This window comes from Saimiri boliviensis, chromosome 20 (assembly GCF_048565385.1).
Source record: "Saimiri boliviensis isolate mSaiBol1 chromosome 20, mSaiBol1.pri, whole genome shotgun sequence".
NCBI lineage: Eukaryota > Metazoa > Chordata > Mammalia > Primates > Cebidae > Saimiri > Saimiri boliviensis.
The window spans coordinates 24,797,308-25,248,254 of NC_133468.1; the positions used below are offsets into that span (position 1 = coordinate 24,797,308).

A 450,947-nucleotide genomic window follows, 5' to 3' on the forward strand; every position below is an offset into this window, starting at 1 on the left:
ATTTTGACGGTTCTACTGTGGCCACCAGCCAAATGTAAATGGAGAACTCCAAGTCATCCATCATGCTTTAGCCACGCGCAAGGTTAATGCCCCGTCTTTTAAAAGCACACAAAGGGCCATTTGAGCAGGAAAGCCCCACCAAATCCTGCTGAAACACCCGGCCCACTTTCGGATCATCTTGCTGAACAGTGTCTTGGTTTGGAAGGCACAGCTGTTGCTGAGATCCCTGAATACAGCCTGCTGTTCTCTGTGGAAGCTACAGTAGATTAGTGTGGTTCAGCTGAGATGCAGTGAAGCCCTCCAAACTGGCCTTTCCTCCAAATAGCCAAGCTGCTGAGAGCCTGATCAGGTTTTTACCAAAGAATCCATGTTCGCTTGCTGTGGGCAAAGCTGGGTGTAGATTGAACTTGATGTGTGACTTTAGGAATGTCATCTCTCCTCTGTGGGCCTTGAGTCAAGACAGGAATGGGTCCCACTTCATGCTGGAAAGTCCACTAACAAATGTGCATTTAGCACTTCTGCTTTCCGGAAGGGTGATGATTAAAAGGGGCCTCCTCTGAATCAGCCCCAGAAGAGTGGCTTTCAGAGTTCCCCAAAACATGAGACATAAACCAAGGACAAAGCCAGGATCAGGTTTATGCCTGCAACAGCTGTGGCTTTCAGATTGTTTCAGGTTGAAGAGGCTGAAACAACAGCTGCAGATCTATTCCTTGTCCTTGCGACAGGACAAAATGGGTGCAAATACAATTGAGACACCACCGCCATGGCCATTTTCTGCTTTAGTAAGTTCTAAGTTAGGTCTTGGGTTCTGTGAAGTAAGAAAGAAAATTAGTGATTCAGTGCAACATAACAAAAATAAATACATGGAGTTAGGAACCCCGAACCCTTAGGACTTTTCAAATTCAGATTAATATTTTTGCTTAAAGATGTGCCAGACTCATAGAGTTGTATGAGACCTTTACATTATGGAGTATATAGGAAGTACATGGCCTTTTTAGGTCATTCTTCATTCTCATGTTCCTAGCCAACATTGTTAGTCACAGTGCTCTCACCATCTATCAGACATGCCTTCTCATTACAGAGGTGGTCTGGGCAGTCCCTACAGTGATACGGGGTTCGTACCCAAGATAAAAGTCGTTTGCTCTCCCTGACCTAATCCAACCCATGCATCTGCTTTCTACAGATGGAAAACAGGGCCAGAAATGGGAAGGGCCTGGCCAATATCACAGAGTCAGTGAATTTGTGGGAAGTAAAATAAGGACCTAGAATTCTTACAAATGTCAAGGAAAAACAACATTACTGCTTATTTTGCCTATTGTGCTGTATTTGTTCTTTCTGTTTTCTAGATTATTTGAATTGACTTTTCTAAACCTTCTGCTTTTTTCTTATCTAAAAGCAATACTCTATAGAAGTACACATAAATGAAATGAAAAAATGCACTCAAAAGCTTTACCCACACATAAAAAAACCATTGATAAGTAAGGTCTCTATACCTTTTACACACACACACACACACACACACACACACACACACATATATATGATCTGTGATATGGAAATAATTCAAACTTCCTTCTTAGAGTTTTATATTACAATAAATCCTTAATAAAAACACTTTTAGGCCAGACACAGTGGCTTATGCCTGTTATCCCCACACTTTGTGGGGCTGAGGTGGGTGGATCACTTGAGGTCAGTAGTTTGATACCAGCCTGGCCAACATGGTGAAACCTCATCTCTACTAAAAACAAAACAAAACAAAACAAAAATTAGGTGGACATGGTGGCACATCCCAGCTACTTGGGAGGCTGAAGAAGGAGAATTGCTTAAATTCAGAAGGTGGAGGTTACAGTGAGCTGAGATCGTGCCACTGTACTTCAGCCTGGGTGACAGAGCAAGATTCCATCTCAAACAAACACACAAACAAAACCCCCACTATTTCTGGGGAAGATGGGGGATGAACAGAGGTTGTCTAATGGGTTCAAACATTCAGTTAGATAAAAGGGAATAAATTCTAGTGTTCAATAGTACAGTAGGGTGACTACAGCTAACAATAATTTATTGTATATTTCAAAATAGCTAGAAAAGAAAATTTGGAATCTTCCCAACACAAAGAAATGATAAATGTTTGAGGTGATAGATATTCTAATCACCCAGATTTGATCATCACTATTATATGCCTGTATCAAATTATATGTACCCCATAAATATGCACAATTATTATGTATCGATTTTTTAAAATCCTACTTCAGGTCATACCCTCGAAATGGACCCATATTGCACATATTGTTTTGTGACCTGCTTTGCATAAATGTTCATCAATCATAATGTCTAAGTATACATTTAACTTCCGTTGTAAGACATTCAGGCAACCCAATTTTTGCTACTCTCAGTAATATCCAGGTGAAATCTCTGCTCACAAATTTAATTGTTTTCTTATGAAAATTTCTATAGGGAATCTGGGTCAAAGGGCAAACACATTTTAATGACTTCTGACACATATTGACACATTGCTTTTCAATAACATTCAAAGCACAGGGCCAGCAGTATATGAAAGATGAAAGATGCTTTTTAGCAGCTTCTGAACACAGGGTATCATCACTTCCGTTGTTCTCTTATTCTTCTGTCTGTACACTTTGTATAGCAAGGTAGAATGTAGGATTCTCAAAGGTGAAACGGCATTTTTGCAGTACTCATGGTGGATAGCATAACTGAATGCATGACAGTGATAATAACAACAAACTAATATTCTCGTAGAGTTTACTAAGTGGCAGGCACCAGGCATTGGGGTTGACAACTCATTTTGTAGGGGAAGCTCAGAAAGGATGAGCAACTTAGCTGACTCCACAGAGAGCAGAGCTCAGCTAAGTCTGGCAAGAGCCTGCACCCTAACGCCCTTTGCTATGTCGCCTCATATAGGCAGTGCAAATAAATATTTGTGTATAGGTTGAATCATTTGTTGTTTTCCCCTGGTAGAAAAACACAAACAACTCAGAAGGAGGCAGCCATTAAAATGGACTAAAAATGCCAGCTGAGTTCTCCCAGTCAATCCTGACTTGAATAGTCCCAAAGGATTTGAGCAATGCTAGGGTTGAGGCTATGACCGAAGGAAGTATTTTTATGAAGGGTTTCTTATGACTGAGAACTCTAAGAAGGAAGCTTGAAGTATTCCCGTATGAAAATACAGCCATCTAAGATTATCAGTGGCATTTCCTTTTTATAGTGTTTGGCACTAATAATAGCCCCAAATTCCTCAACCCAACTTTCCAGCTTTTTAAAAGAACAGTACTTAAGAGGATGTCTGAACCCTGGGACTGACGGGGCTTATTCCATCCAGCGCTTTCTGTGGCTTCCCCAAGGAGAAGGGGAAGGGGCTCGGCGGTGGTGGCTGCCTGCCTGACTGCTGTGAGCCTAGATTCCTAAGTAAGGTGGGGCTTACTTAGCAGGTGAGGCTGGAGGAAGAGAGAGGCCACGAGGTTTTTTATGGAGCACTCAGAACCAAGTCAGGTGATCTGTCCTGGGCTCCTGTCCCTCTCTCCGTGCACCGTGAAGCCCTGTTCCTGTTAGGCCCACGCTCAAATTTCTAACACGGGATCTGAGAAGCGATTGGCCAGCCTCTCCGAGTGCGCCTGAATGGTCTCGGCAAAACTGAGAGCGATTTTACAAACTAATGTATTCCTGGAGGTGCCCTGTCCTTTCTCACTTCCATGTTTCTCCCACAGCATGTCTGTCGGCAGGCCCTCTTCCTGCCACGTGCCCATGGAACAGCTCACCACGTTTCAAGGCTACTTTTGTCAAAATCATTTTTGAGGTATAATTGACATACTTAATATACATCCATTTTAGGTGCACATACAACTTGTTAAATTCCTTTTTTTTTTTTTTTTTTTTTTTTTTTTTCTGAGACAGAGACTCTGTCACCCAGGCTAAGTGCAGTGGCACGATCTTGGCTCACTACAACCTCTGCCTCCAGGGTTCAAGTGATTCTCCTGCCTCAGCCTCTCTAGTAGCTGGGACTGTAGGTGCCCACCACCACCCTGGCTAATTTTTGTATTTTTAGTAGAGACTAAAAATGTTAGCCATGTTGGCAAGGCTGGTCTCGAACTCCTGACCTGAAGTGATCTGTCCATCTCAGCCTCCAAAGTGCTGAGATTATAGGCATGAGCCACTGCCCCCTGCCACAACTTGATAAATCTTGACAAACAAGTGCGCCTGCCCCATTCAAAATTTAGAATAATTCCATTCCCTCAGAAGTCTTCTGCCGCCTCCAGCCAGTCCTCTCTCTCACCCCAGCCCCAGGCAACCACTGATCTTCCAGTCACTATACCTTAGTTTTGCCTTTTGTAGAAGTTTCATATACATTGAATCATGGAGTTATTTCTGGCTTCATTCACTCAGTATGAAGAAAGCAATCATCGACGTTATTGCATATGTTAATAGCTCTTTCATATTACTGAGTAATAAACTATTATGTGGATGTACCACAATCTGTCTGCAATTTGAATTATTGCCCGTTTTTGATCGCTATGAATACAGTTGCTATGCACATTCATGCACAAATCTTTTTGTGGGCATATAGCATATAGGAAGTGCGTGGCCTTTCCGGGTTATTCCTCATTCTCTTGTGCCTAGCAAACATTGTTGGTGGGTCATAGAGCTCTCACCATCTATCAGACATTCCTTCTCATCACAGAGGTGGTCTGGGCAGTCCCTGGCAGTGATAAGGAGTTTGTACTCAAGATAAAAGTCATTTGCCATCCCTAACCTAGACCAACCCATGCATCTGCTTTCCACAGAAGGAAAACAGGGCCAGGGACAGGAAGAACCTGGCCAATGTCACACAGTGAATCAGAAAATTTGTGAGAAGCTAAATAAACGGCCTAGGTGATTTCATTTCTCTTAGGCAAATAAATACCTACGAGTTGAATTGCTGGGTCATAGGGTGAGGGATAAATAAACTGCCAAATTGTTTTCTAAAGCTGAATATTCTTCTAAGTGGTATCTCATAGCAGCTTTACTGTGCATTTTCCTGATAACTAATCATGTTGAAAATCTTTTCATATACTTTCTGGTCATTCATATATCATCTTTTTTGAAGGGTTTTTTCAAATCTTCTGTCTTTTGGGGTGTGTGTGTGTGTGTGTGTGAGTTGCTTTTTTTCATTGAATTTTAATAGTTCTCTATGTATTTTGGGTACTAGTCCTTTATCTAATATTTGCATTGCAAATATTTTCTTCCAGACTGTAGCCTGCCTGTTCAGTTTCTTAATAGTACCTTTCAAAGTACATGCAATTTTTAAATTTTGATGAAGTCTAATTTATTTTTTCTCTTATGGTTTATACTTTCGTGTCCTGTCCAGGGATTCTTTACCCACCTCAAGGCTGTAGTTTGTGAACATTTTCTCCTGTGATATTTTTCTAGAAGTTTTGTAGTTTTAGCTTTTACTTTGTCAGCCTAAAATAAGAAAATTTAGAAAATATGATTAAATGTAGAGTTTATTTGAGCACAAAGCTTGAGGGCAGCCTCCCAGGAAGCACAATTTCCAAAAATGGAATTGTACTGATGTGTTCTGAAATGCAGAAGTTTAGGGTTATGTAGACAAAGTTTAGTGAAAAAACGGAATTTCAACTTTTTTTATTTAAGGCTTTTTTTTTTTTTTTCCTGAGACAGAGTTTCACTCTGCCATCTAGGCTGGAGTGCAGTGGCACCATCAGGGTATACCGCAGGTTCAACCACCTGGGTTCAGGTGATCCTCCCACCTTAGTCTCCTGAGTAGCTGGTACTACAGGCCTGTGCCATCATGCCCAGTCAAGTTTTTGTAGAGACAGGCTTTCGCCATGTTGCCCAGGCTGGTCTTGAATTCCTAGGCTCCAGTGATTCTCCCATGTTGGCTTCCCAAAGTGCTAGGATTCCAGCTGCAAGCCACCATGACTGGCCTTATGTAAGGCTTAATGCATAATTACAATGATCTGATTGGTCAAGGTGGTGTTTTTCTTTTGGAAAGATATACTTAACATTTCACACTGAAGAATAAACAGTCATGAGGTCTTTTGTGCCATCTGGTTTGAGTTAGGTATAGAATAATAAGGGAGACAATCTATAACAAAGGTCAGTGATTAGAAGGGGAGGATGTCTGGTCTCTGGTCTCTTCCAGTCATTTATAGCACAAGAACATTGAGAAAAGAGATTTGATCTATAATCTAAGAAGCAGAAGCTGCAACTACATGCGAAGTGACTCAGATCGCAGTCACTTCTCTCTCAAGGTTTAAAGCGTTTTTGGGAGCCAGGCGCACTGGCACATGCCTATAATCCTACCACTTTGAAAAGCCAAGGCCGGCTGATTGCTTGTACTCAGGAGTTCAAGACCAGCCTGGGCAACACGGCAAAACCATGTGTCTACAAAAAAACACAAAAATTAGCTGGGTGCGTTGGTATGCACCTAAAGTTCCAGCTACTCAGGAGACTGAGGTAGGAAGATCCCTTCAGCCCAGGAGGTCAAGGCTGCAGTGAATGAAGATTGCACCACTGTACTACAGTCTGGGTAACAGAGTGAGACTTTGCCTACAAAAAAAGCAAAAAACACAAAAACAACTGTTTTAGAGGTTCCAACAGCTTTTGAATGTATTTATTTTCACAACTTTTATCTCTATTATTTATGTCAAGTTAATATTTGTGTATGATGTGAGCTTAAAGGTCAAAGTTCATTTTTTTCATATGGATGTCCAGTTGTTTCAGTACTATTTATTGAAAAGATCATTCTGAGCAGTGATTGTGGTCGGCAAGAACAAACACCTTAAGAAAAACAGCAAAAAGGGACCCAAGAAGTGACTGATCAATTTTCTTTTTTCTTTCGTTTTTTTGAGACAGTCTTGCTCTATGCCCTAAGCTGGAATACAGTGGCATGATCTCAGCTCACTGCAACCTCCACCTCCTGGGTTCAAGTGATTCTCATGCCTCAGCCTCCCAAGTAGTTGGGGTTACAAGTGCCTTCCACCACACCTGGCTAATTTTTTTTTTTTTTTTTTTTTTTTTTTTTTTTTTTTTTTTGAGACAAGTCTTGCTCTGTTGCCCAGGCTGGAATGCAATGGCACGATCTCAGCTCACTGCAACCTCTGCCTCCCGAGTTCAAGCAATTCTCCTGCCTCAGCCTCCCAAGTAGCTGGGATTACAGCCTCCCAAGTAGCTGGGCGTGCCACCACGCCCAGCTATTTATATTTTTAGTAGAGATGGAGTTTTAGCATGTTGGCCAGCCTGGTCTCGAACTCCTGACCTCAGGTGATCCACCTGACTCGGCCTCCCAAAGTGCTGGGATTACAAGCATGAGCCACAACACCTGGCTGGTTGATCCATTTTCTAAGATTGATATAATGTGAAAGCATATGCTATCTTCAGCATAAAAAATATTGGAAAGACACTAATCTCCAGGACCCAACGAACCAAAATTACACCTGATAGTCTCAAGGGCCATGTGTTTGAAGTGAGTCTTGCTGATTTGCAGAATGATGAAGTTGCATTTAGAAAATTCAAGCTGTTACTGAAGACGTTCAGGGTAAAAACTGCCCTGTCTGGATCCATGGATCTTACCCGTGACATGGAGGAGAGAGTGGAATTTAGCTTAAGTCTGCCTAGTCCCAAGGTCCCTTAATCTGGAACATTAAGGCCTCTTTCGAATATTATCTTAATTCTCTGCTTGTTTGTTGAATGAAAAAGGTTCCATGTAGGCCAGGCACAGTGGCTCATGCCTGTAATCCCACCACTTTGGGAGGCCAAGGAGGGTGGATCACCTGAGGTAGAGACCAGCCTGGCCAACATGGTGGAACACTGTCTCTACTAAAGATACCAAAATTAGCTGAGCATGGTGGCGGACACCTGTAATCCCAACTACTTGTGAGGCTGAAACAACAGAATCGCTCGAACCCAGGAGGTGGAGGGTGTAGTGAGCCGAGATTGAGCCACTGCACTTCAGCCTGGGCAATAAGAGTGAAACTCTGTCTCAAAAAAAAAAAAGGTTCCATGTAATTGGTATTGGAAATTCTCCACAGTCATCTGTAACTATCAAACTATTAGTGCAATCCTGAACTAAAGATCTTTAATGATGACCTCATTCAACACAAAGGTTTCCAACTCTTTAAAAAAGACAGAAAATCGTTATTTCTTCCGAAAAGTGCTTCTTCAAATGGAATCCCAATTCTTAAACCTTGCAGGAATATTGACATTGGGAGGAAGCCACTGCTCAGCCCCAGTTAGTATTGCTAATCTTTAGGCAAACTGCTCCTTTTAAAGCTGTTTCCTTGGCTTGACTTTATACTCCGAGAACTTTGGTTACAGAGAACACATGGGAAAGGTTTTGCAGCTGTACTAATCAATAAGCTTCAAGAGGTGGGAAGGAAATGATGGGCTGAAGCGGTCCTTGGAGACCCTCCATGAGCCAAATGCACTTTCAAGATATCTACAACTGGCTTTTTTCCCCCCTCTCTGTGCCTGTGTCATTTACTATTCCTAGTTTTAAACCCATGTCTCTGTTCAGAGAAAAAGACTATGTTGTGCATTTGTTGCACTCTCTTTGAGATGAAATTTTTTGGGGCTTCAAAGAAAATCCTCTGTTACCAGTCTCTGAGTCATGGCTTTCATATACCATTGAAATCACTCAGTCTGTAAAAAAAGATGTGTGGTTACGGAGGAGAACCGTGGCCCAGGAAGTAGCATGAATCATTGAAATGTGGTGCATGGAGCACACCCACTATAGACAGTAAATTCCCTCTACCCCTCTTCCTCTGCCCTCAGCATCATCTCCCACTGCCTGCTCTGGCAAGTAGTCTAACATACAGGCTCATCAATATGGGTCTGAGTTGATTACTAATATCAATTGTTTGGATCTGTGTAATATTTGTAGTTTGTAAATATTTTGAATCATTTATCATATCTGCCCCTGTTCATTCAGTAAATATGCACTTAGTAGTCTCAGTAATATTATGGACCCACCATAGTACAGTTAGGCAGACATCAAAGCCGTGGTAATTACCAAGAGTTATGTCATGGTCACTGCCATGATGGAGTTGGTAGTGTAGGGTGGGGCTTTTTTTTTTAACATAATTCAGTGAAATTCAGTTGAATTGTAATGTAAAATGTATTTCCTACTGATGATCATGGTCAAAAACATTGAAAACACACTGGTTTAGTGGAGGCTATTGTCAAAAGCCCCCATATCCATCCTCCTGATGGCCATCAGAGAGCCATAGAATCTAGTACAGGAGGCAGCCATATTATTACTATCATTGCTTGTAATGGTGTTTGCCAGGCATTGTATTTTGCTGCAGAAGCAAAGGCAATCAAAGAAACACATCCTCATCTTTATTTTTGGGGGGCTCCCCATAACCCTCAGAATAAAGGCTCAACACCTTCACCTGACCCAGAAGCCACATCCAGATCTGGCCTCTACCTGTCTCTCTGGCTACCTTTCTCATTGCTCGTAACACTACCCTCTTCCTCTACAGATGCCCTGACACTAGCTGTCTGGAAACACCTCCCCATCTTTGAACACTCAGTGTGAGTATTACTTCCTTTGTCCCTTTGCCCCTTTGCTCCAGGCAATTGCTTGGCAACTGTGGGTGATTGCTTGGTCTCCCACAAGTATCTTTTCTCATCCCCCTTCTTCTACAGTCATGGCACACTTTCTTGGGGAAAGGTGAAAGATCTTGCCACCTTCTACCCATTGCCACATGGTGCTGACAATTGGCAGGGCTTGTAGCACAGACTCCTGATCCTGGCCTAGATGCCATATTATGTCTATCATAATTGGTCCAAGGATGACATATAACCCAAGCAAAGCCAATCAAAGTCCATGAGCCAATATATTCCTTTCTGTATTAAGATGGTTTTCACTGGGTCTCTAAAAGGTCCTGAATGTCTCTAATGTTACAGCACTCTTATTTATCTACATCCTGTCTCCTTCTGCCACACTATAAATTCCTTCAACACAGGGACTGTTTTTTGATTTAAAAAGTATGTGGGCCAGGTGTGGAGGCTCATACATGTAATCCTAGAACTTTGGGAGGCCAACACGGAAGGACTGATTGAGGCCAGGAATTTGAGGGCCTGCCTGGGCAGCATAGCAAGACCTCATCTCTATATTAAGAAAAAAAATTGTGTATGAATTTGTATGTGTATAAACTAATATGTTCTCTCTATAGGAAATTTGTTGTCAATTTCTCTGTAGAAAATTTTAAAAACACACAAAAAAGTTGTTGAACAGCTGTAATCCTCTCTCTCCCAAAGGCAGAGAGAGAGAGGCTTCCCTCACCTTCCTGACACATGGCCCTCTCCATGGAGTAGCTCAAAACAAGGCAGCCTGCTTTTTAAAAGCTAACAAAGCAGGGAGTCTCCTCCCAAGTCGGGTGTTACAATCATATAACACAATTATGTACTGTACATACAATTGCATACATTGGTCACCTTTGCTGTATTCTATGGCTTACACATAAGTCGGGGATCCCATCCACACTCAAGAGCAGGGACCACAGAAGAACACACACACGAGGGTGGGAACTGTGACTGCCCTGGAGTCTGTCTGCCTCAGTGAGGTTCCCATACTTTCTCCATATATGGTATCTTTAATGTCTCAGTAATTTTTTTTATGGCACCTCTCAGTCAAAAGAAATACCTAACAGGTCTTAATCCCAGCACTTTGGGAGGTCAAGGCAGGTGGATCACTTGACCTCAGGAGTTCAAGACCAGCCTGGACAACATGGTGAAACCCTATGCCTATAATCCCAGCTACTTGGGTGGCTGAGGCAGAAGGCCCACTTGAACCCAGGAGGCAGAAGTTGCAGTGGGCTGAGATCATGCTGCTGCATATCAGCCTTGGTGACAGAGTAAGACTATCTCAAAAAAAGAAAGAAAGAAAGAAAAAGGAAATACCTACCAATTCTATTTATTAGGTAGTTAGATTCAAACAACTTAATGAGTAATTATATCTTAACAACTTAGTAATTGTTTGGAAAAAATACCTGTAAATTAAAAGAAAAAATATTTTGTTTTTAAGCAACCACAATACTGACCAGTAGATTGTAGATTGTGCTCCTGTTGGGCACTGCACAGCTTCGCAGCTCTTAGCACGAGACAATACCATCATTTTTATTTCCTGATTTCATATGGTATTTACTTTCTATCATAGCAACCTCAAAAAACCCTGCTTTGCAAAAATATTATGTCATTTAAGGGAATGGAGTATGATTTAACATTGAAACTGTGAACTATTTCATTCTAACAGTTTATATGGTATCCAACAGTTGTCACTGTGCTTCCCTCAAAAAGGTGAAATGTCCCATGGTCCCTCTGTGAGTTGATTGCAGTGCCCAAGGCTGACTTGGTACACAGTCTGGGAAACACGGCCATATGGAATCCACCTCACATCATAAAGTTAAATTTCAGATAGGTCATAGATCTAAATGTAAAATGAATGTAGCAAAGTTTTTTGAGGAAAACATATAATATTTTTCTGCTCCTGGGGTGGCAAACAATTTCTTTTCTTTCTTTCTTTTTTTTTATTTTGAGACAAGGTCTGACTCTGTCACCTAGGCTGGAATGCAGTGGTGTGATCTTGGCTCACTACAACCTCCCCTTTTCGGGCTCAAGTGATCCTCCCAGGCCCCCATGACCAACTAACTTAATTTTTGTATTTTTTGTAGCAATGTGGTTTTGCCATGTTGCCCAGGCTGGTCTCGAGCTCCTAGGCTCAAGAGGTCTGCCTGCTTTGGCCTCTAAAGTGCTGGCATTACAAGCGTGAGCCACAGCACCTGGCCAACAATTTCTTAAATAGGATACAAAAAATAGTCATAAAAATTATGAATTCTAAGATATTAATGTTAAAAATTGCTTTGAATCAAAGGAGAGTAAAAAGGTCAAGTGGAAGAATATATATACCCTGTAAAGTGGAAGAATATATTTATGACTGACCAAAGGCTTGTGGCCAGGATATTTAAAGAACTCCTGCAAACCATCAGGAAAAAACAGCTTGCCCATTAGAAAAATGGAAAACAGACTTGAACAGGCTCCTCAGGAAAAGAGATATCCAATGGCCAGTAAACAGATGACAAGGTTTTCATTAATCATCTTATTTACCATCAGGGAAATGAAAGTTAAAACCAAAAGTCACTACCAACACATACCCAGCAGATGGCTACATTTTTTTTTTAATGGAAAATGTCAAGTATTATCAACCATGTGAGGAAACCAGAACTCTCTTACGAAGTTGATTGAGGTGTAAATGGATAAAACCATTTTCTTAGACTGTTTAACAGTATTTTCTAGAGCTGATCATATACTATGATTCAGGAATGTTATTCCTAGATATATACCTAAAAGAAATGCAGATATATGCTAACCAGAAGAATGCCCACAACAGCACTGTTTGTAATAGTCTCAGTCTAGAGACAAACCAAATGTCTATAAACAGTAGAACAGATGAATAAACAGTGGTACATTCTGATAATGGAATACTATGCAGAACAGACAATCTATAACTACATAAACAATATAGTGAAATCTCACAAACACAAAACTTAAGCAAAAGAATCCAAGACCCTCCCATATCCTTTTCCCCCAAGTTACATACTTGATGATTCTATTTACATAAAGTAAAAAGAGGCAAAATTAATCTATATTATTATAAATCAGGCTAGTAGTTACCCTTGATTGAAGGTGGATTTGTGACTATAGGTGGCAAAAGGGGACTTCTAAGTGTAGGGCATGTTCTCTTTTTTGATAATGTGGGGGTATTCAGGCTAGAAAAATAGTTGAACTGTTTACTGTGATATGTACATTCTTTTTTTTTTTTTTTTTTTTTTGAGATGGAGCCTTGTTCTGTCTCCCAGGCTAGAGTGCAGTGGCGCAGTCTTGGCACACTGCAAACTCTGCCTCCTGAGTTCAAGCGATTCTCCTGTTTCACCCTCCTGAGTAGCTGGGACTATAGGTGCCCACCACCACACCTGGCTAATTTTTGTATTTTTAGTAGAGATGGGATTTTGCCATGCTGGCCAGGCTGGTCTCTAACTCCTGACCTCAGGTGATCTGCCCACTTCAGCCTCCTAAAGTGCTGGAATTACAGGTGTGAGCATCTCACCTGGTCTGTGGGCACTCTTTCAGTATATACATTGTACTTCAGTTACAGTTGAAAAAAATAAATAACACTGCAATGAACATCCTGGTAGTGATGACTTTGCAGAAATTCCTGTTTTTTTCTTTTGACTAAATTTCTAGAAGTGGAATTGCTGAATAACAGGGTTCAAACATTTGCATAGCTTTCGATATCTCTTACCAACTTTCCAGGGGCTGCTTTCATCTCCTTGTACCTAGCACTTGACACTGTCTAACAGATGTTTGTTGAATGGATGAATGAATGAAGGCCTTCTTTCAGGTCCTGGAATGAATAGAGGCCTTTCAAGCCTGAGAACACTTGTTACCTTCTCCACCTGAAACTTTCTTCTCCCCTTTCTTCATCCCGCAAACTCTCAGCTCAAGAGACAACACAAGAGAGCCTTCTCCCACCATGCTGTCTGACGTAGTCTTCCTTTCTCATTCTCTCTTTTAGCATCAATTGTTTATAAGTCTCAATGTGTGACTATTATATTTTATGTATCTGTGTATTTGCTCACTTGGTTACTGTCATCTTTCCCACTGGACACCGAGTACCATGAAGACAGGAATGACATGTGTGTTTGTTCACTCTTGTAATCCCAGCAGCTAGCACAGTGCCTAGAATGGAGGAGGCCTTTGCATGAGTGAGATATTTTCACTCACAAGTGACAGACCCCTAACTCAGACTAGCTTGAGCAAAAAAAGAAAGTTACTGGCTTATGTAGTTGAAAAGTTGAGGGGGCTGACTTCACGCATAGTAATGATAATACTAGTGAAAATAATAACACTGGTAAAAATGACTTCATTTTCTAGACAGGTTCTTTTCTGACATGGCAGCAAGACAAAAACTCATCCCCAAATTTACATTGCTTACTGTCTCAGGGGAGAAGAAAGCAAATTTTTGATGGGGCTGTCAAGAGTCTTGGGGAAGATGCTCATTGGTCCAGCTTAGGACTATATACGCATCACTGAGCCAAACACAGTGGGTATAACGATGCAGTTTACACCCAGCCTTATGTCCTTGACTGTTCCTCCGCAGTGGCTGGGGAGGAGAGGAAGATTTCAGCCACTCAGACCGCAAGAGCAAATGTGAGCAAGGGCTGACTCATTTGCCTCTCACTTCAACTTACCATTCAACTAGCTGCAGGAACTCGACCTTCTAAGTGTGAGCACCATTAATCTAAAACTAGGCAGCTGAGACCTACAAGTCATTGAACTGTTTTCCAGCTAAGTGGAGCCAGCTAAAATTAAGTGCTTTCTTAAACGTGATTGCCATTTTAAACAATAATTTCAACTTTTATTTTAGATTCAGGGGTACACGTACAGGTTTGTTACATGGGTATATTGCATGATGCTGAGGTTTAGGATATGAATGATCTTGTTACCCAGGGACTAAGCATGTATCCAATAGCTTGTTCTTCAACTCTTGCCCCTCCCTGCCTTCCCCCCTAGAAATCCCCATTGTCCATTGTTTCCATATTTATGTCCATGTGCACTCAAAGTTTAGCTCCCACTTATTTATGAGAACATGCAGTATTTGGTTTTCTGTTCCTGTGTTAATTTGCTTAGCATAATGGCCTCCAGTTGCATCCATGTTGCTACAAAGAACATAATTTTATTCTTTTTTATAGCTGCATAGTATTCCATGGTGTATACGGACCACATTGTCTTTATCCAGTTCACCACTGATGGGCACCTAGGTTAGTTGACTCCATGTCTTTGCTATTGTGAATAGCGCTGCAATGAACAGGTGAGTATATGTGTCTTTTTGGTAGAATGATTTATTTTCTTTTGGATATATACCCAGTAATGCCATTGCTGGGTTGATAGTAGTTCTATTTTAAGTCCTGTGAGAAATCTCCAAACTGCTTTCCACAGTGGCTGAACTAATATACATTCCCACCAGCAGCGTATAATCATTTCTTTTTCTCCACAGCCTCACCAGCATATGTTGTTTTCTGACTTTTTAATAATAGCCATTCTGACTAGAGTACGGTATCTCATTGTAGTTCTGATTTGCATTTCTCTGATGATTAGGGATGTCGAGTTGATTGCCATTTTTAATTCGGTAGTATATTGCTGGGTTTCTCCTGAATGCTTTTGCCTCTGCAAGTTTTATCTAGGAGTTTAGGTGGCAGTCTGTCCATTGTAACAAACATAGGGGTGGAGTTTATATATGATGCTTTTTCCCTTCACAATCCTTATTCTAAACGAGTCTGTATATACAAGTTTCTTGATCTGTTTAAAGATCACACCCCACTCCTCTCGTTTTATCCACATCCTTCTCCTGCTTCAACCAGATCAATCCAAAGTTGACTGAGCTAAGTGAAAAACAGGAATTTTCACATTGGTATGCAGGAATATATCAGATACATAAACTTGCTGGCAACCTAAATTCACAGGCTTGCAGACTCACCACTTCAGACGTTTAATTTGGCTCCCTTTTCAAGGTTTGTCCATGACCTTGAGGAAGTCAGTTTCCTCTTTCTGGACCTTAGTAGCCCTCGCTTTAAAAAGAAATGGTGACCCTATCTGTAGGACAAGATGGCTTCTAAAGTGCCCCCTAGATTTCTGATTCTGGAATTACCTCTTTTTCTCCTTCACAATCTAGTGATGAGAGGGTCACCTTTAAGTGTGGATTCCAAACTTTGAGGCAGCTGCAAAACAGTTACGTGATATGGGGGTCCCAATGCAAAATGAAAATACGAAACCCCTTCTCCAAAAATTAGTAAGATTTGCAAAATGGCAATACCAGAGCATTAACTCAAGTGTGGGGCTCTGCTGAGAGTGATGCCCTGTGCAACTGCCTAGGTAGTATTTCCAGGAAGCCAGCCCTGGGTGCCTGAGCTGATCAGACGTGATACAGAGATAGGAAGTAACCAATTGCGCTCATGTTCCTCCTACAGATTCTGCATTTTGTTTCCACCGTGTTTTGCAGGGTATCAAAATCAAATGCCCACAAAATAAATGAATGATGTGGGCTAGAGGCAGTGGTGCAAAAAAAGCAGCAGCTAATACTGAGCTTCAAGCAATTGTCACCATGGGAGAATTTAGACTTACTATTGTCTGACATTCTAATTTTTAATGAAAAGCCAGAATCAGGATTTTTTTCTCTGATATTTGAACATTGGCAACTGTTCAGAAAAAAATATTCAAAATTTGGAAATGAGGCAAAAGAATGACTGCAGTTTCTTTCAATCCGTGGAATCTAAGAGGTGGTTCTCAGAGTGTGCTCCCTGATCAATAGCACCTGCATCATCGAGCCCGAATCATCAGTCTGCCCCAGGTCTACGGAATCAGTAGAGTCCTTCAGGGAATTTTGCTTTAAGCTTAGGTTTGAGAATCACTGCCCTCAACCACTCACTGTCTTTTCTCTTCAGGGCATTGTCTGAACACAGGATTGTTTCATCTGTTGTTTACTGTTATTGATTAATTAGGGGTCTGACATTTTAAAACTCTGTAAAGTTGGATGTTACATTGTAGAAAATGAATAAATTGTCAATGGTTTTTTGTTTTTTTTTTTTTTTTTGGTCCAATAAAGCTGTAAATGATTATCATCTGGTAGAGAGGATAACCTCAAAGAATATAGTTTTATTGCCCTGTAGGTCATTAACCAGTTTGAATCTCAATCTTATTTTAGGGTTCCTTTTGTCCAGTTTTCCCTATCCTTTTTTGAGCCACCTTGATCATCTTTCTGGTTCTCTGATGAGTTAATTAAAATCTGGAAAATGCTCACCAAGTATTTTTATGATCATTAAATTTTTAACATTTTGAAAATATTTCGGACACTACTACAATCCAAATTATTTTCAAAACACTGTGTTGGCCCACACGTCACTAGCTCGTGGCCTCTGACCTAGGGAATTCCACCTGCGTTATTATCTCTACAGAAAACATCCTTTACCATTTGCTCCTATTCTTCTTAATTTCACCTCCCACTCTCTCCCTCTGGTCACCTGAGGCTATTTGCCTTTCCCCAAAACACTACACATTTCCCATCTCCGTACCTTTGTTCATATGCCCTTTCCTGCTTCCAGGCTCTACTTCAAAACCCCTCCTTCATGAAGTCTTCGACAGTCCTTGTTTATACGCAATCTCTCCTTTTTCTGGGCTTTCCCAATCCTTAGCTTCCATTCCAGGAAAACGTTTGTTTTCTCTTACCATATGTAAAATCAAGTTTGGACTATCTCCTAGCAATGCTTTTCAGACTTTAAGTAACAGCCAAATCACCTTGGGTTCTTTTTGATCTTATTAAAATGCAGCTTCTGATTCAGGAGGTCTGGGTGGGGACTGAGAGTCTGCATTTCTAATAGGCTCCAGGTTCTGCTGATGCTGCTGATCTGTGGCGCACACTTGGGCCAGTGAGGCTATAGAAGGCAGGGGCTCTTACCCAGGGCACCTCTGTTTTCAGGCCAAGTGATAGCGCTTTGCATACAGCTGAATGAAAAATTCATAGACCCAAATGTCCCTCGGGTGTGGCTATAAATGCAAAATGTGCCTGCTCTTAGATTTGTATCCACATGTCATCCCCGTGGGAGAAACATCCACACTATGATTCTACCTTTTTTTCCTTCTTTTCCCTCTTGGACTTGTGTCCTGGCCATGTGACCTTGGGAAAGTTGTTTGCCCCTAAAATGCCAATTTTCTCTTCTGTGAAATGGGATCCTAACACCCAGTTCATATGGCTTTTTGAATGGATCACTAAGATAATAAAGTGAAATGCCTGGAAAGGTTGGTGTAATCTCTAAATCCCACCGAGGCTTTATCAGGAAAAGGGGAAAACCACCTGGGGAAGGGTGGCTGCTCGCTGAGGAAGGGAAACAGCTGCAGGAAGCTGGCTCCTGTGATATATTTTGCATCATTATCTATTAAAAATATTTGACTTCCGGTTTCTAGTCTTGCATGGAAGGAGCTTAGAAGTCACCCCTCTGTCCTAACAGCAAGTAAAAGCTTAACGAACTTTTACCAGCTCTTCTTAGATCCAGCAGGGAAGTGAGGTGACATGGCTGACTGCTGCCCACAAAATTGGACTAACAGACAGATACAGAGAATCACAACTTACCAGAGCAGAAACCCACCAGCAGGAACCTCCTGGGAGGTGCTGGGGGAAGAAAACTGGAACTGTAATTGACAAACTGCTAGAAACTCAGTATGGATAATTCTGAGAGCTACAACCCTAGGGGGACCCAGTCATAGAAGGTTCCCACACTTTTGTGGGTTTTACCTCCAGAAACGCTACTAGATTTTCACAGTGAATATCTGAGAAAAATCCCCTTGTACTCTGGGAGGAGAAGGTCAAAAAGAATCATTTTGAAACAGGCAGGAGCATTCTGTTCTTAAGGCTTGCCCTCAGGAGAAGTATTTTACCAGAGCCCTAACCTGCTGGGGTTTTAACCGCACCGAACCTACCTGGGGGACAGAAGAATACTCAGCTCTCACTCCCTCCAGCCATTTCATCCCACTTAAGTTGGGGTGGAGGACGAGAAGCACTTGTGAAGTTCACAGTCCATGAGCACAGGCTCACCAAAAGACTGAGACCTAATCACAGGACTACAGAACACTTCTCTTTCCCCCATACCTTACCACGACATTACTAAAGGACTGTTTACTATAGTTCTTTTTACTCAGTATAGTGTGTCTACCTTTAACACAAAATTAAAAGGCACACTGACATTTTAAAAAACACAGTTTGAGAGACTGAACAAGCACCAGAACTAGAGTCAGATATGGCCTGGAAGTTGGAATTATCAACTGAAAAATTTTATTTTATTTTTATTTATTTATTTGAGACAGAGTCTCAGTCTGTTGCCCAGGCTGGAGCACAGCTCACTGGAACCTCTGCCTCCCAGATTCAAGCTATTCTCCTGCCTCAGATTCCTGAGTAGCTAGGATTATAGGCACATGCCACCATTCCCAGCTAATTTTTGTTGTTTTTAGTAGAGATGGGGTTTCACCATGTTGGCCAGGCTGGTCTTGAATTCCTGACCTCAGGCCATCTGCCTGCCTTGGCCTCCCAAAGTGCTGGGATTACAGGCGTGAGCCACCATGCTCAGTCAACTGAAAAAAATTTTAAATATGATTAATATGCTGAGGGCTTTAATGGAAAAAGAGACAGCATGCAAGAATAGATAGATAATGTAAACAGAGAGGAAATAATTCTAAGAAAAAGAAATGTTAGAGATTAAATACACTGTTAAGAAATGAAGAATCTATGATGGGCTAATGAGTAGACTGAACATGGCTAAGAAAAAAAATCTCTGAGCTTGAGGATGTGAAAATAGAAACTTCCAAAACTGAATAGCAAAGACAAGAAAAGACTGAAAAAAATAAGACAGAATACCCAAGAATTATAAGGTAAGTACAAAAGGTATAGATGCACACAATGAAAACACCAGGAGGAGAAGAAAAAGGGAAAGGAACAGAAGCAATATGTGAATTTCCCTGTATTAATGCCAGACACCAAACCACAGATCCAGGAAGCTTAGAGAACACCACGCAGGACATATGCTAAACAAACAAACAAGAAACAGTGACATCTAGTCACACACAAGGAATATGTTAAAACGAACAAACAAATGAAAAACTATACCGAGGCATATCATAATCAAACTTCTGAAAATCAAACACAAAAGCAAAATCTTGAAAGAAGCTAGGGATAAAAAACCACCTTACTTAAGGAAGAGCAAAAAATTGGACCTCGCTTTTCAGAAACCATGCAAGCAAGAAGAGAATTGAGTGTAATATTTAAAGTGTTAAGAGAAAATCCCACCAACCCAGAATTCTCTGCACCATGGTACAGAATTCTTCAAAAGCGAAGGAGAGCCAGAGCGCCATGGCTCACACCTGCAACCCCAGCACTTTGGGGGGCCGAGGTAAGTGAATCATCTGAGGTCAGGAGTTCAAGAGCAGCCTTAGTAGAGACGATGAAACCCCATCTCTATTAAATACAAAAAAACAATTAGCAGGGATAATCCCAGCTACTTGGGAGGCTGAGGCAAGAGAATCGCTTGAACCCTGGGGGCATGAGCCAGATTGCACCACTGCATTCCAGCCTGGGCAACAGAGCAAAACTCCGTCTCAAAACAAAAAACAAAAACAAAACAACAACAACAACAACAACAAAAGCTAGGGAGACATAAAGACTTTCTCAAACAGAAATTGAAGGAATTTGTTGCCAATACATCTGCCTTGCAAGAAATATTTTTTAAAAGTTCTTCAGAGAGTAAGAAATTGATATAGGGTCAGAAACTCAGATTTACATAAAGAAAAATGAGTAACAGAGAATAAATAAAGTAAAATTGAAACTTTTATTTTTCCTATTCTTAATTCCTCTAAGAGATAACATTGTGTTCAAAATAGTAATAGCAATGATGCATTCAAGTATAAATGTTTATATATATGTGTGCATGATTATCTGTCAGAGAAATGAATCACAGCAATAACACAAGGAATGGGAGGAATTAGGACCCTTTTGTTATTTTAAGGTATTCACACTGCAAAGGAGGTGGTACAGTGTTATTTGAAAGTGGACTTGGATTAATTGCAAATGTATTTTACAAACCCTAGGACAACTACTAGAAAAAGGGGTACAATTGATATGCTAAAAAATGAGAGAAATAGAATCATTAAACTACTCAAAGCCACAAAAGCCAGAGAAAACATGAAAGACAAAAATAAGAGCACAGAATAAGGGCAAGAAATAGAAGACAGTAACAAATATGACAGGTAATAATTCATCTATATTAATAATCACCTTAGATGTCAGAGGTCTAACTATATTCACTAGAAGACAGTTCAGAGTAAATCAAAAAAGAAGACTCAACTATATGTTGTCAGTAAGAAACTCACTTTAAATGTAAAGACACATATAGATTAAAAGGAAAGGGATAGAGAAAAATGCACTCGCCAATACTAATCAAAAGTGAGAGTAGTGTAACAGCAGACTTCAGAGCAAGGAATGTTGCAGGAATCAAGGGGGACTTTATATAATGATGGCGGTGTCAATATTCCAAGAAGATGTAACAGTCCTTAAAGTGTGTGCTCCTAATAGAGAGCATCAAACTATGTGAGGCAAAAGCTGATAGAACAGCAAGGAGAAACAGGTGAAGGCACTGTTATAGTTGGGGCCCTCAATATTCCTCTATAAGTAACGGATGGATAAAACAGGCAGAATATCAGTAAAGACATAGTGAAACTCGATAGAACTTCATTTAACAACAGATATTATACATTCTCAAGATGGCATGGAATATTCGCCAAGATAAACCCTATTCTGAGCCATAAAATGCACCTTAACAAATTTAAAACAATAGAAAGTATATAATGGCTACAATCAGATTTCAACGGAACGAAATTAGAAATCAGTAACAGAAAAACAGCTGGAAAATCCCCAGACATTTGGAGATTTAAAAAAATAGTTTCAATGGGCATGGTGGCTCATGCCTGTATAATCCCAGCATTTGGGAGGCTGAGGCAGGCATATCGCTTGAGGCCAGGAGTTCAAGACCAGCCTGGCCAACATGGTGAAACTCTGTCTCTACTAAAATTACAAAAAATTAGCTGGGCATGGTGGTACATACCTGTAATCCCAGCTACCTTGGAGGTTGAAGCAGGTGAATCACTGGAACCCAGGAGGCCGAGGTTGTGGTGAGTCAAGATGGAGCCCTGCATTCCAGCCTGGGCAACAGAGTGAGAGTTGCCTTAAAAAAAAAAAAAAAAAGAAAAGAAAATTTCCAAGAATTGATCAAAACAAAGAAACAGACAAAATAACCCAAACCACTACTCTTGGAATTAATATGTAATTATAGCAAGGTTACAAGATACAAGTTAATATGCAAAAGTTAGTCACCTGTCTATACTCCAGCAATGAACAACTGGAATTTGAAATTAAAAACATATGACCATTTGTTTTGGTTTAAATGTTTGTCCCCTCAAAAACTCATGTTGAAATTTAATCCACAATGTGGCAGTAGCGAGAGGTGGAGCTTTTAAGAAGCTTTGCCCTCGTGAATGAATTAATCTATTCATGGATTAATGGGTTATCATGGAAGGGACTGGTGGCTCATAAGAGGAGGAGAGAACTGGGCTAGCATGCTCAGTCCTCTCACTGTGTGTACCCTGTGTCACCTTGGGACTCTGCAGTGAGTCCCCACCAGCAAGATGACCTGCACCAGATGCTGCTCATCAACTCTGGACTTCTCAGCCTCCACAATTCTAACAAATGCATTTCTTTATCAATTACCCGGTTTTCAGGTATTTTGTTGCAAGCAACAGAAAGCAGACTAAGACACCATTTATATTAGCACCTTCCCCAAAATGAAATGCTTAGGTATAAATCTAACAAAATATGTACAAGATCTAAATGAGAAAAACTACAAAATGCTAATGAAATATGTAAAAGAACTAAATAGAGAGCTGTTCCATGTTTCAAATATGAAGACATTATTATTATTGTCCAGATACCAATTCTTCCTAACTTGATCTGTAGATTTAACATAATTACACACACACACACACACACACACACACACACACACACACAAACAAAAACCAGCAGGGTGTCATGGCTCATGCCTGTAATCCCAGCACTTTGGGAGGCCAAGGTGGGCGGATCACTCGAGGCCAGGAGTTTGAGACCAACCTGGTCAACATAGCAAAACCCCATCTCTACTAAAAATACACACACACACAAAAAATTTAGTGGGTGTGGTGGTGAGTTCCTGCAATCCCAGCTACTTGGGAGGCTGAAGCACTAGAATGGCTTGAACCCTGGAGGCAGAGGTTGCACTGAGCCAAGATCACGCCACTGCATTCCAGCCTGGGTGACAGAAAATGAGACTTTTTTTTAAAGCAAGTTATTTTGTAGATATCAACAAACTGATTCTAAAGTTTGTATGGAGAGGTAAAGACCCAGCATAGCCAACTCCATATTGAAGAAGAACAAAGTTGGAGGACCTATCCAGCAAGCTTTACTATAAAGCTATAGAGGTCAAGACTGTGGTGTTGGAGGAAGAATAGACAAATAGATCAATGAGCAGTAACAGAACCCCAAAATAAACTCATAAAATACAAATCTGACAATGAAGCAAAGGCAAATACAATGGAGTAAAGATAGTCATTTCAACAAAGAAAATTAGACACCCACATGTAAAAAAAAATTCTTCTAGAGACAGACCTTACTCCCTTCAAAAAATTAACTTACAATGGATCATAGACCTAAATATAAAATGCAAGACTGTGAAACTCTTTGAAAATAATGTAGGAGAAAGCCTAAATGATCTTGGATATGGTGATGTTTTAGATACAACATCAAAGGCATGATTCTTGCAAGAAACAAATGATAAACTGGACTTCATTAAATTAAAAACTTTCAGCTGGGCGTGGTGGCTTCCATCTGTAAGACTATCACTTTGGGAGGCCAAGGTGGATGGATTGCTTGAGCTCCCAAGTTCAAGACCAACCTGGGCAACAAGGCAAAACTTGGTTTCTAGAAAAAAATTATATATATACACACAAAAATTAAGCAGTCATGGTGGCACGTGCCTTATAGTCCCAGCAACTCAGGAGGCTGAGGTGGGAGGATGGCCTGAGCCCAGAAAGCAGAGGTTGTAGTGAGCCAAGAGTGCATGACTGCACTCCAGCTGGGGTTAGAGAGCCAGATCTTGTCTAAAAAAATAACAGTAATAATCATAACAAATAAGTAAAAACTTCTGCTCTGTGATGACAATATCAAGAGAATGAGAACACAAGCCATGAATTGGGAGAAAATATTTGCAGAAAACATACCTGATGAAGAATGGTCATCCAAAATGTATCAAGAGCTGTTAAAACTCAACAATAAGAAAATTAGCAACCCAAATAAAAAATAGGCAAAAAACCCGGACAGACACCTTACCAAAGAAGATACAGAGATGGGAAATAAGCATATAAAAAGATGTTCATATCATATGCTATTAGGGAATTGCTAATTAAAACAGGAAGATACCACCACATAGCTATTACAGAGGCCCAAATACAAAACACTGACAAGATCAAATGTTGGTGAGCATGTGGAGAAATAGGAATTCTCATTCACTACTGGTGGAAATGCAAAATGGTACAGCCACTTTGAAAGACAGACTGGCAGTATATTTTATTTTTTATTTTTATTTTTTTGAGATGGACTCTTGCTCTGTTGCCAGGCTGGAGTGCAGTGGCGTGATAGCTCACTGCAACCTCAGCCACCCAGGTTCAAGCAATTCTCCTGCCTCAGCCTCCTCTAAGTAGCTGAAATTACAGGTATGTATCACCACCCCTGGCTAATTTTTGTGCTTTTAGTAAAGATGGAGTTTCACCATACTGGCCAGGCTGGTCTGAAACTCCCAACCTCAGGTGATCCACCCACCTAGGCCTCCCAAAGTGCTGGGATTACAGGCGTGAGCCACTGTGCCCCACCAAAGTCTGGTAGTTTATTATACAACTAAACATATCTTATTTTGCCATCCAGCAATCAGGCTCCTTTGTAGTTACCTAAATGAATTGAAAACTTACGTCCACACAAGAATCTGCACACTAATGTTTATTCATAATATAGCTTTACTCATAATTGCTAAAAACTTGGAAGCAACTTTAGTAGGGGAATTCATATATAAACTGCAGTATGTATAGAAAACGGAATAAAGAAGTAATCTATCAAGCCACAAAAGACGTAGAGGAGACTTAGATGCCAATGACTAAGTGAAAGAAGCCAGTCTGAAAAGGCTTCATGCTGTATGATTCCCGCTGTATGCATTCTGGAAAAGGCAAAACTGTGAAGACAGTAAAAAGGATTACTAGTGGCCAAGAATTAGTGGGGAGGAAGGAATGAATAGACAGAGCACAGAGGATTTTGCAGGCAGTGAAACTCTTCCACGTGTCACTGTAATGGTGGATACATGGCATACATTTATTAAAATTCAAAGGTAAACTATGAATTTGGGTTTATGATGTGTCTATATAAGTTCATTAATTGTAACAGATCTATGGTGCGAGAGGTAGATAGTTGGGGAGAGGTTTTGTTTATGTGTGCTAGGAGATATATGGGAACTCTCTGTACTATCTTCTCAATTTTGCTATGAACCTAAAGCTTCTCTAAAAATAAAGTTTATTAATGTTTTTTAAAAAGTTTCTATTAGGGTCATATAGGAGCAAACAGGTGTGATGCCTCTTTCCTGGCTGTTCTTTGAGCTGAGGGGGCGTCATTCAGATGTAAGTGTTTCCAAGGACAGGCCTTCTGAATTCAGGCCGATTTCCAGAGTGACGAGGAGACAAGGAGAAAAACTTATTTGGCCAGGTGTTTGAAGCTGGGATGACCCATGAACCTTGGGCATGACAATCCATGGCCCCCTCAGGCAATATCACCTCTTCGGGCCTCAGTTTGCTCATCTACGGTAATATCAGAGTAGCACTGTGGTTACAGACAGTGACTTTAATGTTACATTGCGGTTTCAGTCCAGGCTTTGGCTCCAACCTGGCTACCATATGAATATTTTCTAATTCCTGTTGTACCATTGCCTCCAGCCTCAGTTGCGTCGCCTGAAAAGTAGGAGTATCAGTAGTACCTACCAGAGAGGATAAAATGAGATAATGCACTAGGCACATTGTAAGCCTTGTCCAATCAATAGTAACTATCATTATTCAGTTGAACCATATGACATTACCTATATTTAACTGTTTCTGACCTACAAAATCAGTATCTATTCATGGTTTAACCTAAGATCTCTTCATGGGACTGTTACGGGCATGAAATGACATGATGTAGGCACTGTGCTTGGAAGCAATCAGGTGCTCCATACACGATAGTAGTTATTATGCACCACGTTGAGGACAGTACCCAATGTTGACAAATCAAAGGACACAAGTCACACATGAAGAAACTTGATCCCTCTCTGTAATGGGCCGCTTAATTTACTTGCCATTTCCTACCAGCTCCTTTCTTTTACTCCCCTCCCCTTACTGTAATTGTTATAGTGGAAACCTTATCTCAGACTCTGTAGATTCTAGCAAATGCCAGCACATAACAGGTACTCAATGAACACTTGCTGAATGAGTGATTTCAAGAACGTTGTGAGTTTTCCAGGGTTTCTCTTGTGAATTATTTAAAAACACACACACACGGAAATAAGACTGAAGTCTTTAATATATCCATAAAACTTAACTAAAAGACTCTACTGGCCGAGCGTGGTGGCTCAAGCTTGTAATCCCAGCACTTTGGGAGGCCGAGGCGGGTGGATCACGAGGTCAAGAGATCGAGACCATCCTGGTCAACATGTGAAACCGTGTCTCTACTAAAAATACAAAAAATTAGCTGGGCATGGTGGCGCGTGCCTGTAATCCCAGCTACTCAGGAGGCTGAGGCAGGAGACTTGCCTGAACCCAGGAGGCGGAGGTTGCGGTGAGCCGAGATCGCGCCATTGCACTCCAGCCTGGGTAACAAGAGCGAAACTCCGTCTCAAAAAAAAAAAAAAAGACTCTACTTAGGCTTTAATTCCTTTCATCAAAATGGATACAATCATCCTGCCTGGCTACCTCATGGAGTATTTGAAGAGCAAGGTAATTGCTAAGCAGCTACACATCCATTACCATGGCTAAAATCAAAAGAACTGGCAATACCAGGTGCTGGCAAGGAGTCAGAGCAACTGGAACTTTCATACCTTGCTTGTGGGAAGGCAAAATTGTACAGCCACTTTGGAAAATATTTTTTGCAGTTTCTTGTAAAGTTAAACATATGCTTAACCACAATACCCAGTGGAATTCCTTTCACCCTACAGAAATGAGACTGCATTCACATAAAACCTGCCTATATATATAGTGACTTTATTAATAATCATCAAAAACTGAAACACCCAAATATCCTTCACTGGTGACTGAACTGACAATGATACGTCTACACAATGGAGTACGACTGAACAATAAAAAGGAAGGAAATATTGATAATGTGATAACCTAGATGAATCTTAAATGCACTATGCTAAGTGAAAAAAATATATATCGAGAGTCTATATCCTGTGTGGGTCTATTTACAGGGCATTCTGGGAAAGGCCACTTGAGAAAGACATAAAATAGACCAGTGATTCCAGAAGTGAGGGGACTGGTTGAATGCAAAGAGATAGGAGGAAAGTTTTCGGGTGTGATCTTGACTGTGCAAGTGGTTATTCCACTGTGCGTGCTTGTCAGAATTCATAGAACCACAGATGTAACACATGGAGGATGTTAATATATGTAAAGTATACCTAAATAAACAGAACTTTAAAGAAAAGAGTGAGTTGCTGAGAAAATGCTTCACAAAAGCAGAGTTATCACAGGTCCCACATTATTCCCATAACAGGGACTCAGCAAAGATGATTCTTCAATGAGTGGCTTGGAAGTTTGTGCTGAGCCAGGATGAGATAATTATTATTACTTGCTTAACTTCTAATTTGTTTAATTAATCATTGATTGTGCCTCCCAAATGCTGGAGGGCTCAGTGAAGAACAAAGTCCAGCTCCTATTCACAATCTAGGGCGAGGGGACGATAACATGACCATTATCATTGATAATAATTAGAGAACAAGTATATAATTAGACCCTTCACATATTATACAACTAAAAGCATAAGCCAGGCATTATAAATAATACCTCACCTCTCAGGACTTATTAGCAGTAGAAGGAGAGGCATACTGGCTAGCATTTATTGACTGCCTACTATGTAATAGATGCTATTCTAAATACCCATTTAAGCCTCACAAAAGCTGTCATTATTGTTGTCCTTTATAGATGAGACAACAATGTCACAGAAAAATTTAGTGGCCCAAGGTCACACAGCTAAGAAAGGACAGAAAAGGGATTTAACCCCTGGCAGGATGGCCACTTCCTAAGTGTAATATTAATGGTATACTCTAGCTAGAGATAAACAGCCACCTGTGTCACCTCAAATCCCACATTCTGGAACTGGTTGCTGTAACTTTGGCTCAGTTTTTCCATCATCAGAGGAGAAAGCCAGCCGTACATACAGAGGTCAAGTTTGCAAGACTCTTCTGTTTTAGATACCAGGATCAATTCTTTCTCCTTTTGTGTTCCTTTCTGTATTTAACATTTACCCACCCTCCCATGACTAAGGTAACATAGTTATGAGCCATATAATGACATTTCAGTCAGTGAGGGACCAGATGCATGATCCCATAAGGCTGAAACATTCCTGTCCCCTAGTGGCATTATAGCCAGTCATAGCACACTATACTTTCTATGTTTAGATACATAAATACTTACATTTGTGTTACAGTTGCCTATAGTATTCAGTACAGTAGCATGCTGTACAGGTTTGTAGCCCAGGAGGAATAGGCTATACCATATGGCCCAGTTGTGTAGTAGGCTAAACCATCTAGGTTATGTAAGTGCATTCTGTGATGTTCCCATGGTGAAATCACCTAACGATGTGTCTCAGAATGTATCCGTGTCATTAAGCAACACATGACTGGTACTTCATTATTGTATAAAATGAAAGAGAGAAAGCACAAACAGGAAAACAAAAACAAACTAACAAAAAAAAAAAACCCCTGTCACTCATACTTGAACCATGCAGAGGTAACCACTGCTAACATTTTGGCACAGTTCCTTCTAGTCTTTTTAAAAATGTCTTTTATTTACATAGCTGAGATCCTACTTAAATGTAATTTTGGACCCTGCTTTTTTCACCTACCATCAAAGCAGAAACTCCCATCATTTTAAGTGGGTGCATAATAATCAATCATATGGATATTCTATAATTTATGAACTGTTCTTCCACAGTTGAATATTTAGGTTGTTTCCAATATTTTCACTATTAAATAACACGATTATGAATATTCTAGTCCATAAATCTGTGTGTGCATTGCAGATTATTTTTTTAGGATAGTTTCCCAGAAATGTAATTGCTAGGTTAAATGTTATGAATATTTCAAAGATTAGGTAGTGACTTAATATTCTTTATAAATAACAAATATGTTCTTTACAAATACATGGAGAGGCTTCTACAGGATCAAAGTTGTATACATACTCGTTGCTGTGGGTAAGTGGGGAGGGGGAGTGGGACGAGACTACACTGGGACCTTTGTGACTCCTTGGTCATGCATTAACCACTGAACTTTTTGTCTTGTGAGCTACCTTCCAATTTTCAGGGCTATATGCTGATTAAATATTGATCAGCTGAGTGCCAGCAAATGGAAGTGAACTTCGAGTATGGAGTTTGTATGTCTTTTGCAAGGAGACCTGTCTACAGAGTCAGGTAGGAAGGGCTCTTCAGCATTTTCTACTTGTCACAGAACTTTCACTGCCATCATGTCAGTTGCTCCTCACAGCTCCTGGGTGAGACACACTGGAGGCAGCCATTCCTGTTGCCAAGTTATTCAGCAGAATCTCAGTCCCAGGAAGGAGAAGTGACCCACCCAAGGTCACAAAGCTGGCTGGAGAGAAAACTGGGACTAGAACTTTAGTCTCATGGCTCTAGGACTACAGTATAGCCATAATTATGGACCACATTTGCCTATAATTATAATAATAAATTCTGGCCAGGGTTCAGGAAGACAGAAAGAGAGCTGAAGAGAAAACTTCTGTCATCTTAGAGAACGAATATATCATTAGGAACAGAATATTAGTAGAAATATGAATATTAAGAGCTATTCCAGTGAGGTCTGTGATGGAAATGAGGAACATGTTATTGGAAACTGGAGGAAAGGTGATTTTTGTGTAGGGGCTGAGGGAAAACTTCCCCTTTGCCTTCTGAAGTTTCACTGAAAAATCAACTCACAAAAGGCAAATTAACCAGAGACAATGCATACAAATTTGTTAGCACGCATGGGAGAGAATCACAGAGTGATTGCCCAATAGCCCACTGGGGTACGGATGTTTATATACTCCACTTCTTAGGGGAAAGGGAGATAGGGAAGTGCGGATGATTTGGGGGCAATAGTAAATGATTTCTAGGGGAATTCAGTGGGCTTGAGGAACATACAATGGCCTCAGACAGAGTCTTCTGGCCCACAGAGCGGAAGATGGTTTGCAACAAAAGTCTGTCGAGGTGTGTTGACAAACTTCAGTCTTCCCACAACATGAATGCAGTTAATGAAAACACAGAGAAGGCACCCAAGACAGTTGTCTTCTTTGGCAGGTCCGGACTTTAGGCAGATAAGGGAAATTCAGAGAACAATTTCATCCCATGCTTTGGGAGAGACAAAGGATTGACAGACAGGAGCATGCAAGGAAAGTTCAGAGAGAACATGAGACTTCTCCAGTTCAACGTGTCAAAAGTGCCGTATTTTGCGGTATTGGTTTCTGAACTCCAATACCAGTTATAACATGGCAAAGGACTCAGCTGAATTGCTGTGATATTACGATATCTATATATATCGGTTTTCTCCATGGTTCCTGGCTCATAATTCCCATAGCCCTTGCTATGGTCTTTTGTTACGATGTTAGGGCACTTTAGGCTTCAGAAACAGGTGTCAGGAAACAGAATCTGAACTCCTGCGCTCCTTTCACCTGCCTGCAGCAGGACTGTAATCTCACTGTGGGAAACAGACTCTCATTGCAGAGAGGGTCCTGCCCTATACTCTTTATTTTTTACTTTGAAAATATGGACTGCTTTATGAATTTTCATGTCATCCTTGCACAGGGGCCAGGCTAATCTATATCTTTCCCATGTAATAGACATAGTGCTGAAGCAAGCCACCCCATACTCTTGAGGAAGGAAGGTTGCACAGAGAGGCTGAGAAGAATCTGGAGAGACAGACCTCGCTGGGTTTATGTAAGCAAGTGCTTCCCTGAGTTCTGTGAGCTGCTCTAGTAAATTAATTGAACCCAGCGGCATCCTGGCAACCCCAACTGGAAGCCAGTCAGTCAGAAGTTCTGAGGGCCTAGACTTCTGTCTGGTATCTGAAGGCGGTCCAGTCTTGGAAACTGAGCCTTCAACCTGTGGGATTTGCTGCTATCTATAGGTGGACAGTGTCCGAATCGATTGCTGCTTGGTGTGTAGGGTAAGCCCCTGCATCTTTGATCACAGAAGTCTTCTCTGTTGATTGTTGTTTTGAGTGAGAGAAGAGGAAAAAGCACTTTGAGTCTGTGTTTTCTCCACCACCAACTGTGTTCCAGTGTTTTGTGGAAAGTAGAAAATGCAAGCGATGAACTCAGATATTCAGCTGCAGAGATTTTCAAAGTGTTGAAGATGTGGCCTGGCTTCTCGGTACTTATGTAAAATGTGAGGGAAGGAGATAAATGGAAGGATTTGCTAAGCAAAAAGGAAACAGAACTTGAAGATTTGGCAAATTATCAGCCTGTTCATATTGGAAAAAATAAAAAAAGGATTTCTGGAGAGGACACTAAGGGTATGGCTGGACAATAACCCATGGAGCTAATCAGCCATCTCATTAGAAGCCAGGAATAGAGATTTTTTTTTTTTTTTAAATCAGCAAAGACATTACCAGTTTAGACCAAAAAGAATATAGGACGAAACAAAGGAAGGCTTTCAGAATTCTGTTCTGTAGGACCAGACAATACAGCTTGCTTCATCCTTTAAGAAAAGTGATTCACAGATCATCAGGGTTGCCACTCCCACCATAGCGGGCTGTTGGGGAGGCAGGGAGTGAAAGGGTGGTCTCCTTAAGCAGGCCAGGCTGCCCCTGCCCAGTGCCTTGGGGTGGGGGACTGTGGCAAAGAGCTGTGGTGCTGGCCACTGCCTAGGGCTGGAGAGCAGCATTGCTGAGCCAGTGGGCCTGGAGGGTGGAAGACCCAACCAAGAGGATTATTATAGAGCTTTCAGATCTGGATAGAATTTGCCTTGCTGGGTTTTGCACTTTTGGGGATCTGCCACCTTGTTCTTCTTTTCAGTGTCTCCCTTTTGGAACTGGCAATTCTGTCCATTCCAAACACAATGTCCTACCACATTGTGTTTGAAAGCTGAGAAGAATTTTGCCTCAGGATGAACCCAAACTTCAAGTCTTAGCCATATCTAACAGAGATGAAATTTAGATGACACTTCAGAGTTAGAATTGATGCTAGAATGAGTGAAGATGTTTGGGCTACTGGGATGGGGTGAATGTATTCTGCATGTGAGAAATGTGAAAGGAAAATAAATCTTAGGACCCCCAAATCACTAAGCCAAGGGAAAAGTCAAGCTGGGAACAATGTCGGGCAAACCTGCCTCCCATTTTATTCTTTTCTTTTCTTTTTTGAAATGGAGTCTCACTCTGTTGCTCAGGCTGGAGTGCAGTGGTGTACTCTCGGCTCACTGCAATCTCCACTTCCCAGGTTCAAGCGAGTCTCCTGCCTCAGCCTCCGCAGCAGCTGGGATTACAGGTGTGCCACCACATCTGGCTAATTTTCTTTTGTATTTTTAGTAGAGACAGGGTTTCGCCACATTGGTCAGGCTGGTCTGGAACTCCTAACCTCAGGTGATCCGCCCGCCTCTGCCTCCCAAAGTCCTGGAATTACAGGCATAAGCCACCGTGCCTGGCCACCATTTTATTCTTAAATGCGATAGCTACAGAGATAAACAGCTACATACCTTCCTCATAATTTTCACACAAGGAAATTCCTTGTGGACAAAGGACAGACAGAACTTAAAGTCATCCCTCTAAGGCTCACTGGAGACAAATGCATATCCGATTGCTTCTTCTGCCCTATTATTTATGTAAAAATGCAGCTTTACTGAGTTAGACTAAATTGTGTATTCAGTGGAAGGTTGATCAAGGACTCAAAAGAATTCAACATTTTTTGTTTCTTATCTACTTATAACCTGGAAACACTGCCCCTCCTGCCACTTTGAGTTGTCCCACCTTACTGGATGGAACCAACGTACGTCCTACAGATATTGACTGATGTCTCATGTCTCCCCAAAACTTATAAAAACAAGCTGTACCCCAACTACCCTGGGCACATGTTGGGACCTCCTAAGGCTGTGTCATGAGCACATCCTTAACCTTGGCAAAATCAACCTTCTAAATGGACTGAGTCCTGTCTCAGATATTTTGGGTTCACAGAAGGGTACGAATTTTGTGGCAGCTGGAGAAGACTAATGGAATCCTGAACCACATTAATGGCTAGAACCACATCTTTTATTTCCTTCATGTGTGCCCATGAGTAGGGTTTGATAGACCTACCGACCCATCATCTCCAGGAGTGCCTCGCCCTCTCCAACACACAGCACCTTCTCTTTAGTCAACATGGGTTTGACTGAAGAGACTCAGAAAAAGAAACAGATGGATGAGGTTTGAGGCTGGGTTTCTAGAACTAGGCTTTGCTGAAACTTGCTAAGGGATCTTAGGCAAATCATTTATCTCTCATTATCAGTTTATCCACCTGGAAAATAAGGTGTGTTGCATCAGGCTCTGGCGTTACACAGACTTGGGTTTGAATCCAGGTGCCGACATTAGCTGTGTAACCTTGGGCAAGTGGTTTAGCCTCTTAAGGTTGATTTCCTCATCTCTAAAACAGGGATAGTACTAGTACCTACCCCATTGGGCTAATTAAAAGAGATAATGTATGCAGAGTCCCTGGTTAATAATAAGTTCTTTTCTTCGATTAATTAAATAAGTTACTATGTGTAAAGTGCTGAAGACAGTGTCTGACATTTAGCGCTTTATCAGTCTTAGCTGTTATGATTTTCTTATTCTAGCACATAGAAAGACCTCAATAAGTAACAGTAGTTATTATTTTTTGTCTCATCTCCCTGTGTTTCCCTCCAAAACCCTAACCATCCCCAGTTCTGGTTTTCTCCCCCCATACAGCCTAAGAGCTTTCAAGTCCCAGTGCGATTGTCTGGGCTGTTTCCTCCGCCTGATGTTCCATTTCTCCCCTCCCCATCTCAGATGTCTCTCCTCTGGGATTCCTCTGGTCTTCACCACTCCCTCCTCCCAGGCAGATGGAAGGGCTCTTCGATTTGTGTCCTATCCAAAAAAAAAAAAAAAAAAAAAAAAAAAAAAAAAGTCCATATAGCGCTTAGCTCTTTGTGCCTGATGGTTGGGTTAACTCTTTCTGAGCCTGCCAAAGTGAGTGGCGGCCTCTGGGGGACGGCGCTGGGTGAGTCGCCTCTGGGTATCACCCAAGGCGTCTGGCACAGTGTGGGACAGTAAACCGGCTTCTGTGCGGAGAGGGGTCCAGTTTAACTCCTAGAAGCCCGAGTCCTCGACCCTCCCCGGGCCCCGTCCACCACGAATCCCTCCTCCTTGGGCTCGAATTCTCCCTCCCCTGCGGTCTCCCTCACCTGAGCCAGCCCCGCTCCCCCGAGTCCCGCCAGCTCCTCCCCGGCCCCTCCCTCCAGCCCCCTCCGGGCGGGAGCCTCCCCTCCTCCATCCCCTAGCGGAGCCCCGCGGGGCTGGGGGCGGAGCGTCTGTGCGGAGGGCTGGGAGAGCCGGGTGGGGAGGCGCGGGGCAAGCCGGGGGTTCCAGAAGAGCCGCCGCCGCCGGGCCGGGGGCAGGCATGGCCGAGGGTGTGTGAGCACCGAGCGCGAGGGGCCGCCGCCACCATGCCAGGGGGCGCGGGCGCCGCCCGGCTCTGCTTGCTGGCGCTCGCCCTGCAGCTCCTCCGGCCGCGGGCGGCGCAGGAGCCTGGATGGACAAGTAAGTGGCCAGGCGCGGGGGGATGGAGGCTGTGTGGCCCGGAGATCTGGGTGGCCGGGAGACCTGGGAGTCGACCTGCAGGTCCCGAGCGCCGGGACTGTGACCCCTGCACCTCCTGAAACTCCGCGGGGCCTACGCCCCCGCCGCCCCCAGCCTGGGAGCCCGGGCTTTGTTCCCACGTTGTGCGCCCTGGGAGGTGGCGGAGGTCGGGGCAACCCGGCGCTGCCAGAACACAGCCGGTCCGCTCACTGGCTTGCCTTCCCCTCTCGCCTTCTGCTTCCTCTGTTTTTCTGCTTTTGGCTTCTCTTTCCGCTGTTCTCGGGGCTTATCCTCCTCCGTTTTCTCACGGTCCCTGGTGTCCGCTCCGCCTCTCTCTCTGTCTCTCTCTCTCTCTCCCGCCCGCTGCGCTCGCCTGCGCCCGAGTGCCGAGAGCATCCCGAGCGTCCTGCCCCTGTGGCCTGGGAGCGGCTTCCTGGGACCAGGCTCAGTGCCTGCCACATTGATGGGGTAGGACATAAAATCCCCGCGGGAGGCTGTGGTAGCCTTGGCTGGGGGTGGCTCGCCGAGTATTTCCAGCAGTACACTTCGGAGCCATGAGCTAGCAGGAGCCCTACCGAAGGCCAAGTCCAACACACCCATTTCACAGATAAGGAAACCGAGACCCACAAAAAGGAAAGGACTTGCCCATGGCCACGCCACGGGTTGAGGTCCGCGCTGGCACTGGAAATCAGGGCTCTCTTTCCATGCCGACCCGACGGCCACCTTCTTTGGTCCTCAGTTTCCCTTTCTGTGAAGCGAAGGGTCGGACTCGATGTGTCCAGCTTAGATGCCTGGTGATGTCCATGTTTCTCACAACTAGTTTCCCAGACACCAACCCCTCCCTGACCCCATCCCTCGGGGGCTCTTCGCAGATTTCTCGGAAGGAATGGTCCGGGGGGCGGGGGGCGGTGCCCGGGTTCTGTCATTGTGACCGGAGAAGGCTTAGCCTTGGCTCCACCGCTGCAGAGCGGCTGGGCTGACTCCAGACTGCTGCCTGCGGGACCAACAGTCAGCGTTTTCAAAGAAATCGAGCACTGGCGGGGTGGGGGAGGGCTGGCTGGACCCCTCGAGCCGCCTCAAGCCCGGAGGTTGAGCTCGTCCTACATTTCAGAACTTACAGGGGCCACGGTCCAGCGGTCGTCCGGTGCCAGCAAACAGGAATAGCCCTTTGAGCTATTGTACTGAAGGGGAAACTGAGGCACAGGAGGTTCTAGGGTAGAACGAGGCCTGGGTCAGTGCTTGGTGCAGGAGAAAAGCATGAAGAAAGACCAGGAAAGCAAGTTACTGCCCCTAGCACAGGCGCCTTCTCTGAGCTCTGAGTCCTTGGAGAACTCTCGCTGTAGAATATCTGGGAAAAACGAAAAGTGTAGAAGAAATAAAATGATCTTCAACTCCCAAATCCACAGTTGCTATTGATATTTTTTCCCTCCCCATTGTTTGTGTGTTCTTATGGATATAAATATATATTGATAAAATTGGAACCATACCGTAAGTACAGTTTTGTGTCTTGCATTTTTCACTTCACACCGTGAGCATTTTCCACATCATTAAATTCTACGAAAAACACGATTTTAATGACACTATATAAAGTTTTCAAAAGTTAAACACACAACTCATACCAATGTGGCCAAGATTTATTCAACTCGTTAATGAGGTAGCCAACAGGATAGTAAAGCTGATTCCAGGAGCATTAGAAAGGGGTGATACAGGCATTGGAGAAAGAATGTTGAAATCATGTGGCCCTGGACAGATGCATAAATGGTGGATGCCCATGAAGCAAAACCATAATTCTTGGTTATCATTTCTTTTCTTCTTTTTCCTTTCCTTTCCTTTTTTTTTTTTTTTTTTTTTTTTTTTTTGCTTTTTCTTCTCTTCTCTTTTCTCTTTTCTTTCTTTCTTTCTTTTTTTTTTTCTTTGAGATAGAGCCTCTGTCTGTTGCTCAGGGTGGAGTGCAGTGGTGTGATGTCGACTCACTGCAATCTCTACCTTCTGCGTTCAAGCGATTCTCCTGCCTCAGCCTCCAGAGAAGCTGGGATTACAAGCACGTGCCATCACACCCGACTAGTTTTTGTATTTTTAGTAGAGACAGGGTTTTACCCTGTTGGCCAAGCTGGTCTCAAACTCCTGATCTCAGGTAATCCACCCACCTCAGTCTCCCAAAGTGCTAGGATTACAGGTGTGAGCCACTGCACTCAGCTGGGTTATCTTTCCACTATGCTGAAATCACTCACCTCTCAGACAGAAATCTATCTATCTATCTAACATAACTTCACAGAGTATAGTCTTTAATCAATGATAAATAAAAAGGCAATGGTACATTCCCCTAGATAATGCGATAATCCGGGCCGGTCGCAGTGGCACACACCTGTAATCTCAGGTGTTCCAGATCAGCCTGGCCAACATTGTGAAACCCTGTCTCTACTAAAAATACAAAAATTAGCTGGGCATGGTGGCTTCTGCCTGTAATTCCAGCAGCTTGGGGGGCAGAGACAGGAGAGTGGCTTGAACCTGGGAGGTGGAGGTTGCAATAAGCTGAGATCATGCCACTGCACTCCAGCTTGGGCAACACAGCAAGACTCCATTTCAAAAAAAAAAAAAAAAAAAAAAGGAAAGAAAAGTTAATGCAATAATCCATGGGCAGATTTGTTAAACAATATTCCAACATGACATTGAGAAGACATCTTGCTTGCTCTTTGCCTTATTTCCAAGTTTTGGAGACTTTTTCTTAACATGTACTGTGTTCCTCTTTCGGTGAGACTTTAGATTGCTTTCATTATTATTTTTTACAACCATAAATATAACACTTAATTCCTTTAAATGTTCTATTAAATATTATAGAATTTCTTTTTGTTTAAAAGAATGTAGACTTATCAGAGCCACCAGGGCAAGGACTATGCTTGTCTTTTTTTTTTTTTTTTCCGAGATGGAGTCTTGCTCTGTCACTCAGGCTGGAGTGCAGTGGTGAAATCTCAGCTGCCCATATTCAAGCAATTCTTGTGCCTCAACCTCCTGAGTAGCTGGGATTACAGGCATGTACCACCACGCCGAGTGAATTTTCGTATTTTTAGTGGAGACGGGGCTTCACTATGTTGGCCAGCCTGTTCTTGAACTTCTGCCCTCAGGTGATCCACCCACCTCGGACCTCCCAAAGTGCTGAGATTACAGGCGTGAGCCACCGTTCCTGGCTGTATGCTTGTCTTGTTCTTCCATGAATATTAAGCACATATTCATAGCATATACTTGGCACATAGTTAAGTACTCAGAAAGTATTTGATAAATATATGAATGCATTGCTTCTAATTCTTACCTTTCTGATGAATTGGTGTTGGTCCAGTGGGATTATTTTTAAAATCCATGTTGATTACAAGTGCATTATATTGATAATCTGAAGGGAATGTTAATAATCACTCATAATCACCATCCTAACAGAACAACTGTGGCCATCTTTGTATTACTCATATTCTGTATGATTGCTGTGGTTAGTTTAGACAGAATAGATTTTGCAGTCCTCAGCCCCATCCCCAGGAGTACTACGGAGACCAGACTGTTTAGGTGCTGGGAAATTGCCGTTTTATTGAGACGGTCTGCAGCCAGTGTTTGAGTTCTCATTTCCCTGAACAAGTCTCTCCTGTAATTTAAATTGTTTTTCTTGCAAAACAGGACTCCTACTTCCTCCATGGTTGCCCTGAATATGAAGGAGAACTGGGTGGTAAGAATGGTTTGGGAAGTAGAAAGTGGAATACAAATGCAAACTTGCTATTAGGAAGCTCCGATTAATGCAACGATGCTCTGCAGCTTACAAGGCAATTTCATTTTGATTCTCCGCAATAAAGCTGTGAGATAGGCAGGTAGGATCGATGTCTCCATTTTACAGGCAAGAAAACTACAGCTCCACAAGAGCAATACTCATGGGCTTGACCTCCAGAATATGCCCAGAATCCCACTGCTTCATTCCTCTTCACTGATGTCATTCTAATCTGAGCCACCATCATCTCTCACCAGGGCTCCTGCATATCTCTAGCCTGGCCTTCTTGCTTCTGCTCTCACTCTCGCCACTCTCCCTCACCCCACCCCCATTCTCCACCATGCAGGCAGAGTGGTCTTTTTTAAACTTAACACAGATCATATTGCTCTGTATTTAAAACACCCAGTGCCTTCCAAGTCTATTTATAAGAAAATACAGACACTCTCCATACCCTCTGCATTATCAGACCCATGGCTGTCTTGCCGACCACATCTCTTACCAACTTCCTCTTTCATTTACTAGCTACCCCTACCTTCTGCTTGTTCCTTCAACAGGACAAGTTCACTTCTGCTCAGCCATTGCACTTTCTGTTTCCTCTACCTGGGGCACTCTTGCCTCGAGTTTTTGCATGGCTGCCTTCTTCTGACCCCTCAGAACTCATATGCGGTCTTTGCTGATCATCCTGTCTGAAATAGGCACCCCCTGCTAGGTGTCTCTTTATCCCATGACCCCAACTGATTTTCTTCAGGGTACTTAGCACCTTCTGAGAACATTTGTTTATCGTCTGTCTCCCACCTCCAGAAGGCAGACTTGTACAGAGATCTTATTTGCCCTGTTTACCACAATACCGCCAACACCTATAGTGCCTGGTTCCTGGTAAGTGCCAACAGCCTGGAATCCAGCAAGTCTTCTAATGACCCAGTGCAGGGACAGCTCACAGAGACTGCTTGTGTGGCTTAGCTGGGGTATAGAAGTCTGGGATTCCAATGGTTTTGCATCTTGTATCGGCAGGAGGAAGTGGGGAAGGCAGCCCCCAGCTGCAGCATGAACTAATAATACCTCAGTGGAAGACTTCAAAAAGCCCCGTGAGAGAAAAGGTAAGACGCAAAAGCTCTCGTTTACATTGGCAGGAGTTGGCCACTAGAGGTTTGGGCTATCTACTCAACTTTCTTGGAATACCAGTCATCACCATTAATTCTATTTCCAGCTCACTCTATCCTCTGGGTGCCCATTTTGGATATCACAGACGGGACTTTCCTTCATTGTATGACAAACTTCTAGAACACTTCCAAATGCTATTAGTTGAGGAAATGAAAATTTACATTAATGCTGACACAAGCTAAGTGCAAATGTGTTGGCGTCACAGGAATCACTTACCCTTGATTGGAATTAATTAAATATTGCCATTGTTATTTTTGCTCTGCATAATGCATGCTTCATTTACTTGACGGAATAATGTACTTGGAGAGAAAAAGGATAATAACATAAACTATTTTAATAAGAGGCAGGGCAGAGACCTAGTACTGGGGAATGTTTCTTAAATCCGGTAGGAGGTTCTCACCAGAACACCAGGAAAATGCGTAGGCTTTATCAAAAAGGTTGGGAAGAAAACAAAAATCACTGTCCTGTTCTTGCAGAGAGGACCAGTGCATCTAGCATATTTGTGGTTCTGGTTTTTGTTTGATTTTTTTTTTTTTTTTGGTCAGAGTCTCACTCTGTCACCCAGGCTGGAGTGCAGTTGCACTATCTCAGCTCACTGCAGCCTTCGCCTCCCAGGTTCAAGCGATTCTCATGCCTCAGCCTCCTAAGTAGCTGAGATTACATGTGTGCACTGTCAAGGCAGGCCAATTTTTGTATTTTTAATAGAGACGGGGTTTCATCATGTGGCCCAGGCTGGTCTTGAACTCTGACCTCGAGTGATCCGCCTGCTTCGGCCCCCTCAAGTGTTGGGATAACAGGCGTCAGCCACTGTGCCCCACTGTGGTTTTGGTTTTTACAGCTCAAGTGAGACCCAGAAGAGCAAGAAAGGAAGTTGTGGGTTGTTGTGTGCCAGTAACCAACAGTGATCTACCACTTGCTAAAGTGTAGATTTTACTTATTTATAAAATAGAGCTTAGAGAGAATAAAGAGAAAAGAAAGCTGGGGAGAGGGGTTGTTTTCTAAGACCTCTTTGGGTTAAAACGATTTGTGATTTATTGGGCAACATATAGGACAAGATGACAGCAGGAAAGAGATATGTCAGGAAAGACTTCTGACGTGGTGGCTGCTAAATTTGGAAAGGTAAATGGAAAGGGTAAATGTCCAGGATCCTTGACGCTCTGGCCAGAGTAATGCAGACATGTCCAAAACGGCTCCAGCTTGGATTTACCAAGGGAACCTAACAGTGTGAATTGTACAACGGGCCAGGTGTGGTGGCTCACGCCTGGAATCCCAGCACTTTGGGAGGCTGAGGCAGGAGGATCATTTGAGGCCAGGAGTGTAACACTAGCCTGGGGCAACATACTCAGATCCTATTTCTGCAAAAAGAAAGAGAGAAAGAGAGAGAGAGAAGAAAGAAAGAGAGAGAGAGAGAGAGAGAGAAAGAAAGAAGGAAATAAAGAAGGAAGGAAATAAAACAAAATTAACCAGGCCTAGTGGTGTGTTTGCAGTCCCAGCTACTCAGGAGGCCGAGGTGGGAGGATCGCCTGATCCCAGGAGTTTGAGGTTCTAGTAAGGTATAATTGCACCACTGTCCTCCAGCCTTAGTGACAGTGCAAGACCTTGTCTCAAAAAAAAAAAAAGGACAAATAAAAACAAGTAACATTTTGTCCTTAAGGCAGTAAATACATGGAATTCATTTCATCAAAAAATAGGAGAGGCTTAAAATAGCTTCAGGAAAATTCTCGGCAAATTAATGGATGGTCATCCTAGAGCAGATTACTTTGAACAATTACAACCTTGGATATTGCAACCTATTCATATTGCCTGAGGAATGGACCTGCTACTTTTTATAGAGGCTTCTTTGTTCTCTCCAGATGTGGATGCCGGGCATCCTCAGGAAGAACCTGAGAACAGAGCAGAGGACAGGGTCCTGTCTTTGTTCCCAACCATTGTCTGCCCAGCATATGGGTCATTGTATTCTGTAGGAATAGTCAGCACAGTGCCTGGCACCATAAATATTTGTCAAATGAACAAATGAATGAATGCCAAAGAGAGAGAGACTAGAGGCTGGATTTCACTTGGGCCTCTGATTCTCATTTATGTAATTAATTCACTCATTAAATGTTTTCTTCTCTTTTTCTCATCATTGACTTAAAGCTCACATTCATTAAACATTAACTGAACACTTACTGTATACTAAATATTGTACTAGATCTTAAAGGGGTTGCAAATATAGGACAGGTTTCCAATGCCCTATGAAGCTAAAAATCTATTTAGACTGAAGGAGAAGGGATTTTTAACCCATCCCCAGGAGAGGTATGAATGGTGGGTCAGCTCCCTGTACTTCTTAGGAGAGTTGACGGTGCCGCCTCTTAGTACAGAGTGGAGTTACATCAGAAAAGCTCATCAGTAGAGCTGGACAGAAAAGCTTTCTAGATTTTAAAATGCTGTTTCATTGTTTTGCTTGAAATGCCCCATGGAAACAGGGAACATCCTTTTTTAAATATCAGTGTCTGAGTACCTTCCAGAATAGAGATTTTGGGTCACCCACATAAAAATAAAGATTACTACTCCTGGCCGGGCATGGTGGCTCATTATAACCCCAGCACTTTGGGAGGCTGAGATGAGTGGATCACCTGAGGTCAGGAGTTCAAGACCAGCCTGGCCAACATGGAGAAACCCCATCTCTACTAGAAATACAAAAATTGGCAAGGCGTAAGGGTGCATACCTGTAATCTCAGCTACTCGGGAGGCTGGGTATGAGAATGGCTTGAACCCAAGAGGCAGAGTTTGCAGTGAGCTGAGATCAGATCACTGCACTCCAGCAAGACTCTCAAAAAAAAAAAAGAAGATGACTACTCCTGCTGCGGCTTGTGTCTCTTTGAGGGAGAGGTGATAATGCTTTGGTTTGGGGCGGTATTCATTTTCTGTGGGGGCTGTCACATGGTCACCTACCTCTTGGATGAGGGAATTGCTATAGTTCTATTGCTATGTAGTCTTTCTTAAATGTCCACTTGGGGCTGGTTCCCTGATACTCTGTGTGATTGGGCAGGGCACTGGCTCAAAAACTCCATGAAGTGGCAAAGGATCCACAACCAGTTTTGGCAGAGCTGAATCAGGGCATGACAGACAGAAGTGAATCTCTTAATGAAAGTTGTTGGTCAATCTCCCCAGCTTCCTACTCCGGTGGGTTTGAAATGCTCCTTCTTGAGATGAGGTAATAAGATTGATTAGGCAATCGTCAGGGATGCCCAAGAGTCCTCGATCAGAATGTTTAGGTCTCATCAGAGCCCTTGGTGACCTCAAGGTGTCAGAAATGCCAAAATCCTAATGCAGAGTGGGGTTTGCAGTGAGGAAGGGGGATGTGCTTAGACGAGGCAGGCCTCTAACCAGAGGTGGCAGAACAGGCGACCTACTTTCTCAGACATTCAAAAACTAAACTTCGAGGTCAACCTTAGAAGGGCTAGAAGCGCTACTCTAGCAATGACTTTTGTGGACTGAAAGGGACTTCAACAATTTATCTGCTGGGTGATGAGGTGGCTCACACCTGTAATACCAACACTTTGGTGGTAGGATCACATGAGCCCAGGAGTTCAAGGTCAGCCTTAGCAACATGGTGATACCCCAATATCTACAAAAAAATTTAAAATGTTAGCCCAGTGTGGTGACATGCACCTGTGGTCCCCCCTACTCAGGGAGCTTGGTGGGGAGGATCGCTTGAGCCTGGGAGGTTGAGGCTGCAGTGAGCCATGACTGTGCCACTGCACTCCAGCCTGCACAACAAAGCAAGACCTTGCCTCAAAAAAAAAAAAAAAGTTGTCAGTTCCTTAGTCCCAAAGTAGAGAGCTTATGTTTAAAACACCCCAAAGAATCTGTCCTATTTTAAATATGTAAATATCTTGTTTTAAATAAATAATTTATTTCTTTGAAAAAAAAAGGTTCAGTAGCCTTTTACGTTGAATTGTTGAAGTATGGAGGTTTATTATGACTTGGTTTTTAAATTTCTTTGAAATTTTCCACAATAATAAGGTAAAAAGAGATTAATAAACGTTCTTTTCTTAAACTATGAAAGCATTTATAAAAATATGGAGAGATGCTAAAAAAAAAAATTAACTCATGATTCCATTGCCTAGAGTAACTGTGGTAACCTTAAGGCTTACTTCTCTCTACATTTTTCCCTTTGCAAAGTGTATTTGAATAGAATGCTCAAGACTAATGATTATTGTATACATTTTCTCAATAATTCAACAGCTACTTAAAGTTGCTGCTTTTAATGATCATCCAGTGTTCTGTCATATGAATGGATCATCATTTATTTAAGTGTTCTCTAACAGGTTATATTTAGGACAGTTAGCTTACATTTCATTATTCATTCCTTTTTTTGTTTTTTTTTGAGACCGAGTCTTGCTCTGTTGCCCACACTGGAGTGCAGTGGTGCGATCTGGGCTCACTGCAACCTCCGCCTCTCGGTTCAAGCGATTCTCTTGCTTCAGCCTCCCAAGTAGCTAGTACTACAGGCATGCACCACCACTCTAAGCTAATTTTTGTATTTTTCTAGAGACGGGGTTTCATCCTGTTGGCCAGGCTGGTCTCGAACTCCTGACCTCAGGTGATCCACCTGCCTAGGCTTCCCAAAGTGCTGGGATTATAAGCATGAGCCACTGTGCCCTGTTGAGTCGAAACAGTTTTAAACTCTCGGTACATACTGTCATTATCTTTCAGAGAGTTGTTGTCAGTTTAAATTCTCAGCGGTAGGGATTGTGAGTGCCCACTTTACGGTGGGCATTGTGCATTGTGATTTAGTTTTAGATAACCTCTGGCACTTTGATTTTTTTCAAGGTAGCTTATTATTTTTAGTTTTATTTTTCTGGAGGTGAGGAGGTGATTTATTAGTAATGTTGTACATATTTTTTGTGCTTATTAGCCACTGGTGTATCTTAAGTGATTCACTCTGGATGTGTAGCACCTGTGGCCACTAGCAAACTGTTTATGTGTAAAATATTATCTACTTTTTGGCCTATGAAACCTTACTTTGAGGAACTCTTAGTTGCTTCCCCTGAGATGATTGGGGTTTTCCAAACTGAGGGCCAAAGTAAAATAAGAACTCACTATGAAGAGGATCCCCAAGTATTTTACAAGATAACAGGCAACATATATCGAGGCTTGCCGTGTGCCAGGCACTGTGATACATTATTTATGCTCAGTATCTCATTCAACCCTTCCAAGATTCCCATCAAATTGACTATTACTATCTCTGTATCATACATGAAGAAACAGATGTGGGGAGGCTCAGCAACGTGACCAGCTTCACACAACTGCAGGTGTCAGCTGGCGCTTGAATCCAGAGCTGACTCTGCAGGACAGTTACTGCTGGAGACTATGTTTTCCAGTGTTGCCCTTCACCACACCACATACGTACACTTACACCACATTGCAGCCTGGAGTTTCTTTCCTATGCCTTTCAGGAGAAAGCAGATGGGGGAAGGATTTGGATGATTCTGGGATTGAGGTTGTTTTACATGTGGGCTGGAAATGCAATTGACCTTTGCTCGTTCACTTCCTGTGGATCAATGTCGGAGCCCTGTGCTGGAGCCTGTGCCTAACCCTGGGCGCCTGGGTGCTGGCTTTTAGGAACTGACATTGTTTTGTTGTTGCTTTTAGCATCCACTCAAAGCTGAGCTCAGGGTAATGGCTGAGGGGCGAGAACTGATCCTGGACCTGGAGAAGAATGAGTAAGTGGACTCCTCCTTTGTCTAAAATGAAACAAATAACTTCCGTGTCAACGCCGGACACAGGTGTCACCGTTCTGGAAGGAAGCCGTTAATGGAATTGACCCCGAGCTCTCAGTCCTTGGTTCCTTTCAAGCAGCATCTTGCAGTCAGAGCCTTTCCACAGCCTCTTGACTTGATGTGAGGTTGCTGGACTGTTAAATGTATTGCTAGAATTCCCTTAGGCAGTGTCTTGGAGGCCCCTGGAGTTCACTGCGGGCACACAGAGGTCTGTGTGTGTGTGAGATTACAGGAGTGGATGGACCGGAGGTCTTTGGCGGCTGCCTTACTAGAGCCAGCCCAGTGCGTGGCAGGAAATGAAGGAGATTAAAGAGGAGCGAGCACAACAGGGTGTGCTGGGGTTTGGCGCCTCAGACTCAGATTGTTCCGTGTGTTCTGGGTCAGCCGCATTTGAGATTTCACCAGTAGGGCATCGTCAGCAGTCTCCTGACTTCATCGGCCCAGCTCTTCATCTTCCTAACCTCATTCATCTCGGGTGGTGGCCTGGCTCAGAGGCATTTCCACATTGATTTGCTATCAGACGCCATCATATCTGGATTCGTGTGATGGAGGAAGTGAATGGACACAATGCATGGCTGTGTCTGTGGCCCACTGTTCGGCCATTCCCCATCTACTTAGCTGTGAAGACTTCTCCTTACTTGGCCGAGGGACTCTGAAACCTTTGGTATTTCCCCACCGACTGTCCCATTTTTCGGTCTGCCCCTTAGACGTCGCAGATAAGGCTGCATGGCTTGGAGAGCTGCCTGTCTCCCCTTGGCAGCCTCCAGAACCCCATGGAAGCCGATGAGTAATCAAATGCATCACTGCCAAGAAAAAGATGAAGAAGGACCTTCCTGTATACAAAAAGATGGGAATGGCTTTTAGGCTTGAGTGGAAAGGGAGAATATAATTTATTCCAAATTTGGGCCTTTTGGGCACTTACAAAGGAGGATGAGTGGCCTGAGTGTGGCTAAAATACAGCTCGCAGCTGTGCAGTGGTGGGGCTTCGTCTGGCTTCTTCCTCTGCCTCCAGGACTTGGTGGTCTCAGGAAGCGAGAATTGTGGGGATCAATGTCATTTTTTGTTTCTCTCCTCTTGAGAGTAAAGCCAGCTTAGGCTGTGTTTCTTCTCTCCTGGGTCCCTAGAACAGACCAGGCCAGCTGCGTTCCCAGACACTGCAGCCCCTGCTGGCCCTGGATTTTTCCTTTCATTGTCTACCTTTGGTCTACAAGAAAAGGCCCTTAGAGGGTCTGTTTTGTTTTTGTCTGTTCTTTTTTTGAGACAATCTCTCTCCATCACACAGGCTGGAGAGCAGTGGTGCAATCTCGGCTCACTGCAACTGCTACCCGCCGGGTTCAAGTGATTCTCCTGCCTCAGCCTCCTAAGTAGCTGGGATTACAGGCGCATACCACCACGCCTGGCTAATTTTTGTATTTTTAGTAGATACGGGGTTTCGTGTTGACCAGGATGGTCTCGATCTCCTCACCTCATGATCCACCTGCCTCTGCCTCCTAAAGTGCTGGGATTACAGGCATAAGCCACCGTGCCTGGCCAAGAGGGTCTGTTCTTGACTGTGTCTCTCGGGGGCCTGCCTTTGTTTCTCATGGACCCAACCCATTAGCTCTAGTCTAACTGTTTCCTGTTGTTGCCTGCGTCTAATTGCTCCTGTTCTGCCCCCAGGAGAGCCTGTGGCCCTTCGACTTCCTTGGTCAGCCCTAGTGACAGTGTTGGTGTGGGAAAATCTTTAGAAGTTGGCTGGCCCAGCAGGAGTCCCAGGACTCAAGTCTCTATCCTTCACTCCTGTTTTGAAACGTTGGCTAGAAACCATAGGAAGTTAAAGTAGGAAGGTGCCTTACAAAACACTGAATGGAATGATCTTAGAAAACACCAAAATTACGGATGCAGAAATTTTGATTCAGAGAGGGATAGGCATTTGTCTGAGGCCACCCAGCAAACAAATGAAAGAGCTGAGACTAGGATCATATGTATTCTTGGTGTGAGTCTAGAGTGACAGAATGTGACCCAGAGCAAATGGCTAAACCTTCTGGAACTTCAGTGTCCTTGTCTGTAAAATGAAGGTAGTGAGGCCAGCCCCGTGGGATGGTTGTGAGAATAAATGAGGTGAGGTGCAGGAAGTGCTTGCAGAGTGGCCAGCCACTGTTGGGATTTTTATTGTTCCACACTGAGGCTCCCGAGGAGAGCTCGTGGCTGTGGCTGTAGCATCTGCTTTTCCAAGAGCAGTTCTCATTTCCCGTTGAGCAACATGGGGCTGGATGTGGTTCCTGGCCTCCTTGAGTTGGCAGAAGGCAGGAGAGTCGGTAAAAATGGAAGCAGCAGAGCCAAGCAATATGACCTCACCAGGTGTCCCTGGGGGACGGCTTCCTGCTATTTTCATCCAAACTGGGCTTTTTGTTTTGAACATGTGTCAGTGAGCGGAACTCCAACTGCACACGACTTCCTAGTGTGTTTATTTCCCAAAGCCTTCTCATTCATGGTGTGTGCGACTCCGGATTCAAAACAGCTTTGGAGTGGGCTGATTTTTCAGATCACCGCGTTGAAGTTTCTGTAATCTCATGATATTTGGGGGGAATGAGGCCGTGGGCCAAGCCATTTCTCAGCCTCTGGTTCTTAACCTCCTTGATCAACTTGTTGATTGTTTTTCATCTGTTGTGCCTCTGAGACATTTTAGGCCACAGTGCAGGTACTGGGGATAAGGCTGTGAATAAAGTAGTTCAGCCTTTATGGAACTTCAGTTCTAGTGAGAAACGGTAAGAAAACAAGTGAATGCACCGTCTGCCAGGTGACTGGTACTGTGCAGGAGACACAGGAACACAGGGAGTGGGGCCGGGGGAGCGTGGAGGTAGAACGGGAGCCGTTGTTTCTGAATGGCAGGCAGGGAAGGCCCTGCTGGTGAACCGATACTTGAGTCAAGACCTGAAGGAGGTGAGGGAGTGAACCATATGGACGGCTGAGAGATGACAGTTCTGAGGAGAGGGAACAGCCACGTTTAAAGCCCTAATAGACTCTGAAGGTTTCCACTCTCCCTCTGTACATTACCCCATACACTGGATTCTCAGGTCTCCCAGGGGCGATGAGCAAGGGCTCTGGGACTCTGAGGGAAGGGAGAGGACATTTTAAATTTCTTTTTCATCATCCTGCCGTGTCTGGCCTTCTCCCATCAAATCAAAGCCCACGTGTTAATGCATGGCCCAAAATAGCAGTGAGCAAGCCTTTAATGGAATCCACACATGGAGAGATCGCCAAGAATGGTGAGGATGGAAAGGCGTCGGGTATGGGCCAGGGGAGGAGGGGGGAGCACAGCAGAGGGAGCTTCGGCTCCGGCAGCAGACTCACTGAGTGTCTTACGGTAGCACGGCAGCCGGCAGCCTTTTCTCTGCTTTGAAGCAACGGGATGACATCCCGTGAGAGGCACGCATTCCTTTTTCTGTTGAGTGTAAGTGAAAAACAGTGACCTTTTCCAGATAATCTGAGAGTTGCTTTTGTATCGGTTATTCCTGTGTTCAGATCCTAGCTCTACCACTTACTACCTTGTAGCCTCTTTAAGCCTCAGTGCCCGAAAATCTGGGGTGTAATGTAGTCCCATGTCATAGAGCCACAGGGAGAACGAAATGAGATGGTACACGTAAAGGACCCGTCAGAGGGCCTGGTGTGTATTCCAAGCTCATGTTAGCCATGATTATTTCTTACTCATTGTTTTTAAATTGCAAAAGCAAAGTGTGCTCATTGTAAAACATGCAGCAATTCCAAATAAACAAAAGAATGGAAGTTTCCCTCCCATAAGGAAAATCCACTGCTGTTTGGTGAGCAAACCCTGGACCTTTTCTCTGCCTACAAGAACACGCACGTGGATCCTCACAGGCACAATCACATCCAGACACAGGCACACAGAAGCTGCTATTTTGTTGGGGAGGGAAGAGCAGTAATGAGATTGTGCCAGACATATTGTTCCAGAACTTCCTTTTTTGAACTCAACTGGATGTCATGAAGACAGTTCTGTGCTCGAATAAAGTGTTTATTACAATGTTTACTATTTATACACACATGTAATCACATAATTTGCAAAGACTGGTGCATAGCTGTTGTTTGAAGAAACTTGTGATTGAGGCAGTGTGGTACAGCAGACGTAACATTGACCTCAGAGGCAGATGATGTGGAATTGGTCAACAGGCCAGCCAGCTCCCCTGAGCCTCAGCTTTCTCATCTGTAAAATGCAGATTTTGGTCCCAGTTAGGCTCCGAAGGCTCTTCCTACGCTCCTTATTTAAAGGACACTGTGTGAGAAGAAAAATGGAAAATAAGTCTCTGACTTAGGAAATTTGCTCTGCCTGTGGAGCTATCCCGGGAAATAGTGGGCAGAGGGATAATGGGAAATAGTGCCCCAAATCATGAGACCTTGAAGTTGGGGATGGATGAACTTCTAGGTCAGGATCTGCTGGTTCGGGCAACAGAAAATACAAGAAGGGAAACTCCAGAGCAGAGATTATAGACTGCTATTTGCATAACCCGCAGATTGGAGGCATTAATTCATATTTTTTTCCATGTACTTTCCTCCATGTCCTGAGACTACCTCACCAACCCAGGAACCATATTTGATAAAAACTTGTTTGCTGAATCCAAATGGAATCCTCCTTAGCTGTAGGCCTCCAGGGAGATGAGCATCTCTGGGGCTGTGTGGGCCCTGCTGCTGTCTCTTCTCCTTTCTTGGCATTTTCACAAGAGGAAGGCACACTGAACTGCTCAGCCAGCTTCCTGTATGCTCACTGGACGGCATTACTAGTGAGCAGGGTCACTCCATTACAAGGCCACCTTAAAAAGCAAATGAGCAGTTCAACTAGTAGGCACTTTGCCCAGAGGCTCTTTGGCCATATACTTCTGTCTTCCAGTGTCTTAAACACATTCTAGGACTCTCATCTCTCCAGTATACTGTCCTTCCTCAAGTCCAAATGATGATGGCTTGAGAAAGGGAGAGAGGTCCTTTGGTCTCACCCCATCCATTTGTGCTCCAGCCCAGTTAGCTAAAGAGAGATCCGGTTTGCTCAAGTTTAGCTAATAAGAATGGGTGTTTGTTTTCTTTTGTGAATGTGTCTACCTCCCAACCACCTGGGGAACAGCAATTGTCAAGGCAGAATGGGGGCATTTAGAGGTTTACTGATTTGGATACCTATCATTACTTCCTATCTCTAACTTCTTATCAGTCCTTCAGTGTTATCCTAGGGGAGGAGAAGGCTTTTGTTGTCCTGGAAATCAAGCTACAATCTGGAAAATTAACAGTCATTCAGTGCTCCCTAACGTTCTCATTTATCCCTCAAGCCCATTATATAATTTGGATTTCATAACACTGTTGGAATGAAGAAGGGCAGAATTAGCAGGTAGGAAAGGAACTTTTCAGCAACACAGGGCAGATTGGTCGCCATGTCTTATTCCTGCACTTCTTTTTCAAGGAGGCCTGGTAGAAACATGTACCAGACCCAAAGCAAAACCCTGAATACCACTCAGTCAGTGGAGCTCTCCCCATCTCCACCCTCCCAGCTTCCTCCTGGGTCAAGAGTAGGCTCTAACATCTTATGTATGACAAAAGACAGCTCTCTTTGACCCTCTCTTGACAGGAGCTTCATTTGTTGTTGGCAAAATTCAATTTCCTGGATCAAAGAGCAGCTTAGAAAGGCTTAGACAGTATCCCAATGCTCTTAGTAAACCATGCTTCGCCAAGTTGCATTTAAATGAGTCACAGACATATGGATTACATTGCACCGAAAATGCACATGGCTTAAGAAATTAAAGGATATCATTCTTTAACCAAGTATTTGGCAGATCTAAAGTATTCAAAATGTTTTTCCAAACTCTACACACAGCTGGGCTCCCCATTCCCCACGGTTAAGATTGTATAACCCAGGGAGACCGGTGCTGAGGAAACAGTTGGATGAATGGGTGGGGACACAAGAATTTGATGAGAGCTGCCTGTGGTGCCTGAAATTTTCCTTAAACATTCTTTGAAAGTATCAAGAACTGATTTAACCCTGCTGTGTTGATGCTGAAGGCATTGAATGCATGAGTGGATTTAAATTCCAAGTGTCGTGTTAGGCACGTCTTCCCAGAGAGACTTGGTAGTCCTGTTTGAGATGTCATTTCTAATTGTAGCTTTGTAGACTGAGAATGATTTCATTTGCAATTCCCATGTTGTCCCAAATGCCTGGAGTTGCAGAACAAATGAATTGCCAGCCAATCTGATGTGATCTTTGTATAAGCCAAACTCTCAGCCCCACCCCTGCAGAAGCAGGGTCTCCCATTCAGCAAAGTACTGAATGTTTATGTCTCTCCTCAAATTCTTATGTTGAAATTCTAGTCCCCAAGGTGATAGTATTAGGAGGTGGGGCCTTTGGGAGATGATCAGGTTATGAGGACTCTGCTCTCGTGAATAGGATTAGTACCCTAATAGAAGAGACCCCAGAGAATTGAGCTCACCTTTCCCACCGAGTGAAGACACAGCTAGCAGCCACCATCTATGAACCAGAAAGAGGGCCCTCACCAGATACCAAATCTGCTGATTCCTTGATCTTGGACTTTCCAGACTCTAGAACTGTGAGAAGTAAATTTGTTGCTATTTGCTGTCCAGTTCATGCTATTCTGTTTTAGCACCCCGAATGGACTAAAACACCATTATTTCTAAATTGCTGGAAACATGATACCACTTTCTTAGGGTCCGTTGCTTAAGCGCAGCCTCAGCAATAAGGCTGGTGATCTGAAGGGATGTAGTTTCATGATATAGTTACCGGAAGCATCAGAGAGCATCCAAAGTTGAAGTAGCCTAGATGTGTTGTTTCTAGAAGCCATGTGCACACACAAACCTTAAACATCCTAATCTGTAAAGCAGAACAGATTTGGACTTTGGTGCCAGAGACCCTGATTCAATTCCAGATACTGACACTTCCTGGTTAGGTGGTCTTTGTTAAGTCACTTGCCTCCTAAGTTTTCCTTCTTCATCTATATTCATAATAATATACTACTTGGCCGGGCGCAGTGGCTCATGCCTGTAATCCTAGCACTTTGGGAGGCTGAGGTGGGTGGATCACTTGAGCCCAGGAGTTTGAGACCAGCCTGGGCAACGTGGCAAAACCCTGTCTCTACCAAAAACAAACAAACTCCACAAAAATTAGCCAGGCATGGTGGCACATGCCTGTAGTCCCATCTACTCAGGGAGCCAAGGTGGGAGGATCGCTTGAGCCCAGGAGGTGGAGGTTGCAGTGAGCTGAGATCATGCCACCACACTCTAGCCTGGTTGACAGAGTCAGACCCTGTCTCAAATAATAATAATAATAATACTGTTTTGTGAGCATTTGCTGAGAATGAATGCTTGGGAATAGGCACTTCACACAGTGTCATATTTAATCCTCATGGCAACCCTTTGAATGAGATATTGTTGTCTGCATTTTATAATGAAACTCAAACATGAGGAGCTTAAGTAATTTACCTAATATTGGGCATAGCGGGGAGTCAAACTCAGGCCTGCCTGCCTCTTACTCCATCATACCACTTACATAGAAAATAGAGACATTGTTACCTTCATTGCAGGGTGCGGAAGGCTCAAAAATTCACCCTCTCCCCTCCAAAGATAACCACATTCTAATCCCTGGAACGTGTGACCGTGTTGCCTTATATGGCAAAACAAGAATCTTAGCAGATGTGATTAAGTTAAAGATCCTGAGATGGGAAGATTATCTTGGATTACCTGGATGGGCCCTAAATACAATCCAAAGTATATTTGGCAGAAGGAGATGTGACTACAGACAGAACGTGAGGCAGTGATGTGACCACAGAGGCAGAGATTAGAGTGGTGCAGCCGCGAGCCAAGGAGAAGCTGGAAGAGGCAAGGAACAGATTCTCCCAGAGGGCACTCAGCCCTGCTGACCCCTTGATTTTGGCCCAATAATACTGATTTCATTCTTCTGACCTCCTCAGCTGTGAGCTGTGAGAAAACTTTCTGTTGTTTGAAGCCACCAAATTTGTGGCAATGTATTACACATTAGTCCCAGGAAACATACACATAGGGTTTGTGCGGTTAGGAGAAAATGTATTACAATGTGCTTATTACAACATCTGGCACATAGCTAGCAGGTTTTCAATACATACTAATTTGTATTAATGCAAAGTCCAGAACAAATGTTTTCAAGTGTTTTGGTGATGCAAGCCATGACATGTGGCCCTTGCAGCTTTCTTCACCCGTGAAAATGACAAGAGAAGAAAACATATTGAGCAATAATCTGTGTGGTTATTGCTTATCTACATTTCCTAAGTTCCGGGTCATGTTCTTTAATTCGCTCTCTGCCTGCCCTTAGGGAACTTCTGGCTGAGAACTAGGAATGGTGGTCACATATGAACAAATGGTGATAGCTAAAATGTAGGCAATGTCTGTGTAACAGGCATTCTACTGTGGTCTTCACATGGGCCATCTAATTCAGGTGTCACAACCAATTGTGAAGAGTAGATTCCTGCATTAGCCCTGTTTGGCAGATAGGGATCCTGAGGTGTGCAGCAGTGTGACTTGCTCAAAGTCACACGGGTGGGAAGGGCAGGGCCAGGATGTGAAGCTAGATCTATTTGACTCCCAAGTCCAGGCTTTTAACTGGGGCAGTATATTGCCTCTCAGATGCACAGTCCTGGCTCAGCATGCTCTGGGCTCTTCTTTGGTTAGCAGTGGCATTGCTTCTCCATTTTTTATTTTATTTTGTTTGTTTTTGAGACGGCATCTCCCTCTGTCGCCCAGGCTGGAGTGCAGTGGCATGATCTCGGCTCACTGCAGCCTCCTCCTCCCTGGTTCAAGCAATTCTCTGCCTCAGCCTCCCAGGTGGCTGGGATTACAGGTGCCTGCCACCATGCCCGGCTAATTTTTGCATTTTTAGTAGAGACAGGGTTTTACTATCTTGGCCAGGCTGGTCTTGAACCCCTGACCTCATGATCCACCTGCCTCAGCCTCCCAAAGTGCTGGTATTACACGCGTGAGCCACTGTGCCAGGTGCTTCTCCATTGTTCCTCTCTTCCTTCCCTTTCCTCCTACCTTTCCCAGGCCCTGGTTAGGATTTGCATGTCAGTGTAATGTAATGGTATAACCCAGGCAGGTGTGGATCCCGAGCCTGGCTCCTTGCACTTCCTGGAAGTGTAAGTTTTGGCAATTCTCTCAACCTTTGGGTGTCTCAGTTTTCTTACCTACATGATGGGGATAATGACCTCATAGGAAGTGTGTGGAATTCAGTAATGTAATGCTCTTAAAGGATTTACATGGTGCCTGGTGCACTATGAGAGCACAATAAATAGACACTGTTATTTGTGTTTTGCAGGGTCAGAAAAACATTTAAGAATGAAGTCAGAGGGAATTCCCCTGAGCTGGTTTCCAAATGTAATTAAGAAGAGTTGACCTTAAAACCCATTGCCCTTGGGAGGAAATTACTTCTGCTCTCCAGTGATGCCCAGTTTGACCTAATTGTATCTTGAAAACACAGCTTTGCTGTGTTCTCCAGTGGGCCAAACTGTTACCTCTTTTCTGTGCCTGCAGAATCAGATGAGGCCCTGAACTGTCGGATATGAGGTTGGGATTTGTTCACTGGTTCCGGCTCCCCTTCCAGGGACCTGCAGCCAGGGCTGCCTGTGCAGCCAGGAAGGATGTCCACGGTTTTCTTTTGTCTCAAGCTTATTTCTCCTGGCTGCTCTTCAGCAGGAGCACGGGGTAAAATGAATGGGAGGAAGCTGTCAACTGCCCTGTTGGCCTTAGATGGACTCTTATCGGAACTAAGGGAAGCTGTGGACTTAGAAGATGTCGGGAGTGCTTGGGTTTCAGGATCCCTGTATCATCGTGCTGTTTACCTTCAGGTAACAACAATAGCTGGGATTGAGGGAGTGAGCATTTACCATGAACTTAATATTTTATGTAGATTAAAAAAATCCCTATGTAAATTTATACAAATAAGGTCATACTATATTCTTGATTTTGTAACCTATTTTTTTTTCACTTGGAAATATAGCACGGGCATTATAAAAACATTTAAAACATTTCACACAAGAACTTTTTGGAGTGTTTGATATTTTTCATAATAAAACTTCAGAGAAAAATTAAACAAGTTATATAGTTTTTAAATGCATGGTATAGTACTTTATATACTATTTCATAATTTGCTTTTTAAATTTTTTGTCTTCAGTGTCTTTCCATGTGAGCACATTTATAGTCCTGTTTTTTTTTTTGTTTTGTTTTTTTAAATGGTGGCACAGGAGTCCACTGATTAGGTAAATCAAAATTCATTAATTTTCTTATTAACTGACGGGTTTCTGATTTCTTGTTATTACAAATAATCCTAGTAATAGGATTGTACATAATCTTTGAGCACATTTGCAAGTATTTCTGTAGGACTGATACCTAGATGTAGTTACAGGATCCTATGGAGGACACAATTAAAATGTTTTTAAATTTTAACAAGTTGGACCTCTCACTCCATAGATACCTCCCCAAAGGCTGAATTACCATTTTGCATTTATACAGCTGATTGAGTATATTAGAAATATGTCTCTGTGTACATTTATCATATTTAAAAAAATTAATTAGAAGTTTTATTTTTATTTTTTAGCTCATAAAACAAGCCTCAGTAATTTTATTCTTTTCTTTTTAGATTTTTGTGAGTACTTATATAGTACATGTATATATTTATGGGGTACATGAGATGTTTTGATACAGACATGCAATGTGAAATAAGTACATTATGAAGGAAATATCTATCCCCTCAGGGATTTATCCATTGAGTTGCAAACAGTCCAATTATACCCCTTATTTTAAAATGTACAGTTAAGTTATTGACTGTAGTCACCTTGTTGTGCTATCAAATAATAGGTCTTTTTTTTTTTTTTTTTATTGCATTTTAGGTTTTGGGGTACATGTGATGAACATGCAAGATTGTTGCATAGGTACACACATGGCAGTGTGCTTTGCTGCCTTCCGTCCCCTCACCTGTATCTGTCATTTCTCCCCATGCTATCTCTTCCCACCTCCCCACCCCCCATCCCTCCCCCATTTCCCCCCAACAGACCCCAGTGTGTAGTGCTCCCCTCCCTGTGTCCATGTGTTCTCATTGTTCAACACCCGCCTATGAGCGAGAATATACGGTGTTTGATTTTCTGCTCTTGTGTCAGTTTGCTGAGAATGATGGTTTCCAGGTTCATCCATGTCCCTATAAAGGACGTGAACTCATCGTTTTTGATGGCTGCATAATATTCCATGGTGTATATGTACCACATTTTCCCTATCCAGTCTATCATCGTTGGGCATTTGGGTTGGTTCCAGGTCTTTGCTATTGTAAACAGTGCTGCAATGAACATTCGTGTGCACGTGTCCTTGTAGTAGAATGATTTATAATCCTTTGGATATATACCCAGTAATGGGATTGCTGGGTCAAATGGGATTTCTATTTTTAGGTCCTTGAGGAATCGCCACACTGTCTTCCACAATGGTTGAATTAATTTACATTCCCACCAACAGTGTAAAAGTGTTCCTATTTCTCCACATCCTCTCCAGCATCTGTTGTTTCCCGATTTTTTAATGATCGCCATTCTAACTGGTGTGAGATGGTATCTCAATGTGGTTTTGATTTGCATTTCTCTGATGACCAGTGATGATGAGCATTTTTTCATATGTTTGTTGGCCTCCTGTATGTCTTCTTTTGTAAAGTATCTGTTCATATCCTTTGCCCATTTTTGAATGGGCTTGTTTGTTTTTTTCAAATAATAGGTCTTATTCATTCTTTCAGTTTTTTTTTTTTTTGGTATACCCATTAACTATCCATATCCCCCCACTACACCCCTCTACCCCTCCCAGCCTCTGGTAACCATCCTTCTGCTCTCAATGTCCATGAGTTCAATTATTTTAATTTTTAGATCCCACACTTAAGTGAGAACATGTGATATTTGTCTTTCTGTCTGTCCCTGGCTTATTTCACTTAACATAATGATCTCCAGTTTTCATCCATGTTGTTGCAAATGACTGGAGCTCATTCTTTTTTATGGCAGAATAGTACTTCATTGTGTGTATGTACTGCATTTTCTTTATCCATTCATCCCAGATAGAGACTTAGGTTGCTTCCAAATCTTGGCTATTGTGAACTCTGATGCAACAAACATAGGAGTGCAGATAAGTCTTCAGTATACTGATTTTCTTTCTTTCTTTCTTTCTTTCTTTTTTTCTTTCTTTTCTTTTTTTGAGACAGAGTTGCACTCTGTCACTTAGGCTGGAGTACAATGGTGCAATCTTGTCTCAACTGCAACCTCCACCTCCTGGTTCAACCAATTCTTCTATCTCAGCCTCCAGATTACAGGCATGAGCCACTGTACCCCACCAACTGATTCCTTTCTTTTGGGTCTATACCCAGCAGTGGGATTGCTGGATCATATGGTAGCATGACATAGTGGTTGTACTAATTTATATCCCCACCAACAGTGTGCACAAAGATTCCCTTTTCTCCAAATCCTCACTGGCATTGATTATTGCGTCTTTTAACTGAGTGAGATGATATCTCACTGTAGTGGTTTTGTTTTTTGTTTTGTTTTGTTTTTTTGGACAGATATCTTGATCTGTCACCCAGGCTGGAGGAGTGCAGTGGTACAATCTCAGCTCACTGCAACCTCCACCTTTCTGATTCAAGCAATTCTCGTGCCTCAGTCCACCACATCTGGTTAATCTTTTTGTACTTTGTATTTTTAGTAGACACTGGGTTTTGCCATGTGGACCAGGCTAGTCTCAAACTCCTGGCCTCAAATGATCCATCCCAAAGTGCTGGGATTACAGGCATGAGTCACTGCACCCAGCTCATTTTTAGTTTTGATTTGCATTTCTCTGATGATCAGTGATGTTGAGCACCTTTTCATATGCTCGTTTGCTATTTTTATGCCTTTTTGTTTTTTAGACTTGCCTATTCAAAGCTTTTGGCCATCTTTTGATTGAATTATTAGATTTTATGTTTCTTACAGAGTTGTATGAGCTCCTTATATAGTCTGGTTATTAAGCCCTTGTCAGATGGGTAGTTTGCAAATATTTCCTCCCATTCTTTGGGTTGTCTCTTCACTTGGTTGGTTGTATCCTTTGCTGTTCACAAGCTTTTTAACTTGTGATCCCATTTGTCCATTTTCTCTTTGGTTGCCTGTGCTTGTGGAGTATTGCTCAAGAAATTTTGTCTGGACCAGTGTCCTGGAGATTTCCCCCAGTGTTTTATTCCAGCAGTTTAATGCTTTGAGGTCTTAGATTTTTTGTTTTTGTTTTGTTTTGTTTTTGAGACGGAGTGTTGCTGTCACCCAGGCTGGAGTGCAGTGGCGTGATCTCAGCTCACTGCAACTTCCGCCTTCTGGGTTCAATGGATTCTCCTGTCTCAGCCTCCTGATTAGCTGCGATTACAGGTGTGCACCAGCATGCCCAGCTAATTTCTGTATTTTTAGTAGAGACAGGATTTCACCACGTTGGCCAGGCTGGTCTCAAACTCCTGACCTCAGGTGATTCACCTGCCTCAGCCTCCCAAAGTGCTGGGATTACAGGCATGAGCCACCGTGCCCAGCCTGAGGTCTTAGATTTAAGTCTCTAATCCATTTTGATTTGATTTTCATATACAATGAGCAATAGGGATCTAGTTTTATTTTTCTGCATATGGATATCCAGTTTTCCCACCACTTATTGAAGAGACTATCATATCATTTTCATGACTGGGTGATATTATATTATGTGTATGCATGATTAACTTATAATTTCTTATAATGAAAAATTATCAAATGTACAGAGTAGAGAGAATGATATTATGAGTCACTGCATACTCATCACTGAGTCAAAGAGAATTTACATGTACCGTGGATATATAAAGGCAAGTTGCCCTTGGCTCCTCTTTAAGTTTATATCTCACTACCCTTGTTGAGAGATCCTGTTTTCACAAACACATCATTGAGTTGATTATTGAGCTTGGGCAAACTCTTTAAACCCAAACTCTCTCGTCTTCTTTTTTCCAAACAGCTTTACTGAGATATAACTTATATGCCATACAGTTCACTCGTTTAAAGTATACAATTGGATCTGTTTTAATATATTTACAAAGTCATGCAGCCATCACCATTATCTAATTTTAGAACATTTTCATCACTCCAAAAGGAAAACATTGGCAGTGTTATGAGTTGACTAGTAGCTCCCCAAACTCATATGTTGAAGTCCTAAACTCCAGTACCTCAAAGTGACCTTATTTGGAGATTGAGTTGTGGATGTATTTCGTTAAGATGAGATCATACTGGAGTATGGCAGGTCTCTAATCCGACATGACTGGTGTCCTTTCAGAAGGGGGAGATTTGGAAATAGACACACATGCTGGGAGAATGCCATGTGAAGATTAGAGTTATGCCACCGTAGGCTAAGAAACTCAGAAGCCAGGAGAGAAGCCTGGGATAAGCCCTTTCCTTGTACCTGGAGAGAGAGAGTGACACCTTAATCTTGGACTTTAACCTCAAGAACTGTGACATAAACTTCCGATTTTTAAGCCACTTGGTTTGTGACACTTCGTTAGGGTAGTCCTAGCAAACAAATACAGTCATTCATCTCCCCGACCCCACGTCAGTCCTGTGAAGCTGGTAATCTGATGTCTTTAGATTGCTTATTCTGGATGTTTCGTCTAAATGGGATGATACAATAAGCGGTCTTTTAGGACTGGCTGTTTTCACTTAGGACAATGTTTTTGAGGTTTATTCATGTTGCAGTATGTATCAGTGTTTCTTTTGATTGCTATATAGTATTACATTGTATAGATATACCACATTTTGCTGTTCCATTCATTAGTTGATAGATCTGCCTTTTAGCTTGAGCTAATTTTTCTCCATTCTACAAGTTTGATTTCGGGATACTGATTGAGCCCTTCTACGCAAAGTCCTGTGCTAGGTGCTATAGAGATTAGGGATGAAAACAGGATATCCTTATATTCTGGCAGTTTAGACTGTGGGAGAGAAAACAACATGCAAACAGCATAATCTAAGACAGTTTACAAATTTACATGATGGAATTGAAAGTAAAGTACTGCAACGGCAAGGGGAAAGGGAATTTGTGACTGGGGAAGAGGGGAACCTTTCCTAATGAGGGTTACTTGGAATACTGTCTTGTAGAATGAGGGGAGGCTGTTGATGAGGGAGGGAGATGAGAAGAATGGACCATGAGAAAGGAATTCTGACTAAGAAGATAATATGTAAATATTTGGTCTGGATTAAAGGGAACCTAAAAGTGTAATGCTACTAATCTTTTAGGAATTTAGTATCCTTAACTACCCAAATCATTTGAATTCAGAAGAGTGATATGTTGAGGTTAGGGAAGGGGTTGCTTTTCCTTCCACTGGTGGGCTACCAGAGATTGGAGTGGCATGGAGTTCAATATTTAAATTCTCCCTTTTTTTTTTTTTTTTTTTTTTTTTGAGACAGAATTTTGCTCTTGTTACCCAGGCTGGAGTGCAATGGCACGATCTCGGCTCACTGCAACCTCCGCCTCCTGGGTTCAGGCAATTCTTCTGCCTCAACCTCCCAAGTAGCTGGGACTACAGGCACGTGCCACCATGCCCAGCTAATATTTTATATTTTTAGTAGAAATGGGGTTTCACCATGTTGACCAGGATGGTCTCGATCTCTTTACCTCGTGATCCACCCGCCTCAGCCTCCCCAAATGCTGGGATTATAGGCATGAGCCACCGCGCCCGGCCTAATTCTCCCATTTTTTACTTTGAGTTGGGTTCTCTTGCCTCATGTAGAACCATGTGGTCAGGGAAGTAGGTGAGCTACTTCTGGGAAACATACTTGAAGTGCATGCTAAAGCTAGGCTGTACTTCTGCACTTTGGATGAGAAGCAGCTCTCCTCTCACCCCTCCCCACTGAAGAGCAATTTGGGCCAAACCAAGTGGATGGAGGTGTACTGGGTGGAAGGAGCCCGTGGATTGGAAGGGGCTGAGCACAAGGCAGTGATGACTTCTTCACAACTTGTGTAGATGGGGAAGCCTACTGAGATGCAAGGCTGGTAAGCAGGAGGCAGGTGAATTTATGGCTATACATTTGGATTAGGGAGAGGACCTTTCAACCCTCTGTTTTCTCCCAGCACCAAGGATGTGATTAAACTCTTCATCTAGGCTCTACAGAAATTGGAGGGTGTTCCCAACTCTTCAGCCTTTGTGCTGGGGCAGTGGAGCATGACTGTCCTGGATACAAATGAGAGGAGGCTGACAGTGTGGCCCCTGGACAGATTCTGTCCTGAAAATAAAACTACATTTACATTTCGCCCAGGAGATATTTTTGATCTTGAGCAAGTAAGGTTTGCTTTTTCTCTGTTTAGAACTCAGTGACATACACAGAACTTTGGCTGACCCCTTGAATAAACTAAGTACTCTGGGGCAAGTTGCTAGGTCTTGCACAAACTCAACTGGGGGCAGGTATTGAGTCAGAGAATCCCTGGCTTTTCTGGCAAGACTCTTCCTAGTGTACTGGGCTTGAGCTCTGGACTGCTCATTGAGAATTTCTAATTTATGTCTTTCCTTTCTTCTCTTCCTTCATCGAACAAATATTGTGAGTGCCAACTATGTGTCAGGCACTGGATGGGTCCTGGGTGTTCCCAGGAGGATTAATGGTGATCAAAATAGTCTCCTGCTATCACAGGGCCTAGAACTTAGTAGAGGAGACAGATAATTAAACGTGGGGTCTGCTAGGAGGGAGGAAGTAGAGAGTACTGTAGGAACACGGGGAAAAGGGGAACTTCCGCGGTATTGCGGGGATGGGAAGTCTGCTAGGAAGAAGTAAAGAAAAGGGGGAGTTTGGTGGTGTGGAGAGTATGGCGGAGTCCGTTCGTACAATAGGGAGTGTGCGCCAAGCAGCACAAATCACAGGATCAAAGGCCCAAAGGCAAGAGTGATATTAAAAATGAAAAGCAGTTCTCTATAGTTAGAGAGCAGGAGGAAGGAAATGATGAGAGAAGCTGGTGAGGGAGGCAGGGGTGCGTCCTTAAAGGGCCTTGTAGGCGCCTTGAAGACTTTGAGCTTTTGTCTTGAGGGCAATGGGAAATGGATGAAGAATATTTTATAAGTCACATGGTGACAGCATCCAAAGTGCATTTGAGAAGAACTAATTTAGGGAGGAGGTAGCTGATATAAAGAGAAGATAGATTCCAGAAATACTTACAGAGTGGAATCATGAAGGCTGGGAAATGGGTTGCATGTGGGCTGAGGGAGAGGATGGTTTCAAGGATAAGACTAAAGTTTCTAACTTGAATAAGTAGCAGAATAGTTGACTTAATTCATTTTGCATTGGCAAAACAGAATCCTAGAGACTGGGCCAGTTATAAAGAAAAGAAATCTGTTACTCACAGTTCTGGAGGTTGGGAAGTCCAATATCAAGGTACCAGCATCTGGTGAGGGCCTTCTTGCTATGTTACCCCATGGTAAAAGGCAGAATGGCAAGAGAGCACATAAAAGAAAGAACAAGAGGGCAGACTTGCAGCCCCAAGACCTTTTATAATCAGCATTAATCCATTCATTAGGGTGGAGCCCTCATGGCCTAATCACCCCCCATCAGGCTCACCTCCCAACACTGTTGCAATTGGGGATTAAGTTTCCAACACAGGCTTTGGTGGGGGACACATTCAAACCACAGCAATGGTGGTGTCTGTCCCTGGAGTTTTCCTTAGCTTGTGGTGGGATTTTGGACAAGCCACCTCTTTCCTCAGATCTTTAGTTTCCTCATTAGATAGGTAATGAGACTCAATAGACTAATTAGACTAGGTCGTAATTCCTAGTCATCAACTTGGCAAGATCATCTTGGGGATGCAGTAATAAAACCTATGTGAAAAATAGTGTCCTGTATTTTTAGATCTTTAGTTTCCTCATTAGATAGTTTCCTCATTAGATAGGTAATGAGACTCAATAGACTAATTAGACTAGGTCGTAATTCCTAGTCATCAACTTGGCAAGATCATCTTGGGGATGCAGTAATAAAACCTATGTGAAAAACAGTGTCCTGTACTCTTCCCATAATGCTGACAGGCCCAGCAGAAGCAAAATCTGTGCCTCCCCTGGTTTTCTCTGTTTTTTCCTCCTTATCTAAAATTCTAAGCACTTGGTCTGTTAGGAACTGGTGAGACCTCTGCCCATTCCAGCAGCGGAGGCTTCACTGGGGACCTCTCTAGGGATTTTCAAACCAGCTTTTGTTGAAAACAATGATATCATTGAGTGGGTGGAGCTGGGCCGGACTTTCCTCAGCCAGTTGAAGGAGAAATGCGGTCTTTATGACTTCTGTACTTACGGCTCTTTTCCAGCCTCTTCCATGGCTCCCATGTGTCCCACTTCCCCCCTTTCCTCCTCCTTTCACTCAAGGTTGAGAGTTTGCAGAAAACTGACAGTTTCCACATTTTCTCCTCTTGCATCAGTCTCCCTGGGGAGAGGGCCCGAAGAGCCAAGGGGCTATAATGGCTGCATTATATCAAGCATGGCTTTTTTTTTCCAAGGCCCCCCTTCTGGGAAAAGGAAGGGCAAGTCATAGAAAGGGACTCCTTTGGAGGGAGACTGGAGTGTCGGGGAAAAGGGTGATCTAAGTGTTGGAAGGGATGTCAGGTTCTTTGTATTCTAGAAGCTCTTTATCTCTTGACTCACTGATGCTTGGGATTTGGGGCTTGGGTAAGAATGCAGAGGTCATCCCTGGCCTCTTAGGGATGTGGTGATAGGAATATGGATTTGGAAAAGGAGAGCAGCCATGCTGAGTGAGTATCCTTAGTTCCTGATCCATAGACTGGCCTTGCTCTCTGCCCTCAAAACACACATACACACATGCACACACACACGCATGCACACCCACATGCGTGTGCACAATCACCCCCCTCCTCCATAACTGTATAGACAGCTTGTTAGGAGAAACTGGAATTGGTTACCACACTGGTTTGCAGCTGTTACAGGAAGGAAGGAAGAAAGATGAGCTGTGAAACAGTGGCTTGCCTCCTGGGGACCATAAGGTGACATCTGCCCTCTGCATGGTGTGTCAGCATTTGCCAAGCACTCAGGAGCTGCAGGTGCCAAGCTAGGAGAAGGGCAGGAAACCCAGACCTGCCTCACTGGCTGCTGAAGCCCCATCCTTTAGCACAGGGCCTGCACATCACTGACTTCCATAAATATTTGTGAAATGAGCCATTGGGCTTGCAGATGCAGGGCCTGATGCTCAGGAAAGGTACTGCATCCTGACCAGGGACCCCACCAGCAAATAGTGATGAAATCAAGCTGTGAGAAATTCTGGCCTCCTGATGCCATGTGCCCTGCAGTTTGTACCACATGACACTGCTTAATATGCAGTTGTTCATGAAATTACATGAATAGCCTTTCTCTGCCTTCTGGGTATGTCTGGATGGCCCAGCTCTTGGCTTGTCTACCACTAACATTTAGCTTACTGTCGTTTCTTGAGATGACAGGTTTAGAAACAAAATATAACTGTGTGATGCTGGGCAAGTTGCTTTTGCTCTTTTTCGTTCTCCATCTGTAAAAGTGGAGGGAAGGGTTGGGCAGAGAGGGTGATATATAAATAATGTTTCATTGCAGTAGACTCTGTAGCTTATACACTAACCCTCGCTTCTCCTCAAAAATCTTTTTGGAAAGGATATAGGGCAACACGTAGAATGAGGGAAAAGTTGAAGAACTAAGGTTTGGAAAGCTTGAAATCCCAGAATGAGTAGACAATCCCTTCATATATTATCATCTTGAAATTCCGAGACGAGATCTGACTGTCCAGGTACATCAGGAACCAGTCATTTGGCCAGGCAAGGGCAGGGACCTTGACTCGCTCCAGGTGCCCTAGTCAGCAATGCAGTGAGAGGGGAGTATTTCTTTAAATGCAAACCGGGCCACTGTTGTCTCTAGAAGGTGGCATCGATGCTGGACAGGCTCCAACAGTAGGTATCCACTATGATCTAGGAGGGCTTTCCAAGCTCTGACATCCTTGGCTCATGCTTTGGGTGTGGTATGTGCATTAGTATGCTAAGAAACATTGGGCAAGTTTATGAAAGTTTTTAATCAGAGGCTAAAAAGGGCTAAGCACCTACATTTAGCAGGCTGGTCTGTGGTCCTCACCTACCTGTGTTATGTTTGTTTGTTTGTTTGTTTGTTTGTTTGTTTGTTTCAGGGAGTGGTCCACGTATTCTCTTCTTTCTAAGCATATTCTCACAGCTCCAATGATCTCAGAGGGTCCCTCTCTTCATTTCCGATGTGTCTTATCTACACCATTTTTCTTTAAGATATGGCTGCTTCCTCATACCCTCTTGCAATGGCCCTTCCCTGTAGGTTTTTCTGTGGTATTGGCTAATCTGATAAACACTGTGGTTGTTTACCAAAAACTGGTTGCTAGAGAAGTTGCTCCTACTCACCATGTTCTCTTTTAAATTTTTCTTAGAAATACTAAAGGTAGCACCTCATTTCCCTGAACTGCTCTTATCTAATTCCAATAAATACACATAATGGGCTATTCAGGACACTGGAAAACAAATCTGTGAGTTCTTGGATGAGCCATTTTGAGGGCCCCTCAGGTCCCTGCCAGGCAAGTTGCCTGATCCCAAGAAGTCAGCTCTATTTGTGCAGAGAGGTTATCCGTCTTCATAGACACAGCCAAGCAGGAGGCATGAAGAGGATTGAATAAAGACTCTGCTGCCAAAGGAGTCAGTGGTGCTCATCCAAACATCCTTTGGTATATAATGTAAAAAGCAAAACGCCGGACCAGAAACTGGTCGGAAGGGTGCCAGGTCTTGCGGGGACTGGGAGAAGATGTCATGGGAAGTGGTTGGTGACAGGGAGTGTTGACTTAACACATTGTTTGGAAACTTCCTTAATAGGAGGTTAAAGAAAACATACTGAGTAGTGTTGGCCTTTTGCCAGGCTTCTGCATGGCGCCATTTTGCCTTCAGAGTGTTGCTTCCAAAGCTGGTCCTCTGGCAGTGATGGTGCTTATTCATGGGAGTCCCTGGATAGCAGGAGGTCCCAATTTTTTGCACTAGGAATAACCTTCAAAGTTTCCCCTTCCTTGGCCTTTCTGTTCCCTCAAAGAGGAATGTGTCTGTCTGCAGGCCCCTGGACTCATCAGTCCCTTATTTGGCTTTGGGGCCATGCCTTTGGCCCATTGATTTGTTTCCATTCCTTTGGAGTCAGAGGTGGAGTGAGTGCTGATGCAGAAATCTTGATTCTGAAGCAGCTCTGGCTGTCTCTTCCCTGCTTTTCCTTCAGCATCTTAGAAAACAAAACAATACTCACTGAATTTTTTTTTTGTCCCAAATATAGACTAGCACAGGCCATGACAGCAGAATAGCACTCTACTTTTCAGAGACACTTTCCAGTGCCTGACTGTCCTGGGCATTGCCATTTCTGTTAGACAGAAAGGGAAACTGAGTCTGAGTAGTTTGTGATTTGCACCGTATCACCTATATAGTTAAAAAAATTGTCAGTTTACAAACATACCCGAAAGGAGAGAGACTAGTATTACAAACCTCAGATGTCCGTTACCTAGATTTAACAATGATCAAGATTTTGCCAAGTGTGTATATAGCTAGTGTTGGAGAAAATGATAGCAACACATATAAAGCACAGAGACTTTCTACTTTACAAGTAATTCTTTCACATTTGTTCATTTTATCCAACAAATAGTCATATCTTCTTCCTATATGCCAGGCACTATTCTAACATCTTACTGATGAGAAAACATAGGCACAGAGAAGTTACTGACCAGCCTGAACTCACACGACTTATAAGAGCTAGGATTTGAATGTATTTTCTCATTTGATCCTCAGCATTGCTATGATACTGATGGTGATTATTAGTTTGTTCATTTTGCAGTCTGGAAAATGGAGGGGGATTACGTGGCTCACGTGAAAACAATTTTTAAACAAACACATAGTGAGCATTCCTCCAAGTTTTATTTATCTAATTAATGGGGGAACCAGCAAGATGATAAAACTGGTTTAAAATTGGATAAAGGAAACTAAGACATATTTGTGTGGGGGTGTGTGTATTTAACAGTGAAAAAAGGAACGCCAAGATAAGATTGCTAAATTAGATACAAAACTAGTTAATGTCCTAGGGGCTGTGAAACCATAACCTTTGAGGTTATTTTTTCTGCTAGTTGGAAATATTTGCATTTCTCTTGTATCTTATTAAGTTTTTACAAGTTAACATCTGATTTTACAGAGTGGAACAAGGGCTGCCCTAATTAATTGTAAGCAGTACATCTTTCAAAGCCACATTCTTCCCATAAAGTCCAGAGAACTGTAGACAGGCTATTCTGGAGGCTGAGGCAGGGGAATTGCTTGATTCCTGGGAGGCGGAGGTTGCAGTGAGCCAAGATCACGCCACTGCACTCCAGCCTGATGACAGAGCAAGACTCCGTCTAAAAAAAAAAAAAAATTAAAATGCAGATTTGTTAATTCTTCCCTAGAGAAGGGAGGGGATTTTGTATTTTTTAACAGTCTTTCCGGGTATTGTGAAGTTGCTGTGCTAAGTCGCATGGTGAGGACATTGTTACTAACACAGGCAGGATGAAGACCCTCCTGGTGAAATAAGAGACACCAGCAGATCAGGACCTCTCAAGGCATCAGGGTATAAATGCCTGGAGACTCTTGGAAGAATTAGATAGAGAAAGATCCAGGGAAAGGAGGTGTCAGCAAAAATTGCTGCTTATATGAGCAGAGTGTTACTCACCTATGCTGAGCTTGTCTGCAGATGGGTATTTTTCAAGGTAATTTGGAAATTGTTATCACTCCATCTTCACTGGTTTGCTTATCTGAAGCAGGAGGAAGACAGTTTGAGCTCCCAGAAGATGCTTTGCAAATTCATTTTAGTGTCACTGCTCCTTCCTCTCTAGAGGGTGTTTTAGTATAGAGAGGCATTTGAAATTTGTCTGACGATAAATAGAGCTTAAAGGAATTGTCCTGAGTTTGAAGCTTCCAAGGCTTGGTGCGATGGGCCCGAGCTGTTTTCAGGCTGCAGTGTACTTTCGGGGCCTGGCTGCTTGTACAGGTTCCAGTTCTTTCTTAGAGAGTGACCTAATGTTTTATGTCTAGTATTTGGGGGTAGCTTATTTTCCTAGGTGGGAGTCTGAAGACACAGATTTTGCTTAGGGACTTTGGGATCTAAATGACCTGGATTTTGCTCAGTTCTAGTGCTGGCTACTGTTATGTTGGTGCCGAGACGTGGCAGAGTGTCCTACTGATTTCTGCCTGTCTGTGGGCTCCTAAGCATGCAGCAGACAGAGCAGGAGGCAGCGGGGTACAACAGAAATCACTTTTCTATTAAAGCTGGAAGAAAGGAGTGGGCGGAATGGGAAATCTTGCACAGTCCTTTCTCTTCCTGGATGCACATCACTCACAAGTCGTTTCCTGAAAATCCAAATGCAATCCAGTGGTGAGAGACAGCTTCCTGCCAGTCTGCTGAGCCAGCCCCTTGTCAGGGAGGAGATGAGAACAAGATGTGGTCAGAGAATGGGGCAGCTGGGTGGAGCCGGGCTGCTCAGTGGCCATGTGCCCTCCTCTCTGTGGGACAGCAGCATCCTTTCGTCCTGAGAGCAGCACCCGGACACATGGGCATATATAGACCTGACCCGGGGGAGTTGCAGATTTGTTCAGACAGATGGCTGGACCCCAGCCCTAGAGTTTCTATCTGATTCGTGGGTCTGGGTGGAGCCTGACAATTTGCATTTTTAACTAGTTTCTAGATGATGCCGATACTGCTGCTTCAGAAAGGGTGACTAGGTAGAAGAGGAAAGCGGATTGTTTTAAGTAGATTCAGAGACCAGAATGAAGGCCTGTGGGTGCCAGGGACAGTGGAATAGTTTTTCATCTAGTGTAAAAATTTTAACTACTATATGTAGTCAGAAATGGAGTGGATAGTCTCAGGAGCTCCCTGTCCCCGGAGGTGTCCAGTGGCAAATGGCTATCTGGCAGATTGCTGCGCTAGAGAGAAGGTTCATTCGTTTGTTTGCGAGTTTATTCACTCATCCACTCATTCACAGAATGCACATGTACTCCTGCCTGCCAGGTGCTGGGGGCTGGGGAGAAGCCTTCAAAGACACCAAGCTCCCTGTTTTAAAGAGCTTACAGTGTAGTTGGGGTTTGATTGTGTAATTTCTAGGGTTCTTTTCAGTGCCGAGGCTCGAAGAGTCCTATAATGATGGGGTAATGTCCCTGGATGAATGGTTTTTTTTTTTCTCCCTTGCTAACACTCAGAAGAGGCTGAGAATGTTTTTACCAGGAGTGCATTTTCTGTGGGAAAATTCACATCTCCCCACTGGCACCATTAAACTCTGAACTCCTGACCAGCTGTACATGGCGCCATCCGTGAAAGCAGACCCAGAAAATGGACTGTAGGAATGAGCAAACTGCATTTTACCACTTCTCCTAAGTGATGTACTGGAGAGATCATGGCTGGGGAAAGTTAGAGAGAAGAAACTGTTGAATTCCATCTGTTTTCCTGGATTCTTCTGTCATAATTCCTGTTGAAAGCAATAATTGCTGTCACTTTTACCCAGCTCCGCTTTGTGCCAAGCATAGCATTAAGCCTGCTACATTTATTGTGTCATTTGATCCTCATGACAGCCCTATCAAATGAGCATATTGTTCTCATTTTTGCATAGGAGGAAACAAAGGTTCAGAAACGTGCATTTAGTTGTTCATGGCTATAGAGACAGTACATGTCAGAGCTGGAATCAAAACTTCAGTTTTCCAGTGTCCAGACCATGCTCTAAGCTCTCAGTACACTGAACTACTCATCCATCTGTTCATTCAGTAATTAGTTAAGAGGGTTTTTCACTGAACAAATGTTAAGCACTGACATGAACCAGTGAGCAAAACTGCTTGGCCACTCCCTTCATGAGGCTTACAGCTTTTCTCACTCAGACAAATGGTTGACTCCTCTCTCGACTCTTGGGCTGGTCAGATGCTAAGGAGAAAGAGAAAGGACTGGGAGACAGATTCTTGCAAGTTAGCCACTGACCCTAAGTCTCCATGTGAATGAGATTTCTCATCACCAAGCTGGGGTCTGTGCTTTGCTTCATTTTTACATTTTCCTGTTGGGCTTCTTTTCTTCTTGTCCAAGGCAAGATGTGGAAGGCCTTAATGTAGTACAGGAGACATTCTTGTGGCATTCGCCTTCTGATCATACACTGGGGATGGAAGGAGATCGGAGAGGCCCCGGAACTCAGAGCTGGAAGTGACTCTAGAGGGATTTTAGAGACCCTCTACGATGACCCTCTCTTGCTGGGAAATGTCACCTCTTTCAAAACCTGACTTATCCCTGAAGATTTCTTTGGCTGTCTGTGCTGGCCTAAGCCTACATTTTCTGCTTTTTAAAAGCTGTTTTAAATTAGATTTTTAGTTTTCAAAACACCTCTCTGATAATTAATTTAAAAGTCAACCAACTTCAGAAATATGCAACTTATATTGTGAACAATTTCTGCAACCCCTAAGATAATCACCACCACCAACGGGCACTTATTTCTCCAGTTGTTTTTGTTTTTTGTTTTGAGACGGAGTCTTACTCTGGCCGCCCAGGCTAGAGTCCAATGACATGATCTCAGCTCACTGCAACCTCCATCCCCAGGTTCAAGCCATTCTGCCTCAGCCTCTCGAGGAGCTGGCTGGGATTACGGGCACCCGCCACAACACCCAGCTAATGTTTGTATTTTCAGTAGAGACATGGTTTCACCATGTTGACCAGGCTGGTCTTGAACTCCTGATCTCAGGCAATCTGCCTGCCTCAGCCTCTCAAAGTGCTGGGATTATAGGCGTGAGCCACTGCACCCAGCCGACCTTGACTTTCTATAGATCAATCCTGCCTTTAATGTGACTGAACTATTAATAGTTGAAACATCCATTTGGCTCTTATATTATTCTTTTAACTTTTAGAGAAAATTCTAAGAACATTTCTTGGAGTTGCCTTGCCTTTGGTGGGGGATTCTTAACCTCTATTTCAAAGGGTCTGTTGCAAGAAAGAAACCAATGTCCAAGTTTAGAAAAGAAAAAAAGGAATTTATTGAAGGGGTAACATATAGAATTACCAGGTCTCAGGGAATCTGAACTGCTAGGTGTCAGAAACGGCAGGCAACAGCAGCTTAGGGAACCCTTGTAGCAGGAACAGAGGAACAGATGCATCGCTTCCATCTGTTCAGACCTGGCAGCATCACTCCACTGGCTTCAATTGAAACACGGGTCACCTCCTGGCCAGGGCCAAGTAGGACACCTTGATTGACAATCTCACCAAAATATGCATCAGAGAAGAGATATTCCCTTAAAGAAAAATTGGTCTGAAGAGACTAAAAACTGGTAGATCCAGTGCTGGAAAAATCAACTAAGGTACACAATAGGGCTCATAGGCCCTGGGAAATTTTGCCTGCGTTTGCACGTGTGTTTTCCAGGACCCAGACAAACATTAAATCATTGCTTTAGTTCTGTCAATTCTATCTAGTTGGAGTGACGTTCCCACAGTGATGATAAATTATATTTAATTTACATTAAATATAAAATTAATAACAAACTTCTTCTGGTTTTCCTTTTTGCCCCTTAGCCCCCTGTGGCTGCCCATTTCTTTTGCTTGGAGATGCTTGGGATAGTCCTGCCGGTGCAGTTAAAATCACTAGTTGTTGTTGTTAGGAGGTGGAATTCATCCACTTATGATATAATGTCTCTTTTTATTTTTTGCAGGCAACTTTTTGCTCCTTCCTACACAGAAACCCACTATACTTCAAGTGGCAACCCTCAAACCACCACGCTGAAGTCGGAGGTGAGTCCAGGTTCACAAGTGTCTATCCAGCAGCTGTCCTCTCCCGGCACCACTCCTGGGGACAGAGGAGATGCCTGGTGGAGTTGGTCCCTCCTCTGAAGGAAGCGTTTCCCCCAAGCTTAGAACAAGGGTGCAAACACGAGAAGCAAAACACGTATTTGATGTTTCATAGGCGCTCCTCCTCCTCCTTTGCTGACTAAAATGGCTAAAGAAATATAGAATATTTTGGGGTAATTACATCTGATTACAACTGTTACGAATTATTGTAAAACATACATGTTCTTTGCTTTGTGTTAATTACCCACATATTAACAAAAGTTGTAGTGAAAGGAATGACTTACTCATAATCCTGTCTTCTCATCCAATTAGACATTTGATTATTCCTTTTTAAATGGATGCGTAACATTTACAGAGTCGTAATCACTGCATACATTTTGTAGTCTGCTATTTCAATGTGATTTTTAAGTTATGAAGATTTTCTTAATTTCCTTCTCTCTTCATATTGGACATTTTTTTCCCTTAAAGTTGTTTTTGAGTAGGGATGTTTACACAACGTCCAAGATCTTTCATTTAGAAAATGGTCTTTCAGATCATTACATGCCAGTTTGCTTTACCACACTCCACTGGTAGACATTTTAGGTAGTGAATCACACATTTCATGGTGGCTAGCTCTTCTTACAGGGATGCCTATTGGAATTTGTTGGCTCAGAACATTGATTTTCAACCAGGAGAACCAGTGGTGTTCCCCTGACCCCAGGGGACACTTGGCAATGTTTGGAGGCAGTTTTGATTGATTGCCGTGACTGGCAGGGAAGATCTACTGGCAACTGTATTCTACAGTGCATAAGACAGACCCACCACCCCCCAAACAACAGAATTATCCAGCCCCAAATCTCCATAGTTCCCAAGTTGAGAAGCCCGGGATTCGAATGACCATTCTCAAAATCTGGGCTGGTGAGATGGGGTGAAGACGGGAAGATGCACGCTGGCAGGAGCAGCGGTGGCCTTTGCCTTTGGGGCAGGACATAATGGACTACTGAGGCACACAGACTGGGAGGTGTGGTCTGGAGAACAGCAGAAGTCCCTCTGCCCCAGGACGCCTCCAGCAGCTTCCCATGGAACCTGAGTATTCTACCGGGCCCTTTATTTAAAATATCCCTGCTGGAGTACAAGTGTCCAGCAAGATAACACTAGCCACTCAGTCGTTAACAGCTCAGATTAGTTCGCCAGATTACCCCAGATGTGGAAAGAGATACAGGACGGGCAAGTCTCATTCTGTCACCTAGGCTGGAGTGCAGTGGCTCGATCTCGGCTCACTGCAACCTCCGCCTCCCAGGTTCAACCGATTCTTCTACCTCAGCTTCCCCAGTAGCTGGGATTACAGGCACCTGCCACCATACCTGGGTAATTTTTCTGTTTTTAGTATAAATGGGGTTTCACCACATTGGCCAAGCTGGTCTCGAACTCTTGACCTAAGGTGATCTGCCCACCTCTGCTTCCCAAAGTGCTGGGATTACAGGTGTGAGCCACTGTGCCCGACCACAGTTTTTGATAGATCTGAGAGATCTGAAGCATAGTAACCGGGTAGCTCAGGGGCTGTGTTATATGGCTGGATGTGAAGACCAGTGCTGCCTTCTTCACCAAGACTTTCCTAGATGGGGAAAGAGTTGGTAGTGTGGCCAGTGCCTGCAGCAAAGCTGGGCTGTGTCTTCTCATTCCCAGGGAGGCTGTCCGGCTGTGACTTCATGTTCTTCAGTGCCCCTTGGTCAAAGCTTTTCCTCTCTTCACAAGACCTCTGTTCTCTGCCTCCAGGAGCAGGGTGGGATGGGAGAACAGGCATGTCTAGAAGGCCTTTAGCCATGACAGCCTCCTTCAAACACCCTCCTCTGAGTTTGGATCCTGTCACTTCTGTACCCACAGCTCAAGAATGGGTCTCAGTCCACAAATTTGCCATGAGCTCATGCCTTCTGCTATGAAAGCCCCCTCGGGGTGGCCTCATCAGGCTGAGAAGCTGAGGAATGCAATGACTTCATGACTGGTCCTTCCTTGTTCTTTGTGCTCTCAGCTTGTGCATTAGGCAGAGATGTTGTAAGGGCCTTTCAGAAACAGAGAATTGGAAGAGAACTCCCTCATCCCCAGAATCCCCTGCTTCCAGAAGGTCTGGTTGACTGAAGCACATCCTAGCTGAACCATGGGAGGACAACTCATTGTTTTCTTACATCCCCTGCTACTAGACTCTTTCAAAGCTCCCACCCAGGCCCATGGGGTTCTCAGTCAGACTTCTCATTTGGGAGCTGAGATCTCAATGAAAAATGGGAATGGAATAAACCACTCAGCTGCCCTTGACCCGAATGTTGAGGACTGCACTCTACCACCAAACTTGGCCTAGGGTAGCTGGAGCTCTGGGAACCTTTTCAAGACTCATCGGCCAGGCCTTTGGGCTACAGACCCATCTAGGTCAGGTGGCTGGGGGAATGGGTCTGTGAATATGTTCTAACAGAAAGCGTTACTGGGTTTGCAATCTGAAGCCAGGGTTATCATCTTGACTTTAAGTAGTTATAGGACCTTAAACAACCCCCCTGCCCTTGACCACACTAGTGTTGTTCCCGTATTTGTAAATTGGATGTGCTGATATCTGACTCGCAGGGCTGTGGAAGGGTACGATGAATCCCTGATTTTTAGAGGAATTCATAAACATCTCTTCCAGCCCCACATTTTACAGATGAGGCAGTTGAGAGGAGAAGAGGAAAAGTAATTTGCCCAAGTTCAAATAACCAGTAAGTGGCAAGGCGTAGGCTAGAACTTGTCTCCTTTGTTGCTAGAGAAGCTGGGGATAAGAACTCTGACAAACCAAGTTCCTCCTTTGCTACTGCTTGGAGAGGCAGAGGATGAAGCTTAGGGACAAGCCGCTGGGGTCGCAGCCTCCACTTTGCTGTGTCACCTTGTGAATGGCTCAGAACCTCTCTTTCAATTTCCTCCCTTTAAGACATGGCAATAATAATATCTACCTCATAAGACTGGTCAGAATCAAAGGAAAAAATCTGCCTAAGTTGTTCACCAAGCAATAAGAGCTGGGTAGATGTTAACTCTTTTATTTTAGACGTAGGGCCTGGCTGTGTCCCCCAGGCTGGAGTGCAGTGACGTGATCGTAGTTCACGGCAGCCTCAAACTCCTGGCTTTAAGTGATCCTCTTGCCTTGGCCTCCCAAAGTATTGGGATTATAGGCATAAGCCACCATGCCTGGTTAGATGTTAGCTCTTATTGTTTGTCTTTTCTTTTTTTCTTTTTTTCTTTTCTTTTTTCTTTTTTCTTTTTTTTTTTTGAGCCAGTCTCACTCTGTCGCCCACACTGGAGTGCAGTGACATGATCTCAACTCATCGCAACTTTCACCTCCCAGATTCAAGCGATCCTCCTGCCTCAGCCTCCTGAGTAGCTAGGATTACAGGCACCCACCAGCACCACCCACCACCACGCCCACCTAATTTTTGTATTTTTAGCAGAGATGGGGGTTTCATCATGTTGGCCAGGCAGGTCTCAAACTCCTGGCCTCAAGTGATTTGCCCGCCTCAGCCTCCCAAAATGCTGGGGTTACAGGTGTGAACCACCACACCTGACCTCTTATGTTATTAATAGTACATTGTAGGTATCATTGTCGCATGAGATAGTGTATGTGAGAGCTCTGTAAATTGTAAAGCATGTTACAGAAGTCAGGTGCTCAATTTTTAAGAGCACTATGGCTATGAACACTCTTAGCATCCATTCAAAGATAGGAAGAGGTACAGGGATTCTTCACAGCCATTTCTGGGTTTCTGGGTTTCAGTTCTTTCTCTCTCGTTGTTTTTTGTTTGTTTGTTTGTTTGTTTTTTAGACGCAGTCTCACTCTGTCACAGTGGTGTGATCTCAGCTCACTGCAACCTCTGCCTCCTGGGTTCCAGCAATTCTTCTGCTTCAGCCTCCCAACTAGCTGGGACTACAGGCGTGCACCATCACGCCCAGCTAATTTTTTGTATTTTTAGTAGAGGCAGGGTTTCACCATGTTGGTCAGGATGGTCTCAATCTCTTGACCTCGTGATCCATCTGCCTCGGCTTCCCAAAGTCCTGGGATTATAGGTGTGAGCCACCGCACCTGGCCTCTGTTCTTTCTATTAACCAGCGTTTTAAAACTGTAGCTGATAAACATTTCTGAACTCCTTGATTCTCTGTCATTGCAACTTCTCTGAGCTCCATTTAACCCACACAGGCCCAGCCCCTTTTCTTCCCATGAATAATCCTGTGCTACGGGGTTTGTGGCTTCCCTGTTGAGTTCTAAGGACCAGGTTCAGGACTTGAGTGTTCATAAGGGCCCTCCAAAATCCCAGATCCCAGGGACAGGTAGAGAAGCCATATGAGAGGCTGGCATTTGAAGGCAGTTGGAATCCTGCCCAGAAGGAGGGTTTTGCCTGCCACACCTTCTTTCATAATCACAGCACAGCGACTTTCCCGTGTGCTCCTCTCAAGGGTGGCATCTGACTTGTTTAAAGTCTAGAAGAGTTTGATGCAAAGATAGGGGTTGGCTCTGTCCCTCCTCCTGACTGCTTGCGCTTGAATGGGCAGAGGAGCCACATTGCTGGTGGATGGATCCCCTGCAGATGAAAGGGGCACCTGTGGTCTGGAGAACGAGGCCGCATTGAATGTCAGCTTGGCCTGTATCCTTTGATCTGGCTGCATGGCTGGCTGGATAGGATGGAGCGATGGCACAGCTAGGGCTGTGGATTCAGCCTCTTGGAGGGCTTCCAGGTCTCTTGAGGCCGTATTCTTTGTTAAAGGAGAATTGCATGATTATACAGTTGCCGATGTTTATTGCCTGCCGCTCTGGGCCAGGTACTCTACTAGCTCCTTTATATACAATATTCTCACCACTACTCTGGGAGGTAGAGGCTAAAGACACTGAAGGTCAGAGAGAGGTTGTACAACTGCTTATGCTTGGATTTGAATCTGGCCTGGCTATGCCAAAATGCTAGAATTTAATTATTTGTCTATACTCAGGCTGAGAGCTGGGAGGGAGGTGGAGCCAGAGAATACAGACACACGGGGTAGCTGAGGATCAGGTCACATCTCTGTCTGGTGGGGACAAAGAAGCAACGGCAAGCAGTGTGGTCCTGAGATGAGGGAAAAGGGAAAGCTTCCGTGGCTGCAGCCGTGTGGTTTACATCTGTCCCTCCTGAAATCTTTTCAGAACCCGCTCTCCCCTGAGGGTTTTACCTTCTCTTTGTTCTGACCAGCGCATCTCTCTAGACCTATTTGGGAGGAAGCCTCTAGGAATGTGTCTTTTGTTGCTACTCCTCAATTTGTTGGAGACGGTCCTGATTTCATGCCCGTCTGTCTGGTTTAGCACTTTAGCGTGCTCAACAGTGGGTATTTGCTTCCTAAGTTCTATGGTTACCTGACTTATAAAACACTCTGCCACCACCTGAAATGTTTGTTTCAAGCCCCTTCTTTTGGTTTCTAATTATGTCTGTTTGGATTTCTCATTAATGACTGCCTCTCACAAGACCATAAGCCCCATGAAGGCTGAAGCCGGGACTCCGTTTGCTCATTACAGTGTCTCCTGGGGCTAGCCCGGGCCTGGCATGGTGTAGTGCTCACAGCTCTTTGCAGTGCTGGAGAAATTCTGACAGCTGTGTGACACTGTGACCAGAGAGCAGCAGCAGGCCTCAGGGGCACAGGTGCCAAATCAAGTGTGATCCAGATTCGGTTGGAAGAGCTGCAAGAGCTGTGGAAGAGAAGGGAGTGTTGGCTACTGTAATGAAGCACCATCAACTTAAGGGTTTAAAACAATGGAATTTTACTTTCTCACAGTCCTGGAGGCTAGAAGTCCAAGCTCACAGTGTTGGCAGGGCATACTCCCTCCAGGCCTCTGGGGAGAATCCTTCTGCGCTCCTCTAGCTTCTGGCAGCTTCTGGCTATGCTTAGTGTCCTTGGCTTGCGGCTTCCTCACCCCAGTCTCTGCCTCCGTCTGTAAATGGCCTTGTTCTCTTACTGTGTGTGTCTCTGGATCCTTCCCTTTTCTTAGAAGGACACCAATCACTGGATTTAGGACCTTCTCTAATTCAGCATGACGTCATTTTGTTTTTGTTTTGTTTTTTCCTTTTCCTTGAGACAGAATCTCACTCTGTCGCCCAGGCTGGAGTGCAGTGGCGCCGTCTCAGCTCCCCGCAACCTTCACTTCTCAGGCTCAAGCGGTTCTCCTGTCTCAGCCTCCTGAGTAGCTGGGATTACAGGTGTGCACCACCATGCCCGGCTAATTTTTGTATTTTTAGTAGAGATGGGGTTTCACTGTATTGGCCAGGCTGATCTTGATCTCCTGACCTCAAGTGGTCCATCTACCTCAGCCTCCCAAAAAGCTGGGATTACAGGCGTGAGCCACCGCGCCTGGCTCATCATGACATTATCTTAATTTAATTACATCTACAAGAACCTATTTCCAAATAAAATCACATTCTGAGGTGGATGTGAATTTTAGAGGATTCTATTCAACTCACTGCAGGGGGTTGCAAAGATAATGTCACTGGGGAGGCAGGTTATTTCAGGAATCAGTGTTTTCTGTGGCCAACATCACACCATGGAAAGAGCTCTGCGCTAGGAAAATTCTGGATTTCCCAAGCAGCAGAGAAACCTTGGGCAAATCTCTTTGTTCCTTTGGGCCTCAGCTTTTCATCTGCTTCATGGAGATAAGGACATCTGCCCTGCCCCGTCTCCCAGGACTGTCATGGGAATCAAATGAAATGGTGGCTTTGAGAGCTGGTTGCAGGTTGTAAGGTGCTGTAAAGTTGGGTAGGTATAGGTATATAGCAAGCCATGCATCACCAATCACTGTCCTGAGACATTAATGTTGCCATGCTTATCGGTGTTCCTTGGGCTGACCACCTCCTTTCTCCTTGGTAGGATCACTGTTTTTACCACGGCACGGTGAGGGAGACAGAACTGTCCAGCGTCACGCTCAGCACCTGCCGGGGAATTAGGTAAGAGACCCTCAGGCCGCAGGTGACATGTGGCACTCTCCCAGGGATGGAAGTTTCAAGACAAGCAGACAAGGCAAGGACCTTGGGAAGGAGTCCATTGAGAATGTGTGCAAGCCACCCCAGAGAGGGGCTGAGCCTGGGAGGAAGAGGGACGAGGGAAAGCCTAGGTAATCCACAAATCCATTGGGATTTAACTTTCCTGGTGAACTTGATATTTAAAATATAGGTTTTGTTATTTAGATATGGTAAGGCCAAAAAATCAGGGGATGACTGCCATTGAAAAGATGGTTATACTTACAGAAAGAGGAGGGGGCCAGCTATGCCATGGGGGGCAGCACAGGAAGCACTGGGGTTGGTCAGGAGGCAGAGGGAGCCTGGAGAAATGTCAGCAGGAGCCCTCATTGTGGTTTCTGCAGGAAGGAATGGGTGAGGCAGAGTAAGCAGGTTTAGGATTGGTTAGTTCGTATAATTTCAGCAGACTCTGGGGTTTATGGGCTCTCTGTTCTGAGTTGTCCTCTACCTAGTTCTGGGGTGATTAGGGAAGGGAGATAGTGGCCAAAAGGGTGAGAGCCCCATAAAATAGATGGCTAGGGTACGGGCTCTGGGTTGGTTGGCTTCCGTTTGAAAGGCAAGGTAGCTGGGAAATTATTGATTATCTCTAGGAATCAGCTAACCCTGGAAAAGGCAGCCCCTCTACGGTCAGCCAGACCAGATGTCAAAGCAACAGAAGATAAAACAGAAGACACATAGTTAATACACTCCGGATGGATGAGTTTGAGCATTTGGTTCCACATCTGTTCAGTTCTTCTTTTAAAGAAGTACTTGGAGGTGGTGAAATAGGAAATAGATGGTTAATGAACAGAGAGTAGAAAGAGGAAGGAGAGGCAGGGATAATTTTTGAGACAGAAAATCAACTGCAAAGTTCCAACCAGAATGTACTTTTGAGAGTGACCCTTCCTTCTCTGAGTGAGACTACTTGGCTTTGAGCCAGGAGCAGTTTACCAGCTGGGTGATCTTGGGTCTCAATGGTCTCATTGTAAAATGCGGATGAAAAGAATATATGCCTGCGGTTGTGAGGATTCAGCTTGTGAACAGCTATGTTACCTAAGAACTTGCAGTGACACACTGTCAGCGTGCAGTGACCTCCTAGGCCTTTGCTTCTCCAGGTGCGGTCTGTGGATGGGCAGCATCAACTTTACCTGGGAGCTGGTTCAAAATGCAGCATCTCAGGTTCCACACAGACCTACTGGATTTCAATCTGCATTTTACCAAGATTCCCAAGTGATTTGTGTGCACATTACAGTCTGTACCTGAGACTGTGTGTTCTTTGAGAATATGGAGTATATCTCAAATGTCTGTTTCTCTCCTCCAGCCTGCATGTGGTAGGATCTATAAATGAATGTGAATTAATACGTATTATTACATAGACCCCTCTCAATATCCCCTCTTTTTTTTTTTTTTGAAGGATGATGGTCTGAGAAACCTGGTATCTCATTGCTTATACTAATTGCCTGGGTTTTGATTGACTGTACTATGTGGTGCCTCTGTGTAGTGATAAACAGTGAGCTACAGACACACACACAGTGTTTCCCAGACTACACAGGCTCAGTGAGAGACACTTCAGCCTAGTGTAAACTGGCTCTATGGAAAAAAAGGGAAAAGCCCTGATTCGTAGCATCTGCCAATACACTGGCAAAGATACTCCCACCATAATCAATTTCAAGCTACCAATACGATGTTATTAAAGGTAGAATTGGGAAGATATGCTTTTGATTGGCTCTCATGAGCTGATAGGAGGTGGCTCCACTGTGTGTTCTTCCTCTCTTGATTGATTGATTCATTCAATTATTGCATTTTTCATTCCACAAATTGAAATTGGGTGTCTTCCTAATGCCAATGCCCTACACAGGTGGAGGGAACACTAGCACTGTAATTTTGGAGCCTCAGTTTCCTTATCAATAAAATGAACATCAGTATTAGACATGGTAGAGATTGCTGCTGTAACTATAGTACTTTTTAACATAAAGGATTTTCCTCATCTTACATCAGTGAAACCATGCTGAGACTTATGCAGGCTCCTATACAGGTCGAAGGTTTCTCACACTGCAGGTCCCAATTGTCTGTTTATAAATTGAGCCATGACTTCGTTTGGATGCTGCACGGTGAGTTGGCTGGAGGAAATTAGGCAGGAAACGGGCTTTGGATGGGAAGCAATAACAGAGTGGCCCCAAATCCCCCCTGCTTAAATGACCCGTTGAGCCAAGCCAACTGGCCTCACAGTGGTATTTATAGGCCCAGCCACCGCCACCTGCAGTCTGCGAGTAAACAAAGTTTGTCCCAAGAAGGAGGAAAAAGAACATGCAGGTGTGACCTGCTTCTCTCTGCCTCTTGCTCTATCCCCTCAGGCCGGAGCAGTGAGAACTTGGCTTGGCCTCTTGTTAATCATTCCAGCAGCAGTGCTGACAGGGATGGGGGTACTTGGTGAGCCGTCTGTGTGTTTCTGTTTTGCACACTTCTGTCTGGTGAGGTGCACCTGCCTTACTTTCCCAGCCTTCTCACTACACACACCTTAAGAAGCCAAGGCTGTGGGTGGACTGATTTAAGAGCTGGAGACTCATGCCAGATGGTTCCATTCAGATCCTGGAGAAGGAGCAGCTGCAACAGCAGCAGCGTTCAAACCCATGTTACCTCACAAAACTCACAAAGCACTGCTGCGATGGAAAACCTCCACAGTGATGATTGTTCTTCTCTCCTGGAAACATGCTCCTGTGATTGGAGAAAATAGGTAGAATTTATATCAAGTGAGGTCTTCAGGGCTAATGATACAACGAGGAATTCAGCTGAGCTTCTAGATCGGGCATCCCCAAACTACAGCCCACGGGCCACATGCGGCCCCCTGAGGCCATTTATCCGGCCCCCTGCCACACTTCAGGAAGGGGCACCTCTTTCATTGGTGGTCAGTGAGAGGAGCACAGTATGTGGTGGCCCTCCAACGGTCTGAGGGACAGTGAACTGGCCCCCTGTGTAAAAAGTTTGGGGACGCCTGTTCTAGATGGTTGCTGGGCCCCCTCTTCTTTCCAAAGCAGTTCTTTAGTTTATTTTAGTTGAAGAAGTAATACATGATCTTAGTAAAAATAAATTCAGAAAAGTACAAAAGAGTGTACAGTGAAAGACAGGTCTCTTTCTCACTCTAGATTTCCAGATTTCCTTCCTTCCCAGAGACAGTTGCTGTTACCAGTTTCTTGTATATCCTTTTAGGAATATTCCTTGCGAAAAAAGAACATAGATATGTCATTGATATGGTTCGGCTCTGTGTCCCCACCCAAATCTCATCTCGAATTGTAATCCCCACGTGTTGAGGGAGGGACCTGGTAGGAGGTGACTGGATCATGGGGCAGTTTTCCCCATGCTGTTCTTACGGTAGTGAGAGAACTCTCACAAGAGCTGATGGTTTAAAAGGGTCAGTTTCCCCTGCGCTCCCTCTCTCCTGCCATCTTGTGAAGAAGGTGCTTGCTTTCCCTTTGTCATCTGCCATGATTCTAAGTTTCCTGAGGCCTCCCCAGCCATGCGGAACTGTGAGTCAATTAAATCTCTTTTCTTTATAAATTACCCAGTCTCAAGTAGTTCTTTATAGCAGTGTGAAAATGGACTAATACAGGAATGTAATGTCTATAATCTTATTTGGGACCTGGACCCTTTGAGAATTGATTGGAAGCTATGGGTACTTGTAAATGATACCAATAGGCCAGGCATGGCAGCTCACGCCTATAATCCCAGCGCTTTGGGAGGACAAGATGGGTGGATCACCGGAGTTCAGGAGTTTGAGACCAGCCTGACCAACACGGTGAAACTCCGCCTCTACTAAAAATACAAAAATTAGCTGGGTGTGGTGGTGCATGTCTATAGTCCCAGCTACTTGGGAGGCAGAGGCAGGAGAATCGTTGAACTCAGGAGGCAGAGATTGCAGTGAGCTGAGACCATACCCCTGCACTCCAGCCTGGGTGACAGAGCGAGACCCCATCTCAAAAAAAAAAAAAAGACACCAATAAAAAGATGTGGCATCCCATCTCACTGGGGATGTCAAATGTCATTCTCCCAAGCCTGAGACATTCTCTTAGTGTTTACACTGGGTTAAGATGTCTCTGACTGAGCCTGTGTATTCTGGGAAACACTGCGTGTCTGTAGCTCACTGTCTATCAGCAGAAGGTGTACCTAATTGGTAAGTTGTTTACTTAAAAAAATTTTTTTTTGTTAAAAATTATCATTATATAGCTAATACAAGTTTAGTGTTAAATGTTCAAATCATGCAAGAATATGTAAGCGTTAAGAAGTGAAAGTTCTTTATCTTGTCCTACCCTTCCAACCAATCCCATTCTCCATCTGTAATTACTGTTGGAGGTATCCTTAATTGAAATACATAATTTTGTGTGTGTGTGTGTTTGTATATGTGTGTGTGTGTATATATATATGTATGTGTGTGTATATATATATATATATACACACATACATATATGTGTGTATATAACATGAGAACATATTTAATCCAAATGAGATTACCCTATGCATACAGTTTAGTGGTTTTGTACTAATGTCTTTTGTACTAATGTCTGACAGATTTCATTATATAGAAAGTCTTTCAGAGGTATACAGTAAATCATCCATAGTGGTCTATTTGATGGATCACCCTTATATTACAGCAACTCTGCCTTCAAAAATTTAGGGCTCACACTCACTGTAATTATACCTTAACCCTGGTGCCTGGACTCAGATTCTGTGAGAGAGGGAGAGAGGGACAATATGAGGTTGAGAATGAATGCAGGAGAATGTGTGGGGAAGTGTGCATGATGGCCTGGAACAAGCTCAACATCTAAAGCAAGGGATCCACGTTTAAGAGCTAGCTCCGTACTTCCTGGCTATGTGATCTCTGTGTTTTCCTCTCCCCATTAAATTTTTTCCTTGTCATTGCTGTGGCTAGGCTGGTCCCTCCCTGGGCCCTACTCTATCCAAAAGGTGGCTAAGTCCTGGGAGTGGGGTGAGTGGTCAGGGGCATACCCCAGACTACGAGAGTCTGGGCATTAGGAGAGCTGGGATTTGCCCCGGCTCTAACGTTAACTCACTAGATGAGCTTGAGCAAGTTCTTTTTTGGGTGGGCTTTCCTCTCTTCTGTAAAACGAGCGTAGACCAGACCATTAAAAGCTTCCTTCTGTGTTAGAGGCCCTGGGATGCAGAGAGGTTGGGCAGAGTCTCAGGGAGGTGGGAGCCAGGGGCAGAAGGAGGTGTCTCAGATACATGCAGCCAGCCCTGGAAGAGAAGTGGCAAGTCCCTTCTGCCTTCCTTCTGCAGAACGGATCTTAAATGCCACCTCCATGTCAGGCATTGAGCAGATTAAGCCCTCAAAGGGCAGTATCATTAAGTTGTGATGAATTTAGATTCTGGAGCCAGACAGTTCCTGGTTTAAACCCTGCCAAGCTATTAAGTTCTCCGGTCTCAGTTTTCTCATCTGTGAAATGGGAATAACAATATTGCCGTCACTGGTGGATTTACAGTAGGTGAGGAATGCAGGCTCCTTGACAGCAGGGACTTTGCTTTGATCATGCTGTTTCCCGTGCTGACAACAGTTCCTGTCACACAGTGGGTTTTAAGTACAGATGTGTGGAATTGCTATTGAATAAAACACTTTTCATCTTGCTTGATGTATAATCCATGATCAATGACTGTTAGCTATTCTTTTAAAATCCTGCCTTGGTTATTAGTAGGCATTGCCTATTGAGTCCATTATCACAGCAACTCTGTGAGATGGGTTGTGTTATTACATCACTTACCACACAGCTAGGAGACAGCACAGCTAGAGTTTGAATCCAGGTGCTATATGGGGGTATCCTGTCCCAGAGAAAGCACACGACCTACAAGCCTTCTCTTTTTTGCAGTCTTTGAAGTTCCCTGTAACTCCTTTGGCATGTATAAAAATTGTAGGGAAGGGCAGAGGAAAGACAGGTAGTAGGGTATTTACTTTTTTTTTTTTTTTTTTTTTGAGATGGAGTCTTGCTCTGTCACCCAGGCTGGCGTGCAGTGGCGTGATTTCGGCTCACTGCAATCTCCACCTCCCAAGTTCAAGCGATTCTCCTGCCTCAGCTTCCTGAGTAGCTGGGACTACAGGCGCATGCCACCTTGCCTGGCTGACTTTTTGTATTTTTAGTAGAGATGGGGTTTCACCATGTTAGCCAGCATGGTCTCGATCTCCTGACCTCATGATGTACTCACCTCAGCCTCCCAAAGTGCTGGGATTACAGGCGTGAGCCACCACGCCTGGCCCACTAATTACCTTTTAGGGCACCTCTGGGCATAGGGATGTAGAATGTGTCCCCTTGAGTTTAGCTCTGAATGGACAAGTCCCCAGGAAGCAATTCTTGGCCTGGTTCCTTGAATGCATTTGGTGAATCCTTCAGTTATTCAGGGGTTAGACATGAGTTGCCTGTTGCCTGCCTGCCTGCCTGCCCTGCCTGGGTTTTCCTGTATCATTTCATTTGTATCCATCTGTTAACGATGAGTAATAGGATGGAGAACAGAATGGAGAATGGCATGTGAGGTCCTGGCCACCCAGCCTCCTGGGCCCCGGCTCATGCTTCCTGGCGGAGTTCTGCCTCTGCCAGTGCTGATATTCAGCAAATTAGATCAACCAAGGCTCCTAGAAGGATAAACGACTGGTGGTGCTCGGAAGAGGACAGCTAAAGGAGTGGGGAGTGGGGATGGGGATGGGGAGGGCCCTGGAACCACATTCTCAGACGTTCCGCCAGCAACAAAGCTGCTGACCGCTGGCAGTGCTGGGGCTCGTGCCAGCCTCTCCTCCATCCCCAGGCCGTGCGAGACGATTGCAGCCGTGACATGGGCAAATTACCAGAACAGCAGTTGGAGGGAGGGACGTGGCCACAGAATCCTGTTTATTGCTGGAAGGACCTTCAGTGTCCTTCTGAGCCTGTGTTTCTCTCAAACTGTCATCTGCCCACTCCCTGAATCAGAAGTGCTACGGGCCCGGTGAAAAGCAGGTGCCTGCTGCAGAGCGTGGTCTGCAGGTGGAAGTTCCTGAGTGTGGCTGGGCAGGGAATTACTCACGGGCCTCGATACGGTGCAGACACTCAGGCCTGCGGAGCTGGGTTTTTTAGTTTGGGCCCTGTATTAGTCCATTTGTGTTGCTATAAAAGAATACCCAAGCCTGGGCAGTTTATAAAGAAAAGAGGTTTATTTGGCTCACACTTCTGTGAACTGTACAGGAAGCATGGTGCTGGCACCTGCTTCTGGTGAGGGCCCGAGGCTGCTTCCACTCGTGGCAGAAGGTGAAGGGAAGCCCGTGTGTGTGGAGGTTAAGTGGTAAGAGAAGAAGTAAGAGAGAGAGGGAAGATGTGCTAGGCTCTTTTTAAGAACCAGCTCTTGAGGGAACTCTCCTGGGAATTTGCTGGTTAAAAACTCTCATTCCCACCAGGATGCACCAAGCCATTCATGAGGAATTCACCCCATGATCCTAACACCTCCTACCAGGCCCACCTCTAACACGGGACCACATTCTGCCACGAGACTTGGCAGGGCTAAACAAACCATATCCACAGCAGACCTGGATACCCGTGTTTTTCATACACTGTAGAATATTCTAGTAGATAGCCCTGGGACCTGTGCTGCTAGAGATCTCGAACACACGCTTGGAACACACTGATGGAGGCAGACAGCATAGAGCTCAAGGGCATGAGGTTCACAGTGTGTGGGCCTTAAATCTTTGGCTCCAGGTTGTCTGGTCCCCGTGCCTGGAGCCCACACTCTGCCCTTAACCACGAGAGCTTGTTATTGAATGTCTCTGAGCCGCAGTTTCTTAATCTGTAAAATGGGACTTACGAGGGTGCCTTTCCATAATGATGATGTGGGAATAAAATAAGAATAATGTTTGTAAACACAGTGCCTGGCACCCGGATAGCTCAATCAATGGCATCTGAAGGTGAAAAGTAGGCTTCATGCCTCCTTTGTCTTTTCTCCTGGGAAACTGAGGTGAGGCCAGTCACCCCTCAGAGGAGAGCTGCTGGCACCAAACTCATGGTATTTTTCTGATTCACTCTACAGGGTTATTTTTTTTTTTCTTTTGGAGACAGTCTTGCTCTGTCACTCAGGCTGGAGTGCAGTGGTATGATCTCATCTCACTGCAACCTCTGCCTCCCGGGTTCAAGCAATTCTCCTGCCTCAGCCTCCTGAGTGTCTGGGATTACAGGCGCCTGCTACCATGCCTGGCTAATTATATTTTTAGTAGAGACAGGGTTTCCCCATATTGTGTAGGCTGGCCTTGAGCTGATAAGCTCAAGCAATCCACCCGCTTTGGCCTCCCAAAGTGCTAGGATTACAGGCGTGAGCCACCGTGCCCAGACTCTACTCTACCGGACTATCGTGCCTGAGGCCATGGAAGGTCAGGGTAAGGCTGTGGACTTGGAACTAGAATGCTCCCATTCAAATCCCAACTCCATTAATACCTAGGTAGTGGGCTGATCTGTGCAGCGAATCACCATGGCACGTGTTTGTTTACTTGTGTAACAAACCTGCCCGGCCTGCACATGTACCCTGGAACTTAAAAGTTGATGAGACAGAAACAAAACCAAATCCCTACTCTTACTATTTGTGTGACTTTGGATTAATTAACCTTGCTGAGCCTTTGTTTTTCCATTTGTACATTGGGGATAATATTTGTAAGGATCCTAGGAAGGTGGTGAGAATAATAAAATGCTTCCGGAGCACAGTGCCAAGTCCATAGCAAAGGCTCAATAATCTGGAGCCACTACGGTGATTCTTATTTATTGTGCACTGCACTTTGGCTTGGTCTCTGTCCTGTTTAGCTCACAGGCTTGTGCAAGCGATGTCAGATCAATTACTCCTTGCGACCCTCCACTGGAACTTCCCCTGATTCCTCTATGGAACTTTCCACTCACTGGGTGTAATCTCGGCAGCCACAGCCCGGTGCACACAGAACCATCAGTTGGTTTGTGGTCAAGCCTTCTGTTCCCAAAGTGTGTAGCCATTAGGGGAAACTGAGCCGATGGGAGATGCCTTGGTTGGCTGGGATGAAGAGATAACTTGGGAACAGGATGTGTGTCGCAGCTCTCTCCTCTGCCCTTTCCTGCCTGGATTAGGGAGTGGATTTGACCCTTGCTCTTTGCCCCACTCCCACCCCCAGATGTTTAGGGAGTACCTTAGATGTCTGTCAAAGAAGGTGATCGTGTATTGCTATGTCAGCCTGGGTGAGGCAGCCAGGAAGTCATCAGGCTTCCTGGATCTGGAATGAGGTCAGCCAGGGATGGGATCGGGAATGGCTACTGCCCATCACAGTCTGGCACTGGTTTTCCTGAGAGTGTCACAGGCTCTTCCCAAAGGGCAAAATCTGGGCGGGAATGGTGGGGGTTGTGGTAGAGGTGGAAGCTGAGATAAGCTAAGAGAGAGAGGTCCTGCCGGTTTACAGTGGCAAAAACTGGGTTGGAGATGCTACAGGTTCTGAGCTCTCTGGATGGATGAGAGCCTGCCTGAGGTTTTACAGCATACGAAATGCTGCTAGAGTCTGTGGGGCTTCCTCCTGGGCTTCCTCCTTTCCCCGACCCTTGATTACCTCTACTATCATATTTGTCTCACCGTATCAAGGATGACAAATGTCTGCTGCCTGGGCCTTCACCGATCATTTGCAGCAGTAATAGATCAGAAGTCATGGTCCTCCTCCTTGCTGAGGCTAGATAAGCCCTCAGAAGACTTGGTGACGTAACACTCGACGCAGCTGCCTCCAGGCCATCACTGTTAGGAGTGATGAAACTTTTTGCTCTCTCTGTTACATGTTAGAGTGACTTATTCCAATGTTTAGATTCAAAGCTTCATGAGGGAAGGCACTTAGTGTGTCTTGTTCACTATTCTATCTTCAGCAACTAGCATGATACCTAGTCTGTAGTGGGCCCCCAGTAAATGTGTGTGATTGTCCTCCAGAGGACTGTGAGTTTCTTGAGTACAACGATTATGTCTAGATTATGTCTAAGACACAGTTGAGGGCTCCATGAGTTTATTCTGAGTTCAATGCTAATATCTATAATCAAGGGGAGAAAAGAGTAGTCACTCATGCTTGGTGGTGGATGTCACTTCACCAAATAACTGCAGTTGATGATGGGGCACTTGGGGCAGTTGGGACAGGTAGGCATGTCATCACTGTTGCACCTCGCTTTGGTTTCCAAGTGCAAAGACCCTTGCCTTTCCACTTAATCATCCAGGGGTCTTGATAAGTTGTCATTGCGGTTTTAGGGATGAGGAAACTGACGCTTGGAGAGATTTAAGATGATTGTTGAAAAGCATGTGAAAATTGAATGTTGGAACTAAATCTAGAAACTGGGTCACCTCACCTGCAGGCCCTGGTCTTTCTCTGGCCACTTTACTGCTTCTTTTGAGTCTCTAAAGTTTTGACCCATAATTTGTCATATTCCGTGTTTTGGTTTGGAAGGCTTTTGGGGATCCTGGACCTATCCTTTAAAAGTTTTAAGTGTCACAGGTACAGCCTTCTTAGAACTTTTTATATTTCCCAGTCCAGAGATTCTTAACCTGGAGTCTCACAATGAGCTTGGTGGTGGGGGTGTGGGGGTCCAAGAGATCATGAACCACTTTTTATGTATATGTGCATTTCTCTGGAGAGGACGTGTGAGTTTGCATCAGAGTCTCACAAAGGGCTACATGGCCCCATAATTAGGTTAAGAACCAATGATCAAAACCAACTGTGTCATGTTGCATGTGGAGAAACTAAGACCTACCCAAGGAACTTTTACAGAACCATAATCTTTGACCAGAGATTCTATTTTTCCTATCAACAGAGGACTGATTACGGTGAGCAGTAACCTCAGCTATGTCATCGAGCCCCTCCCTGATAGTGAGGGCCAACACCTAATTTACAGATCTGAACATCTCAAGCTGCCCCTGGGAAACTGTGGGATCGAGCACTCCAAGCCCACCACCAGGGACTGGGCTCTTCAGTTTACACAACAGACCAAGAAACGACCTCGCAGGGTGAGTTTTGAGGCTCTCAGTGCAGAAACTAACTTGGGGACAGGCTTGTCCTCTCTGAGAATGCTAACTTTGAATCCAGTATTTCTAAATTAAAGGGTGTTGGCTAAGAAGAAAGAAAGAGTGTTTTTCTCCTATTCTAAGTCATTGTTGAGTGTGAAATACCCTCATAATAGAATAACTGCTTGTGAGGGAAAGCACTACTACCTTTAAAACAGTCAGATGCTGATGTCAGAAAGCTTACAAAGTGAAAGGAAGACTGGGTGCCATGGCTTATGTCTATAATCCTAGCATTTTGGGAAGCTAAAGCAGGCAGATTGCTTGAGGCCAGGAGTTCAAGTCCAGCCTGGGTAACACGGCAAAACCTCATCTCTACTAAAACTACAAAAGTTAGCCGGGCGTGGTGGCTGGGTGCCTGTAATCCCAGCTACTCAGGAGGCTGAGGCATGAGGATCACTTGAACCCGGGAGACAGAGGTTGCAGTGAATTGAGATGGTGCCACTGTACACCAGCCTGGGCAACAGAGTGAGACCCTGCCTCAAGAATAAATAAAAAAGTAAAAGGTTTCGAGGTTCTGTGGGAACGTGGTGGTTAGCACACTCCCTCTCATACGCTGCCCTCTGTCCTTCCTGTGCTCACCAGCTCATTTCAGTATTTTCTGAGAATAAAGGACCAGATCCGGTGTTCCAAAGCAGCCTCCAGCAGTAACCAAATGGCAGTGGAAGGTGTTATGTGAGTGACGGCCACCACAGCCAGGAACATCTCTAGTACCCAACGACAAAATCGTTACAGAGGGAGCTGCTGCTTATCCAGCAGCTCTATTTCTTAGCAGTTTTTATAAAAAATGAGGCCAAGTCCACTATTTGTACAGCACTGATCTGTTTCTCTTTCTTAGATGAAAAGGGAAGATTTAAACTCCATGAAGTATGTGGAGCTTTACCTCGTGGCTGATTATGCAGAGGTAAGGGGGAGGCCATGGGTTTTGCAGAAAAACTGCTGACTTGATTACTTCCATTCCAGGCTTCCTACTGCTTTGGGGAAATGCTGCCCATTCATCTCCAGTTCATCTATGATTTTGACCTTAAATCTGACCAAAGGCCGGGCACGGTGGCTCATGCCTGTAATCCCAGCACTTTGGGAAGCCAAGGCAGGTAGATTACGTGAGGTCAGGAGGTCGAGACTAGCCTGGCCAACATGGTGAAACCCTGTCTCTACTAAAAATACAAAGTTAGCTAGGCATGGTGGCAAGTGCCTGTAATTCCAGCTACATGGAAGGCTGGGGCAGGAGAATTGCTTGAACCTGGGAGGTGAAGGTTGCAGTGAGCTGAGATGCGCCACTGTACTCTAGCCTGGGCAACAAGAGCGAAACTTCATCTCAAAGAAAAAAAAAATCTGACAAAAGGCTCTTTTTGCCATTTTAAATTTTGTTGTGGGGAGCTCGCTCCACTCCCCCTACGACGTACAGCTAAGCCTCTCCTGGCTTGTTACATCAATCACATAGAAAATTGAGACAGTTATCTGATTAATATTTCTTGAACTGGGTCTGAAGACCTTTAGGTTCTGGTGTTTATTCTTAGGAGTCTATGAATTGTCTATGGAAATTCTAAAACTTTCTTTCTTTTTTTTTTTTTTTTTACAAAGATAATAAATATATTCCCAGTCATCTGATTGAAAACTATTTTCTTGCCCATGTGTGTGGGTCCATTTTTATAATCATATTGATGCTAAGTGGTGACCTAAAGCCATAGTCCCCAAAATGTGGTCCCCAGAATGCCAGCATCAGCAGCACCTGTGAACTTGTATAAAATGCAAATTATTAGGCCCTACCCCTACCCTGCTGAATCCCAGACTGTCAGGGTGGGGTCCTGCAATCCATGTTTTAACAGGACCTCTGGGTGATTGGGTTGCACAGGCCAGTTTGAGAATCACTGACCTAAAGGCATAGTAGTTCAGCCTTTAACTCCATATTCCTCGAATCAGATAGGTTCGAGGATTTGATGAACCCTCACCTAGCTCAGCATATATTTTCTTTATTCATCAATGATTTCTTGATTTTCTGTTATGTGCCAAGCACCTGGACATACCAATCTCGAGAAGACAGACCCTCCCCTGGCATTGCAGAATTTGCAGGAACAGCCCACAATCCTATAGGTCCAAAGTGTGATAACCACTAAGATGGACCATTGGGAGGATGAGAGAGCAGACAGTGGGGGATCCGACATGGTTTTGCGAATTAGGGAAAGCTTCTCTGACATTGAAGCAGATACCTAAAGAGTGACTTTAGGCCCCAGAGCCCGTATTTACCCGAATTAGCCAGATGTTACCTCCAATTCTCACTTTGTGTAGCAACTCCACCATATAACTGCTAAGCGCATCTTCTGTGCATTGGATGTCATTATGAGCTGAGTGCTTGCTGTGTTCAAGCAGGGCACACGCTGGCCTCGGTGTCCCCTGAGGATAGAGCCCATCGCAACTCCAGTCTGTCTGTATCCCGTCTACATAGTTTAGCTACCATCTCCCCAAAGACCTCATTCTAAGGCGGCTGGCTGAACCTAGTCACAATTCCAAAGTGTGTGTCCTAGAGGCAGGGCCTGGTAGTGGGAGGAGCACTAGGCTGCAGGCCAGAAGGTCCTCGAGTGTTAGTCACTGGATGTTAGTGGCAGAAGGAGGTGGCCCTTGGGCTATCTTGAAAGACAAGGAGGAGTTAACTGGGCAGAGGAGTGGAGGTGAAGGGCATTCCAGGCTGAGGGAACATTGTTCTCTGCTTTGAAAAGCGTTTAACTTTTTAATTGATGTTGATACTGGTTTTTCCAACAGCTGTTTGTGTGTGTGCATGCACGCGTGCGTGTGTTCTGTTTCCTGTTTCCTCTCCAAAGACTAGTGTGTGTATAGGGTGGGGGAATAGTGTGAGGAGCCAAATCCAAAGCTGGTTTAAAAGCCAGCTGGGGCTCCACAGTTGTGGCAGGAGGTAACTGACTGGCCTGCTCTGTGTGACTGCCCGTAGTGGAGGACCGCTGGAAGAAAACTGAGCTCCTCTGACTCTGGGACGTTTTTCCATTTAAGCTTTGCATCTATGATCATCTAATACAATGATCTTGAGCCATTTTTTTCTAGCTACAGAAGGCTTTGGTTAGATGGAAGTTCTGAGAATCCCAATAGTTAAGCATGTAGATCCCAGCTGCTCTAGTTTAAAGGTAGGGTGTTTCTCACCTTTGGCTTTACACTGTTCCCAGAGGAATCTCTGGGCAGAGTTTAAAACCCATTGGGTGTGAATCTCCAGCAGCTGGAGGAGTGGGCAGCATAGTGGGAGGCAGGGATTAAGCATCTTCTGTATCCTGACGTCTAGGGTCTCAGGTTACCGCCTGAGAAAAAGTGTCTGCTCAAGGTGCCTCCAGGACTCTGGTGTCACCCAGAGCCGTCTTTCTCTTACAAAGGAGAGTGTCTCAGCAACAGCCCTGGGTTCCCAACAGGGCTGTGATTCATGCAGCTGTGGCGGATAAGGGACTGTGATCATTTGTCAGAGTTCTGGGCACCCCTCCACTGAAAGCTTTGAATGATTCATGTGAGAGACTGGGGTGGGGGTGTAACAGACCAGGCCGGGTTCACAGGCTCACGAATCACCGGCTCTCCACCCCTCTCCACCTGTCTCCATCCTCTGCAGACAGAAACGTATTCTTGACAATTAATTAATTAATCTGGGAGTACAGGAAGGCAGGAAAGGGGAGGGCTGCTTTACTGGGATTTATAACCTGCTTCAGAAACAGGATAGCTTTCACCTCGGGGCTCTGAACGCAGAGGAGGGAGTGGAGACACAGATGGGGAGAGCGAGACTGCTGCTGCCTAGAGAAAGAGTTGTCAGCGGCAAAAATGAGCAGGCAGCTCCTCGCTCCCTGGGCCTAGGTGGGAGCTTCTAGGGTGGTTCTCAGCTTATTGGTTCCTCAGGTGGAACGGAGTCCAAGGGGGAATAAAGAGTAGGATGGGCTGTTGTAGGGTAGACAGGATAGCTGTAAGCACAGGACTGTAAAGGATCTCCATGATGCTGGCACAGTGCGAAGTGTCTGGGAAAGGTGCTGCATGTGGTACTTGCTGTGTCACCCTAGAAAATGTAAGCTTGAAGCAGTCCTTTCTTCAGATCAGGGCTCTGCAAACTATACCCCGTGGTCAAATCCAGCCTATTCTGTGTTTTTGCAAAGAATCTTTTACTGCAACACAGCCAGGCTGTGTTACAGTAAAAGATTGGTTTCTGTATTACCCAGGGCTGTTTCCAAGCCACCACTGCACAGTTGAGGAATTGGAGCACAGATTATACGGCCGCAAAGCCTAACTTGGCCTTTGCAGAAAAGGTTTGCCGACTCCTGCTTCAGCAGAATACGTTCCTTAAATTATGGTGGTGTCATTGGGCAGTTCTTTGAAGAAAAGGTTAATATTTTTTTGAAAGAGAATGAAATCTGACCCTGATGTTCTCATAAATATTATTAAATGAATGGAAATGCTGCAACACTATCTACGCCGAGAGACCAGTTTAGAAATGGGAGGCCTCTATAATGAGAAACTTCTGGATTAACACCTTGGAAAGGTCTAAGTTACAGTGTCACACTGAATCTAACTCCAGAAAGCGATGGTGACAGAGTCCCTTCTGATGAGTGGCAGTTTTAAGGAAGCCTAAGAATGTCCATAAGCAGTGGGGGAAAGGGAAATGATGGATTTCTTTCCCATATCAGGGCCGGGACACACCTCTAGCCAAACAAATATGGGTGTTTTACTTGCCCATTCTTGTTTCTTGCTTACTCTTGCGGGATGGGGTGGAGGAAAAAGACGTGAAGGTTTGGAATTGAAGTAACATGTATAGTGGACATCCCAGGTAAATGAGAGAGGACCCAGATTCTATGTAACAATGGCAGTGTATAGGACGTGCCCTTCATTTGCAAATTGAATTGGCAGTTGTAGCAGATTTTCTCTTCACACTGTGAAGATTTCCTTCATTATTGTAGCTGAGAGAGAATGGTCTTTTTGAGGCAGGAATGGTAAATAGGAGATATTGACACTGAAATGTCCTCTTTCTGGTACCCATGGCAGATATTTCTAATGGAACACAGCTTTTTTTCCTATGCTTGGTTAGAAATCTCTGATTGTGGTCAGGCGCGGTGGCTCACGCCTGTAATCCCAACACTTTAGGAGGCTGAGGCAGACGGATCACTTGAGGTCAGGAGTTTGAGACTAGCCTGACCAACATGGTGAAACCCAGTCTGTACTAAAAATACAAAAATTAGCTGACCGTGGTGGCTCACGCCTGTAATCTCAGCTACTTGGGAGGCTGAGACAGGAGAATTGCTTGAACCCAGGAGGTGGAGGTTGTGAGCCGCGATCATGCCACTGCACTCCAGCCTGGGCGACAGGATGAGATGCCATCTCAAAAAGAAAAAAAGAAAAGGAAGGAAGGAAGGAAGAAAGAAAGGAAGGTCTGATTGAATCTGATGTAGTCTCAGAATTCTTCTCACTGTAGAGGGCACTGCCAATGGGTCTGAGTGGCGTGCAAGATGAAGCATATTTGCCAGTTCATATGGCCTCATTGTTAGCACTCATGTCATGCACATGGCCTCCCACTGTGGTTATTTCTGCGAGTATTTTCCCAGCAGGTGTTCTTAGACCATTTCAGTTGTATGCTCCTTAAGTACAGATCTGTCACTCAGGATCTGCCACAGTTATTTCTGGCCCTCTCTGTTTTAACTGAAGCTCCTCTAGGCTTAGGACCAAGATCTCACACTTCTTTGTGTCCTACATAGGCTAAACACAATTCCTTGCCCATAGCAGGCATTCAGCAACAATTCGAGCATTGCTGATTGGCCACATGAAGGGAAGCCTCGTGAGATCTATGTGATGGTGGCTTCATGTTGGGGTGATGACCGAAGTGAGGATTGGATCAGTCCTCCTAAGCCCCAGTGGGAGTTTGCCAGAGGCCTTGTAGTTTGAAGGGCAGGAGAATAAGATGTGCTTCAAGGGTTAGAGGAAGGCAATTCAATAAGTATAATTATTGCGCTAGTAGCTGGGGACATGAAGATCGATGTGCCAGGTCCTGCCCTCCATAAGCTCTTACTGTGGCGGGGAAGACAATTGCATAAAAATGACTTCTCATAGGAGACAGAAGAAAATAAGAACAAATTCAAAGATAAGTAATGTGGCACAGGAAGCGTCATGCAAGAGGTTCTGGGATCTCACATGGTTCTGCTTGTTGCATTTAGTTTCAGAAGAATCGACGAGACCAGGACGCCACCAAACACAAGCTCATTGAGATCGCCAACTACGTTGATAAGGTGAGACCAGGTGTGTACTTTTGTGGGAAAGGTGCCAGGTGCCAGCACTTCCAAGGGCACTGGAGCTGCTTTCTGCTGGATTGGCCGCCCCAGCCAGCTTCTGTAAGGGAGTGAGCAATGCCATAGAGGTGCAGGGCAGTCATGACAGAGCCCTGAACTATGTATTCTTAGGCAAGCAAGTCATTTTTTTTGGGTTGCAATTTTTTTTTTCATCTTAGAAGGTCTGTCCCAAATCCATGCTTTTTTTTGGTTGGTGGGGGTTGTTATTTTTATTTTTCTGGTGGAATTTTAAAAAATGAAATCTTATACCAATGTCTAATATAAAAGTTAGATGAAAACAGACTGCTCTAAGCGGGAGCAGGGGTGAGGACCCAGAACACTGTCCTCCTGACCCCTTCCTCCTACCCCTGCAGGGGCTCCCGAGTGGCTTGGGGCATGGAAGAGCCCAGTTTAAGAATCTTTTAAGGTCCTTTAACGTTCCTTCCAGAAATAAGCCCAAGTATTGTCTGACTTAGGAGGGAATTGAAATGGCAGAGTGGGAAAGACACACAGCCTTAAAAGTTGAGAAGTGGGCTGCTTGGGGCTCAACTGTAAAGTCTCCATCTGTAAGACTATCCTAAATTATGTCTTGTCTCTTAGGAAGGATGTGCAAATGGTTAGCTTTCCTAGGTAAGGACCTTTTAGAAGATGTTTTTGGGAAATACCTACATTTTTGAATTTTACTGAAACAGGCTGGTCTGGGATTTGGAAATACGTTGTATATGTGAAAGAGGGTATTTGTTACAGTTACAAAATGCAGAATAGGTAACCTAGAATGACAGTAGCCTCTTGGTAGGCTAGTAGTATATAGTTTTTAAAAGTAGGCTTTAATGTGTTTGGGATCACAGATCTCTTGGAGAATCTGGTAGCATTTATTGAGCAATTTTAGAACACTTGTAAAATTAATGAAGCTTAACCTTGGGCCTGCTAAGGATTCATGAATTCCAGGCTTAAAGGGAAAATCTTTTTTTTTTTTTTTCTAAACACTAGAGCCTATAGAAGATCACTTAAAATATTTTTTAGGGATTAATAACCAAATATACTCGTGTTCTGAAGTCATCGGATGGCGGTTTCTATGCCCATGTGTTTTTTTTCTGCTCTAGATGGCTCTGGAAACACAGGTCAGTGGTCAGTGATAGGTAAAAGTCAAACCCTGGCATTTCCTGGAAGGACAGACTCTAGGGACACAGTCCAGTCCTCTAGCTCCTGACTCACTCAAGAATACCATTTAAATCATCATACAACCCAAACACTCAACATCTGGGAAAACAAGGGAAGCTTATTTCCCTGGGGAGAATATGGGAGGCTGACTCTGCTTTCACACATGTGACACATCTATTGTTTGGAGATCTGGCAGGTGGGGAGTTGGCTGAGTATCCCCTCTGTGGGCTAGGTGATGGGACCAAGGGCGCTGGCAACAACGAAGGGAGAAGAGCGGGGCACCAGCCAGCCCCAGTCGTTACTGGAAGCCCTGAGCCTGGGTGGCCTGCGCATCCTGTGCAGTCTCTCCTCGGGCTGGTGTTAGTCCCTCCTGGCGGGTGAGGGAAGCCACACCCACTTCTCTGGAACTTGCTGACCCAGCTACTTGAACTGAACTATTGCTGAACTAAAACTGGAATGAATTGCACTCATTTGCCGAATCATGAACCCAATCCAAAATGTTTTTCTGTAACTGAAAAAAAGCCAAGTTTACTTCCTTCAAAAGCTCCCTAGTGAAGCAAATTCAAATTGGAATCTGAACCTCTAATTTTCTGTAATGGTTGAAATAGCACAAAACAGAAAAATCAAAATTTCCATTGAAATAAACTGATATTTCACTGACTCTGGAGCCCATCTTGACCAGCGTTTTCTGCAGTGAGGGGATTATCTGGATGTGTAGACACCATAGCACTGAAGCAGTAAAGGGTCACATATTGTCTCTGGGTGGTGATTTGGGCCTTGATCCTAGCTCCGTCATCTTCTTGCTGAGACTTTGGGCAAGTTCCTTAACTTCTCTAAGCCTCAGTGCTTAGTACATAAAAAGTGGTGGGAAAATGTTGGCGCTATGATTATTCTTTTCAGCTGGGCGGTCTCTACCAGTTTTGGATTAAGGTGGTATCTCCTGTGACCTCTCCATACATGGAGCTTTTTATTAAGTCACTGGCTCAGTATTTGTAGGGTGAACCCATCAAAAAACCCGTTGCACTCACACCTTTCAGTGGTTCAGCTTTAAAGAAAACCTTCCTCCTGCTTACATTTGTATGAGATGAAAGATGTCAGGCCCTGAAGATTAGATGTAGCTCTAGCCTCGAGGAGGTTGAGTCAGATCTAGCTTACAGAATTTTAGGATGTCTGGGTTGGACAAAACTCTGAAGATTACTAAGGAGTCTATTGCTTGCAACCTGCTTATTGTATCGTTGACAAACCCTGAGACTATCCAGGGATTGGGGAAGGGAATTTGAAGAGTAAGCATTATCAATGCACTTTTACATCATTTATACTTACTTACTTTCAAAATGAGAGAGAGACATGTTGTAATAAAATATCCATGTATTAATATAATTTGGTATATCCATACAAAAGAATATTGTTCAGCAATAAAGAGAAATCAGAAACGGATTCAGTCTGCAACATGGATACATCTCAAAAACATTGTGGTAAGTGAGAGAAGCCAGATACGCAAAACCACATACTGTTCAGAAAAGGTAGAATAAAAGCAAAGTAGATGCATGGTTGCCTGGGGCTGAGGGTGAGAACCGGAAATGATCACTGATGTGATGAAAATATTCTAAAACTGGATTATGTTGATGGCTTTTTTTTTTTTTTAAGATGGAGTTTCGCTCTTGTTGCCCAGGCTGCAGTGCAGTGGTGTGCTCTTGGCTCACTGCAACCTCTGCCTCCCGGGTTCAACTGATTCTCCTGCCTCAGCCTCCCGAGTAGCTGGGATTACAGGCATGCGCCGCCACACCTGGCTAATTTTGTATTTTTAGTAGAGAGGGAGTTTTTCCATGTTGGTCAGCCTGGTCTGGAACTCCCGACCACAGGTGATCCACCCACCTTGGCCTCCAAAAGTGCTGGGATTACAGGTGTGAACCATGGCACCCGGCCAGTGATGGCTTTAAAACTTGGTAAATTTACCAAAAAGTATTGAGTCATAACACTTAAAATAGGTGGGCATTATGGTATGCAAATTATACCTCAATGAAGCAGTTTTCAAAAATTCATATATAAGAGAACTTTTTAGATACTCATGAGAAAGATAAGGCCCATGTAAGGAATTGGGAGAAAAAAATTGTACCAGACAGCCTGACCAAGGGCACTGATTACAGAAAACAGCAAAGCTCAGCTTTGAGCTTACTCATGACCAGCTTTGTTTGAAAGCTTTCTTCCTATTTTAAAATGAAATTTATAATCCTGTCTGTTTTACCTATTGACCTAAGCCCTACTTGAAAATCATGCAGAACAACGCTCGTCATTTTTCCACATAATAGACCTGTTCATATCTGAAAGCAATTTTATCTTCTGTCTCAGTCATCTCTAAGCAAAGTCACAGCAGTGCTGCCACCAGAATGTTGTGCTCTCTCTCAAGATCTCATTTTCTGTTTCTAAAAAATGTCGGTAACACCACTTCCCTCCTTCCCTTGGAGCCATGGGCAGAAGAGAAATCTAGTGTCTGTGCTCTGAGCTCTTAGGCTGAGAAGGGGCTTTTTTTTTTTCAATTTAGTTTTATTTTTTATTTTTAGCTTTTTTCTTTTTAATCTCAAGCTCCAACAGACTGAAAGGAAGGGGCTTTTAAATCCCAGGTGATATTGACAGATACCGTGGTTTTTCTGTGTCCTTTCAGTTTTACCGATCCTTGAACATCCGGATTGCTCTTGTGGGCTTGGAAGTGTGGACTCATGGGAACATGTGTGAAGTTTCAGAGAATCCATACTCTACCCTCTGGTCCTTTCTTAGTTGGAGGCGCAAGCTACTTTCCCAGAAGAACCACGACAACGCCCAGTTAATCACGTAAATAGCCTTTTTCCATGTGTTGTGTTGTCTTTGGCTGCAAAGCCTTTGCCCACCGTGCTCAGAGTTTGCCCCATGGTGAGTGTTGGTTGTACAAGGCCATTCTGACTCCCTGGTCCAGAGACAGGCATTTCCTAAACATGCGCTCTGTACCCAGCATACCCCAGAAAATGTTTAAAACCCTGAGTCACAATAGTCCTAAGAAGTGTTTACAGTCTAATGGGAAAATTAAACTTACCCATATTCCATTGAGCATCTGAGATCATTGAGTATGTATTTGGGAAGGACTGACTCTTGATCAGGTCTTAGACTTTCTGAGAGGCTCACCTCAATCTTCTTGGCACTTTGTTCTGGTACATGAGCTGATCTCTCAACACAGGCACAGGAAAGGGGGCTCCTGTGTGGTCCTTCACTTGGTTCCCAAGGGGCTCAGGGCTGAGTGTCTGAGGTAGTCGAAGCGGCAGACAGTGCAGGAACTGAGGGTTTGGTGGGAGGGAGACGTTGAGGAGGGATTGTGCTGGATTTTCATCAACCCCAGAGAGACAGTGATGGTGGTGGCAGTAGCATGTGACAGTGCCCCAAGGTGATTATTTGGTATTTATTGGTGTTGACTTCTGAAGGTATTTTCAGGCAGTTACAACAAAAGGCATATAGATAATAAAACCACTTTCTTCTTCTTTTTTGAGACAGAGTTTCCCTCTGTCGCCTGTGGCAGGATCTCGGCTCACTGTAAACTCCGCCTCCCAGGCTCAAGCAATTCTAGTGCCTCAGCCTCCCGAGTAGCTGGGATTACAGGCGTGCGTCATCACGCTCGGCTAATTATTATATTTTTAACAGAGACAGGGTTTATGCCATGTTGTCCAAGCTGGCCTTAAAGTCCTGGTCTCAAGCGATCCGCCTGCCTCACCCTCCCAAAGTCCTGGAATTATAGGCGTGAGCTATGGTACCTGGCCTTAAAACCATTTTTCTTCTGTTCCCTAAATATAGCTGAGTAAATAATCATTTAAATCTTGGCTTATCCTTTTAAAGACACTGGGAAAAATAACCATCCCAAAAATAACTGGGCTGTGAGTAGTTACTCCATGACAGTGCATTCACCCAGGAAGAGTCTTTGGTTATTAGAAGTTTTGGCCTGAACTTTGGAACATTTGGCAAATAACTAGTAGGACTTCATATCAATTTGCATAGATTTTGCGTATTTCTTCTCAGATTGTTTCTGTGAAGACAAGTCTGCCTGTAATTCAGCAAACATTTATTATAGACCCACTATGTGTTAGATTCTGTGCTAGGTGCTAGTGATCCTAAAATAGTTAAGATAGTCTTGCTGTCAGTTATATCATGGTCTAGATAAGAAGACAGACATGGAGATAAGTACCATGTGATGAATTTCCATATAGATTCTTTAAATGCATTACGTTTCTGGCAGGCACAGAAACACTGGTAGTGTTTTTGTTTGTTTGTTTTTGTTTTTGTTTCTGTTTTTTGCTTCTCCCCTACCTGGATGTGTATAACTGAAAGAGAGATGTATTCAACTGGAGAAAATACAGCTTGCTGCTCGAAGATTAGGATCCCATTGCAAAACAAAGGCAGAAACGGCTCATTCTTGCACCCAGCTGCACTTTGTGAGGCTCCTGATGGGACACAGCTGTTTCCTTGGCCCCTGATTATGTGGGAATGAAGCATCATCAGCCCCACAGCTGCTGCCCCAGTGCCCCCACCCCTACCACCTCTGGACTCACACCACAGAGCCAGGGATAAGGCATTGGATCCTGGCAGCTGGTGGAAGTGGGCATGATTCACTTCAGCATCAGAGTCTGTGCCTCCCTTCATCAGCCTTTCTCTCTGACCTTTTCCTGTGCAGCAGGAATGCGATACAGCTTTGCGAACCCTGCCCATTTCCTTCCAAGGAATCGGCTCTGGGTATATTGTGGGGGATAAGTGACCTTTCTCTTTTTGTGTTTCTCTGGAGCCACGAGGGAGTAGGTGACAGGAAGTGAGAGGTGTGGTGAGCTGGAAGTTGTCCAGCTGGCCTGGTTATAAGGGCCTCTCTCCTTGGGAATGACCTGGGAAAGTCAGAGGGGCCAAGGAACACCATGATGGCCACCTACGCCTGGGCATATTGGAATAGCCCTCTCAGCGCCCTCCCCAGTCCCCCTCTCTCCTTGCCTCCTGCAGGGGCATGTCCTTCCACGGCACCACCATCGGCCTGGCCCCCCTCATGGCCATGTGCTCCGTGTACCAGTCTGGAGGAGTCAACATGGTGAGTCTCAGACCATATGTGTGTGCTGCAGAGGGGGCTGAACAACCTTATAAGACCAGAGGTCAGGTTTGGAAAAATAAGTTGATATTTGTTATTGTAGCAGAAAAAGCTTTGACATCAGGAAGAGCAGTTGTTTAAAATGGAGTCATTAAGCTCTAAGAGATGGAGGTACCCAAGGGTGAATTTTCATTTATTATAGTTCATTCTGTATTTTCAAGCTCAGGAACCCTGAAGAGATTACACGAACACATCACTAGATCTCATATGTTCCAAACCAGGGGCTGGAAAATACTAAGAGAGTAGAGGTTAAAGTGTTTTTATTCCAGGTCTTGCACTGTTATGTATGTCATTAAGAAAGAAGAACATATGTCAAAGTCATGGTTAGAAAATTACTGCCTTCTTTTGAAATTCACTCTGACTTTGTGAGACTGTTTGTTTTGACTCTTCATTTCTGACCTGTGAAGTGCGTTTCAAGGAAGACTTCTCTCCATCTGTCTGTCCCTCTATCCATTCTGTATTTATTGACAAAGTAGCTTGATGGCCAAAACCACAGGCTCTAGGGTCTGTCTGAGCCTGTTGGGTTCAAAGAACAGCTGTGTGACTTTGGGCGAGTTATTGAGTGTCCTCAGCTGGAAAAAACAGATGGTTTTACAGTTGATCTTCTTAGGATAAGAATGTGAATTAAATGAAATAATGCAGGAAACACACATCCATGTTTAGTAAATCTCTTTCTGCTGCTTCTTTCCTGCTGGGGTTTTTCTCCTTGATTTCTTTAGGTTTTGCATCTGACAGTTACACATCAGACAGTATGTAAAGTGCTATGCCTGGAGTTCATCTGTCTTGTGTGGCTTTCAGGAAACACTAAGCCAAGTACACTGTGTGTTTGAATCAAGGTGGTGTTTTCTACGTCGATTCCCTTGTGTCTGGAGAGACAGAGATACGCTAAGAAGAATAATGGGGGAAAATCTTCCTCTTTCATTTATTCAGAAAGCATTTATTGGTTCATGAGTAGGTCATGAGTAGGTCAGCTGTGGCCTGCAACCTTTGAGAACTCAGAAACGTGGACTTTTAAGCATTTGATTTCCTCTTAGTGACAGTAGATTCAGCCTTGCAGTCAGAGGCCCACATGGATAGTCTGTACACTCAGTGACAGTGGAATTGGTGGAGACCTATAAGTCTTGGTTAAGGAAAAGGCAGGGATGAGGGGCGGATCTGTCCCCTTGACTTTGACCTCAACTCTGTCTTCTGAGCAGGATCACTCCGAGAATGCCATTGGTGTGGCTGCTACCATGGCCCACGAGATGGGCCACAACTTTGGCATGAGCCATGATTCTGCCGATTGCTGCTCGGCCAGTGCGGCTGACGGGGGGTGCATCATGGCGGCTGCCACTGGGTGAGTCAAACAGGAAGAGGGAGGATGGGGAGGAGGCGAGCACACCTGAGCACACCAGGGGTTCCTCACAGCTGGCCCCACTGAGGCTCCGTTATACTTCTGATGGGACCAAAAAATGTGGTTTTTACAACAAAGAAATTGAGAGAAGACCAAGGCAAATGTGTGCAAGAACTTACATTTTCAGCAGGAGGTTTGGTGCTGGTGTGACCCTAGTTTTACTTAATTTTTGTTTTAAGGTGTTGAGTTACAAAATTGGCTTGGCCATATATATCTTTTTTATTTCATAATTTTTTTTTTTTGAGACACAGTTTCACTCTTGTTGCCCAGGCTGGAGTGCAATGACATGATCTTGGCTCACTGCACCCTCTGCCTCCTGGGTTCAAGCAATTCTCCTGCCTCAGCCTCCTGAGCAGCTGGTATTATAGGCATGCACCATCACACCCAGCTAATTTTGTATTTCTAATAGAGGTTGAATTTCTCCATGTTGGTCAGGCTGGTCTCAAACTTCCGACCTCAGATGATCCACCCACCTTGGCCTCCCAAAGTGCTGGGATTACAGGTGTGAGCACCCAGCCTATTTCATGAATTTTTGAAGACGATTCATTTTGATCATAGCCACAACCCTTAATTCTTCGATCCCAAGAGTGTTGGATCAATGCTGTTTCAATTCCAGGCTTCACTGAAAGTTTGAGTGTAACAGAACAAGTTGAAGAAGGGAACCATCCCATCCACATACCCCACAGTGACTTCTGAGGGAGTTTGCAGGCTGCATTACCCGTGACGAACAGGGCAAGGCAGCTGCATCTCCCCATGGTCATGAGGGAATTTTAAAACCGGAGCCTTTTTGAAGAGAATTAGAGAGTTTCTTCAAAGGACTTATCTTCTAGCATCTGGACTCAGGTAGCACAAAGCGTTGGGTTCTTCCAGGTTCCTTGGAAGGCATCATGGTGGAACCTTGTGTTCCCTCACCCCAGACCATTAGGACCTGCTTATGATTCTTAGAGAATGGTGTTTCAGTGTCTCCAAGAAACAGTGCAGCTTTCTAAGAGCTCTGGTATCCATTTTTAAAACCTTCTCAGCTGTGGCATAGCAAGGGTGATGTTGGCTGGGTGCAGTGGCTCATGCCTATAATTCCAGCACTTTGTGAGACCGAGGTGGATGGATCACCTGATGTCAGGAGTTCAAGACCAGCCTGGCCAACATGGTGAAAACCTGTCTCTACTAAAAATACAAAAATTAGCCAGGTGTGGTGGTACATGCCTGTGGTCCTAGCTACTAGGGAGGCTGAGGCAGGAGAATCACTTGAACTTGGGAATCGGAGGTTGCAGTGAGCCAAGATTGTGCCACTGCACTCCAGTCTCCAGCCTGAGCAATAGAGCAAGACTCTGTCTCAAAAAAAAAAAAAAAATTATGCTACAGCTTCATAGTTATGTACAGATCCCTAGGAGCTCATGGTTAATTAAGCCTGTCCCTTTCTTTCTAAATCTCAAAAGCATATATGAAGACAAATGATTGAGAGTTATATTGATTACTATTCCAATTCTTTTTTTTTTTTTTTTTTTTTTTTTTGAGACGGAGTTTCGCCCTTGTTACCCACGCTGGAGTGCAATGGCGCGATCTCGGCTCACCGCAACCTCCGTCTCCTGGGCTCAGGCAATTCTCCTGCCTCAGCCTCCTGAGTAGCTGGGATTACAGGCACGCGCCACCATGCCCAGCTAATTTTTTGCACTTTTAGTAGAGACGGGGTTTCACCATGTTGACCAGGATGGTCTCGATCTCTCGACCTCGTGATCCACCCGCCTCGGCCTCCCAAAGTGCTGGGATTACAGCCAATTCATTTTTAAGTTGTTTATAAATGTGGATAGATGAACAATTATTAGTAACAGATGCCTTGTAGCATACCTTCCCACTGAAGGAAAACCTCTTTTTTTGAGGGTTTAACCTTCAATTGGTTTAGAGAATTGGGAGCAGGATAACTCTCCTTTTGTGGACCCAGATGGTCGCACTTTTTGTCCTTTTTACCAAAGTGGGACCCAGGCTCTTCCATACGCCGGCGATAAAGAGCGTGTGTTTGTGAGCTGGCTGACTGAGTTTGGAGTGCCCTCTGCATCCTTAGAACAGAGATGAGATCACTGGCCCAAAAAGAAATGAAACTTAGGATCTTGGTATTTTTTGGCCTGGTCCTCTGTTGTAAGAGAATATTCATCTGGTATCAGCTTCAGGAAAAGTTTGAGTCAGCTGGTGTTTTCTTCAGCTCTGAGGCTCGGAAGACCTGTTGTAACACACTCACAACCCTTTCCTTATTTTAGCCCCATCATGCAATGGGCAGAAATTGCTGCTCCTGATTCACAAATACTTCCTCCATGCAAAGTGAAAAAAATAAAATGCTCTGTGGTTAATATGTCATCACTAAGGATGACAGATTTCTGAATGAATATATCGGTAGATGTTCTAAAAGGCCAGAATGTGTGTGTGTGTGAGACTGTGGGAGTCTGAGCCCAGGTGGAGTCAGCCCCGTGGGTATCAGGAGTGACACCTGCCTGACTGCTGGATGCGCAGACTCCTCACTAATTCCCGCCTTGTCCTCTACCAGGCACCCCTTTCCCAGAGTGTTCAATGGATGCAACAGGAGGGAGCTGGACAGGTATCTGCAGTCAGGCGGTGGAATGTGTCTCTCCAACATGCCAGATACCAGGACGCTGTACGGAGGCCGGAGGTGTGGGAACGGGTACCTGGAAGATGGGGAGGAGTGTGACTGTGGAGAAGAAGAGGTGAGGGGCTACAGTGATGCTGGCGGGAGGGGAAGAATTTGCATGGATTTCAAAGCTCAAGGTCAAAAGAGAACGCAATTGAAAATTTCTTAGTCATAGGCATTTCCTACACGCAACTCTCCAATACCCCATGACAAATAAGATGTGGAGAGGAAGCCTTCCAGATGGGTGTTTCTGCTGCCTCTTCCAGTTTGTGGTCAGCATCGTTAGTGTCCACAATCAGTTCTCCTTGTGAGCATCTGGTCTAACCAGAAACCACGGTCACGTGACACGTTGACCGTCTTTTCCTCCGTGGAGCTCCACATGCCTCCTTGGCCCTCCAGCTGCACGGAATTTATTCTGGAGGCCACACAGCCGGATACAGGGACTTGCACAGGGGCCTTATGAGGATGCTTAAAATAACAAGCTCGCACTGTTTAGGCTGGAGGAGAGATGATGGAAAGGGGATGTAGGAAGTGCTGTCAAGTCTTGGAAGGGCTGCTAGGAGGAAGATGAGACAGAACTGTTTGTGGGTAAACTCTCTCCTTCCTTCTGATCATCACAGTGAGTGTGGAGGGCACACAGCAGACCCTGGTCATTTTTAACAAATGCAGGTGGTTCTGCAGAAAGCAGACCTGGATTGTTTCATCTCTGTTTTTTGAAGGCTGAAAATATGTATGTTAATACATGTGTAACAATTTGGAATAGATAACACGTAACAATAAATTAAAGGGGTAAGACTGAAGTTGTGTTTATATGGAAAAAAACAATTTGATTTTATGGCCTTTTCTGTTTTGTTTTGTTTGAAATGGAGTCTTGCTCTGTCACCCAAGCTGGAGTGCAGTGACATGATCTCTGCTTACTGCAACTTCCATCTCCAGGGTTCAAGTGATTCTCCTGCCTCAGTCTCCCAAGTAGCTGGGAATACAGGTGTGTGTCACCACACCTGGTTAATTTTTTTTTTTTTTTTTTTTTTTTTTGGTATATTTAGTAGAGACAGGATTTTGCTACATTGGCCAGGCTGTTCTCGAACTCCTGACCTCAGACGATCCACCCACCTCAGCCTCCCAAAGTGCTCGGATTGCAGGCGTGAGCCATTGCACCCAGCCTATGACCTTCTCTATGATGTGATTTTCTTTTTTTCAATGCCAGCATGTAACTTTCAGAATAAAACAAGAACTAGTCAAGGATGCCAACCCACCACTGTGAGCCCAGAGAGATCAACCCAGACCCATCAGAAAGGAGGGAGTGGTATGAGGATGCAGGGCCCGGTGGGGTTGAGGAATGGCCTGAGAGTGGACTCGGCCAGTTGGCTTATGTTCTGAGCAGCTGCTCATTCAACAGATACACTGAGTGTGGGCTACTGTGTCTGGTCCTAGGGTTAGGATGAATGACAAAAATGACATAGTTCCTGTCCTTCGGGAGCCGACAGTCTAGTGGGGGAAACACAGATTGAAATAATTGTAAAAGAATACATGTATGGTCCATGGCAAATGCTAGGAAGACGAATTACACAGCGCTTTGAACATACATAATGTGAGGGGAACCTCCTTGCTTGGGTGGGAGGTGACATGGAACCCCTATCTAAAGGCTGTGTTAGGAGTTAGCAAGGCAGGCAGGAGGGAAGGCAGGTGGAAGGGGAGCCTGTGCCTTGGTGGGAAGAAGTATGGTACATTAGGAAGGCAGGAACATGGAGCCCAGCATGGTGGGTGATTAATGGGAGGAAAGTGTTGTATTTCTTCTCTTGGGGGAGACAGGTGGACAGGTGTCTGTGGTCGAGATGGGATGTGGCTCTCCACAGGCTAGAGCTCCGGATGGTTATGGGTATGATGAGGCTGATAAGCCTGAGGTGGGCCCCAGGTAGACCTGGCTTGAATTCGGCAGGTGTAGCCCTTGGTCAGCCACTGGACTTGCCTGAGCTGCAGCGTCCCCGTCTGTGGAATGGGGACAAGGCTGTGGTGGAGAGATGTGTGGAACCCCACACCCTTATCACTGGCTGATGGATTGGCCTGTGACTACTGTAAGAGTGTGATGGGGACACTCAGGGTCACTGGAGCACCTCGTCATCTTTTGAAAATCTCAGGCTGGGGAGAAGGAAGCAAGAGAAGAGAGCAAGGAACTCTTAGAGACCCTCTGTTCCCAAAAGGTCCAGGCCAGGAAGGGCTTAGGAGGGGAAGCAAGATGGAGAAGGAAGTCTGAGGAAACAGGCCCAGGAGTTGACATAAACTATCCAGAGAGGGTGTCCCAGCAGGCCCTTGCACCGCCAGCCCCTTTTTTACGAGATAAGAAAGGCAAGGAAGGTTGGGGCAGGAGGGTGCCCATGAAAGACAAAGTGTCTGGATGTTCTACTGGGGATGAGAAAAACGAATCATGACATTTCCACATACTGTGCTAAAAAGTCAGTTTTAGAAGAATACATGGTTACAGGGAGAAATATGCATGTCATATTCAGTTAAAAACACAGATGCTGGAGAGGATGTGGAGACATAGGAACACTTTTACACTGTTGGTGGGAGTGTAAATTAGTGCAACCATTGTGGAAGACAGTGTGGTGATTCCTCAAGGACCTAGAAATAGGAATTCCGTTTGACCCAGCAATCCCATTACTGGGTATATACGCAAAGGATTATAAATCATTCTATTGTAAAGACACATGCACATGTATGTTCACTGCAGCACGGTTTACAATAGCAAAGACCTGGAACCTACCCAAATGCCCATCAATGATAGACTGGACAAAGAAAATGTGGCACACATAGGCCATGGAATACTATGCAGCCATAAAAAAGGATTAGTTCATGTCCTTTGTAGGGACATGGATGAATCTGGAAACCATCATTCTCAGCAAACTGACACAAGAACAGAAAACCAAACACCACATGTTCTCACTCATAGATGGGTGTTGAACAATGAGAACAAATGGGCACAGAGAGGGGAACATCACACACTGGTGTCTGCTGGGGTGTGGGGAGCTAGGGGAGGGACAGTGCGGGGTGAGAAGGTGGTGGAGGGATCACATTGGGAGAAATGCCTGATGTAGTGACGGGGGGATGGAGACAGCAAACCACCATGGCATGTGTGTACCTATGCAACAATCCTGCAAGATCTGCACATGTACCCCAGAACTTAAAGTGCAATTAAAAACAAAACAAAACACTGTGGATACTATGATTTTGTAAAATAAATGTAAATACATATGTATGTGTGTAGAAAATGCCTGGGAAAATATTCACACTCAAAATGTAGCTGTGTCTTAAGCGGGCATGGTGGCATGCGCCTGTGGTCCCAGCTGCTTGGGAGTCTGAGGCACGAGAATCACTTGAAATCAGGAGGAGAAGGTTGCAGACTGCCTCAAAAACAAACAAACAAACAAACAAACAATGTAGCTGTGTCCAAATCATGTTACTAATGATTGTGCATATATACGGTTCTTGTGATAAATGCACCCTAGCTTAGTGACAAAGCTGTCACATGATTTTTGAGACCAGGAGTTTCTAGGCCAGATGTGGTAGCTCGTGCCTGTAATCCCAGAACTTTGGGAGGCCGAGGCAGGCAGATCACTTGAGGTCAGGAGTTCAAAATCCAGTCTCTACCAAAAATAAAAAAATTAGCCAGGCATGGTGGCATGCACCTCTGGTTCCAGTTACTTGGGAGGCTGAGGCAGGAGAATTGCTTGAACCCAGGAGGCAGAGGTTGCAGTGAGCCGAGATACTGCACCACTGCACTTCAGCCTGGGTGACAGTGATACTCCATTTCAAAAAAAAAAAAAAGAGTTGCTAGAGAGCTGGGGTTCCCAGGGTGTAGGAGCCGGGGTTGGGGAAAGTGTTGGGGGTGGTAAAGGCCCTCCCCCACTCACACCTACCCAACTGTCTCCCCAGGAATGTAACAACCCCTGCTGCAATGCCTCTAATTGCACCCTGAGGCCAGGGGCGGAGTGTGCCCACGGTTCCTGCTGCCACCAGTGTAAGGTAAGTGGCCCCTCCTTCCTCTGCGCTGTGGTCCCTGATCTGACAGCAGGACTGCTCTGCTGGGGATTTGCCTGCATCCTGGGGGAGTTATGGCAAGTTTCAGAAACATGGAGCAGGAAAGGTGCCTTGAATAGAATTTACTATTCATATACTGGGCCGCACTGAATTCAGATCATCCCAGAGGAGTCTGGTGGCTCTTTGGGAATGGTACTTTTTATTATTATTATTATTTAAAGAAGTGTCCAGAGAGAATGGGCTTGATTTTATTGAGCTTGTAAACAATAATAATTATCATAATCTGTATTGGCATTAATGGACCTCTTAGTAGGTGCCAGGCACTGTGCTGAGAATTTTATATATGCTATCTCATTTGCTCCTCACAAAAACCTCATAAAATGTATGTTATCATCCTCATTTTAAGATGTGGAAACTAGCGCTTATCAAGGATAAGAGGTTTATTGGGAATCAGGCAGTCAGGAAGGGCCTGAATCCAGCTTTCCCTGACTCTGGAGCCCACTTCTGTAATATTGACGTGGGAGATAAATCGTCCATCACCGCTGGCGTTACTGTAGAACCACGATCTCTCATCCACAGTTCTGAAATTCAGAGAGTTCTAAAAGCCGAAAAAAATGTAAACGTATTTGGTGACAAAACTTGACCTGGATTGACATGAGATGAATTATAATCTTTTAAAAAAATCCCTCCTAAAGTGAATATTTATATTGCATTACAGAAATATTAATATGTTTGATCAGAAGGTGTTATCCCCGGCCTTGCTGAGGGGTTATATAATATACATATGTAGTTATATATGCATACATATGTAATCATCCATATATATACATGTGTAATTATATATGTACCCCCATATACATATGGACCTATGTATTACAGTGCCTGCTTTCTAAATCTGAAAAGCCTGAGCCCCATCTGGCCCCAACATTTTAGGCCCCAGGCATCTGGCCAGCACTTGCTGGGTGCTCGTCATGTGCCAGATTACCATTCACATACTTTGTTCTAACTCGTGTTTAATCACCCCACAAGTAGGTTACCATCCTGAGTTGTGGGTGAGTGAGCACACACAGGTCACACAGCAGATGTCCAAGGCCCCGCTGATGGTTAAGGAGCTGGGATTTGTGCCCAGGCAGGCCGGCTCTGAGGCGGGTCCTCTTTGCCTCCACCTGGCCCTGGGTGGCAGAAGTGTGTCCTCCGGCCTCCTCCTGCATATACCATCCCTGCCCACACTTGCAACTGGGCATCCACTCAGCAAGCTGCTCAGCTGGCTTCTCAGCCTGAGAGTGGTCAGTGGAGAAGCCTGTCTGCCTTCTTTCCCTCGAGGACCCTGTGAGTGGGGAGGAGTGGCCCAGGAGCAGGGGAGGGGGCTCTATTCTCAGTCACAGGTTTCCTAGCCTGGCTCTCAGAATTCGCACAGCATCTGGTCTGGCCGTGCTTCCCCCAGGGAGGCTGTGCTGGGCCAAGCTCTTCCACTCTTGGCCCAAGGCTTAAGCATAAGCGTGGAGTGGACCCCTTCATTGCACCCAAGAATTTCAGTTTGAGTCTCAGAAAGGATTCACTGATGTCCGAGACTCTGACTTTGACTATGTGATTTGGGGCAACCCATTAACTATCCAAGCGTAGGTTCTTTATTTGGAAAATGGGGCAAGTATTAGTAACACTGATTACTCAGGGAGGCTCTAAAAATCTTCACCCTTTGCCCCAGGTGTGCTGCTGAGCAAGTTATTGATCTGCAATGTGGGGCAAATAGCGGTATCTACCTCATGGAAGTTGTGAGGATCCCACAAGATACGTGTATGTCGCATACTCAGCCCAGTGCCCGGCTCCATAGTGGGGATGTATTATTGCGGAGATGCTTTGTAAACTCACAGATGTTCTGTGAATGCCAGGGGTGTGTGTGTGTGTGTGTGTGTGTGTGTGTGTGTGTGTGTGTTAGCGGGTCTGGCTCCTCTGCCACTTATAAGACTTTGTATACATAGTCTAACCTCTTTAAGCCTACATATGTTATCATCTGTAGGAGGAATAATTATGTTACATAGGACTGTCATGAAAACTAAACGAAGTCATATTTGTACTGGGCACTTCAGTGGGAGCTACATAAAAGCAGCTATTACTAAAGCATGTAGTGAACTATAAATTGTACAGGTATTATTTCTTGCCTCTTTCTTAAGACTGCTATGAAGAGAAAGTGAGATAGCATTTGTGAAAACACCTTGAAATTCTGTCAGTATTCCTATGGGAAGGCTGAAGATGGTTTGGGCTAATGAGGTCATGTCATGTCAGAAATGCTATGAAATCATGGTAATGGAAACTTCTGTTCTGTGAGAGTGATGCTTATTGCCCTTGAGCCACAGGGTTGAGGGCAGGGAGGAGACTGACTGTGTGTTTCCCCTCGTTCCTTGGCTCAGTTGCTGGCTCCTGGGACCTTGTGCCGTGAGCAGGCCCGGCAGTGTGACCTCCCGGAGTTCTGCACGGGCAAGTCTCCCCACTGCCCTACCAACTTCTACCAGATGGATGGTACCCCCTGTGAGGGTGGCCAGGCCTACTGCTACAATGGCATGTGCCTCACCTACCAGGAGCAGTGCCAGCAGCTGTGGGGACCCGGTAAGGCTCTCCTGGGGAGCATGGCTCTCCCCAGCCCACCATCTCCCAGCCAGCCTCCCCTGGCCCTCAGAGTAGTTTGGAATCTTGGCTTCAGGATGGCACCTCTAGATATACTACCTGTTTTATCCCCTTGACTCAGGTTAGATGTTCAGAGAGAACTAGAGGACAGTGTTTCTTCCCAGTCCCTTGATGCTTTTCATTCTCAGAGTGGACAGATGAATGAGTTATCCCAAAGAAAATGAGCAGAGGATGGAGACAGAGAAGCAAATGCAAACGGCCCTTAAGCTATGAAAAGACCTTTAACCTCAGTCGTAGTAACTGAAAGCAAATTATAATTATTATGAGGTGAGATTTTTCATATATCAGATTGTAAAGACTGAGAGTTAATATAATAATAATATAACAACAATAATAATGAGACAGTGTTGCGGAGGGTGTGAAGAAACAGGTAGGTATGACCCCTATGAAAAGCAATTTGGAGGTATACTTAGAAATGAAGCTAACACTTGGACATGTGTGAGGATATATTTACAAAGCGGTTTACTGCACCGTGTCACCTATACCAACAACAAACTATGTGTCCTTCAGTAGGGACCAGTTAGCTCTGGTACATCCATATAATGCAATGCTTTGTGACTAAACAAGGAGGCAGCCCTATATTTACTGAATAAAATCATCTTCCACGAAAAAATTAAGTGAAAAATGCAAGGTGTAGAACAGTGAATAAAACATGCTTCCAAGGCAGATGCAGTGGCTTGTACCTGTAATCCCAGCTACTCAGGAGGCTGAGTGGGGAGGATGGCTTGAGCCCAGGAGTTTGAGGCTGCAGTGAGCCACCGTACTGAAGGACTCCAGTCTGGGTGACACAGGCCGGGCACAGTGGCTCATGCCTATAATCCCAGTATGTACTTGCTAGGCCGAGGCCAGTGGATCGCCTGAGGTCAGAAGTTCAAGACCAGCCTGGCCAACATGGTATAACCCTGTAACTGCTAAAAATGCAAAAATTAGCCAGGTGTGGTAGTGGATACCTATAATCCCAGCTACTTGGGAGGCTAAGATGGGAGAATCCCTTCATATGCTTCCATTCTTTATTAGATAGATTATCTCTAGAGGATACACACAGAATTATACATAGGAGATATAGAAATTAGAGATGTAAGTGTCTTTAGAAAATACACTGTTAATAAGTACTATTTCTCCAGAATGTAGAGAAGTAGTAACTAGATGACTACAAGAAGAATTTTCCAAGACATACTTGTATCTTTAAAATATTGTGCATGTATGACCTATTTTTTAAAATCTTGAAATGAGACATGGCTTCTACATCAGAGAGCCGGCTTAGTATGCAACCTTCCCCACACACAGATACAAATCCTCAATAAGGTAGGAAGAGTTTATATAAAACATTCTTCTCTGAAAGAGTCTTGATGAGAATGTGGGGATGGAGTAACCTGACAGGGAACAGGAAGAAGAGGCTGAGTATTCCCTCCCAGAAAATACTCTTCACTTCACGATTTTACCAAACGTACCTTTGCCCTTGGGGGCTTCTGACAGGCGAGTGTACTGATAGATGCTGCTTGCCCACCCAGGAGCCCGGCCTGCCCCTGATCTCTGCTTCGAGAAGGTGAATGTGGCCGGAGACACCTTTGGAAACTGTGGAAAGGACATGAATGGTGAACACAGGAAGTGCAACATGAGGTGATGACCAAAGGGTGGGCCCCATGAAATAAGGGTGACAAAGCCACCTCTGCTCTGTACTCACTGCTGCCCAGCTCAGCAGCGTGGCTGGCCCCAGAGCTGCACCTCCGTGTAAATCAGTTGAAGTCGGTCCTCTTTTCTTGGCCCCCTGTTTGACAATGCACCGTTCAGCTCTAAGGAAATCAGAGGAGGGTGTGGGTGGCACTGCTTCCTAGGAAGTTGATCAGGCTTCTTTGAGGACCATTTTATAGTAGGGCACGGAATCAGCCCTTTTGGGTCATTTCTGCAAAATGCTAATCATGCCCTAATTTGAATAGGTCCTCATTCATTAATTCACTCATTCATTTAATTCATCATTCATTCCAACTAACCGTCCACCCATCTGCTACCCATCTATCCATCCATCCATCCATCCATTCATTCACCCACTCACCCACTGATGATCCATCCATCCACCACCCACCATCTACTCATTCACTCATCCATCCATCCATCCATCACCTGCTTACCCACTGATCCATCCATCCATCTGTCCATCACCCACTCACCCAATGATCCATCCATCCACCACCCACTCATCCACTGATCCATCCATCTACCTACCACCCACTCATCCACTGATCCATCCTCCCGTCCATCCACCACCCACTCACCCACTCATCCATCCACCCACTCACCCACTCATCTATCCATCCATTACCCACTCATCCATCCACCCAGTCACCCACTCATCCATCCATCCATCACCCACTCATCCATCCACCCAGTCACCCACTCATCCATCCATCCCTTCATCCACTCACCCACTCATCCATCCATCCATCACCCACTCACTCATCCATCCACCCACTCACCCACTCATCCATGCACCCAGTCACCCACTCATCCATCTATCCATCACCCACTCATCCATCCACTCAGTCACCCACTCACCCACTCATTCATCCATCCCTTCATCCACTCACCCACTCATCCATCCATCACCCATTCACTCATCCATCCACCCACTCACCCACTCATCCATCCAACCATCACCCACTCACCCACTCATCCATCAACCATCACCCACTCACCCACTCATCCATCCATCCATCACCCACCCAACCACTCATCCATCCATCCATCCACCACTCACCCACTGATCCACCCATCCATCCATCCATCCATCCTTCCAGCTCCCACTCACCCACTGATCCATCCATCTATCCATTCATCCATCCATCCATCCATCTATCCATCCATCTATCCATCTACTGTCTGTTGAAGATTTACCATGTGTAAGATACTGTGCTGAGTGCATGGTACTTTTAATTAACAATACAGTATAATAATGGGAATGTGAAGAGAGCCACCCAACCCCTCTTAGTATGTCAGAATGGCTTCTCAAAGGAAAGTATACCTACACTGAGATCTGGAACAGTTACCTAGGTGAACAGGGTTGAAAGTGGTACTGGTTCATGGGAGAGTGATCCAGGAAGAGAGATGAAAAGAGAAAAACTGGTAGTTGAAAGAACTGAGACCAGTTCGATACAGTTAAAGTATAATGTTGGGGTGCAAAGGAGAAGGTCTGTGGAGAAATTAGCCTGGATAGTTTAGCATGGACCAGATCATGAAAAGGCTCAAATGCATGGCTAGGGGAGTTTGGACTTTAGCTTGAGAGCAGCATGGAAATTCAACTCCTCTGGGGCAAGACTGAAGGCAGGCAAATCAGTCTTCTGCAGACCAGGTAAGAGGATGGGGCAGTATAAATTAAGGTAGATATATGGGAGGGAAGATTGATAGGGTTTGAAAATGGCTGGAGCCCAGGAGTGAGGGAGAATGGGAGTTGGAGATGACTCCATATTTCTGGCCGGAGCTCCTGGGTGGATGGCAGGGTAAGGAGCAAAAAGGGACAGATTGCTCAGCTTAGGGGGATGTTCTTGGAGTAGAGGACATTTCGAGGCCAGTTTTCTGGTCTACATTTGCTCAGGTCAGGGAGCCTGTTCTCCTCCCTTGGTGTCAGTTCACATGGAGTCTCTCCGTCTCCAAAGCATATAACTGCCCTCAACCTTTGCCCCGTGCCACACAAGCCTGCTGTCTTGGTCAAGAAAGACTGAAGCTCTGGTGCCCCAGCTCTTCCCCCGCCTCTGATTCCACCTCCTTCCCTCCCCGTCTCTTGTGCCCAGAGATGCAAAGTGTGGGAAGATCCAGTGTCAGAGCTCCGAGGCGCGGCCCCTGGAGTCCAACGCGGTGCCCATCGACACCACTATCATCATGAATGGGAGGCAGATCCAGTGCCGGGGCACCCATGTCTACCGAGGTCCTGAGGAGGAAAGTGACATGCTGGACCCAGGCCTGGTGATGACCGGAACCAAGTGCGGCTACAACCATGTGAGTCCCTTCCCCCAGCTCACCCAAGAGCAGGCTGCAGAGCAGGGATTGAGAAGTGAGCACTGCGGAAAGGATGCCTGGGCTCAGATGCCTCCTCCCCAACCTCAGAGCCTCAGTGGCTCCCTTCATGACGCTTTATAGTGACAGCAGGCACCCACCCCAGAGAACTGTCAGAAGGATGAAAGAAAGTCACCCTGGTAAAGCACTTAGGTGGCCTAGCTAGTGCCACCTTTATCCTCATCCTTAATTATCATGGGAATTAAAAATGAACTAGGAGTTAGGGAAGCCTGAGCAAAATAATAGTAACCGTCCCATAGAGTAGGTTCTGACCATGAAACTGTGAAAAACAGGAAGCATTTAGCATAGCACGTGGCGCAGAGTACTGTCACCGTCATTATTTTTAGATATAATATTAAAATTAGTACATATTAATGACAAGTAATTAACATCATCAACATAATAGGTGTATGCAATAATACATATTTTATTGTTAAACATGATAGTTTAACAAGATATTTGTTGTTTTCTCCCTAATCACAAAAGTAATAGCAAATTTAGTTGACTGCTGTCCTGTCCTTAGCGTTATGGATGGTTTTCCGTTTTTCACTTTGATAATAACCTGAAGTGGGCTGCCTTTTTGGGTCCTCATATGGTTTTTTTGTTTATTTTTTTGAGATGGAGTCTCATTCTGTCGCCCAGGCTGCAGTACAGTGGCGTAATCTTGGCTCACTGCAACCTCTGTCTCCTGGGCTCAAGCTATTCTCCTGCCTCCGCCTCCTGAGTAGCTGGGATTACAGGTACAGGCCATCGTGCCCAGCCAATTTTTGTAATTTTAGTAGAGACGGGGTTTCACCGTGTTGGCCAGGCTGGTCTAAAATTCCTGACCTCACGTGATCCACCCACCTTGGCCTCCCAAAGTGCTGGGATTAGAGGTGTGAGCCACTGCACCAGGCCTTGGGTCCTCATATGTTCTAAGGGCAAAACCATGCCTCGTAAGTCCCAACCAGTGTCCCTCTCACTGCACCGATCCATCCGTTTTCTCCCCCTGCAGATTTGTTTCGAGGGGCAGTGCAGGAACACCTCCTTCTTTGAAACCGAAGGCTGCGGGAAGAAGTGCAATGGCCATGGGGTGCGTGCTGGGTTCTGGCTTCTCTGTATCATGGGGGCGTCATGGGGGCAGACCCTGTGGGTGGCTGACGCTCTCAGGGGTGCTGATGCCTCTGCTCTTCCTTCGCTCCAGGTCTGTAACAACAACCAGAACTGCCACTGCCTGCCGGGCTGGGCCCCACCCTTCTGCAACACACCGGGTCACGGGGGCAGCATTGACAGTGGGCCCATGCCTCCTGAGAGTGAGTGCCAGCCTGCTGGGGCCACTGCTTGCTTTTGTGAGAAGAGCAGGCATCAGGGGCAGGTGGCAGGCCGCAGAGCGTCCACATTGAGTCAGCTTCATTGTCCCAATTTTGTAGAGAGGAAATCACAAGACAGAGACAAAGAGAGGAGCGACCACCCATAGTGCAGTGTGGGGACATGGCTCAGTCTCTCTTCGCCCTTCCTTTCTACTGAGGAGGGGGAGCCTGCTTAGTGGAGGGAGAGTAAGGAGAGACTGTAGGTCATTGAATGTTCCTGTCCTTTTTAGGGGCACAGTGACTATTTCTTTTTGGGCATTTAAAAATAATCATGAACCTGGGACACACAGTGGTTTAGATTTCCTCCAATGGACACAAGTTAAAATAGGGAAATAGACACCCAGCAAAGTTTTATAGTATTTTAGTGGCTGTCTCAAGAACCCTAGCACTGTGGTTTCTAGAGTTTTCTTTAAAAAAAAAATAGCTTTTAAAAAAAAATACCAAAATCTTTCAAGGAAGAAACCTCAATATGTAAAACTGATAAAAGGAGTGTTTCGATAGTACAAATATATTCTGTGTATTTACATTAACCACTTGAGAGAATATTGCGGTAGTTTTGACGAAACCAAATGTAAAGTTACAGATTATGGGTGAGAGTTCTAGTCTTAAATCAGTCTGAGTCTTCTAGTTTTTTTGTTTTTTCGTTTTGAGATGGAGTCTTGCTCTGTTGCCCAGGCTGGAGTGCAGTGGTGTGATCTCGACTCACTGCAACCTCCGCCTCCCGGGTTCAAGCAATTCTCCTGCCTCAACCTCCCAAGTAGCTGGGATTATATGTGCCTGCCACCACGTCTGGCTAATTTTTGTATTTTTAGTGGAGACGGGATTTCACTATGTTGGCCAGGCTGGTCTAACTCCTGACCTCAAGTGATCCACCCACGTTAGCCTCTCAAAGTACTGAGATTACAGGCATGAGCCACCACACCTGGCCAAGTCTTTTTGCGTTTTGTGTTGGTTCCTTTGTGTCCAGGAAAATCATGATTCAGGCTAAAAACGAGTGGTAAATTGTACAGAGCTTGAACTGCTTGCCTGAAAAGGGACTGTCTTCAATTAGGCACAAGTGGCTCTAGAAGCTTTTTATTGTAGAGTCTGTGCAAAGCAAGTTGACTTGGCTCTTTGAGCTACCATTAGTGGTTTCCCAGTGGTATAATGTGTGTGTGTGTGTGTGTGTGTGTGTGTGTGTGTGTGTGTGTGTGGTTTGTTGTATTTTAAGATGTAGTCTCGCTCTGTTGTCCAGGCTGGAGTGCAGTGGCACGATCTTGGCTCACTGCAACCTCTGCTTCCCAGGTTCAAGTGATTCTTCTGCCTCAGCCTCCCGAGTAGCTGGGATCTGGTACCACCATGCCCAGCTAATTTTTGTATTTTTAGTAGAGCTGGGGTTTCACGTCGTTGGCCAGGATGGTCTTGATCTCTTGACCTCGTGATCCACCCGCCTCGGCCTCCCAAAGTGCTGGGATTACAGGCGTGAGCCACCGCACTCAGACCATAATGTGTGTTTTTAATTATAGTTTGTAAGTTAAAATGAGTAATACAAATTAAATGCAAATCAAATGCCTGAAGAAGAAGCAGGGATACCTATTTTGAAATCTGCTATAACCCAGACAGCTCCTAAATCTCCCACTTGGGTTCTGTTTCTGGAAGGTGTGGGTCCTGTGGTGGCTGGAGTGCTGGCGGCCATCTTCGTGCTGGTGGCCCTCCTGCTGCTGTACTACTGCTGCAGACAGAACAAGAAACTGGGCCAACTCAAGCCCTCAGCTCTCCCTTCCAAGCTGAGGCAGCAGTTCAGGTACGACAGGGTGCCGTGGAGGACGCAAGGTCAGTTTATGGGTCACAAAGGTCTCCATAAGTGAAACTTAGCAAAAGTGTTGGTGATAGTGGGTCTAATTCAGGGAAGACAAATGCAAGTGCACACTGCCCTCTCCCCTGCTGTGACTGTGGTAGGCGTTACTAGTTCATCTTACTGTATGTAAGTACTCTCTGCTGATTCTGGTCATCACTCCTGAGTCCTCCTCAGCAGAATATCCCCAATCAATTCAAGCTAAAACGTAAAATAAAATTGACTTGCCACCCTTTATCTAATTGATTTGTTACCAATTTTATTTAATTATTTATTTATTTTGAGGAGAAGTTTTGCTCTTGTTGCCCAGGCTGGAGTGCAGTGGTGTGATCTCAGCTCACTGCAACCTCCACCTCATGGGTCCAAGTGATTCTCCTGACTTAGCCTCTCGAGTAGCTGGGACTACAGGTGTGTGCCACCACACTCAGCTAATTTTTTGTATTTTTAGTAGAGATGGAGTTTCACCATGTTGGCCAGACTGGTCTCAAACTCCTGACCTCAGGTGATCCACCCACCTCAGCATCCCAAAGTGCTGGGATTACAGACATGAGCCACCACACGCAGCCCCCTCTTTGTCTTTTTAACCACTGTTACTTTAAAGTTTGTTTCATCTGATACAAGAATAGCTACCCTTGTTCGCTTTTGGTGTCCATTTGAAACGTGATTTATTATTTTGAATATGGAAGATGTACAGTCTCTGTGCGTCTTTACATTTAACACGTTAAATAACACTTGCTCCCGGGGAGGGGGATTGTAAGTCCCAGGTCTTTCTGGCTCTGCGCCTGATGGGGATTGTTTGATGGCTCATGATACCCTTGTGTCTCCTCAGAGGGGAACGGTCTTAAAGAGTGAAGAGAAGGTGCTGAGAAAGCTCTGCTTTGTATAAGGCCAACTCAGTTTCCTCGAGAGTTCTCCATTGGCCACATGTTTTTCTACTTAGGAAGATGGGGTTTGTGAAGACCAATCCCACGCCCTCCAGAACAGGCTGGGGGAAGGTTTAGCTGCTTGCTGGCCGTGCTTGGGTAAAAGGGAGCTCAGGCACTGTCCCCCGCTGAATGCCTGCCCCTTTCTTCTCCTCCACCATTTCTTGTTTCTAGTTGTCCCTTTAGGGTTTCTCAGAACAGCGGGACTGGTCATGCCAACCCAACTTTCAAGCTGCAGACGCCCCAGGGCAAGCGAAAGGTAGGCGCTTGGCACCTCTGAACTTTGCTGCTTTTTCTTTATCCCCCGGGGCCATGCTGGATTTTTCTAAGAGCCTCTGTGGGCCCATGGGGGTGACAAAAAGCCCTTTTATTGGCTTGAGAGACATGTCATTTGGTTCTGACATCCCCTAATGACTTTAAAGGTTGCATCTGACATCTGGGATCCTGGGGTTTTAATAGATTGGTGTGTCTGTTCTCCCTTCGGGCTCTGGTTTATCTCAAAGAGACACACAGTGGCAGCCCTGAGTGATTTCTTGTCTCAGTGGGTCCTTGACTTGTACATACAGGTATTCAACACCCCTGAAATCCTGCGGAAGCCCTCCCAGCCTCCTCCGCGGCCCCCTCCAGATTATCTGCGTGGTGGGTCCCCACCTGCACTACTGCCAGCACACCTGAGCAGAGCTGCTAGGAACTCCCCAGGGCCTGCATCTCAAATAGAGAGGACGGAGCCATCCAGGAGGCCTCCCCCGAGCCGGCCAGTTCCCCCTGCACCCAGTTGCATTCTTTCCCAGGTAAGTGCATTGTCAGCAACCAGGGGCTGCGAACATTGCTTTTAAGGCCAGTTTCCTTTTTTTTTTTTTAAAGCTTAAGCATTTATTATAAATTCAGATTCATAATAAATACCAAATTTTAAGGTGTAATGTTTCAATACTGGCTGCATGGGGTTTTTCTATATGTATTACAGGTTTTGGGGGGGATTTGGGGGTTTTTGTTGAGACAAAGTCTCACTCTTTTGCCAGGCTGGAGTGCAGTGGTGCGATCTCGGCTCACTGCAGCCTCCACCTCCCAGGTTCAAGTCATTATCCTGCCTCAGCCTCCTGAGTAGCTGGGATTACAGGCACGCACCACTGTGCCCAGCTAATTTTTGTATTTTTAGTAGAGACAGGGTTTCCTTATGTTGGCCAGGATGGTTTCAGTCTCTTGACCTCGTGATCTGCCTGCCTTGACCTCCCAAAGTGCTAAGATTACAGGCATGAGCCACCGTGGCTGGCCCTTTTTTTTTTTTTTTTGATACTTTAAGTTCTGGGACACATGTGCAGAATGTGCAGGTTTGTTACATAGGTACACACGTGCCATGGTGGTTTGCTGCATCTGTCACCCGTCATCTACATTAGCTATTTCTCCTAATGCTTTCCCTCCCATCATCCCCCATGCCCCAAAAGGCCCCAATGTATGATGTTCCCCTCCTTGTGGCCATGTGTTCTCATTGTTCAACTCTCACTTATGAGTGAGAACATGCAGGGTTTGGTTTTCTGTTCTTGTGTTAGTTTGCTGAGAATAATGGTTTCCAGCTTCATCCGTGTTCCTGCAAAGGACATGAACTCATCCGTTTTTTACGGCTGCATAGTATTCTATGGTATATATGTGCTACATTTATCTAGTCTATCATTGATGGGCATTTGGGTTGGTTCCAGATCCTCGTTATTGTGAACAGTGCCACAATAAACATACGTGTGCATGTGTCTTGAGAGTAGAATGATTTATAATCTTAAGGCTGGTTTCAGTGGGTAATGGCAAAGGTGGAGAAGAAGATGAAATTGTGGGGTCATGAGCTGACTGCCTTTTCTGCAGTTCAGTCAATATGGAGGCACACAGTGGGTAAGAGCAATGAACGTGGAGAAATAGATGCTCTAGACAGCTCCTAAACCACATAGTATTTTCTTCCGGTTGGCCTATTTTATGACAAGCCACTACCCGCCTTCCACCCCAGATTAACATCAGTCAGTTCCTCACGCTCATCTGCCTGCTGGGTCTTTGCAAATGCTGCTTGTTCTGCCTGCGACACTCCTTCTGTCCTTTGCCTGGCCAGCTCCTGCATCCTCAGGTCTGCTCCTAGATGTCACTTCTCCCAGGAAGCCTGCCCGAACTCCTCAAGTCTGAGGCTGATGGGACTGTACTTCATCATAGTACTCTTCCCACCATATTGTCCCTATTGGCACCTTCTACTGGTCAGAAAGTCTTAATGAGGGATATACCCTGATGCCTTGCCCATCCCAAGGGGCAGGAGCCTCTGGGAGTTGAGAGTGGGATCTAGACTCTCCGCCCCCACCACTGGTGCTCATGGAAGCAGCCTGTTCCTACTGCGTGTGTGTGCTCTGATGGCGCCGACCACACCTGCAGGAGGGCCCCCAGTGCAGACACAGGTGTTTCCTGGGTGGTGTTTCCAGTGCAGACACAGGTGTTTTCCGGGCGGAGTGCCTTCCGGAACTGGCTTGTGTGTTTTGGGTGTGATCCCTCAACTGAGACTGCTTTCCATGGGTGTGGTCCAGAGGGCTCCCTGGGACCCGGGCTGTCTCTGACCCTGAAGACTCGGGTTGGCTGCAGGCTTTGGAGGGTCCTTAGGATGCAGGGCAATGGTACAGTTTTTGGCAGAGCTGAGGGCATCCTTCTGTTTCTCTGCTGTGAAACCACTGCTCTCCCCTTCCTTTCTTTTTTTTTTTTTTTTTTTTTTTTGAGACGGAGTTTCGCTCTTGTTACCCAGGCTGGAGTGCAATGGCGCGATCTCGGCTCACCACAACCTCCGCCTCCTGGGTTCAGGCAATTCTCCTGCCTCAGCCTCCTGAGTAGCTGGGATTACAGGCACGCACCACCATGCCCAGCTAATTTTTTTTTTGTATTTTTAGTGAGACAGGGTTTCACCATGTTGACCAGGATGGTCTCGATCTCTCGACCTTGTGATCCACCCGCCTCGGCCTCCCAAAGTGCTGGGATTACAAGCTTGAGCCACCGCGCCCGGCCTCCCCTTCCTTTCATGTGGGGCAGAGTTAGGATGGAAAAGTCCATGAAGGAAGAGAGAGGGAAGGAGGGAAGAAAGGAAATAAAGCAAGAGGGGGAGGAGCGGAGAGAGAGAGGAGGTGGAGAGTGTACTTGTGTGCTGGGGCTGCTGCAGCAGAGTACTGCACACTGCGTGGCTTCAGAGCAGACACTTGTTTTCTCATAGTTCTAGAGGCTAGGAGTCCAAGGTCAAGGTGCTGGTGGACTTGATTCTGAAGCCTCTCTCCATGGCTTGCAGTTGGCCACCGCCCTCTCGCTGTGTTCTCACATGGCCTTTCCTGTGCACTCCTGCGTCCCTGGTCTCTGCATGTCCAACTCTATGAGAACACCAGCTTGGATTAAGACCCATCCTAGTGGCCTCATTCTAGCCTAATCACCTTTTTAAAGACCTTATATCTAAATGCCGCCACATTCTGAGGTTCTTGGGGTTAGAGCTTCAACATATGATTTTTTTTTCCAAATGATGAGTGCATAGGTCACTCCATAACAGAGATGAAACAAAGGGAGAAAGGAGTGCAGAGACTTGGGGGAGTGCAGAGACCTGGGGAGTCTAGAGACTTGGGGGAGTGCAGAGACTTGGGGGAGTGTAGAGATTTGGGGTGCTGGCGGAGGGAGGAGGGAGTGGGTCGGTGAAGCAGTCCACTCAGACCATTGTTCCAAAAAGCCCACACTGGAGGCTTGTTCACAGAACATGGGGCCTGCCTCACCCTGTCACCCCAAGGCGCCGAGCCCTAGGTCAGGAAGCGTCAGGGACAGCGGGGACCCAGCTGTGTGGGGAGGTGGTGGAGGCTGCACATGCCCTGTGTCTGTGCCCCTGCAGCTGCTGGCAGAAGTCCCAGGTACAGGAAGCTACCCAGCCAGTGGCAGGTGCCCCAAAACACAGCTCCCAAGCACAGCTTCTTCTAGGTCCCAGGGTCCAGGTGGGGGTCTCTTTAGGAGCAAACAGTGGGAGGCAGCTGCTCTGAGTGGGAGCTCCTGTGATGAGATTGGGCTGCCACCTCCCTCCTCACAGCCATTCAAAGAAGGGAGTTGTGTGGCCTCGTTCTCTTGGAGGTTGCCAGCCGTCACAGGATTGAAGGGACTTGCCTGACATTGCACAGTTGTGAGTGGAGAAGTGAGGACTTGAACCCAGTTCTCACCCAGCTGGGTCAGACAGCCTCCTGCCCTGGGGCCACTCACAGTCTCCTGTCTGCCATCAAAGATCCCCTACCTCCTGCTGGGGGACATGGATCCCCTGGAGAAGTGATGGATGAAACCTCATCATTTCCTCAGTTCTTTTATTGTAAACCAGCGTGTGCACTTCCCTTCTGGGCCAGGCGATGATGAGGAAAGCAGATGGCAGCTTTGCCTCCTGGAGCTCACATTCTGCTGGGATAGGGACTCCGGGATAGGTGTCACTGCAACAGTGATAAGTGCTGTGAACGAGAGGCTCAGAGTGCTCAGAAGAGAGTAATGGGGATTCAACCTAGTCTGGGAAATCCAGGAAGGTTTCCCTGAGGAGGTGACATTTGAGCTGAGACATGAAGGAGGAACAGGACTTAACCAGGCTGTGAGGGCAAGTGACAAAAGAGCTTTCCTGGTCCTGGGACCCACTACTAGGGAAGCTCTGTAATGGGAGAGGGTCCTGTGGGTTGAAGGAACTTAAAGATTCCTGTGCTTGGAAGCCCAAGGAGCTATGCAATGAGGCTGAAGGGCCAGGGGGAGCCACAGTATGCTCAGGCCACATAGCCTTGGTCAGGACTTTGGTCTGCATGCCATAGGAAGGGGACAGTGGTGACATGATGCGATTCTCTGTTTACCAGGATTGATCGTTCTTCGGGATGCCTTTAGGCAGGAGGGAGGTGTAGCTCCCGCGAGGGGCCCATAGAAGCTTCTGACGCTGTTAATCTACTGTTTGACCTGCACAGGAATTACTTAGTGTATTTGCGTTGTGATAATTCATCTAGTTGTATATTTGTGATTTGTTCACCTTTTTCTGTGATTATATTTGTATTTTGAAAATAGTTTTTAAAAATGGGGGCTGGGCACAGTGGCCCACACCTGTAATCCCAGCACTTTGGGAGGCCGAGGCAGGTGGATCACCTGTGGTCGGGAGTTTAAGACCAGCCTGACCAACACGGAGAAACCCCATCTCTACTTAAAATACAAAACTAGCTGGGCATAGTGGCGCATGCCTATAATCCCCACTACTTGAGAGGCCATGGTAGCTGAGGCAGGAGAATCACTTGAATCTGGGAGGCGGAGGTTGCAGTGAGCCAAGATCGCGCTGTTGCACTGCAGCCTGGGCAACAAGAGTGAAACTCTGTGGAGAGAGAGTGAGAGACAGAGAGTAAGGAAGGGAAAGAAGAGAAAGAAAGTACTCTGGCAGCAAATGATTATACTAGTTACAAGATTTAAAGGCTGTCCTGAAGAAAGATGGTAAAAGCTTGGAGTAGGGAGAAGGCAGGGATGATGGAGTGAAGCTGATAAGAATTGTGAAAATAGACAGGACTTGAGGTTGGTAGGGGATGATGATGCCCCGTGTCTGGCTTGCGCAATCTGATCAAGTGAGATGCCCTCCCTTACGGAAGGGAGCGTGGGCCAGAGTGGTTGAGGGACTGTTTCTGCTTTAGGCAGAGGAAAACAGTGTGGGCGAGGCCCCTGCCAGGGCTGCGTTGGGTCATTGCAGATATGGCCTGTGGCTGGCTGCTGCACTGGGAGGCCCAGCGCTGACACGCTGATGAGGCTCCTGCCCAGACACCAGCCCTCCGGTGGCCCGTTTGCACAGCTCCTTGTGAGCACAGCCTTTCCCAGTTGCAACCTGACATTTGCACCCAGCTGTCACCTGCCCCAGAAGGTCTCTGTCCTGGCTTCCAGCAACCACCGCAACTTGGCAGCTATTCTGGGCTGGGGAAGGTGGGTGGGGTTGCATTGTCCTTCCAGGTCCATGGAGCCAAGGAACATGGCTTTTTGGTCCTAAGAATTTGCTTCAGTTTCTAATGCTGTGAAGCTCTTGGGGGAGGTCTCAGCTTTTTGAGTCATTCCTGCCCTCTCTACATGCTTGCCTTTTGTCCACTTTAATACGTGGTCGTGACCCTCTTGAGAAGGGAAGCAAGTCAGAGAGAGCAGGCACTGGAACTCCCATCTATGCCGTTAGCTTCCCCTTAAATCCCAACAGCTTGGGGGCCTGTGGGTGGCACAGTCATTCTTTGCCCCTTAAAATACAATGGATTGGCCAGGCTCGGTGCTCACGCCTATAATCCCAGCACTTGGGAGGCCGAGGCGGGTGGATCACCTGAGGTCTGGAGTTTGAAACCAGCCTGACCAACATGGAGAAACCTTGTCTCTACTATAAATATAAAATTAGCCAGGTGTGGTGGCAGATGCCTGTAATTCCAGCTACTCAGGAGGTTGAGGCAGGAGAATCCCTTGAACCGGGAGGCAGAGGTTTCGGTGAGCCGTGATCATGCCATTGCACTCCAGCCTGGGCAACAAGAGCAAAACTCCCTCTCAAAAAAACAACAAAAAAAAAAACAATGGATCAACTAATATATGTTGAGCACCTCCTGTATACTGGGCACTGTTCTGGAAGCCAAAGATGTATTAGTGAACCAGACAGCTGGGACCCCATCCTGCTTCCACTCTAGAGGAGGGTGGGGAGACAGAAAGTAAAAATCAACTTAATAAGTAAATAAATTATGTATGTTGGAAGGGGGTAAGTGACATGAAAAGTAAAGAAAAGGTATATTTGGATAAAAAGGTCAGGGAATGCCAGGGTGGGGGCTGCGTGATTTTAAATAAGGTAGTCCGGGCAAAGCCTTGTGGAAATGGTGGCAACATGAAGGTAATAGTAACCCAGCAAGGACAGAATCCATTAAACGTGCCGCACACATAGACAGCCAACATGCACAAAATGTAACTGCTTCTTTGTTTAACTTTTCCTGGCTGGGTGTGGTGTCTCATGCTTGTAATCCCAGCACCTTGGGAGGCTGAGGCAGGTGGATCACAAGGTCAAGAGATTGAGACCATCCTGGCCAACATGGTGAAACCCTGTCTCTAATAAAAATACAAAAATTAGCTGGGCATGGTGGCGTGTGCTTGTGATCTCAGCTTTTTTGGGAGGCGGAGGCCGGAGAATCGCTTGAACCAGGGAGTTGGAGGTTATAGTGAGCCAAGATTGTGCCACTGCACTCCAGCCTGGGCAACAACAGCAAAACTCCGTCTCAAAAAAAGAAAAAGAAAAAGAAATTTTCTTTTAATCTGAACAGGAAATACACATACATGCTCTTGTTAAAAAAACGGTGTTCACCTGCAGCACACCCCTCCCCTCTCGCACCCCGTCCCAGCGTAACCTCTTCTCAGTTCTATCTGTATCCTTTCATTTTTCTGTTCATAGACGTTCCTATTAGGTGGGGAGGGTGGTGACTTATTTTACATCAGCTGTCCTCTACAGCTTGTTTGTTCCATCTAACAACTCTTGAACATCTCTCCATACCAGCTCCTCTCAGCCTACTTCATTCTTTTTAAGTGCTGTATCGTCTGTCACTTGATAATTTTGGTTATTTTTCTGCTGATGAAATTCTGCTTATTTATAGTTTCTTTGCTGTTACAAACAGTGCTGCAAGGAACACCCTCGCTGTTGCATTTTTGTGCACCTGTGCAAATAGTTCTCCAGCACAGGTCAGAAGAAGCAGAATGACTAGATCAGAGAATGGTTATTTGTAATTTAATAGACACTGCCAGCTGCTCTCCTAACTTCCTCTTGAGAATATAGACACATCATACACAGTTTCTTTCTAAATGAGACCATACAGTTACAACTTTTTCCTATCTGCTTTTGACTGGTAAGAAAGCAGGGATATTTTTCTTTCAGACAGGCCACTGGCCTTCAAGTAAGGCTTATTGCTTTCTCTCCAGGACTTCTCCAGGCCTCGACCACCCCAGAAGGCGCTCCCAGCCAACCCCGTGCCAGGCCGCAAGGCCCTCCCCAGGCCAGGGGGTGCATCCACGCCGTGGCCCCCTGGTGCTAGCCCTCGGCAGTCCCAGCCTGTGGCAGCACCTGCCCCAAAGGTGAGTCCATGGGAAGCCCTCAAGGTGAAAGCTTGAAAGCTGGTACCAGAGGGCTCTCAGGGGGCAGGTGTGGAGTTAAGAAAACAAAGCGATTCATATTTCTTGTGGTCTGTACTGAATTTCCAGAACAAAAGCCAAGGGCAAAACATTCACATTTCTTGGTGCCTGCTTGACTGTGGCGTTTTGGCTTCATGTGAAAGGTGATGCTTAGGGTCCTGAGCTCTGGTGGCTTCAGCCCTGCCCCTGCCCCTGACCTGCAGAGGGACCCTGAGCAAGTCCCTCTTGAGTCTGTTTCCCCATCTGTACAGAGGCGATGATGATCAGTAGTACCAGCTGTGACGAGCAAGGCAGTGCATTGGTAGAAGCCACCTGGCCTGCGGGAGGCTGTGCACACATGGCCCCTCCTCGTACCTCTTCTCTGTGGCTGACATAGTCTCAGTTTGCCAGTCCTGGGAGTTGGGTCAGAAAGGGCTGAGGTGAAGAAGCTGGCTGACCACCCTGTATTCCCACGAGGCATTGGGAAATCTATGGACTGTGCTGCTGCCTTAGCAGGGAAGGGAGAAGGGAGGGGTGACGGGTCAGCTTGAGATGGGGGCACCCACCACACCCCACCCTGCAGGACTGACAGTCTGGGTGAGCAGACATATGGATAGACTTCCACAAGAAGCCTCGTTCCCAGTGGCTGCTCCATCCCTCCTAAGCTGTTAAAACCTGGAGGGCGGCTCCCGCTTCATCCCGCTGGTCTGCATCACGCTGACGGCTCTCTCCTTCCCTTCCTTTCCTTTCCAGTTTCCAGAATACAGATCACAGAGGGCTGGAGGGATGATGAACTCGAAAATCTAGACCTGTCCAAGGGGCTCCTCCCTTTTCTTGAGCTCCCTGGACACTGCAGAGGACCTGTGGCCATGGAATCCGGAAGAAGCATGTCTGGCTGCCTCTGAGCTCCCCCCACCCTCTTCCGGGAACCTCCACATCTCCAAAAACCTTGTTGACTCAGTGCCTCATCGGCTTCCCTGGAAGCCCAGAGGGACTATGATCCAATGGCTTCTACGTGTTGTTTTGTGCAATATACAGCCCCAGGTAGGGAGGGGAGACCAGGAGGAGGGTGAATGGCAGTTTCTCCTCCAGACTCCCAGCCCTGAGGTGCTGATGGAGACAGTCAAGGCTGGCAAGCCCACTGGGAAAAGTCCTGCCCAGCTCCTCAGGCCAACCCTCTGCCTGTAGAAGCATCCATCCACTCCAGGGGTGCAGGGCGTGCACCAGGGCTTCCCAGTGCTTTTGCCCTCCTCAGAGGTCCTGGGCTGGACAGAGGCTGGCATTCACTCCTTTTAGCTTTTAGGGGTTAAGGAAGGGTCAAGCCAGCCGCTGCTGTGGCTCTGCCCAGGGCTCAGTTGAGGGAATGGCTTCTGGCTATATGGCTGCATGTGACAAGCCAAGTCCCCTCCCACCTCTCCCCAAACCCCTGCGTCCCCGTATTCACACGGGTCACTCTGATTCAGACAGGTACTATTCATAGGCAGTGTAGACAGCCGGAGGCGCACCAGGCTTGGGCTTCCTCTGAGCTGTGATGCCAAAGGTTGCGACTCCCGACTCTGGAGAATTTTTGCCCTGTGTTTTCTCCGCCGCGCTTGCTGGTGCCCCATGCTTCTCTCCCGTCCCCTCTCATTCCTGCTCTAAGGCGTGCTGCTTTGGTGAGCGAACCCTCAGCAGTCCTGACCTTCTGGTGACCAGGTGCTGGTGACCTACAAGTCAGAGTCCTCTCTCACAGTCAGCCACTGGATTTCAGTATTGGCTCTCAGGAGTGTGACCAGAGTAAACTCGGGACCTGGCCACTGGGGTCATATCGTTATTATTCATTATGTTTTGTGACCTCAGCACAGTGAGGAACTTCCTCCTTACTCTCTGAGCTCAGTCTAGGCGAGGTCCCCCTTAGGAAGCCCGGCTATTTACAAAGTACATGAGGGAGCCAGTCTGCGTAGTGGCTGCTCACTGACCTCGAGCAGGACTGTTGCCCTCTGAGCAGAGGCAGACCCGTGTCTGACCAAGGGAGCTACCCGAGATCTCTGGAGAAGGCAGCCAGCAACAGCCAGCACGGTCAGAGCTGGGGAGTGTCTTCCCCGACCCAGCCTTTTGTCATTCGCTTCCTTTTGTTCTCTCTCTGCTCACTGCCCTTATCTGACCCTCTGAGGGGCTCGGGGTGGCTCCTGTCCTCCCTGCAGCAGGGAAGGAGGGCCGTGTGGTGCTTTGCTAGCTTCACAAAGCACCTGGAGATGTTTTCTGGGAGACTGACTCCCACCCCCACAAAGGTGCTGGGTGGCTCTCCGGATAGGAGCTGGCCTGACTGTCCTCCTCCGAGGCTTTCCTGGGGCCTCCTCCCCTCCCGCAATGAGCAGTTGTTTGCTCTTGAAAACCTCACTGCAAGGCTGTGGCTGAGCTTCTGGTTCACCACCCCAGGGCCTCCTTACAGTTCTCTACACACGATAGGTGCTTCATGGACGTGGACATTGTTGGGTTTGGAAGTAAGTGGAAAGTGTGGGATGTCCCCCTGGGGAAAAGCCTGTGGTGGGTTTAGAAAGATCTCAGGAACATGAGTTTCTCTTCCCTCAGGGTGGCTATGATATAGGTTCCCCGTCTCTCTGCTGTGGATCATCCTTGCTCCGGAGATCCATTCCCCATCTTTCCTGTGGCCCAATTAAGTCAGGAAACTACCTTTTATTTAAATGTGTCACCCTCTTCCTCAAGGCTTGGTTCCAGAAAAGTAAAGGTGAAAATATCCCCTCCAGCCCCCACTGCCAAACAAAACATCCCCAAAACCCAACCCCATGCCTCACATGTTCCTGTGGCTTCTCCAGCCTTTCTCCCTCCCATCAGGAGGCAGATGGCTCTGAAGCGACAGCACCACAGCCACAGTGACAGCACGAGCCGTCTGAACTGCAGTGCGTCCTCCCTGGAACCACAGCAGAAGGAGACCTGGGTTGCTGTTTTCTTGCTGTTTGTTTAGTTTTATGTCAGTATCACCTCCATCCCATCAAACTGTACTGTCAACTGGAAGATGGTGAAATGTTTTGGCATTTGATGGAGACTTTCGTCAACCAGTTCTGCTGATGCTTTGCTCCTGGCTCTGTTCAGGGAGGCTGCCCACGAGGAAGACTGGCCATTATGCATCCCCTTTTCTCTCCACTGCCCAGTGTGCTGTTTTGAGGTGTCAAATACAAATAAATCTGGGCTTAGGGAAGGCGAGACCTTATTCCAAAGCATGATTGCAGAAGAGGGAAGGGAATACTGTAAAAGGGAGAGGAAGGGGCCTATGGGAGTAGTGAGAAGGCTCAGACCTACCGACAGCAGATCTGCAGGCATCTCAAAGCCCAGGCAGAAAAGGCCTCTTCTTTTATTGGAAAAAGTAAACATGGCTAGAAAGAGCTGCGTTCAGGGAATCACTGTGTGCCCAGCCGTTTATTTTTTCAGGGGAGGGGCTGTTTGCTGGCTCAGGCTGAGGGCCTGGTGGGGAGGAGGGAAGCTTAACTCCAGTTCGGCTTAGTGAGTTAGCAAGCTCTTCGTGCAGATGGAGATGTAGGTAAATCTCTTTAAAAACAAAATTAACCTGCCAATCTTACAACCCAATCATTCCGTTAAGGGCCTTAGAGCCATCTCTAAAACAAACCTCAGGAGGTTTCGTGCCCTGCCTCCCTGTCCTTGTGGAAGCTTTAGCCTGGGTGCCTGGCCCTGTCTTGTCTGCCAGCCACAGGTTCCTTTCAGCCGTGCTGACTTCTCCCTATAAAAGTAAAGCCCTTTTCTGCCCCAACTCTTAAGATACTTGCAGATCTCAAGGTCTGAGACTTGCCAATTTTCTGGTTGAGTATTCTTTGTATTGCTATGTCCCTTCCCTCTGAAGCAGTAGCCCCTCACCACCTCCTGCAATAACCCTTTTGAATAACGTCTCCCCCGCCTACTTCCTCATTCGTTCTTGACAGAGGGTATGGACGACTTGCGTTTTGAAAATCGGGGACCAGTTCCAAAGTCAGTGTTTATGTTAATCATGTGTAGAACAGCCCTGCTGGACACCCAAGAAAGCCACGGGAATGCCAACTGGAAAGGTCCCCTTCCCATGGGAAGCCTGCTAAGGAGAGGTTCCGCAGAATCCAAACCCACATTTCCCAAGTCACACCCCAACACCCCGCGTGTCCTCTCACACCGTCCACTGTGCGTTTGTATGTGTCTGGGATCCAGGGCAATGTGAATTTTCTTTTTATTTGGGAGATTGTTCACAGGAAACAGATCTTCTGCCTTGTCCACCTATTAATTGTTTACAATATTTGTACATCTATGCAAAATACTTGAATGGGCCATGGTGCCTTTTTTCCTTGTTTGTATTTAATTAAAAGGAATTGTTTGTCATTTGCAATGTTATCTGGTTTGGCAAACTCTTTACTGTGTGTTTGTTGTAATGTCCTACTGCTCAGATTAGTTAGGATTCATGACATGGACTGCAGAAAGAGCTCCCACAAAGACAGTCAGTTCAGCCTATGAAGACATCATGGTGGACCCTGAGCCAAAGCAAAGCCTGTGTTTTCCTGTGGCCAGTAGAGGGGGCTGCTTGTCTTTGCACCTGGACGCAGGCTGCTCTAGTTTAATTAGGTCTCGGCTCATTAAAAGCCTGAATGATCCTGGGATTCTTCTGTATGTTTCTTCTCATCCTATACAACTACGTATAGCAGACAGCTGAAACCCTCTGCTCACTTCATCTTATTAAGGCAAGGGGTCATACTTTCAAGAGGGGAGACATTTGCCCGAGGTCTCTTGGGTGGGGTAGGCAGGCACAGCCAGGGATAGGGTTGGGTGTGCTTTCTGATACCAGAACTCTGCGTGATACCACAGCGCGTATTCATTAGTGCTTCCCAGTCCTCAAAAGGATCCCAATCTCATTCTCTCATTGATCCTTACCTCAATTTTGAGGTTCTCTCAGAGAGATGGAGGCTTAAGGACTATGATCTAAGGTGACAGTTACTGAATATAGTCAGCTCTCCATATCTGTGGGTTTCAAAGCCACGGATTCAACCAACAGCAGATTGAAATATTTGGAAAAAAAAGTACAACCTTAAGAAGTAATACAATTTTAAAATATATAACAATGATTTACACAGCATTTACCTTGTATTAGGTATTACAGAGATCATCCGGAGATGATTTAAAGTATATGGGAGGATGTACATAGGTTATATGTAAATACCCTACCATTTTATATAAGGAAGTTGGCCATCCTTGGATGTTGTTATCCATGGGGGTCCTGGAATCAATGCCCTGCAGAAGCCAGGAACAGCTGTATTTAACGTCAGTTAAATACATGAGTCACCGCATGCTATTTACAATAAGGATTATCTCATTTAATTTTCACAAAAACCCTGAGGGGGCTTCTTGCTCTCAGATTATACTTTAAAAAAAAAAAAAAAAGGAATTTCTCTCTGTCACCCAGGCTAGAGTGCAGTGGGGCCATCTGGGCTCACTGCAACTTCCACCTCCCGGGCTCAAGCAATTCTCATGCCTCAGCCTCCCAAGCAGCTGGGATTATAGGTGCCCTCCACCACGCCTGTCTAATTTTTGGATTTTTAGTAGAGAAGGGAATTGCCATGTTGGCCAAGTTGGTCTTGAACTCCTGACCTCAAGTGATCCATCTGCCTTGGCCTCCCAAAGTGCAGGGATTACAGGCATGAGCCACCGTGCCCAGCCCAATTATACTTTTCTAATCTTTCATGGTTATGAGGTTGCCTATGGACCCTAAAGACATCTAAACACAAATGCTTTCAGTACTAGCATGCCCACTCATGAAGTTGCTTCCCACTCACACATCCCTGCCTAAGAGGCCACTGTTTCTGGGATGGTGCTTGTGTGTTGGTCACTAGCATAATGGAGAAGGCATGGTTGGACCGACCCGGGTGAAGTCCCAACTCTGCTTGCTACTGGGTAGACAGGTGGGCCTGGATACGTTCCAGATTTCTGAGTCTCTTTTCACTATTCAAATGGGAATAGTATACCTACCTCAAAAGTGTCGTGATCATCAATGATGTTCTCTATGTGAAAACACCCAACAGTGCCTGTCACAAGCTATGTGCTCAGAAACTGCTGACTACATCAGTTTACAGTTGCTTTGCTTGACATGCAGGGTTCTGTTAGGATCTGCCTTGCATTGAGTGCTGGTCTCCAGGAGAGTTTGGGCAAGGAAGGACTGTGATGTTCCTTCATTCGATACGTATATTTTTTAGTACCTGCGATGTGCTAGGTACCGAGGATAAGCAGTGGATCAGAGCCAACTCTCATGAAGCTTATATCGAGATGGGGAGAGAGCACAGATCACAAGAAAGTAAGTGAATAAGGTAGTATCAGATTATGCACCAGGCACAGTGGCTCAGGCCTAAAATCCCAGCATTTTGGGAGGCCAAGGTGGGAAGATCACTTTAGGACAGGAGTTTGAGAGCAGCCTGGGTAACACAGCAAGGCCTCATCTTTACCAAACCCGAGCCTGGGAGTTTGAAGCTGTAGTGAGCTAGGATCACACCATTGCACTCCAGCATAGGTGACAGAACCAGACCCTGTCTCAAAACACACACACACACACACACACACACACACACACACACACACACAAAACAACACAGATTATATAACTGGGGGCAAGGTTAGTCTTGGAGAGACACACTATACCTGGTGGTTAAACCAGGTATCAACTTTGCTCTTCCCGGCTGTGTGGCCTTGGGCAATTACTTCACCTCTTCGAGTTCCTTTCCTCATCTCTAAATGGGAATAAAGACATATCCAACTTGCGGATTTGTGAGGAGTTAAAGAGAGAATTAACAGGAAGCACTTACTGGGCCTGGTGCCTGGTAAGGGCTCAGGTAAAGGCCCAGGGATGAGTTATCTTCAACTGATTATATTTCAAAAACTATCTTTCCCACTCTACCAAGGGTGTTAATTATCAAGGACACGGTAGGGGCTGTATTGGCAGCCACATTCATTCAGAGATTGGAGACTGTCTCTCCAGCACTAGAAAAACTAGTTTCATCACTCCATGCTCAAGGAAGGTCAAGGCACAAGTATCGAGTAAATATAATCTGAAGTCTTTATTCTTGACCCTGCAGACCACGCTCTCAGGGCCCTCAGTTTACTGCCATTCTCAAGATTCAGCTTGTTGCATTGCTTTTCATTGCAGACAGAAATCCACATTCATCAAAAACTGGGGATTTGAGGCTGAAGAGGCAGGGAGGCAGTCTGCCGGTCAGCCAAACCTTGGAGCTCCAAGGCCAGCAGGAACTTATCTGGGCTTGGCACGCTTAGGGCAAAGGATACAAACACAGTGCAGGTAGAGTCACACAGGGGAGGCCCTGCACCAACTTGAGGGCTGAGAATCAAGGCTTCCCTCTTTCCAGATATACCAGCCCACTAACTTCCCTTTCTAATGTCCTTCTCCAACCCCCACACTCCTGCAGCTAGAAAGGAGACGGGAAGGGAAGGAATAGTAATTCTCTCTCCTCCAGCTGCTCTGGTTTTGGGTACGCCTCTGGCCAAATGTGAGGGGACCAAAGGTACTCCCTGTAGCAGGTGGTGTTGGAAAAGTCAGGGCATACTGCTTCCCAGTGCGGGCAGCTCATCAGTGGAGTTGGGGACTCAGTGGCAATCTGGTCAACAGCTAGAATGCACCCCATGCCAAGTCTGCGCCTCCGCTTGGCCACTGAGATTCAGAGCTGATCCCACTATCCAAGCCTTTAAGGCTGCAGCCCAGAAATTACCCCTCAGCCCTTTTCTCCTAAGTTCCTGGATGAGAACCAGAGTCAACACAAAAGTTAGCCCCTAGGATCCAGAGAGCCTGGGCCTGCCTTCTGCCAATCCCGACTTCACTCATCTCCTCCCCACCTCCCCAGATCACAGGTTGGTTGACTCCTTAAGGAAAAGAAAAGTGCATTCTGCAAAATTCTAGCTTTGCAGCCAGGCCTCTGTGAAGCAGTGAGTCTGTTGTTCTTTTTTTTTTTTTTTTTTTTTTTTTTTTTTTTTTGAGTAAGACAAAATGAAATACTGGGTTTGGCCACCAGAGTTTGGCTGTGGCTCTATTACTGTGGTTTTGTTTCCCGTTCTGTGATGACTATCTTTATGTCTCAGCGACTGACTCCTTAGGATGGAAGTAGAGAGGGAAGGGGTGAGGGTGGGTTGGACTGGGTGGATACCAAGGTGCTGACCGCCAGGCTGGAGTGCTCGGGGAATGAGCTGGTTGAAAATTTTCCCTGAGACATCAAGTGGCTTTCACAGTAAGGAGGTCAGCTGAGGTCTTGCTTCTGTTTCCGAAAAGGAAGTGGCAAGATCAACAGGATATTTTACACTGGTTGTGTCCCTGTTGGCTCTGGATAGGGAGGTATGGCCAAACGCTCTCTGGGTCTTTGGGAACCAGCTCTATTTCATTCTTGAGTTAAAAAAAAAAAAAAAATGGAGATTCCATCTCAGGAGGAGACTTGGTGTGAAGGAACTGCTAATGACCGATAAATATCTCAGGGAAGTCCTCGGACTGCGCTGCATTCAATGGATCAGATTCCGTCTTCTTCCCAACGACATAGAGATGGCACCAAAAGAATGAATGAGAAGGGAGGTCCAGGGGACCTGCAGGCACTGATGTAAACTTGGGTATTTGGTCACTGAGTCTGTTTCCAGGAAGTTCTGCCACCACTGCTATTTGGGTAGAGATTTTTCTCCTGGAAACAGTGATGAGGTATAAATGAACTTCTCAAGAAAAGAGAGCCCACTGGTAAAGTGGCACTGAAAGTAACCAGGTGGTTTTGAAATTCGGAGGTCAGGCTGTACCATCAGGCTCATCCTCTCACGTATTCCAAGCTTCAAGAATGGATTGTAAATACTCTGGGTTTCTCTTCTGGCGATGGGGTGCTGGCAAGTTCTATATTGTCCACCAGGACATTCTTGTCTTCCAGTCTAATGACAGTGGGCTCCGGGGCGGGAGAAGGGGGTGGGTTTTTATGCATGTGGGGTAAGCTGGCACAGCTGATGTCCAGGTCTTTGAAAGCATGCAGCATGAACACACCCAGGATGATGGTGACAAAGCCCGAGAGGGTGCCCGCTATGTCCATGGCAGACATGCTGTACCACTCCTTGAAAAGGATGATGGACGAGGTAACGACCACCGTGGTGAAGAACACGTAGTAGATGGGGAACACCAGGGAGGTGTTGAAAATATCCAGTGCCCTGTTGAGGAAGTTGACCTGAGTGCTGAGAGACAGTGCCAGGATGAGGGACAGGATGTAGGGGAGCGGGTGCCGTACGACTGGCAGCCCCTGGAAGAAGTTCTTGATGGTGATGCCCAGCCCCTTGACAGCAGCCACGGAGAAGGCCCCGATCACAGAGCAGATGATGATATAGATGAGGATATTCCTTTGCCCGTAACGCGGGGCGACAACAAAGATGAGGATGAGGCAGGACACCAGCAGAAGGACAGCAAACACGACGAACCCTTTGGGAGGAGAAGGAGAACGGCACTGGGCTGTGGAGGGTGCAGGCAGTGTCTAGGGCCCAGACTCCTGGCAGCGGGAGGCAGCCTTGAGATCATGGACTCCAGAGTCAGACAAACATGGGTTCCAGTCCCAGCTCCATGTCTTTCTAATAGCTTGGTTAAGTTGTTAAACCCCCAAGAACTGTTTCCCCAGTTGTAAAAGAGGACCAACAATCATAAGGCTGTTTTGTGGGATTCAGTGAGATAATGTATTGAAAGCACTCAGAACAGTGTTTGTATCCATACATATCGGGCCAGGAAGCCTTTAACCTAGCCTCACTAACAATTACAGCCCATCCACATTTCTTCTTTAGCTTGCCTTCTCCTGTAGGTGGCAGCACCTGAGATGGTCAGAACCCAATCTGACCTTTTATGGGGCAGTGGGGGACATTCAACCTCCCGTATTTTCCTGCTCTTCAGGGGCTTGGAGTCTACCTGTGTCTTTCATCTTGGAAGCCATCTCCATGATGGTGGTGACCTTCTCTTCCTCAGGCGCGTGTATCACCATCACCGTGCTGCCGGCCACACAGATCACACAGCCCAGCTTCCCCAGCAGGTTGAGACTCTCTCCCAGGAAATATGAGGAGAGGATGGCACTGCACGTGGACATGGAAGAAGGAGATTAGAGCAGCCATGCCTGTCCCAGAGTCCCAGAGAAAAATGGGCCTGAGCAAACACTCACAGAGAGCAACAGATCAGACCTCACGACTCTCTCACGTGGAAGTTTTTCTTCCAAAAAAAAGCTGAGGTTACCATGGGCAAGTCATGGAACCATTCTAAGCCTCGTTGTCCCCGTCTGCAAAATGGGGATGCTGGTAATATCCGCAGGAGGCATTGTTCTCAGGAACTAAATGAGATAATGCACAGAAAATGCACAGCGCAGAGCTGGTACCAAATAATAACCGCAGCTATCACATATGGAGGGCTTAGTATGTGCTGAACGTTCTGCATCTACCCCATGTATTAACTCATTTAATCCTCACAGCATCCCTAGCTGAGGCCAACAGGGGTTAAGCTACTTGGCCATGGCCAGCGGGTTTTAGGAGGCCAGGCTGAAATGTTAACCCAGGCAGTCTAATTCCGGAGTCAGGGCACTTAATTGATACGCCATGTTGCCTCTCAAGTAAACACACTCAAAAAATGTCTGATAGTTTTAAAAATAGTTGATACAGCGCTCGCTTCGGCAGCACATATACTAAAATTGGAACAATACAGAGAAGATTAGCATGGCCCCATGCAAGGATGACACGCAAATTCGTGAAGCGTTCCGTATTAAAAAAGAAAAAATGAAAAATAAAAAAATAGTTGATGCAAAATATTTGTGTGTCTCACTGCCCCCAGTCCTCCTGAGCTGGGGTCAAAAAATGTTTCATATAGAAACTCATTTCTGGCCGTGTTACAATATTTGCTGGAGGAATAGAAATGCAGGTGAATTTCTTCTATTTTAGAGACTGAACGTATTCCCAAAGAGAAGAGTTGGAAGAGCACTTCAGAATGCTCTTGTCTAACTGCCTACCCAATGGACACATCCTCTCTCAGCACTGCCAACAGACGGCTCTCAGCTTTGGCTTATATATACCTCTGGGGGCAGGGACCCCCACCCCTTCACAAGCCAAATGAGCCAGTTGGAGATTGGCTCTAATCATTCACCAAAAATATGCCTCCTGGTAATTTTTAGGTTTTGCCTCATCTCTGCTCCTCGGGTCATCCATAGCAAATCTATTTCTTTCATTTGTATAAGCCAATATAAACCACTTGAGTGACAATCACAGGTACCATGTCTTAAGCATTTATTACCTACTGTGTATGGTGCCAGGAACTTCCCATTTATCTCACTAGCATCTCAAAACTCTTTGCAAAGTGAAGTATACTATCTCCAGTTGATAGATAAAAAGACTGAATCTCATGGAAAAACCGATTTGGCAAGGTCAAATGACTAGCAAGTGGTCGAACCAGGAGTTGAGCTCAAGTTCTTTCTAATTGTCAATGGGTTTTCTTCTATGCCTCATTGAAGAGGATCCTTGTGACTTCCCTGAGTCTTCAGTTTCTGGGTAAATTATCTCTAGTTCCTTACTGCACAATGGTGATATGATATCCATTACCCTCACATCCTCTACCCAAGCCAGCAGAGGCGAGAGAGGAAGGGAAAAAAGTCACGAGCAAGCCACATAGGATCACTGGGGCATGCTTCTGTCTCTTCACGAAGGTGGCATTAGTTTAGGGTAAAAACCTATTGGCCGGGCACAGTGGCTCACACCTGTAATCCCAGGAATTTTAGAGGCTGAGGCGAGTGGACCACCTGAGGTCAGGAGTTCGAGACCAGCCTGACCAACATGGTGCAACTCTGCCTCTACTCAAAAATACCAAAAAGTCAGCTGGGCATGGTGGCAGTCACCTGTAATCCCAGCTACTCAGGAGGCTGAGGCAGGAGAATTGCTTGAACCAGGAGGGGGAGTTTGCAGTGAGCTGAGATCACAGCATTGCACTGTAGCCTGGGTGACGAGCAAAACTCTTGTGTCAAAAACAAAAACAAAACAAAACCTATTGGCTGTCTCAGGGCCTAATTAGCCTCAAAAATCCTGGTTCAAGTTGTCAGGAGAGAGGCGATTGATATCTAAGCTCTCTTGTCTGTGTTCTATCTTTCCTCTGAAACTAACAAAAACATTTTGGCCACAATGTCCCATTCAAGAGATTATTCATGCAGGCAGGGACCACACACTGGAGGATTTCATGGCTCTCCCAGCTTCCCCGGGGTAGGAATTTGCAAACTCATCAGATATGCAATTATAGTATCACAGCTACATCAGCTGTGATCAGCCAGGTGTACAGCATGAGTCATGGTTTTATTTGAGTGTGTAAATGTTGCAAAATTTTTATCAAGATGGTAAAACAAACGATGGGTACTGGGTTTGGTCTGCTGCCATTTACCAGCGTTCTGAGGTTAGGCCAACAATCAGAGTCTCCTTCAAATGGGGCTCCAGGACCCCCACAGAGGAACTGGCTCTGTGTTTGTAGCTCAAGAGGACTAGGGGCAGTGGGAAGCACAGATATTTAGTATCAATTACTTTAAAAACTATCAGACATTTGTTGAGTGTTTACTTGAGAGTTAAGCCCCCTGACTCTGGAATTAGACTGTCTGGGTTAGAATTACGGCCTGGCCTCTTAGAACCTGGTGGCTTTGGCCAAGTTGCTTCACCTCTTTTGGCCTCAGCTAGAGATGCTGTGAGGATTAAATGAATTAATATGCGGGATGGATTCAGAAGGTTCAGCACGTGCGAAGCCCTCACTGTGTGATACCACAGTTATTGTTCGGTATCAGCTCTGTACTGCATTTTCTGTGCGTTATCTCGTTCAATCCTCAGAACAATGACTCCAGTGGATATTATTGGCATCCCCATTTTGCAGATGGGAAAAATGAGGCTTACAGTGACTAAGTGGCTTAAATGATTTGCCCATGGCAACACAAGTACTAAGTGGTAGAGCGAGGATTAGAACTCAAGCAGAGTTAATCCAGGGCACATGCTCTTAACTTGTATGCTGCATCTATCGCGACACCAAAATACTGACACGTGCCATTCGGCGTGGTGATGGTGGAAGCCCTTCCAGCTGGTTTGGGCTTGGCCTGCCTATTACCCAGTTAGTCAAGGGGATGCTGGGGCAAGAGGCAGCAAACATTCCCAGGGTCTCTAGCTCTGAACAGCATACTACTTCTTTCTGGAGGCTGAGACCAACCCAGGTCCCTGATTGCCAAGTGGCAGCCGACCCCACTTGGCAGTTCCCAGGCCTCAACAAACTGAAAATGGAACAGAATAAGAAAGGGCTGGAGAGGGGACAATAACCTTATGAGGACACTCAGTGCTCCCAGAGGCGTGACGACTGTTGCGGGTGCAAATGCGTAGGCTCCAAAGTTGGCAACTTCTCCAGCAGCCACTGGGAAATGAAGCAAGAAAAGAGGCTAGCACGGTGCAGGAGCACCATCTCCGTTCCAGACCAGTCATTCCGTGTGCAGCCGTCTGGAGAATCCCAGACAGCATTCCTTAAAATCCTGATCCATACGCTCTCTCCCTAGAGAGTCTGATGGAAGGTCAGTCCCAGCCTATCCGGATCAGATCCTTCCATTTTAAAGGTGGTGAAGCTAAGGCCCAGAGCCCAAGGTCACATGACATGGCCTCTTGGCTTCTAATCCAGGCACAGTTAAATTTGTCTCAGGGACTGTCAGGATTTTGGACTAGATCATTAATTTAAATTCTAGGAAGTGTTCGTTATCAAAGGAAGAAGTAGTAACAGTTATTGATTCTCCAGGTACCAACTGGTCCATGGACCCCTCTTGTCCAGTGGAATTGTGACCAGTCTGGACTGGCAGGCAGGTGGTTAGAAAAATCTGGCATTCCCAGTGGGCCTACGTTCTTTCTCTCCGTTGGAGTTTCCAGTTTGTAAATTTCTGAGTTAATGCACAGGATAACACTTAGAAAGTTCAGCACATAGTAAGCCCTCAATATGTCATAGCTATGGTTATCAGAAAAGTGTCTTTTCCATTTCTCTGCTGATAGAGAACGACCTGGATCTCCCCTTTAAAAGCAGAGGGACAGTGAGGTGGCTCTGACTGAGATGGGGATCAAAACTTGACATAGAGGAATTATACATAGAAACCTGGTTAGTTTTCCACCTTAAAGAGTCAGGGTTCGATAGCAGGAGATGGGGGGTGGAAAGTGGGGGAAATGTGTGAGTATGCAAATTTGGACAGACTTTAAGTGACGGACCAGCTATGTTCTAAGTGGGCAACACATTAACTGCCTGCAAACTGGGAGAAATTGGCCTAGGAGTCCCAGCTTCTACCATGTAGAAGTCAAGAGTCCACTGCCAACAGGCAGTGATATGATCAACCTATGTTTAAAGGGAAGTTGAGAAAATACACCTTCATTGTTGCCAGCTCTGTGCAAACCTCTCTGGGGGTAGGTAGCCACTTTGTGGATGAAGACTGACTTTGATGATAAGATGTTCTCCCTGCAAAGGGATTCAAGGTTTTCCCCTAGAAATCTGGGCTTCAGATTTCACACTTGCAATACTAGAGACAAAAATGCCCCATCCACCCCTCCCTTTGTCTCCAGCCACGGTTATTAGTAGCAAACAACCCACTTACTGGTGAGAAATCCGGCCCACCACATTGCATCCTTCAGGTAGCCGAAGCCTCCGTCCACTGTAGAGGGAATGCACACAAAGCTGGGTTGGAACTTGGCCACACTGTCTCAGGCACCTCTCCTAACTCTCTGCTCACTCCCCGGCCTCTAAGAGCTACTCCTAGAGGCTTGGTTCTGGGCCTTCTCCTGGTGAGTTCATTTGTTTCTAAAGCTTTAAATACCATCTATATGTGGTCCCTCTGTCTCTCTAGCCTGGACCTTTCTTCTGAGTCCAGGTGTATATCCAACTGCTTACTTCACATCTCCTCTCAGATTTCTCACAGGCATCTCAATCTCTGTCCTAAATGGAGCTCTTGGTTTTAAATGTTCCCCACTCACTTGCCAAATGAAACCTCGTAAATGACACTCTCATGTATCCAGTTGCTTCAGGAGAAGCCAGGGAATTGCCCTTTGACTCTTCTCTCTCTCCTCTGCATCCTGTCCATCCCGGTAACTGTCTCCAAAAAGCATCTCACATGTGTCCCCTCCACTGCCACCTGCTACACCAAGGCACCGTCATCCCTGCTTCAGACAGAGGCAATAGCCTCCTTCGTAGTTACTCTGGTTCCATTCTTGGCCCTTTAATAACCTTTTTTTTTTTTTCATGGCAGCCAGTGGTCCTTTAAGAATGCGAATCAGATTATGTCCCTCCTCAGCTTCTGGCTGGCCAATGGCTTCTGATTGCTCTTAGCGTACAGACCAGAATCCTTAACAAGACCATGCATAGTGTGGGCCCTGCTCACCCGTCCAAGCCCATCTCCTGCAACTCTTCTCTCTTAGCTCTCCAAAAATGATCAGCTCTTTTCTGCCTCAAGGCAAGAGATGCTTTCCCTTTGTCCAGAACACTCTTCCTACTAATATTTGCCTAAACTTATACTCACCCTACAGGTTACTGTGTGAATGTTGCTTCCCCTATGATGCCATTCGTGACCCTGATATCTATTATTTCCTATTGGAGTTCCCTCTCTCTCTCCCTCCCTCCCTCCCTCCCTCCTTCCTTCCTTCCTTCCTTCCTTTTTTCCTTCCTCTCTCTCTTCCTTTCCTCCCTTCCTTCTCCTTTCTTCCTTACATTTTTCCTTCCCTCCCTCCCCCAGTACAGGGTCTCACTCAGTCACCCAGGCGGGAGTGTGCAGTGGCATTATCATAGCTCAATGAAGCCTCAAACTCCCGGGCTCGAGGGATCCTCCCACCTCAGCCTCCTGAGTAGCTGGGACTACAGTCGTATGCCACCATGCCTGGACAGATGGGGTCTCACTATGTTGCCCAGGCTGGTCTTAACTCCTAGACTCAAGTGGTCCTGACACCTCAGTCTCCCAAAGTGCTGGGATTACAGGCATGAGTGCACCCAGCTGGAGTTCTCTTCCATAACACCCAGCTCTTCTCTTTCATGGCACTATTGTTTATAATTTTAGTTGATCTGCTTATTTTCTGGCATTTCCCCCAGTAGAAAGAAGCTCTACAGAGCCAGGAATTACGTCTGCTTTGTTCAGGACCTGGCACGTAGTTAATCAATAACATTAGCAGCAAAGATGATGATAACGATGGATGATGGTAGACGGGTTTGAGACAGTTTTGTAGAAATCCAAAAATCTCATGTTGCCTTTTGGAAATGCCCACTTTTCTAAGAAGAAGGTCTCTTGTTTTCATTGGGTTCCTAAAAACATCAGAATTTCCTGTAAATATCAAGAACTTGGAGAGCATTTTACTCTAAGGGTTGAAATTACAGGAGATACTGAAATAGCCTGTTGGAGGAAAAAACTGATTCCAGGGAAGTTGGCTTTCTGAATGGCCGATGATCCCTTCTCTGAGGACAAGCAGAAATTTCCCTGGCACTCTGGGAGGTCTCTGGCCTTTCGAATACTCGTCCATAAGTGAAAGGTGGAACGGCAATGCCCACTGCTCCCGACTCATCCCTGAACCTCACAGCTGCTCATTTTGCAGAACACATGAGCTCTAGACCTGTACCGCTAACTGCGGGAAACTCCCACTTAGATACCAGTAACACCGACACTAGTACTCTCTGTGCTAGGTAGAATTCTAACTATGTTACATCTTCTTATAGCCCTTCAGGCTGGTACGATTCTTATCTCCATGTTATAGATGAGGAAACTGAGGCCTAGAAAGGGATACTTTTCTTGCCCAGAATTGCATAACCAGGAATTGAGGAGCCAGAATTAGAACCCCATAGTCTGCTTCCAAAGTGCAACGTCCCACAGAAACATTAAACTGAACATGTCCAAACTTGAATGCACCATCTTCCCATAAACCTGTTCCTCCTTCTGTGTTCTTCATCTCAAAACATAGCGCCTCCATCTCCCCAGGTGCTCAGGTAAAGAGCCTGAGTCATCCTTGAGTTTTTTGTTTTGTTTTGTTTTTTAACCCCTTGCTTGAAGCCAGTCTGTATCAAAGCTGGTAAGTTCTACCTTCAAACACTAGCTCTGGCATCCACCACTTGTCTCCATTCCTGTTTCCGTCTTCCAGGCCCAAGTTCTGTCCTTGTGCTCATCTACGTGGCCTCCCAGGCTCCAGGCTTGTCCCCTGATCCGATCTTCGCCCAGCAACCTGGGATTTTTTTCAGACTGCAAATTAGACTGTGTTACTCTCCCCTGCTTAAAACCATTCAGTCACTTAACAATTGCACTCCAGCTCTGTGCTTCAGCTTACAAGACCCTTCGTGAGCTGGCCCCTCGCTACGCGCACCCCTCCTGCTCCGGCCACCCTGAGTGACTTTCAATTTCTAATATCACAAGTTCTCTCTTACCTCTGAGCCTTTGCACATGCTGTTTTTTTCTGCCAGGAGCACTGTCTCCCTCTTTCCTCTTTTACCTTGCTGTCTCCTCACCATCTCGGTCTCAGTTTAGAGATCATCTCTTCTAGAAAACCTCCCCTAATCCCCTGAGTCCGGGCTTTACACACCCCTCCAAAATACTCCCCCATAGCAGGCTGGATTTTCCCCATGATAAAACAACTGCCTGCTGACTCATCTGTCTCTTCCATTTGACTGACGGTTCCACTCCAGTGAACCATCCCCATACATCCCCACGTCCCTGGCATATAGCAGGCAGGCAATAAATGTTGATTAAATGAGTGAGTCCCTTTGCACAGGATTCCTTTTCTCAAGTATTGTTTCACAAATACACATCTTATTTTCCTCCCTTGTCAGCAGAAACCGAACCATTTTTTGGCAGCCCAGAAGGGAGCTCAGTTGGATGGTAAGTGAGCACACGCCAGCATCTGACATTGTTCTGAGCAGAGCTATCCCAGTTTTGCAGAGAAGCTGTGACTTGCCTATGTTGGCATTGGGAGGAAGTAGGACCAAGACCAGATCTGCAGTATCTGATTCTTGGTCTTGAGACTTGCTACTTCCCTTCTCTAATAAACACATCATGAAGTTCTCAGGAAACGCTGGATTCTAAAGGAAGGCCTCCTGTTGGCAGTCTTCCTTTATAACCCTAAACCCTAACCCCGCTGGCAGGTGGGATTCCCAACAGGGTTGACAATGAGCCTTTCGTGCCTCGAGGAGGCCGTCCTCTTAGATTGCAGCCCTGGTCCCTGTGAGGGCTCAGCTGCCCTGCACCCCATCCTCTCCTGCCCCGTGAACCTACCAGCTCGAGTGGCTCCCGTGGCCACAAGTCGTAGGAGGCCTTTCTTCTTGAGGATAACACTGCTGCCGATGAGGAAGCTGGACAGGAAGGCCAGACCCAGGCCGATGTAGAAGCCATAGTTCTGCCTGATCCTCTCCTGCCAGCTATGAAAGGTGACATTGCTGGGCACCTCAGGGCTGAGGTCACCGACGATCTGGCACCAGATTTCTTGGGAGGAGCAGTAGAGGTGGAGCAGGGAACCTGGATGGGAAGACCACAGTCAGAGAGTCACACTGGGGACGTTTGCACACTTCAAAAATATTGGACTTGGCCACTGTTTCAGACCTTGTACTTACACTACTGCAGGGCTCTGCCCGTATACCGTGTCTCCATCTAAAAATAATAATGTTCAGTGAGTGCTTACTCTAGCTAGAGACCTCCTTTGCATGGCCACAACAAATTTTTGCAACCACGTGTCAGGTGAACAATGTCTTTAATCCCCATTTCACAGATGTCGATGTGGAGGTAATGAGAGGTCATGTTCCTTGCTTAAGGATACACATGGCTGGGCATGATGGCTCACATCTGTAATCTCAGCACTTTGAGAGGCCAAGGCAGGCAGATCACGAGGTCAGGAGATCGAGACCAGCCCGGCCAACATGGTGAAACCCTGTCTCTACTAAAAGTACAAAAATTAGCTGCGCATGGTGATACACGCCTGTAGTACCAGCGACTCAGGAGGCTAAGTCAGGAGAATCGCTTGTACCCAGGAGGCAGAAGTTGCAGTGAGCTGAAATCGCACCACTGTACTCCAGCCTGGTGACAGAATGATACTGTATCTCAAAAAAAAAAAAAAAAAAAAGAGAAAGGATACACAGACTGACTCCAGAGCCCCACTGTGTAACCACTAATCTATGCTGATGGCTCACACCTCAGGCAGGGTCCCCCAAGCTCTCAGTAGTCATTGAGTCCAATCTCGGGCCCTCCTCAGGAATCCCTGCCCAGCCTCTGGGCATGTGGGCTTCCAATAGCTCATGATCCCTCCAAGGGAATCTCCCTCCCAGGGACATCTTCGCTTGTCTCCCTAAGCTGCAGCTGCAATGGAAGGCTGCTGGTCAGATACACGAAGGAGTGAGGCTAGAGAGTCCACAAGCCTCTTCCAGGCCTCAAGATGACTAAGTGGTGGGCCTCCTGCTAGATGAAACTGACCATTCTCGGGCCTTGCTTCTTAGACCTCTGGTGCTGTGGTCAGTGGCTGGGGTCTGCTTTAGGTTATGAAGAGATCAGCGTTCCTGCCACCCCATACAGACTCTGTCTTTAGTTTGCTATCCAACTCCTAGAGTCCTCAAGAATCTGAATCGGCCCTCAGGCCTTGGAGCCATGCCACCCTTGCATGCCCTGTGGGGACAAACACCAAGGACAGCAAGAACAAACCTGGGCACAAAGGCAGACCCTCAGCCAGAAGCAGCACACAAGTTCAAGGAAACTCCAAAGAATAGCCGATCATTCCCCAGTGCTGCTACTCACATGGTCCTCTGCTCTGGGGTTTTCCAGGAAGGTTTCTAATGACCACTTGGAAACAGGCACAACAATCATTTCTAGGCTTTTAGTTGAAGAAATTGAGGCCCTGATAAGTTCAGTAGCCTGCCCAAAGCCACAACCGGTACTAAGTGGCAAAGCCAGTGTTAGATTCTAAGCTTATCTGTTGCCAAAGCCTGTGCTCTTAACCACCACATCCACCTCAATAAAGCAGGTAGCATCTGGCCTCCTAAGAGGTTTTTTGTTTGTTTGTTTTCGTTTTTTGGGTAGAGATGGGGGTCTTGCTATGTTGCCCAGAGTGATCTCAAACTCCTAGCCTCAAGCTGTCCTCCTGCCTCAGCCTCCCAAAGCACTGGGATTACAGATGTGAGCCATTGTGCCTGGCCCTAAGAAGTATTTTAAAATAGAAATAGAAATTTGGAGATTTTCCATGAAAATTCAGATGTGGGGCTACACAGAGAAATCAGATCTGCTTACCATATTGGGCCCTCTTTTAAGGGAACAGCCGGCTGCAGCTGGGCAGTGTTGCCCCCTAAAACAGGACATACTCTCTACAGTTCCCCAAGAGTCTCATCTGGCTCCTTTCAGTCATTTCAGGCATGTGCTTGGCCTTTGTAGGCATTTGAGTTTGTAACCTCTGGAGGTAAAAGGCCTTTTTCAAGCTGTGTGTCTCCAAGGCCCCTGTGCCAAGGATGTAAGCCTCAGCCAAGTATTTCTCCCACCAAGCTGGAACTCCCAGCCAGTGCCTGGAAGGGCCCCAAAGTCCAAGGTCAAGCAGCTCTGGCTCTGGAACATCTGCAGAGCAGAGTGGCAATTTGGTGGAACAGATGAAGGGCAATGTTGACCTTTCTTCCATGACACAGACCCATGAATAACAGAGCTTGAAGAGCCCTTAGAAAGCAGTCTAAATTATTTTCAGCTGGGGATACTGAGGCCCTGAGAAGAGGAAGGGCTTGCTTAAGTCACACCAACATCTAGTGGAAGATCTGCACCCGGAACCCACTAGGGCACATCCAGGTGTCTTTTGCAGTGTGAGATATCGCTTTTCAAAACCCATGTCACAATTAAGGGAAGATGAGACAGGAGGCATTTCAGTCCCTAATCAGACTTGTTCTGCACTGCTCATTCCTGTTTCTCCAGCTCAGGCTTCCTTGCCCAAGAGCTGAATCTGGGGAGTTCCCTGAGCCCAGGAAATGAGCCAGAGCCTGGGAGGACGTGGGCTAGGGGAGGTGACTCCTGAGAGGAAGACCAAGCTCATCCCCATGCCCTTCCCCTGATCCCTGAAGGTGCACTTGGAGCAGGTGGAGCCAAAGAACCCTCTGTGGATGGACTTGGCTGTCACAGTAAAGCCTGCAGCGCCCAAGGGTTCAGCACCCTCCGTTGAGTTAAGTTCTCCCACTGCAGTGAAAAGCAAAAAAGAGAGAGGGCTGATGGCCAAAGTAAACCCAGTTCTGAGCATGGGCCAGATGATCCCTGTCATCTCTTCCAGAACATGCTAGGACCAGGGAACCACATTCTGCCCTAGGAGAAAAGGTGAGCCTGAAAGTGGCCTGCCTTGTTGAGGAAACCAAAGTCACACACCCAACAGGCTGGTTTTGAAAGCTTCACTGCAGAAGGGAAGAAGTTAGAGAAACAGGGACATCCCGCAGCCTGCGATTCCAAGACAAGGTAGGAAAGTGGAGCTCCACCAAGGAAGGAGTGGAGGGTTTAGTATCTGCCAGCCCTGGATCTGTATTCCATTTCCTCAGGGTATTACCTGGAGCAACTTATTAGCCATCCAGAGCATCAGGTTCTGTATCTTTAGAATGGGGATAACAAGATAGTAAAGTAATAATACTTATCATTTCTTTCTGGGGTTGTTTTAAGGATTCAGTGAGATAATGCAGGTTAGAGGGCCTAGTCCACTACCTGCTTTGTGGTCGGAATGCAATAGGAAGCCAAGGGTCTTTCTTGACCCCTTCCTGGAGTTCTTTCCCTTTCTTTCCCAAAGCAAGACCATCCTTCGGTGGTCCTCGCATCGACCCAGAGAGAAAGCCCAAACCGCGCAGGTACCAAAACCTGAAGCAACTATACATTAAAAACACAGAATCCCCCAACCCCGACCCCACCTCTCAGAGTGTCTGCTTTCGTCCAAATGCCTGCCCCCCACCCCAAACCCCCATCTCAGCCCAAGGGACATCCTTTCCTTCCCTGACTCCTGTCAGGGAAGATGCAAAGATGAAGGTGAAGTCTCAGCCAGAACCCTGATCTTCAAAGCTGGCAGGGAGAGCCACCTCGTGCTGGCCCTGCCCCTCCCCCGCCTCGGGCCCCCTGGGAGGATGAGAGGGAGAGGGGTGGTGGCAAGGAACGGAGGGCTCGAAGCACGGAGCCCGCCTGGTCCCCAGCCCTGCCGCGCACGCACCGTTCTCACAGCTGGCGTTGCTGACCCGCAGCTCCATGGGGCTCGGGGCACACGGACCGACGCGCGGGCGGACGGCGCCCGGAATCCCCGGCTCCGGAGCAGGTGGCCGCGACTTGTCCCCGGCGTGGCTCGCACGCGAGAAGCCTCAGGGGTCCGGACCCAGGAGTGGGGAGAGTGACGCGTCCTAGAGGGGGAGGGTCCCCGGGGAGGAGTCACCCAGTGTCTTGGGCAACTCCGGGGGGAGGGGTCCCCGCGCTCGGGCCGCCCGCAGAGGGGCGCATGCCTTTCCGGGGTGAGGACGCTGCCAGGCTCCCAGCCCTGGAGTCCCCGCCCCGTGCCAGGGGCCAGAGGCGAGGGGGCGGGTTTCCCGGCACCGCCCCTCCGATGCCTGAATCGGCACCCAGTTCCATCCCCAGTGAAAGAATACTGAGGCCCTGGATGGCTGGAGAAGGGGCAACTTTCCTGCCGAGGTGGATGTGGCAACTTGGGGGTTGGAAGGAGGTACTGCTGCCGGTTGGGAACCTGGGTTCCTTCTTTTCCATTCTTCTGGCCCTCCCACCGTCCCCTCTCCCTCCTCGCCCTCTCCCTCCTCCCCCTCTCCCTCCTCCCCCTCTCCCTCCTCCCCCTCTCCCTCCTCCCCCCTCCCTCCTCCCCCTCTCCCTCCTCCGCCTCTCCCTCCTCCCCCTCTCCCTCCTCCCCTTCTCCCTCCTCCGCCTCTCCCTCCTCCCCCTCTCCCTCCTCCGCCTCTCCCTCCTCCCCCTCTCCCTCCTCCGCCTCTCCCTCCTCCCCCTCTCCCTCCTCCCCCTCTCCCTCCTCCCCCTCTCCCTCCTCCCCTCCACCTTTCCTCCCTCCTCTCATTCCGCTCTCCTACCTTCCCTTCCTTCTGCCCTCTGACCTCCTTTCCGTGCCTTACCCATTCATTGATTCAACCTAGATCTGATCTGTGCTGGGCACTAGTAGGTCTAACAGGTACCTAGCGAGTGCCTAGTGCTCAGTATATATTTATGTCTAATGAATAGGAGCTTGGTAAATTAAGTGAAAGAATGAAATGCATTGATTGGGGTCCAAAATGAGTCAGACCATTCCCTGTCCCCCAAGTACCTTATATTTTAATGGAGGGAAACAAAATGTGATAAACTCTTAGCAATGGTTTTGAAATTACCACTTTAGAATTACTTACACACACACACACACACACACACACACACACACACACACACAGAGTAACGTATTTGTTACTATGGGTAACAGTAAAAAACAAGTTAGAAAAACACTGACCTGGACCATAAACACACTGACGCAGAGTTTGCTGTAGGCCAGGCAGAATTCTAAGTGCTGAAAAATTCCAGTTCATTTAATCTTCATGACTGCCTTTAATGTACAGATTTTTATTATTTACAGAAAGGAAACTGAGGCACAAAGTACTCAAGTAACTTGCTGGGGACCTCAGCTGGGAAGTGGAAAAGCCAGCATCAACCTTGTGCAGTAGTGGCCACATTAAGCTGCCTGGCATTTTAGACCGAAATAAACTGCTCCTGGGCAGTGTGGGGTGCAAGGCTACTAAGAAAGCAGCAATGGGTTCTGCCAGTGAGGGTCAACGGCTTGCTGGAGGAGGCAGTCTCCCCAGCCCAAAATCAGATGCTGCAAGTCCTGCTCAGTGGCCCAGAGCTGGGGTACGATGGCGCCATCTCGGCTCACTACAACCTCCGCCTCCCAGGTTCAAGCAATTCTCCTGCCTCAGCCTCCCGAGTAGCTGGGATTACAGGATCAGGTCACCATGCCCAACTAATTTTTTTCGTAGTTTTAGTAGAGACCGGGTTTCATCATGTTGACCAGGCTGGTCTGGACCTCCTGACCTTCCGATCCACCCACCCTGGCCTCCCAAAGTGCTGGGATTACAGGTGTGAGCCACCACACCCAGCCAGCTTTTAAGAATTGTCATGTATGGAGTTGTCAGCATGAGGCAGACACTGTGCTAACCCTTTCTAGGCACTGTCTCATTGAAGCCTCCTCGGAGACAGACGTTCTTACTCTTTGCATGCTACAGATGAGAGGAAACTGTATTTCTTGAAATTTTATCAAGAGATAATTTTAGACTTACAGAAGAGTTAGAAAAATACTATAGAGAGTTCCCGTATACCTGTCACCAGCTTCCCTTAATGTTAATATCTTGTATTGCAATAAAAAAATTGCACTTTAAATAATTCAAGACACTGGCTCCCAAGGCTGCACAGCTAATGAATGAGGATGCCAGGTGTAAACAGAGGGGCTCCCGCCCCCAAGCCAGTCCTCCTGGTGACCACCCTCCATTGTCTATTTGTGGACTTCTAGCTGGGCCTCCAAGGATGATTCTCCCAGCACGGGGCTTCCCCTAACTTGGTGGGTGACTTTAAACAAGTTGCTTACTCTGCATAAGGATCAATTTCTTTGTCTGTCAGATGCAACAGCCCCTTCTCCCAGGGGTTGTGATTGGGTTGGGGAGGGGAGAGGTTAAAGAGAAAGGGAAATGTGAGACACAGCAAATGTAAGAAGCCACATTTGCTCATTTCACTTGCCGCATAATTTCCCAGGCCCCTGATTCTGTAATGAGGTTCAGGTCTCTGAAAAAAATGCTTTGAAAACAAAACAGGATAGAGCACAAGACCCTCACATCTCTTGCCTGTGAAACTACATTTCTTTCTTTTTTTTAAAAAAAAAGAAAAAAAGAATAATAAGAAAAAGAATAAAGAAGAGGAAGAAAGAGAAAGAGAAAGAGGGAGAGAGAATGGAGGTATTGCTTTGTTGCCCGGGCTAGAATGCAGTCTAAATATGGGTATGCCTATAATTGTCCTTAATAATGGAGACATGAAAGAAAATGAGGGAAGAAAATAACAAACAAGGAGCCAACCAACATTTCGTTTAAACTTCCTTTTTTTTTTTGAGACGGAGTTTCACTCTTGTTACCCAGGCTGGAGTGCAATGGTGCGATCTCGGCTCACCGCAACCTCCGCCTCCTGGGTTCAGGCAATTCTCCTGCCTCAGCCTCCTGAGTAGCTGGGATTACAGGCACGTGCCACCATGCCCAGCTGATTTTTTGCATGTTTAGTAGAGACGGGGTTTCACCATGTTGACCAGGATGGTCTCGATCTCTTGACCTCGTGATCCACCTGCCTCGGCCTCCCAAAGTGCTGGGACTACAGGCTTGAGCCACCGCGCCCGGCCTCATTTAAACTTCTAAGTTGATATGATGTGGTACTGATAAGAGTGTATATTTTGTGTAAAGTGGAGAGTTCTATAAATGTTAATTACGTTTACTTGTTCTAGATCTGAGTTCAAGTCCTGGATATCGTTGTTAATTTTCTGTCGCATTGATCTGTCTAATATTAATGTTGAAGTCTCCCACTATTATTATGTGGGAGTCTAAGTCTCTTTATAAGTCTTGTATGTCTGGGTATTCCTGTATTGTTGTTGCGTTGATTCTTTTATCATTATATAATATCCTTCTTTGCTTCTTTTGATCTTGGTTGCTTTAAATACTATTTTATCAGAGGCAAAAATTGTAACTTCTGCTTTTTATTTATTTATTTTTGCTCTCTGTTTGGTTGGTAAATCTTTCTCCATCCCTTGTTTTGAGTCTTTGTGTATCCTTGAATGTGAGATGGGTCTGGATGCAGCATACCAATGGGTTTTAGTTTTTTGTCCAAATTGCCTGTCTGTCTTTGAATTGGGGAATTTAGTCAATTTAAATTTAGATTTAATAATGATATATGTGAGTTTAATACTGCTATTTAATATTAGCTGGCTATTTTGCCCATTAGTTGATGTAAATTCTTCATTATATTGATGCTCTTTTTGATAATTTTTTTAGAAAGGCTGATACTGTTTGTTCCTTTCTATGTGTAGTGGTTCTTTCAGAAGCTCTTGTAAAGCAGGCCTGGTGGTGATGAAATCTCTGAGTGCTTGCTTATTCACAAAAAACTTTATTTTTCCTTCACTTGTGAAGCTTAGTTTGGCTGGATGTGAAATTCTGGGTTGAAAGTTCTTTTCTTTAAGGATGTTGAATATTGGCCCCCACTCTCTTCTGGCTTGTAGGGTTTCTGCTGAGAGATCTGCTGTAAGTCTGATAGGCTTCCCTTTGTGGGTAACCTGACCTTTCTCTCTGGCTGCCCTTAGTATTTTCTCCTTCATTTCAACCCTGGTGAATCTGACGATTATGTGCCTTGGAGTTGCTCTTCTTGAGGAATATCTTTGTGGTGTTCTCTGTATTACCTGGAGTTGAATATTATCCTGCCTTACTAAGTTGGGAAAATTTTCCTGAATAATATCCTGAAGCGTATTTTCCAGCTTGGATTCTTTCTCTTCGTCATATTCAGGTACACCTATCAAGCATAAATTAGGTCTTTTCACATAGTCCCATATTTCTTGGAGACTTTTCTCGTTCCTTTTTATCCTTTTTTCTCTAATCTTGTCTTCTAGTTTTATTTCATTGAGTTGGTCTTCGACCTCTGATATCCTTTCTTCTGCTTGATCAATTCGGCTATTAAAACTTGTGCATACTTCACGTAGTTCTCGTATTGTGTTTTTCAGCTCCATCACTTATTTTCCTCTCTAAATTTTGTATTCTTGTTGACATTTCGTCAAACCTTTTTTCAAAGTTCTTAGTTTCTTTAGATTGTGTTAGAACAAGTTCTTTTAATTCACAGAAGTTTCTCATTATCCACATTTTGAAGCCTGCTTCTGTAATTGGAACACACTCGTTCTCCATCAAGCCTTGTTTCGTTGCTGATGAGGAACTGTGATCCCCTGCTGAGGGAGAGGCGTTCTGATCTTGGGTATTCTCAGCCTTTTTTGGCTGTTTTCTTCCCTTCCTTGTACATTTATCCATCTGTGGTCTTTGTATTTACCGTCTTTGTAATTGGGTTTCTGAGTGGACGTCCAACTTACTGATTCTCAGCGCCGAAATCTGAGCAACCCACTGCGCCGACTCAATCAGCGGCGTTAAGATTGATGGTGCTTTTCTGACTCTGCACCAAGAACCGACGCTCCGAGGCGCCGGCAAAACCGCCTCGCCGGTCACAAGAGTCGCGCTGGCGACCCGTGGGGCTCCTCCGCTGGGAATCTCCTGGTGCGTGAGCAACAAGAATTCATGTGAAGGTGTGGCGTCCTCTCCTTCTTTGCGCTTTTACTGGGAGCTACAATCCCGAGCTGCTAGTGATCAGCCATCTTGGATCTCTCTCCAGAAACTACATTTCTTGAAAGATAAATGACCCTAGACCTTGCCTATTCCTACACACAGGACAACGTTTGACAAGGTTAGTGACTATGCCTCTGCCGTCTATGACCTGATGTACTCTTGTATCCAGACTTTGATGTGATTCTGCTTTACTGTAACTTCTAAGCAAGTTTGATACGTTTGAGCACACACTGTACCTCCGCTACCTGCAAATAAGCTATGAGCTGAAACACTGTTTTAGAGCAGTGGGATAGAACCTTTCTAAAAGACTCCCCCAGACTTTTGTCTTCGCTCTCTAGTACTCAGGAAGATTTTTTTTTTTTTTTTTTTTTTTTTTTTTTTTTTTTTAAAGACAGCGTCTTGCTTTATTGCCCAGGCTGGAGCGTAGTGGCTAGATCTCGGCTCACTGCAGCCACCACCTCAGACCAGGTTCAAGCGATTCTCCTGCCTCAGGCTCCTGAGTAGCTGGGATTACAGGTGCCCACCACCATGCCCGGCTAATTTTTGTATTTTTAGTAGAGATGGGGTTTCATCATGTTGGCCAGGCTGGTGTCGAACTCCTGACCTCAGGCGATCCACCTGCCTCAGCCCCCCAAAGTGCTGAGATTACAGGCCCTCAGTAAGACTTCTGAATAAAACTAACTTTAATTCCTTAAAAGCTTGATTTTCTTTTCTGTGGTTGACGGAAGTCACAGCTGTTGCCAACAGAACAATGTAAGTCTGCTGGCGAGTGCGCCCAGGCCAGCCGCTAACTTTGGAAGTGTGTCATACCACCGTTCAAGTAGAGGTGAAACCTCTAAGACCCATATGAACTTGAGCACAGAGGAGCAAGATACTAGAGGACTGGCCTTATTCAGAAGTAGTACTTCATGATTTAAAAAAATATATGCATCCATGCTATCTGCAAGGAAGAATTTGACAAGAGAATTCAACTTCTCTTTCTCTTCCCTAAGCATTTCTGCTGTTCGGCCCCTCCTTGTGCTATAAAACAGGGGCAGCAGGGAGCCCAGCGTGGCACAGCTCTCAAACCCTCACTCCTTTCAAACTTGCTTGCTTTTTTTCCAAGGACATAGGGTGAGAGATACGGAGTATTTCCCTCTGACCCGAACTTTTTTCTTCCTCGCTTTATTGAAGTATGACTGACAAATGAAAATTGTATGTATTTAAGATGTTGAGCGTAATGATTTGATATGGTGTATGTTGTGAAATGATACAACAATTAAGCTAATTAATACATCTGTCACCTCGCTTGGTTACATTGTGCACGTGTGGGCGTACACGCATGGCTGTTGAGAACACTTTAAATAGTGGCTCCTCTTAGCAACCTGACTTTTTAAATCACAAGAGAGGATGTTTCAGATTGTATTGCTTGAGCTGAGCCCAGATCCTGAGAGACAGATGCACAGATATGTTCTTTAAAACATTTATTTTTGTATGTGTTTGTGATTTGTGGAAACTCTAAATTGTAGGGGCAGGGCAGAGCCTCCTTGTCAGGGGTTAAGGGCAATATTGAACTTATTCTGTGCTTTGAGACAGGCCTTTTCAGAGTCAGGGGAATCTCCTGTTTTAGGGCAGTGGCACGAGGTGAAGGAGGCTGAGATCCGCTGCAGGGACGTCCACACCCTCCCTGGGCCTCAGGCTCCCCATCTGTTCTAGAAGGGGGCTGGGCCTCAACAGGGCTGGCATCAGAGCATCTCACCAGTGCGGACATAAAGGATGCCATTGAACTGCAGGCTTCTCGGCCACTGTCCTGACAAAGCCCTTTTCTCCTCGAGCCACAATGGCCCTGTCAGGCAGGTAGCAGGGCCTGCAGCATTGTCTCCCCAGAAAAGAACAACAGGGTTCACTGTCTGTTCCAGGCTCCGTCTCCCTGGGGAGGGCGGTTGGTTTTAGAAGGGTCTAACCAGCTAGGGACAGATGGATTCTGCCCTTAGCCAGCCAGTGACTGGTGATCCCGCCACAACTCTTTTGGTCAGTTATTCTGGGATGAGTAAAAAACCCAATTCACCAAAAACCAAGTTTTAAAACACGTGACTGTTCCAAGTGCATTTCCACAGGTTTTAGGTTACAGAGTTGTGCTGTCCAATACAGTAGCTACTAGCTGCACGTGGCTGTTGAGAACTTGATGAGCCGCTCAGCTGAATCGCAATGTGCCGTAGAAGAAAAAGCCGGCTGAGTTAGCATTTTGGACTAGATTGTTCTTTGTTGCGGGGCTGTCCTGGGCTTGTAGAATGTTTAGCAGCACCCCGGCCTCTACCCTCCAGGTGCCAGCAGAGCACACACCCCTACGCCCCGACCCGCACCCCAGTTTTGACAACCAAAAACACCCCCAGACAATTGCCAAAGCCACGCTGGGTTGAGAACCACTCAGATTTCAAAAACTTAGAAAAGGAAAATCTCATTAATGATGTTTAAATATTGATCACATATTGAAATGATAATATTTTGGATGTATTGGGCTAGGTAAAAACATTATTAAGGCAAGGCACGGTGGCTCATGTCTATAATCCCAGCACTTTGGGAGGCCGAGGCAGGCGGATGATGAGGTCAAGAGATTGAGACCATCCTGGTCAACATGATGATACCCCATGTCTACTAAAAATACAAAAAATTAGCTAGGCATGGTGGATGGCGCCTGAAGTCCCAGCTACTTGGGATGCTGAGGCGGGAAAATCACTTGAACCTGGGAGGTGGAGGTTGCAGTAAGCCAAGATCATGCCACTGTGCTCTAGCCTGGCAATATAGCAAGAGTCTGTCTCAAAAAAAAAAAAAATTACTAAATTATTTTTTCCTACTCTTTTCACTCTTTATAAAGTGGCTACTAAACTATTTAAAATTACGTATGTGGCTCATGTTATGTTTCTATTGGGCGTTACTGTTCATAGAATAAATATCTGAGTGCCAGAGAGGAAAAGTGACCAGCGGAAGGTCACAGAGCAACAGAGAGGGAGTCAGGACCCCAAGCAGGTTTTCAGACTGGCACCTGTAGGGTAAATGCACCTGGCACAATAACTTAAGCATACACTTACAATGGCCCTGTACGGCAGACACACCTGAATATGTGTTCCAAGCTGGGGAATCTGGGAGTGGCCAACCTGGAGATTCGTTCCTTGTCTATGAGGAACATCTGAGCTCCCGGCCTGTCCCATGGAATATGGACTGTACAGAAGACTGAAGCCCTGAGTTTTGAGATGGATGAAGGTTGCCAGGTGGAGGTTGTTAAGGGGCGGTGTTAAGTGAAAATGCGATATAAACTGCATGCAGTTTGCAAGGGGTTGTGGTTTTCGTGTCCAGCCCTTCACCACTGGGTCATCTTGTCCAGCCTGCTGCTGCTGGACTGTAGGTAACGAGGATATCATGTCCAGCCTGTCGCCACTGGGCCTTTTCTGTTGGTTAGGATGATGTAGTGCCCTTACCTATCCTAGCCTGTCGTCAGTGGGTGGGTTTTCCTGTCCAGCTCGCCACTGTATGTAAGTCACCAATTTTTATTGCTTCCCTGTATATAAGCCCCCAATCAAACCCCACCTCTCATTTGGCTCTGGGTCTGTTCTTCGGTCCTTGAACCTGGTACCTCCCCCTATTGAGGTTAATAGGGGTTCAGCTCAATAGCACCCCAGACCAACTCTGCTGCTCTATACAGCTTTACAACAGGAACTCCACAAATCAGTACATTGTGTGTTTCCAGTGTGCTATGGTCAAAGATTATTAGAGCAGGAGTAGAGAGGAGAGACATTACATTTGTGGCTCATGTTATGTTTAATCTTCACTTAATCTTTGCAACAACCCTGGGAAGAGACTCTGTTATTACACCTATTTTCCAGATGAAGAAACTAAAGTCCTGTGAGGACTCTTAGTCTTAACTTGAGAAGCGAAAAATCAAACCCAAATACTCTTTTCAATACTGCACATACTGCCGTGCAGTCCTAGGTCTAGTGAGACCTGGATAGCTCACCTCATCTTCTTACATCCTAGCTGGGTAAGAGGACTGGGTAAGATATAGTCTGAAGTCCTTCCCAGCCTTGCCCAGCTGGTCTTCCAGGCAGGGTGGGGAAAGACAGATGGTTGTCACCTCCTTCAGGCTGACGGGGAGTCATGGAATCTGGATGGTCAGCATGCAAAGGTCCACCCCTTTTCAGGTGTGTCCCTGGAATGGCTTCTGTCCTCATAAAGAGCTTTGCCGACATCAGAAATAAGACTGGGAATGGACACGTGTGTACTTGCTCTGGTTCTAAGAAAAGCACCATTCCCAACAGTGGGGTCCACTGGCATCAATAATGATTACTAAACCAACACTCTACCGAGCTCTGTGTGCTAAGCACTTAGCAGACATCACCTCATGTGCTGTTACAATTCCTTACTCTGGTACCACTTTAAATCCCATCTTACAGATGAAAGAACTGGGGCTCAGAGGGGTGAAGTGACTTTCCTAAGGTCACACACAGTGATAGAGAATTTCAAGCTGGGATTGTGCATTTCAATAACGGCTCCCTGAACTAAGGCACTGGTTTGATGAGGCCACTGGTTTGAGGATTAGTCCCTTTCCTGACCCTCCTCTGTGTGGGAAGACTGGGGCCATCCAGACACAGTTATATAACCTCATCAGCCCTTCCGGGGGCAGCTATATAACCTTCTCATCAGCCCTTCTCCAGAGTCAGAAAGGGTTTGCCTAATCCAGCCCCTTGGGTTTGAAGTTGCTGAGGAAACTGAAATATAGAGAGGGAGCAAGGTCGTGTCTAACATCACTCAGCTAATTTGTGGCAGAATCAGCACTTGACTCAAAGTCACTGGAATCCCAACCCAGTACTTTTTTTTGGCGGGGGGTGGACAGAGTTTTGCTCTTGTTACCCAGGCTGGAGTGCAGTGGTGCAATCTTGGCTCACTGCAACCTCCGCCTCCTGGGTTCAAGTGATTCTCCTGCCTTAGCCTCCCAAGTAGCTGGGATTATAGGCTCCCACCACCACTCCAAGCCTACTTTTGTATTTTTAGTAGAGATGGCGTTTCTCCAAGTTGGCCAGGCTGGTATCTAACTCCTGACCTCAGGTGATCCGCCTGCCTCTGCCTCCCAAAGTGCTGGGATTACAGGCATGAGCCATTGCACCTGGCCCCCAACCCAGCACTTTTATCTCTCTCTCTCTTTCTTTTTTTTTTTTTTTTTTTTTTTTTTTTTTTTTTTGAGACAGGGTCTCACTGTATCAACCAGGCTAGAGTGCAGTGGCATGATCGCATCTCACTGCAACCTCCACACTCACCAGGCTCAAGTGATTCTCTCACTTTAGCCTCCCAAGTAGATGGGATTACAGGTGTGTGCCACCATGCCCAGCTAATTTTTATATTTTTAGTATAGATGGGGTTTCACCATGTTGGCCAGGCTGGTCTCAAACTCCTGACTTCAAATGATCTGCCCACCTTGGCCTCCCAAAGTGCTGGGATTACAGGCATGAGCCACTGCGCCCAGCCTTTCTCTTTACTTTCTTTCTGAGCAGAAAGGACAGACCTTAGAACCAATCATGAGTTAATAGTTTTTGGCCAGTTTTTAAAGGTGAGCCAGTGCACTAAGGTTTTCACAGGTCTTATTCCATTCAATCCTCAAAACAAGCCAAAGAATTAGAGACTGCTATTATTCCCATTTTAGAGATGACAAAACTGAGTTTCAGGGAGGTTGAGAAACTTGTCTGCTATTAAATAGTCGAGCCATAATGAAACCCAGCAGACTAATTCTGCCTACAGGTGGAAGAATGTGGAATGAGGGCAGGGCTCACTCCAACGCACGCATGTGGAAGTGCAGCATTGCTTGGCCTTGATGTGGGTGTGCAGAGAGCCTAATGCACTTAAGTTATGTATTAGAACTTCAGATCTTGTCAAAAACCAGCTATAGTTAACGCAATATTAACTATTACTTGTACCACTTCCATGTCGCAGGTTCTTTGCGCGTATTGCCTCTAATCCTTACAGCAATCCCATGTTAGGATAACTTCATGGCACAGGAAATTCATGGTAACTCCATAAAGTTACCCCAAATTTACAGCTGATGGCAGTGAGACTTTGTGAGGTCAAGTGACTCGCTCAGGTTCACACAGAGAGTAAGTAGCTAGGCTGGGATTCACTCTGTCTTCCTTGTTTCCTACCGTTTGCTTCTTACTGGCAACTGTAAGGGCAGAAACCTGGTGGTGGAGGATCAAGGGGGCCTGTAGTTCTGCTCATCCCCTGGGCCTATGGGGACCTACAGCATTCAGTATACGGGAACAGCCTGGGTAGGAACACAGTGAGCTCTGAGTGTGGCCGGAGGGAAGGTTGATTCTAAAGTCAGGTTGAACATGAACAGCAAACTTAGGCTCTGTTTTCCCTTTCAGTTTAAAAAAAAATATCTGACTTTGCTGTTTGACAGGCTGATGTAAAAATAGACAGGAGATGTCAGTTCCAGTCCCTATTCTGTCGCGAACACACTGGGACCTGCGGCCGTTCTTTCCCACCTGGGCCTGTTTTCCCAAAAAGCACAATGAAAATGAGGAATGTTGTCTCCCTGCTGACCCTCCCCTGTGACCACGGGATGGAGGCATCCCCCCTGTGCTAGGACTTGGAAGATCCCAGGTCAACAGCAGGGACCATGTGGCTTCCTATGCATGTAGCATGTGCACTGGCCATGGCTTTTATGGAATGCTCTCTGTACAGAGAGGCTCATAAAGGGATGTCCAGAGGTTCAGGACCTTCTCAGTTCTGCAGGCCCATTTGTCAGGGCCTGGGGTCATGGGCATGCTGTTGCCAGGCAGGTCTGAATGCTTATGCATGGGTGGTAGGGTCTGAGTTCCAAAGGAAATTCCCACTTACTCCCAGGTGGCATGGGGTGTGAGGTGTGGAGAGAACGAGAGGTTTTATTTGCAAGTTCAGATGAAATTGGCTTAGCCTCCTTCAGGGATCCTGGAGAGAAAGAGCAGGTTTGGAGTTGTGTATGGGTCTCAGTTCATCCACACACAGTAGCTATGTGGCCTTAGGCAAGTTACTATCCTTTCTGGGTCTCTGCTCTATGATCTGGAAAATACAAATAATGTGACCAGGAGCAATGGCTCACATCTGTAATCTCAGTACTTTGGGAGGCTGAGGCGGGCAGATCATGAAGTCAGGAGATCAGGACCAGCCTGATCAACATGGTGAAACCCCGTCTCTACTAAAAATACAAAAAATTAGCTGGGTGTTGTGGTAGGCGCCTGTAATCCCAGCTACTCAGGAGGCTGAGGTGGGAGAACTATTTGAACCCAGGAGGCGGAGGTTGCAGTGAGCTGAGATTGAGCCATTGCACTCCAGCCTGGATGACAGAGACTCCATCTCAAAACCAACCAACCAACCAACCAACAAACGAACAAACAAAAAACACGAATAATGAAGAGGATAATGATAACCCTGCTATGTGCAGAGTCTATATAAGTGCCTCTCATGCATTGTATCAGCAAAGCCACATGATAACCATATCAGGTAGGCATTGTATTATCCGTTTTGGCAAGCAGGAAACTGAAGCATAGAACAGTTAAGCGACTTGCCCAAGTTCACACAGCTATCAAGTGGCATAGCTAAGATGCAAACTCATGCTTATCAGACTCCAAAGGCTACATTTTCATCTGCAACATTATCCTACCTTCTTCAAATAAAACCTGCTTCAAAGGGCAGTTTTCAGCATCATGAAAAACAATCTAAGTTATAATCACAGAGTTGGCATATAGTAGGTGCTCAGCAAATGTGTTCCACTTCCTTTCTTCATCTCCATGCTAATCAAAAGTCCCCGCAGGCTTGAAGAACTTTTAGGGAAAGAGAAGAGAATTCTGTCTGATCTCAGAATAAATAATCTTTTTTTTCCAAACAAGCTTTTTTTTTTTTTTTTTTTTTTTTTTTTTTAATATTTAGACTGGGTCTTGCTATATTGCCCAGGCTGTAGAATAGTGGGGCAATCATAGCTCACTACAGCCTCTAACTCCTGGGCTCCAGTGGTCTTTCTGCCTCATCCTCCTAAGTAGCTGGGACTATAGGTGAGTGCCACTACACCTGGCTAATTTTTTTTAAGTTAATTTTTTAAGAGACAGGGTCTTGCTATGTTATCCAGGTTTAGTGTTGAACTCCTGGGCATAAGTGATCCTCCTGCCTCAGTTTCTCAAAGTGCTGAGATTGCAGCCATTAGCCACTGTGCCTAGCCCAAATAAGCTTTTAAAATGAGTGTTTGCCAACTATGTTCCATGGAATACTATTCCACATTGTTCTGTGTCAATAAAGTTTGGGAAATGCTACATCCTCAACCCCTCTCTTGAAGAGACCCATTGGGCATTAGCATATTAAAGGCACTGATAAATCCTGTTGCAAAGAGTTCCACTTAATTTAGCTTAACCCTGCCCAGAGCCGTAATATATATTAGCATCTTTTTCTAAAGAATGCTCATGGTAGATAAGCTGATTCTTGTCAATTAATGCACATAAGGCAATTAAAGGCCAGAGAGCTTTGGATTTAGAGTTTAGGTCACACAGCTATCCAGTGGTGAATACTTTCGTAAATGAAGACTTATTCACAAATCCATTACTGAGATGCAGGGTAGAGTGGCAAGTAAAAGGAGGAGGCTCAAGTCAGATAACCGGAGTTTACACCCCGCCTCCACCATTCTTTAGCCTTGTGACCTTGAGCAGTTTGCTTAACCATCCGAGGCCTCAATCTCCTCATCAGTTACATGAGGTAATATGATACATACCTCATGATGCTAATTTGGGGATCCAGTGAGTTAATACATGAGAAGTATTTAGAACAGCACCAGGCATGAAGTCAGTTATTGGTATGCCTGTTGGAGTTTTGCATAAAAGGAAGTCCACCTGAGTATCCACGGCACCGGAGGCCTGCTGTTTGAGAATGCCTGCTGCTTGCCAGGGCTCACAGGGACCTGCTGGAGGGAGGCCAGGCCTTGACTGGCAGCTCTGGGGAGGCCTGTTTTCCAGCCAAAGCTCCCAGGAGCTGAGTGCTCCTATCCTCCTCCCTGACCCTGACCCGGTCCAGGGCCAGGCCTCGTGGTGCTGCCAGATTGGACAACATCCACACTTCTGTTTCGTCTCCCTGTCTCCTAAGCCCAGAGGAGTCCTGTTTGGAATTGCCAATTTGTGAGGCTAGATAGGTCAGGAAGAAGGAGCCGAAGGAAGCAGTACAGCACCCTACAGGCAGCACCGGCTTTGGAACCAGACAGTCCTGGCACCAAACCCAGGCTATATACTTCCCAGTTGCATAATTTTGGCCAAGTCACTTAACTCTTTTGAGTCTCAGTTTCTTCATTTGTAACATGTGCATAATAATGGTACCTACTTCCTAAATGTGCTGTGAAGTATGAGTAACAGTTAATGTTGAGTAAGTGCTTACTGTGTGCCATGCACTGTTCCAGCAGCCAGTGATAGCTAATGTCATAATAGACAAAATACTTGGCTTTATGGAGCTTAGTTCTATTAATAGAAGGGGTAGTTATGCCACAAATAAGTAAATTAGAAAACAGATTAGAATGTAATAATGGATATAGAGAAAGTAAAATATGGTAAGGGTCAGAGAATGAATAAAATGGTCTGGGAAGACCTCACTGAGGCGGCAATACTTAAACTGAGATCTGATTGATAAGGAGTGAACTGTACTTAACAATCTGGGGGAGCAGCCTTCCAGACAGAGGGGACAGCTAGGCCAAAACCTCTGAGGTGAGAGTGAGCTTGGTTTGCTGGAGGGACAGAAAGAAGGCCCTTATGATGGGGAGGGAGAGAATAGTATAAGATAAAATTATCCATCCTTACTATACACTCACACAAATGAAGACCTATGTCCACACAAAAACTTGCACATGAATGTTGTCTCATAGCAGCATTATTTATAATAGCCAAAAAATGGCAACATCCCAAATATCTATCAACTGATGAATGAATAAACAAAATGTGGCACATCCATGCAATGGCAGCCACAGAAAGCAATGAAGTACAAGACGCACCATGGGAGGCGTGGATGAGCGTTGAAAGCATGATGCTAAGTGGAAGACGCCAGACACAGAAGGCCACATATATTATTCCGTTTCTATGAAATCTCCGGAAAAGGAAAATCAAGAAAGGCAAAAAGTAAATGAATGTCCCCAGGGGCTGAGGGGAGCGGAGAATGGAGAGTGACTGCTAGGGGGACCCTTGTTTTGGGAATAAAAATGTTCTGGAATTAGTAGAAATGGTCGCACAACTTTGTGAAGATACTAAAAACCACTGAATGATACACTTTAAAAGGATCAACTTCATGGTAAGTGGATTATATCTCAGTCTTAAAAAAAAAAAATCAGAGGTCTAGGAGGGCCAGCTTAGAATTAAACTGGAGACTGGGGATGGTACCACTGTTATGCCACATGACAGAGGAGGATCCTAACATAGAGAGAAGATAAGCAGCACACAGCTGCAGATTGGCTGAGCCTGGCTTCAAAACATTTCTTGTAGCACGGGGGCTGGTATCCATCCATAGAAACTCTATATATGGGGTTAGGGTTTCAGTTTGCCGACTCCCTCCCCTCCCTGAGATGCATCCTTCCCACCTGCCTCGTTCCAAGCAGACAGACTAAGGACCTGGCGTGCCTAAGTTCCTGTGCGCACTCTTCACAGAGAATAGGGCACAAATGTTAAGTGTGTCCTTCCCTCTTGGGCAAGTCTACAGCGGCCACAGCCACAGCCTCCTGGGCTGCACATTAACTCTGCCAACACAGTCACACTGGAAATTCTGGTTTGCGGGTCGGGCCGGGATAAGGGACCCCAGAGGAATCCAGAGCGTGGGTTAAGCTTTCTTCAGGCCTGTCGGGTGAGGCGGGGGGGTCAAGCTGCCCCTCTGCTACCTAGGACCTCCGCCCAGCCAGCGCGAAGGGGGACGGCCTGATGTGCAAAGACCCGCAGGGCTGGGCGGAGCTCCGCCCACCAGGGCGAGGACACGGCCGCCCGCCTCGGGATTCGCTGCACACAGAGGCGCTGGGCCAGGGAAAAGCCACGCCTTTTTAAACAGTTGCGCTAACGCTCAAGAGGTGATAATTATCTGCATTTTGCTCCCCATAGAAAAAAATGTAGCAGTTTGTTTGCAGCCAGCCCAGTAAATACGGTGGTGCCGCCCTCTCTCGAGGCCTGCATTTCCAGAAAGCCTGCTCCGACAGAGCGGTCTGACCTTTAGGTAAAGCCCTACAGAACCAGGGAGAAGTAGTCTTTATTTTAAGGAAGGCCCTCGCTAGTAATTTTTAACTTTTTAGGAGCTCCAAATCCCTTTAAGAATCTGACAAAAAGGGTCAACACTTGCCCAGAAAGAGGCACACACCACGTTTGCACTGAATTTCCGAAGGACGCACAGATCAATAACCCTTGGCTTTTGGCCAAAGGGGGAAACATCCTATATTTTTGAATGCAGTTTTTTTTATTGAGGCAGAACTTCACAGAATAGTACAAAATGTTAGGTGTGAAGATCAGTGGGTTTTCATATACGCATACATCCTGCCATTCAGAGAAGATATGGAACATTTCCAGTCCTCAGAATGACCAAAAGATACTTTGGCTTTTTTTTTTTTTTTTTTGAGACACAGTTTCCCTCTGTGGCCCAGGCTGGAGTACAGTGGCACAATCTCGGGTCACTGCAACCTCTGCCTCCCGGGTTCAAGTGATTCTCCTGCTTCAGCCTCCCTAGGAGCTGGCTTTATAGGCACATGCCACTGCACCCAGATACTTTTTGCATTTTTAGTAGAGAGGCATTTTGTCATGTTGGCCAGGCTGATAGCCCTCCAGAAATTACAGATACGTATCACAACACGGAGTCACATTATACAGCTTTTACTTCAAGTTGCTTTCCTCCTAGCAACGTGAATTTTTCATGTTAGTACATTTGAATATACTTATTTTTGGAATACTGCATCTTTTTAGAATAATGTAAAAATATTCCTAGCTCATTTAGTTACGTTTCTACTGATTATCAGTAGAACAGGTTGTTTCCAGTTTAAATATTACAAACTCTGCTGTGTGGACATTACCTCTTTACACATGTCTGTGTCTGTAGGATAAACTCTGCAAGTGGAATTGTTGGGCTACAGGATAGAGCGATTCAAAAGGCCTCTGGTAGGCTGAATATTCACCATCCCTACCCGTATCTTGATTCCTGAAACCTGTAAATTTGTTACCTTACATTGTAAAACAGATTTTGTAGATGTGATTAAGTTAAAAATCCCGAGACAAGGAGGCTACCCTGGGCTTTCCAGGTGGATCCAATGTAGTCACAAGGGTCTTTGTAAGTGGAAGGCAGGTGCGTTGGCGTCAGTGGGAAAGGTTACGTGAGGGTGGAAGTGAGGTTGGAGGTGATAGGGTCAAGAGCCAACAGCTTCTAGAAGCAAGAAACAGCGAGAAACGAGTTGTTCTCTCGTGCTCCAGAAAGAACCAGCTTTGCAGACACGTTGATTCTCGTCTGGTGACTAAGTTAAGAGACTTACGTCTTTTGGTGTGCATAATTGTAAGTAATACGTTTGTGTTGCTGTTAGATTCGTGGTAATTTGTTACATCAGCGTTAGGAAACAGGGCTGCATCCGCTCTTGTTTTTACCAAGACAACAGGAGGGTGCTGGGGTTCCCAAATCTTGGCCAAAGTTCCCAAATAAACTTTTTAAATGTTGCCAGTTTAGAGCAGAAGTTTGAGAATGTGAGACTGTCTGCAACTCTGTTTTTTGAAGAAGAAAAGGAAAACACATATATATGTGCCTGTAATTTGAGAGTGCTAATGGACCCCTTAAGATTAGAGGGTGTTTTTTTTTTAGGGTTTCTGGTTCCCCTTCCCTTGCCGTCTCCCCCAAGGCAGGCTGTGGTTCACGTCTATGGTCCCAGTGCAGAAGATCTCAAACTGCCAGCGCAGGGACAGTCCTTAGCGGTCACCTGGGGTACTATGCTCATGTTAAAAATAAAGAAAAGGCAGAAAAAGTAGAAAAGCTGGGACGAGATGTGAGTTTCATGACTCCCAGTGCAGTGTAGTTTTTTGTTTTGCCTGTGCATCCTCCTCAGCAAGGGAGGAGGAAATGTGGGTCTGGGTGAGGTTTGGGAGACCCCCTCATGTCACAGGTGAGTCCAGTTTTAGGAGCTACTCAACCCCAGGCAGTAAAGGCCTCCCACAGGCTCGTCTTCCCCTCTGCTGGGGAGGGAGGTGCACACATAGAAGACCTATCCAGTGACTCCTGGCCTCGGGCTTCAGGTCCTGAGAATGCACTCTGGGTTCTTAAGAGCTAAAGAGTTTGCCAAAGAGGGGCTGAGATGGGGAAATAGACCTTCCCGCCACTGGTCTCGGGAACGACCCTTTCCCACCCCTGGGCTTTCTGGGCTCTGCCATAGTCCCCTCCAACTGGTTGTTTCTTCCTTATCTAGGCTTTTTGATTGCTGAATCTGTTGGAAATAGCTTTGAACTGAATGGGGATTAGGGGCGATCGCGATCTTCCAAGATTACACTTCCACGTTCCCTGGGGACTCTTGAATGGAAACCCCAGTTGGAAAGTAGAAAACGGGGCACTGACGCCTGGCTGCAGAGGCTGAAAACAAGTGCCTTCAGCTGATGGAAACCTTTTCTCTCTCTCAGCACCAGTTACTGATCACTGACAGTGTGCCAGGCATCACACCTAGGCAATTCTTACACACTACCATGCATTTGTTTGTAACAACCCAAGAAGCAGGTGTTATCACTGTTACTATTATTTTGCAGATAAGGAAAAAGATGCTCAAAGATTAAGAACTTGCTAGTTCCTGGCAGAGCTGGGTTTTCAACAACCCAGCTCTTAACCAGCTACTCTCTCCTGCCTGGATTGTTGGTTGAGGTGGGTCCCAAATGAGAAAATTACCATCACCAAACCGCACGCTCAGCCCTGACTCTGTCCCTCTCTGTGTCTGTCCTTGGCCCTCTTGCCTCAACCCTGCCGCCATTGGCAGCCCAATATAGTGTACCCATAATGCTTACAGTCAGTGCCGATTGGCACCTTATTTTCTCGTGTGGCAGCTGCTGTTTTAAGGCAGTTTAACTTGTTGATACCAGTTATATGGCAAGCTTTGTTTTTTCTTTTCAAGGGAAGGCAACAGGGAGAAATGGATTCATTCAGATGACATAAATGCAGCACTTTTGTGTCACCGACTGAATGGCACTGGCACTATGATCGTAAGAGGCAGTCCCTATATTCTTAGACGATATTCATTAAATGGTCACAAATTAACATTGAATTATAATTTTGATAAGGGGTAAGAAGGTCAAAGATGTGCTTAGAGAATATTTCACAGAGCACCTGGAACCCAGGCATCCAGGAGGAAGAGGAATTATAGGTGAGACTTGCAGGAAGATAGAAGGCCTTAGTCTGTAAAGAGGGGGAGGTGGGACGGGGAGAGATAGTGGGGGAGGGGAGCGGGCAGTGTGGTTGCTTAATCTCTGTTGTGTTCTAAGTCTGAGTCCTTGCTTATAAAATGGGGATGATATTTGTACCTCAGGGATGGGTGAATAAAGGGACATGAGAATGTGCGATAGCAGTAGATGGGCTGAAGTCAGCTGCCCTGGCTGGGGTCTCCCCATCGCCACTGCAGTTCAACGCAATTTGCTTTCTCCAGCTCACTCCCGGGTTTGGCTCCTTGCCAGAAAGCTTATTAGAAAAGTTCCAGGGACTCTTTGATTTCCTCTTTTCCTGTCAGTCTGAAACTCCAGAAGGCAGAAATCCCTGGGTTTTATTCTGGCTAATGAAGGTGGAGCTTGGGGGCCGCCTATTTTTCACTCAGATAGCATCTCACAACGGAATTTCCCAGGGAAACCCTCCCCTCGCCCTGTTCTGCCGGAAGCTGTGGGCTAGCCAGACAGTGATACATCTGTGATCCCACCGGACTCGGCCCAGAAAGGAGCCCAGGGGGAGAAAATTAGAGTAAATCAAACCATATGGGGAAGTGAACTGGCTTTGGGGGCTGCTTATTCTCCTCCTTGCATAGAGGGAAACAAATACGTCTTTATCCCTTTCCCACCCTGGGCGTTATTGTCTTTAGAGGTGCTGAATGCAGCTTAAGAGCCAGGCCCCCTCCCAAAGTTTCTAGGGTGTGGGGCAGAAGTACCACATACCATATGTCTCCAAATAATTAAAAGTTCCATATCACACCAATAAACTGTTGAAAATACACTCTGTCTTCCTAACTTGACAAAATAGACGATTATAACACAAAACAGGGTATAAATTATTTAAAGTCGTGGTTTCTCTATGACTGGAAGTTGGCAAAATTATCAAAGATCACTGAATTTAATTATCATAGCGTATTTCTGGGAGTTCTGTTCCTGTGCCATTGATATTTGAATAAAGACACAAGTAATTTATATGATTCTATGCATTCCTTCTCCTTTTTCCTTCATTTAAGCAAACTTATCTTCCTAAAATCTAGATTTTTATGTAGTTTGTGTCCTATTGTCAGTAATGCCAAATTAGATGAACCTTTCTTGATTCATTGCAGCTCTTTCTTCTTTTTCTAAATCAACTTTGATTTGGAAAAACTGCTTGATAAGGAGTTGCACCTGGAATTGCCAACCAACGTTTGGGTTCATTGCTGAATCTTAAGAGGCTTGTGGGAGGCTGAATATTCACATTCAGGTATTCATTTTACGTACTCCCTTTGCCTCCTGTAATGAGGCCACATGTAGAGAAAGCCCTCACATAACATTGTGGAAAGGTTCTTGGAAACTGTAGCTTTAGGCAAAATTTACAGGTCCTTGAATGTCGTCATTGGTTCAACATCATTTTGTTATAATGTCGTTGAGGAAATGAAAACTGATTTTGTGTAGATTTGCCGAAACTTGCAGTTTCCAAGAACCTGTTGATGTTTAGTGAGACTTACTAAAAACAGTATCACAGAAAATTACAAAAAAATCCTTATGTTACAATTTTCCCTGTCTCTTAAAACAATATCTAGATCATGCAGTATTTCTTGAATTGTCCTTTCACATTTTTCAATTCTAGGATATTGTAAAGAAACCTCCTTAAAAGCTGTATTTTCCTCAATTTGTTCTAACCTTTTTCAATGAAGATTATACCCTGACCTGTAATGGTCAAAAAATGGTTTATAAACAAGTTAGATTGGAAATACTTGTATGTGAATCTTCTCCTTCATAGTCATGTAAAACATACTTTTTTTATTGTTTTGGTTTCTTTATATTTCCTTGGAATGCCATTTTTGTTGTATATTTCACATGTATTCTTATTTGGGAAAGCGGTTTCTAAAACTTGTAATACTTTAATTCTTAGACAACCATAGATTCCTTTTTTTGTAATAGTGAAAAACAGTTCATACTAAATAACTATAGATGGTGCTCATTCAAAATTATTTTTATTTTCTCCCAAGATAATAATTTCATTATTTTTCTTTTTAAAATTTTTTCCCCACAATTTTACTCTTGATTTGAGGATCCTCTGTTGTTTTACTTAACTCATTTAATGCATCTTTGACTTTTTCCAAACTAAATCTAAATACTTCAATGCTATTTTGTCAGCAGTTCCTCCGATCATATGAAAGTGGTTTCAGTGTGAATTCTGATGTTTCATCAAAGGTTCTCTTTTAGCAGATCCATAAAATATTTTACTTAATCTTTTTTATTCTAAAAATTGACATAATTCTAGGTACAGTTGTAATTGTGTCTCCTAGGAACAAATTTAAACTATCTGCTATGCTTGGTAGAAAAAATACCCCTGGATTTTCAGCTAAAAGTTAATGCTATTTCTGTGGGATTGCCCCAACAGTCTTTTAAATAAATGTCTAAAGTTGAAAGTTGATTTCTCTTTTCAGTTATCCTTTATGTGTTTTCTCTTACCTAAGTGCCTCGACAGCTGAAACTTCTCCACAGTTCCAGGGAGTCCTCATCCCTGATATCTGTGGTGGCACAATCCGCAAATGTTTGCTGTGCTTGGATGCAGTAGCATGTCTCAAGGATGTGCAGGAGAGATTTAAAAGATTCCACGGGGGGCCTGAATGGTGTCGGTTACAGAGCAGATGTTTAGAATTACAGGTTGCACTAAGCTAGCACTGAGAATAGATGCTGAGTGACAATGATGCCCACTCATTGTGACATTTAGGGCCTGGTGGAGTGTGGGGCTTGGAGCAGAAACGTGTTTAATCTAATCTAGACCGGTGTTGGTCAGGGCCACGGTGTGTCGTTGGTAGATTGCTTCTCTTGGTGCTCTCATGCTTCTCCCTCCATGTTCATGACTTCAGTTTCTCATTTTTATTTATTTATGTTCAAATGAAACCTCTTCTATGAAGGCCTCCCTGATACAGCCCTCACCTTCTCAATCTTATCCCAGCAAAAATATCTTTCTCTTTCCTTTGATCTTCCAAAATATCTGGTGTGGCCTTCTCTTAGGATATTACAGGATGGAGTTACTGTACATGTCGTTACATACTTTAGTGATTAAGAGCTTGGACCTGGATCCAGACTCACAAGACTTTGAATCTTAGCTTCATTCTCTACCAACTGTGAGACTTGTGCCTCAGTATCTTCATCTGTAAAATGGGAGTAAATAATAGTACTTATCTTCTACAAGTTTTTGTGAGGTTTAAATAAAGTGTTGAAAGCTTGTTTTCTGATGGGTGGCATGGAGAAAGCACAGTAAATGCTAGGGGTTATTAGATTCCCCGTGTTCTCCTTCACATTCCAGGAGAATGTGTACATGTTTTATTTCTCCTATAACTCCTAAGTTCCCTCAGGTTCGTGATCATGAGAGATTTCCCCATTGTTCTTACTGTGACAAAATACACACAAAATCTACCACCTTAAATTTTTAACTGTACAGTTTAGTGACACTAAATTCATGTTGTTATGCCGCCATCATTAACATCCATCTCCAGAACTCTTTTCATCTTGCATAACTGAAACTCTGTACTCATTTAATAAGAACTTATTCCCCGCTCCCCAGCCCCTGGGAACCACCGGTGTTTGTCTCTGTGAAATTGACTACTCTAGGCATCTCGTACAAGTGAAATCATGTAGTATTTGTCCTTTTGTGACTCACTTATTAGACTTAATGTCCTCAAGGTTCATCCATGTTGTAGTGTATGTCAGAATTTCCTTTTTAATGGCTCACTATTCCATTGCATACATGTCTATATCACCTTTTGTTTATCCATTCATCATCAATGAACTCTCGGGTTGCTTCCACCTTTTGGCTGTTATATATAATGTTGCTGTGAATGTGGATATACAAATATCTGTCCGAGTCCCTGCTTTCAATCCTTTTGAGTGTATACCCAGAAGTGGAATTGCTGGATCATATGATAAATTTGCTTAGTTTTTTGAAGAACTGCCATACTGTTTTCCACAGCAGTAGTACTGTTTTATATTGTACCAATGGTGTACAGGGTTATAATTCTCCATATCCTCACCAACACTTATTTTCTGTTTTTTGGGAATAGTCATCCTCGTGGATGTGAGACGATACCTTACTGTTGTTTTGATTTGCAGTTCCCTGTTAGTTGAACATGTCTTTATATGCTTATTGGCCATTTGCATATCTTCTTTAGAGAAGTATCTATTGAAGACCTTTGTCCATTTTTAAATTGGATTGTTGAGTTCTAGTGGTTCTCTACGTATTCTGGATATCACTCCCTTATCAGACATATAATTTGCAAATATTTTCTCTCATTCCATAGGTCACTTTTTCACCTCTTAATAGTGTCCTCTGAGGCACAGAAACCTACTTTTTGTGAAGTCCAACTGGTCTTTGTTGTTGTTGCCCGTGCCTTTGGTGCCAAATCCAATATCATGAAACTTTTCCCTTTTTTTTCCCCTAAGAGTTTTATTGTTTCAGTTCTTATGTTTAAGTCTTTGATCAATTTTGTGTTAATTTTAGTATATGGTATTAGATAAGGGTCCAACTGAATTCTTTTGCATATGGACATCCAATTTCCAAGCACCATTTGTTGAAAAGACAGTCATTTCCCTATTGAATGGTCTTGGTGACCTTGTGAAAATAATTTGACCATACGTGCAAAGATATTTTTCTAGGGTCTGTATTCTATTCCATTGGTCTATATATCTGTCTGTATGCCAGAACCACATTGTTTTTGTTGTTGTTTTAAAGCAGTCTCCGCCTTCCGGGTTCAAGCAATTCTCTTTGCCTCAGCCTCCTGAGTAGCTGGGACTATAGGCATGTGCCACCACAGCCAGCTAATTTTTATATTTTTTAGTAGAGATGGAGTTTCACCATGTTGGCCAGGATGGTCTCTAACCCTTGACCTCATAATCCACCTGCCTTGGCCTCCCACAGTGCTGGGATTACAGCTTGAGCCACCACACCCAGCCCACACTATTTTTATTACTATAGCTTTGTAAAAAATTTTAATATCAGGAAGTGCGAGTCTCCCAATTTTGTTATTTTTCAAGGTGGTTTTGGTTATTGAGGGTCCCTTGAAATTCTATATGAACATTAGAATAGATGTTTCTATTTTCAGAAAACATCATTCGGATTTTTATAGAGATTGCTTTGAATCTGTAGGTAACTTGGGTAGTATAGATATCTTAACAATATCAAGTCTTCCAATTCATTAACATAGTGTATTAGTCTGTTTCCACACTGTTAATAAAGACATACCTGAGGCTGGGCAATTTACAAAAGAAAGACGTTTAATTGAACTTAGAGTTCCACATGGCTAGAGAGGCCTCACTATTGTGGTGGGAGGCAAGGAGGAGCAAGTTACATCCTATGTGGATGGCCACAGGCAAAGAGAGAGCTTGTACAGAGAAACTCTTTTTTTAAAACCATCAGATACTGAGACCCATTCACTACCACAGGAACAGCATGGGAAAGACCTGTCCCCATAATTCAGTCATCTCCCACCGGGTCCCTCCTACAACACATGGGAATTATGGGAGCTACAAGATGAGATTTGGGTGGGAACACAGAACCCAACCATATGACATGGTATGTCTTGCCATTTATTTGTGTTATTTAATTTCTTTTAGCAGTGTTTTGCAGTTTTCATTGTGCATATCTTTTACCTCCTTGGTTAATCCTGAGCATTTTATTCTTTTTGATGCTACTGAAAATGGAATTTTCTTTTCTTTTCTTTTCCTTTTTTTTTTTCTTTTTTTTCTTTTTCTTTTTTTTTTTTGAGATGGAGTCTCACGGAGTCTTACTCTGTCACCAGGCTGGAGTGCAGTGGCGCGATCTTGGCTCACTGAACCTCTGACTCCCTGGTTCAGGCAATTCTCCTGCCTCAGTCTGTTGAGTAGCTGGGATTACAAGCATGTACCGCCACGCCCAGCTAATTTTTGTAGTTTTAGTAGAGATGGGGTTTCACCATGTTGGCCAGGATGGTCTTGATCTGCTGACCTAGCGATTCACCCTTCTCAGCCTCCCAAAGTACTGGGATTACAGGCGTGAGCCACCTCATCCAGACTGGAAATGTTTTCTTAACTTCCTCTTCAGATTAGGTTGTTCCTCATTAGTGTGCAGAGATGCCACTTTTGTGCGTGTTGACTTTGTATTCTGCTAATTTGAATTTGTTCTAACATTTTTTGTGTTAAATCTTTAGGGTTTCCTCCATATAAGACTGTAACATCTGTGAACAGAGATCATTTTTCTTCCTTCCCAATTTGGATGTCTTTAATTATTTTCTTGCCTAATTGCTCTGTTTTCTAGCATTCTAGTAGTATGTTGAATAGAAGTGAAAGCAAGCCTCCTTGCCTTGTTCCTCATCCTAAACAAGAAGTTTTAGTCTTTCACCACTAAGTATTATGTTTGCTGTGGATTTTTCATATATGGGATTTTTTTTTGAGATACTTTCTTTTTATTTCTAGTCTGTTTTTACCATGAAAAGGTGCTGAATTTTGTGAGCTATTTTTTCTCCACCAATAGAGATGATCATTTGTGCTTTCTCTCCACTTCATTCTGTTATTGTAGTATATCACATTGATTTTTATTTTTGTATATTGAATCATTGCTGAATTTCAGGAATAAGTCCCACTTGCTCATTGATATGGTTTGAATTTATGTTGCCACTTAAATCTCATGTTGAATTGTAATCCCCAGTGTTGGAGGAGGGACCTGGTAGGAGGTGATGGGATCATGGGGGTGGACTTCCCCCTTTCTGTTCTTGTGATAATGAGTTCTCATGAGATATGGTTGTTTAAAGGTGTGTAGCACTTCCCCTTTCTCTCTCTCTCTCTTCATTCTGCTCTGGCCACATAAGATGAGTCTCCTTTCTCCTCTTCTACCATGATTGTAAGTTTCCTGAGGCATCTCCAGCCATGCTTCCTGTATAGCCTGTGGAATCATGAGCCAATTAAACCTCTTTTCCTCATAAATTACCCAGTTGCAGGTAGTTCTTTATAGCAATGTGAGAATGCATTAATAGAACCATGGCACATACTCATTTAAAAATACTTCTTATTTCTATCTGCTAATAGTGTTTTGTTGAATTTTTGCACCAAAGTTATTACGGGTCAGCACATTTCTTGTGGTGTCTTTCTCCGGCTTTGGCATTGTGAAGCAGGTTCACTGTACTGGTTACCAGCTTGTCTGAGTCTGATGAGACAGAACAGACACATACAAGTTATATGAAGTGGGTTTGTTACTTACAGAAAAGCAGCAAGAGACAACAGAAGCCTCGTTGTGAGCTGGTCTTCCAAAGTTCAGAAAAGCTGCTCAGGGTGCATGGAGCCTCATCTGTGTGTGCTCCTTTTGCAATGCAGCTGAGGCAACTTGGAAGGTAGCCCACCCTGAGTTTGATTCCTTGTGGTGTCATGATATGCTGAGCGGAAGTGTTGAAGGACATCGTGTCTCTCTGGTGGTGGGACTGGATCAGGACCTGGGCTTTTCTGGCCAGTTCCTCCCTATCTCAGAATATTACATTCCCAGCACACTGATAGTTATTCTTGAGAACTAAAAGTTAAGAAAGAAAGGAGAACTGTGTCTGTCCAATACCACCCAGAGAACTGTCCTGCTGATATCGGGCCAATGCTGGCTTCATGGAGTGAGTTAGGAAGTGTTCTCTTCTCTTCAAATGTCTGAAAACGTTTGAGAAGAATTGCTGTTAATTCTTCATCAAATGTTTGGAATTTGTCTGTGAAACCATCAGGTCTTGGTATTTTCTTTACTGGGAAATTTTCTTTTTTTTTTAAATATGTATTTTATTGCATTTTAGGTTTTGGTTTACAAGTGAAGAACGTGCAAGATTGTTGCATAGGTACATACGTGGCAGTGTGATTCCCTGCCTTCCTCCCCATCACCTGTATCTGGCATTTCTCCCCATGTTATCCCTCCCCAACTCCCCACCCCTCACTGTCCCTCCCCTAGTTCCCCCACCCCAGAGCCCAGTGTGTGATGCTCCCCTCCCTGTGTCCATGTGTTCATATTGTTCAACACCCACCTATGAGAACATGCGGTGTTTGATTTTCTGTTCTTGCATCAGTTTGCTGAGAATGATGGTTTCCAGGTTCATCCATGTACCTACAAAGGACACAAATTAATTGTGTTTTATGGCTGCATAGTATTCCATGGTGTATATGTGCCACATTTTTCTTGACCAGTCTATCATCGATGGGCATTTGGGTTGATTCCAAGTCTTTGCTATTGTAAACAGTGCTGCAGTGAACATTCGTGTGCATGTGTCCTTACAATAGAATGATTTATAATTCTTTGGATATATGCCCAGTAATGGGATTGCTGGGTCAAATGGAATTTCTATTTCTAGGTCCTTGAGGAATCGCCACACTGTCTTCCACAATGGTTGAACTAATTTACACTCCCACCAACAGTATAAAAGTGTTCCTGTTTCTACACACCCTCTCCAGCATCTGTTGTCTCCAGATTTTTTAATGATTGCCATTCTAACTGGCGTGAGGTTGAATCTCAATGTAGTTTTGATTTGCATTTCTGTAATGACCAGTGATGATGAGCATTTTTTCATACGTTTGTTGGCCTCATATGTCTTCTTTTGTAAAGAGTCTGTTCATATCCTTTGCCCACTTTTGAATGGGCTTGTTTTTTTCTTGTAAATCTGTTTTAGTTTTTTGTAGATTCTGGATATTAGCCCTTTGTCAGATGGGTAGATTGCAAAAATTTTTCCCATTCTATTGGTTGCCAGTTCACTCTAATCATTGTTTCTTTTGCTGTGCAGAAGCTCTGGAGTTTCATTAGATCACATTTGTCTATTGGCTTTTGTTGCCAATGCTTTTGGTGTTTTAGTCATGAAGTCCTTGCCTATGCCTATGTCCTGAAGGGTTTTGCCTGGGTTTTCTTCTAGGGTTTTTATGGTGTTGGGTCTTATGTTTAAGTCCTTAATCCATCTGGAGTTAATTTTAGTGTAAGGTGTCAGGAAGGGGTTCAGTTTCTGCTTTCTGCACATGGCTAGCCAGTTTTCTCAACACCATTTATTAAACAGGGAATCCTTTCCCCATTGCTTGTTTTTGTGAGGTTTGTCAAAGATCAGATGGTTGTGGATGTGTGGCATTGCCTCTGAGGCCTCTGTTCTGCTCCATTGGTCTATATCTCTGTTTTGGTACCAGTACCATGCTGTTATGATTACTGTAGCCTTGTAGAATAGTTTGAAGTCAGGTAGTGTGATGCCTCCAGCTTTGTTCTTTTTGCTTAGAATTGACTTGGCTATGCGGGCTCTCTTCTGGTTCCGTATGAAGTTTAAGGTGGTTTATTCCAGTTCTGTGAAGAAGGTCATTGATAGCTTGATGGTTCTGAGTTAGTTTCTGAATTCTGAGTTCTCACTTGATTGCACTGTGGTCTGAGAAACTGTTATGGTTTCCATTATTTTGCATTTGCTGAGGAGTGATTTACTTCCAATTGTGTGGTCAATTTTAGAGTAGGTATGATGGGGTGCTGAGAATCTATAAATTGAATCTATAAATTACTCTGGGCAGTATGGCCATTTTCATGACACTGAGTCTTCCTAACCAAGAAGATGGAATGTTTCTACATCTGTTTGTGTCCTCTCTTATTTCCTTGAGCAATGGCTTGTAGTTCTCCTTGAAGAGGTCTTTTACGTTTCTTGTTAGTTGTATTCTAGGTATTTTATTCTCTTTGTAGCAATTGTTAATGGCAGTTCGTTCTTGATTTGGCTCTAAGTCTGTTATTGGAGTATAGGAATGCTTATGATTTTTGCACATTGATTTTGTATCCTGAGACTTTGCTTAAGTTGATTATCAGTTTAAGGAGATTTTGGGCTGAGATGATGAGGTCTTCTAAATATATAATCATGTCATCTGCAAATAGAGACAATTTGACTTCTCCTTTCCTAATTGAATACCTGATTGCTCTGGCTGGAACTTCCAATACTATATTGAATAGGAGTGGTGAGAGAGGGCACCCTTGTCTAGTGTCAGATTTCAAAGGTAATGCTTCCAGTTTTTGCCTGTACAGTATGATATTGGCTGTAGGTTTATCGTAAATAGCTTTTATTATTTTGAGGTACATTCCATTGATACCTAGTTTATTGAGAGTTTTTAGCATAAAGGGCCGTTGAATTTTCTTGAAGGCCTTCTTTGCATTTGTTGAGATAATCATGTGGTTTTTGTCTTTGGTTCAGTTTATGTGGTGAATTACGCTTATAGACTTGCATATGTTGAACCAGCCTTGCATCCCCAGGATGAAGCCTACTTGATCGTGGTGGGTAAGCTTTTTGATGTGCTGTTGCAATGGTTTGCCAGTATTTTATTCAAGATTTTTGCATCCGTGTTCATCACGGATATTGACCTGAAGTTTTCTTTTCTTGCTGAGTCTCTGCCAGGTTTTGGTATCAGGATGATGTTGGTCTCATAAAAACATTTGGGAAGGATTCCTTCTTTTTGGATTGTTTGGAATAGTTTCAGAAGGAGTGGTACCAGCTCCTCTTTGTATGTCTGGTAGAATTCAGCTGTGAACCTGACTGGACCTGGGTTTTTTTTGGTTGATAGGCTATTAATTGCAGCCTCAACTTCAGCCCTTGTTATTAGTCTATTCAGGGTTTCAACTTCTTCCTGGTTTAGGCTTGGGAAGGTGCAATGTCCAGGAATTTATCCATTTCTCCCAGGATTACTGGTTTATGTTCATAGAGTTGTTTGTACTAATCTCTGATGATGGTTTGAATTTCTGTGGAATCTGTGGTGATATCCCCTTTATCGCTTTCTATTGCATCTATTTCATTGTTCTCTGTTTTCTTTTTTATTAATCTGACTAGTGGTCCTGTTTTGTTGATCTTTTCAAAAAAACAGCTTCTGGATTTATTGTTTTTGTTTGTTTGTTTGTTTTTGCAGAGTTTTTTTTGTGTTTCTAACTCCTTCAGTTCTACGCTGATCTTAGTTATTTCTTGTCTTCTGCTGGGTTTTGAGTTTTTTTAAATCTTGCTCCTCTAGCTCTTTCAATTTTGATGATAGGGTGTTGATTTTAGATATTTCCTTGCTTCTCATGTGGGCATTTATTGCTATATATTTTCCTCTCGACACTGCTTTAAATGTGTCCCAGAGATTCTGGTATGTTGTGTCTTTGTTCTTGTTGGTTTCAAAGAACATCTTTATTTCTGCCCTCATTTCATTGTTTATTCAGTCAACATTCAAGAGCCAGCTGTTCAGTTTCCATGAAGCTGTGTGGTTCTGAGTTAGTTTCTGAATTCTGAGTTCTAACTTGATTGCACTGTGGTCTGAGATACTGTTTGTTATGATTTTCATTTATTTTGCATTTGCTGAGGAGTGATTTACTTCCAATTAAGTGGTCAGTCTTAGAGTAGGTGTGATGTGGTGCTGAGAAGAATGTATATTCTGTGGATTTGGGGTGGAGAGTTCTGTAAATGTCTATTAGGTTTGCTTGGTCCACATCTGAGTTCAAGTCCTGACTATCCTTGTTAATTTTCTATCTTGTCGATCTGTCTAATATTGACAGTGGAGTGTTAAAGTCTCCTACTATTATTGTGTGGGAGTCTAAGTCTCTTTGTAAGTCATTAAGAACTTGCTTTATGTATCTGAGTGCTCCTGTATTGGGTGTGTGTATATTTAGGATTGTTAGCTCTTCTTGTTGCATTGATCCTTTTACCATCATGTAATGTCCTTCTTTGTCTCTTTTGATTTTTGTTGGTTTAAAGTCTATTTTATCAGAGACTAGGTTTGCAACTCCTGCTTTTTTTTTTTCCTCTCCATTTGCTTGGTAAATCTTCCTCCATCCCTTCATTTTGAGCTTATGTGTATCCTTGCATGTGAGTTGGGTTTCCTGGATACAGCACACCGATAGGTTTTGGCTTTTTATCCAATTTTCCAGTCTGTGTCTTTTGATTGGGACGTTTAGCCTATTTACATTTAGCGTTAATATTGTTATATGTGAATTTGATCCTGCCATTTTGATGCTAGCTGGTTGTTTGACCTGTTATTTGATGCAGTTTCTTTGTTGTGTCAATGCTCTTTACCATTTGGTTTATTTTTGGAGTGGCTGGTACTGGTTTTCCTTTCTATGTTTATTGCTTCTTTCAGGAGCTCTTGTAAAGCAGGCCTGGTGGTGATGAAATCTCTGAGTAATTGCTTGTTTGTAAAGGATTTTATTTCTCCTTTGCTTATGAAACTTAGTTTGGCTGGATATGAAATTCTAGATTGAAAATTCTTTTCTTTAAGGATGTTGAATATTGGTCCAAACTCTCTTCTGGCTTGTAGGGTTTCTGCTGAGAGATCTGCTGTGAGTCTGATGGGCTTCCCTTTGTGGGTGACCAGACCTTTCTCTCTGGCTGCCGTTAGCATTTTCTCCTTCATTTCAACCGTGATGAATCTGTCGATTGTGTGCCTTGGGGTTGCTCTTCTTGAGGAATATCTTTGTGGTGTTCTCTGTATTTCCTAGACTTGAATATTGGCCTGCCTTGCTAGGTTGGGGAAGTTTTCCTTGATAATATCCTGAAGAGTATTTTCCAGCTTGGATTCATTCTCTCTGTCACATCCAGGTACACCTATCAAATGTAGATTAGGTCTTTTCACATAATTGCATATTTCTTGGAGGCTTTGTTCATTTCTTTTTACTCTTTTTTCTCTAATCTTGCCTTCTCGTTTTATTTCATTGAGTTGATCTTTGACCTCTGATATCCTTTCTTCTGCTTGTTCAATTCGGCTATTGAAATCTGTGTATGCTTCATGAAGTTCTCATGCTGTGTTTTTTAGCTCCATTAATTCATTTATGTTTCTCTCTCAGCTGTTTATTCTCGTTAGCATTTTGTCTAACCTTTTTTCAAGGTTCTTAGTTTCTTTGCACTGCTTTAGAACGTGTTCTTTTGGCTCAGAGAAGTTTCTTATTACCCACCTTCTGAAGCCTGTTTTTGTCAATTCATCAGACTCATTCTCCATCCAGCCTTTTCCCTTGCTGGTGATGAGTTGTGATCCCTTGGAGGAGGAGAGGCGTTCTGGATTTGAGTGTTTTCATCCTTTTTGCACTGGTTTCTTCCCATCTTTGTGGATTTACTTAACTGTGGTCTTTGTAGTTGGTGTCTTTCAGGTGGGGGTCTCTGAGTGGACATCCTGTTTGTTGATGATGAAGTTATTTCTTTCTGTTTCTTAATTTTCCTTCTAACAGTCAGGCCCCTCTGCTGTAGGACTGCTGAGGTCCACTCCAGACCCTGCTTTCCTGGAGCTAACCTGCAGCAGCTACAGAACAGTAACGGTTCCTGCCAGTTTCTTCTGCTATCTTTGTCCCAGGAGGATACCTGCCAGATGTCAGTCTGAGCTCTCCTTTATAAGGTGACTCTTTGGATACACAGGGTTCTGGGAGCTGCTTTAGGAGACAGTCTTTCCTTTATAGGAGCTTCAAATGCTGAGCTGCGAGCTCCATTTGTTTGATTCAGAGTTGCTGGGCAGGTATGTTGAAGTCTGATGTAGCAGAACTCATAACAGCCTTTTTTCCCCCAGGTGCTCTGTCCTGGGAAGATCTGGCTTTATTCATAAGTTTCTGTTGTGCTGCTGCCTTTTTTCAGGGCTGCCCTGCCCAGCAAGGAGGCACCCTAGTCACAGTCTGCCAGCAGAGGCATTGCTGATCTGCTGTGGGCTCTGCCCAGCTGCCATGTGAACTTCCCTGCAGTCCTGTTTATAGGGATATAATTAGGACTGCCTCTGTAATGGCGGGCCTGCCTCTGTAATGGCAAATGCCCCTCCCCACCAGAGCTGGACCATCCTGGGTCCAGCTGTGCTTGCTGTGAAACTCTGAATCCAGAGCATTTCAGATTGCTGGTCTTTTTGGGGGTGGGACCAGCCATGCCTGATCACCTGGCTCCCTGCCTCAGACCTCCTTTTTTTTTTTTTTTTTCTTCAGTTGAATGGGTGACTGTCTCCCATGTGTTCCAGTCACCAGTTGAAATGGCGCCCGGATTTGTGTGAGTTCTTGTGCAGAGACCTGCTGTGCTGGCTCAAACAGCCGTGCTGGCTCAAACAGCTGTGCTGGGGGCTCATGGAACTTTTTCACCAGGGAATCTCCTGGCCTGACTCCCTGTTTGAGTCTCCTTTTTTTTCAGTTGAATGGGCAACTGTCTCCCAGGCCTTCTGGTCGCCAGTTGAAAAAGCGCCCAGATTTGTGTGAGATTTTCATGGAGACTTGCTGCACTGGCTGTGCTGGAGGCGCTTTTCCACCCAGAAATCTCCTGGCCTGGCTCCCTGTTTCAGTCCCCTTTTTATCAGTTGAATGGGTGACTCTGTCTCCCAGGCATTCCAGTTGCCGGTTGAAAAGGCACCCGGATTTGTGTGAGATTTTGTGTGGAGACCTGCTGCGCCGGCTGAAACAGCTGCGCTGGAGACTTGTGGCGCTTTTTTACCTGGGAACCTCCTGGCCTGGCTCCCTATTTTAGTGCCCTTTGTATCGGTTGAATGGGTGACTCTGTCTCCCAGGCACTCCAGTAGCCAGAAATGGTGTCCAGAGCTGTGTGAGTTTTTTGAGTGGAGAGCTGCCCCGCCAGCCGAAACATCCATGCTGGAGACTCATGGCACTCCTCTGCCCGGGAATCTCCTGATCTGTGGGCAATAAAAATCCGTCTGGAAATGCAGCGACCACTCACCCTTTGCACGCTTGCTGGGAGCTGCAATCCAGAGCTGCTCCTACTCAGCCATCTTGGATCCCCCTTCAGGAAATTTTCAATTGGTGATTTAATCTCTTTACAAGTTATAAGGTCTATTCAGATTGTGTGTGTGTGTGTGTGTGTGTGTGTGTGTGAGAGAGAGAGAGAGAGAGAGAGAGAGAGAGAGAGAGAGAGGGAGAGAGGGAGAGAGATTAACTAATTCAGTCTTGGTAACTTTTGTGTTTCTAAAGAATTTGAATTTTCAAATTCAAATTGAAATTGAGACTTACTCTTTGGCAAAATATATGGTCTATCCAGAGGAATGTTCCATGTGTACTTAAGAAAAATATAAAATCTCTAGGTAGAGTGTCCTGTATGTCTATGAGGTCTAGTTGGTTCATTGTGTTGTTCAAATCCTCTATTTCCTTCTGTCTGGTTGTTCTGTCCATTATTGACAGTGAGATATTGAAGTCTCTATTGTAGAAATATCTTTTCTCCTTACAGTTCAGCAACTTTTTGCTTGTTTTTTTTTTTTTGATTAGCTGTTATTAGGTGTGTAAATGTTTATAATGTTATGTCTAATTACTGTATTGAATATTTTATTAATATATAATATCTTTCTTTGTCTCATGATTCTTTTAAAGTCTATTTTGTCTGATGTTAGTATTATCCCTGCTCTTGGTTGCTATGTGCATAAAATATCTTTTTCACTTTCAACCTATTTATGTCTTTGGATTCTAAAGTTAATCTCTGGTAGACAGCATATGGTTAGATCATTTTTAAAAGTCTATTCTGCCAAACTGTCTTTTGAGTGAAATGTTTAATCCATTTAAATTTAAATGACTGATAATGAGAGATTTGTCATTTGCTATTTGTTTTTTATGTGCCTTATAACTTTTTTCTTCTTCTGCATTGTTGTCTGTTACATTTAATTGATTTTTTAAATAGTGAAATATTTTGATTCCCTTATTTCTTTTTGTGTAAATTTCCTATTTTCTTGGCTGTGACTGTGAATATTATATTGGTCTCACTGCAACAGCAACAAAAAGTGTCTGAAATTATTACAACAGTACAGTATGTACTCCAGTTAATTTTATGCAGGTTCAGGTGATTCTCCTGCCTCAGCCTCTCCTGTAGCTGGGATTACAGGCACCTTCCACCACACCAGGCTAATTTTTGTATTTAGTAGAGATGGGGTTTCACCATGTTGGCCAGGCTGGTCTCAAACTCCTCATCTCAGGTGATCTGCTCCTCTTGGCCTCCCAAAGTGCTGGAATTACAGGCATGAGCCACTGCACCTGGCCTATATCTTTCTTTTATTTCTCTTGCTTGATTGCTCTGGCTAGGACTTCCTATATTATGTTTAATAAGAGTGGTGGAAGTGAACATGCTTATCTTTTTTCAGTTTTCTGAGAAAAGGTTTTCAGCTTTTCCCCATTAGTGTGATGTTAGATGTGGACTTGTTGTATGTGGCCTTTATTATGTTGAGGTATGTTCCTTCTATGCCTACTTTGTTGGAAGTTTTTATCATTAAGGAATGTTTAATTTTGTCCAATGCTTTTTCTCCATTTACTGAGATGATCATATGGTTTTTGTTCTCCTTTCTTTTGATGTGATATATTATGCTTGACTTGTGTATGTTGAACCATCCTTGCATCCTTGGAATAAATTCCACTAGATCATGGTGTATTATATTTTTGATGTTGGATTTAGTTTTCTAGGATTTTGAGAATTTTTGTCTCTGTGAATCAGGAATATTGGCTTGTAGTTTTCTCTTTTATTGCATTAGGAGGAAATTTCTCCTCTTCAGTTTTTTGCAATAGTTTTGAGAAAAATTGTTACTAGATCTTAATTAGTTTGGCAGAATTCAATAGTGAAGTCATACACTCCTGGACTTTTTTTGGTTGGGAAACTTTTTATTACTGGTTCAGTCTCAGTACTCATTGTTAGTCTGTCCAGGTTTCCTATATCTTCCTGACTCAATCTTGCTTGGTAGATTTTATGTGTTCAGGAATTTATCAATTTTTTTTTTTTTTTTAAAGACTGAGTCTCACTGTCTCCCACACTGGAGAGTTAATGACTTGATCTTGGCTCACTGCAACCTCCGTCTCCAGATTCAAGTGATTCTCCTGTCTCAGCCTCCCGAGTAGCTGGAATTACAGGCACACGGTGTCATGCCCACCTAATAGTAGACATGGGCTTTCACAGTCTTCCCCAGGGTGGTCAAGAACTCCTGAGCTCAGGCAATCCACATGCCTCGGCCTCCCAGAGTGCTAGGATTACAGGTGTAAGCCACCACACCCAGCCAATTTATCAAGTTTCTATAAGTTGTTTATAATTCCTGATCTTTTATATTTCTGTGGTGTGTCTCCTCTTGTAATGTCTTCTTTTTTTTTTTTTAACTTAGGTTTCGGGTTATATTTGAAGGTTTGTTACATAGATGAACATGTGTCATGGGGGTTTGTCATACATATTATTTTATTACCTAAGAATTTAGCCAGTAACCAATAGTTACCTTTTCTACTCTTCTCCCTCCTTCCTACCTCCCCCTCAAGTAGACCCCAGTGTCTGTTGTCTCCTTCTTTGCATTAGTTTATATTATTTAGCTGCCACTTGTGAGACATGTGGCACTTTGTTTTCTGTTCCTGTGTCAGTTTGCTAATCCATGTTCCCACAAAAGAACATGAATGTCGTCTTTATGGCTGCCTCATATTCCATAGTGTATATGTACCTTATTTTCTTTATCCAGTCTATCATTGATGGGCATTTAGGTTGATTCCATGTATTTGATATTGTGAATTGTGCTGCAATGAGCATTTGTGTGAATGTGTCTTTATGGTAGAAAGACTTACTTTCCTTTGGGTATATACCCAGTAATGGAATTGCTAGGTCTAATGGTAGTTCTGCTTTTAGCTGTTTGTGGAATCAACATACTGCTTTCCACAAGGGTTGAACTAATTTACACTCCCACCAATGGTGTATAAGTGTTCCCTTTTCTCTAAAACCTCATCAGCATGTTATTTTTTGAGTTTTTAAAAATAGCCATTCTGAATGGTGCAAGATGGTATCTCATTATATTAATTTGCATTTCTCTAATCAGTAATATTGAGCTTTTAAAATATGTCTGTTGGCTGCATGTATGTCTTCTTTTGAGAAGTGTGTGTTCATGTCCTTTGCCCACTTTTTAATGGGGTCGTTTGTTTTTCTCTTATAAATTTAAGTCCCTTATAGATGGTGGATATTAGACCTTTGTCAGATGCATAGTTTGCAAAAATGTTCTCCCACTTTAGGTTGGCTGTTTACTCTGTTGATAGTTTCCTTTACTGTGCAGTATCTCTTAAGTTTAATTAGATCCACTTATCAAATTTTGCTTTTGTTATGATTGCTTTCGGTGTCTTTGTTATGAAATCTGCCTGTTCGTACGTCCAGGATAGTATTGTCTAGGTTGTCTTCCAGGGTTTTTATAGTTTCGGGTTTTACATTTAAGTATTTAAGCCGTCTTGTGTTAATTTTTGTGTATGTTGTAAGCAAGGGGTTCAGCTTCAATCTTCTGCATCTCACTAGACAATTATCCCAGCACTATTTATTGACTAGTGAGTCTGTTCCCCATTGCTTTTTTTTTTTTTTTTTTTTGTCAACTTGGTTGAAGATCAAATGGTCATAGATGTGTGGTCTTATTTCTGGGCTCTCTATTCTGCTTCATTGGTCTATGCGTCTGTTTTTGCACCAGTACCATGCTGTTATGGTTACTGTAGACTTGTAGTATCATTTGAAGTCAGGTAACGTGATGCCTCCAGTTTTGTTTTTTTACTTAGGCATGCCTTGGCTATTCAGGCTCTTCTTTTCGGGTCCACATGAATTTCAAAATAGTTTTTTCCAGTTCTGTGAAATGTCACTGGTAGTGTGATAGGAATAGCATTGAATCTATAAATTGCTTTGGGCAATATAGCCATTTTAATGGTATTGATTTTTACTGTTCATGAACATGAGATATTTTCCCATTTGTTTGTGTCTTCTCTGATTTCTTTGAGCAGTGTTTTGTAACTCTTATTTTAGACCTTTATTATCTGCCTTGTTAGCTGTATTCCTAGATAGCTTATTGTTTTTTGTGGCAATTGTGAATGAGATTGCTTTTCTGATTTGCCTCTGAGTTTGGCTGTTGTTGGTGTATAGAAATGCTAGTGATTTTTGTACATTGATTTTTGTATCTTGCAATTTTGAAGTCGTTTATCAGCTCAAGGAGCTTTTGGGATGACACTGGGATTTTCTAGATAGAAAATTATGTCATCTACAAACAGTTTGACTTTCTCTCTTCCTCTTTCGAAACCTTTCTTTCTCTTGCCTAATTGCTCTGGCTAGGACTTCCAATACTATGTTAAATAGAAATGGTGAGAAAGGGCATTCTTGACTTGTGCCAGTTTTCAAGGGGAATGCTTCCAGCTTTTGCTCATTTAATATAATGTTGGCTGTGAGTCTGTCATAGATGGCTCTTACTATTTTGAGGTATGTTCCTTCAATACCTAGTTTGAGAAGTATTAACATGAAGGAGTGTTGAATTTTATCAAAAGCCTGTTCTGTGTCCATTGAGATAATGTGGTTTTTGTCTTTCATTCTGTTTATGTGATAAATCACATTTATTGATTTGCATATGTTGAACCAACCTCACATCCCAGGATGAAGCCTGCTTGATCATGGTGGATTAACTTTTTGATGTGCTGATGGATTTGATTTGCAGGTATTTTGTTGAGGAGTTTTGCATCAGTGTTCATCAAGGATATTGGCCTGAAGTTTTGTTTATTTATTTTGTATCTCTTCCAGGTATCAAGATCACGCTGGCTTCATAGAATGAGCTGGGAGGAGTCCTTCTTCCTCACATTTTTGGGAATAGTTTCTGTAGTAATGGCACCAGCTCTTCTTTGTACATCTGGTAGAATTTGGCTGTGAATCCATCCAGTTCCATGCTTCTTTGAAAGCCTGGGACTGGTTGGTAGGCTATGTATTACTGGTTGATTGGTAGGCTGTTTATTACTGATTCAATTTTAGAGACTGTTATTTGTCTGTTCAGGGAATCAATTTATTCCTAGCTCATAAGTGGGAGGATGTAGGGTGTGTGTTTACAGAAATTTATCCATCTTGTCTATGTTTTGTAGTTTGTGTGCATAGAGGTGTTCGTAGTAATTTTTTAGGGTGGTGGTCTTTTTTTTCTTTTTCTTTTCTTTCTTTCTTTCTTTTTTTTTTTTTTTTTGGAGATGGAGTCTTGCTCTGTTACCCAGGCTGGAGTGCAGTGGTGCGATCTCGGCTCACTGCAACTTTTGTCTCCTGGGTTCATGCAATTCTCCTGTCTCAGCCTTCTGAGTAGCTGGGATTACAGATGTGTGCCACCATGCCTGGCTAATTTTTGTAATTTTTAGTAGAGACAGAGTTTCACCATGTTGGCCAGGCTGACCTCAAACTCCTGACTTCAAATGATCCACTTGCCTCAGCATCCCAAAGAACTGGGATTACGAGCTTGAGCCACTATGCCTGGCTTATTTCTGATCATTGCTTTTATTTCTGTGGGGTCAGTTGTAACATTCCCTTTGTCATTTCTAATTGTGTTTATTTGCCTCTTCTCTTTTCTTCCTTATTCTTCTAGCTAGTGGCCCATTTTATTAATTTTTTTCAAAAAACCAACTCCTGGATTCATGGATCTTTTGAGTGGCTTTTCATGTCCCAATTTTTAGTTCAGCTCTGATTTTTATTATCTTCTGCTAGCTTTGGAGTTAACTTGTTCTTCCTTCTCTAATTCTTTCACTTGTGAAATTAGATTGTTAATTGGAGATCTTTCTAACTTTTTGAGGGCATTTAGTGCTATGTATTTCCCTCTTAACACTGCCTTAGCTGTTTCCCAGAGATTCTGGTATGTTTTATCTTTGTTATTATTTTCAAAGAACTTCTTGATTTCTGCCTTAATTTTATTATTTATCCAAAAGTCATTCAGGAGCATGCTGTTTTTCATTTCCATGTAATTTTATGGTTTTGAGTGATTTTCATTGTCCTCTATTTTTATTGTGCTGTGGTTGAGTGTATGTTTGGTATGATTTCGGTTCTTGTACATTTGCTGAGAATTGTTTTATGTCCAATTGGTTTTACAGTATATGCTATCTGGTAATGAGGATAATGTATATTTTGTCATTTTGGGGTGGAGAGTTCTGTAAAGTTCTAACAGATTCATTTGGTCCAGTGTTGAGGTTAGGTCCTGAATATCTTGTTAATTTTCTGCCTCAATGATCTGTCTAATACTGCCAATGGAGTGTTGAAGGGTTCTATTGTGTAAAAGTCTGTCTCTTTGAAGGTATCTAAGAACTTGTTTTATGAATCTTGGTGCCCTAGTGTTGGATGCATATATATTTAGGATTGTTAGGTCTTGCTGAATTGAACCTTTTACCATTATGTAATGCCCTTCTTTGTCTTTTTAAAAATCTTTGTTTGAAACCTGTTTTGTCTGAAATTAGGATTGCAACCTTTGCTTTTTTTCCTGTTTTCCGTTTGCTTGGTAGATTTTCCTTCATTCTTTCATTTTGAGCCTGTCATTATATGTGAGATGTCTCTTGAGGACAGCATATCATAGGTTCTTGCTTTTTTATCCTGCTTGCCACTCTGTCTCTGTGCATTTTATGAGAAGATTTAGCCCATTTACATCTAAAGTTAGTATTGATATGCATGAATTTGATTCTGTCATTGTGCTGTTAGTTGGTTATTATGTTGGCTTTTTTGTGTTTGCTTTATAGTTTTTTTATTAGCTGATACCAGTCTTTCCTTTCTGTATTTAGTGCTGCTTTCAAGATCTCTCGTAAGGCAGGTCTGGTGGTAATGATTAACCTCAACATTTGCTTATCTGAAAAGGATTTTATTTCTCTGATACTTAGGAAGCTTACTTTGGCTGGATATAAAATTCTTGGTTAAATAATTTTTTTTCTTTAAGAATGTAGAATATAATCCTTCCAAGCTCTTCTGGCATTTAGGGTTTCAGCTGAGAGGTCTGCTGTTAGCCTAACAGGGTTCCCTTTGTAGGTGACCTGCCCTTTCTCTCTTCTTGTCTTTAACATTCTTTATTTCATTGCGACTTTGGAAAATCTGATTATATGTCTTGGGGATGATCTTGTGTAAAACCTTGCAGAAGTATTTTCTGATTTTGACGGCCTCTCTAGCAAGGTTGGAGAAATTGTCATGGATAATGTCTTAAAATATGTTTTCTAAGTTGTTTGCTTTCTTCCCTTCCCTTTCGTGGATGCCAGTGATTCATAGATGTGGCCTCTTTACATAATCCCATACTTTTCAGGTTTTGTTCATTTATTTTTTTTAAAAAATTTTGTCTGAAAATTTTAGAGAACCAGTCTTCAAGTTCTGAGATTTTTTTCCCCTCAGCTTGGTTTCTTCTACTGTTAATATTTATGATAGCATTGTGAAATCCTTGTATTATGTTATTCAGCTCTGTCAGACTCATTAGGTTCTTTTTTATACTGGCTATTTCATCCTTCAGCTCCTGTATCACTTTATTGTGATTCTTACTTTCCTTGGATTGGGTTTTTCTGACCTCCTGAATCTTCATGATCTTTGTTTCTGTCCATATTCTGAATTCTGTTTTTGGCATTCCAACCAGTTTGGGCTGGTTAAAAATTCTTGTTGAAGAACTGGTGCAGTCATTTGGAGGACATATGACACTCTGGCCATTTGAGTAACTGGAGTTCTTCTGTTGGTTCTTTCTCAGCTCTGTGTGTGGGTGTTCTTTTAACTGTAGTATAGATTGACTACAGTAAATAAGCTTCCTTTCTGGATGTTTTCACCAGGCCAAGGCTTTGTGCAGGGTCTTTATTTGAAGCTGACTTCTTGTCTCTGGTTTCAAAGAGGTATGTTAATGAGGTATTGTCAGGGACGGTCGGGACTGCACGTCTGCCAGGGATCTCTCGACCTGCAAGAGGGTCCCAATACCTGGAAGAGAGAGTGCGCTTGTAGAAATAGAGACGGGAAGTGGGGTCTGGAGGGCTGAATAGGCAGTGCCTGAAACAGCGAGTTTATTCTTGTCCAGGGTCTCATTATATATTTTAAGATCAAAGTAAATGACATCATTCTCACAGTATGCAAAGAACAATAAAAGGGGACAGAAAGTTACAAAATCAAAAAGTCACAAGTACATTTTGTTGTGCAGGGGGTTTATGATCACAGCTCATAAAAGTGACCAGGTGGTGTATTTTATCTATTTTTCCAGAAGGGGTCTCTGTTCTGATAACAATATCAGAAAGTCACAAGCTAAGTCGTTAAACCATTATTTAGGGTACAAGGCAGTCATGCAAGTAAAGAAAAGGTTAAAGCTTTTCTTAAAGAAAGAGTCATAAAAGTTAAAAGCAGAAACTGGTTGCTGGTATGGAGTCACTCAGTCTAGCAACACCTCATAGTTTAGGCCCAAACGTCATCGTGGTTAATAGTAGAAACTGATCATCCATCTTTCAGTTTCTTCTTTCCCATAGCTCGACTGCCTCCAGCAGGAAACTGTGTTTGGGATCAAGCTCACCGTATAGTGAGACCCACGCCTTTTGGGGGTCTCACACAGGAACGTTCCCCACAAGGTATATTTGGTGTTGAAGCTTTGGGATGTGATCCAGCAGGTGGCACTTAGGCTTATTGGTCATTTGGTAGACTCTTGCTTGATTGTATTTCCTCAGCTGCAGCTGTGTTTCCTCTCAATGTTCTGAAAGTATAGATTTCTTTCCCCCTTGAGTGCTGACTGCAGATTAAAACCGGGCACTCCTGGGCTGCCCACTGCAGCTCTGGGGTGATCTAAGTGTTTGTTTCTCTTCCCCAACTTGGAAGCAGCAGAGGAAGGAATTTTCATAGTGATTGTGGTCGAGGGTTGTTTGCTTGTCTTCTGAGGGCTCTACCCCAGAGAAATGAAGGTCAGCAGTTGCTCAGTACAATCAGCCCAGGATGGAGAGTCTGTGTTGCTGGCCTAAACCATGGGTTCCCTGTCTGGAGGCAAGCAGTGGGGGATAGAGAGGGTAGTGTGGGATCCGTGGGAGATGGACTGGCCTCCTCTCCTTGAGTTGACTATAGCTTGTTGGAGGTGTGGATAAGGCACTCTTTGCTCCTTCATTAGTCTGAGGGTGGCAAGGGCAGTTCCACTGCAGAGGCAGTGACAGAGAGACTTTCAACTGCCCCTGGAAAAGTCTGGCCACTTTTCCCTAGGGTTGCTGTAGTATGCCTGGGTCCCACTCCAGTCCTTAGTCACCTCAGATTTTCTAGTACCTAGACATATCACCAGTGAAGGCTGTAAAACAGCAAAGATGGCAGCCTGTTTCTCCCTCTGGGAGCTTTGTCCCAGGGAGGTATGGGACTGTTGCTGGCCCAAAGGTACCTGCAGGAAGTAGCTGGAGACCCAGGTTGGGAAGTCCTGCCCGATGAAGGAGAAAGGGGATCAGGGATCCACTTAAAAAAGCAGTCTGGCCACATTTTGGTAGAGCAGCTGTACTGTGCTGGGGGTCTGCCTCAGTGCCCTCCCTGGTCACTTCAGACATTCTGAAGTCCAAAGGCTTAAGTGGCAAAGATAGTGGTTCACCCCTCCCTCTGGGAGCCCCGTCCCAGAGAGATTACAAACCTTTATTGATTGGAGAACACCAAGAGGGGTGGCTGGAGGACCCAGTTAGGAGGTCTGCCCAATGAGGAGGAGTGGGATCAGGGACTGACTTAAAGAAGCAGTCTGGCCATGTTTTGGTAGAGCTGTGTAGTGCTGAGGGATCCCTTCCACCTGCAGTTGGCTTGGACTCTCTAAAGCCTGAAGGCTGAAACAGCTAAGTCACCCAAACAGCAAAGATGGTGACCTGCCCCTCCCTCTGAGAGCACCATCTCTGGGAAAATTCAAACCTCTGTCAGCTGGAGACCACTGGTGGCATTGGTTGGAGGGCCCAACGAAAGAGCCCTGCCCAGTGAGGAGGTCTGGCATTGGGCACCTGCTTAAAGCAGCAGTCTGGCCCTATTTTGTAGAGCAGCTGTGCTGTGCTGGGGAATCCCTTTCATCCCTGGTCAGCTTGGACACTCCAAAGCCTGAAGGCTGGAATGGCTAAGGCACCCAAGCAGCAAAGATGGCAGCCTCTCCCTCCCACCAGGAGCTACTTCTTAGGGAGGTGCAATGCCACTACTGGTGGCTGGAATTCCAAGCCACTGGGTCTTATCTTGTGAGGTGTTATGAAAGTGGGCCTATAGGCCATTGCTGCTCAGTCCCCTGGATTCTGCCTCTTTACTAGGATTAAGTATGGGGGTCTGGCCTCCCACTTTGCTGGAGCTGCAGCTACTTTTTCTGGAAAGTCCAAGTATCTAAAGCTCCAGAGTTTCCGCACATGTCTGAGTGGCTCCTATGCTGAGGTACCACATAGCTCTGTCAGACTGAAAGCCCTGGTAGAGTGGGTTCACAAGGACATCTTCTGATCTGAGGGTTGCAAAGATCCTTGGGAAAAGTGTCATTTCCCAGGGTCACTCATTCATTCACTGCTTTCCTGGGTAGGGGAGGTTCCCCTAGCTCCATGTTGCTCCCTGTTGGGAGTGGTCCTTCCCCTGTGGGAGTTTTAAAAAATATCTTACCAGGAATTTGCCTACCCTTAGGAAAAGTGTGTTGTAAGAGAAGATGATTAGTGTTGCAGAGAAAGGGATTTCCAAGGTAATGACCATTGACATGGTTTGGCTGTGTCCCCACCCAAATCTCAACTTGAATTGTATCTCCCAGAATTCCGTGTTGCAGGAGGGACCCAGTGGAAGGTAATTGAATCATGGGGGCCAGTCTTTCCTGTGCTATTCTCGTGATAGTGAATAAGTCTCACAAGATCTGCTGAGTTTATCAGGGGTTTCTGCTTTTGCTTCTTCCTCATTTTTCTCTTGCTGCCATCATGTATGAATTGCCTTTTGTCTCCTGCCATAATTCTGAGGGCTCCCTAGCCATGTGGAACTTTAAGTCCAATTAAACCTTTTATTCTTTTCAGTTTCAGATATGTCTTTATCAGCATGTGAAAATGGACTTATATGATAAATTGGTAGCAGGGGTGGGGCATTGCTGAAATGATACCCCAAAATGTGGAAGTGACTTTGGAATTGGGTAACAGGCAGAGGTTGGAAGAGTTTGGAGGACTCAGAAGAAACCAGGAAAATGTGGGAAAGTTTGGAACCTCCTAGACATTTGTTGAATAGCTTTGACAAAAAAATGCTGATAGTGATATGAACAATAGTGTCCAGGCTGAGGTGGTATGAGATGGAGATGAGAAGCTTCTTGGGAGCAAAGGTGACTCTTGTTAAGTTTTAGCAAAGAGACTGGTGGCATTTTGTCCCTGCCCTAGAAATTTGTGGAACTTTGAACTTGAGAGAGATGATTTAGGGCCGGCGTCCCCAAACTTTTTACACAGGGGGCCAGTTCACTGTCCCTCAGATTGTTGGAGGGCCGCCACATACTATGCTCCTCTCACTGACCACAAATGAAAGAGGTGCCCCTTCCTGAAGGGCAGTGGGGGGCCAGATAAATGGCCTCAGGGGGCTGCATGCGGCCCATGAGCCATAGTTTGGGGATGCCTGATTTAGGGTATTTGGTGGAAGAAATTTATAAGCAGCAAAGCATTCAAAAGGTGACTTGGGTGTTGCTAAAAACATTACATTTTAAAAGGGAAACAGAGCATAAAAGTTCAGAAAATGTGCAGCCTGACAAAGCAGTATAAAAGAAAAACCCATTTTTAGAGGAGAAATTTAAGCCAGCTGCAGAAATTTGCATAAGTAGCAAGGAGCCTAATGCTAATCCCCAAGACCGTAAGAAGAATGTCTCCAGGCCATGTCAGAGATAGTCATGGCAGTCCCTCCCATCACAGACCCAGAGGTCCAGGGGGAAAAAGTGGTTTCATGGGCTGGGCCCAGGGTCCCCATGCCAGGTACAGCCTAGGGACTTTCTGCCCTGTGTCCCAGCTGCTCCAGCCATGGATGAAAGGGGCCAATGTAGAGCTTGGGCTGTGGCTTCAGAGGGTAGAAGCCCCAAGCCTCGGTAGCTTCCACATAGCGTTGAGCCTGCGAGTACACAGAAGTCAAGAACTGAGGTTTGGGAACCTCCACCTGAATTTCAGAAGATACTTGGAAACTACTTAGATGCCCAGGAAAAAGTGTGCTGGAGGGCTGAGGCCCCCATGGAGAGCCTCTGCTAAGGCAGTACAGAAGGGAAATGGGTTGGAGTTGCCACACACAGTGGGCATTGCCTAATGGAGTTGTGAGAAGGCGGCCACCATCCTCCAGACGCCAGAATGGTAGATCCACCAACAGCTTGCACCATGCACCTGGAAGAGGCACAGTCACTCAACATCAGCCCATGAAAGCAGCCAGGAGGGAGGCTGTACCCTGCAAAGCCACAGGGGCGAAGCAGCTCAAGACCAGGTATCCCACATCTTGCGTCAGCATGACCTGGATGTGAGGCCTGGAGTCAAAGGAGATCATTTTTGAGTTTTAAAATTTGACTGCTGTGCTGGATTTTGGACTTGTGTGGGGCCTTGTAACCCCTTTGTTTTGGCCAGTTTCATTTGGAACAGCATGTATTTACTCAATACATGCACTACCTTTGTATCTAGGAAGTAACTAACTTGCTTTTGATTTGACAGGCTCATAGGCAGAAGGGACTTGCCCTGTCCCTGATGTGACTTTGGACTGTGGACTTTTGGGTTAATGCTGAAATGAGTTAAGACTTTGGGGGACTGTTGGGAAGGCATGATTTGTTTTGAAATGTGAGGACAAGATTTGGAGGGGCCAGGGGTGGAATGATACAGTTTGGCTGTGTCCCCACCCAAATCTCAACTTGAATTGTATTTCTCAGAATTCTTGTGGGAGGGACCCAGGGGGAGGTAATTGAATCACAGGGACCAGTCTTTCCTGTGTTATTCTTGGGATAGTGAATAAGTCTCACAAGATCTGATGAGTTTATTAGGGGTTTCTGCTTTAGCTTTTCTCTCGCTGCCACCATGTAAAAAGTACCTTTCACCTCCTGCCATGATTCTGAGGCCTCCCTACCCATGTGCAACTGTAAGTCCAATTAAACCTCTTTTTCTTCCCTGTCTTGGGTATGTCTTTATCAGCAGCATGAAGACGAACTAATACAACCATCTAGGAGATATGATGTTAATCCAGACTGATAAAGTTCTGCAGGACTCCTCAGAGCCTTATGGATCTTCAAGGGTAAAGAACATAAAGTGTTTCCCAGATTTATCTACTTTGGAACCATTTTTTCACTGAGCATCTCAAGACTAATAGTCCTTCCACTACACTAGCTCAAATATGACTCCTTGTGATGGCAATTTTATGAGGTGGTGACACCAGTTGAGAAAGACTGTGTGTGTGTGAAGTAGACCCCTCAAAGTGTCCCAGTGGGAAATTACCTAGAATCAGGATATGCGAGCTAGAAAGGATCGTCTTGTCCAACTTGACAGAAGAGGAAACAGCCCTACGACTCATCTTAGTGGTGACCTTTAGGAAAGCTGGTGCTATGTGAAATGTGAGGCTCAATTTGTAAAGATGTAATTCCCCAAGTGAGAAACCAAGCAAAGCCATTAGTTTGGTGTGCACTAACCTATATTTTTCTTTCATTCTCTTTTAGGTTGTTTACTTAGTTCTAATATCGTCTTCTGCAGCTCAATGAGGATTAGAACAGGACCAGGAATCAAGACCAAGTTTCTGGTTTTACTAGTTTGGAAGCAGTTTTAATGAAGATGGAAATGTTTATCAACTCATCACAGGTACCCCCAAAATACAAATCAAAATATCATTTTCAGCTGCATAGCAAATATGATTTAAGAATTTAACATCATTATTTGATCACAAGCGTAAATATAAGTCACCATAAATAAATGTAAATTCATTGTACAAAAATCCCCAACAACTCTTAATACAAATATGGTACATTTGACAGTTTCTGAAACAGATTTTTTAAAACTTTTTAAAACCTAAGCTTTATTTTTTTTCCTGGTTATTAGACACACACAAAAATCAAAAGAGGCTAGGGCAGTAATGCCAGGGGAAGAGAATATTAAACTTATAGGGTGTTAAGAAATCAGTGCCACTGGCAAGCCAGGGAAATGAAATCCTTCTACTGAAAGGTAAGCTCAATCTACTGGGATCAAGTCTCTTGCAGGTAATGTGACTCAGCCCAGAGGGTGAAATTTAGGGATATGAATGTGGGGTGAGAGAGGTGGGTTATTGAAATAGAAATCTCATCAAATAGATGATTCAAATCTCCACGAAGCTGTGGTCAGGGATTTGGATGAAACTCTATCTATCTATCAGCTACAGAGAGCCAGCTACCATCCTCAGACAGGACTAAAGATGTAGAAGGAGCTGGAGCCTCGACATTTTATATGTGTTTTTAAAGTATGTTCTGCCATCTGGGATAATGTCTCTTTTGCCTCTGGAACATAGCTATGGTCATCAAGAAGAAAAAGTCAGAAATCATAATAGAAGGTGGTACTTCCAGACAGGAGAATCTGCCAGTTTCCCCTGGGAACCTCTTCCTTTGTCTCTTCCCTGTATATTTTTCCCACGGCTCGGTGGTAGCTCAAAGCCCAAGGTTATCAGAATGATTCCCTTACAACAGTGCTTCCCAAACTTCGATGTGCAACAGAACAAGTCAGGTAGCTTGTGGAAAGGGCAGATTTCCTGGCCCTGTTCCCAGAGATTCAGAATTAGTAAGTTTGAGGTGGGGCCCAGGAATCTGCACTCAGATGTGCTACTCTCGGGATCTGACCTAAGGGGCCTTTCACCTGTGGCCCCACCTTTCCTCACTGGAGGATATAAGGACATCACACAGACCTCTTCCCGTGGGTACTTCCTGTAGGGTTAAAAACGAGGCCATTTGATTAAGGCAACCATTTCTAAACGTCTTACTTCCCTGGGCTGGAAAAATATCAAATGTCACATTTTATGCTCTTAAAACTACAGGGCCACAGATTTCCTGAGACAATGACATGCTCTGTAACAAGACACGTACATCCTAAAGCCTCTGTCCTTCTCAATGTTCCCATCACACTAGGTAGGAGATTCTGCAGAATACTTTTGGTTTGGTCTAGAAAATGGAAGTAAATATTACCTTTGGGAGAGAAGCCACACCCCAAAGTCTAACTTAAGAAACATAAAGATAACAGCCAAGTTGAGAGCAAAAGCTAAAATGTTGCAAGAATCTTTCAGATTCTAGGACAATGAAAGTTCTGATTCCCTAAAAGAGGACTCTTCCTGGAGGCCAGGGGGCACACATATCTTGGTATTAAAAGCTCATTGACAATTATTACTATTCCCCCTCACCTCTGTATTTCCAAGATGTTTTGGGCCTCTGTGGAAATAACCCCTTAATATTTTCTTTCTTGTGGAAATGTTCCTTGATAAGCGATTCTGTGCCAAGAAGTGGTCCCTAATTTGGTAGCCGGCTAATGCTGTAGGCAGTGCTGTGACTGTTCCAAGCTGCTTCCCCTATGTGGCCCAGTGCTAAGCCTCTACCAAAGGGATGAGGGAACCATCTCGCCATCAAGCAGCTGAGATGGCCTGAAAGCATCCCGCGTGGACCGTGAAACTTCTGGCCGTGTTCATACATACTGCTTCCCCAGAGCAGGCCTGACCAGTCTCCTACCCCACCTGCATACAGTGTGATACACCTGTGAATGGACCTCTCTAGGACTTCCCCGAGAGGGGAGTTAGGATGGGACTTCGGGAAGCCTATGTGGTAGAATCCCTGGCAGCCAGAGTGGGAGAAGATACCCCCGTGGCACTGCTGGGAGGGAACCCAGAGAGATGAAGTCGCAAGCTGAGGGACATCCTTCGGGCGGGGCTGGCATCTCTGGGCAGGCCGTATCTGTTCTCAGTCTGAGACTTCAGTCCTGGGGTCAGACATGGGCACTGGGTAGGAGGTGTCCGTCTTGGGAGGAGGTCTTGGGAAGCAACCACAGATGGGTGGGATGATGGGATGGAGAAAGGGTGAAAGGTTGAGGGGGCAAGAAAAGAAAAAGCACACACTGCCCTGTTTTTCTTTTTTTTTTTTTTTTCATTATATGCTATGGAGAAACCAGCATGGAGGTGTCACGGGAGAGCATGCACATGCCCCGCCCTAGGGAGTGGTGGAGATGTGTTTGGGGAGGTACTTGTTTGTTTCCAGGTCCATCCCACACGCTGTCCGGTCGGATCCTGTGGCAGGCTGGCTGTGGCTTTCTCTCTCCTGCTTCTCTTCCTCCTCCAGAGAAAGGGTCTGCAGGACCTTCTGCTCAGCAAGTGGTGGCCAAGGACTGGTGGATGGGTGGCTGGAAGCAGCGCACATGCTCCACGGTGGAACTGTCTGTCTCCACGGACTTCATGTACTTGTTCAGGATGGCAAAAACCTCATTGTTCAAGATCTGGTACTTCCTGATCCGGTCGGCCATCTTCTTGAGGGGCTACAGAAGGAAGGGGATGTTCAAGTTAGGGCAGGACAAAGGGGAGTGGAAAGAGAAGGGAGTAAGAGAAGTCAGTGAGGTCCAGGGTCCCCTGCATCAGTGATCATATCACTTAAAATCCTTTAATGGAGTCCCCTGGATCTGACAATCAAGTGTTAACAGGATGATGAAAACCCTCTCCAAGTCTTAAAACCATCTACAGAGCTACAGTAATCAGGAGTGTGGCACTGGCATAAAGGTAGACATATGGATGAGTGAAACAGAATAGAGAGCCCAAATACACAACTATATGTATGATCAAATGATTTTCAACAAGGGTGCCAAGACTGTTCAATGGGGGAAAACAACAGCCTTTTCAACAAAAGATACTGGGAAAAATGGATACCCACATGCAAAAGAGTAACACGGAACCCTTACCTTATACCATATACAAAAAATTAACTCAGAATGGATCAGAGACCTGACCATGGGAGTTAAAACTGAAACATTTAGAACATAGGGGGAAATTTTTAATAATATGGATTGGGCAATAATATCTTGAGACATGGTATCAAAAGCAAAGGCAAAAAATTGAACATCAAAATTGAAAACTTTTGTGCATTAAAGGGACACCATCAGAATGAAAAGGCAACTCATCAAATCGAAAATAATCACAAATCGTTTCTTATAAGTAATGTCTAGAATACGTAAAGAACTTCAACTCAACAAAAAGGACTCGAATAGGCACTTCTCCAAAGAACACATACAAATGTCCAATAACACATGAATATAGCACTCAGCACTGACAGTCAAATTAAAACCAGAACATGATTGACTTTTTCACCCATCAGGATGGCTATTATTAATAAGTGCTGATGAGGATGTGGAGAAATTGGAACTCTTGCGTACTACTGGTGGGAATGGAAAATTGTGCAGCCACTACGGACAACAGAATGGCAGCTTCTAAAAAATATCGAATTACCATAGGATCCAGCAATTCCACTTCTGGGTATATAGTCAAAAGAATGGCAAGCAGAAATTGAGCGTTATTTATATAGCTATGTTTCATAGAAGCCAAAATTAACCATTTTCAACAGTGGCCAAAAGGTGACAGCAAGCTAGGCATCCACGGACGACTAGACAGACAAAACGTGGTCTGTACACGCAATGGAATATTACGCAGCCATAAAAAGGTTGGAAGTCTACATATGCTACAACATGGATGAACCTTGAAGACATGCTAACTAAATTGAGCCAGTCACGAAAACACAAATACTGTATGTTCTACTTATATGAGGTACCTAGAGTAGTCAAATTCATCAAGTAGAATGATGGTTACCAGGGGCTGGGGAGAAAATGTGGAGTGATTTTTTAATGGGCCCAGAATTTGAGTTGGGGAAAATGAAAAAGCTCTGGAGAGGGATGGTGGGAATGGGGGTACACTTAGTGTATTTCATGCCCCTGAATTGTACACTGAAAACTACCATTTAGACTATGCGTATTTTATTTAAAAGCCCTTTGTGACGTGGCTCCTAGCTCGCTCTCCTTGAAGTAAAAATTTTGCCCAGGATTTTGACAGCACGTTGTCGGCAACCATCCCTGTTTTGAAACTGTCCCTATTTTTGTTAGTAACTGCCTCTTTCTGCTTCTGTAGCTCGGCTTATTGCTTACTAACTGGAAAACCTTTAAGAGAAACTGCCGGGCGCGGTAGCTCAAGCCTGTAATCCCAGCACTTTGGGAGGCCGAGGTGGGTGGATCACGAGGTCAAGAGATGGAGACCATCCTGGTCAACATGGTGAAACCCCGTCTCTACTAAAAAAATACAAAAAATTAGCTGGGCATGGTGGCGTGTGCCCGTAATCCCAGCTACTCAGGAGGCTGAGGCAGGAGAATTGCCTGAACCCAGGAGGCAGAGGTTGCGGTGAGCCGAGATCGTGCCATTGCACTCCAGCCTGGGTAATAAGAGCAAAACTCCGTCTCAAAAAAAAAAAAAAAGCTGCCACGTTGTCTAAAATCCTGAGTTACTCCCCCTCCCACTTACTGTAAAAACTGTGTACTATTCTAAGCCGGGGTCCAGACTTTTGGGTGTGAACCCTTCTGGGCCCGCCGGTGTAATACAGTGTATTCCTCCGATCCCCTGAGTGCCGCTTGGGTTTTTCAGGTAAGATGTTCCAGAACATCTTCTCACTGGGTCCCTGAAACCCCACCTTCGATCTGTCTTCGTGCCTCAGTGCCTCAGCTGTCGCCATTCCTCTGTCTGGGGCATCCTCCCCACCCCACATCCCACTCTGCTGCTTTGTTCTTTGCTGTGGGCCATCCCGGACTCAGCCCAGGCACAGCCTCCCTCTCCTGGGAAGCTTTCTCTGCCCTCAGCTTGGTTTAAGAGCCCTTCTCCACCTTCCCACAGCAGCCCGTCTCGCCCACACCAGCACCTATCCCATCCAGGCGCCCTGCACGACTCCAGTGTTTGGTGAATATTTGTACAGGTGAGAAACTGGCATCAGCAGAGTCTGAATGGGACAGGGAAGGTGCACTCCAGGTCTGGAGCCCAGCCCTGCCCTTGGGGGTGACCTGATTCATGGCAGTAGGTGACGAGTGAGTGACTCATGGCTTCCTCTAAACAGGTCACCGGCCTGTAGTATCTTTATGCCTGCGGTGTGGGGAGCTGGCCTTCACGAGCAGCTCCCCGTCCTCTGCTTTTCTGGTGAAAGCCTGGTTGTCAGCCCAGCCCCATCGCCCAGGCCTCAGCCTGCTTACCACATTCTTAATGATTTCATCCTTCCCATCCTGCCTCTGCACTTTTAGCAGGTGGTAACAGAAGTCGAACAGGTCGAAGCGACGCTGCTGGCCCAGCAGGACGATGATGGAGCAGCCAGCCCAGTTCAAGCCATCACCGAAACACTGCCTAGGAGCAGGGAGAGAAAGCAGCTGGAGTTGAGAGGTAGGGGAGGAAGGGAGGCAGGGAGGGAGACTCATCTTGGGCCAGAAGTACAGCTACTAAGCAGGCCTGTCTTTGGGCCAAGTCTCTTAATCTATAAAATGGGTACAAAGGAAGCTGTGAGGGTGGATTCATTAGTTCCAGGGATGGTAGTTATGTCATATAAAGTCCTTCTAGCCACAAAGAGGTGTCAGCCTCTTTGCATCACCAATGTTAAAAAAAAAAAAAAATCAGCTCTGAATTTGCAAGGAAAAACTGATGCAGCCCTTGAGATTTCTGTGGCTGATTACTCCCTGCAGGCCAAAGGAGAATCTGTCTTGACTCTCTAAAAGGAGCCGAAGGAACACCTGTGGGGTGAAGGGCCATTTCAAACCAGGAGGCCAACTGGCCAGGGCAGGCTGAGAGGGAGGGGACAGGCTGTGGTGGGCAGATGTTGCTGGGGTTGAGGCTGAGTCCTTTGGGTTCTGACAAAGCTCTGACTGCAGTCCCCCAGCTCTGAAGAGACATGGGCATTTGGACGGCAGCAGGGTCATCCTTCAGCTATCTCTTTTGCCCTTAAGCAGCAGCCCCAGCTCCCCAGCACTGTGCTGGAAGCTTGTAGGCCAGCGCTGCTCTGAAACGGCCTCACCAACACCACATTCTCAGGGAAGTTGCCCCTTCCCGCAACCTTTTTCCTAGAGCTCGTGGCTGCTGGAAGGGAGGGCTTGGCTTGTCTGCCTTTCCACTCTGTCCTCAACATGTAGCTGGGTGAGTTCAGGAAGAACTAGCCCCCTTCTGCTCTAAGGACTCCTAAAGGCTCCTCATTTTCCAGTAGTACAGTGTAGTGGCGGTGAGGTGGGCAGTGAGTCTTATTATCAAACCCCTACTGGGCTCTTTCTTGCACACGCAATTGGCTCAGCCTCCAGGTGTATCCTGTGCAGCAATCAACACACTCAACAAGTAGTTGCTGGCCACCCCCAACCCCGTTTCTGGCTGAACTCTGGTAGCCCCATGACCTGCCGGAGCACAGGCAGCTTGGGGGTGACCCTGCCTTCTCTGGGAGTACTCACTCAGCTGTGAACTCATTGGTTCCCACAGGGATGCAGTAGACAAACTGCATGGCACTCCATAGCCGGTGGAACTCCACACACTCATCGACGTGCATGACGCCATTGGTGGGCGGTGGGCCCCGCCAGATGGGGTCCTGCAGGTAGCTCCGGATGCGGGTCAGGATGACCTCGAACATGGACAGGCCACAACACAGCCGCTCCTTGGTCAGGAGGTCACCCTCCCGAGCGATGGCGATTTGCTGGAAACAGAAGGGCATACACACCTTCTAGCCACGTTTCAGAGCCCATCTGCCACCTCCCACCAGAGATTCCCAAACTCCAGAGCTGGCTGCACCTGGAATTCATTCACTAAAACTGATGTCTCTTCTTCAAAGCAGGGCACTAACTTGATGATCCTGAATGCAACAGCAAGGAAGTTTCATGGTAAGTCTTACTGGCATTAAGTAAAATCCAGGTACCATCAGTAGTGGATTAATTTTTAAAACGATGATTTACCCATGTAATGAATGCTGGATAGCTATTGAAAAGACTGACATGATACTACTAAGTAGTACCACTGCTTCTACTGTAATTACTACTAGCTTAAGCTTTCTGAGTGTGGGTAATAAAGCAGGCCGTGTTCTAAGCACTTGATAGGTGCTGACTCCATTCCACTCCATGAGGTAGATGCCGTTCCTATCCCCATTGTACAGATGAAGAAACTAAGGCTCAGAGAGGCAGCCAGTGAGTGATAAAGCTCCCATTTGACCCAGTAGTCTACATCTGTTGGTTAAGTTGTAAAGTGAATAAAACAAATTGCAGAAACGAATGCATATCACAATTCTACTTAAAAACACTGACAACGTACAGTCCCACAGACGAACGTATGTGTGACGTGTGTATGTGTAAAGCATATTTTAGAAAGACTAACATCAGCTGTGGGAACAGATGGGCTTGGAGAAGTGAGTGAGACTGTCACTCTTGACTTTAAATACTTCTGTACAATTGAATGTGCTACAATGAGCATACATTAATCTTTTAAAATTTGCCCATGATTTCAGATAATGATTTCCTTTAGAAGGGCTTCTCTGACAATTACAAATGACCTCTATTAATGTAAACTGGCTTTTCATCTGGGTTCTGGCTACTGCATATCTAACAACCAGTTGACTAGACAGGCTGGATGTGAAAACATTACTACACACATTATGAGTAAAAGCATGTAGGGGGAGAGGTCCTGAAAGCTATCTGCAAAGTAAGGTAAGTATTAAAATCTAAGGTTAAAATAAGGTCTCTAAATCTGCGAACAAAGCTAAAGGCAGACTTTCTGACGCTGAGATCCACAGGGGACTCATGGGATCAGCTCCCCAGTGGGAGGTTTCCCCAAGAAGCCATTTTACAGGGTGGCTGGGAGGCACCTGCCTGGCTTTCCTGTAAGCTCCCTCCCTGGAGGCCCCCAGGAAGAGGGAGGAAGAGGGTGACCTTTAACTGCATCTAGGAAGGGAAGGAAATCCGGAAACAGCAATACCAGGCGTCTGTTATAAATGTGGACCATGAATGTAGTTGTCACAAGAACTAGGAACTGAAATCTAGGAAAAAGATGAATTGGAGAAGTAGTTTGCCAATGTGTGTTTTAAACATGAAAGAGGGAACCCTGATTCCTGGTGACTCACCCTGATTTCATCAGCAGGAACAGCTCGTAAGCAGAGGGGAACCGCTCAGATTGCCACAGTTAGCTTAGAAATATCTCTAGTTAAAAAAAAATCCTGAGCCTGTACTTGAGTCTGTTCGTATTCTCTTTACTCTTACTCTTTTCTGTTTGGCCCCAGAAAGGGCTCCTCATTTCAGAAAGAGAATGCCTAGTACAAGGAAGACGCTCAGTAAATAAAAGGACCCCAATTTATTCTCAAGTCATGAATATTATTTTGCAAATTAATGCATACAGAGTTCTGGCTTACTAATAATCTACATTTGGTTAATCTGAATCAGTCCTGAGGGTCAGACAGTCCTGCAGTGGGGAAGAGAACAACTGGCAACTATGGTTATAAATCTTTAGACTTGGAACTCTGGTGCCCCCGCCCACTACAGCCAATGAAAAGGGCCTAATAATAACGAGCTTTCTCCCTTTCCTTTGAAAAATGTTTGTCCTTTCCTGGTGTCCTAGTGGTTAAGAAAAAAGAAAAAAAAGTGTTTAGCCTTAAAGTTTTAAGAAAATAAAAATATTTCATAAACCTCATTACCCAAAATGAACATTCTTAAAATATTGATGTATGATTTGTTTACGTATGTGAATGTATATATGTATATTTAGCAATTTGAGTCATATTACTACATTGCTTTTTTAAAATAGATCAGTAATTTCAACTCATTTCCTTCAATATGTTGAAGGAATGGCTACACTTAATGGCCATTGATATAATTCATTTAGTCTTACATACTTGGTTACCTTAAATTGTTTACAAACTCACAATTAAGAACAATTCTAAAGCCACCATCCTTTTTTTTGGTTGTTAGTTTTTTGTTTTTTGTTTTTTTTAGATCAGGCTAGAGTGCAGTGCCATAAACTCGGCTCACTGCAACCTCTGCCTAGTGGGTTCAAGTGATTCTCCTGCCTCCGCCTCCTGAGTATCTGGGATCACAGGCGTGGGCCGCCACGCCTGGCTGATTTTTGTATTTTTAGTAGAGATGGGATTTCACCATGTTGGCCAGGCTGGTCTCCAACTCTTGACCTCAAGTGATCTGCCTGCCTTGGCCTCCCAAAGTGCTAGGATTACAGGCATGAGCCACTGTGCCCAGCCCACCATTCTTATACATAACATTTTGTGAGCTGCAGCTGAGCATTTTGTTAAGATGAAGGCTTAGTAACTGAAGGGTCAATGAGTATAAATATTTTTCAAAGGCATCTACTACAGTGGCAAACTATCTTCAAGCAAAGTTGACCCGTATGCATCTACCTACGTGAAGCCTGTTCCTTGTACCCTCATCCATATTCCTGTATCCCAGCCTTGGCAACATGGTGACACCTCCTCTCTAGAAAAATGAAAACATTATCCAGATATGGTGGTGTGCACTCATCCCAGCTTCTTGGGAGACTGAGGCAGGAAGATTGCTTGAGCCTAGGAGGCTGAGGCTGCAGTGAGTTACGATGGTGCCACTGCACTCCAGCTTGAGTGACAGGCAAAGACCCTGTCTCAATAATAATGATAAAATACGGCTGGGTGAGGCCGCTAATGCCTGCAATCCCAGCACTTTGGGACACCAAGGTGGGCGGATCACCTGAGGTCAGGAGTTGGAGACCAGCCTGACCAATATGGTGAAACCTGTCTCTACTAAAAATACAAAAATTAGCCAGGTGTGGTGGCATGCACCTTAAGTCCCAGCTACTTGGGAGGCTGAGGCAGGAGAATTGCTTGAACCAGGGAGGTGGAGGTTACAGTGAGCTGAAATCATGCCACTGCACTCTAGCCTGGGTGACAGTGAGACTCCGTCTCAAAATAATAAAAATAAAATACTCCACTGAGAAACAGTCTTTGTCAACTTGAGATGAAAAATTGTATCTCATTCTTCGAATCTGCATTTCATTGATTACTGGTAAGGACAGATGCTTTCCTGCGTGTGTGTTAGCATTGTATTTTTTTTATGTTGTGAGTTTTCTTTCATGTCATGTCTTCTGATACGTCTATCATTTTCTGCTTTGAAAATGTGCTTTATAGATCGCGTCCTGCAAATACCCTCAGTTTGTAGCTTGGGGTTATATGGAAAGGGGAGTGTTTAACATAGTTTTTATTTCTTTTCTATTCCACTCAGTGGGGAGTTTTTTCTCTTTCTTACCTTCTTTTCTGAGTTTAACAAGGGGATGGAGAAAACATTTGTGAAGCTGTGCTGAAGTCATCTCAATATTCCTCCTCTATAACTTTAAGAAGGAATATATAACAATATTCCTTCTTAAAGAACTCAATGGTTTTTGAATTCTTATGCTTCTATTATTTGCTCATCATAACAATCAAGAAAGGCAGGTAAAGCAGATATGATCCTATTTCATAGATAGCAAAATAAAGACGGAGAAAAATGGCTTGCACTAGATAAGTCAGGGGTGGAGTTGGGACAAGGATGCCTGTCTTTTAACCTCCCCAGCCCCAAGGCTTTTTTTCCATGATAGTGTGGGGCAACAAACCAGGTCACCTGAATTTGTCTCAAACAAATGCAAAGAATGCAATACTGCTCAAGCTTCCCAGCTTTAACTACGTTGCAGACTTCCTCTGTCACCGACCTAGATATCTTATGAGTACCCTGTGCCCAAACTACCTCAGAAGTTAATTATTTTGTTAATTTTTCTTTGGTCAATGCAATGACTAAGTTCTGACTATTTCTTGAAGGATGGGAGACTTATAAAACTGGCATTTCCTGTCTCACAGAATGTCTATGCTCTTGTTTGTTAAACACTCAGCATTTGACAGATTGAGATTTCTATCGGTCCCAAGGAAATGGTGTTCACCAGAACAGGGAAGGAATTCACAGTCCTCTAAGTGGAAACACATGCCAGACTCTGGCTTGAGAGGCGGGGGCTGCCTGCAGGCTGACGGCAGCAGTGGAGCAGACACATTTACATGTCGCTCACTGGGTTTTCTCCCTAAAAGGAAATCACCGGAGAGGATCTCCTCTGTTTAGCCTCCGCAGGCCAAAAAAGAAAATGTGTGTGCTCTACAGTATCTGAGTTCTCTCTCTCGTGAGTCAAAGAACCCAGCCACCATTAGCTTTTTCTTTTTTTGAGACAGAGTCTCTCTCTGCCACCCAGGCTGGAGTGCAGTGGCATGATCTCGGCTCACTGCAACCTTCGCCTCCCAGGTTCAAGTGATTCTCCTGTCTCAGCCTCCCAAATATCTGGGATTACAAGTGCCTGCCACCATGCCCAGCTAAGTTTTGTATTTTTGGTAGGGACAGGGTTTCACCATCATGGCCAGCCTGGTCTTGAACACCTGACCTGAGGTGATCCACCTGCCTCGGCCTCCCAAAATCCTGGGATTACAGGCATGAGCCACCACGCCCGGCCCCACAATTAGCTTTCAATCACCATTTTCAGAAGGAGGTTAGTGGCATGCAGGGTGCCCGGCTGGGGTGGCTTCCTTAGCGTGACGTCTGTGCAGACGAGGCTCTGCATTGTGCTTCAGATACACTTACCATGTTTTGCCAGAAGAGAGGCCACCTCTGCCCTCTGCTGAGGATTCGAGTCCTTCTGCTCTTGGTGAGAACACCAGAGAGGACCACCGGAATGCCAGTTAAACAGCGGGTTTCAGTCCTCAATCTCTTAAACAGTTGGCACTGGCTTGTCTCACCAAGTTACCCTGTTTCTCTTCCCGAATTCTTCCCCTGCCTCCCCCCAGCATGTGCAGCTTGCTTAAATCAGCTTGAAAAGAGACAGCACGTGCCCTTTGTTTCTCCCCTTCCCCCCTGTTTCTCTTCCTTCCTGCTCCCTGCATAATCCGAATTCTCTGAAGGCAGGAGTCTGTCTTACTCATCTGGATGTTCACAGCGACTTGTACTGGTTTTTAACAATTACAGCATAACATATGAGCTCATTCACCTTCATTAGAACGCGACAGAAAAGGCTCTCTCCCACTCCATCTCGTCACCTCTCTTCAGAGGTTGCCACCACAACAAACTACGTATACATCATTCCAGACATTTTCAGAAGAGTTTTAGATGGCTTTGTTGTGTGCATTTGAAAAAAGCATCATCCTGTGTGAACTGTAGTGCAACTTACTTGATCCAACTGACGCAGCAAGATCTAATTTTTCCTTTTCGTTATGTATTAAGTACATACGTAATATGCAGTAGCTTAGCATTTAGATGACTTTACCACATTTTAATCAGTGCTTGACTGAGAGATGTTTGGGTTGTTTCTAGTTTTTGCTTTAACAATGTTACATAAGCATCTATGTTCCTTTAAGTGCTTCTCTAGCAAAAATGTCCAGAAGTGAACTGCTGGCTCACAGAGTATGTGGAGTTTTAATTTTGAGAGACAAAGTAACAGAATTCTTGATACCTAGCAGGGACACAGTACCTACTTATTTAAATAAGCTGAGGACTTGTTGGCAGGAGACATGATAACAAGGTACAGAAGAAACACTCAGGCCCGAGAGTCAGCAAATCTCATTCTAGACCTGTTGCTATTGCTATCAACTAACTTTTGACTATTAGACATTCTCTTCCCTTCTCTGAGCCTCAGTTTCCCCACCTGTACAGTGAGGTCTGGTCAAATGCTCTCCTTCTCAAGTTCCTGTCAGTGCTCACAGCCCATTCATTATATAAGGTTGGTACCTGAGGGGTCCCCAGCCGTTCAATCAGAGGGACCAGGTGAAGCGGGGCATACTTGGCTTCCAGACGTTTCATCCGGACCTCCAGACGCTCCCCTTCTGCAAAAGGAGACACAGAGCAGAAAATGAGATTCAGGGCACACAGGGCAGCTAGGGAAGGAAAAACTCTCAAAGGACTTGATGATGTATCTGCATTCCAAAAATGGGATGGAGTATGTGGAACTGCTCTCCTTGATTCTGGAAAGTGTGAATAATGTTTACTATAAGGAAAAATGTTCTATGATTTGTCCAACAATGGAATCGTCTGCCTTGTGAAGTGGTTCTATGATCTGTCCAACAATGGAATCATCTGCCTTCTAGAATATCTCTAGTATAATGCTGTCTAGACTTGGAACTTATAGACACTACTCTACTAGCAATATTCTAGAAGGAACAAGGAACAGGGCCTGGAGTGTCATTTCTATAATCTTGTAAGGAATCTGTTGAATAATTAGAATAAAGGACACAGAATCAGAGATAGTGGACCTCAGAGTCTGTGTCTGTCTGGTCAGTGGTGAGGTCTGAAGGTTCAATTCAGGTGGCTAGGTCAATCTTCCAATTTGTGATTCTGTGGCTATTCAGTGGGTGTCCAAAGGATTAACCTTCCTTCTTGCTTGCTGACTAGATCTGAGTTAACTAGGACTAGGAGGTGAGAACAAGGTTCAAATGCTGGCTGGTTATTCAGCTGCTGTAGTGGTTTCTTACCTTTGATGTAGACTCTAGGCAAGATGTTTTGGAAGGGTGCAGCATGGAGCAAGTCGCAGACCTCCTCTTGAGACTGCAGAGATGGGGGCAAAGAAAGAGAAAGGAATTTTCATTTTAAATCAGGAGGATGTTTCATTCCTAAAAACCTGAGCACTGGAGTTAGCTAGACCTGGGTTCAAATCCTGGCTCTTGTGTTGACTGTGACCTTGGGCGAGTTACTTAGCTCCTCTGAGTCTACTTATCTATCTGCAAAATGAGGACGAGAACAGTACCTATTTTAATGCATAACCTCGTGGCATGGTCACAGGTACATATTGGGAGCCCAGTACATTTTTACTATAATCTTATAAGGAATTTGTTGAATTCAGCTGGATTACACAGAATCAAACAGAAGATGGGCCTCAGAGTCTGTGTCTGTCTGGTTGGTTGTGAGGTCTGTAGGCTCACAGCAGGTGGCTAGGTCAGTCTTCCAGTCTACAAATCCAGGACAACTCTGTGTAAAGGCCTATGTCTGATTGGTTTTCTCCACATCAGACATCAGCTAGCAAGAAAAGAGGGAGGAGAAGCCAGGCCAGAAAGGTTTTGATGGTGACTTGTTATATGCGTAAAGATAAGCTTAAAAGCAAACATACAGTGGTTGGAGGGGCAGTTTGGTTAGGACAAGGGTCTCACAGGCTGCCTTGGGACAAGCTCGAAATCCCTGGATTTCAAAACAAAGGGAAGGGAAGGAGTCTGGAGAAGCCACCTTCTACTGGGGTTTGCTTTCTCTTCAACTGTGGGCATTTGGATTAGGTTAAGAGCCAGGCTCCATTTCAAACTCTGACACTTGGGGATTCTAAGTATCTGAGAAAATCAAGATTGCCGGAGTCCTTGGCTTCCTCCACCCCAGGCATGGATGGAACAGCGTCATCCCAGGACTCAAAGGCCAGCTGTTCAAGAGGGGAGCCCCAACTCCCTCTTAATTGCAGGTCAGTCCTTGAAACGAGGCTACCAGAAGAACACTCTGCAGTCCCTTCAGAGGAGCCTGTCTGAGTTGATTGTAATTCTGTATTTTTCCAGAGGGGAAACTTGCCCCCCATCATCCCCTCCTAGTTTTGAGATGGCGTCTCACTCTGTTGCCCAGACTGGAGTGCGGTAATGTGATCTTGGCTCACTGCAGCCTCCGACTCCGAGGTTCAAGCTATTACTCCTGCCTCAGCATCCCGAGTAGCTGGGATTACAGGTGCCTACCACCATGCCTGGCTAATTTTTGTATTTTTAGTAAAGACAGGGTTTCGCCATGTTGGCCAGGCTGGTCTCAAACTCCTGACCTCAGGTGATCTGACTGCCTTGGCCTCCAAATGTGCTGGGATTACAGGCGTGAGCCACTGTGCCCAGCCTTTTCCTCCTGTCTTAAGTAAGCTGTTTGTTTGACTCCTTTCTAGTAAATCCCACAACCTGGTCTTCATGGCTATGTCTAAGCTTAGATCCTTTGATTCATTACATAACCTGAAAACTTGGCTTATTGATCATTCAAGCTAGTCTTTCATATTCATGTAGTGAATTACACTGGATGATTTTTTTTTTTTTTTTTTTTTTTTTTGAGTCAGAGTCTTGCTCTGTCACCAGGTGCCAGGCTGGAGTGCAGTAGTGGGATCTCGGCTTACTACAAACTCTGCCTCCCGGGTTCAAGCAATTCTCCTGCCTCAGCCTCCCAAGTAGCTGGGATTACAGGTGCACACCACCACACCCTGCTAATTTTTGTATTTTTAGTAGAGACAGGGTTTCATCATGTTGGCCAGGATGGTCTTGATCTCTTGACCTCATGATCCGCCTGCCTTGGCCTCTCAAGTGCTGGGATTACAGGCATGAACCACCCCACCCAGCCTGCATTGGATGATTTTTGAATGATAAATCAGCCTTGTATTCCTGAAATAAACCCACTTCATTACATTATCCTTTTGATCAGGCGTCCCCAAACTATGGCCCGCGGGCCGCATGCGGCCCCCTGAGGCCATTTATCCGGCGGGGGTGGGGGGGGCCCACTGCACTTCAGGAAGGGGCACCTCTTTCATTGGTGGTCAGTGACAGGAGCACAGTATGTGGCAGCCCTCCAATGGTCTGAGGGACAGTAAACTGGCCCCCTGTGTAAAAAGTTTGGGGACACCTGCTTTTGCTGTATTGCTTGATGCTATTTGCTAACATTTTGTTTAGGATTTTTACTCTGTATTCATGAGGGATACTGATTTGTTATCTTATTTTCAAATGCCTGAGGTTTTGGTATTAGGGTAATGTTGACCTCAAATGATGGGAGAGTTCCCTTTGTTTGTATGTTTTGGGGGCAAAACCACCTTTCCAAAATGAGGAAATCATGACACTGAAAGAAATCAGACCTAACCAACCTCATTTTGCTTCTAACTTTTAAGCTGTCCTTGTTCATTTCTGGGCACAGGCCGAACTTTGGGAAGAAATTCAGTTCATGGTTTGTCTCTGAAACAAAATTGGTAATAGTCCTTTCCTGAAAAGACCCCCTTTTTTTTGCCTGAGGTCTGCCTTTGCAGGACTAACAAATCAGCTACAACATTAGAAATTACAGTTTAGGGGTCATGCAGCCTCTGGCTCCAAGAGTATGAACCTCCCCAGATTGCTCCCGGGGATAACATTACTACTGTAAAACCTAAGAACAGTGTTTGAGTGGTTTTGCAGACCCTGCTCTCCAGTGGATGAGCTGACACCGTCCAGGCCAGTAATCTGGCTCTACCAGTTCTGCCATCTCACCCAGGACCACAAAACAGCAAGAAAAACTCACTTCGACCCTCTATGATTCCATCTCCAACCTGATCAGTCAAGACTCCCTACTTCCCAAGCTCCTACCTGCCAAATTATCTTTAAAAACTCTGATCCTCAAGGGAATGCTCCAGGAGACTGAGTTGAGTAATAATGAAACTCTGATCTCCTGCACAGCTGGCTTTGCATGCATTACCCTTTGTCCACTGCAACTCCCCTGTCTTGATAAATCAGCTCTGTCTGGGCTGTGGGCAAGGTGAACCTGCTGGGCATTTACAGAGATCACGTAGAATTGGTACTATTTCTTCCTTAAATGTTTGATGGAATTCACAAGTGAAACGATCTGCATCTGGTTTTGGTTTTTTGTTTTTGTTTTTGTTTTGAGACAGGGTCTGGCTCTCTCACCCAGGCTGGAATGCAGTAGTGCAATCATGGCTCACTGGCCTTGACCTTCTGGGCTCAGGTGATCCTCCCATCTCAGCCTCCTGAGTAGCTGAAAGTACAGGTACATGCCACCACACCTAGCTAATTTTGTTTGTTCGTTTGTTTGTAGAGACAGGATTGGGAGTTTTTTTTGTTGGAAGCTTTTTTTTTTTTTTTTTTTTGTAAGCAGGAATTATATTTCTTTAATAGATACAGGACTATTCAGCTTATCAATTTTTCTTAAGTGAGTTTTGGGGATTTGTGTCTCAAGGAATTGGCTTCTTTAATTTACGGGTATATGTTTGTCTTTAGAACATTTTTATTGTCCTTTTAATTTCTGTGGGTTCTGTAGTAATGTCCCTCTTGCATTCCCGGTCATTTGGTCTTCTGTTTTATTCTTGGTCAGTCTGGCTAGAGGTTTTGTTTTTTTTTCTCCCCCAGAAACGAGCTTTTAGTTTCAATGTTACTGGTTTCTTTCTTTCTTTCTTTCTTTTTTAATCTTTTCTGTTCTGTTCTTTTCCTTTCTTTTATCTCATTCTGTTGTCCAGGCTGGAGTGCAGTGGCATGAATGTGACTCACTGTAATCTCAACCTCCCTGGACTCAGTTGATCCTTCTACCTCAATCTCCCAAGTGGCTGGGACTATCGGTGCACACCATCACACCCAGCTGAGTTTTGGATCTTTTGTAGAGATGGGGTCTCACTATGTTGCCCAGGCTGGTCTTGGACTCGCGGGCTCAAGCCATCTGCCTCCCTTTGCCTCTCAAGTGCTAGGATTACAGGCACGAGCCACTGCACCTCAATGCTACTGGTTTCTGTTCTTTACTAATTCATTTCTTTTATTCTGCTTGCATTAGGTTTAATTTGCTCTTACTTGTTCATTTTTAAAATAATTGAAATAAAGATTTTTACAATAGAGACGGGGGATCTCACTGTGTTGCCTAGACTGGTTTCAAACTCCTGGGCTCAAGCAGTCCTCTTGCCTTGACCTCCCAAAGTGCTGGGATTATAGGCACATGCCACTGCACCTGGCCATGGCTCTAGTTTCTTAAAGTGGAGACCTAGATTACTGATTTGACACCTTTATTCTTTTCTAATAGAACATTCAGGCTATTCTTCCATCACTCCAGTAATCAAGAATTCAGTTCTTCTGGAGGTAGCCCAATCTACTTTTGAAAACTCGAATGGTTGGAAAGTTTGGTTTGGTGTTGAGCTGAGGCTGCTTCCCGTAGTTTTCACTCTAGATCCTTGTTCTGTTCTTCACAGTATCACTGAATGTATTTTTCGAGCTAGTGTCTTTAGCTCTTTTATCTTTATTCTTCCCCTAAGGGCCAAGCACGGTAAGAGTTTTCTACATCTCTCTCCATTTCCTAGTCTTTACTTCCTTTCTCAGCAAACAGAAGTATCATGCCTAGTCATATGCCATGGCAATGTCTCTAGCAAAGATGACCAAGGACTTCTTTGTCACCAAGTTCAGTGCAACCCTTTCAGCCTTCAACTTCTATGGTGTCTCTAAAGGATTAGGCACTGTCCTTCTCAGCTCCTATGACAAGGTGTTTCTTCGTTTCCACCATTTTGGTTTCTCCTTTTTAGCATCTTTGCAGATTTTATCTCTGATCATTCCTTAAATGTTGAGGGTTTTTTTCTTATTCTATTGTCATGGTTTATCTCATCGACTCCCATGTTTTGAAACACCACCCACTGTCCACTATTAATCACATGTGTGTTTTCATCCAGACTTTTCTGCAAAGCTCCGGACCTGGATATCCAACTCCTTGCTGGATGTTCCCACTTGAATATTCCACAGCTCACTGTTTCCAAAGCTGACCACCTTCTCCCCTTATCACCTGGGGGTCCTTGTTCACAGAATGACACAATCAGCTCCTCATCTGCCCAGGCCTAAACCCTGGGGTGCATCTTCTCTTTCCCCCATGAAAACCAATTAGTCTTTATCTCCTGCGGATTCTCATGTTTGATTCTTTCCACGGTTCTCCATACAACCACCACAACACTATGAGCTCCTTAACGGTAGGGATGGCGTCTGTATTTCTGCCTCTTATCTCCAGTGCCTTTGTATATAATAGTTTCTCAATTATTTATTAAATGACTAAACGTCTGTTACTCTATAAATGTTTCTTAGATGAGTAAATAAATTTGTCCACAAGACAGTCCTCCAAGTATGAGAATGCCACTATTAGCCATAGATTTGTCCAACAAATATTTATTGAGCACCAGGCACTCTTCTAGGCTTTGCAGATAGGAGGCTGAACAAGTTAGACTAGATCTTTGCCCTCACAGAATTTATATTCTAGGTGACAGACAAAAACAAGTAAACAAATCAGAACATTTCAGGGTAATAGGCTAGACAGTGACTGGGGTTGGGAAGGGACTACCACAAGGTAGTCAGAAAAGACCTTTTTGGCCGAGTGTGATGTCTCACGGCTGTAATCCCAACACTCTGGGAGGCCGAGGCAGGCGGATTGCCTGAGCTCAGCGGTTCGAGACCACCCTGGGGCCAACATGGTGAAACCCCATCTCTACCAAAATACAAAAAATTAGCCAGGCTTGATGGTGCATGCCTGTAATCCCAGCTCCTCGGGAGGCTGAGGTAAGGATAATTGCTTGAACCCAGGGGGTGGAAGTTGCAGTGAGCCGAGATTGTTCCACTGCACTCCAACCTGGGCTGCAGAGACTGGCTCTCAACAACAACAAAACAACTTTTTTTTTTTCTTTTGAGAGAGTGATGTTTGAGTTGGTGACATTTGACTAGAGAATGGAATGAGTTGGTGACATTTGATTCGAGAATGGAATGAAGCAAGGGAGCCCGCCATGCAGATATGAGGTAAGGGCGTTCCAGGACAAAGGTCCCCAGGCAGGGAACGAGTTAAGAGTGTAGTGATGAAGAGACTCACAGTACGTACAGCTGGAGGCCCTAATGGTAGGGAGAGACCAGATCAGGTGGGGCCTTGTAGGCAAGGGGCTAAGGGTGAATTTTAAGTGTAACAAGGAGCTACTGAAGTTCCAGAGGGCTGGTATGCATAGCCCCACTGTCAAATTTTGTCTTTTTTGCAAACATTTCAGTTGCTCCAAGAAATGTCTTATTAAGGTGGCCCATTGCATGAACGATCAACTTTGTTCTGTTAATATGGGTAAAGTGGTCTTGGGAGCCACCTTAGGGGATAGAGGAAGGGAAAGAGGGCTCTGAGTTCTCTACAAGAGTAATGCTGCTGCTTTGTTCATTTTACATGATGAGATTGTTCAGATTTCTTTTGGGGAGACAGTATTCCATTTACCCCTTTCAACGCCCCTGCCACCCCAGTGCAAACAAACTGCAGGGCCAGAGGGTCTCTGGGGGTGCTTCCTGCTGGCATACTGCTGTATGCGCTTTGTAATGTCATTTATCAGGGAAGGTGAGAAAGGTGAATGATGTGATTTCCTAAGAGATGGAAAAGCATTTGCCTGGAGGGTCCCAGAAGATGAGCTACATGGCCGTTTGCAAGATGAGGTGGCTACACACTCTGCAACACCTTTTGTGGAAGGTGTTTGTTTGACATTCAAGCTGAGATCATTGTGACTAATAAAAACATCCATTTTAGAGCACATAAAGGCCTACAGAAGTGATCCAAACGAGCTTCCATCGTGGGAGCCCAGAAAAGGCTGACCTCCCTCTCGTCTGATCATTATCTTAAAGGATCCACACTAGACCATCCACTCTGCCTAGGAACCCATCAAGCTGTGCCCTGCTAGAAAGGCTCCTTGCTGCGGCCTGTGAAGACCATCCAGCCTGGGTTTCCTCTCCACTTGCCCCGCTGGCTCTGACTGCTCCAGCTATAGCAGCTGTTTCTTATTCAAACACGCTGTTTGTGTGGCCGTCACAGAATCTTCACCGTCTCTGGAATGCTGTCTAATCTATCTTCTCCCGTACTCTTTGCTTAGTCAATTCCTGTTCTTTCAGATGGCAATTGAAGAAGGAAGCACTGTTCCTTTTAGGAACACTTCCCTGACCCCAATGCCCCCCTGCTCATGTAGGTTCCCTAGTTAAATGTCCTCGAAGAAAGAAGTTCTTTTCCTTTTCAGCATCTTAAATCAAGCTGTATTCCACAGTCCATATGTGACTAGTTCATGAATATCCACTCCCCAACCACTGAACTTTAACCTCCATGAAAGTAGAGACAATGTCTATCTATGACCATATTTTATTCCCAATAGTGAGCACAGTGCCTAATATATAGGTAGGTGCTCAATAACTATGTAGAATAAAAGTTGCAAGGCTCCGTATGTGAGGGAATTTAACCTTAGAACACAATCTCTCCTATTTGGGGCCCATGTGTTTCTCATTACTAGAATAATAAAGGAAGTATTATCTCTTCAATTTTACTGATTATGAAGTGGTTTTAAGAATTGTCCATGTAGTGGAATTTTCAGGTATTTTAAATTTTCTTTCCCACTCTCCCTTTTTCTCCTACCTGTATGCATTTACATTGAGCATACGTTACTTTAAAAAATTAACTTGAAAGAAAGAACCCTGAAAGCAACTACTTTTTCCTGACTTGAAAATAAAGAGCTTTTGGAGTCTCACTTCTAGAATCAGAGGGGAGGAAATGAAATCCTAGCATGCCACTTGGTCCAGCAAAGAAAAATATTTGCATAGGGGCCAGGCATGGTGGCTCATGCCTGTAATCCCAGCACTTTGGGAGGCTGAGGTGGGTGGATCACCTGAGGTCAAGAGTTTAAGACCACCCTGGCCAACATGGTGAAATCCCATCTCTACTAAAAATACACGAATTAGCTGGGTATGATGGCACATAACTGTAGTCCTAGCTACTTGGGAGGCTGAGGAAGGAGACTTGCTTGAACCTAGAAGGCAGAGGTTGCGGTGAGCCAAGATTCAGCCACTATACTCAGTCTGGGTGACAAAGTGAGACTCCATCTCAAAGAAAAAAAAAATTTGCATAGGTTTCATGCAAATAGTTTTAGTTTTAGGCACATTTAGGGACAAATGACAGATGCAGAACAAAATATAAGTATTATAAAAAATACAGCAGTGATGAAGTAAAAAAGTGAAACTGACAAGAGGCAGGGGGTGGGAGCTCCAGGGGTGCTAATTCTCTCAGTCTTTTGTCCTTTCATGGAAAGGAATCAAGATACGAAATCATGTTACCAAAAGCGGCAATAGAGGTGTAAGTATATTCTCTATGATTACAAGAGAAAACAAGCACTGATATAATCAAATGTAGAAAGGAAGAAAGGGGGAGAGATGAGCTAAAATCTCATCTTTCCAAGTAGGGAGTCAGTAAGTAATGTCTAAATTAAGAGACAGGTTACCTTCAGAATAGTGAGTGTTATGGAGGTAACTGGAAACGGGAATGATGGGGACAGGGTGCCCTGGGGATTGGGAATGCAGGTGGGAAGAGGTGCAGCAGAGCCGAGTACGATGTTTTCATTAAAAGATCATCTATACTATTTGATTTGTTATAATGTGCAACTAAGAATTTAATGGAATTAAGTTACAATGTGCAATTAACAACTTAAATGGAACAAAATCAAAAGGCTGGATTAAATGGTCTCTAAGTGTCTAGAACTAAGTCTGTTAAACGACAACCATTTTTCTCTTTAGAGAAGGAGAGGCAATGAACATTATCGAGCATTATTAACTACTGAGCCTGCTGCTTTATATCCGTCGCCTGCTGCATGCTTCTGGCCAGCCCTGTGACGTAGGCCTCACTGTCCCTGTCCTGTGGACAAGGACATCAAGGCTCTTGGTGAGGTGAACTTCCCTTCCTAGGTCCCCACGCAGATGCTTAAATAACCAGTAAGGCTGACACTTAGGACACCCATTGTTTTTCCACGGCAGCCAATGCAGAAGCAGCCTTGGGAAGCTTGACTCTCCCCCTTCATTATACATACATGTCATTAAATTGCAAAGTTACCAAACATAGAAACAAAATCACTGAAAATCTCACCACCTAAGAAACTTCAGCTTCACTCACATCTGACAGGATCATATCATTTGTTGACTTACTGGGTTTTTGGTTATAGCAACTAACATTCTTTAAACTTAAGCTATGGTATATTTGTGGTTTGAAGAAGAACAATAGTCTAAGCTACCTTCTTCTGTGCAAAGCAATAGGAAATTACTGATACTCAACTCCCAGAGGTAGCCTCAATCCTGAATCGGTTTACATAATTTCTGTGCAGATGGACTAACTTTTCTAAATCTGCTGATATGATTCCAAAGTATATAACTAGACCACTCACGTCAATTTGTACCCACAAATTCCTTCTTCCTTCACCCTCTTGCCCCCAACCAAAGTTTCCCACCCATTTTTATCCATCCCATAAAGCCCCATTTAAATTTCATCTTCTAGGAGTCTTCCAAGCCCTTCTAGCCTGCAGTGCCTTTGCTTTTCAAAAACTTACCAGACCTCTTATTCATTCAGGGCTTCCACTAAGCAGTCTGCAGATTGGGCTGTCTAATCTAGCCCAGGGTCCTGAAATCTGAGCTTCTGATGGAGAACCAGGGGAGTGACCCACATCTCATGCAAACATTGATTGAAAGGAGATGGAAGGAAGTGAGCAGAGGCCACGGACCTAATGACTGGACATGAGGGCGAAAGGAAAAGGACCCCTGTGCAGGGCACCTGTATGATGGTGGTGCCGTTCCTGGAGTCAGAGGACACAGTGAGGCTGCAGGCAGGAAGAAGCGAAGGTAAAAATTTCTGATGTGTATGGGCATGGAAGAGAAGATGTCTAAAAGGCAACTAGCTATGAGGCCTGGGCCCTGCAGAGTCTACGGTGTAAATCTGAACCTGGAAATCAGCATGAGGACGGAGGCTGACCCCAGGGGAAAGAAAAGGTGCAAGTGCAAGGTTTGCATGGGCGGGTGCTTCTCAGGGGGACCAAGACCCTTCCAGAGACTTCAGTTCCTCTGGCTATATGAGACCCAAGGGAAAAGCATAAAGTTGTCCTTGAGTTCAAGGGAAGAAATAAATTCTGAGCATTTCCATGTCCACTAGCACACAACCTAAACAGGGATAAAAAGACACCTTTCAAGTCAGGGATAGGGAAGATGCCACTTCTCTGCATTTACTGCAACCTTTGTTTTCCTTTCTTTAGGTCACCAAATATCTGTTGAGTGCTTGCTCTGTGATCTGGCAGACAACCCAAAAGCACAGAGATGAAGATGACACGCTCCATGGAGTCAGAGAGGGGCCTAGATGCTGCGGGAAACACAGTAACAGGTAGGGCTCTGTAAAAATGAGATTTCAGCGAAGTTTACCATCTAGTGGAAAAGAGATCCAAGGACACTCGTGACAGAAATAAAACAGAATCAACTGGGTGCAATAGGAGAAGTTGTTGACAAAAGGCTTTAGAGACTGATAAGAGAGAGAAACACCACCAAGTTCCTTGCAGAGAAAAGCATTTGATAAAATGTGTGTTGAATGAAAGGACCAGGGGTTTGTGGAGGGTGAGGAAGTGATGGCTGTGAGATGGGCCTGAGAGGAGGGGCAGGGTTCTGAACTGTGGGAGGAAAGGTGCCATCCCATTCAGAAAGAGAATGAAATCAGGGATAAAACGAGGTGGCTGATAAGAAAGGAACAGGGCTCACACCTGTAATCCCAGCACTTTGGGAAACTGAGGTGGGTGGATCACAAGGTCAAGAGATCGAGACCATCCTGACCAACATGGTGAAACCCTGTCTCGACTAAAAATACAAAAATTAGCTGGGTGTGGTGGCATGCCTGTAGTCCCCGCTACTCAGGAGACTGAGGCAGGAGAATTGCTTGAACCCGGGAGGTAGAGGTTTCAGAGAGCCAAGATCATGTCATTGCACTCCAGCCTGGTGATAGAGCAAGCCTCCACCTCAAAAAAAAAAAAACAAAAAACAAAAAACAAAAAACAAAAAAACAAGGAGTAGGGTGTCCTTGGCTTGGGCTCATGAGGAGTGTGGGCCACAGGGCTATGCGCAGTCAGGAGCAAGGCTTTCAGTTCTTATGGGAGTTTAGAGAAAAGGCTGATTCAAGTCTCTTTGCTCTTGGCAGAAAGCGAGGAGGGGTGCTCTTGGTAACTAAGAACCTGCTTCTTATGCACTGGAGACTTAGCATTCATTACTTCATTTACCACTAAGATCTCTGTGAGGTAGCTCCTTACCCAGGCACTTTTCAGTGTGGAAACTAAGGCTTAGAGAAGGGGTGTCCAATTGTTTGACTTCCCTGGGCCATCCTGGAAGAAGAATTGTCTTGGGCCACACATAAAAGATAAAATGTACTAACGATAGCTGATGAGCTAAAAACAAAAAATTGCAAAACAAAACAAACAAACAAAAACACACACACACACACACAAAAACTCAATGTTTTAAGACAGGTGATGAATTTGGGTTGGGCTGTATTCAATGCCATCCTGGGCCATAGCTGGACAAACTTGGCTTAGAGAAGATAACAACTATCCCAGAGTCTCATAGCTAGCCAGTATAGAGGCAAGACTTGAACCCAAGATTTCTGAATCCAAAGATATGTGGTTTCCAGTGGAGCCACAGAAATCAACCTGATTTCCATGGAAATCAGGCTGAGAGAGCCACATGCAATTCCCCTTGCCCTTCCCCTTGGCTTCATTCTGTGTAGACTTAATTACACCAGTTCTTTGATAGGCATGGTGTCTTCCTTTGGACACAGGCAGAATATAAGTAAATACAGTAATACTTCTTATTAAATGAAGAAATGGGTGATAAACCAGAGCTATGGCCTCTCAGGATTGTCTTGCTGCCCAAGGCCTGGTCTTATCTCCAAGTGGCCATCGGGCCTACCAGGCAATCATCATCTTTAAAGTCAACCTCACTGTATTCTACTTGCTGAATCTCATAGTCCTAGATGGAACAAAGGCATGAGGATCCCTGGGTGCCTTTAACAAACCCCAAGTTGGGAATGCTGATTTTAAAACTCCAGGTGGCCACTTAGAATCTGCTGGGTAGTAAATGTCCCCCAGCATGAGTTTCCCTTACTCTTCATTAAGTAGCAGACTCTGCCACCCAGAATGCATCTCCTTCACAACTATAATGCTCGGTGCTGGGAGGGAGAGGCTGGGCTTGCAATGCAGCCGATGCATCAGCAGAGGCCCCAGGGAACTAACTGTGTGTATTACAAGTGGCTGGAACGTGTAATCATCAGATTCACAGACTGGAAATGAAAATGACTTAAGTTTGCAATTTAATTGGAACAGGGACCCATGTCCTCCTTTTCCCATGCTGCCTTGAAAAAGGAACAGCTGACTGGTAAGCCCCGTTCCATTAGTGTCCTGGGCTTTGCTGCATTGCCGTGCTGTACAGGACAGTGCATCTGACCGGGTGGAAGTGGGCATTTCAGGAGGAAAACTGCTGCCCAGATACCAAAGCAGGACAAACGCCAGCACCTGGAATGTTAGAACAGGCAGTTTCCAGGAGTCTCAGATCATTGCTGCTTTTGCTGGGAGACAATGATACTATCTTGTCAGGGTTTGTGTTCATTTGAGGGGGATGGGGGGGTTTATCACCCAAGGCTGTTGGGTATAGTTTATGTAGCAAGTGTAGTATCCAAGGGCAACAGCCTAAGGAATGCCAAGCACAGTGCAGAAACCAAATTGTTCATAATCATTTTCTAGCAGATGTTATTTGTTCTTTAAAAATTAATGTATTTCAAAATATAGTAATTTTGAAAATATATTAGTCTTGAGGAAGGATACCTTTTTATCATTTCCCGAAGGTAACGTGTGTGCTAGTGATGGCCCTGGGGTCACCCCACACATCAGTCACTACTGAGACGTAGCAATGGCTTTTTGAGAGGATTCTGATACCAATTCAGGTGCAGCCGGATTGATCATCAGCCTCCATGGTGAACTAGAAGGGGGCAGTGGCATTCAAACTACAGATCTGCTGTTTCTGATTTCCAAGGGCCATCATCATTAATGATACCCTAGTTATCTTACATGTGGCATTTGACTTGACATTTGTCATTGTCTTCTGGGAATGCACTAAATACTTAATTCAGCCTCTAGGCAAAGACTGTCCTCTGGAAAATTACAAACTTAGACATGTTTTAATGATTGCCACTCTAGCCTCATTTTTTTATTGGCTGTCTTTATGTTCACTTTCAAAAAATTAGAAAATGCAGATAAATTTTTTAAAGGAGGAAAAAATGTATAATTTCACCACCCAGGAGTCATCACTGTGATAGCCTTTTCTGGGGTTTGAACTGCCAGATTCTTCTCTGCACATACTATATCAGCATATATTTTTTAAAAAGAAGAGAATATACCTACTCTTCTGTAATCTATTTTTTATCATTTAGTATATACTATCAATATCTTCCCATGTGCAGTAAAGAGCTTATTTGGATTTTTTTTTTTTGGCCTATTTTTAGTTATCCTACATCCTTTTTGTTTTTTGAGACTGAGTCTTGCTCTGTCACCCAGGCTGAGGTGCAGTGGTGCGATCTTAGCTCAGTGCAACCTCCGCCTCCCGGGTTCAAGCAATTCTCCTGCTTTAGGCTCTGGAGTAGCTGGGATTACAGGTGTGCACACCATGCCCAGCTCATTTTTTTTTTTTTTTATTTTTAGGAGAGATGGGGTTTTACCATATTGGCCAGGCTGGTCACGAACTCCTCCTGACCTTGTGATCGCCCACCTGGGCCTCCCAAAGGAGGCCACCTGGGATTACAGGCATGAGCCACTGCACCTGGCCTATCCTACATCCTTTTTTAAATGATCATCCTACTCAAAATTATTTGATTAATGAATATTTACTAAAGTACCAGCTCTCTGAGCATGCACGTTCTTTTTCTCAACACGTCTCAGCAACCCCACTTTAGTGGGGCCTTCTAAAGAGAACATTCCAAGCCCATGGAGCAAGTCTCTAATGGGAGAATTTCAGACACTGTGATAGACAGAGGAGGTATCTTTCTTGGGGGCTGAGATGGGTATTCTTGGTGCCCTTGAATTGCAATGCTAAGGTAGTAAATGTCAACAAGCCTTAAGGTAGAAGCCACGGACAATGGGATTCTGTCTTGCCCTGACGCAGACCTGCAGTGAACCTCAGTTTCTCTCTCTTTAACTTGACCCTTAGTATGCCAGGTGGGTTGTGCAGCCAGGCAGAGTGGTAATAATAGATAAGTGGTGGAACAGGCATGGCTGAAATCTTCTGAGCCTTGTGGGTCAAAGTTGGGAGTTTGAGTTTTAAGTACAATGAGAATCCACTTGTTAACTTTTAAGCTGGAGAGTAGCAATCTGATTTATAATTATCTGAAGACCCCTTTGCTGCTAATGCTAAGGCACGCACCTCCCTCAGCTCAAGCACGGACAGACAGTGACTCTCTGCAGAGCTGAGTTTGAGACATTTCTCTTCAACTGAGCATAGAGAGAAGGCATTCTTGTGTGTCTGTTTCTCTTAGTATTCCTGAAGCAGAAGGCGAGCCTTCCCACCACAGCCAAAGAGAGGCTGGTGGCTGCCAGAGGTGTTCATAGGGCCACTCGCCGGCCTCTAGTTTGGACTGGCCAGCTTCCCTGGCTTCATTTGCCTTTCTTGAATCTTAAACTGGTATTTCCTACCGGGCGCGGTGGCTCAAGCCTGTAATCCCAGCACTTTGGGAGGCTGAGGCGGGTGGATCACGAGGTCAAGAGATCGAGACCATCCTGGTCAACATGGTGAAACCCTGTCTCTACTAAAAACACGAAAAATTAGCTGGGCATGGTGGCGCGTGCCTGTAGTCCCAGCTACTCAGGAGGCTGAGGCAGGAGAATTGCCTGAACCCAGGAGGCGGGGGTTGCGGTGAGCCGAGATCGCGCCATTGCACTCCAGCCTGGGAAACAAGAGCTAAACTCCATCTCAAAAAAAAACAAAACAAAACAACAACAAAAAAAAACTGGTATTTCCTGATGGTAAATCAAATAGGTGGTCAGCCTGGGAGTCACAGCCGAGTTCAGTGCTAGCAAATGCCTCTATAAATTTTTAAAACAAGGCCAGATGTAGCTCCAGGATATATGTTACCAAGAATAAATCTTACTAGGAGAGTAGCTGGAAAAGACATGACTTTCCTCCTTCTCATACTTCACAACCTTGTCTGCTTTAACCCCTTTCTTAACTTTTTGATACCCTGATGAGGTTTGATATCCTCCCCCTTCAACTTCATATCAGGAAAAATTCTAAACATATAAAATACTTGAAGGAATAATGAATATCCTTATATTCTTGATGTACAGTCACCATGAACATTTTGTCATATTTGCTTTAACTTTATTTTACTGAATCATTTGAGAGTAAATGGAAGACACTCAGTCACTTCAGCCTTAAATACCTAAGCACGTAACTCCTAAAATCAAGGACATCCTCCTGTGTAACCTCAGAATTATGATCCTCTAAATTTAAAATTTTCTTACTATTGTACATGATGTAGGCAAGACTAAAATTTCTTCAACTGTTCCTAAAATGTTTCTTTTATCATGGTTAGATCCTGGTTCCAAAAAGCTATGAGTTTCCTAAAGTGTGAATAATGTGCAGTTGCTACACAAAAACCATGAACTTGAACCACCCTTCCTTGGAGAACTGCCAGGAGCCTGTGCTTCTGCAGGTTTTTCTCTGTGAGGAGTTAATAAGTGAGAGTTATGATTCAGTAACTTTGCATGTACCAAGTGTCATGCTATTGCCTATTATTCCCACGATGTGATAGCTACAAGAGAAATCATCATTAGGTGATTAGGAATGACAGTCTACTGTAAAATTGCTCTGTTGACAGGTTTTTGGAGCTGGGATGCAAAAGTATTTTACTGTAATGAACTCGCATCAGAATTCAAGGGATTAATATTTTATTGAAGTGTTTTCTGTCTTAATTTTCTTTCTGTATTACACTTAATTTAAAACTGATAGACCATCAGTTTCAAAACTGAGGGATTCCTTCAAATGTCAAAAACCTTAAATGTTCTCAGCTCATTTAGTCTATGAGGCTAACTGGAGACTTGGTTTCTCCTGGCTACAGGCTACCATAAAGATTCCATGTACATATCTAAAAAAGATTCAATATGATTTTAAGAATGTCAGATTTATGCAGAATGGCATTAGACTCTACCTTTAAGGCTCTTGTCATAGCTGAGTGAAAAACTACCGTTTTTAGCTGATTTCGTAAAGGGAAACATCAAACCAGTATTTTTTTAAAATAACCTTAGCTCTGATTTTTGAGGCAATAAGACAAATGTCACTAATGCATTATGTTTTTGGCTTTGTTGAGTAAGTACAGAGAAAGAAGCTGAAAATGGGAGGTCCAAGCACCCCATAGAAATCGGTGCTTGGCAGGAGGGGCATAGGGGGTGGTGCTGGGCCTAACCAGAAAGCTCAGTGTTCTAAACATTCCCTTATATGGAAGAACAAAATGTGGTTCCCGCATAGTGATGTTAAGCCCCAAGGATACAGAGCCTGTGAAGCAGGCAAGAAATTAGGCTTCCCATTTCCACCATGACCCTCTTCCTTGCACCGAATGTACAAGCTGCAACTCCCAGTCCTCATGTGGGACTCCAGGTGCCAGTGGAAGGCTCATCCAAGACATGCTGCCTCTGCTCCCGTTCCACTGGTCCCTCACTGCCTGCAGCTCTTCGTAGCCCTTGCTAAATCAGTCAGTAACTTAATCTTACCCAATTCTATGTGTGATCTTTTGCTGTCCATCTGTCCATCTATGCCTTGCCTGAATAGTGCTGTATATTACTATGTTTCACCTGAAACCCCTTGCCCTGTCCCCTGAATTGTCAAGGGGATCACAGAATTACCCTGGATCAGAATCATGTCTGGTCAACTGGAAAAGATCTATAACCAAGAAACTGTGGCCTAGAAAGTGGGCTTCCCCTTTCCTCGAGTATATGCCAATGTCTTCCAAGGTTAGCATTTCCTAAAGTGGGAATTGGGCATACAAAAAAATGTTAATCATAATGAGCCACACAGTGAGCAAGTTCTTTCCTTTTTTAGTTTCCTGGCAATCTTTCTGACAACCTTAATCAGAAAGTCTCCATTTAAAACCGGCACATGTTAACACCTAACATTTACTAATTAATTTTTTTTTTTTTTTTTTTTTGACACGGAGTTTCGCTCTTGTTACCCAGGCTGGAGTGCAATGGCGCGATCTCGGCTCACCGCAACCTCCGCCTCCTGGGTTCAGGCAATTCTGCCTCAGCCTCCCGAGTAGCTAGGATTACAGGCACGCGCCACCATGCCCAGCTAATTTTTTTGTATTTTTAGTAGAGACGGGGTTTCACCATGTTGATCAGGATGGTCTCGATCTCTTGACCTCGTGATCCACCCGCCTCGGCCTCCCAAAGTGCTGGGATTACAGGCTTGAGCCACCGTGCCCAGCCTCTGGTTGCTTTCTAAGAATGTCAAGAGATGATTTTTTAAAATGGAAGTGATAGTTTTCTTTTAAAATTACATTTCAGTAAAAAGATTTTGTAAATTACAACAGATCTGGCAAGAGCTGTGACAACTAAGCATCAATGTCAAAAATCTGGCAGCTCAAGTCCAAGAAGATGCTTCTAGGTGGGGCATCTTCCACTCTGGCTGTACATCAGGGCCAAGTGTGGAGCTTTAAAAATATCTGGGCCCAGCCAGGTGTGGTGGCACAAGCCTGTAATCCCAGCACTTTGGGAGGTCAAGGCAGGTGGATCATGAGGTCAGGAGTTCAAGACTAGCCTGGCCAAGATGGTGAAACCCCATCTCTACTAAAAATAAAAAAGTAGCCAGGTGTAGTGGCGGGCACCTGTAATCTCAGCTACTAGGAAGGCTAAGGCTGAGAACTACTTGAACTCAGGAGGTGGAGGTTGCAGTGAGCTAAGATCTCACCACTGGCAACAGAGTGAGACTCCATCTCAAAAAAAAAAAAAAAAAAAAAAAAGGTGCTTGACGATTTCCATTGTAGAATAGTACTCAGTAGCACAAACTGTAATATGACCCTGACCATTGGGGGTCTCTTCACAGAAAAGTCACTGATACAGAACTGTACAACCAAGGCTCTGATTTCTTGGCAGTTACTGGCAAGGCTAACAAAATAAGTAAGAACTGATCTGGCTTTGGATGAAGGTGATTGATTGCCCCCATCTTGAATGGTGGTATCTTGAGGATGTTAGAGGATAAACATTACATTTTTATAATCCACAACGAAGCTGAAACGTCCCTCCCGTGATTTATAGTTAACGAGCCCTATGCTAGGAGCTGAGGATACACTAATGACCCTTGCCTGGGAAATCTTTCCTATCACCTTTACCTCTGGTTTTTGTTTTTTGGTTTTTTTTTTTTTTTTTTTGAGACAGAGTTTTGCTCTATTGCCCAGGCTGGAGTGCAGTGGTGTGATCTTGGCTGACTGCAACCTCTGCCTCCCGAGGTCAAGCAATTCTTCTACCTCAACCTCCCAAGTAGCTGGGATTACAGGAGTGTGCCAACTGCACGGCTAGTTTTTGTATTTTTAGTAGAGACAGGGTTTCACCGTGCTGGCCAGGCTGGTCTCGAACTCCTGACCTCATGATCCTCCCACCTTGGCCTCCCAAAGTGCTGGAATTTCACAGGCATGAGCCACCGTGCCCAGCCTTCTACCTTCTGTTTCTACTGATCAGTTCTTGTTTTATGCCATTTTTCACCAAATTGTTTTGTATCTAGGTTGAGGGTCTCTGACTATAAGTTTTCATCAGTAAAATTCTGAGCAAAACCTCAACTGATAAATATTTATCAATCAAATCTATATAGTTGCCATTGTCAAATGATGTGTTAATAAATAGTTAAAAAGCTTTGGGAATGGCTGGATGTGGTGGCTTATGCCTGTAATCCCAGCACTTTGGGAGGCCGAGGTTGGTAGATCACTTGAGGTCAGGAGTTAGAGACCAGCCTGGACAACATGGTGAAACCCTATCTCTACTAAAAATGCAAAAAGTAGCCAAGTGTAGTGGCACATGCTTGTGATCCCAGCTACCTGGGAGGCTGAGGCATGAGAATCGCTTGCACCCAGGAGGTAGAGGCTACAGAGAGCCAATATAGCACCACTGCACTCCAGCTTGGGCAACAGAGTGAAACTGTCTCAAAAACCTCCAAATTAATCATCTTGCCCACCACTAGAGGGCTTGGAGGGCTAACCTATGCCGACAGCCGGGGGGGTGGGTGGTGAACAGTGCCATCAGGGATGGGATATGCCCTGGAGTCTCATACTCTGGCTGGCCCATGGGGACTCTTGGTCTTGTTTGTGGAACCAGTGATTCTTAACTTTCAGACCATTTTCCCCCCAAGTCCTGATATATTGATGATGCTGGCAGGTTTGCTTTTCAGATTAGGCCATTTCTGAAAAGATGTAAATAGAGTCAAAAACCATAAAGTCACACAAAGAAAGTGTATTATTGAGAATCAAGGTGTCTCCATTCCACAAAGTGTGGATCGTTTTCAACCAAAAATAGTCTGTAGCTGGGCTGGAAGAAATACTCATGCAGAAAGGTCAATGGCATCATTTGTGGGTGCCTGGGCAAAAGGACAGGACATGCTTCTTGGGCAGCTGGAGGAGTCTTTTCTCAGAGTGATGGGCAAAAATCATCCTGGATCAAGCACAGGTGGGCGTATGGAGTGATGGTCTGAGAGGGCTAGTTGAGAAGGGTCTTTCACTTTTTTACTTTCCATGCATTTGAATTGTGTACATTTGCTACATATGTGAGTCTTTCCTTTTAAGGAAGAAAAAAGTAATAAATGTTTACTGCAATAAATCTAAATAATTTAAAGCCTAAAAAGCGAGACACACTTCTTCCTTGCCCCTGTCACCATCACACCCCATAGAGGCAATCACTCCTCTCAGCTTGGTGAGTGCTGCTTTTATTTATGACTAATAATTTTATATGAGAAAATATGCTAGAACATCTGGAACAGTATTTTTAGAATGTGAACAGAGGTCGGCTGGGTGTGGTGGCTCATGTCTGTACTCCTAGCACTTTGGGAGGCCAATACAGGCAGATCACTTGAGGTCAGGAGTTCAAGACCAGCCTGGTGAAACCTTATCTCCACTAAAAATATAAAAATTAGCTGGGTGTGTTGGTGTGTACCTGTAATCCCAGCTACTTGGGAGGCTGAGGCAGGAGAATCGCTTGAACCCAGGAGGTGGAGGTTGCTGTGAGCTGAGATCATGCCACTGCACTCTAGCATGGGCAACAGAGTGCGCTGTCTTTAAAAAGTGAACAGAGGTCATCTTAGTGTGACAATGTGGTTTTTGTTTTCTTTCTGCTTCTCTGAGTTTTCTATCAATAAATTTATTTTAATTGTGTAATAAAAACAATTAGAGGAAAGACATGAAAAGGCAGAAGTAGCACACAGGTCCGATGTGGCGATGGAACTATTGAACAAAAACAATTGGCAAAGCCCAGTTGGGCATCTCTCTGTACCTTAATTCGCTAACTTCAAGGATCTTTGGACTCCAAGGCACATCTGGTTTTCATCCCGACTCCTGCACTAGCTATAACGCTGCGAAAATCAGCTCCCTCTTGGGGTCTGTTTTCCTATCTACACAATCTGAGGTTCTACTAGATCAGTGGTTTTCAAGAGGGGAAAGTTTTACCCTCCTGAGGAGTATCAGGCAGTATCTGGAGACAGAGACATTTTTGGTTGTGACAATGAAGGGTGCTACTGGAATATAATCCAAAATTGCTATTTGACATTTTTGCTGAACAAAGAACAGGGCGACCCCCTAAAATAAAAGATTATGTGGTTCCAATTGTCAGTGGTGCTGAGGTTGAGAAACCCACCTTGGATGGTCTCATTCCCAGATCTGACTGGCGTTTGGGTCTAGACTCTCCTCACCTCTGGTGAGGGCAGTAATGTTCTCAAATGACTGACAGGAGTGTTCCTGTGGTCTACTCCAATAAAACAGGGAGAGAAGAAATAACAGAGACAAAGGCAGAGAACACACTCAAGTCCAGGAGGCCTTGCAGTAAAAGGCAGACTGAAGGGCTATGTTCTTCCCAGGGACTCAGGCCCGCCCTCCCTCACGCGTACCAATAGGGCCCTCTCCTGGTGTATGTTGGCATAACAATGGCCCAAAGTCAAGAAAACCACGCAAAATTTGAACAAAAACTTAGTGACTGCTATTTCCCTAATGACCACTTTCTGATTTCCCAGGGAAGGAAATACTAGAGGAAACACTAGATAATAATAGAATTTCCTTTGAAAACCTGATACATGCGAAAATACTTAACAAATGCCAATCTGTTTCAGATTAGATCCAACAAATATTAAGAGGCTGCTATGACCAGACCATTTATGGACACCAGATAAACGACAGACATAGGTCTACCACTACAGATTGTGGGAAGGAGGTCTTTTCAGTAGGTGGTGCCGGGGCAATCTGGAAATAAAAGATTAGATTTGTACTTCCCATTAAACATCAATTCTAGGTGAATAATGTGGACTTAAAGGTCTGTTTAGTCTTCAACGACTAACCTCTAAAACTTTCAGGAGATAGCATAGCTTTGTGAGCAGGGAAGGTTTTCTAAATAATTCATAAGGGAAAAAAAGAAAACCACACTAAGCCTCAAAAACTTCCATTCACCAAAAGACGAGCCAGAGTAATATATCTGGAATACATGTATCCATAATATGTAATGCCCACAAACCCGTAAGGTAATTTAAAAAGGCAAGAATGTTGAACAGCACTTCACAAAAGATGGTGTCCAAATGGCTAGTAACGTGGAAAAAGGAGAATCCGCATCATTAGGGGAATCAAAATCATAATGAAATATGACACACACCCCCAGAATGGCTACGATGAAAAAGAGGGACAAATTCAATTGTTCATGAGGCTGCAAAGAAATTATAACTCTCATATACTGCTGAATGGGAGTATAAGTTGGTGCACACGATTTGTAAAACTGCTCGGCAGTATCTACTGAAGCCAACCCATATTTCCCTAATAAAAAGAGCATATATACACCAAAACACATGTACAAAAATATTCATGACATCCTTATGCATAATAGTACCAAACTATAAACAACCCAAATGTCTAACCGCACTAAAATGGATGATTCGATTAGTCTATTCATGCAATGAGAATACTAGAGTAATTGACTCAGTAATAAAAAATGAATCATCCACAGCATGGATGAATTGCAAATGTAATACTGAATCGGAGGTCAGAAGGGAAAGGGAAAGCATACTAGATAACTCTGTATGAAGTTCAAGGACAAGCAACACTACCTCTGGAAACAACTCAGAACCATGGTCCCTTGTGGAACACTGAAGAGGGCATGGAAGAACCGCCTATGATACCGTAAATGTTCTGCATCTAGCTAGACCTGGGTGTGGGCCACATGCCCACATGCCTTCATCCAGCTGTACGCTTAGGATTTATGCATTTGGCTGTAATATATTAATTAAACCACCAGAACACTGAAAAACCCAAAAACCAGAAAAATGCCACAGGTACCTGGGTTTACGTACGAATGCTGTACACAGAATTTTGAGAAATATAAGCACCTAACAATGAGGGAAATATACCTTTGTCCAAGTGATCAACTGTTCAGTTTATATCCCTCTACCTATCAATGATAATCTCTGTTAAAAAAATAAAATGGCAAACCACAGATGAGAAGGTATTATGCAACCTATAACCAGAAAGACCTCTGAAAATCTATTAGAACAGCGTGGCAATTCCTCAAGGATCTAGAACTAGAAATACCATTTGACCCAGCAATCCCATTACTGGGTATATACTCAAAGGATTATAAATCATTCTATTATAAAGACACATGCACACGTATGTTCACTGCGGCACTGTTTACAATAGCAAAGACTTGGAACCAACCCAAATGCCCATCAATAATAGACTAGACATAGAAAATGTGGCACATATACACCATGGAATACTATGCAGCCATAAAAGATGAGTTCATGTCCTTTGCAGGGACATGGATGAAGCTGGAAACCATCATTCTCAGCAAACTAACACAAGAACAGAAAACCCAACACTGCATGTTCTCCTAAGTGGGTGTTGAACAATGAGAACACATGGACTTAGGGAAGGGAACACCGCACACTGGGGCTCTTTGAGGGGTGGAAGGATTGGGGAGGGCTAACAGGCAAACCTAATGTAGATGACGGGGGGATGGATGCAGCAAACCACCATGGCACGTGTGAACCTATATAACCCGCATGTTCTGCACATGGACCCCAAAACTTAAAGTGTAACTGAAAAAGTAAAATGGGCAAGAGATTGCTTACTTTCTCCTTTGTACTTTTTGGTATTTTCCAGTTTTCCTGAAACTATCATATACTTTTTAAAATTTATAGGCCAATGATAATACATGAATATGCTTTCCTTATAAGAAAGTAAGACATTCCAGATAAGGCTAAAAAGTCCCTATTGACCTCTAATCCTGGATTCCTCCCTAATACTCAGAAAAAATGACTAATTACTTGGTATGGTTTTTTTTCTAGATCTTTTTCAATGCAGCGTTATTTGTGGGGTTTATTTTTTGTTTACCTCTATGGCATCATGTGTTTCTTGTCCTAAAACTTCATTTTAGGTCAATACTGTATCTTTCACCAATTTTTATCTTGGTGTGTGCAAAGCTACTTTGTCACCTTATTCTTTTTACCTGCTTCAGTTTTCCAAGAGAATGGATATTCCACAGTTCATACAGCCCTTTGTCTACAGATGGCCATTAGGCTTTTTTTTTTTTTGGGGGGGCAGGCAGTTAGTAGTCCTCTTTCATTGAGAACAATTAGTATGTCATTTAAATATTTAATTCTAGCTTCCCAAACTAAAAAACTCCAGAACATTCATGCCTTATTCTCACCTCAAAGTACTGCCCAGGCTTGGCGATCTCCCCAGTTGTCTAAGCAGAGAGGGGAGTGTGCGCTTTGGTGAGCCCGATCCCTGCTCTGTGTTCCCCGCCCCGCCAGCCCCCGGTGTTGATTCCAGGGATCAACACGGGAAACCTGTGCTTTCATTCTTCTCCCTCTGCTGCTGCTATGCTGTGTGACCTCAAGTGAGTGCCTCCTCTCTGGTTCTCCGTTTTCTCACTCATGAATAGAGGAGGCTGAAACATTCATGGTGGAGGGGGGGTCTGTCTCAGCTCTGAAGGTCCCTGATCCTGAGTGTCCTGTTGTCCTCAGTGATACATTCGAGTGACCACCCAGAGGTGCCTGAGGAAGTTTTCCTTTCCCGCCGCCCCCATCAATGGTCTGCCCCCTGGAGTCTGAACAGGGGAAGCTGAGCTGATGCTCTCCGAGTCATAGTTCCTCATGAAAAGAGGTGCTTAGCGGGAGACACTGGGGACCAGGGCTTCAGGGCCCCGCCCTTCCTACCTCCACTGTTCCTGGTGCCCCTGAGGCCTTCAGCAGTTGTTCGTATTTATCCCTGTGACTTCTGAAGACTACGCTGGTATAGCAGCCTGGGTCTGCTGATCCGTGTAATAAGCCTATCAATTAGTTGTCTGGAGAGTCCCTTTCAGGGGTAACAGAGATGCAATTACTCCTTATAGAGGAGAGCAAACGGTCCCCATTTCAGAGCCTCTCAGGGAGAATCTGAGAGCAGCAGGTCCAAGTCACTCATTTTAGGGATGGGGACACTGAGGGATGAAATGAACTGGTTCGTCCCAGGTCACACACACCATTAGAGGCAAGGCATCCTTTCTGGCTTTGATTCCAAAGCTCCATTATCTCTCTGCCTTTGTTCCGGCTCCTCCTTTCCCCTCCTGCCTATTCTCCAAGCACTGACTGCCTCCAAAGTGGGCCCTAGACTCTAAAAGCCTTGTCCATCACTCTCTTTCCAGTGGGTTCTCCCAGCAGCCCCCAGGCCTTGGAAAACAGCCAAGCAGACTCCCTCACCTGCTGCTCCCAAGCTCATATGGCATCCTGCTGTGAACCACGAGGCCCCAGGGACCTGCTGCCCGGCAGACTCCCTCCACAGCTCTTACCTCTGTCTCCTTGCCCCCGCGCACCAGCTCAATGGTGTCCCTCCTGTTCCTTCAAGCCCATCAAGCTCCATGTTCCTTAAAAACAGCACACAGCTCCCTGACACAGCCACTCTCCCTCCATCCTGTTATCCTGTTTATTCTGTCACACTCCCATCCCCATCTGCAGCCACACTCTGATCCTTATGACTCTTCTTGTCCCCCTCTCTGCAATACAAATGGTAACACGCTGGCTCTTACTCATGGCCTTTGATCCACAACCTAGAACTGCTCCTGGCAATGAAGAGGCTGACCACGCCTCGTGCTGAATGGATGGATAGATGAATGGATGCCGAAAGAGATTCCCACTATGTCCTGAGAATGATGCAGCCCAGAGTAGCATCCTTCTGTTTCCTTCTACTGCTTTAGGCTGTCTCCGTTACCCCCACACCTGTAGGACTGGGCCCACTGGGAGCACCGTGTGGAGGACAGAGACAAACTGGAGTGCCTTGGGGAGGAGGCAGGAGAGCACAGGCTCTGTGAGCCGGACGTGAGGCACAGCAAATACCCAGTGGTCATGCAGGAAGAAGCGTGTGCTGGTTCTGCGGGGTCCCAAGAGGGAGACGTACAGGGGGTGTGCTTTTGTTCAATATGACAACACTACCAATGGTTTAGTTCTTACTGCATGACCATTACATGTGGTAGCTCTTTCCCTTGAAACTATCCTGCAGGGTGAAATAATTGTCCCCCATTATAAAAAATGATAACACCACATACTCTCCCCTCAGCCTGGAACAGCTTCACAGGCCAATTCTCCAGGCTACCTCCCTGGAGACGCCCTCCTTCAGCCCCAAGAACCATATTCTCCATATTCTGTTCCCACGGGCTCTGCACTCACCCGTCCTAGCTCTTGCTGTAATAGTGGACACATGACTTCTTAAATATGGACAGGCTGTGAGGCAGGGCTGGACCCTGCTATATACCCCAGCACAGTGCCTGTCCTATAGTTTCCAAGGAGTAATTATCCAATGAGTGAGATGGAGCAGGGATCCCTCTTAGGAGCCCAGACACCCACTCCCCACCCCCCCACCCCACAATCATAGAAATAAAGGAAAATCTTGAATTTCTTAAAGAGAAATTCCAGGCACCTAGCTAGCCCTGAGAAATAAACAAACAACCTGATAAGCAAGAAAGTAATAGTAACTTAAACCAACAGCCAAGGAAGCTAGAATCATGGGATGTTTAATTCCCTACAGACATTAAAGATAACATCTTCACATATGTCCCAGAGCTGTTTTCAGAAACCTGGACCCCACGCCAAACAGATGTGCTGGCATGTGGGCCTCAGATAAGAGGGAACTGCAGGTGGAGCTCTGACCGCACTTCTTTGCTCCTGACTTATTCCTGGGAGGCCTGGAAGAAGTCAGACCCACAAGCCAGAGCTAACATTCTTTTCTACTGACCCTAAATTTTAAAACAAAGCTTCTCTTCCTTAACCAGTTGCAAATCAGAAACTCTCTAGAATCTACCTATGACTGTAAGACCCCGCCCACTTCAAGATAGCCTGCCCCTTTGGGCTAAACCAATGCGTAACCTCCATACAGTGACTCATAACTTCGCCTGAAACTTCTGCTTTCCTGAAGTTTACCCCTGCCTTTAAAAACCCTGGTTTGCCATCCACTGGAGAGGTGGTGTCTTAAGCAAGAACTTCCCAGTTCTCCTTGCTTGGTACTCTGCAAATAAACGCCCTCCTTTCTCCTGGGGCAAACCTCAGCGTAGATGTTTGTCCTTACTGCGCCAGGCAAGTGGACCCCAGTATGGTTCCATAACAAGAGTGAACACAAACGAAGACCTAGATAATTGCACTAATCATGAATGGGGGAGCTGGGGCTAGACTCCACGTCTGTCTGACTTCAGCCAGGATTCTCATGGCCAGAACTGTGTGGACATGGACACAGAGCCCTTGTGAGCTTGCTCTAAGCACAAATCGGTGCTGTGGGAGCCTCAATGTCTGGCATCCCTGCCAACCCGGAGACATCCCAATTCCTTTGGGATCTGGACTTACCAGAGCCTGCTCTATGAGGAGGCAGAAGAGGATGGCATTGCCCACTTCCCTCAGGCTCTGGAACACGTCTGTTTTGAGCTCTGCGTACTCAATGATGTCCTTCAGCTGGTGGTGGAAGAACTCCAGGATCCCTGGGAGGTGAAGCGGGATGGTCAGTGGGAAGTGGACACTGCTCAATAGGGTCTATGGGAAACACTGAGTGGCGGCCCCAGACCTGACTTTGGGATAACAAAAAGCCAAACCACACATCCCTCTATCTTCAGGCCCAGAGTGAGATTTCTTTCAGGGCTCAGTACTAGAAAAAGCTCAAGAAGCTGGCTCATGTCTTTTTCAAAACAAAACATACACACACACAAATGGGGCAGCACTGGACCCTTCCCAGTCCCTCCAAAGTTGCCTGAATTCCTAATCATGACAGGAATACTTATTTGTAGGTGTCAGATATTATGCAGAGGACTTTATCTGTAATATCTCATTTAATACAACAATATTACAAATTAGGCACTATTATGCAACCCGTTTTCAGATGAGGCTCGGACAGGGTAAGGGCATGCCCGTAGTCACACAGGTAGTAAGTAGGGCAGCTGGGATTAAACACCAAAGATTTTAGCTTATCTTTTTCCTATTCTGAATCACAGACCCAGCACTCGACATCTTGGTTTTGAAAAAAACATCAGACACCAATTTGCGGTCCCCATCTTTCCCTCTTCTCTAGGCCCTGTATTCACTTCACTTACTATTAAGGAAGGAAAGAATTATTTCTCTGTCCAGCGGTCAAACAGCAAAGATGTCCACTTCCTGACTTAGATCTATGTCAACTTGGCACCACTGCCTGCAGCCTCAGCCTCCCCAGGTATGCAGAGGAGGTGCTGAGCTCACGAATACCTTTTCTAATAGCCTGGCTCCATGCTGTAAATGCGCTCACATTTGCTGTCCTCTTCCAACTTCCCAGCAGTCCTGTGAGGCAGGCCCTGCAAGCATCATCTCCCTCCACTGACAGAATGTACCACTGCTCAGAGGGATTAAAAGGCTATCCAGCTAGTGGCAGGGGAGGATGGATAGCCAGTACTCTGTCAGCTCACTGGCACGTTAGAGAAGCAAATGCTCCAAGGTGATGGTCAGAGCCTCCCTCCCCACCAAGCGATGGGTCTGTCTGGACTGTTTAGCTGTCACCAACCTGGGGAGCCATACTCATGTCGGGGCAAGCGGCATATCTTGGGCATCACCTCTATCAGTGTTTTCACATACTGGAGAATGGTTCCTTGGAGCTGACAAAAGAAGAGTACGGATGAGTGAGATCATCTGCTGCAGCAAGTGAGCATCTCTAGGCTGAATTCTGGGCTCTGGGGGTCGGGTACGGAGGTTCTGCTGAGATCCCTGAGGGGAAGGGGCAGACTCTTGCCTAAGGGTTGGGAATAGTCCCTTTGACCTTTATAAGGGAAAATGAGCCTTTATAAGGCTGAAAAAGCTGCTCTCTCATTCTCTTGGGCTTATAGACTTCAAGGAGGGCACATTTCTAGGTGTAGGGTCTTTCCTGGGGCTGAGGATGCTTATATCAAATTCAGACTAAGAGCTAAAATGAAATGGAGCCAGGAAATTGTGGAGATTGAAACATCATATTTAAGCCTGGAAAATTCACGGCACATTCATTGCTCCCGTGCCCAAGGCAGATATCTTTAGTCAATTACCACATTTTCTTGTTTTACTCTGGATTTAGCTCCACCGTCTTTAACAACCCATGGTTCCACAAAGTTGCCGCCAAAGAATTGGAGTTAGCAGATGAATCCTATTTGCTATTCCCGACCTGGTTATATATGACTTTATGTCTCTTTCGTCATCTGAAATTTTCATAAAAATCTTAAATGTTTTGGCCTTCAGCTGTGTTCCGGGAAATGAGATGAAAGTTCAGATGACCCTATTTAAGGCAGATTCAGAATAGTGGTAAAGGGATACAGAACTCTCTTGAAGTCACAGCAGTATGGGGAGCAGTGTTTAGCAAGAAATCCCAAGGGAAAGAAGCATGGTGGTTGATTAGAGATGTCTGCCATGGATAAGGGAGTGGAAAATGGCAGCACATGTGTCATGAATTTGTCCTGCTCAAATTATATAATAGAGCACAGATGGGGAGGATGAGCAGTCACTGGCAGCCTCTGAAGGACAAACTCAGGATTTCTGAGTTCAGATATCAAATAGAAGGAGTTTGGGGTCAGCAATGAGGGGCACGGCTATAGGTCAAAATATGCACAGAAATGTAACAGAATGATATACAGACCAACCAAGGGATAAGGGCAAGGGACTCCCTGAGTGGTTTCTACAGGCAGAGTTGCAGTGCCTGGGATTTGTTTTTACAGGCCAGGTAAAAAGTACAAGCAAACCTTGTTCATATCAACCCCACATGGGCACATCACAAGCCACATTGAGGCCTTTCCTTACCAAGCTCTTCACAATCTTTAGCAGTTCCTCCATGACCACAGCAATGCCCTGGTAACCCAGGAGTCTGCAGATAGTTTTGAAATGAGGCGGCCCCACGAAATTCCTGTAGGAGCTGTAGATGTGGCTGTAGGCAATGTTGAGGGGCTGGAAAACAGAGGTAGTGGCAAAGTAAGTGCCTGAGTACTGAATGGATACTGGTGGAGTCTGCTGACAGAAGATTTAGGAACGCTGTTAATGGGTGTGCTCACTAGAACCCTATGAATATGTTTGCAAAATGGTTTGTGGTCAGTGACTACAGGATGAGGCACAGCCACCAGATGGAGCAGCCACTCCCTGGCGGAAGAGGATAAGGGGCTTCCAAGCCAAATATCCCTTTTACAGGGATTCCTGCCACTCATGACTTTCCACACCCAAACCAGGATTTTTAAAATGGAGCCATGGGGGAAAAGATAAACAGCCGATTTCCTTTCTTAAGAGGCATTTCTAGTACTAGAAATTGACTGGAAGAACCATATGAAAACTCAACAACTGGTTCAACATCGTCATCTTTCTTCTACTGTTACTTGTTTCTACGAATGACAGGCAGGGGCCTGGGAATACACAGGCCTGGGAGTCAGGAGACCTCTGCTGAGTGCATGGGACAGTGCCCAGGCTTTTTGAACCCGAGTTTCCACATCTACGAAATGAGGGATTAGATTAAGTCAATGGTTTCCTAACTTTAAGAGCAGCAATCCAAAGGAAAGATGCCACGGAAGCTTGTATGTGAAACAGGCAAAATGGAGCTGCTCTGGCTTGGGGCTGGCTGGGGACCCAGAGCCCTGGCCACCATCATTGTCCTCTGGACCCCATGAGACACCGTAACTGAATTTGAAGGACCTCTTTAAGATCCTTATCTGAGAATATACAATCAAACTATAGGGCACTAAATTGGTCTCTCTTGGTTGGGGAGAATGTCAAGTTACCATTGATGCTAATGCTCTCTTCTGGAAATGCTGCTGCTACAGAGCACCTAATACCAGGCTCTGTGAAGCCCTCCAGCCCTGTCATTTAATCCAACCAACAAACCTATGCAATCTATATCATGATTAGCCCCATTTCACAGATGAGGGAACTGAGGCTCCCTCATCTGGCAAGAAGCCTGCACTCACCTGAAGTGGGTATGGCCGATTCCAAAGCCCATGCTCCACCTATCACGGTGTATTTTGGAAGCTGAATTCTTATATAAATGATACTGTTTTTTACATAAGGTTTCAATTCAAAACTTATTATTTTTTTGAGAAAAAGTCTCACACTCTGTTGCCCAAGCTGGAGTGCAGTGGCACGATCTCTGCTCACTGCAACCATCACCTCCTAGGTTCAAGCGACTCTCCTGCCTCAGCCTTCTGAGTAGATGGGACTACAGGCACGCGCCATCACGCCTGGCTAATTTTTGTATTTTTTAGTAGAGAAGGGGTTTCGCCGCATCGTCGAGGGTGGTCTTAAGCTCCTGGGCTCAAGCAATCCACCTGCCTTGGCCAACCAAAGTGCTAGGATTACAGGCATGAGCCACTATGCCCAGCCTGTTTGTTTTTTGAGACAGAGTCTTGCTCTGTCACCCAGGCTAGAGTGCAGGGGCTCGATCTTGGCTCACTGTACTCTCCGCCTCTGAGGTTCAAGCAATTCTCCTGGCTCAGCCTCCCAAGTAGCTGGGATTACAGGTGCCTGCCACCACACACAGCTAATTTTGTTTTGTATTTTTAGTAGAGGTGGGATTTCACCATGTTGGTCAGGCTGGTTTTGAACTCCTGACCTCAAGTGATCCGCTTACCCTGGCCTATCGAGTGCTAGGATTACAGGTGTGAGCCACTACACCCAGCCCAAAACTTAGTTCTGAGTGTAGTTTTCCCAACTAGAATTGCAAAAATCTTGTACATGGAACATGCAAATATGGGATGATCACATAAGATATCTATTCGCTGAAATTCTCTATTAGCTAGCTAGTTAGAAATGCTACATGAGTTAAATGGAAATTCTAATGCTGCTTTTGGACTGCTGAAAGGTTTTCAACTCCCTTTGGAGCCATCAAGGAAATATTTAATTGTGTTCAGTCTAATTTTTGATTTAGGTATGTATTTAAGAATTATTCTAAACTTTACAAAACAACCATCACAACTATGCACTAATAAGAAGGATGCACAAAGAGCACAATTAAAGTTTCCACTAACAGCAAGGACTCGTGAAGAATCAGAACATCCACTCGTTCACCAGGTCGAGTAATAGTTCATTTGGTGAGCTCATGCCTCGATAATGGGAGGCCTGGAATGTGAGAAGGAACAAAGTTTTGTACACGACACTGAGGAGCTATCATGGCAAACTCTGCCTGAACTAGGGGAGGGACGTATTGTATTTAGCTTTGAAATGTATGGGTCAGAAATGGCTTATATAGGGAGAAAACAGAACTGACTTAAGAGTATGATGTTCACTGAAGTCGATGTTCAGCAAATCCTGGGAGTGTATAACTTGCTGAGTTGATTTAGTTAACTGTGGGGCCAGGCCATGTAATTTTCCAGGTGTGGAGTAAATCTATTTTAGTGCCTCTGTCACAGGCCACCCTGTCAGACAGGGCCGGGAGTAGGTTGAGGTGACTGATGCAAAATGCTAGGAGGTATGTACTCTCCTAAATGAGTGCAACTTAGCTTTTGCCCTGTTAGCAAAGTCCCATTCTGTATTCTCCTGTGTCCCTCTCTGGAGATAAGGTATACATAGCAATCTCCAAACAAGCCATGGCTTACCTCTGTGGGAGGAGAAGACTGACTGGAAAGAGGGCATGAGAGAATTTCCTAGGGTGATGGAAAAGCTTTATATCCTGATTGGGCTGTTGACTACACAGATGTGTTTGTCAAAACTCACAAAACTGTACATCAAAACTCACAAAACCATATGTACAATTACGATTGTGCCCATGTGCACCGAAAGTTTGTGTCCCTTCCAAATTAGGATGTAGAATTCTAATCACAAACAAATTAGGATTCTTGTGTTGAAATCCTAACCGCCAATATGATGAAATCCTAACCACGAATATTAGGTGGTGGGACCTTTGAGAGGTGATCAGACCATGAGGGTGGAGCCCTCATGAGTGGGATTAGTGCCCTCGTCCAAAAAGACAAGAGTGCTTGCTGTCTCTCTCTCCTCTCTGCCATGGAGGCTACAACGAGGAGTGGGCCGTCTGCAAACCAGGAAGTGCGCCCTTACCCACTTAAGACACTAGATCTGTTGGCGCCTTGATTTTGGACTTCTAAACCTCTCGAACTGTGAGAAATAAATGTTTGTTATTCAAGTCACCCAGCTTATGGTATTCTTGTTATAGCAGGCTGACCTGACAAAGACAGTGCCGTCTTACTGAATATGATTATACCTCAATAAAAAAGTAAATTAAAATATCCCACTGAGCTATGTCACGGCCTAATTCCCCTTCCCAAAATGATTTTCAAAGGTTAAAAAGCAGAAACATGCTTTAAATTTTCTCTGAAGAGGGCTGCAGCTCAGGCCAGCAAAGGCACCAGGGGGCAAAGACCTGGCTGTGCTCTCAGCCATGGGAACACATCATGGAGCTCATGGACTGCCCTGACAGCCTTCTCATTCTCCACCAGCACCAGGATCTCTGGGCTTCTCCAGTAAAGCCAGCAAAGCTCTCAGCACATTCCTTTTTGTCCCCTTTTCAAATATTTCATGAAAGGAATTTCTGAGTAGCAGGGAGCTTTCAAATGGATGTCTCTAAAGGGGATGAGAAGCAATCATCAGCTCATTTTTTCTGTCTGATTTTCTGACTTCTTTTCTAGCTTTGTCTGAGTCTAGAAGATGGGCTCTGGGGTGGCCACACCTGAATTCAAATTCTAAGTCTATAAATTTACTAGCTGGATGCTCTTGGGCAAATTACCTAAACCCTTTAAGCCTTAATTTCCTCTAAGTAGAGATGATAATACCAAATCCAATAGGGTTGTTGGAGGTTTAAATGTGATCATATATATAAAGCAGTCAGCATGGTGCCTGGCACAATGGAAATCCTCACTGAAATAATAGCCATTATTATGATTTTGTTTGATGACTTGGTAAATAGAGAAGAAACCACAGACTCCTGGTCAAACTTCTCTCAGCAGCTTGGGCAACAGCTATGATTCTCTGATTGTAAAGAGGGGAGCACGGCCAGGCATGGTGGCTCACACCTGTAATCCCAGCACTGGGAGGCCGAGGTGGGCGGATCACAAGGTCAAAAGATCAAGACCATCCTGGCCAACATTTAACACCCCGTCTCTACTAAAAATACAAAAATTAGCTGGGTGTGATGACGAGTGTCTGTAGTCCCAGCCACTTGGGAGGCTGGGGCAGGAGAATCCCTTGAACCCAGCAGGCAGAGGTTGCAGGGAGCTGAGATTGCACCACTGCACTCCAGCCTGGTGAAGAGTGAGACTCTGTCTCAAAAAAAAAGCGGGGGGAGTGGATATGTGGGGTGTCATTTTATACAACAGTGTGTACCCCATAAAGTGATAGGACAGAGGTGAGAGCCAGGACTAGTTAATGGAATGCACAAAAAATGCAGATTTTACTCAACATTAAGAACATCATAAAAATGGGAGAGGTTCAGCAACAGATTGTACTGGGTGCAGTCCCTCCTCACTACAGATATCTCAGTAGAGGTGGAGAAACACCACATAGGGTTGTTATAAGGGGACCTGTCAAGGGCTGGAGGTGGAGACAGATGTGCTCCCTCCAGAGGATCAAGCTGAAATGCATTCTTCCTGTATGCTCATCCTTCCGAGCGGACTCCTAAACCCTCACCCAAGGAGCTTCTAGTACCAAGCTTCCCTGAACATTTCCCGGCAAGCACAAATAAATACACATTTACATATATGCAAACTGTTCAGCAGGACTTCCCAGATCTAGGCAGAGGCGGAGAATAGTATTGGAATTGTTTACCACATAAGGAGTTTTAAAATGCCCCCTTCACACCCACTCGGTGCACTCTGGAGGCCTCTAGTTGACATTGCTGTCAGTCTTGGATTCTGGTCTAGACTGGAAGTTCAAGCTTCAGTTAATGACCCAAGGTGCATTTCATGCAAGAAGGACCAGCATGAAATGAGGAGAATCAATCCTCCTTCTAAGATTAAAAAAAAACTCACCTTATCCCTCATTACCCCAAATATACCACATGCATGCAAGAAGAAATGCACTCGCATGCTGAAAAATACACACACACGCACCCCCCACAGGGCACCCATCTGACCTGCTGGCTCAAGAGGAGGCTGGGCCCTATTGAGAAAATGTGGGAATAGGGGAGCCTGGGCATTTTCTGAGGGTTGGCAAAGAAAAACAAGAATGCAACATGACGTGAGCCATTGGAAACTTGCTATTAAACCAGTTCTGCTAACTGATAGGTTCCAACCAATGGGCCTCATGGGAAACTAATTACGTATCCTACCTGGTTAGGATGGCTCACTTAAAATCAAAAGTGTTTAAATCCACACTACTCAAAACAGATGGCTTCATGAGATCTCAAGAAATAAACAACCGTGATTCAGGAGTTAGAACCATGTTATTACTGTGTGATGCAAATCTGCATTTTCTTAAAAAAGCAAAAAGTATTTTTAAGGAGAGAAAAAAAAATATGGTAGATCCTGGGCCCTGTAATATTATCTGTAGATGAACTTTAAAAAGTTATGGTAAAATATACAAACTTAAAATTCACACATTTTGACCATTTTTAAATGTTGTATATAGACTTTTAATCTATCTGTTGAGATAGACCTCTATCTCATCAGATGGTAAACACAGCCAGCCACTTCAAACAGTGAGGCTCATTTATTTGGCAAACTGAATTTGTAAGCAATTTGCATCTCTGCTCTCTGGAATCACAATTGCTGTTTTCAGAAATCCCAAGAGGAATTAAAACTGTTCCTAATTTCCTGTTTTTGTCACAATTTCCCTAATGGATATCATCAGCCCACAAACACAAACACAGCTCTCTAATTGAGGTGTAAGAGCTGCAGCTTGGTTCTCTAAAATCACTGCAGATAAATAAAGGCGAGGGCAAAAATAAAATAGCAGCATCGTCCTTGTCGGGAAGGCCACAGAACAAGATGGCACCAAGGACTGATCAATTCTCAGTTCCAGAATCAAATTCATAGTGAGTGCAAAACTACTACTGTGTCTGTGTGTTTGTTCTTGACATCTTGGGGGCCATAGGGCTGGGTCTCCAACATCTGGATTCCTTCTTGGCCTTCTCAGCTCAGAGGCTGAAAGATCCAAAGGAGTTGCTATGCCGATCTCAAGAAATGACGCTCCTTTCTTTGCTGAGTCATGAATAAGGTGCATTGGAAAAGGCAAGCAGGGGAACAGGAGCCGAGCCTTCTGGCTCCCAGAGATCACATCAACACTGTCACATTCAGAGATGCTAAAGTTTTTGAAGGGAACCAACGTCATTTTCTTTCTAATCAGTACTCATCGGATGACACACAAGTATATCATGCTTCTCTGTGAATTTTTCACATAGGAATTCCGTCATAGCTGCCCATACTGTTTTGTGGCTTCTCTAATGACCACAAACCTGGTGGCTTTAAACAACAGAAAGGTATTCTTTCAGCCAGAAATCCAAACTAGTATCACGAGGCCAAAATCAAGGTGTCGGCAAAACCACACTCCTTCCAGAAGCTACAGGGGATGAACTGTTTTCTCTTCCTCCAGCTACTGGAGGCTGACGGCATTCCCTGGCTTGCGGCTGCACCATTCCAGTCTTCACATCCCTCTGCTGGGTATTCACATCACCTTCTCCTCTTACATGTGTAAGCGCCCTCTGCTTCTCCCTATGACATTTGTGACAGCATTTAGGACCCAACATAACCCAAGGTAGTCCAGGATCATCTTCCCATCTCAAGGTCCTCCAGTTAATTACATCTCCAAAGACCTCTTTCCAAAGAAAGTTACGCCGACAGGTTCCAGGATTAGGACGTGGTGTCTTTCGGAACCATTCTCAGCCTTCTAAACCAGGTAAGGCAGTGCAAGTATTAGCAGAAGTAGAATCTGAATCCCAAGTGAAATGAAGTGACTTGCCTGGGATGAGGTACAAGATGAAATTCTGCATAGGATATTCCATATGTACTGGTTGCTGAAATAACAAAAGCCTTCTGTACTGGTGGGTAAACTACCTTGTAGAACTGGTACCATGCAGACAGAAGGGTGGTGTAGCAGCAGGGAAGTGGGTGTTGCTGTTGGTGGTGGTGTCACAGGGACCAAAATTCCCCTGGTCAATCCAGGTGGGCAGTGCTGGCATCTAGGTATGTACCCAGCTGAGCTGCGCCCAGCTTGCTGCAGCTAAGCACTAGGTTCTGGGTCCTAAGGATATGATTTAATGAGGAAGGCACAGTGAGAGTATGGTGCATTTGCCTGAGGTCAACTGTGCCTCAGACGGAGGCTTGTGACAACCATGCCAAACAGATGACACCAACAATTCCTAAAGGCCAAAAGTTTACCAGGAAGTTACTGGAACAACTGAATGAATGCATTATGCCACAATCTATGTCACTTGGAAGACGGTTTTAAGATAGGCTCTATATATAATTTACTTTATTTAGAGAATATGTTCTTAAAGTTTTGATTCATATATTAATTTTGATTACTTGACCAGTTGTTAAAGTTTTGTTTTCTTTAACATTTAACATCATCCTTAAGTGACAGAGCTCTTGGGCAGAAGAACCTGGCCTCCAGAGTAGTAGGGCCCATTCAGAAGAGGAAACAGTTGCTGGTCATATTTGTCCAAATGAGTTGATGTCTTCCCTGATGCGACCACATCAGGTAATTGGATGTTCTCTGTAAGAGCTTTTAGTTCTTTACCTGTTCTACCATTCTGGAGTCCACTATACTGTGAAGTCCTGGCTCTACCTCTCAAAGAAAGCTAATCACAAAGCAAAGGGCTACTACGGACTGAAGAACCACAGGTTACACAGGATGGTACAAGCAGAGCAGCAGTGCATCAAAGAGGCCAGCCAGAATCTCCGGCTCTAGTGGCCAACAGACCCAGGCTTACACCATTGTTTTCCAGGACCTAGCTTCCTGAGAGCGGCCAAGCCAGCCCTGCTGAGCTTCAGTCTCTACCGTTGCACAATGGTGGTAAGAAGGCTGATCTCAAAGAGCTGTCATGTGAATTGTAAAACAAGAACACACATGTAAAATGCACCAAAAGTTCCCAAGTTTCTGAGTTGAATGAACTTTACTGTCATCTTTGAACTTTTCTATATTCTTTATGTACAATGAACATATACATTAAAAAAAATAAAGGTGATTAAAGGGAGAGAAAAGCAAGGAAGTGCAACGCAATGCAATGTAGGGTGTAAACTTTGCCCATTACAACCTCTGGATGAAGCAACGACCAACTCAGGAAATGTCTCTGATTCACTGACCTTTTCTTCTTAACAGCTACTATTCTTAAGCCCAGCACTTTACAGACATGGGTTCATCTCACTGATAACACTACAAGGCAGGCATTATAATATTCCTATTTTTTTAAATGAGGAAATCTCCTCCCTGAGAATTGGAACAAGACAAAGATGCCCACTTTCACCACTTCTATGCAACACAGTACTAGAAGTCTTAGCCAGAGCAACAAGACAAGAAAGAAAGGGCATCCAAATGAGTAAAGTGGAAATCAAACTGTCATTGTCTGCCAATATTGTGATTGCATACCTAGAAAACCCTAAAGACTCATGATACACGCCAACACCAACCAAGCTGAGAATCAAATCAAGAACTCAACCTCTTTCACAATAGCTACAAAAACATTAAAATACTTAGGAATATATCTGCCAAGGAGGTGAAAGACCTCTACAAGGAAAACCACAAAACACTGCTGAAAGAAATCACAGATGACACAAACAAATGGAAACACATCCCACGCTCATGAATGGGTAGTATCAATATTGTGAAAATGACCAGACTGCCAAAAGCAATCTACAAATTCAGTTCGATTCCCACCATCAAAGTACCACCATCATGCTTCACAGAACTAGAAAAAAACAATCTTAAAATTAATATGAAACTGAAAAAGAGCCCACACAGCCAAAGCAAGGCTAAGCAAAAAGAGTATATCTGGAGGCATCACATAACCCGACTTCAAACTGTACTGTCAGGCTATAGTCATCAAACAGCATGGTACTGGCATAAAAACAGGCATATAGACCAATGGAACAGAAAGAAACCAGAAATAAAGCCAAATACTTAAAGCCAACTGATCTTTGACAAAGTAAACAAAAACATAAAGCGGGGAAAGGACAACCTTTTCAACAAATGGTGCTGGGATAGTTGGAAAATGAATAACAATGGTGCTAGGATAACTTCAAAAATGAAACTGGATCTTCATCTGTCACCTTATACAAAATTCAACTCAGATGGATCAAAGACTTAACTCTAAGACCTGAAACCACAAAAATTTTAGAAGATAACATTGGAAAAACCCTTCTAGATATTGGCTTAGGCAAAGACTTCATGACCAAGAACCCAAAAGCAATTGCATCAAAAACAAAGATAAATAGATGGGACTTAAACTAAAAATCTTCTGCACAGAAAAAAAAAAAACACAAAAAAACAATCAGCAGAGTAAACAGACAACCCACAGAGTGAGAGAAAATCTTTACAAACTATGCATTTGACAAAGGACTAACATCCAGAATCTACAAGGAATGCAAACAAATCAGTAAGGAAAAAACAAATCGAAAAGTGGGCTAAGGACATGGATAGACAATACAAATGGCCAACAAACAAATGCTCAGCGTCACTAATGACCAGGGAAATGCAAATCAAAACCACATTGTGATATCACCCTTCTCCTGCAAGAATGGCCAAAATCAAAAATGGAAAAATAATAGATGTTGGCATGGATGGGTGAAAAGGGAACACTGACGCTGCTGGTGGGAATGTAAACCAGTATAACTATAATGGAAAACACTGTGGAGACTCCTTAAAGAACTAGAAGTAAGAACCATCATTTGATCCAGCAATCCCACTACTAGGTATCTGCCCAGAGGAATGGTAATCATACAAAAAGGACACATGCACACAAATGTTTAGAGCAGTACAATCTGCAATTGCAAAAATATGGAACCAGCCCAATACCCACTAATCAATGAGTGGATAAAGAAAATGTGGTATGTACACATCATAGAATACTACTCAGCCATGAAAAGGAATGAAATAATGGCATTTGCAGCAACCTGGATGTAGTTGGAGACCATTACTCTAAGTCAAGTAACTCGGGAATGGAAAACCAAACATTGTATGTTCTCACTGATGAGCGCAAGCTAAGCTATGAGAATGGAAAGGCATAAGAATGATACGATGTACTTCGGGGACTCAGGGAGAAGGGTAGGAGGAGGGAGAGGAATCAAAGACTCACACGGGCCATAGTGTATACCGCTCAGATGACGGATGCACCAAAATCTCAGAAATCACCACTCAAGAATTGATCCGTGGAACTAAAAACCACCTGTTCCCCCAAAATCTATTGAAATTTTTTTTAAAAACCGAAGTAAATAAATAAATACATACATAAAGTGAGGGAATTTGGCTAGGTGCAGTGGTTCATACCTGTGGTCCTAGTACTTTGGGAGGCCGAGGCGGGTGGTTTGCTTGAGCCCAGGAGTTCGAGATCAGCCTGGGCAAAATGGTGTGGGGAGGATACTTTTATGCCCTGTGGGGACTCAACATTAGCACTTGGGAAGAGACAGGCTGTATGCAGTGCTGCAGATTTAAGACAAGCCCTTGGGAAGACTGAATGCCACGGGAAAGCCACAGAGCAACTGTCTGATCTCGTATCTACTAAAAATAGAAAAATTAGCTAAGCGTGGGACTATACCTGTAGTCCCAGCTATTTGGGAGGCTGAGGCAGGAGAACCACTGGAACCTGGGAGGCAGAGGTTGCAGTCAGCTGCAATTTTGGCACTGCACTATAGCCTGGGCAAGAGCGAGACTCCAACTCAAAAAATAATAATAATTAGCCAAGCGTGGTGGTGCACGCCTGTAGCCTTAGCTAGTTGGGGGGCTGAGGCAGGAAGATCACCTGAGCCTTGGGAGGTCAAGGCTGCAGTGAGCTGTGACGGTGCCACTGCACTCCAGCCTGGGAACTCCTGGGTGTGCTCTGTGAGCCACTCGCTTGCCCCATGTGTCAATCCAGCACTGGGACTGGAGCCTGCCCATGTTATCCCTTCACTGCCACCTTCTGGAAGGGTAGAAGAACCTCACTCCTAGCTGATTTCCTCTGGCAGTAATACACTATTGGTGTCAACTAGCTGGGGCCCACCTGGCCTGATAGCAAAGAGGCTATAACTGGCACCGACTCGGAAGAAATTATCCCCGATGATGGAGAAAGAATGAGCCGGATGGGGAGTAATGTCCTGGGGTAGGTGTCCCAGATACTTTTATCTTCTTTGCAAAGGGCTGCTCTGGCTCCTCTGGGTGCTGCTTGCGAGTGACGACAGCTCAGAGGAGCGGGATGAACATGGCCTCTAAGCCCGGGACCCCACCTCATTTCACTGGCGGCTCTGCCACGCGTCAGTCAAGCGGCCTGGGGGAATGCCATGTCTTCTCCTGGGACTGTGAAACAAGAGGGCTTCTAGGCCTCACATTCTCTGAGTATCTTAATTTCACAGAGAAAAAATTCTCATGGTTCAAAATGTCATCCAAGAACATTAAAAATAAATTCTCATTTTCTGTGGAAAAAGGCTAGAGTTCTACCTTGTTCCCCCTCAGACCCCCTAAATCTGGTATTTTTACTTCCCTTAAAAATAACCTTTTTAAAGGGCACCTGCCAATAGCTGTGTGGCCTTTCCGTGGGGAGGATGCTTTTATGCTCTGTGGGGACTCACCATTAGCACTTGGGAAGAGACAGGTTGTATGCATTGCTGCAGATTTAAGACAGGCCCCTGGGAAGACTGAATGGCATGGGAAAGTCACAGAGCAACTGTCTGATCATGGAACACTGGCTGTCCCGAGACTCCACGCCTCCCAGAGATCCTCGGCCAAGGGAAGGGTCACGACTCACCAAGGCAGCTCTTCCTTCCTTCCTTCCTTCTTTATTTGTTTGTTTGTTTTAAGAGAAAAGGTCTTTCTATGTTGCCCAGATCTGGAACGCCTAAGCTCAAGTGATCCTCCCACCTCAACCTCCCAAGTGGCTGGGACTACAGGTGCACACCACTGCCGCCGTGCCTGGCTTTTTTCCTAACCTTTTATCATTAATGTGAATCAGAAAGAGATTTTCATGGGTTCACTTGGATACTCTGGCCAAGAACCAAGAGAAAAGCTGACTTTTAAAAGCATAGAATTTGTGTAAATGTATTCAGGTCTAAATCTATCTGAGCTACTTTCCACCCTCTATTCCAGACATGCTGTGATCTCCTCAACAGAATGGTGGCAACGCATTCTCACAAGGTTGAAAGGAACAGGAAAGGATGGAGCCTCAGAGCCAGACGGCCCTTTGTGAGAAAGGGGGAGGCAGGCAGGCAGTCTGGCTTCTCACAAGGAAAGGGACGCTGGGGATGATCCAATCCAGGAGTAGCAAACAGTTTCCATTCCTGTTGCCAGCTCCCAGAGATTGGTTGGGAAGCAGGTTCTTGGGATGCTCATCTTCAGAGGAACTCTGGTGCTGTTTCTGTGCCCAGCTGGAAAAAGTGCTACATTAGCTTCCTAGGGTTTCTATCACAAATTACCATAAATGTGGTGGCTTAAAATGACAGAAATGTATTCTCTCTCAGTTCTGGAGACCAGAACCCTGAAATCAAGGCTCCGGCAGAACCACGCCCTCTCCAAAGGCTCCAGGGGAGAATCTTTCCTCGCCTCCCCACTGCCGATGGCCCCGTGGTGTTCCTTGGCTGACGGCAGCACCCCTCCACCCTCTGCCTCTGTCATCCCTTGGCTTTTTCTCTTTGTGCCTCTCTGTGTGTACATCTCCCTCTCTTTTCTTTTACAAAGACATTGGTCATTGGATTTAGGGCTCACCCTTCATCCACGATGATTTCATCTTGAGATCCTTAACTAGTTACAACTACCAAGACTCTATTTTGAAACCAGGTCACATTTTGAGGTTCTCGGTGGATATGTGTCTTGAGGGGACATTATTCAACCCAGTGCAAATGCCATGATGGTTTAGCAAGCTGGACGTGGGTTTGGGGCTAGGCAGGGATGGGGCTCATGTCTTTTGCCTTCTGATCTGCCATGCTGATCTAGCCCAAGCCCACAGCTTTACAGATGATAGCAGAACTGAGGTTCAAACAATAAAAAGGTCCTGACCAGTACCACATAACTACGTAATGCCAGAGGAGTCAAGAACAGAGAAAGAAAAAGAGGTGGGGGAGGCAGTTGGGATGGGGAAGTGTAGGGTGGGAGGGGATGAAGACGAATATTACTGCCTTGATTGTGGAATAACTGAGAAGGGCATCTTTGCATTTAAAACCATTGGCCAAAGAGGATCTAGATGGGACAAGAAAATAACAACCAGCCAATTAGAGAGAAAATGTAGGCGTTTTAGAAGAATTAGTACCGCACTGGGGATCAGTTTGCAGAAGATCATCTGCCCTTTTTCTGGCTAAAGGAATGAGAGCTCCTCTCACTGGGCAAAAGCCTTTCCAGGCTGGTCCCTGAAAGCATCATGCGTACAGATGCCTGCTGGTTGCCATGGTGAATGATGCTGATCTGAAGAAATGAATAATGTGAGCGTTAGGGTGACAGTGGGATTACTCAGTGTTGAGAGAAACAACACGGAGAGCCCAGAGCGGAGGAGGGAGAAGGCACGATTCTCGCAGCTTTGGTCCTACTCCACCTTGGAGGGCACAGCTCTAACCAGACACACTGCGAGCATCAGGTAAGGGATACAGATGGCTCTTCTTGGACATGGAAATGGCTTCTCTTTTCACGCTTTGCTTGGAGAAGGGCCAGGCAATGGTAAATGAATAGCTAAAAACAGGGGAGAATTTAGAAACAGAAACAGAGGAAGAAAAACCATTAAGGGAGATGGATCTGGCCCTAAAAGCTGAGGATGCTGTTTGTGTCTTGGCAGAAAGCTCTTAAAAATGTCTGCTGAGGTAATTCCGTGTGTACAGACAGCCAGTGGCAGATAGGAAGCCAAGAGAACATTTGTGCGTGACAAGAAACAGGATTCCTGATTACTCCTGACGGAGGGTTTGACACAGGTGGCTGCCTATGTATCATAAGTAATGAATTAAGCTCTTTTCATTGTGGTCAGAAGTATATTTATAGGGATGTGTGGGGTGGGGAGGATGAATGGGTAGACACCAAGCAGGGAGCATAAACATTCGGTCTCCTTCATGATGACCTTCCCTGGAAGGGTCTGAACACATCTGTCTCATCCCTTTCATTCCCCATTTTCTGGGAAGAAATTTTCAGCCACATGGAAAGATACTATTCACCTTCCTGAGCATCTCAGTTCACTGTTACTGTTAGAGAAGAAAAACAAGGACCGAGAAATCACTCAATGCTGTGCACCTTTCTGCAGCTCATCTCCTGGAGGAAAATGGGCAAACACAGGAGCGTGGGTGAAAGCGGAGGAGAGAGAAAGGCAGGTCATAATAGCCATCAGTTTGGCTTCATATCCAATGCAGGTGAAAATCCAATCGACAGCTGTTTACTATGTCACTGCAACCCAAAATAAAACCTACTGGGTTTTATGTGCGAGAGGAGGGGCGGAGGACAAAGCAGGGTGAGACCTTTATGTGAAGGTACCTAGGCTATGACTGTCTCTGTATTTCTGATCACGGGAAATCAGTAGAGGGAACTGCATGAGAGGAACTAAAATACTTGAAGATGGCTCCGTCTTATCAAAGTGGGGCCTGGCAATCTGAAGAGGGCTCATTTGATTTGTCAGGAAAAACAGCAACTGGGTCTCAGCCCTGGCACCTCATTTTGCAATAGCAAAACTAAACCCAGCAGCCGTGCATTAGGAAATGCAGTGCTTAAGTGGCTTTGAGTCTTTCTCTCTATTAGCGGCATGACATCTGGTTGCTCATCCATAAAATGGGAATCAAGCTCAGAGGGTGTGAGGAAGAATAAAGGAAATTAATTACTGTCTGCGAATCATCTCGCACGACCCGTGACATAGCAAGCACTTTCTGTGAGTGGTTACCATGATCAACATTCATAATACCAGCAGAATTAAATAGTGGTAGTTATGCTGATATTAGGGGCTGATTATTTTCACCTATGAAATAAATTTCCTGGTACCACTGGCTTTGAAAAAACAAACGAACGCAACAGGAGCAGAGGCTTTGGGGTGAAATCAGCTGCCAAAGAGTGACGAAGCGATTTTCCACTCACCATGGGCAACAGAACCAGGAGGCTAAAAAAAAGCAGTGGGCAGAATGTTCTAGCTCACTGAGCTCACAGTACTTGGAGCAGAAACAGGAGGTCAAGAAGGAAAATTCAGGTGAATCATTGCCTGAGGGGAGGTCACAAACCTGAGGATGAAGGTGGAGCCTCTGAGGTTCTATTGATTTCTCCTTACCTTTTCTTCTTTTTTCTTAAAGGGATGAGAAAGATGTTGTTATGTGAAGGATTTCTGCAAGGGTGAGATGTGGCTGGGATTACATGGGTGCATGTTTCCTTAGGCCCGAAGGCCACCAACTCTGACATGGGACGGCCCCGGTTTTAACTTTTGTCCTGCCTTTTCTTCACTATGCCTAAATAACAGAGCCTCTCGGCCTCCACTGCTTTGTCTGTAAGATGAGGGCAACAGGAGTGCCTATCTTAAATCTGCAATAAATGGTGGCTATGATTATGATAAGTACATACTTAAATCGGGGGATGTCACTCTTCACGTTGATTCTGGTTTCAGAATCGGGATGAACATCGAGGTTGGGAACATTTCTCATACAGGAGCCATCATTTCCTGGTCGCCCTCGGAGCCCTGCCTGGAGGACTATTACCATATTATGTATAGGCCCACCTGGAACAGCATCTTCTCTGGCTATCTTCGCTACAGCTTCCACCACGAGGAGAAGGTGCCTCGAACGATCAGCTCCGTGGTGCTGGAACATCTCGCCCCTTCCACTTTCTACTTCCTGTGCATCAGCTGTAAGAAGGCTGCCTTCCCTCACAGGCACTACTGCACCATGTTCCACACCCTGGATAAGAGTCCACTGGCTGCTGGAAGCTCCCTGGGAGACCCCCAAATCTCCCTTTGGGTGCTGATGGCCATTCTACTGGCCTGCTTCACAGCCGTCTTGGCCTTCATCTGTCTCCAGTTCTGGTGTGTCCGCTACCATGAGCCGCGATGGTCTTACAGAGCTGGCCAGATGGAGGAGGCCAATGGGTTGGTGAGATGGCCGGAGGAGGCCCCAGCTCTCGGTCAGAGGGAGGAAGATCTGCAGGGGCTCCCCCTGGTGGAAGTGCCACGCAAGAACTCCAGAGATGGAGCTGAACCGGACCCCGAAGTCAACCAGGATGCCTCTGATGCGGGTGCCTTACAGAGGCGGGGTGGTAACCAACTTGCCACACTGCCTCATTGTAGGGAATAAGAGCGGGGAGGAGAGGGCCCACATCATGTAGCCTAAAGCTTTCCACACAGTAGGTCTTTTGTACAAATGTGTCTATAGACTACCCATTTCTCTCCCACTGTGGGTCACCTAGGTTGGATGAGTGCCCCAGGACAAAGCTTCTCAAGTTGGAAAATGTATCCCCCAGGGTATGCCAAGGTACAAACAGGGCATCTCTGCAGCAGTGTCCACTCGGGGGACATAGTTAAGAACTGAAAGCATTATTTGAACATTAAAACAAATATGGATATGTTATAAAGTAGAAAGCAGAAATTTGCACGACTGACATGAAGCAGTACTTGAAGGAAATGTTTGAGTTGCAGGTAGGCTCTCTGAGGTACACTTTTGGGCAAAGGCAGATGTCCAGTTTCCTCTGCCCTTTAGGGGATTATTTGGAAAAATGTGAGAAGCTTCTTTTAGGCCATCACACACCACCTGTCTCTACTGTTTTAAACCATGAATTATCTTTAGTATTAATACTTTCCTTTAAATTGACTCATTCTAAAGTGTAAACTTATTTTCAAAGACAGCCTATGAAAAGCCAGCACCCTCCTGCTACAAACAGAAGGGAACAGATATAAGAATAAACATCATGAAAGTAAGATAATATTCAATCTGACTTAGCTTCTATTGCCTGCCAGTGACTCTGAGCTTCATGCCCGCTTGCTTGTCTTTGATAAAAAGAGATCCAGTGTTGGAGAGGTAATAAAGACACATTAGTACCAATATTTGCCTTTCTTCTTGATATAGCATGAGGTTTGAAAAGAGAATCGAAAGGGGAAGTGCTATTTTTACTTTGTGAGTCCATGTTAGTTTTAACAGACATGGCATTTATGCCAGAACCATCTCAAATGCTGTCAATCAGCTTCCCTTGATTTGAGAAAACTGCCTTGACCAGACCAGGCTGGTTGTTCTGGAGATGTCTGTACTTTGCCAGCATCATCCTAAGACCTTCCAAGTGCCCTCTTATGTATACGGAGGACAAAATTCCAGAATCACAGGATGACAATGCTGTGAACCAACTGAGACACAGCAGGAGCTGAGAGGTCAAGACAAGAAGCCCCACATCCCTATTTCCTTGCCCCCTCCATAAAGTAAATCCTCACCTGACTGCTCAGCCTTCCCGACTCAGCACCCAGTCTCCAGGGTCTGCTTTTGCCCTCATTCCTGCTACTTGTGAACAAATAAAGATGCATATACTCGCAGATGTTTCTGCCTGGCTCTCATTGCTGCCTTTTCCCTTTCTTTTTAGAGACAGAGTCTCCCCCTCCCACCCAGCCTAGAGTGAAATGGTACAATCATAGCTCACTGCAGTATCAAACTCCTGGGCTCAAAGGATCCTCTTGCCTTAGCCTTCCAAATAGCTGCTGGTGCATGCTGCCATGTCTGGCTAATTTAAAAAATTTTTTCTTTTTCTTTTTTTTTTTTTTTTTTAGAGACAGGGTCTTACTATGTTTCCCAGGCTGTCCTCAAATTCTTGGTCTCAAGTATCCACCCACCTCAGACTCTCAAAGTGCTGGGATTAAAGGCATGAGCCGCTGTGCCTGGCATTGCTGCCTTTATCTCTGCACCTTCATGCTCGTCTAATTCAGGGACACTTTTCTATTTGCTTTTTCTCACCAACCCTCTTCTAGGCAGGGTAGGGCAGGACTACTTACCTTAGATCCATAGAGGTAATAAGGCTGTACGTTGGCAGGTTTGTCTCGTTGTGGTTCTTGGGTGAAAGGAATGGCAGTCCGGACAAAACTAGTAGAAGCAAAGGGATGGGGAAGAGTTAAAATGGTCCTGATATTCTTCTTCATGGGGCACAGATAGCAGGAGTGCTTCCTGACCAGGTGAAGGTTTGCATTGGTACAACTGCACCGTTGGTTAGGTGACTTTTATAAAGGTACTAAACTTTTCCAACATCTTCCCATTCAACGACTATCTCCTTTCCATAGATGGGAAAACTTCAGTCTAGATTCCTGGGCTCAACAAGGGGCTTGTGGCTGCTCAGAAGGACACTAGGCAAGTAAGTTAAGAGTGGGGCAGGCTTGAACATAGCTTTCTCTGGAGCTCCACTCCTCTACCTCCAGTTTGGTTTCTCGAGAGCAGAGTTCAGCAAACTCTTTCTCAAAAGAGCCAGGCAGCCAGTATTTTCAGCTTTGCAAGCCAGTCTCTCCTGCCAGTACTCAGCTCTGCTGTTGCAGCATGGAAGCACCCATAGACAATAATAAACAAATGGGCACGACCGAGTGCCAATGAAACTTTATCAATTACAAATCATTTTCACCTAAATATTATTATTCTTTGGACTTTTTCCCTTCAACCACCTAAAAGTGCGAATACTATTCACAGCTCACGGGCTTTACAAAAACAGTCCGCAACTAGATGTGGTCTGTGAGCCACAGTTAGCTGCTCCCTGCTCAAGAGCGTTAAAACTCCTAAATCTTTACAGAACTGGAAATCTATCTCAGTTAGTGTATGGATTCAGATGGATTTGTGCCCATCTCCCACATCCTTCCATTCTTTCAACACATACTCATTTAATACTGACCTGAGCCAAGCCTTAGGGATACCTACAAGATCTGAAGATGAATACATTTTTTTGCCTTCTTACGTACTTACTTTGTATGTGAATATATATGCCTCACCTCTTCGACCAGGTTACGAGCCTTTGTTGGGATAAAGAAATTAGGTCTTGCCCCCGCCAGTGCCTGGCCTAGGGCTGTGTGCACCTTGCAGGAGGCAAGCTCCACTTGTTACGCATATGTGTGCTCTGCAAATGTATGCTGTTTTGCATGCATGCTTTCAGACATGTGGATATCCTTACAAGCACATAATCTGATCATGTCACCTCCTTTCCTCAAATTCTTTCAGGGTCAATAAAAACGTAATAAAAATTGTACAAGCGTACAATCTGATGTCACCTCCTTTCCTCAAACTCTTTGAGGGTTAATAAAAATGCACGATCCTGCTCTGGCCTCTAGAGTACCGCACAATCTGTTCCTGTGTTATCTTTCCCACCCGACGTGTTTCACTCTCATCAACCTCTCAGAGAAACCCTTAAGATACTTGCCTGGAATATTCTTCTCCTGCCTTTTTGCCTTAATTAGTCCTACTCATCCTTTGCATCTTAACTCCAGCATTACTTCCTCAAAAAGGAAGCCTCCCTTGAGGTTTGCAAGACTTTTTGGATTAAAATAGGTGGTGCTGTTACCTCTGTCATGGCCCTATGGGCTTTCCTTCATCTTCTTATTCACTGTTCATAATGGTACATTTGTCATGTGACTGTTTGATGACTCACATCTTCCTCTAGCCTGAAGACTCAAGAGGCAGAAAGGTATCTGTTCACCAGGGCATGCCCCATGTTTTACTGGGGTAGTAAAACACCCAAATGGGCAACTTCAGAATAGTACTAGAAAGAGCTCTTCAATGAGAAGACCTAATTGTTAATCACATTCAACTGTCAACCAGCTCTGTGACCTCAGGCAAGCGACAGAGCACAGAGCCTGTGCCCAGGAGGTGCTCTGAGAAACACCTGTTGCAGGAACCACTCACATGTGTGCTGATCCTAGTTTGGAAGAGGCAATGGTCACTCTCCCAACCCCTGCCCACCCGCCTCTGCACAGGGACTCCCTTACCGGTTCGTGGACCCATTGTAGCAGTAGTTGGGGAGAAAGTCAAAGTTCAGTTCCCAGAAGACATGCAGGGTGATGCGGCCGTAGGGGGCGGACACATTGTGATTGGCCTCCCGGAACATGGCATCAAAGCTGTCCAGCGTCATGTGCTTACAGAGCAGCCGGTGCGTGAGCCGGTTAATCTCCAGCAGCCACTCCAGCTCCTGCCCAGAGAGAGAGCCCACAACTGCTGAGGACTCACTTGTAAGCCTTACATGTGTGTGCTTTATCTTACTGATTCCGTTCACGCAAGTGACAGCTGCTCAGACAACTTCCCGACCATCTACATGGGAACTAGGACCCTACTGTAGCAGGTGACAAGGTTTCCTTCTTCTGAGAAGTGGAAGGATTGTCAGACTATGCCAGGGGCAAGGGAGAGGAAGGGGAGGCTGCATGCCTACCCTGTGGAAGGAGACCATGAACCATGTGCAAATCCCCTGATTACATTCCTTTGGGTAGAGAACAAGCTTACTTGCTTTCCAGTTTCTGTATCAGTGAGAAAAAAGCAATAATAAGAGCTACCACTGATTGAGGGCTTACTGTTAGGTTAAACCCTATAATGTTACTGTTTGTTTAAGGTCAAATACTGGCAATTTTGCATGGTGCAACCAAATCAGTACGTGCCAGTTTTACATGCATCAACTCATTTAAAGCTTATCAAACCCTATGAGGTCAGTATTGCTGTTCTCATTTTACACATATGGAACCTGAGGCTTTGAGAAGTTAAGTAACTTGGCTTCAAATCCAGGAGGCTCCAAAGTTCACATTCTTAACCGCCATCTCTAACAGCTATAGAAATTTTTAAAAGGTGGGAGCAGAATGTCTCATCCTTTGGAGTACAGGCCCCTTGAGGTATCACATAGCGGTGGCAAAGGCGTGGCTACAAGCCATGGGCAAGCAGTCTATAATCAGCTCATAATGACCTGAAATCTATGTGCACTGTGGGCCCTGAATGAAGAAATCCCATCTTCAGGCAAAGTGGAATACTTCAGTGGACAGTGTCTGCACACAGCAGGACATGGCATTTGTTGGGAAATGAAAGAAGAGTGTAACTCTTTCAACACGCTTTGGTCTCTCACTGTCCTGTAACTTCCCCCCACTGCTTTCAAAAGGAACCAAAGCACAGTCTTGTGTACAGACAGAAAGCACCTGAGGCCACTCCTATGTTGTTTTGCTTAAGCCATCTTGAAGACAGGTACAATGGTCCCTCATTCATAGGGCGGGGAAATGGAGGCCCAGAAGGTTAAGTAACTTGCCCAAGGTCACCATAACATGGCTTAGGATGTGTATCCAAGTCTCCTTATTCCAAATCCTGTGTTCTTGGCCCCTAAGATACAGTTCTCTGGAATAAGGATGCGAGAGCTGTGAAAGTCCTCTGAAAGGCAAAGGTGGCTTTACAACATAAAGGCTAAAAAAACATTGGCAAGGCCAATTCATTAGAGCATGGCCAGGTGGGATGGCCATGGAGTCAGCTGTAATGGCTGGAGTATGTCCACAGGAGGCAGCCTCATGCCAGAGATTCAATTGCATTCTCATTAGCCACAAAGACCCCTGGATGGAGACCAGAGTGTGCTCAGGTGGAGATCCCAGGTGATGTTTCCAATTTTTGGAGCTCTGCCTCTCTGAAACTCAGATTCTGTGGCTGTAAATTGAAACGTGCAGAAATGGTTGACGGCTTGCAAACATACACAGCTAAAGAAACCAGACAGGTCAGGAAAGTGGGATCAACTGGGGTGAGGACAAAGTTTGGGGAGTGGGTCCATCTATGGGAAATTGAAGGGCCCTGCCCAGGTAAAGGTAGAGCTGCTACTTCTGATACCCTGTCAGACTGCTGCCATATTGGAGTGGGGGATTACAGATGGCAAATCCTGCAATTTTTCAAAACAAGGTCAGAACTTCAATTCCGCAACAGCATCCAGAGGAGTAAGTTTCCAGTCATTGTGCACCATGAAGTAAATGAAGGGCAGAATACAGATCCAGCTTTCTGATTCTGTCTCCCGGGGGTGTGGCTAGCTGCAATATGTCTTTATTCTGATTCACTTAGAATGGGTACTAAATAAATGAAAAATGCATGAAGTAAGCGCTGCCAAGTTTATTTCTAACATCACTGAGTCCCTGGCACACTCTGGTGCCTTGCTACTGGGAAGACGACTGGGAAGCTGGGGAACAATTTCTGTGTTATCGTTCTGTGACTTTAGCAGTCTCATAGCAGGAGACTGAAGAATAGGCAGAGGCTGCTGGAACTGCAGGTCCACTTCTTCCTGCACATTATATAACCCAAACGATATTTCTGCATCACATTTTGGATTTGTTCTCCTGGCCTTGAAATCAGAAGAGGGCGTGTGCCTGCTGGATGCAGGGCTCCATCTACCAAAGCAAGGAAAAGGCTTAGAAGGCCACATGGGCAGTTTAGGGGTTTCTGAAGAGGATGGCAGCTTTCCACAGTAAGTCTGGTTTACTAAAGGCCAACGCAGAGAAACAGAACTGGGAAGTAAAACACCCAAATGGGCAACTTCAGAATAGGAGCATAAAGAGCTCTTCAGTGAAGGACCTGATTGTTAATCACATGCAACTGTCAACTAGCTCTGTGACCTCAAGCAAGCGAGAGAGCAAAGGTCTCAAACTCAGTGCAGTGAGGCCTGGTGGGTCACACACATACACGAAGTCAGCCAGTGGGGCTGTGTAAGCTAAAGAAAGCGCAGCCCGTCTCAGGATCTTCCAGGCATTGCTAGACAGTCGTTACCATCTGGGAATGCTGGTCTGGCACTGCCAGGGCTCCTGTAGTTTTATTTGAATTCTTCCAAATGTTAAATGTTGGCTCAAAGTTACAAACGAACTATGCCGCCTAAATGAAATGCTGCCCGTTTTCAACTTCAGCATAAGGTCTTGCTGAGACTCTGTTTGCTCAGCTGTGGAAAATGAGAGCAACTAACTCCCCAAATCTTTGCAACATCAGAATCAAGTTGCCTCCCCATCTCAGAATGGAGTTTTTCAGGTGGAGGGAGAGGCTGAGGGGAACTCATCCCCCACTTTGTTTCTTGGAGGAGGTAGAAGCTGCTCAGCCAGGGCCAGCAGGGGTCATCCTGACCCACCAGGAGAGCGTTTCCCTGAGCTCTCTTCATGGGCTTCCCAGGAACTGGTGTTCTCTGTGGAGCCACTGCCCTCAACTGATAAACAAGCGCTTTCACTGCTTGTTTTGATTTTGTTCCCAGATAAAAGAACATTTAGTGCTTTTCAACAGGTGGGAGGAGGCCATGGAGACACATCTATCCCAAATCTTTTTTTTTTTTTTTACCATAAGATATGCTCATTATTGGAAAATTAGAAGATACAGATAAACAAAAAAGAAAAAAAATCCCACTACTTGGAGCTAATCACTGCTAATGATTTGGCTTAAAGAGTAACTCTGTTTCTCAAAATAGAGGTGGCCGAACGATTTCTCAGCAAAACATGAGCTGTACTACAGTCTCTTGAAGTAAGTAACCCAGGACTTAGGTGGCTGGTTAGTTCAAATCCTAAGAAATTCTGTTGAAAATTCACCCAAAATCACTGCATTGCAGCCCCAAATTAATTTTTCTCTCATCTTTTTTTTTTCTTTCCAGAAGCTATTACTTATTAAGGGCTAACTATGTATACAAAGAATTCTGCAAAGCTCTTTCGAGGCAGCATCTCATTTTATCTCTATAGTAACGCTAACAGGTGGATTCTGATATTCCTTCCACATCTACAGATGAGGAAACAGGTGTGGAGAAGCTGAGTCACTTGCACCCAGTCACCCAGCTAGGACCAGAGTCCTAGTTCAGTGTCACTTTTTTACTACTTTGTCCACTTAAAATAAAACCCACCTTTATTTAAAAATAATTTGAGACTTATTGAAAAGTTGTAAAAACAGCATACCCTGCATATCCTTTACCCAGCTTCCCCCCGCCGTTAACATGTGGCGGAACATAGCACAATTATCAACAGAAGGAAATTAACTTTGGTACAACACTGTTAGCTGAATGACAGGCTTTCATTGGGTTTTACCAGTTTTCCCACTGAAGTCCTTTTTCTGTTCTAAGATTCAATCCAGGATTCCACGTTGCATTTAGCTATCATGTTCCCTTATTCTTCCCTAATTTCTAACAGATTTCAGTCTTTCCTGTCTCTCAAGACCTGGATACTTTTGAAAAGTATTGTATCGTTCACTTTTTTTTTTTTTTAGAATGGCACTTGATTTGGGTTCACCTGATATTTTTTCATAGTTAGACTGAGACTGCATTTTGGCAAGAATATATGATAACAACAACAATATTTCTTACTGCTATTAACTTTGATACTTGGTTAAGATGGTGTATAATTTTCTCCACTGCAGAGTCATTCTTCCCTGTGTAATTAATAAATATCTTGGGAGAGAGAGTTTGAGACTATGCAAGTATCCTGTTTCTTCTCAAAGATTTTTTGGTTTAAAACATTTTTTTTGCTAAGATATACATAAAATTGAACATTGTAACCATTTTTAAGTGTGCTGTGGCATGAACTACATTCACATTGCTGTGAACTATCAGCCCCATCCTTTTCCAGCAGTGAAACTCACCTTCTCCAGTTGAAACTCTGTATCCATTAGACACTATCTCCCTCTTCCCTGGCAATCGCCATCCTACTTAATGTCTCCACAAATTTGCCTACTGTAGGAACCTCATATAAGATAAATAATGCAACATTTTTCTCAAAGTTCTGCCCACTTATTTTAGCATGCATTGATGGCTCTTGCCTATAGTCCTTATTATATTCTAATGGTGATTTTCCATTTCCTATTCCTTCTGTTCATCTGCTTTTAAAAGCACTGAAGTCTTCCTTTGATTTACTAAATGAACAACCAGTCAAGTTTACTCTAATTCTTGAAGAGACAGAATTAGCAGGGAGCTGTTTAAATTGCTGTTTTCTGGGAGAGAGGAGTAGGCCTATTCCAGGCTTGTGCATAAGGACCCGTTACATAATCTGCAGGGTACAATGTTTAATGAAAATGTGGGGTCCCCTTGTTTAGGAATTTCAAGATGGTGACAGCAAAGCAGTAAACCAGCCACAAAGCCCTTCTGTGCCCTGTGCTACTGCATACCCGTGAAGCCAGTCCTCTTGTGCAATTTTCCCTAGCTTCTTGGGACCACTCATCTACTTGCTCAGTTTGCAGAATCCTAAGAACACGCAGCTGTGAATGAGGGTGGGCCATCTCTAGAAACGACAGAGTGGAGACCCCCTCCACTCTATCGTTCCCAAGGCAATCAGGAACATAAGATTATTCTTATTCTGTGTAAGTCTGTCTTTCCCAGCTCCATTCAGATGGGAAAGAGACTCACTGCCCCTCTTTAACTGGCCCAGCACTAGACTAACTACAATCCCCATTTAGGCTTCTCGTCTGATAAATCCCAGAGCAGAAACCCATCAGCTCCCAGACTCTTACCACAATGGAGGTCAGGTCCTCGCTCTCAAAGCGGCTGATAGCCTGGTCCAAGGATTTATACATGGCGGCAGAGATGCGCTGGGTAATGAGTCTGTTCAGGTCAATTGATCTACCCAACAGCTGGATGGAGAGAGAGAGAAAAAAATTACTTAATATTCACATTGGACAGGTGCAGTGGCTCATGCCTATCATCCCAGCACTTTGGGGAGCGAAGGTGGGAGTGAGACAGCCAGGTGGGGGGCAGGGTCCCTCATGAAACTCCAACCAGCCTTGTGACTGTCCCTGTTTCCCTACCTTTTTTACTTTTCACCCAATAAAACCCTGCTTTACCCACCATTTAAACTGTCTGCAAGCCTAAATTTTCATGTCCATGGGACGAACAAGAACCCTGTCTTTATGTGAACTAAAGAACAGGAGGAGAGCTTGAGCCCAGGAGTTTGACACCAGCATGGGCAACATAGTGAGACCGTGTCTCTACAAAAAATAAAAAAATAGCCAGGTGTGGTGGTGTACACCTGTAGAACTAGCTACTTGGGAGGCAGGAGGCCGGAAGATAGCTCAAACCCAAGAGTTCGTGGCTGCAGTGAGCTATGATTGCACCACTACACTGCAGCCTGGGTGACAGACAGACCCTTTCTCTTAAAACAAACAAAACAAAAAAAGATTCACACTGACAACCTGACAAGTATGTGCATGCACTGATAGGAAATTGCATTAAAATTCTAAAGGACATAACTGGGACAGTTTCTATTCTGATTTTATAAGAGAACGTCCTTGTTATTAGGAGATACAGGCTGAAGCATTCAGGGGTGAAATGTCATATTCGGCAACTTAAACTCTCAAATAGTTAAGAACAGCAGTATGTATATTCATCACACACACACACACACACTGTGTAAGTGCTAGAAAGAAAATACATACATGAGAGAGAGAATGTGAACAAAATATGGTAAAAGATTAATACTTGCAATCTGGCTACACGGTAAATAAATGTTCATCGTATTATTCTTTTGACTTCCCTGTAGGCTTGAACTATAGGAAGTTTAGGAAAAATAGGATTCATTCAGGCTGTGGGAAGGGGCTCTGGGTAGGCTCTGGCTTCCCATAAATGTTGCTGTTGACATCCTAAATCTAGCCCTGAGGTTCTTCCTGCATCTTTCCTGTGCTCAATTCAGTTACCAGGGACACAGCAGCCGCCTCAGCAAGGGCCCACTTTGTGCCTTCATGAGGGAAAATTTAAAAGCAAGAGAATGAAAGTCTGATTACAGGATGGAAAATATAGCTTAAGGTACTTTCTGCTGGGGTACACGCAGGCATTACTGCAGATGCTATGCAGAGGGCAATGAACATTTGTCAAGTACCTGCTGTGTCCACAGTGCTTTGCTACGTACCAAATGATTATTCTTAAGTGTTTTATTTTTGATACTTCTCTTTTGGCATAAATTTTCTACCAACCAACGAGGGCCCCTTATAGCCATCTCATGCACACATAAAGCGCTCAGTATTTAATATCCTGTGGCTAATTCTGGCTGCATTGTAACAGATAGCAGTAATCTTCTGAGAGGCTGAAGAAAAAGCTCTCATTGAGCCCTTGCTGTTGGCAGAAGTAAAGATTCTATTTCTCCCCCTCTTTAACGATTCTCCATTTCCCTTGGATTTCTCATAGCAAAGGGAATGTCCAGAGTTTGAGATGAATCCTTTGCTTTTCGCCTCTGGCACGGTCTTAGCCTCAACCTGGCCCTTTCACAAAGACCAGGACCACATAATAGCACACGGATATCACAGCATAAAGGCCATTTTGCCACCTGCTTGGCCCACAGCAGGGCTCTGGGAGGAGGGCTCATCATTTGCCGGGCATCTCTTCTGCTGTCTGTCTGCCTCACATTAACATTGTTAAATGGGGACGTTTCTCAGTTCCTAGCAACATTTCCTCTATATCGAGGGTCAAATGTTAATAGAAACCAACTCTGTACACACACACACAAAACAGTTTCTCCCATGGATTTGCCCTGATATGCTTTCCTTTCAAAAGCACCACTGTCTTCCTCATTTAGAGCAGCACTTGGGCCCTGTTCAGGGACAGATTTACCCGTCTCTGAGCGGCAGTCCCAACTGAAAAAAGTGGGCTGCAGCTTATGATAGAAGACAAAGGCTTTGATTGTCATGACTTGTCGGAGGTCGGTTACATATGGGTGCAGAAGCCCAGGACCCGAACCAAAGGAAGCCCAATGCCCCCAGGCTGCCTGTGAGATTCTGAGGCTGTGCTATACCCGAGCTCAGAAACCCGCACTGCGCATGCAGGGCAGACAGTACCCAGGCCTGATTTCTGATCTCTGTGCTGACTTTGCAGCTGCTCTCTCCTGCCCCTTCCATCTCCATGGTGGCTTCCTCTCACCATACCTGGACGTGTCTCTGCTTTAGCAGCGTTTCATAGCGATTGGACGGTGGATATGGAATGATGACTCCATAATTCTTACATTCAGCTCGAAAACGTTTATCCAACAGGACACTGGAAGGGATAAAAGTTAAACAAGACCAGTAAACAGACAGTGAATGACTCTGGACGGCCCAGGTACATCTATTTCAGACCATGGGATCTACCCACAGAGCACTAGCGTATATATCTCAAGTAGAATTGTTTTCTGCTTTACACAAGTTTCTGCAAATTTCTTTTCAGTCACAGCAGCTCAATATGTGAAACAGAGTTTCTGAGTTAAAGATGGCCAACGTAGAAGTTGAGCCACTTTCCTCTTATTTATTTACCACAAAACCAATTGAGTGCATGCTTGGTGCATCCCAGGAAACATTCTGGGCAGCAGGAACACGAAGTTCCTGTCCTCATAGAGCTTATATTCTAGTGAGGAAAGACTGATAATATAAACACAAACAGAGGAATGAAAAAATTTCAGATAATAGGTAAGAGTTGCATAGTATTTATTATTTACAAGGCACCTGAAACACACACACACACACACACACACACACACACACACACACACACACCATTTTAAATCTCACCACAACCCTATGAGCTGGGAGTGTTATTATCTTTCACACTGAGGCATGGATTGCAGAGTACCAAGTGTTTGGAAAATAATAAAATGGGACCATTTGGAGTTAGGAAGTCAGGCAAAGTCTCCCTAAAGAAGTTTTGCTAAACAGAGACCTGAATGATAAAATTGGAAAGATCTAGAGGAAGACTATCATTGAGACACTGAGCTTCGTTATGTTTGAGAAAAGGAAAGACGGCCAGTGTGGATCAAGTATAGTCCAGGCTTGAGAGCATGGTGCAAGATGAATTTATAACATCAGACCAGGGGCCAGGCCAGGTAGGTCCACGCAGGCCATAGTAGAGGCTGGGTGTATCCCAGACATAACTAAAAGTCATTTCAAAGTTTTATGCAAGAAAGAGACATCATCTAAATCTACACGTCCAACGTAGCAGCCACCAGCCACATGTGCCGACTGAACACTTGAGATGTGGCTGACCCTAATTGAGACGGACTGTAAGATACACACTGGATTTTTAGGACTTAAAAAATAAAATGAAAAATCTCTAATAATTTCTATATTGAGTATATGTCAAAATTACAATGTTTTGGATATGGTTGGGTTAAATAAAACATATTATTAATTTCACCTGTTTCTTTTCCTTTTTAAAATACGTCTACTAAAACAATTAAAATAACATCTCTGGCTCACATTTGTGGCCGAATGGCATCTCTAATGAACAGGACTGACCTAGCTCATTGCTTTCCTCCTGGGCTTTCTCCAGGTCTCTCAACCTCCTCAACTTCCCATACTTCAAAGAAAATCGCTGATCTTACAGGGAAGGCTGTAGATAAAAGCCCATATTTCACATGAAGGAAGACCCAGGGTTCGACACGCCTGAGTCTGTTTATATAGATGATGAAACAGCCTATTTGGAATCAGAATTGTCTTATAGAAGCCAGAAGCCCAACTCACTGTTAGAACCATATTCCATTCAATTCACAGATGCCTATTAAGTGACTACTTTGTGAAAGGCTGTGTTCTCTGCCTCCTCTGAAATCCTACATGCATGCTCTTTCTTTTTTCTTTTTTTAATTAAAAAAGAAAAACATAACCTTTAATCAAAAAGTCTGATTAAATTCAATATTAATGCAAACTCTTAACAATTTTCTGGAAAAGTCAACAGGGTGCATCATAGAAAAGCAGACAGCTGCTGACAGTTCTTTGGTGGAAAAGTAAGTTGCAAACTTATCCGAGCTGCCCAAATGATTATCAAGCCAAGTTTGTTTTTCAAAAATAGGTTTTAAAATATACCAAAGAAACTATACAATACGAAAATTTAACAATGAAGTTAAAAGTATATAGCGAAAAACAAATATGACAATATACATGAATAATGTATAAAAGCAGCCTTTCAATCCTAGAAAACTAAAATTGGGAGAACTTACTGAAGGGTACCAAACATAAACTGAGGACTAATAGCAAGGAACAATCCTAAACATTTTCCCAATGACTGACTAAGCCTCAAAAAGACAGCTTAGGAAGACAATTAACATGTAGTTTTTTTCTCCTAGCCAATTCAGTTCTATTTAGATAAATCTGGTTACCAATCAATGCATATATAAATTAATTTCTTTCTACTCAATTACTACCATTTTTTTCTTTTTCACCTTTCCCCTAATTTCCTCTAGCAACACTTTTCCTTGGGTTTGATGAGCTGAACTCAAAAGGTTTGGTACCTAAAATGAGTATCAACTCTTATCGGAACAGCACTTGGGAAATGCAATCCTAGAGAAGGCAAATGTTTAACCGAGGGCGTGACAAAGTTAAGCATCCATTCTCCAAACGACAATGTCTCCCATGTTCACCGATAGGTTAACGGTTGCGCTTGGCTAGATCACATGACCCTGTACGACAGTGGAATGCTCCCTGGTGAGGTACTGCAGGTGTGTGCACAAACACGCACCCATTTAAGCTTTTAATAAATGCAAAGCGTCATTTTAAATAATTTCAGTGGAATAAACTAAAACTACTGCATTTCTATTGGCCTGCTTTGCTTCTTGAGCTGGCTTGGAGTGTTGTTCGTGACACAGAAGACACAACAGTTAATTACCGGCTACTCCAAGCTCTTTAGGCTTCACCACTTCTCGCTCTTCAAGCCTCAGCACCTTTTTTGCAGCAATAATGGTATTCTTCATTAGCATTGCCACTCTCATGGGGACAACACCTCCAGGAACTGGAGTGATATAACTGGCTTTTTGTCTGACACCTTCAAAATCCACATCTCCAACCAACTTGGGTTTGGCAGTTATGGGATCGTGAACTCTATTTATTCCCACATCAATTAACTGCTGCTCCTTCCTTGATCATATCTGCTGTGAACAGATTTGGAATGCCTGCAGCAGATATTACAATATCTGCAAGAATTGTATGTTTCTTCAACTGCTCTTTGGGAGTATATCGATGAGATATTCTAACAGTGGCATCACCTCTGGGGCGTTCATGTGACCTGTCTGTGTGCAGTAACATTGCAATGGGCATTCCAACATTTTTTGACCTTCCAGCCACAACCACATTCTTCCCTAGGGTTGGAATGCCAGTTCGCTTAATTATTTCCCACACACCCCATGGGGTAGCCGGTAACATGGAATCCTGGTCCAAACACATTCGCCCTACATTAATTACATGAAAGCCATCAACATCCTTGACTGGAGAAACAGCATTGCAGGTCTTTCTCTCATCAGTAGGCTCTGGAAGAGGCAGTTGAACAAGGAGGCCATCTACGTTATCATCATTATTCAGTTTATTGATTAGATTCAACAATTCTTCCTCTGAAACTGAAGCCGGTTTCACAACTGTCTCACTGTTGATTCCCACATCTGCAGCTGCCCTGGTTTTGTTGAGGACATAGGAGTGATTGTAGGATTCTCAACAAAGAAGATCACACTCAGCTGTGGCTGCTTATTGCCTGAGGCCACGCACTCTTCCACCTCCTGCTACCCTTCCTGCTTGATCTGCTAAGCCAGTTTCCTTCCAGAAATGATCATGGCTTCATTTCGAACTGCCACGAGGTGGAAAGGGAGAGGGTGGAGGGAGCATCTGTGCACAGACTGCAACAGTCGGACAGCCAACATGGACGTGAGCGAAGGCACAGGCATAGCCCACGACAGTGACCATGCCGGGAGGGCCCTACATGCACGCTTTCTATACTTTGCAGCCTTTAAGAGTCACGTTGTTGAATGCACAGCCTATGTTAACAGAAACTTGGGTGTGCGGCACATCAACTCCTATTTGAAATATATCAGGGCTACTCTGGCTGTTAAAAGCAAAATGAAGCAAATCCTTTTCATAGAAAGAAAATTTATTAAGGTAAGGAACTATCCTTGGAATTACTGGTTGATATGTTTGGATTTCCAATAAGGATGGAAATATCTCTATATATAATTTGAGGTTTTCCTTGATCTGTGCTGTTACAGGTTCTTGAAACCCAAGAACTTGTGAGGGTTGAAATCAACATATTATACTGGCAATCCCCAGGAGCCTCTAAGCCGGACACATCTCTGATCCAGACTTCTTCACTGGCCTCGTCTGATTTGCACATACCCATTCTTCTCCAATTCATTCTTCACACATTTATATATTTAAGGGAATAAACTTTCAAAAGCAAATAAAAATCGAATCGGGTCACTGTGGTACTTTTGAAACCATCCGGAGGCATTCCACTCCTAGCAGAAGCAGCTACGAAACTGGTGTGCTCTGGCCCTGCCCACCTCTCCAGCCACATCAGGCAGCCTGCGCCCCCTCGTGGTGGTAAGGAGACACTGACATGCATGAATCCACAGGACTCCTCCCACCGTCCTGGGAGGTTGGCATGCTGTTCGCTTGATACTCCCGCCACAGCGGCCTTGCACAAGCAGTGCCTTTCGCCTGCAACTTCCTGCCCCATCCTTCACCTAGTTTTACTTTCTTCACTCCTACCAACTTCGGATAAGAACTCAGACACCACTTCCGCAAGATGGCCTTTCTAGTTCCCCGCCCCAAAGGTTTAACTGTTCAAATTTAACTGTCGTCTGTTCCCATGAGCTTTTCCCTCTGAGAGAGCATCGAACTTCCTTGTCACTGTGCATTCATGGGCCTTTAGTCAATGTCTGTCTTTCCTGCTAGACTGCAGGCTGTGTGAGGTTAACACCCTATCTGCCTAGTTTCCTTTTCACTCTATTTCAGCACCCAGTCCGGGCCCGTGGAATGTCTCCGTTTTCTTCAGGTGCTAAAGAAGAAGGAAGGTTTCACAACAGAAAGTCACGTCTTCCAGGTGGCAGTCTTAAGAGATTGGTACTCACAGCTCTAGGGCTTTCCTACCTGCCAGCCATGGCTTTGTAGTAAGCAAAGATCTGGTCTGCCAGCTTGTAGACAAACTGATCAAAACACAGGTTCACCTGGTAGAGAGGAAGCGGGAAACATTACTGGTGCCCATTCAGCTTTATCACAGAAACTCAGCCAACTGAAAGAGGCCAGTCCCGCAGGACTGCCCGAAATGCATTCTGAGGAAAGACACTTTGAAGGGGAGAAAGGAGATTCTGTGGCTAATTTTGGGAGGTTTCGTCCCTTGCTCTCAGGGTCCTCAGTCAGTCAACAGACAAGGCAAAGTGCAAAAAGGCTACTGAGGAACCGACCTCCCCATGGCCCCACTCCTCAGCCGTTCCGAGGCCGCCTGCCTGGGGGGATGCAACAGACAGACCATCAGAACCTGTCAGTACTCATATTCGCCCGCTACCTTGGCAGCCTCCCCATCCATCTCTTCTGTTAGACTTATTTTTTTTTTCCAACGTATTTTACTTTGCAATTTTTTTTTTTTTTTTTTTGGAGACAGAATCTAGCTCTGTTGCCCAGGCTGAAGTGCAGTGGTGTGATCTTGGCTCACTGCAACCTCCACCTCCTGGGTTCAAGCGATTCTCCTCCTTCAACCTCCTGAGTAGCTGGGATTACGGGCACCTACCACCACACCCAGATAATTTTTTGTATTTTTAGTAGAGACAGGGTTTCACTATGTTGGTCAGGCTGGTCTCGAACTCCTGACCTCAGGTGATCCGTCAGCCTCGGCCTCTCGAAATGTTGAGATTACTGCACCTGGCTGCAAATTTGTTTATGAAGTTGATAGTCACATTTAAAAGCCCCATCCTTCAAACTTTGCTTAAATTTCTTTGGTTTTCAATGAATAAAGTCTTGCCATTTCAGTCTTATCATCAGTGATAAACTGTAATGCTCAGGTGGGAAGAGAATTCACACCAGACACAGAATCAAACCGAATCTTCCAAAAAAGGCAAGAGCAGGAAATGACTATGAGATGGGGTAAGGGTTACACTCTTACCTGCCTTCTCTTAACTAGGTAAGAGTGTAACGTCAAAGGAAACAGATCATATTTACTATCATATTTAATATTTTAAGCCTTTTATCTTTAATATATACGTGATTAACCTTCAATTCTTTTCTCACCAGATCCTTGGCCCCATAAGGTTAACGACTCAAAATGCTTTCATATCTTTCATCTCGCACCCCACATGGTATGCAGAACACAAAAGCACAGTGCCGGGTTTAGTGCTTTCCTCGGCCCTGGGTCACTGAGGCCTCTGCCCTGCACTTTGTGCTTCAAGGATCATCAGTGGACCTCCCTCCGGGCAAAGAATCTATAGGGTCACGATGGGTGTATGTGGGGGAGGAGGTCCCATTCCCCCCTTCTAGAACTAGCTCTGAAAAGCTTATACAGGTGGCTCAAGCCTCTTCCAGGGCCGCGTGCTCTCTTCCCTGGCTTCACCTCTGGGTGGCACTATGGGTGTGTGTGATCATAGGTTTTAGGTCTGGACGCTGTTTTTGAGCAGAGGCGGCAGGCAGAGCTTGGGTATCTATACACATGCACACGAAGCCCTTTATGGTGCTGCACAGTTTGGGCGTGGGAGAAGAAAGAGAGCAGGCCCTGAGCTGGGTGTCTGTCTGTACTTCTGCCCTGAGAGGTGGCACAGGTCTTCTGACGGCCATGATCACAGACATTCCTCTCTAGAACAAGTCACTCCTACTCCTACTTCATGCTAATAGCAAAAGACTGGAAAAATCCAGAGTTTGGAACAAGATTAAAGGAGGAAAAAGAGAAGCATGTCACTTGCCTCAGCTTCGATCTCATCATACAGGAACTGCTTTTTGAACTTGGTCAGAGCATAGTAAGCGCTGTCGTTGTACAGATCCAAAGGGTAGAGGACATACCTGGACAGGGAAAACACAGCCAGCTGCTTACTAATGACCCCCCTAAAGGAAGACAGTTTTATACCTGCTTGGGAAATAGAAACAAGTTCAGAGTCAGGAAAAGACCGTCTTTCGGCTGTCTCTTATGTTCCCAGAGCCTCCACCACTTAGGAACAACTTACTTTACAGTCGGACCAAAGAAATAAAAAGTTTGAGATGCAAATAAAACCAAGACTTGTAAACATTCATCTGGGACTAAAAGACATGAGGCGGCAGTTAAGAATACGAGCTTCCTGGCCGGGCGCGGTGGCTCAAGCCTGTAATCCCAGCACTTTGGGAGGCCGAGGCAGGTGGATCACGAGGTCAAGAGATCGAGACCATCCTGGTCAACATGGTGAAACTCAGTCTCTACTAAAAATACAAAAATTAGCTGGGCATGGTGGCGCATGCCTGTAGTCCCAGCTACTCAGGAGGCTGAGGCAGAAGAATTGCCTGAGCCCAGGAGGCAGAGGTTGCGGTGAGCCGAGATCGCGCCATTGCACTCCAGCCTGGGTAACAAGAGTGAAACTCCGTCTCAGAAAGAAAGAAAAAAAAAAAAAGAATACGAGCTTCCTGATCCTGAGATGATTATTTTCTGAGCATAGTTGTTATGAGGCTGACAAGACATAGGAAGGGCAGTTGGGCTGGGAGAATTTATCTACAAGGCTGCGTTAAATGATTCTGTCTGGCCTGAGCTCTCCCCGTGGTGGGGCACATGGCCTGGTTTCTTTCCAACTTAGTGCCTCCTTCTGGAAAGAAGGAACTCCCTGGCAAACTGCCCTCCACTTGCACCCCAGGAGCCACCTGCTGGCCCAGTCCTGCCTCTTACTCCATCATAGAAGGTTCTTTGGTTTCCAGGATATGGTCCGTTAGAATCCAGGGCATGGACATCTCAATGGGGAACTGAATTCGTCGGCCCATGGTTAACTCCAGGAAGAATTCTCGGAACCAGAGCTGGGAGAGGTCACAACATTGCTGCAGGGCTTCTGAAAGTATAAGGGAATGAGCCTTGGGTTACACTTGCGTTGAAAGACCTTAGTTCTTATTGTTTTAATTAATTTTTATTGTTCTTGTCACTGTGTTAGGTATGTAGCAGGTCTTAATATTGATTAATAGATCCTGCTCTCTTTTACTTAAAGGCACACCTAACATCTACTTGGAAAATGGTATTTGCTGAGCTTGAGAGGCAGTGGTTGTGGGTGGCGGGAGAGAAGAGGAGGCAGTGACCTTTTAGAGCAGGCGTCCCCAAACTACAGCCGCATGCGGCCCCCCGAGGCCATTTATCCGGCCTCCCGCCGCACTTCAGGAAGGGGCACCTCTTTCATTGGTGGTCAGTGAGAGGAGCACAGTATGTGGCGGCCCTCCAACGGTCTGAGGGACAGTGAACTGGCCCCCTGTGTAAAACGTTTGGGGACGCCTGTTTTAGAGCTTTAGATTCCCCTATAGTTCCCACCACCCTCCTACAAAGCCATCCTGAAAACCTGTAATCTAAGCATGAAAAGTACAGTTGTGACTGGGCACAGTGGCTCGCACCTATAATATCAGCACTTCAGGAGGCTGAGGCAGGCAGATCACTTGAGGTCAGGAGCTTGAAGCCATCCTGGCCAACATGGCGAAAGCCCGTCTCTACTAAAAATACAAAAAAAAATTAGCTGGGTGTAGGGGTGCAGGCCTGTAATCCCAGCTATTCAGGAGGCTGTGGCAGGAGAACTGTTCGTACCCAGGAGGCGGAGGTTGCAGTGAGCTGAGATTGCACCACTGCACTCCAACCTAGGTGACAGACTCCATCTCAACAACAACAACAACAACAAAAAGTGTGTTCATTATACTTCATTATACAAACACAGTGTCAAGATAGGCCCCCAAGTGCCCGCTTTCAACTGGATTGTGGCTCCTTGACCCCTTATGTGTGTTAGTTCCTAGATCCCATGCAGTTTTGAGGCCTTGAAGGCCTTCCCTGGCTACTCTCTAATGGAGAAATTTGTACTGTTTGTTACGATGACTCTTTTCAATGCGGGCAGACATAAAACGAATCATGTCCCTGAGATACTACTCTTCCTCTGTCCTGGACATACATCATTTTTTTTTTCTTTTTTGAGATGGAGTTTCCCTCTTGACACCCAGGCTGGAATGCAGTGGCACAGTCTCGGCTCACTGCAACCTCCTCCTCTCCTGGGATCAAGCAATTCTCCTACCTCAGCCTCCCCAGTAGCTGGGATTACAGGCATGCACCACCACGCCCAGCTAATTTTGTATTTTTAGAGTTTCACCATGTTGGCCAGGCTGGTCTTGAACTCCTGACCTCAGGTGATCCACCTACCTCAGCCTCCCAAAGTGCTGGGATTACAGACATGAGCCACAACACCCAGCCCATATCTCTTACTAAAAGGAGAAGAAGTGTGACAAAGGATTGGGAAATGGCTTGAGAGCCTCCCCTGCCGGCAGCAGCAAGAACTAACTAGTGCTCGGCTGTGGCTGAGTAGCAAAAGTCTAGCAACTATGTGTATGTGCATATTCTTGCTTTTGATCCCTCTCTACTAAGGACTTTATGACAAATTAGCCACAGGTATCTCCTGGACAAATTTAGCTAGGTCAGAACAGCTGAGTTGAGCCTGGCGTTTCCTAATTCCAAAAGCCCACTGGAAAGTGTGTGTGTTTTTTCCTTGGTGGTGATATGTGCCCCTTATGGTCCACGATCACGTCCCTTTGCAGTGCCTGGCTTGGTGGTCTCAGTGGCTCTGAGAGCCCTCTCCCCTCCCTCCCCCAATGCCTTAGCAGGGGTGCGATGCAGCTCACCACTGATGTTGAGCAGATGTGTGAAGAAGAAGGACTGTTTGTGAAAGTCCTCTATGGCGAGGACGATGGGTCCGTCGAGGCTGCTCCTCAGGGTCTTCTTGGAGCCGCTTTTGTCTGCAATGAGCGATTCGAGCATGGTCCGCACCATGTACAGCTTGAAGAAGAAAGCAAGATGAGAAGGTCAGAAGCTGGCCCTCCACCCTGGGGAAAAGGTTGCTTCGTGCTGTATTTATTTATTTATTTCTGCAGATACCTGCTCTTAAAAAGCACTGTCTTAAGGAAGCACCAGTTTAGGTCTGAGAAATAAATGCGGAACTGTGAAAACCTTCATGGCCAAACCGGGCCCCGTGGCATTCCTGGGCCAGTGGACCTGGCCACACCAGGTAGCTCCCTGCTCTGCTTGGCCAAGGGTGTGTATATCAGAGGAGAACCTCATTACGTGTCACCCTGGAGTCACTCCCTGCCTTCCCAGAGAGCCACAGATGCCATGGGTGGAGCACTGGACTGGGAGTCAAAAGACCAGGGTTCAAGGCCAGGCACTGCTGCTGATTTGCTGTGTGACCTTAGGCAATAAAGCCCCCACTCTGGGCCTCAGCTGTCTTATGTAACACCAGGGGGTTGGACCAGATGCCTTCTCACACCAGTCCCTTTCAGCACTAACATTCTGAGGAACTGAGAAATGGGATAAGATCAGAATGAGCCCCCTCCCACACCTGTTCCTGACCCTCAGCGTTTTGACCCCACTGCTGAGTGACGGCGCCCCCTTGGTGGCATGAGCTGCATTGCGCGGCCTGCCGAAGTCCGGGGTGGAAAGCGGGTTAACATTGGTACTTACACAGGAGGCTACTAGACAATTAACTCCCGCTTACAGGGTGCCTTAAGTGGGAAGGATGCGAGTGCGGTGGGGTGGTTCTCTTTGCTAATCTAGATCTCTCCACATCATCTGTGTGTGAATCTTAGGGCTGGAAGGGACCTTGAGGAGCCAGGCTAGTCCATTCCTGCTGCCTCCTCCAGAAGGGTACCCAGACCAACCCAGCCAGGCGGTGTGGTACCAGGGATCGGCAGCCTCTTCGGCCCTGTGTGCCACCAGTGGGGTGAAACAAAGCCCTCGGGGACCACTGGCAGGCCTAGGACATAGATAGGAGAGAAGGAAGAGGGGATGGGAGGGCAGGAGAGACAGGGAAGAGGGAGAGAGAGAAAGAGAGAGAGAGAAAAGCAAGAGGTATTGTATACGATGGGAAAGCCGCCGCGACTGCCGGGGGCCGCCTCTGAGACACTCCAACCTCCCAGCAACCGCGTCTGCCTTTGCTGCCTCTGGAGCTTCCCTGGGATCTTCCCCACCACAGGCCTGGCACTGACGCAGGCAGGGTAGCCACAGAAACGTGTGACCCACCATCCCTGCCACGGGGCCTCCTTTGTGGGAAAGCAGCCACGGTGGCCGTCGGTGCCTCAGACAGTCCCCCATCGGCAGCCCTGTTGGGGGGGCCGGTCTCATCATCCCTACGAGCCGAGCAGCACTCTTCTAACGACGGCCTCTCAAGTCCTCAAAGGAAGAATCCACATCTAATCTGCTGTGGGTGCTGTCTGATTTATATCCAACGCTAACTATTTGAAAAGTGGTTCCACCCATATGAGGGTGAACTCTTCTCTCACATACTCAACAGAGCATTTAATTCACCAAAACAGTCTCTATCCCAACTGTGCGAGATGCCCGTGTCTACTGTGTCCTGAAGACCCCAGAGCCCTGGGTGGGTGTCAGGAGACCTGGGTTCTTGTCCCACCTCTGCCTGGGACTCACCTTGTGACTTGGACAAGTCACTTCCCCTCTCTAGACCTCAGTTTCCCCATCCATGAGATAGGGGGAGGGCCTAGCTTTTCTCGAAGAGCTCTCCTAGCTCAGGTGGTCTAGGAGTTTATTCAACATGTCTGTGCCACCTAGCATGACCTGGTGGAGGTCAGGGGTGGGGGGATTCACTGCTGGAGACCCACCCCTCTCACTGTCTACCCAAACACTCCTTCCTCTTCTCTCTGCCTGTTGAGCCCCCTCCTCCTCCTTGCCAGTGTCTTTCGTGCCCTGTCTCCTGCTCACTCATGTCTTAAAACTTACAGAAACACCTGGAAGCCCCACTCAATATCCCCAGGACCTCAGCCCTTGATACTACACGGAACTGTCTGCAGATGCTTCCTTGGGGCATTCTACAACCAGCAGAGGGCTGTGAAGCCAAGGGGAGTTAGGATGACCCTGCCGAGAACCCTCCTCTCCGCTGCCCCAGCCCCCAGCACAGACACAGACACACACACAGGGAGAGGGGTAGGGGCGTGGGCCTCAGATGGTCCATCCTGGGTGATTCACAGCAGAGAGAGGCTTAAAGGTCATGGGAAGTGAGGCCTGTGAGACCCTTAAACCTGCAATGAGAACCATCTACTCTTTTTAGTACCTCGAAACTATTACCAGAAACTACGTATCCTTAAGCAGGTAGCAGGGATTTAACTAAGATACCCAGATTATTGACTTTTTTCCTGTGATGTTATGATTGCTCTGGATAAGCCAGGGTTTGAGGCCAGGGTTCAAGGCCAGGGTTCAAGGCCAGGCACTGTGGCAGATCTGCTTGTGCAGAAGCTCTGGCTGGCAACTCTGTATTTCCAAATACTAGACTTCCTCTAAAGGGACAAGGGCTTTTCCATACTTGGCACTTTTGGAAGGATGTGGAACTAAGGGGTATTTTGTTAGTAACACAATCTCATCCAAAGTTTCCATTTTACAGAGAAGATAATCAGAGCTCAGAGAGGTCAAGGTGCTTGCCCAAGATCACACAGCAAGTCAGAGGCAGAACTTTTGGGGGAAAGGGCCAGGGCTTATTAAAGAGGGACAGGATAGATGCATATAGATTCCATTTTAAACTCCTCCTGCACTTTGGAATGTATACTTCATAGGACTAGAAGATAGCCAGGCTCGGTGGATGTGGTATTATCCCCATTAGCCAGGTTAAACAACTGAGGCACAGAGAGATCTGTAACATGCCCAAGGTCACACAGGTATCTAGGACTAGAATCCAGGTCTCCTGAATCTTAAGCCAGTGGTCCTCCTTTCTATCTCAAAAACAAGATGGCAGAATAAGTAAGACCAGAGCAGCCACTCAACCCTGCCCCTCCTGACCAATGCCTCCCGGCCTCACTGCCCATGGCCAGCCATGATGATCTACCACAGCCCGGCTGGCCTCTGAGTCAACGCAGCTGGCCCGTGCCTGGAGCCACTTACCTGCGTGCTGGACGGCCCCACAGCACGCCGGGGCACCTTGATGTCAAATCCACCTTTGGGGTCCTTCTCCCCTCTCAAGCATGGGTCATTGGGGGGCTCTCGCCCTCCCTCCCAGTCACAGATGGTCTTTCGAATTGCCTGTAGGACACTGGGGAAGGAAGAATGAAGACGCAGACCAGATTTCACCACTGGACAAAGGCACCGCAAGCTTGTGTTTCTAGGGCCCACGGTGTCCCAGGACCACCCGCATTTGAATTCTTGGGGTGCTTGTGAAGATGCTTTTTCTGCCCCCATGCCAAAATTCTGGTTTAACAGATTTAAGGTACACTCCAGAAATCTGTGTTTAAACAAGTATCCCACATGGTTCTGATGTCCAAGGGATGTCTAAGAACTCAGCTCTGAGCCCATCAAGTGAGACAGAACTTGAGTGAGGTAAGATGTCTATTTCATCATCCCAACAGGCAACGGGTAGCATTATAATCCCCATTTTACAAATGAGGAAAACTGAGGTTTGGAGAAGGTCAGTAACTTGACTGAGTTCACACAGCTAGACAGCAGTGGATATGGACTTCAAACCCAGAGATGAAGGCCTAATTTATGCCAAATGCCCAATCTCCTAAAGAGCCCTCTGGAGCTTGCTGGAAGGACCCGTGTGTGTTCAGTGGCTGAGTCAGTACATACTCTCTGATGGGTACCTTGCACGCTTATGTCTGATAGCTCCTAAAGGCCTCTGAAAACCCACCTGATGAGGACGTTCTTCTTCTTCCGTACCGCCTGCCGCAGGGGCTCACGCAGCGTCACCTGGGCGAAGTCCTGCAATGCTGCATAGATGGTGTTCCTGATGGCCTGGTTGAAGACGCTCTCCATCCTGCCCATGAGCACCTGCAGGCCTTTGATCATGGCGATCACCTGGGCAGGTACAGGCCAAGGGTCAGTTTCGCCATGTCCAGCACATCAGCTGTCTACTACCCATCACCACCTTGCCAGGGGAGGCAGGGAGTGAGATGTCATCACCTCGCCAGGGAGGCATGAGGCCAGTGCTACTCAAAGTGCCAGTGCATGGCCAGGTAAGAAACGTGTGCCAGAATGTACATACATCAGCACTCTGCTTCATTCCTTGAGAAAGTCTTGCTATAAAACACCAGCGGTTTCTGGCTGCTTCTAGCAGCTCAACTAACAGCATTCTTTGCAATGCAACTGATTTTCATCCTGACATGAGCTCCCGATGTTGTTGCTGACTGCTGACAAATGGTAGCTGGCCCATGGGCCACATATTGAGCATTTTAAGTAGCGCTCTGGCTTTTGAAGGCCTCTCCATAGACCAGGAATATCCACAGACAATGTCAAATAGAACTTTTTTACTACAAAATTTTCTAAAGAATTCTTACATCTGTTTTTGAAACCATTTGGCCAGTTGCTGCTTGAGTTTACAAAATCAAAATCTCTTCTGCAGAAGTCATGGGGGAGTGTGGGGAACATTCCCGTGTGAGACCCCTAAAAGGCGTGAGTCTCACTATATGGTGAGTTTGATCCCAAACACAGTTTCCTACTGGAGGCAGTCGAGCTATCCGGAAATATAGGAACTGAAAGATGAATGATCAGTTTCTAATATCAACCACAATATCGTTTTGGGCCTAAAACTATGCGTTGCTGCTAGACCAAGTGACCCCCTACCGGCAACCAGTTCCTGCTTTTAACCTTTTTATGACTTTAAGAATAAGCCTTAAACCTTACCTGACTGCCTTGTACCCTAGATAATGGTTTAACTGTCGATATTTGCAAAGCAAAATGCCACCAAAAGGGATGGCTTTGATTTCTGACTCAGAGATTCCTGAATGGGGAAGTTGAGTTAAGTTGAGTCAGGAGTAGACAAAGGAGAATCCAATTAAAAGATATTCTGATGAGCAAAACCAAAAAACCTTTTCACATCTCAGTTCTAAAACAAGGTCAAACCAGAGATACCTGCAGCCAGGAGGAATAATGTTTGGATGTAAACAAGCTTTGTGAATAATGTTTGGATGTAAGCAAGCTTTGTGAATAATGTTTGGATGCAAACAAACTTTGTGATTACAGGAAATTCTGTTACTTTTTACAACCACTGATCGCATATCTGACTTCTCTATTGTATAGGCCATATGAGGCATACATTTGCATTCCTCTTACTATGACTTAAACCAGAGCCAAGAAAGTGTATTTATTCCTGGCCTTTGAAAAATAAAATTTGCTGTTTAGGCACAGCCTATCAGCCCTCCAGACGCCTCGCTCTCTCTCTCTCTGTCTTTATTATTTTTCCAGATGCACTCCCTCTTCCAGGTATTGGGACCCTCTTGCAGGTCGAGAGACCCCTGGGCAGATGTGCCTACCCATCCCGGACGGTCCCCGACAGGGGAGAATGCCTCTGCTCTTCTATTTCCCTTCTCCTTACCCTAACTCACTTACCTGTTTGGAGACACGAGGATTCAGGCATGTGTGATGAGAGGAGCCTGGCCTGTCCTTGGCTCTCTCTTTTAGGACCAGCCTGACTGCGAGCATGTGGCCTCCCTTCTAGGTTTCTGGCCACTTCTTACAGTTACCATCCCCTGCCCATCCTGAGGAAAGGAGGCAAGTATCTATGCAGCTGCTTTGCCTATTACCCAGTGGCAAGTTTAATGAGATGTAGGAGGCATAGGAAGACTGGTGTGAGCTTGGGTGAAAGCCACATTCTCTAGTCCAGCTTTATCAGCAGTAAGTCTGAACCTTTGATTCCACTGGCCTCTGACATTAATTTCTCAATTGATTCAGAAGGCATGTGGCAGATCGTCCACTTCACAACTGCCACACATGTCAGACCCATAATGGCAGGGTTCCACCTTCTACATCAGACTGGAAACACACAGGACAAGGTGCAGCTATGCTGTGCACGCCCAACTGCCAGTGTCTGTGCCCATGGTGGGCAGATGAAGTTTTTGTTGAAAATGAACAAATAAATGAATGAATAAGCTTAGACCCTAAGCCTCTCTCTCTTTTTTTTTAATCTAAAACTTAAAGGAAGAAAAAGAACATTTTTAGATAGAACTGGTATGAAAACAACACAGGAGGTGATGGTTTGCACTGGCACCAAGAGTACAACAATTTTGTTGGCGAGGAGCTTTAGTGCAGAGAAATAATGGGAGAGAAGCATTAGAGGACTGTTAGGTCATAACAGAATCTGGGCTACTGGCTACACATGTAACTAGGAGACACTAGGATAAAGGAAGGAGCAAGTAATAAAGATGTCTCAGAGTAACTCCGAACACAGAGGAGTGGGCAGGCCTGTTGGATCTAACGGAAAATCGTTGCAACTCCAGACAGAGCAAAGAGTTCTTAGCTGAAACCCCAAAATCATAAACCACCAAATAACTGATGAATTGGACTTCATCCAAATTAAAAACAGCTACTCTTCAAAAGGCACCCTTTCAAAAATGAAAAGGCAAATTACTGACGAGAAAAGAATATTGGCGCCACATACTTGACTGAAGACTTGTAATCTAAAATGTGGAATGAATTCTTACAGTTCCATCATAGGAAGACATAAAGCTACTTTTTAAAAAATGGGCAAAAGATCTCAATACTTCATAGAGGAAGATACGTGAATGGGATCCCAGACAGGAAGGAGGTAAAGGGAATTCCCAAGGTAATAACGAGGAGAATCTTGGATCAGCAGCTGGGCTGCTCTAGAGACAAACCCGTGCCAGATGGAAAGAAGATGGCTCCAGGAAAACAGGAACACCAAAACTCATCAAATGCTGACACGGATGGACTGTTTTGTAAGGAGTTGTACAGTTTGTTGGTATGTTGGGGGTTGCCTTTTTGAGGGACTCATAGAAAACAAAACAAAACAAAGCATTGCAAATTCTATGAAGAACAAAAACTTGTACAAGAAAATAAATGTATTCACATTAGATCGTGCGGCTCAGTGATGGATGACAGTTACTTGGTCGTAATAATAATAAGGTAACTACTGATTTTACCAAAAGGTGTAGAATTACCACTATGGAAGACGAGGGAAGGACACTGGGTGTGTTGCGGGGATGGGAGGCAGGAAGGAGAGAGCTATACCTCATTCCCCGAAGTAGAAAATGTCGTAAATTGAAAAACTAAGAAATAGTCTCATAAGCCTGTTAGAACTAGGGAGATAAGTACCACAAGGAATCACTTAACAAGTCGAACGGCATTTCCTATTTGGGGACTCAGAATGGAACGGCATGGTGCAGTTAAGTTACTACTTTTACTTCGTTTTATTATTAAAGGCCACACTGAACTACTTTTCAATTTTTAAACATGTTTTATGAATGCGATAAAAATGATACAACCTCTCAATGTATAGCCAAGCAAGGACCAGAAGGAAATACAGTGACATGCTCTTGATGGCTGTGTCTGGATGACAGCAGGAGGCTGTGGCAAGGCGAAGGGAGGAGTGGGGTTGGGGGAGCACCTTCTAAATCACTTACAGTGCCTGTGCCTCCCTTTTATTAAGGAAATAAGTGCATAAATCGTTTTACAAAGTTGCATTTACCCTCTGACTGTCTCACTTTAAATAGGCTTGAGGATGACTTTGTCTTCTAGTAACGAAGGCTGCAAAACTTTCTTCCAGGTTGCCCATTAGCAATGGAAGTGCCAAGAGGTTCGGGACCACTCAGGACAATGTCAAGTGGGATTATGATTTTTCTCCTTTCTGAAATTATGCCACTGAGCCTCAGTCCTTTAATATGAAGCTTGGAGAGAAGACGCTAACCTCTTACATTTGTATGACCCTTCAACTTCTCAGGGCCCATCTACATTCATTACCTTATTTGACAATTATTGTTTGATTCTCCACAATAACCCTGGGATGGGGCATGGGAGAGATTATTAGCTTCATTTTACAGGTAAGGAATCTGAGGGTCTGAGAGCTGAAGTGACCAGAGGGCCCAGGGGGAGGAACCAGGTCTCTGATTTCTAGATTAGTCTCTTGTAGGTTTCAAATGATCCTCAAAGAAAGAGCTGTCACTCACAATCTAGTATAAAAGAAGTTTCCTCCCAAATAGGAACATCATTTTGTAATCAAGCAAAACACAATACAAAAGGTTATAAATCAGACAGTCCTGTTTCCAGAAATTACTACTGTTCGTGGTTTGGTATACAATATATTTATGTCCTTCAGTTTGGGACAAATATAGAAAGCATATTGTATTTTGGTGTAAGTGGAATCATTCTACATGCTGTTCTGTTTTTGGTCTAAATGTCTATATTTGGATTTTTATTTTGTGTGTTTTGATATATATATTTAGATATATTACATATTTCTTTATGTATTTAAAAATATCTTTTATGTGTATATGCATATTTATTTCTAGATATAGTTTTGCTTCTTCCCTATAAGCATTAAAACTACAGACATGCTGTTCTTTAACTGTTTCTTTTTTAACTTAATGACATACTGAGCACAGCTTTCCATGTCGGTATACCTGTTTTACTTTTATTTATTTATTTTTGGGACAGCCTCAGTCTGTCATCCAGGCTGGAGTGCAATGGCACAATCTTGGCTCACTACTGTAACTTCTACCTCCCAGGTTCAAACAATTCTCCTGCCTCAGCCTCCCGAGTAGCCAGGATTATAGGTGTGCACCTCTATGCCCAGCTAATTTGTTTTTGTATTTTTAGTAGAGATAGGGTTTAACCATGTTGGCCAGGCTGGTCTCAAACTCAGGAGACCACCTCAAGCGACCCACTTGCCTTAGCCTACCAAAGTGCTGGAATTACAGGCGTGAGCCACGTATACCGCTTTTAGAGACTGCATAGTATGCAATGATATAGCTGAATCTTAACTTACATACCTGATTCCATATTGAAGAACATTTGTTTCACATATTTCGGTATTATAAACAACACTGTGATAAATATCCATGTACATGTATCTCTGCAGAGTTGGCTTAATTCCTTGGGATTTATTCCCAGAAGGACTTGGCCAAAGGGTATGCACATTAAAAACGTGAGTACATGTAATCAGATTGCTCTCATAGAAAGCCTATAAAATGTAGACTGACCACTAAAGACACGAGAATGTCTATTTCTCGTACTTTAACCTGCGACATGCATCGCCCATCTGTCAAATCTCCGCTATCCTGATTGGTAAAGACTGCATCCCATCTTATTCCAATCTGTGGCTCTCTGACCGCCAACCAATTTGGGCATTTTTCATACCTCTTTTAGCCATTTGTTTTCCTTCTGTTTCTTCTGCTGGCTTCTTGGTGCCCATTTTTTTAGAGGAGTGGACATTTTTCTTCCAGGTTTTAAGAACAGAATGAGTTTCTAATCCATTCCGAGTAACAGAATAACTTCTGACAGATTTAGATGGGAGGGCAGGGAAGAGCATGGAGATTCGGGTGACCAATGCTGTTTTCTTGCTCAGAACTACTCTGAAACCACCACAGGCTGCAGTCTCAGGGAGGGAGGGAGATGCAGGAAGTCTGCACCTACCTCAACAAAGGCAAACTTTTCCTCACTGGTGTAATTGTAGCGTGTGGCTCTCTCGTATTCCTCTGCGGTGCCAGGGCAGTCCTTATTGCAGAACTTGTCTGTGGGGTGAACCAGCTTCCAAGAGTACTGGGGAGAGTGGGAACAAAGCAAATGTCCATCAACTGATGCATGGACAAACAGAATGCGGTGGATCCACGCAATGGAATATTATTCAGCTGGAAAAAAGGAATAAAGTACTGATTCATGCTACAACATGGAAACACCTTGAAAACATGCAAAATGGAAGAAGCCTGATACAGAAGACCATGTATCATATAATTCTATTTATATGAAACATCCAGAATAGGGAAACCTACAGAGGTAGAAAGCAGATTGCTTAGGGCTAGGGAGATGAGAGGGGAGATAACACAGGGCTTCTTTTTGAAGTGATGAAAATGTTCTATATTTGACCGTGGCTATACAATTCTGTGGCTATACTAAAAACCAATGAACCTACACTTTAAATGGGTAAATGGTATTGCATGTGAATTTTAACTCCATAAATCTGTTTAAAAGAGAGTGCTAGGGAGAGATGAAGGCAGATTCCAAGGAAAGGGAGGTCAGTGTGAGGCCCTCTGCCCTGGGACACCTACCACCTCCATGACGTGGGCACTCCACTTGGATAGAAGCTGCAGACCCCGCAGGGCCAGGTCGAAGAGCTCACGATACTCCTCGTCTGACTTCTGGCTGTCCAGCCCTGAGCCCGTCACCACCTGGGGAGCATCAAGTGTCATACTCACCATCTCTGCACCTGACACTTTTATATGTTATCTCATTAATTCCAAGAACACTGCAGGGAAGGGCTATTATTACATCTCCTTGACAGATAAAGTGAAGCTCAGACAAGTGCCTTGCTGAAGGTCACGTGGTTTATAAATCACTGAAGGCTTGGGTTCAGGCGGTGATGCCACAGCCCTACTCATAATCACCCTGGAGTATCACAGGATGGCACCTTTCAAACTCTTGATTGCACTCACAGTAGGAAGTGCACACTGTGTAGAAACTCAGAACATACACCTACATAGAGCTACCAAATATATGTATGCAACAATATGTTTTTCTTTTTTTTTTTTCTTATAGAGACAGGGTCTCACTGTGTTGCCCAGGCTGGTTTCCTGAGCTCAAGCAATCCTCCTGCCTCAACGATATGTTTTACAAAGCAGTTTTACTCTTAATATATAGGATTCCTTCTGATTTTCTATTTTATATTTATATAAAAATGCTAATGACAAACCACTAATTTGATTTCACAACTCATTAGACATGGCTCACTGATTGAAAGGCAATGGATAAACATCTGTATATCCCACAATGACAGAATATGTGTGTATGCACACACATACTGTGTGTGTATATATACACACACACACACACACACACACACACATACACAGCCAGTCCTCATTACTGGTGGATTCTGTATTTATGAATTCCCTTACTGGCTAAATTCATGATGATTTCTCAGTCGTTTGCAGACATGTGCCCACTCCCAGCTGAAGTTGGACAAAGCGACTCTGCCTTCTTGTTTCAGCTCTCACACAGTAAACAACTATCTTTTTTGAAGTGTATTTAGTGCCATGTTTCCTCTATTTTTGCGCTTTTTACCTGCAATTGCTCAATTTAAAATGCCCTCCCCCTACCCCAAGCTTAGGGCTAATATGCTATGTAGTGTTCCTCTGTGCAAGAAAGCTGTAATGTCTTATGCAAAAAAAATATATCTTCTAGATAAGCTTCGTTCAGGCATAAGTTACAGTGCTATTGGTCATGAGTTCATGAATCAACAATAGAGATCACATAAAATGTCTTAAACAAAAGTGCTTATAAAACAAGGTTAGATATTGACCAGTTGATGAAAATGTGACCAGAGGCTCACAGGGCTATAACTGAGATTTCTTCTTGGAGCAATGATTCAGTATTTGCTAATTCAGAGTTCATGGCCACTTTATAGAAGTACTGTGAAGAATGAGAATTGACATGTATGGAGCATATGATTTTAAAAAATATCTTTGACCAGATTCATTCTTAGACCACACCAAAATCTGAGTAGAATTAAGAGCTCTGGCTGGGCGCAGTGGCTCATGCCTGTAATCCCAGCACTTGGAGAGGCTGAGGCAGGAGAATCACTTGAGTCCAGAGTTCAGGACCAGCCTGGGCAATTTGAGACCCTGTCTCTATTTTTATAAAAGAAATAAAATATTAAAAAAATTTTTTAAAGAGTTCTAGCACTCAAAAGAAGTTATTCCTGTAACTTCAGTTCAACTGATTGGTACCTATGTTTAGAAAGCTAAGGTCTGGGCTTGACCTTGGTCCCCTGGGCCACAAATCTGATGGCCACAAGTCCTTGCATTTGTCAGACTGACCCCACTTCAGATACATTGCTCTGTGATCAAAGGCATCTCCTGGGCTGGGGTTTGGAAAGTGTAGTCATCATGGCTGCCGGCCACATGGTGGAAGCAGTGAGCACACATGGGTCAGTGCACACTCACCCACAAGTGCTACGTAATAAAGGAATCTGCGTCAGGGACCAGTGTGTATCAAACAGCATATTCATTTATTAGAAAGGTGTGTATGGAATGAGAACCAGAAGGATATCTAGTCTTAGTTGGTTCTGGGATGGTAGGATTTTATGTGATTTTTCTCTCCTTCGGCTTATCTGTGTTTTTTCCTGAGGTTTGAGCACCGATCAAGTCTCCATTGGAAAAAAAAAAGTTTAGAAAAAATGAAATGAAATGTAATTATTGGGATTAGTGGAGATTTTTATGGCCTTCATCTGCCCCTAAGTATATTACAGATCTTTGTTACAATGATCATTTATTACTGTGTAGTTTAAAAATATTTAGGTAACGTTATGAGTACAAGTGTTCTGTCTGCTTGCCATCCAGGGTGGAGGTGATTGGCATCATTTATCACGTACAGGCAGAACTAACCATCACCAGGCTTTTATTGTCTTCCATATCTTTTAATCCTCTCAATGAACCTTACAGGATAGATACTGTTGTCACCCTGATTTCACAGATAAGGAAACTGAAGCAAAGAGATCCTGAATAATTTTCAAAGAGCAGCGGCACCACCAGAATTCGCCCGTCTGCCTGGCTCTAAAACCCATGCTCTTGGCCACTTTACCCTCTTGCCTCCCTCCTACTCTCCCGTGGGTCTATGTTCTTTCCTGGCTGCTCCTTACCCCATCTGGCCCTGGGCCCATGGGCCTGCATCCCAGCACCCTACATGCTCACCTCACTGTTGCTGTAGCGAGCGAGCTCGGAGATGAAGCGGATGTGGTCATCCCGGATCTGAACCATCTGCTCGCAGATATTGTACTGGGGGCTGATGCTGCTCTGGGTACACGTCCACCTGGGTAGAAAATTATGGGGTCGGAGAGGGTCCCAGTCTCAGGCACCTGGGTGGGACAGGTATTAGCTGCTCCTGGTGCTCAGTCCATGTGGCCAAATACCGAGGGTGACACCACATGGTATCCCAGCAGCCTCAGCAAGAGAGCCTGCTAAGTCTAACACTGCGGAAGCTTCAGGCCTAGTGGGACAGTCCTTCCTCCTCTTCCTTGGGGCTGGCCTCGTCTAGGACCCAATTGCAGCCCTTCCAGACACCTGGTCCACAATACTTACCGGTAACATGAGAGGAGAGGGATCACCGCTGCTCTAGGGCTACAAAGGGCTGGATCCGAGCACGGAAAAAGCAAGGTGGGCAGCCTCCAAAACCAGCTACCTGCTCTGACAGCACAGACACTCTGGGGCTGAAGCTGGCTTTGGGGGGCCTTTGGGCTGGGACTGCAGAAATCTTAGTGTGTCTATGCCTCTTTTCCAACAGTCCCCTGGCAACACAGAAGCACGCTGGTGGTGAGGGAAGCCAGGGTCACTCTGAGACTTGGGGGTGGCCCCTCCCTCCACCCGCCCTCTCTACCTCTCGCCCCCTTCTCTCCTCTCTCCACCCTCTTTCCTCCTTCCCTCTGCCTCTTTGCCACTCCTTGCGAAGAGATGTCATTAGGAAAACCATCCTAAGTCAGAGAGGAAATGACTGAATGAACATCTTCACTCTCCATCCCCAAGAGAAAAACGACCACTCCCTTCACCCTCTTCTACCCTCAGGTGCTGGTGACCCAGCAGACAGACTAAGCATGAGCACCAGACAAGGCAGAAAAAGATGCTGGGGAGAATTTACTCTTCCAGAAGGGGCCCTGATATGGTTCTCACAAGAATGGCAGAACAGTGACAGCCTTCCTCAGGCTTCCCTTCAGTATTACTCAGAGAGCTATCCACGGAGAGGGGAGCACATGGCCCCTCACACCCTGCCCTGGTCACTCCCCCAGCCTCTGCTCCCAGCCAGCTTCAGCTGGTAGAGAAGTCATGTGGGGAAAAGTGAGGAATGAGCTCAGTATTCTCCATTCCCTGCGTTTCCTGCAAAACCCCCTCACACGTTAGCAGCCAGAGGGTGATGAAAAGACTACATTAGCTTTCCTTTGGGACACTCAGTTGCAGGGGCTCCAGGTGGATGCGGTTCAAGGACACTCTGTCCATGTTTTTTTAAGATGCTAAGACACTCGCCCTTGAGTAAAGGATGGCTGGTTCCCCTCTGTGTGGAAAAGCCACAACTTTGGGCAAGATGCACACAGAAGGACCCTCCTTCACAGCCTCAGAGACCAAAGGGGCAGCCGAGGTTGGAGCCCCAACTTCAGTGAGGCACTGACACCCCAGGCATTTGCATCGATGACCTAGCATCATGGTTTATAAAGCGACCGAAGGTGAAGCTGCCCGCCCACTTCACATCCACTCCGCAAAGTACTGAGCGCACGGTCACCTAACCTGAGAGGATCGGCGTGAGAAGGAAAAAACGCCACCTCTCCACACTGGACCACTGAGGACTGGCCACTCCTCCAGGGAAGGAGGTGGACTCCTGCCGTCCTGCTGGGCTGGACAAGGGGCATGGCTATGCTCTGAGCCCTTTTGAACCTGGCAGCAAAGGGCGGATACAAAAGGGCTCCGAGCACCCTCGTGGCTCCCCTCCGGCCGGCACCTGTGTTCTGATAGAATCCACCTGCCCAGGGCTCTGGGGAGGGAGGAGGGGCTGAAGTGGCCCCTCGGCTCCCTGCCCGGGCTGGGCATCCTCGCGGGAGCCGAGAGACATTACGGCAGGCACTCACTTGGACTTGTTCTCTTCATAGTGAGCACTGGTCTTAATGTATCTGGCCAGCTCTATCTGCATGTCGCCGAAAAGGGGCACCACCTGCAGCTGCTGCAAAGGAAGCAAACACAGCTTGTGAGATGCCAAGGAAGGGCTGGGGCGGCTGCCTTTGCTGCCACCCCACTGGGGGAGGCAGGCCTGTGTGTGTGCCTGGGGGATGACCTCTAGTTTCTGCTTCCAAGGATGCTACCAGCTGACTCTGAAAACCAAAGGAGCCCCAGCCAGGGTGCAGATCCTCCCGACTCCAACCAACTCTGTGTTCCAAGCAACAGAGCCTAGAAAGGGAAAGTAACTTGTCCAAGGTCACTCAGACAACGGCATGGGTGAGGCCGAGGACTGGACAGCTGCCCAGAGCAGGGTCCTTCCCGCTTGAATCTTCCCCAGCTTAAAACATCCTTGCTGCTATGAATTCTGGGCTAGAAGCAGGTGTCTGAGTGCTGTTGGTCTTCCAGAGAAAGTCTGTACTTTCAAGGTAATTAAAACCATAATCATACCTAACACCAGAGGGCAGACAACTCCTAACCAAAAACCAGGGCAAATGGCGGGGAGGCTGGTGTTTCCTGTGTGCGTCACCTGCACTAGGGACTACACCAACCACTTTAAAAACAGTATCTCAAGCCATACAATAGCCTGTGAAGTCTGTACTATTATTATTCCCATTTCAGAGAAAGAAGAAACTGAAGCTTAAACAGCCTAAGTGATTTTTCACGAAGACCAGGTAGAAGTCAAGAAGCCAGGATTATATAACCCAGGGCTCTGAGTCATCGATGTAACCCCAAACCCCACTGAATCCTCCAGGGAACCCTACAGAGCTCATACCCTTGGTATTCATATTTTTCAGACTTGGAACTCAGTTTCAGGGTGATTTCGTGACTTTCTCAAAGTCATCTAGCTATTAAGTGGCAGAGCCAGACTTGAACCCAGACCTGCCAAGGGAGAGGTTGTATTCTCTTCTACCGTCATCTCATTCATGCTGACTTAGGGAAGATTTTCCAAGGGTCTCCCCAAATGAGCCCTATTTTCATTTGGGACAACTCTAGATAATAGTTCCACCCTTGAAAACAAGTAAAGCCACAGCACAAAACATAAGTGACAGGTTCCTTCTCCTTAACCTTGAAGAGTCAGTGGGACTCAGGCCCAATCCAGTGACCTCCACATCACACGACTAAGGAGTTTTGCTGTGAATATTAATCTGGGCTCTCCCACGTCTGACCCCTCAGGCTTCCTCCATGCCTGCAGTGCCCAAAGCTAGAATAAATTGAGAACATGGAAGTTAATTCCAAAGTGCAAGATTCCCTGGCAAAATCCTAAGAAGCTTAGTTTAACTGCAAATTTTTTAAGATCTGGGGCCAAAAGATTAACTCTCAGAGACACTGAAATAGAGTGTATGATGGACATTGCTGAGGCATTCTATCCAAAGGAAAGGGCAAACTGAGGTGGCCCCTGGTGTACCAGGTGAGAGGCTGTCATTTTGCATATGTGAATCAATTTAAAATCCAGTCTTTAACCATTCTGCATCTGTGAGCTCTGATTTATACTGGAAATTAAAGCAGGAGCTGTCTTCTGGGATGCACCTCTTAAGTGACAAGGGACTTCAGAGGAAACAACAACAACGCAGCATTCAAAAAGACTCACAGGGCCTCCTCCTACCCAAATCCCAGCTGAATCCTGAAACCTGGAACTATGCACGGCTTTCAGGCAGCGTCCTTCTAGAGAGCAAATGCCTCTCTCAACGGCAGCCAGAGGCCCTGCTGTTCCATCTTCCTCCTCTTCCTACTCTTGGGAGCTTTGGAGCTACAGCTCAATTTTAAAAACAAATCCATGGTTTTCTGGCTAATTTCATTCCTTTCTGCCAAAAACATCTTGGCTCTGGTAACCTCAGCCCTCTGCCCAGCCCCAGCCCCAGTTGCTGACCTTAAAGAACTTATCAATTTTGCTAAGATTAATTCTCTTCTTGGCATCCAGTTTGTAAATGTTACTGACATTTCCATCCATCAGGTACAGGCCAAAGCCCATCACCTAGAATGAGAAGGGGGCAGAGCACAGAAACTAATCACATCCACTGGAAAAGCTTTTTTTTTTTTTTTTTTTTTTTTTTAAAGGTAGGTCTGTCTATGTGACATACACACACACACCCTGTAGAGACACACTATATTATAAAAACCTATGCATCTTCAAACAAAGGCAGGAAATATAAGTCTAATTTCAACGAGACACTTAGTCTATTACTATGGCAGCTACTTCTTCAGCCCTTACTATAGGCCAGAGTCTGTGCTCAGAGCTTTAATAAGCATTAATCTCTCTTGAGTCAAGTTCTCTGCAATAACTTTATTCTATAGATGAGGAATCAGAGGCACAGGGAGGTTAGACAGCTCGCCACGGCCACATAGCTAAGGAGCGGAGAAAGGAGCTGAACCGGATCTGTTGACAATATTTCTGCCTTTAGATCTTTCTGAGAGAAAGGGCTGCTCCTAGCTCCTTGCTGTATCCCAGGGTGTGGCACAACACAGGCATCTGATGAGTACTTGAACAGTGAGTGAATGTCAAAGTATCCACCTCTTTCTCCACAGAAAGGACAACGTAAAGGTTTCCAAGGAGCTGCTGGTGACTTTTTTTTTTTATTATTATACTTTAAGTTCTGGGGTACATGTGCAGAAATGGCAGGATTGTTGTATAGGTACACACATGCCATGGTGGTTTGCTGCCTCCATCCCCACTTCACCTACATCAGGCATTTCTCCCAATGTTATCCCTCCCCAATCTCCCCACCCCCACTATCACTTCCCTAGCCCCACACCCCCCAACAGACCTCAGTGTGTGATGCTCCCCTCCCTGTGTCCATGTGTTCTCATTGTTCAGCACCAGCCTACGAGTGAGAATATGTGGTGCTTGGTTTTCTGTTCTTGTGTCAGTTTGCTGAGAATGATGGTTTCCATATTCATTCATGTCCCTGCAAAGGACATGAACTCATCCTTTTTATGGCTGCATACTATTCCATAGTGTATATGTGCCACATTCTCTTTATCCAGTCTATCATTGATGGGCATTTGGGTTGGTTCCAGGTCTTTAACAGTGCTGCAATGAATGTATGTGTACATATGTCTTTATAATAGAATAATCTCTTCCTGAATTTGCCCTCTGAGTGAGTTGACATTCTTGATTTCAATCCTTTTAACAGTCTCCTGAATGCTGGCTTATTTTGTTCCTTTTAAAATGTATGCAGAAGGGGGCCTGAACAGCTGTGTGACCACAAGAAAGTCACTTCTCTCTGTGCCTCTATTTCTCATCTGACATGAAGAGGGTGGACCAGGGGACTGTTAAGGTCACTTCCCCTGTGGGAAGCATTTCCTTTTTCTTTTTCTTTGAGATGTTCTTGCTCTGTTCCCCCGCCACCCTACCTGGGCTGGAGTGCAGTGGCATGATCACCGCTCACTGCAGCCTCAACCTCCTGGGCTCAAGCAGTTCTCTCACCTCAGCCTCCTGAGGAAGTGTGACTACAGGTGCATGCCACGACCCCTGGCTAATTTTTGTATCTGTCTGTAAAGATGGCATCTCACTGGGTTGCCCAGGTTGATCTCGAATTCCTAGGCTCAAGTGATCCTCCTGCCTTGGCCTCCCAAAGCACTAGGATGACAGGTGTGAGCCACTCTGTGGGTGTACTTTGTTCTGCATGATGAACTTCACCCTTTTCTGCATAAGAGCAGACGGTGCCCATGGTGGCATCTGAGTTCTCTGACACAAACTACCCATGTGGCAAAACTATGTGAGGGGTGGTTGAAGAGGGTGAGGAACAGAGAGGGAGGAAGGCAGGGAAGTCCGGGTGTGGAGGGCTGGAGAATTTGAAGGCTGCGTGAAGACTACTTGGTGGGCTGGAATGTCGTGATTTAGCTTGTAGAAAGTTACAGCAACCGCCCAGGCTGAGTACCAGGGGTGAGAGGGGTGTGTGAACTGTGAGTGGCTTCTCTAGATTTCTGATGGTCTGGAGGAAGCCAGGGTAACAAGTCTCAAAGCCACCCAACCCTGCAAACTTAACTGAGGTGCTAAGACATGTAAGACAGGAGCACCAACACAGGGCTGGGATTCTCAGAACCGCAGGAGAGACACTGAAGGAGGAAAAAAAGGAAAAACCACCAGAATGCTGAAAGGTGAGAATCTGGGACAGAATCAAAAGGAGCTCTGCAGCATGTAGAAAGAATGGGAGAAGGCAACCGGGCGCAGTGGCTCATGCCTGTAATCCTAGCACTTTGGGAGGCCGAGGTGGGTGGATCACAAGACCAGGAGTTCAAGACCAGCCTGACCAACATGGTGAAACCCCGTCTCTACTAAAAATATAAAAATTAGCTGCGCGTGGTGGCGTGTGCCTATAATCCCAGCTACTCGGGAGGCTGAGGCAGGAGAATCGCTTGAATCAGGGAGTCGGAGGTTGCAGTGAGCAGAGATTACAACACTGCACTCCAGCCTGGCGACAGAGTGAGACTCCATCTCCAAAAAAAGAAAAAAAAAGAATGGGAGAAGGCTGTTCATGTCAGTGCTACAGCAGCTATGGCGTGTAAGTTAGAGATAACCTAAGCTAACAATGGAATAACAGCTAAGGAAGGCTCATCGAAATCACATTATTTCACAGCAGCATAACAGCCAAATAAATTTAGTCACTTGAGATAAAATGGATACATGGTCATACAGACTGCAAATTTTCAAAATATATAAGCAGAGGAAAAAACTTAAGACATACATAAAAATGCTGAAAGTAAGCCAGGTGCAGTGGTTCATTCATATAATCCCAGCACTTTTGGAGGCTGAGGTGGACACATTGCTTGAGCCCAGGAGTTCAAGACCAGCCTGGTCAACATAGGAAGACCCTGATTCTACAGAAAATAAAAAATAAAATAAAATAAATAGCTGAGTGTGGTTGTATGTGCCAGTAGTCCCAGCTACTTGGGAAGCTGAGGTGAGAGGATCACTTGAGCCTGGGAGCTAGGCAGCCTATTTCATGCAGTGAGTCATGACTGTGCCACTGCACTCCAGCCTGGGAGACAGAAGAAGACACTGCCTTGGAAAAGAAAATGATAAAAGTGTTATCTTTTGGTTAAAGGACTGTGAGAGGCCGGGCGCGGTGGCTCAAGCCTGTAATCCCAGCACTTTGGGAGGCCGAGGCAGGTGGATCACAAGGTCAAGAGATCGAGACCATCCTGGTCAACATGGTGAAACCCCGTCTCCACCAAAAATACAAAAAATGAGCTGGGCATGGTAGCGCGTGCCTGTAATCCCAGCTACTCAGGAGGCTGAGGCAGGAGAATTGCCTGAACCCAGGAGGCGGAGGTTGCGGTGAGCCGAGATCGTGCCATTGCACTCCAGCCTGGGTAACAAGAGCGAAACTCCCTCTCATAAAAAAAAAAAAAAAAAAAAAAAAAAAAAGGACTGTGAGAGATTTAAACTTTTTTATGCTTTGCTGTATATTCCAGATTTTCCAAAACAATAAATATGACAATTTTGGAATGAAACCTGTAAACTGATGAAACAATTGATCATTTTGGCAAAATACAGCAAAAGCTCGAAGATCTACTTTGTTTTCCAGTGTGGATATTCCTTAAAGAACTAAAAGGAGAATGACCATTGGATCCAGCAATCCTACTGCTGGGCGTCTAGCCAGAGGAAAAGAAGTTATATGAAAAACATACTTGCACACATGTTTATAGCAGCACAATTAGCAATTGCAAAAATATGGAACCAACCTCAATGCCCATCAACCAACAAGTGGGTAAAGAAAATGTGGCATATATACATCGTGAAATATTACTCAGTCACAGAAAGGAACAAACTAATGGCATTCACAGCAACCTAGATGGAGTTAGAGGCCATTATTCTAAGTGAAGTAACTCAGAAATGAAAAATCAAATATTGTATGTTCTCACTTATAAGCAGGAGCTAAGCTACGAGGATGCACAGGCATAAGAATGATATTAATACGCTGGGCACAGTGGCTTATGTCTGTAATCCCAGCACTTTGGGAGGCTAAGGCAGGTGAGTCACTTGAGGTCGGGAGTTGGAGAGCAGCCTGACCAACATGGAGAAATCCTGTCTCTGCTAAAGATACAAAAAAATTAGCTGGGCATGGTGGCACATGCCTGTGGTCCCAGCTGCTCAGGAGGATGAGGCAGGAGAATTGCTAGAACCCAGGAGGCAGAGGCTGTGTTGAACTGAGATCACACCAATGCACTCCAGCCTGGGCAACAAGAGTAAAATTCTGTCTCAAACAAAAAAACAAAAAAAAAAAAAAAAAAGGGAAAAAAAAGAATGATATAATGAACTTTGGAGACTTGAGAAAAAGGCAGGGAGGTGTGGGTGAGGGACTCCACTTTGGGAACAATGTACGCTGCTGGGTGACGGGTGCACGAAAATCTCAGAAATTCCCAGTAAAATCCACGCAACAAAAACCCACCTGGTTTCCCTCAAACTATTGAAATTTAAGAGAAAACTATTGATTCTGTTTTTCCCTTTGAGCCAGCAATTTCTCTTCTAGGAAGTCTGGCTTGACAAAAAGATGTGCACAGGGACTGTGCTACAGGGGTGTTCAGTGAGTTTAGCAAAGAAATATCCAACCACAGGGGATTTGTTATGACAATGTCCCAGTACAATGGAACGTCTGGTAGTCATTAAACATCACACCGTAGAAATGTCCTTAATGACATCTGGAAAGGTGACTATGGTACTACAGAAAAGGAACAGGTTACAAACCATTATGTGCAGTAAGATCTGTATCAATGTTTAAGAAAAAAGAAACACTGTTTTTTAAAAAGGGTTTTTAATAAGAAGAAGGTGAGAGGGTAAGCTCAGGTCCCGTGGGTGTGGCCTCAGGGAGTTTTACCTTGAGGAGCATGTGTTTCTCACTGGGCGTCAGGTACATCTTGTTCTCGTAGTAATCCACGCAGATGTTGACGATGTCAGCCAGCAGCTCCTCATAGCCTGGGATCACTTCCAGTTGCTGGTGGAGACACTGAACAGCAGCGCCACCCTCAGGTTAGGCAGTGCATGTATCCTGCGCCCTCACCCGAACCCCTGCAGAAGGTCCAGAGCTGGCGGGTGTGGCCCCCACTGATGACCCGGAAGCATGGCTCCAGGGAGGGGAGCCTGCATGCCAGCCGGCACCTGACGCCTGAATCCTCTCCTCGATGCCCCCACAGTACTCCTGCACACCTCCCATGGCAGGGAACTCACTCCCTTATTTTATTCCCGGGCAGTTTTGATGGTTAGAAAATTCTTTCCTGTCCTGAGCTAAAAAGCAGCTCAGTTTTATAGCAACAGGCTTCTTGTAATTTCAGCTCAGCTTGGAGGATGTGGGCTTATCTAGGATGTCTTCTTAGACAATGGCAGCAAAAACCTATTCAAGGGAGGAGAGCTGGCAGTGGGGTAGGGGGCAGATGTCTCCCTCCTGGCAGGACACAGCAGTACAGGACCATCTACTAGAGAAGGGTCTGAGGTCTCCACCCCAGGCCCTTTCTCTCCAAAGAGACCAACTTGGCCTTGCATGGTACGCAGAGGAGGGCACTGCTGGTAGTTCCCACAGATAAGAGAAGGGAAACCTGAGGCCTCGGTTGCTGGGCAGCTTTCTGCAGTTAACAAAGAATGGCAAGGGCCCGGTCAATCCCAGCGCCTTAGTGATATGGACTTGAGCCTGAATACGCTTGGAAGATGGAGGATGCCCTCAGTGTGGGCCTGATATCATTTCTTTCTCGCAACAGTCCTATGAGATGGCTTCTCATAATATTCTCAAAATAACAGATCCATTTTACAGATGAGGAAACTGAGGCTTAGATTGAGCCCCAAGTCTTACAGTGGGTCAGTGGTGGTCCAGGATTAGAAAACAAGGCTGCCTAAATCTAGACCCCATGTTCTCAACCCTGATGCAGGGTCAGAGCACTGGCTGAGAGGGCTTCACGAGAATGACAACTGGGGAGGGTGAATGGGCCACCTGGGGTTGGGAGGGGAGGCTGAAGTCCTCAGCTGCATTTCACTCTCATGTAGGGCAGTGGAGACAGAAGCTGCAGACTGAGCTTTTCTGCTTGGGCATGTGGTCCACCCAACCTCTACACGCCTGCCTGTATCACCGAGACACCAGGCCAGGACCAACAGGGACTCTGCCCTCACCTGGGTGATCCTGTTGTGGTTGGCCAGGAACATGGAAAGGTTCTGTGACTCCTGGATGGACTGGGGATCTGCCATCTTCCTCAGGAACTGTGCCGCCCTGAAACACAGACAGCGGGTGCTGCAGAGAGGACTGTCCAGGCACAGTGGCCTGAACCATGCCTCACAGGCTCCCACGTCCAGCTCACCCAGAGTGACACCATCCTGGAAGTTAATGAGCTCTGAATATCCCAGGCAACGCTCATGTGGAAACAGAGTGTATTCTGAAGTCATTTGCTTTAGGGCCATCTACAGCCTGTAATAAGGGTCCCTGAAATTAAAAGGCAGGAATGTACTAAAAACCTCTGAAATCTCAGAAAGTTTAAGGGGAACTAGCATCCCATCAACCAGCCGGAGTGCTAAAACAGGGAGTGAAATGATCAACCTTGTACCTTCCTGTGACCTCTAGTGAGGCTGCATGGTAAGTTATGAAGAAGCACAGGTAGGATGTTAGAATGCCCCTGCTGTGTATTCTGTTATTTATAGGAAAACTTCAATGTTTCCAAAGCAAAGCACTGTATGGAAAACGGAAGTCTACTGAGCCTCGCAGAACTTCGGGTGAAGGGACGACGGGCACCAGGAACACAAGCAGAGCTTGACGGGAGAAAGCTGCAGCTGCCTGACTTTCCAGCCTAACCTGGGGATGGTGCCACCTGTGCCATCGTGAACTGTGAAAGCAGACAAGACACCCCACCTTGCTCATGACCTAGCTGGGCTTTAGAGGATGTCATTTGTGGCCATGACACAGCTGGCCACAGCTGGGGAGAATTTGGTAGAATATACTATGCAATAAGCTACATGTAAAAACTTTGTGAAGTCGTCACTTCTAAGTCAGCCTTGAGACAGGGTCCTGTCTGCTGGACACCACCAGATTTCACAGTTGACTCAGGAGGGTAAACTTGTGAGAATCAGTCTGTTTTCTCTGGTTACTCTGTAGTCCAGAAAGATGTCATTCAAGGAGGAGGGTCTCTGCTTAGCAGAGACACAGCAAATCCTTCAGAGAGACTTCCGGGCGGCTGCATACTGGTTTGTGGAATGACTCCTTCCCCACTTTCAGTCCTACTCTTTTTTTGTTCTAATTTTTAAAAAGAGGCCGGGTGCAGTGGCTCACACTTGTAATCCCAGCACTTTGGGAGGCTGAGGTGGGCAGATAACCTGAGGTCAGGAGTTTGAGACCAGCCTGACCAACATGGAGAAACCCTGCCTCTACTAAAAATGCAAAACTAGCTGGGCGTGGTGGCAGGTGCCTGTAATCCCAGCTACTTGGGAGGCTGTGGCAGGAGAATCACTTGAACTCAGGGAGGCTGCAGTGAGCCAAGATTGTGCCATTGCACTCCAGCCTGGGCAACAAGAGTGAAACTCCATCTTAAAAAAAAAGAGAAGGGGGGGCGGTCTCACTGTGTTTCCCAGGCTGGTCTGGAACTCTTAGGCTTAAGTGACCTGCCTGCTGTGGCCTTCTAAGTGCTAGAATTACAGGTGTGAGGCACCTCTCCTGGCTAATCTTATTCTTAGGAGCTGGCAGAGACCCTGGGCTCCAAAGGCGAGTAACTATCCCATCAAGGTATCCCCACCACATCTCCACAGTGACTGAGGGAGGGTTTAGCACATGACTCAAGCTGGATCAAAGGCAATCCTCCCTGGGAATTCCAAGAAAGTATTTGGAAAGAGAAGCACCCTGCCCTTCTTTAGAAGCTGGGGTCACTGCACTAGCTGGAGGAAAGCTGCTGGAAGCCACTACAGACCTGAGAATGCAGCCAATGTAGAGGAGGTGGAGCTGAGAGCTGGAGAGACCCAGGCTAACATGGTCATCTGAGTGCCTGTGTGCAGACATGCCTGGACTTTCTGTGAGCCAATTCATTTCCTTCTTTTATATAAGCTGCTTGAATTGGCTTTCTCATTCTTACAGAAAATAACTAATGTAACAATTTTGTGATGATCTTACTGGCCCCATATTGCATGGGGCAACATAAAACACTGCTGCTCCACAGACGTGGGAATTGAGGATTTGATTCTATCTTGTGACATAAAACTCTGCAAAGATCAAGTTGCTCCAAAGCCCAGCTCTATGCCCTGTTCCTCAAACCGCACTGAATCAGACTGAGTTCTCCTGTGTCTGGGAGATGGCTAGTTTGGTACTAAAGAAATAGCAAGTGAGAGGGACTCCATCCTCTTCCTCCACTTGGTGGGTGGCCCTGGAGGAGGGGCCCAACTGGGGCAAGGGAAAGAGGGATGTTGCCCTGACCTCTTGTAGGCAGAGTGGTCGTTCTTGACGCTGCACTTCATGTTCTTCAGCTCATCCAGGACAGCGAACATATTGATGAACTTGCCCAGAGTCAGGAGGTAGGCTTCAGAGACAAAGTCCTTCCTGCGCTCGGCATGGCACAGACGCTTCACCTCGCTGCAGAACCGCTCGATGGCCTTGCGCTGGGGGCAGAGGGACAGTGAGTAAGGTCTCCTGGGGAGGCTCACTGGGCTCTCTTGCAGGGGCAGGGTCCAGGGTCCTCTAGGGCCCTCCTCAGAGCCAGCCCTTTGGAGAAAGGCAAATCTGCCAGGCAGTTTTTCTCAGAGGAGTCCTTAAATCCAAAGCTGATCTCTAGCAGGGAGGCTGGCACCTGCCCCCATGTGAGTCAAACCAATGAATTCATTCAACATACACTGGCTGAGCATTATGTCTTACTCATTATGGAATTCCCAGCACTTAGGACAGTGTCAGGTACCAGTTGATAAGGAGGTAGACCAAGAGTGAGAGATAGATGCAGAGAGAAAAAGAGGTTCATTCATCCAGTAGCTATTTAATGAGCATCTACTATGTGCCAGGCACCATTCTAGGTCCTTGGGTAGAACAGGAAACAAAAGAGAAAAACAGGCAAGCAAGGAAATTCTGCCTTCTGCCTTCAGGAGCTTACAGTCTAGTTTTGTTTTGTTTTGGGACGGAGTTTTGTTCTATTGCCCAGGCTGGAGTGCAGTGGCATGATCTCAGCTCATTGCAACCTCCACTTCCCGGGTTCAAGTGATTTTCCCACCTCAGCCACCCTAGTAGCTGAGATTACAGGCACACACCACCATGCCCAGCTAATTTTTCATATTTTTTGTAGAGACTGGGTTTCACCATGTTGGCCAGGCTGGTCTCAAACTCCTAACCTCAAGTGATCACCACCTGCCTCAGCCTCCCAAAGTGCTGGGATTACAGGTGTGAGACACCATGCCTGGCCTAGGAGTTTACAGTCTAGTAAGAGAAGACAGAAAACAATACATCTATTAGAATGTGGTACGTGCTATGGAGAAAAACAAAACAGGAAAGCTTGAGGAGAAGGTCTCAGAGGGGTGGTCCTTCTAAGGAGGCAGAGAACGGGGGTCGGGGGGTGGGGCCAGGGCACTGGCTCTTACGGGCCTTTGTGAAGGCTCAGACTTGGACACTGCATAAGCTGGGGAGATGGGGGGAGGTTGTGAGGCCAGATAACATGACCTGAATTATATTATAAAAGAGTCACTTTGGCTGCTGTGGGAAGAACAGACTAGGGCACAAAGCTAGACACAAAAGAATAATTAAGGGGGTATTTAAAGGCTTAAGGGTGGGGTTGCCATCTGACCCAACAATTCTATACTCCTAGGGTCTCTACTTGACAGAAATGAAAAAATATGTCCACACAAAATCTTGTATGGAAATGATCAATGTTTGTTCAAAATAGCCCCCAAATGGAAATAAACAAATGTCCATCAACTGAAGAATGGATAAATAAAATGTGGTCTATCCATACAATGGAATAGTATTCAGTCCTAAAAAGGAATGAAATTCTGATACATGCTATAACATGGATGCATTAAAACATTATGCTAACTGTGAGGTACCAGATGGACACGAAAGACCACATGCTGTATGATTCAGTTGATATGAAATGTCCAGAATAGGCAAATCCATGGAGGCATAAAGTAGCTTAGTGGCTGCCTTGGGCTGGGATGGGGGTGGAGATGAGGGTATTATGGGGTGATGGCCAAAGGGCATGTGATTTCTTTTAGTGGTAATGAAGATGCTCTAAAATTGAGTGTGGGCGGGGTGCTGTGGCTGACATCTATAATCCCAGCACTTTGAGAGGCCAAGGCGCGTGGATTACTTGAGGCCAGGAGTTTGAGACCAGCCTGGCCAACATGGAGAAACCTCATCTCTATTAAAAAAAAAAAAAAAAAAAAAAAAAGAAAAAAAAATTAGCTAGGTATGGTGGTACACACCTGTAGTCCCAGATACTCGAGAGGGAAGCTGAGGTTGCAGTGAGCCGAGATAGTGTCACTGAACTCCAGCCTGGGCAACAGGGCGAGACTCTATCTCAAAAATAAAATAAAATAAAAATAAAATAAAATAAAAAATAAAACTGACTGTGATGGGTGCACAACTCTGTGAATATATTAAAAATTGCCGAATTGTCCACTTTAAATGGGCAAATTAAATGGTATATGTTAAGTATATCTCTATAAAACTGGTACCAAAAATTTAAAAAAGCAGTTGAACAGCATCAACAACAAAAAAAGGCTACTGTAGTAACCCAGGAAGAGCAAGAAAGGAGGAGGAGGAAGAAAAGGAAAATAGGGAAGGAAGGGGGAGCTGAAATGACTGCCCCGATGTAGGCTCCATGCCACTTCCACTGGCCTGAGATGCCCAACCAGCCAGTCAGTCCTCCTTCAAAGACCAGACCAAGTCACACTTTCCCTTTCCAGAGTCTAAGTCCAACTAAACTCTGTGATGATGAAAATGGACCATACTGTACTGTCCAAATACAACAGCCACCATCACACGTGGCCACTCAGCACTTGCAATCTGCCTAGAACTACTGAGGAACTAAATTTTTCATGTTGTCTCGTTTTATTTTTTCAACTTACCTCAAACTTCCATTTTTAAATTTTATTTTTACTTATTTTTATTTTTTAATCTTTACTTTTTTCATGTGGTCACTTTTAAATTAATGTCAGTACCCACATGTGGCTAATGGCTATGGCACTGGACAGCATAGTTCTAGATTATTCCAGATCCTCCCTTCTGTAAATGCCTCCTGTCAGGAGACTCTCAGTTTAGCACTTAATCCGTTTCTGAACAGTTCTTCTCTCTTGGTCCTGCACTCCCCAAAAGATTTTGGACTCCCGAAGGCAGGTCCATGATGCTAACAGCAGCTGCAATTTGTTAAACCTAGTCTGAGCAGGGTCCTCCTTGGCTCTTTACAAATAGATCTCAATGATCCTCACCATAAACCGGTGAAGCAGGTCATTTTCAAGGTGAAAAATCCCAAGGTGTCAGAGACGTTAAATAACTCACAAGCACACAGAAAGTGAAAGGACCAGGGAATGTGACTTGGGCTTCTCTGCCTCCAAAGGCCACGCTCCCTACCCAGGGCTGCATTATCTGCCCCCATCTCCCAACACACCCAGGCACTTCATTTTATTTCTTAAACGCATCAAGCTCCTTCCAGCCTCAGCCTCAAGCCTTTTGCCTCTGTGGTACCTTCTGCCTGAAATCCTTTCCTCCAGGTCACCACACGTCAGCCTCTCTCTAAAGAGACTCAGCTCAAATGCCACCTCCTGAGAGGCTGTCCCTAAAGCAGCGCCCACACCACAGGTACTCTATAACCCAGAACATTTCAAAATGTTATTTGACTGACAGCACTTATTATTCTCTGAATATTCACGTGTATTGCTTATTGTCTGTCTCTTCCCCTACCTAAAACGCACTCACATACGTACTAGGATGAAATTCCATGAGGGCGGGGAGACCCATTTGCCTTGCTCACCCAGGGTGTATAGGGCACAGTCAAAAAATAATTGCTGAGTGACAAATAACATGGCACAAAACTTCGGTTAGAAGACTAGGGGCCTTTTTAGTTCTTGAGATGCAGATCTGCCCCTCCCCACTCACCTGAAAATACATGAACTTCATGAGCTTGGTGACCTCTGGCTCCAGCACCTCCACTGTCTTCTCGTAGATCTCTACACGGTTGGGCTGCTCGTTGCATTTCACCTGTGGGGGAAGGTGGGGGCATACACATCCTGGTTTGCCCAGTCAGTCCTGGTTCACACCTGTCATCTTATTACTGGTTTGTTGTTTTGTTTTTGAGACAGGGTCTTGTTCTGTCATCCAGGCTAGAGTGCAGTGGCATGATCATGTCTCATTAAAACCTCAACCTCCCAGGCTCAAGTGATCCTCCCAACTCAGCCTCCCAAGTAGGAGGGACTTCAAGCACTCGCCACCACATCCAGCTAATTTTTGGAGTTTTTGTAGGGATGGCGTCTTATTATGTTGCCCAAGCTGGTCTTGAACTCCTGGGCTCAAGCAATCCTCCTGCCTCAGCCTCCCAAATTGCTGGGATTACAGGCATGAGCCACCATGCATGGCCCTGTTGTCTTTTTAATAGAGCCCTTTTTTACTCTCAAATATACCTGATTTTGGATGATAACTGATATGCTCATCCTAGTGAGAGGAGACTGGGGTAACCCCTGCTTCACCAGTCTGGCAGGGGGCAGAGTGCTCCCCAGACATTGGCTGCAGGAAAGGAACCAGTTGGTCCCAAGAACAGAACCCTCCTTCCTTTTTCTCAGTTCTGTTCTGTGTCTGTGAGCTACTGACATGTTCCCATTCATCTACAAGCTCTCACTCCTTCAGTCTTTCCCTGTGCCTGCTCCAGTGGGGTCCAGCTGGATTCTAATCAGAGAGAAATGCTCTATCCATTGTTCTGGATACACCTGGGACAAAGCTCCCCTAGACAAACCCAGGCCTACTTCCTCTGCTCTGCAGTTTTCACCAGTGTGCACATCAGAATCTCATGGCAGACATCCTCACAACACATATGTCAAGGCTGCTAATGGGTACACGGGATCTGAAGAGCGAGGCAAGGTAAGCACAGGGACATTCCTCACACTATTGCTTAGAAAGTTTTAAAATGGCAGCATCATGCTAAATATCCACCAGTGAACGATTAAGTGGATAAATATGCTACAACCACATAATATCACTGTGAGCTGTTAGAAGAAACGCGATTGCTTTATGTAGCCAGGAAACAAAGTCACCATAAACAGGTGAAAAAAGTTACAGAATAGTCAGTATAGTTTGGTCCCATTTTTTTAAGCAAAACAAAACAGCATGTGTGCTCATATCTAAGACAGGCACAGAAAATCTAAAAGGATGCAAACCAAACTGTTAATAGTAGTTATTGCTGGGGCCTACAGTTAGGAGGAAGGGGGAACAATAGTTTCCATTTACTTTACACACCTGTGGCTTGCTGATTTTGTTACCATGGGACCCACTAATTACATGATGATGGTACTGACGGTAAGAAAAATATCTGTATGTGTCAACAGGAGAAAAGTCAGTAATTAAGTGGAAAAAAAAGCAAGTGGCAGAACAATACAAACACGGAAACAGTACATTTTTGTAAACAATAATTTAAATTATTTATGTAAATTATTTATGTAAATATAATTATATATTTATGTAAATTATTGTTTACAAAGTAATATTTGTGCCAGACAAAAGATCAGAAGAATATGTCACAAAGTGTACATGGTCATCCTATGGTGGGAGGTGGGTTTGGGTGGTTGGGGTGAGGCAGTGGAAACATCTTGCTTTTCACTTTATATCCTCTGCAGTGGTTTTGGTGTCATGTGGTGAGCATATACTGCTTTGGAAATAAAACCTATTGAACAAATGTGTTTTAGGTCCCTCGACATGGGTCCCTGTCATCAGTTTGATGGGAAGCTCTCTGAATGTCTTCCAGGTTTTTCCTTGGATGAGAGGCCCTGCTTTACTCGCTGCCACAGGGAAAAGCTCAGCTCTCTGGTTTGGGGATAAAGCACGGGTTAGTAACACCCTCTGGAAGGGAAAGAGACACACAGCAAGGACAGTCTCACCTGGGGAATGGCCCGGGAACAGCTGCGCCAGGTGTACAGCATGACTGCATACTCATGTCCTTCCTCCAGCATCTCATTCTGAAATGGTAAAACAGCCTCAGCAGGGAGGAACTAGACAGGTGCCACCAGGCTTCCAAAGCCCCCAAATCCCCACTACTTATGGTTAGGCCCGTGGACCAGTAGCATGGACATCACTTGGGGACCTTACTGGAAATGCAGAATCTCAGGCCCTTTCATGGGCCTATGCAGTAAGAATCTGCATTTCAACAAAATTCCCAGATGACCTACATACACAATGAGTTTGAGAAGAAGTGACCTAAATCATCCTCATCAGATACCCAAGGGCTCCACAACCAGGCCACATTTTTCCAAACAGATGGATGGCTACCTTAGAAAGAATGGGGCAGAGCTACGTGCTCCCCAGATACAATGTGAGCAAGAAAACAAGCAAGTAGCAAAACAGTATGTACGGTAGCAAAACAGAAATAATTATTAAAGTATATTATTGAAACTGCCTTTGCAAAGATTATGACAGTGAGAGAAACCTGAAATAGTTGACTCCATCTTGCTTTTAACCTTCAAGCTGTCCTTGGTCATTCCTGGTTGTAGGCTAAGCTAACTTTGGGAGGAATTTCACTGACAGTTTAACCTTAAGGCAAGGATGATCATAGCCCTTCCCAAAACTAAACTGCCAGAGTAAAACTAACAAAAGGCCACAAGGTTAGGATTATGAGAGGTGCAAGACGTTCTTTCCATAGTCTCTTACTACTCAGGAGTCATGTGGTCAGAGGTCACAAGATTTGTGACTTTCCCAGCTGCTCTTACAAATACCAACACAACACTATCATAGAGAATGTAAGATCGGTCTTATGAGAAGTTCTTCAGACTGACTCCACCTGGACTTGGGACTCAACTGGTCCAATGGCCCCCACCCAGAGGCAGCCTCAGCACATGAGGCCTGTTTTCCACACTTCATGATTGCATCCCTAACCAATCAGCACCCACTCCCTAGCCCCATGCATACCCAATTATCCTGGAAAAACTCTAACCTCCAAGCCTTTGGGGAGACTGATTTGCATAATAACACTGTCTCCTGCATGGCCAGTCTCATATTGATTAAACTTTTTCTTTACTGCAATACCACTGTCTCAGTGAATTGATTTTGTCTGTGCAGTGGGCAGAAATATCCATCAGGTGATTACATTACTATGCGTTGAACAAAATTTCAGTGTAACATGCACTATGCTCTGAATAGCAAGCTCTCTGTGGGGCTGGATTATTTTGCATCACTTTTTAAAAAGCCAGATAGCACTATAATGTTCACACTTTTATAAGAGCCCATGTACTACTATCTCATAAGCAGAAAAATGATTAATATCGATTTTTAATAATAACCAGAGCAGATGGGAAAACGAGCAACAGCACGAAAAACGAACATGAAAAACTATAGTGATGACTTATCTCACTGAGTAAATGCTACTGTGGAAAGAGACCTAAATTCAAGGTCCAAACATCTGGGCTCAAGGCTGGGCATGGTGGCTAACACCTGCCTTTATAAAACTAATGAAAGGCCAAAAGATTAGGATTATGAGAGGTGAGTGAATTCTGCTTAAGATGTAGGCATACTTTCCATAATCCCTTACTACTCAGGAGCCACATGGCCAGAGGTCACATGATTTGTGACTTCCCCAGTTGCTCTTACAAATACCAATACTACTGTAGAATGTAAGATTGGTCTTTTGGGAAGTTCTTCAGATTGACTCTACCTGGACTTGGGACTCAACCAGTCCAAAATCCTAGCATTTAGGAGGATGTGGCGAGTGGATCACCTGAGGTCAGGAGTTCAAGATGAGCATGGCCAAAAATGGCAAAACTCCATCTCTACTAAAAGTACAAAAATTAGCCGGGTGTGGTGGTGGGTGCCTGCAATCTCAGCTACTCCGGAGGCTGAGGCAGGAGAATTACATGAACTCGGGAGGCAGAGGCTGCAGTGAGCTTAGATTGTACCACTGCACTCAAGCCTGGGCAACACAGTGAGACTCTGGTCTCATAAATAAATAAATAAATAAATATCTGGGCTCAAATCCCAGCTTCATTATTTATTTGCCCTTTAGTCTACTGTAAATCACTTAGCCTAAAATTCTCCAGTCTTTGTTAAATCATGGTAATATTAATAATCTCAGAATTTTATGAGAATTAAATGGAACACACATACACATACACACACTCTTGGTAATCTGTGAAGTGAGTCAGAAAAATAATCTGGCAGCATCAGGACCCATTAACCACAGAATTACCATTTAACCCAGTAACTCTTGGGTATGTGTATACCCAAGAGAACTGAAAACATATGTCTACACAGAAAATTGTGTAGATTCAAGATTTGCATGTAACACAAATTCATAGCAGCATTATTCAAAATAGCCCAATAACCCAAATGTCCATCGATGGATGGATAAATAAAATGTGGTATATCCATACAATTAATTACTTGGCAATAAAAAGTAATGAACTACCAATATATGCTACTACATGGATGAACTTTGAAAGGGTACTGTGGCCCATGCCTGTAATCCCAGCACTTTGGGAGGCCGAGGTAGGCAGATCACCTGAGGTTGAGAGTTTGAGACCAGGCTGACCAACAAAGAGCAACCCCATCTCTACTAAAAATACAAAATTAGCCAGGCATGATGGTGTGTGACTGTAATCTCAGCTACTTGAGAGGCTGAGGCAGGAGAATTGCTTGAACCCTGGAGGTGGAGGTTATGGTGAGCCAAGATTGCACCATCACACTCTAGCCTGGGTAACAAGGGCAAAACTCCATCTCAATAAAAAAGAAAAGAAAAGAAAAGAAAACATTATGCTAAGTAAAAGAAGCCAGACACAAAAGGTCCCAGATTGGATTATTTATTTAGATGAAAATAGGCAAATCCATAGAAACAGAAAGTATATTGGTGGCTGCCAGGAGGTGAGGGGGTAGGAGGAATTGGGATTGACTGGTAACAGGTCCAGGTTATCTTTCAGGGGTGATGAAAATTAGGTGTAGTCATGGCTACATAACACTGTGAATATGCTAAAAACCACTGAATTATACACTTTAAATGGAAATACCCCTTGGGGAAAAAAAAAAGAATTTTCCTAGGCCATCTCTTTTCATAAATGAACTTTCTTTTTAAATTCACATATCACCATTTCATTATATCTTATTATACAACATCAGATTAATTTACTTGTGACAGTTTTATTTTCAACAGCAAATGTCATTGACAAGTCACATGTTCAATGATTAGAGAACTTTAAAAATCGGTAACATGTTGTCCCTGAGACCAGGGAGAACCAATCAAGCCTGTGGGTCCCGCAGTCATCTGCCTCAGAACACGTGTCTGAAAGAAGTGACAGTAATGCAAGGATCATGGGTCTACTTTTAGCACCAAACGAACTGCCTGCTGATAGGTGTAATTCCAACTCATTCATTCAGTGAATGTTTAATGGGGCACTCACAGGTCCCAGGCTCTGTGCTTTGTGCTGCCAACATGCAGTGAAAAAGATGAATGTGAACTCTGCCTCATGGTTGGCCATTAGCCAGAACTGTCGTATAATTATGCTGAAATGCAGCAGAGGTCAGGATGGTGCAGTGGAAAGAGCCCTGAGTGGGAGTCTTGGGAGACTTGAGTTCTGGTCCTCACTCTTCTTGAGCCCATCTTTTGACTTATAATGTCTTAGTTTCTTTATATGGAGGTAAACAGTTGGCCTGAATCATTGGTGTTCACCTGGCTATACACTGGGTTACTGGGGAACTTTGATGCCCAGGCCATGCCCCAAACTAACTAAATATTTATCCCTGGGGATGGGATGGGGCATTGGTGTTTAACAATCCACAGGTGTTTCTCTTGTGCAGCCACGTTGACAGTTTCAAGACTGAGGATCTCTTTACATTTCTAATATTCTGTAAGTTCATAACTTAAACCCAGTGTAAGTCTAGCTCAAATTTTCTATGACAGATGCAGTGATCACTCAACCCCCATCTTACCCCCAGCAAAGAATCCTCAACTCTTCCATATGGTTGGTAAATTACATGGTTTATGCACTTTCGTTCCTCCTTTCTCTGGCTATCCTGCCCTTTGAGAGATTCACATTGCCCAAGGAGGGGCAGAAGAAATACAAGCAGATGAGCATCTCATATGCCCACATGGCTGCTGATAAGCTACTCTAGAAAGACTGGACAAGGCACAAGAGGACACCATTGACAGAAGGAAGATTTTGTCAGCATTGCATGCCACTCATAACTCATGCCTAAGCCACATCAACACTCTCCCTGTGTAGGCAGAATGTCCCCCAAAAATGTCTGCACCCTAATCCCTGGTACCTGTCACTTCATGTGGAAAGACAGATTTTGCAGATGTGGCCACATTAAGAGGCTTTCAGTGGGGATAGGGAGGAGGTGGTGGTTATTCTGAATTATCCCAGGGAGCCCAGTGTAAACACAAGATACTCATAAGCAAAAGAGGGAGGCAGAAGAGTCAGAGAAGGAGATGTGAAGAGGCAGGCAGAGATCAGAGTGAAGTCGCTATTGGCTGGGGGCCACCAGCCAAAGCATGTGGGTGCCTCTAGAGGTCGTAAAAGGCAAGGGAATAGACTCTCTCCTGGAGCCTGCAGAAGGATTGCGGCCCTGCTGGCACCCTGATTTTAACTCAGTAAGACCCATGTTGGACTTCTGACCTACAGAACTGTAAACAAATAAATCAGCGTTGTTCTAGGCCACTAAGTTTGTGAACGCCATCACCCTACAACCCAGCCCCTCCTTCCAACCTCCCTGTTGGTGTCCTGACCCAGGTCTTCCTAGGAACTCAGTCCAAATAGTCCCAGATGACTGCAAAGCCAGTGTCCCTCCCTCACATCCATATCCTCTTAGCTGTACCCCAGGGCCATCAACCTCATTTGGCCTTGAATGCCTGCACTGTAGGTAACTTTAATCATCTTGACTAGGCTGGGTGTGGTGGCTCATGCCTATAATCCCAACACTTTGGGAGGCTGAGGGGAGCAGATTACCTAAAGTCAAGAGCTCGAGATCAGCCTGACCAACATGGTAAAACCTCTGTCTCCACTAAAAATACAAAAATTAGACAGGTGTGGTGGCAGGCGCTTGTAATCCCAGCTACTTAGGAGGTTGAGGCAGGAGAATCACTTGAACCCAGGAGGTGGAGGTTGCAGTGAGCTGAGATCATGCCACTGTACTCCAGCCTGGGTGACAGAGCGAGACTCCATCTCAAAATAAAATGAAATAAAATAAATGCCAGGCGAGGTGGCTCACACCTGTAATCTTAGCACTTTGGGAGGCTGAGGTAGGCATATCACGAGGTCAGGAATTTGATACCAGCCTGGCCAACTTGGTGCAGGAATTTGAGACCAGCCTGGCCAACATGGTGAAACCCCATCTCTACTAAAAATACAAAAAATTAGTTGGGCATGGTGGCAGGCGCCTGTAATCCCAGCTACTCAGGAGGCTGAGGCATGAGAATCACTTGAACCCAGGAGGTGGAGTTACAGTGAGCCAAGATCGTGCCACTGCATTCCAGCCTGGGCGACAAAAGCAAGACTCCGTCTCAAAAAAAGAAAAAAAGAAAAAAAAATTATCTTGACTAATATATTTGCCTCATTCCTACTTGCAACTCATTCTACACATAACTAACACATGGAACCTGTCCCCCAAGCAGAGTTCTGTTCATATCTCTTCTAAGGATAAAGATTTTTCATTGCTTTTAATTTTTTTTTATTAAAGAAACTAAAGCCTTCTGTTATGGGCTACATTGTGTGCCCAAATTTACATGCTGAAGCCCTAACCCCACAGAACCTCAGAATGTGACTGTATTTGGAGACAGGACCTTTGAAGAGGTAATTAAGATCAAATGAGCCATTAGAGAGGGCCCTGATCCAATCTGACTGTTGTCCTTATAAAAAGAGGAAATCTGGACACACACAAAGAAGGTGCCAGAGATGTGTGCACACAGAGAATAGACCACACGAGGACACAGATGGCTGCCACTTCCTTGGTAGCCGTCTGGAAGCCAAGGAAAGAAGCCTCAGGAAAAACTGAACCTATGGACACCCTGATCTTGAACTCCTAACTTCCAGAACGGGGAGAAAATACATTTCTGCTGTTTAAGGCACCTAGTCTGTGGCACTTTGTTATGGTACCCAAGCAAACAAATACACCCTCTATGCCCTGACCCTTTATTTGTAGGGAATCTGTAAACAATATCCCTAACATGTCCTTTACAGTCCAAACCAGACAGTGCCTGGAAATCCTTGCCCTGCGCCTTTGCTCACAGCGGCTCTTCCACCTGGTGTGCCCTCCCCATCTCATCTCTGACTAGTAAAATTCTAACTGTGTGAGACAGCACAGAACAGGAGAAAGAGATCAGGACAGGGAGTCAGTCCTGGATTTCAGGTCCAGTCCTGTGATTTACTAGTTGTGGGATCATAAGCAACCTGCTTATTAACTTTTCTAGGCCTCAGTTTTCTCATCCCTAAAATGGATATAATGATCCCTTTGCAAGTCACAGGGCTGTTATAAAGCCCCAATAATATAACATATGAAAATGCCTTACCTATATTTTAAAGTATACTATATCTACAAGGTATCATTACCCTCCTACAAGGCCTCACACAAAAGCCACTTCCTTCATCAAGCTTTCTCTGACTCTCTCAAGGTTCTTTCAAAAACACAGAACTTTGAACTTTTACCATGACATTTACCCTTAACTTCGTGTATTTTTACTTATCTTCATGTGTTTTTATTTTTTATTGTATTTTTATTTGTCTGCAAGGCAGTCTGGAGCACAGGTTTTGCAGTCAGGCAAACCTTGGCCTAGATCTGTCACTTGTCAGCTGCAGGACCCTGAGTAAATTATGTCACTTTTCTGGGCTCCAGTTTTCCCCATCTGTAAAATGGGTATGATAATAGAACCTACCTCACAGAGTTGATGTGAGGAGTAAATGAGACAAATGCATCTAACATATCTGGACAGAGGCAGCATTCAACAAATGGTAAGTTTGTCCGTTTCCCACCTGACTCACTGAGAATCAGGACTGGCCCCTATCTGTCCTTGCATACCTCCCCAGCATTTACACAGTCCTTTGCAGGCACTGGCAACACAATACTTACTGAATGAATGAGCAGGGTTTGCCAGCACAAGGTTACAGGAGATAACTGATACAGTGCTATGGTTGGAATGTGTTCCCCAAAGTTCATGTGTTAGAAACTTAAATCTGAGCTGGCGGTGGTGGGGGCGGGGGGTGCGGATCACAAGGTCAGGAGTTCGAGACCAGCCCGGCCAAGATGGAGAAACCCTATCTCTACTAAAAATACAAAAATTAGTCAGGTATGGTGGCACTTGCCTGTAATCCCAGCCACCTGGAAGGCTGAGGCATGAGAATCACTTGAACCCAGGAGGTGGAGGCTGCAGTGAGTCAAGATTGCACCACTGCACTCCAGCCTGGGTAACAAGAGTGAAATTCTGTCTCAGGGGGAAAAAAAAGGAAAAAAAGAAACTTAAATCTCCAATGCAAGTGTTGAGAGGTGGGACCTTTAAGAGGTAATCAGGTCATGAGGGCTCTACCCCATGAAAGAACTGATGCTGTTATCATGGGAGTCAGTTCCTTATAAAGGATGTCTGGCTCCCTTCCCTCTCTCTTACCCATGTCATGCCTTCTGCCATGATATGATGCAGTAAGAAGGCTCTCACCAGATACTGCCCCATCAATCTTGGACTTTCCACCCTCCATAATCATGAGCCAATAAACTACTGCCTTTTTTTTTTTTTTTTTTTTTTTTTTTTTTTCTGAGATAGAGTCTTGTTCTATTGCCCAGGTTGGAGTACAGTGGCACGATCCCAGCTTACTGCAGCCTCAACCCCCTGGGCTCAAGCAATCCTCTCACCTAAGCCTCCCACGTAGCTGCAACTATGGGTGTGTGCCACCTCATCCAGATAATTTTTAAATTTTTTTGTAGAGACAGGGTCTCACCATGTTGCCCAGGCTGGTCTCAAACTCATGGGCTCAAGGGATCCTCCTACCTCAGCATCCCAAAGTGCTGGGGTTACAGGCATGAGCTACTGTATCCGACCTAAATTTCTACTTATTATAAATTACCCAGTCTGGTTTCCTTGTTATAGCATCACAAAACAAGCTAAGACATATAATGTCAAAGGTCTATGGGGCCACAGGCAGGGTCTATGAACACAGAATTTGGAATTCTTCAAATTGCAGTGCTACATGAGAATAAAATCAATGGAAACCTAACAGGGAAGGGGAGGAGCCCTCCACAGATGAATCAGACTCTAAGAGAGAAAATAATAAGTGGCCCTATTTGCAAATGATTTAGGCCATCAGCTCTTTTGAGTAACTAACTGTTATTCCAAAACCAAAGCCAGTGTCCCTTTTTCAGGAAACCTTTTGCTCTGCTCAAGAGACAAAATTCCACACATTCAATAATATATATACAAGGCAGGAGCCAATCACGTGGTTAACCCAAAAAGCTATAGGAGCTCAGGGAAGTGAGTAGTGGAGACTAAGTTGGGCCCTAATAGTTGAGTAGGATTTGCAAAGCTGGATGATAAAGGTGAACACTGTGTTTCTAGGCACCAAGAGGGGACGGGGCAGAATATAAGACTGGGCTTAAGCACATGATTCTGACTGAGGCAGAGGGTTCTTAGAATAGCTGAGCACATGCCTCTGGTGTGAGAAGCTGCCCACAGCCCCTGCCAGGCCAGCAGGGAGCATGTCTGCACACGTGGGTCACAGAGACTTACCATGCTGGAGTGGACTGTGGCCTGCTCAATGTACCTTGCAATGCCCGTGACAAATGCATTCCTGTCCTCGAAGTTCGTGTCAAAGTTAGCCTGTGGAATTAGAGGGCAGGAACATTTTGGTCGTTAGAAAACAGTTCCAAGTTGGCTGGGTGTCCAGGGAGCAAACTGCTGCCAACAAACAGCACGAGCTCTCTGCGGAAAGCTCCCGCTGCCTCACCTCTCATCTTGCCCCTTCCCCACAAAGTCCCACCCTCACTCACACTGGGCAGAGGCCAGTGATGACAGGGCCTGCCATCCGCTTCCCATCAGTAATCAGGTTCACTCAGCTGAGCCTCAGAAGCAAATGCTGAAACTCCTCAAGCCCAAATAGCTGCTAAAAGTGAAGATGTGCATTGCTTTGATTCAGCAGTTCCAGAAAATACTCACCCAAGGGTGCAGATATATAGGTCCAAGAATAATCATCGTGGCATTTTTTTGTGATTAAAAAAACTGTAAACAACCCAAATGTCCCTCAACAGTGAAAGGCTGAATATATAATAGCATATCCATAAGCGGGCTTATAAGTACCATGAGGTGGCTAAGCATAATGTGGTAGTATTGTGGTATTGTCATGGAAAAATATCCATATTTTAAGTTAAAAAGCCAACTCATAAAGCAATAAATATAGTATGGTTCTCTTTTGGTAAACATACACATACATACACACACACACACACACACACACACACACACACACACAAATGTGTATATTTGGTTAAAAAAGGCATATATATATAGGCACAGTTAAAGAAAAAAATTCCACGTTTTTGTACACTTTTTTGCATACTTTATTGCTTATGACAAAAAAGATATTTGTCTAATTAAAATGTTAATCTGTGTTAGAAGAGGTGAATCAATGAAGTTTATGAGCTGAACCCTCAAGCATGTGCTTCATACATCCACTGAATGAAATTTAAGAATTTATCATGTATTTATATTTAGTCTCCTTTAGCAGTCTGAGAACTATCAAAAGGTCAAACACAACTAGAACTTTCAAATTAGCATGTCCTTTCTTAACATTGCTTCTGGACTGGCATACCCAGACAAGGGGTTAGAAAGCTGACTCCCAGCCCTGATGGGTCATGGTCTGGAACAATCTGATGGTGGTTTATCACAAGCTCTGTTCTCTTAAGCAAAAGCCAACAACTGTGACCAGCTTTCCTGAGGCATGAGCTGCTATGGGATGTTGTAATGCCCTCCTCAAAAGTAATTACCCAGGCAGGTTCTGGGGTTTCTAAATTGCAATCTTTAATTCATGAGGTCAGAGCTGCTAAAACCTTGGTTAGTGCAGCAGCAAGAATAGCCAGGAAGGTATCTGGGGGTCCAATCAGATCAACAAGACCTCCCTGGGAAAGGGAAATAGTCCTGGTGCACATTTAGTAGCTAATCTGTTCCTTATACTGGGTTCCACTGGTGCACAAGGGACTGGATCAGCTCATGACCTTTCACCTTCTAGATGGAGACCTCCCCCTTCCCTCTGCCTCAGGGCAAACCCTCTTAGGGGATCCCCAGAGTTCCTGGTTCCCCTGGTGCTAGCTGCCATTTCCATTACCTGGTACATGATGGAGGAAGGTGGAGGTTCGATGCATGGCTGCTGGTCGGGGAGGGGCAGCTCTTCAAGCAGGTCCACGTTGGACAGGGCATCTTCCAGGGTGACATGCGTGGTCATGGCTGCAGTTTCTGTATTCCGCACTGAGGGAAAGAAAGAGAAGGTCAGTGGAGATTTTCAGGGGCCTCTAAAATTTCTTTTAACCGCACCCTGTCCAGGATCCTTCAGGAGAATAAAGAGGGTTAAAACACACTGAGGCCACTTCCACTCACCACTTCTTCACGAGGTGTTCTCAACCTGTATCTTTTATATCTGAGGATCTCTACATGGCTAACAAAGTACTTTGTGTGTACTTGGCTGACCCTCACTGCCACCCTGTGTGATCAACATGGAAGGCGGTACTCTATCTATATCACTGATGAAACATCAGGGCTCAGAGAAGTTACATGACTCCCACACGTGACCAGGAGTGAAGGATGTGAGGACATGGGTCATGGTTATTTCTCCACCTTTTTTGTTCTTCCTAAGGATATTTATGAGTTCCACTCTTAAATTATCAGCAACACAGTTATCCATGATTGTGACAGCCAAGATAATTAGCAGAAAACCAGAGCCCAGGTTTTTAGGCTAATTAAACTGGGATTAAAATAACTCAATTCCTGCAAATCAACCTTCTTTGCAAAGATGGAGGAGCCATTGTCTTCCTCGGCCTGAGTATCTTTTGTGAGGCACACTGAACAAATCAACCCTAAATGGACATTTTTGTGTCTTAAGACCCTGGCACAGTGTAACTGCTTTGACAGTATGTTTGGCAGGATTCGAAGCTGAAGAGGATCTGAACAGCACAGTTACCCAAGTTGAGCTAATTCCTATTTTAAGAACTCAGCACCCAGCAAACAGAATACTCATTTTCCCCACCCAAACATATGTGAAACACGGCTTAAAAACTAATCATGATTTAGGATATAAATCAGATTCCCTCTTCAAAAATGACAGCCTACCAGTCACATTCACTGATTATTAAACATAATACAATGAAATTAGAAATCAATAATGCAAATTATAGCAATAAAATCCCATACCTCTGAAAATTTATAAGACACACTTCAAGGTCATTCATAACTAAAGAGGAATTTAAATAGCAATAATAAGAATATTTAGAAATGAAAGACAGAAAGCACTCATACATGTCTTCAACACATTTAGTTGAAAGAAAAGTAGAACTAAATGAAGTTAATGTTACACTCAACAACCTTCAGAGAAAAAAAATCAGCCCAGAGAAATGAGAATTGAGGGGTTGGGAGTTACAAAGGCAGACATAAAGCAAAAAACAAAGCAAAATAAAACACAACAGTAGAGGTGAGCAAAAACACTAAAAGCTGAGTTTTAGAAAAAGATTTCTAACAATAATAAAGCCAATCCTAAACATACATGATTAACAGGGACACAAAGAGCAGCGCCACCGTGCTTGTCTGAGAACCCCTTCCTGACCACCTTCAATCCCAGATAGCTGTGAGACAGGGCTGGAATTTCTCCTGGGAATGTCAGTAAGTTTGCCTTGCTCGTTAGGAAATGTAGTGTCTCACATTAGGGGGAAAACGGATCCACAACAGAAGAATTTGGTCCAGGGGCCGCAAAGGGCTAAAACAACTGCAGAATCTACCCAAGGTCATGCTGCCCGGAGACTAATATCTGCCTTAGGTCCAAGGTTGGGAGGGCAGATTGGGACTGAGCCTTCACTGGCTGCTGAGCAGCTAACTGGATTCACATTAACCCGAGTTCTCGAACACACCTCCCATCATGTACCATGGCAACAGCGAATGCTGCATCCAGTGAGGGATCACTGAGCTCAGAGGTAACTTCCCCCTCTGCCCTCTGCAGAAGGCTGGCCTTCTAGGGTGGTTTCAGGTCCTCTCCACACCTAAGCTTCTTCCTCTTCTCTCCCCACAATTCTAAGTGTGGCATTCAGTTCTACAGCAAAACTACTTTGCCTATCCGTTACAAGAAAAGAAAAGAAAAAAAGACTGTCTTCCTTCTTACGCTACTAAGTAGGAGGAGGAGTGATGATTTTACTGGGTATATGATCTTCAACCTCCAAAGCCTTGCTAATTCTCTTCATTAATTCCAATTATAATAATAAAACATTTCTTCAGCCTTTACTCTGTGTCAGAAACTGTGCAAAATACTTGACTATTTCAATCTTGCATCCACTTCATAAAGGTAAGTACCCTGATTATTCCCATTCTATAGATGAATGAACAGAACCTCAGCATTTAATTTCACAGGGTCAAGGGCTGGCAAGTGGTGGAGCGAGGGCGAAGCCAGGTTTGTCCAGCTCCACAGTCAGAAGTCATCTTCATTATGACATACTTCCTTCCAACGGCTCAGGCTTGCATTGTGAGACTACACTTGATAAGGGGAGGTTTATTTCATACCAACTTCTATGCTCGTGTTTTCAAACACTCTGCATTAATGGTTCTTGGCCCTGCTTGTGCCAAAAAGTCACGTGTACAGCTTCTTAATAATAAAATGCCTGGGTTCCAACCAGGGGACCAGGAAGACTGCATTTGAAAGGTGTCCTGTCTCATTTTCAGTAAGAAAAATCCAGATTAAACTTTCATGGAGATACACCATTTCTCACTGATCAGATGGGCTCAAATCTAAAAGTTTGACTATACATGCTGTTGGCAAGACTACGGAGAAACAGGCTCTCCCAAATATTGTTGATAGGGATGTAAAAATGACACATTTCCCATGGAAAGAAATCTGGCACTAACTAACAAACTTCCATAAGTATTTTACCCTTTGACCAGCAATCCCACTTCTAGGAATCTATCCCAAAGTTGCACGGACAAAAATACACAAAGATATATGCACAAGGCCATTCACAGCAGCACTACTTGTGATCGCAAAAACCGAAAACTGCAAACATCCATTAATACAGTTAGGTACTTGCTCTCACCCAAATCTCATGTTGAATTCTAATCCCCAATATTGGAGGTGGGGCCTGGTGGGAGGTGTCTGGACTATGGGGGCAGGTCCCTCCTGAACAGCTTGGGCCATCCCCTTGGTGATGAGTGAGTTCTGAGTTCACAGGAGAGATGGTCATTTTAAAGTGTGTGGCACCCCCCGCTTCCCCACACTGCCCACTCTCTTGCTTTTGCTTTCACCACGTGGTGTAACTGTTCCCCCTCTGCCTTCTGCTGTGATTGAAGGCTTTGCGCAGCCTCCCCAGAAGCCAAGTAGATGCTGGCACCATGCTTCCTGTACAGCCTGTGGAACCATGAACCAATATGCAAAGAATTCTAGCCCCCATCTCTGCCCCTTAACTGTATTCCCTTCTTTTCCTGTTTCCAATAGGTAACTAATTTTTAAAAGTATACAGCTTCCCCTTCCATTGCTCGTTTTGTAAGTAGAAGATGTGTGAAGACCTCTTTCTAGTCATTTCTTTATAAATTACCCAGTCTCCAGTACCTCTTTACAGCAGTGCAAGTTCGGCCTAATATATCCATTAATGGAAGACTGTCTGGATAAACTATGGTGCCACCATACAGGGAAATATGAAGCAGCAGGAAAACAGTGAGGAACCTCTCTACATGCAATTACGGGGTAATCTCCAGGACATGGTATGGAGAGCAAGTGCTCATGTACCCGGGAGAGGGTCTGCAGATGTCTCCACACACATCTTCTACTTCAAAAACAAACAATGGAAGGGAAAGCCATATACTTTTAAAAATTAGTTACCCATGGGGAACAGGAAAAAAGGGAATACAGTTAAGGGGCAGAGATAGAGGCTAGAATCCTTTGAATATGCCTTATTTTGTAGATTTGACTTTGAAACCATCAAAACATTTTATATACTTTTAAAATTTAAATTTATAAAAAGTGGCCCACAAAATGAAAAGCAAAATGAAACAAATGAATGTATATACGTTGTACTATTGGAGTAACTCCACAGAAAGGGACTGTTCCAAGTATTTTAAAATTGAGTGATGTGCTGGAAGACGCCAATGGATCTCAAAGACATCTAATAAAAACTTGGTTTTTATTACTTTGTTACTGTTAGACAAGCCTGTGAACCAATTTTTATGTTGAATATTGGTAAATAAAAGCAAACATTTAACCTGTCTTACCTCAACAAACTATACCACCAGATAACCAAACTATAGAAGAGATGGTTGTTTCTTTCCATAAAAGTTTTTTTTTTTCTTTTTAAGAAAAAAAATGACAATATCCTTGTTTTCCAACCTCTATAAACAAATGGATCTAGGAACTGATCATCATGAGCTGCTAACATCCCTAAATGAAAGACAATCAGACATTATGTGCTTAGTGATGGAAAAACGCACTGTCACTCCCCCACCCCCCTAACAAAACACCTGAATCTAATTAAGCCTTTGATGCCAACTCACAGGAAATATAAGAGGGCAGAAAAACATGCTATACCCCAGTGATGTAAATAGGAAAATACAATCCAAGACAAATTCTGCTGGAAAAATGACTCAGGACCTCTAACAAATAAATTGCAAAGATAGAAAAGAGATGGAAGGAAAACTATAGGTTTTGAAGAGACCTAACACACTATCGTGCGTGAACCTTATTTGGATCCTATTTCAAACAAACCACCATGAAAATAAAATTATAACTTTATGAGAAAATTAGAAAATGAGTACTGACCGGATATTTGATAATATGAAGGAAATATTTTATTTAGGTGTGATAACATCAAGGTTATGTTTTAAAAGAGCCTTTATCTTCTAAAAATACCTACTAAAATATTGATAAAAGACACAGGGGTTTGCTTCTAAATAATACAGATGAGGGAAGGGTGAGTAAAAACGAAACAAAACCAGCAGTGAGTTAGTAACTGTAGATTGTGTGTGACACATGCATAGAGATTATTGTATTTTTCCATCCAACTTTCTATGTTTCAAATTTTTTATAAAATCCCCTATATCAGTTTATATGCTCCTAGCTCTTAGCCAACTTCCCTTTTTTCTCCTGTAACTAGGTTTCTTCTGGGCTTCTCAAACTTACCCATTTACGGACGGGCATGGTGGTTCACACCTGTAATCCCAGCACTTTGGGGGGCCGAGGCAGGTGGATCACCTGAGGTCAGGAGTTCAAGACCAGCCTGGCCAAACTAAACAGGGTTTAGTAGAAACCCTGTTTCTATTAAAAATACGAAAAAAGAAAAAAATAATTAGCTGGGCATGGTGGCAGGCACCAGCTACTCAGGAGACTGAAGCAGAAGAACCACTTGAACCCAGAAGGTGGAGGTTGCAATGAGCCAAGATTGTGCCATTGCACTCCTGCCTGGGCGACAAGGGCAAAACTCTGTCTCAGAATAAAATAAAATAAAAATACTCATTTACCAGAATAACCATGAAGTTTCTCTCTATAGCATAATAGCACCCCTGAACATCCCTTGAAGAGAATCAGTAAGTAAACAACCTACAAAGCTAGTAACTTAGGATTCTGTTTATGTTAATGCAACCCTTCTTCTCCCTTGCAAATACAGCTTCTATAGTGGATTTCTACGAACACTGGTAGATCACTCATTGCCTAAGGGAGCTGGAAATCAGACATTTTTAGCTCAAGTGCTGGCAGGCACTGCCAAATCCACATCACCCAGAAAGGACAAATGTTCTGGAAATTTGAACAGAGGTATAAATGAAAATAAGAACGTACTTCTTTTCTGCCCACGTGTCCCGCCTGTTATGCAATCTTCCAAGTAAGAATGATTATTTATGTTCAGTCTACACACATGTAACCATTTCATCATTTTGGAAAAGAAATTAATGAAATATTTAAACGTTAACAGTGTTCTGGGAGTATCATTTACCCAGCGCAGCTGCAGCTTCTCAGTGGGGGGCATTCATGACAGATTTAAATTCAGTGTCTTCATAACAAACTCAGTCAGTGGCCTGGTTTCCGCAAAAGCAGTAATAACATCAGGCTCACAAGCAATTTGCTTCTGAGAAGGGGGGCTTTAGGTGTCCCTCCAGGCGGAGATGACTGACAGACCCCAAGCAAGATGGGGATAGGTCCTATAAACGCATGATGGCTGTCAGGAGAACCTTCTGACACTCCCAGCTTAAACCCTGCTTTTCTATAAGCAAAAGACTTGCATTGTCATTATCTGTTTGATTTTCTGGAAAGAAATGAAAAGTTAAGATTTTTACCAAAGCAGAATATTAGACTAGTACAGTGAGTAAGCTTGAGTTCTGGGTCTGAATCTGCCATCTGCCACTTACTAGCTATATAACCAATAGCATGTTCCTTAACCTTTCTGAGCCTCAGTTTCCTTACCTTATAAGGGTGACAATTTATAATAGTGCCTGTCCTCAGTGATTATTCTGATTATATAACTACAGCATGTACTTAACACAGTAGCCAGCAAAGATGTGTCAAAAAATAAAATTACAATCAATTTATATAATTAATTGCTTTTAATTCATGATTTATGAATTGAAACACCTCCTTTCTATACGATAGAATGAAAGCTCCCACTGGACAATAGCAAAACAGTGGGTTTTGTAAGGTGGGAAAAAGGAAACATAACAATAGAAAAATAAATGATTAGTTAACATCAGGTTACTTCAGGTTACTTTTTTGTAAGGGTTAGGGCAGAAGGGATTTGCTTATTATGCTGACTCAGGTAGAGAGTAGCATTTAGCATGAGTGACTCCATTTTAGTTTGGTCTGGATTTTAGGGGTCTAGTACAGGAGCTCAGTCTTAAACAATGACCTCCCTGTTTATCATTAGCTAGTCTGTGGCCTGTTTTCAATAGAGAGGATGAATTAAATACTGCAACAATTCTCCTACAAAAAGGAAAATATTATTATTATTACAGTAATACCTCAGTTCTATAGATTTTTCACATTGATTTTCTCAATCACAACTATCTTGCAAATTTAACTCAGCAGGTTAATTTTTGCTGTGTTTCTGAGGACACTGTGTAATGAAGAAGTAAACACTTTTATTCAAGGTGACATGGCCAGCTAGTGGCAGAAGTAGGGTAGAAACAGGATATCTTGACTCCCAGTTCTCCCATGCCTTTTCTTCTAGACCTTTTCTTCTAGACCACAGCTGGTTTCGTACCTTTTTGAAAGGTGCCAAGCACATTTTTCCCCCCAGTTTGGCTGCTTTATCCTTCCTCAAGAAGAACACAACTTTGCCAGGCTAGAAAGATTAGGTAATGTCACCTTTGTGTTTCATGAACTTCAAGAGGCCAGGAAATATTTTCCCTGTCGTATGGCTGTCCAGCCAGTGGCTATATATGTATGCGCGCACACACACACACACACACACACACACACAAATACACTACACACACAGACGTATATATACACACATGTATACATATATTAGTACAAAGAAAATATTACATAATATAAAAACAAAAGGGATATTTTAATTGTTTCTATTTTTAAAATTACAGTCATTTGCCTCATAATGATGTTACAGTCAACAGTGGACCATGTATATGATGGTGTTTCCATAAGACTATATCATATTTTTACTGTACCTTTTCTATATTTAGATACACAAATACTTCCCATTGTGTTGTAACTGCCTACAGAATTCAGTACAGGAACATGTTGTACAGATTTGTAGAACAGGAGCAATGGGCTATATATACAGCAGGCTATGCCATATAGGTTTGTGCAAGAATACTCTATGATGTCTTCTTGGCCACAGAATAAAACCTGAATAGTGTTACTTTTTCCTCCCATGCCAGAGCAGACATTGCTAATTGGTAACGACTCTATTTTCCACTAAGTCCATAGACAGCTTCAGAATCCTCAGGAAATACTGAGCTCCAGGAAGCCACCAGCAATCAATCTGAGTTTGCCCATGAAATAAAACACACGTGCCCTCCCTGGAGAACCACACATGTGAAAGTTCCTCAAGGTCAGGGACCACTTTCTTACCTATCAGTGGAAATGCAGAGACCTTAGCAGAGTACTGCAAAAAGACGACGCACTGGGGAAGTACTGAATGAAAGAATGCATGAACATACCTCAATCACCTGACAACACAGGTGAGAGGAGATGACCTGAAGTTGGCCATGTCCTCACTTCTAGTTTTTTCCATTCCTTCTCCCTCACTATTAATAACACAGATAAGGCCAGGCACAGTCGCTCACACCTGTAATCCAGCACTTTGGGAGGCCAAGGCAGGCAGATCTCATGAGGTCAGGAGTTCGAGACCAGCCTGGCCAACATGGTGAAACCCTGTCTCTACTAAAAATTCAAAAATTAGCCAGGCGTGGGGGCACACACCTGTAGTCCCAGCTACTCAGGAGGCTGAGGCAGGAGAATTGCTTGAACCCGGGAGACAGAGGTTGCAGTGAGCTGACATAGAGCCACTGCACTCCAGCCTGGGTGACAGAGCAAGACTCCACCTCAACAAAGCAACAGAGATAATTAAAATCAGCATGGAATACACAGTCATATCCATAAACTGCCAGGATAATTCTTACTTTTTTTTTCTAGAGATTCTCTTTTTTGCTACTTTATATTTTAGAAGGAAGCTTTGTATAACCATCACAGATAGAAAACCAATAGTATATGCCATAAACACAGGGGAGCCATAAAAAAATACAGCAATGAACATAAACACAGGTCTGAGTATTATCTGAAAATCATCCCTTGTTTACCACTGATACCCACATGAGAGGCATTTTTAGTGTGGAGGTGAAATGGATAGCTTGAGTTAGAATCTTACCTCTGCCAATACCCAGTTGCGTGACTTTGACTAGGTGACATAACTTTTCTGAGCCTCACTCTCCTCATTTTGGTAAAAGGCATAATGATAGTTCCTATCTCATAGGCTTTGAAAACTAAACGAATTAATCCATGTAAATGGCTTGGCTGGTAGAAAGCGCTTGATAAAAGTTAGTGCCTCAACAAAACTGAATCTAGAAACATATAAAAAAGATTATAAACTGTGAACAAGTGAGATTTATCCCAGGAATGTTAAGATTGGCCTAACAGTAACATCAGAATATCAATTAAGGTAACGAGCTATGCCCATAAAGGTAAAAAACCATTCATCTCAATACACACAGAAAAAACATTTGGCAAAATCTCAATGCCTTCACCATAAAAACAATTTAAAAAAACTAGGAATAGAGAATATCCTCAACTGATGGTAAGTGGCAACAAAAAAACCCTTAGCTAATATCAGACTTAATGGTGAAAGGCTGAATGCTTTCCCACTAAGATCAAGAACAAGACAAATAAGTCTGCTCTTAGCATTTCTATTCGACATTGTACTGGCAGTTCCAGCCAAGGTAATGAGGCAAGAAAATTAAATAAAAAACACCTAGATTGGAAAAGAAAAAGTAAAACTATTCCTGTTTGCAGATAACATAGTCTTATATATAGAAAATCCATGAAAAATCTACTAAAAACTATTAACATGATAAACAAGTTCAGCAAGTCTGTAGGATGCAATATGAGCATATAAAAATCAGTTATATCTCTATATACTAGCAATGCACAATATGGAAAGAAAATTGGGAAAACAATTCTATTTACAGTCGCATCAAAAAGAATACTTGGGAATAAACTTAACAAAATAAGTGCAAAACATACATTCTGAAAGCAGTAAAACTTTGCTGAAAAAAAATAAAGAAGACCTAAATAAATAAAAAGATATCCCATGTCCATAAGCTGGAAAACTTAGATTCTTAAGACAGCACTACCCAAACTAATCTACAGATTCAACATAATCTCTATCAAAATCTCATCTGGCTTCTTTGCAGAAATTGACAAGCTAATCCCAAAAATACATATGGAAATTCAAGGGACTCACTCAGGATAACCAAGACAATCTTGGGGGTGGGAGGAACCTAACGGAATTGGAAGACTCACACTTCCTGATTTCGAAATGTACTCAAAGCTACAGGAATCAAAACAGTGTGGTATTACCATGAAGAAGGACGATGAACAATGATAAATTAATGGAATAGAACTGAGAATCCAGAAATAAACCCTCACATTTATGGTCAATTGAACTTTGACAAGGATAACAAGAGATGGAGAAAGAATATTCTTTTCAAAAAATGATTCTGGGACAACTGGATATTGGATACCCACATGTAAAATTTGTTTTGTGGTGTCAAGTATATCCTCATACCACATAATAAATTAGCTCAATATGGATAAAAGATCTATGTAAGAGCCAAAACTGTAAAACTCATAGAAGAAAACTTAAAAATACATCTCTGTGACCTTGAATTATGTAATAACACCAAAAACACGAGCAACAAAATAAACATCAAAATTGAAAACTCTTGAGCTTCAAAGGACACCATCAAGAAAGTCCACAGAATAGAAGAAAATATTTGCAAATCATGTATTTGCTAAATATATAAAATATGTAAATAATTCTTAGCTGGTCACAGTGGCTCATGCCTGTAACCCCAGTACTTTGGGAGGCTGATGGGAGAGTCACTTAAAGCCAGGAGATTGAGACCAGCCTGGGCGACATAGCAATACCCCGTTTCTACAAAATTTTTTTTAAAATAAAAATAAATTTTAAAAAATGAATTCCTAAAACTCATCAATAAAAAGACAACCTGATTTTAGAAATAGGCAATAAACAGATTTTTCTCCAAAGAAGATATATACATAGCCAATAAGCACACAGAAAGATTAATATCCTCTGTCATTAGGGAAATGCAAATTGAAACCACGATACCACTTCATACCCACTAGGATGGCTACAATGAAAAGTGTTTTACTTTTTCCTTTATAATCTAGATGTCTTCAGTGTATAAAAAACAAGTGTTGGCAAGGATGTGGAGAAACTGGGAACACCATTACTAGTGGGAATGTAAGACGGTGCCACAATTTTGGAAACTAGATTGGCATTTCCTCACATTTTTAAACAGAGTTACCATTTGACCTAGCAATTCTACTCCTAGGCATAACCCCAAGAGAAATGAAAACATATGTCCACACAGAAACCTGTACATGGATGTCCACAGCAGCATTATTCGTAATAGCTAAAAAGCACAAGTAACTAAAATTTGCATCGACTGATAAAGTATGGTATAGCCATATGATGTATTTTTCAGCCATACAAAGGAATTAAATACTGATATTGCTACAATATGGATGAACCTTGACAATATTATGCTAAGTAAAAGAAGCCAGTCATAAAAAAAAAATCCCATGTTGTATGATTCCATTTATTAAATATGCCCAGAAGAGGCAAATCAACGGAGACTTAAAGCAGATTCGTGGTTGCCTAGGACTGGGGCTGGGGAAAATAGGTAGTGCTGCTAAAGGCCACCAGGTTTCTTTCTGGGGCGCTAAAATGCTCTAAAACTGACTATGATTACGGGTTGTGTGACTTCTGTGAATACACCAGAAACCACTGAACTATGTTGTTTTTTTAGACAGAGTTTCACAATTGTTCCCCAAGTTTGAGTACAATGGTGTGATGATCTCTGCTCACTGCAACCTCTACCTCCCTGATTCAAACGATTCTCCTGCCTCAGCCTCCAGAGTAGCTGGAATTACAGGCACCTGCCACCATGCCTGGCTGATTTTTGTATTTCTAGTAGAGCCAGGTTTTTGCCATATTGGCCAGGCTGGTCTTGAAATCCTGACCTCGGGTGATCCACCCACCTCGGCCTCCCAAAGTGCTGGGGTTCCAGGCGTGAGTTACTGTGCCTGGCCTGAACGATATTTTTTAAATGAGGGAATTGTACAGTATGTGAACTACATTTCAATACAGCTGTTACTAAAAGTTAGTATTTTTTTAACTACTTTTTGGGAAACTCTGGGTATAACATAAGCAGAAGGGGTACAAAGAGAGCTGGGAGTGGAGTGGGAGCTTGGAGGGTTTGGGGACTGTAATGCTGCCCCTACAAGCAGAGGCCGTGGAGAGCAAAAACTAACGGGGACAACAGGGGAGGAAAAGAGCAATAGATACAACCATACCACCCCATGGAGTGGCCCCCTAAACTGCAGGGTGAACTGGGCCACACGGGGCGGGCCCAGCTAGCCTGTTTGTTCCCTCCCCTGCCCCTGCCTGTTTTGGTTTCTCTGCCATCTCTCAGGTCCTAGGGGTGCCCCACCCTGAAGTCAAGACTCCTCCTCATTAATAGAGGCATCTGAGGTGGGTGGGGTGATAGGCTCTGAGGTTTATAATGAGAGCAAGAAGGGAGTCTAGCTCTCTTTCTACTGATGAGGAACCCGATGCTCAGAAAAGAGAAGGGAGCTGTGCATGGTCACTGGGTAGTTACGGGTAGAGCTGGGGCTAACACTGCAACCTCCTGAGAAGACCAGGGAATGCAATAGAACGACTCACATGACATAGATCTTTAAAAGAAAAGGACACGGCCGGGCACAGTGGCTCATGCCTGTAATCCCAGCACATTGAGAGGCCGAGTGGGGTGGATCATCTGAAGTCAGGAGTTCAAGACCAGCCTGGCCAACATGGTAAAACCCTGTCTCCACTAAAAATACGAAATTAGCTGGGCATCGTAGCACATGCCTGTAATCCCAGCTACTTGGGAGGCTGAGGCAGGATCACTTGAACCTGGGAGGCAGAGGTTGCAGTAAGCTGAGATCACACCATTGCACTACAGCCTGGGGAACAAGAATGAAACTCCGTCTCTAAATAAACAAATAAGACAAGTATTGCCACAAAAATTCTGCAACAAAACTAAAAGTGCTCTAAGAAAGGAAATACAATCAAAGAACATTACTCGGCCTTCTGTGATCATCACATATATCTCTTAATAATGTAAACACTTTAAACCTGATTTAGGTTAAAATAGAGCTTTCTATCTTGAGAGATGGGGGCAGGGGAGGGAAGGAGGGAGATGGTGTAAGAAAGCGAAATCTCTATCCATCACAGCAGGAAGTAAATGGACAATGTGCAGAATAGATAAATCAAGAAACAGCAGTGTAAGCATATCATTTAGAGATCTGGAGGCAGCTACTAGAAGAAACAGTGAGCTAAAAGCAGCAGCCTCTAAGGGAGGATGGGCGCTGGATAGTTGTTTTTCATTACAAGGTTTTCAATACTATTTGATTTTTAAAAACATGGGTATGTACTGGTTTGATCAAAATTTAATAATTTACTTTAGACGACAACCACCCAAAGTCTCTTTGCTGGCAGTTCAGACACCTGGCTGGTGCCCAGCACTGACTGGCAAGGCGGTCTTTGCTGTTTCAGTTCCTTGCTGCCTGTCTTAGGGGACCAGAGGCCCCATCACCTGCAACTTCTCTCCACACAGGGGACCTGCAGTCAGAGCCGAGAATTCAAGTCAGCCTTGACTTGGGCCTCTGGAGAAGGCCTACCCTCCTTGTTATTTATGAGTAGGCAGAGAAAAAGATCTTGATGGGGGCTAAAGGGCTTGCCACTTCGTTGGTGGTTTTGCCCAGCTGCTTCCTGTGTTGTTAGGGTTGAGGCCGCCTTTCTGGTGACACCAAACCAGGCAGATACCAGCAGCTCAGGGGAATGGCCCTCAGGCCGTCAGGAGGGGAAGTCATGCCATCAAGGTGGCTTGCTGATTTGCTCCTGCTGGGGCCCTGTGGGCTGTCACATGAAGAACACCAACATGATGCCTCTGCAGGGAGAGGAGCTGCCTCTCAGAAGCATCTGCTAAAACTCACAAAGGGAAGCCATGCATCTGTTATAGAAACAAAGAGCAGGACTTCAGGTCTGGCCACCAGATCAGGGCACGTGAAACTAACTCGAACCATGGCTCAGTATGAAGACAAAGGCCCCCAAATCACCTTTCTACTCACTCTAAAAGGGCAGATTTCTCGGTAAAATATGGAGGTTACCCTTGGTTTTCTCGCAACCATGAGGTCAAAACCTGCACTGTGAAGGTTACTGTGGGTAACTTGTGCTAATAATAGCTTAAGCACTGACTTTTGTAAACGAGGTATGTTTTATTGTATATGAGGCAAGGGTTCAAGGCCTCTGCATGATATTATTGCTTGCATGTTCATCTCTTCCCTTGAGCGGCGGGAATGGAACAGATTGGGGAGTTGGCTGTAGGGGCTAACATGTTGAGCATATCAATCTTGTCCATGATGTGTACTAAAAAGCAACAACAGCAACCACTTAAGAATCACTGGATTTGAGCCTCTCTCAGGGCCCCTCCAACTCTAAAGCAAATGACCTTGACTACAGTTGAGACATTCCATCCAAAGGGCTTCCTTAAAGACCACATGTTAAGGATCACGCAGACCATTCACTGTGGCCAAGGTATACTGGGCACCGTAAACCTGTCCAAGGACATTCTTCCTTTGTGCCTTTGCTCAGACTGTCTCTATTCCCTTAAGGACTGTCTTCTCTCCTTCTCAAATCCTATCAATTTATCAAGGCCCAAGTCAAGATATGCCCCTTCCACAAAGGTCTGACCAGCCAAGCCCCACAATGACCTTCGTTTCTCTCATTCCCTTAGAACTCACAGTCTAGAGTTCAGTTTTTAACTGCACTACAAACTGCTTTATATTACACGAATTCTTTGGATCACTAAGAATGCCAAGGATAGTCATCTTGTCTGTGTTTGATCCACAGCAACCAGCACAGAGGTAGACACACATCGGGAATTACTTGCTTATTAATACTTCAGGAATGATTTGTTGAATGCATGAGCCGATGACTAAAATTCTTCTAGTTTAAAAAAATTAACAAAAAAGTTAAAATATCTTGCTTCTCTAAGATCCCATATCTAAGTCTGCCTTATTACTATAAGAATCTGAAGCCGGGCGCGGTGGCTCACGCCTGTAATCGCAGCACTTTGGGAGGCCGAGGCGGGTGGATCACGAGGTCAAGAGATCAAGACCATCCTGGTCAACATGGTGAAACCCCGACTCCACTAAATATACAAAAAATTAGCTGGGCATGGTGGTGCGTGCCTGTAATCCCAGCTACTCAGGAGAACTGCCTGAACCCAGGAGGTGGAGGTTGCGGTGAGCTGAGATCACACCATTGCACTCCAGCCTGGGTAACAAGAGCAAAACTCCGTCTCGGAAAAAAAAAAAAAAAAAAAAAAAGAATCTGAGGAGACTTCTTTAGAAAATCCTTCTGTCGCAAACCTAAACTTCAAACCCTAAGAAGCAGGCCTTCTCTCTCCCATATGGAAGTATAACAGATTTGAAGGTAGAGGGCTGACCTCTAGTTCTGAATTCTTATCTCATCATTTGTATCTTGCCAAAATAAATCTTAAAAACATCACATTTTAAAAGTATAAATCAAAAATACTACTCAGATATTCCTTAAGAGTTATTGCACGTCTTCTCCAAGGGTCGGCCCTGCAAACTCTCTTTGATGTTAGCCAGGCCTTCAGTGAAGTTAGACAATTCTCTCATTCTTCCCCAGCTGATTTCTTATTCCACCCACAGAGGCAACTGGTCCAAACCCCTGAAGTCTCCTGAAGTTTCCTAACCAGTCTACCACCTTTATTTCCTGCAGAGGTCCTCACCTCCTGCCTTACTTAGAAAACAGAGACTATAGAACATGGACAGACTAAACACACCTCTGTTTTACCTAGAGATGAAAGCCTGAGAATCCCTGCTCTACAGTGACCAAATAATGACGCAAACAGAATCAAAAAGCCGACTGATGAGGTCGTCACTGGATCTTTCCCAGGCATCTCGCCAGAAGATCCTCTTTACTTCTGTCTCTCACTGCCTGTTACTGAGTTGCCCTAAGTCTATCAAAAGGCCACGCAACCAGAATGATCCCTGCAAGAAATTCTGCCTGAACGCAAGCTCCGCCTTCTCAAAACACCTTCTTTCAGGAATTTGCACCCTCTGTTGCCAGGGCCCAAGAAGTATGGCTTAAATGGCTGTTCTTTGAGGTACATCAGACACAGCCCTTAGATAAAGGCCATGGCTAGAAAGCCAAAAGCAAAGCTCTTTGCATCCTGGGAGGCGTCCCACACCCACTGACTGAATTCTGAAGTGTCTTTGTACAGATAAGGCCATCCAGGGGCCTTGACAGAATCTGTGAATCACAAAGTGCCTTTCAGCTTCCCATTGGCTCAGCAGTACAGAGAGGCCACAGATCCATCTTAAACTGACACACAATATATAATTAATAAACTGTTCCTTAAGGAATGGAGGGCATTTACCCAAAAGAGTCACACATTCAGAAGTCTCCTTAATTCCATGGTCTTTTTTTCTCAGACTGAGATTCACAGACATTCTGTCATTCGCAGGCTTCCATGATGACAGGCAGGTAAGAGCTGGGCAGGCTGCCTTCCCTTGCTCAATTTTTAACATTAGAGAGGTAGTGGCTGGCTTAAAGGCACACAGATAAATCCTGTGTTTTAACAGGGATAAATCCTGTGTTCCATGCTCACTGTGCTGCTGTCTGCCCTGGAAGCAAAGCATGCCCTCAACATTTCTGGATGGTTGCAAAATGCTAAAGAGGTCCTTCCTCAACTCTGTGTTGAAATGTGAGAATGGCCCTGGGCTTCTGCTTGGCTTTCTCCCTCCCCCTTCTCCCTGCCTATTCAAGTTCTACCCACCTCCCTTGTGCTACTTAAGAGCTAACTTCCCACCTGAAGCCCTTCGCTTCACCCCTTATCACTCTTAGCTTTCCCTTCCTTTGGCAGGTAAACTTGGGGCTGGGTTTACTGGTCACAGAGACCCACCACCCTCAAAAAAGCAAAATTCAGGGAAGCCCTAGAGGTAGAGCTGCTGGTAAGAGCCAAGGGTTGATTACATACATACGCCAAATTCTTAATGACTATGTAATTAATACATGATAACAAGAAATATATAAGTATGAGGAGCTGTGGTGGCTCAGGCCAGTTGTCCTGGCACATAAGGAAGTGAGTCTAGGCATTTGAGGCCAGCCTGAGCAACACAGAAACCTCTCATCCATTAAAAACAAAACCAAAACAACTGGATGTGGTGGCTCATGCCTGTAATCCCAACACTTTGGGAGGCTGAGGTGGGCAGATCACGGAGTCAGGAGGTCAAGACCGGCCTGACCAACATGGTAAAACCCCATCTCTACTAAAAAAAATAAAAATAAATAAAAAATTAGCTGGGTGTGGTAGTGTGCACCTGCAATGCCAGCTACTCAGAAAGCTGAAGCAGGAGAATCACTTTAACCCAGGAGGTGGAGGTTGCAGTGAGCCAAAATCTTGCCACTGCACTCCACCCTGGGTGACAGAGCTAGACTGTCTCAAAAAAAAAAAAAAAGATAGTACTATGTGCTAGGCATTCTGCCTGGCACTTTCATGCTCCCCACAGATAGTAAGAGCATCCAAAGATATTCTAGTGCCTCTCCCACCACAGTGGGTCCCCCACCCCCATTCACTGTCTAGAAGACAGCAGCCTGCTCCCCTCCTCCCAGGATCTCACTACTGATACAGGGGCCATCCTCTGGACCCTAGGCATGGCTTTGCTCCTCAGAATGACAAGACCAAAGGCCTTTCATAAAGACTCCAATGAGGTGACTGATGTCTGGCTTCGTCAACTACAAGTGAGTAATTAATTCTTGCCAGTATAGAAATAAGACTCATTGTTATGGTGGCCACATGCAGGCTACAAAAGGCCATTTTGTGGCACTCTTGGTGGACTCCTGGGACCAACAGTGGTCAAAAGAACCGGGATGAGAGTGTAGTCCTATCCTTAAATGGGGGGACTGTGGCCACCTGTACTGTTTTCCAGGCGTGCTGTTCCTGCTAATTAGCTTGTTACCTAGTCATCATCTCATTCAGCTTTCTGGTTGATGACAGCTGCAGAGGCCCACTGAACATCGGAGACGCAGTGATTTATCAGAGGGGACACATAGTGTTCTCCTGGGGCCTTTTACCAGTTTTTGAATTCATGTCTACTTTCTTCTCTGGGCCAGCGTTTGATATAAGTAAAACTCTCCAACGCCACTGGGCTGTACATCTGACTCTTGGCCTAATGCCTAAAGCAAGTTTTTTCTTTTTCATTTTCCAGCAGGGACTAAACAAGGCAGCCCTGGGTGCCTACAGAACCGGTCAGAACTGGCCAGGAAATATAATAAAGAAGCTTAGTGAGCAAAGAGCTAATGCCCCAGCCAGAGGCTCAGTGTGTAGAACTAGCTAGTGGCACTGCCTTTGTAAGCAACAACACTCTCTTCTTGAGGTCTAATCATTGCCTTGGCAAAGGGCAGCCAATGCCAACGAGTTAACCCTGTGTACCCAAGTTTCACATCCTGAAAGTGGACACCGGGTGCTCAACAAATGCCTTCTGGTGGCAGTAACCCCTGACCAGTTAAACATGCACTCAGACACATGCATGCACACACACACCCTTACAGCATTCCTGCCCGCAGGGCCAAAGCTGCCCTTGCCAAATACAGAGCTGACAGCTGCTAGATATTGCCATTTCAGGGACCTGTTCCCGAAAGAACTACCCAGCTCTCCACCTCCACTTCCAGGCCCACTGTTTGAAATTCCACCATTAGTGACAGCAAGTATTTTCTAATTGTTTCTCATTAAAGCTTTGTTTCCCATTAAAATGCCTCCATCCTGTTTCTTTTCCGGTCAAATGACTTGTAAAGCACCTGCTCAGCATCAAATGGGAACTACTTCTTCGGTATTTAGATCTTCAAGATAAACACAGTCATTGGCTCCTTTCTTGAAAACAATTTCTGACACTGGAGAATGGGGGAAGGGCAGGACACTGTATGGAAGTGGGGATGGGAGGCCACCAGGAAGGCCACAGAGCGAGGGTCTAATGGTGGAGAAAACAACCGCCGGGCCTGCCCATAGACACGGACCTAGATTTTTGCCCTCTAAGATCTGAGAGCCCCAGGTTGCTGGCACAGCCTGTATCCAAAAGTAAGGTGAGACCCACTGACCTAACTGGGACACAGACAGGAGGTAGAAAATGGGAACACAGAAACCAACACTCTCCAGATTTGTCCCTCCTGCCTGCAGGACTGCCACCATCTCCCTGCCCATGCTGAGGGCACAGGCACCCAGGAACTAGCAGAAAAAGATCCTTGTCCCATTCTTGGCCTAGCTGGAAGGACAGCTGATGGCTCATCAGCCCTGGTGAGTGGTTCCACTGCGCTGGGGAAAGTAGGCAAGCAGAAGTCGACGTCAGATTCCCTGGGCTGGGGAGGCACAGGGGCTGTCAGTGTCGTTTCTAGCTGGGTTCTGGGTATAAAGAGCCATGCTTCTGTGGGCCATGCTACCTGCCCCCATCCCCAAGCAGAGAGCACCTCCTCCTCTTCTTTTGCACATAGGTGCGCTTTTCTTTGGGGTGAGGGGTAGGACTGTCCCGAAAAGCAGACGCCACAACAGACAGGTAGGCATCTTCCTGGTTCTTCAGAGCGAAAAAAAACAACCTTTTCCCGAAGGAGTCAGCCCACTCATCCCCTTCCCCCACCTCCATCCTACCCGCAGCCAGCCGGGAGAGCGATGCTAGTGTAAGCCAGAAAGCTTCCAAGCGGGTCTGACCTGCTCCTCTCGCGTCAAAGCCCTCCGCCCCCAAACATCGCCGCTGCGCCCCTCGCCCCACCCATCACACGTTCTGTGTGGCCGAGGCGGCTGCCAGGCGGGCCCAGGCGGCTCTCGCTGGCCCTGGGAGAGGTGACGGTGGTCTCGGCGGCAGAGGCGGGGGCCAGCGCTCTGCAGTACCTGGAGCAGAGGATATCGCCGCCGCCGGGCTCGGGGCCACTGCAGGTGTCTCTGGTCTCTGAGATTAGCACCGCCTCCTCCCGGGCTGGCGGCTCCGGCCCAGGCCGCGCACCTGCTGCTGCGGCTCCCCAGCCGCCTCGCCGGAGCTCCGCGATGCGCCCGCGCCTCCCGGCCAGAGGGTCCGGACCGCGGGACGCCGGGTGGGCCCGAGGGGGAAAGGGGCCGCGTGGGGCCTGAGGCCCGGCCTCGAGCTAGCCAGGGCGCAGCGCCGAGCGCCCCCCGCGGGCCGGGAGAGGGGGCGGCCCCTCGCGCATCCTCACGGCCTCATCCCGGTCCCAGTGCCGGGCCCGAGGCCTGCGAGCGCCGCTTACCTGGCTCTGCAGCGCGGTCCAGGGGAGGGGCCCTAAGCTACCGCAGGGCCCCGCGCCGGGGCGCAGGATGCTCTGCCCCGCTCCGCTGCGCCGCGCTCGGCCCCGCCCCGGCTCCGCCCGCCCCGGCCCCGCCCCCGCCCGGCGCCCGCCCCTTCGCCGCTGCGGCTGTCACACAAAGGGCAGGAAATGGCTGCGGCGAGCCCTTCTCCGCGCTGCGCGCTGTACCGCCGGCGCGCCCGGGACCTGCAACCCGGGCTCGGAGGACCGCTCGGCACCCAGGCTTCCTGCCCTGGGGGCGGGAAAGGGAGGGAGGGCTTCTTCCACGGCCTCCATCACCGGGAGCCACACCTGCAGCTACCCGAGGACGAGAGCTTCGGCCGCGTTCGGATCTCATTGGCCCCACGTGATTTCCAAGTGCTCGTTTATCAACCCAATCTTTATTGATTGCCTATTCTGTTCCGAGGATCGTGCTAGGACCTGGGTGTGCAGTGGTGTATAAAAGACATGGTCCCTGCCCCCTTGAAGTTTGTCACCTGCCAGGAGAGACGGGTGTAAGTTAACCTAGCAAATGTCCAGTTACAGTCCATAGTGCTGTGAGAAGGACCAGGGTGAAGTGACAGAAGATGCAACTGGGGCTAGGGAAAGGGACCTTCCACCAGTTGAGCCTGCTCCCTGATGGGGCTCCTTTGCTCAAGAATAACTTCTTCCGCTCCCTTCTAGTTGGCTGGAGAAGAGTCCCTGAAGCTGCCACCTCTTTAACAGGGGCCTGCCTCAACTTCGTTCTGGAAGAATTGCGTAACGGACAAATAGGTGACAGGAAGCACTGAGAGAACAGGAACCTTTGTCTTCAAGGCTTATCTGCCGTTTCCGGCTCTTTAAAGAAACAATTATCTGACCTGCGGTGGCTCACACCTGTAATACCAACACTTTGAGAGGCTGAGACCAGAGGATCGCTTGAGCTCAGGAAATAGAGACCAGCCTGGGCAACTCAACGAAACCTCATCTCTACTAAAAATAAAAAATAAAAATAAAAAAAGATGGGTGTGGGGACATGAACCTGTGGTCCCAGCTACTCAGGAGGCTAAGGTGGGAGGATTGCTTGAGACTGGGAGATTGAGGCTGCAGTGAGCTATGATCCCACTGCTGGACTACAGCCTGGGTGACAGAGTGAGACTCTCAAAAATGAATGAATAAATAAATAAATAAACAAATAAAAGAAAAAACAGAGGAAAAGAAAGAAACAATTCTCATTGAGATGCAGCCTGGTAGGCCAAAGAAAGAAAGAGAAAGAAAAGAGAGAAAGAAACCGTTCTCATTGAGATGCAGCCTTGGTAGGTGAAAGAAAAGGAAAAAAGGTAAAGAAAGAGAGAGAAAAAAGAAAGGAAAAGGAAGAAAAAAAGAGAAAGAAACAATTCTCACTGCGATGCAGCCTGGTGGGCCTTCAGACCGGGCTGAAGGCAGGTTGCACCAAATTCTAACCTTGAGACACCTGAGCAAGTCACATCTCCACTCTGCTCCACAGAGGTCTCCGTATCTGCAATACAGTGAATAACAGTTGCCCTTTGTACCTTACAGGGTAAATAATTTGAAAGCATTTGAGACATAAGGAATGGTTTCCTAGGGCCCACAAATGTATACTTAATCATTCAGCTATTCCTAATAAGGGTGATTTACAGAGAAGCCTCATTATTCAAGCCCTAGCAAAGGATTTATGGAAGCCTTTGCTTGCCCCTACTGATCTCACCTTATGTCCCAAGTTCTCAGAATCCATGATTCCTTATGGTTTGATCTTAAGTCTCTAATTCCAATTCAAATTGCTATATCAGAAAAAAAAATGACATATATATACATACATTTCTGTCCCTGGTGCTGTGTGAAAAGCTGTGGGGGTGTTTGTGGAGAATGGGTTTAAAAACAGAACCGAGGTTTCCTTTTTTAAAAATGTTTCATTTTCCACCATGATCCTTGGGATTTCAAGTGTTAGTGATTACAAATATTAACAATGAGAATCCCAATAAGTCATGTTTTCATTCTACGGGGCATATTATTTCAGACATTGTAGTTTTCGGAAGATGCATTTCTCCCTGTTGTTCCTTCCCTGTCTTTTCACCTTCAGGAACAAGTTGCCTGAAAACAGAAAAGACTATTACATATATATTTGGTTAGATCTTAGGCAAAAGCAACTCCCTGACCTCTGAGTTTTATTTGCGTGCTAAGGAGAGTAGTGTGGTCTTTTGAAGCCACTGTGTTGGAAATCCAGAGGCTTGCCTTTTGGTCCTAATTTTGCAACTAACAGAAGAATGATGTTAGGCAAGGAGTTTCACCCCTGTTTCCCCACCTATTAAATGAAGTAGGTTGGATGCACTCCAACTCCCCTCTGAAAGTGGAAAATGACATGAGTTAGAAAGAAGGACATGCGCCTCCCAGGTTTAAGGCGCTTCCGTAGCTCCCCACCACCCTCTGGATGAAGTGCATACTCTCTTCAGTGGCCTGGGAGGGTCTTCAAGAGCTGGCCGCTATCTCTCCATGTGAACAAGCTTGCTGCACTTCAGCTAAAAGGAACAGCTTTTAGTTCCTCAAAGTTGCTGTGTTCTCTGTTGTGTCTGACATTTGTACATGCAGGGCTCCTTGAATCACTCTTTCTGTCCCGGCATTCCCTCCACGTTCCACAATTTTTCCCAGTTTACCTGATGAAGTTCTGTTCACCTACTGGTATGCCTTTAGATGTCACTTCCTCCAAGATTCCTACGTGTCTGGGTTAGCTTGAGATGAGTTGTCTATGTGCCCTTAGCTGCCTGGCCTCCCTCTATCATCTAACTTACTATTCTGTGTTGTGATTGTCAGTACACTTGCCTGTATTCCACCATGAGACTATAAAATCTAAGGGAGCAGGGATATGTCTGTCTTGCTTTCCCACTGAGTCCCCAGAGCCTGGTACTTAACAGGAGTTCAGTGAAAATGGATGGAATGAACACCCATGAGTGAAAATTTTAAACTTTGCCATTGTCATGTGTAGCTGTCTGTCTAGTGCCTTCAGATTTCTTTCACATCCAACCCCAAGCTGTGCCATCAGCAATGAAATGGTAGAGGTTATCGGTTAGAATTGCTTTGCGATTTGCAAAACTGTGGCCCACGTGTTGTCCATGTGGTAACATTGCCTTGAGTTTTAGAAAATCTTCAAGTTACTTAGAGTATCGAGATCTCTATTTTAAAACTATCAGCAGATGCTGCTTCATAGACGCCAGTAATGAAGTATCTGGAATAGGCATGAAAGGAAAACATAAATAATAGTAATAATAATAATAATAATGGCTAACATTTACCAAGTTCATTACCTCACTTAATTTTTCACAATTTTTCTATGAGGAAAATAATTTTTCCCATTTTTGTAACTGAAGCAACTAAGGTTTAATAATTTGTCCAAGGTAGTGAAGTCAAACCCATGCTCTTTACCACAATCTCATACAGCTTCATTTCCCCCTTCCAACCTAAGTCAGTGTGTTTACTGATATGCTACCTTATTCCAAAAACATATTAAATGTAAGTTATAGGAATACGTTACATTAAAAAATTAAAAATCAGCAAGAAATTTTTAAAAAGGAAGGAAAAGGGTGCCAAGACGAGATGGAGAATAAAATATGCATAAGACCAAAAACGAAAACAAAACCGCAAGAGCAGTCACAAATCTACGTGCTATGAGCTTGCTAGCACATTTGGTTCTGAGCGTTTATGTGGATGGCAGGAAGAGAGAAACTTGATGGGCAGTTACATAATTTACACTGGCCATTCTGTAGACAGAACCTGACCACTTTTGCTCAAAATTGCCTCATTTTATAGATCAAGGAACAGAGGCCCAGGAAGCAGAAGGGTTGGCCAAGTCTGGCCAGACCACAAGACTTTCCCTAGGAAACTGGGTTGCCTATCTCTTTCTTTGTATTCTAAAGTAATTTGTTAAGGCATATATTTGAAACGAACATTTACTAAAGGTTTCTTTGAGGCGAGCCTCTATGTTAAGGATGTTACATGGATGGGTTCATTTCATCCTCACAAAATTCCAAGAAGTAGCCCCTGTTATTTTATAGATAGAAACTTAAGGACTGTTTTGTGGTGGCATCATTGCAGCTCTACGTCGGGCGGCTTGGCAATGCATACCCTCTATTCCCTGCTATATTTCTCTCATTTTCCACAACTTCTGAAGACCTGGCCTCTCTTGAAGGTCAGATCTTTTACACATAACTTGATAGCAAATAACATTTCATCTTTATTGAAACAAATACAATTTACAATAATTTTAGATAAGAGCTGATGAGGGACTGAGCATATTCTGAACTGGATTTGGAATGCAACAATGTAACTGAAGTACAATGGGTCAATGCTGCTGTACTCTTGGAGGGTAGTGTAAGTGGCCCTAAAATCAGTCCCACAGAATGCTTGGGAGCATTGGAACTTGGAGATAGTTAGGTCCGGCCTCAAGCCCCCATTCTGGTTCTTAATAATTGTGGGACTATGGGTCATTTCTCTGATCTACTGAGCCCTATACTTCTCATCTGTAACGCTGAGTTGATAATAATTTTACCTATTTCGGCCAGTCGCAATGGCTCACACCTGTAATCCCAGTACTTTGAGAGGCCAAGGCAGGTGGATCACTTGAGGCCAGGAGTTTGAGAGCAGACTGGCCAATATGGCAAAACCTGGTCTCTATTAAAGATACAAAGAATCAGCTGGGTGTGGTGGCACATGCCTATAATCCCAGCTATGTGGGAGGCTGAGGCATGAGAATAGCTTGAGCCTGTGAGGTAAAGGTTGCAGTGAGCCGAGATGATGCAGCTACATTCCAGCCTAGGCAACAGAGCAAAACACTGTCTTAAAACAAAACAAAACAGTATAACCCTTAGGTTCTTGTGACAATTAAATGAAATTTTAACATAACATACTAAACAGAGTCTGGTATATAATAAATGCTCAAAAATGGGGTTCTAATTCTAATTTTTTTTTTTTTTTTGAGACAGAGTCTCCGTCACTCAGGCTAGAGTGCAATGGCACAATCTCAGCTCACTGCAACCTCCGCCTCCCAGGTTCCGTTCTTCCTGCCTCAGCCTCCCGAGTAGCTGGGATTACAGGCGCTCACCACCACACCCAGCTAATTTTTTTTTTTTTTAATTTTTAGTAGAGATGGAGTTTTGCCACATTGGCCAGCCTGGCCTTGAATTTCCGACTTCAGGTGATCCACCCACCTCAGCCTCCCAAAATGCTGGGATTACATAATTTTTAAACATGGTTTGAATTTTGGTGTGATCCCTAGGAAGAAAGTAGAACTTGACAAAAGACCTAAGTGCTAATCTCACTTGTGTCAGGTAGCTCTACACCCCCAGGTGTGTGTGAGTTAGTCTCTCTGTGTATCACTGCCCCCCTCTGTCAAGTGAGACCCCCTCTTCACCCCTACTGCCCTCCTCAAATGGCTGTAGAGATCAAATGTAGTCTTAAATGGAAAAATACTTTCAGAAGGACAGAAAAGCAAAGCAAATGAGTGTCTGTGTCACTTATCTCAGCTTATGGAAACTTCTACTCAAAATCAGTCTTTGAGAAAATGCAAAGGAACTCGAAGCTTCATGGTAGCTCTACATGGATGTAGAGGGGTGTGCATGGAGGTCAACTGAGAGGGTAAGGAACGAGAATCTACAATTGACCTTTGAACTACATGGGTTTGAACTGCGTGGGTCCACTTACATACAGATGTTTGTCAATCGATATATTGGAAAAGTTTTTGGAGATTGACAACAATTTGAAAAAACTTACAGATGAATCTCATAACCTAGAATTAGCAAAACAATTAAGAAAAAGATGTGTCATGAATGCATACAATATACAGACATTACTCTATTTGATCATTTACAACCATAAAATATACACAAATCTGTGATTAAAAAGTTAAAATTTATCAAAACTTACACACAGACACAAACTCTGGACTGTGCCTTTCAGTTAGGAGAAATGTAAACAAACATAACAATGCAATATTAAATCATAAATGCAGAAAATTAACTGTAATCCATACTACACTACAGTGATTTTGTGACCATCTCTCTTTTTTTTTTTTTTTTTTTTTTTGAGACAGTGTCACTCTGTTGCCCAGGCTAGAGTGCAGTGGCATGATCTCAGCTCTCTGCCACCTCGGCCTCCCGGGTTCAAGTGATTCTCGTGCCTCAGCCTCCTGAGTAGCTGAGATTACAGGCGTGTGGCCCCATACCTGGCTAATTTTTGTGTTTTTAGTAGACATGGGGTTTCACCATGTTGGCCAGGTTGGTCCCAAACTCCTGACCTCAGGTGACTCTCATGCCTCACCCTCCCAAAGTGCTGGAATTACAGGTGTGTGCCACCACAGCTGACTAAGTTTTGTATTTTTAAGTACAGACAGGGTTCCACCATGTTGACCAGGCTGGTCTCAAACTTCTGACCTCAGGTGATCCTTCCGTCTTGGCCTCCCAAAGTGCTGGGATTATAGGTGTGAGTTACCACCCCTGAAATGGCCTGTGGCCATCTCTTGCTGCTACTGTGGTAAGCTCAAGTGTTGCCAGTACTTCTTCAAGTGCTGTGTGATGCTAATCATCCCTGAGTGAGCAATTCATCTCTCCGGTTAATTGGATACCAGAGTAAAATGTGGTATCTCCTGGTTCTCATGAAAAAAACATTTTTCATCATGGTTAGTGTAATACAGCAAACCTTGAATAACATTATGAAACCCACATAAAGTGACACCAGTGATGCTGGAAGTGTTCTCAAGAAGCAGAGAAAAAAGTTGAATTTCCTGGTATGTACCATAGATTGAGGTCTGCAGCTGCGGTTGCCCAGCATGTTAAGATGAATGAATTCAGCATAAAGACCACTGTAGAAAAAAAAGAAAAGAAAATTCATGCAGCTGTAGCTGCTGCTGTGCCAGCAGGTATGAAAACCTTGCGCTTTGGGTTAAATGCCTTTTTAGCTCATATCGAAAATGCACCCGTTAGGCAGGTGCATTGCCATGAAGATTGCTGTAAGAAAGACATACCCATAGACTCTCATATGAGTCATGAAAAAACGAAGTCATTATATGACAACTTAAAGCAAAAGAAAGGGGAAGGATCTAAAGCGGAAGGATTTAATGTCAGCAAAGACGGTTTGATAATTTCAGAGAGAGATTTGGCTTAAAAAATGTCAAGATAACAGGAGGAGCTTCTGTCGACCAAGAGGCAGCAGACAAGTTATCAGATACCATTAACAAAATCATGGAGGAGAAAGTGTATCTGCCTGAACAGATTTTTAATTTGGATGAAAGTACCCTATTCTGGGGAGCGGAGGGGAAAGTCACAAAGAACATTGATTAGTAAGGAAAAGAAGCGAGCATCAGGATTTAAGGCAGGAAAGGCGAGGCTAACTCTACTGTTTTGTGCCAATGCAGTCAGGCCTATCATCAGGGCTGCCCTTACCTATAAAGCTGCTAACCTCCAAGCCTTGGAGGGAAATGTTAAACACCAGCTGCCAGTATTTGGTCGTACAACAAGAAGGCTTGGACAATGAGAACTCTTTTTCTGGATTAGTTCCATTGATGCTTTGTCCATGAAGTCAGGAAGTATCTTGCCTCTAAGGGACTGCCTTTCAAAGTTCTTTTGATATTGGAGAATGCCCCTTGGTTATCTAGAACCCCATGAGTTCAGCACTGAAGGCTTCAAAGTGATCTACTTGCCCCCAAACACACCTCTAATCCAGCCTCTAGATCAGAGGGTCATAAGGACTTTAATGCCCATTATATACAGTACTCTTGGGAAAAGATTGTCAAGGCTGTTAAAAGAGAACCCTGATAGAAGATCAAGAAAGTCTGGAAGGATTACACCATCGAAGATGCTATCGTTGTTACAGGAAAAGCTGTGAAAGCCATCAAGCCCAAAATAACAAGTTCCTGCAGGAGAAAAATGTGTCCAGATATTGTACCTAATTTCACAGGATTTACAACAGAGCCAATCACAAAAACCATGAAAGAGATTGAGCATGGCCGGGCGCGGTGGCTCAAGCCTGTAATCCCAGCACTTTGGGAGGCCGAGGCAGGTGGATCACGAGGTCAAGAGATCGAGACCATCCTGGTCAACATGGTGAAACCCCGTCTCTACTAAAAATACTAAAAATTAGCTGGGCATGGTGGCGTGTGCCTGTAATCCCAGCTACTCAGGAGGCTGAGGCAGGAGAATTGCCTGAACCCAGGAGGCGGAGGTTGCGGTGAGCCGAGATCGCACCACTGCACTCCAGCCTGGGTAACAAGAGCGAAACTCTGTCTCAAAAAAAAAAAAAAAAAAAAAAAAAAAAAAAAAAAGAGATTGAGCATATGGCAAAAAGGTGGGTGAGGGGCATGTGTGAAGGGTCTCAAGATGTGGATCTTGGAAAAATCAAGGGCTAATAGATGTCACTCCAGAAGGATTAACGGAAAAATGATGATGTGATGGGGATGAGTGCTACTGAGCCAGCACCAGGCAATGAGGAAGAAGATGTAAAAGAGGCAGTGTCGGCCAGGCGCGGTGGCTCATGCCTGTAATCCTAGCACTTTCGGAGGCCGAGGTGGGTGGATCACCTGAGTTCAGGAGTTCAAGACCAGCCTGGCCATCATGGTGAAACCCCATCTTGTTGAAAAGAAAGAAAGAAGAGGCAGTGTCAGAAAACAAACTGATGTTGTAGACAATCTGGCGAAGGGTTTTGGTTATTCAAGGTTACTCTTGACTTCTTTTATGACATGGACCCTTCTATGACATGCGCACTGAAGCTAAAGCAAATAGTGAAAGAAGTCTTTGTGTCATACAGAAACATTTTTAGAGAAATGAGAAGGCAAAAGGTCAGACAGAAGTTACGATGCATTTCTCTAAAGTTACACTGAGTGTACCTGCCTCTCCTGCCTCCCGTTCCACCTCCTCCACCCCTTCTGCTTCTGTTACCCTTGAGACAGCAAGACCAACTCTCCTTTTCCTCCTTCCCCTCAACCTCCTCAACGTGAAGACAATGAGGATGAAGACCTTTATGATGATCCACCTCCACTTAATGAATAGTAAATATATTTTCTCTTCCATTTGATCACCTCCTAAAGGCCCCATCACTCAATACTATTGTACTGGAGATTGTCTCAATAGGAATTTTGGAGGAACACAAACATTCAAACCATAGCATGACTACTCAGCTGTTATTTTCCTCTGTACCACTTTCTAAGGTTCTCCTAAACTGACCCACACGGTTTTAAATAGTCCTTCTGTGAAAAAGCTCTCCTTAAATTATACTAATTTGAGTGTGACATATTTGGTCCCTAACTGATATCTTAAGTCATCTTTTTATATCATGTACCTGACAGAGCCATAGTAGATGAACAGTAACCATTTATGAAATAAATGACCTCTGAAACTCCTTCCACCACTCACTGTCCGTATGATTCTGTTACCCTACAAGCCAACTATACATTGTAACTTGGGGAGAATCTCAAAGTCATTGGGACACACTCTTACATGACCATACACGAACCCCTAGTGTGGTGCCAAGGGGTGGCTCTGGCAAGTAAACTTCAGTGCACTAAAATTTCAGCACCTCCACCATTAAAGCCCATGCAAATTAACATATATTCTGAAGTGAAACCATGTGCTTACTGTTCAAATGCAGCTTCCACGCCTAACCCGCTCTTCCTGACTAGGCCACCTTCCCAAGCCCTCTAACTGGGAATCTGCAGCTCCTTCTGCACCTACTGACACACACATTCCCCATCTTGCTGAATGGAGTATTTGTCTCTTCCTCAAAGGGTGGGCTTAGGTGTTAGGAGATTCCGAGGAGAGCAGGGACTGCAAGAAAAATCCACTGAGAAGCAAATCTGTTCCTCCAATCTGCTTTTGACTTTCTCATGTGGATGACTTAACAGTGAGATTCCAGCCCAGAGCTGAGCTCTAGGAAGGACTGCATGGAAGCCATGGGCTTTCTTACCCATGCTCAGTGGTCGACTGGCACATGAACTGACTCTGGCAATGGACCTGGACATTTGGTGGACTGAAAGGCACAGAGTGCTCAGTACACCAAAACTGTGACCACCCAGCCTTGATATTCCTGGGGTTTTCAGAGGGAAAGCTATTTTATTGCTATCCAACAGTGAGTGAAGAACTCCAGATTACAATTTCCATATGTCACACAGCAGATGACAGTGAATGATTAGGAAAAATAATATGGTACTGTGAAAAAGGCAGGAATCATCTCCAAATTAGTTTGTCTTCCACTGGCTTTGCCTTTTTCAAATCCATTCACTACGCTGCTGCCAGAATATATTCTTAAACACGAATCGCAAATTTGCCCTTCTCTTCCTGTGCAATGACATCTTTTCTACCTATAGGGTGAAATTCCATCCTCTTGGTCTTTGAATATATAGTTCTTGCCTAGATTTATAGTCTCATAGTCACAGTTTCAATTTACCCACCTCTTCTATCATCCTTATCTTTTCTGAGCGCGCGCACGCGCGCGCACACACACACACACACTCCAGCAATAGTGAACTGACAATAGCTTTCCCATACATCTTGCATACATCCTGTCCTCTCTACCTGGAAAGTATTTCTCTTATTTCTGCCCACTTATTTGCCTTATAAATCATACTTCTCATACTTTATCTTCAGAACTGGGGTAGACATTAGATCCTCTATGACAGTGCTTCGTAATGTATATACAATTACCTGCAGATCTTGTTAAAATGAAGATTCTTGCTCAGTAGGTGAGGAAGAAGCCTGAGAATCTGCATTTCTCACAACATGGTGATGTTATTGCTGCTGGTCCAGGGACCGCACTTTGAGTAGCAGGGCTCTAAGAGGTTTTCCTTGATGTCATCCTTTCCCTGTTAGATTCCATCACTTTTTCTGAGCTCTTCTCTTCTTTGACCACAGTTTTTTGTCATTGCCCTAATTGTTGTATTATAATTTTATTTATGTTTTCCTTTTCAATCAGACTAGGAGACTTTTTTTTTTAATATAAGTAAAGACTATGCCTTTTCCATCTTTGTCTGCATGAGGATACATACACTGAGCTCTGTGCATGACCCATAGGAACATTGATATTTACTTATTGAATGAATGTTGTTCAATGATATGTAGTCTTAACAACTGACTGTGGAAAATGAAACCATGTAACCATTCTTACCTAAGGAAAAGTCCTGAGAGTTTGCCAATTGAATAAATACAGAACCCAGGCCCTATGCACCATATTTATTAAAACACAGCTTTAACTGCTATACTCAGCTTTTAACTCTGTGTGCCCCACGAAGGATAACAAATATTTGTAAGATTTTTATTTTGAACACTAGCAGTGACTGTACATTAATAAATATGCATCTGATGCAAATATAAATACATAGTCAAAAGGTACAAAATGCAAAGTCTACAAAATGAAACTAGAACCAACACCCTGTATAAGGGAGTTCTCTACAAACACAGGGCACCATTTACAAAATGTGAGAGAAAAACCAGACAGGAAGCCCATTTTGTGGGATAGGCACTGGGAGGTGAAATATCTACACATTTCAGTTAAGGCTTTGATGAATCTGAGCTTGAAAAAGATAATACCATGCACAGGGGAATTTTCTAAGCCAAACCACAGAGATCGGTCAATTCCAATGTTTTCCTTCTAGACTGAATGTTCCAGAAATCATCTCTAATTAAGGGTTCCCAAAGATAATGTACAAAATTCTAAAAAGTAAACAGAGATAATTTTGGATAAGCAGAGTAAAATCATCTTCTGAATGACAGGGTTTTATCTTGAGGCTCTCTACTTCACAATAATTATAATTAAAGTTATGCATCCGAATCTCAAGCCAGTCAACATGTCACATGATTTAGAAAGAGCCAACTGCAACACCATCCTCTCATATATCAGGGAATATGCCTCCCCATGAAGTGTTCCAGAAGACTACAGCTCAAAGTTGGAATGATAATTAAAGGAAGAACTCATACTTCTACAGAAGAACCTTTTAAAGTTGCTTTGAAGCTCGTCTATAAATGGCTTCAAGCAGCCTGATGGGTTGGTTGTGAGAATTAAAGAGTTCATTAACTGAATAACTCCAAAGTCATTAACATGACCAAGATAAGGATATAAAGTAGGAAAAGGAGTGCCAGGGCAACACTCTTCGCTAGTGGTTCTATAGACTTCTTTACTGTCTTTCCATCTTTCCTCTCTGCTGTATTTATCCCCCCCTGCAATCCCTTTCATTTTCAGTAGGAGGCAGTGTTGAATAGGAATAAAGAATCTGTGTATTGGAGTCAGACAGATTTGGGCTAGAATCCCAGCTCTAGACTTTGTAGTTCCGTCACTTTGGGCAGATGTCTTGGCTTCTTAAAGCCTCAGTGACATTATTTGTAAAATGGGAATAATAATACTGCCTCATGGGGATGTGAACTCAGAGTGAACAGAGATTTTGCAGTAAAGACTCCTAGCTCAGTACATATTCACCTTGCATATAGAAGTGCTCAAGCCAGAGTAGGCATTCTCCTGCATCTTGGAAGTGCCAGTCAGTGCCTGACTGTTTCCATCTTGACGGTCTGAGCAAGAGCAGACTCTTTATTTCTCTCCTAGAATTTGGAGAGACTTGGAGTCTCAACCTTAAAATTGCTCAACCCTAAACAAGTTTCAATTGCTCACCAGGCCAACAACTAATCAACACAATGCTGCCCTCTGTTGATCAGGATTAGATAGTGCAGAGAGGGGGCTGATTCCCAGAGGCTGGAAAGGATGACCCCAAGAGTCAGTATTTACGAGTAATCGTTCTCAAGATGCTGGCGGAAGCATTCTGTGCAGAAGAGGAGACATAGTCACCTGCATAGCTTGGTATGAAGGATGAGCATGGGAATGATAAAACCTAAGGCCTCTCTTGTACCACGTAGTCATTGTCCTGGCACAGACATCAGATACCCAATGCTCCAAGCACGGGACCCGAACTGTTCACCCCAATCCATCCAGTGGGTCTCACCAAACTCCCTTCAAGGAGAGAGGCAGCAACGTACTCTGTAAAACCTCATAGAGCTGCTTCTCAGAGTATCCGGCCTCCTGTTGGAGCAGCTGCTCCACCATTCTCTGTGGCAGGAAGCTGCGGCTGACAGCATCGTAGCAACAGAGCACACTCTTTCTAACTTTGGTTAACTCACCAGTTTTCTTAGAAAAAGAGTCATGCTCTTTGCTCCCTTGCCCCCGTATCCTGGGATACTGTGTTGTTGGGTCAAATAAAAAGTCCCTTAAACCATAAACTTTAGATTCATGTTTAAAATAACAAAAATAGCAATCTGGGTCTTACTCATGTCTGTCTCTATTACTAAGAAGTGCAAGAAATGCTGCCTGAAAGCTGTCAGGTGGAGGTTTGTGTACCACATGTGACAAGAGGCTAGCGAGAGGGCAGAGACATCACTTCTGTTCTGGCCCAGCTCCCAGCTTGGTGGCTGACCCTCCAGCTGTGGCTTGACTGCCAGCCGTGGTCAGGATGCTACTTCTGTGGTAACTCAGGGACTGGCGCCACAGGCCAGGCTGCCTCTGTAGGGTCCTGGGCTGGTGGCGGCTTCTAATGCTCTATGGGAGGAGGACATACCCTTCCTCCATCAGGAACTGCAGCCCGTGGCCTGCTACTCAGTCTCTACTAAAGTCCCAGTTCTGCAATTTCAGCCAGTTGACGCAGCAGTCTGGAGAAAGCTGGCCGATCCTCTGGTCTCTGGAAAGGGAAAAAAGAACTCTATAAGTTCCTTGCATCTGTGTGTCAAAGGTAAGTCTAAAACAAACCAGAATTTAATAGCAGCATCCCTTGCAGATTTTTATATGCACTTCCACATTGACTGTATTCCATATACATTGCCCTAGTTGTTAATAGCAGGTATTCTGGAATCCAGTGGAGTAGTGTTCAGTCTCAGTTTTACCACTAATTAGCTGTGTGACATTGAGCAGGTTACTTAACCTCTGTGAACCTCAGTTTTGTCATTTGCAAAATGGGGACAATAATAGTATCTACTTCATTAAATTGTTTTGAGAATTAAATAAATCACATATAAAAATAAACCATGAAATTATTGCTAAAGAACACCAAAAAATGAAATATCTGTGTACAAGACTCAGAAAATATCTACAGGATCTGTATGAGAAAAAAATAAAAGTTCTAACGAAATAAAGCGAAGATCTAAATAAATGGAGAGACATTCCATGCTCAGGGACAGAAAGGCACTACAGTGTTAAAATGTTAGTTCTTTCCAACTTGATCTACAGATTAAATACAACTCTAATAAAAATCTCAGCACGTTATTTTGTAGACATTGACAAACTGACTCTAACATTTATGTGGAGAAGCAAAAGACCCAGAGACACAATATCATAATGAAGAAGAACAAAGCTGGAAGATTGACCCTACCTGACTTCAGGACTTACTCTAAAGATACAGTAATAATGACACATGGTGCTGGTGAAAGAATCAACAAAAAGATTAATGAACCAGCCCAGATATAGATCCAAATAAATATAGTAAACTGATCTTTGACAAAGGAGCAGAGGAGAAAGAGTATAATCTGTTCAACAAACAGTGCTGTAATAATTAGACATCCATACAGAAAACAGTGACTCTAGTCACAAACCTTACTCCTTTCAGGAAAATTAACTCAAAGTGGATCAAAGTCCTAACTGTAACATGCAAAATTATAAAAACTTCCATAAGATAACATAGGAGGATATCTGGGTGACATTGGGCTTGGGGATGAGTTTTTAGATATAATACCAAAAGCATAATTCATGAATAATTAAGTTGATGATGAGCTTTGTTAAAATATTTTAAAAGTCTGCTCTGTGAAAGACACTGTCAAGGGAATGAGAAGAAAAGTCACAGAACAGGAGAAAATATTTGCAAGATACATATCTGATAAAGCACTTGTATCCAAAATACGCAAAGAACTCTTAAAACTCAACAGTAAGAAAGTAAACAACCTGATTGAAAAATGGGCAAAAGATCTGAATAGATATCACCAAGAAGATATACAGGTGTCAAATAAACATATGAAAATGTTCTTAACATTATATGTCACTAGGAAAATGCAAATTAAAACAATGATGTAATATAACTACACATCTATTAGAACCACTGAAATCCAAAACCACAAATGCTAATGAGGAACTCTCGTTGCTGGGCTAATGTAAAATAGTACAGCTACTTTGGAAGACATTCTGGCAGTTTCTTAAAAAGCTAAACATAGCCTTACCATATGATTCAGCAAGCATACTCTTAGGCACTTACCCAATCGAGTTGAAAATTTATGTGCATACAAAAACCTGCACATAAACATTTATAGCAGCTTTATTCATAATCACTTAAAACTGAAAGCAAGCAAGATTTCCTTTAGTAGGTAAATAAACAAACAGTGGTATATCCATACAATGGAATATTATTTAGCAATAAAAAGAAATGAGCTATCAAGCCAAAAAGCCATGGAGTGACCTTAAAGGCATATTACTAAGTGAAAGAAACCAGTCTGCCTGGATGCTCACACCTGTAATCCCAGCACTGCAGGAGGCCTGAGGTGGGTGGACTGCCTGAGCTCATCTGGGCAGCATGGCAAAACCTTGTCTCTACAAAAAATGCAAAAAAATTAGCTGGGCATAGCGGCTCATGCCTGTGGTCCCAGCTACTTGGGAGGTGAGGTGGGAGATTCACTTGAGACTGGGAGACAGAGGTTACAGTGAGCTGAGATCATGCCACTGCACTCCAGCCTGGGTAACGGACATCCCATCTCAAAACAAAACAAAACAAAACAAAACAAAAACTCAAACAAACAAAAAAACCTGAAAGCAACCAAGATTTCCTTTAGTAGGTAAATAGATATGCAAACTGTGGTATATCCGTACAATGGAATATTATTTGTCAACAAAAAGAAATGAGCTATCAAGCCATGAAAAGACATGGAGGGACCTTAAAGGCATACTACTAAGAGAAAGAAATCAGTCTGAAAAGCACACATGCTGTATGATGCCAATATATGACATTATGGGAAAGGCAATACTATGGAAACAGTACAGAGATGAGCAGTTGCCAGTGGTTTGGGGATGAGGAGAGGGATAAATGGGGGAAGCACAGGAAATTTTTACGGCAGTGAAACTATTCTGTCTGCTATTATAATGGCAGATACATGGCACTATTCATTTATCAAAACCTACAGAAATCTAGAGCACGAAGACTGAACCTTCGTGTAAACTATGAACTTTAGTTAATATAACGGATCAATAAAGGTTCATGAATTCTAACAAATTATCACACTCTTGCCAAATGTCAGTGAACAGAGAAACTGTTCAGGTGAGGAGGGTATTTGAGAACTCTGTACTCTTTGTTAAAAAATAAAGTCTATAAATTTAAAAACTCAACAAAAGATGTTTAAAAAAGGAAAAAGTGCTAACTGAACATCAGCTGTCATTATTATTGTAGTCAATCCTTATGAAGTGGATAAGATTTGTTTCATGCCCTTGTTTATGACTTTATTGTTTCTTTGTTTCTCATTATAAAGGCTCTATGAACTCATACATCAAGCATTATTTAATTCTCTTAACAGTAAGAAAAAGGAAGTTCAGAGAATTGTCAAAGATAAATGGCAAATAAATGGTAAAGCTGAGACAAAATCCTAGTGTTCTAAATTGTTTGTATTCCACTTTGTTGTCCTACAATGATATGAATTTTTATTAATTCTCTATTTCAGCAACTTACCACTTTGGCCGAAATGTACGATTTTCTAACTCACCAAAGACCATCTAAGACTCATGTTGATGGGGCTCAACCCATGGCCGGCAATCCAAGGAGGGGATAAATGAGCCAGCCAGGTGGGCACAAAGTAAGTGGCTCCCCATTTTAAATTGCTGAATGAATAAAATGAATTCAAATTAAGCGATTTTAGTATTTTCACAGTGTGAGTGAACTTTGTTCCCCAAATTATAGAACTAACTTCATGTACTTTTAATGGTTTTATGATATCACAGATTTTATTTCTTTTCTCAGAAAATCGAGAAGGAAGTTGGCATAGGCCACATCCCGTCCTCCTCTCTGAAGTTATGCTTATGGCTTGTGACATTATATAGTAAACAAAATAATATTTAAGGTCACCGTCAGCTCCATTAGTGATGGGGATCTATCCCGTTAAAAGACCCTCGAAGTCATGTTGTTGTTAATCTCCATGAGTCATCCCTCTTGCCTTATCCTTCAGAGAGGGTTACTTTCTCTAGGGAAGGAGGCAGGACCTGAAATTGTATATGACAATGCAGCGGGAAGCACTTCCTCCACTGACCTCTTTCCAGCAGTGATTCATAATCTGGTAGACATGTGAGGAGGCTAGCCGGGGCTTGTACAACCGAAATCCGGTACTGATGTCTTCTACCACCTCTGAGTTGCTTCGGTTTTCATATGGGATTTTGCCTTCACTGAAAACTTCCCACATCAGCACACCTACGAGAAATGGTGAGCACAGCACAGTGAATGACAAAGCCCACAGACAGCAAACCAACCAACCTGCCTCTAGAAATGTCAGACTCCTTGGCATTAGGATTCACGTGCTACCTCCAGAAGTACATCAAGTCTCCCTGAGGTTTATTAGGCCTGTCCTATTTTAAAGAACTGAAATTTTCCAACCTTTCTAGTGGAGAAGGATTTTCAAGATGGACCCTTTGTTATATCAAACTCAAATGCTGCCACTAACAGTTGTAGACTCAAATGCCAACGTGCAATAGGCAAATGAATGGAGTGCAGGAAGTGTGATAGGGGAGAATTGTGGCAAATGAGATAAAGAGCTCCGTCTTAAGGAAACAGCTATGATTTGACTCCAGCCAAAGTATGGCACATGAAAATGAGGGATCAGAATTGTAACACTTTCTGATTTTTAAAAAGGAAGTCAAAAATTAAGAGGTGAACTTCTTGAATTTTAAAAATACCATGTAGACCAAGCAGAATACATCTTTGGCTCGTCTCTTTTTGACCTCTGATTTAATCCTTTTCCTTTCTTCTTCTGCCCTTAGTACAATTGTCAGCTTTGTCCTTATTATATGCTGATATAGTCACAGGATGTCAGACCAGGAAGACTGCTTGTAAATCACCTAATCCAGTGCTTTGCAAGGTTTGTTCCAGAGAATCTTAGAGTAGACATTCCCAAAGCACGATCCCCAAAACACCGAATAAAAATCATCTCAGAGGCTTGTTCAAGTGGCAGGTTCCTGCGCCCCAGGCCAGACCCAGTGGAACAGAATCTCTAGGGGTTACTCAGAGGTGCCTCAGGAGTTGGAAATCCACAACCTGACCTTAGATAAGAGTGTTTATCAACCCAAGATACCAGAATTTTTAGTGAAAATTGTTTTGAATGTGTGCTGCTGCTAAAACATGGTTTCAGAACGATTGCCTTACTACATAGATGCATAGATGAGAAGTGAATAGATGAAAATATTGATGAAGTGCAAAGAGGTTGACTTGTTCAGAATAGCACACCGCTAATTAGGGCAAAAACCTTAAAACATACAACAAAGTCCAGTGGGCTGATGCAGGCATGGAGCTCTTAGCCCATCCAGGCTTCTGCTGCTTAGGCTGGCACCCCCAGTTTTCTCATACTTTTTTTTCATTGATCCCTTTCTATTCTGCATCCATCCATCAACCTCATTTCTGGGCTCTCTTCAAGTAATATGTCATAGGCAGGGATGAATTTCAATAAGATACAGCAGGAAATTCCCAGGCTGACACCCTTTGGCTGAATAAACCCCATTCAGAATCAGAAGGTGAATGTGCTGAAGTGGTCATTGCTCCAGATGTCTCATTCTGGGGCCCTTGCTTGGTGCAGTGTGATCAGTTTCACCACCCATAGTGAGATGACTACAATCAGCCCCAACCTTCCTAGTTATACACACTGGGGAGAGGAGAGTCATCCAAGAATGCTGTCAGCACAATTTATTTCAAGTCCACTCTGTAACCTAAGCCTCGTTAACAAAGTGTGGTGGATAGCGGACTGTTTTAAGTGGATAGCGGACTGTTTTAAGTAATAGGTAGGATTCATAATTAACAAACCACTTGGCTCCTAGAGATGGATAGTGTAAAACGCTGGAGAAGATTTTTAAGACTCACTCTTCTCCTAAGAGATTTACCTAGCAAACCTTCCCCTGGTTTTGACTACTAGTAAGCCCTTATCAAACCCTTCCTTCATACTGAATGGCAAAAATCAATTTTCAACCAGCTCTTGTCCATGGTATAATTCTTCTTGTAATCCAAATCAAAAAGGTTGTCTGGTATATTTTTTTGTACACTTTAGTATGCACAAACTATGACTTCAGGTGACATGACAAGTCCAGCAAGAACACTTGGTACATCCTGCCATACCAACATCATTCATTCATTCATTCATTCACTCCTTATGATGGCCTGCCGGCTTCACTGCCTGTTGTTCTCCCACTAAGTTAGTACCCCCTATTCTTTGAGTGCACCAAGTTTTTGCTCTCCAAATGGTGACAGCTCCCTCCTATCATATGTCTCTGCTCACATATTACCTTCTTAGAAAGACCTTCCCATATCACACTATTCAAAGCAGACCCTCTCTCCATTCTAGTCACTCTGTCCCATTACTGTTTTATTTTATTCATAGCACCTACTCATGATTGCCTGGCCTTATCTTCTATACCTTAGCTTGTTTGTGATTATTATTGTTTATGATTGTTATTATGATCTTTTGTGATTTTCTGTCTCCTCTCCCATCTCAAATTTAGTTCCAAAAGAATAGAAGTCTTGCCGGGCATGGTGGCTCACGCCTGTAATCCTAGCACTTTGGGAGGCCAAGGCAGGAGGATCAAGAGGTCAATAGATCGAGACCATCCTGGCCAACATGGTAAAACCCCATCTCTAGCAAAAATACAAAAAAATTAGCTGGGTGTGCTAGTGCACACCTGTAGTTCCAGCTACTTGGGACGCTGAGGTAGGAGAATCGCTTGAACCTGGGAGGTTGCAGTGAGCTGAGATTGCACCACTGCACTCTAGCCTGGCAACAGTGCAAGCCTGTGTCCTGAAAAAAAAAAAGAACAGAAGTCTTTTCTGTCGTATGAACCATTGCATCCTTGGCACCTAGATTAGCCCTTGGCATTGAATAGATGCTCAGTTAATTGTTGTTGAATGAATGAGTAAAATATTAATACTTATTGAGATAAGTATGGAAATGTAATGTTTGACAAAACATGGTCCCTGCCTTCAAGGGCCTCCTATTTGAATTTCCTGACTTCAGCTTTTGACTTTACAGCAGCTGGCACCAGAATGCTGTTTCCACTTTTATTTTAACCCCCACCACCATGTCCAATATCTCTAAAAACAAATGCAATAATGAGGGCTCCTTCACTGTTTTCAGGGCCTTTCTTACACAACCCTCCAGTGGGACACCCTCACGACACAATACAGGGTTCAGGGTGGGTAGGATTGTCAGCATTTGATAAAGGCAACATCTGGTCTGCAGCCCAGATCGCGGGGCGGCGGGGCCCAGCATGACACTCACCAAATGACCACACATCCGACTTGCTGCTATAGCGACTGAAAGAGAAAACTTCTGGGGATGCCCACTTCACTGGGAATTTGGTGCCTGTGGAACTGGTGTACTGATCATCAAGAACGAACCTGGGAGAGAGTGAAGGGAGAAGGTCAGAATGTTCCGGGGCCTGAGTCCCATTCCTGAGACTTCACTGGCACCACATTCCTCTTTTACCTTGTCATCCCAAAGTCGGACACCTTGATGACTTGGTTTTCTCCCACCAAACAATTTCGGGCAGCCTGGAGAGGAGACAGAAAAACAGCAAGGGAGGGAAAACTGTTGACGGGTCATCAGTAGTTAAGGAGTCTCCCCTAATCACAGTCCTTTGCTTTACTGTGTGCTGTCCTACAAGGGCATCACCAAGCTTTACAAACGTTAATTAAGCTTCACAAATGCCTGCTGGAAGTTAACTGGAAAGCTGAATGTGTAAGATTCACGATCAAGATGAGCGAGTTTATCTTCATTCTTGAGTTCTAATTAGAAGAGAAATCCATGGTGATGTCTAGCCAGAGATAGGCTCTGACGCAACCTGATGTGATAGGAAATGTTAACATCAGGGATAATAGGAAGAAAGTGTCTCCCAGTTGACTAAAGAAAGAATAGTTTGACATTGTTAATCCTCTTAAAACCATTCTTCCAAAGGGAGAGTACCTGACCCCTAATTAGTATTATAGAATGTTGCATTGAAAGAGCCCTTAGAGATAATACCACAGTGTATCTCAAATTATTTTTCTTCCTTTCTTTTTTTTTTTTTTTTGACAGAATCTTACTCTGTCGCCCAGGCTGGAATGTAGTGGCATGATCTCAGCTCACTGCAATCTCTGCCTCCCGGATTCAAGCGATTCTCCTGCCTCAGCCTCACGAGTAGCTGGGGTTACAAGTGCCCACCACCAGGCTCAACTAATTTTTTGTATTTTTAGCAGAGACAGGGTTTCACCCTGTTGGCCAGGCTGGTCTCGAACTCCTGACCTCGTGATTCACCCGGCTCCACCCCTAAAGTGTTGGGATTACAGGTGTGAGCCATCACGCCCGGCCGTGTGTCTCAAATTTTAATGTGCAGATGAATTATATGGGGAATGTGTTCAAATGAATATTCCTGAGTCCCAGCCACCAGAGATTGTGAGAGTTGCTTAAGAGTTTCCCCAGTGTGATTCTGGTAGAATAACACCTTCAGACAAACTCAGTTTCTTCCATTTACCAAGAGGAAACTGAGTCACAGAGAGGTTAAGAAGGAGTGGCAGTCATCTCCATTTTGGAAGAATGTAAACTGACATGCAGCAGGTAAAAGAGTTTAGGCCGGGATTAGGGCCCAGATTTAAGTCCACATGAAGTACTTTCCACTAGGACCACTCAAAGCGGTGGAGGAAGCGAGAAGTTGAGAGAAGAAAGGAGATTGTGAGGTATTATTTATTAGTGCATTCCCAGCCATTTCAGGGGGACATGTCCCTTCACCCTGCACCTGTGGGTATTCACCCTGCATGCCCATACCAAGTCTCGGTGGATGACACACGCCTCTTCCAGGTAGGCCATGCCCTCACACACATCCAGACACATGCCCAGCAGGGTCTCTGCAGCAAAAAGCCCCCGCTGGCTGCGCAGATAATCCGACAGGCAGCCGTGCTCCATGAACTCAAACACCAGGCAGATGGGGGCCTGCTCCAGGCACACCCCATACAGCTGGACCAGTTTGGGATGAGACAGTTTCCTGGAAGAAAAAAACAAGGGGTAAAATGGTCTAAACTTAGTCTCTTCCAAAAATGCTGTAAATATTAGGGTGCTGGAATAGTCAATGGTCATTTTGTCTATTATGGTTTGGATGAAAATAATATTCATTTCCTCCCCAAAACAAAAACATGTCATTGGAGCTGAGACCTGACAAATGGCAAGGAGTCAGCTGTGAGTGTGAAGATGAGCAGAGGCCCATTATGGCTGGCATGTCATGGACCAGAGGAAAGATGGGTAGGAGCTGAGAAGGGAAGGTGGGTATAGCCATGGCGGGCCTTGGAAACCACTGTGAAGAGTCTGATTTTATTCTTTGTGCAATAGGAAGCCACTGCTGGGAATTTGCACAGGGAGATAGTAGCACATGACATTTGCATGGTACTTCAGGAACACAGAACCGATGTTCCCCCCCGAGTTTCAGCACATCCTTGTTTCGGCCACTCACATCATGACTTCAGCCTCCTCTATGAAGTCGTCTTCTGACATAGCCCCTTCTCGAATGGTTTTGATAGCCACCTTGTCCTTGTTGAGCCAGTAGCCCAGATGCACCAACCCAAATTGCCCACTGCCAATCTCTTGCACAAAAGTGAGCTCCGAGGGATCGATCACCCATTTCCCTGAAAGAAAGAGAGAGAGTTCTCTAGGGTTGGCAAGCAGTAGATATAAGGTATTGGGATACCAGGGGACTGTAAAGCCCTACCTAGAATTTTAGCCTATTGTTAATATAATTCAGAGAGGGCAAATAAATTATCTTTTCCCCACATAATAACATTGGATATGCCGGAAAACTATGAGAATATGTGTGGGAAGGTAACATGGAGAAAAGATGGAGAAGGGCATGAATCAAGATATTAAAGAAACTATATTAATCAAAATACTAACGAAAGGGTTCTTGCAATGTTCCAACCAAATCTATGTTTGACCGTGAATTTTTTATTGTCATTTTTTACACTAAGTAAATTCCATTTGAGCTGATCATTTATTCATTCATTCATCTATCAAGAGCATCTGCTATATACACAGCACTCTGCTAGGCCTTGCTGGTGGGGTTTGGGGGGCAGTTAAAGAGATAGTTTCAAAGAGAATTTGTGCAGAGGCACAAGCTAGCACGGTGTCTGGCACATGGGAGGCGCTCAAAGAATGTTTAGCAAACAAATACCAGATCCCAAGGCTCAATTTTCTCACTGTCAAAATGAGTGGGTTGACCAGATAATATCTGAGATCCTATCCAGCATGGACACATTAAGACTCTACATTTATTAAAATACCCTTATTTTCATAAGGAGGCTAAAGAGTCATTACCCTTCCCCAATGCTTGGTCTCGTACTTAAATAGCCAAATTTTTACCTCTTTGAGGCAGAGACTCAACAGCAAGCAGTATTGAGCACCAGTAGGTACTGTGTGCCAGACATGGTGCTGGTTAGGGATAAAGCCCATGTGTGGCAGTGGTTCTCAAATTATTGCCCTCTGGCCACCTGTATCAAAGTCACCTAGCATGCTTGTTTAAAATGTAGACTCAGCAGAGCACAGTGGCTCATGACTGTAATCCCAACACACTGGGAGGCCGAGGCAGAAGGATTGCTTGAGCCCAGGAGTTCAAGACCAGCCAGGGCAACATAGTGAGATCCTGTGTCTACAAAAAATTTTTAAAAATTAGCCAGGCATGGTGGTGCGTGTCTGTAGTCACAGCTACTCGGGAGGCTGAGGTGGGAGGATCCCTTGAGCCCAGGATGTCAAGGCAGCAGTGAGCCATGATTACGCCAGTGCATCTCCAGCCTGGGTGACACAGCAAGACCCTGTCAGAAAAAAAAAAAAAAAAAGTAGACTCCAGGACACTATCAAGGATTGCGTTTTGGTGAGTGTTTGGGTAGGAGCCAGGAGTCAACATTTTTAACAAGCATTCCAGAAGACTTTGGTGCACACTCAAGTTTGAGAACCACCAACCCAGGAGAGAAATGAAAATTAGACCAGCCTTCTCCATAAGCAGCACACAATTGGAACCAAGGGATGCAAAGCCAAATGCCTTCAGAGTCCAGGCAGATAATCCCAAGTGAGTGAAGCAATTCTGCAGGACCAGAAAACATAGTAGAGGCTGCAGCACTGGAGGTCATGCCACGCCTAAAGGCAGTCCAAAGAATTTTAGCACTCTCTTATGCAGACTTCTAGATGCTGTCAGCTTGCTGTTCTTGTAATAGTCTGATACTCAACCAACTAGATGATATAAAAGTTCTAGAAGATGGTGGAAACACAGTACTAATTCATGATTTTCTAATATTATTCTAATAGTATTTAGCAGAATGCTCTATACAAAGTAGGTGCTTAATAAACACTTGATTAATGAACTCTTCACTAGCACCAATGGCCACTGATTTGACCTAGAGAAATGTGCTCATATATGTACGTCCCTAATACACAATGTAAATATTCATTAGTGCCATCATCTCTAGATATATAGTATACTTGTTTTTTGTTTTGTTTTGTTTTGTTGTTTTTTTTTTTTTTTTTGAGACGGAGTTTCGCTCTTGTCACCCAGGCTGGAGTGTAATGGCGCGATCTCGGCTCACCGCAACCTCCGCCTCCTGGGTTCAGGCAATTCTCCTGCCTCAGCCTCCTGAGTAGCTGGGATTACAGGCACATGCCACCATGCCCAGCTAATTTTTTGTTTAGTAGAGACGGGGTTTCACCATGTTGACCAGGATGGTCTCGATCTCTCGACCTCGTGATCCACCCGCCTCGGCCTCCCAAAGTGCTGGGATTACAAGCTTGAGCCACCGCGCCCGGCAATATACTTGTTTTAATGGTGATCTGTAGCCTGGGAAACAGGTAGGCTCATGGCAAGTTTATTCAGAATTTGCCCCAGATCTTTAGGGACATGAGTTGACATTCCTGGATGTACTGCTCACCGTATCTCAGTCCCGCCGTAACCGGGGCTTTCTGCCTCCCGAAACAAACTGGATACCGGAGTCGAGTGACCAGGCCTGAGTTGATTGAAAAGTCAAGAAGCAGTGGTTAGGGCTTTGCTGTAGCAACCATCTAACTTAAATCACTAGAAAAAATAATCAAAGCAAAAGCTAATTTTATTCTGGAAAACAAATCCCAAAGCCTAACTGCTGATATCACACCCTCCTTGAAAACATTATGAGTGCAGATGGGTAGGTAGTAAAATTTCACGATTTCCACAAGACAGTTTGCTAATAGAAGATATATAATATAATTAAGTATTTGTTGTATTTTTCTATTTGTATATTTAGTGATTATTTGTAGTCAGAAAGAAGCAAGGGTGGGCTTTTGCCAGTTTTCTCCAAGTTTCCTGTGTGGGTGCTGATATAGTTTGGATGTTTGTTCCCTCCACATCTCATGTTGAAATGTAATCCCTGGCTTGGCATGGTGGCTCATGCTTATAATCCCAACACTTTGGGAGGCCGAGGCAGGCAGATCACCTGAGGTCATGAGTTCAAGACCAGCCTGGCCAATGTGGTGAACCCTGTCTCTACCAAAAATATAAAAATTAGCCAGGCATGGTGGTGCACACCTGCAATCCCAGCTACTCAGAAGGCTGAAGCAAGAGAATTGCTTGAACCTGGGAAGTGGTGATTGCAGTGAGCCAAGATCATGCCACTGCACTCCAGCCTGGGTGACACAACGAAACCCTGAGGGAAAAAAAAAAAAGAAAAGAAAGAAAAGAAAAGAAAAAAGAAAAGTAATGGCCTATGCTGGAGGTGGGGCCTGGTGGGATGTATCTGGGTCATTGGGTGATCCCTCATGAATGTCTTGGTGCTATCCTTGTGATAATAAATGAGTTCTCGCTCTGAGTTCACACGAGATCTGGTTGTTTAAATGTGTGTGGCACCTTTCCCCTCCTCATTCCTTCTCCTGCCATGTGATACACCTGCTCCCCTTCTGACTTCTGCCATGACTAAAATCTTACTGAGGCCTCCCTAAAAGCCAAGAAGATGCTGGCACCGTGCTTCCTATACAGCAATGAACCAATTAAACCTCTTTTCTTTATAAATTACCCAGCCTCAGGTATTCTTTGATAGCAATTCAAAAAAGCCTAACCCAGGTACCCTCTGGCTCTGTCCCGTAGGGCAGCAAACCCCAGCCTTTTTGGCACCAGGGACCGGTTTTGTGGAAAACCGTTTTTCCATGGATGGGTGTGGCAGGGGGTTGGTTTCAGGATGAAACTGTTCCATCTCAGATCATCAGGCATTTGATTCTTTTTTAAAATTTTTATTTATTTTTTTAAATTGCATTTTAGATTTTGGGGTACATGTGAAGAACATGCAAGAGGCTGGGCGTGGTGGCTCACGCCTGTAATCTCAGCACTTTGGGAGGCCAAGGTGGGTGGATCACCTGAGGTCAGGAGTTCAAGACCAGCCTGGCCAACACGGTGAAACCCTGTCTTTTAAAAAATAAAATAAAAAATAAAAATTAAAAAAAGGACATTGCAAGATTGTTGCATAGGTACATACATGGCAGGATGATTTGCTGCCTTCCTCCTCATCACCTGTATCTGGCATTTCTCCCCATGCTATCTCTCCCTAACTCCCCACCCCCTGCTGTCCCTCCCCGATTTCCCCCCAACAGATCCCAGTGTGTGATGCTCCCTTCCCTGTGTCCATGTGTTCTCATTGTTCAACATCCACCTATAAGTGAGAACATGTGGTGTTTGATTTTCTGTTCTTGTGTCAGTTTGCTGAGAATGATGGTTTCCAGGTTCATCCATGTCCCTACAAAGGACACTCATCATTTTTGATGGCTGCATAATATTCCATGGTGTATATGTGCCACATTTTCCCTGTCCAGTCTATTATTGAGGGGCATTCGGGTTGGTTCCAGGTCTTTGCTATTGTAAACAGTGTTGCAATGAACATTCGTGTGCATGTGTCCTTATAGTAAATTCTTATAAGGAGCACACAACCTAGATCCCACAAGTGCTATTCACAATAGGGTTTGCACTCCTATGAGAATCTATGCTGCCGATCCAACGGAGGCAGAGCTCAGGCGGTACTGCTTGCTTGCCCGCTGCTCACCTGTGGGGTGGCCCTGGTCCACCCCTGCTCCACCCCTGCTCTGGAGCTTACCTCCTCCATTATGCTGGTGATAGTTGATGAGAAGAGGGATGGAATCAAACACGTACTTTTCAGCCACATAATATCGCTTAGGATTGTCATTTGTTTCCTTGATGTGATAGTGCTTTATACAGGGATTGTTCTCACTTAAACAAATGAAACACAAATGTAGTGACTATTAAGAAGCAATGTTGAGACACAAATAAGTCTACTAGTATTAAGTTCTTATTATCTTTGTCTTGTAACCTCTCACAAAGATGGCAGCTATAGTTCAATGTGTAAATAGGTCCTGACAGGTTGGCCCCGGGTGCTTGCAGTACTGTGTTAAAAAGAACTCTGAGGCTGTGTCTGGACCCAGTGGACAGCAGTGCTGTGATGGATTGGTGATAGTTCTTCACTGCCACAAAATGAGGGAGTGGATGCATGTGCTATGTGTTTGCCCTGCCTGCTCTATAAATTTAACTGATTGGTCAGCATACATTGAGAAAGCCTCTCTGACCCCTTCACACTTATTTGACTTTGTACTGCTGCAGAGGATGAACAGAACAGGCCTGACTACTCTCCTTAGGAAGGCCTGCTTGCATTGTTAGCCCTTGGCTGGTGTTTGGGAACTTGGATTTCGGGACGGCTCTTTCCCTAACTGATGAGGGTGATGAGCTGTGCTGAAACTTTGCTAGAAACAATGTGCTCCGTGGTGAACACCTGTTTTCCTTTTGGGTATCTGGAATTTTGGCATCTGCTAGACACGAGCTGCCTGTGGAAACAGCCTCCAATAAAAGCCTTGGGCACCGAGTCTCTAATGAGCTCCCCTGGTAGACAGTGCTCACGTGTGGTCACAGCTCATTGCTGGAGGAATTAAGCACGTCCTGCGTGGCTCCAGTGGGAGAGGGCTCTCGGAAGCTTGTGTTTTGCTTCCTCTAGATTTTGTCCCATGTGCCTTTTCCCTTTGCTGACTTTGCTTTGGGTCACTTTGTTGTATTAAATCTCAGTAAGTCTCAGTCCTGGAAGGTCTCTCCTAATGAGTCTCCAAAGCTGAGGGTAGTTGTGGGGAGCCTCGACACAGACATTATGTCTCACCCCTTCTCCATCATACCTGTGGGATTGCAGGTTGTAGGTCACCTCCTGTCTGCAAGCCATGGCAGAGATGCAGCCCCTCTGTGATACACACCGTGTTCCCTCCCATCCCTGGATCGGGCTCTTGGCCACCTGCCCTTGCTCCACATCCTGCTCACATCCTCAGTCTTCCAAAAAAATTTTCCAAAGACACCTTAAAAATTATTTGTCTCTTAATTCTGACTACTTTGGCCATTGTCAAACAGCGGTTCTTAGTTAATTGGTTCTTACTAATGTTTTAATTAGAAGGGAATTTGAGACCTAGATAGGTTCTTAGACATCATTTTACAGAGAAGAAACAGGTCCAGAGGGGCAGACAAGCAGCAAGGGTCTTGCAGTCATTGGCTGGAGCCTGGATGTGGCTTGACCCTTTCGGACCCACGGTCACAGGGAGGCACCATCAGCTTCTGAATCTCGGTTTCTTCTGTGTGAAATGAGCATAGTAATACCTGCCTTCAGGACTTTTTTAGAATTGGAAATGGTCTGCATATTTTCTGGCACATAATAAAGACTCAATTAATGGTAAGCAGTTTTATGAGCAGAGCCAGAACTAGAGTTGATACATTTTTGCTTCCAGATAATAATATCTTTTCTGTTGCTCTATGTATTTTATACTCATCCAATACAGTGCCAAGTATTTTATGTCTTTAGAACTCTAAAATTAGGTATGCTAACTGAAAGCGGACCTGGCGTCTACCCCCAGCTCTGTCACTTTCTAAGTCTCTTCGGTTCTATCCTTGATCTCCATGGCCTTGGTTTTCTTCGAGTAAAGACGGAAAGCAGACCATTTCTAGTGAGCCTCTGCCTCTCGCACTGTCTGACTCTGTTGTCTGTGCTCCAGTGCTCGCACACTTCACAAGTGTTTCTCCCCACTTTGCTGAGCAGGGTTAGCTCCATACCTTACAATGGCCTTAGTGAACACAGACACGGTGTATGTTCCTGGAGTCCTAGAATCTCTTACCATGAAGGCTCCTTCTTTGCCCTGTAACGGTTAGAAAGAATGGAAGGTTAGTGATCTCAGGAAACCAGGCTTATGCCCCCAGCTCTGCTTTCTTGCCCACAGAAGGAGGAAATACTGTAGGCCCACTTGGCAAAGAGCAAATTTCAGTAAGAATGGCAACCGTTTCATTCATTCCTGTCCTTCAGCAGATATTTCTTGGTCTCCTTCATGGATCCCAGACTGTTCTCGTGCTGACGTGAACCATGAGTGGAAACAGACATAGCTCTGCCCTATTAAAGCTCCCATGTATTTATCAGACTCTTTACAGATATTTTCCAGTTCTTACCACAACACGGTCATCTGGACACTGGTATCCTTAATTTCCAGTGACACTGAGTGCCAGAGAGCTTAAGTGACATTCCCAAGACCCACAACTAGAAAGTGACTGAACTGGGATTTGAACTCTGGCATGCAAGCAAAACCAAGGCTCGGTCTACTACTCCAGGATACCTCCTGTCAAAGGATGTTAGAAGCTGCTTCCCCATTCCCCCACAAAGGCACAAAACTGTCCTGAAAACTTCATCGGTGTCTTACTGGGAATATATGTCTTTTTATAAAATTTTAGAGTCGTGGGTACATGTGCAGATTTGTTATGTGGACATACTGTGTGATGCTGAGATTTGGGCTTCTGACAGGGACCCACTGAAGTTTGCCCTCACATTTAACTAAGGAGGAGAAGACAATTTGGTAAAGTAGCTCAAAATATTAGTAAGGAGGCTGAGTGCAGTGGCTTATGCCTGTAATCCTAGCACTCTGAGATGCAAAAGTGGATGGATCACCTGGGGTAAGGAGTTTGAGACCAGCCTGGCCAACCTGGCAACACCTCGTCCCTACTAAAAATACAAAAATTAGTTGGGTGTGGTGGTGCGTGCCTGTAATCCCAGTTACTCAGGTGGCTGAGGCAGGAGAATCACTTGAACCTGGGAGGTGGAGGTTGTGGTGAGCCGAGATTGTGCCACTGCACTCCAGCTTGAGTGATAGAGCAAGACTCAGTCTCAAAAAGGAAAAAAAAAAATTAGTAAAGAGAAATGTTTCAACTGCCAGAGCAAGCAAAATGTGCTTAGCACCTCACAAGAACTGCTGTAATACAGGAATCATCTTTAGGAAGTCATTAATGTAGGCTGTTTAAAGTGTTCCATAGACGTCATTAACCAATGTATGATTTAAAATAACAAAACTACACTTGTTTAAACACAGTGTAATTCAGAGTTTTAGTTAATTTTGCACTCCTCCCAATTAGTTCTTTGTTATCCAATAAGACAGATTGGTGGCACCAGGTTTGTGCTGCCTACATTTGCATTGTAAGTTTAACTTGAGAAAGTACAGATTCCTGGGAACTAACGCTGGAGGTTCTGATTCTGTGGATCTGGAGTGGGACCTGGGAATCTGTGTTTTTGAACATTTCCCAGCAATTCTAATGTGTGTTTCTGGGGGAACTCACAGGAAATAATTAAATGCTGAGTTGATGTAGAGCCAAGGAAAGACCAGAGTCCAGTAAGGACCCAGCTCAACTTCTTTTCCTTTGTGGAATCTTTCCCGACTCCTTTGGAGTTTACCATGGTTTATTTTAGATTATCTGCTCGTTCTTTCTTCAGCATTTATCTTGCTTCTCGATAGAGTCCCAATGCCATGGACTGCGATCAGCCATGTAGGTCACAGGACAAGGAGCAGAAAGTGGCAGGATAAGGGCTGGGTAACTGTCATCCCTGACTTAATTCAATGCTCCCCTTGTACTTATTGAAAAACTGAGGCCCAGAAGGAAGAAGAGAAGAGCCCAAAGTCACACACTGAGCTGGTGACATAACAGGAACCAGAACCCAGTACCTGTCCCACCATACTGTGTTTTCTGTTTTCTCTTCTCTTTCTCCCTTAATCTTGACATCCCTGAGTAAAATCGGTCCTGCTATGCACACTGCATGGCTTTAGAGAATAACTGTTGATGAAAAGTAAGTTCAAACAGGTGCTATGTTTCCTCTGGACTCACAGTCCAACCAGGCTGAATCAGGTCACAGGCACCCCTGACCTCGACTGAGAAGAGGGCATAGCAGACCAGCCCTGATGGCACCCCACAGTCAGCCATCACCACTCACAAAGACTGCTGCAGCTGTGTGATGTCTGCATGTCAGTGCCAAGCCCAGGTGTCTTAGACTATGATTTGCTAGTCTTGTAAATCCCCAGAATATTTACAGCAGACATGAAAACTATTGTAATCGAACATGTCAACCCACTGCACTGGCATAAAATACCGCAAGGCTGATAAAACAGTACAGTTCTTTCTTTTCTTTTTCCCTTTCTTCCTTTCTCTCTCTCCTTCCTCCCTCCCTCCCTCCCTTTCTTCCTTCCTTCTTTCCTTTCTTCCTTCCTTCCTTCCCTCCTTCTTTCCTTCCTTCATTCTCTCCTTCCTTCCTTCTTTTAACAAATTCTTGCTCTTGCCCAGGCTTGAGTCCAGTGGCATAATAATAACTCACTGGAAACCTGAACTCCTAGGCTCAAATGATCTTCCCACCTTGACCTGCCACGTCGCTGAGATTCCAGGCATGAGACACTGCACTCAGCCTTAATTCATTTTATGTCAAAAGACAGGTTAAGGAGACTTACTGTGTCCAAAAGAAGTTTTTCAGCTTTGTCTCGGCTGATACTCTTATTGTACCACCTGAAAGCAAGGAAAAGTCGTATGTCAATGACATTTTAAAGTTTCATTATTTACTTATAAAAGACAATGCAAGAAAATCATACAGTCATTTTCTGTTTCTACCAGTGCTTTAAATTTTTTTTAGAATACATTTTATTTATTTAACAAGCCTGCACATGTATGTTTCCACCAGTGCTTTTAGACTCAAAAGCAAATGCATGATTAAGTTTTCATTTCCAGGTATTAAAATGTTTAATTGGAAAGGAACATATACAGAATTAGCAAAATATTGATCATTGTTGATGCTGGGTTTGGGGAACATGGATATTCATTATATGATTCTCTCTACTTTTGTATATGCTGAAAGTTTTCTAAAATACAATTTTAGAAAACATTAATTTTCCTCTTTGTTTCATAAGTCAGTGGGCGGCTGATTACAAGGAGGAGGGTGCTAGGGCAACTATAAAAATGTAATACCAGTTTGAAAGTTCAGCAAATATCCTTTTAAAACAACTGTAGTATTTTACACTTTAAGACTGGTCTTCCAGACATTCTGCCAAGGAATTGCATTATTTTTATAATTTTGTTGCCTGGTAAAAAATAACAATAAAATGGTAAAGAAGAATATAAATGAGTTTTACGGATAAATTTTTATGTTGTTAACAATATTTGAGCCACATCCTGGACTCTGTGGCTGCTTTTTAGGTAAGAGGAGGCAGGCTAATCATCGGTTAATAACTGGTCTTGAAAATTAATAAATACAGGAGGAGAAAAGCTCTGGGTAGGGAAGGAATACCACTTACTGAACTTATTTGGCGTTTTGAGAGTAGCCATGACTAAAGGAATTCATGAATTCGTTAGAGGTTTTCAAACATTATAAGACAGAACCGTACCTCACACCAACACGGGCTCCTAGAGATTATCTAATTGAGCGCTGGGCAAACATAGACTTCATGTCATACACAAGCCCCCAGCAGTAGTAGTGGCTGCCAGGAGCTGTGCATTGAAAAGGTTGTTGTCAGCACGGTGGGTAAGTAGTTTCACTATCAAGGAGTAATGTCTACCTGAGCTCAGTGCTGGGGTGGGGAATGCCAGCAAGAGTCATGATTTGCTTTCCTTCATCTTGTCTGAGCCTTCATTTTATGGAGAAGGGATCAGAACTCAAACAGGGTGAGGTAACTTGCCCAAGGTCATGACTGCAAACCAAGGCGGGAGATCTGAATCCATTCAATTTACCAACCCATGATTATGTTCCCAGGTGGTACGTTTGTAAGTACTTACGCAGATCTCACCTGAAACTAGACAACTCTAAGTTCATGGATAAAAAGTTATCATATTGGATATCTTTCACATATCCAGTTGTATACTAAATATCTCAATGTTGGCTTGTAAGTCATGTTATTTTCCAGCTGAGATTCATAATCTGGAAAATGCAAACTGAAAGTCCACAGTATAAATAGATTGTTTGGTTTGTATGGTATAGTGTTTCATTTTTAAAATGGCTTAAAATACCTTTAGGTGTGTGAATAGACTTTTTTTATTTGCTCCAGGCCTCACTATTCCCTATTGCTTATCCTGTTGGAATTGAGTTTCCTCCTTTGATCATAAACAAAGAGATTCTGATTAAAAGCAAGGATGAACAAACAAAACTACATAGCCTAGTGGTCATTTGAAATAAATGCTTATTGTTTTTTTCTCCAAAGGTATTGCCTATAAATTTTTTAAAATTTTATTTAAGCATATCTCCTGTATGTTTTATTTCAGCTCAAGAATTCTTAGAACTGATGACTGTTCTGTTCACTGAGGGAAGTGCTACTCACACATACTTGATCAAAACAAGCCGAGAGCACCAGAAAACGATGGTTCTTCATTAAGGATTCTATTAGAATTTCAGCAACAAAATAACTTGGCCACATTTGAATTAAGAACCCTAATGTGTGAACAGGTGTCCTCATTAGCTTTATTCTTCAGGCCTGGTATCTTATATTTAGTGAGTAATTAATTTTTTAAGTAATTTCAAACTTAAAGAAAAGCTGTAAAATAGTATAAAAGAACCCTCATATACACCTCACCCAGATAAGCCAATTACTGACTTTTATACATTTGCTTTCGTATTCTTTTTAGATAGATATAGATTGATTTATTTTCTGAACCATTTGAGAATTGACTTTTACTTTTAAGTACTTCTGTGTCTATTTCCTAAGACATAAAGTATACACTTATCTAACCATGATACAATGACCAAAATCATGAGATTTAACATCTACATAATACCATTATTTAACTGCAGATCTTATTCAAATTTTATCAGTTGTCCCAATAATGTATAATAAAAACATTTTTTATGTGGTTCAAGATCCAGCCCAAGATCACTACCATATTTAGTTACTATGTCTTTTTAGTCTTTTTTTTTTTTTTTAAATAGAGTTTCACTCTTGTTGCCTTGGCTGGAGTTGCAATGGCAGGATCTTGGCTCACTGCCACCTCCGCCTTCTGGGTTCAAGAGATTCTTCTGCCTCAGCCTCCCAAGTATCTGGGATTACAGGCATGAGCCACCACACCCAGCTTATTTTATATTTTTAGTAGAGACAGAGGTTTCACCATGTTGGTCAGGCTGGTCTCGAACTCCTGATTTCATGTGATCCACCTGTTTCAGCCTCCCAAAGTTCTGGGATTACAGGTGTGAGCCACCGTGCCTGGCCTCTTTAGTTTTTTTTTAATGTGGACCAATTTCTCAGTCTGTTGTGCCTTTCATGGTACTAACGTTTTTTTGAAGAGCACAGGACATTAATTTTAGAGAATAATCCTTAAATTGGATTTGTCTAATATACTGTTATAAACATATCCTCATGAGTAAATCCAAGTTGTGCATTTTTGAGCCGAAATACCACAGAAGTGATGTGTGCCCTTCTCAGTGTATCACATAAGGAGAAACATGATATCTTTTTGCTCCATTATTTATGTGCATTTTGACTGACTGTTTAAGATGGGCCTACTAGTTACCTCCATTTAGTAATTACAAGTGATTTGTGAGGAGATACTTTGAGACTGTGTAAATATGCCATAGCTCATCAAACTTTAACCTGCTGGTGGTGACGTTCATTAAGGATTCTTGCCTGAATCAGTTAATCATTTTGAGCTACAAAATGATGATTTTTACAAAATGATGATTTTTAAACTTTATCATTCATTGGTTGACATTCTACTATAGGAAAAAAAAACCTTTCCTTTTTATGTATTTACTTCTTTATTTATCGATCAGTCTATTTATTACAGATTCTTATATTGTTCAATGGTTTGTAGTCTATTACTTATTTTAATACTTATTATTTATTTTGACACTCAAATTGTCCCAGATTTCATCAAATGGAGCCTGTCCCAGATTTCATCAAATGGATGATCTCTACTGCAGTAGAGATCCTGTGGTATTTTTATAGTCAGCCAATAATTTATTGCTAACCTAGGGAGGATTCTTTAGGACTATATTTTCCAAAAACAAATAAAATATCTTCTTCAGATATGAATGGTACAAACAAGAGAAAAAAGATAAGGCCAGGCTAGATTTGGGGATCGGGAGTCACTTTTGAGCAAGAATTAATAATTGTGCATAAACAAAAAACCTAATAAACAAAGTAAGAATCAACTTCTGTGCTCATTTGACATGCCTACATCTTTCTGGCTGGGCACAGTGGTTCACACCTGTAATCCCAGCAGTTTGGGAGGCCAAGGCAGGAGGATCACTTGAACCCAGTAGTTTGAGACCAGCCTGGGCAACCTAGTGAGACCCTGTCTCTACAGAAAACTTACAAATTAGCTGGAGATGGGCGACATGTGCCTGTAGTCCCGGCTATATGGGAGGCTGAGGATTGCTTCAGCCTAGTAGGTCAAAGGTGCAATAAGCCAAGATCACACTACTGCACTCCAGACTAGGTGACAGCGAGACCCTGTCTCAAAAAAATTAAACAAGAAAAATGTATTTTCAAGTACTTCTTTATTTCTGGCACAAAAAGATGTTCCAAGTTCTTTTTTGTTCTATCCCTACTCCAAGCTATTTCTCCAGAAAGTCCTGGTTCTTTTTAGTGGAAAGTGTTATTTAGAAACCAGGATCTGGGTGGTATGCATGCACATTGCTGTGCAGTAGAGATCATCCGGCATTTTAACAGTCAATCAATAATTTACCCCCAACCTAGGGAGGATTCCTTAGGACTATGTTTCCCCAAAACAAAGAAAATATCTTACTCATAGGTTTCCAGATTATTTGGAGATTTTTCCACCAGATAACTGCTTGGTACATATCCTTCATGCCTGTTAAAAGAAAAATTAGTGTTTAGACTTACATAGAACTAAGTTTTACATCATTTTATAGGTTTAATCCACCAAAAGTCATTTAAAAATTGGGGGAATATCACATTATTTGGCATTTGTAATAAAATATTTTAAAGTTTAGAATAAAAGAGCTGGTAAAAATAACAGCAAACTGCTGTCTGTTAAAGAGACGCTGATTTCATGACTAAAATATGAAACAATAAAAAAGAAGCGCGATTTTACTTAAAAAGCTCTGCTTGCTGCTCTCCTCATTGTGAAATTTCCTCTACTGGAAAAAATATTAATATTCACTCTCTATTTTCTATAAGGAAACATTTTTGTGTGATAATTAGCATTTTTTCCACTTTAGTACTATCATTTTGTAGTCAGGAAACCAAAATAATTAAAATATAAAAGACGACTTTCCAACCACAGATTCTAAAAGATACTACCAGTTGGCATTGTAAGCTTTTTATTTTAAGGCCTCCATAACTGAGCTTTTTCAGATATGAATGGTAAAAACACAAGATAAAAGGATAAAGCCAGGCTAGATTTGGGGATCGGGAGTCACTTTTGAGGAAGAATTAATAATTGTGCATAAACAAAAAAGAGTGTTGGGGGGAAATGGGGGAGGGGCGGGGGGTGGGGAGGTGGGAAGAGATAGCATGGGGAGAAATGACAGATACAGGTGAGGGGACGGAAGGCAGCAAAGCACACTGCCATGTGTGTACCTATGCAACAATCTTGCATGTTCATCACATGTACCCCAAAACCTAAAATGCAATAAAAAAAAAATTAAAAAAAAAAAAGAGTATCAAACTTCTTTACATTTGTGTATAACTTTGTAGTTTTCAAAGCACTTTCACATTCGTTATCTCCTTTAATATCACAAGGTGAGGGCGGCATCCCTTCCACTCTCTGGACATCTAGCTTTATATCCGTCAAGTGAAGGGCTTAAACTAGATTATACGTAAAATTTAGTTTAAGTAGATAATCCATACACTGCCAATCTGTAAAAAAAGATGCCTGATAGGCCTGGTGCAGTGGCTCATGCCTGTAATCCTAGCACTTTGGGAGGCCAAGGTGGGCGGTTCACTTGAGCTCAGGAGTTTGAGACCAACCTGGGCAACATGGTGAAACCCCCATCTTTGGAAAATATACAAAAATTAGCCAGGTGTGGTGGCATGCACCTATAGTCTCAGCTACTTGGGAGGCTGAGGAACGAGACTCACTTAATGTGGGGAGGGAGGGTGGAGGTTGCAGTGAGCTGAGATCATGCCACTGCACTCCAGCCCGTGACAGAGCAAGACTCTGTCTCAAAAAAAAAAAAAAAAAAAAAATGCCTTTAGTTTTTTCCTCTTTATTTCATAAAATGTTTTAATTTTCTTACAGTAAGGCCAATTTTCAATCTAGTGATTATGTTTATGGGAAAGGTGTAATTGGTACACAGATTGACTGGAGATGTCAAATACAGGGTGACTGTCTTATATTTTACTCCTCTGGCAGACATTGCTAATCAATCACGGCATACTTTCTTTGGAGAACTGTACATCTGGCCTCAGATCATCCTTCACCCAGTGCTCAAGGCAGCCATTCCAACTGAAGAAACTCAGCTTATTCTGAAATTTGCTGTTCTTTCTGTATAACTCTTGGGATCCCTAATTATGTCTGGTTTTGCCATACTATACTTTACAACTATATTAATGGATCAAATAATATTTTGCTATTGAATACAATATGCCGCCAAAAGCTGGGTCATGTCCACAAATGATAACTCTAATACTTGTATGTGGATAGGTAAAATTTATAAAGCTCTTTCACTTCCAACATTTTCACTGATTTTCTCAACACTGTGAGACAGACAAAGCTGACATTATCTGCATTTTACAGTTCTGGAGATGAATTTGCGGAGGATAAGTTACTTGACCATGTTATATGACATGGTCATCTGTGAATCCTCAGCTGCATGTGACAAGAGTAGCTGAGTCCTCTGTCTTCCCATCTTGTGTACTTTCCACTATACCACACGATCACAAAGCAAACTGGGGAAATTCCCATAATGCTGACTGGCTGCTGGGGTGTCCTCTTTGATGCCCTTTGAAGTGCACAGTTCGGCCTTTCTACAGGTCACCAAATGAAGGGTTTAACTGTCATTTGGGGAATTAAGATCTAGAAGAAGAAATTTCCTGGTACATTAGGTGTGCTAAATAATGTCAGTTGATTGAACTAGTGAATTTCTAAGTCCCTTTGGTGTTTATAGACCCTGTAGACAGTCTTGAACCTATTTCGGATATGGGCCTCTCCAAAATGAACAAAGAGAGGGGGATGTGACCAACTTCAATTATCTCCCTGATTCAACTAGAGAGGGAGGTTTCAAATGAGAAGGTGGGGTCTGTTCTTAGCTAGCAAACCACACTGCCTCTCAAACCATGGTTCTGAATCTCATCACCTTTCACCCTTCCTCACTCCTGTCTTTCCTTCCCCTGCAATGGGGCTGATAAGCCTACTTAAAGAGGAGACACCTGGAAAATGTAAATTGGGTCTATGTAAAAGGTAAAGCGTCATCCTTGAAGATATTTGTGCCTCCCCCCACATTTTTTTAACTCATCAGATTGGCTTTTTTTTTAAGTTCAGTGATACCCAAACTCAGCACTTCCACAACCCTGTTAGCAGGAATGTAAATTTGGCAAGCTTTGTGAGGAAATTATATGTCAAAATTAAGATACCACATACTCGGACTCAATTGTTGCACAGTTAGAAATGTGACATACAGGCCAAGCATGGTGGCTTATGCTTGTAATCCCAACCACTTTGGGAGGCCAAAGCAGGAGAATTGCTTGAGCACAGTAGTTTCAGACAAGCCCTGGCAACGCAGTGAGACCCCATCGCTACAAAACATTTAAAAATTATCTGGGCATGGTGGTACATGCCTATAGTCTCATCTACTCAGGGGTCTGAGGTGGGAGGATCACATGAGCCTGGGAAGTCAGAGCTGCAGTGAACTGTGATAGTGCTGCTGTGCTCCAAACTAGGTGACAGAGAAAGACCCTGTCTCAAAAAAAAAAAAAAAAAAAAGAGAAAAGTTATGTGTGTGTGTGTGTGTGTGTGTGTGTGTGTATTCCAAAGATTGCCAAGACGCATGAACACAAGCTCTTCATTAAAGCCTTGTTTGAAACAGCAGAGGAAACAAACAGGCAAATAAATGTCCCACCACAATGGGTTATTTAAACATTTATAATACAATCATACATTCTAATATTATGCAATTTTTGTTTTTCTGAGATGGAGTCTCACTGTTGCCCAGGCTGCAGTGCAGTGGCACGATCTCAGCTCACTGAAACCTCCACCTCCTGGGTTCAAGCGATTCTCCTGCCTCAGCCTCCCAAGTAGCTGGGGTCACAGGCGCCTGCCACCACGCCCAGCTAATTTTTTTGTATTTTTAGTAGAGACGGGGTTTCACCATGTTGGCCAGGCTGGTCTCCAACTCCTGACCTCAGGTGATCAGCCTACCTTGGCCTCCCAAAGTGCTGGGATTACAGGTGTGAGCCACTGCACCCGGCCTATGCAATTATTTTCAAAATGAAGATTTGCAGGTGCTGGAATGAAAAGATCTTTAATGTGTATTATATCATTAAAACTTAAAAGCAAGACGCAGAACAGAATGGATCAACTTGGTACAAGTGAAAAAAGGATGCATTTGCATACGTATAACTTGTTTAGGATACACAAAAAGGTATTAATAGTAATCACCTTTTTTTTTCTTTTTTTGAGACAGTCTTGCTCTGTCACTCAGGCTGGAGTACAGTGGCACCATCTCATCACACTGCAACCTCTCTGTCCTGGGTTCAAGTGACTCTCATGCTTCAGCCACTGGAGTAGCTGGCACTACAGGCGTGCTCCACCGCATCTGGCTAATTTTTGTATTTTTAGTAGAGAAGCTGTTTCACCATGTTGGCCAGGCTGGTCTTAAACTCTTGGCCTCAAGCGATCCGCCCACCTTGGCCTCCCAAACTGCTGGGATTACAGGTGTGAGCCATGGCACCCGGCCAAATAGTGATTACTTTTGGACTTGATGTGGAGGTAAATAGAGGATGGCTTATTTTTTTTCATGTATATTTCTCTCTACTGTTAGTCAAATAAAATGTTGACATAAATAATTCATATGTTGCAATGACAGCTTTTTCTTTTTTATATTTTAAAATTAATGATAACCTCATACTTTGAAAACATGTAAACCCTTAATATTAATATACAAAGATGTTCACTGCAGTGCTGTTAATATTTGCAAAATATTGGAGACAACCTAAGTGTTCAACAAAGGAATTTGCTAATTTAGGGTACATTTATTGCTGGATTTATGCAACCATTGCACTCATACTCTGGAAAATATTTCAGAGGATGGGTTAATACGTCTGATATAATAAAAGAAAAACCTTAAAAGGCAGTGTGAATCTCATGATCGATATTTTTTTTCATTCAAAAGTCCCATAGTAGAAAAGTGGCGCCGGGCGCGGTGGCTCAAGCCTGTAATCCCAGCACTTTGGGAGGCCGAGGCGGGTGGATCACAAGGTCGAGAGATCGAGACCATCCTGGTCAACATGGTGAAACCCCGTCTCTACTAAAAATACAAAAAAATTAGCTGGGCATGGTGGCGCGTGCCTGTAATCCCAGCTACTCAGGAGGCTGAGGCAGGAGAATTGCCTGACCCCAGGAGGCGGAGGTTGCGGTGAGCCGAGATCGCGCCATTGCACTCCAGCCTGGGTAACAAAAGCGAAACTCCGTCTCAAAAAAAAAAAAAAAAAAAAAAAAGAAAAGTGGCATTTGTACAACCTTATTTTCCCCGAGTCATGTGGATGGCTAGTTCAATGACTGCAACTGTAAATAAATCTGTAGAATCTTCATTCTGACTTGTCCTATGTAACTGTCAATCTCTACCATCTCTGCACACCTTATCTTTCCACCAAAAATAAGCTCTTCCTAACGGGATGTACCTTCAGCCTCACTTAACACTCAAGGACAATAGCGCTTTGCTGAACAAGTTGCCAAGCTCCCAAACTGTCGATGTCAGTGGAAAAATCCAGGGCATTTTTAGATGAGTTTGGGTCTGGAGTGCTTGAGATGGGGTGCAGGGAGCAAGCATAGCAGCAGGTAACTGCCTCAGAGTCACTTCTGAGAAGAGGAAAAATGAGCCTCAACTACTTCCTCTTCCTCTGCCCCTGCTCTCCTCTCCCATCTCAGCGCAGTGGTCACGCTGCTGGAGGTAGGACAGATCATCCTGGTATTATCTTTGTTCCCACCGCCTCAAACACGGGGGCAGCAGCCGCAAAGATGCCTTACCCATTCCTGTCCTGGACTCTCCACCAGTGAATCTCGGAACTGTCCAGCAGGCAGTACTCTTCATTGCGCCGTAGGGCGAGTTCCTGAGGATCGTTGGTTTGGTAGTCATACAAGGCAATGACCACAGTGTCTTCAGGTTCCCAAAGTGGTCTCTGGGGAAGGGAGACAACAAAACCAAGCAAAGACATAAAAAGGGGGTAAAACACCTCCTTTCCTCAGGATGTCTTGGGAGACAATTTGCCTTCCACTGGTTGACTTTCTTTATGAGTTAGAGTTACGGTGCTGACTATGACACAGAGACGTTAGTACTTGGAATTCATTCTCATTCTATGAGGTAAATTCTGACCACAGTGAATTCCAAGTAGCCACACGGGTTTCACAAAAGTCTGCTGGTTTCTCTATCTGCACTGTTATATGTGGCAGCCTCTCTGCCGGATGCATCATGCCCTTGGCAAAGGAGACGCAGTCAACATTAATCTTTAAGTTTGTGCTTTGCTGCTATGACTTGTGGGTTTATCCAGGTCTACAGAATCATAGGGTATTGGAGCTGGAATTCCTCTGACAGATTACTTCATGCACTTTTTCATTTAGGATGAGGAAACTGAGGCCTAGATGGAGAAATGGACCTGGCAAATCTACCACTTGAATTAGCCCCAAGCCTCTCTCTACTCTAGCACCTGTCTGCCTTCTTTCTCCTGCAGACTCTCTTGCTGATGTCTCTGTTCCTCAATCCTTTTCTTAGGATGAGATATTGGGGACATGAAAAAAGACTACAAAGCACACAGTCACCAGAGTTCAGGACGGACACACCTGCTCTGGGTTGGCAGACTTTGTGAAAGTAAATGTGGGGAAAGCTTGAGTTCCTGGCTAGAATGTGATTTAGTGTTAGGAAGTCACAAGTTCTCTGAGTACACTGAAGCATTCGGTGGCATAAAAATACTGAAGCTGAAAAAAAAAGTCTCTCATTATACTGATGTAGTATGTCATCCCACTGAGCCCAGATTGGATTTTTTTTTTCTTAAATAGAGACGAGGTCTCACTGTGTTGCTTAGGCTGATCTCAAACTCCTGGGGTCAAGTGATCCTCCTGCCTTGGCCTCCCAAAGTGCGGGGATTACAGACATGAGCCACTGCGCTCGGCTGCAGATTGGAGTTTGACATCCAGATATTTGTAAAGCTTGTGAGGTTGTATAAATAGGGTGCTACAGACAAGCACAGATGGCCTGAGGCTTTTGCTCTAAGAGCTCATGGAGGGAGGAATTGTATTCAAGGATGCTTGGAGAAGATGAAGGAGAGTTATGGCACTCATCCCACTCTAGGTCAACTCATTGGTTAATACCTGTGAAGAGAAAGATCAGAGCAGGGTCCTCAAATTATGATGGTACCTTTCTATAGGGGGCACACCGGCCATGTATGGTTTTTTTTCCTAACAATTATGCAAACTTGGAATATGGGGGTTATTTTGAATATCATAAAATTTGAAGTGTCCTATAGGCCTTTAATGGGTGATGGGCAAGAATGCAAAATGCTCTATAGGGTCCCACATTCCCTACAACTTTCGACTATCCTAGTAGACATTCATGTGGTGAGAAACCAGCTTATGCAGTAATTATGTAAGAACAGCCTGATCCTAGATCCTATCTGTACACTATACAAAGTACTGGGTTTCCCAAGAATGCAACTACCTTGTTCTTTGAGGGAAGATTATACTTTGGTTCAGAAGTTTATCAAGAGTTGTTCATCATTTTGGAAAATTATATCACAGGTGGTAAGACTGTAGTTGAATCTCAATACTGCATTTTGTATCAGTTGCATTTGAGATGCCAAATTCAATGGGATCCTACCTACAGGTGCAAGCAATCAATTATTTCATTCTGTCTTCCAGTGCAGTCATGCTCCAATATTTATATAGAAACTCTTATTTTGTTATATTATTTTTCTTTCCAGTTTAAATATTACAGTTAGAACATTTATTGATTCTTTTTAAAAAGTATGTGTAATACAAAAATTAGCCAGGTGTAGTGGCAAATGCCTGTAGCCCCAGCCACCATGGAGGCTGAGGAGGGAGGACAGCCTGAACCCGAGAGATAGATGGTGCAGTGAGCTATGACTGCACCACTGCACTCCAGCCTGGGCAACAGAGTGAGGCCCTGTCTCAAAACAACAAAAAAATTTTTAATTAAATATTTTAATTTAAAAAAATTATACATGCATTTATGTGTTATAATATTTATAAATTTCTTTTCAGGATAATAAAAGGAGCCTTACGAATATCTGTCATTAAAAGGCAGCATTAAGTTTGCTAGGGTTGGGAACCATTAGATTTGAGTGAGAAAATCAAGGGATAGTATTTGGAGAAACTGAGTCCGTGGGCTCAGGAATGGTTGGGAGCGTCCTTGATGCGGTGAGGCATGAAGGGAATGAGAATCCCATCTCCCAGCCACTCTGCTGCAGGCCTCAGCACAACCTGGCCCCCCCGAACCTCTCCTGGTTCCAGCTGGGAAGAGCTCCACTGGGCTGAGGGGCCCTCACAGAGAGCCCAGGTAGCAGTGGCAGGGATAGGGTACCTTAGTAGGGACCCAGGGAGAAAGGACACATGCAGACACATTCTAGTGGCCCCTCAGCTGGGTTGGCTGGGAGAGATCATAAGAGGAAGAGTTGAGTTCCATGGATTCAGGGGGTCAAGAGGAATCAGAATTTGGACTTCAGTGTGCAATAAGACCTTGTTTGTATCCATAGGCAAGAGAAGCCTGGGATTGTTGTTCACTCTGACCATGGATATTCTCCAACCTGAACCAAAACAGCCATCCCCTGACCCCCGGGGACTGACCCTGCTCACCATGTTTCTCACAGAGAGCATGAGGCCTGTTGGCTCAGACTGGCTTAAAAACATAGCTTTTCAGTATGACAACCCTAGATGTCATTACCACTCAGGCAGCAGAACAGGAAGGCGAGAAGCGAAATGACTTCAAGTGGCTCCGAATAAGAGAGCTGTTGCATTGGATTTAGACATGTGGTTGAAACTAGAACAATGATTCTAAAACCCTTGTGGCCAGAACACTCAAAACAGTATCCACGATGCTCCTTCAAGAAGGCTGAAACGCCAAATGGCGGAGCACAGGGAGAGAAGGACCAGCAGTGTTTTCTGGCTTTCACCTTCATGGATACCGAAGACAGACACAAGAGCAGCCTGGCTTAAGATGGGAAGTGTGGGCTTCAGTGGAACTGCTGAGGGAACCGTCTGCAAGGGAGGGGCAGTAGGATTCCGAACCATGCCTTCAAGGGGGATGGTGAAATAGTCTTTAGAAGGTCAAGGAAAGAAAAGGAGAGAGAGCTCGTTCTCTGCTACAGTTTCAGTACATTTCTTTCCTGTTGTGAGGGAGTAGGCTGATGACAGATCTAAACACCAGGCTGAGGCTTTGAGGATTTAGAGCTTCCTTTATGGGGATGCTGCCAGATTTGAAATGTCACCACGTTGGCTGAAAGGAAAAAAGGCAGAGCTCATTCTTCAGGAAGAAGCATGAGGAAATAGAATCAGTAAGTTCTGGTTAAAGAACTTACTCTGGAATGAAAAGCGAGTACTCAAATGTGGATATTGGTTGGGCACAGTGGCTCATGCCTGTAATTCCAGCACTTTGGGAGGCCGAGGCAGGTGGATTATCTGAGGTCAGGAGTTCAAGACCTGCCTGGCCAACATGGTGAAACTCCGTCCTTATTAAAAATTAGGCGGGCGTGATGGTGAATGCCTGTAATCTCAGCTACTCAGCAGACTGCGGCAGGAGAATCGCTTGAACCTGGGAGATGGAGGTTGCAATGAGTTGAGATTGTGCCATTGCATTCCAGCCTGGGTGACAATAGTGAGATTCCCTCTCAAAAAAAAAAAAGTGGATATTGGTGTTAATATTATCATAAGTAAGCGTCAATCCCCTACCTAAAGGTCATGATCCTTCTCCCGTCTTTGTTTTTTGTTCATCTCCTTAGGCAAATAAGCTTCCCTAGAGTAGGTACTATAACATCTAAGACTTGTAAGTCAATATATTACAGACCAGTGAGGAGGCTTATTAAAATGCAGATTACCGTGCACCTCCCCCAGCGTTTAGACTCCACAGCAGGTCTAGGGATGGGACCTAAGAATTTGTATTTCTAACATGTTCCCAGGTGATGCAGACACTTCCAGTCCACGGACTATACTTTGAGAACCATCACTGGAATTGAAAACCACCATACCAGAAACCTTGCATCCTACTAAGTTGCTGAATGGCCTTGGAAAACCTCAAGACCTCTTTTGGGATTTGATTTCCCAAGTTTTACAGTAAGAATAAAACTAAAACCCTCTGAAGTCGATAGAACAGATAGTAAATTTTAACATAGATAATAAAGAGGTGGAAGTGCTTTGAAATATATAAAATCTCAATAAATGTGTGTCTCCAAAATGCTTGCATAGAGTATATATGCATCTTGTTTGTTTGTTTGTTTGTTGTTTTGGAGACAGGGTCTTGCTTTGTCACCCAGGTTGGAGTGCAGTGGCACACAGTCATGGCTCACTGCTGTCTCGACCTCCTGGGTGCAAGAGATCCTCCTACCTCAGCCTGCTGAGTAGCTGGGACCACAGGCATGCATCACCACACTGGCTAATTTTTAAAACTTTTTTCTACAGATGGGGGTCTCGCTTCATTGTCCAGTCTAGTCTCAAATTTCTGGGCTCAAGTCATTCTCCCACTTTGGTCTCCCAAAGTGCTGGGATTATAGGTGTGAGCCCATTATGCCGGACACACTTTTATATAGAGTGAGCTGCTACTATAACTCCAAAGTGGCCAGGTGAATTGACAACCAGTTTGATACCAGTATTTGTTGAATGAATAAAGTGAGATGGAGATTTAGCAGCTGAATGGTCCTTTAAGTGAACAGACCTCCAAGACAGTTCAGGCCCAAAAAACTCCAGTGTCTTGAGTTCCACTGAATCATGACAGCCTGCTGCATGCACCCAGAGGGGAACATGCAAATAGGGACATGCCAATCAGGTAGCCTGTGGAGCTAGGGTCTCACTTACCCTGTTGTCTTCAGGAGTAGGAGGAAGAGGCTTCTTTGAAGCTAGAACAAGAAAAACAGGAAAACAAAAAATGAGCATGAAAACCAATGGACCCAGCCGGAAATGAGCAGCCAGGGGGCTTTTCTGAGAAAAGGGGCCCAGGGAAAACAACAGAAGAAAGGGGCCAGAAGGAGACGAAGAGACACAGTGAAACCCGACTTGGCCTTGTCAGAAGCTGTCTTTTACCTCCTTGAGCCTGCTGGTTCCTGATTCCCTTTTCTAATAGACACCAGAAGCTTCTAGAAGTCCATATTCGGGGGCCCTCTCTCTCTCTGTATTCTCAGAAAAAGCCTGACAGAGGGGTTAGACTTGCTCCCTTCCCTGTAGGCACAGAGACTTCCGGGAATGTCTCTGCCACCTGCTAAGCTCAGGAGTGGGAATTGGTGACTCAGGGGGACAGTGACTCACTAGCTTCCTGATGCAGTTGTGGGCTTGGGGAGGGGGTGGTTGAGGTGGGAGTCATTGTGCTGCTTTTTGAGTGGGCTGGAATCCACTTTTAGTTGCCTTAAGGCACCTGAATATGTGTTCTTTCTGCCTCTTTCAAACTACACCAACCTCAGTATCTCTCCATCTCTTTTCTTCTCTTCATCTCTGTTTCCATGTCTCCGTCTCTTTAGCTCTCCTCTCTCTTCTCACTTGCCTCCTTTCTCTTCTCCCCTCCCCTTCCCTGTCTCTTTCCTCTCATCTCTTCATATTCATCTCTCGCTGTTTCTCCTCTGTAGCCCTGCAAAGGCCATGCCTAGACTCAATGAATCAAAGGTGTGTGCCTGTGTCTGGGGCTCTCTGTGGTATGGGAGACACTACACGGGCTTCAGACCAATACTTCCTTAATGATGAGAGGTAAGAGGGGAATGGGCTGCATAGGTAGGCAGGGAGCTCCTCCTTTCTGTATGAGGTTGACTTGAAGTTGGACAGCCCATATCAGGGATGCAGCAAAGGAGAGTCACACAGAGACACTGGAGCCCAGCCCTGTGCAGACTTGGCAAGAAACAGTAGGCTGGGGTGGTGACCTGGGTACACAATAACCAGAGAAGAAGGAAAACCCCCATAATAGGAAGTATGGTTTCTATTTAGAACTCAACTTGGAGCCGGGAGACTGATGTTCTAACCCTGGCTCCAATACTCGCTGTGGGCCTTGGGCCACTTCCAGCCCTGGACATTCTATAACTGGTCTGTCTTTCTTCTTCCTCTGGCCTTGCCTTTGTGTGAAGTTGGTATGTAGGGAGATCAGGGCCAGTTCTGGTTGCAGAAATGGGTGTTGCTATGGGTTGAGTATGGTGAGTCTGTTTTTACTTAACTGCTGTTGCTGTTTCCCAGACACACACATGTTCTGAGGCTCTATCTCGGCCTCAGATTCTTCCATCCACAAATAAGAAAGACCGGTAGACACAATTACCATTTATCAAGAACTCTGTAGATGTTGGCAGCTGTACTGCTTCCCACAACCCCATTGAATCGCCCAGCCTCACACGTAACTACCTATTATCATTATCCTCATTTTACGGGTGAGGCTCAGAGGGGCTATCCAAAGCCCTGTGCTCATAGACCGACACTGTCGATGTGCTTGGTACCAGGAATCCTGTGAGCCTTCATCTGGGGAGTCGACCATGAGCTGTGTTCACAGTGCAGTGTGCTTCTTGAAAATTTTGCTCTCAGGCCGGGCATGGTGGCTCACGCCTATAATCCCAGCACTTTGGGAGGCCGAGGCGGGTGGATCACGAGGTCAAGAGATCGAGACCACCCTGGCCAACATGGTGAAACCCCGTCTCTACTAAAAATACAAAAATTAGCAGGGCATGGTGGCGCACGCCTGCAGTCCCAGTTACTCGGGAGGCTGAGACAGGAGAATTGCTTGAACCCAGGAGACGAAGGTTGCGGTGAGCCGAGATTGTGCCATTGCACTCCAGCCTGGGTAACAAGAGCGAAACTCTGTCTCAAAAAAAAAAAAAAAGAAAATTTTGCTCTCAATTATGTAAAACTTGGATGTATGAAGCTATTCAACCAAGTCAGAAGAGGGTAGAGTGAGGAGATGCTCAGAGGGGAAAGATGGCGGGGGGTTGCAATGCAAAAGCAAAACCATTAGCAGAGTGACTGCATGACACCCACAGTGGGACCCCAAGAGCTCTCAGGCCCTGGTTTCCCTGGGGAGCAGCTCGGCATGAGCAGCCTTCCCGCAGTGGAGTTCTTGTGAGTCATTCAGATGTTCCTAGCACCTCAGTCATGTGTCTATTACTTGAAGAAAGGAAATACCGTGCGCCCTGAAGAGGAGCCGCTGCCACATGCCTGGTGAAAACTACCGAATGGAAATACCGGGTCAAAGAATTTCAGAATTGGAAAAGGGCTTAGATATTATTTCATCCTAAGCCCCTCAGGACTCCCTGCCATTTTTGAGATGAGGACACTGGGGCCCTTGATGACCAAGTGACTCATCTGAGGGCCCATGGCAAGGCATTGGCAGAAATTTGGAGACCAGATCTCTGCCTTTGGAAAGGGCTTTCACTCACTGAGGTAAGCCCATGCCGTCCTGTTACTGTGGTAGATCCCATCCATATAAAACTTTCCATTTTTTTTAAGTTAAAAATTGGACTGCATGAGTATGGTCAACAGGACTAATGTGGAGGATCCCTTGAATATTTACCAACTTCGAAAACTTGTTAAATATTATTCTTCTAGGCTCAGGGACCAATAATGTTGAAGGGCTTTCTTCCCGAGGTGCAGGGTGAAAAGTGGTGGTTTTAAAAGAGGGGCTATGAGTCAGGAAGCCTCAGAAAACCCAGCCATGTGTTACATCCGCCTCGCGTTGTCAATTTTCAGTACTAAGTTTAAGTGCACAAAAGGAAGCAATAAATGAGAAAGGGAAACTATGGCAAAAGAGGTTGAGAAAAAGGAAAATGGAAGCAAAACAATCCACATGGGTCATCATTCCTACTCAGTAATGGATTTGCAGAGCACTTCCAGGTTACCGGAGCACCCTGAATTGCTCAAGGCAGTCCATTTCCTTAACATCACACCATCTGCCCCGGACGGTTGAGAGGAACAAGAGCATAATGAATGTGAAGTACATTCGAGTACAGTTGTACTCAATTAGAGGTTAAGGTTCCAAAGTCATCACTAAAATCAAGTTGCAGCCCAATCCCCTGGACCTCAGCCTTTAACGTCAAAGGCAAAGAAACAGCTTCTCTTGTTTTCACTTTGAATTTAGACTGTGGACTTTTCCTCTCTGATATTGCGGAGGTCAAGGGCAAGTTTGAAGAGGAGGCAAGGAGAAACCACAGAATAAAATGTAAAATAAAAAAGAATTCCTCTCACGCTTAATGGTATAGAGTTGCACTTGTGTAATTAAATGTATGTGTGATTTGATGTCACTGTGAGAAATGAATATTTTGTATCTCTTAAGGATACCTCTATAATTTAGGATTTCAATAGACCATGCTATTCAAATGCCGGTTACAGCCAGGGCTCCTTAAACTGTACTGTGCACATAAGTCTCCTGGGATCTTGTTAAAACGAACATTCTGATCCAGTCGCTCATGAGTGAGCCAGATAATCTGCATTTCTTACGCCTAGGAGATGTTGATGCTGCTGGTCCAAAAAGCAGATTTCGAGTGATCAGGAGCTATAAAGACATCAGCTTTGAGATGGAAGCACCCACAGAATGGTAGGAAAGACAGATGATTCCTCTCTGAAAATGTAGAATTTTGCATTCCATTTCTGACACCGTTGATGATGGAAAGCTGAAAGCTTTTACCTTTTTATGATCATTTCACAGAGTGGAGGGAATTCCCAGTCTCTTACCATTCTTGGTGGGATCATAGTGGGCACAGCCTGCTGCAAGCTTCTCCAGCTGAGAACAGCACCTCCACTTCCCATCCATCCAGAAATTAGGATGATACTTGGGCACCAAACTGTTATTATTCCTCGTTTCTGAAATAGGTTGTCACCAACAGAAGAATTATATCCAGGTCAGTCTATGAAGGGCCACCAATTTTATAACGTCTCAGGATGAGACTTGGCTGAGTGAGTCTGACTGAGTATTGCCCAGAACACTCAGTAGCATGGATTGACCTGAGCACATAAGTGCACTGTGCTATTTACTGGGGTAGTTCGCATTACATTTAGGCATCGGTAAATCTAGGCTCACGTCTGGCTCTGCCTTGCATTAGTTGTGTGTTCTTAGGGTGGACAAACCTCATCTGAGCCTCAGTTTCCCCCACTATGCAATGAGGCTGTTAAACCTGGGGTTCTGCTAAGGTGCTTTAAGGGTAATGAGAAGGTGGAGAGGGTGGAATTACTACCCCTCCACCTCTCCTACCTTCAACCACAGGAACTTGGTTTTCTTCCTTCTAGATTTGTGGCTTTGAAGTAAGATTTTAGTTTGAAAAAAAATGGGGGCTTTGCTTCTGAAACAAATACATATATAAGCCACAGAACAGGGTTGAGTGTAGTGGCTCATGCTTGTAATCCCAGCACTTTGGGAGGCTGAGGCAAGAGGATCACTTGAGTCCAGGAGTTTGAGATTAACCTAGGCAACATAGTGGGATCCCTTCTCTACCAAAAAAACAAAGTTAGCTGGGCATGGTGTCATGCACCTGCAGTCCCAGCTACTCAGGAGGCTGAGGTGGGAGGATCACTTGAGTCCAAGAGGTTGAGGCTGCAGTAAGCCGTGCTTGTGCCACTGCACTCCAGCCTTGGTAACAGATCCTGTCTGATATAGTTTGGCTCTGTGTCCCCACCCAAATCTCATCTTGAATTGTAATCCCCGTAATTCTTATGTGTTGAGGGAGAGACCAGGTAGCAGTAATTGGATCATAGGGGTGGTTTTTCCCAGGCTATTCTTGTAACAGTAAGTGAGTTCTCATGAGACTGGATGGTTTTATAAGTGTTTGGCAAGTTCCTCCTTCAGTCATTCTCTCTCCTGCCACCTTGTGAATAAGGTGCCTGCCTCTCCTTCGCCTTCCACCATGATTGTAAGTTTCCTGAGGCCTCCCAGCCATATGGAACTGTGAGTCAATTAAACCTCTTTTCATTATACATTACCCACTCTAAGGTATATCTTTATAGCAGTGTGAAAACTAACTAATACATTGTCTCAATGAATAAATAAATAAATAAACAAACCACAGAACTAGATAGCTAATCTCTAAAGTTCCTTCCAGCTTTAACATCCTGTGTATAAAATCCCTTCACAGAGGGCAAATGGCCAATGACCATAGTTGGGGCCCTTTTTATGACTTTTTTTTCTTCCTTATTTTGGTGGAGGAAGGACAGGGTCAGGTTTGGCTAACTGCAGCCTTGACCTCCCAGGCTCAAGTGATTCTCCCACCTCGGCCTCCTGGGCAGCTAGGGGTGCAGGCCTATGCCCCCACACCAGGCTGATGTTTTTATTTTTAGTAGAGATGAGATCTCACTATGTTGCGCAGGCTGAAGTGCAGCTGCCCATGAGTTCAAGGCTATAGGAGTTCACTATAGCCTTGAACTCCTGAGCTCAAGTGATCCTCCCACCTTGGCCTCTCAAAGTGCTCTGATGACAGTTGTCAGCCACAGCGCCTGGCCCGTTTCGATTACTTTTTACTTCAGCGTTTGCTCTATGTCCCATGACTGTTAGAACTGAGAGCACCTTCCTGTTTACCCAGCACTTGTCTGCTCATAACCTATTTGAGGCTCACAACAACCTTGGAATAAGATACAACTTGTATTTCCACTCTCTTTTTTTTTAGATAGAGGAATTGCAGCTCCAGAGATAACAAACAGCTTGCTTCTCCTTAGAGGCGGGTTAGTAGTTGAACCCAGATCTCTTGACACATCCAGTGCTTCAGGCTAAAGAACAGTAGTGGTAACATTGATTGAGTGCCTTCTTTCAATCAATGTTATCATTGGATGGGTATTGTTCTAAGTCCTCACTATTCAGGTCTCACAACAGCTCCATGACTGTTTTTAGTCACAATTTATAGAGACACATGAAGGTCAAGAAACTTACCCAAGGTCACACGCTAATCATCGGCAGAGCTGGGATTTTCACCTTGGGCCCGGCTCCACATCCACGTGCTTAAACACTGCTGCCTCCAACTGTGCCATTAGGAAGGCATGGCTTAAAAATAGCCTTACCAATGGTGTAAAAGCTTGAAAACTAGCTGACAGTAACTGCATGCTGTCTGTGGGCCAGCCTAGTTCCCAGGACTTTGCTCACATGAGCTCCAAATGCAGGTGCTGTTATACCTTCCTTTTCTCCCTTTTAAATAAATTGGACACTGAAGCATGGAGCAATTAAGGAACTTGCCCACGTGTACACAGCAAGTGACAGACTGTCATCTCACACGGGGTCCCATGCTCTGCTTCTTCGTACTGTACTAGGAGTTGGCAAACTTGTTCTTAAAAGGCCAGACGGTAAATATTTGAGGTTTTACTGGCCATGAGACAAAATCAAGGGCCTTATATAGGTACTTATTTAACAATTTGAAATAAGTTATATACAAATATTGCTCAGAGCCTGACAAGAACAGACAGCAGGCTGGATTTGGTCAATCCCTGAATGATACTAGTTATTGCCTCCTGGACCCAGGATGAAAACTTGGGAACTTCCAACACCGAAAGGGAAATCAGCCATCAGCTGTGCTCACACCACACTCTATTCTATTGTGGAAGCCAAGCCTACTATAGGATCAAGGGTGTCAGTGATTCGATGGCAAATGAGTTTAATTACCTTCTTTAAGGGCCAGCACCCAGCGCTGCCGGCTCTCACGATCTGGAGCAAACACGTATAGAAGGTAGTTGTCATGCACGACCTGGAGACACACACACAGAGTCCAAGGTGAGCAGAGTGTGCAGAGATAGTTGACTGACAGCAGACCTACTGGGCAGAGAGTGGGGTCTCAGGTGTTTATCGTCTTATGGGCAAACATTTGGGTGATTAGGAGGCCAGTAACCTTTTTATCTAGGTGTTCGGCTGCTATGAAAATACAAGGTTAAGAAGCTTCAGCTGCTCATCTAGGATCCCATGCCCCCAAGAAGCAATCGCTAAACTAAAACAGCAGGAGAACGTTCTCCTCTTGTCTAGAAAGCACATTTATTTCTCACCTTAAATTTTTAGTGATTGAAAAATATTTCTGGCATATGAAAGAGAAAGATATTACATGAAAAATGTGCAATGAGAATTTTGAAAACTTCCTATTTCAAAATAGGTTAAGACTCACAAGAAGTTCCAAAAATAGTACAGAGTTCCTCTCTACTTTTCACCCACCTTTCCCCACTGATGACATCTTACATAACCATCGCACATAACCATCTTTCAAAACCAAGAGATTGTCACTGGTACAATACTGTTAACTAAACAGCAATCTTCCTTATATTTCACCACTTTTTAAGGCACTCATTATCACTGGGATTTTGAGCAACTGAAAAATATATGCCATTCCTTTTACTTTCAGTCCTCAAACTTACATCTCATGAGGGTCACTTTTCTAGTAGAAAAAAGTTCTTTTCTATGCCACATTAAAAATGTATCCATCCCTCAGATTGGCCAACAAGAATGGTACCCTGGGATGTACAAGGAGATATCCATGCCTTTGAAGCCAGAAATGCCAAGATCCACCTGTAAGATAAGGACTTTAGAGATACCCTCCACCAGCTCTGTTCAGTAGAACTTTCTGCAGTGATAGGAACATTCTATGACCAGTGCTGTTTCAATACAGTAGTTGCCAGCCCTGCCTGGCTATTGAACATTTGAAATGTGCCCAGTGTGACTAAGAAGGTGAGTTTTTAATGTCATTTAATTTTAATTAATGTACATTTAAATGTGAACATCCATGTGTGGCTAGTGGCTGCTAGACAGTGCAATTCCAGATAGCCCTCAGATTATAAAATCTGAATCTTGCCAGGCATGGTGGCTCACGCATGTAATCCCAGCACTTTGGGAGGCCGAGGCGGGTGGATCACAAGGTCAATAGATCAAGACCATCCTGCTCAACATGGTGAAAACCCGTCTCTACTAAAAATACAAAAAAATTAGCTGGGCGTGGTAGCGCATGCCTATAGTCCCAGCTACTCAGGAGGCTGAGGCAAGAGAATTGCCTGAACCCAGGAGGTAGAGGTTGTGGTGAGCCTAGATCGTGTAGTTGCACCCCAGCCTGGGTAATAAGAGCAAAAACTCTGTCTCAAAAAAAAAAAAAAAATCTGAATCTTTTTGCCTCAGAATCTCCAAGCAATTCATACTCAGCAATTGTAATATGTTGCCTCAAATCATGAGTAAAATGCACTTTAAGCACTAACATGCTTTGGATTTGGGGCCCCTGATAGCAGCTTTATTTCTTCCCTCACTAATTAGGACTTTCCTTGAGGAAGAGAAGACATGAGGGAAAGGGATATTAGGAATAACCATCTTTTCAAGATTTTGTGCTTAATTTTTGTTCCGTAAGTGAAAGAATTAATGAGTAAATGTCACTGATTAAAGAAACACGTAAGTTTCCTAATGAGATTGGTCCAAGTTCTAACCTTCAACCAGGCATTTATCCCTGTTCACCCTCTCTTACAGTGACTGAGGATTTTAACCATGGTCCAGGGAATGGGGAACTACCCACCTGATGGACTTACCTGAAATGGGTATTTATAGTGGCATGGGATGCTGATGTCACTTTTCACAATCTCGACACATTTGATTCGGGAGAGCTCAATGGAGCCCTTCAGCGTGCGCTTCTTCTGTGGGAAGACAAGCACATCCCATTCATGTAAGAGAGAAGACAATATTTTTGTCCAGATTGCTCTAGAAATCTATTGCTAGATAAGATCCATTGGCTTTGTAAACCAATTCCACCCCTCCAAATCAAATATCCAAAAGCTGCCTCCTGGCCCTAAGTGTGAGAAAAAACACTCTGAGCAGTCTCCTCGGAAAACATGCCTTCTGAGTCTTCTTCTTGGTGATAGGTTTCCATTCATTGAGCCACAGGGTCATGTACCCCACTGCCCTTGTGACAAATAACAACATCAGCAGAACTCATAGCTGGGATGGGTAGAAAAATCCATGGACACACATGTAACAATTTTCTCTGTGTCTATTCATGACCATATTAGCACAGTAACTGAGCTCGGGCCTGACCTGGATAGTGGTGTATACTCTCAGTGGCACCTTTTTTGCCTGCATCTGGCTTCTCCATGTCCTTTAAATTATCCACAGTACCACAGTGACACCCCCAAAGGACATTTCTGACTCTGCTCTACAACTATCCCTTTACCTCCTCCCCAACCTCCCCATCAACTATTACTGGTACTTTGTCTCATTTCCTTGGAAACTTGCTGGATGTATTTCCCTGATAACCAATTCACATGATGGTATTGTGATTGATAATAATGTTACATGTTACCTATTTCTAAGGATCCTCGTGCTTGGAGAATGGATCTCAGGGGATTTGATGCCTTACCCAATGGGACAAATTCCACTGGTGGTCTATCAGACTCCAAGGAAAGATAGAAAAGTGCTTTTGGATGGAAGAAACCTTTTTTGAGCTGCCATTGAGAAGAGACTTTAATTCAGCTATGGAACTATTGCAAAATATGTTATTATACCCACTACCAATCAATCCCAAAAGACATAATTCTGAATGTCACAGTCTCAAATGCTGAGATCCTAAAAGACAAAAATCCTTAAAGTCTAAGTCCCTGATGTCTAAAATCTCAAAAATCACAATTAGTGCATTTTCTATTGTTCACAGAATAGCCTCATTATGTTAGTTGCATCATGTTAGGCAGAACTATTAATTATTATCTTCATTTGGAAATTACATGTGGTTAAGATGTATATGGGTGCCAAATAGACAAGGGGTGTACTTGTGGACTTAATTTTAGGGTCAAATTGACTAGATTAAAAAGTATCTAAGGCCAGGTGTGCTGGCTTATGCCTGTAATCCTAGCACGTTGGGAGGCCAAGGTGGGTAGATAACCTGAGGTCAGGAGTTTGAGACCAGCTTGGCCAATAAGGTGAAACCCTGCCTCTACTAAAAATACAAAATTTAGGAGAGAGATCCAAGATAGCTGATTACTAGCAGCTCAGGATTGTAGCTCCCAGTGAAAGCGCAGAGAACGAGAGGACGCCACACTTTCAGACGAATTTTTGTTGCTCACAGATCAGGAGATTCCCAGCGGGGAGCCCCACGGGTCGCCAGCCCAACTCTTGTGGCCAGCACAGCAGTTTTGCTGGTGCCCTGGCGTGGCGGTTCTTGGTGCAGAGTAAACGGTACTGGGTCCCCTTTTGGTCGACATTTGGAGCTCCGGGAAGGCAGAGTCGCCTATTCAGCTGATTGAAAAAGGAACTCAAGAAGGAAGCCAGACCGGAGATTCCCGGGCAGAAAAGCACCACGAATCTTAACGCCACTGTTTTGGCCAGCGCAGTGGGTTCCTCAGATTCTGGCGCTGGGAATCAACAAGTTGGACGACCACTCAGAGACCTAATTTGAAAGTCGGTAATTACAAAGATGACAGGTGGATAAATTAACAATGATGGCAAGAAACCAGCGTAAAAAGGCTGAGAATACCCAAAATCAGAATGCCTCTCCCTCTACAGGGGATCACAGTTCCTCATCAACAAGGGAACAAGGCCTGATGGAGAACGAGTGCGTTCCATTAACAGATTTAGGCTTCAAAATGTGGATAATAAGAAACTTCTGTGAGTTAAAAGAACAGGTTCTAGCCCAATGTAAAGAAACTAAGAACGTTGAAAAAAGGTCTGAAGAAATCCTAACGAGAATAGACAATCTAGAGAGCAACATAAGTGAATTAATGGAACTGAAGAATACAATATGAGAACTCCACGAAGTATGCACAGGTTTTAACAGTCGAATTGATCAAGCAGAAGAAAGGATATCAGAGGTTGAAGACCAACTTAATGAAATAAAATGAGAAGACAAGATAGAGAAGGAAGAGTAAAAGTCTCCAAGAAATACGGGACTATGTGAAAAGACCTAATTTACGTTTGATAGGTGTACCTGAATGTCATGAAGAGAATGAATCCAAGCTGGAAAATATTCTTCAGGAAAACTTTCCTAACCTGGTAAGGCAGGAAAATACTCAACTTCAGGTAATACAGAGAACACCACAAAGATATTCCTCAGGTAGAGCAACCCCAAGACACATAATTGTTAGATTCACCAGGGTTGAAATAAAGGAGAAAATTCTAAGGGCAGCTGGAGAGAACGGTCAGGTTACCCATAAAGGGAAGCCTATCAGACTCACAGCAGATCTCTCAGCTGAAACCCTACAAACTAGAAGAGAGTGGGGGTCAATATTCAATATCCTCAAAGAAAAGAATTTTCAAGCCAGAATCTCATATCCAGCCAAATTAAGCTTCATAAATGAAGGAAAAATAAAATTTTTCACAAACAAGCAAGCACTCAGAGATTTCATCACCACCAGGTCTGCTTTACAAGGGCTTCTGAAAGCAGCACTATACACAGAAAGGAACAACCAGCATCAGTCATCCCAAAAACTTACCAAAAGGTAAAGACTATGTCCATAATGAAAAATCTATATCAACTAATGGGCAAAACAGCCAGCTAGCATTAAACAACAATATTAAACTTACAAATATCAGTATCAATCCTAAATTTAAATGGATTAAATGCCCCAATCAAAGACACAGACAGGCAAATTGAATAAAAAGTCAAAACCCATCGGTTCACTGTATCCAGATCCGTCTCATAAGCAAGGACACCCAAAGACTCAAAACAAAGGGTTGGTGGAAGACTTACCAATCAAATGGAGAGCAAAAAAAAAAAAAAGAAAAAGAAAAAAAGAAAACAGGAGTTGTAACTTTCGTCTCTGACAAAATAGACTTTAATAGTAAAAAGACTAAAAGAAACAAAGAAGGACATTACATAACGGTAAAAGGATCAATGCAACAACAGGAGTCAATGATCATAAATATATCTGCACCTGACATAGGAACACCCAGATACATAAGACAAGTTTTTAATGACCTATAATGAGACTTGGACTCCCGCACAATAATAGCAGGAGACTTTGACACCACATTGTTAATATTCGATGGATTAATGAGATTGAAAATTAACAGGGACATCCATGATTTGAACTCAGACCTGGAACAAGTAAACTCAGTGAATATTCATAGAATTCTTCACTCCAGGTCCATAGAACATACATTTTTCTCAGTATCATATTACACCTATTTTGAAAGTGACCACATAATTGGAAGTAAATCACTCTTCAGCATTTGCATAGCATTTCACTGACTTAAATGAAATACTGGTTGGCTGTTTGTTATTTTCTTCCTGTCTTTCTTCCTTATTCCTTCCTGTCTCCCTTCCTTATTCCTTCCTGTCTCCATTGTTAAGCACAATTATCGGCATAAAAGAGGTTTTTAATATCTATTTTTAGATTGCATTCCAGTCTGGGCAATAGGGCAAGACTCCTGTTCTCTCTCTCCCTTTCTCTTTCTCTTTCTTTCTTTCAAAAAATAAAAATACAAAATTTAGCCAGGTATAGCAGTGGGAGCCTATAATCCCAGCTCCTCTGGAGGCCGAGACAAGACAATTGCTTGAACCTGGGAAGTAGAGGTTGCAGTAAGCCAAGATTGCGCCACTTCAGCCTGGGCAAAAGAGTGAAACTCTGTCTCAAAAAAAAAAAAAAGAAGAAGAAGAAGAAGAAGTATCTACACACCTGATAAAGCATTATTTTGGGTGTGTCTATGAGGGTGTTTCCAGAGTAGATTAGTATGTGTGTCTGAATGGAGGAGGTGGGGTGGGGCAGATCTGCCCTCAGTGTTGGTAGACACCATTCAATCAGCCAGGGACCCAAAGAGAACAAATACTGAAGGCAAATTAGTCTCTCTCAGAGAGCTGGAACAGATTTTTCTTCTGCTGTTTTTGATCAATCTCATTCAAAGACTTCTGTCTATCATAGTATTTCAGATGATCGTGGTTATATAAGCTATTTCATTTTTTTAATTTAAAGGTGAAATAAATTGCATATTCATATTGAGTTTTTCTTTTGTTTTTAAAATCAGTTTTATTAAAGTACAATTTGCATATAATAAAATTTACCAATGTACCTTTCAGAGAATTTTAACAAATGTATATAGTTATGTAATAACCTCCATAATTAAGATACAGGAAAAGAGAAAGAAATAACCAAAATCAGAGCTGAACCAAAGGAGATTGAGACACAAAAATGCATTCAAAAGATCCATACATCCAGGAGCTGGTTTTTTGAAAAAATTAGTAAGATAGCTAGGCCACTAGCTCTACTCCTAAAGAAGAAGGAAGATCCAATTAAACACAACTAGAAATGACAAACAGCATGTTACCACTGACCCCACAGAAATACAGATAATCAGAGACTGCTATGAACACCTCTATGCATGCAAACTAGAAAATCTAGAAGAAATGAGTCCATTCCTGGACACATGCACTCTCCCAAGACTGAACCAGGAAGAAATTAATTCCCTGAACAGACCCATAACAAGCTCCAAAATTGAATCAGTAATAAACAGCTTACCACCCAAAAAAAGCCCAGGACCAGATGGATTTACAGCCGAATTCTACCAGATGTACAAAAGAAGAGCCAATATCATTCCTACTGAAACCATTCCAAAAAATTGAGGAGGAGAGTCTCCCCCACAACTTATTCTATGAGGCCAGCATCGTCCTGATACCAAAACCTGGCAGAGAAACAACAAAAAAGAAAACTTCAGGCCAATATTGATGAACATTGAAGCGAAAATTCTCAACAAAATATTTGCAAACTGAATCCAACAGAACATCAAAAAGCTAATCCACCCAGGCGTGGTGGCTCATGCCTGTAATCCCAGCACTTTGGGAGGCTGAGGAGGGCAGATCATTTGAGCCCAGGAATGTGAGACCAGCCTGGGCCACATGGTGAAACTCTGTTTCTACAAACAGTTACAAAACTTAACCAGATATGGTGGTGCACACCTGTAGCCCCAGCTGCTCAGGAGGCTGAGGTGGGCCAAAGTTGCAGTGAGCCAAGATCATGACACTACACTCCAGCACAAGTGACAGAGGGAGACTGTTCTCAAAAAACAAAACCAAAACAAAGGCTAATCCATCATGATCAACCATGATCAAGAAGGCTTTATTCCTGGGATGCAAGATTGGTTCAACATACATAAATTAATACATGTAATTCATCACTTGAATAGAACTAAAGACAAAAACCACTATTATCTCAATAGATGCAGAAAAGACTTCCAATAAAATTCAATATCCCTTCATGTTAAAAACTTTCGATAAGCTAGATATTAAAGGAGCATAGCCCAAAATAATAAGAGCCATCTATGACAAACCACAGCCAACATCACACTGAATGGGTAAAAGCTGAAGGCATTCCTCTTGAATACCAGCTATTTCTTTAGGAATACAGTTTGTCTGCTCCTAACTGTTATACCCATGGGACTGTCTTTAGTATACCTGAGTGTTTATATTTGCGAAAATAGGTATACTGTGTTATTATTGTCTCTTTTATTGCACAAGGTAATCTATGAAGCATTTTGTCCTGTTTTTATATGTTTCTCAAATAAATCTACCTTTTTTTTTTTTTTTGAGACAGAGTCTTGCTCTATCGCCAGGCTGGAGCACAGTGGCCCAGTCTCGGCTCACTGCAACCTCCACCTCCTGGGTTCAAGCCATTCTTCCGCCTCAGCCTCCCAAGTAGCTGGAACTACAGGCGTGTGCTAAACGCCTGGCTAATTTTTTCATTTTTAGAAGAGAAGGGGTTTCACCATGTTGGCCAGGATGGTCTCGATCTCTTGACCTCGTGATCCACCCACCTTGGCCTCCCAAAGTGCTGGTATTACAGGCATGAGCCTCTGCACCCGGCCATAAATCCACTCTTAAAATGTAAACAAATGTCTTTTTAAAAACTCTTAAAAATTATTTTTTCCAGAATTATATTTTTGGGGATTTTTATGTTTTGGATTTCAGTATTTGGGATTACGGTGTTCAGGATTGGGGCTCAAAGCCCATTCTATCTTATTATTTTAAAAGAGGTAGCAGGCCAGGTGTGGTGGCTCACACCTGTAATCCCATCACTTTGGGAGGCCAAGGCGGGCAGATCACTTGAGGTCAGGAGTTCGAGACCAGCCTGACCAACATGGTGAAACCCTGTCTTTACCAAAAATTTAAAAATCAGCTGGGTGTGATGGCACATGCCTGTAATCCCAGCTACTCAGGAGGCCAAGGCAGGAGAATTGCTTGAACCAGGGAGGTGGAGGTTGCAGTGAGCTGAGATCACGCCACTGCATTCCAGCCTGAGCAATAAGAGCGAGACTCTGTCTAAAAAGTAAAAATAAAAATAAAAAATAAAGCGGAGGTAGCAAATGGTGGTGAAATGAGCACAAGTTTGGAAAAGCTATGTTCAAAATAGATCTCTGCCTCTTACCATAATAGCTCTGTGTCCTTGGGCAATTCATTCAACTTCCCAAAATCCTGGTTTCCACATCTGGTAAGTAATGATAATACCTACTTTTTGTTTTGTTTTGTTTTTTTTTGCAGAAACGATCCCACATGCTTTATACACACACACACACACACACACACACACACACACACACACACATATATATATACATACATAGATACAGTATATATGTATATATATATGTGTATACATATATTATTGCACTTTAGGTTCTGGGGTACATGTGCAAAACATGCAGGATTGTTGCATAGGTACATACATGGCAATGTGGTTTGCTGCCTCTATCCCCGCGTCACCTATATCTGGCATTTCTCCCCATGATACCTACTTTTTGAGAGTTGATTGGGGAATAAAATGGGATGATGTAAACAAATTACCTGACTTATAACTGGTGCCCTCAATAAAGGGTACCTTCCCAATTAAAGAAGTTAAGGAACCCTTATCTATCACAAGAGATTTGTGATATATGAGTGTACTTGGTTGATATCCAGGGACCCATTACATCATCAAATTCTCTAGAAGTGAACTCGATCTTTACTTCCTTTTTTTGGGTCCCCAGCCTGGAAGCTGATTTTTGATTTATTAGCTGAGGAACAGAACTGAGATTAAAAAAAAAAAAAAATTCAAGATATAAGAAGCAGACTCTATCAAATACAGGAAAGCTTTGTGGTGGTTGGATTTTAATTTTTTAAGTAAAAACAACTTTATCCATTTTTTAAAGTACAAAATCCATTTATGTTTATTGTAACAAATAAAAGCACTATAGATGCTCAGTATGGTGGCTGATGCCTGCAATCCCAGATCTTTTTTTTTTTTTTTTTTCCAAGATGTTGTCTCACTCTGCCACCCAAGCTGGAGTGCAGTGGTGCGATCTAGGCCCACTGCAAGCTCTGCCTGTCGGGCTCAAGTGATTCTTCTGCCTCAGCCTCCAGAGTAGCTGGGATTACAGATTGCCCACCACCATGTCTGGATAATTTTTTTTTCTTTTTTTATTTTAGTAGAGCTGGGGTTTCACCATGTTGCCCAGGGTACTTCGAACTCCTGAGCTCAATCTTCCGGCTCAGCTTCCCAAAGTGCTGGGATTACAGACATGAACCATCGCACCTGGCCAATCCCAGATCGTTGAGAGACTGAGGTGGGAGCTTGTTTGAGCCCAGGAATTCGAGAGCACCTGGGCAACACAGTGAGGCAATACAAAAAATTACATAAATTAGCCAAGCCTGATGGTGTGTGTCTGTAGTCCCAGCTACCTGGGAGGCTGAAGTGGAAGAATGGCGTGGGCCCAGAAGTTCCAGGCTGCAGTGAGCTGTGATAGTGATGGTGCCACTGACCTCAGCCTGGGTTGACAGAGCAAGACACTGTTTCAGACAAACAAAGAAAACAAAACACTACAAAAGCATGTGAAGAAAATATCTGTAGTGTGTTATTATCCCACCCTGCCTCATAACCCTGAGGTAGCCAAGGTTAATCGTTTGGAGTGTTTTTGTCTTCTCCCTGCACTTTTATAGGGTATATATAAAGGAAAACAAGTGTCTGCTCTACATATTAGTCTAGAACTTGCTTTTGAAATGCTAAATTAGGAGGTTTGTCTTGCTGCAAAAGCCTCTGAAAATGTGCCCTTTGGACTCAGACTATCGTCTCATTTGGAACTAGAAATGCATGCTCTGGTCCTGCCCATAATTACAGTTTTTGGAATGGTTAACCTGTTTTTCACAAATAGTAGAGCACAGAAAAGCTGCCTTTTCAGGAACCATCTGCAGCTAGTGGTAAACAGGGAGCCTGAGCTTGAGGTTGCTGTTCTGACCTCTGCTGGGTTCTCTCCTTAGTGTATGCATGGTGAAATAAAGCAACAGGCTCATAGCAAGTGAAATGACAACTCCATTTGCTGACACCTTTATCTTTGGAACCTACTAAGTCCTGAGCTCCCTAAGGTCAGAGACCAGGGCATCTTTCCATATACCCGGTGCCCAGCAGTGACTGGCCCTCAGTGGAGTTTAATTAGCTCAAAACAAAGAGTGTCAAGTTGGAACACAGTTGCAACCGTCTTAACCAGATTTAAGGAGAATAGAGTTAGCCATTCAGGAAATATTTGTTGAGGGCCAGCCATGAGTGAGGTGCTATTCTGAGTTCAGGAAATGAAGTGATGAACATGGTAGACTCTCACAGAGCTCATAGTATATTTGGGAAGGCAGACAAGACAAAGAAGTGCTGGAGAGAGAACAGAATGACATTATAAAAGAGACCAAAACGTTGAACACAAACCATTTGGGAGAAGGTCTAGGGGAGTGAGCATCCTAGGTAGAGCAAGCAGCCAGAGCAAATCCTGGGGTAGAAAACTGTTGGGCGAGCCTGACTTGTTAACAGCCTAGCATCATTGTGATGAGGGCACACTGTGGGCAAATAGCAACTAGAATTGTGAATAGGGATAAAAATTCTAAGTGAAGTTCTAAACTGATACTGTCCAATAGAAATATAACAGGAGCCATATATGTAACTTAATATTTTTCCAGTAAGCACATTCAAAAAAGCAAAACATAACAAACAATATTAATTTTAACAATATTTTTTGTTTAACCCAGTATCTAAAATATTATCATTTCAAATTGTTAGGTGATTTCTGAATGAACTTAAAACAAAATTACCATTTGACCCAGCAATCCCATTTTTGGGTATGTACCCAAAGGAATATACATTATTCTACCATAAAGATACATACACACATATGTTCATCACAGCACTAATTACAATAGCAAAGATACAGAATTAATGTAAATGTCCATTAATAATAGAATGAATAAAGAAAATGTGAGGCCAGGCGTGGTGGCTCACATCTGTAATCTTAGCGCTTTGGGAGGCCAAGGTGGACAGATCACTTGAGGCCAGGAGTTTGAGACCAGCCTGGGCAACATGGTGAAACCCCATTTCTACTAAAAATATAAAAATTAACTGGGCATGATGGTGCACACCTGTAATCCTAGGCACATGGGTGGCTGAGGCACAAGAATCGCTTGAACTCAGGAGGTGGAGGTTGCAGTGAGCCGAGTTCATGCCACTGCATTCCAGCCTGGGTGACAGAGTAAGACTCTGTTTCAAAAAAAGAAAGAAAAAGAAAAAGAAAATGTGGTACATATACACCATGGAAAACTATGCAGTCATAGAAAGTAGGAGATTGTGTCCTTTGCAGCAACATGGGTGGAGCTGGAGGCCATTAGCCCAAGTGAACTCACACAGGAACTAAAAACCAAATACTGTATGTTCTCACTTGTAAGTGGGAACTAAACAGTGAGCACATATGGGTATAAAGAAGGGAACCACAGACACTGGGACGTACTCGAGAGCGGAGGGTGAGAATTTAAAAACAACCTACTGGGTACTATGCTTATTACCTGGATAATAAAATAATCTGAGACCAGACCCCTGCAACATGCAATTTACCTAATATAAAAACCTGCACTTGTACCCCTGAACCTAAAATAAAAGTTTTAAAAAAATAATATAATTTGTATGTTGATCTTCTATCTTTTGACATGGATGAATTTGTTTTAATAGTTCTAGTGGGTTTTTAGTAAACTCTTTACAAATTTTTTTGTGTGGAAAATTATGTGATGTGTAATGAAAAACGGTTTTACTTTTTTTCTCAATCTGGACAATTTCCTTTCACTTTATAGTATAATTTATCTGGTTAGTATTTGCTGTACAATGTTGAATAGAGTGTTAAAAGTGGAAATTGGCCGGGCCCATCAGCTCACGCCTGAAATCCCAGCACTTTAGGAGGTCGAGGCAGGTGTATTACTTGAGGTCAGGAATTTGAGACCAGCCTAGCCAACATGGTGAAACCCCATCTCCACAAAAATACAAAAATAAGCCAGATGTGGTGGTATGCATCTGTAATCCCAGCTGCTCAGGAGGCTGAGGCAGGAGAATCACTTAAACCCAGGGGGTGGAGGTTGCAGTGAGTTAAGATCATGCCACTGCCCTCCAGCCTAGGTGACAGAGCAAGACTCCATTAAAAAAAAAAAAAAAAAAAAAAGTGGAAATTCATGTCTTGTTCCCAAACTTACAGATAAAGCACTCAGCCTTTCACCATTAAGAATAATGCTGGCGGTTGGTTTTTACAGATGACTTTTTGCAAGACTCAAAAATTTCTTTTTCTATTAGTGTACTGGGGGGTTTTATCACAATGGGTGTTGGATTTGTCAAATGTTTTTATTTATTGAAACATTCTTTTTTGACATTTATTCAAGTAATATTGTGTATTATCTTAATTGACTTAAGAATAGTAAGCCAACATTGCATTTGTGAAAATGAAATCTTGTTTGTAGTATATTAAAAAAATTATCAACTTAAAAAATTAATGATATATATTCTTTTTTTGTACTTAAGTCTTTGAAATTTTATATTTTGCAGCGTATCTCAATTTGCATTTGCCACACTTCAGCTGCTAAGTAGACATGTGGTCAGTGGTTACCTTGGCGGACAGTGACACTCCAAGATTTCCAAGGAGTTCTCCTCTCAACTCACATGGCCTCCTTCATGCCTGTGCCTTAACAGTCCGTCAGATGAGCTTGCTCTCAAGCTTTCTCATCTCTTGGAATGGATTTCATGTTCTACCATCAACATCACTCTCATCCCCAAATGAGAGCTTGGGACCCCAACACCATAATCCATTCTGACCAGCTGGTAAGTCTTTCCAAAGACCCTGAGGTTGGTTCTCCTGGCATCTCACAAGATCAAATACTTGGTAAACAGCAGGACCAGATAGTTATGTTCCCCCTAGCTGGTCCCTGGGGAGTGGCCAGTCAGTGAGCCTGACACAGTTCAGTCTCTGGGAAAGGGTGATTGCCTATAATCATCCCAAATAACTGTGCTATTTCTGAAAAATGCCAGGGTAAAACTTTCCAAGGAAACCACACAAAAGCCACCAGAGAAAGGGAGAGGCCAAATACAACCTGCTCTCATTCTTACTTGTTATTCTGTCTGCATTACTTGGGGTGAAAGTCACAGGACTTTGCTTACCCTTGTCTCTTTTCTTGGCCACATTCAAAGATAAGCTGTCCTCATAGTCTAATGTTTCATCCCAGCCTCTGACACGTTTCAGACACAATTCAAGATGCTGATGTTTACAAATTTGCACAAGGGTAAACTTGTGCAATCAGCTTTTATATCTTTTTCTTTCTATGTTACTATTTCTCTCTCTTTTCCTCTTTTCTTTCTTTTTCTTTTCTTTTTTTTTTTTTTTTTTTAACAAACTCTTGTATTGAGGGCTTTCAACAGATCTCACAGCGAGGGAGTTGCTCTGCTATGTACAAAACCCCAACCCAGAAACAAGCCAAGTTGTTTGCAAATGGGTTAGCACCAGGTTCCCCATAAACATGCATTTCTTGATAGATGACGGGGTGGGGTGGCTTTTTGTATTAATATTTTGTATGAAATAGAACTTGGATTGTAAGTTTCAAAGAGAGAGACAGAAAAAAAAATGTTTGATGATACTATTTTTTGAACATTCTCTATACCCCAGGCACTCCACATTCCATCCCATTTCACCACGATCCTACAACATATGATTTCCCCATTTTATAGGTGAGAAAATTGAAGTTGAGAGATCAACCCTCTTAATAAGTCGAAGAGTAGCATACAAGCTCAACTCTATGACTGCAGAGCCTGATCGCCTAACTACTATGCTTCCTTGCCGGGACTTTCCACAGAAGACTGTCATTCACTGAACTCAGTGCTGGAAAATCAGTTGTGTGACCCATTTCATCAAGCCATGGCCTAGCAAAGCTTTGTTTCTGTCCCATTTGGTTGAGCGATGCTTATGCTGGATTGCAAAGGTGGAACACACTCCCTGGCTCCTCAGAATAGTCACTCCTCTCTGCTCCAACAACACTGGCTCCTTTGCTGCTGGACTAGCCCAGCAGATACATCCAAGAGAAGTTATGTGTCTGCTACTCATGGGAAGAGGATATCTCCATCTTTCTGAAAAACAGCAGTTTTCAGCTTTCTCTTCTGGTGAGGCAGAGTGGGGGAGAACTGGAGCTTTCAAGCAGGGCAGACTTGGGTTTGCATCCTAACCCCATTCCTTACCAGCTGTGCAACCTGAGGCAAGTGTCTCAACCTCTCAGTTGCCTCGTTTTTTTTAAAAGTGAGATAAGAGTCTCTGAATCATTGAATTAATTTAGAGCACGCGTCCCCAAACTACAGCCCGCGGGCTGCATGCGGCCCCCTGAGGCCATTTATCCAGTCCCCCGCCGCACTTCAGGAAGGGGCACCTCTTTCATTGGTGGTCAGTGAGAGGAGCACAGTATGTAGCGGTCCTCCAACGGTCTGAGGGACAGTGAACTGGACCCCTGTGTAAAAAAGTTTGGGGACGCCTGCTTTAGAGGGTTTAAAAAATTACCAGCAAATGCTAGTAGCAATTGTTCACACCTGTAAACCCAACACTTTGGGAGGCCAAGGAAGGAGGGTCGCTTGAGGCCAGGAGTTCAAGAACAGTCTGGGTAACATAGTGAGACCCTGTCTCTATAAAAAATTTAAAAAGTTAGCCAGGTGTGGTGACATATGCCTCTAGTCCCAGCTACTCTGGAGACTGAGGCAGGAGGATCAATTGAGCTTGGGAAGTTAAGGCTGCAGTGAGTCATGATCATGTCCCTGCACTCTGGGTGACGAAGTGAGACTGTCTTAAAACAAAACAAAACAGAACAGATATAATCATTTCTGTCTCTATGGAAAAATTAGCGTCTTGTAAAACACCAATGAAATTTGCAATGAGCTGTTCCTAGTTCCTCCTCCCAGCCCATCTTCAGCTAGACCTAACCCACCTCTACTCTGAAGCTCTAGAAAAGTCTGGAGCTAAAACCATTAATTTTAAGGCTCCCTGGACCACCTTAAAGCCAGGAAACTCTGATCTGTTCCACACCTGCCTTCTTTCCTCTCCTCTTTTCCATAAGACCTCTTAGTCATCACTGGCCCATTGTTGGCTGGCTTTCTCCACCTCAGCATTTCACACTGTGGGCTACCATGTGGCTGGATGTGCTATGAGGAAAACAATTCCACTTCCTTTAAAACCTGCCATTTTTAAGTAGTAACACCCTGGGTACCTAAAAGAAAAAAGTGAGAATTTTCAAAAAGAAAGAAAGAAAGAAAAAGAACAAAGAAGGAAAGAAAAAAAAAAGAAAAAGAATTATACTCATACACAGTTTTCAGAGGGTAATTTAGGATCCTCAATTAAAATGTATTTTCTCATAATAAACTATTAAGAGCAGATGCCTGTGTGGGTGGTCCTGGGGGCTGGGAGTAGGAAGTGGGAAAAGAGCTTTCTTTCCTTTTTTTTTCTTAAGAGATGAGGTTTTGCTCAGTTGCCCAGACTGGTCTCGAACTCCTGGGTTCAAGCAATCCACCCACCTTGGCCTCCCAAAGAGCTTTTCTTTTTACCTCATGTCCTTCTGTATTCTTTGATTATTTTGCATAAATATGTATTTCTTTTATTTTATTAAAACAGTTAACTGAAATGAATAAATACATTTCCCTGATCAGAATTATCCTATGGAAATAACTTGTTCAAAATATAAAAGGATAGAGAAAAAGGGAGGTTCACAGCAGTATTATTTATTACACTAAAATAAAACTGGAAAAACTTGAATATCCATCAATAGACAAATGGTTAAATTAGTTATGGTTCATCCATCCTGTGACTACTCTGTAGCTATTAACAGATAATAAGGTTCATCTATATGGAGGGATAAAAGTATGTACTAAATGTTAAAGAGCAGATTTAAAGCAACAGATGGAACAGCATCCCAGTTTTGGAAAAGGAGATTATATATTAGTATATGCAATATCCAAAGAAACAATACAAGAAGAACATTTCAAGCTGCTAACACTGGTTCTTTGTCGTGGGTTCCACTGTGGCAGAAATTCACAAAATTATATATTCTTAGGATATTTGAAGTTTTTACAGTGAGCATGAAGCAGGAGGAAAAGCAGAGAAATGAAAATAATGTCTGAATACAGTCAGAAGTTTTAAAAACATCACAGTGTCAACTTAGATGATTGTGGAAGAATAAGGGGTATACAGCAAATGTTGGATGTGCCGGGATGCACACCCTTGCAACCGCATAACCCCATTAGCAGTGAGCAGCAGCTAGAGAGCACCTGCCGCCTGCTCATCTGTATCCATGGAGGTTCAAGTTCATGACAGTCTCTCTCATGTTCTTCTAGAGGGCTAGCCATTTTCTTCATAGATTCCAATAAAGTAATTCAGTGTGCTTTTATGTGGGTATATTTATCTTATAAGTGAAATGATAACTCAGGAATAATGTCCAAGCCCCATTCTTACTAGATTAAGACAACATGACCCTAGCATGATGAAACATGTGTGTTTAGATTTTCTTACAAAAGGTTATTTCCCACGCATAAAGCAGATTCTCAAGGTAGCCTACATATTGTTCCTCTCAGTATCTCTGAGCTGTGAATACTCCTCCAAAGCCCTTCCTCCCAGAATAAGAAATATGAAATGTTTAATGAGTTTGCAAGAACAGATTTTTTGGGTCTTCTTTTTAAGCACTGAAGAACGAGTAGCCAAAATACGTAAGTGGATAACAACTTTACTGCATTTCAGGAAATAATCCCTTGCATAGATGTGATATTCAATTCATATTTGTTAACCCATTGAAGGAACAGCAAATAAAACCATGCAGCATAAAGTGATGATTGTGAACCCTAAGACTAAACTCTTAATGGAAATGATTTGGAATAAGATTTCCCGAAAAATTGGCAGCGGGGTAAAAATCTCTTGGCAATGAAAATGTAGGTTAAAACTAGTCTGCCCAAAGGGTTTAGCTGGTAAATAAAGAGCTTCTACAAATTAAGTAAAATGCTAATAACCTCATAGAAAAATGAACAAAAGGAACATAAATATTGAAGCTTATGGAAAGATGCTCAATGTCACTATAATAACAGAAATGCAAATAAATTATACTTAGGTACTTTTTTTTAAAACCCCTATCAGATTAGCAAAGATCAAAACATAAGATAATGGTGTTGGTGAGGTTTTGAGAAAACAGGCTTCTCACATGTGACCCTGGGGAATGTTCACTGGTACAACTTCTGTGGAGAGTAATTTGCTCGTAGTCAACAAAATAACAGATGCAAATATCCTTTGACTCAGCAATTCCACTTCTAGACATTTTTTCTACAGACCGGAGCTTCTCAACCTGAGCACTGTTGACATTTTGGGCTGAAAATTCTTTGTTGTGAGTCTGTCCTGTGAATTGTAGGATATTTGGCAGCATCCTCAGCTTCTACCCACTACATGTTGGTTGCACCCTCCTCCCCACTTAGAACAACCAAAAATTTCCCCAGACTTTGTCAAATGTGCCCTGGTGGGCAAAATCACCTTTGGTTGAGAACCACTGTTACAAACACATTCATGGAAAATAACACATCTACAAGACTATTCATTTCTCATTGTTCATAACAAAAAAAAAACACTGGAAACAGAACATCCATTATTAAAAGAAAATTTTCACGCATGCAATGAAATATTATGCCACCATAAACAGAATAGAGAATATCTTTGTGTATCAATGTGGATCAATCTCCAGGATATGTTGTTAGCCAACTAAAAGAAAGGTTAAGAAGTATGTGTAGAGTATGTTACTACTGTTTAAAAAGGAAGGAAAGAAGAATGTTTATTTGTATGGTAAGTATATGTATAAAGTATTATTGGAATAATTTATGAGAAATTAACTAGCATGATTGCTTTGATGTAGGGCAGTAATGTGACATGGGACAAGGATGAGAGATTTGTTACAGCATAACATTTTGCAACTGTGTTTTAAAATTACCAAAATGTGCCACATGGCAAAATCCTGTATCTAAAAAAATTAAAATAAAAATAAAATTATGTGAATTTATTATCTCTTAAAGAATTAAAAATTAGTCTGCATTTTGCAGAAGCTCTCCAAACAAAAGTGACTATTAATACACAGATGTGAAGTCCAGCAGGCACAGAGGCAAGGGGACTAGGATTCATTCCAACAGCAGTTAATTATGCTTTAGGAAACAGCTATATCAATCTGAAACATAGTTGGAAAGCAATGTAAACAATACTAACTTCATATTACTGAGATTTATAATGAGCTGGTTTGGAATTAGAGCAGCCTTTTTCTGGATTCAGAGAAATTTGGGTTCAGTTTGTGACAGCAGGTTCATTTGCTTGCTTTGCTCTGGCAGAATGTGGGGGCTCGAGATCTCCTTTGACCATCTTCCCTACTCCTCTGTGCTTATGACTATTAGTAGCACAAACCACAATTACTTTTGCACCAACCCAATATCTTCAAGTGCTCTGGACTCTGTGGATCACCTCTGCATCTTCCAATGTCCAGTGGAGGTTATTACATTTCACGCTTGGAGCTACTTCAAAGCAAATTATAATGAATGATGATTCACGTTGCTGTTCCATGGATTCAGTGCTCTCAGGCTTCAGGCTGCAGCCCAGGCTTGCAATTTTTACCATACCCTATTTTCCTCAAATAGTACTGTCTGCTTAACAGTACTCTTCCAATTGACTTATTTTTTCCACTTAAATTTATCCTAGGAAGAAACTTTAAATCACCACCATAAATTTAAAAAACTTATTTCTAATGTAAATTGTAGTAGACACATAACTATTAAAGACATGTTAAAACCAGATCTGTCCATGTGCCATCTTGTGTGCTCCTGGTAGTACCCCACTTTGGGAAACACCAGATTGGATCAGTCATGGAACTGGCCTCAGCATGGATTGTGGAAAAGGGTGAGGTTTGGTGTTAGCACCCGCAAGCTCCCTTTCTGGGTCACTTTGCTGGGCTAATATTTTCCTCCTGGTATTCCTTGTACTATCACTTTGGATATAGCCTTCCTAAAATGTTAATTTCAGAAGAGGCTCAATAAATGTTCAACACTGTTATTAGTTGTTAATCTGGAAAACTAAACAGCGCTGAGGTGGATACAGCATCTTTCCTTGTTGGAGGCTACCCCAGGAACAGATCCTCAGGTTTACAAGCCCAGGAACTCATGTTTATCAGCCCACAGAGTCCAGGTGAATGGAAACACACTCTGCAAAGCACCAATGACTTGCAAATTCACAAACTCACAGCGAGAAATTGGCTGAGATGCTTGCAGTTGTGAAGGTGAGTAGAATTACCTTCTCACAAAAGGTAATTCAACTTGTGTAACCACAGAGATATCAGGAAAGGTCACACTAATGTGTACAGGAGCAAAATATAGGGAATCCTTATGTCCTAAGGCATGGTGTCACCTTTACACTTTTTGTGTCCTTTGGCAAATTACTTACTGTCCTCTTATCTTCATTGCTTCCTCACTAAAACAAAATTTTACTTTTATCATGTTCAAAGAATTGTTAGGAGGAAATGAGAAAATACTTAACAAAGTGTTCAGTCCTCTTCTTGTAGTGATGCTAAGTATTGTGGTTTTAAAAAAAAAAATGGTTGCTGTTGATGATGTTTGTGCTGTTTTTTTGTTGTTGTTGTTGTTTTTTGAGACAGATTCTGACTCTGTCACCGGGTGCCAGGCTGGAGTGCAGTGGTGCGACCTCAGCTCACTGCAACCTCTGCCTCCCAGGTTCAAGCAATTCTCCTGCCTCAGCCTCCTGAGTAGCTGGGACTGTAGGCGCGCACTACCACACCCAGCTAATTTTTTTGTATTTTTAGTAGAGACAGGGTTTCATCATGTTGGCCAGGATGGTCTCGATCTCTTGACCTCGTGATCCACCCGCCTCAGTCTCCCAAATTGCTGGGATTACAGGCATGAGCCACCGCATCCGGCCTGTTTGTGCTGTCTTTTGGGTAAGTCTGCTGGGCAGCCTGGATGGAGCCTGCTGGTCCCCAAGCAACACCTCTATCTGAGTGTGTTAGAAACTCACCAACAAATTCTTGCCCCAATTCTGCCTTATCAGCTTCCGTTGTAAGATGTATCAGAACCAAACAAGCTTAGATATGAAAATGTCCATTGAAGAACATTTAATCCAACTTTTAATGTTTGTCCTATATGTATAACCTACATAAAGATATTTAGCTTCTTTAAACCTCGGCCTTCTCATAAATTACATGGGGATGACAACAGGATAACATAATGATTGTGATTATTGTGAATATTTATTTATAAGACACATAAAGCGCTTAACCTTGATCCTTTGAAATACAGTGAGAACTCATTAAATATTGGCTGTTATTATTTCAGATTTTATGTTGGGTACACATGAAACGTCTGACTTCATTTTTAGGGGGTGTTCTTGGGGTCTTGTTTGTATTTTGACAACATGCTTTCTCATGAGCCACACAGTTATTAATTATCCTAAAGGTATTACTTCCTAGAAAGGCTTCCATGTTTGGTTTATCTCCATCACTTTTTGTGAATTCCTGATATCACTGACAGAGATACACAATCAGAGTTTCCACTTAAAAAAATAGAGACAGGGTCTCACTCTGTAGCACAGGCTGGAGTGCAGTGGTGCCTTAACTGTGGCCTTGAACTCCTGGGCTAAAGCAATTCTCTTGCCTCAGCTTCCCAAATTGTGGGACTACTGGTGTGTACAACCATGCCCAGTTAATTTTGTGTGTGTGTGTGTGGAGATGGGTTCTCACTATGTTACCCAGCCTGGTCTCAAATTCCTGCCCTCAAGCAATCCTCTCACTCTGGCCTCCCAAAGTGTATTACAAATTGAACCAAGTTTCTACTTTCTTGAACTGGATAAGTCTTTAGAAATCATTCAGTCTAACTTTATAATATCAGAGACAAGGACCATAAGGTTTCAAGGTGACTTTCTACTGGTTCTTGTTTTATCATTTCTATTCAATTTACACCCTGGGGAGATGGGTCACAGAGTTGGAAGATACTTTGTTGATCCCTGAAAGTCAGGAGCAGGCCAAGGGGCATAGGGTTCTAAGCAGTTTCCCTGCCCTCCTTCAAGCAGAGAATATCCACTTCTCTCTGTTTTATGTGTGGGGATGGTGATGGCACGTATAATTTTGTATTAAAATGTTGTTTAAAGTTTGGAAAAACACTTACCTAGCCAAATCCTTTGACTTTATGGACAAGAAAGCTAAATCCCAGAGAGGGTAAAGAATTAGCCAGGTGAGCCGGGACCAAATCTCTTTTCTATTAGGCTGCCCTGCTGTTCCTTCCACACCTCATCCCACTTCCCTGGAATTACAGCCTGAGAACTTCAGTGTCTTAGGCCCTGTCTAAAATTAAAACTGGCTTCTATGGAGCAGTCAAAAGTGGCTCCTGCCGGGTGCGGTGGCTCAAGCCTGTAATCCCAGCACTTTGGGAGGCCGAGGCGGGTGGATCACGAGGTCGAGAGATCGAGACCATCCTGGTCAACATGGTGAAACCCCGTCTCTACTAAAAATACAAAAAACTAGCTGGGTGTGGTGGTGCGTGCCTGTAATCGCAGCTACTTAGGAGGCTGAGGCAGGAGAATTGCCTGAGCCCAGGAGGTGGAGGTTGCGGTGAGCCAAGATCGCGCCATTGCACTCCAGCCTGGGTAACAAGAGCGAAACTCCGTCTCAAAAAAAAAAAAAAAAAAAAAAAGTGGCTCCTGTGACACCTTCCTATATTTCATTTGCTTCTTCATAAGGTGTTTGATGACCTAACCCAAAGAGCTCATTCATGGGAACCTTTCAGACCACACCCCCTGCTCCGTGACAGTCAGTTAGGGGATTCAGGTTTTGCAGAGTAGGAGACCTTTTGGCACACCTGAAATCCAACTATGTAGGTGATGGGCTCATTTACATACATGTGACACTGACATTAAATCAAATCATCTCTCCCAAATCACAGCTTTTGTTAAAAAAAAAAATAGAGAAAAAAAATCAAATCATCTCACCTATGTATAAAAGATTACATATATCCCCCTCTCTCTCATTGCAACATTCAAAATGATGTACTTGAAAAATCACAATGGGATTCTTTTGTTTCTATTAATTTTTTTTTTTAGAAACATAATCTTCTCTAATGGTTTTCGTAACAAATATGGTGCCGCTTTTAGTGACCCATGCACTGCTTCTCCGATCTCTTTGGAAGATGAGGTAGCAACAAATGATCAAAACCAGAAAGTGTTCCTATCCTATGACACAATTATCCTATTTGGGGCACTCTATCCTAAGAAGCTGGTTTTAAAAATGAGACAGTCCTGTATTATGTATACTATTTTTTTGGTGTTTTAATTATACATGGAAACAACCTGCATGTTGAACCGTAACTAATGGAGCAGTTCATCTATTCCTCCAAGTGCATAAGATAGATAAACATGTTCTTGCAATGAACTGACTCAACGATTGGAAAACCATATAAATGAAAAATGATTAAAGGCAATGTAGATATATGGAAATACATTTATATAAAAGAATAAATGGATAAGTAGAATACAAAATTGTCATGCATTATGTTTGTAACTATGCAAAAGATATGTCTGCATGAGAGAAAAGACCAGTGCTCACAGAGATAGTTAATTGATGTCTTCAGACCAGAGTTACAGAAAACATTCTGAGTGTACTTGGCTCATTAATTATTTTTGACAGTATGGATATCAGAAGGTTCACTGCTCTGTCTTGAGATTAATCAAAGCTGATTTAACCCAATTCTAAGTTGGTTTCAGTCTTTGCTGCTGCAGTCTACCTGAGCTCAGTGTTGATCCTGACCCAGCTTATACACTAGGCACTTTCCCAATAAGACATGGAGTAAGATGATTCTGGATGAAGTACCCCCAGGAAGAAGGATGCCACAAGAAGTTAAAACATAAGACAAATAGGCCAGGCACAGTGGCTCATGCCTGTAATCCCAGCACTTTGGGAGGCTGAGGCAGGTGGATCACAAGATTAGGAAATCAAGACCATCCTGACCAACATGATGAAACCCCGCTTCTACTGAAAATACAAAAATTAGCCAGGCATAGTGGTGTGCGCCTGTCATTCCAGCTACTTGGGAGACTGAGGCAGGAGAATCACTTGAACCCAGGAGGCGGAGGTTGCAGTGAGCTGAGATCACGCCACTGCATTCCAGCCTGGGCAACAGAGCAAGACTCTGCCTTAAAAAAAAAAAAAAAAAAAAAAAAAAAAAAAAAAAAAGACCATTGAAGAACAGCTCATAGGATGGGACACTACACAGTGGCCTAGGAGACCACCACAATGGACTCCACCCGACTTCCGGGCTTCTATTCTTGGCCATTGTATAATCTGTTGACCCCACAACTGTCAGCTCACTTCTAGATGGATGGAATCACACCCACTGGTTTAACCTTAGAAACTTTTCATTGAGGTTGAAATCAAATCCAAACTCCTTGCCATGATCCACAAGGGCCTGCAGATTTTGGCTTCTGTGTATCGTCTTGTGCCCTTCTCTTGAACTCTCCATGTTCAAATCCCTATTCCCCACACAAGCCAAGTCTTTTCCTACCTTAGGGTCTTTGCACTTACAGTTCCCTCTGCCCAGAATGCTCTTCTCCATTTCTTCACTTAACTAGCTCTTTCCTCAAACTTTAGTTCAGCTATAAATTCCTTCTCTGACCACCCTTCCTCACAATTCAGCTCCAGTGGATACGTGGTCTTGTCATAGAACCTACTACATTCTTTATCTGCCCTATGCAGTTATACACTTGCTTGCTGTCTGTCCCATCCTCTAGAATGCAAGCGATTAGGCCGGTGCACAATTAATTGACCTCAATTAAAAACCTCAATTACTTGTGCACCAACCTAAGACACCTCCCTCCACTATTTACTACTGCGCTTCTCACATCTAGCACAGTGTCTGGCACAGAGCAGTTGTTTGCAAAATATTTGCTGAACAAATGAATACATCTAAATGTATCAAAACAGAAATGTTTCCTTGATACAGAGTCAACTAAAACACACACACACACACACACACACACACACACACACACACACACACGGCCAGGCACAGTGACTCACACCTGTAATCCCAGCATTTTGGGAGGAGGCCGAGATGGGAAGATTATGAGGTCAGCAGATTGAGACAGACCATCCTGGCCAACGTGGTGAAACCTCATCTCTACCAAAAATACAAAAATCTGCTGGGCACGGTGACATGCACCTGTAGTCCCAGCTACTCATAAGGCTGAGGAAAGAGAATCGCTTGAACCAGGAAGGTGAGGAGGTTGCAGTGAGCTCAGATGGCATTGCTGCACTCCAGCCTGGGGACAGAGCAAGACTCTGTCTAAAAAAAAAAAAAAAAACCCAATAATAATAAAGATTTGGCACAATATATGAAGTCTGGGCGAAATTTTTCTATTGTTGAATTTTTAGAACAAGCAGGTAAAATTTCTGTGACTTTTTAAATATCAAAAAAGAAAAAATATGATAAGAAGCCTGCTTATAAATAACTTTAGGTTAATAGGAATTATACAGCAATATAAGACATAAGAAAAGAACCTGTCTCGAGTTCTTATTCTATTAAAATACAGAAAACTTTTACTGATTTTCAAGGAGCTGAGCAGACCATTGATCCAAAAGGGGACTTTCATATGACAAGGAAAGCATTGCAGAGCTATTTTCCCCTCAGGATCGCTTTTAGTTAGGCCTCTGAGTGTCACGAAGCCAAACCCAAACTGACCTCTGGATGAAAATTACATCCTAGAAGGTGTACTTTTTCGAGCTGGCCTCATAACTCATTGAAGAATGGAGGAATAGGCCAGGTGCGGTGGCTCAAGCCTGTAATCCCAGCACTTTGGGAGGCCGAGGCGGGTGGATCACAAGGTCAAGAGATTGAGACCATCTTGGTCAACATGGTGAAACCCCGTCTCTACTAAAAATACAAAAAAAATAGCTGGGCATGGTGGTGCGTGCCTGTAATCCCAGCTACTTAGGAGGCTGAGGCAGGAGAATTGCCTGAACCCAGGATGCGGAGGTTACGGTGAGCCGAGATCGTGCCATTGCACTCCAGCCTGGGTAACAAGAGCGAAACTCCGTCTCAAAAAAAAAAAAAAAAAAGAAGAATGGAGGAATGTATTATTAGTTGGTTAAGAAAATAAGGGCGGAATGGGAAGTTACCATATGGTCCATCAACATTTGCAAAGAGCTTTACAATAGTTTTTTGTAGATACGATTTCTGAGTTTGATATTTAAATGTCTTGTTTTTGGAGCTCATAGTTCAAGAAACTGAGGTTTTTTTTTTTTTTTTTTTTTACAGTCTTGCTCTGTCACCCAGGCTGGAGTGCAGTGGTGCAGTCTTGGCTCACTGCAACCTCCGCCTCCAGGATTCAAGTGATTCTCCTGCCTCAGCCTCCCAAGTAGCTGAGATTACAGGTATGTGCCACCATGCTTGGCTAATTTTTGTATTTTTAGAGACGGCATTTTGCCATGTTGGCTAGGCTGGTCTCAAACTCCTGAGCTCAGGTAATCTGCCTGCCTCAGCCTCCCAAAGTGCTAGGATTACAGGTCTAAGCCACTGTGCGTGGCCTGAAATAGAGCTCTTCTGCTTTCTTTCAGACTGAGTCAGAAACTAAACTCTCGTGTTTGTAGTATCTCCCTGTGGCCTGTTTTTACTGCAGAAACTGATGAATGGGCGCACCAGCCCCTGAATAGTAGGTGTCGAATCTAATTTTAATGTGAGAATATTTGCCTCCAAAAAAGAAAATTTCAATACAATCGTTATCTCCATGAAACGTTAACCTCACATAACACAGGCAAAGATCAATTCATGATGAAACTCCATTAAAACAGATGGAAACCATGCAAGCCTCAATTATCAAGTCCTTTGCTTGGGCCCTTAGTTTCTTTGTGTAGCTAGACAAGACCCACATTTTTAGCTTCCAGATGCTTTTCTGAATGCAACGTGAGTTACGTGACCTTCATTAATTCCCCAGGTATTTACTGACTACTACTAAACAGTGTCCAGAACTGTTTTAGATGCTGGTGTGATAACATGATGAACAAGACAGGCAAGATCTCTGCTCTCATGGATCTGCCCTTCTAGTAGGTGGAGAGACAGAAATTAAACAGAGAAGCGCATCCATAAACCTAACAAATAAGTGCAGATACTAAAGTATCTATGTGCTTTCGAAGAGGTGGAAAATAAATCAACAAACAAACAGAATTAGCCAGGCATGATGATGCACTCAGCTAGTCCCAGCTAGTCAGGAGGATCAGTTGAGTCTGAGAGGCAGAGGTTGCAATGACCCAAGATCCTGCCACCGCACTCCAGCTTGGGTAAGAGAGCAAGACCATGTTTCAAACAAACAAGCAAACAAACACTCTTACAACACTCTGGGGTGTCTGAGGCAGTGGAAACAGCTAATGCTAAGATCCTGCATCCTGAGAATGAGCGTTATTTTACGTGTGTGTCTCACTTGTCTCACCTTAGTCCTGGCCCTGTACAAAGGTCCTGCAGGGGCCTTGAGCTTGGAGTGCTTCAGGAAGAAGGCAGATGTGACGGAGCACATGAAGGGAGTGTGGTATAAAATGAAATAAAGAAGGCAGGCTGGGACCACAGGACGAAGGGTCTTGTAAGCCGTAGTTGAGAATTTATTTAAATACTCTAAATAGCCATGGAGGGTTTTAAGGTAGAAAGTAGTATTTGATTTATCATCTTAAGGTTCATTCTAGGTGCTATGTGGATAACAGACTGTAAAGAGCTTCAAGTGTTAGCAGGAGCCCAGCTGGAAGACAACTGAATGACATGGGAATGGAGAGGAGAGAGCCCATGACTGCTGAACGTCTCAAGCAAAAATGCCCAGGGAAGTTTTAATAATATTATCTACATGGCCAGGCATGATGGCTTATGCCTGTAATCCCAGCATTTTGGAAGCCTGAGGCAGGAGAATCGCTTGAGCCCAGCCTACGCAATATAGTGAGACCCTGTCCCTACAAAAAAAAAAAAAAAAAAGCCAAGTACCCCATGCAGTGACTCACGCCTGTAATCCCAGCACTTTGGGAGGTCAAAGCAGATGGATCGCCTGAGGTCAGGAGTTCAAGATCAGCTTGGCCAACATGGTGAAACCCTGTCTCTACTAAAAATACAAAAATTGGCCAGGCATAGTGGCTAACACCTGTAATCCCAGCACTTTGGGAGGCCAAGGTGGGTTGATCACGAGGTCAAGAGATCGAGACCATCCCGGCCAACACAGTGAAACCCCGTCTCTACCAAAAACACAAAAATTAGCTGGGCATGGTGGTGCATGCCTGTAGTCACAGCTACTCAGGAGGCCGAGGCAGGAGAATTGCTTGAATCTGGGAGGCGGAGGTTGCAGTGAGCCGAGATCGTGCCACTGCACTCCAGCCTGGTGACAGAGCCAGACTCCATCTCAAAAATAAAGTAAAATAAAATAAATTTTAAAATTACAAAAATTAGTGGAGCATGGTGGCAGGCACCTGTAAGCCCAGCTACTCGGGAGACTGAGGCGGGAGAATCGCTTGAACCCAGGAGGTGGAGGTTGCAGTGAGCCAAGATTGTGCCAATGCACTCCAGCCTAGGGGACAAGAGCGAGACTTTGTTTCAAAAAAAAAAAAAAATTGCCAGGTGTGGTGGTGCATGCCTGTAGTCCCAGCTATTTGGTAGTTGAGGCAGAAAGATCACTTGAGCCTGGAAATTGAGGCTACAGTGAGCTGTGATCAAGCCACTGTGCTCTAGCCTTGGCGATAGACACCTCCACCCCAAAAAAGAATATTATCTACAGAGGGTTTAGCTGTAAAGTCAAGGAGAAGGGTAAGACTGGGCAGAGGAAAAAGGAGAAGAGTTGCTTAAACTCCTAAAAAGCTTTGAGGACTGGGAACAGGACCTCCTGCTGGTTCCTACACGTGTCTCTGTGATCCAGCTCTTAAAATTCCAACCACCTGAATCTTCCTCTTCCTTGTTCAAGGACAAGCCATATACTACCACCTCCAGGGAGTCTGCTACTTGTTCCTACCCTCACTAATCTCCCTTTTGAAGCCCTACAGTCACTTGCCTTGGTCTCTATTATTTGGTCATTGAACCTTTTCTATTTGGGATTCGTTTGCGTCACTAACCTCTCCAGCTTTCTTTCTTATTTTATTGCTTCCACAAACGATGCATGAGTGAATAGTGTGTGCCAGACACTCTTGTAGACCCTGGTGAAGCCATCTTCATCAACTTGGGTGCTTGCTCTCATATAGCTGATAGTCTAGTGGAGGACAAGGTGGGGAGATGACATTAATACATCATCATATTAACTAATGGGTAGTTAAAACTTTGACCTGTGCTCTGAAGAAAGGGCACTGGTGCTACGGTAGAACAGGACAGGAGGACATGACTTTGTCTAGGGAAACCAATGAACGCTTTCCCAATAAGTGACACTTAAAATGGCGGCTTTCACACCGAAGAAAATGTGGTGTGGTTGGAGCCCAGAGATGGGAGAAAGTGAGACATGTGCTGAGACAGAAGAGACCATGAGTAGATTCTGGTGGTGTCCATCCTCAGGGAACGCGGAGAGCCGCTGTAGGGACACACTGATGTCTGATGAAGGTCATCAGGACTTGACTATGGTCACATGTCAAAAGCTGGTGCTGGCTGCCATGTGGAGATTCTAGAGGAACTTTAGGAGGCAAAGCTCGCCAAGGTGCGTTCTCTCTCGTTCTCTCTCTCTCTCTCTCTTTCTCTGTCTCTCTCTTTGTCTCAGACACATAGTAGGGGTTCTTGAAGTAAATGGAGACAAAGAGTTGTCCTGAAGCATAAGTGGAAAATGTAGAAGTCATAAAATTCTTCATTTCAGAAGACCCATGTGGCACAGGGTACCAATTTTCAGGACTGTCCTTTACATTGGGGACTTTCAGAGCAAGAATGTATTGCACACTTTGTAAAAACCCAATGGAATACCTGATTACCTGTAACAACTGCTAATGGTCATAAGTACTATTTTTTTTTTTGAGACGGAGTTTTGCTCTTGTTACCCAGGCTGGAGTGCAATGGCGCGATCTCGGCTCATCGCAACCTCCACCTCCTGTGTTCAGGCAATTCTGCCTCAGCCTCCTGAGTAGCTGGGATTACAGGCACGTGCCACCATGCCCAGCTAATTTTTTGTATTTTTAGTAGAGACAGGGTTTCACCATTTTGACCAGGATGGTCTCAATCTCCTGACCTTGTGATCCACCTGCCTCGGCCTCCCAAAGTGCTGGGATTACAGGCTTGACCCACTGTGCCCGGCCCCCATAAGTACTATTTATCAGGGACCAATGTAGACTCTAGAGACATGGGACCTCAGGCAAGTTATTTAAACTCGCTTTGTCTCAATTTCTTGACCTACAAATTGGGGTAATATTAGTTCCTAACTTACAGGGTGTTGGTAATGATTAGGTGAAATAATTCACATTTTTTGCACAGTGTTGGACATGTAGTAAGTGCTTGGTAAATATTAGTTGCTATCTTATTCAAATAAAGGTGACCTCCATCTTATTAAAAGGAAATAAGATTAATAAGATCAAGAAGGAATGTTCAATTATTTTATCTTATTTTTGAGTCAAGATCTCAGTCTGTTGCCCAGGCTGGATTACAGTGCCTTGATCACAGCTCACTGCAGCCTCAACCTCCTGCGCTCAAGGGATCCTCCCACCTCAGCCTCCTGAGTAGCTGGGACAACAGGCATGCACCACCACACCTGGCTATTATTATTATTTTTTTTTTGTAGAGATGGAGTCTTACCATGTTGCCCAAAGCAGGTCTCAAAACTCCTGGGCTTAAGCGATCCGCCCACCTCGGCCTCCCCAAATGCTGAGACTGCAGATGTGAGCCACTGTGTCTGGCCTTGTTTAATTATTTTAAAAACACAAATAGTTTCTTAGAGGATTGCACAGCATTATATAATGTAGACAAAATCACACAGATCAAATGTGAGCTGTGACACAGATCTGGCGTCAGAGCTGTCTGACACCAGAAGCAGTGTTTCTGCTATGTAGCAATGCTTTCAAACGCAAGGAAAGGGGATCAACTTTCCCACCTGCCATCTTTAATTTAGAAAGGATGCTTGCTGCAAGTAGGAGTGAAGAAGAAAGTTAAATAATAACAATAATAGTAAAACAAAACCTTATAATTTGTAGTTGCTATGTGACAAAGGACATTTTGCTGTGTTGTGTGTTGTTTAATATAACACCTCCCAGCTCTGTTTAAGGCAGAATAACTGCCTTCCTGCAAAGCACTGAACCTTATCTATCCTTCCTACATTCTTAACAAAGTTCCCAGGCATCTAAAAATTCCTGTTTTTCTTGTTGATCAGCTGCAAGTCACAAAGCAGATAAACTCAAAACTGCAAAATGTGTTTCTCAAGACGTCACTTTTGACATGTAAAGTACATCACAAGATATGTCACAAGTTAATTCACTGCTCTTTGTTCTAGCTTCTGTAAACTTGCTTCCTACTTTGTCACCCTGTACCACCCAGGTACATAAAAGGTATGCCATTTTCTTCGTCCTTTGCTCAGAATTAAGAAGCGATTCCTCTGAGCCTGTGATCATGTTAAATAGAATCCTCCTGCAACCCCATCGGTCTCTCCAGATCTCTGATTTCCTGCTGCAGGAGATGATTCTGTTGCTAGATCAGACTGCAGGCTAAAGGGAAGAGGCTGTGAGGAGTAGAGACCCTTACCCAGATGCTGACTGGAATGTTGATTTTGACTGTTTCTCTTATTCCATGTAAATGATAATGCCTTCTGTACCATAAGGAGCACAGCACACTTGATCCCTAAGGTGCAAAGAGTCGTCAAAATAGGAGAAACTTTCCAGTTCTCCAGAGGGGCTTTCAGAAGATCAAGGTGGTGCTTGGGCAAAATTGTGAGTAATAATTACCTTACCATGTAGCAATTGGTAAGAAGGTTATAATATACTTTTCTCATGAAATACTCAACATCACTTGAAGTAGGTAGTGTTGACCCCAACAGGATATAGGCATAAAAAAGTCAAATATCTTGTCTGAGATCCCATATTTAGAAAGTGACAGAGGCAGGATTTGAATCCAGCTCTAACTGGACACACAGGCTGCATCAATCTATGATGCTTATTCCCATCTAGGCTCCCTCTTTGGTCCTGTGCTTACTCAAAGTGCCTGAGGCTCTCTATTTTCCTTTTACCATTCAAAAGGATCTGACATCAGTCACAGGCAACTAAGTATGCTGTTTAGTTGGTGGCTACCTCTCCAAGGATTATTTGTACTTAGGCTTGCTGATGGTGTGCTGGACTTGGCTTGTACTGGCCTGGGAGAGCTAATTGTTAGATTTTTAGGAATTTGTGAACCATTAGACATCACATTGGTAGTTTAAAATGGGCCATGATGGGAGTATTTACACCAAAGGAACTGGCAATACACTATGAATCAGGGCTTCCCAACAAGCACCATCCTCGGATTCCTAAACATTTACCAGAACACCCACGGGCTCTTATCTCTCATTGTCCTCTGTCATAGAATTTTAGGCATCAGGGACCACTTGGGAAAAAATTGGCAGGCACAGGAGAGCATCTGAAATCATGCCTGCCTGCAGGCCACCACCGGCCAAATCTAAGCTGCTTTTTGGTCCACTGCTCCAGCAAGATGAAGGTGCTTCTTGGTCCCTTCGAACACACTTGCACATTTCAATAGGGAAAACAGGCATCTAACGCCAAAATTCAATCCATGTTCAAGTAAAAGCCTCAATCAATTAGTATTATAATGACAACAGGCATGATTTTTTAGGTTAGAATAAACATACTTGATTTCCAAAATTACCAAATTTGTTCCTGAGTATGTAGAAGGCTTATTTTTCATATGGTGTTATAAATTCATAGAATAAGAAAACTGTAAGAATCACAATTTTACAAATGAGAAAAGAGAAAAAGAAGTTCTGGGATCTAAGAGGGGCAATAACTGACCAGGAGCTCAGGATGCATGTAGATCTCCCCACAGGCTTGTATTTAGCTACAGAACAGAAGGAATCGAGTACCCTGATCTTAGCTTGACTTCGAAGAATCCTTTAATATCTCCCATCATTTGAAAATAATGCCGCCCTGCTGGCTTTTTTAGAGATATGAAAGGGATACAAATAACGGTTAATTTTTACTAGACGCTTACCAGCTGACAAGGCTGTGCTAAGTACCTAATATATTAAGTTGAACTATATGAAACTGCTAATATCTGATATTTGATCCACCAAATAATTTCAAAAAGTTCAGCCTAAAGACATTGTACCTCTGAGTCTTTGCCATCTTCCTATGATCACATCCATTTTACAGACTGAAAATGGAGGTTTTAATTTGAAGATGAAAATGTTCTTTGCACAAGTGTAATGTTATTTACTTCTAAGTAATATTAATGCACTCTTGTGTGTAAACTGGTGGCCCTAAATGTTGTATTATACATAGGACATGAACAGTAATAACTCACATATGTTACTTTTTCAGTGACCTTGGATAAATTTCTAATCAATGATTAAATAATTAATTATAAATTATAAATGAATATTTAATAATTTATTAAAATAATTACAATAAATAAATAATTACTTTTAAAATGTTATTTATAAGTATCAAACATCGGCATTAGAAAACAAGAAACTTGCTATTTGGACATATATACTCTATATTTCACATGGAAGTATTAGAAACTATAGCCTAGGTCTCCCCAGAATGAAGTAATTGTCTTAGAAATTTTCATAATGCTCAGATAAAGAAGTAGGGTCGTTTTACAACATTGTCTACATGCAACTTATGACCAATAAAATTCTGAAATAAGGTCATCTGGTTTGTGATTATTTGCAAATAATATTGAGCTGAAGTCACGAACAGTTCACAAACAGCAATTGGGCTAAGGAATTATTAGTACTAACTAAATGAGATGATACTATTTTGAGTCAGAAAAACAAACTAGTGAAAACTATAAAACAGCCTTTGAAAAAATATTTAAAGGTGCATGACTGTTCTTTCAATACGAAACAAAAACTTTAAATGTTCCATTCACAAAAACGTGTTGAGTAACGCCATGAAATTTATTAGCTCTACACAATAAATCCTCCAAGTTCACAACCTGGGCTCCTGGCCACCTAGCAAAGAGGCCTTGCACATAATTCCATGTGTTTTCTGATTGACTGGTAAATTGTTATCAGTAAGAGTCTGCTAACAAGACAAGTAATTCTTTTCACTTCCAAAGAGACAGCATTATTTTGCCTGCAACTTTTTTTTTTCTGTAATTCACCAAGGACATGCAACACCTGCAACTTTAAAAGATGAGGCCTCCACAGGCTATATACCCAGCCTGACCTACTTTGGAGCTCCCTCTCATGAAATGCTTTAAAACCTGGCACTCCAAAGACTCCCAAACTCATGCCTCCACCTAGTAAGTCAGACTCCAACAAAGATTTGGAGCACTTTTGTTTCTAAGTGACCATCAGGTACCTAATATTATTTTCCCTTCAGGAAAATACGTGATAATTCTTGTCCTACCCTACTAATGATGTAAAAATAATATAATCATACAGTAAGAAATCAAATATGCTTTGAAAGATTGCAGAGTAGGGCTAAACAAGAGCCAGTGCATAAAGCAAAGAAGTTTTGCGGAAGAAAGGGATCTTGTATGTTGTTATTTCCAGTTTTTTTCCTTGTATAAAGCAAGAACCTGAAATGGGAGGCAGACATTTGTCCAGGCTGGATCACCTACTGAGAAGTAGAGTTTGGTCTCTTGACTCTTGTTTCTACCAAACTACATTATTAAGATTATTCCCGTTGCTTTTGTTATTACTGATGTTAAGAAGCATGAGACTATTTTTAGATATAGAGACGACTGACCTAGCTAAGCAGCCATACTCTTCTGGGTAAGAATCACTGGTCTGCACTGCAGAAAGTTTGCTCTTAACAACCCTGGTGTCCTAGGAAGTCTACCAAAGATGAAGAGGTTTGCCACTGTGCCACACAACTTTAAACAAGGAAATGCCTGGAGAATCTTATTCCAAGATTGGGCAAGTGACGAGTATTGAGACAAACAGAGTTAAATTCATGAAAACGTTAACACTGAACCCAACACTTAACCATTCTAAACAACAGTTTCTTCCACTAAAAAATAAGAAAGCTGGGGTAGATCATCTCATCCAATGCTAATATTGTATTAATCCATGTTTCATTAAATTTAGTATGTTTCATAGAAAGTTCAAGTTTTATCTAATCATAATATTTGCTGCCTAAAATGTTATTAATAATTTTAAAATTAAACATAATCCTGCAGGGCGAAAAAGCCGATAGATGTTAAATGTATCGTTTTTAGAACGGAAATCGCCTATCACCACCATTTCACCTCTAGACTGCTCTCTGTGTTCTCCTCTGATTACTTTTACTGTACTTCTGTTGTTGTTATAACAAGCATGCTGGTGTTTCATGTTTTCTATTTTATGCCACGTATACATATTTGCATCAGCCCAGTCCAAACATAAAATATTATGTGAAAAAAGACAAATGAAACTGCTTACATACCCCATGACGATCCTCAAAGTATGCCAGGCTAGCTTTGGTTAACACAAAGAAGCGGACTTTAAAGTTCGAGGGAGAAGTTCTTCTCTTTTGTTGGGATTTCTTGATGAGCTGTTCTTCCAGGAGGATAAAGTTGTTCATGATCCAGTTCTTGAAAGGTGATGCACCTTGGGCATCACCTATTAGCACAACCAAAGGAAAGAGCTTTGGGGCAAAGAATGCGACGGAGAGGCAGTTGCTGTTCAGAAACCTGCTCAAAGGCAACTTGCCTTCAACGTTATCTTTCTATCAACATTTAGCCAACATAGCAGAGCTTCTCCTCTGATGTCAAAGGCCATAACCACATCCTTTCGAAATTCACAAAACCAGGAGGCATATGTAAAAAATACATACACCCTTTGCTATATGGCTTGAAATAATACTTGAAGAATTGTAGACTCAGAATTATGGTAAGGATTAACAGTTTAATCTTTCTAGTTCCTGGTTTAATCCATCCAGCAGTTAAAACATGTAGCACAGGGGGTAGACTGTGTGGTTTTCCTTACCATGATACACTCAGCAACCTTCAGACATAAGAAAAGATGTTTAAGAAAAATCTGTTCAATGGATCATCACCAAATTGGGTTAGACAAGTAAAAGAGGTAATGAGCCAAACTCCTCATATATTAAAATGAAGAAATATGTTGCTGAAGATGATTAGTTTTTAAGATTTAAATTAAAACCCATAGAAATGTCTCAATGCTACATATAGGTGATTGCCTTTCTATACTGACATTTTGTGGAAAAGTGAAAAATAAGTGAATCCTTCAGGATGGCATAACAAAGTATACATGGGCTTTGAAAACAGACAAACTTGTGTTGGGCTCTCAGCTCTGTCACTTACTACGCTGTTTTTCTTTGAGCAAGCTGTGCCTTCTCTGATCCTTAGCTTCCTTGTGAGGGTCCTTGAAGAACTGAATCCCATACATTTTATAAATGGTGGGTGCTAGTCATGCATCTTGCCTTAGAGTTAGTACATAGATGAAGTATAATGTGTGATACTTACCTCTACCATGTTAATAATCAAGAGATTTTAGTGTAAGCAGAGATGGCATGTACTGGGTAGGAATAAATAATAAACGAAACAATCATTATTGCTGTATAGGAGTGAAATTCTCCAATGTTCATTTTTAAATGTAAATTACCAGACAACAGCCTAATTTTATGTTATATATTGCATTCCCGGCATAATCAAGACACCCAGGAGAGTAGGGTATGGGGATATTTTAAATGATCTCCTCCATTCTGAGATTTTAAGACATATGTGTGGAAATACACTGCCCAAACAAGATAATATATATATTTTTTTCTGAGTATAGGCTTGAGGCAGAGATTGCTAGTTTTCCCAAATATCTACTCTCTCCTTACTAGAGTAACTGAATCCCTGACGGTTATCTGGGCATCTGGCCGGCCATAATTGAAACTACAATTTTAGCCTCTCTTGTGTAGCTAGGTGTAGTTGCATGACTGTCTTCTGGCCAACTGAGCACAGCAGAAGTGCTGTGCACAACTTCTAGGAAATGTCCTTAATGGGATTTGTCACCCTTTGCTTTCCCTTTTCTTCCTGCCTTCTGACTAGAATGTTGAGGTGACAGTTGGAGCTGAAGCAGCTATCTAGTATCATGAGGTGGAAATTCACTGCTGAGGACAATGGAGTATAAGACAGAAAGAATCTGGCACCCTGGTGACCATGGATTTTCCACGCCAGCCGTGGATTACCTTTTTTAATATCTCTTCTCCAAGTCTTGGTTATTTTGAGGTTTCTGTCACTACTAGCAAACCTAGATAATTCAGGGCTATCTTCTCAAGCTAGACTACAAACTCGTTTGAGAAAAGTACATTTTATACCTAGTTGGTTCAGATGAAAAGATTTACAGACTTGATAAAGTGTTCTCATCCGGGAAAGCAAAATATCATTGGTAGTTGTTGCAATCGTTAGGAGGCTTTCATTTGCCCAGTTTCCATGGAGTGCCATCATAAGTAATTTTATTCTCTTTCTCATAGAGCCTTCAAACCCACTGAGATTTGTCTTTGCCATCTTTTTAAAGGTAAACTTTAAGAAGGCTCCATATTTTTTCTCCTTTTAAGGAAAACATAAACAAAAACAAATAGTCCTCTTGTTTCTTTTGGTTTTGAAAAGTTCACCTCACAGGAGCCAAATTCAAGGAGCTCCCGTTTGCCAAAATTGGAACAATTTGAGTATCAAAAGGAATAATAATTGCCATGAAATAAAGAACAGTAAAAATGTTAAATCAATGAGTTCACAAAAGAATTGAAAAAAGCATCCCAACCTTTTGATCACTTTTGGAGGATGCTGAAGAACCAACTTGTTATTCTGAAAACTGGAAACAAAGGAAAAGAATAAAACGTATTTCTTGCTTTTCTCGAAGAATTCTCTCTCGATTCAATAATCAAGTATTTAATGAGGAAGTGTTTTTTTCGGAGAAGCTAAACAATGAAGGAGTGATAGAATATCCTTGTTTTGCAATGCTAATGAAACAATAAATGTAGGCAATGATCATCAATGGCTGTTAAAATTTGTATGCAAAAAGCCAGCAGGAAAATGTGTAACTGTCATATGAAGCTGACAACACTGTAACACACTGATTAATCTTAAAAGAAGGACAACCAGACATTGTATGTCTCCTGAGGTGACGCAAGAGGAAGTACACAAAATCACCAACTCAGAAGTCTTGCCAAGAGAAAACAAAAATCAAACACAAATCTAATCAAACTTTGATATAAATTCGAGATTACAGAAAATACAAGAGATAAATGAACCTGACAAATGACACTGTGGAGGTGCAATTGGATAAATCCAGAATACAAAAAAACATACTAAGGACAAATGACTCAGTATCAGTAACAAATAAGTCATAGAGGGCCAGACAGGGTGGCTGATGTCTGTAATCCCAGCATTTTAGGAGGCCGAGGTGGGTGGATTGCTCGAGCCCAGGAGCTTAAGACCAGCCTTGATAACATGGTGAAACCCTGTCTCTACAAAAAATTAGCCAGACATGGTGGCACACACCTGTAGTACCAGCTACTCAGGAGACGGAAGTGGGAGGATTGCTTGAGCCCAGTGGGTGGAGGTTGCACCACTGCACTTCAGCCTGGGTAAAAGGGCCAGACTCTGTCTCATAAAACAAAAACAAAACAAAACAACAATAAATAAGTCAGAAGGGAACTCTTAAATTAAAAGACGACTGTAATCCCAGCACTTTGGGAGGCCGAGGAGGGTGGATCATGAGGTCAGGAGATTGAGACCATCCTGGCTAACATGGTGAAACCCCGTCTCCACTAAAAGTACAAAAAATTAGCCATGGTGGCACGCACCTGCAGTCTCAGCTACTTGGGAGGCTGAGGTAGGAGAATCGCTTGAACTTGGGAGGCGGAGGTTGCAGTGAGCTGAGTTGGTGCCACTGCACTCCAGCCTGGGGAACAGAGAGAGACTCTGTCTCAAAAAAAAGAGACTTTAAGCATGATTGGACTTTGGGTTAGGAGTCAAGCAAATCAACTGTGTAAAGATGTTATGAAGCAATTAGAAAAATTTGTATATTGAACAGATGTTTGATAATACTGAGAAACGTGCTATTTTTTAAGATGTAATGATGGGCTGGGCATGGTGACTCATGCCTGTAATCCCAGCACTTTGGGAGGCTGAGGTGGGCAGATCACATGAGGTCAGGAGATCTGGAGTTCGAGATCAGCCTGGCCAACATGGTGAAAGCCCATCTTTACTAAAAATACAAAAGTTACCTGAGTGAGGTGGCGTGTGCCTGTAATCCCAGCTACTTGAGAAGCTGAGGCAGGAGAATTGCTTATACCTGGAAGGCAGAGGTTGCAGTGAGCCGAGATAGTGCTACTGCACTCCAGCCTGGGCAACAGAGCAAGACACCATCTCAGAAAAAAAAAAACAACATGTAATAATGGTGCTATTATCATGTTAAAATAGTCCTTATTTTGTATAGAAACATACTGAATTATTGATAAAATAATAAAATATTTCTAATTGGCTTCATTATAGTCCAATGGAGGGGGAGAAATTGGTAGGGGAAGGGATGAAATATGTTTGATCATGACTTGACAATTGCTAAAGCTGGCTAATGGGTATATCATTATTCTGCTCTCCTTGAATTGATGCATGTTTGAAAATTTCCATGATAAAAAGTTAAGAAAAGAGAAAGTGGCAGGGCGCAGTGGCTCACACCTGTAATCTTAGCATTTTCAGAGGCTGAGGTGGGTGAATCACCTGAGGTCAGGAGTTCGAGACCAGCCTGGCCAACATGTCGAAACCCCATCTCTACTAAAAATACAAAAATTAGCCAGGCCTGGTGGCAGGCGCCTGTTGTCCCAGCTACTTGGGATGCTGAGGCAGGAGAATTGTTTTAACCCAGGAGGCAGAGGTTGCAGTGAGCCAATTGTGCCAGTGCACTCCAGCCTGGGTGACAAGAGCAAAACTCTCAAAAAACAAACAAACAAAAAAAGGAAAAGAAAAGAAAAAGAAAGCCTAGTTCAGTTCAAGGTAATAATCAAAACTCCAAACATGTATTCAAGATGACGCTTTCCTTAACTTTGCATGGGTTTGCTTCAGAATTTGAAGCATGTTGGCTTTTCCACCAGGCTCTAACTTCTCTTTTCCCACACCTAAGCCTGGTTTCTGACCCACCTGAGCCAGCAGCTCAGGCTGGAGGGCAAAAGGAAGAGGGGCGAATGGTGCAGCAGTCATGAAGCTGCAGCAGTAATCTGGGGATGATGTCCTTGGGATGTGGTGCAGGCACAATTGCTGCTTTTTCTTGCATGTTTCATGTGCTGTGTTGTTTTCAGAGATTTTTCAGCTGAAGGTTCTGACAACTGTTCCCCTGATGTAGGAGGTGCCACTCTCCCTGGCCAACCAGCCCAACCCTCAGCCCTTGGGATTCAGCTGTTCTACCTTCCCCTGTCGGGATTCCTTTGCCCACTAGGTTGTCCTCTTGGCTGAAATTCCTTGAAAATGAACCACAGAGGCTGGGCATGGGGCCTTATACTTGTAATCTCAGCACTTTGGAAGTCTGAGCTGGGAGGATCACTTAAGCCCAGGAGTTCGAGATCAGCTTGGGCAAAACACAGAAAAATGGTTTCTATTAAATTAAAAGCAAAAAGAACCGGGCACAGTGGCTCATGCCTGTAATCCCAGTACTTTGGGAGGCTGAGGTGGGTAGATCACTTGCAGTCAGGAGTTTGAGACCAGCTTGGCCAACATGGTGAAACCCCGTCTCTACTAAAAATACAAAAATTAGTTGGGTGTGGTGGCAGGTGCCTATAATCCCAGCTACTTGGGAGGCTGAGGCAGGAGAATCACTTGAACCCAGGAGGTGGAGGTTGCAGTAAGCTAAGACTGTGCCACTGCAATCCAGCCTGGGGGACAGAGTGAGACCCCTATCTCAAATAAAGAAAAAAGAAACTGAACCACACACCACTTATTCCCTCCCATGGCTCTACTGGAAGACTCAGGCCTCCTTTCCTAGCCAATGATGGACATACCATTTGCCCCAAGTAGAGCCCCCTCTTCCCTCTGACACCCAACAGTAGCTCTTCCACAAGCTTTCACCATTACATTTCTCCAAGTGAGATTTAGACACTAGTCCTTACAGCTGCAAAACTCTAAGACTCACACCAAGCTCACTGAGAAGTCTCTTAAAGTCCCTGTTGGTTGGCTTCTGGTAGATACACACCCACCCGCCTTCCCCTGTGGGCTGGTGGTGAGAGGAAACGCGCAGCCCCCAACACTCTCTCTCTCTGGCTTTTTCATGCCTTGCTTTCTAAAGGCTGAAGGTGGGCAAACACTATTACTGGCAGAACCTGTTTTGCATCTTAATGTGTCAAGTGTAGATGGAGGTACTTCATTCCCTTTATCATATTAATATAGGGCCTTAGGGCCTCAACTGAAACTGGGCTGGAAAAACCAAATTTAACCTAATTTCTATAACAAAGAAAAAATCAGTTCAACCTGGCACTGCTGGGTCCCCTGGCATTTAACGACGACATCAGAGGTTTTGGTTTTCCTTCCTTAGTTCTGGGCTGGTCTCATGCAAGGGCAAGCTGTCCTCCATGGCAGCAAAATGGCTGCTGGGCTGACATCTTATCAGTGGAGGTAGATCTCTTTCCTCATAGTTCCAGTAAAAGACCTAGAATTTTGAATCATTGGCCTAGCTCAGATGACATGCTCACATGTACCTCAATCATTAGAGCCAAGGCAATGGAATAGTCAGTTGACTCATTCCAGGTCTGAACCCACTCCTGGATCTGGGGGTGGCGTGGAGTCAGCCCTACCCAGCCACACAGACCTACCTATCCACAGATGGGGGAGGGATGGTTCTCTGAGGAACACTAGAGGAAGGGGAACAGCTGCTGGATCATTGATAAATGATTACACTCTTACTATTCCCTAAAACTAGTGTTCATTGCTTTATCTCTTGAGGTCCTGTAACTCCAACCTTCTCCAGCCCAGGGGCTTGCCCTCTGGTTAACTCCACGGCCCTCTTGTGTCTAGGCCAAAGAGATCCTTCAGTTTGTCCTCTCAGGATGTGGCTTTGAAGCCCTTTGATTTCCTTGTGGTTCCTGTCCAAACTTAATCAGGTTTATTAATATCCACTTAAGAGTCATACCTAGATGTTTTGGTAAATACGTAACTTCTTTCTTCTGAAAACAGCAACAACAACAACAATAGCATCTTATGTTTGCTAGAACTATCAATTCTAACGGGGAAAAGTAGCATGAGCACAGAGAGGTATCTGTACAATATGTCTATTGCAGTATTTTTTTGTAATGGAAACTATCTGTGCATCAATGCAAGACAAGTACAATAATTTACAGTGCATCCTTGCAGTGCAAGGTTATAGAAACAAATAATGTATATCCATAATGTATCAACCTAAAAAACTTCAGGATATATTGTTAACATGGCAAAGGTGCAGAACAATACATTTGGCTTTTGTGTTTTTACATAGAAGCCATACATATTGTTCTGTACCTTTTCCAGGTATATTTTGTTTCTATTAATGTATATTTAAATGCACATGGTGATATCAGAAAGTTTATATATCAAAATGCCAGCAAATGAAACCAGAAAGGTAAAGAGATGTTTCACTTTTTAATTTACATAATTTAAAAAAATGAGAAAATGGAAGGATTTTTTTACTTTCCTATTTAAAATAAAAGAAAAATATGTCCTTTGTCAGAATTGTTGGTTTGATTCATAGAAGACAATGATAACTGAAGTGGCTGGTAAACTTAGAGCTAATTTTTTTTTGAAATATATATATTTCTGGTGACAAAAGTAAAACATTCTTGGTGGAAGGAGTAGACCAGCAAATAAATAAAAATTACATCTAATATCACTCCTCAGAAATAATTAATGTTAATATTTATTTTACATTCTTCCAGTACTTTTTCAGAGTTAAATTTAATATTTACTTAGAATAATCATTTTATCTTAGCTCCTGGATCAGTTACCTCCTTCTACCTGTAGACAATTTCTGATTTTTTTTTTTTTTAAGAGGGATTCTCGACCTGTCCCCCATGCTGGAGTGTGCGGTGGCACAATCTCGGCTCACTGCAGCCTCTGCCTACAGGGTTCTAGCGATTCTCGTGCCTCGGCCTCTGGAGTAGCTGGGACTACAGATGCCTGCCACCACCCCAAGCTACCTTTTGTATTTTCAGTAGAGACTAGAGTTTCACCATGTTGCCCAGGCTGGCCTTGAATTCCTGACCTCGGGTGATCCGCCTGCCTCGGCCTCCCAAAGTGTTGGGATTGCAGATGTGAGCCACTTCCCGGTCTGATCTTCATTTTTTTTTTTTTTTTTTTTTTGAGACGGAGTTTCGCTCTTGTTACCCAGGCTGGAGTGCAATGGTGCGATCTCGGCTCACCGCAACCTCCGCCTCCTGGGCTCAGGCAATTCTCCTGCCTCAGCCTCCTAAGTAGCTGGGATTACAGGCACGCACCACCACGCCCAGCTAGTTTTTTTGTATTTTTAGTAGAGACGGGGTTTCACCATGTTGACCAGGATGGTCTCGATCTTTCGACCTCGTGATCCACCCGCCTCGGCCTCCCAAAGTGCTGGGATTACAGGCTTGAGCCACCGCGCCCGGCCTCTGATCTTCATTTTTATCTTCAATGTTAAGTGTTTTATTATGTGTGTGTGTCTGTGTGTATGAATTTAGCTGCAACTTTCTTCAGTGTAACATTAAATAGATAAACGGAGGGAGAACATCTCATGATCTGTAAACAGAGCAAAACAGGATTCGGAGAAAGGGAATAGTCCTAAGCCTGTGTCAGCTGGGAGGGATTCGGCCTGGGAGTGGGGCCAAAAATGCCGAGCCAGCAAGCAGCAAGACAGGGGCGGGAGATGGGAGGGGGACGATAGGGGGCGCTAGTTGGATCATAATTTTGAGAATAAAATTACTTTGATCACCTGTCCAACTTCTTTTTTGTATGTATACCGGCTCATTTTCCTTTTCAACCCAAGGCAGAGGCCGGCTGATTTGCATAGTGGCCCTCAGGGGAAGAGTTAGGTGACTGTGGTCTTTTTGGAGCCAGAAGGTAAGGTAGAAATCAGTTTGGCTTCCTGAAGTCCTAGGTGCCCGAGGCTGACCGCAGCTCAGCCCACGCCACCTCGGCTCAGCAGCACTGACAATAAAAGTACTGTGGATTGTATTTTAGGCCAGGGGATTTACCCAGCCAGGACATACTGTGTACGGTATGGAAATCTCCCCACCCTCACATCCTGCCTAGCTCGCAATGCTCCCCTGGGCTGCATACTCTTTGAAAAGGCTAAATATAGCTGTCTACCTTGCGTTTCAAAATCATAGATGAAGAATAAAAGTTATTGACTTGAAACCACTTCCCACAGTGCATGTTTAGACTTCAGCCATGTATAATCTTGTATGCCTGCATATACTCAGCGCCTTGTATACACTACTTTCTGTTGCCACTCTTTCACAGCTATTCAACCTTAGGCTAATTTAAAATGCACGCAAAGCTGTCTTTAGAATTGTGGTTTTGATCATTTTTCTTCTTAAGAAACAATTATTGCTGGTTTTGAATATAGTGGTAAAGGGTATTAGGGTCACCATTCATTCAACTAATTTGCTATCACCCTACCATGTATTTACTTGTCCTCCTGTTTTCTTCTGTTTCTTCCGTGTGTGTTCTCGTTTGTAAGCTCCTTACAGTTTGGATTCTAGCTCTGCCACATTCCAGTCAAGAAAAATTACCCAAAATTTGTAAATAAAAATCAAGTAAAGCAGACAATATGTACTTCTGATGTCATATTAAAGCCTTGTTTAACATGCCTGCCAAAGGATTATTTAATTATCTAAGAGAATGAAGGAAGACAATGGGATTGGATCCATAAAACTGAAGTATTGCTATCTATTATCTTCAATTACTTTATTGAGATATGTTTTATCGACCATAAAATTCATCCATTGAAAGCATATAGTTTGGTGATGTTTAGTATATATTCACAGAGTTGTACAGCCATCTTAATTTAATTTTTAGAACATTTTCAACACCCAAAGGCTATCTATGATGCATTAAAGTCTCACTCTGTGAAGGGAATATCCTAGAAATGAAGTCTCCATCTTGCTATTTCCCTGAGACAGCAAGTTAACCCAAGATAGCTCCTGTTACCAGTTCCTTTCTCTCTCTGTCTCTCTCTCTCTCTCTCTCTCTCTCTCACACACACACACACACACACACTTTAAATTTTTCATTAAAAAATACATGACATACCACATATGCTATTTTGCAACCTACTTTTTTTGTGTGTACACAGTATCCCAGGTCCAACAACTTACTTTTTTACTTGCTAATATTTACTAGAAATTGTTTAATATCAGCATACATAATAGTTGCCTCAAAGTATGTGTGGTGCCTGATCACTTCTCATTACTCTCACTGCTATCACACACATCTTACTCCAAATCATCTCTTGCAGGAGCTGCCCATCTCTACTGCTGTTTTCCCTGCACTTCTACGGTCTCTTTTTAATACGATGACCAGAATCATTTTCTATATTTGTGGTTTGGATCATCTCCCATTCAGAGCAAAGCCAAAGACCTCTCAGAGCACTATAAGGTCAGTCCAACATGATCTGCTCATCCGCCACCACCCCAGTTGCCTCTCAGCCTCATCTCCAACAACCCTCCTCCCAATTCACTCTATTTTCATCACTGTAGCCTGCTGGGAACTCCTCAAACACACCAGGCATGCTCTCATCTCAGGCTCAAGCCCAGGAGGTAGAGCCTGCAGTGAGCCAAGGCATGCTCTTGTCTTGGCCCTTGCTGCTCCCCTCACTAAGAGGCTCTTTCCCCTGATGTCTTCATGGCATCCTCCCTGATCTCCTTCACTCAAAGTCACTTGTGGGCCAATCACAGTGGCTCATGCCGGTAATCCCAGCACTTTGGAAGATTTGAGGTGGAAGGATCACTTGAGGCCAGGAGTTTGAGATCAGTCTGGGCAACATAGTAAGACTCTGCCTCCACAGAAAAATTTAAAAACTAACAGGTATGGTAGTGTGCACCTGTCGTTCTGGCTGCTTGGGAAGATGAGGCAGGAGGATCACTTGAGCCCAAGAGTTTGAGTCTGCAGTGAGCCATAAACACATCGCTGCACTCTAGCCTGGGTGACAGAGCAAGACCCTGTCTCTTAAACAACAGTAACAACAACAAAATACCCTTCAGGTTGAGTATTTCTTAACCACCACCTTCCCCTCTCCTACACACACTCCCATCCTGCTTGCCTACTTTTTCTCTGCAGCACTTATCGCATTAAACATGCCATTTAATTTACTTACTTATCATTGAGATCGTAGGTATTAGGAAAACAAATTACTTGTTTACTGTCTATACACAAGCTTCATGAGACCAAGAATATTTGTCTATTTTTGTCCATTGCTATATTCCTGTACTTAAAACAGAATCTGGCACAAATTAGGCAATTAATTATATTAACGGAGTGAATGGATAAATTTATGCTGCAGTGCATTTGTGTGTTTGTGTCCTATTAGTGTCACCCACGCTAGTATAGTTCAACCACTGCCACATTTTTGGATGTCAGTATGCTTTTGGTCTTATATGACCTTGCTGAAATTGCTTGTAACTTCTTTTTTGTTTGTTTTTGAGACAGGGTATCACCTTGTCACCCAGGCTGGAGTGCAGTGGAGCAATCTTGGCTCACTGCAGCCTCCACCACCTGGGCTCAAGTGATCCTCCTGCCTCAGATCCCCAAGTAGCTGGGACTACAGACTCGTGCAATCATGCCCAATTAATATTTTCTTTTTTCTATTTTTTTTATTTTTAGTAGAGATGAGATTTTGCCATGTTGGCCAGGCTGGTCTCAAACTCCTGAGCTCAAGCAATCCTCCCGCCTTAGCCTCCCAAAGTGCTGCGGTTACAGGCATGAGCCACCATGCCCAATCTGCTTGTCACTTTTCTGAGCCTTCATTTTTCCTCTACAAAATAGAAACCTGGCCTGGCATGGTGGCTCTTGCAGGTAATCCCAGTATTCTGGAAGGCTGAGGTAGGCAGATCACTTGAGGCCAGAAGTTAGAGACCAGCCTAGCCAACGTGGCAAAATCCCATCTCTACTAAAAATACAAAAAAAAAAAAAAAAAAAAAAGGGAAAAAGAAAGTATTAGCTGGGCATGACTGCATGAGTCTGTAGTCCCAGCTACTTGGGGGATCTGAGGCAGGAGGATCACACTTGAGCCCAGGAGGTGGAGGCTGCAGTGAGCCAAGATTGCACCACTGCACTCCAGCCTGGGTGACAAACTGAGACTCTATCTCAAATTAAAAAAAAAAAAAAAACAAGAAGAAGCATTTTATAGGGTTTTTGTGAGGATTTAAATTTTTATTTATTTTATTTTTTTAGAGACAGGATCTTGCTCTGTTGCCCAGGCTGGAGTGCAGTGGCCTGAGCCACTGCTCAGTCATAGCTCACTGGCTGCCTTGAATTCATGGGCTTCATCCTCCTGTCTCAGCCTCCTGAGTAGCGGAGACTACAGGCATGCTGCCATGTATAGCTAATATTTTTTATTTTTTTTGTAGAGCTGAAGGTCTTGCTGTGTTACCCAGACTGATCTCAGCCTTGTGGTCTCAAGTGATCCTCCTGCCTCAGCCTGTCAAAGTGCTGAGATTACAGGTGTGAGCCAATGCACCCAGCCAGAACTGAAAATTTTAGAAGAATGTATAGTGGTAGCACCATGACTGGCTTATAGTAAGTTCTCAATATGATAATTTCTCTCATTAATTATTCATCAGAAATGACCTTATGAGAAGAATATATGGCTATATCTATATATAGCTCCAACTTCTTTTTAACATAATTGTGTTGACTTTTAGTTATTATTCCGTTATAATAGAATATATGCCACTTTGTTCTTTTTTTTTCCTCAAAAAGTCATTCAACATCTTTAATAAAAAATGTTTCAGCTTTTCAGAGATAGAAAACTTTATCTTTGCATTTCTACTTTCTAGCTAGTCCCAAACAAAATACTTGCTCATTAAATTTTGTGGAATAAATAAATGGAAGAATAAATATCAATGGGCACGAGCAAGTTTATATTTACTGCAAAGCTGCAATGTGTCAGGCACTGCAGTTTGCACTGGGGGATATAAAAAAATAACATTTAATGGTTGAAGTTTATTTCAAGACCTCTACCTGGTAATCATTGAGTTTGGGGGAATGTATGTTTATTTCAGAAGTTCTCTAGCTGGGGGAGGGGGAATTTGGAGTCCTCACCTTGTGCAAAGCAAAACAAAACAAAAAACTCCAGAAAGATGTCTTTGCCACAATTTCTCAGAAGAGCTTTAAAACGAAACAGAACGTCAGTGGTTTATCAAATAGGCATCAAGAGTGAAGCAGCAGACCTACCAGTGTGGGAAACCCTACGGTGATTCAAGACCTCCAAGAATTCCTGTGGTTCTCAGTAAGTCCCCACACTCACTGATAACTACCAATGACACCAGCTTTGATGCAGAATGAGATGATGAGTGAGCTGGGCAGCTTGAGGAAGAAAAAAAGCTCTTAACTAGAATCCAGCTCTGCACTCTGACCTCAAGCAAGACAATCCTAAACCTCAGTTTCCTCACGCTAAAATTACGTTTTGAAAAATAAACCTGCCTCTGGCTGGGCGCAGTGGCTTATGCCTGTAATCCCAACACTTTGGGAGGCTGAGGTGGGCGGATGACGAGGTCAGGAGTTCAAAATCAGCCTGGCAAATATGATGAAACCCCGTCTCTACCAAAAATACAAAAACTAGTCGGGTGTGGTGGTGCACACCTGTAGTCCCAGCTACTCGGGAGATGAGGCAGGAGAATTGCTTGAACCCAGGAGGCAGAGGTTGCAATGAGCTGAGATTGCACCACTGCACTACAGCCTTGATGACATAGTAAGATTCTGTCTCAAAGCAAAACAACAACAACAACAAAAACCTGCTTCTGAACGGGCACAGTGGCTCACACCTGTAATCCCTTTGGGAGTATGCGGTGGGTGGATCACCTGAGGTCAGGAGTTTGAGATCAGCCTAGCTAACATGGCGAAAACCCATCTCTACTAAAAATAAAAAAATTGGCTGGGCCTGGTGGCAGGTGTCTGTAATCCCAGCTACTTGGGAGGCTGAGGCAGGAGAATCACTTGAACCTGGGAGGCAGAGGTTGCAGTGAGCTGAAATTGCACCACTGCACTCCAGCCTGGGTGACGAGAGCGAAATGCCGTTAAAAAAAAAAATTAACCTGCTTCAAATGAGCGAATAGGCGAGAAAATCTTCCATAGCCTGAAAATCACCATACAGATGGGTCTCTGGTTCTGATGGGGAGCAGAAGTCCCTTGGGATCATTCATTCAGCATCTATTCCTGAGTGCCAGCTGGCACTGTGCTACCTACACGCTTGGGACACAGAGACCAGCAATCTAGACAGCACCCCTGCTCTTAGCAAGCACACCATCCATGGCCAGGATTTTATCCCCAGGAAGTAATTCAGCTGAAGCAAAAATATTTTTCCAAGATGATCCTTGAAAGGGTACCCACAACAACAACAAAACTGGAAACAACCTAGATATTAATAAAAGCGGAATAGCTTCATAAATTACACATCCCAGGATTTTGATTGAAAAGAATACCCAGCCTACCCACACCTACATCCTGGCAGGGTTAGCTTCTCCCCTGTAGAGGCATTGATTTGTTTTGCTGGGGAGGCTGGTGACCCTGACCCAAGGGGACAGCTGCATGGAGGCCAGGACAAAGGGGTGTGAGATGAGTATAGGTCACAAAGGACAGCAGAGGATAAATGTGGTGATGCCAGAGGATTTGGGCAGAAGCCCTGTAGAGAGATGGGTAGTTGCCTTCTCTCCCTCTCTTTCTTGGGGACTCCATTTGTGGCTGGTGGAGCTGTCTTAAATGTAGAGAACCATGAGCAATGAACCTTGTTTACCTTATTACACGGCCCACAGCTACCGTTCAATGAGTGTGTTCAGAACCTCCATGGGTGACCTGCAACGACAGTTGTACAAGAGAGGAGAGTACGACATTTTCAAGTATGCACCAATGTTCGAGAGTGATTTTATTCAGATAAGCAAAAAGGGAGAGGTGATTGATGTACACAATCGTGTCCGAATGGTGACAGTGGGTATCGTCTGCACCAGCCCCATCCTCCCACTGCCTGATGTCATGCTGCTGGCCCGACCAGCTAAAGTCTATGAAGAGCATGCCAGACAGGGCTGGTTTGCCAAGGGGAGACGTCGCAGGCCCCCCAAGACTCTAGAGCTCACGAGACTAATTCCCTTGAAGTTTGTGAAGATCTCCATCCACAATCATGAGAAACAGCAGCTGCGCCTGAAACTTGCCACTGGCCGTACCTTTTATCTGCAGCTGTGTCCATCTTCTGACACCCGGGAAGATCTCTTTTGCTATTGGGAAAAACTTGTCTATCTCCTGAGGCCGCCAGTGGATAGTTACAGCAGTACTCCAACACTTCTAACTGGGGACACAGCACCAGAAGACAACAAAAGCCTACTGGTAAGCCTCTCTAGAGGCTCGAGAAAAGGGGGAAGGGTTTTATGGGGGAGTAGTTCAAAGCGAGTCCTCCAAAGCCTTTGGTGCTTTCTGAGGTCCACCTGGAAAAGGTATTCCATTTACAAAGGCTCAGGACCAAATGAGCCACTACTAGCAGACTGAGCATACTGAGAGGTTGGAGGGCTTCTTCAGAGTGTCCCATAAGGCTGAATTTCAGAGACCTTAGGTATCAGTTACTCTGGCCTCACAACCAGGGTTGAAATCCTTTCTACAGCATCCTGATTGTCAGCCTTTTCTTGAACACTTTTTACCCCGACCCAGGTGTTCTGATTTACTGTGGAACGTTCATTTTGAGATGGAGTTTTGTTCTTGTTACCCAGGCTGGAGTGCAATGGCGCGATCTCGGCTCACCACAACCTCCGCCTCCTGGGTTCAAGCAATTCTCCTGCCTCAGCTTCCCGAGTAGCTGGGACTACGGCATGCGTCACCATGCCCAGCTAATTTTTGTATTTTTAGTAGAGACGGGGTTTCACCATGTTAGCCAGGATGGTCCCTATCTCTTGACCTTGTGATCCACCTGTCTCAGCCTCCCAAAGTGCTGGGATTACAGGCGTGAGCCACTGCACCCACCTTGTTGTGGATCTTTTATTTGTATAAATTGAAGGGGTGAAGTGTAGTTTGTTGTTTTTTTTTTTTTAATGTGGATATATTGCATACTGGTGAAGTCTGGGCTTTTAGTGTAACCATCATCTGAATAATATACATTGCACCTACTAAGTAATTTCTCATCCCTCACCCTTCTCCCACCCTTCTGAGTATCCAATTTGCAATCGGAGACTGTACAGTTTTTGGTGCAACTTTTTTTCAGACAGTTTAATTCTTGTCTCCCAGGCTGAAGTGCAATGTCGAGATTTCAGCTCAATGTAACTTCCGCCTTCCTGGTTCAGACGATTCTCCTGCCTCAGCCTCTGAGTAGCTGGGATTGCAGGAAGCTGCCACTGTGTTAAACTAATTTTTTTATTTTTTATTATTTTTTTTTTAGTAGAGATGAGGTTTCACCATGTTGGCCAAGCTGGTCTTGAACTCCTGACCTCAGGTGATCAACCTGCCTCAGCCTCCCAAAGTGCTGTGCAATATTTTTAACAATGAGAAGTCTTTCTTCCATTTGAGTCACAGTCTGTCTCCTGTGACTACCAGGCACTGATTTCTGCATCAGTCACTACACCCTGCCTGTGTGTATGCACGTGCACAATCTTAGAAGCCACCAAAATGTAAAGTGAGTGTATCCCTAGACTCTGCAATCCCACTTCTGGAAATCTGTCCTGCAGAGCATGTAAAAATAAGTATATAAAATACAGTGTCCAAGGATGAGGAGTTGTATCAGTACTTTCTCTGGTACTGGAATTTTTCAACAAAAACTGAGTGACCATTGAAGGGTTGCTGTAGATGGAACCTGGCAACAAACGAGAGCGAGACTTAGACTAAGGCCGGAGGCAGTGGCTCACGCCTATAATCCCAGCACTTTGGGAGGCCTGGCAACAAATGAGAGCGAGACTTAGACTAAGGCCGGACGCAGTGGCTCACGCCTATAATCCCAGTACTTTGGGAGGCCAAGGCAGGCGGATCACCTGAGGTCAGGAGTTTTGAGACCAGCCTGGCCAACATGGTAAAAACCCCCATCTTTACTAAATATACAAAAAAAATTAGCCAGGCGTGGTGGCAGGTGCCTGTAGTCTCAGCTACTTGAGAAGCTGAGGCAGGGGAAAATCCCTTGAACCTGGGAGGCAGAGATTACAGTGAGCCGAGATAGCACCACTGCATTCCAGCCTGGGTGACAGAGCAAGACTCCCTCTCAAAACAACAACAACAACAACAACAACAACAAAACCTTAGACTTGATGATTTTAGAGGTTCTTCTTCTTCTTCTTCTTTTTTGAGACAATGTCTTGCTCTGTTGCCGAGGCTGGAGTACAGTGGCACAATCTTGGCTCACTGCAGCCTCTGCCTTCTGAGTTCAAGTGATACTCCTGCCTCAGCCTACTGAGTAGCTGGGATTACAGGTGTGTGCCACTCTGTCTGGCTAATTTTTTGTATTTTTAGTAGAGGTGGGGTTTTGCTGTGTTGGCAAGGCTGGTCTCAAACTCCTGGCCTCAAGTTATCTGCCCTCCTCAGCCTCCCAAAGTGTTGAGATTACAGGCGTGAGCCACCATGTTCGATCCAGGTTCTTCTAATCATAAACCTTTGAATTGTTCCGCTCCAGCATAAGAGAGCAGCAGACAGTTCTGAACTCTCTTTCAGTCATCTCTATCTCACCTGTTTCTCCTCCCCTTGGTACAGGCTGCAGAGCGCCACAGAAAAGGGGATCAGAGTGAGACTGGGCTTCACAAGCCTTGTGATGTATCTGCAGCCACCTCCTCTGCTTATGCTGGGGGAGAGGGAATCCAACATGCCTCCCATGGAATGGCTAGTGCGACTTCTCTAGACACAAGCACTGCAGGGGCTGCTGAAGGAGCAGCAGCAAGGACAGCAGGTGGCGTGGCAGCAGCAGCAACAGGCCCCAGAGCAGGTGTGGCAATAGCAGGGGCAGCCATGAGTCCTGCAACAGGCGCTGTGAGCATAGCAGCAACCAAACCTGCAGGCCCAGGCCAGGTGATCACAACACTCGCAGGAGCAGCCATCAAAAATCCAGGAGAAAATGAATCCAGCAAGTCCATGGCAGGTGTTGCCAACATATCCTCAGATAGTATTAACTTAGCCTTGGCGGGTGTTGCAAGCACCTCCTCGGCAGGTACTTCTACCACGATGGCGGGGGCCGCCAGTCTCTCCCAAGACAGCAGCTTGAGTACGGCATTTGCAGGCAGTACGACAGGCAAGTGTGTGGCAGAAAGAACTCAAGGACCACCACTGGGACCCCTCGTGTCCACCTTGCAAAGCGAAGGCTACATGAGTGAACGGGATGGAAGCCAGAAGGTTTCCCAGCCCAGTGCTGAAGCCTGGAATGAAAAAAAGGAAAGAAGAGAAAAGAAGGACAAACGTCCCAGTAGGAAAAGTTCCCATCACCGCAAGGCGGGTGAAAGTCACCGCAAGGCAGGTGAAAGTCACGGCAGAACAGCAGGAGACAAGACCCAGAAAGCATCCTCCCACCGGTCTATATCCGGCCATAAAAACACGAGAGATGACAAAAAAGAAAAAGGGCGCAGCAAGGCAAGGGGCAAGGGACGTGGCTCCTCTCGCAAGAGCTCCAGCCACAGTTCCACCAAAAAGGAGTCAAGAACAACTCACAAATTGGGGAAGAAACGATCCGCATCTAGTACAGGAGCTTTAAGTAAGAAAGCCAGTAAAATCAGCTCTTTTTTAAGGAGCCTCAGGGCCACTGCTGGTTCAAAAACAAGGGTCACATCACACGACAGAGAAGTAGACATTGTGGCTAAGATGGTGGAGAAGCAAAACATAGAGGCCAAAGTGGAGAAAGCCCAGGAGCTGGAGGTGATCAGTGGCACTATGACATCCGAGATGACGGAGATGATCATCTTTGAAACCAAATCCATTTGAGGAGGAGCCAGGGCTACAACTACGCAGGGATCTGGGAAGTATCCCTAGAGAGCCCATCCAAGCTTTCTTTACTGGAGTTTAAATAATAAAGGAAATCATACAACCCCTAAATAAATAAAATCTCCTGTTTGAATTTTTTCTGCCCCATAGCCTGGCAGTGACTTCATAGTGGCTTCTGTGATGGTGACCATATTACAGCCTGAGACCCAATCCTCCAGACAGGTAGAGCCCCACCACCCACCCAGGCCCAGCAGAGCCAATGTGAGTGTTTTGCTTTGCCTCAACCCCTTTCTGCCTTTGCTTCCCCCAGACTGTCAAAGTCACAGATTAAGAGCTGGATGCACCACCACCACCACGTCCCCATGCCCATTCTCTTTTCCCTGAATGCTCCTGAACATGGACATTCAGTCCAGTCCACAGACCAGGCAGAGCCAGGATTCACATCCCCTGAGGGGATATTCAGGGGAGGAAGGAGCAGTGCGGCAGCATTTGTAGGCAATTAGAATAGGAAATCTATGCATCTAGATCGGGAATTGGCAAACCATATTCTGAGGTCCAAATCTTGCCAGCTGCCTGGATTTGTAAATAAAGTTTTACTGGAACATAGCCACAGCCATTCCTTTGCATATTGTCTATGGCTGCTTTCACGCTAAAATGACAGATGTGAGTAGTTGCAATGGAGACCATATGGTCCACAGAGTCTAAAATATGATCTGGGCCTTCACAGAAAATGTGTGCTGACTCTTGATCTAGTCTTAACAAGTCTTCCTTCTAGGTGTAGACAGTGGAGAAATTCTCACATATGCTTGCCAGTAGACAACTAGGAGAATGTTTATAGTAAAACAAATTGTAATAGCAAAACCCTGGAAATCCTCAAGTGTTCATCAAACAGGAGAATTAATAAATTATGAAATTAGTACAGTGCACAATC

At 44.3% G+C, this 450,947-nt stretch overlaps 6 protein-coding genes, 1 long non-coding RNA gene, 1 other non-coding gene and 2 pseudogenes across 11 annotated transcripts; 5 read left to right on the top strand and 5 right to left on the bottom strand.

The window, feature by feature from the left end:
- Positions 1-30,730: 30,730 nt before the first annotated feature.
- LOC120360428 (U6 spliceosomal RNA) lies at positions 30,731-30,831 on the bottom strand (annotated as a pseudogene).
- Positions 30,832-34,510: 3,679 nt separating this feature from the next.
- Positions 34,511-137,996, top strand: ADAM19 (ADAM metallopeptidase domain 19). The gene is made up of 23 exons (XM_003934771.3): positions 34,511-34,715; positions 39,511-39,596; positions 45,301-45,371; positions 72,159-72,237; positions 79,162-79,238; positions 90,101-90,293; positions 91,186-91,251; positions 96,530-96,601; positions 100,464-100,630; positions 102,806-102,890; positions 104,144-104,283; positions 106,877-107,054; positions 110,912-111,001; positions 113,425-113,620; positions 115,210-115,318; positions 117,484-117,688; positions 118,740-118,817; positions 118,929-119,037; positions 120,733-120,877; positions 122,026-122,110; positions 122,418-122,642; positions 129,802-129,954; positions 130,744-137,996. Exons 1-23 carry the CDS (start codon positions 34,622-34,624, stop codon positions 130,795-130,797), a joined length of 2,757 nt encoding a protein of 918 aa, XP_003934820.1. The 5' UTR covers positions 34,511-34,621; the 3' UTR covers positions 130,798-137,996.
- Positions 137,956-152,518, bottom strand: NIPAL4 (NIPA like domain containing 4). Its single transcript, XM_003934772.4, has 6 exons — positions 152,194-152,518; positions 148,275-148,514; positions 144,633-144,689; positions 143,332-143,422; positions 139,928-140,088; positions 137,956-139,453 (listed from the first exon to the last, which is right to left on the bottom strand). Exons 1-6 carry the CDS (start codon positions 152,228-152,230, stop codon positions 138,825-138,827), a joined length of 1,215 nt encoding a protein of 404 aa, XP_003934821.1. The 5' UTR covers positions 152,231-152,518; the 3' UTR covers positions 137,956-138,824.
- Positions 140,664-140,769, top strand: LOC120360483 (U6 spliceosomal RNA). The gene has a single exon (XR_005576971.1). It is a non-coding gene; the product is annotated as a U6 spliceosomal RNA (small nuclear RNA).
- A 34,099-nt stretch (positions 152,519-186,617) lies between the features above and the next one.
- Positions 186,618-200,321, top strand: LOC141582463 (uncharacterized). The gene is made up of 2 exons (XR_012515317.1): positions 186,618-199,652; positions 200,071-200,321. It is a non-coding gene; the product is annotated as an uncharacterized LOC141582463 (long non-coding RNA).
- On the bottom strand, positions 200,145-342,753 carry CYFIP2 (cytoplasmic FMR1 interacting protein 2). Of its 4 annotated transcripts, none has more exons than XM_039460642.2 (32): positions 342,641-342,753; positions 322,651-322,790; positions 321,060-321,149; positions 312,250-312,327; positions 310,262-310,363; positions 306,605-306,786; positions 304,327-304,423; positions 303,047-303,175; positions 298,096-298,200; positions 296,141-296,232; positions 294,222-294,339; positions 291,582-291,701; positions 290,950-291,075; positions 285,215-285,381; positions 284,473-284,620; positions 282,266-282,340; positions 281,214-281,367; positions 279,247-279,403; positions 278,303-278,399; positions 276,504-276,580; positions 271,554-271,662; positions 269,154-269,273; positions 263,678-263,877; positions 261,713-261,800; positions 243,493-243,636; positions 242,237-242,327; positions 241,060-241,190; positions 213,889-213,961; positions 213,149-213,243; positions 206,852-207,090; positions 205,622-205,769; positions 200,145-202,885 (listed from the first exon to the last, which is right to left on the bottom strand). In XM_039460642.2, the coding sequence occupies exons 2-32, from the start codon at positions 322,765-322,767 to the stop codon at positions 202,718-202,720; spliced, it is 3,837 nt and encodes a 1,278-aa protein (XP_039316576.1). In that variant the 5' UTR covers positions 322,768-322,790; positions 342,641-342,753; the 3' UTR covers positions 200,145-202,717. The 4 variants fall into 4 exon arrangements, with proteins under 4 accessions (XP_039316576.1, XP_010343642.1, XP_010343643.1 ...); XM_010345340.3 differs by lacking the exon at positions 342,641-342,753 and adding an exon at positions 342,270-342,445; XM_010345341.3 differs by lacking the exon at positions 342,641-342,753 and adding an exon at positions 342,030-342,108.
- On the top strand, positions 256,901-261,259 carry FNDC9 (fibronectin type III domain containing 9). The gene is made up of 2 exons (XM_003934774.4): positions 256,901-257,368; positions 259,355-261,259. The coding sequence occupies exons 1-2, from the start codon at positions 257,208-257,210 to the stop codon at positions 260,034-260,036; spliced, it is 843 nt and encodes a 280-aa protein (XP_003934823.3). The 5' UTR covers positions 256,901-257,207; the 3' UTR covers positions 260,037-261,259.
- LOC141582462 (bifunctional methylenetetrahydrofolate dehydrogenase/cyclohydrolase, mitochondrial pseudogene) lies at positions 271,669-276,497 on the bottom strand (annotated as a pseudogene).
- Positions 342,754-350,997: 8,244 nt separating the features above from the next.
- Positions 350,998-434,174, bottom strand: ITK (IL2 inducible T cell kinase). The gene is made up of 17 exons (XM_003934775.4): positions 431,374-434,174; positions 398,069-398,173; positions 396,183-396,264; positions 393,278-393,406; positions 389,444-389,484; positions 384,395-384,546; positions 378,992-379,057; positions 374,719-374,773; positions 372,020-372,102; positions 370,020-370,153; positions 367,839-367,913; positions 365,381-365,552; positions 364,702-364,918; positions 363,388-363,452; positions 363,181-363,299; positions 359,959-360,116; positions 350,998-356,366 (listed from the first exon to the last, which is right to left on the bottom strand). The coding sequence occupies exons 1-17, from the start codon at positions 431,509-431,511 to the stop codon at positions 356,295-356,297; spliced, it is 1,863 nt and encodes a 620-aa protein (XP_003934824.2). The 5' UTR covers positions 431,512-434,174; the 3' UTR covers positions 350,998-356,294.
- An 11,591-nt stretch (positions 434,175-445,765) lies between these two features.
- On the top strand, positions 445,766-450,622 carry GARIN3 (golgi associated RAB2 interactor family member 3). Its single transcript, XM_003934776.4, has 2 exons — positions 445,766-446,467; positions 448,802-450,622. Exons 1-2 carry the CDS (start codon positions 445,862-445,864, stop codon positions 450,014-450,016), a joined length of 1,821 nt encoding a protein of 606 aa, XP_003934825.3. The 5' UTR covers positions 445,766-445,861; the 3' UTR covers positions 450,017-450,622.
- The last annotated feature ends 325 nt before the right edge of the window (positions 450,623-450,947 follow it).

Excerpts from the sequence above, each read along its gene's own strand:
- ITK (XM_003934775.4), bottom strand. The coding sequence starts at position 431,511 with ATGAACAACTTTATCCTCCTGGAAGAACAGCTCATCAAGAAATCCCAA. Across the intron at positions 389,485-393,277 it reads CTATGATCCCACCAAGAATG|CTTCAAAGAAGCCTCTTCCT; the intron begins GTAAGAGACTGG and ends TTCTTGTTCTAG. Across the intron at positions 364,919-365,380 it reads GAGGAGGCTGAAGTCATGAT|GAAACTGTCTCATCCCAAAC; the intron begins GTGAGTGGCCGA and ends TTTTTCTTCCAG.
- FNDC9 (XM_003934774.4), top strand. The coding sequence starts at position 257,208 with ATGAATAATGTGAGCGTTAGGGTGACAGTGGGATTACTCAGTGTTGAG. Across the intron at positions 257,369-259,354 it reads AGACACACTGCGAGCATCAG|AATCGGGATGAACATCGAGG; the intron begins GTAAGGGATACA and ends TTCTGGTTTCAG.
- CYFIP2 (XM_039460642.2), bottom strand. The coding sequence starts at position 322,767 with ATGACCACGCATGTCACCCTGGAAGATGCCCTGTCCAACGTGGACCTG. Across the intron at positions 242,328-243,492 it reads TAAAGATTGTGAAGAGCTTG|CTCCAAGGAACCATTCTCCA; the intron begins GTAAGGAAAGGC and ends TTCTTTTGTCAG. Across the intron at positions 207,091-213,148 it reads AACGGCTGGGGACCCCTCAG|CAAATCGCCATCGCTCGGGA; the intron begins GTACCAACCTTA and ends TTCTGTTTCCAG.
- GARIN3 (XM_003934776.4), top strand. The coding sequence starts at position 445,862 with ATGAGCAATGAACCTTGTTTACCTTATTACACGGCCCACAGCTACCGT. Across the intron at positions 446,468-448,801 it reads AAGACAACAAAAGCCTACTG|GCTGCAGAGCGCCACAGAAA; the intron begins GTAAGCCTCTCT and ends CCCTTGGTACAG.
- ADAM19 (XM_003934771.3), top strand. The coding sequence starts at position 34,622 with ATGCCAGGGGGCGCGGGCGCCGCCCGGCTCTGCTTGCTGGCGCTCGCC. Across the intron at positions 34,716-39,510 it reads GCAGGAGCCTGGATGGACAA|GAGGAAGTGGGGAAGGCAGC; the intron begins GTAAGTGGCCAG and ends TTGTATCGGCAG. Across the intron at positions 117,689-118,739 it reads CCAAGTGCGGCTACAACCAT|ATTTGTTTCGAGGGGCAGTG; the intron begins GTGAGTCCCTTC and ends CTCCCCCTGCAG.
- NIPAL4 (XM_003934772.4), bottom strand. The coding sequence starts at position 152,230 with ATGGAGCTGCGGGTCAGCAACGCCAGCTGTGAGAACG. Across the intron at positions 148,515-152,193 it reads CAACGCCAGCTGTGAGAACG|GTTCCCTGCTCCACCTCTAC; the intron begins GTGCGTGCGCGG and ends CTTCCCATCCAG. Across the intron at positions 140,089-143,331 it reads GCACTGAGTGTCCTCATAAG|TGCCATCCTCTCCTCATATT; the intron begins GTTATTGTCCCC and ends GTCCACGTGCAG.